The sequence below is a fragment of the Prionailurus viverrinus genome, chromosome A1 (assembly GCF_022837055.1).
Source record: "Prionailurus viverrinus isolate Anna chromosome A1, UM_Priviv_1.0, whole genome shotgun sequence".
In the NCBI taxonomy this organism is placed as follows: domain Eukaryota; kingdom Metazoa; phylum Chordata; class Mammalia; order Carnivora; family Felidae; genus Prionailurus; species Prionailurus viverrinus.
Window position 1 is genome coordinate 140,382,606 of NC_062561.1, and position 576,716 is coordinate 140,959,321.

The following is a 576,716-nucleotide window of genomic DNA, read 5'->3' on the forward strand; positions in this document are numbered from 1 at the left end:
GTAATCCTTAAGAACTATAATTAAATTTGTTGCTTGATTCCATTTAGATTGTAAGTCTTCAAAGAAAAAGTCATGGGGCATCTGGATGGCTCAGTACATTGAGCATCTGACTCTTGATTTCAGCTCAGGTTGTGATTCCAGGGTCGTAGGATTGAACCCTGCATCGGGCTCCATGCTGAGTGTGGAGCCGGCTTAGGATTCTCTCTCTCTCTCCTTTTGCCCTTTTCCCCTGCTCACACACTGTTTTTTTAGAAGAAAAAGGAGGAGGAGGAAGAAGAAAGGGAGGAAGAGGAGAAGGAAAGAAAAAGTCCTATTTGGGAATTCTTTACTTGTTTTAAAGATGAATTAAAAGGAGGAAGTCAGTTCTATCACTTCCTTCCTTTCATTAGGAAGGAAAATTCCAAAATCATACCCAATTGCATGTACGCTAACCCACAAATACTATGAGGCTCAGCGCCCTGAAGGAGGACTGAGAATAAGGGCCCTTCCCTTACTGGCCTTGCCTTCTTATGGATGAAGCAGACACTAAACAAGTACATGAATGACTAAGATAATCCAGAGAGTGATACATGCCTGAAAGAAATGAATAGGTTGCTGACACAGAGAATGTGATCAGAGATGGCCTCTCTGAGGAGGTGACCTTTGACCTAAGACCTAAAACATGAACATAATTGCAGAGGTTCTGAGGCAATCTAGAACAGAAGGGAGGCACGTGTGCCTGTAGCTCTTGAGTAAAGGAAGTGTGGGATGCAATGAGGCCCAAGCACTAAGCAAGTAGAGTATGTGTGAGGTTAAGGTAATAAGATTTTTTTGAAAGTGTGGATTTTGAATAAAAAGTCTCATTATTTTGTGCTTATACAATATATTTGCTTTTATAATTAAAATCATTTCTGCCTATAGCTGCGTATCATTTACATTCTATCCAGATTGCTTTATATCATAGAACTGTGAAAGCTGAGACTTTCATAGATGACTTGATTTATCATAACTACAACACACCAGGAATCTCTAAAAGAATAAACCCAGCAGCTATTTTTTCCTAAGTAATATTCTCCCCACCCCAAAATAAAGCTATATGAAGTGTTTCACCAAGTACTTTATAAGAATTTTAAAATACAGTTTCCATAAGGATCTTCATTTACTCAAAGATTTAAACATATTTTAGGTAAGTGTTGCTGTCCACTGACCCAAGCAATTCACATGGCATTCAGCACAAATTAAAACTGTTTTATGAATGAGATATATACACAACCAGAAAAATCAGGATACCTGAGACTGTTTCTCAAAAACTGCAAAACGTGGTGGGCGCCTGGATGGCTCAGTTGGTTAAGCATCAGACTTTGACTCATATCATGATCTCATGGTTCATGGGTTCAAGGCCTGAGTTGGGCTCCGTGCTGACAGCTCAGAGCCTGGAGCCTGCTTCAGATTGTGTGTGTGTGTGTGTGTGTGTGTGTGTGCGCGCGCGCGCGCGTGCGCATCTCTCTGTCCCTCCCTTGCTCACACTCTGTCTCTCTCTCTTTCTCAAAAATAAATAAACATTAAAAAAAAACTTTAAAAAACTGTAAAATGTGGGAGCACACCAAAGCAGGCTTACACAGGATTAGATGTTGGTTCAGTACCTACATGTGTTTTTTTAGTGGTCACTATAGTTGATTCACTCTTATAGGGGTTTACTAACCAAAAGTCCTGTAGGTATGTCCTTTCTTCATGCAGAATTTAAGATAGAAGCTCAAATTTAAATTAAAAAAATTTTTTTTCGTTTATTTATTTTTGAGAGAGAGACAGAGACAGAGAGCCCATGTGAGTGGGGGAGGAGTAGAGAGAGAGGGAGAGAGAGAATCCCAAGCAGGCTCTATACTGTCAGCACAGAGCCAGATGTGGGGCTCGAACTCATGAACTGAGAGTCATGATCTGAGCCAAAATCAAGGGTCAGATGCTTAACCGACTGAACCACCGAGGTGCCCCAGAAGCTCATCTTTAAAATAGCATAAAATAGATATGAAAATACTTCAAAAAGTTAAAAGTACCATGAAATTTAAGATAATAACCTAATAGATATTTTGTGATGAAAACTTTTGGAGAATAACTAATAGCTTCGATTATTCTGTTAAATGACAAAAAGGTGTATTATCTTATTGAAGTCCACTAAATGGGCAGAGGAACCTGAGAAACCTAATAGGTACGAAGCTGTGACTGGTTCTGAGTAGAACTTAGGGACTGATCAGTGTGCACCACCAATATGTGTTCGAGAAAACAGTGTCTCTTGCAAGCCCAATAGGGGGTATGCTCAAGAAAGAATCAGCCTATTTATGTCCCGTCAAAAGGGTAATCTGGAAAGCGAACAGTCCTCAGAGAAGTTGGAAGTGGACTTCTGCATTCTGAATTCTAAGGAGAGAAAAAGCGTCATCAAAATAGGATATAGACTCCCAGATCGAAGGAACTGCAAGAGAGGGATCACCAGTGGTGGGCAGGTCTCCAAAAACATTACAAAATCACTTATGATAGTGTCAGCTTTAGATAAATACTGGCGCCAGAAGAGTGAAAAGCTGCCTTAGAACAAGACCCACTCAATGCGATGCTGGTAAATGTTTAACAACCTGCCCTCTAGCGGTGAGTGGTAGAATTGGCAGGTTTCTGTGGTGTAAATACTCCAAAAGGTATTCCTCACATTATTTCTTCTTTCCTCGTTTTCCTCCTCCACTTAGTTAACCATAGACTCTGGCCCCGTGGTAAAATTTAACAGAATAATGAGGAAGTGATGAGTCTTTGGTGTTTATTGCCTTTATTTTTAAGCTGTTTTATTCAATTAGAAGTTTATATACTTTAATTTTTGATAGTGACTATATTTAATAACTTACAAATTCCTGAAAATTTAACAATTAGCTCTTGCAAACTAGTAGAAGCTGCCTCCAGTCCTTCTTTGACTCCACTATAGTGGAGTCATCCCTGTCTTGCCCACACTCCAGTGCTAGAGGGGCCAGATCTTACAGTTAGCTGAGGGGCGAGCTAGGAAAGAAAGAATCCTCCCTGGAATAGGTTTTGGAAGTCTCAGTTCTCGGAAAGTCCTGCTTGGGGGAAGTGAATTAGTCCTTCATTCAACAATGTAGATATTTTAGTAGGAAGACCATGTAAAAGCTGGAGGATGGAAGGGAGGCAGGCAAGAAAGAAAACAGAAAGTTAAATGATTGTTGAAGGAGAAAGGTGACAAAACAAAACGATGACCACTCTACTCGGGCTTATGTTAATTGTGGCTGCATCGCCTGGGCATAAGCTTCCTCAGTCAGTGCTTGCCAACACTGGTTGACTACTACTTTTTTAATGATGTAATTGGCTTGGAAAATGATGAACTAGATGTCAACATTCACTGCCACAGAGAAGTCATGGTACTTTTCTCTGTTAAGACACACTCCCAACTGAAAAGCCGATTCCAGCTTTATGGCATTCTGTGCCTGTGCATTCAGTCTTTCTACCTGGACTGTCCTTTCTCCCTTTGCTTTGTCTGGAAAGCTGCTTAATCTTCCTTCGTCTCATTTAATGCTTTCTTCTGCTGAGCCACCCCCCTTCTTTTGTAATTGTCTACAGTGTGTTATTTTAAACTAATGGACACACACTCACATTTTTTCATAATACAGATTATAGGAGAAGAAACCCACACTCTATAGTCTAATTATGCTTTATCTGTCTTTAACTCTCACATATCAGGGGACAAGCCATGACTGTTTTAATAAATGGAAGCACCAGGTCAATTAAACAAAGAAAGGGTAAACTTTTTAACACAAGGTGCTAGAACAACTGGATATTCATACGGGAGAAAATAATCAAACTTGTCCCCTACATCATTACATACACAAAAAAATAATTTGGGATAATCATAGAACAAGTGTCCTATAATCTGGTGATTCTACTTCTAGAGAAATTTCTGCACATCAGTATCAAGACAAATGTACATTACTCCTAATAACCCAAAATATAAGCAAACTCTAAGGGATAATTTAAAAAGAAAATTCAGGGGAATGCTTGGGTGGCTCAGTCAGTTAAACATCCAACTCTTGATTTCAGCTCGGGTCATGATCTCCCAGTCAAGGGATCAAGCCCCACGCTTAGCGTGGAGCCTGCTTGGGGTTTTCTCCCTCCCTCTCTCTCTCTGCTCCTCCCCCACTTGTATGCTCTCTCTCTTTCTCAAAAGAAATAAATAAACATTTTTAAAAAAGAGAAAATTCAGGGTAGTGATTACGTCTCTGAGGAGGCATATGAATGGTATGGGGAAGAGTTCACAGGAAACGCAAATGAATCGGTAATGCCCTATGTCTTGAGTTGTGTAGTTCATCACAGGTGTCTATTGTTTCTATGTTTCATAGCTTCCATGAGATAGATAGATAGATAGATACACACATATATAAAATAAAACAAAATTATATATATATGCATAAAATATAGGTATGCAATATTTTATAATAAAACATAAAAGTTATATGTATATTTTCATGTATAATTAAATAAGAATTATAGTGTATATATACTATATATACAATATTTTATAGTTAAACCAGAAAGTATAGGGAAAAACAGAAGGGAATGAAACATGCTAAAATGCTAACAGATAGTCACCCTGAGTGATAGAGTAATGTAATTATTCTATGTAATTATTTTCCCCATTATAATTTTCTACATTTTACTAATTGCTTAAATGGTAATATAATACGTTTATAATAAAAAAGTAATTTTTTTGATGTCACAATATTACAATGACACAATGCTAATGCACAAATTTCAACAATGCCATCTTTGCCTTTAAATATTCAGTCCTCCTTAGTCAGGCCTATCTTTTGAGGATATACTTCCCTTTTCTGTGTTTAGGCTTCTATCCTTACTATTTCTGACAGCTCTGTGGTTCCTTTGAGCTCTAATTCAGTAACTCTGAAGGCTTGGATGAAAATGAAGATTGCTTCTTCCACAGCTCTTTAGCAACATCTAGTGGGTATTTAAAGATAGGACAAGACATTTTCCTACATAAAGAGCAACAGTTTTGACGGCAAATCTGACTTAGCAAAATAAGTCTTAAGTCCTCAAGATGAAATAAGCTCTTCTGTGATTAAATAATAGATACATGGGTGTGCATGCAAGCACTTATGATAAAACAGCTGCCATCTCCTCGTCTAGCCTGCTGTGAACTTAACATTTGTTACTGCATTATATAATGAGCATTATCATCGATGCATCAATTACACCAGAGACGTGTCAAAAAAAAGGATGAACTTGTGGAGGATGGCATTTATAAGGAATGGAAGTTTCCAGAAATATAACCAAAGAGTAAGAAGAGTGAATAGGAGGGAAGCAATAGGGAGGAGCACAGGAAAAACAGAAAGAGTAAAGGAAGATCATGGAAGCTGAAAGGATTACAGAATCAAGATACTTGCAAGGTAGGCATTGTTCTCTTAATCAAAAGGTAGGTTTCTCTTAACCCCTTAAGCCTGTTTGAGGTGCTTGCTTCCTCCAAAGAAAGGGTAACCTTTGACTTGCTGCATTACCTCTCCCACCTCACTTTCATTAAAAGTTCTGGACCTAGATGTGTCATGGGTGACCTAGATAGCTGATGAATGAGGGAAAAGAAACTCCCAACTTCAGTCTTCAGATGTAGATAAAGAAAGCATGGTCGCAACCCCTCTGGTCCTTACCAAAACTTCAGTCCTATCAAAAACAGCTCTTGGAGCACCTGGGTGGCTCAGTTGGTTAAGTGTCCGACTTCAGCTCAGGTCATGATCTAATGATTCATGAGTTCAAGCCCCACGTCGGGCTCTGTGCTGACAGCTCAGAGCCTGGAGCCTGCTTCTGATTCTATGTCTCCCTCTCTGTCTGCCCCTCCCCCACTAGTTCTCTGTCTCTTTCTCTATCTCTTTCTCTCTCAAAAATAAATAAACATTAAAATTTTTTTAAAAACAAAACAAAACAAAACAAAACATCTCTCTCCCTAGAAAGCTGGCTGGTGACACGTTCCTAAAAATAATTTGCATTTTGATCTTTACAGTAGAAGAGGACAGGGAGGATCCTGTTTGGGATCTCTCTCTCCTCTCTCTCTGCCCCTCCCTCATCTTCAAAATAAATAAATGAACTTAAATAAAAAGGTACAGGACAAGGATGTTTCTGTGGTGCAGGTAGGAAGAAGTGAGGCGGTGTTATTTTCTGGTGTCCTAACCCTAGTTTGGGGGTACTATAGATTTAAAATAAATCTTGGGCAAGCTGAACACATTAGGAGCCTTTTGGTTTCAAGCAATAGATCCTGATAACAATGGAAGCTGAGTTTCTACTTGTTCTGGCTTAGATCTACTTGGAGACACAATAACATATGCCCCTCTATTTGGCCTTTTTACTGAAGGGTCCTGTGATCATCAAGTGCCCCAACTCTGGACTAAATAGAGGCTTACTGAACCAATGCAAAAATGCCAAGTAGCTTTTTCATACATCAATTAAGAAAAGATGCAGAGAACAATGAGCCATTCTATCCTGGGACAAAGAGTGGTAAGAGACATTTTCTCTCCCCCTGTTCCCATGTTAAGATGTCACATGACTGAATGTAATTTTGAATCTTTGAGCAGAGGATGAAGGTGGATGATGGTATTTTTCTGAAGTCCTTTAATTGCATTCCTGGTGCCTTGTATTAATGCAGCTTGTATGAACTCCCTCAGTTATGACATACATGTTAGTTTTTTAGTAAAGCACTGAAAATGTGTAATTTGTTTTCATATGTCAACTAATAAGGTCTAATCACCCAGGAGAAGGGCTCAATAATTTATATTTTTAGTAAGCATCCCATAAAATTTTATAGGAAACTCTAGACTAAATGGAAAATTGCTGAAGAGAATAAGCAATATATAGTTTTTAGATTTCAACAATCATTTAGGTCAAAGTGAAGTCAGGTGTTCAAGCTGCCACTGCACCCTTCACTTGTACAGGTTGTGACATTTGTAGGTCAAATTTATTGTATAATGGCTGTAATAAGGTTATTTGTATTTGTATATTTATCTAGTGCCAGCTGATGATGAAACCCACCTTATCCACGTCGCTCCAGCTAAGAACAGCACTAAAATAATTTCAAACAGGAGCCCTCTGCTAAGTAGTCCGGGATAAACTGGGTGAATGACACTCCTGCCTCAGTTCAAATCCCTTTTATAAATAAAACAGAGAGTCATCTGGGGTGCCTCACTACTCTATCTGCCTGTGCTGTTGCCTGAAGGATCCTAGGCCATTACTTGACATTGCCTGCCACTGTGTGGTTCCACTCCAGGTTTCTGAGGCCTTCTTGGCGTGCAGGTGTTGACCGCACAGATCCCCCAACTACAGAAGGCATGTCTTTGGCCTTCAACACTTCCCCTGCTTACATTTCAGATGTTCCAGAGTAACACTGAGGTTAAAGTGGTTGAGCTTTCTTGCCCTGTCCGGGCAGGCCACCCTTCCAGCACCTCCACGTATTTACCAACCTGGAAGTTCTCTGAATCTCATCAATGACGATTTTTATGGAGGCTTCATTACACTGGCATCACTGAGTAAATCATTGGTCATTTGTAGTTGATTCAACCACCAGCCCCTCTCTCCTCTCCTCCCTGCAGGTCAGGAGAGGGGGCTGAAAGTTCCAACCCTGTAGTCACAAGGTTGGTTCCCATGGTCAATCAGCCCTCATCCTGTTCTCATCTAGGGGATTTCCAAAAGTCACCTTATTGACATAAACTCAGGCATAGTTGAAGAGGCTTGCTATGAATTACAAAAGACATTTTTACCTTACTCTGGAACTTGTTGAGGACAAAAGGCCAAATACGACAAAAGATGTTCCCGTTGCTCTAATAATGTAGGAAATTATAAGGATATGGGAAGCTGTGAGATTGGTGGTTAAAGACCAAAGTATATATTTCTGATTATATCACATTATCATTTCTGTCTGCCAGGAATGATACAAGTTAATTATCAGAGACAACTCTAGACCTTTATAAGCCCTGAGTCTGCACAGGAATCTACATAACAAATTTTACTAGCTAGGTCTTATCTTCCATTGGCTCCCCCAATATCCAACTTCCCACAGAGTGCCATCCTAGAAACTCAAAAATTTTTTTCTTTTGTCTTATCATTTCTCTAAAACTTTATAGTTCTCTTGTTAAGATGCTATGTAAACTCAAGGTCTAACCACCCTCTGAACTTCCCATCACTGAGTTCTTCCACATTTATACACAATGTTAATAAACTTCTGTTTGTTTTTCTCTTGATCATCTGTCTTTTAACGGTCTAATTAAGGGCCTCATTAAGAGACTAGGAGGGTAGAGGGGGAAATTTTGTCTCCTCCCTTACAGTATATTGATGATGCAAAAATGAACAAACCTTTTGGAATCTCTAAATGAAAGAAAGACAGTTTTATTTGAGCCCAAGTTAGGACAACTTTCTAGGAAACACAATCTTCACAGGGAAGAAAGTGCTCTAGAGAATGAACAGTTTTTATAGGTTATATACTTTTTTACATATTGTAAAATCTCAAAAAATTATAGATTCACTTATAGGTAGGAATCATGAGTTTTAATGTCAAGGAACTCAGGAAGTAGCAGCCATATCTCAAGGACAAGATGGTTTTTCTTTAGGCCACTCGTTTACAAGCTTGGTGGGCCAAATATCAGGCTTTGGTTTAAACAAACTTTAGGTACATTCATGCTGACCTAGAAAAAATTCTAAGATGGCCACTCTTATAGTCAGGCCTTTAGAGAGTTTTTCTCTCATCAGAATGAATGTGTAGACTCCTTTAAATGTGAAAATGTAATTTTTACATTCTCCCCTTTCTGCATAAGAAAAATGGGATTCAAATGTGAATTCAAACATCCTGTGAAGATTTGAGAATTAGGCCACCAGCCATACTTACTTTCCCAGTTCTCAAGGAAAGACAGATTCATTTTTTAGTTGCTGATGATCAGGGTTCTGGGTTTCAGGGACTACCTAGAAAGAGGCAACAATTTGAAAGATAGAACCTGAGGGAAATGAAAAGAAAAGGGGGAGGATTTCCTTAAGTCTAACAAGGAAAAGTAGCAAAGTGGGGTAGGATGCTCCAATGGTATAGATATATGGTTTTGTTTACAAGGGCCACCTGTCATGCCCTTCTTAAGAACAATCTTCATTAAAATCTGTTAAGAGGGTAGATCTTATGTTAGCTGTTCTTGTCAAAAAAATAATTAATTAAAATAATAATAATAATAATAATAAAGAGAACAGAAGGAAACTTAGAGGTGATAGTTATGTTTAATGCATAAGTTGAATGGTTTCATGGGCATATACTTATCTTTAAACTCATCACATTGTATGCATTAAATATGTACAGCGTCATACATGTTGGTCATACCTCAAAAAAAAACAGAGAACAATAATCATCATATGTGAAGGCATAGGTCCCAAGTCCAATTTAAGGAATTGTTCCAATGGTCTCTGATAACACAGCAAGTGGGCAACCTCTCTGTTCCTGAACCCTCAACAATGCCCAGGGCATATGGAAGTCCAAGGAAATGTGGGGGGGGGAGGGGGTGTGGCTAGAAACATGGTTGAATGGAAATTTCTTGTATATACGTATACTTGTCAGAGAAGAATGAACTGAAAGATCCTGAAACCCACTAGGCTAAGGCAATATTAATAACAACATTTAACAGTAGGATTACTATGACCTTCTCAAAATTGATCAAAGACTACCACTGAGGTGGTAACTGAGGTATTCATTGATCAATTAAACTGATTAGATTTTCTTTCTTTTACTGCCTTTATATTATGGAGGGAAAAAATCTCATACACCATATATTTTGTCATTTTTATCATTAAGAAAATTTTATGACACATGATGTGTAGTTCACTGTTGAAATAATATGGTTGATGGAGATTAAATGACTAGGATGAAGGTTAATGGAGAGGAGGGATCTTCGTGCTTGGAGTTGACAATATGCTCAAAGAAAAGAGGCAAAATAGCTGGGCCATATTTTCCTCCAGGTTCAACATGAGACACCAGGGTTATCAAGGAGGTGGGAACCCAGAACAAAAGCCTCTTGGGAGGTCAGGGGGGTGCCTGGGTGGCTCAGTTGGTTAAGCATCCAACTTTGGCTCAGGTTATGATCTCACAGTTTGTGAATTCAAGACCCCCATCAGGCTCTCTGCTGTCAGCACAGAGCCTGCTTAGGATCCTCTGTCCCCCAATATCCCTGCCCCTCGCCTACTCACACACACATTCTCTCTCTCTCTCTCTGAAAAATAAATAAGCAGGGGGAAAAAAAAGCACTGTCTTGGGGGAAAAATATCATACATCAGGCTGAAATGTCTCAGGAAAGAGGAGAAAAGACTTCCTCTAATGAACGTGAAACAACAAAAAGTAAGAGAAAGAAAGTCATAACACAAATAAGCATGGAGTTGAAACTACTAAGGACCCAGTACTTGCTCCTTTGCTCCAAACTCAAACAAAAATGACCTAAGAAACAAAGAACTAACAGAGTTCCTGAGATAGATTATCTTTTACCTGAAATCCAAGAGTCAAAGAGAATACTGAGCAGGTCAAAGCTTCAGAGAGTAAAGGGCTGCTTTGGGAGCCCAAAGGCTCCATTGCTCCTGCTAGAAATGGGTGGCCTCAGGAAGTCACAGGGCAGTGGAAGAGACACAATCATTGTTTACTTCTCAGACCATTGTTTTGCAAACTCCAGTTTACAAAATTGTTTTAAACGTAAATGAAGCTCTGATATTACTTGTCCAAGTCTCCTGATGTGTTTTTAGACTTGATTTTAGACTTGAGAGATAGTTAGCAGTACAGCATAGCATCTCAAAGCCTGTAATACGAACTGTTTTAGGTAGGATCAAAAGTCACCTCGGGCATCTGTCCAATCCTAGTAGTTTTTTCTGTTGACTTCTTTAAAGTGTGTTATTTAGTAAAGTAATAGACAACAAAAGGAGAAAATTATAACACAAATAATCATGCTGTCAAACAGGGTACTTCCTGTCCTAGATCTCCAGAGTAAGGTTCTTTGGCATTTATTCAGGCCGATATTTGCCTCTATGGCTGCCTACTCCCACTCTGGTTCTAAGGGAAAAAGTGTGAAGTGTTGTATTAAACCATGGACTTTACTCCTTTGGGTCTCAGTTTCCTCATCTATAAATTAGGTGTGAAAATGCATCCCTGGCTACCTCACAAAATGGGTGTGAGAATTAAAAGGAGATAAATTTTACATTGTGACTTGAGGGAGCCCAATTAAAGGTATCCCTGTTTTCCTTAGTCATGTTATGAATAAAGAATAAGACGAAATAATCTGTCACATAGAGAACCACAATACCACATTTATTAGTGATAAAGCTAATATTGAAAGAATGGCTTATATTTGCAAGTAAATAGAATTCCAAATATAGAACCCAAGAATTAAAAGGACTTACCCACCCAGGACTGGAATACTACAGCACCCCTCCATGTTCCCCCTTCCCCCCTCCCAGTAAACGCATGGAGTGGAAGAAAAGGACAATTTATGGTTCTAGTGGGTGGCTTTCTCCGAAGAGGAAGAAGGTATAGTTTAGATGAACATGGCAAGTTTACACTTACCAATCCTACCAATCTATTTGCTCATCCCTTTTTTTCTCCTCAGGAAAATCAAAACAAGGGACAGAAAGGACCCGTAGTGTCATACAAATAAAGATATCTTTACATGGAAGGGCACATCAGGAACAGAAAAAAAGCATTTCCTTCACCATCTCAACCAATTGATCTTATCATTCCCCCCCCCCCCACACACACATATTAATTATAAAGGTGTTAGAATATGGAATAAAAACACGAAGGAGTATTAAAGAAAAGTGGAAGCCAAAACACAGTAATCTAAATTTCTAATTTTCCCTTATGAGGAAATAGTAATTAAGACAGGGTCAACTACCTGGGATTATTGTATTATTTTATTTATTTATTTGGATAGGTTATTATTGGGCATTGTGGAATGAAGGACTCTAAGAAAAGGGAACTATTTGAATGTTAAAGAGATGTGGCTTCATTTTACACACCAAATTAGTGAAACAGAGCCTCTGTTACAATTGCAAAGACAGCCTCATTATTTGCAACTATATTACATAAAGGATGTGTTTGAAATAAAATGACACAGTAAAGTATTTGTCACATCTTAATTATAACCATTATCATTATTGGGCTTGCTTTGTCATAATTAAGCATAAATGTGAGTAATTCACATAAGTTCTAGTGATCACTGTCCTAGACTCTAAGTCTAAAGTTCTCTCTTGGCCAGCAAGAGAGCAGATGCAGGATTAAAAGCGAGAGATGGCTAAGACAAGAGCCCCGAATAAGGGTCCTTGCCCCATTTTTATTAGGATCAGAAGGCTTACAAACATGGTGATGGACGTGCCCAAAGAGACGATGAAACTGTGAACATCAACTCATGGGCTTGAGAGAAATGGGGTCTTGAAGATATTCGGGGTTAGGAGTCTGGGTAAATACAAAACAAAATCCTGGCACCAGGTGAGTTGGAAGGTTGTTCACAGCAAACATGAGGCACCACCTCTGTTTGTCTTAGCTAGCCTAGGGGATGACACAGATAGGACATGTGACCTCAGGGTTAACAAGGCACTTTTTCTTTTGCTAATCAGCTCAGCTCTAGGCAACTTACCCCACAGCCCAGCGCTCTATAGCCTCATTTACCTGTTTACCTAATTTGGTCCTTTCTTCCTGTGAAACGAGCTTTCTGCTATAGTACTAAATTGGGGGGGAACTTTGGCCCTGAATACCTAATCTTGTTTACCTCATATACCTTTGTATTGGGGGCCTTGTCTCTCCCTCTCTATTCTGGGAGCCTTTGCCCCTCCCTACTTTATTTTGGGGCCTAATCTTGTTTACCCAAGCTTGGGTGTGAGCATCCTATGGCTTTGTAATTCTTTATGCCTTGTTAACCTAACCCATTGGTGCAAGCCCAGGGAATTTCTAAGCTTATTCCCCACAATCACTATATTTTTATGAGGCTAAATCTGATTTTTAGTTTTATCTCTTCTTACTCTGTCAGTTGTTATCATCTACTGTGGTAACAATGGTTCTTTATTATCATGGAGACAAAGCAAAGAGCATCAAAAACTACTAGAATTCCCTCAACTCAGGTTCTTTACTCCCACAACTGCCTCAACTTCTGTGCCCTTTCTCCTTTCTCTGCTGTGGGAGGTGAACTTTTAAGAGGCCCTCAAGGATCTCCAACTTCTGGCATTCACATCCTTCTGAATCCCCTCCCCGCGAGTGTGGGCTGGTAACTTGTTCCTAATGGATAAAATACCAAAAGGGAAGTCATGTCACTTTCACAATTAGACTTCAATCTTGCCAGCAGGTACCTCTCTTGCTGGCACTTTCCCTTGCCGTCTGTGTGCTTATTCTGATAACACCAGTGCCATACTCTGAAATGTTCTATGGAGAAACCCAAAGACAGTGAGCCAAGGGAAGCCTTCAGCCAGCAGCTAAGGAGGAATCAAGGCCTAAGTCCAACAGAGAGGAACGAAATCCTGCCAACAACCATGACAGTGAGCTTGAAAAGGATTCTTCCCAGCCAAGCCTTGAAATGCCTGCACTTTGATTGCAGCACTGTGAATCAATCTGAAGCACAGGTCACAATGTGGCACTGGCTTCCTCAGAGTAGCTAACATCTGCCCTGCCTACCTCACCTAAGACACTATTTGCAAAAGCACTTTTGTTAATTTCCAAAGAGGTGAATAAATTATATGAAACCAGGCAAAGATGCAATCATCTGTCCTGGAGAAATACAGACAAGGTGTAAACAGCCTAAACGAGAACTCAGCTTAGAGTTAATGAATCTGTGAACAAAGGAAAGCTGTGCAACTCTAACGAATCCAGTGGCATATACCATCTGTAAATACAGGGTCATATTTAAAGAAGCCCTCTGAAGTTGTAATGCCCCCAATTTCGAATCTGAGAGACCACCAAGGAGCCGATACCGATGCAAACGCACGAGGGTTTATTGACAAGCTCGAGCTTGGGCCCAAGTATACCCGACACAGCGGAGCAGGGACTTGGACCCCTAGGTTAAGAGGCGTAGCAGTTTTATAGGGGCCAGTGGCCAATGAGATTGTAACACACACAGAAAGTTGCATAGTCATGTCAGTCCACACGCAGGTGGCCAACTGAATTACAATTTACCCTATAGTAACTGTTTGAACTAGCCTATCGCTCTGGTCGGAATTGGCGCGCAAGTTTGGCGGGCAAAAGGCGGGGTTTACATTCTTTGGCTGTTAGAGGTTCTGCATTCCTATATGAGCCGGTTTCCAGTAAGGGTGTGCTCAGCAGCTTGACTAGGGTGGGGGAGTGTCTTAAGCAATAAGTAGGTCATGTGGGGGTTATACATGAGATGGTGGGTGTAACACAAAATGGAGTTAGTCTTGCTCTGCTTGTCCAGGGGTAGGGGATTTTTGTTAAATTCCTTGGGTCCCACAAAGTAGCCAAACATAATTGTTTCAGCCAAAAATAATTAATAAGAGATTGCATTCTTTACTCCAAATGCTGAGGAACATTAACAGGATGCAATGTATAACCCACATGGACTCTTAACTTCCTCCACTCTGCAACTGCTTGCATCCTGAGAAAGTTCCAGAACTTCTCACACACTTAATTTCCAAACAGTTTCTTCAGGTCTTGTTCTGAATAATTTTTATTTTCCCTCTCGCCAACGCCCCTGTTTTCTTTCCCAACAAATAAGAATTCTTCTTTTTCTTTTTTTTTTTTTTTGGTCTGTTTTATTTGTTTTGATGCGAAAGGAAGCAGAAAAGAGAAAGAAAACTGAACTAAAGAAAAGGAAGTTATCCTTAGCTACATGCTATCAATGAAATGTTAATAATTTTTATCATTGGAAACAAAACTGACACCTTTCCCTGCTTCCATTATGGGTAAGTGTGTACATCATTTCTTTCAGTCAGGGAGAAAGTTTGTGCCTGAGGATAAACTAAAACTAATAAAGAAAAAAATAGGGATACCGTGTCTAAGTCTTGAAGCCTGAGCTTTCCTATAAGTTACTAACTCACTTTTAAAATAACTTCATTTTTGTTGACTTTTGCAGATCTGATGTATGAAGCTATGTGACTGTGCTAGTTGTTAAGTTATTGTCTCTCAGCTCCAAAGCACCCTTCTTTAAAAAAAAAAAAATTTTTTTTTAATGTTTATTTATTTTTGAGAGAGAGAAATAAACAGAGTGTGAGCAGGGGAGAGGCAGAGAGAAAGGGAGACTCAGAATCCAAAGCTCAGAGCTGTCAACACAGAGTCCAATGCAGGGCTTGAACCCACGAACTGTGAGATCATGACCTGAACTGAAGTCGGACACTTAACTGACTGAGCCATCCAGGCGCCCCAAAGTACCATAACATTTTAGATTTTATCTTAGTATTTTTGAAGCAGAATATGAAACTGAAAAAACTTTGTTTTGGTTTAATAATGTGAGAATACACACATGTAAACACGTTTTGAAGCTAGAACTTCACAGACAGGTTATATGTACTGCTATCTGTAAGTGCCTTGAGGTTAGGGACCAGACCTTGTATTTAGTTCAAGTTTCTGGAATATTTCAGGATCTCAATATATATCTTTAAAAATACACACACACAAAAATAATGTGCTCTCTCTTAAATAGGTCCTCTGATATGCTGCCCAGCAACTGATACAATGGCAGAAGTCCTAGATTTTCCTTTTATTTTTATAACTCTATCTTCTGGCTTCCTGTTTTAGACTGTATTTTCTTCCTTCACAGTATGCTCATTTTTTTTGTAGTAAGTCTCTTTCTTTTAATCCCTTGAGGAAAGTTTTACTATGTCTTCATTTTCGTCACAAAGAATTCACTTTTACCAAAGAATTTGAAAGCAATGTACTTTTTAAAAACATTTTTGTGGGGTCCCTAGGTGGCTCAGTCGGTTAAGCATCTGACTTCAGCTCAGGTCATGATCTCACACTCCGTGAGTTTGAGCCCTGTGTCAGGCTCTGTGCTGACAGCTCAGAGCCTGGAGTCTGCTTCATATTCTGTGTCTCCCTCTCTCTCTGTCCCTCCCCTGCTCATGCTCTGTCTGTCTCTGTCTTAAAAAAAAATAAAAACATTAAATTTTTTTTTAACATTTTCGTTATTGAGGTAAAATTTAAATAGGGTGAAATGCAGGTATCTTAAATGTATAATTTGATGGATGTTCTTAAATGCATAAACCAGGCTGCATTATGACTTCCCTGGCCCCTAGGTACTTTTGCATTCGTGGGCTTCTTTCTTTATACAAAATGTTAAGAATTATATTTTACAATCGTGTTGGTAGAACAACCAATACAATCCAAGCTACACACATTATTGCTATATTCATTTTATGTTTCTAACTTTAAAAGAAATTAAAATGAAAATATTTTCACGGCCCATAAAAATCCTCTGAGTCCTAGGCACTGTACCTACTGTGCCTAATGTAGAAGTCAACACATCTGTGTAACCATCACCCTGATCAAGATATAGAATATTTCTGTTATCTCAGAAAGTTTTCTTGTGCTTCCTTCCATTTGGTCCCCACCCCCAAAGGCAACCATTCTTCTGATTTCTATCACCATATTCTTGAGCTTTATATAAATATAAATCACAGTTTGTACTCTTTTATATCTGGTTTCCTTCATCAAGAAATTTTTGTGATTCCCTTTTATTGCTGAGTAGTATTTCATTTCATAAGACACCATAATCTGTTTATCAATTCTCCTATAAGTGGACATTTGGGTTGTTTCTTGTTTGGGACTACCATGAATAAAATTGTTATGAACATTCTTGTATAAGTTTTTTTGTGGACATCAAGTTTTTGTTTTTCTTGAAAAATCACCTACGAATGGAAATACTGGGTCCTAGGAATGGAAAATACAGATGTATTATTTAATTTGTAAGAAACTGCCAAACTGATTTCCAAAGTAGTTTTACCTTTTTATGCTACCAGCAGCGATACGTGGGAGTCATGTTGCTCCATACCAACATTTGTTCATTTTAATTCTAGACATTTTTATGGGTGCAAAGTGGCACCATATTGTGCAATATTTTCCCTGAAAATTTTAAAGATAAGTAATAAAAAATGAAGTTTGCGTTGCCCTATCCAATGTTGAACTTGAAAAACACCCTTTAGCCACATTTTGTTCAAGATTCTTTTCACCAATACCTAATACCTAATGAGTCTCTATTTTTCTCCTTAATTGTTATCCGTCAGTTCCTCCTCTAGATTTTGGCTGTAGTAATCATCAGATCATTGGCTATTTTAATCAAAACAGTTTCAGAAAAGTGGGTAGGGGCAAAATCTAGAGTGTAATTGTTCAGATGCTACATATTAAGCTGTCTTCATGTTTTCATAAAGAAAACAATCTGCTCACCACAGCAATAGTTAGCAATGTAAATTTTACAGATTATTTCCTAGAGGAGATAGATGAAGGTATGTATATTGCATAGCTCACAGAATTTTCTAGAAAATTCCTTGTTAGACTCCTCCCTAATCTCTCCCCCCCCTCCCTCCCACTGTCAGTTATCAGCCCTCCCTCCCTCTTATTCAATTTCTCTCCCTCGTCTGCATATTCCACTTGGTCATGAATACTGGCACTGTCTTCAGTTTGAGAAGGGTTGCCATTCATTATTGAGGAGAAAAACAAGCCGTAGACCAACTGCCTTCCTTTAGAAGACAATGAGGGATTATATAGGTAAAAAAAAAAAAAAAGTTCTGTAACATTGGTTTTCTTTTTTTTTTTTTTTCTGAATTACCTTTGGTGCCTTGATTACTTAATATAAAAAACATTTTCTTCTATGTAATAATAGCAAAGTCATCAAGAAACAGTCCACCTGTCAGATTTCATAAAAAGATCTTGTCAAAACAAATATATATTTAAATTAAAAAAAAATAAAAACACTCTACCACCACTATTACCACAAATGCAAACCTCACTGTTGGTGCTGTAGTTTGGAAATCTGCTATAACGTCATGTGCCCTTACCTCTATCCTGCACAATTATGAATGGCTGCTCTGTTGTACCATGACTGGGATGCATGGTTCTTTGGAATACATTGTATCTGTGCCCTCCAACAAAGCAGGAAAAGTAATAACTTTTATGGATGCCAAGGAGTCTTACAGTTTCCTCTTAAAACCTGTAGATGAGAAAATACACCTGGGTAGAATTTAAAATGACATAAAAAGAGAAGGTATTATTCTATGCAGAACAAAGGAGAGGCAGATTGGATTTAGCTGAACGCTATCTATTGCCTTGAGGATTATTTTTTATATTCATTTTACTACTTTATTCTTTTTTTGATCTCAAAAAAGTATGTGTGTGTGTCACCTTAATATTTTGGTTTCGAAATTGCTATTGTTTAGACTTGTACAAGTAAAAGTAAATCTTGAGTAATATAACAATTAACTTTTAGTTGAGTAATAAAAGCTATTCAATGGGTCCTTGGCATCCTGGGCATTTACTGTTTCCTCTCCTCTGTTATTAACGCTACATTTATTGAGCATTGAATATGAACGTGACAGGGATGGTACAGATAATAGTTCTTTTGAGTTCCCAGTTCTTTGTCTCGGTCTGAGTTTGATGACAAACCAGTAAACCACTTATTGCAATACAGTGTGTTAAATGGGAGGCACTTCACTCAAACTGGGGTCTGGTGCCTGGGATGAGAAGTATTAAGGAATGCTTTCAGTTTTTATGGTCCAGGAAAGACGATTAGAGAGAGAGAGAGAGAGAGAGAGAGCATCAAAGTCTTAAATGGTGGATGGATTTTTTTCTAAATATCTGAGCTTTGCACCCTAATCATTGATTGACTGATCCATTTCTTCCTGATGGAATTATAAGGTACGTTAAATTACTGTTACATATTATAATGTTTGTTTACACAAATGGGAGTTTCCTGTTCAATTCCATTCATTTTTGCATTTTTATGCTGTGTCTAAACTTTTAATTAGCACAGTTTTATCATGTTTTGATATCTGGGAGGCCTAGTCCCCCTAAATGTTCTTCTTTATAACATTTTCCTTGCCATTCTTACCAGTTCTTTCACATGAATTGTAGGATGGTTTTGTCAAGGCACTCTCCTCCCCAAACAGTTTTGTGGGGAACTGAATAAGCGTTACATTAAATCTACATGTTAATGTGGGCTGAATTGACATGTTTCTACTCTTCAGTCTTTTCAGGATTGGATTTTTTTTTTAATAAGGAGCAAAGATTTATTCGCATTATCTTAGAAAATTAGGGGTTTATCATAAGAAGAAGTAATGGATACATTTGTTTATATTCTGTATATATTTCTGAGTTTGCTGTTTTCCTCCTCATGGCACATTCTTTTTTTTTTTTTTTAACTTATCTATGATATTTTAGATATTTTGGTTGCTATCATGAATAGGATTACTTTTCCTTTATATTTCCTTATAGAGGAAAGGTATTTTTTAAGCTTTTATTTTATTCAGCCACTTTACCAGTCCTCTTTTTTCTTTCTTTCTTTCTTTCATTTATTTATTTATTTTTGAGGGGGGTGGGCAGAGAGAGAGGGAGAGAGAATCCCAAGCAGGCTCCACACTGTCAGGTACAGCCCAAAGTGGGGCTGTATCTCAGGAACCTTGAGATCATGACCTGAGCTGAAATCAAGAGTTAGATGTTTAACCGACTGAGCCACCCAGGCACCCCAAGTCCTGTTATTTCTAGAAGGTTTCCCATGGATTCTTTTTGAGCTTCTATGTAAACAAAATCATTTTCAAATAATGACTATTTAGACTCTTTTCATTAAGTTGTTTTCAAACCAATCACTGTGGGAGGCAGCATGAAAGATGGGAAAGTAGAAGTGAAGGCATGGAAATCAGATAAGAAATTATGGTGATCAGGGGGCACCTGGGTGGCTCAGCCAATGAAGCCTCTGGTTCTTGATTTCAGCTCAGGTCATGATCTCATGGTTCATGAATTCCAGCTCTGCATTGGGCTCCGCACTGTCAGTGCAGAGCCTGTTTGGGATTCTCCCTATCTCTGCTCCTCCCCCACTTGCACGTGCTTGCTCTCCCTCTCTCTCCCTCCCTCTCAAAACAAATTTTTCAAAAATTTAACAAAAAGAATGAAATTATGGTGATCAGGAACTGATGCAGATTGATAAGGGTTGAATGGAGAGGATGGATTAAGAGAAAATCAGAAGGTAGAAAGTGCAGGACTCAGTGATCTGGGGTAAGGGAGTAGGAGGATGACTTCCAGACTTCAGCCTTGAGTCTGTAGAAATAGAATTACACAAGTTTTTTGTGGAAAAGAATAGAGTTACTCGGTTAGCAGTTTATTGTGTGTTCATGAGTAAAAATGAGGATACCAAAATTTCTGGGCTACATAGGCTGGGGCATAGTTTGGGAACAGTAAAGTAGGTAAGCCAGGTGTCCTTGTTCTTGCAGCAGCTTGATGGGCCCTTGCATTTACGGTAACAGCTTCTCTCTGTTTCTGTGTTATTACTACCAACTATCGCACCCTCTGCCTCAGGTCTACTACTGATTCATAGTTTCTGTTTACTCACGGCTTCCCTGTACTGTATTGTGAGTGTCTTTGAATTCTGTTCCTGCTACCATCTGCTTGGCTCTTTCCTCAGACGTACAGTTTAAATTTCCTAGGAAGAGAATTGCTCTAACCAAATATTGTCCCTATTATAATTGAGTTTTCCTATCAGGGCACTTAAGAGGCAGCTGATCAGTTTCTGGAATGGCTGCCTCCAGGCAGGTGTTCGCTCTTCGTCCAATCGGCTGAGGCAACCTTTGGATAAGGGAAACACCTAGGACTTCTACAGTCAGCAAGATCTTTGGGGGAAGGGGCTCACCATCACCAACATAGAAGAGGCCTGTGGACATAGTCACAGGCTGTGGCTTACTCTACCTGCTACTACACTACAGAAGGAAGAATGGGTTGGGGAAGGGAGAGGGAGGGGTAGTCACAAGTTAGGTTTTGGTCATGTTTCATTAGAGGGGCTTATAGTATATCTCCATAGATATGTCCTGTGGGCTGTGGATAACTCTGGCCTGAAGTTCTGGGACCTTCGGAAGCATTTTTCAGTATTTTTCGGCAGGTGCTACTACTCTCTTGTAGGACCTGCTCTATTATAATAAGTAATTAACTTGTTTCAAAATACCGGATTATTAGCTCCTTGAAGCCAAGGATTTGGTCTTTTTCATCTTTATATCCTCAGTGCCGGACACATAGTAAATGCTTAATAATTATATGTTGAACGAATGTGTAGTTGTGATTTAGAACCTGAACATTAGGGACGTTTCCAAGTAGACCGATAATACGATCATAACATCATGGTATTTTCCCCTATTTCGTACTTGAAAAATAAGAGAAGGGAAAAGAAACTTTTTAGCTTTTGATATCTTTCAGTACATATTAACAATTTATATAATCTTAGTTCAATGAATATCTTTTTTTTTTTAATTTTTTTTTCAACGTTTATTTATTTTTGGGACAGAGAGAGACAGAGCATGAACGGGGGAGGGGCAGAGAGAGAGGAAGACACAGAATCGGAAACAGGCTCCAGGCTCTGAGCTGTCAGCCCAGAGCCCGACGCGGGGCTCGAACTCCCGGACCGCGAGATCGTGACCTGGCTGAAGTCGGACGCTTAACCGACTGCACCACCCAGGCGCCCCGTGTTCAATGAATATCTTAACATATCATCTTCCATATTGTGTTTTTTTGTGTTTAGCATTCTTATGTACATGGATTTCCAGTGAGGTATCCATATAGTAGATATTTTTATGAACTTCCATTGTTTTGATATATCACTCTACTCAACCATGCCCCAGTTGTTGGATGTTGATAGTACAGTGTCAATCAACATAAGACTGGCGTAGGTGTATAAATTAACTTTAATCTCAATATAGAGGTTTTAATGTTTAAAGTCCCTCCACACTCCCTAGATAGCTACACAAGAATTCCAAATATCTTACTGAAATATACACAAGGGTTTATTAATTAGTTGAGGAATATGAGAAACGATACAATTTTTTATTGGTGAAGTAAGTGAGTGGTGTTCAAGATAGGCTGTGTATACATCATTGCCTTTCAACAAGGTGTAAGAATCCAGGAGGGCCACAGGTTTTTACCTTTGATTTAGTGCCTGAGGTCTAGGGCTTTGTTTTATCTGGCCACTATCTCCTCGTGAAAGATTTTGTTTCCTAATAACTAGAGGATTAACTGTGTAGCTCCTGAGCCCGCTCAGAGTGAACTTCTGTTGCATTCAGAGTGCCTGAAGCCAGAAATTGTGGTCTCACCTAAGTTTATAACAACCAGCTACATGACTGCTTTTGTGTTTGCTTGCTTACAAAAGTAGTTTGGCAGAACTTAAGGTTTGCTTTTATTTTAACGTATCACCTGGAAGCCTGGTTGTGTGAGAGAGGCCCATGGATGCTCCACCTTTAATCATTCGACATCTAATGACCTGATTTTAACCTGACAAGTGTTGAACAAATGGGCTTACATTGGTTCACGATAGACTACTTGCAAATGTTCCCTGTCATAAATAAGTGACAAGAATGAGATTTTTAAATAGGAAAGTACAATCCCCTGAGATTAAAGTATATAAATCCCCTGAGATAAAGCATGTAAGTAAACTGAGGGCCTCTAAAGGTGAAGTGATTTGTTTAAGACCCATACAATTGTTAGGGCAGGGCTGAGGCTAAACCCCAGTATCTTGTAGCCTGGAATGGTGAAAACACGTCTCTCCACTTTTCTAGGGACGTCCAAGTTTTCCCAGTAATGGGCTACACGGTGATGGTGAAGGCTCTATGAGGTTTTGTTGATTAAAATTTGTGTAAAAAAACGTCCAAAGTTGGTATATGAGGACCGGAGTTTTTTGGAAGCTTCATGTGCATTGTTTGGAGGTTTCATTTATGCTTGTATTTCTTTTCAAGTTTATTAACCTTCGCAACTCCAGTTTCATGATCTAATTTTTACAATGTTAAACTGGAACATATTAAACTTATATAATTATGTTCAGCTTCACTTATAGTTACGAATCAGTCCAGACTGCTACCATGACTCCTAGCTCCCATCAGTTATACAACGGTTAATATCCTCAGTGATGTATAGATTCATATAAGTTACTTCACTAGACAATTGTAGAGGCCTCAAGTATTTCAGAGAAGTCACAGATTATATACCATGCTCACTTTTATAATATATCCAATAGTTATATCCTAGCTGCATCCTAATGGGACATTTTTTCAAGCTGGCTTCCTTCATTAGTCTGGCTGATCTTGGGTAAATCATTTAACCTCTCCAGACCTTCTATTGTGAGAATCGAGGTATAAAATCTCTAAAAACAATTCTCATCTCAAGACTGCCCTTCATTTTTCACAACTTGGGTGCCTCTTAACATTCATATTTACTTCCAAAGTGTACCCCTGCCTTTTTTTTACAACTTAGATTGGGTATTTTAGAAGGAACCTTCCCGTCCCTTGAGACTAGAACCAACCTTCAGAAGCCTTAACCTCCCCGAAATCAAAGGTAAATCTTAAGAAAAAGGAAACTCTCCTTTCTTACCCAACCTCAAAATGCACTTTTTCTCTACTCATACCTGATGTCCCACACTCTTCAGTTTTCCTGAGATTATAATGTTTTTCTCTTCTGGACAAAACACCATTCCCTATAAATGTTTTATTTTCTGGGGCACCTGGGTGGCTTAGTCAGTTAAGTGTCTGATTCTTGATTTCAGCTCAGGCCATGATCTCACAGTTCTTGAGTTCAAGACCCATGTCAGGTTCTGCACTGACAGCGCAGAGCCTGCTTAGGATTTTCTCTCTCCCTCTCTCTTTGCCCCTACCCTGCTCATGCATGCACATGCTTGCTCTCTCTCTCAAAATAAATAAATAAAAATAAATAAATAAATAAATGTATTTTCTATTTCTAAGAAAGGAAGAAGATATCAGCCAGCTCCCATTCATGACCCAAAGGATAGGTTTTTTCCAAACTCCAACCAACTTTAATATTTTTTCTTACTAGTTTTTCCTCACTCCTGTTCTATTTAATTAAATTTCTCTTCTTTTTTTTCATTATAAAAATAATCAGCAATCACTGTAGAAAATTTGGAAATTACATAAAATTACCAAAAAGCAGGGTAAAACCAGTGTTAATCTACCTACCCACAGTCACTGACCACATTTTGACTGTTTCTTTTAGTCTTTTTTGCTTCTTTTTGTGACCTCTCATTCTATCCACCCAGTTGTCTTTCCCTATATGCCTTCACAGTCTGAGAATTCTCAACCTACCCAAACCACCAGACTAAAAGATCCAAGAACTTGAAAAGGAAATTGAGTTCTGGAATATGCACAACAGTCCCCTCTTTTTCAGACCATTTCCTCCCCAATTTTTGAAATTATAAACATTTTCAAACACACACAAGAAAGTTGAAATAAAATTAAATCCTGAATGCCTATCACCTAAGTTCAATAATTTTTAACATACTGCAATTTTATTTTATCTCTATGATCTACACATACCTTTTCTCTTCTGAATTATTTGAATGTAAGGAGGCAGACCTCATGGCACTTTATCTCTAAACACTTCAGCAAGCATCTTCTAAGAATAAGACATTTTTTAGATAATGACCATACCATTACTGCCCTAAAATTTTTATTTTTCAATGTTTATTTATGTATTTAGGAGGGGGAAGGGCAGAGCATGAGAATCCCCGTCCCCTGCGTCGTTAGCCCAGAGCCCAATGGTGGCTTCATCTCATGAACCGTGAGATAATGACCTACGTCTAAATCAAGACTTGGAAGCTTAACCAACTGAGCCACTCAGCCACCCCTGCCCTTAAATCATTAAGAATAGTTTCACAATATCATCTAGTATCCAGTCCCTATTCAAATTTGCCCCATTATCCCAAGAAGGCATTTGTTGCTTTCTTTCGAACTAAGATTCAGTCACATATTGGCATACAATAGTCTCCCCTTATCTTTAGGGAATATATTCCAAGACCCCCAGTGGATGCCTGACATTGCAGATAGTACTGAACTCTATATAGGCTGGGTTTTTTTCCTATACATACATACCTATGGTAAAGTTTAGTTTATTCACCAGGCACAGTCACAGATAAACAATAACTAATAATAAAATAGAGCAAGTATAACAATAGACTGTAATGAGAGTGTCGTTAAATGGTCTTTCTTTCTCTCAAAGTATCTTACTACACTGCACTCACCCTTCTTAGGATGTGAGACAATAAAATGCCTACGTGATGTGATGAGGTGGGGTGAATGACTAGGCACTGTGACAGAGCTTTAGGCTACTGTTGACCTTATGATCAGTCAGAAGGAGGCTCATCTGCTTCTGGAGTGCTGTGAACTGCGGGTAAATTAAACTGTGTAAAGCGAAGCCACAAATAAAGAGGGACTTTTGTACTGTATTTACTTATCTCTTCAGGATCTTTTAATATAGAATGATCTCTCCTCCTTTATTATTTGTTCAAATGAGCTTTACTTTTTGAAGTCAGACCATGTTTTACCACCACATTTTAAACTTATTCCCACTTCAGAATTAGCACAATGCACTGTCTTTCACTTGTACAATTGCAATTACCTCCCCACTCAAGTTTTGACTCCAGTCTATCCAATACGTGTTGTTGATGAGATTATTTTCTTACAGAGCATCCCATGTCACCTTCAGTTTCAAGCCCAGTCATTCAGAGTCCTGCATCCACCATAGAAGCATGACTTGAACTGGGCCAATTAGAGTGAATCTCATGATTTTTTTTTTTTTACTTTTTTTCAAGTATTTTTTTTTTCATTTATTTTTAGATAGCAATAGAGAGAATGAGCAAGAGAGGGGCAGACAGAGAGGGAGAGAGACTCTCAAGCAGACTCTGCACTGTCAGCTCAAAACCCGATGTGGGACTTGAACTCATGAACTGTGAGATCATGACCTGAGCCGAAACCAACACTCAGACACTTAACTGACTGAGCCACCCAGACGCTTATCAAGATTTTGATGGAAATGACCAGAAACTACTCTTACTGTTCTTGCTAGACTTTGAACTTGAGAGCTTTTGAGGCTAGAGGACCCACAACGAACTTGCCACCATTAGGGGAGAGACTCAAGTTGCTGTGGCTGCGCTTAGAGCCAGAAAAAGAAGGCAACATGACCAAAGGCAGAGCAGAGAAGTAGAGAGAAATAAAGCCTGGTCATAACTGGAGGCCTAAATCTAGCTATGTAGAAGTCAGAGCTACCTCCTGAACTTTTTAGTAACGTGAGCCAATAAATTCCCCTTTCTTGGCAAGCTAGTTCACGTTGGATTTCCTGTCACTTAACCACCCAAAGAGTCCCAGCAGATACATGCTTTACAAATGCACTTTCACAATAATCACTGATTCTTAGCAACTCTTTAAACTTGAGCCTCAGAAAAGTTTAAGAACTCTTGAAATGGAATACTGTTGTATGGTGGAACTGGGATGACACATAAATTTTGTGAATCCATAGTCATTCATTCTCTGCGTGCATTCTCTTCCTGTAAATTATTCAAAAAGGTCACGCAATCACATGGTTTGAAACTCGCAATACATAAAAAGGTTAACGATGTCTCTCATCTGCTCTGTTCCCAGCACCCTCCTCCCCATGGGGGGTTTCTTAGGTATATCTCCAGAATATGTAGTTTTCCATATTCCCTTTTTTACACAAAAGAATGGATATAACACACGGTGTTGCAAACTTTTCTTTAAATTAACATATATTGAAAATCTTGCTATATCAGTAACAATAACAAAAGAATACACTTACATAGTGCTTACTTTGTATCAGGCACTGTTTCCGAATGCTTTACATAAATTAACTATTTATTTAACCATCACAACAATTCTGCTGATAGGTAGTGTTTTAAAGATGTGGAAACACAGATACAGAAAAGTAAGTAGGGGGCACCTGGGTGGCTCAATCGGTTAAGTGATCGACTCCTGGTTTTGGCTCAAGTCATGATCTGGTTTTGTGAGTTCAAGCCCTGAGCAGGGCTCAGGGCTGACAGCATGAAGCCTGCTTGGGATTTTCCCTCTCCCTCTGTCTCTGCTCCTCCCCAACTCGTGTTGTCTCTGTCTCTCTCAAAATAAATAAACTAAAAAAAGAAGAAAAAGAGAAAAAAGAAAAGTAAGTAGTGGAGCCAGGATGTGAAACCAGGCAGTCTGACTCCAGAATTCAGGCGCTAAATCACTATTCCAAACTGACTGACAATATTGTTTAGTGAATAGAGAGCTCTTTGTTGTTTCTTTTTTCTTTTGCACTCATATAGTATTGTTTTGTGCGGATGTAACATATGGCCATATATATGGGTCATTGCCAACAAGTTTCTATTTCAAAAAATTATGCAATGCATAACCTTATACACACATCATTTCATACGCAGGTATAACCTTCAGTAGATAACCAGAGCTGTAACTTCTGGGTAAAAGGGTATACGCATTTGTAGTTTTGACAGATATTATCCAGCAGCTCTTCATATGAGTTATAACAATTACACCAATGTAAATTTATACTTCGCTACAGTGCCTGTGTCCCCACTGCTTTGGTATTACACGATTTTGTCTAACTTTTAGATTTTTACCAATCTAATAAACAATAAACGATAGTATCTCAGTGTCATTTTAAAAATTCTCTTTTCAGTAAAGAAAGTGAACAGATCACAGGTGTAGAGTTTCACAAAAGAACATCTGCAGAACCAATTTAAGAAACGGAACTCCTCCTCCCATCCATATATAATCACTGCATTGACTTCTAACAGCACAGATTTGTTTTGCCTTTTTCAAAACTTTATGTAAATTGAGTCACATAGTATTTACTATTTTGTGTTGGCTTTTTTTGCTTAAAATGATGTTTGTGAAATTTCTCCATATTGTTGCATGTAGTTTCAGCTCATTTGTCCTCATTGCTATATATGCAGTATTTCATTGTGGAGATATATCACAAATTGATTGTCTATCCTACTGTTTATGGAAATTAGGTGGTTTCCAATTTAGAGCTATTAAAAATAATCTCATACTTTTATTTGTTGAATGGAGATCCACACTGCGGCTGGATATATATCTAGGGTTGTGTTTGCTTGGTCATAGAATATATATACATTGAGCTTTGGTAGATACTGCCAAAGAGTTTTTCAAAATGGTTGGATCAATTCATGCTCCCACCAGCAGTATGTGAGAGTTCCAGTTGTTCTACTTCTTTACTAACACTTGTTAGTGTTAGTCTTTTTCTATTTTAACCATTTTTGTGGATATGTGGGTGTTTGCATTTCTCTGGTAACTAATGACACTGAGTACCTTTTCTTAATGTTTATTGGCCATCACAATGTTGCTTGTCGTGAAATATCTGTTCAGTAATTTTGCCTATTTTTTCATTGTATTTTCTGTCTTTTCCTATTGACTTGCACGAGTCCTTTATATACCTTTGATGAGAATCCTTTGCGAAATGTATTACAGTTATCTTCTACTCTGGATTGCCTTTTCATTCTCTCAGTGGTGTCTTTTAATGAACAGAAGTTCTTACTTTATATATATATATATATATATATATATATATATAATATATATATAAACATATATATATTATATATATCTCTATATATTTATATTCTATATGGATTGTGAAATGGCCTAGAATCATTTATTGAAAAGACCAGTCTTTCTGTAGTGCACCGAAGTATCAGCTCTGTCAAAAACCAGGTCACCATTTATATGTAAGTCTGTCTCTGAATTATATTTTATTACAGTTGTCTGTATGTCTTTCCTAGTGTGAGTATAATAATATTGTAATTACTGTAGCTTTGTAATAGATTTTATCTATTATAAATATGCCTAGGTATGTAACTACTACAAATTTGTTCTTCATGATTACCTCATATATTTTCATATAAATTAAAATTTTTTTTTAACTTTTATTCATTTTTAAGAGACAGAGAGAGACCAAGGGTGAGCAGGGGAGGGACAGAGAGAGAGGGAGACACAGAATCCAAAGCAGGCTCCAGGCTCTGAGCTGTCAGCACAGAGCCTGGCACCCGACATGGGTTTGAACTCACAGATGATGAGATCATGTCTTGAACCGAAGTTGGCCACTTAACTGACTGAGCCACCCAGGCACCCCATTTTCATATAAATTTTAGAGTGAGCTTGTCAATTTCCACAAAAAAATGTGACTTTTTAAAAAAAAAGATGAGAATTGTGCTGAACTCATGAGTACAAATAGAGTTGATATCTTTAAAATATTTATTTATAATCTGTGAACATGATGTAACCCTCCATTTATCTAGGTTTTCTTTAATTTAACTCAATAATGTTTTATAGTTTCATCTAGAGCTTTTGTATATCTTTTACTAGATTTATTGGTGGTTATTTTGTGGGTTTGATGCTATTATAAATAATACTGTTTTTTTTTTTAATTTTTTTTTTTAACATTTATTTATTTTTGAGACAGAGAGAGACAGAGCATGAACGGGGGAGGGGCAGAGAGAGAGGGAGACACAGAATCAGAAACAGGCTCCAGGCTCTGAGCCATCAGCCCAGAGCCCGACGCGGGGCTCGAACTCACGGACCGCGAGATCGTGACCTGGCTGAAGTCGGACGCTTAACCGACTGCGCCACCCAGGCGCCCCAATACTGTTTTTTTTTAATGTTCATTTATTTTTGAGACAGAAAAAGAACATGAGCAGTGGAGGGGCAGAGAGAGAGGGAGACACAAAGTCCAAAGCAGGCTCCAGGCTCTGAACTGTCAGCACAGAGACTGATGCAGGGGTCGAACCCACAAACCGTAAGTTCATGATCTGAGCCAAAGTCAGATACTTAAACCGACTGAGACACCCAGGCACTCCAACACTGTGTTTTTAAGTCCAATTTTTATTTATTTGAAGCTTGAACATAAAAATATAATTGATTTTTAGAGTATTATCCTTGTCAGTGATCTTGATTAATTTATATATTAATTCTAATAGTTTGTCCATTCATCAGTCAATGGACATTTGTGCTCTTTCCATAGTTTGGCTATTGTTGATAGTGCTGCTATAAACATCAGGGTGCTTGTGCCCCTTCGAATCAGCATTTTTGCATCCTTTGGGTAAATACCTAGTAGTGCAATTACTGGATCATAGGGTAGTTCTACTTTTAACTTTTTGAAGAACTTTTGTACTGTTTTCCAGAGTGGCTGCACCAGTTTGCATTCCCACCAATCATGTGAGATGGTTCCCCTTACACATCCTTGCCAACATCTGTTGTTTCTGAGCTGTTAATTTCAGCTATTTTGACAGATGTGAGGTGGTATCTCATTGTGGTTTTGATTTGTATTTCTCTAATGATGAGTGATGTTGAGCATCTTTTTATGTGTCTGTTGGTCGTCTGGATGTCCCTTGGAAAAAAATGTCTATTCGTTTCTTCTGCCCATTTCTTCACTGGATTATTTATTTATTTATTTTGGTGGGTGGTGTTGAGTCTGATAAGTTCCTTATAGATTTTGGATACTAACCCATTATCACATACGTTATTTGCAAATATCTTCTTACCTTCCGTAGCCTGTTTTTAGTTTTCTTGATTGTTTCCTTTGCTGTCCACAAGAGTTGTATCTTGATGAGGTCACAATAGTTCATTTTGCTTTTGTTTCCCTTGGCTCCAGAGATGTGTCTAGTTAAGAAGTTGCTATGGTTGAGGTCAAAGAGATTGCCGACTACGTTCTTCTTTAGGATTTTGATGGTTTCCTGTCTCACATTTAGGTTTTTCATCCATTTTGAATTTATATTTGTGTATAGTGTAAGAAAGTGGTCCAGTTTCATTCTTTTGCAGGTTGCTGTCTAGTTTTTGCAATAGCATTTATGTTGAAGAGACTGGGTTTTTTTTTTTTCCATTGGATATTCTTTCCTGCTTTATTGAAGATTATCGCCTATGGAACCATATAGTTGTAGGTCCATTTCTGGGTTTCTATTCTGTTCCATTGAACTATGTATCTATTTTTGTGCCAGTACCATACTGTCTTGATGATTACAGCTTTGTAATGGAACAAAGCTTGAAATCTGAAATCGTGATGCCTCCAGCTTTGTTTTTCTTTTTCAAAATTGCTTTGGCTATTCAGGGTCTTTTGTAGTTCCATACAAATTTTAGGATTGTTTGTTCTAGCTCTGTGAAAAATGTTTGTGGTATTTTGATAGGGATTGCATTAATGTGTAGATTGCTTTGGGTAGTATGGACATTTTAACAATGTTTGTTTTTCCAACCCATAAGCATGGAATATTTTTCCATTTCTTTCTATCCTCTTCAATTTCTTTCATAAGTGTTCTATAGTTTTCAGAGTATAGATCTTTTACCTCTTTGGTTAGATTTATTCCTAGGTATCTTATGTTTTTTGGTGCAATCGTAAATGGGATCGATTCTATGATTTCTCTTTCTGCTTCTTCATTATTGGTCTATAGAAATGCAACGCATTTCTGTACGTTGATTTTATGTCCTGCGACTTTGCTGAATTCGTGTATCAGTCCTAGCAATTATTTTGGTGGAGTCTTTGAGGTTTTGACTTCCTCCTTGCCGATTTGGATGCCTCTCATTTCTTATTGTGTCTGATTGTTGAAACTAGGACTTCCAATACTATGTTAAATAACAATGGTGTAGTGTATACATACAATGGAATATTACTCGGCCATCAGAAAGAATGAAATCTTGTCATTTGCAATGACGAGGATGAAACTAGAGTGTATTATGCTAAGTGAAATAATTCAGTCAGGGAAAGACAGATATATGTTTTCACTCATATGTTGAAATTGAGAAACTTAAGAGAAGACCTGGGGGAAGGGAAAGAAAAAAATAGTTACAGAGAGGGAGGGAAACCATAAGAGACTTTTAAATACAGAGAACAAACTGAAGGTGGAAGGGAGTGGGGGAGTGGGGGGTGGGGGCCAGGGAAATGGATGATGGGCCTTGACGGGGGCACTTGTCAGGATGCGCACTGTCTGTTGTATGTAAGTGATGAATCACAGGAATCTACTCCCGAAGCCAAGAGCATACTGTATGCACTGTATGTTAGCTAACTTGACAATAAATTATACATTAAAAACAAATTTTTTTAGGGTTTCTCAGCCAGTTTAGTGTCTGACTTCAGCTCACAGTTTGTGAGTTTGAGCCCTGCATTGGGCTCACTGCTGTCAGCCCAGAGTCCACTTAGACTCAGCCCAGAGTCCCCCTCTCTCTGCCCTCTCTGTTCAGAGTCTCTCTCTCTCTCTCTCTCAAAAATAAATAAATAAATAAAATTCAAAAACATTTAATGTTTTTGCCTTTTTTAATGCCTTTAATGCCTTTAATGTTTGTGCCATGACCTTTTTGCCATGCAAAGGCATGACACATGACCAACTGGAAGAAAATATCACCAATAATGGATAAATATTCATGACAACAAACACATCTCAAATCTAATAGCATATAGTGGGGTGACACCAATTAGGGAAACCCTGTGGGCAAACAGGAACATAGTAGCATTCACTACCTAGCTCCCATTCATTTTAGGATTTAATACTGCAGTCTTAAGGGCAGAAAGGTAGGAAATGATTAACTATCTTTAGATAGACTCTACCAATTGTCAGAGGTTTCAAACCTCATGTGCATAGGAATTTCTGTCAAATCTATAAAAACAAAACATGTACACTATATCCTATGAAATATAAAGAGATTTCAAGAATATTTTTAACTCTGAAATTTTCCCTCCCCATACTGTTTTAAAAAAAGAAGTCCCAACATCCTATTGGAATTCCATTTTTACACTGATTTTAGAACCTAACCCCCACAGATAATATGACTCCTCTGTCTGGCAAAGATGAGATTTTAGATACTGGAAACAGAGTAATTGCATCTGTGTGTAAAAGCTCCATGAACTTCTATTTAACTACCCATCGGCTCTCTTGTCCTTTCTTTGAAATATTTACTGCAAGAAATGTTTGTTGATTTCATATGACTGTACAAGTTCCTGCTTAACAGTGTTTATTAGAGTCAGAGCTTCACTGTTAGAATCATCAACAACTACACCAGACCTACTCAGAGTCCAAGGATAACCAGAATAAGAAAATAAGACACCTGTAGAATGTGATTGATGAATGGAATACTATTGCCTAACCGTGAGAAGGGAATTATAATAATTTCAGGCCATCTTCTAAAATAGCTTAGGGAAACAATCAAAAGAGGCCCAATGGGAAGGTAAAGGAATGAAAATACCAGAAAGACCGGCATGGTAACCCATAATGCAGTCCTTCTAGAGGACATGTTACTCCTTGCCGAATCTCCTTCCTGCCATGTACCACCTTCGACTGCAAGTGTGGGAGACAATTCCTGGCAGGCTAAAAGCTTCTCTCCTCAAGAGCTCACTGTCAAGTCTTTCAACTTTTCTGCCTCAAGGTTTTTCCAAAGCTTCAGTACATCACTCCTTGTACACATACAGCTGGAAGTATGCTCCAGAGGGCATTTCTAAACCAAAGAAGGACTGGAGTTGGTGAATGAATGGTCCCACTGCATCCCACTATCCTTCAGAAGTGCATTTTACAGGGCTCTTCAGAGGTTCCCCAGCAGGGTTGAGTCCTACTTGTCCACAACGGCAACTAGCTGGATATTGGCTTTTCCTTCTTTCCCACTGTACTGTGCATTTTTGTTCTGACTTTCTGGGATCATCCCCAAATAAGCTGTTTCACCTCAGTTTTTGACTCAGTCTTTGCCTTTAGGAACCCAAAGCAAGAAAGTCCTACTACTTTTCTCTGGTAAAAAAAAGGAACAGGATCAACGAAGAGGCAGGTTGAAGTTTCAGACTCCACTGGGCCTGCTTGAGAAAGCGGATCAGGAGGAAGTGGAAAATCGGGAAGGAGCACTTCACTTCACCTAAGGCCTGCTGGAATCAGGAGGCCTTCTTTCTCCGTACCACAACATTCTTCCCTCTTTTTCTTTTTGTTGGAGCGAGAAGATCGCCTAAAGACAGAGACCAGTTGAACAGCTTCATTATCACTTTATTCCCTATGAAACACAATGTCACGCAATGGCCAGGTATGGCCACCAGTTCTTTGAACTCTTTAATACAATTGGGATTATCTGGTGGCCCAACCAGTACTAGATTCCAAAAGAAAGATGTTTCCCTTGCAGAGGAATGAGATAGAGACATAGGGCTTTGTCCACCATTGGAAGCCAAGCACCGGTAGAGTTTCCAGAAAAACTCACTCCATAAAGGGCCAGGAAAGGAAAAAGATTGTCCTGACTGCCTTCATTACCATCCTGAGGGCAAAATTATTAACCCATAGTGACATCAATTATAATTTTCTTTCAATAACTTTTATTGGTGTTCATGGGTCAGATTTCTTCCTAGAGTTATTTATAGTGACACATATTTCAAAAGAACAAGAAAGTAGTAGTTCTAAAAGAGGCACTGAAGAGAATATTTGCAGGTGTATTACGTTTTCCCTTGGGGAAGATGAGTGGCCTATTTTTCTGAAAGAAGCACAGAGGCCTTGGCAGTGTCTGTCTTGAGAATGGTGGGCAGTAGTAATCCTATTCACTTTCCATGAGAAGGAAAAAATTAGCTTTCAACATGTCAGACCCAGCTAGAGAGATTTTACCAAGAATGTCTCATAACATGCTGTCACTGAAGTAGCACAAATTACCCAAAGCCTAGAAAGTGCAAAATGGGAAGAAAAAAGTAAGATTTTAGGTATGGAGCCAAGACTGCAAGATTTATCAGTGTTCACTGGACCTCGAAGTCATGAGTTTTGGAAGCGTTACTAACTGTAGCTTTAGTTCAGTCCAGGGGAGACATGCAGAAAGTGCTGGAAACCTTCTCAGGGAGGCAGGATTCACAGGCAGAAGAAATTTCCAAGGGGGAGACAGCTATTGTCGTACAGAGTTAAAACAGCATAGAGAACCTGCTAGGTATTTAAAAATGCACAGGAAAAAGCAGGGGGTCTGGATAATGAGAAAATCAAGACAACTAACTGTTTAGAAAAATGCTGTATCACATGCATTCATTTAGGTGTCACAGGTGCTGAAGAGAGAGCAATGAATAAGACCATTGAGACCCTTTATTCTTTTTTTTTCTTTTTGTTTAGTTATTTTGAGAGAGAGAGACAGAGGGAGCATGCGCGCAAGAGAGCATGAGAGCACGTGTACTCGAACAGGGGAGGGGCAGAGAGAGAGAATCCCAAGCAGGCGCCGCTGTTGAGCCTGAGGGAGCACCGGCCTCATCCCAGGAACTGTGAGATCATGGCCCCAGCAGAGATCACGAGTCCAAAGCTTAACTGACTGAGCCACCTAAGTGTCCAAGGCCCTTTACTTTAAAAAGAGAGCCCACTTGGCTAGTTTACCAGATTGCTTCTTTACACTGGACCATTTGTAGCAGTATTCCTTTCTGGTGGATTTAGCTAAAAGTCAACTCTATGTGTTAACGAGAGTTCCATCGACATTTTAAGCTCATGTTTATAAAACATCTTTGATTTTAGGTTTATGTCCTTTCCTTTGCCCCCATATTCTTGATAGTAAAAACTGTTTCCTGTTTTTGAGTTAAGCGGTCAGTAACTGTATCAGACCCTCATTGTGCGCTCACCCTGTATGGGGACAACAAGAAAGACAGAGAAGTGGGAGCCTTTCTTCAGGTTTGAGCTGGGCACGTTGCTGCTGAAAATGAGGATTCTATTCCCCAACTCCTTTGTTGCTAGATAAGGCATTCTGGTCATTGAGATAAAAACTGTGAAAAGAGAGCTCAGTTGGGAAGGGCCCCTTTTTGCCCTCTTGTTTTTTATTCTGCTCCTTCCAGAAGGATGAAAATGCAGATATGAAGGCTGGAGTTCTAGCTGCCTTCTTGGACTTCAAAGTGACTGTGAGGGTGGAAGACATGCTGAATTTGGTGGAGCAGACAGATAGAAGGGTCCTTGGAAGCATCCTGGGCTGCCATGCTAATCCTAGGCTACTTATCTTCAGTTTCCTTTACCCAAGAAAGAAAGGGATGCTTATTTTGTTTAAACCGATATTTTTTTTTTTCAACGTTTATTTATTTTTGGGACAGAGAGAGACAGAGCATGAACGGGGGAGGGGCAGAGAGAGAGGGAGACACAGAATCGGAAACAGGCTCCAGGCTCTGAGCCATCAGCCCAGAGCCTGACGCGGGGCTCGAAGTCACGGACCGTGAGATCGTGACCTGGCTGAAGTCGGACGCTTAACCGACTGCGCCATCCAGGCGCCCCTAAACCGATATTTTTAAATAGTTGTTAAATATTTTAGTTTAAGTTCTCTGTTACTCGTAACCAAATTTATTACAGGTGTGTAGCCCTGGGCAATTTGCTCTTTGGCAATTTATGGGGTTTCTCAGAAAAGCTAAGGTGGGCCTCTTTGGGCCATTATCCTTTGTTTTGTTTCACACTTGCCTCGTGTGATCTTATCTACATCCTTGCAAGGTCTTCCTCTTTCCCCCTCACTCTTACAATCTTCTGCTGTCTCAACTGGGAGCCATACAAAGCTGGAAGGAGAAGATGGCATTGGAAAGATGAAGGTAAACAGCAGAAAGTTGTTGGGACATGACAAGTGAATTGGATACAGCCTTTGTCATCAACAGCACACTCCACTCTTATCAACTGAGACCAGGACCAGGTTTGTTAATGAGGGAGAAAAAATAGTGCTCATATTTCAGTTAAAATTCGTTCTTCCTTCCCTCCTTCATTTCACCTCCTTTCTTGGTCTTTCATTGACTTGTGAACCAGCCACCTTAGCCAAGAATCCCTAAGAATCTCAGGGATACACGACACTCTGACTATAGATAGGCTGTTTCTACATTGTGTGAGGATTCTTTTTTCCTGAGGAGAGTAAATTCCTTTAAAAGAAAAAAAAAATTATTCCAATACAGTTCATACCTACTCCCAACAGATTCTGCAAAGCTGGCGGGGGGGGGGGGGGGGGAGCCTAAGAAGAGGAATGGGGGAAGTGTGAAGAAGAAAACAAACAAAAACACAGTTAAACAGTGAAAACAGGCTCGGTGGGCAGAAGACATGTCGAATTGTGTGCACCCTTTCTTGTGGAGATCTTTGTTCGGGACTGCAAGAGAGGCTCCTGCTGTGGGGTGCAGCTCTAGGAAGTTTTAGGCATGAATAAGAAGCAGAATTTTAAGTTTTGCTGCTGAACAAAAGTAGCAAAAGAAGAGAAGTAGCTGAGACTTTTAGCCCCTGTGAGATGTCACCTTGGGTGACAGAAACTTGGGATTTTCTGTCAACCTGCTCATGACTGCCCCACCTTTTAAATCTCTCATATTCCACAGTACTTTAATGTTTCTGCTTAAGTAGGGGCACCTGGGTGGGTCAGTCAGTTAAGCATCTGACTTCAGCTCAGGTCATGATTTTGTGGTTCAGGAGTTCGAGTCCTCCATGGGGCTCTGTGCTGACAACTTGAAGCCCGGAGCCTGCTTCGGATTCTGTGTCTCCCTCTCTCTCTGCCTCTCGCCTGCTCGTGCTCTGTCTCTCTCTCTCTCTCAAATATAAATAAACATTAAAAAAAAATCTCTGCTTAATTAAACTTTCTGCTCCTGATCCATGTCAACCTCCATTCTTATTCTCACTTAGCTGAAATAGCCTTTCTTCAAACCATTTCCTTCCCTTGTTCAGAATGTACTGCATCCAAACTCCATGCCCTACCTCTTTCTCACTGGACCCTCTGCATATTTCACTCAGAACACTGACTCTATTATCTGGAAAGGTTCTGTTTGTGTCTGTTTTCTTATTGAACTCTGTACCTTGGATGCCTACCCCTTTGCCTAGCATAGAGACCCTTGTGCTGAGTATTTCTTGATCTTGGACAGGAGAGATAATCAATCATATTATCTGTCAAAGTTAAGTGGCCAATTATCACTTGCAAGGTACTAGTTAAAACACTATCTCTAAAGTTAAAAAAAAAAAAAGAGTATGTAAGAGAGAGAAAACTGCCTGAGGTTTGAAGATATAACTTTGAAAGCAGCTGAGAACAGTGAATGGGAAATAAATAAGTAAATAAAGATGATTTTTTGTTGAGATTATGAAATATTTTTTGCAATGGAGTGTCAGAAGCTTTAGGCAATCACAACATGTGCTAATACAAAGCAGTACATATTATGTTGGTGCAAAAGCTAGCACCGTGGAGTTGTTTAGAGCATCCACTTGGGAGCCAAATTTCAAACTTCATATTCTAACTCCACCACTTCCAAGCTGCATGAACTTAGGCCAGGGGCTTAATCTTTCTGTTTCTGTAGCTTCATCCCTCATGAAACGCAGATTCTACACACCTTTCTCATAGGACTGTTATGAGAATTAAAGGAGTTAATATCAATAAAGCACTTAGAAAAGTGTCTGGTACATAGAGTTATTTAAGTACTTATTCTTCTTCTTATTTTTGTTGTTGTTATAATTCTCTGACTTAATGCATGACCCATGACAATAAAAAGAGGGAAAAGTGAAGCTTGGAGGTCTAACACAGTTACATAGATAAATGCTAAGGGTAATATGGATTGAGATGGCAATTTGTACCGGGCACCTGGGTGGCTCAGTCGGTTAAGTGTCTGACTCTCAATCTCAGTTTCAGGTCTTGATCTCAGGGTCTTGAGTTCAAGATCGCAATATGGGCCATCCATTACTTTAAAAGAGGCTCTTAAAATTATACTTTAGTTTTTAATTTTTTTTTTTTTTTAAGTAGGCTTCATGCCCAGCATGGAGCCCAACGCGGGGTTGAGCTCATGATCTTGAGATCAAGACCTGAGCAAAGATCAGGAGTTGGACACTTAACCGACTGAGCCACCCAGGTGCCCCAAAATTATACTTTAATAAAGTCCTCGCTCTGAGAGTATACCCACAAGAAAAGAAGGCACATAGATTCCCTTGACCCCATCTCCCACTTTCGCCTTCTCTCTTGTGTCCATGCCAAATTTTGTGATTTATCATTAAGTACAAATAACGAGTTAAGTGCAATAAAAGATTCTTTTGAAAGACATTTTGGAACCCATATAGAAGTTGTTTTAAGTACAGAAAACCAGACAATTAGCTTTTTGTTTGCTTTTGAACCCATATATTCATTGGAATTCTCAATTAAGCAGAATTTGGGAACAAAACTTTCCAAATCTTGATCTAAAGCCTTTTGTGAAAACAGCTTCATAATCTTCCCTTGATTTTATATTAGTAAGTATTTGTATTATCTGTAACTTTTAATTCTGAAATATCTGACCTTTTAGGCTTCTAGGGACATTGAAAGTGTGAGTTTCTCAGCTATCAGTACTTACAGATTTTCCTCCCTCCCTCCTTTCCTTCCTTCCTTTCATCCTTCTTTCCTTCCATCCTTCTTACCTTCCTTCCTTCACTCCTTCTCCTCCTGCTTTTTCTTCTTCCTCTTCCACTTCTTCCTCTTTTTCTTTTCTCCTTCTCCTTCTCCTTCCTTTTGGTAAGACTTAGAATATTTCAATCTTGTTTGCTTCACTACAGTCTTCTTCACTGTGAAAACGGTTTCCTTCCACTATAATTAATTCAATAAATATTTAATAACCATCTATTCTGTGAAGGGATATAAGGTTCATAAAGGCAATCTCCATGTCCGTCATGTTTGTCACTGTGATTCAGATGCCAACTATGGCATGTTGCATATAATGGGCCACCCAAAAATATTTGGTAAAGAGATGTGAATAAAGGTCATATACTGAAGCCGTGGAGTGTAGAAGAGCACGCATAAGCTTTAGATGTGGGCTCCAATCCCATTTTTCCTAATTATTATCTGTGGTCTACAGTTAAGTTGCTTAACTTTTTTTTTTTTTTTTGTAAATGGAGATAATACCTATTTTACAAGGATTATGGAAACTTAGCAAGATGATAGTTTATTAAAGCTCCTACGGAGTGTATAGTATGTTCCAGGGACTGTGTTTTAAATATAGGACTTTAAAAATTCAGTGGATTATAATTCCTGTTTCTAAGAAATTTCCACATAATAAGACAAGTCACAGAATATTATGGAAATATGAGTGTTCAAAGTAGGGAGGAATGACATGTGCTTGAAGGTATCAGGAAAGGAGGTGGCATATGAAATGGTCCTTAAACGATAGGATTTCAACAATTAAAATGGGTAGGTACATCCAGATTAAATAAAGAGAACATAAGCAGAGAGGTATAAAGCAACCGAGTGTGACCGAAAAAAGGCCAGTTACTCTTGACTGAAACGTAGGGTTGATACAGGTAAGTGGGGAGAGATACACAAGAAATGTTGGGTGGGACCATATTTGTGGTGTCAGGTTCTTTAATCCAGTAGACAATGAGCAACTCCAGGGGGGCAGTCCCTATGGAATAACAGGATCGAAAGGTGCCTAAGAGTGGAGTTACACTATTTCATCTAAGAGATAATAAAGGCCTGCAGCGAGAGGAGGGAGAGAGAATGCAGAAGGCACAGTTGAGGCATATTTCAGAACTGACAGTGGTGTGTGACCAGCGCTCCACACAGAAGCACTGTGCAGGGGCAGGGAGGGACCCCAGTGACTGGAGCTATTTACACAGATGGGTAAATCGCAGGAAGGTGCTGTTTTTAGATTCCCAATATGGGTCAGCTTGAGGTTTGGGCTGCATCTCGCTGCCACCTTCTCTTTTTTCAGCCTCATCTCCACTTCCTTCCATCTCTCTATCCACTAAGTAATTGGGCTTTCTATCCTCAACCTGACTCTGCGTTTATTGTCAACCTCCAATTCTGCTTCTCACTGGTGTTTCCTATAGTACTCTCACAGCCGGGATGGCAACAGGTCAGGTCCTGGCCCGTAGGACACTCCACCCGCCAGATCCCCTATCGCCTTGGCCTGAGCACCTACCATGCTTGCGCCCCCAGGGCTCTTGGGCCAATAGGCAGGCCCTAGTTCTGGGACTCGACTAGCTATTGGCTGGCCGAGCCATGGTGAGAGATGGTGCGGTGCCTGTTGTCCGCAGCAGTGAGAGCTGTGGGAGGTTGTTAAGGCGACCGTTCGTGACGTAGCGCCGTGAGGCCCAGCAGCCCCCAGATGATTGGCTAGACGATCGGACGATCCTCTCTCATTGGTCGCAGGCTCAGCCGGCTCCGAGTGTGCGTAAGCCGAAGGTTCCTTCCGCTTCGCGTCTCCTTTGACTGGAGACAGACGGAGCGCCGGCGCCCCGGTTCGGTGACCTCTAGGGAGATCGGGAGGTGAGGCGGTCTGTGGCCCCGAAGTGGGGCGGGGAAGCGGGATTAGGGCTGTGTTGATGGCGGTTCTCGGGCTCCGCCTGGCCCTGGAAAGGGGCAACCGGCAGCCCCTGCGGACCTGGCGGGAGCTGCAGTGGCGCCTTTGCGGGTGCGGGGGGCCTGGTCCCTGGGAGGTGTAAGGAGACGCCCTTGAGGCGCGGCTGAGCGGCGGCCGCACCGATGCCAGGGGGGGGTCTGGGGCCCGGCTGGGCCTGAGGGGCGGGCGGCGGGCTGGCTTCTTCGTGGCTGCCGTCACCATCGGTGGTCTGGCGGGGCGTAGCCGCGTTTGCCAGCCTAGTCCGAAGTAGTCGGTGTGGGCTACGCAGTCACTATCATCCGGGCGGAAAGGGTGCCAGGTCGGGTGACCCCGGAAGCCCCTCGATCCAAGAAATGCTGGGAGTGTGTGGCATGTGTCCCGCCGGCAGCTCGCGGAGAGGACTCGAGAAGTACTATCTGGTGCAGGCGTTCACGCCCAGGCGCTGCTGTTCGTCAGCACCTTTCTTTAAAGTGCTGGGAAAGGTTTCTGTAAATGCTGCTGACTAACACAGAGCCATGGAAGAACCGTGCATCTGTAGAGATGTGTCTGGTCATTTACAGGAGCCACGAGTTGAGAGAATACGGAGCCCAATGTAGGGATTTGCCCAAGGACCTAAAGGATTCCTCGTCCTTCTTTTTAAAGTTTATTTTGAAGGAGAGAGAGTGCGAGTGGGGTAGGGGCAGAGGGAGAGAGAGAGCGGGGAGAGAGAATCCCAGTCTCTGCCCTGTCAGCGCAGAGCCCGATGTGGGTCTGGAATTAACGAACCGTGAGATCATGACCTGAGTGGAAACCAAGGGTTGGAAGCTTAACCGACTCAGCCACCCAGGCGCCCCAAGGATTCTTCTTTTTCTATTCACCTTTCCCCCCTCTTCTCCCTCCTCATTTTTCTTTTTCGTAAGGGGCTTGAGTCTCCTTGGTGCTCATGTAATTGAGTCCAAACCTTGTAGATTTTCTGGAATTATTTGGTTTGGATTAGGAACATAGGTTTCAATATAGAATAGGCAATTTCTGCGGTGAGAGACGGCTGATGTACTCCATCTTAAATGGTCATTTGAAATATTTCATGGCTTGGTTGAGGACATGCCACCTTGGACTTCGTCGTGAAAAGTTATAGGAAACATTTTTTTCTGGGCCGTACTAAATAATCATGCATAATTTCAGCATCTCAATATGGAGGATGTATTTTTTTGCGTGTGAGTATATTTTACTTTTCATGCAATGAAAGTCGTTTTCTGATTTAGAGGTAATCTAGCAAAAGCCTGTAGTGTACTTTGGGATCGACTGTTTTTTGAGGTCCCGATTTGTTGTGTTTTTCTAGGATTTGTGATGAACTTGGCAGTAAGTACAAATGGAATTTAGTAACATGAAGGTTAAGAAACTGTGCAAAGATTAATCATTAATATATGAAAACTTGGGTGTGGCGTGAGCATTTCATGATGAAGTGTGTATGTGTGTGCACACCCTCTTTTTGTTCTTGTATGATCTCCTTTTTAAACCGTGGATGGATAACTACATGTGTATCAGTATCTATTTAGGTTTGACCCATATAAAATTGCAGATATTTGAAATTTGACTTTTTTTTAAACCTACACAAGTAGCAGTTTCAGATGGCTCCACATAATACTTGTGTTTGTTAAACAACTTTGGAGCTCTAGCTTAGTAACTGAATAGAGATGTGACTCATAAAAGCATGTAAGAGAGTTGAATGTAGAATCCTGGTTTCCTGATTTCCAGTACTATATATATATATAGTATATATATACTACATATATACATATACATATATATGTATGTATATGTATATATGTATATATATGTATATGTATATATGTGTATGTATGTATGTGTATGTATATATGTATATATTTATTTATTTATTTACTAGAATACTAGTTTGAGCCGCAGAATGCTAAATCCTTTTGGAACTAAAAATGACTCAGTATAAGACATGGTTCTTGCCTTCAAAGAGTCAGAATGTACACAGCAGTTACTTTGAGAGCCGTGTAAGATGGTGTATAATCAGATGCTGGAATGTGTGGCACAGGAGGAGTGTAGGGTGGGAGGAGAGAATTAGAGTCAGAGGCCAAAGCATCCTTTTCTGCAGTTGGCCGTGGTAGGTGGTTTCTTTGGTGCATTGGATTGGAGTTTGATGATTGCATTGAATTTAAATGATCTCTTCTTTTGAAGAATCTGTGAAATGTTTGGGGAATACTTCATTGTGCATAGGCAAGGTATACATTGCCTATTTAACTTTTTTTTTTTTTTAAGTAAAACTTATTTATGTTGCTGCATGGCCTATATAGTGTCCATTGAATTCTCATGGGCTGTCCTGTAGCCTGCTTATGACACTTGCAACTGCTGATGAAGGTGGCATTTAACTACTTTGCATAATCACCAGGAAATGGGGAGGATGCCCGTGAGAAATGAGATGGTGTATAATTATATGGTTACTTTTGACACACCTTGTACATTTGATTACTGAGTTTGTATTTCCAAATAGGTGAGATTCTCTGTTTGGGGCTGGTTCACAGGATCATGTGTAATTTTTTCCCTGAATGTTGCAAAGATGACTTTACCTAGGAAAGAAATGTCCCAGTATTGAAAATGCTACCATGAAATCTTTTTAAGGGACAACATGATGTACCTAATATATAATTGTGGGTTAATGATGCTAAACCAATTTGTGATCAAATTGGGGTGGTTTTCTGCTAGCAGCTCAGATTTTAATTCAACAGAATTAACTTTTTAATAGTGAAGGATACATTGACTTAATATGGAATAATCTAAGTTGAGAGTGTTTTGGTGGGGAGAGAGTGTTGGAAATTATTTTGACGTAGTGTTGAAATGTATTTTTAGTTGATTCATTTTCTGGAACATTGATGCTTGTTGATCCTTTAGACCAGCTTGCAGAGGTTTTGTTTTTTGCTAGAAGGATGTTATGTGATAGAAAACTGTCCTGAAAATCTAGGCTCTTAGAAGGCTTTTGGTGTAATGAAGTAGGATGCAAATCTATGATTATTACTCTCCAGTGCTTTAAGTCCAAGTCTCTGCTCATTTAATAGAAACTCTTTTTGTTATTGTTCATTTTCAAAAGCAGTGTATAGACTATAGCCTCTCTTCCCTACTCCATTCCGCTTTCATATGTTCCCAGAATTCTCTGCTTCAGCCCTTAACTGGGGTGGCGGGGTGGGAGGGGGAGGGCTAGCAGGTGGGCAGTTATATCTGTACCTTGTTGACTTATATTCATTTTTAGGTCTATTTCAAGATGTGTCAATAAAATGCATGCTACTCTAGTTTATGAGTTTATTTTCAATTAAGCAGGTATTTGTTGAGCAACCGCTGTATGTGGATGCAAGGTGCTGGAGGATAAAATGCGGAACAAGACTCAGGGAGGAAGTTTGAAAAAGCATGAATAAACGCAGGCAGATGCATGCCGCATTTGTAGATCTTAGTGACTGCCAACCTTTTAAAATTGAGACCCCCACGAAGACATGGGAAGCCACTACACACACTCCTATATGTATAGTTTCAGGAACCCTAAACTTTTAAGAGATAATACCTAACCCATGCTACATGTTTACCTACAGCTGTTTTTTCTATTTTATTAAAAAATGTTTGTTCTGATTCGCAAAACTGATTTCATGATTTAATTGATCCAATGAAAGGTGGTTGCCTGCAGTCAGAAAGCCAGCTGCCCAGCTGGTGGCTGGAGCAGCTGAAATGGAGAGAATATAGAGTGACACAGTGGGAGATGACATTCAGTAATTACTTTGGTTCCTGAAAACTACTCTTATTTTCTGTCCCTTAGTCCTTAAGGGAGCGTATTTAACTTTCTTCTTCTTCATTTGTTGCCATTTAATTTACTGTCTTCAATAAATGAGTCATTTTCTTAGCTGTTACTGTAAACATGAGATTCCTTTGAATTCTTGCTAGTGTGTCAACCAGTAGCCTTACTTTAAAAATCTTAATTTGAAATAGATTTTTATGGGTAATGAAATACGCTTTATTGTAAGCATTAATTTTAGTCTAAGACGTTTTACAAGTTCCTGTATTGGAGACCAGTGACTATCAGATTTTTTAAAAATCACAGTATCGGAATGAACAGAGTTGGCCACCAAGCATGGGGAAGTTTAGTCATGGTATTCGTTAGATCAGAATTACCTGTATGTTCTATTGGGAATTTTTGAATGTTACAGACATCTACTTTGGCCAGCCATCCTCTTCTTCTTTTACTGTTCTAGCATTTTATTAGCTGTAAAAATGGAAAAAGACTTTTTCTGGTGACAGCAACAGTAGGAAGTTTTATTAAACATCATTTTGCCACTAACAGTATGCCATGTTTTGAATGGAATGGAAGACTGTAATGGTTCTCTGCCTTCGAGGACAGGCAACAAGTAGATTGGTATTTGCCTTTTGTGTAATTGGAGTACGGAGAATGAAGAGGGTGCTAATGCGCATTTTATGTCAGGGAAATTAGAAAACAAATGTGAACAGTTGTTTTTTACTTTTTTTTTTCTGTCTCATTGCTCTCCTCCTTAGCTCAGATAATATTGTGGCCTGAGATATTTATTTGGTTTCCTCATAAAAGCTTGAATTCTACAAATTGTAAGAAATAGCTGTTTTTAAGTTGGTTGCTAATAGAAGAATATTTAAGTGTTATGAGTAAAAAAGTAATATCAAAGTCCTCATTTTAATTTTATAATTATTTTCCAGCATTAATAAGGAACACTATCAAATAGTATTATTCATATGTTTAAGACAGTGTGCCTACAAAAGCAGAGTTTACAATGCAGAATCTTCTTTTCCTAAAAATACAGTGAAATGTGTACTAAGTGTTCACACTTGATATTCCTTCCAGGATCCAAGGATTCTGTAGCTACAATGTTGTCAAGACTTTTCCGAATGCATGGCCTTTTTGTGGCCTCCCATCCCTGGGAAGTCATAGTGGGGACGGTGACACTGACCATCTGTATGATGTCCATGAACATGTTTACTGGTAACGATAAGATCTGTGGTTGGAATTATGAGTGTCCCAAGTTTGAAGAGGTTTGTGAAATTAATTTGATACTGACTAAATTACACTTTCAGTTTCTAAAGAGCATTTCCTCTTAAGAGATCATATAATCAAAAAAGTTCCAAGTAAAATTTTTATCTTAGTGTTCATGAACTTATCTCAAATTTCCATTTACTTACAGTGTTTGGAAACACACTGGAAATAACCTTTCTTCATGCCTTTTCTGCATAAGATGAGTGTAATTGACTTTACTTGAGAAAATAATAGCTTAAAGTGATTAACGGAGAAAAATGATGGGCTTTAAACAGTGGATTGTTGAAAACTGTATTTAATTTTTGATATACATATTTAATATTTTTTATTTGACTTGTATTGTGCCTGTATTTATATTATTGTGACAAATATATAAACTAATGATGCATACAAAATAAAAATTCTTACATATCGTTGCTTGTTTTAAAAAGTAAAACTGTTGGGATTTTTTTTTCTTGTGTCTTCCAACAGGATGTTTTAAGCAGTGACATCATAATTCTGACGATAACACGATGCATAGCGATCCTGTATATTTACTTCCAGTTCCAGAATTTACGTCAACTTGGATCAAAATATATTTTGGGTAATCATGTTATACATTCAACTTCTTTGTGCTATCAAATTTTTGTCTTGCTATAGAAATACATATTTTTGTTCAAATCCTGTATATGGAAACCTGTATATTGCTTAAAGTGCTGCCGCATAAATTCAGTGGTTTCCTTATTCGGAATAAATATTCTGATAGTTGAGATCTTAATAATCTGGAGAATATAATATTTCTTTCAGAATATTGTGTGGGATTATGTTATTTTTATAATAAAGGATGATTTTTTTCTCAGTTTGAGTTTTGTCATTTTAGGTATTGCTGGCCTCTTCACGATTTTCTCAAGTTTCGTATTCAGTACGGTTGTCATTCATTTCTTGGATAAAGAATTGACAGGCTTGAAGTAAGTATTTAAAGCATAAATATACTTTTTTTTCCAAGAAACAATGTTAACAATTTTTCTTCTCCAAGTTATAAAGTATTATATACATTTTCAAAAATTTATAGAAAATATGGGGAAAATTTTCATGTAGTCATTTAGCTAATGATAACACCTTTTGGTATTTATCCTTTCCTACCTGTTTTTACACTTAAACAAAAATTCTGAGATCACACTGTATATATTGCTTTGTAACTTCTTTATGCCTAATGATAGTTTATCAACATCTTTGCTTGCCCTTAGTGCTAAACTAAATTATTTCTGAGGAGTTTCTCGTATCCCCCTATGTGAATATATTGTAGGTCATTTACTAAACCCTCTAGGATTCGATTCTTAGTTTATTTAATTTCCTCTATTAATAACACTATGGTGAATGTCTTTGTGGATAAATTTGTGTTCATATTTATTTTCAGAATATATTCCTAGGTGTGAGACAGTGGCTGTGTAAATTTTTAGGGCTTTTGAGTGCTGTTATTGCCAACTTTCTCTCCAGAAAGCTTGTTAAGTTTATCCTCCCACAAGTAGTGACCAAGTAAAAGAAATTACATGCATTTCACTTCTTTTCCCCATGTGAATTCAAGGAAACATTTTTTACCTAGGATGTTATTTTGCTATAAAATTATCAAAAGGTGTTTCTATGAAAATATATTGACATTTTTAACTTTACAAATAGTTTTTAATTTTGTTTGTTTATTTATTTTGAGAGAGATGGGGGGCGGGGAGACAGAGAGGAGAGAGAATCCCAAGCAGGCTATGTGCTGTCAGCACAGAGCCTGATGTGAGGTTTGATCCCACAAACTGAGAGATCATGACCTGAGCAGAAAGCAAGACTTGGATGCTTAACCAAATGAGCCACCCAGGCACCTCAACGTTACAAATAGTTTTAACAAATATTTTTGAGCAGTGAGTATGTTTAGCTTTGAGGATGTCACAGGGGAGTGAGTATAAGGTATACCTTATGGACTACAAAAAGGTACCTATACTAAAGAATCATACAGTGTATGGGGCAGGGGTTTTGTCTTAGAAAGCATTTTTTTTTTGTCTTAGAAAGCATTTTTAAGCTACATTTTTTCATCTGATGAATGTTCTGATCATCTTGATTTTTTTGCAGTGAAGCTTTGCCCTTTTTCCTACTTTTGATTGACCTTTCCAGAGCAAGTGCACTAGCAAAGTTTGCCCTCAGTTCCAACTCACAGGTAAGTATTATTTTTAAGACACAGATGTCAATATTGTTCTTTTTTTCAGTTTGTTTACATTATTAGGGCAGATTAATAGCTTCTTCACAGTTGAAGATTCACGAATTGCCCACAGTTTTAATTGTCAGGTCTTAAGACTGGTCTTTTGGGTACCTAATAACTCAGTTATAATTGCATAGCTTCTGGAATTTGGGATCTCCATTTTCCTGTTTGAAGATTTCAGAAATTAAGGTAATTAGACTTTTGGATAAGTAAGAGTGTTCCCCAGTGAAACCTATCAGAGAATAGGACAGGATGTAATAGAAGAGAGTCTGAGGGTAGATTGAGTTCTAAAATTTTGGCATTACCACTTGTATTTTTTTCCATCTAAAGTTTTATCTTGGTGTTCATTAGTCACTGTAAAGAACCTAACATTTTCAGTAATCTTGCATCAGAGTATTTGAGTATAAAGTAGCTTGCCATTCTGCCTTGATTATGTATTTGATAACTGTCTCGAATACTTGAACATGTTGACAAGAGTATGATTTAGGTTTCATAGTATTAAGGTCTTAAAAAATTTGCAATTAAGAACTGTCAATTGTAGCCAATATAAAATGTTGTAGTGTTTCATTATGTGGTATTTAGATGGCAGGATTGACGCACCACCTCAAAGGAATCCTCCCAAGAAGTATCTCACTCGGTGGAAAGGGAAAGCAGGGCCCTGGATATGACTTTTTTTAATCCTTTGCACCTGCAATGCCTGTTAGTGGTATTATATTGTTTTACTCTTTGTATAGCACATTCGCTTTTAACAGAGGCCTTAGGATGCTCTCTGACTTTTTCCAAAGTTATTTTGAACCTTACCCTCATTGATATGTACGGTCTGTGTTTTAGGATGAAGTGCGGGAAAATATCGCTCGTGGAATGGCAATTTTAGGTCCCACGTTCACCCTTGATGCCCTTGTAGAATGTCTTGTGATTGGAGTTGGAACCATGTCAGGTTTGTAAGAGATTTTTAATGTTTTTTAAACTAAGTTTGTAGATGAAGGGAAAAAAGAACATCTGAGATTACATTGGTTATTCTTTTTTCTTAAAAAAATTTTTTTTGTTGTTTATTTTGAGAGAGAGAGAGAAAGTGTGTGCATGCAAGTGGCGGAGGGTTAGAGAGAGAAGGGAGAGAGAATCCCAAGCAGGCTCTGAGTTGTCAGTGCAGAGCTCGACTTGGTGCTTGATCCCATGAACCATGAGATCATGACCTGAGCTGAATCCAAGAGTCGGAACTTAACTGACTGAGCCAGCCAGGTATCCCTGCATTGGTTATTCTTAAGTTCTGACTTTTAAAAGTGTAACATTATTCTTAAGAGGTTTTAACTGAATGAATGTGTGGATTTATCTGACCTTAATGTCTGACTGCTTTTGTGAAAACTTAGTAGCAGGTTAGTGATACTTAGTTTTCACGACTGCTACCTTCTGTTTCTGTACTCCACCCTTTTGCTGATTTTGTGGTGTTTATTTTTTTGCTTAGTTTTTAACCAAGATTGTATTCTACGCTTCATCTTAGCCAAAAGGCCGAGAAGCAATAACCAGGATTGTATTCTAAGGCTCATCTGGGGCACCTTCCAGTGCACCTGCCCTGACTAAGTTAGTGATTTGGTTCCTTGTGGGTTTTGTTTTTGTTGGTTTTTTTGTTTTTTGTTTTTTTTGGTTCTTTGTGTTTTTATTGTCCTGTAGGAGACAGTGCAAGCGTCAGAAGTGGGCCAGATGTAAGTTAGGTCCACCTAATAGGCTGGTTGGCAAGATTTAATCAGATGGTATGCAGTACATCTTACCGAGTACCTAGCATTGATCTCAACACGTTTCTTAATCCTTAATTAGATAGTAGAGAATTAGATGTTAAATATCAAACACAGGACGGAAGTTGTGGCCTGGCCTGGCCTGGAAATTTGCCAGAGTGAATATATCATGCTGTTGTTGTGAAGATTTCCTAATCATTAAAACTAGACTTTATGGCTTCCTCAGGGAGCTACCCTTAGTAATGACAGTTGCAGCCTGTTTCCTGGTGCCTGAGTGCCCTGGATAAGGGGCTTCATTCTTCACAGGTAAATTATTTAGCTTTTATGAACGCAGTTGGTTGTCGTTACTTTTTTAGTCGAGGGCTCATCACTTGGTAGTATGTTAAATACATGTTTCTTCTTTCTGAGGGTAAATTTATTATTTATTGTTTTTTAATCTGTCATTCAACATTTAGCAAGGAAGGTATTTTTAAAAAATGTTTTTTATTTGTTTAAAAAAATGTTTTTAATGTTTATTTTTATTTTTGAGAGAGAGAGACAGAGTGCGAGTGGGGGAGAGGCAGAGAGAGAGAGGGAGACACAGAACACGAAGCAGGCTTCAGGTTCTGAGCTGTCAGCACAGAGCCCAATGCGGGGCCTGAACCCACAAGCCACGAGATCAACATCCGACTCTGGCTCAGGTCATGATCTCGCACCTTGTGGGTTTAGGCCCTGCGTTGGGCTCTGAGCTGACAGCTCAGAGCCGGGAGCCTTCTTTGGATTCTGTGTCTCCATCTCTCTGCTTCTCCTCTGCTCACACTCTGTCTCTCTCTAAAATAAATAAACAATAAAAACATTTTTTAAAAATAAAACAAAAAAGTACTTAAAAATACAGTATGTGTTTTTGTTCTATTATTTAGTCATATGATCTGTTTAGAATTCAAAAATAAAATAGACTGTTGAGTTTTTTGTTATTCTAGTTAGCAGTTTTATAGGAAGAGGGAATGATTTTTTATTTACATTTCAAAACATTTTTGTATTTAATATGAGTGACATCAGAAATATGTGTTATATTCAAGTTTATTTGTAAAGTTGAGGGAATAGGATTTGGTAATCAAAGGTATTTTTCAGCTCTCTAATTCTGCTAACCTTCTGTTTGGGACATATACCACGTGATACCTTAAACATTTTGTAATGGAACATTTGTTAATTTTGGATCTTGAGTTGCCTTTTTGCATTATTTAATTTTTCAAACAGATCCATGAAATTCATCAAAATTATAAGAACAGCAATAGCCACGATAGAGGTTGTACTGAAATTAGAGTTCATTTAGTGCACATAAAGTATTTATTATGATACTGAATCCGGAATGGCATAACTGGCAGTATGTTTTACTTTAATCAAAAGTAAATCAAAGGTAAATCCACAGGTGAATTGCTTTTCTGGTGAAGAGTGGAATTGGATCCAGACTGTGGGAGGTTGACTCATCAGAGTAGCCTGGCCTTGTTAATCCCTATTTCAAAACTGATTGCTACCATTTGATAAAAGGGGATTATCATATGTAAATTAAATACAATGACTGTGCCTGGCATTGTGGTGTTGGAGACCTGGGAGGAGACAAGTTCTTTTCCCCGAGAGGGAGTTATTCCTGTTCTAATGCTTGGTATCACCTTGGAGTTCCTCATTTCTTTTTCCAGTAGATAGGAAAGAGTTTAATATACTAATGTTTTCTTGTATTTGTCTACCTAGAGGAAAGGTCCCTGTGATGTATGTAGCATCAAAAATATAGGTACTTTACTAATTATACATTTAATTTTTCTCTAACCAGGGGTGCGTCAACTTGAGATTATGTGCTGCTTTGGCTGCATGTCAGTTCTTGCCAACTACTTTGTGTTCATGACTTTCTTCCCAGCTTGCGTTTCCTTGGTTTTAGAGGTAAGAGCTGTTCTTACGGCATTAGTAGAAGAGTAACGTTTCTCATCAAATCTGTTCACTTAAATAAAATCAGTACCTTCTAATGTAACACTGGTTTACTTTGTAGCTTTCTCGGGAAAGCCGTGAGGGTCGTCCGATTTGGCAGCTGAGCCATTTTGCTCGAGTTTTAGAAGAAGAAGAAAATAAGCCAAATCCTGTTACTCAGAGAGTTAAGATGATTATGGTAATTTCATAGTTTTCTTTTCCCTTCTGTATTTTCAGTTCCAGTGTTCCATATGTTCTGTTCATATGTTCTGCTTTTTGATTTTTTTCTCCTTCCTGTTATCTTTCTACATTTTTTGTCTCTTTCATTGATGTTCCTCTTTCTTTTTTTTCCTTGTCTCTCATTTCTTTGAGGCTCCTAGTGTCTCTCCCCTAAACAGATGTTTCAAATTCCTTTGCTTTATTTCTCTTTGCAAACCTGTTTTTTTGCAACGTTTTCAGTAGTTTAGTAGGCCACTACTTTAGTCCCAGAGCAAGTGCAGGGCTTTCTTTTCATGCTGAGGGGAGACCATGAAAGATGGTGCCTGGCTATCCAGTTGCTAAGGATGAGAAGTTTAGGTGGCATTGATATGCAGAGGATATATAATTTATAACATTTTATTTCAGTCTCTAGGCTTGGTTCTTGTTCATGCGCACAGTCGCTGGATAGCTGATCCTTCGCCTCAAAACAGTACGGCAGAAAATTCTAAGGTTTCTTTAGGATTGGATGAAAGTGTGTCCAAGAGAATTGAACCAAGTGTTTCCCTCTGGCAGTTTTATCTCTCTAAGTAAGTTACCTGAGACCTGCTTTGTTGTGTATTAATCATAGTAGTCTGGTTACTAAAAGTTTAGGTTGTACCATTTTAATTTCTGAGTAATAAGTTTTTAATTTCCTTTCTTTTATTTAGAATGATCAGCATGGATATTGAACAAGTTATTACCCTTAGTTTAGCTCTCCTTCTGGCTGTCAAGTACATCTTCTTTGAACAAGCTGAGACAGAATCTACACTCTCATTAAAAAACCCTATCACATCTCCTGTAGTGACCCCCAAAAAAGTCCCAGATGATTGTTGTAGACGTGAACCTATACTGGTCAGAAATAGCCAGAAATTCCATGCAGTGGAGGAAGAGACCAGGATAAACAGAGAAAGAAAAGGTGATTTCTTGTTCTCTTTATTTTCCATTTTTCCAATACTGATTTGTTCAGAAGCTGCGTTCGTTTTAAAATGTATGTTCACTGTTGTGAGATTTCGTTTGGTTTCTTGAACAGTTGAGGTCATAAAACCCTTAGTGGCAGAAACTGACACCTCCAGCAGAGCTACATTTGTGGTTGGTAACTCTTCCTTACTTGATACTTCACTGGAACTAGAGGCACAGGAACCTGACATTGAACTTCCCATCGAGCCTCGGCCTAATGAAGAATGTCTACAGATACTTGGGAATGCAGAGGTGAGGAAAATAAAGTTAATTCAAGCTTTGTATCTTTTTGCTTTTTTTAAGAAAGGAAGGAAGGAAGTTCTCGCTACTGAGTACTTAATAAGTTCTGGGCACCGTGTTATGTGGTTTGCAGGTAGTGGTCTTTTTTATTCCCCACAACTTTGTGAGATAGTTGGAATTACCTCCATTTTTCAGATGAGAAAGAGAAAGCTGAGGCTCCAGGAGGCGTATTTCCCAAAGTAATACATTATTTAGGAAATGGAAAAGCAGAGATCAAGAGTCCAAGATTTACTGACTCAAGAGACAGTGCTCTTTACCCTTTACTACCGTTTGCCAGAGAGATGAGCCACTACTCTATTCTCATGTGTGTTGGGGCCTAGAAAAGGTTTCATTCAAAAACGAGCTTCAAAGACAGAAGAAAAGTTTTTTGTTTTGTTTTCTTTTTGGTTTGCTTTTTAATAAGCTTCATGCTCACCAGACGCTTGTTTTCCTTTCTGACATCTGAGGGGGTATTCTGCCTACACGGCCGTAGGAGTTAATTCATGCTTTAGTGTGACTTTGTGTTCCATCCATATCTGCTTAATCATTCCTAATTTATGTGCACATGAGTGAGAGTAGCATCATGTTTGTTTTTCTTTCACTTTCCCTCATTGCTATTAACATGTGTGCCAATTTTTGAACTGTTTTGCTGTATACAGAGTTACCAAAACTTAGAGGGTGGCCATCAGAATCTGAATTGTGGTTTTGTTTTGTTTTGTTTTTCTATGAACTTCCCTTGCAAAATTTGGTGTTTTGGTTTTACATTTGTTTAGGGCCACATTTTTATAGAGAATTTGCTTTCATTTTGATATTCTTATTTCCATTCAAATCATCTTTAGAACTCCAAAGTTCTTTGGGTTCTCCTCTGCTGAGCATTGTTTGTATTAAATGGTGTATTTGTTATGAAGAATACAAAGTGCGCTTCAAATTTTTTGTCATCCCCCTCCCACAACTCCTTCCCATTTTTTTTTTCATTTCTTTAGAAAGGTGCAAAATTCCTTAGTGATGCTGAGATCATCCAATTAGTTAATGCTAAGCATATCCCAGCTTACAAGTTGGAAACTCTGATGGAAACCCATGAACGAGGTGTATCTATTCGCCGACAGTTACTGTCCAGAAAACTTCCAGAGCCTTCTTCTCTCCAGTATCTACCTTACAGGAACTATAATTACTCCTTGGTATGTTTTCTTGATTTGAGAAAGTTTGCTTTTGTAGCTTTTTAGTCTTGTAGCTTTAGTCTTCAGCTTTTTAGTCTTTTCTTTTTTTGTTTTTTAATTTTTTTTTAATGTTTATTTCTGAGAGAGGGAGAGAGAGCACAAGCAGGGGAGGGGCAGAGAGAGAGGGAGACAGAATTGGAAACGGGCTCCAGGCTCTGGGCTGTCAGCACAGAGCCCGACGCAGGGCTCGAACTCACAAACCGTGAGATCATGACCTGAGCCAAAGTCGGACACTTAACCAACTGAGCCACCCAGGCGCCCCTAGTCTTTTTCTTGACTAGTCTTTTGTATGTACATAATTTTATAAAACATTTGTTTAATCACTTCACTGTAATTTTGTATTCTGCTTATGATTATAGGTCCTAGAAATTCAAAATATTTTTCCTGTTGTTTATAGTCATTGTCAATGACTTTTGTACTTTTAAATACTTACAAGGAGTAGATAAAAATGTTGAAAAATAAAGGGTTATGTTTGAAAACAGTTTTGGATGAGAAGGGCTGTGTATTTGTGATAGCAATTTTCACTCAGTACCTGACTTCCCCTTTTAGGTGATGGGAACTTGTTGTGAGAATGTTATTGGATATATGCCCATCCCTGTTGGGGTGGCAGGACCTCTGTGCTTGGATGGAAAAGAATACCAGGTGCCGATGGCGACAACAGAAGGTTGTCTTGTGGCCAGCACTAACAGAGGCTGCAGAGCAATAGGTGTAAGTAGGCATTTCTGTATTTGCCTGTTTTAAGATATGCACTAGGCCAGGCAATGAGAAGAGATCTGGGGCCAAGCAGAAGTGTTTTCAGGATTAACGTGCTTCCGTAATGTCCTCTGCATAGCTTGGTGGAGGTGCCAGCAGCCGAATCCTTGCAGATGGGATGACCCGTGGCCCAGTGGTGCGTCTCCCCCGTGCTTGTGACTCCGCAGAGGTGAAGGCCTGGCTGGAGACACCTGAAGGGTTCACAGTGATAAAGGAGGCTTTTGACAGTACCAGCAGGTGTGTGTGGGGTTTGTATACGCATTTATGTTTATTTCTGAGCTGGTGTCGTCATCTGTGATCGCTAAACATAACTGTCGACATACTGCCTGCTTCGGGTGATGTACCAAAATCTGAACTTTAAGTCCATTTATTCAAAATGAGTAATATTTATCCTTGGGGCAGAATGTTGGTCCAAATGAATACCTCCAGAGGAGTAAATAGGGAAAAATAGTATGATCTAGTAAGTTTGTGTGTTGGTTTTATAAGACTCAGCTTTTGTTTTTTGGGTTTTTGGTTTATTTAGTTTTTTGTTTTTTATTTTGTTTTTTTGATGTGTATTCATTTTTGAGAGAGAGAGAGACAGAGGGTGAGTCATTTTTGACAGAGAGAGAGAGAGACAGACAGACAGACAGAGGGTGAGCAGGGGAGGGGCAGAAAGAGAGGGAGACACAGAGTCCAAAGCAGGCTTCAGACTCTGACCTGTCAGCACAGGGCCTGATGCGGGGCTCAAATTCACTAGCCATGAGATCATGACCTGAGCTGAAGTTGGACGCTTGCTTACCAGATTGAGCCACCCAGGTACCCCTATTTTGGTTTTTTTGTTTCAGTTTTTAAAAAATTTTTTTTTTTTTAACATTTATTTATTTTTGAGACAGAGAGAGACAGAGCATGAACGGGGGAGGGGCAGAGAGAGAGGGAGACATAGAATCGGAAGCAGGCTCCAGGCTCTGGGCCATCAGCCCAGAGCCTGACACGGGGCTCGAACTCACGGACCGCAAGATCGTGACCTGAGCTGAAGTCGGACGCTCAACCGACTGAGCCACCCAGGCACCCCTGTTTCAGTTTTTATTTAAATGTTAGTAAGTTAACATATAGTTGTATATTGGTTTCAGAAGTAGAATTCATTGATTCATCACTTATAATACCCAAGGCTCATCACAAGTGCCCTCCTTAATGCCCACCCCCACCCACTTCTCTCCATCAGCCCTCAGTTTGTTCTCTATCATGAAGAATCTCTAGGGATTCCTGGGTGGCTCAGTCAGTTAAGTGTCAACTCTGGATTTTGGCTCAGGTCATGATCTCATGGCTTGTGAGATTGAGCCCGAGTCAGGCTCTGTGCCAAATAGCTGGAGTCTGCTTGGGACTCTCTCTCCCTCTCTCTCTGCCTCTCCCTGACTCGTGTGCACATGCACTCTCTCTTTCTCAAAACAAATAATAAACATTAAAAAAGAAAAAGAATGAAACAGTTGAATTAGAAATCTCCATGAGTATTCTCTTATGTGTAAAATCAGCTAAAGTAGATTTCTAAGATAACTTGCATCTTCTTAACAAAATAAAAAACATTCACTTTTGTTTATAGATTTGCACGTTTACAGAAGCTTCATATGAGTATGGCTGGTCGCAACCTTTATATCCGTTTCCAGTCCAGGTCAGGTGATGCCATGGGGATGAACATGATTTCAAAGGTGAGCCTAATAGACTATAATAGAGTTTGTAAGACTGAATTCCCCAGGGGAGGGGAACTGGGTGTTAGGGAGGTAAGAGTGGGGAGTAGACTCACTGTATATGTTCTCCTGTATTTTTGAATTTGGTGCTGTGTGCATATACTAATTCAAAGGGTTCATTGATGGAAAGATTTTTATTGAAAGCTAAATCTTGATTCATGTAACTTATCAGGCATTTATTGGCTCTGATATATTTTTGTATTTGATATGTTTAATTTAGATGGAGTATTATGCATGTTCTAGGCCTACTCAGAAGGGGTGGGAGGATTCTTGGGGTTACTGCTCCTTGGCTTTGTCCTATAAACTTTGAAAGCTCACCTCTTTTAGAGACCTCAAGACTTGTATTTAAGAGGCCAAGTTCTTGTATGTAGTCCATTTATCTCCTTATAAGAATATTGTGTATGATTCTTAATCATTAGAATATTTTATTCTACTGATGTTTTCTTATTTACAGATACTATTTTTTATTTACAAATATTCACAAATGTAAAATGTTAAAGTCAATTAGGTTAGCAAGATTTATTTTGTAGTTTAACCAGAGAGAGAAGAGGGGGGAATAATGACTAAAAACTTAAGTTTTAAAAGTTGCCAATAAATAGTATAGTGGTTCCTCAAAAAATTAAAAATAGAATTATGATCCAGCAGTTCCACTTCTGGGTATTTACCCAAAAGAGTTGAAAACTAGGTTTCAGAGACTTATTTGTGCCCCTCTGTTCATAGCAGCAGCATTCACAGTAGCAGAGAGGTAGAAACAACCCAAGTGTTCATGGACAGATGAATGGATAAATAAAATGTTGTGTGTACATATAATGAGATATTATTAAACCCTAACAAAATAGGAAGTTTTGACATGCTAAATGAACCTTGAGGTTCACTTGCTAAGTTAAATAATCTGGCTAATAATAAAGACAAATACTATGCGAATTCACACTTGCGAAGTACCTAGATTAGTTAAATTCATAGAGACAGAAAGTGGAAGGGTAGTTGCCAGGGGCTGAGGAGGAAGGGAAATAGGGAGTTGTTTAATGGGTTTGGAGTTTCAATTTTGCAAGACAAAAGAGTTCTGGAGATTGGCTGTACCGACAGCGTGAATGGACTTAACCCTGATGAACTGTACACTTGAAAATAGTTAAGATGGTAACTTCTATGTTATATGTATTTTACCACAGTTGAAACAGTTTTTTTAATTGCCAGTTAGTATGTTGGGCTACTGAGATATGGGTTGTTAACTGAATTAATTTCACTTAATTGGAAGTCTCGTTTACAGTTTTGTAAGGTAAATCCCAATGACTTCCCATTAACGACAGGATTTACTTTTATGTCTGACTTCTCTTTGCAGACTTGCTAACTTGGGTTTTTAGGTAACAATTTAATAACTAGAAGAGAGAATTTATTACTTGTTGATCATGGGTTGAGTTACTTACTACCAGTGACATGATGATGAGTATTATATTCTCACTGAATGTTTTTTAATTCATTTTTTAATTTTACTATTCTCATTATTTCCCATCTACATCCTGTTCACCCGTGACTATGAAGAACTTTGTTTTCATTCTTAGAAGGAAACATAGGAGTCTTATTTCTTTTCTTTTAATGTTTATTTATTTTTGAGAGAGAGAGACACACACACATAGTGTAAGCAGGGGAAGAGCCGAGAGAGAGGGAGACACAGAATCTGAAGCAGGCCCCAGGCTCTGAGCTGTCAGTACAGAGCCTGACGCAGGGCTCAAACTTACAAGAGGTAGATCATGACCTGAGCCAAAGTCGGACACTTAATCCACTGAGCCACCCAGGCGCCCCCATAGGAGTCTATTTCTGACTGAGAAGTTAGTCACTGTGATGGTTAATGAAACTATTATTTTATGCTCACTTCCTTTGAAGTATATTATATTTAGAAATATTGTAGTTATTGTGTTTATAAGTATTAGTATTACTAGATACAAATAAAGCCTCTGATCTATCAATAGCTTTGTACATTTTAATTTTGTTGTGTTGTTGACAGGGCACAGAGAAGGCACTTTCGAAACTTCATGAGTATTTCCCTGAAATGCAGATTCTAGCAGTCAGCGGTAACTATTGTACTGACAAGAAACCTGCAGCTATAAATTGGATAGAGGGAAGAGGGAAGTCTGTGGTTTGTGAAGCTGTCATTCCAGCCAAGGTTGTCAGAGAAGTGAGTGATTGGATGATCATTTTATTTTGTAAATTGGTTTAAAAATTGGGAAAGGAATATTAACATTCTGAGTGAAGTTTAACATATGGATGGACGTGTTATGTTAAAGATGACTGTGGGATGATATCTTGCCCACCTGTGTATGGTATTCACAGGAACAAGCTTTACTGATACTCTTCACTGAGGACAAGGCCTCAGTGGGGCCATATCTAAACTCTCTTGGTTTCTGGAGGACAGAAAGATAGAGCTGGGTAACATGCCCTGAGTCTTCTGGGAGAACATGTAAAATGTGCACAACTCTGTTTGCTAGGTATTAAAGACGACTACGGAAGCTATGATTGAGGTCAACATTAATAAGAATCTGGTGGGCTCTGCCATGGCCGGGAGCATTGGAGGTTACAACGCCCATGCGGCGAACATCGTAACCGCCATCTATATTGCCTGTGGACAGGTGAGGGCTCCAGCCTCTCCTTCTCTTGTCTTGGGTTGTTCTAAGTTGAGAGAAGTTTTATACTTCTCCTTTTTATTTTTTCAGGATGCAGCACAGAATGTTGGTAGTTCAAACTGTATTACTTTGATGGAAGCAAGCGGCCCCACGAATGAAGATCTGTATATCAGCTGCACCATGCCGTCTATAGAAATAGGAACTGTGGGCGGTGGGACCAACCTGCTCCCTCAGCAAGCTTGTTTGCAGGTATGCCGCCTCAGCCCCAAAGCCTGGTGACCTCAGGCCAGTTCTGACTTGCTGGGATTCTCTGTTTCTGCCTGACATCCCATGTCACTCAGCTGTATTTCAGCTGGTCTTGTCATTCTTTTGCTTCTCACCAGCCTAACCCATTGTGTCGAAGCAAGCATGTTGAGACATGTGCTTAGTAAATGAGAAGGTAGATTAAGAGAGGAAATGAATGTTCATCTATTCTGATTAAGTGCCCTGCAGACCAGGCTGTGGATGTTATGTTAACTATGGTGCATGTTATTGTGAGTACTGGCTGTCAAATCTTGGAGATTGTATACTTCTGGAATCCGTTCTATTCTTATGCCATTGTAGTTGCCCTTATTTTAGCTGATAGAGAAGGAAGTTGTTGCCATGAGTTTAAGGGCGAGTCCCGCTGTGTCTCTCCCTGGCTGCAGATGCTAGGTGTTCAAGGAGCATGCAAAGACAACCCTGGGGAAAATGCCCGGCAGCTTGCCAGGATCGTGTGCGGTACAGTAATGGCCGGGGAATTATCACTGATGGCAGCGTTGGCAGCCGGACATCTTGTCAAAAGTCACATGATTCACAACAGGTAAGACTTACATATTTACTTAACATGTTTTCCTGTACTTAAAAATGCAGTACAAAAAACCTACTACTCACAGACAATAGTCCTAACTTAAAATTCTGCATTCGTGATATTTTATATATTCCTGCTTTGTCTTTTTCTGCTATAGGTCAAAGATAAATTTACAAGACCTCCAAGGAACTGGCACTAAGAACGCTGCTTGAATAGTCTGACAGATCTGAACTGAAACACGGGCATTGGGTTCTAAAGGACTAACATAAAATCTGTGAATTAAAAAGCTCAGTGCGGTGTTATGTTGACGATGAATAGACAATATCTGTGAGGTGACTGCTTGGTGTTTGGCTCTTTCAGGGATCCTTCTTTCCATGCAGATTTCTCGGATCTGAAAATAGTATAGTGCTTTATGTGCTGTGCTCTCTGGAAGGAAAGATCTCAACATGGATATCATGCTCTGAACATCACAGATTGTAACCTACAGCTCACTTCTGAAAGAGAATACGAGATGGAAACAAGTGTTTTCTTTTGATGAAATCCATGGAGTTCGTGGTGATCAGTGTGAGATTGACCCTTCTCTCCATCCTCCCCTCCCTCCTGGTTGAAAATGGAGTTTTAAATTATACTGTAGCTGACAAACTGATTTCATAATTAATTTATTGAGTCTGGGTTATAGAACTTAAATAAGAGCTAAGTTTATTTTTTGTAAACTAATAATTCATTTGGTGCTGGTCTCTTTTGATTTCTTTTTGGATAGCCATTGTGATTCTTCAGAAGGGGGCTTACTTTCTTCAAGGGAAGAATTACTCTTATTCCCAAACTACTGAATAATGTGCTAAGCAGTGCTAATAGTTCTCTGTCAAGAAAACAAATCACTGCATTCATCTCTGTAGGCTATTTGTTCAGAGAGCCCTCTTGTCTAAATATAAATGTCTGTCTAGATTGCTAGAAAATTTCTTGTAGTGTAAGACTTTAAGAAACAAGAGTTTTGCACTCTTTAAATATACGAGAGCTCTTAATATTGCTTAGACAAATGGGACTCTCTTTATCAAGAACGTACAAGTCTGACCTCTCAGAGCTCAGAGGTTGGAAAACACAGGCTTGAAAAAAATGCCGTTTCTCTAAGCCAACTTTAATTTCTTAAAAGACTTAAATTTATTTAGCTGAAAAATCTAGGTGGTTTTTTTGTAAAGAACTGTATCAAATCTGTATATGTTGTAATAAAACTTCTTATGCTACGAGTTTATTGAAAGTGTTCAAGAAATAAATAAAAATCAACTTGTGTACTGATAAGACACTAAGCTTGGGCCAGAAAACAGAGTTGTTTAATGTTGTCCAGGAAACCCTGGCTTGCCTTTCAAGCCCAGTGAAAGGGAAAGTCAGCTTTCAGAGCCAGTGAAGGTGCCACATGAATGGCCCTGGAGGAGCGTACTTTGTTCCTGTGGCCAGGAGGTTGGTGACCAAAACATTCACACAAGGCTCTTTGGATAGACCCATAAAGGCTCTTTGCTTCCTCAGGGGGTCAGCAGAGTTGTTGAATCTTAACGTTTTTTTAATGTACAAGTTTTGTATAAATAATAAAGAACTCCTTATTTTATATTACATCTAATGTTTCAAGTGTTGGTCTTGGAGAGAGAAGATGGACTCTGAAGAATATTCCAGTAATGCCGTGGCAGCATGGAGAGCCTCTGAGTGATTGTGTCTGCATTACTGTTGTGGAAGATTGACCTTTGCTGTTGTATGTAAAGTTTAAATTGCTTCCGTTGTGACTTGCAGCCAGTGACTTCTTATTTATCCGAACTTTTCATGGAAGTGGCAGTGAAAAGTGTGAGTCTTCATTCTGGTGACTGTAACCAATATTGTCTTGCTAAATGAATGTTTTGTACAATTACTAAATTGTATACATTTTGTTATACTTTTTTCCCAGTTCCAGTAAATTATGAAAAGGAGGTTAATATTGATTAGTGTAAGCAGTAACCTTTTTTTGTTTGGACTGACCGTTGGCCTGAGGCCTGAAAGCTTGAAAGTCAGGCCAGAGTGGTAACCTAAATACACCCACTGGGTGTCCCATGACCATTTATTATTCTTCGTCATATGCTCCAATTCCTACAGCATTAATGGCAGGCCAGTGTTGTATGTGCATTACATTACTTTCTTTATACTTAAGAGAGTTTGATTAGTTCAGATTGATCTCCCAGCTGGACCATTTTTGGATATTGGGAATGTGAGGGTTAGTTGAGAGGAATGGGGCATAAAGATTAGGCAGCCAAAACCAAATGGCCACTGTACATTTCAGCTGTATCAGCTGACTGGGGGAGTAGAGTTTAGCAAAGCTGAAGTTGGACTCTTTCAAGGCTGATTGCCATTTACTTGGAATTGTTGATTGCCCTTCTGCTATAGTTGGAGGTGAAAGGGGAGTATGAATCACTTAAGAACCAAGGCCCAGATGCTAGAAAATCAGTTTGAATTTTTTTCCTGAAAATGACATGTGATCACTTGTAGGGTCAACCCCCTCCAGAGTGAAGCAGGCTGGACAGGTGACCGTGGAGAGTTTTCAGTGCCCTTATCTACTGGATGATGGATGAGCAGTGAGCTGCATGTGGCAGGACAGGATTTTTTCCTCCTCTTAGGAGAGGATAGAGAATTAAATTCAAAGGAACATCATAAGAGGACACAGAACAGCAGAACACATCAAATATAAATCCACTGTGTGCAGAAGGTTGAAATAAGGGTGGCAAAGTCATTATAGAATTGTTTTGAAGACTAATATTTTTCAAAAACTATCTGTTACGGATAAGACTTGAATTTATTGATAATGAACTTTGCCCAGTCAGCAAAAATAATGAATGGATAACCTCTACACTGGAAGTCGAGAGAGCATGGCAAATGATTTAGTTTACAATTACATTTGAACAGATTACCTTTTCATTGTGATGTACATGGAACACACCACCCTCTTGTTTTCCTTTCCTTCCTGAGCAAGTTTGATGGGAGGCATGGGTACCAGATTGTCACAGAACACGTGAACGGTTCTCAAGCAGCTGCTCCCTAAGGCCAATAGAAGAGCCCTGGGCTAACGGCTGGATTTAGGAGGTAGAGCATGAGAGTGTTCTCATCCAGTGCTTCTCCAATTTGAGTGTGCAGCACACTCACCTGGAGGACTTGTCCGTACAGAGTGCCGGGCCCCACCCCTGGAGTTTCTGATCCCCTTGGTCTGGGGTGGGGCCAGAACATGACAGTTACCTTGCAGCTGCTGCTGCTCTACCAGTCTTGGATTTCAGTATGAGGTACCTGGTATTCCTGTGAACGTGAGAGTGTTAGAATATTGTTTATTCAGAAGCACACGGTTGGAAAACACCTATGGAGAGACCAAGTGCCAGTCAGTAAGACTTAATTAGAATTAATCCTAGAGATTAATTAGTTAACAGAACAACCAACCAACTAGAATGGGTTATTTGACTTTGGTGTCTCCCCTCCCACCTACCCTGTGACAACTCATCCCCCAACATTAAAGTCATCACATCTGTAGTTTTAGCAGCCTATTCCCCTCACTGTCCTCATTATTCCCCTTGGTCCCTACTCTCTCTCCCAAAGGTCCCACATAAGAGTAGGGGGGACAAAAAAAAGGCAAACCTACTTTTAAAGAGGTTTGTATCTACCACTATCCACTCACTGGCCTCACTCACCTACCTTGTAGCCCCAAAGTTTGAAGCCTCGCCTCACCCTCCTTGTAACCCCCCAAGTTTGACTCTTGTAGTTTAACTTCTGGGGATCTCAGGCCTGGAGCAGGATTACTCTTGACTGTTGAGTCAAGAAACTGACTCAACAGACCATTCCATTTGGTTAATTCTGAAGCCAGATGGCAGGGAGCATTTAAAGGAAGAAGGACCCTGTGCCAGCTGCTAACAGAGCAGCACCTCGTGTGTTTTGTTGAGGAAACTCTCAGCATAAGGAAGTAATCCAGAATAGAAGGGCTGTAGTCATCTAGCCGATGTTGATTATGGAACTCCTTTGCTTTCCTGTCACTTGAAATCTGAAATGGTCAACAGGGCTTAGTAGATGAGGTGGGGGTGGGGGCCAATGGAGCAATTCTGTCTGTCTCCATCCTAAAACCATCTGGGATTGCATGTTAGGAACGTTGGACACAATAAAGCAAATCCAGAGTATTGATTGCCCTAAATGATATGGGACAGAAGAACCTCACTTGCCAGCTCTCTCGTACCCCTTGAAGCTCACAAAAGAGATCAAACAGAGGAGTCTCTTCCTCCCTGCCCATTTCACTGTCTGGACTTGGGCTCTAGCCTCAAAGGGCTCTTAAAGTAAAACCATCCCGTTTTAATGCACTGCCTGCCTTAGTCTTTTGTGATCTAGGGTATATATAACCTGTGAGAGATCTACCTCATTCTTAAACTTTATTGCTCTTAAGAGCAAGATAGAGTCAGTGTGTATGGAGCAGCCCATTCACCTCTGGCCATCTGGATGCTCTCGCCCACATTGTACAACCCTTGGTAAGTAGCAAAAGCTTAAAGTTGGCTTGCTGGTATAGCCTGGATAATTGTAATTTTACATGGGAAGCTCTTGGGAAAATGCTCATCTTTTAACTTGTTTAGGACAGTGCCTACTTCAGCCAGTAGAAAACAAACCTTGAACACCACCAGAAAAAAAATGTTGGGCATACATCGCCAATAAATGTGTATTTCTTGATAAATTATATTGAATTATGTATATCGTCAAATAAAAGACTTGAATGATAAAAAATATATATATATATAGAAATAAAACTGAAGATCTTTTTTTTCTTGTATTTTAGTGGTAAATCTTGCCCACATTTTCCTCCAGACTGGACAGAAGTCTAATGAAGACAGTGAAGGGACCATGCCTTTTCTTGTCACCTTAGTACAGCATCTTAAAGGTCCTCAGTGTTGTTAAATGGCCGACAAAATGAGTATAATTAGGACTTCCTCCAAAGAGAAAATAATAGTCATTTACAACAGGAGGAGCACAGCAGTGTTGAGTTGGGAATCCAGAGACCTCCATTCCAGCCATGGCTTTGGCACTCATTGGCTGTGAGACCTTAGTCTCTTTTCCTTGGTTCCCTTGTCAAAGGAGATTGCTGGATTAGTGGCTTCTAAGGCCTTAAGTAGCTCTCTATGTTCTATGAAATGCTGTATTTATGCATATATATATATATATATATATATACACACACACACACAGACTCATTCTATTATCCAAAGATGGAAATATCTTTTTAGTGGCTGTGGTATGGATCTCACGTCTGTCCAGTTTAGGGAACAGCTTAGTTACCTAATGCACAGCACCACAGGGGCTCTGGGCAGAGGTCGCTTAGCCAATGGTCTTCCATTTTGTCATGTTTCATCAGCTGCTCAGCTAAGTCTACTTGTCTTTGCAGCCTAGACCCATGTGGGCTGTGACAGTGCTTTACAATTCCTTGCACAGCTGCTACTATCCTTGGCTGGGAGATTGGGATCTCTTTCTAAGGGCTTACATCCTAAGGGAAGAGAAGATAATTGTGTCCCTCTTGCTAGATCTTCTCCTTTTGTATGTAACATATCCTTCTTGGACAACCTCTCCTCCCTTTATCTCTTCGGTTTTCAAATCTGCACCTTTCATTGAAGTTAAAACCCTCTGCCCCTCTCTGCTCCATTTACTGTATTTCACAGCCTATCCATTTTTTCCCTCTTTACTGCCTTAAACATTCTATTGAAACTGCTGATTTTAGGTGGAGAGGGAGCTATGTTCTGAGGTTTATGTCAGTGGGGCTGAAAAGCTGGAGTCTAGCTTATTAGTTAATACAACAATGTCATACTGTTATATAATCCAACTCTGAAGGAGGAAAAGCACAATGGAACTGAAGAGGAAGAGTTGAAGGGCTGGTGTAATTAAGGTCAGAAATTGGGACCCTCAAGCAGGTTCTGAATGTTGACTGAAGGGAGGAGAGAGGAGTGCCTGAGAAGGTAACTTGCTTCTGATTGCTGAGTGACAGACATGGAGTAAATCCACCCGACAGGGATGATTCATTTGTAGAGGGACTAAGGTGAGTCGGGCTGGTAAGGCAGACAGACTAAGGCTAAACTCTTACAAGATAACTTTTGACATTAGACTGAAGTCAAGCAGTGTGGACTCCGTTCTAGAGAGCACTGGTAAAACATTTAAGCAAGAGGCATTATGTATTACGGTACAATTTCATAGTGGCAGGAGGGAGAACTGATGATAAATAGAAAGGCAAAGACATCACTTAGGAGACTCTCTACACGGATTCTCCAGCTCAGAACTCTTTCCCATTCAGCTGCTATTTTATAAACACGGGACAGACGGCCAGGCAGCTCTAGTTTGAGACACGATGCTATTGCTTCCATTTCTCAAGTTTTAAAAACTCATTATTTCCCCTCCCCATTTCTGACATTGTAATGAGAATTATGTACAAGTAAAAATGACATTAGCAAGACTTATTCCACATCCTAACAAAACCAGGCATCAAACCCCATTGAGTTTTTTCTCAGATGTGTTACACAATAATGCTCAAAACAGACCTTCAGTGCTGGTAGAATGAATCAAACTACTTCACAGAGCCTTCTGGGTTCCATGAAGTGGCTTTGTCTCTCTAGTTTTCTCCCTCACTAGACATACACCTGCAGGCAGAACCGCAGACAGACAAGGCAAGTAACTTACAGTTCAGCCCAAAGCCCAAAAATGTTTACATCCTTCTTGTCTTTAAACTCAAAAGACAATATGCAGCATGCATGTGGTTGACTAAATAATCCCTAACATTTGCAGAGTGCTTTAAAAGTTTTCAAGAAATTCTAAATATGTTGTCTCACTCTTCCCCAAACAACCCTGTAGATGTAGATGATTATTACTGTACAGAAAAGAAAAATAGATGCAGACATTGAAATGACTTGGCAAGATCAAAACTGCTCAAGTGAGAATCCAAAAATTTCGTCTGTCTTCTCGTCTTCTGTCTTCTAAGCCATTCGTTCCTTTCTGGTATGTTAAACACAGGATTCCCAGGAACATGGTGAAAAATTCACTTAGAAATAACAAACTCTACTGGATGTTAGTAATGAAAAGTGAAAATTCACAAACCACAAATTACACAGCAGTTTTAAAATAAAGTGAACAATTAGACAATTTACCAATTTGGTGCTATCAACATTGACAGAAGTTGGTAACTTGTTAAAACACAGCAACAACCCATTTCTTACTTTTTCAGAACACAACTGAGAACCAAGAATCAAAAAACAAAACACTTGCATATCTTGAAGGTAGCTAAGTATATCATTCAATGCACCTTATTCAAATGTTCCTGATTGCAAAGCCTATTTCCTCTTAGTTTATATACATTCCTAAAAAGCTTGGTTATGACAAAAACAACATAGGCCAGATGTTCTGTTCATTGTTGTATCCCTGATCCTGTAACACCGCATGGCATGGAGTAGGTGCTCAATAAATACTTGCTCTTGGAATTGTTTTGAGTGTGGAGAATTAATGCTATCTGTACACAAGGCTAAAATTGCATGGACGGGGGACTAACCTCATGTAGCTCTTGCACATGGATCCCCCTGCTGCTGGACCCAGTTCCCACTTTGGCTTCCCAATTCTAAGGAAGAGTAACATGAAAGAACCAGAGTGAAATGACTGGAAGGGCATCTACAGCTTGCTTTACTTGCTACCTCAGGGGTCGTTTTGCTATTTTATAAACACGGGTGCTCTGTCCCAAAAATAAATAAACGTTGAAAAAAAAAAAAATTTAAACACGGGTGGTTCACAAAACAGTGGTAGCTATGCTGGAGGTTGTCTGTGGATTAAAAAACCCAATAAATGAAATTTCTTGGGCTTGTGGCTTTTTTTTTTTTTTTTAAATGATAAGAGTTCCTTGTCTTACCCCTCTAAGCTGGAGGACAGGAAGGCAGTCAAGGCATCAAATGATGGTCAAATTTAATCTTAAGATAAAACTTGTACATTTGGTAGGATTTTATGACATACAGGTATTTGGAATTTTTGTAAAGCCAATAATGAAGTGTGTGGTGTTAATACCCATACCTCAAAAGTGCTAGTCTTCATGCATGTCAATTCTACTCCATCAAACACTAATAGGTATTAAATACCTAAAGCGTTAAAAATCATCAGAATCTAATGGAAAGAAAAGACTTTGGAATCATTCAAGTAGGCCCGGAACCCAGCCTGGCCTGATACCTTACTGTAAAATAGGGGCGATACCACCACCAACCAGCAGGGGCGGCAATGCTGGAAGAAGGTAGATAAAAGGCAGTTAGTTGCTCATATTCCAGACACTTAATGAGAGAGACATCATCACTCAGCACCTCAACAATCATAAAACCTGGGTAAAATCCTGGTTGGATCTCCTTTTGTAGCTTTAAGAACAGTTAACATTTGTTCTAGTACTAAACTCGAATTCTGTGGAAGAGAGTTTAAGAGGCCAAAAAGTTTACCTTTATGGTATTTGTTGAATGCTATCCAAAGTATACAGACCTGGAAGGCTCACAGAAAATGTGTTTCAATGGGTAAATAATGCAAATACTAACAATATGAGTCCTGTTGTAATCTAGTTTACACATGGCAAAATTTGGAACATGCCATAAAGTCAACCCAATTTGAAATAGAAGTACGCCTTATTTGCAGGTTACATTTCAGGTCAAGCCTAAGGCAAAAACTGCATATAGTTAAAGTCACTATTCAAAAACTTCTTACAAGTGTGCCACAGGGACCACAAACTATTTCTGTCAACAAATCCAACACATTAAAATAAAAAAATCCAATGCAACAGCCAGATTTTCTCGCCAGCACCCCACCAGTTTAAGTAGTTGGCCTGTTTTTAGAGGTCATGTTTTTTTAGATGGTATATATCTTTGAACATGAGGAGAGAAATATGCTCAGTGTCTTTCAATATAACCATGGAGGAACCCACTGACTGAACTGCAAATCCACACTTCCCTTCTCATGGTTGTCCTAGAGCATAGATTCCCTAAGTGTAACAAGTGGAGCTGTCCATGTAATTTAAATAAACGAGACAGGATTTATTTACCGCTACATGTAGTTGAATTTTAAGTGTGCATGACTGGCACTGTGCTTTCATTTTAGAAATACCCAACTATATATGGCCTTACTTTCTAGCAATCTGAAAAAACTTTGCATCAGCTTTCATAAGTAAGACATTCATTTCACACTATAATCCACTACACACACACACACATATGAAAAAAGATTCACAAAATATTTAAATATTCACGCGGCGCCTGGGTGCCTCAGTCATTTGAATGCCCGACTTCGGCTCAGGTCACGATCTCGCAGCTCATGAACTCCAGCCCACACTGGGCTCTGTGCTTACAGCTCAAGAGCCTGGAGCTTGCTTCAGATTCTGTGTCAGCACCTCTCTCTAACCCTCTCTGTTCATGCTACGTCTCACTCTTTCTGAAAAATATAAGCATTAAAAAAATACATATATTCACATGCTATGTACTTGATCTATTCCATTCTGTTCTATTTTGTTGAAAAATATTTACGTGGCTTTCTTGATCCCTAACTGGGTTACAACCCCTAGTTTAAAAAATATTAAACTGGAGTTATTTCAAGCTCTTAACTATTTAGAATTATGCAGGCAAGGGCGCCTAGGTGGCTCAGTCGGTTAAGTGTCCGACTTCAGCTCGGGTCATGATCTTGCAGTTCGTGGGTTCAAGCCCCTCATCAGGCTCTGTGCTGACAGCTCAGAGTCTGGAACCTGTGTCGGATTCTGTGTGTGTCTCTCTCTCTGCCCCTCCCCTGCTCATACTCTGTCTCAAAAATAAATAAAAACATTAAAAAAAATTTAGAATTATGCAGGCAGTATCTAGGGGTTAAGGAAAACAAGCAAGCAAGTACATTTGTCCATAATATTTTAATACTTTTCCACTTTTAAATACTGGTTTTAATTTTGTGATTGTAACATGGAAGATCCAACTTTATTATTTTTTAAAAACATCATCAGGATCATAAAGCTATTATAGAATAGTTACACTCTACACACTCCCAAGGTACTTTAAAATGATTATGTTTTGAGTTTGTAGGTGAACAATGACAGTAATCCAAATACATTGTCTGTACAACTCGGACTAAATACTGGTGAAAGTGTTTAATTGAACAAACAATTGATAAGCTTAATTAACCAGCACAATTTCACAAGAGAACCAGCTCAGCCCAACTAAAATGTTCTCAATAGCAGTTGACACTGATGTTGTATAGGTGCACAAGTTAGCCGATGAAACTCAACAAACGGGAAACCCATTCTTCCTTTTCCTTATTTTGTGTTCTTACACCTCCCTCCCAGCCATCCCCTCCTCGGTCTACCTCGATCGCCTTTGTGGTGTTCCCAAACCAAGAGCTGCTGTGATCACCCTCCACCTCAAAATCAGAAGTCCTGAGTTCCAAGTGAAACACTGTGCTCTCCTGTCCTGTACAGTGGGCAGTCAGGGACAAAACCCATCATTACCAGTATTTTCCAAATTTCTATCACAGTACAAAAGAGTGAACTAGTTGAAAAGAGAGTAGTAAAAGGATCATTTTTTTTTGTTTTTTGTTTTTGTTTGGGAGACAGAAGAAATTACTGTGTTTGGGAAAACATCATGTATATTCAGATACTGATTAAAGAATTAGCCACACAAATAATTCTAGAGGGTCTGAATATTGTTTAAAATGGCTAGTACCTCTCCAATTTTGAGCTCTTTAAAACTCTTTTCGCATTCCCCAACTCATTTCTAAATCTGACTGGATGGGATTAACTCTAGTGAAGTACCTGTACAGTTATCTAAAGGTAAAATGTATCTTCTTTTTTTTTATACAAATATTTTTAGTGTAATCATTTCATTTACAGAATTGCAAAAGTGTATCTAACAGTTAGTGCAAATGCAACTAATGATAATTAGATTTAGACATTGCTTTGTTAAGTTTTCCATACCTTTGTAAAATGAAGCTATTCAATTTAGTTATGAAAGAGTTACTTGTCCATGTTCATGATAGTTACCAAAAATGGCAAACAGAGGAACATTTATAGTGGGCATAGAGAATTTTTTAGAAGATTCCCATCAGCGGCTTAAGGTTAATAAACCTTCCCTCCCCAACCCTCCCATATTCCCATCCCAACCCCACAGCTGATTGTAAAATAAAATACACATTTGAGGTATAAACTTTTCTTTTTTAAACATCACAATATAAAATGTTAACTGGTGATGTAGTAAACTCATATGATAATTTGTCTTATTTGCCTTACTAGCATTACCACCATATAGGCACTTTTCCACATAGTCAAATTATGAACAGCATTTTTCTGTATAAGGCATATTCCATGCACATCATTAGAGAAAGGTAAATTAAAAAATAGAAAAGATTTATGGAACATGAAATCTGCGTGCATGTAATATAAGCATATGTTTTATATGTATTTTTCTCTCTGTACAGAATAATAAATACCACTATATCTGATGCAAGTAATTCACTTCCAGGATTGTGCATATTAAGTGATCAGACTAATCCCATCATTAAATTATCACCTTGCATTTATCATTAAGACTCCATTACCATGTATGAAATATATACAGGACATGTTCCAAGTGACATGACTTTCTGCTTTACAAAATGGGTCTGATTTCTGTGTTTCTACAGAGATGAACAAGTCAGCATAGCATCTACAAAATGCCTCTGACATATGTAAGCACATTTGTGTATAAACACAATGAAGATTTTGAAGTGGGCAGTCATTTCTACTTCAGTGAGTACCATTCCTTGCCTCAACTCCATGCTTCAAGGTTTTTCACAGAGGCCTAAAACTAAAGAAGGTATTTTACATTTAAGCTCTTACAGCAAGTAAGGAAAGAATTTCAGTTTGAATCACATGGAATCCTTTACTGCTCTGCTGCAAATTCTGATCAAGAGGCAAACCGGAGCACTGCTCACATTTTATATGCATATCCTGCAACATATCTTTTAAACTGAGCCAAATTAGAAGAACTGACAAACATGCCTGTTATGAACACCAGAAATACTGAATCAAATGTCAACCCCCAACAGCCTGATTTACCTTAACAAGAAATACCGTATATCCTCTTACAAATTTTGAGAAAATATGAGCTCATTTTATCCTTACCACTGTACCAAAAAGTAGTTTATACCCACAAGATTTCTGTTTCCGTTTGGAGGCAGACAGAACCAATTTAGGAATTACCAAATTGTGTTTGTAAACAAACTGAAAAAAATCTGTAGCACACATTACACAACTAAAAATACAATAGAAATATAAAGATACCTGGGGGAAAAAATAAAGCTTTTCACTCTTTCTCCATCAGAACCAAGGTTCTTCATAGGAGTAAGACTATAGAAAAGGTGAAATCACAGGTTATTTGACAGCCCTCAGTTATTAAGAGACACTTTACGTAACATGAATCATTATAGAAATCAGCAGCAATGAATTCTATGATTATACAAAGCAAAAAAGTCAAAAAATTCTGAACACAGATTTAACCATAGGCCTGAAAAAAGAACCCCATCCAGATATTTGGTGCACAGAAAGCACATGCCCCATGTGCATTCAACTTTTGTGCTTTTCTTTTGTGCACAAAACCTGATACAAATGAGGATCTTAGGCCGGACCATAGTAAATTAAAAATTCTGAAAAAGTTTCCAAAAATTAAAGCATCAATTCCTAGTTGTGATTCAAAGTTGATTTTTTTTTTCTCTTCTAGGAGCAAGCAAATAAAAATATAGCCATATACATGTAATTTTACATGTATTTATAGTTATATGCTGAGCGAGGAGATCTAGCAGGAGACAGCTAGTGTTAGATGTTCACCTTTGCTATTGCAATATTTCTTCATTTTTGTACACAAGGCCAGGGTGTTGGGCCACAGACAAGGCTATAGATCCTACGTTCCAGCTTAGAGCATTCAATTTTTTTATTTTTTTCCTCCAACATGGAATGTCACACAGCCTTGCTTCAGTCACTGCAGGAAAGAAAATAAGTAAACAATTAAGAAATACATTATTACTGAGAGTGGCAAGACTACCAGAACAGATTCCTCCTACCCTGTGAATTCATGGAATACACAGATCTCTATTAAATATTTATGCTTTATAGATTTTCACCGTTAAAAATGTTAAAATTGTAAACCTTACATATTTGAAACTGATCAGCAAGGAACAGAAGGAACGTTTTGAAAACTCAAAAAAGAAGGGAAACATACCATAGATAAGCAAAGAGGGAATCAACCAGAATTCTCTGGGTTTACACCCCCAAAACCAGCATTTCCTTCTTCTTAGTCTTCAATAAAAATTATGCTATAAAATACCAGTTATCAAGAATTGACTATGAGTTTTAACTATCTTTGGACCTCATTAATTCTTTATGAAATTTCACTAAAGATCATAAACACTATTGGAAGTTATAATTTCTTCATCACTAAAATTAGGATAGCTTTCCTAAAATTTCAATGCTAGAATCCACTTCATACATACATCTGTCCAAACTTATTATGAAACAAATATTACTTTAGGTAAACAAAGATTTTCACTATGGTGTTAAGGTTTGAATTTGGTGCTTTGTCAGAAAGAAGCTCAACCTGGACTCAAGGCCAGAGCTAAGTTGTGGCCACTGAATCTTCATAGTTCTGTCTTTGCATACATACACATACATCCACAAACAATGCTACCTCCTTCCTCTGAGATGGATTTCAACCCCCTCCCTGCTAGGTACTGTGTGCACACACAGACACAGACTCACACAGACACATGCACACAGTCAATAAACAATGCCCTAAATCCAACAGTTCTGAGGCAAAATGCTGTTAATAATGTTAGCATGTATTTTACAAATGCTTAAGAAAATTCTTCTTTTCAAACATAGGTGAGAGCAAGTTCTACACATAACTGCATTCTGATTTCTTTTGCTTAATAGATGGTTATATTTTCTGCCCTGCTCATTTTAGCAAGGCTGGGGGTAGAGATGAAGAGAGAAAGCAGATTATAGCTGCACACTTGGTCTTGATTAGAGCAAATAGCATTCTTTAGAAATCTTAAGGCTCTGGGGAGAGACAACCAGCTAAGTCAGGTGACATGGCCTGCTGCCATGACACAGCATCACGTTTCTGGTTAATTTGAGGTAACAGGGCAAAGATAAAATCAGCAAATTTGTGTCCAGATCTAGCCATAACAATCCTAAAGTACGAGATATTCCAAAAGCCAGTACACTTATGCAATGCACTTGCACTTGAAGACAGAATCTCTCAAAGGTCAAGCTATATCCCAAAACACTAACCCTTCAGGTAAGATTAGAATCTGTTTAACATTTTCAGGTAAGCTTTTTCTTAGGAAAGGCTAAATATCTGGGACATCAATGCAACAACTCTGGTTTTAGCATCTGACAATAAATTTAGCCTTTTTTTTTTTTTTAAGAGAGGCATACTATAAACATCAGAAACCAGAATTAGTTAAAAATATCAGTCATTATATAACACTATTGAACATACTAATTTAATCTAAAGACTCAAGAATAAAATAATCTAAGTTACTCAAGAATATAGACTTCTCGGGGCCCCTGGGTGGCGCAGTCGGTTAAGCGTCCGACTTCAGCCAGGTCACGATCTCGCGGTCCGGGAGTTCGAGCCCCGCGTCAGGCTCTGGGCTGATGGCTCGGGGCCTGGAGCCTGTTTCCGATTCTGTGTCTCCCTCTCTCTCTGCCCCTCCCCCGTTCATGCTCTGTCTCTCTCTGTCCGAAAAATAAATAAACGTTGAAAAAAAAAAAATTAAAAAAAAAAATTAAAAAAAAAATTAAAAAAAAAAAAAAAAAAAGAATATAAACTTCTCGGGGCGCCTGGGTGGCTCAGTCGGTTAAGCGTCCGACTTCGGCTCAGGTCATGATCTCGCAGTTTGTGAGTTCAAGCCCCGCGTCGGGCTCTGTGCTGATAGCTCAGAGCCTGGAGCCTGTTTCAGATTCTGTGTCTCCCTCTCTCTCTCTGACCCTCCCCTGTTCATGCTCTGTCTCTCTCTGTCTCAAAAATAAATAAACGTTAAAAAAAAAAAAAAGAATATAAACTTCTCAGCCAATGATTTAGTATCTAACATAGGTGAGAATAAGAGAACATTCATAAATACTGCAGTTTATGAATTATACTTTGGTAATATCTATTAAAAATTTAAATGTTAACACATACTGAGAGTTCACAGAAACAGAATTATACAAATTTCTCTCAAATGGACCAAGAAATGTTCAAACTATTCATAGTAAGAGAAAGACAATAAAAACTATAGAGAAAGTATTTCTTTCCTATCAAGGTGGGAATAATCCAAGTTTTATTTCATATACTGTGTGAGAGGGTAAAGAGAAATAGGCACTCCAATACATTATTGCTGGTGAGATGATAAATTAATACAACTTCTTTATGGGCAATATCTAAAATAAAAACACACAACCCCCCACCCCCGGAAGTGCTGGCAGTGTCATATCTAGCAATTTATCCCACATATAAACTTGTAAGTGGATATACTTGTAACACCGTTCCAGCAAAAATTGGAAACAACTTGAGTATCTAGCAAGGGAGGACTGGTTAGAAAATTATGTAAATCCATGCAATGGGATACTGTATAGCCACAAAAAAATAATGAGGAAGGTCCATACTGATATGCAAAGACCTTCAAAGTAAAGTAAGCGCAAAGACAAGATGCAGAACAATGTATTTTCTTCAACAACAACAAAAAGGTGTAAGTGTGGGAGACATACACTTGTATTTGCTTGCTCAGGCATAAAAAATTCTCTGGAGGGGTGCCTGGGTGGCTCAGTCGGTTAAGTGTCTGACTATGGCTCAGGTCATGATCTCGTGGCCCGTGAGTTTGAGCCCCGCGTCGGGCTCTGTGGTGACAGCTCAGAGCCTGGAGCCTGCTTCCGATTCTGTGTCTCCCTCTCTCTCTGCCCCTCCTCCCCTGTTCATGCTCTGTCTCTCTCTGTCTCAAAAATAAATAAACGTTAAAAAAAAAAAAAAGAATATAAACTTCTCAGCCAATGATTTAGTATCTAACATAGGTGAGAATAAGAGAACATTCATAAATACTGCAGTTTATGAATTATACTTTGGTAATATCTATTAAAAATTTAAATGTTAACACATACTGAGAGTTCACAGAAACAGAATTATACAAATTTCTCTCAAATGGACCAAGAAATGTTCAAACTATTCATAGTAAGAGAAAGACAATAAAAACTATAGAGAAAGTATTTCTTTCCTATCAAGGTGGGAATAATCCAAGTTTTATTTCATATACTGTGTGAGAGGGTAAAGAGAAATAGGCACTCCAATACATTATTGCTGGTGAGATGATAAATTAATACAACTTCTTTATGGGCAATATCTAAAATAAAAACACACAACCCCCCACCCCCGGAAGTGCTGGCAGTGTCATATCTAGCAATTTATCCCACATATAAACTTGTAAGTGGATATACTTGTAACACCGTTCCAGCAAAAATTGGAAACAACTTGAGTATCTAGCAAGGGAGGACTGGTTAGAAAATTATGTAAATCCATGCAATGGGATACTGTATAGCCACAAAAAAATAATGAGGAAGGTCCATACTGATATGCAAAGACCTTCAAAGTAAAGTAAGCGCAAAGACAAGATGCAGAACAATGTATTTTCTTCAACAACAACAAAAAGGTGTAAGTGTGGGAGACATACACTTGTATTTGCTTGCTCAGGCATAAAAAATTCTCTGGAGGGGTGCCTGGGTGGCTCAGTCGGTTAAGTGTCTGACTATGGCTCAGGTCATGATCTCGTGGCCCGTGAGTTTGAGCCCCGCGTCGGGCTCTGTGGTGACAGCTCAGAGCCTGGAGCCTGCTTCCGATTCTGTGTCTCCCTCTCTCTCTGCCCCTCCTCCCCTGTTCATGCTCTGTCTCTCTCTGTCTCAAAAATAAATAAATGTGAAAAAAAAAATTAAAAAAAAATTCTCTGGAAAAGATATACAAATAGCACTTATACTCCTTCAGTTTGGGGGTGGAGGAAAGGCAAAACTGGGTGAGCAGGGGCAAGGGATAAATTTCACTGTTCATCTTTTCACACCTGACTTTTGAACCACGTTAACATATCATTTCTTGAAAAAGAATTAAAGATTCCAGCACTTTATGGAAAGATGTTCAACACAGCATTATCTGACAGTCAAAATATGGAACCAACATTATGATGGGACTGGTTAATAAATTCTGCAACATTCATGTAACAGTTGTTAATGGAATGAGATAGTTTTATATATCTCATGTCTTTATATGCAGTACTAGTCAAGATATATTGTTAAATAGAAAAAGCAAGCTGCAAAACAAGAAGTATAAACAAGTATTATTAACAAATAATCAAGAATACACATCATTCACTACATACATACAAAAGTATGGAAGAATAAACAATGAACCTCAAGTACTTTCTGGGAAGGGAAGAATACAGGGAATTTGTACTTCTAGAATTTTATAGCTCCATAATGTTAAAATGTCTTTGCATAAGCAAACATTGCCTCATATAAGCAGAAGAAAACAAGTTTTAAAGGCTTTAAAAATTACAACTTTGGGAACATTGTAAAACACATTAAAATTACTTTCAACAATTAACTAAATTTTAATATCTGCAGAGTCATATTAATTAAAGTTTTAAAAAAAGGGTAACATATATCTTCCAGTACCTGTTAATACTAGAACAAAATAGGTTTTCCTGCAGTTTTTTCTTGGACATAAGAAGTAAAGCGTTTTAGAAACTTTGGATACTCTCGCTTTGCCACTGCCCTTAACACTGAGGCTGGTGCCCATCCTCCAGGGTTCACTGCAAGATAAAGGAAAATTAAAATAAAGCCCGTTAAGATACAATTCTCCAAATGTATGGGAAGCACTCATTTACTTCCTTTGCTTTCAAAATTTTCTCGCGTTGGAACAGTTAACATCTCAAAGTCCTGACTGCTAATTCCTTAATGCTAACCACCAGACAAGGACACATAGCAAACAAGAGAGCATTTATTACCTATTTAATAGGTTCTTGGCTCCCTAAATTAAATGCAAATATTAATATAGCAACATTTCAGGTTATGTAAGATAAATTTGTCAAACTCTACTATAATCAAACAATATCACTCGGACATAACTGTCTCTTCAAACACAGTAGCAGTTACAGCCCTGTACGAAGAAGATTTGAGGATTTGATGGGAGGGATTCCAGTGACTACTACAAGTAGGAAATGGGTGTAGTTAAGAATACAAAGCAGGCAATAATTCAGAAAACAAAAAAGCCTGACAATAAGAAAAAGAACTATTAATTTTCTTTACCATTATTGCTTTTATTTCTAATCATACATATATTCTATTAGGCAAATATATAATAGATGGATTTTTAAACCAAGCATATGTGATAGTGATCTAGAGATGAAGTTTAAATTCTGATACAGTAGTTCTGGGATGAAATTCAGATGTGGATATTTTCAAAGTTTCCTGATAATTTTGGTACACATCACTCCAAATTAAAAATCATTAATCTAAAAGAGAAAAACTAAAAAGGCATGGAGATCATAATAAGAAATCTAGGGGTGTTGGCTGGTGCAGTCAGAAGAACGTGCGACTTTTGATCTTGGGGTCGTGAGTTCAAGCCCCACACTGGGTGTAGAAATTACTAAAAATAATAAACTTAAAAAAAAAAAAAAGAAAATCTACATTACCAAAGTATCAAAAGAAACCTCAAAACACATACCATTAGCTACATACGTAATCTTGCATAGAATGTTGTCCCTGCTGATCTCCTGGTTTCCCTCTGGTGGGCTTACCAAGGTTTGACAAATCATAGCAATATTTATTTTGGCACGGACGCATCGATTGTTTAGCTGCCAAAACAAAAAATAAAAACAAAACACCAGTGTAATAGATGCCTTGTATTTTATAATCCCTACTGTTCTAATAGCACATTAGGTTATCCAAAACCATAGCTCATCAAAATGTCCAACAAAATCTTATTAGCACCACTAAATAACACATGCCAAGCTGCATGACATCAGGAATGATTTTCCCTCCTCTTCAGTAGTAGATGGAACTCAACTGAGAGAGAAACCACAGGGGTTTTGCCAGTAGCTGATCATGGCTTGAGAGGGAAGCTTGTAGAAAGTAGCTTCACTTATGTACCCATTCAGCTCTGTCTCCGCGTTTTAACATCAGGGGGAAAGGAAAACAGCCCCTGCTGCATGTTCACAGCCATGACTACTGCCCTCAAGTAACACAAGGGCTATAGTGTTCCAAGGAGCCAATCCAATATAAAACAAAATCTAAGAAACGTTATCAAATCAAGTACCAGTGTGTGTCATATGTGTTTGTCACTTTTGTCCCACACTGTATATTTAGCTTTATACTATACAACTATACACATTTATACAAGTGCACTTACTGGAGCACTGTCGTGATCCACAGAAAAATTACACACTATCCAAGTTTCGGGGTCATTTTCAGTCAAGGCTGGTATCTTTCTAATGGCAGAGAGATATAATACATCTCGCTGAGAAGCAGGCCACACCCTCTGTGGAAAAAGTAAATATCTTTTGAAAAGCCGAATTACTTTTAAATTCATATGTAATACGGAACTAACAGAGACACAAATGTTAAACAAAAATAAATAAAACAAAAATAAATATCTTAGGTGAAGGTACAATCTGTCAAATTTTAAATGGAAAGCATCTGAAAATACCCAGCAAAGGATTAATTATGAACAGTGAATTAACTGCTTTGCAGAATATCATCAAAGTAATATTTTTAAAATTGTGGATATATATAACAAAAATTTTTGCCATTTAAAGCATTTTTAAGTGTACAATTCAATGACATTACATTCACAATATTATGTAAACATCAGCACAATGTCCAAAATTTTTTATCACCCTGAACAGAAACTCTATACTCAGTAAGCAATTAATTCCTTCCCTAGTCCTTGGTAATGTTCTGCTTTTTAGTATTAAACCTCTGTTTAAAGTGTTCAGAGACTTAAAAGCTAAGATTTTAGTAAGAAGACTGCTTCTTTGATATAAGCACATTTGAAGAATACCAAATCAGACTGAATCTTTCAACTTTACAGTATGCCAGGAAACATAAAACACGTTGGAATGATATGGAAATGAGGTCTCTGGAAACTGAGACTATGTACTTTTAAATAAGAGAAAATCTGTGCACTGACTTTCTTAAGCATTGAGTTTCATTGGAAAGTAAAATGGTTATCTTTTAAACATGCTACATTTTATGAAATCAATGAAAGTAGTGTTGAGCAAAGCCAATAATAAAGGAAAATTGGGCCATGTTTGAATGAATGAATGCAAATCCACAAGGATGATGAGAAGATAAAAATTTACAGAGTGAGGATGACTTAAATATCAGGAGATAAGTAGCCCTCTTTAAGAAACCAGATTATAGGGGCGCCTGGGTGGCTCAGTCGGTTGAGCGCCCGACTTCAGCTCAGGTCACGATCTCACGGTTCGTGAGTTCGAGCCCCGCGTCAGGCTCTGGGCTGATGGCTCAGAGCCTGGAGCCTGCTTCTGATTCTGTGTCTCCCTCTCTCTCTGCCCCTCCCCCATTCATGCTCTGTCTCTCTCTGTCTCAAAAATAAACATTAAAAAATAAATAAATAAATAAAAATACTTTAAGAAACCAGATTATAAAAGAAGCCAAACGTAAAGGGCAAGATGTTGCATAGCATTATTGAATTTTTTTGAAAAAAATTATGCTAGAACAATCTGTTTATTCAATTATAACTGTAATTTAAATCGTGTTAAATTTAAGAGGTATTACTTTAATAGTTTTTAGTTTTATTTTTCAAGTGACCTTAATATAACCTATATAAATTCTTCGCTGCATCTATGATTTACCAAGTGAAATACTTTCAGCAGACTGTTTTCAAGGATCAATTACCTTCAGATTACAAGATTCTTCTGATTCTAAATTACTGGTCATTTCTCTTCATTCCACATTATTGACAATTAATTAATTTTTTTAACATCTGCTAAGTTTTAGGTGTCACTTAGACTCCCCAAATCTGTATATTAAAGAAGAATCTTCATTGTTACACTTCTTTTTTAATTGAAGCGAAGTTGACATATAATGTACTTATTATACATTTCTTGAGCAGGTGCCATGTAAAATCAAGCCTAGCTCACTCTCATTACATAGGAGATGCCTCATATGACAAAACTGAGTTTAAGAAATACATAACAAACCTAAAATATTTTCATATATTCAGCTCAAATTAAAAAGTCATTTAAAGTAAAGAAAAATAAAGTACCTGTTGAATTACTGTATTTCTTATATAACATACAATATCACATTTGATGGATCTTTCCAAAATTATAATTCCTTTATTTCCCTTTCTTTAAAATGAACATGAGTCTCAGGTGTAAAACACACTGATCTGACAATTTTATACGGTATCCAGTGCTCACCACAATACATGTAGTCACCATCTGTTACCATGACGCTATTACAATATTATTAGCTACACTCCCCATGCTGACTTACTTTTTTTATAACTGGAAGTTTGTTCCTCTTAATTGCCTTCATTTATTTTGCCCATCCTCCCAACCCCTTTTATTATCCTTTATACAATATATTATTTGGCAATTTTCAGGGAACAGAGTAGAATCAGGTAAGGGAAATAATCTTTAATTTTTTTTAAAGTTTGAGAAAGAAAGAGAGGGAAGGAGAATAAGCAGGGGAGGGGCAGAAACAGAGAGGGGAGCAAGAGAGAAACCCAAGCAGGCTCCATACTGTTAGCACAGAACCTGATGTGGGGCTACATCTCATGTACTGTGCGATCATGACCTGAGCTGAAACCAAAGTCGGATGCTTAACTGACATGACAGAGCCACCTAGGAGCTCCTAATTCTTAAAATTTAAATACCTAGGATAGCACAGGAAGAAATGAAATGAATGTGAAATGAAAGCAATATGAAAGTGAACCAATTTAGGACAATGTTTCTGTATGCTCTGGTATATGACCAACTTCTTAATAGTTATGCATGGCAATTTTCCCTTGCTTTTAGATGATCTACTTACATGACTTTCTTATCAATCTTAACATACATTAATAACATAATTTCCATTCCACTTAACATTGTTGCCAGAGGAAACTATGATTCACTGTTTTAAATGTTTACTTATTTATTTAGAGAGAAAGATTTATTTATTTAGAGAGAGTGTGTGTGTGCATCAGCAGGGGAGGGGCAGAGACAGAATCCCAAGCAGGTTCTGTGCTGCCAGTGTGAAGCCTGACATGGGGCTTGAACCCACAAACTGTGAGAACATGACCTGAGCCCAAATGAAGACTCAGAAGCTTATTAACCAACTGAGCCACCCAGGCACTCCTATGATTCTCTTTTGTAGGTGGTAACTATGACTTCTCTCCTATAAAGACTAGATGCTAGAAAAATATTTACTTGGGTTTCAGTATTTTCTTTTCTAAACTTTAAGTGCACATAACTAACTGGAGGTCTTTATCAAACACACTGTTCCTGGGTTATTTCTCAGGTTGTCTCAGGTTCTGCTTTAAAGGAGCTGATATCCTTTCAAATATGTGACATTCATGCATCATTAATAAAGTCTGTGGATCTTTTATGGCATTTAACTTCCTGCCAAATTTTACTCGAGAGAATTTCTATGTCTCAGTTTGAATTAGGGTGAAATCCTTTTGGGATGAAGAGATCTTTACCTTGTGCGTTTGATAAATGATGATTGCATTATCAGCTAATGTTTCCACCACATGAAAGTTTTCTATAGTTGCTGAAATGAAGAGAAAATATTAGTAGCCAAAAAGATACATTGCCTCTTTCTACAATGTGATTAACTCATTTATACTGATGGACATTGTAGTAACATGAGCAGAATTCTGCCCTATGTAGGCTGTCTAAATGGAAGGTGGTTAAGACTTAATAGTAGGGCTACAGGGGCCATGACACCTGATCATAAGGAAATCTCATTTTCTTTGGCTCAATCTCTAGCTTCCACATCAAGAAAGCAATTCTACTCACATGTATTAATTACTCAGATGCAAATTCCTTTCTAATACTATGACACTTTCCTATAATTCCTAATTTATTGATGCTGAAGAAACTGTCCTAAGCTTAGTTGGTTATATTTGTGAAAACAGAATGTCGAACTGTCATAGATAAACATCTTATGATGTTCAAAACTATCTCTATTTATGAAATTTGGTGACTAAGAGGCGCGCGTGCACACACGCATGCACACACACACACACACACACACACACACACACTCCAAGAATAACTCTCAACAGACCACAGCAGGATTTATCCAGGGTTTACAAGGGACACAAAACAATCTGGAAAAGCAGATGATAAAACAGAAACCTTTAATTTTAGTCCCAGTCTTTCCACTAACTAGGCTCTGTAGCTTCTGACAAGTCACTTAACCTATTTTTTTTTTTTTTTTACCTACCTATCATGCAGGATTATTGAAATACTGGATCAAATGCTATAATATAGCAAGAAGCATTCTGTACAGCAAAATGCTCCATTTAAATGCAACTTAAAAAAAAAAGTAAATGCAAGCTATTGTCAGATTCTCCAGGTATTTTCTACAATGACTTTGTAAACTGTAAATGAGATGCAAAAAACTAGGTTGGATTTGATATTAAATTTGAAATAATTATATTAAGATATATTAATAATGGCAGCTTACTTTCCCAATCATTGCGAACATCAACATTCCAGAAGTAATTGCAGACTTCGTGTCCTGTAACGCCTTTCACTGCATGGGTAGCTTTCAAAGGATCCAAAACAATCCCATTTTCTTCTACTTCCCTTCTATATACCTAAAGAGGATATATTTAAAAACCTGTTTAAAAAATAAGAATTAAACCCCTAAAGTACAAACCTGAAAGCAGGTTTTTAAATTTAGCTGCTTTTTAGAATTTTATTTATGAAAATCTATATATGGAATATAAATATTCTGCTAAAAGAAAATCTTAAATTTCAAATTATTAACACAGACAACACATAAAAAACAGTTAAAACTACAAATCTGAGGTAAACTTCAATTATGAAAAACATGCACACGCAATGAACACCTAATTACAGGAGTTGTTAAACTAAGCCTGGTTTAGAATATCACCTCCTTAAGGATACCAATGCACAGCAGTTTTGTTCAATGCCTCAGACCCAGCATCTAAAATAGTATCTGAAACACAGTAGGCTCTCAATTATTTGTTGAATCAATGACTGAAAGCTAAAATGACACGAAGATCTATGCTATCTTGCTTTAAATACTGAAGTTGTGTACCTAAACTGCTAAGTAAAATTAATTATTTCAAAGTTATAGGTTACTTCAGAAAGTTTTAGAAGAAGTTAATTTCATCAACATGAAATGAATAATGTTATTATAAGAACTAGCTCTCAATTTATGGAGTGCTTTATGGGTCCAGATACTGTTAGGCATTTCACATACAGTTTCTTTTTTAAAATGTCCTTCACCAAACTACTTTTTCCTATATGCTCATTTATTCATGTTATTGGGACTGCTATTTTCCAGTCACCTGAACTGGAAAGTTTAGACTTTTAACTCCTCCCCTCACATTTCACATAGCTATTAAGCTCATTACTCATCATGTAGGAGATTCTTGACTCTTCTACTATTCAACAGCTTGACTTTTCTACTATTGGTTACTTCTTTTAGCTGGCTTTCATCACTATGTACCTGACCCTCTCAAGTGGTATACTTGGTCTCTGGTTTCTTCCTTATGAGCTTAATCTTCCTAAAATGTTACTTTGTAGGGCCGCCTGGGTGGCTCAGTCGGTTGAGCGTCCGACTTCGGCTCAGGTCATGATCTCACGGTCTGTGAGTTCGAGCCCCGCATCGGGCTCTGTGCTGACGGCTCAGAGCCTGGAGCCTGTTTCCGATTCTGTGTCTCCCTCTCTCTCTGCCCTTCCCCTGTTCACGCTCTGTCTCTCTATGTCTCAAAAATAAATAAGTGTTAAAAAAAAAATAAAATGTTACTTTGTATACAGTGGCTAACCTACTGCTATAGACAATAGACTATTCTCTCGTCGGGCTATTTCACACTATCCACAATGCAGTCACTCTCTTTCCAATGTGGGCTGTAGGAACACTTATTCTCTATTCTTCATTCTGCATGGAGGGACTTCATCTAGACTATCAGGTTCTGGTTTCTCTGCACCCCTTCACTTTCTCCTCCCAAAGGGGGAAAGAATGTCCTAAGTGAATGTCGAGTACAGAATAAGGACGGGTAGGCTTGGCTCACCCCTTCCTCTACAGAGAATATGTATCCTGGTTTTCTTTTGGGGCTTACTCTTGGGGGAAGGCCTGTGATTATCTAGTTATGTCAGAAACATTATGCTTAAGTCTGGGGTAACAGATTATTTTTTTTAATGTTTATTTTTGAGAGAGACAGAGTGCAAATGCCAGGAGCAGAGAGAGACACACACAGAATCCAAAGCAGACTCCAGGCTCTGAGCTATCAGCATGGAGACCTACATGGGGTTCAAACCAACAAACCACGAGATCATGACCTGAGCCAAAGTCAGACACTCAACAGACTGAACCACCCAGGTATCCCTCAGCTTATTAGATTTATAGCTAACATTTTGTTATCTCAATTGCTTGTCTCTTCTTTTTTTCTTCTTAATTCGTCCTCTATTCAGGAGGAAAAGAAATTCCAATATATTTAATATTGTGTCTCTATTGCTAGAATAATTCTGGTCAATACAGTCTATTCAAAACTCCTGAATAAGAAGTTTGTCTTCAAGATTTTGCTTGTGTTGTATTTTTTGTCTAAAAGACCCTTGCCTCATCTTTGTCACAACTTTGCTTCCATTTCTAGACATAGTTCAAATGCTTCTCCTCAGTGTAAAACAATCTAGCTGCTTCAAATCAGAGAACTCTTTCTTTTCCAATTTTCTTCACTACTCATCTGTGCTCTTCTTCAATACATTATCAGAAAGAGACAAGTAACAGTATCTTTAAAAGTCAACATCCTCCTTCCCCAATGAAAGTTTCAGGTTGGAAAAGTCTTATTAAACATCTCTTTATCTTTAGCATGGCCTTGGGCACAAGGTAATCCAAAATTCCATGCAGCTGCTGTTTAGAATCCATCTCTAAATCTTGTTCTTGCTCTATTCTCTGTCTCTGGTGTTTAAGGATATGAACAAGATTAGCAGACCCATCTCCAAATACTGAAAGAAGATGTAGTGAGAGAAAGGACTAGAAGTATATACCAAAAAGGGGAACAAAGTGATCTGGGTACATCATTTAATATATTAAAAAATAAATTAAGAGAAATATCCAAATAGAGAGCCATCAGCTAGTTATGATTTGCTCATATCTAAAACCCCAAATTTATTTTCTCCATGGCCCAGGCAAAACAGAATGGGTTGCACATTTCTTTGATCATATGTAACAATCTGTTTAAAAGGAATTTTACAACGCTATCCTCTTTCACATCACTGGGCAGTAATGATACTATGACTGTAACACAGCTGTATTTAGCAATCTAACATTTTACTGGGAATTACCTTCATTTCTCCTTCTTCTACAACCAACTGCCAATTAGCATCTCCACCTACATCCTGTAATGAGTAAGTCATGTGGTTTTGCACCATCTCTTCAACCTTGGAAAGAAAAATAAAATCATAACAATCCCAATCCAATGAATAGCCAAGTCATCATCTCTAAAAGAGAACGGTATTCAGTTTATTTCAGTTTAGAAATGATGTTTTTAGAAAGCTGAGCAACCAAATGCACAAAGGTTAGTAGATTTTATACAGCGTTGAAGAGTTTAGTCCACATTCCAGATATCATATCCAGGTTAATGACAGGAGGGAGAAATGCAGAGAAGGAAGACGTTTCACTCATATAACATATATTGGCCTAATGTGCAGCAAGTCAGCAAAAATAAGCATTTTCTGGAAAAAAAAAAAGTTCCTTCCTTCACTAGAAAACGTTTTCTTACAGAAATAATTATTTAACACATAAAATCATGGGACACTAAGGGTAAAAGGGGCACAAAGAGACAATCTAGTCCAGTGCTTTTATGTTTAAGACTACACAGATAACAGTTTGTTATATGTATGGCAAGATTTCGCTACAAAATGATAAAAAAAAAAAACTTCTATTACTTCACTGATAAACTTCACTTCACTTTTACTATGAATGAAAAATAACCAATTCCCTACTTACTTGACTCCAATTTCATTGTTTTGCATTCTTTTAGGGAAAATGCTAATAATCACATATGCAGACATTTACAAATAATCAATTTTTAGTGTCTTCTTTTAAATTACTGTCTTTTTCCTGAAATTTAAATAAAACCTCTGCTTTTAACTATCACCAGTTACTCCTCCACATCTTACATAAACTTTAAATAAAACTGAGTATTTCACACTCCCAGAATCCACAATCATTTATTGGTAAGATTTCATGTGAGTGCTATTTGCAAACTCTCCTAGTTTGAAACATGTTTTGAAACAGAAGTGAAGTGATAAAAAGATGGTTTCTGAAGGAGCTGCTTTATCCATCTACAGAGACGGTTTCTCTAAGCTCCATTTTCTAACCTTTTACTCATAATTTTGTTTTATATAATAAGTACATTAGAGAAGGCATGAAAAGAGTTGGAAATATGTATATTATACTTCCACTTAATTTATTCCTAAGTTTAACTACTTATTTTGCATGAAGTCTACTGTGCTCATTAGGGATACAGACAAGAACCAGGTTTATTTTTTGAAATAAATATATTAATGATTTGGGGGCAAAAATTCCTAAAATTATTAACTCTGAAGGTATAATTTTTCTACACAGAAAGATGTTACCAATATGTTACAGAGACATATACTTTTACTACATAAAGTTTTCTCGATTTCAGAATGCATTTTTGCTACTAAAAGTAGGTATGACTTTTAAGTGTCATTGGTAATAATCATAAAAGTTTTTGATAAAGATTTTATACTCAGGTTCTACAATCTATTTTTGTACTAAATGAACACGAACATAACATTTATGTCTTAAAAAATTTTTTTTTAACATTCTATAGCTTTACATATTATCTTCCAAACAATGTGAATGGCACTGGGCTACAGACTTGAAAGAAATTGAAAAAACGTAACTAATAGTATATTCTATAGTTTTAAAAAGGTTCCATTAGAAAACATAACTCCAGGGGTTGCATGGAAAAATTTATGTGCCTCCAAAAATGTGAAATCTGCTCTGAGACAGTAACGAGGACTAATGCAGGGTTCCAAATTATGAGGACATACAAAATTTAACTGAATTCCCAAAGAGGAAGGAACAAAGAAAGTTCCAATTAGTAGGCATAAACAAACAACCACCATAGCACTGGCTCGATTCATTTGTCTGTATTACATCGTGATTGGGAAAAATTCTTACCCTTTTTAGATCCAAAGATATTAAAAATCTTTAGATATGAAATATGTACTTTGTAGATGGGACACTAAGAGTTGAGAACACCTATATTTATTATGAGATAAAAGGCAGAAAAAAATTTCTTCCCAGAAATAAGACCTACTTCAAATAGACTACTTAGGAAAGAAGAATGAAAGGATTTTACTCTGTTAAAAAAGAGTTCTACTTAAAAAAAAAAATTTAGTACCATGTAAGCTTTTGTTGGAAAGTACACAGGTAACTGTGTTTTTGTTTGGGCGATAATTCTGACAAATTACTTCAAATGTTGGAATAATGTTTTTGTGTTTTGATCCCCCCAAAACTAGATTCCACAAATATAAATTGACAGCTGGTAACATAAGTTAAGACAATGTACAGTAAGCACATTTAACACTGTCTTTCTAGATAGATGAAAAAATGGTATTCCTATCCTAGTTACCACTGCATCTATGGAAAAGTGTTCAGTCTTTTGTTCTTATACACTTACTAGACTTAAGAGGGCAAGAAATAAACAAGATGAATTTAGTGCTGTGCTTCTTTCTAGGAGATGAAAGAAATTGAAGTACCCAATTATTGTAGTAACCATCTCTGCAAAGCTTTTATCATGGAATCTTTATCCATATGGCATCTTCCTTGAGGTAACAACACTGAGATTAAGAAGAGAGGTGATACAGGTAAAATCTCACTATAAAGAATTTCATGTTCACTGTAATGAAATATGAAGTAGTAAATGTTACTACTGGGGCAATGACTCAGGCATTTGTGTCCACACTGACAGTTCCAATCTAACCTAATGATCTGTTTACTGTTTTCAGTTATGACTGCACATCCAAAGTGATTGGAAAACATTAAGTTGGGAGGACAAGGATAAATACAAGCAAAATTTACCATTTTATTAGGCTCAAAATTCGATATACTAGGAAATAATATTAAAAAATTTTTTTTTTAATGTTTATTTATTTTTGAGACAGAGAGAGACAGAGCATGAACGGGGGAGGGTCAGAGAGAAAGGGAGACACAGAATCTGAAACAGGCTCTGGGCTCTGAGCTGTCAGCACAGAGCCTGACGCAGGGCTCGAACTCACGGACCACGAGATCACGACCTGAGCCAAAGTCGGACGCTTAACCAACTGAGCCACCCAGGTGCCCCTACTATGAAATAATATTACTAGTAACATCTGCCATCACTTTAAAAGACTGGATCAAAATCATTGAAGCAGGTTTCATCTGCTCTAATAGCATTCACTAGTTTTAATTAGATAGTATAATTTCAGGAATCATGCCCTTGATTTTTTTTGGACCTAGAGTCGAAAATGATGAGATGACATACAAAATATCTTCATAGCAAATGAACTATGAAAAATGGAGATGAAACACATTTTAAATAAGAGATGATGGCACTCCAATTCTAGCCTTTTCTTTCACTTCCCATTTGAGACACTCTGTATGCTATTTGAGGAAACTAAATGGATTTTTCTAACATTATCAGTACAGAAATTTTAAAAGAAAACTGCCTTTTGATGACAAAACAAAAACTGCTCTTTGATGTAATGATCAAAACTCTAATGAACAAGACTCTAGAAGGGCTCAAAGACTGCTCCAATCTCTTTCTCTTACCCATGTGGAAGGAATACAACTATGCTTATTGTTACAATCATAGAGGGATTTGTTGGATAGAATGATTTATTAATAACAAATTAACAGTGTACTATTAACGCAAAGGAAAAATGGACAAGGACATAAATTGTCAGTTCAATGAAGAAATGCAAAAGGCCAAGAAACAAAACTTTTAGTCTATCAGACTGGCAAAAAGTAACTGAATTATAATATTCAGTGTCAACATAACAAAAGAAAATTGACCTGGGAGTGTCACTGGTTCCACTTGTTTTAATGAACAGTTTGGCAATAAAAATTAAAACAAAAACAACAACAAAAACTTAGACACGTGTATGGCTTTTGTCCTAACAATTCTACTTCTAGGAATGTATCCTAAGGAAATAATTGGATAAGTGTACAAAGATACACACACACACACACACACACACACACACACAAGGATGGTGTATTTAACAGGATGCTCCTGTAACACTATTTACAATACAGCCAAACTGAAAACAGGCTCAATGTTCAATATTAGATGAGTAGGTAAATCCAGTATGCACATCTGTACAACAGAAAAGGAGATAAAGATCCATATTTACCAGTGAGAAGATGGGCTTAATTATATGTTTTAAAAAAAAAAATACTGGTCACAAAATAGTATGTACTGAATTACTTACTTTGGTAGGAAGACAATTATTAAAGTCTGTGTACTTAATCAATATGTGACTGATTTTCTATATACATGGAAAAAGGATATGCATGAGAATATTAACAGTGATCTAATATTTTAATTTTATTTACTCTATTTTCTAGTTCTGCTAAAATTAACATGTATTATTATACAACAAACAGGGAGGGGGTTAAATAATTAATTACCACAATAATAAAGTGTTGCTGTGGACATAAAGGGGGGAAAGAGCTTTATACAGAACCGTGGTTGCAATAATGTCTACTAATGATTAACCTGATGTATTGCCCACCTTTTGATATATTTTTTTTCTGAATAAAGATTTTTTTAATTTTTGCTTTTTAATTTTTGAGGTGACATCAATAGTTGCTGTGATATACAAATAAATGTGATCCAAAAGATCGACTTATAAATTCAAGTTCTTTCTACTTTCTGTACAGTGTAAGAGCTACTTCTTTCTCCAAATCTGCCAATTAGATAGACTCGTGTGTTGCTACTAATTTCCTAGGAGATTCACATATTTTATTTGAAGTTATTTTCAGGACATCTCTCAGTTCTATGTTTAATTATTCTACTCAATCAGGAGCATGAATATAACTTCATCAAGAACAAAGTAGTCATAAGCCTAGATTTGTACACACAGGCAAAGCCAAATTAATAGTTAAGGGCCAGAGCCCAAATTTGCTAATGACAACAGATACTTTAGCAAGGACCATAAATACTTGAAGACCTCAAAGTCATTATTCTTCAATTTTGCCTCTTTTGGCATATAGAACGGTGGTGCGAAAAGGGGGACCTGGGTGTCTCAGTCAGTTAAGCGTCCAGCTCTCGATTTCTGCTCAGGTCCTGATCTCACTCACAGTCCTGAGATCAAGCCCCACATTGGGCTCTGTGTTGGGCATGGGGCCTGGTTAAGATTCTTTCTCTCCTTTTCTCTCTGCCCCTACCCTGTTTGTGCATGGGCGCATGTGCTTGCTTGCTTGCTTGCTTGCTTTCTAAATACATAAATAAGTAAAATGGTACAATAATCAAAAGCTAAAAAAAGATTATAAATAATCACAAGCATCACCTATTAAAAAAATTCCACCAGAAGATCTTTCTCAACTTATATACATGAGTTACACAAAATATAAAGAAGTATGCTACAATGTGGCAAAGTCTTGTAAAAACATGGGCACCTGCGTCTCAGTAATATATTCATCTGTACGTGAAGAATTTCAGCTGTTTTATAGCTCTACAGCTTGGGTCGGAGGTCTGCATTCTGAGGCCTTAATTCTTAGGCACCTATCAGTAGCTTAACACTCATTTATCGCTCTCATTATGTTTTCATTCATAGCTTGTGTATTCCTGTATTTTAAGGAAAAATGGTGACTGGTACTGATGAGCTTTAGTCTCTTACTCTATTACTTTAATGCAAGGTGGAGCTTAGCAGAATAAACCAAAGCCTCCCAGTATTATCTAGTTTTGTCACGGATTTATTGCAAATATGATATGCCTTTAAAAAGCTTGCACAAATGGATGAACATGATTAAGAAATATTAGAATAAGTTTGGTTCTAGGTGGTTTCTGAAGCAGAACTGATACATCTCTCTCTCAAACATGTTCAAGGAGAAAAAGGCTGCAAAAGTCAAAGAATACATTTTGAGTCTTAAACTTAATTTTCCTCTTTCCTGCAGAGTTAAAAACAAATGTCAATTTTATTCATATGTATAAACTAAGAAATCTGTTTTAAATTAGGACTTTTAAAAAACTTTTACTGGAAGGCAATTGACCCTGGAACATCCAGGTTTGAACTGCGCAGGCCCACTTGAATGCAAATTTGTTTCAGTAAATAAAGTGCAGGACTGCAAATGTATTTTCTCTTCCCTACAATTTTCTTAGTAACAAATACAGTATATATGTAACATAAAAGTATATTTTAATCAGCGATTTATGTTCTCCTTAAGGCTTCTGATTAACAGTAGGCTGTGAGTAGTTAAGTTTTTGGGGAGTCAAAAGTTATATGTGGATTTTTGACCGGGGGGAGGGGGGGGTCAGTGCCCCAATCTCAACGTTGTTCAAGGGTCAACTGTACTCTGATAGCAAAAAAAAATAATGTGGAAAATTTTGACTAGTTCAAAGAAATTGTTATTATTATAGTAACAATAGCTAACAAATAGCTATATAATAACTAATAAAAGCTCACACTTATTTAGCATTTACTACAGGCCAGGCTCTAGCCAGATCACAGTCCTAGCTAGATCACAGAAGTGAAGCACAGAAGAGTTAGAAAAATTGTCCAAGATCATGCAACTAACCAGTATTTACACTTGGTCATTCTGACTGGAAAGCACAGTTTCTTAACATAAGATAACATAATGCAATCCAATAAAACACAATCACCATAAAGATACATAGCTCAATGGCAAAGATACAAGGATTAAAAAAACTTTAAAAAACGAATGCTGATACTAAAAAATATTCCTCTGATAATACTTGGACATTATTATGAGGGTAGAGACAGCAAGCATGTAGTTTCCAGTCTTAAATTCCTAAATCCTTAATCATGTATATGAAAAAGAACATTAATTTATAATATCCAAGGGTAATTTGCATAACAAAATACAATCTGTTCAATGGAGCTTAGTATAATAATAGTAATGAGACAAATATTATTTAAAAAGACATTTCCCTGTTGAAATATGAGATACTCGAGATTAAAAGGGAGACTATTAAAACCTACTTTTATGCGATAACATACTCTGTAAACCATGTTCATCAAAGTTGTTGAATCCTATCTAAAGAAACTACATGGTATTTAAAAACCAGGTATCTCCTACTTGTTACAATTCAATTTGAAATCTTTCAGGAGTGCCTCCTCCATGGCAAAATTCCAAGCTATTCACAGTACAGGATACAAAGGGCACATGCAAGCCTGATAGAGGAACTATTTAGTAGATAAGGAAGGCCTTTTAAATGCTTATTACCATTTAAAATTCAAAACCAAACAAGTGGCCTAACAGAAAGATATCTAGGAACTGGGAAAGCAGGCTGAAATATAGCACGGAAAGACTCAAGTCCGCTCTATACATTCATACAGTACCTGGGAGCTGAATCTGTGAACATCGTCAGAGGCACTGACGAGATCAATGGAAGACATGGAGGAAGAGCGACTATAGGGCTACCAGAGACAGACAAAGAAAAAACCAAGTAATCAGAACAAAGGCACAACAGAGCATTCAGTACCAACTTCCAAACACAAGATAAAGAAAGAGAGAACAAAGCACCATATGAAACAGGCTCAGCAGCAAGTGCTGACTTCATGCACCTATTATGGTTTATGCTCCAAAATCTTTCTAAAAAGAATGCAGTGCTTCCAGTAATACAACATAATACCACTTAACCCCAAAGAAAAAAAGTGACTTAATATAACTAGTTATGCTTCTGGTTAACTATCAGATTAGCCACTCCTATCCACCCCCATCCCCCCCTTTCCCCTTAAAGAAAAAAGAAAGAACATTATATTCAGAAGATGATTTCTAACCATTTTGGAGGAAAAACATACAAAAATGTATGTTTGGAAGAAAACATAAAATACCCAAAAGTCTCATTACCTAAATTCAAGAAGAGAGAAACCTTATACAACAAGATAGTTCCATCCACACTGAAGAACAATACAATATATAATTTCAGTGAGCTGTGACATTAGCTTACCTTTTGGACAAACCTATGAGTCCCCACAGAAGAAAAGGCATCTCCAGATGGCATGGATGTAGGCCAATGTAATCTGACCTTTTCACTCTGTGACTAAGAAAACATGTAATGTTAGGTGGGAAGGTTTTAAAGTGTACTTTGTAGCTTGAGAATGGATAATATAACCTGGAACTATCAACATTTAATTACTGAACACTTTAGTACTTATAAATACTTGAATCACAAAAATACTCGAAAGATACAAGCCTTGCCAAATCCCGACACTTACTTCATGTATTCTAAATCAGTCTCTTCTTTCAGACGCCATAGGTACCACCTTTGACCAGGGATGGGTTCTTTGATTCTGCCCCTGGTCAGACTCTCCAATACCAGCATGGCATTATTTACCATGAATCTTAATTAACACTGCTGTTAAAGTAATTTTCTTATATTCAAACTCTGGCCAAATTATTCCAATCATTCTACTTCATCAGGGATGTGCAGAGCTATACCATCTGAACCAGTGTCATCGTTTGCTTCAGTTTTGTTCCAAAGACCAGGTCATGGATATCTTATCTCCTTTCCATTAAGGTATCACACCTGTTAAGCTGTCACTTAACCTGCTTCCTCCTCCTGAGCTTGCCTAGTTTCTTCTCACTTAGTCAATATTTACTAAATATAATGTACCAGAGCCTGTGCTGTGTTGTGTGTGTACTCATCTTCTAACTATGCAGAAGACAAGCAGTAATTTCTATTCAGCACTATCTGAACAGAACTAAGATCTCATTTCTTATTCACCACTTTATTAAAAATATCTTTCCTTATATTGGCAAATAACCTAGAACAATGTAAACTCAAAAATGTCACTGAAGAATACCTAAGTAGTGGCTGTGCTGTGGAGAGCCCCGTGCAATATCTAATGATCTGAATCTTTGGAACTTCACTTCATGAATTACTGAAGTTTACTACTCTAGAGCATTACCATACTATAATTATCTTCGCGATATCAACATGTCTATTAGGCAAGGAAAATCATGGTCTGTTTAATGACCTATTTTGTAGCGTATCTACCACAGGGTCAACAACAGACTGAAGTTAAATAGTCCCATGAATATTTTTCTTTTAAAATTTACAAAAGTGTTCATCGATCCTTTTAAACTCCAACTCAACCACTGCATTAGTATCCAGTAGAGTAGCATTTTGGAGCCAGAAGAGAGAATTTGAATCATCTTGTGTAACTCTTTGTTTTACATATTAGAAGACCAAGGCCCAGAGAATTTAAGTGATAAGTTTACAGCTACATAGTTAGTCATTTACAAAACTCAGACTGAAGTTGTCTCGACCTACTCTCCCAGAATAGCACACGACTCTCCCCCAAATAGCACAACTTAGTTTAAAACAAAATCAAAATAAAAAAAACACCACGGTGAAGTAAAGCCAAACACAATGATACTCCTTCAGGTTACACTTTAGGCGTACAAATATGGAGCTCATTTAGGACCTGAAAGTTTCCACTCTTATTGAATGCTGCATAATCTCTTTTGAATGAGTGATATACTTTATAAATTAATGTAACAACACCTTTTTATCACTGATTTAGAAGAAAAATAATGAAAAATAAACATGAAAAGAAAATGTCACTCTTGGAGGTGATTTACCCTCAGGGAGACAAACCAGTAAATGGGCATAACGGTCATGACTACCCTAGCAATGACAAAGAATGACAAGCCAACTTATCTACGCAAGTTAATTTGTAGTACAACTGATACATTTACGAATTTATTTGCAAGATGCTTAAAGCCCTGTGAAGAGTGACTAAAATTCACCCTTAAGTACCATCTAGTGGTAATATATGGTAACTTCACTACTGCATAACTAAAAGAAGGCAAAGGATCATCATACTATTCCTGAGACTAGAGTTAAAGGATTTAAGAAATGTTTTCCTTCACTTTCCAAAAAGAGCTGGGTATGTCTGTTGCGAATTTGATAACAATGAAATACTGAGCAAAGTCAAAAGTGAGGAAGCAACTGAAGGTGAAAGTTGTTAAAGCTTTAAAGGAGTTAATAATAAAAATGGAATGGTAGTAATTTAGAAGAAAAAAAATACATTCTTGGTCTTCTTCCTTGTGAATTCATATGGTCAGTACTTTGTGGTAAAGAGAAATTCACAGAGACTGTTTTATTCAGATTAAATATATACTTGTTCTAAATAGAAAGATAATAAAAGTTGGATACTTCAAGGGGAACAGGTGGAATATTTCCGTTTAATTTCATGTAAATTATTCATGCTTCCTGTAAACAATCAGTGGTCTCCTTTCCATTGCTTAGAAATGAATCAATGAAGGAAGTGACTTGTAAAGATTCTTCTACATCTGTGACTCAGTGAAGACAGTTCATTTTCTGGGCTATTAGGTTCACAATTTTCAAATTTTATTTATATAAAATAACACACATCAAGAATGCCTAGTGTTAGAATTTTTGTGTGTGTGTGTTAGAATTTTTAAAAACAGATATACCTGTTCTTCTATTTTATCTTGTCTGTCAAGAGCAGCTTCAACAGCATCAAAGAACTCTTCTTCATTAATCAGACTGTTTGGACCTTCCTATTCAAACACACGAGAGGAAAAAAAAAACAGTTGATTAAAGAAAATATAAAACCTTTATAATCCTAGCATTAACTCTACAGGAAAGTTGAAATGTGACTTGACAAATATTTATAAACCAGTTAATATATAAAGTAATATCAAAAGACAAGTAACATATGTTCTGTGCAAAATCATGAGTGTCACAATTAATTCATATACTCAATATTCATATACCCACTGTATACTGACCAACACTGTGTTAGGGTGATAGTTTAGAACAGGGCTGTTGCTGAACTATGCCCTGGAGTTAAATTTAGTTCACTGCCTACTTGTGCATGGCCTCTGAGCTGAGAATTTCATTTTTAAGTGGCTGGAGAAGAAAAAATAGCAACATTTCATGATGTGAGAATTATAATATGGAATTAAAATAATGTTTTGTTGGAATATAATCATGCTCATTCATTTAGGAATTGTCTATGCCTCCTTTCATGCTATAGTGGCAGAGGTGAGTACTTGTGAATGAGTACCTGATAAGAGAAAACATATAAAATCACAGAAAAGTAAGTACAAAGTTACATAAGATCTATTGATAGCCGATAACAAGCACAGACAGGAGTTTTCTGAGGGGCATCTTCCTAAACAAAGACTATTATCTCATGAAGAAAGAAAAACTGAACTGATGCTTGAAAGCCTGGTTAGATGGCAAAGCAGTGGTTCTCAATCAGCTAGGAAACTGCCTTGGGAACTTGTTAAATGGAAAATTCTTAGTCCCCGTACGCAGAAATTACTTTTCAGTGGATCTTGGGTGAAGCCAGGAATATGTATGTTTAATAAGTTCTCCAACCGATTCTCATGCAACTGGAACCTCAGCTGTATCAAATGTACAAAGAATAATAGAAAACAGAAATAAGCACAGTATGTTCCTGCTGACACGAAACAAGTGAGTGGACTGTAAGTGGAACAATAGCTTCATGTTAGGGGAAAAGCTGAGGCTGAAAAGGTAGGCTGGGTTTAAGGTTCCCTAAATTTTTAAATATCCAAAGTAAGACACATGAATAATTGCTGGTCTGTCTGGAGTTTTTCCAGTTAAATGATTACCCTAGGCCATCACTATCCCATTAGAAAGTACCTAACCTAGCAACGTGACATCACCTGGGGCCAACGCAAAAAGGGTGGGAGGAACTAAGGTGTAATGCTCTTGTCACTTGTCACAGGCATATGAGACATCTTGATTTAATGCACTAGTTTTTTGTTTTGTTTTTTCTAAATTTTTGTAACGTTTATCTATTATGGACAGACAGAGAGAGAGCATGAGCAGGGGAAAGGCAGAGAGAGGAGGAGATACAGAATCCAAAGCAGGCTCCAAGCTGTCAGCACAGAGCCTGACACGGGGCTCGAACTCACAAACTGCGAGATCATGACCTGAGCCAAAGTCGGACACTCAACCGACCAAGCCACCCAGGCGCCCCAATATAATGCACTAGTTCTTTTAGAGCTATGAGGCTCCCTCATAACCACGTTAAACGCACACACACACACACACACACCTTTTTATTCAGCTACAATATACAAAGAGTGCAAATTTCAATGAATTATCATTAAGTGAACACAGCCATCAAACGACCAGCTGGATCGCCAACAAGAATAGTAACAACACTCCAGAGGCCTCTCTCCTACAGGATTCCCTTTATAAGTCCAAACATTTCTGACATTCAAGTAACAGCAGTGTAACTTTGCTTAATGTAAGAAAAATACGAAATAGCCAAAATCTACTCTGAACTCAAACATATTTCCTAATGCTTTTAAAACCTCTATTGATCATAACCACATCTACACTTGAAAAATTTTAATGCTCATTCAATCTATGCAATCACTTCAGTCTCAGGAGTCTACTAATTGGGAACTATAGCATTAAAAAATTCTACTTTGGTAAGTGAAATGGGCAAATAAGACAGGTACATCTTTCCTTTGATGGCACATGTAAGGGAGAACTACAGTAACTGGAATAAAATTTACTTTATCAAAAAAACAACTTAAAAAAACCATTTTAACTCATCATGTTTACCAAGGAAAATAGCTATTTATTGCTAAATCTGTGGGAAACACCACTCTTTAGCTTACTTGCTCCATTAGCAGCATTTCTCATGTTAATGATGATCTTGGAAGAGATCTCTCTCCTTGGATTCCTAATTTCCCAATTCCTTTCTATCCAAGACTCCTCTTTGGACTCCCTTAAATGTGGGTGTTCCTCAGGGTTCTACCCTTGCTCTCCCCACAGCATTGGCTTCAGTCATGTGATGATTCCTGAAATCCACAGCCTATCTATCCATTTCTCACCTAAGCGTTAGATCTTTGTATCCAATAATACCTAAAACCTCCTCCGGTTAATGTCTCAAAATTCATATGCACCTCCAGTTCCCTTCATTCAATCACTACACTCTTTAATCCTAATTTTAAATATGTAAATTTATTTCTGGTGTCTGTTCCTATTACTGTATCTTAATCTAGGTTATCTTCAATTCTCACCTGCGAGCCTGAAGTCTTGGAAGCTGCCGGTCAATGGCTGTCAACTTCAATCCACTACCCTCACAGCAGGGAGCAAGAATGATTTTTCTAAATGGTATATCTGAAAACTTTCACTTGCTTAAAACCCATTGCCTGAGGATATATAAGGATTCCTGTAGACCTTGCAAGCCTGGCTTACTACTCCCTCCTCTCAATAGGCTCCACCCTCCGATAAGGTCTTTCAGTTTCCCTGTGGGCAAAATGCTTTTGTTTGTTTTTTTTTTTAAGTTTTCCTTTTCAGCCCCTACAAGCAAACATTCTTGCTATTCACCTGGTTACTTTCTACTCAGACTACTCATTCATTTTTTTTAAAAATATCATTTACTGTCAAATTGGTTAACATATAGGGTGTACAGTGTGCTCTTGGTTTTGGGGGTAGAGTCTCATGATTCATCGCTTACATACAACATCCAGTGCTCATCCCAACAAGTGCTCTCCTCAGTGCCCATCACCCATTTTCCCCTCTTCCCCACACCTCCATCAACCCTCAGTTTGTTCTCTGTATTTAAGAATCTCTTATGGTTTGCCTCCCTCCCTCTCTGTTTGTATCTATTTTTTCCCCTTCCCTTCCCCCATCGTCTTCTGTTAAGTTTCTCAAGTTCCACATAAGAGTGAAAACACATGAGATGTGTCTTTCTCTGAATGACTTATTTCACTTAGCATAATACCCTCCAGTTCCGTCTCATTCTTTTTTTTTCTTTTTTTTTAATGTTTATTTATTGTTGAAAGACAGAGAGACAGAACACGAGCAGTGGAGGGCCAGAGAGAGAGGGAGACACAGAATCTGAAGCAGGCTCCAGGCTCTGAGCTGTCACCACAGAGCCTGACGTGGGGCATGAACCCATGAGCTGTGAGATCATGACCTGAGTGGAATTTGGATGCTTAAGCGACTGAACCACCCAGGTGCCCCTAGCTCCGTCTCATTCTTAAGATTTCAGCTAAGATGCTGGGAAGCCACCCCTGACTCAAAAACCTCTTGGTGCTAACAGTGTTAAACTCACCTGTTAAATAGCCTGTTTTCCCATTAGGTACTTGGGCAGGATCCTGTATATCCATGCCTAGTACAGTGTCTTGCATACATAGCATATCTTAAGGAATGAATTTAAGATTATAATATAATTTCTGGGGATGCCTGGGTGGCTCAGTCGGTTAAGCACCCGACTGCAGCTCAGGCCATGATCTCGCAGTCTGTGAGTTCAAGCCCCGCCTTGGGCTCTGTGCTGAAGCCTGCTTCGGATTCTGTGTCTGTCTCTGTCTCTGCCCCTCCCTTACTCGCACTCTGTCTCAGTCTCTCAAAAATAAAAATTAAAAAAAAAAAATCACTTTTATTATGATAGAAGAAGATAAGATTCAGTAGGTTGAGAGGGAAAGATTAGGGTCTGAGGTCCCTGGGTGGAGAAAAACACATATTTTGGAACAATGCTGGGAGTGTCTGACCACAACAAACCCCCTCAGGAGTAAGGTTCCTCTTAAGAATGTAACAGACCCCACCTACTCCCTTTCAGGTTTTCCTCAGAAATTTGACAAAAGACCTAAGTATGGCCATAGACCACTCAATTCAGTGAAAAGGAGCCAACACCTACAGAATAACCCAGAACCTAGAGTGATCAAGCCCATAAGGGTAGAACCTGAGAAGGAACAAGGGGGAAGGGATGAGGGAAAGCTGACCAGAACTTTACAGAACAAGGACCCTTCTCTATGGTCCTTGCATTCACTTCCAAATGTCCCTTCTCTGTAAAGAGAACTTTCCTACTGTTCTTCTTTTCTAATCTTATACTCTAATAAAGTTTTGCCTACTGTTCATTTTGTGTCCAAGTCTTCATTCTTCAAAGCAGTGCGACAATGAATCCCGGGTATTGTGGTAAAAAAATCCTGCAACATTATGATAGATATGACCTATATTTTCCTCCTTCTAAAATCAAAATGTAACTTCATACCTCATAATCTGGTCCTCCAAAGTGGGATTTTTTCTTGAGTTCTGTCATGGCATTTTTGTATGCTTCTTCTATTCTTCTTCTCTTCTCAGTTTCCTTAAAAAAAAAAAAGGCAAGTGAAAAATTACATCTGAAGTGGAATTTTCTCTTCATTTCACTGAAATTTTATAATTTGGCTAAACAACAACAGTAATAAAAAGAAACATCCCACTCCTGTGAAAAATGAGCATTGTTCTGTCCAAGAAAACACTTTTCTCTGAGATATACTTTACACACAAACCACCATTTAAATCACCACTAAGAATTACCTTATAGGTGGGCTATATATTTAGGTGTATTAAGTAACTGTGAAAGTGCCTATGCTTAAAAAAAAAAGAAAAAAGATAAAATTAACACTAGAAATGCCTACAATGTATTTATGTGTTTGTTTCCCCCCAGTAAAGGTGTATTTATTTTGCTTTAAAGAAAGAAAGCAATGGATGTGAAGAAAATAACCAACAGGCGAAATCAATGAATGCTAAAATATATTCTAAGAAAGATGAATGTCTAGTACTTTTCTCACTGTTGGTTAAAACTATTTTAGAGCTGAAAAAGAGCTTAGATTTCTACTTTGACCCTCACCTTTAATCTATAGCCGTACGGGGTTAAAAGACCCAAAGTCAACACATTAAAAAAAAGGCTGGCCCTGGGGCGCCTGGGTGGCTCAGTCAAAAGAGTGAGAGTAATGATTTCAGCTCAGGTCACGATCTCAGCTTCCTAAGATCCAGATCTGAGATCTAGCCTCGCCATGGGCTCCCCCAGCTCAGAGCTGACAGTGCTGGGCCTGCTTGGGATTTTCTCTCCTCTCTCTGCCGCTCTCCTGTTAGCACTTTCTCTCTCTCTCTCTCTCTCTCTCAATAAATAAATAAATAAATAAATAAATAAATAAATAAATAAATAAATAAATAAATATTTTTTAAAAAGGGCTGGCCCTGGCACTACCAATCTCAAACTTCTTTCTACAACACGAAATGTACTGCCCTGGTCAAATCTGATAACTTAAGTCTAACAAGCTTATAAGGAACATGTATTTATTCTCTTTATTCCCTTCCCTTACCTCAAATCCTTAAGGGCTAAGTTAAAGTCCACAGGAACACACACAAAGCTAACTACTTCCAAATATCCTATCTGCATTAAAGCTTGTACAAATCAGTTAATTGTTCATTGGACTTAAAGACTAATTTTTGCACACTCAAGAGAAAGCAGGTATATAGACCCACCAGAATGGCTAAAATTTAAAAACAAAACAAATTCCCACAATAACTTGACAATAACAAGTGTTACTAAGAGTAAAGAGGCAAGTGAATTCTCATCTATTGCTGATAGAAGTATAAAGTGACATGACCACTTTGGAAAACTGTTTGCCAATATCCACCACAGCTAGCATATACCCCATGAACCAACGATTCTACTCATAGGTATATGCCCAAGAGAAATGAGTGAATATCCTCCAAAAGCTATGTACAAGAAAGCTCATAGCAGCTTTATTCACAATAGCTAAAATATAAAAACCAAAGGAAAAACTGATAAGCAAACTGAAGTCATACAATGAAATACAACAATAAAAAAGAATAAACTACCACTAAATGTAACAATACAAATAAATCTCATGGTCAATGTTGAGGGAAAAAACAGCCAGACACAAGAGTGTATACGTATACGGTCACCTCTTGAGATGGTGGTATGGTATGGACCAGGAAAAGGCATGCAGGAACCTTCTGGGGTACTATAAAAATTCTTTATCTTAATCTGAGTGGCAGTTATAGAGGTGTATACATATGCATAAAAATCGTCACACAGGACACTTAAGACTGGCACACCTTACCATACTTATGCTATACCTAAATTTTAAAAACTGAACACAACAAAAACATACAGCACAATAATAATATTCAAAGGACTTAAGGGAAAATGAAAAACCACATGAAATTACATATGAGAGCCTATTAATGTAAGCAAACATCTTCAGTGAATTGATTTTCTCTTACTAATACCATTAATAAGTAAAATTGTTTAATCTTAGAATTTCTGGTCTTCTTAGACATGACTAGCTAACAATTCAGTATATGTCTTCTGTAATACAAGGGATTATTATAGGTAACCAAGAAAAATAACCACTAAATATTAATTTTCTATTACTCAGCTGAAAAAATAATAGAACTGACATTAGAAACAGTATAAACAATACTGCTATCAAATACCTGTTATTATATCACCTATTACCTATTTAATTGCTCTCAATAGATTAAGCTCTTTGAGGGACAATTTCCTGCTCATTGCTGTTTTCCCATTTCTAGCTTAGAGCTAGCACATTGGAAGCATACAAATACTTTTTGAAGGAAACAGAAATTTCACTTAAATCATATTAAATTACCACTGTACTTTCCTTCCCAATTATACGAATTACTTAAAAGACCTATTTGTTGATAAACTAGTCTCTCCACTCAAGAACTTTCTATTTCTTATAGAATGTGTCTTATACATATATAAATATATACATATATACTTATATGCATATATACACACGTATGTACACTACACATATACACGTATCTATATACATATCTATATCTATCTATATACACGTAAGTATACACACACATACATACTGTGTATCACACCCACATTCTTACATTTCACATAAAATGTAACTGAGATCCAAAAAGAAAAAGGAAAGGACCCAAATAAATAAAATCAAGAATGAAAGAGGAGAGATCACAAACAACACAGCAGAAATAAAAACAATAAGAGAATATTATGAGCAATTATATGCTAATAAAATGGGAAATCTGGAAGAAATGCACAAATTCCTAGAAATATATAAATTATCAAAACTGAAACAGGAAGAAACAGAAAATTTGAACAGACACATAACCAGTAAAGAAATTGAATTAGTAATCAAAAATCTCCTAAGAAACAAGAGTCCAGGGCCAGATGGCTTTCCAGGGGAATCCTACCAAACATTTAAGGAAGAGTTAACACCTATTCTCTTGAAGTTGTTCCAAAAAATAGAAATGGAAGGAAAACTCCCAAGCTCTTTCTATGAAGCCAGCATTACCTTGATGCCAAAACCAGACAGAGACCCCACAAGAACTATAGACCAATTTTCCTGATGAACATGGATGCAAAAATCCTCAACAAGATATCAGCCAACCGGTTCCAACAATACATTAAAAAAATTATTCACCACAATCAAGTGGGATTTATACCTGGGATGCAGGCCTGGTTCAATATCTGCAAAATAATCAATGTGATTCATCACATCAATAAAAGAAAGGACAAGAACCATATGATCCTCTCAACAGATGCAGAGAAAGCATTGGACAAAATACAGCATCGTTTCTTGATAAAAACCCTCAAGAAAGTAGGGATAGAAGGAGCATATCTCAAGATCATTAAAACCATATGCAAAAGACCCAATGCTAATATCATCCTCAATGGAGAAAAACAGAGCTTTCCCCTTAAGGTAAGGAACGAGACAGGGATGTCCACTCTCGCCACTGTTATTCAACATAGTATTGGAAGTCTTAGCCTCTGCAATCAGACAACACAAAGAAATAAAAGGCATCCAAATCAGCCAGGAGGAGGTCAAACTTTCACTCCTCACAGATGACATGATACTCTATACAGAAAACCCAAAAGATTCCACCAAAAAACTGCTAGAACTGATCCATGAATTCAGCAAAGTTGCAGGATATAAAATCAATACACAGAAATCGGTTGCATTCCTATATACCAACAATGAAGCAAAATAAAGACAAATCAAGGCATCGATCCCATTTACAATTGCACAAAAAACCATAAAATACCTAGGAATAAATCTAACCAAAGAGGTGAAAAATCTATACACTGAAAACTATAGAAAGCTTATGAAAGAAATGGAAGAAGACACAAAAAAATGGAAAAAGATTCCATGCTCCTGGATAGGAAGAATACTGTTAAAATGTCAATACTACCCAAAGCAATCTACATATTCAATGCAATCCCTATCAAAATAACACCAGCATTCTTCACAGAGCTAGAACAAATAATCCTAAAATTTATCTGAAACCAGAAAAGACACTGAATAGCCAAAGCGATCTTGAAAAAGAAAACCAAAGCAGGAGGCATCACAATTCCGGCCTTCAAACTGTACTACAAAGCTGTAATGTTTATTTATTTTTGAGAGAGAGAGTGGGAGAGAACGGGGCGGGGGGTGGGGACAGAGATTTCTGCACAAAGTCAGATTTTGACTACTGTCTGGCCTAGTATTCAGAGCTGAAATATAACATAGAGTAAAATTCTTCCAACTGCTACTTAGCATTTCTGGACCAGTCTCTGTACCTCAGCTCCTTCTTTAAATGATGGCATTAGACTAGAACTAAATCTTCTAAGATATGTTACAGTTATAACATTTTATTGTTTTACTGATGTTGAATTCTAAATAGGAGTTTTCCTACTAAACAAATTCACTGAGCCAAAGGTGACATTAGGAACTAAAGACTCATATTGTAATGTTATTATGAATGCTAAAGTTTAAGCAAAGGTGTAAACAGGTGAATATGAGGCAAATGTTCAATGAACAACGTAATATATGTTAAATAATAGCACAATGACCCTGGAAGTATACACAGCTATGAACACAGTAAGCTAGTGTTTAACTTCATAAACTGGTGTTTAAGAACTTAAATACAGCTGCACGTATTTCACAATTAAGCTAGGTAATGTTAAATGGCTTATCACTTCTATTCCAAGGCATTTCTATGACTACAAAATTTTTTATATTAAAATCCTACCAAGAATTTATGTTGTATGTAACCAAATACATAACTGGTGAATCTCATTAGGAAAATGAGTTTAAGATGCCCACAAAATTTCAGAAGAGTAGTACCCCCTGCTACTTCTATCAATCCCAATAGATTTTTCCCTAAGAAATTACTATAAAGCTGAATCAAATTGGATCATTTTTTAAAAAGAAGAAAAACAACACTTACCTTATCCAGTCTTTTTTGCCAGCTGTCCTCACGTTTTACCATCAGTTCAATACAATGAGAAAGTGTAGCAAGGATTCCAGCAGTAGTTGCTTTAAAAGTTATCGCCTCCCCTTTAAAGTCTATACCATTAATTCCTCTTGGTGTTACATGTGGAAATACTGGGGAAAAAAAAGCTATTCACTGAACATCTTTGTAATGAAGAAATAAGTCTTCATCAAAATGTAAAACTAAAAAATGTTTAAAAACCCAGTAAGTCAGAGCAGGCTCTTGGATTCTAATTCTCCTCTTGATGGCCAACATTTAAAAATTTCCATCCATACTCTACAAGCAAAGAAGCTTGTGGCAGCGTATGTACTTTCATAGCTTTTTTTCTGGATGTTGTTTCATGAAATCTATTTGCTGTACTACACCCAGTGAACAAAGTGGTAGGAGGAATACTTTACCAATAATACTCTGACATCTTAAAGTGGGACGAAACTATGGCAAGAACTACCTTACATTTTGAGAGACCTAAAATTTAAAAAATACCTAAAGATAAACCATACAGAATTGAATAAGGTATGTAAAATTAAAATAAATGTCCAAAATTAAGTCTGAGACCAATGCACATGCTAAATGGCTCTTATGTTTATATTTTATAATTTTAACTCAGAGTTAGTCTTTGAATTAAATGAAAACTCTTACAACTCACAAGATGCAAGCAAGAGAGCATAATATCTTACACCATTAACTAATAAAAAACCACTCCAAGAGAACTCCTTAAGAGAAATAATGATACTTTCAACTTTAAAAACTCCTATATAGATATGACTTAGCAAAGGTATAATCCACAAAAGAAGTAATAAAATGAACTTCATCAAAATTTAAAATTTCTGCTCTTGAAAGTACTGTTAAAAGAATGAAAGTTGTAGTTATGCAGAATGAATAAGTGTGAAGGTCTAATGTATGGCAAGAGGACTATAGTTAATAACACTGTAAATTTGCTAAGACAGATTTATCAACTTTGATATCTTTTCAAAGAACCAATTTATAGTTGGATTGTATTGTATTTTGAGTCTCTTCTTTTATAATAAAGGTGTTTCAGCTATAAATTTCCCTCTAAGCACAGCTTTAGTTGCAGTCCATCAGTTTTGGTATATTGTATTTTTGCTTTCATTCATCTCACAGTATTTTCTAATTTCCTTTCTGATTTTGTCTTTAATCCACTGATTATAGGTGAGGGTGTTAATGTCTACGTATTTGTGAATACCCTAAATTTCTGTCACTGATTTTTAATTTTATTCCATTGTGGTTAGAGGACGTACTTTGTATGATTTCAATCCTTTTAAATTAATTGACGCTTATTTATGGTCTCTCCTGAAGAATGTTACATATACTATTCTCCTATTGTTAAGGATATTGTTAAGAATATATATTCTCCTATTGTTAAGTGGAGAGTTCCATAGATGTCTACCAGGTCTGTTTGTCTTTATAAGTATTTTATTTCCTTGGTGTTCTTCCTACTTGTTGTATCCATTATTGAAAGCTGGATAGTCAAGTCTCAAACTATTACAATTCAATTGTCTTTTTTTTCCTCTTCAATTTATTCAGTTTTTGCTCCATGCATTCTGTTATTATATACAACTACAAGTATAATTGTTATGCCTTTTTGATGAATTGACACTATTATCATAAAGTCTCCCCTTTTGACTCTAGAAATATAAATTAAGAAAAGGATGCACAGAACATAACAAGAAAACTTACATTAGAGGTAAATATTGTTCACAAAAGGTTGAGGAAACAGTCCTTACATCATGATTTAGAACCGTGAGATCATGACCTGAGTTGAAGTTGGATGCTTAACTGACTAAGCTACCCAAGCGCCCCAGGAAGGTGTTTTCATATCCAAAAATTCCTCCTCTAGTCTAATATTCAAATTACCTTTAAGTGTCTTTATTATCATCTTAGAACCTGTGGAAGTTTTATTCTAATCTTCACATCTCACCCTCAATCCTATTCTTGGAATACATAGAATTTATTATCAGGTCGGTATACTAGTTCTAAATTTTTAAACATCTTAACATATTCACTAATCACAATAGGTAATCTTGACCAAATCTTTTTTAAAGTTTATTTATGTTTTAAAAAGAGAGCGTGCATGTGCATGAGTGGGGAAGGGGCAGAGAGAGAGGGAGAGAGAATCCTAAGCAGGCTCCATACTGACAGCACAGAGCCAGACGTGGGGCTTGATCCCATGGCTGTGAGATCATGATCTGGGCCAAAATCAAGAGTTGGGACCCTTAATCGACTGAGCCACCCAGGTGCCCCTAGACCAAAGCTTTAATGATGGCTCTAATGGTAAAATTTGTTACAATGACCACTCCCAAGAATCAAGTATCATTTCTCCCTTTTCTGATGTTGGCTGCATCTAGCACTAAGAGCCTGTCTTTTTTGAGAGATGACTGACACCCTAATCCCATGCTATGATCAAGTAGTACCAGATTTAAAGACTACATGTTCTATCCACTTTACCAGATTATATAGAAAACTTCTAACTCATTTCTAACTCTAACAGAAAGTTACTTTCCATCTATGGTAATTAACAAGAGTTACTTTGCATCAACAGTAAGAAAGGAATTATTCTGTTTATTTTTAAAGTTTTTATTTATTTATTTTTTCGGGGGGTGGAGAGAGTGAAGAGAGCACGAACACAAGTGGGAGAAGGGCAGAGAGAGAGGGAGAGAGCAGGGTGGGGGCCAGAGAATCCCAAGCAACCTCCACCCTGTTAGCACGGAGCCCAATGTGGCAATGTGGGGCTTGAACCCATGAACCATGAGATCTGGACTGAGCTGAAATCAAGAGTCAGTTGCTTAACCGACTAAGCCACCCAGGTGCCCCAAGAAAGCAATTATCTTATTTTATTTTAATGTTCTTTTAATTTATTTTAAAATGAGAGAGAGAATGAATGAATTTTTATTTATTTTAAAATAAGAGAGAGAGAGAGAGAGAGAGAGAGAGAGAGAGAGAGAGAGAGAAAATGAATTAATAAATAAATGGGGGACCGGCAGAGAGGAAGACACAGAATCTGAAGCAGGCTCCAGGCTCAGAGCTGTCAGCACAGAGCCCGATGTGGGGCTCAAACTCATGAACCGCAACATCATGACCTGAGCCAAAGTTGGACACTTAATCAACTGAGCCACCCAGGCACCCTGAAAGGAATTATTTTAAACAGTGCATTCCACAAGTGTACTTCAAACATGACTCATGATTTAAAAAATTATGTAAACATCTTGTAGGGTATTTCTCTAAATGACTCTAATAACTTTGCCTTCTGTTGTTTGGTTTCAAGTCTCCAGAAAAAGAGATTGGAGGCTTTCCTCAAATGTCTGGAAATCTGGCTATCTGTTCACATTTAAGAGTAAGTTACTAAAAGCTCTGTAAGCATTAGCAGGGTTTTAAACCCAGTGGACTTCATTTAAGGGTGATCTGGTAGTGAGACAGCTTCTTCATGGTAGATGTAGAAAATCTCTATAGGTCCCTTCCTTGTGGTCATTCAGCATCTAGAGTTATGTTCTATTTTTGTATCAGAAAATATACATCTGGTTGATGGGTATTCTGGAAACAGGGTAAAAGAAGGGAGCTTCAGTACACAGACTTTCATTTCGTGCCTGATCACCAGAGTTCTTGGAGATAAAAAGAACAATGAGGTTGCTAAATTTCAATACTCAGTTTGTAAATTTCTGCATAATCACTTTGTTGATGATAGGCCAATACACCTATCTTTTGCTGTGCCAGGTATTCCAGAATCTAGAACCGTCCATTTCAATTTCTATAGAAAATAAATTTCTATTCTATTCTGGGGAGTGTAGGTCGGGGAACTGACTGGGCTGGAAGATTGGACTTGCGAGTTTTACAATTTAACAATTTTCCCAATGTCCAAACAAAATCTTTTTTCCATTAAAGCAGATTATTTATTGTGAAATTAAAATATAACTTGAAATAATCTTCCCCAAATAACCCTCTAATTTAATAAAGATAAGTCTAGATGGCTCAGTAAGGTGCAACATTTCAGTCCCAAGTCCCAAGTCCCAAGGATAGATAACCGTGTAGTAAGAAGATAGTATTTCACAAGACTGAGGGGAGGGCAGGTCATAAGCTGAAAGAAAGCTATGATGAAACTAAGAAACAGGAAGAACCAAAAAGGAAAAAGTAGGGGGAGAGAAGTATCAGATTTTAGTATCAATAATAGAATATTCCACTGTGATCTACGAAAAAGAAAATTAATTCCATGCATACGACAGTTTGAAAAATTATTTGAAAACAGGCCACAAATTATACCTCACATTCTTTTACAACATTAGCAAAAATAAGCTTAATTAGATTAACTTATTTTTTCACAATGTCTTAGTTTTGTAACTTAAAAATTTTTTTACAAATCTAATCCAGCTTTTTTGTAGGATATTTCAAAAGAAGAGTACTGACTATGGATCACAGGTTTCTGGATTTGTTTTTTTGTTTTTTCAGGCTTAAGATTCCTCATGTAAATGATACCATGCAGTATTTGTCTTTGGCTTATTTCTCTTACATTAGGCCCTCGAGCTTCATCCATGTTGGTGCAAATTGTAGGTTTCTAATGAACAATTCAGAATTCCATCTAATAAGTTAGCCATTATAAATACAGCAAAAATAAATGGGTATATGAAATAAACCACCTTGCTCCTGTGTCTATAAACAAATACGTGGTGAAATCAGAGCTATTTTTAATAACTTACATTTAATAACACTGATTATATACTTTTTAATACCAGTTTATTAAGTGGAGACAGAAAAGTACGTTCAACAGAGAGAATATACTTTAAATAAACATTCAAGTTATATTATAATGCTTCCCCTCCAAGAAATAAACTTTGAGTGCTAGAAACTGATTTTATAAAATACTGCTGAAATAAGCAGGTCAATGTCTGGAATTTAGAACGAGTCTTTGTTAGATAATGAGCTGCCATTATTATTTAATGTCACAATGTGTATTTTACTCATATGTCTTTTCCTGGAAGAAACTTTCACTTTCCAGTAATTACACTGCTTTTTAAAAACTACTCAATTAGATAATTATTCTTGTTATATACTTAGTTATTATATAACTTTAGAAAGTACACTTAATCCAGCCAACTGGAAAAAATATACTACTTACACTTTTCCTTATTGCCATTAGTATTATGCAAGAAGTCTCCATCGGAACGTGTTGTAGGAAAGTCATCTTCATCATCTTCTACCACTAAAGAAAATATATTTCAGGATATTAGGATTAAAGGAAATAGAAAACCAATTTATTCTTATGTTCAAATGAAGTCAATATATTCTAGATTCTGTGAGTACAAGACCTTATTTACCCTTGTATTTTCAAAGGTTGTCAAGGTATGCCCAATAAACATGCTGTGCAATGTCTTGAAATACATTAGAAAAATTGTACCCATTCTCATTTGTGTAAGGGATAACATTGAGATATGAATTGTTTTGCCCTTTAGTCATCCTATCCCTTCCTACCCAGCTTGGGGTTGGGGTGATTTCATAAGTCTACCAGAGGCCTGCAAGGGCTGAGCAGGACTGTAAGAGAGTAAGTTACATGCAAAAGATACCTTAACTTGCCTCTGGGAGTTCTTAAATTTACTATTTCTGCATGTGTAGGGAATGACTTACAGGTCATGACAACAAAATGACTTACAGGTGTGATATCAATTTGCATTCATCCTTATGTGTCTGTGCCTGGACATTCCTTTTAACTTACTAAGTTCCAGAAAAAACAGAATCCCCTATGTTCTCCTTCTGCATACCTTTTTGTTCTATGTCCTATCCCTTTTTCTACTAACATACTTTAATCCACTGTATTATGTATTCCACTCTTAATGCAAATTTATAAATCTTATTCTCTGCTATCACTTTTTTAATGGCTTCTTTCTTTTCTTTTTAGGTACTCCCTTTCTATGTAAGAAGTCTTCATTCTAAATTAATGTTTTACTTCTTGTCTGTATCTCTTTACATCAGGAGTAACTTGATCCTACAATAAACATTTCATCTACTTTAGCTCTCTCTCTCCAATGGATGTAGAGCCCACTCCTGTTTATTATTCCTCCCTTAAATGGTAATAATCACCATGAAAAATAAGTTTGTTCTGTACTGCCATTTTCTAGTTATTAGGCTATTTCATTTTTTCATCACTTAAAAATTTTGCTACGCATCTATAACAACTTTTTCAAATCATAAGCTATTATCTACTAATACCTACTATTCATTTCTACCTAGCAAAGTAATATCAATACCTGACTAACATTTTTCTTTTCTATGTCTATCAGTCCTATAGACGTCAATATTCATATTGAAGCCTCTGCAGGCATCTTAGTCCCAAGATTCATCAGATTCCCAGATTGTGTGGATCTTCATCTTCTTGTCAATCATTTGCAAATATGGTCAATTCTAAGAAGTTCATTAACACAGCATATTGCTCTGTTTTTAAATCAGTACTTACCATCAAACAAGATCCTGACCTTGACGCAATACTACTTTGATCAACTGTTCTTAAATACTACTGAAAGGTTTGTGCTTCACTTATCTCATTAGAATCTATTTTGGGTTTTGTATCTCTAACCATCTAATAGCCTAGTACCACCAAACAGGGATTTTCAACTTTATTTTTCTAGCGCAACACTCAATATAAAATTGATGAAAATAAGAGCTGTTCTGGCTAAAAGAGTGGCGTTCCTCTTTTCCTTCCCAACCAAGCACTCCTTGTCCATTGTTGAGCTACCTTTAAGGGATGTGTGACATGATTTAAAGCTACTGTCCTAATATAAATCCCCCATCCCAATCAGACTGGTTTTCCTTACTAACATTCAAATCTATTATGCTAAATTGTATCTTTGGATCTTGCACATTCCTGCTTTCCCTATCCCTGCAATAATCTAAACGAACCACATTAAAAACAGCAGCTATTATTTATTGAATTGTTGCTGTTATGCACAGTTCTAATGTATGTATATTCTCACTTAATTCTCACAATCATATGTGCTGGATATAATATTCACTTTATAGCTGAGACAACAGATGTGAAAAAATGTTAAGTAATCTACTTCAAGTCAACAAACTAACAATGAATAAAAGAGCAAGATTAATAGAAACTTTCCTTTAATGTGATACATCTATCTTCTTTTAAAATCAAACACTATGTTTAGGGTAGAGATAATGTTTTCTACTTCTGCAAACCATACACACACACACACACACACACACACACACACACACACACAACACACACGACTTTAAGGGTTAGTTAAATCCTACTGAAGTATGTGTGGGAATGTGGGTGGTCTGGCTAAGACTGCCTAACTAACCATTCTGATTAAATATTTTATATAAAAACACTGAACACCTAAAATAAATGAGAATTTGCTGTTATCGTTTCAATGACACACTTAAAAAGCACAGTGATTCTTAAAATTCTTTAAGCCATAAAAACACTTCAAACCAAGAATACTCTACCCAGCAACGTTATCATTCAGAATTCAAGGAGAGATAAAGAGTTTTCCACACAAGCAAAAGCGAAAGGAGTTTGTCACCACTAAACTGGCCTTACAGGAAATGTTAAGGAGACTTCTTTAGGCTGAAAAGTAAGTGTGTTAATTAGAAACAAGAAAATATATGAAAGAATAAATTCTCATTGGAAAGGTAAACAGAGTAAAGGTAGTAGATTAATAACATATAAAGCTAGCATGAAGGCTACATGACAAAGTATTAGAGCAATCCACTACCTACAATCCGCTGTTGTCATATTTTGATAATTTTTATCTATTTATTTAGAGAAAGATAAGAGAGAACGTGAACAGGGCAGAGAGAGGGACAGAGAGAGGGACAGAGAGAATCCCAAGCAGACTCCACACTGTCAGTGTGGAGCCTGATGTGGGGCTCAAACTCACAAACTGTGATCATGACCTGGGCTGAAATCAAGAGCTGGATGCTTAATCGACTGAGCCACCCAGGCACCCCCAAGGTATTGATAATTTAATGAAAGATCCTTAGATTCAGTTCAGCAACTCTGATCTACAAAGTAGGAAACTATGGTCCATGTCCTTATTTCACTTTTACCCAGCATGAGTTCTTAAAAATATCAGTATTTTTTATAATAGCATTTATAGGGAAATCAGTTGTTATGGTTTGAATTATGTCCCTGCAACATTCATATGTTAGAAGTCCTAACCTTCCATACCTCAGAATGTGACTGTATCTGGAAACGGGGTGTTCACAGAGGTAATCAAGTTAAAATGAAGTCACTAGGGTGGGCCCTAATCCAAGACGACCAGTGTCCTCATAAACGAAGGAAATTTAAACACAGGCACTTATAGAAGGAAGTGTCTTCACAAGACAAGGGAAGAGACAAAGGGAAGAGACAACCCATCTATAAGCTCAGGAGAGAGACCTAAAATAGATCCTTCCCTCATGGCCCTCAGAAGAAACCAATGTTGGTAACAACTCATCTCAGACTTCTAGCCTCCAGAACTGTGAGAAAATAAATTTCTCTTGTTTAAGCCACCTAGTCTATAGTACTTTGTGATAGTAGCCCTAACAAATTAATATATTAGTCTACCACTGTTGCTATTTATTCAAACATGAATAGCATTTAAAATTATTTTTCAAAGATTCTATACAACCTGGTTATCACTGTATCCCAACGTCTAAGCCTTCCATTATCACTTTTGTCCTCGAAATGTTCTTTACTACTGATAAGATCATTTAAAAATAAATAAATCAATTCTGTATGTATTCTCTTTTTGTTGAAAGGGCTATTTGCAAGCAAATGAAAGATGATGTGTAATGTTTAGTTTGATAAAAAAAGATACACACATTTTTCTTAAGGAGAAACACAAGTTGAAGGGCCTTTATTTTTATAGAAATAAATATCAAATGTTAACCTAAAACTTAAAGTCTATGAAATATAAAGAACATTAAGGCTACTTAATTTAGATAAAATTAAGTACCTAAATTAAGTACTTTATGAGGAATATGGGTTTCTGCTTCTGACCAACATAGAAGAAACAGGCTACCCTCTAGAATGAAACTAAAAAACTCGAAAAACTACATGAAACAATGGTTTTCAAGACATTGGATATTAGGCCACAAAGGACAGTGATGCCTGAGAGTCAGGGAACAAATAACATGAGACCTATGACTGCTCCAGGTTACTGTTTTGGGAGAGTTTCCAAGCTCTAGAGTAAGGAGGAAACCAGGAGTCTGGCAGACTCTCTAAGGTGAGAAGGAACTGACAGTACAGAGAATCAAAGGCAACTGGAATTCACAAGGCAGATGACTGGAGAGGAGAGGCCCGTACAGAGAAAGAATTCTGGAGATCAGCAGAAGGTCCCTTTGAACATTCAGTAGAGTACTGTTAGCACATACAAGTGAGGGAACTATAGAGGCCAGGGAAAGAACTGTATGAAAAAATTCCAGGGAAAAGTATCCAAAACCTACATGGTACAGGGAAAAGTATCTGTTTCCAAATCACGGACTGGAAAACCTCATAATTCACAGTGTACTGGTTAAAGAACACTGAAAACTCTTGCCTCAGTAGTGGGGAGAAATTAAAATACATAACTGTAAGGTTCTTATACTATGCTTGGAAGTGGCATGTTACTTGAAGGTAGTTAAATGTACATACTATGAACCATAAAGTAGCCACTAAAATAACGAAGAGTAATAGCTAAAAAGTCAAAGGAGGTAACAAAATTATTTACTAAATACTCAATCCAAAAGAAGGCAGAAGGGAGGGAAAAGAATAGAGAGGACAAAAAGTATCAACTCAGATCAAACACATTTAATAAGACCAAGAAATGAAACCTTGTCAAGCAACCTAGTTATACTGGGAATGAACATGGTGCTATTTAGGAATACTGAAGGCATTTTTGTCTTCACAGCAAAGTAAAGGAACAAATGAAGAGCAGATGTTAACAACATCAGTAATATCTTTAGCAGTAACAAAGAAAGAGTAACTTTAAAAACTTACACGAGTTAACTTAAGATCATGTCTCTTAAATTAAAAAATTCACTAAAGATTATTTTTAAACGTCTATGTAGCTCCATTATTGATTTCTTCTTCTATGAGAAAAAAGCCAGAGGAAGGGAGGGGGAGAGAGAGAAGTGAAGAGAAAAAGGAAGGGAGAAGAGGAGGAGGAAGACAGAGGAATACAGAGATCAAATGATTTCAAATTTAGAGGATTTAACATAAACATGCTTCTCTGTAAGACTCATCAGGGGGTAATTTTTTTTTTTTTTTTTTTTTAAAGTTAAGCTCTAGGCCTAACGTGGAGCTTGAACTCATGACCTGAGATCAAGAGTTGCATGCTCTACCAACTGAGCCAGCCAGGTGCCCCACAGGGTAAATTTATTAGACGTGATCATGTGAAATACCCCATACTACCGAGATGATAGATATATTTTTTAATGGAATAAAGAGTTTAAAAACCATGTAAAAGTCTTCAATGGCATCTGGTTTGGGTGATCAGATTAATTAGGATATGTTAATATAGTATACAAGTTATAATACTGAAATCTGTTACACTGGGGGTTTTCAGCAAGTGACTATAGTTACCTTTATCACTTAAAGACATTACCCTTTAAGATCAAGAAGCTTTAAATCCATTCATTCTCCAAGTAAAAATAGTGGTAATAGCCTAATTAACCTTTATCCCTTTGAAGTTCATCCTTGGAGACAGCATCAGCACAGGCATCAAAGTACTTCTGTAAAGTATCAACTTGTCTACACAGGATATCTCTAAAGGTTTCCATTTCAGCCAGTTTTTCACGTAAACTGTGACCTTTCTGCAAAACACACAAAGTGGCGAGGTAATCCAAGTTAACAAAACTGGAATTTATATACTCCTATGATGTTTCATCACCTTTTAAAGTCTACATCTTATTACTGAGGGGATGGGGTAGGGAGAGTTGTCAAGTTCAACGTAACACTCCCAGGAATAGACTTGAACATGACTAATTAGTGGCTTGACAGTGATAAGCCTGAAGGAAGTAGAGAACAGTTAAGTCTGACAATGTGCTAATATAACATTTAGTATTTTCAAATTAAACACTGTGAGGAAAAATTGTGAAAGACTTTGGGCAAACATATTACTCGGTGACCTTTCAAAGGAATAGTGAGTGTCATCTACAGAACTCTTAAGAGAGCGTGTTGTTTGATCATATAGAATTTAATTTCGCTGCACTGGAGTTATTTTACAACTCTTTAAGTAGTAGAAAACTGAGAGCAATGTAAAGTCCACAGAGGTGCAAATTAATTTTCTCCAGTGAACACACTTGGTTACTAATCTCTGAACAGAATATATTTGCATATATTAACAAAATCATTTCACTGTTCTTTACATTCTGCTTTGAGCCAATTTTTTTTACATCTTAACTCATTAATGAATGAAATAAAATCTGATATGTTCATTTTATATTTGTAAGAATCATGATTTTGCACCTTAAAAACCATAACAATATGAAATAAGTTACACTGTGGAATATTTCTTTCAAAAACCTATCAAGTTCTTTTCACAACACTCAGTACTCAATTTATGCTGCCCTATAGCATAACAACAAACCTTGAATGAAGAGGTGGATGTTGCAGAATAGCCACTTGCTCCAGACACCAGTGACACCATAGAGCCATGTCGACGCAAGCTGGATTCAGATCCATATCCAGATTCGGTCTAAAAAGGAAAGTAAACTAAGTGAAAAAAAAGTTAAATAAAAAATACTTCATTATCACAAGAAAAAAAAGTTGTAACTGTGAGGTAATGGGTGTTAACTAAACTTATCGCAATATTCACTTCACAATACATATATATCAAATCATTACTTTGTACACTTTAATACAATGTCACATGTCAATTATATATCAATAAAACTGGAAAAAACACTTAAGAGCAAACAAAAGTTTCCCATAAATAAATAAGGTGATTGTAACAATAATTAGCAATTTGAGTCCACTCAAGAAATACAGGTAACCCAATGGCATAAGTAATGCTTTTCAATTCCTAGTTGCCATTTAATTGGGAAATATACTGAACAACAACTTCATGTTGGGCTAGTGGGCTAGGAGGGTTAAATAACAGGAAAACTACCTTGAGTAGTCAAATTCAGAGACAAAGTAGAATAGTGGTTACCAGGGACTAGAGGAAGGGGGAAATGAGGAGTTGGAATTTTACAGGCAGAGTTTTTGTTGCAGAAAAGGAAAAAGTTCTGGAGATGGATGGTGATGTTCGAGATGGATGTACTTAATGTCACAAAACTGTACACTTAAACATGGCTAAAATGACCAATTGTTACATGCATTTTACCAATAAAAATTGGACAGAACAAGGATAAAAAGATGATGATAGGAAAACTTTCAGTACTATTTCTTTATAGGTGAATCACTTATCCTGACATAGCTCAAATACAACTGTCTCAGTGAAGCCTTTCTTATTACACCAGGCAGTGCGTCTCTGTATTCTCAACCATTCTAGAGCATGATTACGGCACTCAATTAAAATAGTTTTACACTTTGTAATTACGACTGGAGTTGGAACTTCTAGAAGAAGATTGTATCTTTAAAAAATTTTATAGTAACTTCAATAGTTCATAACAGAAAGGAAGTTTCCAATTTAGTCAGTCTGTTAAGTAATCATACCATGGAAGATAATTAATTGAACTCCTGGATATTTGGGTACAGTTAGATTCCGTACTGTAGTACTACTTGGGGTTGGCATTCCTCAGAGCACCAATTTTCACTCTTCTTATAACAAAAGCAGTAATAATAATATATACAAAGGAAATGAACATTTGAAAAAAATACTTCCAAGTACCTGAAACCTGCTCAACTATTTTGGATTTCTGATTACTTTCTATTGTTATTTATTTATTTAAAAAAAAAATTTTTTTTTTCAACGTTTATTTATTTTTGGGACAGAGAGAGACAGAGCATGAACGGGGGAGGGGCAGAGACAGAGGGAGACACAGAATCGGAAACAGGCTCCAGGCTCCGAGCCATCAGCCCAGAGCCTGACGCGGGGCTCGAACTCACGGAGCGCGAGATCGTGACCTGGCTGAAGTCGGATGCTTAACCGACTGCGCCACCCAGGCGCCCCTCTATTGTTATTTTTAAAAAGTACTATGGATAATTTTAGTCTTAGTCACAAAACTTAAGGTAAAAAAATATCTAATCATTTCTGGTATCATGCCTAGTAGCAACATTTAGAAGGTTTTAGAAGTCTCAAGATTAAGACTAGGAATCACTAAAATTAAGCACGATGTATTACAGAAACCATTTCTACTGGCATTTTTACATCCTCTGTGCTCTAGCTCCCGAAAATCCAGTACATTTCCTATATACCTATTGGTTTACCCAAGACATTATTCTAACTGAAAAACATTCTTTTAGGTATAAGAACATTAAGTTTTTATACTGATTTAATTACTAAATTAAATGTTGTGTTATTGTCTTTATGTAAATGATACTAATACTAGTTCAAAACATTTTCCAGTTCAGTATCACTTCATTTAACCGAAGTTCATTATTCTAGGAAGAAGATGGAAAAGGAGGAAGAATGAGAAAGGAGGAAGAGGAATCCAAAATCAAAAGAGTAAAACAGCTCATGGAAAAGAGAAAAGTACCTTAGGCAAAGAGACTAGAAACTTATCCATGTGAAAACCTCTTAAAATTCAAACTTCCAGTATATACTGGTTGCCACACAAAGTGAAATTATCATACTTCAATAATGGTCATTAATAAAACACTCTGTGAAATATACTGCAATATGTTCTTAACTATGAAGTTACTAAGAAATTACATATAAACTTAAGACTGCATGGAATCAAAGCTCTTCTCCAAGATTTACATACATCATCCTAACACAATTCCATACCTCAAAGCAAAACAGTGTTTTAGTGATGAAGCAAAATATGTATTTTTGTGCCAGGAAAACTATTCATGAAACTTTATGTAAAATTGTACCTCAAGAAAATTGGTATTTTTTTTAGAAGATAAAACTAATCTATGACAAAAGAAAATAGGCCAGGGAACGGGGGGAAATGGTTACAAAGAGGCACAAGAAAATTTGGGGGTACAGGTTATAATTGTCCAAACTCAACTGTCCATTTAAAATGGATACATTTTGAGGCACCTGGGTGGCTTAGTCAATTAAGCTTTCAACTCTTTTTTTTTTTTTTTAAATTTTTTTTTTTTCAACGTTTATTTATTTTTGGGACAGAGAGAGACAGAGAATGAACGGGGGAGGGGCAGAGAGAGAGGGAGACACAGAATCGGAAACAGGCTCCAGGCTCCGAGCCATCAGCCCGGAGCCTGACGCGGGGCTCGAACTCACGGACCGCGAGATCGACCGCGAGATCGTGACCTGGCTGAAGTCGGACGCTTAACCGACTGCGCCACCCAGGCGCCCCAAGCTTTCAACTCTTGATATCGGCTCAGGTCATGATCTACACAGTTGTGATACCACGAGCTAGCTCAGTGTGCTCTCTCAAAAGTAAAAAAAAAAAAAAAAAAAAAGGAGAGGTTTGAAGAATGTAATTTGTACCTTAATAAAATAAAAGAAGGTAAGCTTGTTTCAATATCACAGAATCCTACCAAAAGAGAATTCTAACAATCATATAGTTTACAAAAAATAAGACTTTTGAAATAATATCCTAAGCTAGGTTCTTTACCTAAAATGGCTCTAGCTTCTTCTCCTGTCTTTTGATAATAATGTTAACTTTCTAAGGGTGGTGTTTCTACACTTTAATTGTATTGGTTTGGTAAAGGTTTTCATTCAATTTCAATACAGAAGACTGGGGGCGCTTGGTGGCTCCGTCAGTTAAGCGTCTGACTTCGGCTCAGGTCACGATCTCACAATTTGTGGGACCTCACACTTTGGGCTCTGCACTGACAGCTCAGAGCCTGGAGCCTGCTTTGGATTCTGTGTAGTCTCCTCTCTCTGCCCCTCCCCTTGTGCTCTCTCTCAAAAATAAAATAAACATTTTATAAACAAATAAATAAATATAGAAGGTTAGAATTAAAAGTGAGAGGAACCTATAAGACTAAAAATATAAGGTACTCCATAAGTCACTTATCTCAGACAACTATGCGTTATTCATTAATAAATAGAAATTAACCTGAATTGCCTGTTTAAATACAAAACCCTCTTTTGACTTACAAAAAAATTTTATAATATTAAAATAGATTTTGGATGTTTATTTGTAAAATATTCAAAACCAAACAATTTGAAATTTAAATAAATCTACCCTCTCCATCCAGTTGCATTTTATCAATGGGTCTTAGAGGAAGTAAAAACTGCTTATTTTTTTTTTTTTTAATTTTTTTTTTCAGCCTTTATTTATTTTTGGGACAGAGAGTGACAGAGCATGAACAGGGGAGGGGCAGAGAGAGAGGGAGACACAGAATCGGAAACTGGCTCCAGGCTCTGAGCCATCAGCCCAGAGCCCGACGCGGGGCTCGAACTCACGGACTGCAAGATCGTGACCTGGCTGAAGTCGGACGCTCAACCGACTGCGCCACCCAGGCGCCCCAAAACTGCTTATTTTTAAAAGATCTTTTCTTTTAAGATCTTGAAACAAAATAGAAATACAACAAAGTTTTTCTAAAAGTACCTTCACCATAAAACATACCTTTTATCTTCTTGTCTATTTTTTCAGGTTCCACTATTTCAAAACAAGTAATATCTCCTCACAACTAAGACGTGATAGAACAGAGACTCCACTGTAGCAATATTGATAGTGTTGTACATTTTAAGTAATGGATAGTAAATGAATGTGGAGGCTGCGAGTTTAGTGTAACTGTATTTCTACCTCTAATAAAGTTTCACTTAAATAAATTCCATTATGAATTATATAAAATCATTCCAATGAAAAAGAAATATACTAAGCAATTGCATGGTTATTCATTTTAAACAATGGAGATTCATGTTACTCTATTTCAGTTAATAACTGCACTAAGATAAATTTAAATATAAATAAATGTTTAACAAATATACATACAAATACACACACACACTCACACACAAATGAATCCTCACTGTTTAAAATCTAGTCATTTTGGAAATGCTTGTGATTGTACAATGATACTGACATTGCATAAAACATTCTTAATGGTATACACCACAGCATTTAGAGTAATTTTATGACAGCCACAAAATGGACCAAATCATCTTTGGGAATCACAGAATAAAAATTGGAGAACACTCTCATTACTTTAAAAGAATAGATTCAAGGGATGCTTGGGTGGCTCAGTTGGTTGAGCATCCGCCTCTTCATTTTGACTCAGGTCAGGATTCCAGGGTCATGGGATCAAGCCTTATGTCGGGCTCTGAGCTGTCAGCTGGGAGCCTGCTTGGGATTCTGTCTCTCTCCCTCTGTCCCTCTTACCCCACTCGTGTTCTCTCTTTCTTAGATACATGAAAAGTGAAAAGCAAAAAAAAAAAAAGGGATATTTTCAAACTGTATAATTAAGCCTGACTGCCTTTCTTATTCATGTGATGTGGCTCTGATTTAGATTTCTCTAAAAGCATCTAATCTATCACCAAAGATATCAATATTTTAAAAACATTTGGTCATAAGTGCTAAAAATATTTCTAAAGGAAAAGTTATAGGGGCGCCTGGGTGGTTCAGTCAGTTAAGCGTCCAACTTCGGCTCAGGTCATGATCTTGCGTTACGTGAGTTGGAGTCCTGTATCGGGCTCTGTGCTGACAGCTCAGAGCCTGGAGCCTATTTCAGATTCTGTGTCCCCCTCTCTCTCCGCCCCACCCATGCTTGTGCTCTGACTCTTTCCGTCTTTCAAAAATGAATAAACATTAAAAAAAATTTTTAAAAAAGTTATAAAACTATTCTGAAAAGGGACAATGTTCCTGACATCTCCTTTGTCTTCCCAAGATATTCAGTTTAAAGGCAGCAATACTCATCCTGAATTTATAAGGTATGTTATTTGAAGGTGATGTGGGGTGAGGGAAGAAGGATGGAAATGGGGAAAAATTACTTTATTGTCACAACTGATATTCTGTTAAATGTTCTTAAAAACTGTAACATGCTTTTAAAATCTCATTGGTATGATTGGGAAACTTCAGAGGCATGCTAGCTTTTTCTTAATGTCACTTACTTTTCCACAAGAAATATAAAGTTGAGCTTAATTAAAACCTCTAATCACCAATATATATTTTGAAAACACAAAATTCTATCTAAAATTAATAATGCAGAATTCATATATAGTTACTATAGGAATATTTTCCTTTCAATATATCTGCTTAAATACTACAATGAGATCACACCTTTATTATAATATTCCTTTTTATTAACACCACACACACACACACAAAAGTCCCAAAACAAAAACAAAACGCACTCTTTTGGCCACTAGATGGGATCAGTAGCATTTTCCAAGTAGCAGTACACATGGAAAACTGAGGTTACTACTGGTCAAAGTACAATAGTAACGTTTAGACTAATTCCTTTATGTGACCTTTACCTTCTGTATTTTCACTTTTTGAAAAAACTTAAAAGCATAATAAATTAAATCATATAGTTCAAAGTTATGAATTTAATAAAACACCAGAAATGCCTAAAAACTGATTTGAAAAGAAAACTCCCTCAAAGACACAAATTTTATGGTTTGGCTTAATCATGTGGGAGATAAACTTACATATTCTCATTTTGTACAATCTGTTCATCATCCCATCTAGATTCCAAAGGCCGTGGTTAAAAATCATAGCAAAAAGGCTGACTTATTTTAATAGCACCTGCCTTTTGAAAAGCTCATTCTTTTTCCTAGTAACACTCTCCAACAAGAAACACAGCAAAGAAATTTAGACAAATTAAGTAACTTCCTCATGGTGTCAAAAACCATCTAGTTATTAGTGTCAAAGTTCCCCCTAACTCCAACAACACTGTCTCTTTCCATTTTAATTACGGAGAGAATATACAAGATTAATATAAAAACAATGGAGCATTTTCTAGAAATTAAAATTCTGAAACCCATAGTAAAACCAAGTAAGCTTGCTATGCTATAAACATCCACACATCTACCTTCAATACTATTTTAAAGCAAACCACGAGAAGCAAGACACTATTTAACCAAAAGGACTGTGATTTAAAATATCATTTAAGTTGCAGTGGAAACAGTTTTATTCTTGTCTAAGTCAACATAAACATATTATTTGAGATAAGAAAATTTGGCAGAACAATTTCATGTCCGTAAATATTAAAATCTCATCCATTTAGACTTTCAAACACTGATGGACCCCCCTGAAACAACAGCGGTCTCCAGAGTAACAAGAACACAGGATAAGAGAAGACAAGGCTCTAGCATCACTGTAACCACTAGACAACTACACAATCAGTTACTACCTTCTTGGGCTTAATTTTCTAATGTTTAAAATGATATGAGTAGTCTAGGATCATAATTCTCTGTGCCAAACCTAAATACCAAAACTTAGGCTAAAAATGTACATATGCAGTGGAGGCCAAATGTAAGGCCAACTGTAATTCCTTTTTGTTGAACCAGACGGAAAGATGTAACACAATTCATCAATTTAATGTACCAGATAAAGAGAGGTTCAACCCACCCTGATTTCCAGGAATTGTAGCACTTCATGAATCAAAGAAATTTTAAAATATATTAAGAAAATGATACCACAGAGGATTTTTAACATATTCTGGCTGCCTAAATCCTAGCAGCCCTCCACTAAATACTATTTGCTTACTCTCAAGATATTTTTCTCAAATAATACTGGAAAATAGAACATTTGCTCAGATTAGTCCTATAGACCTTTTTCTTTTCAGATCCTAGTCATTCTTGTATCATAATTTAAAAACCAATATCAAGGGCGCCTAGGTGGCTTAGTCAGTTAAGCGTCTGAATCTTGGTTTCAGCTCACGTCATGATTTCACGGGTAGTGAGTGGTTAGTGAGTTCAAGCCCTGCATCAGGCTCTGCACTGGCAGTGTGGAACCTGCTTGGGATTCTCTCTCTCTCTCTCTCTCTCTCTCTCTCTCTCTCTCTCTCTCTGTCCCTCCCCTGCTCATGCTCTCTCTCCCTCAAAAATAAATAAATGAACTCAAAAAAATAAAAATCAGTATCAAGTAAATGATTTGAAGGTCATTTATGGAACCTGGTTATTTATTTTGCATTTTCTTCTGCTGGAACATGAGATGAGCTTTCGTTTACAGAAATATCTAAACATGCAAAGGGTTGTACTGAAATCAGACTGGAGGAGTTAACCAGGGCCTTATCACATGCCCTAGTTAAGTGTTAAAAAGAATGTTAGAGGAACAGAAGAAAATAAGACACTGCCTATTACAATCCCCCAAAATGCCCAAATACAATATGGTACTATAGAAATAGAGGGTAACAACACTCTCTTCTTGACGTTAGAACTTCCTTTCTTGCACTTAGAATTTCAGGCTTTAGATTCCATAACACATCCTTATAGCTAAAGGGGAAATTAGTAAGGTACAAAGTACTTCCTCTGTAGCAAAAGCTGTTGACACAACCAGTGATGCAAAAGATGATTCTAAACAATTGTGACACTCTGAAATTCAGACTTATCTTAAAAATTTTTTTTTTTCCTTCCTTTAAGAGAATCTGGAGGTCCAACTGTCTTTTTTTTCTCAGTGACATTAAAATGGAGGTGAGAAATAACTAGATAGCTATCAAATGAAGCTGTATAAATGAAGTCTGTTAAATAATTTTTCCACTCTAGTTTTAGAAAACAAGTACCAAGTTTTAGAAAACAAGTAGAGAGATCTTTTTTGTTTTTCTTTCAGAGGAGGGCTGATGAGAGTTGAGTAACTTTCTAAAAAATGGATGTTTTAGATATTAATTCCAGAGAGCCACCTTGGATAAATTGTAACAACAACAGTAAAAGCCAATATTTAAGATACTTACTTTGTACCAGGCATGATGCTAACACTTTAAGTGCATTATCTCATTTAATTCTTTCCATAGCCTATGTGAAATAGGTATTATTAGTATACTCATTTTACAGGTGATTTTATTTATTGTCTTCAGAGTCACACAAATGGGAGCCAGGATTTAATTCCAGGTTCAAGAGCCCATGATGTTACTTATTATATGCTATATTGCCTCAATATCCAGAGACTTTGCTTCTACTTCTTTCAAATGTATCCCTTTTTCTATTTTCCTATTGCTATTCCCTAGTTCTGGCCAATGAGAGACTCATTTGGATAAATTCTCCAGCTTTCTAACTACTTTCAAGTCTTGTTCCTCTTAAAATCCTTTCTAGTATAACCAGAGTAGTCCTTTAAAAATAGATATCTGATTCTTTACTTCCTGTTTTAAATCCTATTTGGCTTCCTATTTCCATAAGATCAAGTCCATACATTGCCTATAAGGCAATGTTAGAGGGAGAAATAGAATTACTCTAAACGACTATCAGTATCCATAAGCATTTACTGGCCATTATTTAAAATGTGTTATGTCAGAATTGCTGTAATGGAGTCTTTTGTTCTAGCATATCTTTGTCGTAAGGAGATATCACCCGTTTTGAAATAGTGGAACCTGAATTAATAGACAAGGAAATAAGTGTGCTTCACAATGAAAAAATCTTTAATAATACTTTATAGTATTTATATTATATCATAAGTGCTTGATAAATGTTAACTAATATATTTCTTCTTCACCCCCCTCACACAGGAAGGATATTCCTTTATATCTCTACTCCAAAAACACTTAACAGGGGAGAATAAATATAATAAATAAAAAAAGAAGCTAGCAGCAAATGTAACAAACTTATCAATACTACTCTTTAACTTTCTTATTTTATAGTTTGCCCTAGAAAAAAGGGTCATTGCATATCTTCTTTCAGAAGGAAGTTCCACAGGCACAGGATATAGAAGTCATAATTCTATTTTTTTTTTCTCTAAGTGCAAAGAGATGACAGTGGCAAAATGACTTTTTGAAGCTCCCTTAAATGTCCCAGTAAGAGAAAAAAGCAGATTTTCAATGTTTAGTAAGTATTTGCAGGTTTACTGAAATGTTAAGAGTATAGTTAGCCAAGGAAACTGAACCATAAATTCTCTGCAAAGATCCTGAAAGAAATACATTCACATAAAACAATGGTAAGCAAATGAATGTTCTTTATTATTCTGAAACTTTGGCCTCAAACCTAAATTTTCTAAAGAAGGTATGCATTCCTTTATTAGGGGTTAAGGGAGAAATCTAGATCTATATCAAACACGAAAAAATACACATAACTTATTCCTGGATGGAGGAAAAGCAACAAAACAGTATATTATCATTTAAGTACAAATATAAGTCTGTACATGCAAAGGAAGTATCTGAAGAATGAATAGTGGTCATTTCTAAATGGCCTAAATATTCATTTTCTTTTTTGTAGTTTTCAGTATTGTCCATATTGTTTGAAGTATTTATAGTAATCAAGTATCACTTCTACAAAAATAAACACAAAAAAATAAAGTCACAGAACACATTTTTAATGTATCTCATTTAAAAAGGGTCAAAAAACTAATAATACTGGTAAAGTTGCAGTGAAATGAATACCCACAAATTCTACACATGGAATGTACATTAGTGCAATCCTTTCTGAAAGCACTTTTGACAACAGATATCAAAAGTGCTCATATCCTTAAACCTAGCAATTCTACCTCTCAGAAACTATTATAAAAACACAACTAACCTGCAGAAAAATGCTTTATGTAGGAAGGCAGTAAATACTAAATGCAAAAACCAAAAAAATCTAGAGGCCTAATAATATGAAATATATACTAAAATTACAGTACATTAAAACACTAACAAAGCTATATTGTAAGAAAAAAATTGTACTAGATGGAAAGGAAAACAGGATAGAAACTTTATCTCCATAAGGCTTTGGTGAGGGCATGGGATGTAAACACAGAAGGTAGTTTTGTATTTTTTTTCCTTATAATGATTAAGTATTACTTTAAAAATTTTTTTCAACGTTTAATTATTTTTTTGGGGACAGAGAGAGACAGAGCATGAACGGGTGAGGAGCAGAGAGAGAGGGAGACACAGAATCGGAAACAGGCTCCAGGCTCTGAGCCATCAGCCCAGAGCCCGACGCGGGGCTCGAACTCATGGACCGCGAGATCGTGACCTGGCTGAAGTCGGATGCTTAACCGACTGCGCCACCCAGGTGCCCCTAAGTATTACTTTTAAAAACCAGAGTGGGACAATAAAATCTAATCAACAGAACTATTCTCAGGAATGATTTTTAAAGACTTGAATTAAATGATGACAGTACATAATTACTCCTTTATCCCTCTACAGACCAAAGGGATGCGTCTGAAAAGAAAAAGGGACTAGAAAATGAACAGTGATAAAAGCATTCCTACCAATGATCATAGCTGGTCTGTCAAGGACATGGACGTTCTGTGACTAAACACTGACAAAAATGTTTTCAGCTAGGATATTCATTTACTTTGCTACCTATTCTTATTGTTTCTAACCCAAAGCTATACTTCATCCTTCAATTCCAAACCAACCCAGAATATTTACCAGACAATAAAGACGACAACATAAGCAAATCTTTTTTAGGCTATTAGCTAAAAGGATTTATTTAATGAAAAGAGCAGTTTTGTGTTCTTTGATTTTTTAAGAAATATTTTCTCCCAGATAATGTCCAATATATTCAGCAAGTAAAATCAGAGAAGTTTTCACTGATGTCAATATGCGTGAGCCATGCCACCCACTATTACTTTTCTACATCAAACACAGAAAGAACAGAATCCAATCTGTCTTGGTAACTGTCAGAAATCTTCCCTCCTGATTAAATAAAAATTCAAATATAATATTGAAACACTGTAAAAAATAACTTTTGTAGCATAAAGTCTCATTTTAATATTTTCTACAGTAATGATATAGAAGTTACTGAACTCTATATTAACTGACTCCTTTAGTCTTTCTTATCTAAAGAAACATTTTCAAAGCAAATTAGAGACTAATAAAGGATAGAAGAAAAAGCTGAAAAGTTAATAGTATTTATGTAAATTGTTAGTAGTAAGTATGCGGCAAGCATTATAAAAACTTGCAAATTTGGTAAATGCCATACAAAATTATAGATTACAGTTTCAGAATATTATGTGTGTATAACTGCCAATCAATCCCACCCTACCCAAAGCACATGTAAATATGCAATTAATTATAAATGGACCAAGAGTGGCCAGTTCCTAGAAACCTAGAGTGAAGAGGCAATCAGATTTATTTAAGATATTTACTTTGAGGAATGTCAAGAGATTCGGGCAGTTAGGAGTAGGAGCTGAAGCCAAACAGAAGCCAAACAGGAAAAGGTCATGACAAACCAACAAAAAGAAACTAAGAGTAGGATGGGAGAACAAAAGTTATGAATAAACAGGAACTATGAAAGAGGGAGAAGAACAGACTGAAACTAAGCTACATTAACTATAGGTGGGGAACAGGTGATGGGACAGTAACAGTTTTGTGAATAAGAGCACTCAGAGTTAAGTATACAGATCCAATTTTCTTTGTAGGCAGGGCATTCTAATTTTTCTTGGTTCATGGCAATATTCTCATTTCTCAAGGTTAACATGAGTTGACCTTATTTCCTGTAACTTAAAAAGCTTAATTAAAATGAATGGACCTATGGTCAATACCTATGGGATCTTTTCAAATTTTCAATATTTATCTGATCTGGACAACTATGTTCAGCTTTAGCAGATGCTACAAAAGTCTCCCAAAGTGTCTGCACCAATTTACACCTGTTACTCTACATCCTCACCAACACTTAGTATTAAGTCCTTTTTTCTTTTTATTTATTTATTTATTATTATTATTGTTGTTGTTTAAGGTCACCCTGCCTGGCGGATGTGCATTTCCCTGATAACTTAATGGCATAGAGGACCTTTTCACATGTTTATTATCCATTTGAATATCCTGTTTTATGAAATGCCAGTTCCAGTCTTTTGGATATTATTTTTTAAGTTTACTTATTTTGAGAGAGAAAGAGAGAGAGAGAGAGAGAGAGAGAGAGAGAGAGAACACAAGCAGGGAAGGGGCAGAGATAGAAAAGCTCAAGCAGGTTCTGCACAGAAACCAATGCAGGGTTGAATCTATGAATTGTTGAGATCAGGACCTGAGCTGAAATCAAGAGTCAGATGCTTCACTGACTGAGCCACCCAGGTGCCCCAACTATTTTTGTTAAATTGAACTGTAAACTCTTCTTACTGATTTGCAGGGCTCTCCCTGTCTTTTTGACATAAATGTTGTCAAGCTAGATCTCAACTAGCTACACAGTTAATGTGATTAGCTGCCTAAATATCTTCTTTTTTCCCTGATGTAAAATCCTCTGATTCCTCTTTTACCATCTAGGTAAAATATAAACACCTTCCACAATTAAAAGAGCATGGCTAAAAATTCTAAGCTAATGACATTCCCTCTTTTCTGTATGATATACTTTACTGAATATTTAGAAATCAATATTTAGAATTCCATCATATGGAAATGCAAACTGCAAATGGCAGCTCAGGTGAATTCAGCTTTCAAAAATTCTAGGTAACAAAACCTTACAAAGTTATTTTGAAAGCCCTTGGCAATTAAGTTATTTTTTATTCCAGAACACTAAGAATATTTAAGAGGGTTGGTAGTTTGTTTTCCTTGATTTCACCTCAAACCTCAAAAGTGCTGGCTGGTAGTATCTACATTTAGGTGTTAAAAAAATTATTAACCATGTATGGATTATCACTGCAAGCAATTTAGCGATTAACTCACTGGTAGGAACTGACCAAAGTCTTGACCTTAATCCAGAGACATAAGGAACTTTTTTAAAAAATTTTTTAAGTTTATTTATTCATTTTGACAGAGAACAGAGCTCATGAGTGGGGGAGGGGCAGAGAGAGGGAGAGAGAATCCCCAAGCAGCCTTTGTGTACAGCCAGCACAGAGACCGATGTGGGGCTTGAACTCACAAACTGTGAGATCATGACGTGAGCCAAAGTCAAGAGCCGATGCTTAACTGACTGAGCCATCCAGGCATCCCGACATAAGGAACTTCCTCTGCTAGTTCTTTGTAGTTCAGTTGTGATCCCAACCACTTGGGTTTTTCTACAGCTTATACGAGAAAATGACAGACCTTTGACTACTTCAGCAGCTGCTAAATTTGCACTTCTCTCAAAAATTAAAACTTTTGAATGTTAAGAGAAAAGTAAAATTTGATTCCATCTTATTCCCTCCATCACTATGGTATGATGCAAACAGGTAAATGGAGAACTAGTAATCCACCAATCTCATGAAATTACTTATATAAAGAATACACCACGGGTGCGTGACTGGCTCATTCAGACCTTGGGGTCATGAGTTCAAGCCCCATGTTGGGTGTAGAGATTACTTAAATAAAAACAAAACAAAACCAAAAATAGTCGTTAAAAAGTTACATTTGCATTCTTAAGCCTTTGCCAAGTAGATCAGATTCAAAATGCAAAGCTAGGTTTATATGATAATCATTTATAAAGCAGACAAGTATAGAATCTCCAGTATCTGTTAAGAACTTTTTCCACTATTATAGTTCATTAAATATGGCAGAGATAGTATGACTTTACATGACCTTGGTATTTAAGAAGTGCTAAGAACAGGTGTATTCTATCATCTAGCTATTTTTAAATAGTTTCCTAATAAGCGTATGTCAAATTTAAGACAAAAGAAAGTAAAATTTCAAATAAGCAGAAACTGCTCCTAAAGATAGAGAAAAAGCACCAAAATCAAGCTGACCATGAGACCGTACATAAAAAAATATTTAATTATGCCAAATAGCAACACAGTTTCTAAGAGATCTTCAAACGGAGTCTTGGGTATCATTTAGATGGCTCAACCATGAGCACATTTCGGTAAGAAACTTTTTTCATACTCCATCTCATTTCAAGTAAAATGTGTAAGTTCTTTTCAAAAATTGTCTTCCATCTAATTTCCTCGGAAATCCCTAAACTTCTCAGACTAAGAATAAGCCTTTCTTCTGAAAGTATTCAACAGAACTTCAGATATGAATTAGTGGGCCTTCACAAAAGCATAGGAATAAATCAGCAAACATTAAATTATGGAACTGCCTACATGCAGATTCCCACTACAGAAAATGAACATCTGTATAATCATTACCATTTGGATTCTTCCTGCTTAACTATGTTATCTTCCTATGACTCCTCATGTTTTGGATAATTTCCAAAATATGGGAAAGGTCTGTGTGGCCCCTGATCACCAACATTTCAGATCTACTAAGGTTTTTCCCTCATGGAAATAAAGGAATGTCATGACTACCACAAACAAATTATCTGAGCCAAAAAGCGTAACTTTTTCAATATGATTCTTAAATCTGCTAGTGCCAGGGGAGCCTTCCTGCTAGTTTTTTTTGAGGTGTGGGGTGGTACGGTGGGGCAGTATACTCATTTCACAGTAAGAAACTGTTTAGTTAAAATCATATTTATTGCAATTGTAGAAGATCCTAGGAATAATCCTATGACTCTTTTAGATAATACCATCAACAGACAGCTTATCACATTTCTTTGAGAAGCTAATTATGCAGAAAATGTTCACAGAGGCCCTTTGATAATAGACCATCCATATTAGAAAAATGTTTAATCCAAATAAAAATAACACCTTATCTTTACCTTCATACAGCTTTTAGTCTTCAAATAATTTTCATGAACACCATCTCACTTGACCTCAAGACAATATGAGAGATGGCCAAGAGATTAAAAAATTACAAAAAAACTTTGTCTTTAAAAATCATTTTACTTAGTAGTGTCTCAAATCTTACGAAGAAATGCAGAATATGAATGGACTCCACACAATATTGCACACTATTGCATAATACTCCACACTATTGCAAAATAAAATTACTGGTCTGGTATACGTATGCCCCTTGGTATACTTTAAACCGAAGTAGATTCTTCAAATATAAGAATGAACTCAGGAATATCTTTCTTCCACAGGGGCTACTGTCTAATGTCACACCGAATTATGCAACTAACTTCCAATATAATGAGAGCATTTAAATCACAGAATCATCTTTCTTAAACTTTTCTTCTAGTAAGCAAGTTATTCTGAAATGAATACCAAGGAGAACAAAACAATAGCAGAGAATATAGAATGTAATGGATTTCTATTCTAAGATCAATCATGAAGAATGAAAGAAAAACAACTTCAAAAATTCCAAATTTCCCCCACAAAATTTGTTTTACAATACTGTAAATTGTTTCAACTGGAAAATTTATGTGCTCAATGCTTTGCTGATTCCTACAAAGTTGTATATTTGAGTCTTTAGGGGAGCTTATGGTCTAAAATACACACAAGAGATATGAAGAACATATAAAAACTATGGGAATACTGTGATTCAAGAAGCCCAATGATTTAAGTCAACAAAATATATTCTACATAAATACATATTTATAAGGATGGCAGATGTGCTTGTTGGCTAAAAAACTGGTGCTCAGGTCAGATAGACCTGGACCTGAATGCTGTGGCTCCTTCACTGATTAGCAATTTGACCTTGGACAAGTTACTTAATTTGTTTCAATTTCTTAATCCATAAAAGTAGGATAAGAATCTTACAAGACTATGAGAGTAAAATGAGATAACGTGTATAATGTTTATCACCATATCTGACACACATTAATCCTCAAAACTGTTAGCTATCACCACCACATTGCTGAAGAAGTCCTGTAAGAATTTTTGGTGTATGTGAGCGTGTGTATGTGTGTGTGTGTGTGCACGTGTGTGAAATGGATTGATACACAGTTATTATAAAGAGTAAAAGGGCTACCTGGGAAGGAAGGAACAGAAACCTTTAATATCTTCCAGATAGTAAAAATTACTAAAGCCTGTCAGGAAAGCCCTAACAGAGGCCCAATAGCAAGAAAAGGCAATGAAGGACCATCTGATGACATCAGAAGAGAAAAAGGCCCACTCTTCCAAGTGTTCTGTGTCCTCACAAGGGCAGGTGGTGAAATGAGGAATTAACTGTAAATTGAACTGAATGAGCTGGAATGATGGGAATTTATCAATTCTGAAGTACTCTTGGTTTATCATGACTAGGCTACTTTGCTTGCTTGATCATTTTGTTTTGTTTTTGTGCGGGTGGGGAGGGTGATGTGAGGGGGAAGGGATATATACAGCATACTGTCATCTTTCCTCCACTAAGTAACTTGTCAAGGTCACACAGTTATTATATAGTATAAGCAGTAGTGCCAAGATTCAATCCCATATCTGTCAGACCCCAGAATCCACTGCTCAAACAGTAACCAAATAATACAATGCTCTTTTTGAGAGCCCATGGGCAGAAAGATGAATTCGTATTTGTCTTGCATATATATGGCAGTAGAACTCAAATGATAAACGGATCTAATCTGCAGGAGGTGAGCTTATGGGAATGATTTCCAAATACTCAGTCTACCAATGGAACTGAGTGAAAGCAGAATCAACATAAAATTGAATCCTAAGCATCCAAGAACTAAAAGGTAGTAGAGTCTCATGCAAGTTACTTAAATTTAATCTAAACCTCCATTTTCTCTACGTAACATAACACTTCCCTCACCTATCAGACGAGCAGGGAGAATATAAAGCACATGAGTACATAATGCAATCATTAATACTCGGGTGATCCTCAATAAGTAGTAGCTCCTATCATCATCAACATGCGTTAACAATTTGATATTAATTTTGAGTATCAATATAACAATGCATGCTAAAATAGTAAAATTACTAAATTTAGGTTCCGATATGTAATATTCTTTGGTAATAGTGAAGAATGAATTAGGAAATATATCCTCATTACCTCCCTGTTTCTGGTCTACAGAAAAAAACAACAAGAAACCAAAAAAAAATTTGCTGTTATGTTTGGAGATACCATTTGAATTTTTTCCCTCCTATTAGTTCACTAACTCAAACAATTTATTTTTGGAATTCATATTCAATTAAAATTTTCATTGATATGTTGCTTAGTTGGCATATATCACATATTTTATATTAAAAAATTATATATATATATATATATGCTTATTTATTTATTTATTTATTTATTTATTTATTTATTTATTTTTAGAGAAAGAGCACGAGCATGGGAGGGGCAAAGGGAGAGGGAGAGAAAGGATCTTAAGCAGGCACCACACCCAGTGTGGAGCCAGACAGGGTCTTGATCTCACGACCTTGACTGAGGTCAGGACCTGAGCTGAAATCAAGGGTAGGACAATGCTTAATCGACTGAGCCATCAGGCTCCCCTACACTTAAATAATTATTAATAAAAATCATAATTAACAATGATTTCTTCTTGTCTATGAATAAACTATTTTTAGAAATCAGGAAGAAAAAGTCTGCATAATGTATCTGAAATCTTGCTGCTGAATCTTTTTTCTAAAAACTTAAAGTTCACCAAAAATCTGTTATCTCAGCTTAAGTCACACTGCACTAATAAAACTCAGATTAAACCTATCCATTGTTCAATGATGCAAAGAAATCAATGATACGGAAGAAATATATGCTTTATGCATCCTTCTTCACTTGTGGAGAAAATACAAAATGGGAACCTGCAAAGAATTCAGGTTCAGCTTTACTAAGAAAAACAAGCAAAATAAGATATGCTTAAAACAGAAAAAAAAAATCCTTATAATCAACTAATCAGTTAATCAACTGATTAAGCTTTTAAAAGTCATCTCAGTTAAAAATATAGAAATTAGTTCTACTAAATGATATCTTTAATCATTAGTAAAAGGGTTGGCCCTGATTAAATACACAAACCACGCTACTCTCTTTATGTGCATACACATTTAGCAACTCTCACTGAATGTAGAATACTTCAGTCAAAAACAACAGGTATAATTTAGTAAATTTAGTTGTCACTCTATAAAGCCCTTTCTTTTTTACTGTCATAAATGAGAAAATATATCAGCCACTCTGGTAAGTAATCTTACATATTTTATCTCATGTATTACTTATACACACCAAGAAGAGGTAAATTATCATGCCAAAAGTCACGTATGTCATACACAGCACAGGATGTAGTGTTTGAATCGAGGTCAGCCTGGATTCAAAGCATTCAGATTCTGGGATTTTAGCTCACCTCTTTTTTTATATAATAGAAAACTATTAGCCATTTTTTCAATTTTTAGACTCTTTTCTGAATAATATAATAACCAACATTCACACGATTTTAAGATTTTATTTAATTTTTTTACATTTATTTATTTTTGAGAGACAGAGAGAGACAGAGAGAGACAGAGTAGGAGGCAGGGAGGGGCAGAGAGAGAGAAAGAGACATAGAATCCGAAGCAGGTTCCAGGCTCTGAGCTGTCAGCACAGAGCCTGACACAGAGCTCGAATTCACAAATGGTGAGATCATGACCTCCGCAGAAGTCGGATGCCCAACTGACTGAGCCACCCAGGTGCCCCTAAGATTTTATTTTGAAATGATCTCTACACGTAACTTGGGGCTTGCACTCACAACTTCGAGATCAAGAGTAGCAGATTCTTTGGACTGACCCAGCCAGGCACCCCAACACACAAAATTTTAAACCAGTTTTCAACTAAAGCTAAAACAGAGAGGAAAGAAATGGGCATTACAGCCAATTTTCTTTATGCCAGGAAAAATTTATAATCAATAATCAAGAAATAAAAGCTAATATATGATTCATACCAAAAAGAATGCCTGTCGTACCTCAAATCAGACAGGTTCTTCTTGTTTATGTGTGTGTGCATGTTGTATATGTGCATGTTTTGCATCTGTTAAGTGACCAAAACAGGTGTTTCAACTACAACTCTGTGAAACCCAAATAAACAAGTACAGACAAGTATGCAAAGCACAAAGTTCTCTTAAGTCACACTCAGGAATAGCATCGTGAATTTATACCTTTCCCTATTCCTTGTTTTATCATAATATACTGAATTCACTAATGCTGCAGATTTATTAATATCTACTTAGTCTACTTACCAATTATTATTCACAGCTTTAAATTACAATGTGGCTTATACATTTACCTAAGAAAGGCTTTCTAAAGGTTTATTATTAGATGGCTTCTTATTTACAAAAATTAAGTGATTTACAAATATTTACACTATGAATTTACCCAAACAGCTATAGAGGACTGCAAAAATTAACATGTAAGTTTCTAAATATTAGGGTATTATACCCAATATTATTTCAAAAGTCCTTTTATCCAGATCATAAAAGAGGCATTAACTATGAAGCAAATCCTAAGTATAAAAATCAAGAATATGTTTTATTTTTAAAAAGGCATATTTTTTTTAATTAACAATTAAACACATTTGTTGGGGTGCCTCTCAACTTGCTAGATGGGGTGCTACCCGACTCATGTATTGTTTAACGAAGTCAATTAAATCTTCAAAAAATAAATAAAAATATTTGTTGTAGCAAATTGCTTCAGAACAACTCAAGTGTTAGAAATAAAATTAGTTCAAAAATTTATAGGGACGCCTGTAAGCGTCTGACTTTGGCTCAGGTCATGATCTCATGGTTTGTGAATTCGAGTCCGGCATCGGGCTCTGTGCTGGCAGCTCGGAGCCTGGAGCCTGCTTCAGATTCTGTGTCTTCGTCTCTCTCTGACCCTCTCCTGCTCACACACTCTCTCTCTCTCTCTCAAAAGTAAAAATTAAAAAATTTAAAAAAATTTACACCTGTACTGCTTTAATCTTTACCACTCAAATATTGTTCAACTTTTCAATAACACGTTACATTTAAAAACTTTTTAAAAGAATTACTACCAGTCTCTTGCTTAATCCTTCATGGATGGATAAACATTGGAGACCCTACCTTGTGCTGTTCGATGGCATCTATCCATTGTTGTCTGTGATCTGGATCCTGAGCACGAAGATACCAAACGCTATCATTTACACTAATATCAAATCGACATTCATCAAAATCATGAGGCTGTGGAGAAAACAGTAGAAAATGAAAAGCTAGTTATATTCTTAGAAGTGTTACACCCTATAGCAAAAACGAACATATACATTCTGGCTGTTGCAAGACGCCTGTTATTCTTTCGTTTCTACTCAAATAACTTTTTTTGAAGATGTCTCACATAAAGAGCACAACAAGAGCATAGTTACCAAAAACTAAGTTTCATTCACTATTCTTATAAATGAGTTGATACGTAAATATATTTAAAAAAAGAACGGAGCTAATATTTTCATCAACTGCTTCCAATTAGCTTAACTAGTGGGAATGCCACCAAAAGCACACACACAAAATAGGCCAAGTTTTAGGGATGATATTTACTACTTTTTCCCCTGGCTCTATCATTCAAAAGTAAATGCTCATCATGAATAGTTGTATTTCATTCAATGTGATAAAATATTTTCACATTCTGTGACAAAATAATGTTAACATTTGCCCTCAAGTATTTCAAATTAACTTCTAGCTTTTTAAATATCTTTGATAGTAACAGCCAGGAGAGTTTTGAATGAAAAGAAAAATAAAATAAATATTACATCAGACCTCTATTAGATAGAGGAGATTGTCTCTATCAAAATGTAAACATCTCATAAAAATATCATTTGGTTCAGTCTTTCACATTCTTTAAAATGAATATTTTATATCCTTGACTTTTGTCCAGTAAATGAATTCAAATATGACAGGACCCCATCACATATACCACCTCTTCTTTTACCAGAGTATTGAGAGTCAACGAATTTCTTCTCCTGTGAACAATTTTATCTATAGAGGGGAAAAAGTTCTCCCTGCCCAATGTAACAATTAACTTATTTGATAAACAGAATCTACATATTGTATTTCTAAGGTTTGTTTATTCTTTCCTCCCTTTAACAGTATCAATCTTTTATCACCTTATGTGTTTGTTTAGGAAAAACATTTGAACTCTACAATGTCCTTTAGATTATGAAACAGTTTCTCTTTTAAGATTAATACAACAAATCATGGTTCTGACTAGCTAAAGGATATAAATTAAGTATTTTCTGAATCACTATATGCTAGACATCATAGTTCAGACTGTGGTGGGAGGTAGAATATACTAGAAAGAAGAAAAAGAAAAAAACAAGACAATGCATACCCTGCTTCAGTAATTAAGAATACAGAAACACATTAAAAAAAAAAAACCAATACTTAACAATCATAAATACAATGATTACTAGAAATTTAATGAAATGCCAAACATTCAAGTCTTAAGAATGGAATTCAGTTCCTAAAAAAAGTTTCTTGGAGGAAGGGAAGAATACACACTATCTGAAGAACCAAGTAAATAATTTAACTGATTAGGTCTACTGTTCTAAATAGGCCAGAAGTTTTTAAACTTTCACTTCACAATCATTCTATTTCCAGCTACCATTCCTCAAAATGTTTTACAGTTTGTATTGGGCTTAACATCCTTAAAGCTTTAGAAAATAAGATCCTATTAGTTCAAAATTCACTAGTTTCTCCATCAAATGGTTTTCCTCCCTCTTTGACATCTTCAAAACTTGCTTACAATCTTCCAATGAGTACAATGCCACAATTAAAATATTCCTGAAAAGAGAAACTCACTGCTAGCCTTCCTCTGGATATGAGCGACTTAATAAAATCTTAAGTCAGTGTTGAAGATTTGCCAAATTCCTAAATCTGCCAAAGTATACCAATTATGATCTCGTCTCCCTCTTTCAAAGTTTAGAAATGCAGAAAAATGTCAAGCTTTTAATAGAGTTACAGAGAAATGGAATAAAATGATAATCTAGAAGGTGGAATTAAAGAATTTGAAAACTTACTATGAGATGCAGTATCTTGATACCTATACACAGAGGTGGTAGTTGACAGAAAATGTACAGTTAGCCAGTTCTACCATCAGCAATCTGACAGGCAGGTGGTAGAAAAGAGGGATGCACCAATTGTCAGATAATATATAATCTGTGAACACGGAATTCCCAAAATGCGAAAAAGTGAGGGAAGCTAGATCTATAGGGTAAAGAAAATTACGAACTTCTTAAGAGAATGTGTTTAAGAGAATAAATTGAAGTCTAGAGGTGCCTGGGGGCTCCATCAACTAAGCGTCCATTTTCAGGTCAGGTCATGATCTCGTGGTTTGCAAGTTCGAGCCCTGTATCAGGCTCTGTACTGACAGCGCAGAGCCTGAAGCCTGTTTCAGATTCTGTGTCTCCTTCTCTGCTCTTCCCCCGCAGACAGACCCTCTCTCTCTCTCTCTCAAAAATAAATAAACATTAAAAAAAATTTTTTTTAAACGTGGCAGTACCCCCCCCAAAAGAGAATAAATTGAAGTTTAAGCAACCGAGCTTATATATTGTCTCAACACACATACAACACCTCCCAACATATAATCAATAATTGCTTCATTCAAACACAATTGCAATTAACACAAGTGAGTTTATCTCACTCTCCCCAAAACCAAGCTGTGCCCCCACTGAGAACGCACGCAATAGAAGAAAGCCAACATCAGAAAGGAAAACATCAAGGAAAATGTAGGTGGACCTCATACTTTACCATGTCAACATTCATTGTTAAGGACAGAAAATATACCAAAAAGTAAAATGGCACTTATACCTGTCTTGGTTTGTCTTAGTTCTTTGGGATTCTATAACACAAAAACCATAAAGTGGGTAGCTTAAACAGAAATTTCTCAAAGTTCTGGAGGCTACAAGTCCAGATCAGTGCCAGCATGGTGGGGTGTTTGTTCAGGGCCCTCTTTCTGGTTTGCAGATGGTTGCCTTCTAGCTGTGTCCTCATGTGGAGAAGAAGGAGAGCTCTCTGGTCTCTTCATCCCCTCATAAGGATGCCACTGTCATCATGTAGACTTCAGTGTCATGACCTCATCTAAACCCAATTATCTCCCAAAGGCCCTGCCCCACCTCTGATTACTATCACAATGAGAATTAAGGCTTCAACACATGAAGTTGGGGAGGACACAAACATTCAGCCCAAAGCATCCATTATCTGCCAAAATAACCGTATAGGAACAAGAGGCATAAATCCAGAAAGAAAAAAAAAAAAGAAAAGTTTTCAACAAAATTTAAAAGTAGAATGCAGTAACTGACTCAGCAGGCTTGAAAAAAAACTGAAAATTAAACATCTACAAGAAAAAAGAAGGCAAAAGAATCAAGCCCGTTTGTATGCAATTATGGAAAAGCAAGGGAACTGGAAGCATCAGGTAGCCATAAAGGTAAAGGCAAGGGTGGAGTTGAAAACAAAACTGACCAAGAGTCATTAAAAGGTAAACTAGATCCCTGGAATCCCAAGCATTGGTGACTACTCACCTACCACTGTACAGTGTTAGAAGCCCCACCCTTGGCCCTCAGAGAGATGGTATGAGACAGGTGTAAGAAGTAGGGACAGTCTTACACAGCAGTGGGTGTGGGGTGTAGGGAAAGGGAAAAAAAAAAGCAAATCAGAAAGTATTTATACTAAAGATCTTTCCCCTACTTGACTCCCAGAAACCTAGCACTCACACTCTCTCCTTCCATCCTCTTCTGTCTATAGGAAGATTCTTCCATGAGAAAATTTAGTCCAAGAAAAAAGACATATAGTAATGATATTTAAGGGTTTCACACCCAGGCACTTAATTGGTATGAAAGTTCTAAACCATGAAGATAAATAAAAATTTATCTTTCAAAACTGGGAGATATGCATCAGTAAAATGAGGGAGTAACAAAGAGAAGCAAGAAGTATTTGAGATCCATGAAAAGAAGAAGCAAAGGGACTTCCCAAGAAGACAATAAGGAAAATTCCAGAAGCAGCATTATAGAAAAGACCTAAAAGTCTAGAACAGTACCACAGGATACTTTAGAAGAGATTTCTCTGGTGCTGGCACAAGTAGAATGAAAGACTATCTGAAAGGTTAAAGTCAGTGGACAGAGTGTAAGAAGACATAGAAACTCAAAGTCAACTAAAATTTTAGTGAACTTCATATTGCTTATTTATTTACTTGTTGATGGACAATTGCTTTCACTTCTTGGTTATTTTGAATAAATTTGTTGTGAAAATTCATATCTTTGTAGGGACATACATTTTCACTTCTCTTGACCTAGAGTGGGATGCCTGGCTTATAAAGTAACTATATATTTAAGGAACTGCCAAAAATTAGTTGTATCATTTTACATTCTCACCAGCAGCCTATCAAAGTCCAGTTACTCCTCATCCTTGCTTGGGTTTACTTCTGGACTCTGTTCTGTTCCATTGACCTATATGTCTACTCTTGTGGCACCTGGCTGGCTCAGTCAGTAGAGCATGCAACTCTTGATCTGGGGGTTGTAAGTTTGAGCCCCGCGCTGGGTGTAGAGATTACTTAAAAATAAAATCCTTAAAAAAAAAAAAAAAAAGAAGTCTATTCTTACTCCCAACACCAAATTATTGCTGCCCAATAATCAGTCTTGAAATCATGTAGTGTACGTCTTCAAACTCTACTCCCCTTTTAAAACCTATTTGGGCTAATCTAGGTAGTTTGCATTTCACATTGTATTTCCAAGAACATTTAGTACCAGGTTGCAGGAATTCCATAGATTTTTCTATAGATTAATATGGAAAGGTGTGACCTCTTAACAATACTGAGCCTTCTAATCCATGGGCATTTCTCCAGTTATTCATGTCTTCTTTAATTTCTCTCAATAATCTCACGTAGCCTGTATTATACATGTCCAATCCATAATGCAGGACTGATTCCTAAGTCTTGTTATGTTACTGTACATGGGATTGTTTTTCAAATTTCACTGCTTATAGTATATAATAGATCTCATAATTGTATATTAACCGTATATTCTATGATTTTGCAAAATTCACTTAGTACTTCCAACACCTAAAACACCTATTTTACACCTAAAAATATCTACAAAACCTTGATGCTACTGCAAAGTTTTTCTTCTGGCTTTCTGATCTTTATTCCCTTTTAGATCTTTTTTCTTGCCATACTGAAATGACTAGGATGACCAATACAATGTTAAAACTGAAGTGATAAGGGCACATACATTCTTGCCCTGACCCTAATCTTAGGAGAAAAGCATAAAATATTTCACCATTGAGCATGATGTTAAACTATGTGTTTTTGTAGATGTGCTTCATTAGGCTGATGTTCCTTTCTACTTCTAGTTCCCTAAGAATTTTTTTTTTCAATTTAAATGAATATTAGGATTTTGTCAAAACCTTTTTGATCTATTGAAATTTGTTATGAATTTTTGTCTTTAGTTTGTTAAAATGGTGTATTACATCAGGGAAATACAAATCAGGAAACAATGAGATACCACCTCAAACCTGTCAGAATGACTAAAATTAACAACTCAAGAAACAATAGATGTTGGCGAGGATAGGGAGAAAGGAGAACACTTTTGCACTGCTGGTGGGAATGCAAACTGATGCAGCTACTCTGGAAAAAAGTATGGAGGTTCCTCAAATAATTAAAAATAGGAGCACCTGGGAGGCTCAGCTGGTTAAGCGTCCAACTGGATTTGGGCTCAGGACATGCTCTCATGGTTTGTGAGATCAAGCCCTGCACTGGGTTCCACAATGATGGCATAGAGCCTGCTTGGGATTCTCTCTCCCCTCTCTCTATCCCTTTCCTGCTCATGCTTTCTCTCTCTCTGAAAAAACAAAACAAAACAAATTTTTAAATAGAGCTACCCTATGAGCCAGCATTTGCACTATCAGGTATTATCTGAAGGGGCACATGCACCCCAATGTTTATAGCAGTGCTATCAACAAAAGCCAAATTATGGAAAGAGCCCAAATGTCCATTGACTGATGAATGGATAAAGATGTGGTATAAAACCTTAGTTTGTGAGCATAATTTGTTCAGGAAACATGCTTGTAATCCAAAGCACTTGCATATCAAAGTGAATTTCCCCACAAGAAATAATGGAAACTCAGATGATTCGTTCTACAACCCAAAAATACCCATAAAAAATGATGACAATATTGTAATATAATACAAAATAGAGAGAAAAATAGACAAATTAACCTGCACTTACCTTTGAAAACCTTCATGGCTGGTGTGAGGGAGACAAGAGAGAGGAGGACAACTTTCACTATCACTAACAGAATCACTGCTATTTGTTGGCTCAATGGAATCTTTTTCTTCCTGGGGGCCACTGTATATGCTTGCACAGATGTTGACTACACTACAGTATTAATATACTCTTGTCAAATACCGTATTTAATGTAATTGGCAATAAAGCAGCAAAGGAAAGGGTCTATATCTGCAGGCAGCCTGACTAAAATGAAGTAAAGCATTTCTTTTTTTTTTTTTTTTCTTTTTTTTTTCTTTTTTTTTTTTTTTTCAACGTTTATTTATTTTTGGGACAGAGAGAGACAGAGCATGAACGGGGGAGGGGCAGAGAGAGAGGGAGACACAGAATCGGAAACAGGCTCCAGGCTCTGAGCCATCAGCCCAGAGCCCGACGCGGGGCTCGAACTCCCGGACCGCGAGATCGTGACCTGGCTGAAGTCGGACGCTTAACCGACTGCGCCACCCAGGCGCCCCAAGTAAAGCATTTCTAAGCTTACTCTTGTATGGAAAAGCAAAGGACTGTCCACAGGTGCTTTGAAGTGACAAAAACTACACTCGTGCCATTTGTGGGCGTCTTCCAATGTACTGGAAAATCACTGATTTCTGTCAAACACCGTGGCCTGAGACGGAGTATCCAAGCATGGGAGACCATCACCCACAATTCAACAGCGAGAGAGAGAGAGAGAGAGAGAGAGAGAGAGAGAGAGAGAAAGAAGAACCACTGGTTCATTTGTGATCATGTGATGTCAGTCACGTACTACTTGTATTGCAAGACATTGTTCATTTATCAAGTTAAAATTTATTAAAAATGTTTGCCTGTCTTGTGGAACACTTGCAGAACAAGTTACTCACAATCCAAGGTTTTACTATACAATGGAATAAAAAAATGAAATCTTGCCATTTGCAACAACATGGGTGGAACTAGAATTTATTATGCTAAGCAAAATAAGACAGTCAGTGAAAGATAAATATTGTATGATTTCACTCATATGTAGAATTTAAGAAACAAAATAGATGAACACAGGGAAGGGAAGGAAAAGTAATATAAAAACAGGCAAGCAAACCACAAGAGACTCTTAAATACAGAGAACAAACAGGGTTGCTGGAGGGGTATTAGGTGAGGGTGGGCTAAATGGGTGATGGGCATTAGGGAGGGCACTTGTTGGGATGAGCAGTGGGTGTTATATGTAAGTGATGAATCACTAGATTCTACTGAAACCATTATTACAGTATATGTTAACCAACTTGGCTTTAAATAAAATTAAAAAACTGGTGAATTATAATGACTGATTTGCTACATTAAATTAACCTCTAATTCCTAAGATAAAGTACATTTGTTTGTTCATTATATATAATCCACTTTTTTGTTTTTGTCCTGAGGGTGCAGGCAGTGCAACATGCCTGGAGGAACTGCAATACAAGGTCGATGTGTGGAGTGGATGGAAGAACCTCCTATTCCATCTCCCTGCTCCAAAAATCCATTTACTATATTGTCCGTGGATAGAGGATGTATCAAATATTAAACTGATAAGAATAGATACTACACATAATCTTATCCAAAAGGCTGAGAAGTTATACATAATTCTTCTACTATTGATTTGCTAATATTTTATAAAAGAATATGGTATCTATGTCTACCATAGAGCTCTAATATTCTTGTGATGTCTTCATCAGGTTTAGGTTTCACAGCTACGCTGTGTAGGAAAGTGTAGGAAAGAGTTTGTACAAGATTGGAACTATTTCTTTGGATGTATTAAACAACATACCAGGGAAATCATGTGGACAGGTTTTCTTGGTAGGGAGATATTAAGTTCAGGTTTTTAGATCTGGCTTATTCAGATTTTCTGTATCTTAAAAGCATTAAAAGGGAAAAAATAATCCTATAATTACCAACACATATTCACTTTTTCTGATGTTCTTCATTAGTTCCTAAAGATCTGTTTACCTCTGGTGTATTTCTCTCCAGCTTGAAAAAGTTCCCTTAGCATCTCTTGTAGCACAGGTCGTCTGCCCACAAGTTCTCTTAGTTTTCCTTTATCTAAAAATATCTTTATTTCACTTCATTTTTGAAGAGTATCTTCACTGAATCCATTATAAGATGTCTTCTAGCCTCCATGATCTCTAAGGAGAAGTATACAGTAGTTTGAATGTCCCCATTTATGTGTCATTTTTCTATAGCTAAGTTCAGGATTTTTTATCTTTGGTTTTCAACAGTTTGACTATATGTATCCGGTTTCAATCTGTCCTATTGTCGGTTGAGCTTCTCAAATATATAAATTTATATTCTTCACCAAATTTGGAAAGTTGTACTATAATTTCTTCAAATATTTTTTCACTTTCTTTTCTCTCTGAAGACTCCTAAAACCCATTTAATTCTGCTCATTTAAAATAAAACAAAACAAAACAAAATAAAAATTGGGTTAAGAATGACTACTTGGGGGTGCCTAAGTGGCTCAGTGAATTAAGCATTTGACTTTGGCTCAGGTCATGATCTCATGGCTTGTGAATTTAAGCCCCACATCAGGCTCTGTACTGATAGCTCGGAGCCTGGAGCCTGCTTTGGACTCGGTGTCTTCCCCTCTCTTTGTCCTTCCCCTGCCTCTCGAAAATGAATAAACATTTAAAAAAAATGACTTCTTTTGATGTATATTCAAAATCCTAATTATTTTCTGTCATCTCTACTATAAATTCCAGACAGTGAATGGTTTTTATTTCAGATATCATTCTTCATGGTTCTAAAATTCCCATCGGTTCTATGTTTTCTTTTTCTCTGCTGAAATGGTCTACCTTTTCATTCATTACAAGCCTATTTTCTTTTACCTCCCACAAACATACAACCTGCTTTAAAATCCCTACCAGATAATTCATCTTGCTCATCTTGAATTTGGCCTTGGTTCATGTCTTTTCCCTTGAGAATGTGCTGTAATTTCCTGGCTTTTTGTATCTTGAGTAATTTTGAGTTGACCCTGAAAACTGTGAATGTTAGGTTGTGAACTCTGGATTCTGTTTTACTCTGAAAAATTCTGTTTTTGTTTCAGCAGGCAATTAACATGCTCAGACCCAAATTGCTAATTCTGTCATGTGTTCAATGGGCAGCAGCTAGGGTCTCAGTTTAGAGTACTTTCAGTCTGGCCTGTACACACACAAATGAAAGGTCAGGTACAAATTTGGACCGAGTTTTACATTTGGGGTTCCCTTTCTCTGGCTCTTTTTTTCTGGATTATCTCCTCACTAACTACATTCCTTCTCTTGGTACCTACAGTTAAAAAAATGGCAAATGTTCTTGAAAGCAGCTTTAGCTCCCCCACATCTCTCCCATGGTGGCAGTGACTCAGATCACATTTTAAGACTACTTTCTATCTGTCTCCCACATACATTGTTTAGGAGTCAACCAGAGACTTGGGTAGACTTTTTACACAACTTTGAGTTGCCCTTCTCTGGTTTCTCCTCTGTGGATTCCCTACTCATTTTCCATCAGCCCTGGTTGTACCACAACCTTTGTCAGGTTCTGTTGGTCAGGAAGATGCCTGGCTGGTTTTTCTGTTTAGTTTTAGCCACCTAGTACCACCACAATCGAGATTTCACCCTTATTCTACTCATTGCCAAATATCTTGTCCAATGCTCACTGAAGTTAAAGACAAAATTATCTAAGCTGAGCATCTAATTTTTTTTTTACCAAGAAATGCAAAATATTAAAATATCTTTGTTCAACCAGAAAATAAAGCCTACCAGATTCAAATAAAATACATCAAACATTGCTCTAAATTACAAGTAAGAGAAACTGATGCTTGCTCACTGAAGAAGTTTCTTTTGAAAGTATCAGGCAGCTCATATTGCTAAGAAATATAAATAAACGAGGTCAGAAAATGGAAAGGAGCCAGGGGAGACTAGGTAAGAGAGAGAACTCTGAGACTGCACCCCACGGTGTCAACTGTACAGACAGGCCGCTTCCTCTTCTGGACCCTGGAAGCCACTAGTGGCACTGCTGCTCCTAGAAACTGGATGCTGCAGTTGCCAATATTATCATAAGAAAAACTTTCTGTCATTGCTTCTCTTTAAGATCCTGCTTCACAATCAAGGTAGGGCTGGGGGAGACAAGGGGCAGTAGAGGTGGGGGAGGGTATGTATCAGCAGCCTGATTACCTAGGCCTAATTCACATGTAATAGGTATAAAATGTAATAACATAATATACATAAGATAACATATAAAACATATAATGTATATAATATATAATAATTCATTAATGTATAATGTATAATATACATAACAATCACATATTATATGTAATAATATATAACATAATATGTATAATCATGTAACAAGGGGAGTTGATGGGCTGGAGGGATGCTAGGGTGAGAGGGGAAAATGAGACTCTGGCTTTTGCAGATTCACTGAGAAGACCTATTCAGACTCATAGCAGGGAATTCTTTAAAAGCTCATTTGATAATGAGCTTGCCACTTCTTATTAACCATATCGGCTCTCTTAAATCCACCCTTCTATACTATTTTATGCTACTGGGACTGGGATACGGCAAAATACATTTCTCCTCTATTAGTCTTCTTTGTTGGTTCAGTAGGGCACCATTCTAGCCAGAGATTGGAAGCCAGGAGGAAGGCAGAAAAAGCCTGTGTTTTTTGTTACATACTGTTTTCATCAACATTTGTCTAGCAAAGGTCCTTAGTCCTGGAAATGGTAGTCAGTTCTGGGCTACAGCCTCTTTTAGAACCCCCTGAACTAGCTGGCCACCTCAGATGTACCAGCATCAACTGTGCAAGGGCCACTTACTAGATACGTGAAGTGGAGCTCTACAGCATTCCCCTTCAAACTACTAAGATATTAATACCAACTACACTGGGTATAATCCTTCTTCTAGATGTCACAGTGCATTTCCTCTAAGCTTCTGAGATAGCAGATGAACAGTGTTCCCATCTCCAGATGCCTGAATCTCAGCTTCTGAAAGTACTAACCAGGCAGTCCTTTCAACTCAGATGTTTAAGCTTCAGTCCCAAAAGGCTCCTGGGATACTGGTACCAGCGCCAGTGGGCAACCCTTTCTCTTCAGAAGTCCAACTCCCAACTCGGCGGGGCTCTCCCTCCAACTTCTAAGTTCAGATAACCGCAACCTCGTCCCTTCGTTCCTCTGACCCAAGGAATAAAAGCTGGTTCCTGCAGTTACTACCTATGCACTACCCACAAAGTGTTTCTTTTGTTTAGTTCTAAACACTTCCTGGCTGAAAAATCTACAGCGATTTCTGGTTCCATGAGTGGACATCTGAATGATACAATAAGCAGTCCAAAAATGGCAAATGTTCTTTTCCTAATGGAGTAGAAGATATCCATTCAAAAACAGTATTTCCAAAGTCTGGAAAGTGAACAACTTAATATGTGGGAAGATACAAAGAGGTTACAAAAGCACACATAAAATGTGAGCCCAAACATACTGTTCAGGCATGTGTGATTACATACATATGTGATTAAACATATGTGATTAGAGACTGTGTACAAGAGTCCCTGATAGGTACACCAGTATAATTCCGGCCCTAGGACAGTGAGTGACTTTGAACAAATATTTATTTACTGAATGCGGAGACCAAAATTCAGAAAACTAAGGTCCACACAAAATCATGCACATCATTGTTCATGAGACCTTTATTAGTAACAGCCCCTCAATTGCAAGCAAACCAAATGTCCTTTGATTAGTTCTTGTTACACAAACTATGGTACATATACTACTTAGCAATAAAAGGAACATATTATTGACATATTCAATAGCCTGGTGCATCTTACTCATACTGAGGAAAAAAGCCAATCTCACAAGGTAATATACTGTGTGATTCCATTTATATAAAATTTTCAAAAGGATAAAAGTACGGAACTGACGAAAAGATGAGTGGTTATAGGGGTTAGGAATGAGAGAGAAGGCTGGAAGGAGAGAAGAGAGAGATAGAAGAGCCTATAAAGGGGTAGAATGAGGGATCTTTGTGGTGATGAAACAGTTCTCTATTTTTACTGTAATGGTGGTTACAAGAATCTTTGCAAGCGATAAAACTGCATACAACTACATACACATGTGCATGCATGCACACAGACATACACACAAATGAGTATACGTAAACCTGGTAAAATGTGAATACGGTCTGTGGGTATCTACAGCTATGTAAGATCTTACGATGCAGGGAAACTGGATGAAGGATAAATAAAACCTCTGGTTCCATTTCTGCAAGTTTCTGTGTAAGTACAATTATTTCAAATGTAAAGTTTTTTTAAAGTGAAAAGAAAAAGATATTCAACAAAATGTTCAAAGTGGACCACATAAGATTATCATCACTTGTACAGGCCAATGACAGAGGCATTAAAGCAGGCCAGCTGGCTATATTCAGAATCTAACATAGATGGTATGATCTTGGGAAAGTCCCCAGTGTAAGGAATGAAAATAGTGCTATGTAAATGTAGAAACTATCAATGAACATAGGTATCAATGAATACATCATATGATTTACAGGGAGGAATAAATGCTATGGTAAGCAGACATTTCCATTTTCTGGTAAATGCATTCCCTGTAAGAATTCCACCCAGAAAAATCATGATAATCTGAAAGTTTTAGCAGAGAATCAAAATGAGGAGAATCAAGTTGGAAGATTTTTAGTGGCGAATAATGAACCAAGCTTAATTCAATGTTTTTTCCAACTTTCTTTTTAAGTCATAGAACCCTCGTCCACCTCCCCACCCTTCAAATCTTAACCATAACATTTACATATAAAAAAAAGCAGACAGGTATCTGTGCCTCTAGTGAGATATACCCTGAGAAGGACACCACATCATTTTAGTGTATTTTGCCAAGGATGCATAACCTGAATCAAATCACAAAGAAACATCAAGTCCTAAACGAAAAACATTCTAGAAAATAACTTGCCCAGAGTCTTCAAAAATATGTTACACTAGACAAAGAAAGGCTAAGGAGCTAATTGGTCTAGATTAAAAGAAACTAAAAGAAACATGACAACTAAATGCAATACACGCTGTAGACTGGATTTTGTACTGAAGGGAAAAAATATGCTACAAAGGATACTGCTGAACAATGGACAAAACTGGAATACAGATTTAAATTAGAAAAAAGATATTACTACATGAAATGTCCTGAATTTGCCAGCTATATTATGGTTATATCTGCAAAGAGAGTATCTTTGCTCTTGGAAATTATACACTGAAGTATTAAGAGGAAAAGAAGTATGATATACGAAACCTACTCTCAAATGACTCAGGGAAAGATATAAGGCATGTGTACATGTGTCTAGAGAACATGATAAAAGAAACATTAAAATATTGGTGAATCTAAGTGTCCACAAGAGTTATCACATTAGTCTTATAACTTTTTATATAAAATTATTTCAAAGTAAAAAGTTAAAAATAATACAAAAGTTTCTTTCCTTACAACCTTCCTCTTTCTATCCCACTGTTAACCAAGAGCCACACATTTGACAAATGTTTAGCAAATATCATCTAACATTTTACAAAACCACTAAAATTAAAATCAAAAATTAAACATACTGGGTTGGCGGGGGAGGGAATTCTGAAGAAACAGTCAACGATATGAGGATCAAAAGATAAATTTGCACACATACCACTTGACACATGTACATTCACGTGTACACAAACACACACAATTTATATTGTGTAATTTATATTACACAATTAAGAGCCAGGTCCTCTTTCCCTAACCTCCAAACTCTTACTTAATTGCCTCCTTTGTGTCTTTTCCTGACTATTTAAGAGGAATCTCAACACATCAAAACCTGGTCATGTGATTTGCTTCACCAAACTCTAGGCTTCTACGTTTCCATAAATGGTAACCAACAGTTGCTTAGACCTGCAATCATCCAACTCATTTCACTGAATCATATAAGGCATTCATCAGCAAATCTGCAAACCTTGTCAGCTGGACCTCCAAAATAAATCTGGAATCCATTCACTTCTAATAAGCAATACTAGCTGGATCCAAACCATTGCTATGTCTCACCTGGATTATGTGTATAATTTCTTAGGGCTGCCTAATTCTGGTTTCCTGCTTCCATCCTCCTACAAACTATTTTTAAAGCAGCCAAAAGTGATCTTGTTACAAGGATCAAATCACTCCACTGCTCAGACTTCCATAACTTCCCTTTTCATTTCGCATACAAAGTCAAAGTCCTCACAAGGACCCACAAGGCTCTATAGAATCAGGAGCATACCTCTGCCTTCTTTTCCTACTACTTTTCCCTTGTCTACAGACCATCCAGGCCTCCAGTCACACAGGCCTCCTTACAGTTCCTTCAACTAGCCATGGAGGAACTTGACAACTGCTGCTTCCTACCACGTTACCTCTTACCACATTCATTTTCCTCTTTGAGATTTCTACTCAAATACCTCATTTCACCCAGTATAAAATTCCCTGCCACACATACAAATTTTGTCTCTGAAATAAGGATGTCTTACAAATGGTATCAACTTGAAATGGCAATGTGACATATAAAATAACAGTGCATCTTAAATTTGGTGGCATCAGACTCATTAAAATACAGTAATATTTTGCCAGAAGAACCTTCCCAGACTCATCCTACAATAAAAAAAAGCTAAAATAATTAAAGCCACTTAATAAAAATGTTACTTTAAGAGAGCAGAACCTAAGAAAAGATTCTTAGACAAGGTCAGTTTGAATAATCTCACTGCCCTCAAATGCGTGATGTCTTTTCCAAGACTGTATTTTCCCTTCGTAACTTGCAAATCTTAAAGAAAATATATAGGTAAGCAAACTGTAAGTATTAAGTATTCATTTCAATTTTTTTCATTTAACACACTGATTTGATATATCTCAATTTTGGGAATTTGTGAATAAACAAAATCCTGCTTTCAAAATTTACCCTGAGATAAAGGCTGGACCATGATGCAGGCAGCCCCCAATTTCTTAATTTTTAATATGCTTTGACATTGAAACCTGTGCTGTCCAATATAGTAGTCATTAGTCATGTATGGCTAGTCTGAACTAAAATGAGCTGTAAGTGTATAATACACACTGGATTTTGAAGACTTGGTAAAAAACAAAATGTAAAATATCTTAGTAATAATTTCTTATGACTGTATATTAGGATGACAATATTTTGGATATATTAAGTTAAATGAAATATAATTAATCAATCTCACTTGTTTTTTCCTTTTTTGATGTGGCTACTAGAAAATTTTCAATTACTTATATGGCTTGTATATGTGACTAACATATTTTTATTGGAGAACCATGATTTAAACCTTTCATGTTTATTTATTTATCCACGTAACCCAACCAACCAACGAAATATTTATGAACATCTATGATTTACCAAGTACTATTCAAGGCACTGGGGATAAAATGCCGAGGATAAACAGGCATGGTTCTTAACTTTGCAGAACTCACGTTAACCAAATCAATCACACAAGAAATGTAAAACTTCAACTGTAAAAGCCATAAATAGAAAGGTACATTATGTTGAAAAGCCTATATTAAAAGTAATCTAATCAGGGGCACCTGGGTGGCTCAGTCAGTTGAGCATCCGACTTCAGCTCAGGTCATGATCTTGTGGTTTGTGGGTTCCAGCCCCGTGTCGGGCTCTGTGCTGACAGCTCAGAGCCTGAAGCCTGCTTCCGATTCTGTTTCTCCCCTCTCTCTGCCTCTCCCATGCTCATGCTCTGTCTCTCTCTGTCTCTCAATAATAAATAAATGTTAAAAAATTTTTTTTAAAAAGTAATCTAATCAGGTAGGCCAAGGTTTCCAAGAAAGTAATGGAATGGACAAAGGAAGAAAGAAAGAACATTCCAGACAGCAAGAAAAGCACATATAAATATTTATGGGCAGGAAAGAGTAGGCTTAGATAAGACACTAAAAGTGTAGCATGACTGGAGGGAGTCTGGTAAGAAACGAAGTTTAAGAAAAAGGTAGACCATGCAAAACCTCAAAACCCAAGATAGCCTGAAGCCCAGCAGAGAAAGGATAGTGTAATGCATTTTCTTTTCTTCCCTGGGCCTGAAATACTTCATTTCACTTTAGAAATTTAGATACTGGGGCGCCTGGGTGGCTCAGTCGGTTAAGCGTCCAACTTTGGCTCAGGTCATTATCTCGCAGTCAGGCTCTGTGCTGACAGCACAGAACCTGGAGCCTGCTTCAAGTTTTGTGTCTTCCTCTCTCTCTGCCCTTCCCCTGCTCACACACTGCCTCTCTCTCTCTCAAAAATAAACATTAAAAAAAATTAGAAATTTAGGTACTAATTCTTTCAGTGGGCTATGATCTCATGGTTCATGGGATCAAGCCCTGCATCAGGCTCTGTGCTGACAGTGCGAAGCCTGCTTGGAATTCTCTCTCTCTCTCTCTCTCTCTCTCTCTCTCTCTCTCTCTCTTTTTCTCTCTCTCTCAGAATAAATAAAAACTTAAAAAATATATATATATAAAGATTTGCTATAGGTCAACTGACAGGTTTTCACACAGGTACTGTGCTAGGTACTGGGAAAAACCACCCAGTAAGGAACTTTTATTCAAATAATTTGATAGTAGAACCATGAAGATGCATTTACATAATGATAACATTACTGGAATGTTACAAAACTTTGCCAGAAGTTATTTGATTGTAATAATTTTTTTGTTAAAAAAAATTTTTTTATCTTTATTTTTGAGAATGAGAGAGACAGACAGAGTGTGAGCTGGGGAGGGGTAGAGAGAGAGGGAGACACAGAATCTGAAGCAGTTCCCGGCTCCGAGCTGTCAGCACAGAGCCCAAGGTGGGGCTCAAACTCACAAACCATGAAATCACGACCTGAGCCGAAGTCACACACTTAACTGACTGAGACACCAAGGCGCCCCTGATTATAATTACTTTATAATCAAGGCATATCTTAATGACCTTAACTTGGCTTCTAAAACTAATTCTTTCCAAGCCTTCTAAGTATCAAAAACAATTCAGTAATTTGAAAATATTCATGTCTTTCAAAAAAATTTCACTTTTACATAAAACTTACAAATATAACTGGAATCTGTTTCAACAAGCCTTTTAGATGCACAATGACGTTTGGGAACCAATGAGCTAATGGAAATCCTTGTACTATGAAATAGAAGTGGTCAATTACCATTCTTCTTGAAATAAAAATCGAAGGCACAAACCAAGAAAAAAGCATGTATATGAAAAGGCTAAATATATGTTAATCTTTAGTTAGGTTATAAGGAGATTATTATGATGACTAAAGGAGGTAACATGTAAAACACCTAGCATAATGCTTAGCACATAACAGCTGCTTAGTCCATGTTTTATTTTGTTTTTAAGTCTATATATTTATTTTGAGACAGAGAGAGAGAATGGGGAAGGGGCAGAGAGAGGTGGGGAGAGAAATCCCAAGCAGGCTCTGGAGCTTCACTACTGGATAATCCAGTGCAGAACTTGACGCGGGGGCTTGATCTCATGAACTGCGAGATCACGACCTGAGCTGAAATCGAGTCAGACACTTAACTAACTGAACCACCCAGGCGCACCAGAGTCTATGTTTTTCTTTTTACAAAATCTTACAGTTAAGTAAAAAAGATGAGCAATGGTTTGTTGAAAAGTTGTGGCTTAGGTTGGGCCCAGAGAAAAAACAGGCTTTTGATAGTGGAGGAGGGAAAAAGACATTTTAGATCATGGAAAATTCAATGAACAATGCTAGCAGAAAATGTCAAGATGCCATTCGGACCAGCAGTCAGATTGACATATGGTAGATGTTCATCTGTTCAACTCATAACTAGTCCGTTTCTGAGACAATTACCTGACTTAACAATTTACCAAAGTCTGAACCTTTCACATCCATTGTCCATTCAGATTGCTAGCACCAATAGCACAACTAATAGGAATTCTTCTGCCTTTATGTATAATGACTCCATTCAATTAAATGTTAGATCAAGGGGCACCTGGGTTGCTCAGTGGGTTGGGCAGCAGACTTTGGCTCAGGTCATGATCTTGAGGTCCGTGAATTCGAGCCCTGCGTCAGGCTCTGGGCTGACAGCTCAGAGCCTGGAGCCTGTTTCGGATTCTGTGTCTCCCTCTCTCTGACCCTCCCCCATTCATTCTCTGTCTCTCTCTATCTCAAAAACAAATAAACGTTAAAAAAATTTTTTTTTAAATAAAAAAAAAATGTCAGATCAAATATCAAAGTCCAGAGAACAAGCTGTTAAGAGAAATGAGATATCCATTCTTTACTTGAGCACAGCTATTTTTTAAGTGTGGCTCTCAAACTTCCGTATATATCAGAATCATTGAGACAGAATACCAAACCTCATAGCCAGAGTTCCTGATTCATTAGATCGGAGGTTGGGCCTGGGAGTCTACACTTCTGTCAAGTTCACAGTTGGCTTTGATGCTACTGGCCTGGAGATCATACTTTGAGAACAATGTTCTGTGCCCTATCTTCCTTTTTATTTATTACTTCCTTGTTTTCATGGAGCACATTTTCCAAAAGAAAGCTTTGTAGTAGTATGTGCATTTGTAAGTTTACTTTTTATTATGGGAATTTCCAAACCTATGCAAAAATAAAGAATAGGATAATAAACCCCACACACCACTATTCAGCTTTAACAATTAACATTTCTGGCCCTTCTTATTTCATCTATACCCTCCACCAATTCAAGCCTTTCCAGATGAGTTATTTTGAAGTAAATTCTAAACTTATCATTTCATCTGTAGATATGTGAGCATGTATCTCTAAAATAAGACATTTTAAATGCTGCAACAAGTAAATGTTTTGAGACATTTCAAAATGTTTTTATCTGCCCTTTTGGCATTTGTTTAATTGTCTGGCTGGATAAAGTTCAGTGTTGAAAATAATTCTTCAGAAGAATGAAGGCATGGCACATTGCATTCTAGCTTTCAGTGTTGTTTTTGAGAAGTCCACAGTCATTTTGAATCCTTATCCTTTGTTGTGACCTGTTTTTCCCCTCTGGAAGCATCCAGGATCTTCGTTCTTCCCAGTGATCTGACTCACTACAATGACATGTCCTTAATAATGGGTCCTTTTTCATCTATTATGCTGGCCTTTCAATGTGTAAACTCACGTCCTTTGACCCGTTCAATGTGTAAACTCACGTCCTTTACTTCTATGGATTTTTCTTGTATTCTTTTATTTTATTTTTATTTTTTTTAATGTTTATTTATTTTTGAGAGAGAAAGAGAGACAGAAAGAGAGACAGAGCATGAGCGGGGGAGGGGCAGACAGAGTGGGAGACACAGAATCGGAAGCAGGCTCCAGGCTCCGAGCTGTCAGCACAGAGCCGGATGCGGGACTCGAACTCACGGAAGTGTGAGATCATGACCTGAGCCAAAGTCGGACACTCAAATGACTGAACCACCCAGGCGCCCCTCTTGTATTCTTTTATTGATGTTTCCTTTCTTCTCTGTTCTCTCTTCCTGAAGTTTCTACTCTTCAAATGTTAAAACTCTTGGATCATTCCTTCAATTTTATCTTTTCTCCTATTCACTATCTTTATCTTCTGGATTTTCTGGGAAATGTTTAAAATTCTATCTTCTAACCCTTCTGATTTTTTTAAATCATTGCTACCATATTTATAATTTACAATAGCTCCGTTTTATTCTTTTTCTTTTTTATAGTGTACATTTTTGTTTCATGATTCCAAATGCTCTCATCTCTGAGAATACAGAGAAAACAAACTTTCTTCTTTATTTTTGTGGAATATTAGAATAGTTTGTTACCTAGTCTTGTATTTACTCTCTTGATCTCTTTCATACTGGAAACTTCATATGCCTGGTGATCTTAACCGTTCATTTTTAAGAGTTGGGGATCTACAAAGCTGACTGGAATCTGTAAAGTTATGCATGGTTAGTTTATCAAAGATGAGCTTCACTGCTGGATAATCCAGTTAGGCTACTTTGTTGGGGAAGTTCTGATGTTATCTTTAGGTCTTTCCTCTTGGGCTGGTCAGATTCTCTAGGAGTCCCCAGCAATTTACTGCCCTCAATATCTGTCACCTAGTGTATGGGTAGCCAAGTGGGGAATGGGGTAAAGTTAAGGTCTCAGCACCCACTTTGCACATTTCCCTTAATCACCTCTATTTAGTATCATTCTTTGATTTCAATAGTTTCTATTGCCTATTTCCCCACTCTTCAGCCTAGAGAGCACTATTTTTTTCTCTCTATAGAATAAACCTCTCCTCTTTGTCAGGTTGGTACAGGGATAAGTCAATCACCCAAGTGCACAGTTGGGAGAGAAAAATCTGGGGATACGAGTGTTTCTTAAACTGATAATCAATGTATCCTCTGTATTTTTTTTTTTTTTAATCAAATTCCATCTCCGAATTCTTGTTTCAAGAGGTATCTGGTACAGCTAAAGTATTACATTATTGTGATGTAAATCTAGTTCCTAACTTTTTCAAATGATAACTTAGGATTTGGATTTCTAGGATCTACTAATTTACTGTGCAGTCCATCAGTTTTTCAGCTTCTAAAATGCTCTCTTCTATTGTCTCCTCTCCTGTTCTCCCTTTTCAGGTTAAAGATTTTTTAATTCATTTACTATGGGCAAGGAAATAAAGTGGAGGTGATGAATTTCCTAATTTTTAATTTTTTTTAATGTTTTATTTATTTTTGAGACAGAGAGACAGAGCATGAGCAGAGGAGGGGCAGAGAGAGAGGGAGACACAGAATCCGAAGCAGGCTCCAGGCTCTGAGCCATCAGCCCAGAGCCCAACGTGGGGCTCGAACTCACGAACCGTGAGATCATGACCTGAGCCGAAGTTGGACACCCAACCAACTGAGCCACCCAGGAAGCCCTGAATTTCCTAATTTTTAAAAAGCCAAATGCAACTCCTTGACATCTTTCATAACAGGAGAAAACTTCACTTCATGAAACTGGGTTTATGTGTAAGTTTCGGAAATCATTACCCAACCCTGTCCCTTGCTCTCAATACATTATCATTTCAGAGACCACCTTAATTTCTGGATGAGCTTCAACTCATCACAGCCTCTTGGGTCTCTTGGTTCCTTACGATCAATTTGTAAGTGACTTTTTCTTTTTTAAGTGATTAAGTATATTTTTAAAAGAAATAATTTTTGCAGAATATATATTCTGTAATGTGGTGACCAAGAGAACATCTCATTCTTTATCAGCCATGGTCTTCTTCCTTCAGTGAAGAAACAACAAAAGTCAAGCCTACACAGTACTCACTCCCAAGAAGCAGCTCAACGGCAGTACCAGTGAATTCACTACATGATGAGGTGTAAGCAGGTAATTTGAAAGCTAAAGCTTTCTCAATTTAAAAAAAAAAATTTTTTTTAAATGTTTATTTATTTTTGAGACAGAGAGAGACAGAGCATGAATGGGGGAGGGGCAGAGAGAGAGGGAGACACAGAATCAGAAGCAGGCTCCAGGCTCTGAGCCATCAGCCTAGAGCCCGACACGGGGCTCAAACTCACGAACCGTGAGATCGTGACCTGAGCTGAAGTCGGACGCTCAACCGACTGAGCCACCCAGGCACCCCTAAAGCTTTCTCAATTTAATTAAGCAACAGTGCACCCCTGTACACCCAAACTAAAAAATAAAAATTAAAAAAAAAAGAGAAATATCACCTCTGTACAAATAATGTATTTAATATCTAATAATAGGGCCAGCATCTTTGTAAATTATACTGGGAAATAGATAGCCTTCAAGGGCTCCTAAGAAATCAGAGCAAAAAGTCAGCAAAATAGGGGCGCCTGGGTGGCTCAGTTGGTTAAGTGTCCGACTTCGGCTCAGGTCATGATCTCATGGTTTGTGAGTTTGAGTCCCGTACCAGGCTCTGTGCTGACAGTGCAGAGCCTGGAACCCATTCGAATTCTGTGTCTCCCTCTTTCTCTGCCCCTCTCCTGTTCACTCTCAGTCTCTCTCTCTCTCAAATACAAATAAACATTAAAAAAAAAAGTCAGCAAAATATACATTCAAACATGATTATTTTAGAAATAGAGCAAGAGGGAGAGCAGGGGAGAAGGGCAGAGGGAGACAGAGACAATCTTGAGCAGGCTCTACACTCAGCACAGAGCTCAATGTGGGGATCAATCCCATGATCCTGGGATCGTGACCTGAGATGAAATCAAGAGCTGGACGCTTGGGGCACCTGGGTGGCTCACTCAGTTAAGCATCTGATTTTGGCTCAGGTCACAATCTCATGGTTTATGAGTTTGAGCCCCACATTGGGTTCTGTGCTGACAGCTCAGAGCCTGGAACCTATTTCAGATTCTGTGTCTCCCTCTCTCTCTGCCCATTTCCTGGTCGCATTCTGCCTCTCTCTCTAAAAAGTAAACAATAAACATCAAAAAAATATATAAGAATTGGATGCTGAAGTGACTGAGTCACCCAGGCGTCCTACATTTAGATATATTTTAAATGTGATTTATTTTCTGATGATAGTGACAAAAATCAGTCTGTTAGGCTAGGAGAAGATATTTGCCAAATAGATGTCTGAAAAAAAAAAACCTATGTCTGATAAAAATTATGGTATTTGGTAAACTTAAAGAACTTTCAAAACTTAATATTAAGAAGACAAACAGAGGGCACCTGGGTGGTTCAGTCAGTTAACTGTCTCACTCTTGATTTCAGCTCAGGTCATGATTTCATGGTGCATGAGTTTGAGTCCCACGTGGGGGTCTGCACTGATAGTGTGGAGCCTGCTTGGGATTCTCTCTCTCTCCCTTTCTTTCTGCCCCTCCCCCACTCATTCTCTCTCTCCCTCTCTAAATAAATAAATAAACAAGTAATTGAAAAGGAGACAAACAGAAACAAAAGACTGAATGTACATATCACCAAAGAGATACAAGTAACAAGCAGATGAAAAGATGTAAAACATCAGTTATTATGAAAATGCAAGTTGAAACCACAATGAGGTATCACTACATAGCTACTAGAATGGTTAAAATAAAAAAACAAAAAGTAAAAAATAAGTGCCAACAAAAATGTTCAGCAACTGGAATTCACATGCATTCTGGGTAGGAATATAAAATGGTACTGCCACTTTGAAAAACAGTTTGGCAGTTTCTTTTAGAGTTAAACATACACTTAACCATATGACCCAGCAATCCCATTCTCAGTTTTCTACCCAAGAGAAATAAAAGCAAATATTTACACAAACAGCTGCATAGTGAATAGTGAATATTTAGAGCAGCCTGCTTATAGCAGTCCAAATCTGGATACAAACACATATCCCTCAGTGGTGAATGGATAATTAACTGTGTGCATCTACATAGTGGAATAGTACTCAATAATACAAAGGAACAAGTTAGGGATACATGCAACAGCATGGATGACTCTCAATAGCATTATGGTAAAAAAAAAACAAACACCAAAAGCTTTATACTTACTGTATGATCCCATTTATATAATATTCCGGGAAAGGCCAAACTATAAGAGCAGTGATTTCCAGAGGGTGGGGATGGGGAGTCTATGGACTACAAAGGGGTAGGAGAGAACTTTCTGAGGTGATGGAAACTGTCTATATCCTGATTGTAATAGTGATTACATGACTGTATACATTGATGAAAGCTATAACTGTATATGTAAAAGGGGTGAATTTTACTGGATGCAAATTATACCTCAATAAATCTGAGTGGTTTTTTTTTGTTTGTTTGTTTTTTTTAATTTTTTTCAACATTTATTTATTTTTGGGACAGAGAGAGAGCATGAACGGGGGAGGGGCAGAGAGAGAGGGAGACACAGAATCAGAAACAGGCTCCAGGCTCCGAGCCATCAGCCCAGAGCCTGACGCGGGGCTCGAACTCACGGGCCGCGAGATCGTGACCTGGCTGAAGTCGGACGCTTAACCGACTGCGCCACCCAGGCGCCCCAATAAATCTGAGTTTTAAGAAGGCATGACAAGACTTAAAAAAAAAAATAATCAATAGAACAAGGGGAAAAAAGTCTGTCAGGAACATGCAGAAAGCATATAAAAACTTAACATGTTTATATATATGTATTATAGAAAGACAGAAATTAAGAGACAGAGAAAGAAAGAGCCAGTAGGTGGAAGAAAAGTGGTCATAGGAAATGCATGAGAATATGTTGAAATAGGAGGTGAAACATATCTTGACTCAAATAAGTCACCTGCATCTTTTTCTCCCTTAATAAAGGCTTTGCCAGATTCTCCTTTTCCTTTTTTTTTTTTTTTTAACTGCAGACTTTCTTTTAAATATAAGTATCTCACAAAGTAAACTTAAAGAAATCTGGGTGCCTTCTTTATGCCAAGACTGGACAATCACCTTTATGTTATTTTGTTTAATACACATAATCATCCCATAGTTAGATCTTATCCCCCTTCATCTTTAATCAGGTAAGGAAGGTCAAACTCAGAGCAATTCAGTAACCTACCCGAAGGTAACTTTGGTGGTAAGAAGAGCCAAATGTAAACCCTGGTGTGACTTCAGAGACCATGAATGGTATGTTAAGCATTTTGGAAATTAAGATATAATGCTAAATAGGCACCTGGGTGGCTCAGTTGGCTAAGCGTCTGACTTTGGCTCAGGTCATGATCTCGCAGTTTGTGAGTTCAAGCTCCATGTCAAGCTCTGTGCTGCCAGGTCGGAGCCTGGAGCCTGCTTTATCTGTCTCTCTCTCTCTCTCTGCCCCTCCCCAGCTTGCGCTCTGTCTCTCTCAAAAATAAAATAAACATTAAAAATAAAAAGATATAATGGTAAATAAAAATACTAAATAAAAACTGGTGCATGTGAAGCTTAAAAGACCTTCAGGAAAATTAGGAAAACAAGCCCCTTGTTGTCTTAAGCACGGAAATCTAGAAAATTTTGTATATTTCTTGCTTTATGGAAACTTCAAGGCTAAAATACAGACTATATTTATTATAGAGATTTAAGAGAAGGCATTAATACTAAGTCACAAATTTAAAGAGCTACTTTATAAATATTTAACAGGCATGTTCCTGCAAGTCTTATACAAAATAAAATGCATCACATATACATTTTTTCCTATGTCATGACATGTGATACAATAACACCAGATGGGAATCAGGAGACTTGTGTTACAGTCTTAATTCAGATTATTTTGTATTATGGGTTGAATTGTGTGCTTGCAATGTATGCTGAGGCCTGCATACCTTAGAAATTAACTTTACTCAGAAACAGGGTAGCAGAGATGTAATTAGTTAGGATGATGTCACACTGGAATAGACTAGGCCCCTAATTCATTATGACTGGTGTCCTTATAAAAAGGGGAAATTTGGACACGAATAAGCCCACAGAGAGAACACTATGTGAACATAAAAGCAAACATGGGAGAACTGCATCTACAAGAAACAGAATGCCAGATAGCCAACAAACAAGCAAAAGCAACAGAAGGAACCCACCCTGATAACACCTTGATCCAACTTCTAGTCTCCAGAACTGTCAAACAATAAATCTGTTGTTTAAGCCACACAGTTTGTGGTACTCTGTTATGGTAACCCTAGCAAACAAATTACATTCTGTAATTATATAATTCAGAGCAAATTATTTTGACATTTTGGGGCCTACATTTCAATAGATATACTTTTTTATATTTTTCTTACAAAAACCTTTTACCATTTTAAATATTTCCTATTACATTTGAATTATTTGAGTTACATTATACGAGTTACACTCGTTATCTAAAGATAGAAGATGGTATTTCCAAATGAACTGAATGGCTTATTATTATCTTATATTATCTTATATCTTATTATTATCTTAATAATCTAAGATTCTAATTTCTTTTAGAAATTCAGACGTGAGTGTTCTTAGAATAAGAATTATCAACTAATATCTTATCCCATGCTTATACTTGCGTACACCCTCCTCTTTCCACCAGTTCAATGTAGCAAAATTACACAGTTGATAAAAGGCCAACTTCTTAATTTCTCACTAATCTGGAGTTCCTTGTATAATGAATGATTGTTTATGGCACTACTCATCTTTGGTGATATCTAATTTGCTGAACATTATTCTGTATCATAATTTCTTATTTTATAATTTTTGGGGAGTCTGGGTGGCTCAGTCAGTTAAGCGTCCAACTCTTGATGCTGGCTCAGGTTGCAATCTTGCTGTCATGAGATCGAGGCGCGTACTGGGCTCTGCGTGGAGCATGGAGCCTGCTTGGGATTCTCTTTCTCCCTCTTTCTCTGCCCCTCCTCCATTGGTACATGCATATTCTCTTTCTCTCTCTCAAAATAAATAAATAAGTAAACACTAAAAAAAATATTTTAGATCTAATTACTCTTTAACACTTAAAAATTTTGTTTAGTTTTATAGTTTTCTTCAATTTTGAACACTTCCTTCCCTTGCTTTTACATCTCTATTGGCTTCTTTAATTCTGCCAGAATCTTTCAACTTCTCCTCCAACCGTATGTACCTAAGAACTATTTGGCTTTAATTTTTAAAAATCTAACCATACACATTTCACTATCTTTCAGTTTTCCTTCTGAAAATATTAAACCATAAAATTGGTGGATAAACTTACGTATAACCAACCTCTAAGAGTAATAGGAATTTCATTCATTTGGTAGTTAAAGAAGTTCTACAAAGTTTCAGGTACACAAAGGCAAATACCTAAGGCGAGACCTGGGACTACAGACCCTAGGCAAACCAATTCTAAAGACATTACTATTTCTGTTATACCAAATATCTCTACCTACCTACTTCCCAAAATATCTTATCTCAGTAAATACAAACAAACCACTTCTTTTATCTTCATGAAAGGATCATGAATTGTTGGTTGACAAACTATTAGTATTATAATTTTAAACATGGTACAAAGAGAAGGAATACACAAATCAAGTGAACAGAAGAGAGTGTAGAAACAAGTGCAAATACACATGGGAATTTATAGTGAAGGTGACATTTCAATCCAGTGGAGAAAAGGTGAATTATTCAATTAATGGCATTAGAATACATAGTCATTTGAAGAAAAATAAAAAAGCTAAATTCCCCTATCACTCTTTAGGCTTAAAATAACTCCCACAGGGGGCGCCTGGGTGGCGCAGTCGGTTAAGCATCCGACTTCAGCCAGGTCACGATCTCGCGGTCCGTGAGTTCGAGCCCCGTGTCAGGCTCTGGGCTGATGGCTCGGAGCCTGGAGCCTGTTTCCGATTCTGTGTCTCCCTCTCTCTCTGCCCCTCCCCCATTCATGCTCTGTCTCTCTCTGTCCCAAAAATAATAAATAAACGTTGAAGAAAAAAAAAAAACCTCCCACAGGAATAAAACTCAAATATAAATTTTACATGAAAATATAATTACATATTATATTGTATATAGTCTCTGAAGTAGGAAATACCTATCTAAACATAACTAAATGCAGAAGCCATAAAGGAAAGGTCAGTAAGAGTATGTAAAAAATTATAATTTCTGTAAGGCTATAGAAGACTATAAAACAAGGTAAGAATAAACAAATGACAAATTGGGGAAAATATTTGCAACAAATATGATAAATGGCCAATTATCATGTTATCAAGACCTTCTATAAATCAATAAGGAAAAAAAGAGAACAAGAGATGAATAAATGATTGGAAGAGGAAAAAGAAATATAAATGAGCTATAAACATACAAAGTACTCAATCTCATAAATAGAAAATGCAATTTAAAATATTAAGGTACTATTTTTATCTAGTAGATTGACAAATATTTTAACATTTGCCAAAACCTAACTTCCTCAATACTTCAGGGTATGGGGAAATAGAGACACTCATACATTATTGGTAAGAGTGAAAAGTGGTACTCTTTTTAAAGAGCCATTTGACAGTAACTATAAAGAAATTTTAAAATAAGTTTGTTCCTACAATAGTCATTCAGTAAAAAATCAGATATGTTCTACATGTCGAAAAAAAGGGAGGAGGCATATAAACAAGATATGGTACATCCATACAATTCAACAGAATGTAGTAAACACGTCCAAGTCATACTAAAAGAAAATAAGGTAAAGAACAAGAGATTTAGTATGATACTATTTGTGTAAATAAAAATGAAGGACATAAACATACAAACGCTTGTAATGGCATACAAATTATTGGAAGAAAACACCAGAAATTTAACTTTATTCCTTGAGTGCAGGACTAAGAGCAAAGAGAAACATTCACTTTTTCATGCCACAGATTACATCTTTTTATCAGGAGTGTTTTATTTAAAAACAGAACTTTAAAAATAAAGAACAGTTTAAATATTCCATAAACATTGTTTTTGATTGAAGAAATACAATTAACATATATTGAACACCTACCATGGCTAGTTTTGTAGCACAGACTGGATCTTAAGCAAATAAATTATAAATAAACTATTATAATTCTGAAATTCAACTTTATCTTTCTATAATCATTTACTCTACATACAGATAGTTCATTTTTCATAAAGTGAAAAAAGTATTGCTTTTCTTCTTACCCACTGCTTTCAATCCCTTCACATTAATTTTTTCCAAGTAACAAATTCTCCCAGGAAATATTTTGTTCCTTGAAAGTATTTCACTCAATTCATTATCACAAAGCTAAAAAACATGATTAAAATAATTAAGAATGACTTAATTGTTAAACTAAAATAAGAGTGAATTTAACAATAAATTAGGTTCTATTAGAAAAGATGGGCTCAGATAGTAGGTTCACCAGTAAGTAGTATGTTAAGGTTACAGCAAAGTCACGATTCAAGTCCAGATTTCTCCACATATGAATACTGTCTATTTTATAAGATGCCATGTGAGCAAATTCAACACTGCCATTTATTTTTTGTCTTCAGAGGTGAAGTGATATATATCATAACCCATATTTAAGAAAAGCAAAGGATACCTATTTAACAGAGATAATTAGTATTACATTTTTGTTATTTAACTCAAGTACATGTTCTATTTGTAAACTTCATTGTCAGAAACTCATAGAATTCAGTTGTATTTTATAACTTCCTTGATATATGGAACAGTGAACCTGTGAACCCACAGTCAAGGAAAAGACTGAAAGTTGAAGGAGTTCAGGAATATAAATGCTTGTGTTTCTCCTTACCACTTGTTTCACGGTCTCTAAGACTACCACTCAGAATTTGCTGCCTCGTTCATCTTTTTAACCTTCCCTACCACTATTTAGCTTAGTGAACACCACTAGATTCCTTCCTCATCTCTTTCAAATTGTTTCATTTTCCCACCCATTTCTTTGACCCTATACCACAACGAAAGATCTGTAGGCAAATATAGGTATAACAAAAACAACAACAAAACTACAAAGAACAGGTTTTTTTTTTTTTTCTGAGATGCAATGTAATTATTTACTAAAATTTTTTTTCCTTCAATAAGCCACACACTATTACCATAGTTCATAACTCAAAACTATATTTAACTCTACAGAAACAAGCATAGTACTCTAGGAATACTACTATTTAGTAAACAATAAAGATGAAGTTTCATTCCTCCCCATTTTCACATCAACCAACAGCTTATTTTCAAAGTGTAGTAGCTAATAAGCATCTGACAAGATACAAAAGAAAGAAGGATAGGAAGACTGGAGGAAGGACACTTCAAGATTGTAAAACACGTTTCTATCCACTGTTCTGTCCTCTAGCATATACAATAATCTATCTCAAGGGAAATAAAACCCCAAAATACAAAACTAGAAACAACTTCAAAATACACCATAATGTACAACATACAAGTCAAAATAAATACTGAGCTTTTATATGTTCAAAATATTTCTTTAAAATTGTCCCTAAAAATGGAGAGTAGTAGTTTCATTCTTAATTCTTACAAACAATTCCTCTATAGGTTTTTCCCACTCAACACTAAACTAAGTTTGTTTTCAAACTTTGAACATATATGAGGGGCAGAATGTACCAAAAAAAACCAGAAAAAAACTGTAGGATTTCCCTTAAATGTGTAACATATACATACCTGAGTCAGATTTAGAAATCGACACAGATTCAAAGTATACTTTTTATTTTTACAAGCAATATAAATTTTATCATAATGTGAATTCTCTTTGAAAGTATCAGTATAATCTATCATTAAGTTTTAACATACCCATTTCTGGATTTTAAGACAACAGTTCCCTTAACTGACCTCCATTTAACAGACCTGTTTTAGCCAACACTTTTTTTTTACTTTTATTAAATAATGGCATACTGACTACTCTCAACTTGTAGGCTATTTTTAATATATTTAGGCACTTCTGATCTCACAGGTTGAGTTATGTTTAACAAATCAGTTGGTTGTTCCCAAACCTGTTTATGCCAGTTTACTTGTGATCCTTGCATAACTTAATTAATATTTGGTAAGTCTATGGAATACAAGTGCAAAGAGGGTTGTTTCTATGTAAACTAAGTTGAATGCAAACTAAGTAGAATGACTCAATAAAGGTGAGTCATTCTTTAAAAAGGCATTGAATTAGACAAAGGTGAGACATCTGTAAAATATTAAGGAAAACATAAAGTCAGAAGATCCTATACTTAGGTCTTTCAAAACTATCTTTAAGCATTTATCTCACTTTAGAGAAATCAAAACTGGAAATTGCAAATCATGCATTATGGATATATTTATAAGCACTTCTCTCAATTTCACATTTGAAGAGATGGTGTTAGCATTACATCAAAAAGCTGGCAAATGAATATAAATTTGCATATTTTAAGTTAAAATTTTAAAATGTTAAGATACATTTTTTTTTAGTTTTCTGCTTTACCTTTTTCAATAACCTACCATGTAATTGTCATTATCTCATCAGATATGAAGTCTTCAAATGTTTTTTTTTCTGCATCCCTTGTTTAAGGGCTTGCTGTAACAACTAGATATATAGTACCCGTCTTTATAAAGTAATAGTATCTAGTAATAAACACTGTAAAATAACTTTATGGAAAGAAGTATTAGACTTTGTGCTCCACAGAGGCAAAGATCTTTACTTGTTTTGTTCACAGATATATCCCTAGGACCTAAACAAGTTCCTAGTGTATAGCTGATGCTCAATAAATACTTGTTTAATGAAGGATAGGAACTTACTGTGATGACAGCCTTGCTAAGACAGATGGATCCTCTGCAGCCGTACTCTGTCTCATCTTCAGATTTGTAGTAACTCAGAGTATTATTTTTCAAAACTACCCAACGATCCTGCCACCCATGAATGTAGTTTGTCCACTAGAGGTAAGGGGATGGGGTGCGAGGGAAAAGAAAAACAAAATATAAAAGTCAGTATTTTAGAAATCCAAACTTTCTGAAACAATCAATCTAATTTAAAACCAAAATGTGAAAAGCTCTAACTTACTTATAAACAAAATGATTATGGGGCACCTGGGTGGCTCAGTCAGTTAAGTGTCAGACCTCAGCTCAGGTCATGACCTCCGATCCATGAGTTCAAGCCCCGTGTTGGGTTCTCTGCAGAGCCTGCTTGGGATTCTCTCACTCTCTCTCTCTCTCTCTCTCTCTCTCTCCTCTTTCTGCCCCTTCCCCACTCACGTGCTCTCTTTCTCAACTAAACTTTAAAAAAAATTGCCAAAAGACGAACTGGCACTTCATAAAACAGGCTATTCTGTGCTGACAGCTCAGAGCCTAAAGCCTGTTTCAGATTCTGTGTGTGTGTGTGTGTGTGTGTGTGTGTGTGTGTGTGTGTCTCCCCCTCTTATGCTCTGTCTCTCAAAAATAATAAACATTTAGGGGCGCCTGGGTGGCGCAGTCGGTTAAGCGTCCGACTTCAGCCAGGTCACGATCTCGCGGTCCGTGAGTTCGAGCCCCGCGTCAGGCTCTGGGCGGATGGCTCGGAGCCTGGAGCCTGTTTCTGATTCTGTGTCTCCCTCTCTCTCTGCCCCTCCCCCATTCATGCTCTGTCTCCCTCTGTCCCAAAAATAAATAAACGTTGAAAAAAAAAAAATTAAAAAAAAAAAAATTTCTAAAAAAAAAAAAATAATAAAAATAAACATTTAAAAAAATGATTGTAGAAAGTGAAAAGTTGAGATTTTCTAGATATGATTTTCAGTAATTTTTACAAAATTACAAATAAATATTGTATTCTCTTCCATTTAATATTTGAGGAATAAAACTGTTTCAGTTAAAAATTCTGCTCTTCCTTTGTGTGCTTCATCCTCCCCTCCTCAGCAACTTCATGAGACTTGGATTGTTTTGTCCCTGCCATAATTAACATATTCAACATAAAAGTCTGGTTATGTAGCCTCTCATTCTCTTACACCAAGTACTGCATGAAGCTTTGTAAATCAACAGAAGTATGAAGCTAATCATGGCCAAATTCTACTTTGGTTGTAAGTTACTAATATATGAACATATATGATATTTATGACCACATCAAAGTAAAAATACAAGATCATTAATCTTTAAAAGTCTGTATCAACTCTACTGTTTCCCCCACAGAACTCAATGCTACATATTTAAAAGTTCATTCATTTTCCAAGTTTCTCTGAATATCTACTTTTTAAATTCAAGAGTAATAATATATTGTGTATTAAAAAAACTAGTTTTCAAAAACATACTTGGATTATCAGTTTCTGGTACCTACAAATGGTTTCTGTGTTGCTAAAGTCTTGATGCACAGTACAGATCACAATCAATAATCTTGCAAAGGCGGAAATGTAACCTCTATGGGAATTCTTGATTTTGCATATTTTAATGCTCTGGGGGTTTTATGTATGTAAAGACAATTCCAAAAACTATCTAATTCCAAAACTATCTGCCAAAAACTAATTCAAAATGGATTGTTAAAAATATATTGCATTGGCTCAGGCTCTTTACCCATTGAGAAATCTTTACTTTTCTATTTCCTACTCAGTATGTTTGAGACATTTCAGCTCTTAAATCTTCTAAGGTTCATCATTACAACCCCTCCCTAAGATTTTATCTATGTTGGCAATTTAATACATTCTCTCCTCTGAGCTCTCTAATCACCATTTCCTTATTTCTAATTCCCTGTGACTTACCATTAAATTACACAATGAGTTGAAATAATGATGGTTACATGTAAAATTGAATTCATCTCCTCTTATAAGGTGCATTTTCCTCCTTATGTTTCTATTTCCTTGGCTATACTGGTATTTGTGCAGCCTGATTCATATTCAAACCTGGCTCAGTGCTCCTGTACTATGTGGACAGAACAGAATATACAAAATCAGATAGATTCTATTAGTTGTGTGATGAGTTTTGACAAGTTATTTAACTTCTCTGTGCTTTAGTTCCTTTCCCTATTATTTGAATGGCTGAAAAAAATCATGAATGCCTCTACTACAGTTTTAACAGATACTGTTCCTTGTCAATGTCTATAGCCTGTCATCAACTCCTATTCATCTTTTCTTCATATAAAACCCTTACATTTGGCTCTTCTTCTCTATTTTCAATTAATACAATGATTATCAGGTTACTAGGCTCTTGGGAAGGCTTAAGAACCTTACCTCTAATATCTTCTGCATTTTATTTCATAACTTACATAATTTTACTTATTAAGCACATAGGCTTACTTATCTCACATATTAATCTCAATGAGCCTCTAGCTCCAAAACTTATGTGGACAACTCCCCATTGTCTGTAATACAAATTATTTAGACTGGCATACCTTAACGCTGCCTCATTCCACTTACTGCCCCTCAGAGGGCTGGTAACTGTGTGACTGTGGTCAAATTGCTTACTGTTTCTTTGTCAAACTTTACCTCTTAAAGTTGTCAACATAAACAAGAATAGAGTTAGAATACTGCCAGGCACAAAGTATTTTCTCAGTTGGAGACAGAGTTATGCAGAGCTAATGAAGCTTAAGCTTCAGTGCAGTTCACTAAAACAGACCTCTTCCAGAGTGACAGAATGGGCCCCAGCAATTGTGTACCATAATTTTATACTTTTTTATAGAGGACCCATTAAATTACATAAGCTTCAGGCCCCTTTACTCAGTAAATGTTAGCTCCTACTATCACAACTAGAAGGTAGAGTTTTGGTTTCTCATAACATCTCCTCACTCTTCCCCAACTAACAAAGACAAAGCAATATGCTAGACACAGTAGAAGAATCAAAGATTTCTGTTGCCAAGAGTTCAGCAAGCACAATTTCAAGAGGAAAAAAAATCATTTACAGTAAGAGTCAGAACAAGTTACAAATAAAATACCTATGGGAACCCAAGGTAAGGAGATCTGAAATGGTTGGCAAAATAAAGAAAGGCTTCATGGTAAAAATAGTTTTTGAGATAAACTCTAAAGGTGGATAGAATTTCAGCCAACAGTTTGGTATGTGGGGAAATAGAAGATAAGGTAAACCTTGAAGGATTGAGAGAATTCATAATAAGTTAGATGAGATTTATTTTATCCAGGCTTAGTTGCTCTCAATTCCCACTAAGGCATGAATCTTTTCTCATCAATGATCCACCCTGATATTGTTATAACCACCTAGAATTATTGTCTATCCAGTATTTTTGGAACCTATGTGCTTAAGAAGTGATTCTACAGAAAATATGCTTCATAGGTATTTCCATGTATTTTAAATTACCATATACAAAATAAAACTTTGGACTAGTATATGTCTTTTCTTAAAATTTTTTAAAATATTTATTTATTTTTGAGAGACACAAAGAGACAGAGCATGAGTGGGGGAAGAGCAGAGAGAGAGGGTGACACAGAATCTGAAGCAGGCTCCAGGCTCTGAGCTGTCAGCACAGAGCCTGACATGGGGCTTAAACCCACAGACTGTGAGATCATGACCTAAGCCCAAGTCAGACACTAAACTGACTGAGCCACTCAGGCACCCCAGGACGGGTATATTGCTTTAAAAAAATTTTTTTTTACATTTATTTATTTCTTTTTGAGAGACAGAGAGAGAGCACGAGTGGGGGAGGGGCAGAGAGAGAGAGAGAAAGACACAGAATTTGAAGAGGCTCCAGGATCTGAGCTGTCAGCACAGAGCCTGACGCGGGGCTCGAACTCACAAACCACGAGATCATGACCTGAGCAGATGTCGGACGCTCAAATGACGGAGCCACCCAGGTGCCCCAGGACTGGTATATTTCTAATATAAGTTTATCCCCTCTGTCCATTCGAAATCCACTCAATTTTGGAAGGGAAGAAACAATACAAATTAGAGACTTACCTACATTATTCAGTTGAAGGAAAAGAACAGTTGCTGAATTCTATCTAACGCTTGTGTAAATTACCAAGTGAATACAAACGGATCAAAATATAGAAGTACTTTACATTTTAAAACATGTATTCAATATAAAATACTCCTGATTAAAAAGCTTCCAGAAATCATTTTATACAACCATATACTAAATTTCAGGGAAATTTCCTTCATAGCTGTTAACAAAAATACCAAAAACTATATTCCTGCTAATTCTACATATACAGCAATACCAAAGTTATTTATGTACCAGAGAAGTGATAAAAAAATACATCTGTCCATATTTAAGTATCAGAGAGATACTCTTCCATTTTTTGTCATAAGGTATGTGTACTATACTGCTCTGTATATAGTGAATACTCAGAGTACTGGGGACCCTTTTCACCAGTCACTACTCCCGCCCCCCCAAAATAGTGGTATCAAATAGGTCAAAATTCAGCCTGTTTTATAAAATACCACTACTAGAGTACTAATTTGGAAGTCTGCTTCTCATTTAATGGGAAAAGTGATGAATCTACCAGAATTGAGAAGCAAATTCCTTCTGAAATTCCACCTGAAAATGTGTATCTACTACACAATGTGTTCGAGAGATTCCTAAATTACGAGATACATTTAATCTAAAGAAACCCTAGGGAGGTTCACTTTAATGAAAGCCTTTCACTGAAATTCCAATGATCACATACCAACACACATCATGATTTTTCTATGTAAATAAAAGTTAACACTTGGCAAGTCTTAGTTCTGACAGACTCCTGTCTTACCTAAGGCCTTTCTCATCAGCCTTCTAAAGACAACAGAAAAACCTAATATGAAACAAGTCCACAGAAATGTCCAAATGCTTAGCCAAAGTATGTATACTGGAAGCAGCATGGTTTCTTAATAGCCAGTAGGCTGCACATGATCTTGTATCTTATGACCAGCTTGCTGAGGGACTGGGCATTTCTAAAACTTTAACAGGAAGAGAGAAGGAAGTAATAAAGGCAATATGCATCTTATTAAGCAAAACTTTGAACGAATAAACAAGCAAACACCCATATATTACCAAAAGAAAAAAATCAAACATCTCAAAAAGGGCCTGATCGAATTTAATTAACTGGCCTTACAGTCCTACAACTATATGCTTTGCTAAAATTTTGAAAGACGGTATTTAAAATTTTCAGGAAAGATAAGATGTGTTTTCCTTACTCTGGCCCTTTGACTGCAATAATATTTTATTATTAACAGTGTTCTTCCTGGACTAAATAAAGGTTGGCCTCTATTCTGACTTGTTCCAAGTTACTTGGACTAGTTCTTGTACCTATCACGTGCCGAGTCGACAGCTCTTTTCTGAACTGGGGAATAGGATGAGGGGAAAAGTACAAAAGTCACCTTCCCTGAGATCTCTCACTGTATCTAACTTGGCATAGTTTACCGCCTCAGTTTTCCGCACCATATCCAGTTGCTCCGGCAACTGTCTACACAGCCGCGTTCAGCGAATCCTCCAACCCTGCTCTCCATCTCCGAACTAACCTCGTTTGCGAGGTCCGATCTGCACCGCTCCCAAACCCAGGCATTCGAACACTGCTGTTGCCCAACCCGGGCTCCTATGGCCAGGACAGATGCCGCTCTGAGTCCCAAGTCACGATACGCATGCCGCTCCCAAACTGAATTCGGGGCTGGGACGCGTTTTCTCCGGTCTTTGGCCACCGCCGCCGAGCCCCAGGGCAGGAGAGCAGGACAGTCCCCTTCTCCCTCCCACCCCCACCCTCACCCCGGCCCGGGCACTCCTGCAGCAGTACTCAGCCCCGCACCCAGGCACATTCCGCAGCCCCCGCCCCGGGACAGTCCACCACTCCCGCCCAACCCCACCCCATCCCCTCAGCGGCTTGCCTCACAGCAGGTGAAGTCTGAGCAGGAGGCCCTCGGACGCGCGGGCTGCTCACCTTGCTGAGGACTCCGCAGCGCTCCACAGGCGGCCCGGACTCCGTCTCTGGATCCTCCTCCGAGCCCGACGAGTTCCAGCTCTGGTTATCCGACATGGAGGCGCGACAGCCGAGCGGGAGACCGGCCCCCGCTCCCTGAGCTGCGCCGGAGGAGGCGCCCAGTAGCCGGGGTGAAGGGTCGGGAGATGGCGAAGGGAAGAGTGCCCGCTCCGGCGCCGGGGGGAGCTGGAGGAAGCACGAAGTCCGGCCGCTGCGCCGCCGCCGCCGCGCCTGACACCGAGCGGACCGGGGAAGGAGGACAAGCGGCGAAGGAAGCCTGCCCTTCCAGCCGTCAGCAGCCGCCGTCGCCGTGACCCCTGCGCTGCGCCCGGCGCCACCACCCGAACTCAGCCCCCTCAATGCCAATCTCGTAGAAGGAAAAGGAAAGAAGGGGAAAGAAAATCCAGTTGCAGAGACACGGGTCCACTCACACCTCCGCTACCGCCGCCATCTTCCTGCCTGGCCCACTATTTACCCTCCCCTCCCCTTTCCCCTCCCCTTCGTCCTCCCATTCTCCCCCTGCTCCCCGCCCCGTCCCCCTCCCAACGTCTGACGAATCACGCCGAGGGCTGGAGGTCCCCTCCCGCACCCTACCTCCGGTTCTCCCGGGTGACGCCGGGTAGAAAGGTGGGAGGAGCGGAGAAAGGAGAAGGGGTGGGGTCTCCGTTCTGTTGCATTCTGGGAAAGACGCTGCTCCTTGGGCCGTTCAGTCGCCTGGGAGTTGTAGTCACGATCCTGAGATAACGGGTGAGTGCTCCGCGCCAGCAAGGCTCGTATCCTTAGGGACCGGTGGAGTGGTGGGAGGGCTTCGTTTGACAGTTGTGTGACCCACCTCCTCGGCCAAGATTCTATCTCTGCCTAGAGTGTTTATGACGAGCCTACTGAGCTTGCGGGCCCGGACGTGAGATAACTCTCCGCTGAGGATGCCGGGCCTGCCTTCCATGGCGGTTTCCTGGAAGCCGGGGAGTATCGAGCCGCTTTCCTGGGTGGGGATGTACGGGGCTCTTCTGCTTCAACCACGGGCCAGGGGTTTGCGACCTTTCTAGTGAGAAGGAGGTTTCATTCTGCCAACCCCACCCCCCTGCAAATTTTGACGGTCTTTCATCTCGCTCTTGAGAAGTTAAACTTAGCGCTTGACGTTTCCCGCCTTTGAAGGAAGAATTTTCAGTCACTTCTAACGTGAGCAAGTACTTCGCATTATTAGATTTACAGAGTGTCCTTTTTGTGGAAAGTAAGTTGAGGGTATCAAAGAATAAATGACGTTTGTGGAATTTTAAAAGTAAAATGAGAATGTGAAATGATAGCCTGGAGTTCAAGTTTTAAGTATCTTCCTGAGAGCTAGGTTAACCATCTCTACGGACCTATCTCTGAGACGTAGGGAAGGTTGTAGAGTAGAAGCTTTACCAGAAAAACCAAAATGCAGTAGTCTTATTGAATAATAAGAGATTAGACAAAATAGGACTAGAATTGAAGGGGTGCCTGGGTGGCTCAGTCTGTTGAGTGTCCGCCTCCTGCTTTTGGCTCAGGTGCTGATTGATCCCAGGCTTATGGGATCCAGCCACCCACCCCTCCTCCCCGGTTGGGCTGGTACTGAGGGTGGAGCCTACTCAAGATTCATTCTCTCCCTCTCTCTCTCCCTCTCTCCCTCCCCCCCCCCGCCCCTTTCCTCTGTTCACACGTTCTCTCTCTAAAATTTAAAAAAAAAATTTTTTTTTTTTTCCTAAGGCTAGAATTAGGAAGACCAAAAGAAGATATAATAGATCTTGGTCTATTTTTACATAAATTATAAGGATAATTTTTATTGTGAGATCTTTAATTTTGTAGCTTCAGTTCTTTACGTCTTGTCAATTTCCTAATGATTGCCAACAACAAAATTCGTTACTAAACCTTAGAGTACCTGCGCACTGCAGGGACTGAGGATGGGAGTGAAATTTTGAGTCTAGGGGAGAAGGCACAGTGGTCAGAAATAACTCTGGTAAGATAGAGGCCAACTAACTGTGATCTTTGGGAAAAACCAGAATGATAGGAATTGTCTGAGAAGGACCTGTGGTAACTTTTCATTTGCCTGATGCTTATAGATGCCGAGTCTGTTGTAAATAAATAGGTTACAGATTGTTTTTCCATTGTAAAATCAAGTAATCATTATTAACAGCCATTCAGATGAATAAAACCTTGAGATAACGCTTTAGAAAATACTTTGACAACCTGTTAATTAACACAAAATCCCTAGGTTGTCATTCAAAAGAGAAAAAATCCATGTAGCATATTTTCCTCTATTGAATTACTAAATTATGTCTTTAGAATTTTGAATACTGTAGCAATTAAGTTTTTTTTTCTCTTTTGATTACCTAATACATATGGTTAGATGTAATATTTGATTCTTTAAAGCTCTAGGTTTTATTTTCATTTTGTTTATTTTTATTTTAGAGAGAGGGAGGGCGAGCTAGGGGGGAAGTGGGGAAGAGAGAGAGAGAGAAAGAGAGAGAGAGAGAGAGAGAGAGAGAGGGAGGGAATCCCAAGCAGGCTCCACACTCAGTGCTCAGCCGGACCCCACAGCCTTGGCATCATGACCTGAGCTGAAATTAAGAATCGGTTGCTCTACCAACTGAGCCACCCAGAGGCCCCTTAAGCTCTGAGTTTTAAAAGGACATTAGTCTTAAGGGAATGATTGTGAATTTGAGAAATCTACTTCATAATGCAACTTAGAATCATGAGAGCATAGAATATGTTTATATTGAAATTGAACTTTTTATCATATTTTAGCATTTCTAAGTTTTGTGTGGTTGCAACCATAATCACTTACATCTCTGAGGTTCCCACTTTATTCAGTAGGAAATTGTTTCACTGTAGTAGTCTGTTTGTAACTATAGGAGTGGGATAAGGGGCATTCTGAGAAATAAATCATTTAACATGTATGAAAGTCCCATTGTTGAACACCAAACATATTATTTCTATTAAAGGGCAAAGCACATGATAAGTGTTTAAATGGATGTATTAGACTGAATATATTATTTTGTTCCACTAGAAGGTGAGTTCTGTGGGGACAGGAATTAAAATTTTTTTTCATCCATTTTTTTTCATAACTATTTTCGATCCTTAGTCCCTAGAATAGTGCTCAGCATGTATAAGGCATTCATTCGATATAATTCAGGTATTATATCCCATCTTCCAGTTAATAATTTAATTTAACAAACATACAATGTGCAGGATACTATGACTGGGTGATTTTAAGATAGTAAAAAGTTAAAAAAGAGGGGCATGGGGGCTTTTCCTTTAAGGAGATTATAACAGAAAACAAGGTAAGAAAGGTACACATGTAACTTTAATAGCTGAATACTATTTAAGAGAAGGTAAATGACAGACTGGCAATGACAAACTCTCTTCTTTAATCCTGTTTTCTAATCCTGCATCTCTGTAGGCCACTTGCCCCAGGTCTTTTTAGTTAAAACAATAGCTATTTGGAATTTTAAAGAAAAAAGGATTGTCCTTATTTGCTGATCTCCTTATACGAAGTTATCATGTAAGCTATGTAATGAATCTTGTCACATTTAAAATAATATAGTGGCACCTGGGTGGCTCTGTGGGTTAAGCTGTTAAGCCTCTGGCCTCTTGGTTGCCGCTCAGGTCATGAACACACAGTTGGTGAGATCGAACCCCACTTTGGACTCTGTGCTGACAGCTCAGAGCCTGTGTGGGATTCTCTCTCTCTCTCTCTCTCTCTCTCTCTCTCTCCCCCCCTCCCCCGCCTCTGTCACGCTCGCACTATCTCAAAATAAACTTTTTAAAAATAAATAAATAGAATAATATGAATTGATAGATCTTTTATGACTTGTTACTGTGTTTGTGACATTCAGCATGTCCCCTAAATGCAAGTTTAGAAATAAAAGCTACTCTTCAAGTCTCTTTGCCTTTCCAATTTAACCAGAACTGGTTGTTCCTTTAAATGCATTTTTTTTTTCATGTTTTGAATACTAATTGATCATATTAGCTTCTCAATGTTCCTGTCAGGACTGTTCAAGAACCATGTAGTTTGTGCCACTATGGTGATTCATGCTAGTTCAGGGTGAGCAAGTTCCTGAGTGTGAATCCTAGCTGGCCATCCTTAATAATCATGATTTTGGATGCATATTTATACTAACTTAATAAATGACATTAGTTTAACTAGTTGCTGTTTATTACTATATATATTCCCAACTATTATGCTGTTAAATACATTTGTAAATGGATATTTGCATGTTTATCAAAATGGATATTCATTTTTATGGTAGTAAATGTGTCTATGTCCTTTTTTTTCATATAAAAAAAATTTTTTTTAATGTTTATTTATTTTTGAAACAGAGAGAGACAGAGCATGAACGGGGGAGGGTCAGAGAGAGAGAGGGAGACACAGTATCTGAAACAAGCTCCAGACTCTGAGCTGCCAGCACAGAGCCCAACGCGGGGCTCGAACTCACAGACCGCAAGATCATGACCTGAGTTAAAGTCGGACACTTAACCGACTGAGCCACCCAGGCACCCCCCCTTTTTTTTTTGAGAGAGCAAGTAGGGGAGAGGCCGGGGGTGGTGGGGGGGAAGAAAATCCCAAGCAGGCTCCATGCTGACAGCACAGAGACCAATGCAGGGCTCGAACCCATGAACATGAAATCGTGACCTGAGCCAAAATCAAGAGTCCGATACTTAACCCACTGAGCCACCCAGGCGCCTCTCTATGTCCATTTCTGAACAAGTAAACACTAGTTTCAAAAATGTAAAGGGCTACAAGAAATTTTCATGTTTTCATCTTTTGTGATATTGTACAGAATTATTGTAAAATATCCTTGCAGGTGTATTCACAAAAGTGGATATACTAAGTGTGTAAAGTGAATATAGGAATACTGAAGTGGTTGCTCCCCATTGTATCTTAATCTTTTCTGTTGGTGCAAAAAAAGATTGTATTTTACCTATCTATAATCAACATCTGGCGTGCATATCTTCCAAGTTAACAGTTTTCCAGTTAGACCCAGATCATAACAGGTACATTTGTATCTAGTGTAAGCAACCCAAGTATACTAGTCTATGAATGAACTTTAAAGGACTGTCAATTTTCTAAAAGAAAAAGGTAAGTAATTCAGCCAGCAAAATTGAGTTTATTCAAGAATAGCAGAGAAATTATAGTTTGTGACAAACCATGGGGAACCATAGGCAAGTCCAGAGAACAGAGAAGATCTTCCATTTATAAAGGAAAGGAGGAAGTTGGGAGGGGTTATTTTCTACAAAAGTTCATTGGGGGAAATGAGAGTTTGAAGTGGTGGTGGCTTCTCATTGGCTGCAGGGGAAGGCAGCTTACTGTTGACAGCAAAAGGCCATCTTCTGTCTTCCTGCTGGACTATGCAAGCTATGATGAGTGATGAGTTTGTGAGAGTCCTCTCTCCATGACTTCCCAACTCCAATTTTACTTTAGGTTTCCTTAATGTATTTTCACATTTCCCCCATTTGATAAAGAATTTTCTTTAAAAGCATTGCTGATCAAGAGTTGGGCCATTTCTTCCTTATTAGAGTCATTTTTGTCCATCACTGCCAGGAAGGACCTTTTCTGGGTGTCATGTCTGCAGATTGGAAAACTTTGAGGCCACTTTTGAGTGACTAGAGGTAAGAGGGAGAACTCTCAGGCATTTCCCATTTAAAGTCTGTATCTTATTAGGTTGTATCTGTTGGAGATCATCTTGAAATGCTGAACCAGCATCACTCTTTGGAGTATACCATTTCTACAAAGGTTTGGTAGGCTACAGTATATAATCTAAAAATGATTTTACAAAATAAATAAGAATAATGACCCTAGTTTGTATATTAGTTCTAAACCAGGAGCCCAGACCTGAAGATAGCCAGCTAAAGAGATCAAAGGGCCGTAGATGGTCAGGTGGAATTTGTGGTAGTCAGTATGCTTGTTCTATAATTTTATGAACTTGGGATTTTACTTCTCCAGAGGAATTTAGGTGCAACCTGTGGTGTTTGCTATTTCATAAACATCTTGTTTGGCAAGTAAGTAATCAAGGTCTATGCAATTATCCAAAACTATTTTAGCCAACAAGTAAAGTGATCGTTGTTGGACTGCTACTGCCTTACTGGTGGAATCAGCAAGTTTTCCCAGTTACAGAGAGAGATTCTTAATCATTTATTCACTGGCATGAACAGCCACCAATGGGATAAGTGCCCTGATGATGGAGGCAAATCCAGAATAATGTATACCTCCTGGGAGTTCCCATGTAAGGCAACAATGAAGGTTTGATGGGGAAGACCAGTAGGAGGACCAATGGAAGGCTTCATTTTTATAGTGGATGTCTGTGGGCTAGTTAGTAAGCCTCTAATCTGCCAACTATGTATTTTGGCCCGTTGAGTGGTCCACTTGCCACAGACAGATAAAACCAGGTGGTGCACATAAGACTTTTGCTAGGGTTTGATTATTAATTAATGCCATTAGTTGGGATTATTCAATTGGACCTTTGAACCAAGGGTCAGTGGTGGTTGGGGAACAATTAGGGAGAAACTGTCCTTTTCGGTGAACTTTATTCTTTTTTTTTTTAATGTTTATTTCAGAGAGAGAGAGAGAGAGAGAGAGAGCGCGAGCGAGAGAGAGAGCAGGGGAGGGGCAGAGAGAGAGGGAGACACAGAAGCCAAAGCAGGCTTCAGGCTCTGAGCTGTCAGCCCAGAGCCCAACATGAGGATCGAACTCACGAACTGTGAGATCATGACCTGAGCCGAAGTCAGGTGCTTAACTGACTGAACCACCCAGATGCCCCTATGGACTTTATTCTTGAAGGGTGTGCAGAGGGGGGTTGTTTTGTTATAGTGAGCCGACCTGTAGTAGTAGAAAGAACAGGGAACCATGTGATTAGTTGCATCGAGAGCTAGGATAGCAGACAGCTCAAAGCAAAGCACAGGAAAACCTGGTTGTAGAAGTTTGACCCTGTAATATCTAGAGGGGTGTGGGTGTAGTTAGTGGTCACACTGGAGATGAAGGAAAAGTTTGCTCTGAGGAAGACTAAAGGGTTGCAAGTCTCATGGACAGGTCCAACAGTCAGAAAGGTTTCCCCTTTTTTTGAGGGATTGGGAAATACGAATGAGGGCATCATCTCATCAGGATAGATAAAGGAGAAAATGAAATGAGAAAAAGCAGAAAGGAGAGAATATACAGGCCCGATCCTGTCATCTTGGGGAAGCTGTCTGCTTCAGTATCCTGTGTTTCATTTCCTAGAAATCTTTAAATTTTTTTTTAAGTTTATTTTGAGAAACAGAGTGAGCAGGGGAGAGGGGCAGAGGGACAGAGAGACAGAATCTCAAGCAGGCTCTGTGCTGTCAGCATGGAGCCCCACGTAGGGCTCCATCCCCAAATCCTAGGTATTTGACCTGAGGTGAAAGCCAGAGTTGGACGCTCAACCAACTGAACTGCCCAGCTGCCCCATATTTCCTGGAAATCTTTAATTTGAGGTCAGCAGGGGATGGCAATTCCGGTCAGCGTTCGGGCTATCTTTAGATGAGACTTATAAATTCAGGAGTCAGTTCCTTGTAGTTAAGTGGTACAAGGATTGGTTCATAACACTTGATAAGGACCTTTTCAGTGTGGTTGAAGAGAGTCTTTTTGGAGATGTCTATTCCAAGAAATGAAATCCTCAGGTTGCATTGTCTGGTGTTTGAAGTTTTCATCTCCCAAGAATGTGATGTCAAAAGACTGTTCAACTAGAGCATGATTATTTTTGAGGGATGTAATTAGGCTTTTGCAATGTTAAGTATAGCTCCTTTTATTAGGTGCAGGTCAAAAAAGATGGAAGCTAGGGGTATAGAGCATCCAGTAATTATCTCAAAGGGTGAGAGCTTATGAGTTCCAAAGGGAGTGGATCTGAGCGTTAGAAGGACCATCAGTGCTACTTTTGGCCACGGTAGTTAGTTGGAGGGTTTCCACAAATTTCGCCGGTTGAGTTTTGATGATGCAGTTGGTTGGTGTGACTGGTTCTGAACAATGAGGATGATAGCAGTGAAAATGCTGTAGAACTGGCCAAACAGCATAGACTTGCTGTAATATTTAACCAGCATAATGGGTTTCCCAGTCACTGTGGAGCTCAGGTAGGGTTCCCCAAATAGGGATGATTTTTTCCCAATAGGATATTAGCTACTGAAGAAGTAGTAGCTTGTCTACATGGAAAGGCTTCAAACCAGTGGGAAAACCTGCAAATCATTACCAAGATATATTTGTGTTCATGAGATGGGTGGGTAGCTGAGTACAGTCCGTTTAGAAGACCTCAGATAGTCCTTTAGATAATTTAAAGTGCCCAGGAGCAGTGTGGACAGAATGCTTGGGTGATTTTTTGAAGAGGGCATCTTGCTATTGCTGGACAAAGGGGAAATCTTCCTGGTGGACTATGCAAGCTTCCACAAGTGGTATGTGGGTGTTAGTCTTCCCTTCATGGCTTCATGAATCCCAAGTTTGAATTATGCTTCCTTAACACATTTTCACAAGATCTATCAGATTTTTTGAATAGTAGAACAAGCTTTTGCACTTGGTGAAAGAAAAAGACCAAAAATTGACCATAAAATCTAGTTGAATAAAAAACTTGTAATTAATCTGACCAGATTATGTGCACTCTTTCCATATGAAGGGTCTTCACAGCCAGCCAGCTGCAGAATTTCTCTCTTCTTGCTGCATATGCTGATACTATTTTCTTTCTCCTTATTTCTCCCCTTCCCTTGCATTACCATTGTTTATATGTGTTGTGTTTTACTACTGTCTGTTAATATTTTCCCTCTTGTATTACTTCTCTACCATAGCAGTCATTGGCAGCAGTGATGGGAAAAGCAGAGGAAGGAATAGGTGAGAAAGAGTGAGAAGCTAGGAGAAAAAAATCTGTAATGGAACCTTCCATCCTCTTTTAATTGATTCATAGGAAAAAGGAAAGGAAGCTTATGTTCTACCCACTCTTAATTTTTACTTCACTCTTGTTTCCTGCCCCAGTATCCCAAGAGCCCCTAATCCTCTCACATTTTTTCCGGCCTTGTGATTGCTCTTTGTATCCTGGTCTCAAATAAGAGGCTTGATGTTTTCTTCCTACATCTTAATCTCATATTTTTGTTTTCCTCCAAGGGGAATAATTATGATTCTAAATGATTAGTAGCAGTAAGTTAAGTTATCCCTGATAGAGAGCACAGGCACTGTCAATGCTTACTTTTCTTGCTTAACCCACACTCTGGGTCAAAAGACTTTTATTAACATCAATTATTATTATTATATTATAGGTATACAGCTAGGTCTTATTCTGTTACTCTGATCCCTAAGGTGACTTTGTAAATATGTCTTGGACTCCCTTGTATATTGATTTTCAACTCAAGGACAACTGTATAGGGTGGGGGTGTACTCAACTGATAACCTTAATGCATTGCATGCACTTACTTAGGAATATGTCATATCCCATAGAAAGTTCTAATACTTGGCAATAAGACAGGGATTTCAGAAACAGAATTTCAAAGGGCATGTAGGGCTACCCTTTTATCTCATTTCCTGTTGTACAGAGGAGAGCCAAGCCAGGCATGTTCCAAGCAGAAATATTCATTCTTACTGTTGAATAAAATTGAAATTGTATTCCTTTATCTTTTATTTTACATCTGTTTGGTTTTGTGGGATAAAAACTTGTCAGGGGTATTTGGTATTTCATGGGTTTCACTATAACAGTAAAAAATCCTTTAGTCTAAAAAGTACACAGTATGCATCTATTATGGATGAACAGTGCTATTAATATCCACTCTCTCCATGTACACATTTTGTTTTTTACCCTCAAGCTTTTGAGTCTCTAACTTTTAACCTCTTTTCCTGTTACATTGAGAAGTTCTTTTGTTAAAGTCAGACTATTTAAGCAGTATGGTATTTTTAAATATTTGTAGGATCCTCATGATAGTTATTTTGTAAATGTGTTTTGCTTCCTGTTTTTCTCCCCAGCCCTTTCATTGTTTCACTTTTACTGTAATTTCAGATCCTCTTCTCCTTAGTCAAGTAAGCTGAAAAATACTGTTATATAACTATACATGTTGTTATGGTGGTACAGTTTATGAACATACAGCTTATCTTCATCCTCATTTAAGGTATTAAGACCTGCTCTATGATGATCCTGATTGGGATGCTTTAAAAATAAGAGATATATACCACATATTCCATGGATTCATTGTTTTCTAGCATTTTACTGTCTAGGAATACAGGCAATACTTAAGTGTATAAAGATAATGATTTGGTTTTAATAGTGACCATATTATTAAAGAGCAAGTAAAGATTTAAATTGCTTATCACATAATGTTCACTAAATATTTAAAGATGAATGAAGTAAGTTTAGGTGGTTGATGATTAAAGGGAAGCTGTAGGAACCACAATTAACAAGGCTGAGAAGAAAAGTAACTAACAGGTTAAAATTAATGAGAGACTAAAGAACCAAATTCCATCCTAGCTTTTTGTAAGGAACAAGTGTCATTTGTTAAGAATCTACTCAATGTTAGACGTTGTTTTACATCTATTACATCTAGTATTCACAAAAATCTTGCAAAGTACACATTCTTATTTTACATATAAAGAAATTAATGTTCATAGAAGTTAAATAAGTTGACCAAAGTCAAGGTAATTAATAGTCTAGCTCAGACTTTGAAACTCAGAGACTTATAATATACTTTCAATATATATAAAATTGATTTTAGACTAAAAAAACCCCAAAAACAAAGACAACTATTATCCTGAAATGATTAAACATTTGAGTATCTATTAGAGCCCAATTACATCCTAGTTTGTTGCATAGTTTTCTTTAGTTTGAAATTTTTCTTTTGAAGAAAATTCATCCACACACATTTTTAAGCTGCAGTGGTGTATTATGTAGGCAGTTTTCAATTTTTTTTCTATCATGACTAAAGAGGTATGCTAGCAAGTCTGTTTTAAGTTTTTTTTTTTTTTTTTTTAATGTTTGTTTATTTTTGAGAGAGAGAGCCAGGGAGTGACAGAGGGAGGGAGGTGGACAGGCTCTATGTTGTCAGCGAAGAGCCGGATGCAGGGCTCGATCCTGTGAACCGTGAGATTGACCTGAGCCAAAGTCTGAATCTCAGCTGACTGAGCCACACAGGTGCCCCAGCAGGTCTGTGTCTTAATTATCCATAAATAATTTAAGTGATCTAATTTACAATCATTCTTTTGTCTAATGTTGATAAAGGAATTATATATTGCTTTAACTCTTAGTATATCAGGAAAAATAGTCATGGGTGTCATCATATTTTTTTATATTTTTGAGTAATTTTGAGAAGTAACAAGCAAGGGATAGTGGACAGTAACTTTATTAGGAATTGTAATAAATATTGAGACCTAGTAAACAAATTTTTATTCTATATTTTCCTGAAATGAGTAATGAATGTCCTTTGAAAGCAAGTAGCTGCTCATCAATGTCTATATACAATCCTGGGAACTATGCATCCTATAAATAAAGATTCCAGATATTATATGCATCTTTAAATTGATTCTAGCTTATCATTATGTTTGGTTCTTTATCGTGGGCTTATAATATCAAAATGTAATAACATTTGAAACTTTTTCAATAACTGTTGAAAACTTTGACATCTCATAATCTTTTTAGAGGGAAGTCATCCATATTCTTTCCTCCATAATTGTAAAATATTTTCATTTTTATATTTATAAACACTACTTAGAAGTACAAGTCAAATAAGATTTTCATTTCTATATTTATTTCCTTCATCTATTTCCTTCCTGACTTTGCATACACATCTATCTTAGTCATTTGTTGACTTACAAACTGTGTTAAATAACTTTTAGTGCACAAATACCATAAAGGATGAAAGAACACTGCCATAGTCCTATTAGCAAGTTGGGATATTCCAAATTCTTGTTGCATAATACTGTGTGATGAAGACCTTCCCGTTGGATGACTAACTGGATAGGAATGCCATATTTGCTTTTCTTAAAAATTCATTGCTGGGGCACCTGGGTGGCTCACTTGGTTAAGTGTCCAACTTCTGCTCAGGTCATGATCTCTCAGTTACATGGGTTTGAGCCCTGCATCAGGCTCTGTGCTGATAGCTCAGAGCCTGGAGCCTGCTTCAGATTCTGTGTCTCCCTCTCTCTCTGCCCCTCCCATGCTCACACTATGTGTCTGTCGCTCTCAAAAATAAACAATACTTTTTTTTTTTTTTCAAACTGGTGCAGCTGCTCTGGAAAACAGTGTGAAGATTCCTCAAAAAATTAAAAATAAAACTACCCTACGACCCAGCAATAGCACTATTAGGAATTTATCCAAGGGATACAGGAGTGCTGATTCATAGGGGCACATGTACCCCAATGTTTATGGCATCACTTTCAAAAATAGCCAAATTATGGAAAGAGCCTAAATGTCCATCAACTGATGAATGAATAAAGAAGATGTGGTTTATATGGAATACTATTTGGCAATGAGAAATAATGAAATCATGCCATTTATAGCAACATGGATGAAACTGGAAGGTATTATGCTGAGTGAAATAAGTCAGTCAGAGAAGGACAGATACCATGGTTTCACTCATATGTGGATCTTGAGAAACTTAACAGAAGACCATGGGAGAAGGGAGGGGGGAAAATAGTTACAAACAGAGAGAGAGGGAGGCAAACCATAAGAGACTCTTAAATACAGAGAACAAACTGAGGGTGGATCAGAGGGGGTGGAGGAGGGGGAAAATGGATGATGGGCATTGAGAAGGGCACTTGTTGGGATGAGCACTGGGTGTTGCATGTAAGCGATGAACCACGGGAATTACCCCAAAAAACGAGAGCACACTTTACATGCTGTATGTAGGCCAATTTGACAATAAATTATATTAAAAAAAAAAAGTTAAACCTACACAGAAGCAAGAAATGTATTATTAATTGTTGGATCAATTGTAGCAATAATTAATAATTAAACTCAAAGATTAAGAACTAAAAAATTTTAAATAAAATAAAAATTAAAAAAGTTTACTCATTGATTCTTAAGTTTGAGAAAATATCTATTTGAGTCATCTGAAAATTCATGATCTGAAATTTTGCTTGCATCAGTCAAGCAAAATAATGAGCAATTTCAGCATCATCATAGTGTAGGGTGCTGTAAGTTTCTTTGCATTCATCTTTTGATTTGTCTAATAATTGTGCTCAGTATGGGCAGAAAATGTAAAATTCAGAACTTTGAACTATGTTTAGCTTTTATTAAAAGCTTTCATCAGTGAAAGTTTCTACCTCCCTCTCCCTCTTGCAAAAATGGTGTCTCTGTACTTCTCTTACGCTTTCTTTCAAAGATATAATATAGTAGGCAACACAATTAGAAAACTGAAGTATGCTGTTATAGTGATGATTTATTTCACTACCAGGTCATCTCTAGGTGATTCCATTATTTCATTTTCTTATGATTTTACCTTTTAGCATAAGTTGTGAATAATGATTAAATAATTCCTAGGATAATGAAGTAGCAAAATACTCAAGATACAGGAAAATAAGATCCCTAAAATAACATAATACATTTTCCATTTCTAAAGGGATCACTATAATGTATCTTCAGTTTATAAAAGCATCAAGTGGGGCGCCTGGGTGGCGCAGTCGGTTAAGCGTCCGACTTCAGCCAGGTCACGATCTCACGGTCCGTGAGTTCGAGCCCCGCGTCGGGCTCTGGGCTGATGGCTCAGAGCCTGGAGCCTGTTTCCGATTCTGTGTCTCCCTCTCTCTCTGCCCCTCCCCCGTTCATGCTCTGTCTCTCTCTGTCCCAAAAATAAATAAACGTTGAAAAAAAAAATAAAAAAATAAAAGCATCAAGTGAACTTTATTGTGTTAAAAAATGAATATTTTGTTCTTCAGAAGGTTTCTAAGTTCTTTTTCTTTGGAAGATAGGAAATACCAGTGCTGATAATAAATTTCAAAGAAGAAATTCAAAAACTGAAGCTGGGTCTAATAGATCCTTGTATACTAGAGGTTAATATAACTTTGTTCCTTAATTTATATTATAACTGAACACAAACTAGTTTGTATTTCTTTCTCCTATCTCAAGTGAAAGTGTTAACCATTGTAATTCCAAAATAATAATAATTTGACCAAATGAGGCATTCATCTTAAAAATCAAAGTACATATTGTTAAATTAGTTCATTTATCTTTATCCAATCCAGTGAATTTTTGCATTAAAAAATAGATGTATAAAGTATAAAATTTGATATATAAAAAATCATTTATAAAGTTTATAATATTTTCCCATTGAGAATAGTTAATTTTTATACATAAGAAAAGCATAGCTATTATGGCATCACACCATAACAAGCATTTAATGATAGAACCACACTTTATAAATCATGATCTGAGAGAATTATCAAAAACCAAAGTGAAGTCAAGAGGATGAGTGCCCTCCATGTAGTAATATTTACTTTTTCCCTGAAGCAGACATGTGAAAAGATGTGTGAAGTGAAGAAATGCTAGTAAATTCCAGAGATGAAGGCCTTTTCCAAAAATACCCCTGTTTCTTTCTACTGATCATTGCTAGTTTTTTTTATGGAATAAGAACCCAAACTATTTTGTGATTAACATTAGTGTATGATACTGTAGACAGAAGTTAAATAGGTGTGTAATTTAAACATTTTGTTAGTGATATTCTTGAAAAAAGGGTTGGGAATTTTTTAAGCCATGGAAAGTATTTTTTTCCTTCCTCATTAATGGGGTATTTTAGGGAAAAAAATGTAAATATATGCATTATAGGGGTGGAAGAGGATGAGGAAGGCAGTGCTGCTGTATATCAAGGGACAGAGAAAATCTTTCAGATATTTAAAACGGCAGATGAAGGGGCACCTGGGTGGCTCAGTCGGTTAAGCGTCCGACTTCGGCTCAGGTCATGATCTTACGGCTCGTGAGTTCAAGCCCCGCGTCGGGTTCTGTGCTGATTGCTGGGAGCTTGGAGCCTGCTTTGGATTCTGTGTCTCCTTCTCTCTCCCTCAAGAATAAATAAATGTTTTTTAAAAATAAATAAAAAATAAAAGGGCACATGAAGAAGCAGGCGTAAGGGAAAGTGTTCACAGAAAATACAGGAACCTGGTCTAGCTCTGTCCTTTGAAGGAAGAGATGTGCCTGGACACATCATGGCCAAACTGATGAAAACCAAAAATTAGGAGAAAAATTTGAACGCAGTCAGAAAGGCACATTACATAGAAAGAACAACAATTTGAACTATCATGATCTTAACAAATAATGGAGGCTGGAAAACTGTGAAGCTATATCTTTAAAGTACTGAAAGAAAAAAAGCCTGTCAATTCTATACCTGATGGAAATACCTTTCAAGAATAAAGATAAAATAAATCTGCTGGCATACTGATTAGGAATGTAGGCTCTGGAGGAGCGCCTGAGGCTGAGTGTCCAACTCTTAATCTTGGCTCAGGTCATGATCTCACTGTACATGAGACCGAGCCCTGCATCAGGCTCTACACTGATGGTGAGGAGCCTTCTTGGGATTCTCTCCCCCCCCCCCCCCCTCTCTCTTTCTGCCCCTCTCCTGCTCACTTGCTCTCAAAATAAATAAAACATTTTTAAAATTGTAGGCTCTGGAGACAGAATCTTGGATTTGAATTTCAGCTTGGACGCCTCTGGTGATCATGGATGAATTACATAAATTCTCAGTCTCCTTATGTGTTTTACTAACATATATACTTTATTGGGATAACACCTAAATTAGTAAGTAATTGAGAAAAATAAATGAGAGAATGCTTTTTAAGCCCTTAGTACCTGCTTGACATATGTTAAGTTGTTAGAAAGTGTTAGTTACCATTTATTCATATGTATTTTTAGCTAGTGTAGCCAACCTTTATGGAATTTTATGCTTTCTATTTTTATCCCTCCCCCCACCCCAGCTTTAGAGAAGTTGGCTACACCTTGAAAAAGGAAGAAACCATTAACAATATTGAAAATGAGAAATCACTTTTGCTGCTACTTTGACTTGTACAAAGACAAGATTTAGGAAGCTCTCATTTTCAGAGAAAATTCTTATAAATAATGCTTTCCCTTTATTTTCTGCATAGCAATGCATAGGCAGAAATATAGGGTGTTTTTGATCATTGATTTTTACAGAAATTATTACATAAGGCAATCCCTGGTAGAAATGAACTCTTTGTTTTAGATGCCATGATTATTGAAGATATTACACTTTGGATCACTAAGAAGATCTGCAGTTGATCTCCAAATGTATTTTAGTAAAGTATGAATGGACATCATATTTTTATAGTTTCATTTTAGTTTCCTTGTTTCATATTCTTCATTTGAAGATTTGTTAGGCTTTTAGAGAGTATTCAAAATAATGATGTCATTTAAAAATAAGTTTAGACCATAAATTGTGTTTTCTATTACAGTAATAAATGATATTTTATCTATTATTTATGACACTTTCACATTACTTCCATGAAATCTATAAAAAACCTGTCCTTCCCCCCCCCACCTTTTTTTCAATTTTAGAGGGAAGGAAAGCGAGCAGGGGAGAGGAGCAGAGTCAGGGAGAATCTTAAGCAGGCTCCATGCTAAGCATGGACCCTGACCCAGGGCTTGATCCCGTGACTCTGGGGTCATGACCTGAGCCAAAATCAAGAGGTGGACGCTCAACCGACTGAGCCACGCAAGCACCCTTGTTCCTTTTTTTTTTTTTTTTTGAATGTTTATTTATTTTTGAGAGAGAGAGAGAGGAGCAGGGGAGGGTCAGAGGGAGAGGGAGACACAGAAGCCAAAGCAGGCTCCAGGCTCTGAGCTGTCAGCACAGAGCTCTACATGGGGACTGAACTCACGAACCGCGAGATCATGATCTGAGCCGAAGTTGGATGTATAACCAACTAAGCCACCCAGGCACCTCTGTGTTCCTTCTTTTTGATAAGATTTCAATAATTTTGTTTTACCTTCTTTGTATTTATAATGTAATGGCTAAGTGTGAATGTTTTGATACTAGACCTGAAATATAGTCTCAAATCTACCAATTATTAACTGTTTGACCTTATCTAAGGTATATGTAAGTCTACACCTCAGTTTCCTCATCTCTTAAATAGGATTATACATGTAAAACACTGTAAGATCCAAATATTACTTTTTATATTACTGCATTTAAAAAGACTTAACTGAGTGGTTAGCATATTCTGTTCTGTATATTAACCTGCCCATCATTCATTCATTCAGCATATAGTTATTAAGTAACAGGCTCAGTGGCCTACCACTATACCAGGTTTTGCCCTCTTGAAATTTATATTTTGGTTGTACTAAGTGCTGCAAAGAAACACTGTCTTATTTTTTCTTGCACAAATTCCAGGAGAAAAAGGTATTTGGCATAGAAGTTATTCAGTTGATCCATTTATTAGTATATTTAGATTATTCACTTTTATTCAAATGAAACATTACTAATCTTTAAGATACAACTTTTTCGTAGCAGTGTTACTTACACTTTGATCTATGTACCAGTGCTAATCCATAATGAGATAATTACAGAATTTGAGAGTCAACTATAAATTTATTATCTCACAGTTTTGGTGGATCAAGGATCCCAACATGGCTTTAACTGGATGTCTCTGGATCATGAGGTTGCAGTCAAGCTGTTGTCTAGGGCTGCAGTCTTATCTGAAGACAACTGGAAAAGGTTCCACTTCCAAGCTCACTTACATGACCTGTCAGAGCTGCCTCAGAAAGCAGCTGACTTCCCCAGAGTGGGTAATCCAGGTTGAGAATGAGAACATTCAAGATGGAAGTCACATTTTTTTTATAACCCATTTTTGTATATGATATCCCATCCCTTTTGCTGTGTTCTATTTGTTAAGAAGTGAGTCATTTAATTACATATTATAGTATTTATTTGTTGTACCTTTTTCTTTATTTTCCTAGCATCTATGAAGTATTTTTAAAGGTAAGTTAGTAGCATCAAGAAATGTATATTTCATTTGTAGATTAAATTTTGCTTCTTAGTATATTTGGCATTATAGAAATGAATAATTCATATGCTAGAAGCTACTGTCAACATATGACCAGTTTTCATAAGGCTGTCTACTATAGGCAGATTTAATAAGAGGATCAGAATTAACTATAATAACTTATTGGCATTGGGAATGTGGTTTTGGCAAAAATATTAACTGACAAAGTTTTACAAATATGCTAAAGCTATTATGGTTTAAAGTTTTGAAATCTCAGAAATTTAAGTTAACTTTAATAGTGATGAATACTTTATTTTAACATTTTAAAAATGGTAGTCACATAGTGAGAATCCAGATTTTAAGTCCCAAAACTAGGTTGCTATTATTCTTAGTTTCAAGCCTTTCAGTAAAGGCTATATGGTTCTAATCTCTTCTTAAATAAGTGAATTTCAGAGTCTACTTTGACTCCCACACGTTTGAGGCATGGTCAGGAAGAAAAAAGCATTTCCAATAAATACGAGATTAGAAATTAAAAAAAAAATATGTCCACGAGGAAACCAAAGCATGGAATTCATTTCCCTTTTCTAAGTAAAATTATGGTGTCCTCCAGAGGCCGATGTATCTTGCTTACCTGTGAAGGTTATATAATACAAGTGAATTTTTAGATTGAGGAATTAGATGAAGGGATTAAAATCTGATTATATAAACATTTAGCATATATTTATATTTTTTAAAATGTGCATGTTCTTTTTTTTTTAATTTTTAAATGTTTTTATTTATTTTTGACAGAGAGAGAGAGACAGAGCATGAGTGGGGGAGGGGCAGAGAGAGAGGGAGACACAGAATTGAAAGCAGGCTCCAGGCTCCGAGCTGTCAGCACAGAGCCCGACACGGGGCTCGAACTCATGGACTGCGCGATCATGACCTGAGCCGAAGTGAGACATTCAACCGACTGAGCCACCCAGGCGCCCCCAAAATGTGCATGTTCTAAAGTAGAGTTCTAAAGATTATTTTGGGAATATTCTGGGATTTAATTTATAATTTTACTCTGAAGGGGCACCTGGGTGACTTGGTTGAATGCCCAACTTCAGCTCAAGTCATGAACCAGCGGTTCATGAGTTCAAGCCCCACCTTGGACTCACTGGTGTCAGCCTGTCAGTGCAGACCTTACTTTGGAACTTCTTTACCCCTCTATCTCCCCCTCTATCTTTCTCCTCTGCTTGTGCTCTCCCCAAAATAAATAAATATAAAAAAATCTTTAGAGGTAAAAAAAAAGTAAAATTTTATTCTGAAACTTGATTTATTCTTAGAAGTTTATTAATGTAATTTTTTACATTAAAAATTATTTGTCAAGCTTCATTAATAGGAAGCATTTCTGTGCATATTGTAGATAGTCTATATGTGATTTTTATCAGTCATGCCAAACATATGATGAGAGTTTATTCATACAGTTAAGTATGATACTAAGTATTAGGCATTAATGTTGAAATTTCATATGTGTCTAGACTTGCTTATCTTAATATTGTCTTCATTGACTTGAAGTAAACTGAAATGTAACTCCTACTACCTTGATTTGAATATTAGGATCATGTCAGTGGTAAAGCCTTAAAAACCATGAAGAATATTCTCTTGTTGGTTCACTAAATATCACAAGATCCAAGCGGTGGGTGCCATTTGTTCTTTTGAGTTCCCTAAACTCGGGTGGCTGTGTGTGTGTGTGTGTGTGTGTGTGTGTGTGTGTGTGTGTGTGTGTGTGATTTTTTTCACTTGTCATTTATTTAGTCATGAACATTTTTTTTGTTTTTTTTCTATGATTTCTCAATCAATTACATGCCCGTATTTGCAGCCACATTGATCACCTTGTAGAGAAATAAATAAGAATGAAAGTGAGAGGAGAGAAACCACATTTACTGCATGCTTACTTAGTATGTGTTTACTTTGCTAGGGACCCTTACATATCACACACTTAATCATCAACAACCCCTGGAAGTAAGTTTCACAGAACAGGATACCAAGATTCATACACTTTGAAATCATATAAATTTCCCGGGAAGACACAACTAGTTAAGTTTTAGAGTTGACATTTCAGTCCAGGTCTATCTGTCTTCAAAGCATATACTTTTTGCACTATATCAAAATGTCTCTTAGCACTGAACTCTTTTAATTAAGTACTGTACATTAAAATAAGCAGTATAGGGGCGCCTGGGTGGCGCAGTCGGTTGGGCGTCCGACTTCAGCCAGGTCATGATCTCGCGGTCCGTGAGTTCGAGCCCCACGTCAGGCTCTGGGCTGATGGCTCAGAGCCTGGAGCCTGTTTCCAATTCTGTGTCTCCCTCTCTCTCTGCCCCTCCCCCGTTCATGCTCTGTCTCTCTCTGTCCCAAAAATAAAAAAAAATAAAAACGTTGAAAAAAAAAATTTATAAAATAAGCAGTATATTTAGATCTCATTAAGAAAAAAATAGGTAACAGTTAATCTGGACTGCTTTTTCCCTTTATTAACAAGAGTTAATAGCTCTCGTTAGCTAAAATAAATCACTCATTATGTAACAGATGATAGTGTAATAAATTATTCTATGTCAATGTTTTGCAACTTTTTCTAACCTATACTCCCTTTCATAGACCTTACTTTTTAATGTTATTTGAACCTTCAAAACAATTATCACTAAAATAAATCATTATTTCTCCTTCCCCTCCAGTTACAGCATATAACTCTGGGAAGGGATGAGAAGTCATCTCATCAATTAAGAATAATTATTTTTGCTGATTTGGATATAAATTCCAGATACTGTTGTTTGGTATCAGATATTCTTTATATATCCTATCTGTTTAAATGTATTTTTATAACATTTGTTATAACATTTGTTAATAGTCATTAACAAATGGATTGTTACTGTTTTAAAATGAAAGTTCTTTTAACAGTATGATCTAACAGAAGTCAGGTTATATGGAGTTTTTGATCTATTAGGTTTAGGGGAAAGTGTGTTTTAAATCATTTTGGGTTAATTACTCCAAAATCACAACTTCTTGCTGATATTATTTCCTCATGTTTGGCAAATCTTGGAATAGTATTTTCTGGATGTTTAGTTTTTTGTTTATGGTTTTCAGGAATATATAAGATCAGGCAGAAAACATAATAAGAATGATTTTCAGAGCCTGGCTTCATACGGAAACCACCTTTTAAAATTCATCAGTAGTAAACAACTATTTGATTGCACAACAGTGTGAATGTACTTAACACTACTGAGCTGTAAACTTACAAAATGCTTAAGATGGTAAATTTTATGTTATATGTTTATTTTTACAATTACAATAAAATAAAAAGAAACAGCAATTGTTATCTGAACACTGCTAGTGCAGTCTTGGAGTTGATAGCAATTTCAGTACATATCAGTGTTCGCTCCGATGCTTCTAGGTAGTTTGAATCAAAAAAGTGGAGATCACTATTAACTTTCCCTTTTCTGTAAGCTGCCTGTTTATTCTTTTACATTAGTGATAGAATATATATGATGAAATTCTAGGAGAGCTGCATAGCATCCATAGAACAAAGATTTAAGGAAAAATCTGAGGTTTTACTTAAGATATCATTTGAAGAATATTATGTTGCTACAATGTTTTCAATACCTGAGGTAGATTAGTTAGAGCTATAGGAAACTGAAACAATCAGCAGCAATGGATCAAGAAATAATATGGAGAATATATCAAGAAAACACTGGAACATGGGGCGCCTGGGTGGCTCAGTCGGTTGAGCGTCCGACTTCAGCTCGGGTCATGATCTCACAGTCTGTGAGTTCGAGCCCCGCGTCGGGCTCTGTGCTGACAGCTCAGAGCCTGGGGCCTGTTTCAGATTCTGTGTCTCCCTCTCTCTCTGACCCTCCCCCATTCATGCTCTGTCTCTCTCTGTCTCAAAAATAAATAAACGTTAAGAAAAAGAAATTAAAAAAAAAGAAAACACTGGAACAATGTGGCAGGGGGTAAGTGAAAGGATAATTTTTCCAGGATAGGAAAATAATACTTTGTACACCTTTTTCTGTTATTAAATATTTTCCTTCCTATAATGTAGGATGTAACATATTTCTTTTTTTTTTTTTTAATGTTTACTTATTTATTTTGAGAGAGAAAGATTGCAAGCTGGGGAGGGGCAGAGAGAGAGAGAGAGAGAGAGAGAGAGAGAGAGAGGAGGGAGAGAGAATCCCAAGCAGGCTCCACACTGTGAACACAGAGCCTGACCCAGGGCTCCATCCCACAAACTGCAAAATCATGACCTGAGCTGAAATCAAGAGTTGAACACATAAGCAACTGAGCCACCTACGTGTCCCAGAGAGCCATTTAAAGTAGTATTAAATTTCACTTCCACAAAAATATGGAAAATACTTTGTGATCATAATTTTTGTGCATCTCTTGTGAATATTATGTGATCATCTCTGCTGGGAGCTAGCTCTCTCTTTCAATTTATGGATTTCTAAAGTAAGAACTAATGGGGAGAATAGAGATAACCAGGACTAATGAGAGATTCTAGAAATTTGAGAATAACAAATACTAAGCAATAAAAACAAAAGTAGGCTCACCACAGAGACATAAATGATAGTACTAAAAGGAACTCATAGGAATTAAAATATACTGAAACTTAGTATGTTTTATTAACTCTCTCCAGTAATTTTTTGTACATTTAGATATAACTGGAAAGTAATCACAGAAATTAAATTTAACAAGGCAACTTAATTTCCCAAAGAATAAATATAAACTAGAATCTTTTGAATATTAATGGAACATAGCAAGTAAACTCAAACATGTAAATTCAAAATATTGTTTAAAAAATTTTTTTAATATTTATTTATTTCAGAAAGAGACAGAGAGTACAAGCAGGGGAGGGGCAGAGAGAGAAGGAGACACAGAATCCAAAGCAGGCTGCAGGCTCTGAACTGTCATCTCAGAGCCCGGCGCGGGGCTCAAACTCATGAACTGTGAGATCATGACCTTAGCTGAAATCAAACACTTAACCATCTGAGCTACCTAGGCACCCCTAAATTCAGAATATTCTTATATTGTAATACAAGTCCCCAAAGTTTTAATAAATTAATATAACTATCAAATACCTTAGGAAAATAAGGCTTATAAAATGGAAGGTTGTTTAACTCATATAGCTGTCCTTACATATTTAATATTGAAATAAGGGAAAATTACAAGAATTTTATGGGTGCCTTAAGAGTGACTGCATGGCTTAACTTGGTTAAGTGTATGACTCTTGGTTTTGGCTCAGGTTATGATCTTGCAGTAAGTGGGTTTGAATCCTGTGTCAGATTGTGCATCAGCCTGCTTGAGATTCTCTGTCTTCCTCTCTCTCTGCCCCTCCTCTCTCTGAAAAAGGGGAGCCTGGGTGGTTCAGTTGGCTGAGTGTCTGACTCTTGATTTCAGCTCAGGTCATGATCTCACAGTTTCATGAGTTTGAGCCCCACATCAGGGTCTGTACTGACAGTGTGGAGCTTGCTTGGGATTCTCCCTCCCTCTTTCTTTCTGCCTTTCCCCTGCTCACACGTTCTCTCTCTCTCTTTCTCAAAATAAATAAGCAAATAAATAAACATTAAATAAACATTAAAAAAGAAGTTATAAACTTATTAACTTCAGAAAAGTTTTTCTCACAGTCTTTTAATATAACTATGTAACCTTGCTATGTGAATAAAAGGATGAGAAAATGATATTAAAATGATATAAAATGATATAACATGAGAAAATGATATAAAAAAATGACTGAGTTCAGTCATTCCACAGATTATTTTTTTGAGCCCCTGCTCTGTGTCAAGCACTGTTTGAGGCATTTGGGATATATCAGGTAGAGCAAAAACAAAAATCAAAGTACCCTGTCCTGTTGGAGTGTCCATATTCACAGGAGAGATGGATAAAAAGCATAATAAGTCTGTAAATTTATGTTTATTATGTTAGGAAATGATAAGAGTTATGAAAAACATGGGGCACTGGGGAGAAGGGGTGGGAGGTACTAATCAGGTTGAAATTTAAATAAGGAGGTCAGGGTAGCCCCTCACTGAGAAGGTAACATTTAAGCAAGACTTGAAAGAGTTTAGTCAATAGGGTATCTAGCTGAAGAATCCTAAAGGGGAAGGGAATAGCCAGGGCGAAAAGTTTCAAGGTTAGAATATACTGACCAGATTTGAGGAATAGCAAAGAGATCAGTGTGGCTGGAGAGTAGTGAGCAACGGGGAGAGTATTAGGTATGAGGGTCGACAGGTAATTGGGATCCAGATTCTGTTGGGACTTTGCTTTTATTCTGGAGTAAGATGGGATGCCATTGTACAGTTTTCAGCAAAGGAGTGATTGTGACCTACCTTGTGATTTAGAAGAATCGTTTCAGCTACTGTGTTGATAATTGATTGCATGGAGGGCAGAAACAGACTATTTAAGAGGCTATTACATTAATCCAGGCAAGAGATAATGGTGGTTCAGACTAGAGTGACAGAAATGACAGCATTGAGAAGTGGTTAAATTCAGAGTATGTTTTGAAAGCAGAGTCCATAGTGTTTGCCAACAATTTGGATGTGTGGTGTATGAGAAAGAGTGAGGTTAAGTATGACTACAAGATTCTTTGCATGAGGAATTGGAAGCGATTGGAGAGTTGCCCTGAACTGAGATGAGGAAGGCTGCATGCAAGTGGAACTGGTTTGAGTGATGGAGGCAGATGAGAAGATCAGTTTTGGACATGTTAAATTTAGGATACCAGACGGGCATTTGGACTGCAGCTATAAACTTGGAACTTCTTAACATATAGAGGATAGTAAACTATCCTCATGAAACTAGGCTTGGTAATTGAGCATCAGCAAGACAGGAAGGTAGCTGAAAACTAATTTTACCTATCTCACAACTTTGCCTGGTGCCAGTGTTGCTAATAATAACCCAGTTCTTCTGACCCAATAAGGGACCAAAAGCAATTCTTCCTAGAGTTTTTGGGCTAAATAATATATTCTTTGTGAAATAGTAGGCATTCATAAATGTTTCTGTTCTTTTTATACATTTCAGTTTTTAAAGGAGAAGACAGCTTAAATGTAACATTTGTGCATTCAACATCTTCAAGCTTCAATGGTGGTGGTTTGGGAAAATATGAATGAGTTACATTCACCAGTTTTATTAGAAAATGAAAAGTAATTGGATTACTAAAGCATGAGACAAAATATAGGGTGATATTAAGTTGAATGTGATAGTTGAAGAGAAAAATCAAACGATAAAAACAGAAAACTAGCCTATATTCTCTTGGGTACTGGGAAACAATAGCACCAGTGGTTCCCATACTTGGGGCACATTGGAATAACTTGGGCATGCCTTAAAAATACTGCTATCTGGTTCCTACTCTCAGACCTTTGAATTTATTTATGTCACATGGGATCAAAACAAACAAAAAAACAAGCTGAACTCAGATGCACAGAACAGATTGGTGGCTGCTAGAGGTGGGGTAGGAGTAGGCGAAATGGGTAAAGGTGGTCAAAAGGTACAAATTTCCAGTTATAAAATGAGTAAGTCATGGGGGTATAATGTGCAGAATGGTGACTGTAGTTAATATCGTATTGTATATTTGGAAGTTGCTAAGAGATTAGATCTTAGAAGCTCTCATCACAAGAAAACAAATTGTGTAAGTATGTGTGGCGATGGATGTCAAGTTAAAAAAAAAAAAAAGGAAAAGGTCCTCAACAGCGTAGAATAAATGAACCCTCTCTAAATCATGCAAATAAAAAATCACTGGCCTAATTTGTTATAGGTTCATGACAGCTGTTTACCTGGTCATTTCTTTATAGCATACATGCACTCCAAATTGGAAGCAGCTGTGATGTTATGGCAGCTGTACTAGACTTGAAGAAGACTTGGATTCACATCCCAGTTCTTTTGCTTATTAGCAGACTTATGATGGCCAATTCACTTAACCTTCCTGAATTCCAATTTCTATCTTTCCTATGAGAATAAGCAAATCTCTGTTGCATGGTTATTATATTTTTAAAAACTAATAAATATGAAAGTAAATTATAAATTACTATTTAAAGATATTAAAGAATTATTTGGGGTGCCTGGCTGGCTCTAGCTGGTAAAGCATGTGATTCTTGGTCTCAGGGTCATGAGTTCAAGCCCATGTTGGGTGTAGAGCTTACTTAAAAATAAAAAAAGAGTTATTATTTGAGAGGATTTTTCTTAATCTTAGATGTGACATAACATTATAAAATGTATTAATCTCCCAGAAGTGACTAGATTATTATTTTGTCTGTATTTTTTTCACTGCCTTAAGAAATAGAGTTCTGGGGGTGCCTGGGTGGCTCAGTCAGTTGGGCGTCTGACTCTTGGTTTCAGCTTAGGTCATGATATCATGGTTTGTGAGTTGAGCCCCACGTTGGGCTCTGTGCTGATGGCACGAAGCCTGCTTAGGATTCTTTCTCTTCTTTCTCTCTTGCCCTCCACTGCTCCCTCTCTCTCTCTCAAACTCTCTCAAAATAAATAAATAAACATTAAAAAAAAAAGAAATTGAGCTCTGTATACAGAGTGTAATAAATGCCACTGAACTTAACATGTTAAGTAGATGAAGTGTTATTTCATATTTGTTTCCTATACAGTATGTTAATATCTGAAAAACATGAACTTTGGACTCAAGTCTGTGTTTCAATACAGATATTGTCACTTATTAGCATATTTATGTCAGTAGATATGTTCTAAGACTCAGATTTCTTCTCTCTTTATTTTGGGGGTAATAAAATTTACCTTTCAGGGTAGGGCTACTGTGTGAGATTCAAGCGTAAAGTGCCTAGCATAGTGAGTGGCTGGCTCAAAACTTGCAGGAAATGTTCATTTTCTTCCTTCTGAGAGTACAATAATCTTGGGATAGTAATTTTATACTCTGAATAATAATAATTTCTCAGGGCTCCTGGGTGGCTTAGTTGTTTGAGGTTTGATTAATTTGGCTGACGTCATGATATCATAGTTCATGAGTTTGAGCCCTGCGTCAGGCTCTGTGCTAATAGTGCAGAACCTGCTTGGGATTCTTTCTCTTCTCTCTCTGCCCTTCCTCCACTCACACTCAATCTCCAAATAAGTAAATAAATATTTAAAAATAACAATATCTCAATGGCTAACAATTCTTATATTCTTAAATGTTTTTCTTGTTTTGCTTATTATCATCTTAACTTTTAAGTGTCCACCTCCTCACCATGAATGCTTTGAAAAGCAGTGTTTATTTTGTATGTTTTTTTAGGTAATAAAAAAACCTTTAAGTTTATACCATGCATAGCACCAAGGAGAAGAATGACAACAACAAAGATGACCTTCTGCTTAGGATGGGACTTAATGATAATAAAGCTGGAATGGAAGGATTAGATAAAGAGAAGATTAATAAGATTATAATGGAAGCCACAAGGGTATGTTTCTTGTTTCTTTTGATATCATTAATTTAGTAGCTTTTTAACTTTCTGTTTAAAAGAAAATCAGTAAGTTGTAAATATTTTTTATTGTAATTTTTAATATTTTAATGTATCTTGTTACAACAAATGGGTATGGAATAATCTCCCTTCTGTTCTGTTGCTCTTCCTCTTGCCGTCCAGTTTTCCTGCTTCATGTACACATTATATGCATGTGTTTCAGTAATGTAACTTGGAGGTCTTTCCATAAAGATCTTTCCATAAATATCTTCAGTTTTCATGCCTGCATGTGTAGATATAATTTATTGAACCAGACGAAATGTTTATTTATGAACCCATACATCATTTCTAGTCTTTTGTTTTTACAAACAATATGACAGTGAATAACCTTTACAACTTTCACAACTTTACATATGTGCAGGTAAAATTATAAGAGATCGTAGAAGTAGAATTATTCCACCAAATACAGATAACAAAAAAGGATATATTCATGTGGAATTTTTTTAAGTGTTTGTTTATTTATTTGGAAAGAGAGCGCGAGGGAGGAGCAGAGCAAGGAGAAAGAATCTCAAGCTCTGCTGACAGTGCAGAGCCCAACCCGGGGCTTGAACTCCCTAACCACGAGGTCATGACCTGAGCCCAAATCAAGAGTCAGATGCTTAACTGACTGTGCCACCCAGGTGGCCCACATATGGAATTTTTATGAATTGCTCAAGTTGCCCTACATAGTTTATGTATCAATATAAATTTTCACTGCCAATATATGTGCAACCATGCCTGCCCAGTGTGTTACTAAGCTTTTGGATTTTCCTATCTATAGTAATGTAGTGTAGGCTTAATTTGCATTTCTCCTATGAAAAGTGAGATGGTGCATCTTTTCACATGTTTAACAAGCGACTTGGATTTTCCCTTTTTACAAACTGTCTCTTCTCGTCATTTGCACAATTTTCCATTAGATTATTGTATATCTTTTGATTTTGCTTATGATACTTAATCCTGTGCAGAAGTTTTCTGTTTGCCTTTTTTAAAAATTTATTTATTTTGAGAGAGAGAGAGAGAGAGATGTATGAGCAGAGGAGGGACACAAAGAGAGGGAGGGAGAAAATACCAAGGAGGTCTGTGCTGTTAGCATGGAGTGAACAGTGAGATCGTGACCTGAGCCAAGAGCAAAAGCTGGACACTTAACTGACAAAGCCACCTTGTTTGATTTTTCATATGTACTTGAATTAGTCAACTGCGTATGGCTTTCTCCAAGGTCATAAATATTTTCTTCTAATATTTTTTTGTTTATTTATATATTATGAAATAAGTACCCTTCAGAAAGGTCTAAAATTTGGGGCGCCTGGGTGGCTCAGTCGGTTAAGCGCTGACTTCGGCTCAGGTCATGATCTCGCGGTCCGTGGGTTCGAGCCCCGCGTCAGGCTCTGTGCTGACAGCTCAGAGCCTGGAGCCTATTTCGGATTCTGTGTCTCCCTCTCTCTGACCCTCCCCCGTTCATGCTCTGTCTCTCTCTGTCTCAAAAATAAATAAATGTTAAAAAAAAAAATTTTTAAAAAATAAAAAAGAAAGGTCTAAAATTTAAGAGAATATACTTATTTTAAAGAAATGCATGCTGGTATCTACAGCAACTTACTTTTAAACGGTTTAACCCAAAAGAGGGGGAGGAGTGTGTGTGTATGCATGCATGTTTGTGCAAGTGCATATGTTGGAGTGGGGGTGTGTGTATTGTGTATTCCTAGAAATTGTGGGAGAAACTAAATGTATCAGGATATTAATAGCTGATGAATCTAGGTGAGGACATAGGGGTGTTCTTTGTACTATTCCTTCAAATGTTGGAAGATTTAGAAATTCCAAAATAAAACCTTGGGGGAAAAATAATTTTTTAAGTGTATAAAATATAGATAAAATTTTAAAAGTAAAAAAATTGAGATGAAGTAAGCAAACATAGTACATGGACCCTGGTTGGATCTTGGTTTGAACAAATATATTTGGAACAGTTAAGGGAATTTGAATATGGACAGGATACTAGATTGTACTAAGGAACTACTGTTAATTTTATTAGCTTTGAAAATGCTATTATAATTACCTAGGAAAATGACCTCATTTTTAAAAATGCATACTAAAACACTGTATAGAATAGCTAAATATCATTATATCTGTAATTTACTTTAAAACAGTTTACTTAAAAAAATCAGTGAAGCAAATAAGACAAAATGTTAAATCTCAGTGATAGTTTTATATAGTGTTTATTGTACTAATCTGTATTCTCTGAGATTTTTTTGAAATTTTCATCTTAAAACTTAAAAAAAGAATTAAAACCTATGACCCTAGTTTTCAGGTTAAGAAATAGAATATTTAAGTCATCCCAGATTTTATCTTTCCTCTCTCTTCTCTGTGTCCCAGTAACACGTATTAAATAGTTCATCTAGATCATCATTTCTTACTGATCTGCAGTACTTTCTTCTGTTCCACTGGATTGTTTGTTATTATATCATTACAACATGACCTGCATTCCAGTATTGTCTAGTAAGTCTAGACAACTGCTAGAACAAGTTCTTTTTTTGCTCTTTATTCTTTTTCAAGAATATCTTAAAAAGAGCATTTGCTCTTCCATATAAGTTTTATGTGATATACAGTTGACCATTAAACAGTGCGAAGGTTAGGAGCACTGCCCCCCCCCCCCCCACACACACAATTGAAAATCCATGTACAACTTTTGACTCCTCGAAAATGAACTGCTAATAGCCTACAATTGACTGGAAGCCTTACCAGTAACATAAACAGTCAATTAACACAAATTTTGTATATTATGTGTATTACATACTGTATTCTTTAATAATAAAGTAAGATGGAGAAAAGAAAACGTTAAATTGTAAGCAAGAAAAAATATATTTACAGTACTGTACTATTTTTTTTAAGATTTTTTTTTTAATGTTTATTTATTTTGAGAGATAGAATGTGAGCGGGGGAGGAGCAGAAAGGGAGGGAGACACAGAATCCAAAGCAGCCTCCATCCAGGCCCTGAGCTGCCAGTGCAGAGCCCAATGAGGGGCTCGAACTCACGAACCATGAAACCATGACCTGAGCTGAAGTCGGATGCTTAACCAACTGAGCTACCCAGGCGCCCCTGTATTGTACTGTTTTTATTGAAACAAGTCCATGTATGAGTTGGCCTACTGCAGTTCAAATCCATGATGTTCAAAGGTCAGCTGTATATACATACATAGAACTATATATACATATCATCTGATTGATATGTATCTATCATATAAAATATATGCTTTATATATATTTTATATACCAATATATATTAAAATATTTATATATTTTATATAATATATATTCCTCTAGTGTGGGGGGTTGGGGAGTTCATCATAAATATCTTTTTTGAATTGAAATTTTCTAATTGTTACTGCTTCACAGAAATGCAACTTCTTTAAAATTTTTATCAGAAACATTTTTTGTTGTTATTTATTTATTTTTTTAGAGAGAGTGTAAATCAGGAAGACAGGCAGATGGAGAGAGGGAGAGAATTTTAAGCAGACTCCATGCTCAGTACGAAGCCTGATGGGGCTTGATCCCACGATCCTGGGATCATGACCTAAGCTGAAATCAAGAGTCAGACACTCAACCAACTAAGCCACCCAGATGCCCCTATCAGAAATTATAAACATACAGAAAATGAGATACTAAAGTGAATCCCTGGGTAATCATCACCCAGCATCATCAGACATCAACTTATTTGCAAATATTGTTTCATCTATCTCACCCCTCCCTACTGAATTTTGGAGGTAGAAGATGGAGTATTTTAAAACAAATCCCAATAAATTGGATAAATTTCTAGAAATTTAAAGTTTTCCAAAACTGACTCAAGAAAATAAGAAAATCTAAATAGACCTTTAATAAGGAAAGAAATTAAATCAATAATTAAAAATTTCCATTCCCCCCCCCCCCCCCCCCGAAAAAAAAAAAAGTCAAGATGGCTTCAGTGGTGAATTTTATCTGACACTTAAGAAGAAATAATACTGGGGTACCTGTGTGGCTCAGTTGGTTAACCATCTGACTTCAGCTCAGGTCATGATTTTGCAGTTCATGAGTTCGAGCTCAGCATTGGGCTCTGTGCCGACAGCTTAGAGCCTGGAGCCTGTTTCAGATTCTGTGTCTCCGTCTCTCAGCCCCTCCCCCGCTCATTCTCTCTCTCTCTCTCTCTCTCTCTCTCTCTCTTTCAAAAATAAATAAACATTAGAAAAAAATAATAAGTAAACATTTAAAAAAGAAGAAATAATACCAGTATTCCACAAGTTCTTCCAGAAAATGAAGAAATATGTAACATTTGCCAACTCATTCTATAAGACCAGTATCACCTTGATACAATAGCCAAACAAGCAGAATATTATAGATCATTGTAAATATAAAAGCCCTCAACAAAATGTTAGCAAACTGAATCCAGGAGTATAAAAAGAAGATTGTGTTCCATGACCAAGTGGGATTTATTCCAGGAATGCACTTTTCTCCTAAAATCAGGAACAAGACAAGGAAGTCCACTCTCATGACTTCTCTTCAACATAGTCCTGAAAGTTCTAGCCAGTGTAGTCAGGCAATAGAAAGAAATAAAAGGCATCTAGATTGGAAAGGAAGAAATAAAACTATCTCTTCACAAATAACATGATGTTTATGGATAGAAACTCTTACGGATTTCAAAAGGAGTGCAACAGTTGTACCCTGAAAATAACAAAAGTGTGTTGAGGGAAAGTAAGGATATAAAAATGAAAGCATCCTATGTTCAACAATGAGAAGACTCAACATTGTTAAGAGGGTAGTTCTCCCCAAACTGATCTATGGATTCAGTGTAATTCTTCATCCAAATTCAAGGGGCTTTTTTTCCTGCCGAAATTGATAAACAGACCCTAAAATTTATATGGAAATGTGAAACACCTAAAATGGTGAAAACAATTTTGAAAAGGAACAAACAATAAGGTCTTTGGCTTTCCTGTTTAAGAATGTGCTATAAAGCTACAGTTATCAAGATAGTGTGTTACTGTCATAAGGCTAGACATATTGAACACTGGGGTAGAATTAAGAGTCCAGAAGTAAATCTTTGCATTGATACTTTATTGGTTTTTGATGAAAGTACCAAGGCAGAAGGATCATCTGTGCAGCACATGATGCTGGGACAACTGGATATCCACATGCAAAAAAAAGATGAACCTAAACCCTCACTTCACACCATATACAAATTTAACTCAAAATCAAGTTAAATGTAAGAGCCAAAGCAGTAAAACTTAATGAAGGTATGAGAAAGTCTTTGAGACTTTTGGTTAGACAAGCATTTCTTAGATATAACAATAAAAGCACAGTCAGTAAAAGAAAAAGTTGACAAGTTAGACTCATCACATTTGAAAACATTTGCACTTCAAAAGACACAATTAAAAAATGAAATGATAAGCAACATAGTAATATAAAATATTTGCAAAATACTTATCTGATAAAGGACTTACATCCAGAATATAAAGAGAATTTTTATAAATTGTTAGTAAGACAACCTAGTTAAAAATGGACAAAAAATATAAATAGACTTTTCACTAAAGATATAAAAATAGAAAAATAGAACCTCATACTTTGCTGGTGGGATTATAAAATGGTTCAGCCACTTTGGAAAACAGTCTGGCAGTTTCTCAAAAGGTTTAGAATGGAGTTACCATATGACTCAGAGATTCCACTCCTGGGTACCTAAGGAAAGTGAAAACATATGTCCATGCAAAAATGTCTGTATGGATGTTCATTGCAGCATTTCTAATAAAAGCCAAAATAAAAATAATCTAAATGTCCATCAACCTAGGGCACCTGGGTGGCTCAGTTGGTTAAGTGTCCAACTCTTGGTTTTGGCTCAGGTCATGATCTCAGGGTTTCCTGGATTAAGCCCCTGGTCAGGCTCTTTGCTAACTGTGCAGAGCCTACTTAGGATTCTCTCTCTCTCTCTCTCTCTCTCTCTCTCTCTCTCTCTCTGCCCCTCCCCTACTGAGTTGCTCTTGTTCTCTCTCTCTCTCAAAATAAACACATTAACATTAAAAAAAATTCATCAACCTGATGAATGAATAGATGTTATGTTCAGTGACGGGATGATAGGTGATTTTCTAAAAGTGATTTTCTACATTTTCTTTAATGACTAACATCAAAATTTTGTAAAAGCTTTTTTAAAAAATTTTTGAGAGAGTGCAAGTGGGGATGGGGCAGAGAAAGAGGGAGACACAGAATCCAAAGCAGGCTTCAGGTTCTGAGCTGTTAGCACAGAGCCTGATGTCGGGCTTGAACTCATGAGCCATGAGATCATGACCTGAGCCGAAGTCGGACGCTTAACCGACTGAGCCACCCAGGTGCCCCAAAATTTTATAAATGCTTTTTACATAAAAGTGAAGGAGATAACTGATAACCCAAATGACTGAGGGCTTGGATATGCCCATGGATCCTGTCTAGGACACATTGTTATTTTCTGAGTGCCAATCTGTACTCATCTCAGAGTTTGCAGCGTATAATTACTGTCTCAACAAGCCTATGATGTAGGTAACTATAAATTCATTTTGCAGGTAAGGAAATTGAGACATAGAAAGGTTAGTAGTTTTAGGGTCACCCAGCTAGCAAGGAGTGAGCTAAGTTTTGAATTCAGTAATTGTGATTCTAGTCTATACACTTAGGTACCATGGGTATACATACTACAGTGATGCTTTCCTTCTGACACTTTCTTATGCTTTGTTTTGTTTTCTTACAAAGGGGTCCAAATTTTATGTAAATGAGCTCAAGAAAGAAAAGCAAGTCAACCAACGAATTGAAAATATGATGCAACAAAAAGCTCAAATTACCAGCCAACAGCTAAGGAAAGCCCAATTACAGGTATTAATTTAATTGCTAAAGAAAGTGAAAGCTGGTAGAATAGTAATTGATAGTTAAAATGCATCATGGTCAAGTCACAACTGAAAACAAGGTAAAATGTAAATGTTCATTATATTATAAAGCATAAAATTTAGCAAACATGCATACTTTGTTAAATATTGGTCTACTCTTTTACATAAAGACCCCATACCTAGGCATTGTCACCTCCATTATACAGAAGAGTTAATGGAACCTTAATTAGGGTAAATAACTTGCCTAGCTTCAGAGCTAGGATTTAATCCAAAGCTTATGTTCTTTTTGTTATATACATACTTTGCAGCTACAAAAGGCCACAAGATAAATGTGGCATGTTTTCTTCAATGCTGATTTTGTAAAACAGATTTAGGGGAACATGTTCACTAATTAAATTATAAAGCAATTTAAAACATAATTGTGTTGTACTAAAACTAAGGTAGAATGCCAAATGTGCATGAATTTTTAAGATAAAACACCAGACTTCTAAAAATTTGGAGGCTTTTGGCTTCTCCAGTATCTTCAGGGAATAAATACTCAAAAGAGTTTCCTCTGGTATTTAAAAGCTATTCCAGGAGAAGAGTTTGAGTAGAGCAACACTGCAGGGCATCATGTAGTAGATTGAAAACTCAAAATAGTCAAGGTTTTGCTGGTAAACCTAAGGTTTACTTTTATATATTTAAAAAAAAATTTTTAAATAAAGTTTACTTTTAAAGACAGTTTTTATCCTCTATCAAAATCTGATTCAATTTAACAAAGCAGTTTAGGCTGTAACATGATGATAAAATCATATTGATCTAGGCCACACATTTCTTCTCGTGATAGAGTTCAGAGATGCCAAACTTTATGTTTTTTTCTTTGCCAAATTGTAATGTGTCATTGTCTTCATATATGCTTTCCTAGAGCACAAGCTAGTTTTTTATTTTATGTGATAAGTGGTCTCTTCTCATAAAGAAAGATCACTTGCTTTTGCCTTCCCAAATTATCATTTAAAAAAATTTTTTTAACATTTATTCATTTTTTGAGGGACAGAGAAAAAGCACGAGCAGGGGAGGGGCAGAGAGAGAGGGAGACACAGATCCAAAGCAGGCTCCAGGCTCTGTGCTGAAGCACAGAGCTCTATGTGGGGCTCAAACTCACAAACTGCGATATCATGATCTGAGCCGAAGTCAGACGCCTAACTGACTGAGCCACCCAGACGACCCCCAAAATTAGCATTTTTAGTGCTTCATAGCATTCTACTGTATGGAGGTACCATAATTTATTTGCCTTATCCCACATGGGTTTCAGTTTTTTGTTTTTATATATAACCTTGTGATGATTGTTCTTATTTACATATCTTTGTACTCTTGTCCTGTTATTTTCACCAAAGATTGTACAGTTTCACATTTTCAACACAAGAGTGCTAGTTTCCTCACATACTTGTTTCAAATTAAATTTTATTAATTTTATCAATCCTTTAGTTTTTGCTGGTAGTGTCTAAATATTATTTCATGGTTATTTTAATTTGCACCTTCTTTGATTATGACAGAAAAAGAATGTCTTCCCTTGTATTAGCCATTAATATTTCATTCCTATGGGAATTCCTTTTTTATTGTTAGTATATAGGCTAAGTAGCTGGCACAAGATCCCAAAATACAGTGGTTCAGATCAGTTAAGAGTTTATTTCTTTCTCACATAATAGATAAGTATTCCTGGGGTACCTGGGTGGCTCAGTCGGTTAAACGTCCAACTTCGGCTCAGGTCATGACCTCGCAGTTCCATGGGTTCAAGCCCCATGTTGGGCTCTTGCTGACAACTTGGAGTCTGGACCCAGCTTTGGTTTCTGTGTCTCCCTCTCTCTCTGCTCCTGCCCCACTCATGCTCTGTCTCTCTCTCTCTCTCTCTCTCTCTCTCTCATAAATAAATAAACATTTAAAACAATAGATAAGTAGTCCCAACTGATTGGGTGGTTCTGCTCACTGTAGTAATTTAGGGACCCAGGTTCTACATCGTGTTGTTCTGTCATCCCCTAAGTGTTATCGTTACCTGGTTTACAAAATGGGATTACCTCCAGTCTATATTCTAGACCCCAGGAAGGAAGAAAGAATGAGGAAAAAAAATCAAAGGCAAGTAATTTGCTATTCAACAAGTGAAAGAGAAATTGCACACATTACGTCAGCTCACGTGCTTTCTCCTTTTAATTTTTTTTAATGTTTATTCATTTTTGAGAGACAGAGTGCGAGCAGGGGAGGGACAGAGGAGAGGGAGACACAGAATCCAAAGCCGGCTCCAGGCTCCAAGCTGTTAGCACAGAGCCCCACGCAGGGCTCGAAATCATGAACTGCAAGATCATGACGTGATCTGAAGTCGGTCACTTAACAGACTGAGCCACCCAGGCCCTTTCTTTCTTCTTATACTAAATTCTCATTGTACTTGAATTTGTTTCTGGATTCTCTCTTCTACTCAGTTGAATCTTTTCCTCTATCATACCATGCAATTTTAGTTATTCAATAATAATAATATGTTTAATATGTTCCTTCACTACGATTCTATAAATTTTTTTCTCATGCATTGTTTTTTTCGCATAAATTTAAGCATTGTTTCATCAAGTTAAAACAAATCCATTCTGTGTATAATAACATTATTTTTAATTGATATTAATCCTTAGGCAATTTATTTTCAGAACCTTTTTTTGGTAAGTTTTAATCATCTATACAAATATCTCTTATAAAGCTTTAAAGATATAATGCATATGAGTCATTCAATATAAGAACTTTTTGCTGTTCATGACTCTTTTTAAAGCTCATAATCCTTAAATATGCTAATAATCTGAAGTATTAGAAAATACTTTATATTGTGTAACAGAGCTTCAGATATTGTTACAGTTTTTGTGACTATTTCATGAGAGACTCTCTGACATCTTTTGAAAGGGGAGTGGCAGGAAATCTGTTTTATGTTGATTGTTAAATTGTTTCACTTGTTGAGCTTCCTTTAAAAGAAATTGTGTAAATGGGAGGGGATTGAGGAAATCCTAAGGAATCTAGAAGATCTGAGAGTAAGAGAGGTTTTCCATGGGAATGTGTTTCTATTCCAGTGTCATGAATTTTCCAAATAATAGATTTTTGTATGCATGCTATGATGGTAGGAACTATTATTGTTAGTCAAGCTGAGGTAACTAACCTCTATAGTCTCCCGGAGTATTTATTCAGAACCTAAGTGTTCCCCACTCCATCCTACCCTCTTTAGACTTCTTAAAGGCACAATCATTTTTGTAGCTGCCAAAACATCTTGTTATAACATGGATTCATAAATTAGATAGACAAATATCTGAGGTGCCTGGGTGGCACAGTTGGTTAAATGTCCAACTCTTGATTCTGGTTCAGGTCATGATCTCACAGTTTGTGAGATCGAGCCCCACATTGTGGAGCCTGCTTGGGATTCTCTCTCTCTCCTTGTCTTTCTGCCCCTGTCCTGTTCACGGTCTCACTCTCTCTTTCTCTCTCTCAAATAAATAAATAAACTTAAAAAAAACAAAAGAATAGACAAACATCCATGTTATATTAAATGGAAACTGCACAGCAAATCTGTGCATTTTGACCATTTTAACAACTGATTTTATGGACCTGGGTTTATTTACCAATTTAGGGTAGTAGTAAGTCAGGAAAATGAAAAACGATATTTCTGAAACAGTTTCCTGAGTGTAATCAAAAAAGGGGATTTTTAAAAAAAGTAAATAAAGCATAATGTTGATATAAAATACACTATTTGAGTTTGGTTTGAAGTTATTTCAATATTAAAGACTTTTTAAGATCCATTTTAGGGAAGCTTTATAAAATAATGGAAAGAGCACAGCCTTTAGAGTAACTTGGTTTATAGGTCTAGTGCTAACATTTACCAGCTGTATGACTTAGGGCAGATTATTTCCTCTTACTGAAGTTTAGTTTCCTCATCTACAAAATGGGAATAATAATTACCATCTCAGAATTGTTTTTATCACTAAATGAGTTAACATAGAAGTGTTGATTCTAATCTGTACACTTAGCCACCGTGGTTATAGGACACATTTGATATACTCAATAAATGTCACTTCTGTTTTTAAAATTATGGGTAATATCATGAAGCCCTTTCCATATCCCTGGATGAGTACATTACATGAGTAGCTCTTTTAATTCTTCCAATCGTTGGGGATTGGTTTAGTCCCACTTTTCAAAAAAAGTAAGAATGAGGGGAGTTAACTTGCCCCCTATCATGTAACTGAAGACCCAGAAGAAGCTCTTATTCTTAACCATGGTCACACACACTAGTTTTGAACTGTGGCAAAAGGGATAACATACACGTGAGAGGCTCAGATCAGAACATGGAAGTTATTTGTAAGGGAAAATAGAAGAATGGAAAACATGAATGAGGATTTCATTAGAAGAAATTTGAGAAAAGCAGGGTGGTGTGCATTTGGTAGTTGCAGGGAGAAAAGTGTTTAGACAAGGGTGAGTAATGAGAGTAGAGGAAAGCGGAATGTGTGAGTCACTCAGTGGGGAGGTTTCCTTTTGCCAACTGTACTTTTGCTTGAAGCACAGAAAAGATAATAGATTGCTGAAGGAACTGTCATAAAATTAACATATGAGGCTAAGGAAAGCTTTTTTCCACCTGGTTTGCTTTCCATTTATTATCTTTTTCCTTTCCAATATTTATGGGTTAAGATACTTCAAATGCTGCTCCTGTATTCTCAGTCGATTCCTATCATAGGTATATTTTCTGGATTAAAATAGAGTAGTTTTTAACCCACCCTTATTTTTATTAGCCTCCATGATTTGTCTACATCTTTTTTTTTTTTTTTTATGTTAGGATGCTATTCTCTAATTTAAAATCGAAGTACTGGAAAAAATAGTTGTTTTAAATCTGGATGATAGATTGGAGTCATGTGAAAGTTCCACTTATTAGGTATCTCACTGCATGAGATCAGCCTTCTGCAAAATTTTTCTGCACATTCTACTTCCTCTTTTTAAACCAGAAAAATATATATATATTTATCAGTGTAAACTTTATGTATTTTCTCCTATAAGTCTCACCTCTTTCTCTCTTATAAGAAAAGAATTTAAAGGCAAATCAAGTCTTTATCCTGATAGAACTCATGATTTAGTATCTAATATAGTAAGTGCACCATAAGGGCAGGAAAACAACTAAGGGAACATTAAATTCTGTGGCATGGAGGACAGAGAGCTAATTAAGCCACAGAGAGGTATCTGAGCTGACTCTTCAAGGCTTTATGACAGAATGAGGAGGATCATCCTAGACAGAGGAACAGCCTGAAAAAGGCACAGAGCATCTCAGTGAGTTGTAGCCTAAACAGAAGCAGACCCTCTAGAGGTTCACTGGAACCAACTGGAAACAAATATGGTTCAGGGGAGTATTTCTTTTACTATTTCTAATTTTGAGAGAGAGAGAGGGAGAGAGAGACAGAGTGCAAGCCAGGGAGGGGCAGAGGGAGAGGGAGACACAGAATCCGAAGCAGGCTCCAGGCTCCAAGCTGTCAGCACAGAGCCCGACGTGGGCCTCGAAATCATGAACTGTGAGATCATGACCTGAGCCCAAGTCGGACGCTTAACCATCTGAGCCACCAGGTGCTCCTCAGGGGATTATTTCTAAAAGAGAAGTTGCAGTCTTAGCCTGCAGCTAGTGGGGAAACTAGCGTCACTATAATGCTAAGAAGGAAGACCATGAAAAAAATTCTCCAGAATGGAAGCAGAATTGAAGTCTAACGAGGAGGAAATACTGAATTATACCCCTGCAACTTTTCACTTTTGAGAAAACCTGCTATAGAGATCTCCACATGATGGAAATTGCTTTCATTCCAGAGCTTACCCCTATTGCTTATATCTATTTTCCCCTCAGTTTTTTATTCCTTTGCTGTGCAGCTATCCTTTGATCCTTTAGTAAGAGATTACATTCATTAAACTTGTCCCATTTGCTAGCCACTATTCCATGCTCCTTATGTATTCCATCTTATTCAAAGTGATCATAGATCAAAATGGTCACACTACCACCCTCGGCTACGGGGAAAGCTGGGAAGCATATTTAGCTTCTTTTCTCTTCAGCCTCTATAGTAGAGGCCACAAAAAAGGAACACTTGGAAATGGGTCTGTCTGTTACATAAACCTTTTTCTTACTGCCTGCCATACTTTGGTTATTTTTACCTCCTTTCATTTCCCTTTCTTCTTATCAATCCAATTCTTTCTCTCTAGAGAAATAAAAATGCTTTAAAGATAAGTTTCTTGGCTATTATATTTGACGTATATATTGATTTCATGAAAGAATAAATTATAGCTTAAATTTTCAATTTTGATTTGTATTGACTAACGGTTACCAAATTTTAGCCTTATAAAAACAGTTCTACAGAGTGAATGTTTACATTATGATTTGTACATTCACTTGTACAGTACTCTTCAGCATAAAGGTAATATGCCAAAGAAGTATATAATCTTTCGTTGTAGATTTCCTTTGTTGCTACTTAAATGTTAATGTTATGAGTCAGTGAGAGTTGTTTATTTTACCGTAGCTTTTATTTACCATTAGTTGATGTCCAAATTTATAAAGCAGAAGAATCATTTGATACAAGCACTTACAATATTTCATTCATTCAAGAAATATTTATTAAGTACCTATTATGTGATTGTAGTGAGTGAGAGATGGAAGACTTGGTAGGGTAAGATATTTGAGAATCAACTCCCTATCTTCATGAAAATAGAAGCAATTATCAGCCTTAGTAAACAACAATAAAGTGTAAGTAGATAGGGGTACCTGGCTGGCTCAGTCGGTGGAACATATGACTTTGACTTTTGACTTTGGGGTTGTGAGTTTGAGCCTTATGTTGGGTGTAGAGATTAATTAAGTAAAAAAAAGTTAAATAAATAAAAAAGAAACTTCAACAAAAAAATGTATACATAGATAGGTGGGTCAATGGGTGGGTGGAAAGATGGATGGATAGATGGACAGAGATAGATACCTACTAAACGAGAGATTAATGTTATGATTATGGTGTTTTGATATCATGTTGACTAAAAATATGTTAACTTTTTAAAAAATTAAGGTTGACAGATTTGCAATGGAATTAGAACAGAGCCGGGATCTGAACAATACTATAGTGCACATTGACATGGATGCTTTCTATGCAGCTGTAGAAATGAGGGACAATCCAGAACTGAAGGATAAACCCATTGCTGTAGGATCAATGATGATGTTGGTAAGTAGGTAAAGATCAAAGACAAAAAAGGAAATTTCATAACATATTCAAGTAAAGCTTACTGGTTCATGAAGGGGGAAGGGGAAGCCTTTGGTAAGCTTTACCAGTTTGCTGGGCGTTTTTCTGTGTGCTTTATATGTGCTCAATTACGGAATCCTTTCAACATCACTTGAGGAAATTTTTATTTCCATTTGACAGACAAGGAAACTAACTCAGAGGGGTGTTTAAAAACTTCCCCAAAATTACAAACCTGGTGAATGGTAGAGTGACATTGTATCTTTCTGTTGCAAATTATATTTTTTAAAGTAACTGTTCTAGTTAAAGAGAACTGGAGAAGAAAGAAAAGGAAATGTTATTCTAAAGCAGGCTTGCACACAGTGGCTTGCAGGCCAAATCTAGTCCTTTTTTTTTGTAAATAAAATTTTATTTGAACTCTGTCACGTGCCTTCCATTTGTTGTTGCATTGAAAGAGCAGAGTTGAGGGGCTCCTGGGTGTCTCAGTCAGTTGAGTGGCCAACTCTTAATTTCGTCTCAGGTCATTATCTCACAGTTGTGAGATTGAATCCTATGTCAGGCTCCACGCTGAGCATGAAGCCTGCTTAAAATTCTCTCTTCCTCTGCCCCTCTTCCCTGTTTGTATGTGCATGCTTTCTCTATCTCTCTCTCTGATTAAAAAATAATAATACTAAAAGAGCAGAGTTGAGTAGCTGCAACAGAGACCCTATGATCTGCAAAGTTTAAAGTAATTACTATCCAGACTTTTACAGAAAAGGTTTCCCAACCTTAGTTCTAGAGTAACATACTTCATTAAAATAGGACTGTAATTAGTTTTTCCCATGGCTTAGAATCTTAACTTTTGTGATTGCCATGTTGCTCTCCCTCATTGCCACCCTAACCATAGAAGGTAAAGATGGCCAGGATTGCTATATGTGGCTAAAACTGTGTGGGGAATTAGAAATAACACCTGGAGTAGATGGATTTTGGTATAAAAAAACATATCTATAAGAGAAACAAAGAGAGTTCTACCCTGTTTCTAACTCTTTCAAATGCCTTAGCTATAAATCTGCTTCCTACTGAGTTACTGTTTTATTATAAAACTATAATCTGTTTGTTCATTATCTCTGCTCCCATAAGTATGCAGACAACTAACAATTGAAGTTTCAAAACAGTGTTTATTGCAAGACTACTCTCCTTTTCCTATAAATAATCAGCCTATATTTGAAAAAATGCGTTTATTTTTAAGAACATATATCATAATCTATGTGAAATTATCTATGTGTGTGTATATATACATACACGAATGCATACTGTAGCCATGTTAAAGCTAAATCCATTGCTAGATCTGCAAAATATTTTCTTTCCTATAAATTCTTTCCTCCTAAAAATGGGTTATTATTTCCAAATTCAAAATGATTATTTGCCATATTTAAACAAAGATTACTGCTTTTGTGTGCTCAGCTAATAGACTTCCCTTCTAATGAGATTTGAAGTATAATTGCTATTGTTCTATTAAACTCATAAAAGTATATTTAGAAATTAATGGTAGTGATAGCACATGTTTGATTATTCCAGTCTGTTACAGTTAGAATTCTTCTTTGGGGCACCTGGCTGGCTCAGTCGGTTAAGCGTCTGACTTCAGCTTGGGTCATGATCTCACAGTCTGTGAGTCCGAGCCCCGCATCAGGCTCTGTGCTGACAGCTCAGAGCCTGGAGCCTACTTCAGATTCTGTGTCTTCCTCTCTCTCTCCCTGCCCCTCCCCCACTAGCGCTCGCTTTCTCTCTCTCTCTCTCTCTCAAAAATAAACATTAAAAAAAAAATTAAAAAAAATTCTTTTTTGATGAATTGGGTAGATCCTTGAAATGTTCTAAGTTGGGATTTATAGTTAGACCTCATGGCAGTTATTTATTGCTGCATAACAAACCCCTCCAAGTACTTAGTGGACACCATTTATTTGTTCATGATTCTCTAATTTAAGCAGAGTACAATCGGGATAACTCCACTCTTCCTGAGGTTGTCTAGAGCTATTTAGCAGGGGCTGGAGGATCCAAAATGGCTTCACTAACATGCTTGGCCCTTCAGCCAAGGTGGCTGGAATGGTTTCCAGCCATTGAGCATTCCTCTGTCCATATGGTACATCATCATCATTTAGCAGTTTAACCCAAGATCTTTACGCAGTTGCTGGCTTCCCAAAAAAGCAAAGGCTAAAGTTGCAGACTTCATAATACCTAGGCTTCAAGACTCACATAATGTCACTCTTTCACATCTTTTTGATCAAAGCAAGTCTCAGTGCTGTTCACTTGGCATGAGACACTGGAGCCCACCCTTGGATAGGAGGAACTGTAAAATAGTGTGGCTGTGATTTACATGTAGTCTACCTAACACAAACCTGAAAGTTAAAGGAAGTTGTATTATAAATTTTATTTCAGCTCTACTACAGATCTAGTTTTTGTATCAATTCCATTAGGTTTATTTATATTTACCATATTGATTTGTTTTTCTAGTGCTATCTGCATTTGCTGTTCCAGAATACTGACCAAAGATTAGCATAGTTTGGAGTGCTATCAAGATTTTTATTAAATGCCATTTGAAAACCATTAATGGCAAATTGATGTTATTCTGAAGTAATCCCTTTCATATGGTAGATTCTGTTTTGCATTCCTTTGAATTTTCACTTGAGATTTCAAAGATGTCACTTGTGATAAAATTTTTTTGGAAATGGTACTGTGTGTGGTATCATCATCAACAAGACTTAAAAGTAATGTTCTCCTTCTGACTTTCATAATTTTTTCACCAAAAGTGTTTCACCAAAAAGGGTATTCAAGCCTGAAAAAATAAAACGTAATTTTCAAAGTTCTTTTAAGCTTTATTCACTTATATTTTTGACATATAATTTGGCTGACAATATATTAGAACCTTTGACTTTTGTTGTAAATGAAAAATTTCCCAAACCCCAAGTATAGCAAATTCCAAATCTATACTAGTATACTATACTATTATTTTCTATACTATTACTTTCATGTAACATCTATTTGTACTATAACATTACTTTATAACTATTAGTTCCATGTAGCATCACCCACCATCATCCAAACTTTGCTGTATACTATATTAGGTATGCCTTAGAACCAGTACAGTTTAGGGACCCCTGGTGGCTCAGTCGGTTAAGCGTCCAACTCCTGATTTTGGATCAGGTCATGATCTCTTGGTTTGTGAGATCGAGCCCTGCGTCGAGCCCCACTTCGAGCTCTGCATCAGGCTCTGTGCCGATAGTGTGGAGCCTGCTTGGAATTCTCTCTGTCTGTCTCTCTGTCTCTCCTTGCCCTTCCCCTGTTCATGCACTCGCTCGTGTGTGTTATTTCTCCAAAAAAATAAACTTAAAACCATCTAGCCTCATGGCACTTAAAAAAAAAAAAAAAAGAACAAGTGAAGATTAGTTATTGGAAATATAAGAGAACCTTTTTATTAGTCTTGTTTATTTCCTGGTATCATGTTATAAATATGGAGACAGCAGTGAGAGAGAGGGTCATGGTATAATACTATGATAGGATAAAGTCAAAGCTCAATTCGAGGCAGTGGCCTATAAAAGAAATGTCCTTGACTTGAAAATACACATCAGTAATGTGTTTCTTATGAACGTATTGATCAAGTGTCCATTTAGGTTTGTATATTTTTTCCTATGTGGTCTGTTTTCTTTCAGTCTACCTCGAATTACTACGCAAGGAGGTTTGGTGTTCGTGCAGCCATGCCAGGATTTATTGCTAAAAGACTCTGCCCACAACTCACTATAGTGCCCCCAAACTTTGACAAATACCAAGCTGTGAGTAGAGAGGTAAGTCTGATGAACTCCTATTACAGACTTTGACTGATTTCTTTTCACTTACAGAATCAAGTCCAGATGCCTTAGCACCTCATAATTTGGTCTTAGCTTATCCCTTTAAATCTTACCTCTCTATCACTTGTCCAGCTTATTTATTGAAAACCGAACTGAGGGGAGCCTGGGTGGCTCAGTTGGTTAAACATCTGACTTCAGCTCAGGTCATGATCTCGCAGTTGACGAGTTCAAGCCCCACATCGGGTTCTGTGCTGACAGCTCAGAGCCTGGAGCCTGCTTCACATTCTGTGTCTCCCTCTCTTTCTGCCCCTTCCCTGCTCATGCTCTGTCTCTCTCTGTCTCAAAAATAAAGAAACATTTAAAAAAATTAACAAAAAAAAAAAAAAAAGGAAAACTGAGCTGAGTATGCAGAGTACACCCTTCTATTTCCCAGATATTTGCTTTTCCATATATTTTTTTCTTCTGTTTAGAAGCTCTTATTTCCCCAGAAAACTTTGGATTGCCTTAATTTTAACCTACATTAACTTCAGCTGTTTTTTTCTTACTGTACAAAATATATCTTTCTAGAATCACCTTATATTTATAATTTATATAATCCACTCAAGTTATTAATTTCAAACTCTTTTGCGAATAAATTTTTTTATCAAATGTTTTTAAACAATAATAAAATTCCTGTATTTTGATTAACTGTTTTCCTTGCCTCATAGTCTAGTGAAGATGCTTATGAGCATTTAATGTCCAAGAGACTGATAATGGAAGAAAAAACGGAATAATCTTGATTTGAAAAGGGTCTTTGAAATATAAAGATTTAATTCAGTAAAATTGCCTAAACTGTCTTATAGGAAAAGCTGCTATTTTTCTCTATTTTTGATAACTGGACTATCATGCTAGTGCTAAAACTTAAGTCATAAATTAAAATTTTAGAATACTACGTGAAACACTTTTAGCCTACTGTAGTACAAGACAGTGTTAAAGACGACTGTCTGAATTGAAACCCTTAAGAAACTATGAGCTAGCACTTATTACCATTTAGTCATGTGAAGAATCTTTAGATTTGCTCCTCTTATTTGTTTTCCACCTCATGTACTCTAGAAATGACTCCCACCGAAATTAAAAAGGTGCTCTACCCCAAATAAAAAAGCAAATTCTTTTTTTCATTCTTTCAAAAACAGTCTGTGGCAGCAAGTGCTTTTTGTCTCTCTCTGAAAAGGTGGTGGTGAAGGGGGAAGCACGTTCACAGGTGGTTACTGCTTATGTCTTTTACTGTATTCCTAATGTAAAAGGGTAGAAATGCTACCCGTAAATATTGTAGGCTTTCAGTAAGTTTGAAAATCCTTCAAAAACCTTGTAAGAAAGGATTTTTTTGTGTCCTATTTTATTTAACTCATTAAAACTTCAGATGATACGATGAGACCTGAATTATTTTTAGTTTCTTGCAGTCTTACCTATATTGAAGAAATCTTTCAAATTTGAGCAGGATCTAGCTAGTTTTTTTGCAGATAACGAGTGAGTTCTTGTGTGTAAATGAACTACAGCACAAATTCCCTGACTATAAGGGTGTTAATATGTGTGGCTTGGTTTAAAAGTTTAAGGAAAAGCCATTTTTATTTTATCCAAAAGAATGGAACAGCTTTAACTGTTCTGGAAGGCAGAGTGCTTGAATTTTACTGGAACATGTCTATTTTTGTTCTTGAAGCAGTATCCTATGAAAAGGAAGTTAGTGAGTACTCCGTGTCTCTAGGGAGTACTTCTCATTCAGAATAATCGTAGTTGGCTGCCAACTACAGACTTTCCAGAGTTTCATTTTCACTAGAAAGATTCCATTTGAGTACATTATAAAACTGGTTTCTTCTACAAGAACAAAGCTAATTAAGGTACTCTCTGAGTAAAGCATGGCCAAGTTTTATATCACCATTTTCTAAAATTACCTTTGACACAGCTGTTCATAATTAAAATAAGCTAAAAAGCTTTCTTTTTATAAAACTTCAAAAAAGTTCTCATTATACAGCAGACAGATTTTAAATACTAGATGGAAGTATAACATAATTCAATAAATACTTTTTTCAAATATATATATTATTTTGGCAACTACTTCCTCTAATTTCAGGTAATACTTCAGTGGTTAAAAAAATTCATAGTTTCACATAATAAAACTGTCTTATATAAAAGTCATTTCTGGAATCATACAGAAATTCTGATTTCTTCATTTCTTTTATCTCAAGATGCAGCTCCAGACTTTTCCTCATAATTTAATATAGTCACAGACTTCCACTGTAGAGTTGTCCTCTTTCCCGTTCCAAATCACGATAATTGAACTTTATTTTCTGAATGGATACATGCATTAATGTATGTTTTGAGTGGAGTTTTATGTACATATTATAATTAATTAAAATAGAACTACTTTCTAAAGCATCATAGTACCTTTATGTAAGATTATTCCTTTTTATTTTTTTTAAATGTTTGATTGTTTTGAGAGAGCACACACACTCAAGAGGGCAAGTGGGGGAGGGGGAGAGTCAGGGAGAAAGAAAAAATCCCAAGCAGTCTCTGTATTGTCAGTGCAGAGCCCGACATGGGACTTCATCTCATGAATCCTGAGGTCATGACCTGCGCCAAGGTCAAGAGTCAGATGCTTAACCTACTGAGCCACTCAGGTGCCCCAAGATTATTGCTTCCTAAAAGGAACAGAAACCATTGGGGCACCTGGGTGGATCAGTGTCTGACTCTAGATCTTCCCTCAAGTCATGATCTCATGGTTCATGAGTTTGAGCCCTACATCGGGCTCTGTACTAACAGTATGGAGCCTGCTTAGGATTCTCTCTCTCTCCCTCTCTCTCTCTGCCCCTCTCACTCTCTCTTGTCTCTTTCAAAATAAATAAACTTAAAAAACATTATAAAGAAATAAATAAAATGAACAAAAACCATCATAAAAGGTGAGAGGGAGCAGGGTCCTATTGTTACCACTTCTACTCTTGACCAGTTATTTAAAATTATGTTACTTAACTGTTCTTTCTGTGCCAGCAGAAGGATGTCTGAGATTTATTTGAGTCACTTATTATATCTAGATAAAGATGGCTGAATAGAGATTGTATCAAATGAAGCTGTTTCATGGTCTTCTGCCTTCATGATCTATTTTAATGCAAAAGAGAATTTGAACAAACTTGCCCTAGCAATAAATTATTTATTCCCTAAATCTATGAGCTATTGATTGTAGGATTTTTTCTATATTTCAAAGTAAGAATATTAATGTTTCTTATCAGCTGTTATATGACAGGTTTTGCTGTGGCAGCAGAATTTAAACCATTTTGTTCCTTTTGAAGGTTAAGGAAATACTTGCTGATTATGATCCCAATTTTATGGCCATGAGTCTTGATGAAGCCTACTTGAATATAACAAAGCACTTACAGGAAAGACAAAATTGGCCTGAGGACAAAAGGAAGTATTTCATCAAAACAGGGAACTCTCTAGAAAATGGTAAGCAATTAATTAGAATGATCAAACTAAAAAACAAACAAAAAGCCCTTTGAATTAACCCAGTTAATGCATTAGCATCCATAGATGGTAGAACTAGTTAAACCTTTATTATGAAAAAATATTAAAAATGAAAAATCAGAAACTTAAAATGTACTAGTGGAATTTCTAAGTTAAATTTGTAGAATGTCACTTTTAAACCAAATGAGATTGTTAAATTTCTTGAGTTTAAGAGTGTGCACTAGTTTGCATTCCCACCAACAGTACAAGAGGGTTCCTGTTTCTCCACATCCTTGCCACCATCTGTTGTTTCCTGAGTTGTTTATTTTATCCACTCTGACCTGTGTGAGGTGGTATCTCAGTGTGGTTTTGATTTGTATTTCCCCTATGATGAGTGATGTTGAGCATCTTTTCATGTGTCTCTTGGCCATCTGGATGTCTTCTTTGGAAAGTGTCTATTTATGTCTTCTGCTCATTTCTTCACTGGATTATTTGTTTTTTGGGTATTGCGTTTGGTAAGTTCTTTATAGATTTTGGATACTAACCCTTTATTCGATATGTCATTTGCAAATATCTTTTCCCATTCTGTTGGTTGCCTTTTAGTTTTGTTGATTGTTTCCTAGGGTATTATGCTAAGTGAAATAAGTCAGAGAAAGACAGATATCATATGTTTTCACTCATATGTGGAACTTGAGAAATTTAATAGAAGACCATGGGGGAAGGGAAGGGAAAAAAAGTAGTTACAAACAGAGAGGAAGGGAGGCAAACCATAAGAGAGTCTTAAATACGGAGAACAAACTGAGGGTTGATGGGGGTTTGGGGGAAAGGGAAAAATGGGTGAGGGACATTGAGGAGGGCACTTGTTGGGATGATCACTCTGTGTTGTATGTAAGCAATGAATCATGGGAATCTACCCCAAAACCAAGAGCACATTGTATACACTGTATGTTAGCCAATTTGACAATAAATTATATATATATAAACAAAAAAAAGACTGTGCAGAATCCCTAAACAAAGTAATTTCATAGCAGTTCTTTTCTCAAGATCTAATTAAGAAAATGTTGGGTTGTATTGAATCTGAGGAGGTTGTCTTTTGTTGTAGTTGTTAACAGATAATAGAGTTTTTAAAAATTGACCTGAAACATATGAAAACATTGGGTGAGTTTTTTCCCTCTTGTTTTCCAAATTATCTATAATCTGGTTATACAGTGATTATGACTGTTTTCAGCCTTGCCAAAAGTCATGACTCCCAACTCTCTTCTTTGGTTTAGACCTTATTTTGATTCCTTTGTATACAATGAAATAGAAGTTTCATGACCCTAAGGGTTTTTTCAAGGTCTCTTTGTTGCCTATCCAGAACCCTGTCAAGGAACATGTAGATATTATGCATACTACTTTCAGCCCTCTGTCAGAGGTATGATTACTTCAGATATCTTAGCTGTCCTAGACCCCTGAGCAAAATTCACCTGGATGAAAAGGTAGAAACAGAGAGTTTGTTCACAACCCACAACTGTATTTCCTGTGCACAACTCATTGACTTCTTCGGGGGTGGGGGGACAGACAGTGGTAGCAAAACCCGTTTGTAACTTTCCCTGAGTCAACAATGGTGGATCTTTGATGGCATAAAAATGGTGGGTTTTCTTCAGTGACGTAAAATTCTCTCATATTGTTTAGAGGTCACATCTTTAGAGCAAGTTTAATGGGGACATCAGATCACAACTTCACCATCTTATTTAGAACTCTAAGGAATAGGTCTCTCTCTTTAATACAAACATTAAACGATAAACAAGCATGATTCCTGGACACAGAGGCTTAGAGCAAAAGATTTTCTGTAGTATAACTTTATTGTGTGGGGGAAGCAGCACAAACCTGGTGTCATGTTTGCTTTATATCTTAATTTATTTCCTTACTTTTCACAAGAGAAGGTGGGGGAACCATTCAAAGGTTGTATCAGAGCATCTCCATGAGGGTCTCCTATAACAATTATTTTCACAATATATTTTAAAAAATTACATTGAGACTAAGGTAAATGTTTTCATTCTCTACTACCGTTCTTTTCATTTATTATACTACATTCAAACTCACTTTGAGCATGTGAATTTTTAATATAGTTATTTATGTACTTTTTTGTATTTCACATTTTTAAGCCATTTAAATAGTTGTAGCTTTTTTCCCTCATATATAAATCCCTGTGGGCTGGACTTTTCAGCATACCTGATTTCACATTATGCCATGGGAAGCGGTCAGTAGTAAGTTGGAGCCATGGCAGGTGACTGATACATCTTCCTCTGAAGTCTAAGACATTTTTCTGCTGTTTGCCTCTTTTCTGAAAGGTGCAGTCTTTGGAAAAGTATTGCTAACTACTTTGTCTATGTGCAAATAAAATAATAAATATTTTAAAAAAATATTTATTTATTTTGAGAGAGAGACCGCATGCATGGATGTGTGCACAAGTGCAGGGTGGCGGGACAGACAGAGAGGGGGAAACAGAGAATCCCAAGTAGGCTCCATGCTGTCAGTGCAGAGCTCAACACGGAGCTTGATCTCAAGAACCTAACATCATGACCTGAGCCGAAATCAAGAGTGGGATGCTTAACCGACTGAGCCACCTAGGTGTCTCAATAATTATTATTTTATGTTTATTCTGCCATATAAATCTGGATGGTGAGTGTGAGGCAATACAAGAAACTGAAATACCATATACTTTTAGCACTTGCCATCCAGATGGGATGCTTTCATCCTAGTGTTTCAGATTATAAGAAATCTTAGTTTTGTATTCAGATCACTTCAGTTATGGGATTATAAAGATTTTTTTTCAAAAAGCTAATAAGAAACTATTGTAGCAGTAGTTGTAGAGGCAGGCCTAACAGAGAACTAGACAGATGGAATAATAGGAGACTGCAACATTCAGCAGCTGTTCTAACAATGAACCTAAAGGCAGTATGCTTTGCTTCCTATTATGGTGTTCTATCAGTGACCCACTTAAGAGTACTGTGATGGACTCATGAGGTACAAAACATGGCATAAGGAACTCTGTATAAGGGGCTTATGAACTGGTTTGCAGTTTTTCTGCAGCTCTCTTTACCTTGACTTTTACGCATACAGATAGGGAAAAGGGGACCTTTCAACTTTGCCACAGTCATAATGCCTTATGAAATGTTTAACATTTTATTTATTTATTTACTTATTTATTTTAAAGATTTTATTTTTTTAACTTAATTTACCCACTTGGAGAGAGAGAGAGAGGAACAGGGAAAGAGAGAGAGAGAGCCCCAAGCAGGGTCTGCGCTGTTAGTTTAGAGCCCAATGTGGGGCTTGAACTCATGAACTGTGAAATCATGACCTGAGCCAAAGTCAGATGCTTAACTTACTGACCCATCCAGGTGTGCCTGAAATGTTCATCATTTTAAAAATAGAATATGGAAAATGAAAGCAGCTGAGGCACATAAATAACTGCTAATGTTAAGTTTATAAATAAGACTTATTTTGTATATGGCCTAGGAATTCAGATTTCCTAGGAATTCAGATTTAGAAAACATCTTTCTGTAACTTAATTCAAATTAGATGCTTTAAAATTTGAAACTAATCTGGTGGTTTGTCATACTATTTGTATTATCTTTAAAAAACCTTCCTTGGGGCGCCTGGGTGGCGCAGTCGGTTAAGCATCCGACTTCAGCCAGGTCACGATCTCACGGTCCGTGAGTTCGAGCCCCGCGTCAGGCTCTGGGATGATGGCTCAGAGCCTGGAGCCTGTTTCCGATTCTGTGTCCCCCTCTCTCTCTGCCCCTCCCCTGTTCATGCTCTGTCTCTCTCTGTCCCAAAAATAAATAAAAACGTTGAAAAAAAAATTAAAAAAAAAAAAACACCTTCCTTAAAAGTCCTAGTTGTTCGTTTTTTAAGTAATATGCATTTATATGTGTCTTGAAACCAGAAATTTAATTTTTGCTTCTGCATTTATCTTAATATAGAAAACATTTATATGTAATAAAATTATGAAGAGATCAGAAATTTCTGTTGTTAATCTTAATTTTTATAAATACATTTAAACTGCATTTCTTTTCCATTAAGCCCTGAAAGTAGTCTTTAATGGATTTAATGGATTTAATGAGGACATTTTTGATGTTGGCATAAATTTGAGTATATTTTACAGTCCAGTTGTGAAAAATGCAACTAAAATGAGGCAATAACTAGACTACTATTTTTATTTTACTTTCAAGGTTATAGCCTACTGGTAATAATAAAGGCTTCTTTCCCTTAAACTTGGACCAGAGTTAATCTGATCAGACCTTAAGAATTTGTGTATTTAAAGAAGCGTAACTTCCAACAGTAATTACTATTTATTTCAAGTGTGCCCTAGTAAAAGTGGTACTTTATAAGTAAGCAAGTCAAAATTAAAATCAGCATTTGAAAGAGGGAAATTGAGAGTATTTTAATGTCTGAAAAGTTTCTTCCGTGAAGAAAATGGAAGGTTTTTTTCTCTCTAAAAAAACTTTATTTCTCAGCATAATTATTCTTGATTGCTAATGCATTTTTCCTCAATCCTAAATTCTAATTTAATGAGTAAGGGAAAAAAGGTTTTTTTTAAAAAAAAAAAAAAAAGAAGTAATGTGACTAGGCCCATTTCTAGATTTTAGTTAATTTAGGTATGGTACACAAATTGGTGAGTTTTACATAGGATGTTTCTTCTTAAAGTGTATACCATGGAAATAGATAATATTCCTTTTAAGAAAAACTTAGAATCAGTATTTTCTTTGTTAAACAGTTACAATATATAAATAACATTTGTCATCTTGGTTCTTAGAAACAAAACTAAAAAAAAAAAAGAGAAACAAAACTAAACTAGATTTGCTTTGTCTTTAAAAAGAATGTAGGGAAACCTAATTTATGAAGTATGTACTTTTGTATTTATGAAGATTTATGAAGATAATTACTGTTACTGCTTATAATTTAGGTAAACCTGGAGAAGAAGTGAATAAAGTGAGTGAGCAGGAGCGATACATCCCTCCACTACTCTTTAATGACATTCCTCCTGATTTGCACCCCCAAGGAAATCCTTTCCAAGCAAACTCTGAAGAGCAAAATAATCCTCAAATACTCCAAAATGCGATTGTTTTTGGAACATCAGCCGAGGAAGCCGTAAAGGAAATTCGTTTCAGAATTGAGCAAAAAACAACATTGACAGCCAGTGCAGGTACTTAAAAGGGATTTGATGGCTACCCCATAGTTAATTTTTAAGTGTAATATTAGTAGTTTCTGGTTATGAAGTATATAGTGACATTTTACTTACCCTTTATAATTTCAATTTCAAATCTAATGTAGCTATCCTTTTTTTAAGCATTCAGTATTTTAATTGGTTTAGCTTTATTGGTTTTCCCTTTGAAGACTTCAGCCCTGTCCAGGATTACAGTTCAGGAAAGACCCCAGCTGACCACAAAGTAGAAGATAGAAAAAACCCCAACTAGCTACATAGCAATCTAGGGCCAGCTAGTGAAGGGAAAAAGAGCTTCACAAATGTCAGTAACCCATGAGGGTATCACTGTGTCTTAACACTATCTTATAAAAGCCATATTATGATTACATTAATCTTTCCTTTCTATGCCAAAGTGTGAGAATAAGTAACAAATTTTAGTAGGATGTGTACAAAAATAGAAATGAATCACTTAATGACTCTATTTGAGTATTTTAAGTTATCTTACTCATTGAGACTCCTAGAGATTTTAAAATATCTTCCTGAAAAGTATTAATTTGCTTTGTGTATAACATGAAAAGAATGCATGTATTTTATTATCATTGTTTTAAGTATAATGCAACCTAGAATATTTGATTTTTTAAATTTTATTTTATTTTTTATTTTATTTCTTATAGCATTTACTTATTTTTAAGAGACAGAGAGAAACAGAGCATAAGCAGGGGAGGGGCAGAGAGAGAGAGAGAGACACACAGAATCCGAAGCTTGTTCCAGGCTCTGAATTGTCAACATAAAGCCTAACGTGAGGCTCAAACCCACAAATTGCAAGATCATGACCTGAGCCAAAGTTGTATGCTTGACTGACTGAGCCACCCAGGCGCCCTGATTTTTTTTATGTGGATAATCTATACAGAAGACCTTTTCAAAGAGTGAACATCCATCCTAAGTTATATTCTGGATCTTTTCTATAAGTCAGCCCTGTATTGCTGCTAAAAATGGTACATAAACTAATGATATTACTTAAACTCATAAATTACTCGTAGACTTTAAAATACCATGGAGAGAGGGGTACCTGGGTGGTTCAGTCAGTTAAGCATCTGACCCCGGCTCAGGTCATGATCTCACAGTTAGTGAGTTTGAACTGTGCTGACAGCTCAGAGTATGGAGCCTGATTTAGATTCTGTGTGTCCCTCGCTCTCTGCCCCTCCCCTGCTCATGCTGTGTCACTCTGTCTCTCCCAAAAGTATAAATAAACATTAAAAATTTTTAAAAATAAAATAAGATACCATGGAGAGATTAAATGTTCCTTATTTTTGCTGTCACAGTAACTACTACATTTCCTTTTCCTAAAATCATATCGAGCCCTGAGGAGATAGGAAGTTATCAAATGTTATTTTTAAAGTACCATTCCACATCATTTCAGATGCTTTGCACTCACCATTTTTTTTCAGTATTGTCATCATATATTTTAAAATCATATATGTCAACTTCTTTGAGTCATCAGGGTGTTCTTCTTTTAAGGCATTGCCCCAAATACAATGTTAGCAAAAGTATGCAGTGATAAGAATAAACCAAATGGACAATACCAAATTCTCCCCAATAGAGAAGCTGTGATGGATTTCATCAAGGACTTACCCATTAGAAAGGTGAGATTTTATATAGAATTTATATAAATTTTATTTATATAAATAAACATATATGTATTCATATAAATACACTCGGAAGAGACACTATTTAGGATGGTAATAATCATTCTTTGCTGAAAAGTTCTAGAGGTATAGGTAACAAGCAAGAAGTAAAATGGATGATTGAGTTTGGGCTTGAAGAAATCTTTGTATGAAACCCTAAACTGAGGTTTAAGAAGCTTGTTTGCTGAAAAATTTTAAGAAAGTAATAGATGAAAGATTTTTAAGTGTACTGCTACTAAGAAGAACAGAAATAAAAAGAATACTTGGAAGAGTCCTTTCAGCTATCACTTAATATACTATTTGAGTTCTAAAGTCTAGGTGCCACCAGATCAATAGGTATGAGACTTCAGAGATTTAGAAATTTGTTTTGACCAAAAAAAATATTATCTTTAAAATGGTAAAATGATCCCTCAGGGTAAGAGAAAGGGTGTGTTTTACTATTTTTTACAGCTTGTAGATTTTTCTGCATATATATGCTTTTTTAAAAAACAATAATTACACTAGACACTATTTGGTGTTCTGGGGGCTTAATTTTCTTGCTCAACATAATGTATAGGAGTAGATTTAAATAAAAATCTCTCAATGCTCAGAACAAAGGCTGTAATCAAAGAATATAATGTACTACACTTGATCTTAGCCAAAAGGCTAAGAAGCAGTTCAAAGAATATAATGTGTGATCACTGAATAGTTTAGAATATATAACATGTAACTATAAAGCAGCATTTTCCAGTGTGGTTTTCAAGGTATGAGTAGATGTTCCATTAAAAAAAAAAGTTCTGGGGTCAGAGAACTTTGGAACATAACAGCTTTAGTGGGTCACAACAGATAATAGTATACTAAAGATTCATAAGTTTTGCTGTTTATTTTTAATTTGTTTATTCCATTTTCTAAGTTTCTGTAATAGAATTCTTTTTTTAATACTTTTTCAAATTACCTGAAATTTAAAAATTTTAATTCCTTATAGCACTTGTTTAGATGTGCCCAAAAATAATTAAAGCAGTTTTCTTGCATGACTTGTGAAGATAGTCACATTATTCGTACCTTTTATTGGTTATGAAAGGTATAATGAGGTTAAATATCTGTTCTTGCCTTAATGTAAAACTTTCTTAATGATAAATATTGACTCTTTTCTAGGTGTCTGGCATAGGAAAAGTTACAGAGAAAATGTTAAAGGCCCTTGGAATTATTACGTGTACAGAACTCTACCAACAGAGGGCATTACTTTCTCTTCTTTTCTCTGAAACATCTTGGCATCATTTCCTTCATATTTCCCTGGGTCTAGGTTCAACACTCCTGGCAAGGTATCTATGTGTATAGTCATTTTGTTTTTTCTTTATCATTTGCTGAAATAGCAATATTAACCATTGACATGGAGGCTCTAAGGATAATATGTTTAAAAATTTTTTTAGGCTAGTTCATTCCAGAATATAATTTTTGAATTAAAGTCAAAAGATTGGAGGTGGGAGGAAAGGAAAAGAGGAACAAAGAATCACTTTTTGGCTGTTGGCCACAGCAATTGGGTAGATAGACAAGAGGCATGATGAGTTCTTTCTTTTCTGTACCTGTCTTATTTTTCATTTAGAACATAACGACAATGGTGTTCTGATTGCTGAGGAAGGAAAGTGGCTCATATTCCAGAATTTACCCCTTAAGCAAAGAGATTTAATCTCTTTGATTTAATCTCTTTAATTCTTTGAAAGGCTTTCTGAACTAACAACTATATTTCTTTTCTTTTCCAGATTTGTAAATAATTGACAGATTCATTCAATACTGACTAATTACGTTGTTAGGTACTGTTCTAGGCACTGGGAAGAATACTAGGAAACAAGACAAACTCCTGCCTTCATGGAGTTTACATAATAGTGTGGGAAACAGGAAGTAACCAAATAAACAAATGAAGAAAGTAAGGCAGAGTAAGGGACTGGAAAATGACTTGGGCCTTAAGAGTAGGGGGTTGCAGCCATGATCCAGAGGCATGATCCATAATCTAATTGAAGTTCTATTGAGTAGTAAAAATGAGTAGTAAGTATAGGAGAGCGAAGTTAATATACATGACCAAAAACTAGGTAATTGATATTTAATTACATGTATAACTGCAAACGATTATGTCCCCCCCAGAGGCAGGGACCTGAAGTGGCCAGCCATACAAAGATGTAGGAGAAGAGGAAACAGCTAGAGGAGAGGCCCTAGGATTTTTCCCTGCCACTCTTTGATCTCAGTCTTAAAAAGAAGTATCTTAGAGCTAAAGCGTACACGGTTGGGAGTGGGTGAAAAGAAGGAATTTTAAAAAAGAATGGGAATTAACAATGGGCACTATTTTTATAATTTTGTTATCATCCTGTCAGCCTGCCCTCAAAATAACTCCTTGGTATTCTGATTCTTAAACTAAAGGAAAGCAGGAAGATTACTGAGGAGACATATGAAAGAAGTTTGATAAAATAATTAAACCTGCTAAATCTTGTAGACATTGCAGGCTGTGCAGTATCTCCATGTTCCTCATTCTTTTTTTTTTTTTTTTATAAATTTTTTTTTTCAACATTTATTTATTTTTGGGACAGAGAGAGACAGAGCATGAACGGGGGAGGGGCAGAGAGAGAGGGAGACACAGAATCGGAAACAGGCTCCAGGCTCTGAGCCATCAGCCCAGAGCCTGACGCGGGGCTCGAACTCACGGACCGCGAGATCGTGACCTGGCTGAAGTCGGACGCTTAACCGACTGCGCCACCCAGGCGCCCCTCCATGTTTCTCATTCTTAAGCTCATAGTGAGCTGACTTTGATCTTAAGTGGATATAATGAAAGATCAGAGAAGGAAATCACATTACTATGCGTAGTCTAATATTTGAAGGTAATGGGAAATAAGACTTTCTTCTTTAATCTAAGAATTATCCTCTTTTTATTTCCATAGTGCTTGAAAATAATATAGTTCTTGATATAACATAGCATATATTAAACTGTGGTATTTAAAGATGTAGGTAATGCTCTGAAGTGAAACGCATAGGTAATTTATAATATATCGAACCTCCCTTCTCTTCTATGTACATTCTCTATTCCCCTATCCTGCTTTATTTTTTAATCTATAGTTATTCTCAACTGCTAACATATTCCATATTTACTTCTGTATTTGTTTACTTGTCTCCCTCCACTAAGATAGTTTCTTAAGGATAGGAACTTGCTCTGTTTTGGTCATAACTATATGCCCAATGCCTAGAACAGTGCCTTATTCCTAATAGGTTCATTCAGTATGTGAAAAACGAATAATCTACATATCATTTCAGCTTTTTGGTTTCAATTACTCCTATCAGGACAGCTAGAATCCAACCAAACTAGATGGATTAGATTCCCAATCATCCTACTACTGTGTCCAAATTCTAACTGAAGTTTATATAGAGTAGTAAAAATGAGTAATAAGTAACTATAAGAGAGTGAAGTTAATATACATGGCCAAAAACTACGTAATTGATCTTTAATTACATATATTGTATAACTGCAAATGATTATGCTTCTTACTCCTATTGGTTTCTGTAAGTCATGGTTTTGATATTCAGGCTTTTAACAGAAGCAATTTATAATATCAACCTATTTTCATATTTATTCTCTTTGATAGAGATAGACTGGATCCTTTACACACATAATCATATTAGCATATTATCTGTATTCTTTGTTGATAGTTTTATTTTGAGATTTAAAAAACTCAGTTTCTCACGGTGTATAAATTTTAACAAAAAACATTACTGAGATTTTTAAATGGTAATTGATATATTAAATCCTCTTAGTTGACTAAATGGAACTGAGGCTTCTTTGAGAATGCAAAGAAAACTTTTTTCTTTTTTTTCATTTCAAGGGATGGAGATAGGAAAAGCATGAGCGTTGAGAGGTAATGTTTTGTTATTATTAATTGTTCATAATTCATGTTCTTTTTAACTGATTTTTAATTTTTAGTAAAATATCACTGAAACAGAAAAATCTGTTTGCAAACCAAATGACATTTTTCAGTAATTGACACTACTAAAGTAAATATCCCAGTACAGTGCTTTATTACCTTTGCTTGCCATTCTCTCAGTGGGAAAAAATTTAACTGCAGTTAATTTTTTTAGTGTTAGTTTTGCTTCTCTTCAGTGAAAACCAAGCATTTTAGGATTCTAAATCTTAATTTTTAGCCTTGTTGATAAGAAAAATTATACTGGGTAGTTATTTGGGAGATTTAAGAAGGCACCATGGAAATTACTCCTGAAACTTTCCAAATATTGGTGAATGTACATAAGCATCAAATAGTAAGCTTGATGAAAGAGAGCTTAGAGGGGACCTAGTTCAAGTGGTTTGTAATCTTGTCTGGCAGTCAAATGAAATCCCGAGGGGAGTTTATTGTTTTGGGAAATATGTCATTGAAAAGTCCCTCAATTATCTCTCCTCCAAACACCAGAGTTCCACTGAAATGTTTAAGAACCACTGGTCTAGTACAAGGTTGTGTTCATTTTTCACATATATTATATTTAAGTTTACTTATTTATTTTTAGTAATCTCTGTACCCAATGTGGAGCTCAAATTCATGATCCCAACATCAAGAGTCCCACACTCTTCCAACTGAGCCAGCTGGGCACCCCTCACATATACTGTTTTTTTTTTTTTTTTAATTTTTTTTTTCAACGTTTATTTATTTTTGGGACAGAGAGAGACAGAGCATGAATGGGGGAGGGGCAGAGAGAGAGGGAGACACAGAATCGGAAACAGGCTCCAGGCTCTGAGCCATCAGCCCAGAGCCCGACGCGGGGCTCGAACTCACGGACCGCGAGATCGTGACCTGGCTGAAGTCGGACGCTTAACCGACTGCGCCACCCAGGCGCCCCTCACATATACTATTTTTGATCAGAAAAGCTGAATGACTTTTACAAGACAATATATTCAATAAATGAGTTTGATAAAAATTTCTGTTTTAGGCTGTGATTTACATAAAAGCAATCAAAGGAAAAGAAGTGGTGGGGGGGGCGCATCCAAAATTGAGATAGTACTGTCCTATTTAATGAATTTTTTTCTTCCATTTTCTCTTTTGTTATTGAGAATATTACTTACTACCCAAGAATATTAATATTAGCTATTATTAACATTTGTTAGGAAAGGGCCAGCAGAATGGGAAAGAATATTTGCAAATGACATATCCAATAAAGGGTTAGTATACAAAATATATAAAGAACTTACAAAATTCAACACCCAAAAAATTAATAATCCTGTTAAAAATGGAAAGAACACATGGACATTTTTCCAAAGAGGAAATCCAGATGGCCAACAGACACATGAAAAGATGCTCAACATCACTCATCATCAGGGAAATACAAATCAAAATTACAATGAGATATTACCTCACACTACCTCTGTCAGAATGGCTAAAATCAGCAACACAAGAAACAACACATGTTGGCAAGGATTTGGAGAAAGGGGAACTTTCTTATACTGTTGGTAGGAGTGCAAACTGATGCAGTTTGGAAGTGGAAACAGTATGGAAGTTCCTCATACTGTTGGAAGCAATCCAGCAATTGCACTACTGGGTATTTAACCAAAGAATACAAAAATACTAATTCAGAGGGATACATGCACCCTGATGTTCATAGTAGTATTATCTGTAGTAGACAATTTATGGAAAGATCCATCAACAGATGAATGGATAAAGAAGATGTGGTATACATACACAATGGAATATTATTCAGCCACAAAAAAGAATGAAATCTTGCTATTTGCAACAACATGGATGGAGCTAGAGAGTATAATCCTAAGCAAAATTAAGCCAGTCAGAGAAAGAAAGACAAATACCATATGATTTCACTCATATGTGGAATTTAAGAAACAAAAGCATAGGGGGAAAAGGGGCAACCAAGAAACACTTTAAATTTTTTTTTTTTAATTTTTATTCAGTTTTGAGACACAGAGCATGAGCGGTGGAGGGGTGGAGAGAGAGGGAGACACAGAATCAGAAGCAGGCTCTAGGCTGTCAGCACAGAGCCTGATGCGGGGCTCAAACACACAAACGATGAGATCATGACCTGAACCCAAGTAGATCGCTTAACTGACTGAGCCACCCAGGTGCCCCTGAATACTCTTAACTATAGAGAACAAACTGAAGTTACCAGAAGGGAGGTGGGTGTGCATATGGGTGAAATAGGTGATGGGAATTAAGGAGTTCACATGTTGTGATGAACATCAGATGTATGGAAGTGTTGAATCACTGTATTTTACACTTGAAACTAATATTAAACTGTTTCCTAACTGGAATTTAAATAAAAACTTAAAAAAAAAAAAAAGAAAGAAAGAAACTACACAGTGGGGGAGGTGAGGTGGGAGAAAGGGCCAGCAAGCCAATAGGAAAAAATTAAGAAAGAGCTAGTTACTCAACAGAGAAGCAAGTACAGATGCCTCTTAAAACATTGGAAATATTCCCAATCTTTATAGTTTAAGAAATACAGATTGAAGGTTCTCTGAGAAAGCCTTTTCACCAATGGGTTGGCAAAGATACCCTATTGATAAGACTGTGGGAGTAAAATAGCTTATAAACTCTGGAGGGAGTGTACTGGTTTCTTACTGGTCCTATAACAAATGACCACAGATCTAGTGGCTTAAAAGAACACAAATTTATTCTCTTACAGTTCTGAAGGTCAGGAGTCCTAAAATTAAGGTATTAGCAGGGTTGCTAAAATTAAGGTATTAGCAGGGTTGCATGCTTTCTAAAGATCCAGGGGAGGATCCATTTCCTTGCCAAAAGCTTCTAAAGGCAGCTTGTATTCTTTGACTCATCATCTTCAGACCTAACATCTCATCTTTATCCGACTCACCCTCCTGCTTTCTTCTTAAGGGAATCCTTGGGATTACATTGGACCCACCTGGACCATTTAGGATACTCTCCCTATATTAACTTAATCATATCTGCAACGTACCCTTTATCATGTAATGTACTGGGTTCCAAGAGATTAGGATTTGGACATCTTTGGGGACTATTATTTTGCCTACCCCAGGGGTGAAGCATTTTGGCAATGGCTGTTAAAATCACAGATACACTTGTACTTTGATCCCATAGTTCTTTTTCTAGGAATTCATTTTGCATATGTAATCACATGTCATTTTACATGTATACAAGATTATTCATTATGTTTTTTTGTGATAGTAAAAGAAAGTAACTTAAATATCTAGAGAATTGGTTCAATGATCTTACATCTTTAAATTAAAATATTAGGCTGCCATGTAAAAATGAGGGAATTATTTATTCATAAGGAAATCTCACCAGGATCAATTGAAAAGATGCTAAACAGTGTGTCTAATATTCTACTGTTTATATAAAAAATTAAGAGAAAATGTTTACTTGTTTGCTTATACATAAAATATTCTGGAGAAATTTAAATGATTGGGAAGCTGGAAACATTGGTTGGAGGAGAACTGGGTATTCTTCACTGAATAGTCCTCTGCTCAGGATTTTTAACTCATTACCCTGGTCTCTTTTTAGCATCTTCCTCTTTTATGTTAATATGATCCCTTGCCTACTTTCAATACTCGGGTGCAGATGAATTCAAATTTCTACATTTAATATCACCAGCCCTCCATTTCCAGTTGTCTGTTAGACTAACTCTACCTAGGTGCCAGGAACAACCCCCTTAAGTCTACTTGAAAATACTTCTATTCCAAAAAGTAGATGAACAGTAATTGGAATAATGTTCTCATATATACTTTGTTAAGATAACCCTCTGTAGCAGTCTACGTACACGTATATAATAATGTGTTATAAGTTCTGAGGGCATTATCATAATCTGTTAGTGACTGTAATCAACTTTTTAAAAATCCCAGTATATGTAGTTAATATGTTATATTAGCTTCAGGTGTACAATGTAGTAATTCAACAGTTCCATATATTGTTCAGTGCTCATCAAGATAAGTATTCTTAATCCCATTCACCTATTTCATCCATCCCCCTAACCACCTCCCCTCTGGTAACCATCTGTTTGTTCTCTAGAGTTACAAGTCTGGTTTTTTGTTTGTTTGTTTGTCTCTTTTTTTCTCCTTTGTTTGTTTTGCTTCTTAAGTTCCATATGAGTGAAATCATATGGTATTTGTCTTTCTCTGCCTGGCTTATTTGCTTAGCATTATATGCTCTAGATCCATTTGCATCATTGCAAATGGCAAGATTTCATTCTTTTTTAAGGCTCAGTAATGTTCCATTGGTGTGTGTGTGTGTGTGTGTGTGTGTGTGTGTGTGGTATACATATATACCACATCTTCTTTATCCATTTATCTATCAATGGACAGTTGGGTTGCTCCCATAATTTGGCTATTATAAATAATGCTGCAGTAAACATAAGGGTGCATATGTCCCTTCAAATTAGCGTTTTCAAATTCTTTGGGTAAATACCCAGTAGTGTGATTACTAGATTATAGGTAGTTCTATTTTAAAAATTTTTGAGGAACCTCCATACTGTTTCCACAGTGGCTGTACCAGTTTACATTCCCACCAACAGTGCAAGAGGGTTCCCCTTTTTCCACACCCTTGCCAACATTTGTTGTTTCTTGAGTTTTTTATTTTAGCCATTCTGACAGGTATGAGGTTATATCTCATTTATTTATTTATTTATTTTTAATGTTTTATTTATTTTTGAGACAGAGAGACAGAGCGTTAACAGGGAAGGGGCAGAGAGAGAGGGAGACACAGAATCCGAAGCAGGCTCCAGGGCTCTGAGTTGTCAGCACAGAGCCCGATGCGGGGCTCAAACTCATGGACTGTGAGATCATGACCTGAGTCGAATTGGATGCCCAACCGAATGAGCCACCCAGGTGCCCCTAGGTTATATCTCATTTAGTTTTGATTTGTATTTCCCTGATGATGAATGATGTTGAGCATCTTTTCATGTGTCTCTGTTGGCCATCTGGATGCCTTCTTTGGAGAAATGTGGCTTCTGCCCATTTTTTAATTGTATTATTGGGGGGTGGTGGTATTTAGTTGTATCAGTTCTTGATATGTTTTGGGTACTAACCCTTTATCAGATATGTCATTTTGCAAATATCTTCTCCTATTCAGTAGGTTGTCTTTTGTTTTTGTTGGTTGTTTCCTTTGCTGTGCATAGGCTTTTTATTTTGATGTTGTCCCAATAGTTTATTTTTGCTTTTGTTTCCCTTGTCTCAGGAGATGTATCTAGAAAGATATTGTTATGGCCAATGTCAGAGAAATTACTGCTTGTTCTCTATTCTAGGATTTTTATGGTTTCAGGTCTCACATTTAGGTCCTTAATCTATTTTGAGTTTATTTTTGTGTTTGCTGTAACAAAGTGGTCCAGTTTCATTCTTTTGCATGTAGCTGTCCAGTTTTCTCAACATAATTTCTTTAAATTTTTTTTTTTTTTTTTCAACATTTATTTATTTTTGGGACAGAGAGAGACAGAGCATGAACGGGGGAGGGTCAGAGAGAGAGGGAGACACAGAATCGGAAACAGGCTCCAGGCTCCGAGCCATCAGCCCAGAGCCTGACGCGGGGCTCGAACTCACGGGCCGCGAGATCGTGACCTGGCTGAAGTCGGACGCTTAACCGACTGCGCCACCCAGGCGCCCCTCAACATAATTTCTTAAAAAGACTGTCTTTTTCCCATTGCATAGTCTTGCCTCCTTTGTCGAGTTTATTTCTGGGATTTCTATTTTGTTCCATTGATCTATGTGTCTGTTTTTGTCCCGGTACCATACTGTTTTGATTACTATAGCTTTGTAGTATAACTTGAAATCTGGAATTGTGTTATCTCCAGCTTTGCTTTGCTCTTTGAAGACTGCTGTGGCTGTTCAGGGTCTTTTGGGGCTCCATACAAATTTTAGGATTGTTAGTTCTAGTTCTGTGAAAAATGCTGTTGGTATTTTGACAGAGATCACATTTAATCTATGATTGCTTTGGGTAGTATAGACATTTTAACAATATTTGTTCTTCCCATCCATGCACATGGAATGTCTTTCCATTTCTTTGTGTTGTCTTCAATTTCTTTTACCAGTGTTTTATAGTTTTCAGAGTACAGGTCTTTCACCTCTTTGATTTAGTTTATTCTTAGGTATTTATTATTTTCAGTACATTGTAAATGGGATTGTTTTCTTAATTCCTTTTTCCATGGCTTCATAATTAGTGTATAGAAATGCAGTGGATTTATGTACATTGATTTTGTATCCTGCAACCTTACTGAATTATTAGTTCTAGTAGCTCTTTAGTGGAATCTTTCAAGGTTTTTATATATAGTATCATGTCTTCTGCAAATAGTGAAAAGATTTACTTCTTACCAATTTGGATGCCTTTTATTTCTTTTTGTTGTCTGATAGCTGTGGCTAGGACTTCTAGTATTTTGTTGAATAAAAGTGGTAAAAGTGGACATCCTTGTATTGTACCTGACCTCAGAGGAAAGGCTCTCAGTTCTTCCCCTTTGAGTATGATGTTAGCTATGGGTTTTTCATATAAGGCATTTTTATGTTGAGATATGTTTCCTCTAAACCTACTTAACGTTTTTTTAATGTTTTATTTATTTTTGAGAGGGAAAGAGACAGAGAGCAAATGGGGGAGGGGCAGGCAGACACACACACACACACACACACACACACACACACACACACACACACAGAATCCGAAGCAGGCTCCAGGCTCTGAGCTGTCAGCACAGAGCCCAACGCAGGGCTTGATCCCACGAACTGTGAGATCATGACCTGAGCCAAAGTTGGTCACTAAACTGACTGAGACACCCAGGCACCCCTCTAAAACCTACTTTGTTGAGTTTTTTTTTTAATCATGAGTAGATGTCATACTTTGTCAAATGCTTTTTCTGCAGATACTGAAATGATCATATAGTTTTTATCCCTCTCTTATTGTTGCAATATATCAGACTTTAACCTCCTTTTAAAAAAACTACTGTAGGTGAAATCAGTTTAACTATAAATGATCTCCCATTATTCATGTAGATCTTAGATGTTTCTTCTTAATTATATCTTAGTTCATCTGAAAATTTTTTTTTGTACTGCAGAAAAATATAACTTAATGCCAGGCCATTAAAACGTACTATCTCATTCCTAAATTATCCTGAATTATAGTTTACTCTGTGCACCAAAATCATTCTTGTCTTTTTAGGACATTCAGTGAGATGAGTAAAGCAGACGAACAATATAGCTTGTGCCAGGAACTTTGCAGTGAACTTGCTCAAGATCTGCAGAAAGAAGGATTAAAGGTACTTTATTTAGATGTAGTGTTCTTAGATTTAACATTTTTTAATAATAAAATACTACCTTAAAGGAAGAGTTAGATTTTGCATCTGAGTACAAATTGAGAAATATTGAGTATCCCCAATAAATAAAGAGTAATCCCCAATAGAGATAAATTCAGTTTCTCAATAAATTGAGAAATATAGAGTATCCCCAATAGAGACAGATTCAATTCTGACCCATAATTGAGGCCTATACTGAGATCAGTCGATGAAGAAACAACTTAGGAGGGTAGGCTGGCTCCAGTATAATTCCAGAGTTTATACTACTTGAGGAGTACATTTGAATACGTTCAGAATCAGACTTATAATGGCATTAGAGAATAAAGCAAAGGTAATGATTTCCCTAGAACTGTATTTACTTACTACAAATGTCTTTCCAACCATCTTTTAATGTTTTCCTCAGGTAGACAACGATTTTCTAAAATAGGCATTTTGTTTCAATTCTCGAATTCCAGATTGTTTAACATACTGAAAACAAAACCTTGAAGACCCTGAATTTCTATTTTATAACCTTCACTCACAACAATCTATATGTAGTATTTTTCCAAACTCTCAAACCAGAGGTGGCGTTTTTACAAAGCGTAGCACAAAGGTATTCAAAAGTTATTACCAAAAAACCCCCCAAAACAACAAAGGTTATTACAAAGAATGGGATATCTATATAAGTACATTATATATCTTATAATCCTTTTCTATCATACCTGAGTGTGAAGATTTTTAAAAAAAAATTGTTTTAATAAACCTGTAATTTGGGAATCATCTCAGATTTGTAAGAAAAGTAGCAAAGATAATATAGAGAGTTCTGATATACCCTGTATTATCATAGCTATATTATTATAGTACATTTGTTGAAGCTAAGAAACTGACATTAGCACATTTCTATTGGCTAACCTCCAGACATTATTTGGATTTTACTGTTTTTCCATTAAAGTCCTCTTTCTGTTCCAGGATTCAGTCCAGGGAACCACACTGTGTTTAGTTGTCGCGTCTCCCAATCTCCTCTAATCTGTGAAAGTTTATCAGTATTTCCTTGTTTTTCATGACCTTAACAGTCTTAAGGAGTATTGGCCGGGTATCCTGCAAGATGTCTTTCCATCCAGGTTTGGGTGATGTTTTTCTAATGATTAGACCAGGTTATGAATTTTTAGAAAGAATACCAGAAGTGAACTGTCCTCATTACATCCTATCAAGGTATATGATAACTATAAGGTATCATAAATGATACTAACCGTTGTCACCTGGTTAAGTTAGTGTTTGCTAGGCTTCTCCACTGTGAAGTTACTATTTTTCCCTTTCATACTCTATTCTTTGGAAGTGAGTTAATAAGTCAACCCACACTCAGAACCTCCAGGGGGTAATAAAATACACATAACATAGAATTTATCATTTTAACCATTTTTAAGTTACATTTCTGTCATATTAAGTTCATTCATATTGTGCAACCATCACCACTATTAATCTCCAGAGTTTTTTCATTATCCCACACTGAAACCCTGTACCCATTAAACAGTAACTGTAAAGGGAGTTCTTATGTGCAAATGGTTTAGCATAATATCTAGCATACAGTAGACACACAGTAAGTGTGAGGGGAGTAATAATTATTGGCTAAAATGGGATTTTTAGATATTTCAGTTATTCTTTTTAGCAGATTCCATTACCATGTTTTATAAATAATTGATTATACTTCTATATTATGTGTATTTAAGAGATCTTTCTAAATTTTTGTAACCTACAAATTAACTTTTTTATAGAAGTTAGAAAGCCATATGTAACAATGTTCTGTTTGTTGCAGGGTAGAACTGTTACCATTAAACTGAAGAATGTAAATTTTGAAGTAAAAACTCGTGCATCTACAGTTTCATCTGTTGTTTCTACTGCAGAAGAAATATTTGCTATTGCTAAAGACTTGCTAAGAACAGAAATTGATGCTGATTTTCCACATCCCTTGAGATTAAGACTTATGGGTATGACTTGTTTTTCCTTAAATCTGCTAGACCTTCCCAAATAAATTAACTTGGGAAATAGTCTCTCCTTCGTTTTATCTCTTAAACCTGTTGAGGAGTTTGTACCTATGCTGCCATTTTTCTTAATTCTTAGAACCTGATGTAGGTGGAACAATGCTCATTAATTTAATCCCCATAAGAACCAGATAAAGTTGTTCTTTTCCTTACTACTTAGTGAAATCCTTCGGGCTAGGTATGTTTCAGAATTTTAAACTTTTCAGATTTTATGAAAGTGAATTTAGTGCATATACTCCATATGTTTTGTAATACTGATTTGGTATCTGAGGCACCACCTTATGATAAACACATTAATATTTTTGTAGCAAACAAGAAAATATCACACTAGGTTAAAGAGAATTGGGTGAGAGGATGTATATGGACAAGCACTCCAAATGCCAACTTTACTGCTAAGAGTGGATCATTAGCCATGCTTTCATGTATGAAAGACAGCACACACTTGAAATTGATTGAATAAAGTTCGTTAAATAAAAGAGCTAAAGAGCCGGGGCACCTGGGTGGCTCAGTCAGTTAAGCTTCCAACTTTGGCTCAGGTCACGATCTCATGGTTCGGAAATTCGAGCCCCTGCCTGGGCTTCCACGCTGACAGTGCAGAACCGGCTTGGGATTCTGTCTTTCCCTCCCTCTGCCCCTTCTGTGCTGTCTCTCTCTCTTGCTCTCTCTCTCAAAATAAATAAACTAAAAACAAAACCCCAAATCTAAAGAGCAGATGTTAATGACAGCATCATTCATAATTGCCAAAATTGGAAACAAAAATGCACATAAAAAGACATGGAGGCACCTTAAATGTAAATTATATTATTATGTTACATTTATTATTAGTAAATGAAAGAAGCCAGTTTGAAAGGTTAAATACTGTCTGATTCAAACTTATGAAATCTGGAAGAGACAAAACTGTGGAGACAGTGAAAAGATCAGTGTATGTCAAGGGTTAGGGGTGAGGAAGGGATGAATAGACTTAGCACAGAGGACTTTCAGGGCAGTGAAACTATTGTGTATGATTATATAATGGTGGATACAAATCATTAAACACTTGTCAAAATCCATAGGATGTACAACACCAGGAGTGAACCTAATGTAAACTATGAGCTTTGAGTGTTAATGTTGTGTCACTATACATTCATCATTTGTAACAAATGTACCACTCTCGTGCAATATGTCAGTTGGAGGAGGCTGTGCATGGTGTGGGCAGAGGATATGTAGGATATGTAGGATATGTAGGATATGCAGTAGGAACTGCACTTTCTGCTCACTATTGCTGTGAACCTAAAAAAGAGCTAAAGAGTTTTTGAAATTGACTCCAATAGTTGGGTTTTTTTTTTTAATTTTTTAATGTTTATTCATTTTTTGAGAGACAGAGTGTAAGTGGGGGAGCGGCAGAGAGAGGAAGACACAGAATCTGAAGCAGGCTCCAGGCTCTAAGCTGTCAGCACAGAGCCTGATGCAGGGCTTGAACCCACACTGTGAGATCATGACCTGAGCAGAAGTCAGATGTTTAACCAACTAGCCACCCAGGTACCTCAGTTAGTTGATCTTTAATGGTAACTTATGTCAGATGTTAATTGGAAGACTTATATAATCATGCGAACTCCCAACAGATACTATTTAGTGACACCCAGTTTTATAAAGGAACGTAAATTTCATGCTAAGTACCTGTTTTGAAAACTCATCCTTTAATTCAGAAAATATGCAGTATTGCTTATTATTTTTCTCTAAACAGCCTTTTGTATATATGTCACAACAATATTATGCAAAATATTTTTATGCATTATGAGTGAATTGGCTTTGTTAAGCAATTAATTGTCGTTGGTTTAATTTAGGTGTACGGTTATCTAGTTTTCCCAATGAAGAAGACAAGAAACAGCAACAAAGGAGCATTATTGGCTTTTTACAGGCTGGAAACCAAGCTCTGTCAGCTACTGGGCATATGCTAGAGAAAACTGACAAAGATCAGTTTCTAAAACCTCTAGAAATGTCTCAAAAGAAGAGCTTCTTTGATAAAAAGCGATCAGAAAGGAAATGGAGCCAACAAGACACATTTAAGTGTGAAGCTGTGGATACACAAAGTTTACAGACATCAGATTCATTCCAAGTTTTAAAGAAGATGAACGAGAATTTAGAAACATCAGAGAATTCAAATAAGTCTCAGATATTTACCTGTCCCATTAGCTTTAGGGAGCAAGGAAGCATCAGTCTGGAAGGCTTTAATAAACAAGTAGATGCCTGTCTTGATGGACCTTCAATTAATGAAGACCATAAAATGTTCTCATGCTCACATGCTTCCTCTACAGAAGTTAACAGGAAAGAAAATGTACATCATTCTTTTTCACTCCATGAGAAGCAGGATTATGAAACCCATCAGAAGCATTCAGGAATCAATTCAGTAGATTGTGCAGAGCTAGTAGAGACTAAAGGTAACCCACCTAAAGCAGAAAGTGTGGGTGCTTTAAGTGATAAGCACAGCAAAGAGGAATGTGCTGTTTTTCCAAGAGAATCGTTTAATAGTGAGCAACATTATCAGAATTCTTTCTCTACTGTTTTACTGGAAGATATGGGGTCAAGTCAGCAAGAATCCCCCCAGCCTTATTTACCTGAAGTGATAATAACCCAAGCTCTAGTTTGTCCTATTTGTAACCTGGAACAAAAGACTTCAGATCTTACCTTGTTCAATATGCATGTGGATATATGCTTAAATAAAGGTATTATCCAGGAACTGAGAAAGGATAGTCTAGCTAATCAACCCACAAAAAGCACCAAAAGTACTGGTGAGTTTGTAGTCATTTTTATTTTATTTTATTTTTTATTTTTATTTTTTAACATTTATTTATTTTTGAGACAGAGAGAGACAGAGCATGAACGGGGGAGGGGCAGAGAGAGAGGGAGACACAGAATCGGAAGCAGGCTCCAGGCTCTGAGCCATCAGCCCAGAGCCCCATGCGGGGCTCGAACTCACGGACCGTGAGATCATGACCTGAGCTGAAGTCAGACGCTCAACCGACTGAGCCACCCAGGCGCCCCCTGTAGTCATTTTAAAGAACTTGATTATATAGGAATGTTTTATTAAAATTGAGATTGTTGTTAAATATGAAGCATATACAATTAAAGGGATAGTTTGTGTATGCTGCCATTTAGGAAAATGTTATTTACCTTATTAGCATAGGTTAGAATTAACTGAAGCCATTAGATTTTACATTTTGGGAAAACTCCATTTGGGGCTTGATTTAGCACAGAACGAACTCATAAATTCAGGGAGCTAAGTGATCTCATAAAAAATGAGATTCCTGTGGAAGGAATAAGTCACAAGGATAAAAGGTACAGCATAGAGAATATAGTCAATGGGACTATAATAGTACTGTATGGTGACAGATGATAGCTCCATTTGTGGTGAGCACAGCATATCATTTGTTGAATCACTATGTTGTATACCTGAAACTAATAGAACACTGTGTGTCAGTTATTCTTCAATTTAAAAAAAGAAGAAAGAAAAATTGGTTAAGAAAACTTTTGCCAAGGCACAGTGGTAAATTAACTATAATCACACAACCAGAAAGCCTCTTTAAGTTGTTTTTTGGTAGTCTGAGTCTAACTCAACTTCAAAAATAAAATTAAGTGTATACTAATAAAATAAGTAAATTACAAAGAAATAATGCTATAAAGTTAGTTTCTGGTATGTCTACATATAAATTATGTAGTACTAAGGAAGTTTTTATTATCTTTAATCAGTCAGCTTTACCTCTTTAGATTTTTATACAGCTTTATAATTATTTCATGTTGTTCATTATGGAATTTCTTGACTTTTCTTTCCTCTAAAGATACCTCAGGCCAAGTACAAAAGACTGCAAGAAAAACAAAAAGGTATGGCTAATTTGAGTTTTAACAAAGCTGGCTATAAAATTGTTATATTTTGAGGTCTAATTTTTAGGGAATGTTAAAATCTGCTCTTATAAATCAACTACAATTTTAAAAATCAGTGATTTGCAAAACAGTTAAAAAATATCTTCTTGCATTTTAATTGCATGTTCTTTTTCATTCCAGGCCAGGAATGTACTCATCGTCAAAGAAAGTAAAACCAAACAGACCCAGACACACTCTTGATATATTTTTTAAATGAATATTGAACATTTTACCATGGAACATTTTATTCTTACTTGAAACTTGTTACTTTATAGTCAACAAATCTCTAGTTCTTCATTAAGTTTACAAATTCATTTAGTGAAAGACAAGTGCAATAATTCCTTCCCAAATGACATTTCCTTCATATGAATTTGGAATATAGACTAGTTTACTTCTTTACACATTTTGGATAACCAAGAGAATTTCACTTCTATTATACATCAATCAGAAATCAGTCCTGTTACAGATCATTTTAAAATGAGAAATTAGGAATGAAATCAGAAAGTGATTTTTTTCATAATTACATTTTATAATAAATATAAAAACATATTTATAAGGGCTCTCAGAGGTTCTCACAAACCTATGTTAGCATAATAATATTTCAGCACTTAACCACTTTGTTGGCATTGGACTGCTATATTTGATTTTGGTAACTTCTACAACTTCATATATTCGTAGTTTACCTCCTGGGATATTCAAATACCTTGTGAGCCTTCGTAATTAAAATTTATTCTAAGTTCTATGAAGAATATTAGCTGGGCAGAACAAGCCTGAAGGTTTCATTATCTTCAGGAAAATGATATCACAGTATTATCTTCTGTGTTAAAAGAGTTCTTTAAAATTTGATTATCCCTTTTATTTTTTTATTTAGAATTCCTTTATGAATAAGCATGTGGCTCACTTTAACAATATTTAGTGTAAGATTCAAGGTGTTAGTTTGTGTATAGGACTTTTAAGTGGTGGTATTTCATTTCTTGACAGTTATGTTTATACTTTACACAGATCTATACAAAAGGATAAATTGTATGCTCACTTTATTTTTATTGTAACCCTTTAGAAAGAAGTAATTCAAAAGATTAATGTGTATTAAAGCATCTCATTCATCTTAGTTATATTTCTATCACATTTTTGTTAATATTAATGAAAGAAGATAGCTTAATAGAGATCATTGTAGTTACTGCAAATACTTTTGTGCTATTAATAGAATTTTTTTCAAAAAACAATTAATTTAAACATGAAATGGAAGCCATTTTCTGTTACTCCTTTAAAGAACTGAATCTTTTGCCTCATATTTTTGTTGTCTCTTTTCCTACTTTTCATATGTTATAGCTCATTATCTGAATTTATAAAGAAATAATATTTTAGGAATAGGTTAAATTAGAATCTCATACAGCTTTTGGCCAAAGTGGTAACTGACTTTAAATTATTGTATTATTATATTTATTATGCCAGTCTCAGGCCTAATTATTATCATATGCTATGGCAAGTTCAGAGTTCTTATGTGATTTATATATCTCAGTTCTGTACAAAATTAAGTTTAGTAAAGCACTGATTTAATGTCTTGAAAAGTTAATAGTATCATATTTTGTTTTTTCCATCTTGCCTCAGATTTATTTTTACTGTATTTTCAACTTTAAATATGAAATTATTTTCAGCTACGTGATTCATGTAATTGAATGTTATCGTTTAGTAATATTTAATAATAATTTAAAATAAAATTGGAAGTGTTTCATTGATCTTTTAGCCAATAAAAATGGTTTTCTTACTTTTCTACTCTTTTCCCACCTCTGATTCTTTGTCTTTGATTCTCTTTGCCCCGAATTCTCTCCACATTTTCTTCTATTTAATGTATCCAACTTATTTACTTTTCATTATGATTTTGCTTTGGGGTATTTTTAGGAAATACAGCAAAACTACAAAGAATAACCACCTATGATCTTATCTACTTAGAGGGTCAGAACATAGGGAACCACCTGAGAGAACATATTTGCAACACATTTAACTGGCCCAAACTAGTATCCAGAATATATAATCCAGAAGGTAAAAATGACTCCTCTGTATTAGTAAGAAAGAGACAGATAGCCAATAGAAATTTGGACAAAAGACTTTAAATGCCACTTTACATAAAAAGAAGTCCAAATGGCCACGAAATATGAAAAATTCTCAGCCATTTTAGAAATAGGGAAATAAAAAATAAAACCACAAAGAAGTATCACTACATCCCTACCAGATTCACAAAAATGAAAAGATCCAATGATATTAAATTTTGGTGATGTTGTGGAGCAATGTAAACTCTACTTTTGAAAACAATCACTTTGGAAAACAGTTTGCCCTTCTTCAATAAATTTGAAGATATGTACACTTAACCTAGCAACTGCACTCCTAAATAAACACCTTTGTTGGTTTTCTTCCATTTGCTCTCCAAATTACTGGCCAAATTATTGGCCCTTGGCCATGCTTTTGTCTAGTAAGGGGCCATGGCAATGGGGAAACCACTACAGGAGATTACAGGGAGGAAAGCAGATGAAGTTGGGTATTTATTCCCACATGTAAGTTTGGTATGATCATCTTGAGCAGGTTAGGTCCCTTGACCGAAGGTCACAACTGTTTTTTTTTGTGTTTTTTGTTTTAATGTTTATTTTTGAGAGAGAGCATAAGTGAGGGAGGGGCAGAGAGAGAGAGACAGAGACAGAGAGACAGATGTTCCAAAGCAGGTTCTGCACTGAGACTGAGTGTGCAGAGCCCAACAAACTCACGAACCTTGAGATCATGACCTGAGCTGAAGTCAGATGCTTAACTGACTGAGCCACCCAGGTGCCCCTAGTCACAACTTCTTTATACTGTGTTCTCTGCTCTCTTCAGTTTCTGATAATCCTTTCCTTCCCTCACCCCATCAGCCTGGGAGTGGCAACAGAGCCTTGCTCTTATTAGTTTTGGGGTGCTGCGGTATCTTTTGTGGTTCCCCCACACCTTTGTAAATGGTCCTTAAATTCATCTCACAATACAAACGTTTTTCCTGCCCAGAGCCCTAACTGATACAATGTCTTGGGGAAAATATTGAACATGTTCCTTAGGAAGTATGTACAAGAATGCTCCTAGGGTCCCCTCCCTACGGAAAATAAAAAAACAACCTCAATGCAACCTGGCTATAAGCATACATGACAACATCCCTCACAACCTTGTGACATGAGACCACTTAATCAAAGAAGTAAAAAATATGTAAAGAACTATGCCACGTGACGTTCAGGGCTCAGTTCTTCAGGTACAAACCCAACTGAGCAATGCCAGCATGAAGAAAGTTGCCTCCTGGAAAGAAAAGCCTCGGTATCACGACTCTGTGTAAGAATCCTGCTAAACTAGCAGCACTGTAATAGCCAAAAATGGAAAATAAACCAGATATTAATTTAATTCTACCATTGTATATTCATGTCTATTCAAACAATTCAATTCTATACAGTGGCAAAAATGAAGGCAGTAAGCCAACAGTAGATGAATATCACAAACAATCTAGAGTAAAAGAAGTAAGTCATAGATGGCAAGTCATGGCATGCCATCAGCATGAATACATTTGTAAGCAGTGCAAAATAGTTAAAACTGTTGTGTTGAGGATTTATCCATATGAGATCAGATTACTAAGAAAAGCAAGTATGTTACTGTCCTGAAAGTTAGAATAAAGGTTTCTTCTCTAGGGAGATAGTGAAATGTGACTGGGGAGTGGTACATAGAGCTGCTGGGATACTATCAGTGTTCCATTTCTTGGGTGGTTGATTCCATGGAGGTTGCGTTTAAAAATATTCTTTAGGGGCACCTGGGTGGCTCAGTAGGTTGAGCGTCCCACTCTTGATTTTGACTCAGATCATGATTTCATAGTTTGTGGGGTCGAGCCCCACATCAGGCTCTGTGCTGACAGCATACAGCCTGCTTGGGATTCTCTCTCCTCTCTGCCCCTTCCCCTGCTCACTTGCACACACACTCTCTCTCTCTCAAAATAAATAAGTAAACATTAAAAAAATTCCTTAAGCTGTGCATACATATTTTATACACACTTGTTCATATGTGACCCAAAATCATAATAAAAAACCAATTCACAAAGTTCCTGAAAATTTAACAATCTGATCCTGCAAGCCAGTACAAGCTAGCTGCTACATATCATTCTCCATGATACACTCCAAACATAGGCTTGGCATTCAAAGCCATTCAAGTCCGACTGCACAGCTTATAGTTTCCTGAATAGACCAAGCTATTTCTCCCCTCTGGTATGAAGCTTGCTCCCTCTGTCCTGAATGTGCTTCCTGAATGTGTTTTTGCTGTCTCCCACCATTCACAACTACTCATCTTTCAACTCAGTCCAGGGGCTGCTTTCAGGAGAGGGCCCTGCCCTCTGGAAAAGCTGATCAGTCATCCCTTTGTGCTTCCATTTCTCTATGAGGACACTGAAACATTCTTCACTATGGCTTTGCTGTGGTCTTGTCCCACTAGACTGCAGATTGCTAGAGATCCTAGGCTGTCTTCACTGATCTCCAAATTCTAGGTGTGAAGTATATGGCGTGGCGCTTAGTGCTACTATCATTTGATGACCTATAAATGAATAAATAATATGTAACCAAAGAGTGGTGTCTATTACTATCTTACTGTTTTTCTCTGGGAAGACAGGTGGTGGCTGATGTAAGTGGCTGCACTCAAGCTGGGCTCTAAGGGATGGGCCTTCCAGAAAGAAGGAATTGTGTTTCTTTTCCTTTATTGGACATTGGCTTGCGTTATAAATGTTTTATCACTGTGTGTGGCCTTTTGGGTGGCTTGGAAGTATTTGGAAGAAGGCTCCAAATGTTACTATTAACCTAAGGCTTAAAAAAATGCTTTTTGAGGAAATATTCCATTTTGAAAACCATACTTGGTGCCTAGTGCTGATTTTTTTTTTTTTAAGTAATATTCCATTTTGAAAAGTGGTAATAGATTTGAACATACCTGGTGCTGGTAGGATTTTAGTGAACTTCACAGAGCAATGGAGTTTATTTCCCTGGAGCAAAAACTGTTCTTTTGTTGTATAATTCAGGGATAATCACTTTTGCTTTGTAATGCAGAGCAAAACAGTTGGATTAACAGTTGTTCAAGAAAAACTCAAATGCTATTATGGTGAGTAATGGAAACATTCCATTTGTTAAGCAAACCATAATATTGAACTGTTCTTACAAATGTGATGTAATTTCTAATTGTTGCTCAGCGAGACTGAAGATAATTCAGAGGCAAATAGTGTTAACGCTTTACTTCTAACCCGTCTCTTTTTATTATGATTTCAAACTCCTAAAACATTCATATACATAGATATACATACCATGTGTGCACACACACACACAACCTCTACCAAACCCTTGTCTATTGCAATCTGTCTACCCTTGTAAGACCTCTTGAAAATGTCCACTTCTTTACATTTTTTTCATTAGCTTATTTCTCTTTAAATCATCTTGTGCATTTTTATAGACAATGCTCTCTTATGCGTGTGTGCGTGTGCGCGAGCTTGCGCACGCGCATGCGTGTAAAAAGGTGGGTCAGTTCTGGGGTCAAATCTAGTTCTGTTTTATGAGGACTTAGGTTTTTGGGTTTTTTTTTCACTCCTAGAATGTGCTAATGTGAGATGTGCCATTGTTTTGTTTGGTTTTATTTTGTAACCCGTTGAACCCACTGTGCTCAGGTGCTGTGGATTCAGGGCAGAAGTTCCGGTTGTCCTCCAATACTCTGTTTTTCTTCACTATTACTAGAATTTCAGCTAGGCACACGGTTGTCCTGAATAGATTACTCTATTGGATCAATTTTATAAACCGCTAAGAAATAATACCCAAGACGGGGAGTCCAACAGCTCACGACTGCATTAAAATGGGATACCAAGGTTTGGGAGAAGAAACTGAGAGACTTACTTTATTCCAAGGAAAATTCTGGAAGCCCGTTTAGGAGTGATTTAATACTGAAGTTCTAAGTGTTGGTTACAAATCCAGCCTCGACGTTTCTCAAAGTTGTACGAAGCACCCAAGTGTGAGTTGGGCGTCGTCGCAGAGCGCTTCACCTCAGGTGAAACAAATCCTGAGACGGCGCAAGCCGCACCCACAGGCAGACCCGCCCAGGCGGCCGCTCTGGGCTGCGCAGGAAAACGCGGGGCAAGCGGCCCCGAGACCGCCCGGAACAGAGAGCCACAGAGCGGCCCGACCGAGCCTTCCCGCTCGCGCGCTGCGCCCCCCACACCCCGCGGGGGCGCACATGGACCCCGCCCGAAGCAGCCCGGGTCGCCGGGCGGCGGCGCGAGAGCTACTGCGAGGGGCGGCCGCGGCCGCGAAGGGCCTTCGGGAAGATCTGAGGGGCGCGGTGGTCCGACCCTGGATCCCGAAGCATGAGGGGCCCCGAGAGGAGGCGGCGGCGGGACACGAGATCCGTGAGTTCAGGACTCGGGGCTGGGCGCCCACCCTCCGCCCCCGCAGCCCCTGTGGGCTAGTTTGCCCACCCAAGTTTTGGCTCAGACTGTTTTATTTCAGGTGAAGCCTCTACTGTGGATGGAAGGAAAGAGTTGCTCTTTCAATTTAAGGAAGAGTGTTTGGTTTTTGGGTTTTTTGGTGTGTTTTGTTTTTTAAATAATTACGCCCTAATGCAAATACGGAAAGAGTTTTATATGCTGTTATCTCCTATATCCTGACTCATGCAATGATTTATTGTGTGACTTTAAATCACTTAATCTTTCTGTGCTGAGGTGTTTGAAAGCATGGGATGGGTCTTTTGTGCCTTGAGATTAAATTTATAGCATAAACTGAGATTGTTCAAGAATCTTTAAAAGTTGAGAATGATTTCCAGACTGTTAACAGAGCACCAGTTCCTTAATAATGTTTATTTAGTTCGTCCATCTGTCCATTCATTCATTCTAGAAATATTTTCAAGAGCTTACTACTTACTGGACATATTTTAGATGAGTATGAAGTCGGAGCATGACAGCCCTTCTGGTTTTGGTGGAGGGTTGATAGACGAAAAAATTAGTAACAGAATAAGAAGTTATTTTAAAGCAGTGATCATTACTGCGGAGGCCACATAGCCTAACCCCATTTTAGGAAGTTTTTCTCCTGTGTCTTCTTCTAAAAGTTTTATAGTTTTATGTTTTACATTTTCCTCTATGATCTATTTCGAGTTAATTTTTGTGTAAAGAATGAAGTTTAACATCAAGGCTCATTTGTTTTGTTTTGTTTTGTTTTGTTTCATTTTGGACGTCCAGTTGTTCAAATACCATTTGTTGCAATGATTATCCTTTCGCTGCTGTCACAGACTTTACACCTTCGTCAAAAATCAACAGGCTATATTTGTGAGAGTTTATTTCTCGACTCTGTATTTTGTTCAATCCATCTGTATGTTTCTCTGCCAATACCATGCTGTATTGATTATTGTAGATTTATAATAAGTATTGTGACTCTTCCAATTTTATTCTTCTTTTTCAAAATTGTTTTGGTTATTCTAGTTCTTTACCTGTCCATATAGGTTTTAGAATCATCTTGTCTGTAGCTACAAAATATCCTTTTGGCATTTGATTGAATTGTATTAAATCTATGGGTCAATTTCATATAATTGACATCTTTATTACATCTTGCAATTCATGACATCATTTATTCAGGTATTCTTTAATTTTTCTCATCAGTATTTTGTGTTTTTTTGGTATTAGAGAAACTGGAACTTTTGTTGGATTTATATACTTTTAAGTATTTTGATTTTTGATCATTTTAATTATAATTTTTTAAATGGTATTGTTTTTAAATTTTGGTTTCCATTTGTTTATGCCAGTATATAGAAAGATGGTTGATATTTATGTGTTGACCTTGTATCCTACAACTTTGCTAAACCCACTTATTAGTTCTAGAGCTGCTTTATACATTCTTTTGGATTTTATATGCAGATAATAAAATTGTTTGCAACTAGACTAGAGACGTTTCGATTTCTTGCCAATCAGTATGCATTTTAATATACTTTTACTGCTCTGTTGTCCTGGCTAACACTTCCAGCACTGTGTTTAAGAGTTAGACTGGACATTTCTGTTTGTTCCTGGGTAAAGAAAGCATTGACATTTTTATGAGTAAGTAGAATGTTAGCTGTCAGTTTTTTGTAAATGCTCTTTATCAGGTTGAAGAAGTTCCCTTCTATTCCCAGTTTGCTGAGAGTGTTTTTTGGTTTTTGTTTTTAATCATAAATGGATGATGATTTTTTTAAAATGCTTTTTCTGCATCAATTAACCATATAATTTTTCTTCTTTAGACTACCTGTATATACATTGCTTGATTTCCAAATAAGGAACGAATTTTACATTCTCAGGATAAACCTTACTTGGTGTGTTAAACTTTCTGTGTATCACGGGATGTGTTTTGATAATGCTTGTTCAGAGAGTTTTGCATCGATGTTTATGAGGGATATTGGCTTGTAGTTTTTTATTCTCATAATGTCTTTGGTTATAGAATCAAGGAAATGCTGATCTCATAAGATGAGTTGGGAAGTTTTTCCTCTTCTTGTGTCAGGTTATCTATATAATCTTGAATGAATTTGGGTAGTTTGTGATTTTTGAGAAATTATTTCATTTCATCTAAGTTGTTGAATTTATGTGAATGGAATTGTTCATAATATTCCCTTATTCCTTTCATGTGTGTGGGAACGGTAGTGCTGTGCTCTCTTTCATTCCTTACATTGGTAATGTGGGTTCTCTCTCTTTCTCTCTTTTTGGTCAGTGTTGCTAGAGGTGTATCGATTTTATTGATGTATTCAGAGAAGCAGCTTTTGTTTTCATTGATTTTCTCTATTGTTTATCTTTTTTCAATTTTATTGATTATTGCTCTTACCTTTGCAATTTTTCTTCTGTCTGCTTGACTTAGGTGTTTTTTGCTTCTAGATTTTTACTTTCTTAAGGTAGGAATTTACATTACTGATTTGCAAGCTTCTTTTCTAATAACTTAATGCTATGAAGTTCCCTCTTATAATGCTATGAATTTCCCTCTTAGCACTGCTTTAGCTGCATCCCACACATTTTGATATATTTTATTTTTATTTTTATTCAGTTCAAAATATTTTCTAATTTCTCTTGGGTTTTCCTCTTTCATATGTGGTTTATATGTATGTATGAGAAATTGGAAGTTTTGTTAATACTGAGCATACTACCCTTGGTAATATTGTTCTGAAGGTAGATGGTGGCTTCCCAATCCTCCCATCCACCCATCTAGCAAATATTTATTGATACCTATTAGCACTAGGTACTGGAGTTATTTCAGCTTCCTCGTGGATATTGTATTCTGGTGAAGGAAACAGATACTGAGAAAGTAAACAAATATAATATTAATGTCGAGTAGTATCAAGTGATATGAAGAAAAAGTGAAGTAGGGCACAGGGGCAGAGAATGACGGGAGACAGGGGTTTGGATGGTCAGACATGATTTTTCAGAAGTGGTACCATTTGAGCAGAGACCTGAATGAAATGCAGGAGGCTTGTTTTTCTATCTCAGCATTATCTCCTCCTGTTTTGGCCCTCTTGCTTCATACTTAACCCAACTTTTGAAGGCATTAGAGTTTTTGACCCCTCAAAGTCTAAGTGAATGATACAGCTCTGTGTAATGCGTTGCTTGGTGCTGAACATTTAACATTTCCTTGATCTTATCCATTTCCAAAAAAATAAAAAAAGACATATATAGCACAGTACTCTAAATATTACTTAGCCAAGCTGAAAATTGGTATGTTTATGATTTGTATCGATTATTTTTTCAACTCTGTCACTTACTAGCTGGAAGGTAGACAATGGTGTGTTGGTAAATGTTTAATTACCAGCTCTCTGGGGGACTAGTTCTGATTTGAAGTATTTTCCACTTTTCTTTGTGTAATACTTTCACCATAACTGATTTAAAGCTACAGTTTTTTCATTGGGAAGGGATAAAGCCAGTTTATTAGTCTGTACAAACTGGCGTCTTCATACTGCTAACGGTAGGTTTTATAATATCCATTTTACATTTGAATGTAAAAATTCAGAATTGTTACAAGGTTACTTAATTAGTAAATTGTGGGCAAGTCAGCAAAAATTTTGAGCCCTAGAAATTCCCATGTAGTTGGCTTGGGTTTAAGAATCTGGCATGGGGTTTTTTTTTTTTTAAAGGGATCCTGTTTAGGGGCGCCTGGGTGGCACAGTTGGTTAAGCATCCAACTTCAGTTCAGGTCATGATCTCATGGTTTGTGGTTCAAGCCCTGCATCGGGCTCTGTGCTGACAGCTCAGAGCCTGGAGCCTGCTTTGGATTCTGTGTCTCCCTCTCTCTCTCCGCCTCTGCCCCACTCATGCTCTGTGTCTCTCTCTCTCAAAAATAAATGAAACATTAAAAAAAAAAAAGGTTTAAAGGGATCCTGTTTATTTTATTGTGAAGCCTGAGTTAAGAACCATTGATTTAATGGATTAAGAATCTTGTATGGTGCTTCCAATTGGTCTTAGAAGTTGCCTCAAAATTAATTTTTCTTATACATGTAGGAGAAAAGGGACAAGGTATTTGACTTCATGGACAGAATAGAATGTGTGTGCCATATTTCAGGACATCACAAGGTCTTTATTTGCCCTGGGACATACCCAAGAGGGAAAAGACCCAGAACTAGAACTGCACTCCCATTGGATTAATACATAGGGGCAAGGAGCTAGTGTCAGGGCCATGTGGGATCAAGGACAGAGTTGAGAAAAGTCTGGTTTAACTGACAGAATACATTAGCTAAAACATCTGATAGAGTAAGCAGTTTGAATCTCCACTTCAGTAATACAGTTTCATATGGACACCCTGGACCTCTGCAGTGACTGAAAGCTTGGTGTTTCGATTCAGACTACCTGGAATAGTTCTATCATTTATTGTCTTTAAGACATGAGCAAGTGTTTTAACTTTTCTAAGGCTCATTTTCCTCATCTGGAAGATGGCAGTGATAATGTCTACTCCACCATGTTCTTAATTTCGTAAAACCTCCAGAGTACTCCAACATTTAGAGATCAAGCAAAGGAGGAAGAGCCAGTAAAAGAGACTGGAAAACAGGAGGTAGTCTATCAGAGGCATGGAGAAGAATGTTAAAAGGATGGTATGGCCCTTGGTGAAATCTGTCAAGAGTTTAATGCACACAAAGAAAGTGATGACTGGCTTTGGGCAAGATAGAGTGACCCTAATAAGCACAGATTCAGTGAAGTGATAGGAATGAGATCTGATTAGCATGGAGGTGAGATGAAACAGGTGAGGAGGAGGAGAGTGGTTATAGAACACATAAGAATTTGGGGAGCAATGGGAGATTAAGAAATGGAGTGGCAGTTGGAAAGGATGTGAAGTTAAGAGAATGTTTTTTTCACTGAAGGTTTTATAGCAGCTCTGTATATGTTGAGGGGAATGGTCCACTGGAGAATGCAGAGGAGAATGGGGTAATTTGCGTGAGATTGATACATGAAATAATTGAAAAGACGAGAAGGGTGGGATCCAGAGCCCAAGGGAGCGGTTGGCCTTGGGTCACCATAGGGCTGCTTCATTGAGTGTAAGAGTAGTAAAAGCAGAAAGTGTGGGTGTAAAAGTAGGTAGGTAGGTTGGTAGACTCAGGGGTGAGAAAATATGGAAATTACTATCTAATTGCTTATGTTTTCTCTATGCAGTATTATTAACTGAGAGTTACATATTGGTGATCATGGATACTAAAGTAGGCAAATTAGTAGATTAAAATATTTGAAAAGAAAGAAAAAGTCATGGAATTGAAAAATGGAAGCCTAGGGAAATGAAGTAGGATTGCTGTGATAAGATACTACATGAGATTAATGGGTAAGAATTTAGGAGTATGTTATTTATGGGTAGTATGTTAGCATGTGTAGTCAGGATAAACCAGATTTTCCTGCAGCTACAAATCACCCCTAAGTCTTGAGTGACTGAATATAATAAAGATCTACTCTTGCTCAGATAACATGTCCAACAGAAGGGTTTATGCTCTACCTAGTTTCTCAGAAACCTATGTGTCAAGAACTGTAAAGAGGCCATGATTTTACTCTACTTGCAAGCTAACAAGTTAGCCTACCATGGCATCATGGATGCTAGCAGAAGACACTTCCGATCAGACACAGAGGATTGTAGTGCTCACAGTAGGAGCAGTAGCCAGCGTGTCAGCGTTTGTGTCATTTCTGGAAGCCCCATCTCCAAGGAGATGCAAAGCCCCTTGGGTTGTGTTACAGAAGAATCCTGCACTTAGGGAATCCAAATATTTTCTAATGGGCAGGAAGCATGCCTTACTCTCTCTCTCTCTGTCTTTTAAGGCAAGCCATAAGCAATCCAGCCCCATGCTCCAGAGATGCATTTTTATCTATCTTTTCTGATGTAGTTCACTGTGCACACATTCTGGGAAAGATGGTCTAGAGCAAAATCAGTCAGTGTTTCTGCTTATCAGATATAGAGAAACATAAGAGACCTGTGGAGAATTGTCTCCCAGTGCCAAACTAATTGAGGCACTGCCATCTTATGACCCCTTGTATTAGTTTGCTAGGGATACTGTAACAAAGTACCACAGGTAGGGTGGCTTAAACAACAACAATTTGTCTCAGAGTTTTTGAGTCTAAAAATCCTAGATCAAGGTGTCAGCAGACTTAATTTTCCCTGATGCCTCTCTCCTCAGCTTGTAGATAGCCATCTCCTCCCACTGTCTCCATCTCCACATGGTCTTTCCTGTGTCATGTCTGTTCCAAATTTCCTCTGTTAGAAGGACACCAGTCATATTGGATTGGGGCCCACCCGAGTGACCTCATTTTAATTACCTCTTTAATGATTCTATCACCAGGGGTGCCTGGGTGGCTCAGTTGGGTAAACGTCCAACTCTTGGTTTCAGCTCAGGTCATGATCTCACAGTTCATGGGATCAAGCCCCACATCTGGCTCTGTGCTGACAGTGGGGGACCTGCTTGGGGTTCTGTCTCTCTCCCTCTCTCTCTGCCACTCCCTTGCTCATCCTCTCTCTCTCTCTCTCAAAATAAATAAACAAATGTTTGAAAAAAAAAGGACCCTACATAGTCACATTTTGAGGTACTGGGTGTTAGAACTTCAGTAGATAAATTTTGAGGGAATACAGTTCAGCTACAACACTGCAGCGTTTAAACACATGGCTTTGAGGGTTGATAAAATGGGAAGAGAGCACCTGGAGGGTGTCACAGAAGCTTTTCACAGTAGGTTCACTTTCAAGTAACCTACTATCCCCTCTTCTTCCAGTCCAGGGGACAGACCTCACCTTAACTGCACCCAGGCCAGGATGTGTACTTACCCATGTGTTCAGAAAGGAGAGGAGAACTAGATAGTGATGAGCACTAGTCACGTCTCCCGCACCATGGTGGTGTGTTTCTCTCCAGTACTATTCAGCTGCTCAGGTGCAGAGGTGGAACAGGTAGCAGTTGAGTTTAATGTCAGAATTAGGATTCTGTCAGCTGGTCTGATGAGAAAAGAGAGTGGCAAGGGAAGTAAAGGTGTTTGTATAGAAGTGATGTCAGCGATGGACTAGAAGATCTAAACTGAGTAAAGAGCAGAGTAAGGGCCTAAGGGATGAATAATATGAAAAGCTGGTGAGAACAGTGGATGGGAGGACTTGATGAGGTTGCAGAATTTGGGGACTGGAAGAAGTAGAGCAGGTGAGGTGGATGGATGAGGTGGTGGTCAGATAATGAGTTTCTTGAAGATGTCAGAGGTAATGTGGTTTCTGATGATGATGTCAAGAGTATGACCCTGAAAAATGGGTGACTGAGATCAGGTGGATGGAAAGATTATTGTAAGTGAAAGAGTCAGGGTCAGATTTGTCATCTGTGTGGATGTTGAAGTTACTTAGAGTGGGGACAACAGGCAGAGTAGAAAGGAAGAGGGGGATCCAGGTGATAAAATGAATGTGTGTTTCTCCCGTGAAGATACTCCTAGTCTTTGATTAGATTTGGTAGTACTCTAAAGAGTCTTTGACAGGGGTGCCTGGGTAACTCAGTTGGTTGAGCATCCAACTTCGGCTCAGATCATGAGCTTGTGGTTCATGGGTTTGAGTCCTGCATTGGGCTCTGTGTTGACAGCTCGGAGCCTGGAGCCTGCTTCAGATTCTTTGTCTCCCTCTCTCTCTGCCCCTCTCCCACTTGCTCTCTGTCTCTGTCTCTCAAAAATAAATAATACTTAAAAAAAAATTTTTTTAAGTCTTTGTCGAATTGTGTTGTTGTTGTTGTTGTTGTTGTTATTATGAAACTACTTGGCAGCACATCCACAAAACCTCCTCCAGAGTTCTCTTTTTTTAGAGATGGTCTATTGCTGATTTCATATCACTCATTCTTGATATCATTTTTCATATTATTAATTGTGACTTTATCCCCCAGTATTGGGGTTGTCCCCTGAGAGCCCTCCAGTTCCCCTACATTAAAAAAACTGGGGTGCCTGGGTGGCTCAGTCGATTGAGCCTCTGACTTCCTCTCAGGTCATGATCTTGCGGTTTGTAAGTTTGAGCCCTGCATAGGGCTCACTTCCATCAGCGCAGAGCCTGCTTTGGATCCTGTGTCCCCATCATTCTGCCCCTCTCCCCCTTATTCTCTCTCTCTCCCTCTCCCTCTCCCTCTCCCTCTCCCTCTCTCTCTCTTTCAAAAATAAACATAAAAAAAAAAACAATGAGACAGCATAAAAAAAAAAACTTAATACATTCTGAAATCTTCCCTAGGCTAGTTAATAAAACCTGCCACCTGAGTGTATTATGTGTGTGATATGTAGTGTTTATAGTAGGTGTGAATCTCTTTTTATATAAATGAAACATGTTCATCCCTTTTAGACTTTGTGTATATTTATGTGATGTGCTACATTTTAAGGATTTTTTTCTGCCGGCCTGGCATCTGCACAGGCTTCTGCAGACAATTTTATCTCTGTAAGCTTGTATGGAGCATTTGGGCTCCTGCCTGTCTCATCTTTTACAAACATTTTATTAAAACAAAACAAAACAAAGTCTGTGGCCACACTCCGATCTCCTAGAGGCAGAGACCACATTGCTGACTTCAGGGTGGTCCTTGGGAATGATGTTTTGTTTGGGACCAGGAAATATTTTTAAGGGCGTGAAAATACTTGCATTGTGAGCACAAAGTGGAGTCTTGATAATACAGCTTTGCAAAATGTTGATACAAAGTTCTCATGTCCAGAATAGTAGAATGTGAAAGGGTGAAGTCTGTTTTTATTTAAAGTTACCAGGTTTGCGTGAGGTTTGCTTTTTTCCTTCGTCCCCCTTAAATTCTTCAGTCATGCTTTGCTTGCTTGCTTTCAGTACTGCCAAATGAGAGAAGCTTTCAGAATGCTGCAAAAAGCAATAATTTGGATCTTATGGAGAAGCTGTTTGAAAAGAAGGTTAACATTAATGCTGTGAACAATGTGAGTACAAGTCACAGATGTGACAAGTGACTACTCTAAGGGTGGCTTGGATTTATACAGTGCAATTTAAATAATAATAACAATTGAAATGATTGTGGCGGATGAGGTGTGGGCTAGCTCCTTCGGTGGTAATTCCAGAATGTTTAAGCTAAAGGTGGAATCAAGCCGTGGGATAGGTTCTGAGTCTTTTAATATATCTTATCAGAGGGGAAATACACAGAGTCTTTGTGTGCATCTGTGCAAAATCTGTGGGTGGGCAGTAAAGCCAGTTGTCAGGGTTATGGGCCTGGACTTGGTCCTGGATTGTAGCCTCTGTATCACTGGCCTCATACATTCTGGAAAGGCAGAACATCTTTTGCTACACAGTTCATCATTGGTTTTTCTCCAGAGATTCCCTTTGTTGTTCAGTCCTGCAAATTTAAAATCTAAGGGAGAGCATGGCTTTGTATTTTATTGCTTTAGAAGTACAGTGCATTTGCATGTTGGGCACTGGAGCCTTTTCTAAAACCTGGCTCTTAATTGTTCTTCAAGTACTTGGGTTTAGGAGAGAAGTCCACTGCCAGAAATACTGGATTTCCTACTGCTTGGTTTTGTAGAGATTTCCTGACAGCTTTTCAAGGCAAGGTTTATCAAAGTGGGGGCTGTGTTAATTACTTAGGACAATTAGTGCAAGTGGTTCAAGGGGATAGCAGAGGTGGATTTAATGCTAAATGAAGCATAAGCTTTAGGGTCCCTTCTTGTACAGACCCCTTCCAAGGTACTGGGGAGGGCTCTGGCAATGTGTTCTCATGGTTATATGTTTTTTTTTTTTTTAATCTGAAAAAGTAAGAAACTTTAACTGCCATCAATTCAGCTCTCTGACTGGCTTTAAAGAGGGCTCCCTGAAGAGTGTAGAGTTTAGATTCCCCAAAACCTGGATCTGTCCCAGGCAGTGAGATCATAAGAATTGAAGTCATGTATCATACGCAGTGGAAGGATGTTTACCAGTTGTGCATGTGTGTCTGTGAGAGGTATATGTTTGCTTGTATATGGAAATTCATATGTCTGTGTATATACTGTGTGCATGTGTGTGTCTGATGTGTTATGGTTGTATTTCGTATTTATTGTCCATAGACATCCTAGAAAGAGTAGAAAAATAGAGTTTTGCAGCGTAACAATTTTAGGAACCAAACAAAAACAAGAACCAAACAAAAACAAAAACCAAAAAAAAAAAAAAAAAAAAAAAAAAAAGAAAGGAATCAGGAAAGAAGGAAGGGAAGGGAGTGAAAAGAAAAGCAAGGGCCTTTGAAAGTAATATCTACATAAATTGTTGAGTAAGTAAAGCAATAATCATTTTTCCAAGTAGCAGGGAATAGATTCTTTAATGTACTTTCATAATAATTAAAATTTTTTTCACCTAAGACTTTATGATATTTTAAACCATATTTTTATATTAAAGTATTTAGAGAGATTTAATGCTAAATGAAGCATCATTTAGGGCACAACCTAGAGCACCTTAACTTACAGTCAGCATAGCAAATTATCATGACCTCTTGATGAATTGTATTACTTTTTTTTAAGTTTATTTATTTATTTTGAGAGTGAGAGAGTATATACCTGCGCATGTGCACAAGCAGGGGAGACGCAGGGAGAGAATGAGTGAGAGAATCCCAAGCAGACTCCGCACTATCAGCACAGAGTCTGACGCGGGGCTCAGTCTCACCAACTGTGAGATCATGACTTTAGCCAAAACCAAGAGTCGGGGGCGCCTGGGTGGCGCAGTTGGTTAAGCGTCCGACTTCAGCCAGGTCACGATCTCGCGGTCCGTGAGTTCGAGCCCCGTGTCAGGCTCTGGGCTGATGGCTCAGAGCCTGGAGCCTGTTTCCAATTCTCTGTCTCCCTCTCTCTCTGCCCCTCCCTCGTTCATGCTCTGTCTCTCTCTGTCCCAAAAATAAAATAAACGTTGAAAAAAACCAAGAGTCGGACACTTAACCAACTGAGCCACCCAGGTGCCCTGTATTATACTTTCTAATGACATCTCTTTTAGTCCCATTTACAGCAAATTGTTGATATGGTTGTTTGTAGAGTTGCTTAAAATCTGTGACGATAGAGATGAAGAAATACATGTAAGTGGTTTTATTGAATTATCTTGGATGCTGTTTTGGCTTGACATACTAGAACACAGCTCTAGATTGCAGACAATGTCACGATAACTCCTGTTTTGTCAAACTTAATTTATCATCAGCTTAGCTACCAAGGATATCAGATACTTAATTTTTACAATAAATTATTTATTTGAAACAAAGGAGTAAATCCATGCGCAGGCACCTTCTTTGGATGCAAAAACAGTGCCTAGAGTATAGGAAATAAGATCTGTGTTTTACATGCATGCTAAACATCCATTGTCTGAAACACAATCAACTATGAAAATCCCAGGATTGCCTTCTTGGCTTTTCTTTGAAACAAAAGATAGTTATAGCTTTCTTTTTCTGTGTCTGCATCTTTCATTGATTCATTCATTCATTCTCTTCTTTCTTTTATTCTGAAGCAGTTTGTTTCAGTAAAATTTATAGATCAAAAAATTTCAGAAGAAAGAGCATATACGATTGAACACCTAGGAAAATTTTTGTTTTGCATTATCAATATATTCTAACCAGAAAAAAATTACTGTTGTTAATAATTGCATATAGGGAGGGGCGCCTGGGTGGCACAGTCGGTTGAGCATCCGACTTCGGCTCAGGTCATGATCTCATGAATGTGAGTTCAAGCCCTGCATCAGGCTCTGTGCTGGCAGCTCAGAGACTGGAGCCTGCTTCGGATTCTGTGTCTCCCTCTCTCTCTACCCCTCCCCTGCTCATGTTCTGTCTCTCTGTCAAAAATAAATAAACATTAAAAACATTTTTTTAATAATCGAATACAGGGAAAAATACTTTTGCTTTTTAAAAAAAATGTTTATTATTTTTGAGAGTAGGGGAGGGACAGAGAGAGAGGGGGACAGAGGATCTGAGGCAGGCCCTGTGCTGACAGCAGAGAGCCCAATGTGGGTCTCGAACTCACAGACTGTGAGATCATGACCTTAACCAGTGCTCAACCAACTGAGCCACTCAGGCCCCCCACAAGTTTTACTTTTTTATTGAAATCCATTATACTGTTAAAATCAATGATGAGTTATGCAATGCAAATATAAACATAAGATACAAAATTATGGCTGTTTGAAAAACAGGAATCATAAAGAGGACAAATAACAATCAGATGACTGAAAACACAAATTACGTTTCCTCAGATGAACCGCACAGCCCTGCATTTTGCGGTGGGGGCGAATCATTTATCCTCGGTGGATTTCTTGCTTAATCGCAAGGCCAGGGTGGATGTTGCTGATAAGGTAAGTTCATCTTCCTTTGGTAGAATGGATTGGAGCATGACCAGTGTATGGGGAAAATCTGGTCACTTCAGTTATCTTTTCTTCACATACGTCCAGAATATTTCCAAATGCAGTTTTCACTTTGGAAAGATCTCTGTAGAGAATATACACATTGTGTACTCTTTGTATTTGGTAACTAAATTGCTTACCCATTACCTGTAGGACTTAGGTTTTACTTATTTTCCCATATTGACCTTATGGCCAATAATATGCATTTTTAAGAATAAGATAAGTTGACCAGAGTATAATTTGGGATGTAGAAGACAGAAGCTAACTAGCCTCAGAGACTTCAAATCTTGACTGTGCTCTGTGAACTCTGATAAGCAAAGCTTATTAAATAGGTACTATATGCTAGGCATCCGTCTTAGGACTTTGATATTTAGTGCCTCCAACCTTGTGAAAAAGTGTTACTATAATACACAGTTTTCATATGAAGAGCGTAAGACACAGAGAGGTTAAATATCTTGCCCAAAGAATTAACGTCTAAGAAGGTGTAGAGGCAGGATTTGAACTTGGTTTACTTGGTTCCAGAGACCATGATGTTAGCCACAAATCAGCTTAACTATTTGTCTGCCTAGATATCAAAATCCACCCTGAGGATTTCCACCTACTTTTCCCAACTTCACTTAATACTTTACCATGGCACGAGGAAAACCACCTGGGCTGGATATACCCAACATCATGTTTATCATCTCCAGTTGCAGAGAAAGATGATAGCCTTGGTTATTAGAATCCAATGGATCATAATTCTTGGTTCTTAGTTAATCAAATGCTCTGTGGTTCTTCAACTGTTGAGAAGGTTTTCATAGAGCCGTTCTATTTTCTGTGTTGATTGACTCCTTGGAGGGTAGACTCAGCACTTACTTTTATTCTCACAGGGCCTGGGTTTATTATGAGCTTGGTAAATCTTTGGAAGATGAATGAATGAAGTCACATTGTCTTGTTGGTCTTGTTGGCATAGACATGGCCTAGACTTGATAATGATAAAAGTTTCTGTTTGTTTTACCAGTGAGGCACATCCTTCTGTATTTTATTAGTCTGATATTGGTGGGCAAGTTGATTGATATGTAACAGAATCACAGTGAAGAAGTACCTCTTACTAAAAATTGGCGCTGAAAGCACTCCAATTATGTGAGGGTAGTAAGTTAGATTATGGTTATGATACTTGAGGAACGTGTTGTTAGGATCTGGAAATTGTTGATTATTTTATAGTGTTAGTTAGTCTGCAAAAGATGATTTGGTAATAGACCTAATTGCCAAGCGTCTATTCTTATTTTGACATTGAAACCTTGATACAATAAATTTTTATTTTAATTTTTAAATTGACTATGCAATTACTTTCTTTTTTGTGTAAAGTTCTATGAATTTTAACGCATGTATAGATTCATGTAATCACTACCATAATCAAAATACAGAACAGTTGCCTCACCCAGAAAATTTCTCATGCTGCCTTTTTGTAGTCAAACCCTCCCTTACCCTGGCAACCACTGATAATCTTCTCCATCTCTATAATTTTGCCTTTTTGAGAACGTCATATAAATTATATCATGTAGTATATAACATTCTGACACTGGCTTCTTTCACTCAGCAAAATCTTCGATTCATTCATGTTGTATATATCAATAGTTCCTCCTTTTTTATTCTGACTAGTATTCCAGTGTATGGACGTACCACAGTTTATTCATGCATTCATCCATTGAAGGAGTTGTTACCAGTTTTTGACTATTACAAATAAAGCTGCTATTGTTTTCATGAAGATGGCACCAAAGGCAAAGAAGGAAGCTCTTGCCCTTCCCAAAGCTGCAGCCGAAGCAAAGGCTTTGAAAACCAAAAAAAATGTGATGCGGAAAGGCATCCACAGTCACACACAAAAAAGAATTTCCACACATCACCTACCTTCTGACGGCCCAAGACACTGCGTCTCTGAAGGCCCCACAAATATCCTTGAAACACTGCCCCCAGGAGAAACAAGCTTGACCGTTGTGCCATCATCAAGTTCCCCCTGACTGAGTCAGCCATGAAGAAAACAGAAGACAACAACACACTTGTGTTCATTGTGGATTCAAGGCCAACAAGCACCAGATCAAACAGGACGTGAAGAAAGTACGACATTGTCATGGCCGAGATCAACACGCTGATCAGGCCTGTTGGAGAGAAGAGGGCATATGTTCGACTGGCTTCTAACTGATGCTTTGGATGTTGCCAACAAAATTGGAATCATCTAAATTGAGTCCAGCTGGCTGAATCTAAATATAAATGTTTTCACAAACAACAACAACAACAAAATGAATAAAACTGCTATCAACATTCGTGTGCAGGTTTTATGTAGGCAAAAGTATTCATTTATCCATTATAAATCTCTGGGAGTGAGGTTACTGGGTCATATAGTAAGCTGTATACAAGAAGCTGCCAGACTGTTTTATAGTGTCTGTACCTTTCATTCCCACCAGCAGTGTAGCAGAATTCCGTTTGTTCCACAACCTCATCAGCACTTGGCATTTTCTTTTTTTTCCCCTTAATGTTAGAATTCCTTTTTTTATGTTTATTTATTTATATTTGAGAGAGAGAGAGACAGAGCATGCAGGGAAGGGGAAGAGAGAGAGGGAGAGAGAGAATCTCAAGCAGGCTCTGCACTGTCAGCACAGAGCTCACTGCAGGCCTCCAACTAAAGAACCGTGAGATCAAGACCTGAGCCAAAATAGAGTCAGACGCTTAACCGACTGAGCACCCAAGCACCCCTTCTTAATTAGCCTTTCTAATAAATATGTATTGGCATCACATTGTGGTTTTAATGACTAATGATAGTGAGCATCTTTCTTGTGTTATTTACTATTTGTATATTTTCTTTGATTATGTGTCTATTCAAATATTTTGAATATATTTTTTAAATTGGGTTTTTTGCTTTCTTATTGTTCAGTTTTGAGAGTTATTTATATATTCTGGATACAAGTCCTTTGTTTGATATGTGATCTACAAATATTTTCCCACATTTTTTACAGAGCGAAAGTTTTTAATTTTGATGAACTACAGTTTACCTATAATTAAAAAACCACCAAGAATGACTTGCCTAACTTAAGGTCATGAAGATTTTCTCATATTTTTTCTTCTAAAATTTTTATAGCTGTGTGTTTTACATTTAGATCTGTTGTCCATTTTTGGGCACCTAGCTGGTTCAGTTGGTGGAGCATTGGACTCTTGATCTTGGGTTTGTGAGTTCGAGCTCCACACTGGGTGAAGAGATGACTTAGGAATAAAATCTTTAAAAAAATAAAAATTAAAAAACTAAAAACAAAATTGATCTATTGTCCATTTTGAGTTAATTATAAGGTATGAGGAATAGGTCAAGATTCTTGTTTTTTTCTTGCATATGGAGGACCCATTTCCTCATCATTTGACACCAGTGTCACTTCACTTTTCAGTACTTTGGACCTTTCCTGCATATGTACCATCCAGGGCCCATTCTGAGACCTGTGCAGTGGTCTGCCCCATAGTTCACCATTCCAGGCCTTTGGCATGCTGCTTAGGGTCAGGTCCATGTAAGGGTCAGGGTGCGGCCACACACACATCTTTATGGGCTCACTTCCTTGAGCTTCCCCCTCTCTGGAATCATCACCCCCACTTTTCCCAGCTCCAGGGCCCCTCTCCCCCTTTTCTTGGTGTGCTGACTAGAAAGTTGAGGGTGTATGTAGTCTCTCAGCTCTGCTATGTGCTTCCCACAATTAGGTCTACCTCTGCAACTAAGGGAGGAAAACAAGCAACATGAGTCACCACCCTACCTGCTCTTCTGACCACAGTTTCTCGGTCAGTTTTAGGTGCTTTCCCAGTCCCTGCTACTGCTACCTCTTCTACCACAGGGTTCCAGCTTTGGGAAGGAGGCTTGTGTACAGCAGAGCCAGAACAGAAAAAAGAGACAGTATTTCCCCTACTTTCTCTTTCTTGCAGGATCCCCCTTGTGCTCCGTAGACCAGAAAGAGGGTTTTTTTGTTTTTGTTTTTTTTTTGTTTTTTTGTGTTTTTTGGTTTTTTTTTTTTTGAGCTCTTTGTGTCTGTGCCCAGGACACATTTCTGTGACTTGCCCTGCCTTGAGTTCAACCTGGAAGGTATGGAAGGAAAACAAAAACAAAACAAATCAGAAAACCCTCATTGTTTATATTTTGAGTTTTGGTTTACTTCCCCAATCCACTTGCTATTATTTGCTTCCCAGAGTCCTCAAATAGCTGTGCCATGCACTCTTTCTGGAGATTTTGGTCACATTTGGTGAGAGAGACCAGGAGCAGTATACTTACTCCATTCTACCCAGGACCATAACCCCAAATCTTTAATGTACTATAAAAGGGGAAAGAATTGTACAATAAACATTTATGCATCCATTGCCCAGGTTGACAGCATCTTTTCCTTTAAAAAGCATGTCTGAGGATTGCCGTGTTTCCAATATATTAAATACACTGCTGGTTTCTGTCAGAGTATAAGTCACTTGTTCCTGAAATGTTGAAGAGGTATTTTACCAAGTTATTCTCTTTGAGGCTTTTCCAAATGTACATTTGGAAGCTAACATCAGCTTTTTGTAACTTGGCCTTGTGCGAGTGTGTGTGTATGTATTTCTGATGTATCTCTGTAGTCCACCTTGAAAGTTTCACTAAGTTTAATATTTCTGTAACTAAATTATTCACAGTGGCATTAGTACATAACCAATAAAATTCTTTTATAATTCAAGCAGTGCTGTGTTTGGTCAAACCTGGCCGTCTGTTTATTTGAGTGATGACCCCTGAGTTTGGTTTGGCAGCTGTGTCTTCTAAGCTCTAACACCTGTTTGCAAAGAGCCAAAAATCAAACCCCTTCCCCATCAGTATTTATTCATTGCCTGCTGTGGGTAACTCTCAATGCCAACTGCTGGGAATTCAACACCATTTAAGTTCTTATTACTCCTAAGTGTAGTCCTGGGACGGAAACACTTGTATTTCCTGGGAGCTTGAAATGCAGAATCAGACCCACCCCCGACCTCCTGAATCAGAATCTGTGATTTAACAAGATTCCCAGGTAATTGTTTCAGGAAGCATTGGCAAGACATACAGTCCCTGCTTTGAGGGGTGTACAGTCTTTTGACTGTTAACTAACTTGGATTTAAATAAAGTTTAAAAAATTAAAAATTAAAAATAAATAAATACAGGAGGAAAAATAAAAATAAAAGTTTCATTTAAAACCAAAAAAATAGGGGCATCCCAGTGGCTCAGTTGGTTAAGCATCCAACTTCGGCTCAGGTCATGATCTCATGGTTTGTGGGTTTGAGCCCTGCATCCAGCTCTGTGCTGACAGTTCAGAGCCTGCAGCCTGCTTTGGATTCTGTGTCTCCCTCTCTCTGCCCCTCCCCCACTCATGCTCTGTCTCTCTCTCTCTCAAAAATAAATAGATATTAACAATTTTTTTAAAAAAACTAAAAAAATTAAAAATTGGCTGTCTCAGGAAGGTGGAATGGAGGGTGCTGAACTAGGAAAACTGAGATCTGCATTCTAGGCCCCAAGTTAGACAAGTAATATAGAGCAAACGTTATGAGTATGATATGTAAAATCAGAACAAACTGACCTCCAATTCTGGTTCTGGTACTTTCAAGTGCTGTGATCTAGTTAATGCTCACTTTCAGGTTCGTTATCTATAAGTTAATGTGTCTGCTTTTCTGTTTCCTTTTATCCCTGGCAAAAAATCATCTATTACTCTGTTAAAGTGCCTTCTAAAACTAAGTTTCTCATGGAGTGCCTGGGTGGCTCAGTCGGTTGAGCGTCCGACTTCGGCTCAGGTCATGATCTCACAGTTTGTGAGTTCGAGCCCCACATCAGGCTCTGTGCTAACCGCTTGCTCAGAGCCTGGAGCCTGCTTCGGATTCTGTGTCTCCTTCTCTCTCTGCCCCTTCCCCGCTCACGCTTTGTCTCACTCTGTTTCTCAAAAATAAATCAATGTAAAAAAAAAAATTTAAAAAAAATAAAAGTAAGTCTTCTCACACATCTTACTTGGATCTTGTAATCAACTGTGTTTGTAACCTAGGAAACCAGGTTGCTAGATGTGTACAATATGAGTAAATAAACAAGGAATGAGGGTCTGCGGGGGCACCTCCATTTGTAAAGAGTGTAAGCCTTTTGGCGTTTATTTTGGCTGCCCCAGAAATTACGTTAATGTCTTCTCTTCTTCTCAGGAAAGTACAGGTGTGGAGAAATGAAAAAGGAAGTCCCATATTATTGAAGTGTAACTCTAAATTAGTGGTTCTCAACTTGGAGGGGGGGCGTTGTCCTGTTCCCAGGAAATACTTGGAGATGTTTGGAGATACTTTTAATTGCCGTGGCTGAGGGGAGATATTGGCATTTAATGGGTAGAAGCCAGAGATAACTGCAAAACATCCTATAATCTCAGACGGCCCTCCACAACAAAAAATCACCTGGCCAAAATGTCATAGTGCCACTGTTGATAAGCCTTGTTTTAAATGTACGTACTTTATAAAATTTACATTTCAGCTGTCACACTACGCGGTGAGTTAGTCTATTTAAATATTTGTAATTCCAGTATGAAAAAAATGCTTACCAATTTCTGCACTCTTTTTCCCAAGGAACAGTGATGTACAATAACTAGTTGAGGTTCTTCAAAAAATGTGCCCTGAATACAATTCCACTCCTCAGTTACCTTTCTCTACACATGAATGGTCTATATTCATTAATACTAAATCCATTTTCTACATGACCAAAAAAGAGGTCAGAAATATTTTTTATAGAAGATGAATCACATTTTGATAGGAGCTCTTTTTTTCCTAAGAGGTCATGCTTAATTTCAAAGCAGGCAACACTCAGAGATTTCAAGCACTAATCATAAAATCCAAGAGTCAGGAATTCAAACTGCCAACAACAGGAACTTCTGAAGCCATAAATTCCAAGTGGAGTCATCATTCCTCACAGGCAAAGAATCACTACTCACAGATGTAAATTTCCCCATAGAAAAGTTCATAATACTATGTCTTATGACACGAAACTGACATGCCTAGGGCAGTTTGTGAGCATGTGTCACGGATTACACTCACAGTTGCACAGAATGCTCTGTAAAGTGTAAAAGGCCCAGAGTCAGTGACAATCTGGCCTTAGCACCAGTCTGGTCGTAAGCAAGAAGGTCAATAACTTCCCCTGGGGAATATTTGCACAGGAAGAGCTTCCCAATGATAAGCTCGGAGAGCTGATGCCTATCATTATCCCCAAAGTACCACCTCCACCTGGGATTCTTTGTTTACATCTAGATCCTCCATTCATCGAGTGTGCCTGTTCCCAAGATTCGGGGATGCCACCCACTTCGAACCTGGAGCTCTTAGCATCGGGGCCATGCATCTTATCCTTAGGTTACAATTGTGTTTTTTAAATTCCACATGTGAGTGAAACCATAGGCTATTTCTCTTTTTCTTACTTATTTTGCTTAGCATAATAGATTCTAGTTCCATCCACTTTGTTGCACATGGCAAGATTTCATTCTTTTTGCTTGCTGTGTAATATTCCGTGTGTGTGTGTGTGTGTGTGTGTGTGTGTGTGTGCGTGTGCGTGTGTGCGCGCGCGCATGTGTCTATAGATATACATGCGTGGTGTGTATTTATATACACATTCACACACACAGACACGCACAGAGACCACATCTTCCTCATACATTCATCAGTTGATGGACATTTGGGCTCTTTCCATAATTTGGATATTGTTGATAGTGCTGTTATAAACATTGGGATGTGTGTGCCCTTTGAATCAGCATTTTTGTATCCTTTGGATAAATACCTAGTAGTACAATTGTTGGGTCATAGGGTAGCTCTATTTTTAATTTTTTGAGGAAACTTCATACTGTTTTCCAGAGCGGCTGTACCAGTTTAATTTGCACCAGCAGTGAAAAGTGTTCCTCTTTTTTCCACATCCTCGCCAACATCTGTTGTTTCTGAGTTAATTTTAGCATTCTGAGAGGTATGAGGTGGTATCTCACTGTGGTTTGATTTATATTTCCCTGATGATGAGGGATGTTGAGCATCTTTTCATGTGTCTCTTAGCCATCTGGATGTCTTCTTTGGAAAAATGTCTGTTCATGCCTTTTGCCGATTTCTTACTGGATTATTTGGTTTTCGGGTGTTGAGTTTGATAAGTTCTTTATAGATTTTGGATACTAACCCTTTATCCGACTGAAATAGCCAATGTTAACTGTCAGCTATTTCCTTTCACACTTTTCTCCTACGCATTGAGTATATGAGTCTAACTGCCTATAGCATCCCTAAAGGTTCCTGATAAAGTCTCTGATAGTCTGTTTAATGCACATATGCACCTATATTATTTTATATGGAGAAAATATTTCAAATAAGGTATATATATTGGGATTCTTTTTATAACTTCAGTCTTCTCTGTTTTTTTCTTTTTTGTGTACATACTCCTTCTCCAGTGACTACATTTAACAATGCAGAGTATGTGTGTTTATATCTGTACTTTTCCTCATACTCATAACCATATCCATCTAGGTATTGAGCATCTATCTACCTATGTACCCACCTTTTAAAAATGTTTATTTATTTATTTTTGAGAGAAAGAGGAGGGAGGGAAGGAGAGAGAGAGAGAGAGAGAGAGAGAGAGAGAGAGAGAGAGAATACCAAGCAGGCTCCACACTGTCAACACAGAGCCCAATGTGGGGCTCACTCTCATGAACCTGAGATCATGACCTGAGCTAAAATTGAGAGTCAAATGCTTAACCCACTCAGCCACCCCGGTGCCCCTCCAACTCATTATTTTTTATGGCTGCCTGATGTGGTGTCACGGTTCCCTAATGTGTTCAGCATTCCTATTATTAATGGACATTTACCTTTGCTCTCATTTTTAAGGGTTACAGTTAATATCCTTGTTTATATAACATTAGGTCCTAAAACTCATTTTCAAGGGATAGATTCCCAGTAGTAGAATTGCTTGTTGAATTTAAAATTTCGGTAGATGTTGCCGAATTGCTGAAACCAAAGTGGTTCATTTCCACTAATACCTTAAGAGAACACCTTTTTGGGGGTACACTTTTTCAATTGGTTTAATTGCCTTCTTCTTGTTGATTTGTAAGAGGCTTCATGTATTAGAGAAAGTAACCACTTATGTTTATTACAATACATTTTGAAAAATCTATTTATTGACTTCGTCAGTCTTTCCTTTTGTAACTTGTAGATCAAGACACTGTGTCTTACAGTCTAGATTTTCTTCTAATATATGTACTTTTTGTGTGCTTTTTTACATGTATGATACAGGATTTGATTTTATTTTCTTCCCTATGGAGAACCACTTGTCCTTGCACCATTTAAAATGTATTCCTCTCCCCCATAGAATTGAAATACTACATTTACTGAATATTAAATTTCCTCCCTATTTCTTCATTTTCAACATTTCAGTATTAACTTGGTCTTTGTTGACTGAAATAATGTGTTGTGGCTCATCCAAGTGATACTTCTCTTTTCTCTTCTTGGGGAAGCACGGCTTGACAGTAATTCACCTTGCAGCCTGGTCTGGAAGTCTTGAGATCATGCTCATGCTGGTTAGAGCTGGAGCAGACCAGAGAGCCAAGAATCAGGTGGGATGTGGGTCACTCCTGAAAATAGTCCTCACTGTACCAATGTGTGTTGGGGAAGTCTTAAGATTGTTGTGTAATTATGTCCCTTACCTTGGCTCTCTTCAGGATGGAATGAATGCCCTCCACTTTGCAGCTCAGAACAATAACGTACGCATTGTGGAGTACCTCATTCAAGATCTGCACTTGAAGGACCTGAACCAGCCCGATGAGGTATGTTTGCTCTGGTAGGATAGGTCCCGTGTACACGTCCACCTACCTTCCTCTTTCTTCCTACTCCTCCTAGAGCTGCCAAAGCAGCCAGCACAGACAGACCTGGCCCTGTACCCAGCTCCTCTATCACTCTGGCAGACGGCAGAACAGATGAGAAGTGTTGGTGTTGGTGGTGACCCTGGCATCTGCACGTGGGGAGGATGAGGAGTATTGAGGAAGCCGCTAAGTTCTTTTTTCCCCCTTTACTCTCTAATCCTGGTTGGGTAGACAGTATTCACCCTATTTTGTATTTAGAATGTATGCTTTCATTTTACTACATTATGCTTGGCCTTTTTGGAGTGTATTTGGCCCAAGTGTATGTAGTAATGAGCCATGGAATATAATGCAATTTTACTGTACTTGTCTACATTCCTTTTCTTTTCATGTGTAGATATATAATAATAACAGCTACCACCTGTTGAGTATTTATTGGTGTGCTAGGTACAAAGGAAAGCTATTTACTTACATTATTTCATTGAGAAGTTGAGGGCCTGGTGTATATGGTTTAACAAATCTTTGCTAAATGAATGGATTCTCCTGTTAATTCCCATAATAATCCTATACAGCAGGATTTTGCTTATTTTTAATTTTTTTAATGTTTATTTATTTTTGAGAGAGAATGCAAATGGGGGAGGGGCAGAGAGAGAGGGAGACACAGAATCTGAAGCAGGCTCCAGCCTCCGTGCTGTCAGCACAGAACTTGACATGGGGCTCAAACTCACAAACTGTGAGATGATGACCTGAGCTGAAGTCGGACACTTAACTGGCTGAGCTGCCCAGGTGCCCTGGATTTTGCTTGTTTTTTTTTTTAATGTTTGTTTATTTTTGCAGGAGACAGAGACAGAGCTGGGGGGCGGGGGGTGGGACAGAGAGAGGGAGACACAGAATCTGAAACTGGCTCAAGACTCTGAGCTGTCAGCACAAAGCTGTATGTGGGGCTTGAACTCACAAACTCTGAGATCATGACCTGAGCCAAAGTCAGATGCTTAACCAACTGAGCGAGCCAGGTGCCGCGAATTTTGCTTATTTTTAAAGGTGATGAATTTGAGGCTCAGAAAGGCTGAGTACCTCATCCAAATCCCAGAGTTGGACAGTGAGAGCCAGAATTTTAATTCAGGTCTTGCTGACCTCAGTCACCATGCTGTCCTGTCTCTCTTCTCAGATGACTGTGGACATTCCTCCTGTGTCATGAACTGTCTTTTCCCTGGAATATCTTCTTCTAGGCCTTTTTCATACAGGAGTATACCCTGTGAGATTGAAGTTTTGATTTCAAATGGGACCTCTTTTTCACTGTGCCTACAATAGTCTCCATAAAAGTCTCTCCATAAATTAATCAGTAATACCTCATTTCACCTCTTGTAAAAAAACGTTCACATTCTTGTCTGACTCCAGTCTTAAAAACAACAACAACAACGGTAATTTGTTCAAATGAAGTCTATAAGTTCCTTTTACTTCCTCTGAGTATGACTGAGCATCTGTGCATTTACAGCTTGGAGGCAGACAGACATGGGCTGTGGTCTGAGCATGTATTAGTTATACGTTTTTTGTTTTTTTTTTTAACGTTTATTTATTTTTGAGACAGAGACAGAGCATGAACGGGGGAGGGGCAGAGAGAGAGGGAGACACAGAATCGGAAACAGGCTCCAGGCTCTGAGCCATCAGCCCAGAGCCCGACGCGGGGCTCGAACTCACGGACCGCGAGATCGTGACCTGGCTGAAGTCGGACGCTCAACCGACTGCGCCACCCAGGCGCCCCAGTTATACGGTTTTAAGCAAGTTCTCTGACTGCTGAAAGCCTCGGTATCTACAAGGGATAATTGGGGAGGCAATACCTCTATGGTTTGATATAGAGTATTGACATTTCCTCAATTTTATGTAAAAAATGCCTATGCCATTGAACTTCACTGTAAGCCATTCTACCACCCTTTTCTAATCAGATACCACCCCTAAGCCATTCTTATGTAGCAGTATTGGAACAGCCACTGTTGAGATGTTTAAATGAGTTAATGACTATAAAACACTTAACAAAGAGTCTGGTACCTGGTAAGTGCTCACTAAATGTAGTTGTTATAACAGTAATCATAGGGCAAAATGCATTGTCTGATTTCCTCAAAATCAGATAGATAGATAGCATCTAGTGTCACAGTGCGGACATTAGATCATTCTGGTTTGATTGATGCTAGGTAGGGATGTGACCTGTGAATGAATTCCACTCAATTCCATTCAGCAGATATTTGGTATCTATGAGACACATGACGGTCTTCCTTTTCAGTGGGCTCCAGCTGCTTTGACAGGAGACAGCTGTGTATGGGAGGATCAATAGGCTGAAGGGACTCAAAGACCAAAGCAGGTTTGTGGGGAGCCTTCACATCTGGAACTTCTGCTGGCCAGCAGCCCTCTTGCCCACCGTCTCTGTAGCTGGCTCTGGGGTTGTCCTGTCCCACCCCTCTTCCTCCTCCTCTGTCTGGTGGGAAAAAGACTGGGGAGCCCTGGCAGTAGACTGTGCAGAACCACATGTCCAACTGAGAGATCTTTTTAAAAAATTTTTTAAATGTTTATTTATTTTTGAGAGAGAGAAAGAGCGTGAGTGGGGATGGGGTAGAGAGAGAGGGAGAGAGGGAGACAGAATCCATATCAGGCTCCAGGCTCTAAGCTGTCAGCACAGAACCCACGAGCTGCAAGATCATGACCTGAGCTGAAGTCTGACACTCAATTGACTGAGCCATCTAGGTGCCCCCCCCCCCCCACTGAGAGATCTTAAAATTAAGATGGATTCAGAGACATATGAGGAATGAACAAATAAATACTCCACTGGCTCATTTGGGAGAAAGGAATCTCTGAATCCAATTTTAGTTTTAAAGAAACCTAAGTGGATCAATGCAAAAGACAAAGTCTACTCTTTTTCTGAGATCTGTGAGTGGGGTTCAAGGATGTTGGCAAAATCCAGTATGAACTGGGATCAGGAGCTCAGGATCTATTAATTCATGTTTGGATTTTCCATCTGTGTTTACTTAAAAGTATTGTGGAACTCATTGAATGCATTTGATAGAAAAAACTGCTTCACCCTCATAGCTGGCCCTCTTGCTTACTTTCTTATCGGCAGAATGTGATTGAGAGCCTATTTACCTGACCAGTATTAGTAAGATTGTTTTCTCTAGCCCAGAGGGAACTCCAAAAGCTAACAAGGAAAGCCTTATAGGGAGGCGGTCTTTATTAATAAAAGGGATGTCGCTAGGCCCAGGAAAGTGTGGGTGGGGATGGGAGAGATGGAAGACATGGAAAATACTTTAAGGTTTCTTTCAGGTCCATAGCTTGGGAAATCATGTGTCCTCTCCAGGGGAGAGAGAGTAGAGCAGCCGGGAGAAGTTTTGGGTGAAGTAGTGTAGATGTTCTGAATCTACGTGTAAACTTCCATCTAGTGGTCACAAATAAGCACTCAAAATGTTTGGAGTGGAGCAGGGACACAGAAAGGAATGGCTTTAGAGTATATGCATAGTTGTTGAATCTAAGAGTTTGGTGGTACAATGTAAGGTTGGTTTCAGCTGCATACTTAATGGGAACTTCCATTGGTTCAAATGAATATAGGAAGTCTTCAGAGGTCAAAATGCAAAGAAGCGTCCCATTTTGGAGTGTTGGGAATAATGAGCATGAGAGGATTTGAAAGGATAGATTTTCTTGTATGGACCTGAGGCCAATATCTAAGGGTTCCAGTGTGCAAGGGGAGAGCTCACCCTACCCACCCTAGGTCCATGACTGCATATTTAACACACTGCTCCTTCAGTAGTTTTTACTTCATGGCAACTTATTTTTCCCTCTCCAATCTCTAGTTATTAAGGAATCTCCTGGTGTTTTCCTTATGTTGGGGTTCTGTTGTGAGGGTCCCAGGATAAGGAGAGTTGCCATGGGGTGTAGACTTACATGCAAGGCACTGGAGGACTTTGTGCTGGGTCCTCCCTGGCCTCCTCTCAGAGGCTCTCCAGGGCACCACCTCCGGGATCTCTATGGGCAAGAAGAGTCAGTTTGGACTTCAGGTGCCTATTGAATGGCTGTTTATGAAATCTTTGTTTAATTTGGTAACTTGTCAAATTTGATAATCCTGGTAGTAAACTTCAAAATGAAAAATAATTTCAAAAACATTTTTAATGTTTATTTATTTGTTGAGAAAGAGAGAGACAGAGCATGAGAAGGTGGGGATGGGGGTTGGAGAGAGAGAGGGAGCCATGAAATCCAAAGCAGGCTCCAGGCTCTGAGCTGTTAGTGCAGAGCCTGACGCGGGGCTTGAACTCATGGACCATGAGATCATGACCTGAGCCCAAGTCGGAAGCTTAACTGACAGCCACCCAGGTGCCCCCAAAATAATCTCAAATTAACAATTTTAACCCCTTAGATTTGTTCACATGCAAACAATTTAAATGCATTGAATTAAAACATGTTAGGTTAAATATACATTGTGTTAATAAAGGAAAAAGGAATTCTAGCCCCTTCTTATGCTCATTAATTAAGGAAGGCAATCAGCATCCTGAGCTGGGAGGCATTGTGATTTGTCTTCAGCTTGGGGCTCTGACACCACTATTCCATTGCCCTGACTGAAAAATCTCCCTGCCTTGCAAGTGGGCAGGAGTCCTGTGAGGCTGCACTGCATAGAGGTCGACTTGAACATCATTTTAAAAGGATTGGATGGGTAAAAAATGAAATGAGACATGGTAAGAAACAGTATTTAAACAGGAAAAAGACAAGTATTTTTAAAGTTCTTATTTTTCCTAATAACATGTACTAAGATGAGAGAAAAGATTTATATCTCATTTTACTGTCACTTCGTCCTTATTTATGCTGCCTTTTGATACATTTCTAAAATATAGATTACTTTAAATGCCCTTATTTTGTGTAATTTCACGTTCACATTTTTTCCCCCTTGATAATCACATTTTTAAAGGGCATCCAAAGTTGAAAGTAATAGCTGTTTTCTTGGTGAGGAAAAATGTTTCAACTCTGATAACCTCCCATTTCTTCCCAGACTAGGCTTTCTTTGTGGGTGGGTCCTCTGTCACTTTGTTTGGCCATGCAGAAATGCAAGCCTTTGTATTAGCCAAGGGTAAGAGTAAGGCCTTTTTAAAGTTCAACTGACCCCTGGTACTTCTAGTAGTATTCGTTCCCATACTACTAAATATGTATCTGTGAGACTTCTTTCTGCGATGAGTGATAAAAATCCAGTTTAATCTAGATTAAGCAATTTATTTATTTATTCCTAACTAAAAAGTTGGAGGGTGTATCTGAATGGCTTCAGACACGGCTGGATCCAGGTCCCCCCCCCCCTTTTTTTTTCTCCCTCTCCAACTCTCGATTGTCTCTGTTGGCATTATTGGTACTCTCCACAAGGTGGGAAAGATGGCTGCTAGCAGTTTCAAGATATTCTTGGGGATATTCTTATGGATTTTTATTCATAAGAAAGAAAATTTCTCTCATTAAATGATCATATATAGGGTGCCTGGACGGCTCAGTCATTTAAGCATCCTACTCTTGATTTCAGCTCAAGTTATGATCTCACAGTTCGTGAGTTCAAGGCCCATGTCAAGCTCAGTGCTGACAGCACAAAGCCTGCTTGGAATTCTCTCATTCCCTCTCTCTCTTTGCCCCTCTCCTGCTTGTGCATGCATGTGTACATACTCTCTCAAAATAAATAAACTTTAGGAAAAAAATAAATGTGCATATATAAATCTGAGAAACAACTCTCTTCAGCCCTGCTTGAACCATCTGCCTAATCCTGGACCAACCACTGTGACCAGCGTGGGTTAAAGTGATCACTTCATGTGGCGGGTGAAACCTGGCAGTTGACAGCACTAAATGGATAAATGGTGTCTGTATAAGTGGGGAAGTTCTCAAAAGGAAAATGAGAAGAAATTGAATCGGTTATCAAAAATCTCCCAACAAATAAGAGTCCAGGACCAGATGGCTTCCCAGGGGAGTTCTACCAGACGTTTAAAGCAGAGATAACACCTATCCTTCTCAAGCTATTCCAAGAAATAGAAAGGGAAGGAAAACTTCCAGACTCATTCTATGAAGCCAGTATTACTTTGATTCCTAAACCAGACAGAGACCCAGTAAAAAAAGAGAACTACAGGCCAATATCCCTGATGAATATGGATGCAAAAATTCTCAATAAGATACTAGCAAATCGAATTCAACGGCATATAAAAAGAATTATTCACCATGATCAAGTGGGATTCATTCCTGGGATGCAGGGCTGGTTCAACATTCGCAAATCAATCAACGTGATACATCACATTAACAAAAAAAGAGAGAAGAACCATATGATCCTGTCAATCGATGCAGAAAAGGCCTTCGACAAAATCCAGCACCCTTTCTTAATAAAAACCCTTGAGAAAGTCGGGATAGAAGGAACATACTTAAAGATCATAAAAGCCATTTATGAAAAGCCCACAGCTAACATCATCCTCAACGGGGAAAAACTGAAAGCTTTTTCCCTGAGATCAGGAACACGACAAGGATGCCCACTCTCACCGCTGCTGTTTAACATAGTGCTGGAAGTTGTAGCATCAGCAATCAGACAACAAAAGGAAATCAAAGGCATCAAAATTGGCAAAGATGAAGTCAAGCTTTCGCTTTTTGCAGATGACATGATATTATACATGGAAAATCCGATAGACTCCACCAAAAGTCTGCTAGAACTGATACAGGAATTCAGCAAAGTTGCAGGATACAAAATCAATGTACAGAAATCAGTTGCATTCTTATACACTAACAATGAAGCAACAGAAAGACAAATAAAGAAACTGATCCCATTCACAATTGCACCAAGAAGCATAAAATACCTAGGAATAAATCTAACCAAAGATGTAAAGGATCTGTATGCTGAAAACTATAGAAAGCTTCTGAAGGAAATTGAAGAAGATTTAAAGAAATGGAAAGACATTCCCTGCTCATGGATTGGAAAAATAAATATTGTCAAAATGTCAATACTACCCAAAGCTATCTACACATTCAATGCAATCCCAATCAAAATTGCACCAGCATTCTTCTCGAAACTAGAACAAGCCATCCTAAAATTCATATGGAACCACAAAAGGCCCCGAATAGCCAAAGGAATTTTGAAGAAGAAGACCAAAGCAGGAGGCATCACAATCCCAGACTTTAGCCTCTACTACAAAGCTGTCATCATCAAGACAGCATGGTATTGGCACCAAAACAGACACATAGACCAATGGAATAGAATAGAAACCCCAGAACTAGACCCACAAACGTATGGCCAACTCATCTTTGACAAAGCAGGAAAGAACATCCAATGGAAAAAAGACAGCCTCTTTAACAAATGGTGCTGGGAGAACTGGACAGCAACATGCAGAAGGTTGAAACTAGACCACTTTCTCACACCATTCACAAAAATAAACTCAAAATGGATAAAGGACCTAAATGTGAGACAGGAAACCATCAAAACCTTAGAGGAGAAAGCAGGAAAAGACCTCTCTGACCTCAGCCGTAGCAATCTCTTACTCGACACATCCCCAAAGGCAAGGGAATTAAAAGCAAAAGTGAATCACTGGGACCTTATGAAGATAAAAAGCTTCTGCACAGCAAAGGAAACAACCAACAAAACTAAAAGGCAACCAACGGAATGGGAAAAGATATTTGCAAATGACATATCGGACAAAGGGCTAGTATCCAAAATCTATAAAGAGCTCACCAAACTCCACACCCGAAAAACAAATAACCCAGTGAAGAAATGGGCAGAAAACATGAATAGACACTTCTCTAAAGAAGACATCCGGATGGCCAACAGACACATGAAAAGATGTTCAGCGTCGCTCCTTATCAGGGAAATACAAATCAAAACCACACTCAGGTATCACCTCACGCCAGTCAGAGTGGCCAAAATGAACAAATCAGGAGACTATAGATGCTGGAGAGAATGTGGAGAAACGGGAACCCTCTTGCACTGTTGGTGGGAATGCAAATTGGTGCAGCCGCTCTGGAAAGCAGTGTGGAGGTTCCTCAGAAAATTAAAAATAGACCTACCCTATGACCCAGCAATAGCACTGCTAGGAATTTATCCAAGGGATACAGGAGCACTGATGCATAGGGCCACTTGTACCCCAATGTTCATAGCAGCACTCTCAACAATAGCCAAATTATGGAAAGAGCCTAAATGTCCATCAACTGATGAATGGATAAAGAAATTGTGGTTTATATACACAATGGAATATTACATGGCAATGAGAAAAAATGAAATATGGCCTTTTGTAGCAACGTGGATGGAACTGGAGAGTGTGATGCTAAGTGAAATAAGCCATACAGAGAAAGACAGATACCATATGGTCTCACTCTTATGTGGATCCTGAGAAACTTAACAGGAACCCATGGGGGAGGGGAAGGAAAAAAAAAAAAAAAAGAGGTTAGAAAGGGAGAGAGCCAAAGCATAAGAGACTGTTAAAAACTGAGAACAAACTGAGGGTTGATGGGGGGTGGGAGGGAGGAGAGGGTGGGTGATGGGTACTGAGGAGGGCACCTTTTGGGATGAGCACTGGGTGTTGTATGGAAACCAATTTGTCAATAAATTTCAGAAAAAATAAATAAATAAATAAATAAATAAAATTCCCTTTTTACAAAGAAACAAAAAAAAAAAAAAAAAAAAAAAAAAAAAAAAAAAGGAAAATGAACCTGCTGTTACTAGAAGAAACATAGACATAAAAGCAGTAAATGTCTACTCTGGGACACAACACCCTCAGGTATCATTTATGGTTTCTGTGGGTAAAGGGCTAATAAGACCCCTTTTGCTTCTGCCTGAGAATTTAAATTTTTTTTAACGTTTATTTATTTTTGAGACAGAGAGAGACAGAGCATGAATGGGGGAGGGTCAGAGAGAGGGAGACACAGAATCTGAAACAGGCTCCAGGCTCTGAGCGGTCAGCACAGAGCCCGAAGCGGGGCTCGAACTCACAGAGTGCGAGATCATGACCTGAGCCGAAGTCAGCCACTTAACCGACTGAGCCACCCAGGCGCCCCTTCTGCCTTAGAATTTAAACGTTAGTTAACTTTCCAGCTCTGTGTTACTGCAAACAAGATTAGCGTTGTTTATGATAAAAATGACCCCTAATTGGCAAATTGCATCTGGACTTGGAGGAACTACAGATGCACTATCATCACCGGGGGGAAGCCATATTTTGGGTTTGGGCTTCCCTGACTGTAATGACTTATAACTAATGGAGCACATCCCTTGTGGGGATCTGGAAGCTATGCTTGGGGTATTTATTCCTGTGGGGCACCATCCTTCTAGACAGGGTGGCTCCATTGCCTGTCCACTATAGATTTGTCACCTTGCAACTGAGCTATCACCTGGGGGGCCAAAGGCAGCAGCTCCTGGACAACTCTGTAGGGACATGGTATGAAGAGGAACTGCTGACCTTGGCCAGCTGTGGTTTGTGTCCTATATCTTCAGAGTAAAGTGGTGTCAGACGTGGCCGGTGATAATTCCGTTATTCTGAAATCTTTAATTGAAGCCAAAAAGACCCTCTGGTGGGCATTGAAGTCATTCTCATAAATATTTGAGATAGGGCAGTTGCTTTAAGGAAGCCCTGCTAGTGAGGGGTGACAGCAGCTCAACTCCAACTACTTAAAGGGGGGGAAAAAAAAGGAATTTATTGACTCATTCAGTTAGACACTTTAGGCACAGGCAATTTTAGTTATGTCTGAATCCAGCAGCGCAAATGATGTCAACAGGGCTCTTGTCTCTTTTTCCATTTCCAGCTCTGCTCTCCACTGTGCTGGCTTTATTCTTAGGCAAATTGTCCTCATCAGGTAACAGGGAGGACTGCTGATGGCTTAGCTGCTGCTGATTCTAGACTACAAATAGAATGCGCAGAAAAATAATCCCACGGTTGACCCTGATTGGCCTGGCGTGGCATGTGACCATACCTGAACCAAACAGTGTGACCAAGGGATATATTGTGGAAGAGGCAGGAGCCTGTAATTAACAGCTCCACAAAAAAAACAGGCCCTCTAGAGGAAAAGATGATGGGCAGGAAACATCACCAGTGCTCTTTTCTCCCATCCCAGTGCATTCATGAACTTAAAAGGCTGCCTTCTTCATTTCTTGTCACCTGTCTCCCCACCCACAAGCACACATTCATGCTGAGTTAAGTACTCCCGCGTGTCACCAGGGTTCAATTCCTATATTTCATTATCATTGCTTGTTCGTGTGTCCATTTTCCCTGTTGCACTCTGAGCTTCTTGAGGATGGGGCAGTGTATCTTTCATCCCAGCCACTCTATGGCTGAGCACAATATCCGGCATATTCATAGATGCTCAGTAATTGTGGAATAAATTAATGAATAATTTATAAAGGTATGTGACTAAATGTTTTAATGTAGTGTATAATCATGTCTCTCACATCTCTTTTTGTCATTTTTTTATATGAACCTTTCTCTTTTGTCTCCATTTGCATATATTTGAATAACCTAGATTCAATAATTTTTGGTCTATCATTTCCAAAATGTTGTTCATGGCTCAAGACTAAATTCTCTTCAATTAGGGGTCTAACTTCCTAACAGAAGACTGGGGGTCGTAGCAGTCTCTGTTCCTTCTCTTTGCCCTTCCTTAGTGACTTTATGAGAATGACAATGAGAGTCAGGCCTTCCAGCATAGAAGCTTGGGGATGTAGGCCTCACTGGCAAACAGGTCTGGCTCAAGAATAATGAATTAGGTGAACTTTTTGGCACCATTTTCTTTCTCCAACTTCCATATATGTGTGAATGGAGAGCTCCATAGGGCTGATCCTCGTGGACATTTTGTTTTGCCATTTATTATTTCAACATTTTTCCTTTTTTTCCTAGTTATGGGGGGGTCATGTGCTGTTATCTCAAGTTAACAGTCTCCATGATCTTTTGATTACCCTGCATTAGCAGATCAGATAACAAATCTCAGATTCAGATTCAGGAACCTTCTTATAAAGAGGCTTGTATCTTGTTTTCACATTTCAGACATTTTTCTAAGCCTTAGGTTAATAACACAGCAAGCCAATTTGTGTTTTCTTTATTTTTTTAAAGTTTATTTATTTATTTTGAGAGAGAGGGAACACGTGTGACCAGGGGAGGGGCAGAGAGAGAGGGAAAGAGAGAGAATCCCAAACAGGCTTTGTGCTGTCAGCACAGAGCCTGAAAGGGGACTTGATCCCATGAACCATGAGATCATGATCCGAGTGGAAATCAAGAGTAGGTTATTTAACCGACTGAACTACCCAGGCACCCTCATGAGTGTTTTCTTTAAATGAAGAAAATACTTCTGTCTCCATTCCCCTCCCCCCCCCAACTATCTTTTCTTCCTCCTTTAAAATATCTGGAGTTAGATAGGGCACCATCTGATGGGTGGCTCAGTTGGTTAAGTGTCCAACTTCAGCTCAGGTCATGGTCTCATGATTCATGGGTTCAAGCCTTATGTTGAGCTCTGTGCTGACGGCTCAGAGTCTGGAGCCTGCTTCGGATTCTGTGTCTCCCTCTCTCCCTCTTCCCTGCTTGTGCTCTGCCTCTCTCTGTTGTCTTGCTTATTCAATAAATGTATAATAAACACTGGAGGTTTGTGATTTATTTTCAGAAAGGAAGAAAACCATTTCTTTGGGCAGCTGAGAGGGGCCACATTGAAATGATAGAAAAACTTATCTTCCTTAATCTACATACTTCAGAAAAAGACAAGGTGAGTTGGACTTTTATTTCTTTGCTGAGAATGAGAGAAAGGGGGTGGTGACAGCTGGTATATAGATTTGGTGATGGCATTTTGGTCAGGAATAGACTTGTTCACTTGTTACTACAGTCAGAATAATGGAATATCCAGATGAAATGAACCCACTTTGGCAGTGGATCATCCAGATTGCCAGTTTTCACCCAATAAATGTTTGTGAACTCAATAGATTACAGGGATTTTTTCCACTGTCAATTCCAGTGCTCTTTGTCCCTTGAGGTCTGCCGAAGAGTCAGTCTTACCTGACTGGGGAGGGAAACCCTGATAGACACCCATATCTATATTCACATCTTTGATTATTTTCTTAGGAGAAATGCATATGTATACATAGAATTGTGGGCTCAAAAGTTCTACACATTAAATTGTTTGGTATACATTGCTAAAACTATCTCCCAGAAATTTTTCACCAGTTTATCTTCACATAGGTTATGTGAATTGCTTTTATTGTTTCACCTTTTGCTAGCAATTTAGCAGCAAAGGTAGGATGAGGGGCATGGATGGTGTTTTCCCACTTGTTGGATCAACTATGTCTTTTCATTTGAAACTGTAAAAAATTATAAATTTCACTTGAAACTGTGGATAATGTGGCCCACACTCTGGACCACAGCTTTAACCTAAATGAAACCCCTCAGAAACCTCATTACAGTCCTGACCATTGGAGGGTCATGTTGCTCAGTGCAGCGGACTCTATGGTGAGTTTGTCTCTGTTGCAGGAGGGAAATACTGCCCTGCACCTTGCAGCAAAGCATGGTCACAGTCCTGCGGTCCATGTGCTGCTAACCCAGCAGCAAGAAATAAATGAGATCAATGAGGTATGTGAAGGTGCTCGTTAGGGGTGGGCACAAGACTCAAAAGTGGAAGGGTGGGAGGAATGGCTTTCATGGGAGGAAAACAAAGATGTTAGTGCCACAGAGTGTAAAATGTGATGTTACAAGATTCCTTCTTTTTTCTCTAAAGTATCCCAGCAAGTCATTTGTTAGTCCATTCATTTATTTACCCATTGACTCAAAAAATATTTGTTGAATATGTACTCTCTTCTGGAGAGAGTATGTATTCTTATTCTAGAAGTCTAAGGGCAAGAAGGGCATTCAAAAAGGTGGGAGCTGAGAGGGCCAAGGCATAGAGATACAGAAAGGCTGTGCTCACCAGGAGACCTTGGCTTTGACTTGAAGATAGTGGAGACCTTGAAGGGTGTTAAGCAGCAGAGAGGAATGAGCTCTGTGTTGGTTACAGGCCTGTGACTGTCCCAGTGGTTTGAAGTGGGGGCTTGGTGCCTGCAGAGGCTGGAGGTGGGGACCCCAGTCAGGTGACAGTGGAAATTGCTGAAGCAAGAACTATGGAAAACCTGTCACCAGGGCACTTACAAGGAGCAAATAGGATGAAGCAATAGGAGGAGGCAGAGGCCACAGGATTTGTGACCAGAATTAGGGAGAGAGAAGACTTTCTGATACCTGACTCACTGGTTTGGACTACTGGGAGGGTGGGGTGCCCCCCCCAAGCTGTGAGCACAGGGCAGAGTATGTGGGTGAGATCAGTAACAAGGGTTTTGAATGGGTTTGTGATGAGGCACCTGGGAGGGGGGCAGACATTCAGGTGGGGAGCAGTGGGGAGATAGAAACTATCTGGGGTTCAGTGGAGGGTAGGGAGGTAGAAACTGGGCACAAGGCTTACGTGGAGAAGTTGTGCCAGGGAGGCAGATCTGCTCTAGGTGGTCACTTTAAACCTTTGAGTCAATGATTTTTGGACTGGCTCTTTGGAAACTCAGGTGAATGGAGTCCTCTTGGACTTCATAGTTTAACGTTCTGATAAATTCTAAACTTAATACCTCTCTGAGCAATACTCTAAGAGGTAATATAATCATTGAAGACATCGATGACTGTGAGGTATATCATTATTTTATGTAACACTAAGAAAAAAATAATGCTGCCAATTAAACAGTGACACAGACAAGCAGATTTTTTGTCCTTTAGAATAGTTTATACTTATGGAAAGAGTTTCTTAGATGTTTACCTTAGATTTTTTATTATGTACATATAAAGGAACAAATAAATAAGTTGGTTCGTAAACTTCACACTGAGCTTGATTCTTACTCAGTCTTGATGTCCTTGCTTTTTGAAACAAAATACAGTCCTCTGTGCCTTCAAAGGTGCTTGCAATGCAACATTTCTTTAAGGTTACCCTATATGGTTTCTGAGATTTAAGCCAACACCCATTCTGATTTCATACACATGACAAGCAGTGACAGCATCACATATACTACCTGGTTGACTAAGATTGTGAGATGCATCCTGATCTCAGATAAAACAAGATGGGACTTAGTATTGGTGGCTTTTGACCATAAAACTAGCAACCTAATGGAAAGGGAAGGCTATGAAAGGGAGTATATGTGATGCCTGGGCCAAGTCTGTATTCCCTTTGGACCAGAGAAGCCCACCAGGCTAGTCCCATGAATCCCCGGATCTGGGCACCCAGAGATTGAAAGCAGGGCTCTGACTGTGTGGGTCAGGTCCTGGCTCCGTCGCTCTTCTAGGTAAGTGATCTTGGGCTCAGCACATAGCCCCTCTTAGCCTCAGTTTACTCATCTGTCAAATAACCTCATAAGGCCATAGTGAAGTTTAAATGTGAAGGCTGTGGCACACACTTAGCACCTGGAATAGTGCCTGGCACACGGTAGGCATGTAATAAGTGGCATCTGTTATTATTGGTGTTATCTTGGTGCAATAAATGGGATCATAGTTATCATTTGTTGTTGTTGTTTTTTAAGTTTGTTTATTTTGAGAGAGAGAGAGAGAGAGAGAGAGAGAGAGCAAGCACAGTCAGGGGAGGGGCAGAGAGAGAGAGAGAAAGAGAGAGAGAGAGAGAGAGAGAGAGAGAGAGAGAGAGAGAGAGAATCCCAAGCAGGCTGTATGCTGCCAGCACAGAACACAATGTGGGGCTCGAACTCACGAACCGTGAGATCATGACCTGAGCTGAAGTCGGACACTTAACTGATGAACCATACAGGCGGCCTCATGGTTATCATTTGTATCAGTGGTATATTATTATCCTCATTTTTTCTTTTCAAGTTCTTGGGAGAATTTAAGCCAAGCTTTCTTTTTTTGTATTTTCGTAAGTTGATTTATTTATTGAGAGAGAGAGAGAGAAAGAGAGAGAGCACGAGTGCACACAGGGGAGGGGTGAGAGAAGAGGGAGAGAGAGAATCCCAAGCAAGCTCTGCACTGAAAGCTCCATCCCATGAACCATGACATCATGACCTGAGCCAAAATTGAGAGTCAGACACTTAACTGACTGAGCCACCCAGGCGCCCAAGCCAAGCTTTCACTTGAGGATCATGGACAAAAATAGAGCCTTCATTTGTTTACTTTAGTGTGCATTCAGTCTTTTCTGACCGTCTGGCATAATAATGATCCGGTTTAATTGGTTTAACTTATTTAAAGATCTCAGGAATTTGGTCTTCTTAAATACAAGTTACGAATGATGTGTGAGAAACGTGAGGAAAAAAAAAATGTGAATCACCTAGAATAAATCCTAGGTGTGATTAGCCTTCACAAATCAATATAGAGATCAAGTCCTATAGTCACAGGATTTAATTTAAAGTCTTGGTCATGCTTGCCCAGCTGTGTTTTAATACTTTACCACTGGAATGTGTGCACTTGGATTTTATCCACCATTTAGCTATTTTTGAGTTAGGGCACATTAGAGAGAGCTCATACAGTCCAACACACTGTAATTGCAGATTATGATAGGTTTCATCTGCAGAGAATGAAGTGTCTAGTGATAATATCAGCCCTTTGAATAAGGCCCATAATCTTTATACAGTCATGGGCTGCCTACGTTTCCTAATGTAAGCTGTTGCCAGACCAGTTGGAGTGATCCATGTGAATATACTCTAGCGGGGCTGTCTCTAAATAGTCTTGGAAGCAAACTCTCCTATCAGTAAGGAAATACGGGCATGCATCTGTCATATGCATATTTATAATTAAACTAATACATTACAAAATATATGCCAGAAATATACATTTTAAAAATTTAAGATAAAAATAAATAGTAGTTTTGTATTTTCTCCACATTGAAATGATTATTTTAGAGATACCAGATATATTTTCCTTCCATTTTTTTTGTGTTCCTGTGCATATATATTCTTATTGGTTGTCCAGAGTTCATATGACTATTCTTTAGCTCTTGGATATTTTATTTTATTTTATTTTATTTTATTTTATTTTATTTTATTTTATTTTATTTATTTTATTTTTTTAAATATATGAAATTTATTGTCAAATTGGTTTCCATACAACACCCAGTGCTCATCACAGCAGGTGCCTTCCTCAATACCCATCACCCACCCTCCCCTCCCTCCCGCCCCGCATCAGCCCTAAGTTTGTTCTCAGTTTTTAAGAGTCTTGGACATTTTATTTATATCCTTTTTCCTTTTCTTAGAAATTAGGCTGTCATGAGCCTCTTTGTATAAAAACCATAGTCTGAATTCCTCACTATTTCCTTTAGGTATATTCTTAAAGGGAGGATTGTTGGGTCACAGATACAAATGTTTATTAGGCTCCTGATATGTTAAAGATGTGAATTCTTGGGGCGCCTAGGTAGCTCATTCGGTTGAGCATTGGATTCTTGATTTCAGCTCAGGTCATGATCCCAGGTTCATGGGATAGAGTCCTGCATCTGGCTCAGTGCTGGCAGCACAGAGCCTGCTTGGGGTTCTCTTTCTCTGTCTATCTGTTTCTGTCTGTCTCTCTCTCTTCCCCTCTTCCCCTCTTGGAGTGTGTGCACACATGATCTCTCTCTCAAATAAAAATTAAAAAAAAATTTTTAAATGATGTGTGAATTCTTTCCTTCACATTTTTCACTAATGCTTTTCCCACTGTGGTTTGCCATTTGGCATCTCTTTTCCAGGAAAATGAGAAGGCATATTATGAGGAGAAATTCCTCTGTAACAGATGGCTGTCCCAGACACTCATGTAAAGCAAGCTGGATATAGTTTTTCCATCTCATTGGGATGGGAACATTGGTTCCATGCCCCTGCATCCCTCTTGACATGATTGTTCAAATCTAATTAGCTATAAGTAAAACCATTTGAACTTATCCTAATGCATTTTTAAGCAGAATAATGCCCATGGGGGGGAAATGTTTAGGGAATGAGAAGGGATTCTGCATTTTTTCCCAAAATTTTCAGGAAAGAATCTGCATGAGAAAGGGATAATATCCAAGTGGCTTTTGTGTGATACCAGTTCTTTCCTTTTTTTCTGTGTTTTGGCCTAAACTAAGCTCTCACTTTACCCTACTAGCATTTATCATGAGTTTCAGGAAACTTAATTACTGAGAAAGAGTATTACTGTGTTGTTGTTGTTTTTTAATGACACACAATCGTTTAAATCAGTTTTAAACATTAAAGCTATACTTGGTACAAATGTGCTTCTGTTTGTGTATGTTTCACACTGAATTATAATTCACATTTCCATGATTATCTTGCTTAATAGGCTGTTACCTTCTTGTGGGCAGGATTTGTGTGTGTTTGTCATTTCAATCCCAAAGCCTTTGCCCAACAGGCAGTAAGTGTCCAATAAGTGTTTTGGAGATAAAATAGTAAAGATTAAGAGTATAATGGTGGATGAAAACCCTGTAAGGAGGCAGAATAACAGGATCCGTATGGGTGCAGGCTTTGGAGCCAAACATCCGGATTTGCAGCCTAGCTTTGTCACTTTTCAGCTAAGGCTTAATTTCTTTATCTGTAAAATGGGGATATTAATCCTGACCTCACAGCGTTGTGCATTTAACTCTGCCAAGGCATATAGTCTTGGCAATATAAGTTGTCATATAGATGCTCAGTAAATGCTATCCATTAAGAGTAATGCACAAAAGGTATAGAGAAAGCATGCTGTTCCTCAAGTAATTTTATTTCATGTCAAGGGGCAATTAATTTTAACTTTTTTCCTTTTATTTATTTATTTTTTTTTAAGAATGGAGAAACACCATTCTTTCTGGCTGTTAAAGGAGGTCATGAAGAATGCAGCAAAGTACTCCTGACAGCAGGAAGTGATATCAACATTCCAAATAAGGTATGTGTTCCATGCCATGTTCGCTCACACAGTGGAGGGGAACTCAAAATGTTTTTTGAGTAATCTGGTCCTGCATTGATCCACTCACTAGGCCTTTGTAGAATTAATATTTATAATTTTGGAAAACAGGGGCAAGTGGAACAGATAGTTGTTGTTCTCAAGTACAGAGACATTCTCACTGTACCTTGATTTCTCCCTAACAACTATACATGCCTGGCTTATACACAGTAAGTACAAAAAAAAACTATTGTGTGGAAGCCCACGTGGTCCGTCTGGAACCTGAAGAGGATAGGATGGAGCCTTCTTGTAAATACAGAATGCTTTTGTATTCATGGTGTTAAGATCCTTTGTCACCTATCTTCTTTTTTTGGTGAGGAAATTAGAATTTAGAAAAGTTAAGGAACTCATTCAGGATTATCTGACCAGTTGGTGGCATGGGGAGGATTCTGACCACGGTGATGGCCTTGCTTTCCAGATGGTTTTACTTTCTTATTCTATTTTTCTAAATAATTTTAAATTGCAATGAAAATAACAAAAAATCAGAATAGTAACAAAGGGTATATGATGAAAAGTGTCATATTACAACTATACATCTCAATTTCTCCTCCCTAGAATTAATGTAATTAATAGCTTATCTTGCAGGAATTTTCCGTGCATTTACATGGAAAATGTACACGTGTGTAAGTACTGGCACCACATAGATGATAGCACACTGCATGTATCTGCTGCTCTGCACCTTGTTTATTTTTTAAGTGCCAAAAATGTTGGAGCTCTCTCCATAGCAGAGCAGTGTATAGGCACACCTTAAAGATATTGCAGGTTTGGTTCCAGGCCACTGTGTATCATAATAGAGTGAGTGAAATGAATTTATTGGTTTCCCAGTTCATGTAAGAGTTAGGTTCACATTACACTATAGTCTGTTAAGTGTGCAATAGCATTATGACCCCCCAAAACAGTGTACACACCTTTATTACAAACTGCTTTATTGCTGGGGTGCTTGGGTGGCTCAGTCGGTTAGGCATCTGACTCTTGATTTTGATTCAGGTCATGATCTCATGGTTCATGAAATGGAGCCCCACATCGGGCTCTGCCCTGACTGCATGGAGCCTGGTTGGGATTCTCTCTCTCTCTCCCTGTCTCTCTACCCTTCCCCTGCCCTCTGTCTCTCAAAAAAAAAAATAATAAAAATAAAAAAATATTTTATTGCTAAAGAATGCTAATAACTATCCTCTACATTTTCAGTGAGTCATAATCTTTTTGCTGATGGAAGTTACCTCCCCACTGAAGGTATGCCTATAGAGACAATTCCTTTTCAAATGGTACAAAGTTAAACACTAGAATCAAGAATAGAGTCCCAAACCAGTAATGTTTTATATTCTTGTATTCTGCGGGTGGAAGTGTACTTTTGTACAATGCTTTTGGAAAAAAGCATTCTGTCACTTTCCCTTCACCCAGGCTTGAGAAATTCTGTTAAGGGAATAACCTTGGAAAAAGCTACATGCATTAAGATAGATAATAAAGTTACTTCCAGTGGCTGAGAATTAGATACAATCTATATATGCAATGAAGTCTATGGGAAAGCCACATAAAAGTTTGCTGCACCTTTTTCTTGGAATATCATGTTGCTATTAAAAAATATTAGGGGCGCCTGGGTGGCTCAGTCAGTTAAGCGGCCGACTTCGGCTCAGGTCATGATCTCACGGTCCGTGAGTTCCAGCCCCGCGTCGGGCTCTGTGCTGACGGCTCAGAGCCTGGAGCCTGTTTCAGATTCTGTGTCTTCCTCTCTCTGCCCCTCCCCCATTCATGCTCTGTCTCTCTCTGTCTCAAAAATAAACGTTAAAAAAAAAATATTAATGATTGGGGTACCTGGGTGGCTCAGTAAGTTAAGCATCCGACTTCAGCTCCAACAGTGATCGGGTTTGAGGCCCACGTCTGGCTCTGTGCTGACAGCTCGGAGCCTGGGGCCTGCTTTGGATTCTGTGTCTTATTCTCTATCTCTCCCCCACTAAATATATTGCAATACTGAAAAATGTTTATGATAGAACCCTAAGAGAAAAACAATATGTGTTTATACATACATTTTCACTGTCTAAAATTTACATTTCCATGGACAAGATCGCGGGAGAGAATGGAAAATGAAGATACTATGAGTTGATTCCCACTGATGTTGCAGGCTTATCTATGCAGTAAATGAACCTCACATTAATAATTCATGGGGCCCACGAAATCCTCAGAATGTAGAGAGCTGTGCTGTTGTTCAGGCATTCCTAAGTACTTCCCTGCCTACCCCCCCTACTATCTACAGCCACCCTGGAGTCCCTGGGAAGGCCTCCCTCATTATCAGGGTCCTTTGAGCTCATTCGTTTTGGCTGACTCCATCATTCTATACCCTCCCTCCCTTCTGTACTTAATTTTGTTTGGCCCCCAGAGAGGTTTTGCTTTGTAATGGTTTTCACATGCTCACATTCCCACTCCCACCCACCCCGACCTCGCCTAGGAGTACAGGCCCCACATTGTCCATATCCTTATAGTCTTGGCCTCATCAAGGCAGCCCAGAAATTGTTCTGAGTCCATTTTTGAGCTTTTACATTTTCTTGAGTTTTCCCCTGAGTTCATTAGCACACTTCCTAGATGAACAGCCTAACCCAGCAAAGACCCTGGGGGAATAAACTGTGTGCACCAGGAAGCATGCAGCACGGACACATTACTACGGGGACAAGTTAGACTATTTTGCTCTTCCATCTGTAGGTGATTACTGTGTTTGATCTTGGAAATGCTTCACCTGTTAACATTGATTAGTCTTGCCCTCCAGGAGCAAGGTCTATCCATCCATCCATCTGTTCCTTCCTTCCTTCCTTCCTTCCTTCCTTCCTTCCTTCCTTCTTCTTTATTTATTTTTGAGGGGGGAGGGGGGAGAGAGAGAGAGAGAGAGAGAGAGAGAGAGAGAGAGAGAGAGAGAGAAAGAGAGAATGCACAAATGGGGGAGGGGCAGAGAGAGGATCTGAAGCAGGCTCCACACGGATAGCAGACAGCCTGATGTGGGGTTCAAACTCATGAACCGTGAGATCATGACCTGAATCGAAGTTGAATGCTTAACCAACTAAGCCACCCAGGTGCCCCTGGGTCATTTCTGAGAAGGTGATTGGAGAGAATTGATTTAGCTATGAGCAGAGACTTCCTCCATTTGTGCTGGATGTAATACTGCCCAGAGTTTGGTCAATAGATGCTCTTCAGGGTCATACTAAATGCCTCTGGTCCAGTGAAGACTTTTGTAGACCTTAACAACTCATTTCTGGAGACCCCACCCTCATATCCTATCAAACATATTTAAATGCCCCAACATTCCACATTAATTTTTTTTTGCTGTAAATTATTTTCAAAGACTTTTTTATTGACTGTGATAAACTCCCCTAATTTATGACTGACGCTGGTTTCTTAGAACTCTCTACATACTTGGGAATTAGAGGAGGTGAAAAAAATTAACCTACAAATTGTTAACAAATGTAATGAATATTTTATGACTGTTACATTTAACAGTCAATGAGGTATGACTATGTCAATTAAATATTTATTCACTTCAAGTTCCTGGTTTTCTTTCGGTATCTTGGAATCAATAATTTTTTTGCTAAAGATTTTAAACATTTCTTTGGCTCCTAAAAAGTCTGTAAGCCCTGTACACAGTGCCTATAGTGCCTCTGGGGTAAAGTGCTGGAGTGCCACAGCTCTTCCTACTACGTTCTGGCTTCAGGTTCTTCACAAACTTGTTTCTGATTTAGATCTTTTCATTCGGGCGCTTCTTACCATTCTGATCTCGGTCCAAATTTCACCCCACCTGGGAGGATTTTCTTGATCACTCACCAGAAAGTAGCCATCCAGCCCTGCTGTTTTACTTCGTTTTCTTGCACTTATTATTAGCTGATATTATTCTAATAACATCTAGATTTAGTAAATGGATTTATTCTCCTATCTACGGATTCACTGATCTACCAGTCTGCCAATCTATAGATCAGTTGATTGTCCACCTCTACTGGAATGTGATAATGGACATCTTGTGTACTGTCATATCTCCCCACTATCCAACATGGTGCTGGCAGATAATAAACGCTCAATTATTTTTTTGTGGAATGAATATGATGACGGTTATGATTACTGTACATATTTACTAGCTCATTTATCCTCTCAATATTACTATGGTTTGAGACAAAGAGGTAGGATGGTGTGATAGGTACACAAAATAATGCTCCCCCGCCCCCCGCCCAACATTATCCATATCCTAATCCTTGGAACCTGTGAATATGTTATATTACAAGGCAAAGTGGGATTCAGGTTGCACATGGAATTAAGGTTGCTAATCAGCTGACCTTAAAATGAGATTATCCTCATTTATCCAGGTTGGGCCCAATGTAATCACACAGGTCTTTTAAAGTAGAAGAGGAAGGCAAGTGAGGAGGCCAAAATGATACAGGGTGAAGACTTGGTGGACCATTGCTGGTGCGCCTGAAGATGAAGAGAGAGGCCATGAGCCACAGGATGTGGGCGGCAATGTCCACAAACTGGCAAAGTCAAAGATGTGGATCTTCCCAAGGGCCTCCAGAAAGGCCTGTAATTTAGCCCAGTGAGACCAATTTCAGACTTCAGACCTCCAGAATTGTAACATAGTACATTTGTATTTTTTAAGCCACTGAGTTTGTGGCAATTGGTTATTAGCAGTGATAAAAACTAATAGTTATGTTCTTTTTTACAGATGAAGACAAATAGGCCCGTACTTGAGAGGCCAATTATTCAAGGTCATATAGTAGGAGCTCAAGCTAGAGTCCAGTTGGTCAGCATGTGTACTGTTCTTTTTAGTATCATCTTATCTATTGGCTTCATAACAAACCAACCCAGAATGCAATGGCTTAAACCAACAACACCTTATTATCTTTCATGGCTCTTGGACTGAGAAATTCTTACTTTGGGTCTGTTATGTGGTTGTAGTCAGATGTCAGCCAGGACTTAGGTTATTTGAAAGCTTAAGTGAACTGGCCGTTCATGTGACTCACTCACATGACTGGCAGTTGGTGCCATCTGTCAGCTGGGAGCTCAGCTGGGGCTCTTGAATGGCATGGATGTGTGGTCTCTCTTCTTCACAGCATGGCAGCTGGTTTTACTAGGCAGGGTGGTGAAGCTGCCAAGCTGGGTAGCGGCTGCACCTGGGTCTGGCACACTGTCATTTCTGCCATACTCTGCTGATTGGTCCAAGCAGTTATAGGGTCCACTCAGATTCAAGGGGAGACCTCTTGATGGGGCAGTGGGCAGTCTCAGGCCAGCATGTGAGATGGTGCTTACTTATGCAGCCACTTTTTGGAAAACATAACATCCTGTAGAACCTTATTTGGTTGGTGGGCCTAGAAATACTTTGTAACAATCTTAAAATTAATCCATCAACAACTATCCATTGTCCTTATACTATTGCAAAGCACCATGCTAAGACTTTTTGGAGGATAGCAGGATAAATCAAGAACAGTTTTCTCATCCAGTGTTCACAGTAAGTGAAGTCACTTGAGCACAGGGAAGGTAGGAGGCAGCTGGTACCAGGGAAGGAGAGGCATTGGTGAAGGAGTTGAGTAAGGGGCCACGAGGGAACACTGCACATGGGTAGCAATCATGCTGAGCTTTGAAGCCAGACCTGGCAGAAAGGAGAGCTGCAGGTAAGCAGTCAGGGAGGCAGCAGGTGTTGAGACATTTCCTGGGACCAACACCAAGTCAGCCTTTTTAGCTCAAGGAGGGTGTTTGCAGAGTGCATGGAGAGAAGACTCAGCCCTAGTCCACTTTGTACTTAGAGAGGGGAAACAGGGATTTAACTCATATTTGCTTGAGGCATGTGTCACCTCAGACTCTCTTTTTATAGGAAACACTTAGAAATAACAAAGAGGCCCTCAAAATAATCAAAAACACATTGGATTTTCTTTTTTAAATAGTTGTATATTTCTTTGTATTAATTAATTACCATGTGATGAATATCAGAAAGCAGGCTGGATTCTAATGGGGATCTTCCTTGCCTTTTCCACCTGTGTTTTGCAGCTCAACATCAGTGCTTTGCAGATAGCAACCCAGAACGGCCACACATCCCTTGTGAGCTGTCTTCTCAGTAAGCATGTTGACCTGTACCAGAAAGTGGAAGTGAGTCTATTTCAATAACATGGGCTTTGATCCTGGTGCTGTGAGGCTGGCTGTGTGCAGAGATGCTCCTTGCAGATACTTGGGGGGTGGGGAGGAGGGGAACGAGATGTTCACAAAGGAGGAATTCTTTCTGGGGAAGCAGACTGACTCCTTTTGGAGGCTGAGTCTTAATCTTGAGAAATAAAATGCAAGGGATGAATTTTATAAAGTCTTTGAAGTTCCTGAACAAAATTTTTTTTTGTTTGTGCTTTAAATATTGATACTTGCTGATACTTGCTGCAATAAAACTTTCTCAGGTGTCCAGAGATGCCATTATTCTTGTATTAAATTTATCAGTCTGTGGGAAAAAAGGACACTGCTATAAATGGGAAGGAGGATGATCTTTCTTCCCCCCTTCACTGAGTGATCTTGTTTTTCTTTTGAAAGTCCATCCTTTATACTGATTGAGGTTTTCTGAAGTTTGAGTTGGCTTTGGTAGGATTGAGGAAGGCCCTCTGTGCCAGCAGTAGATGGGAAGCATTCCTCTGTTTTTCACTTCTCCTGTGAGAATATTATTTCCTCTGATCTTGGTTAGCCATTACTATTTATTATATTAACTAGAGAGAAGGGATGTGATTTGACCATGTCTGGTAGTTTTTGGAGAATGGCGTTAGAGGAATTGGCTCTGAACGCCCCGGGTCTGTCCAGGGATGCTTCCCATTTCTCAGGAAAGGCTGGGTCCCAGCAAGGCCGGTAGCCCTGGCTGGAAGAACACTGCCTACTTCCCTGGCCTGAGAGATGCTTCCTCTTTTTTCATGCTTGGTGCCTCAAGAAAGAACATCCTTCCAGAGAAGAAGAGGCCTGCATGGAAAGCCTCCCTCCCACACTGCCCTGACCTGCCCGATCATCTCCATGTCCTTGCTCACCCCCATGGCACTCTGACTTCTGCAGCCATGGTGTCCTACCTGCCCCCCCCCCCTTCTCTCCTCTTCCTCTGTGGGCTAGTGATGCTCTTGTCAACTCTGTACATCTCTTTTTCATAGGTTTCTTTCATAGTAGGTTTCCTGGGAAGGAGCCTGGTGCCAGTATTGAAGTCAGGCAGATCAGGGATTCAAATCCTGTCAAATCCATTTCTTGCCTCCAAGGCCTAGGGGAAATTATTTAACTGCTCTGTTCCTTATATATAAAGTGGGGAATAGGAGCGCCTGGGTGGCTCAATTAGTTTGACTTCGGCTCAGATCATGATCTCATGGTTTGTGGGTTCAAGCCCTGATTGGGCTGTGTGCTGACAGCGTGGAACCTGGAGCCTGCTTCAGATTCTGAGTCTCCCTCTCTCTGCCCATTCCTCGCTCATGCTCTCTCTCTCTCTCTCTCTCTCTCTCTCTCTCTCTCTCTCTCTTTCTCTCTCTCAAAATAAATAAATAAATAAATAAACAAACAAACAAACAAACATTAAAAATTTTAAAAAATAAATACAGTGGGGAATAGATGTAACTGCTAGGATTATTGTAAATGAAAACTATTAGCCCAGAGTTTAGAATATAAACTATGGGGGAAGTGAGTGTACAGTAAGTAGCATTATAAGATGTTAAATGTACCTTACTGATGCTTATTATTAATATCTCTTTTTCTTGAGTAACACTGTGCTCTATCCTCATCATGCACCCTCGCACACACCTGTGTTCCCTGTCGGCTGCCTTGGCTCTCAGCTCTACTATTGTTCACAGCCTTGCCGGATCTTCTGCCTGCACCTGCTTTTTATACCTGTACCCATCCCCCTCCTCCCTGCCTCTAACCTCCTAGGACCTTCCCTCCACCCTGACTGCCCCTGAGCTGTCTCTCACGCCTTCCCTCTTTTTCCCCACCTTTTTTTCTTTGCGGCTACCTTCTCTACTCCTGGAGACATTTCTCTCTTGTCATCATGGGCCAGTGGCACCTGTGTGTCAGTGAGGCAACAGGAGCTAAGTGTGTGATTCTAGAGCTGATCGTGACATGACAGCCTGGCAGGGCTGGCAAAGAAGCCCACCCGTGGAGATGGCTGAGAGGGGCTGGGACACTTCAGGTGAAGGTGTGGCTGCAGGATGGCTGCACCTTCATTTAACTGCAAATGAGGACAGAGGGGCATGCTGGAGAGGTTTGGTAAACATACTGGGGCTGTATATATACAGGAGAAGGCTAAACATGAGCATGGTGCCCCTGGGTGAATGGGTCATTAGTCCCATGGAATGATCTAGGGAGAAAGAACTCTAGATCAGATCATTTCAGGAAATGCTGAATGTGCATGCTTTTTCCTCCTTGTAGTTATTCCCCCCATACTTTAGCTTTTTGAAGGCTCTGAGAAGTCCTGCATTAAGCCTGTTTCATATTTCTTATCCTTCTTTTCAAAGCACAAATGTCAGTTCTTCAGGAAAGCTTTTTCTCATCTCCAGAAAGGTCAGCCCTCTGGCCATCCCATATATGCTCTTATACCACTCTCTACTTTTCGTCCAAAGCATTTATCACAATTTGTGCTTTTATTTTGTGATTAAAACAATAACAACAACAACAACAATATATTCTTGCCCCACTGGATTGGAAGAATCCTGAGAATGCCAGGTTCGCCACTGAATCCCTAGCCTCCCATAGTAGGTGCTCAGTGTCTAGTCCTGGAATGAATGAGGGGGCAGAGCTGATTGCTGGTAAGCTGGTTTGCTGCACAGCCATGGGGTGGAAATGATGCTGAACACTCGCTATTGGCCCGTTGCTGTGCAAGGCAATTCCAGTACTCAGAGATTATTAGGAAACGTCTGTCGAAATGAATTGCTTTTTGGTGTGAATGATGAAGCCAAAACCTCTTGGATTTGAAAATTTCTTTCTTTCTGCAGCCGAAGGAGTCCCCTCTTCATTTAGCTGTTATCCACAACCATATCACAGTTGTAAAGAGCTTATTAAGTGCACAGCATGACCTTAACATCTTAAATCAGGTAAGCCAGGCAATCCGAACCCAGAGAGTCTGTTTTCTTATGATTCAATGTAGTGTGTGATTACGGGTAATTTTGAGCAAGTTCAAGTTGCCCTAAAAATTTTCCAGGAGGAATATACATATTCTTTTTATCCATTTTCTGCTGTAACCCCCACTCCTACTTGAACACACATACTTTTTTCAAACACACAACTGGGGTTCAGTTAGTGCTCACATTTAACAGGCCCAGCACTTCTGGTAGATAAACAGTAGCTCAGAATTAAATTGCCAGATGCTCTTTAAATCAAAGCCCACTCCTTCAGTATGAAATATAATTGGCCAGTAGCCCTTTGCCACAAGGAAGAAGCTTTGTTTCTATATTAGAGACTGTAAATGTGTCTTTTACCCAAAGGCAAAAGAGACCTCTTGGAATAAAAAAGATCACCATAAATTAAATCTACTGGAGCAGAGTCAAATGCTCCATAAAAGGAATCCATTACTAGCTGGTTGTGGAAATACTGAGTTGGAAGGTTAATGGGGGTGGGTACTGTCTGAATCAGGGCCTCCTCCGGGGCTGAGCTGCCTCTCCCAAGAGCTGTGGGAAGTAGGAAGAGAAACTCCTGGGAGAGGAGCTCTTTAGGAGCCCTGGAGACAGGTAAGAACTCTGGACTCCTCTTGGCTTTCTGACTGCCTCTACCTAGAGAAGCCTCAGCTGGACCCTGAGGGGAGGGAGCAGCCAGATATGGTGGACATACCTGTCCTAACCACCCCCCACCCCCCACACTGGGAGCCCCTGTTTCCATGTCTTTGGAACCAGAGCAGTGCCACAGATCTCTCCAGTCTCCTCCATCTCCAACCTAGGAGTTCCTTTGTGCCAGATGGGAATAGAGACTTACCTACCCTTCCATCCCTTCCTTCCTCCAGCGACCTTGCTCCTCCCTGTGTTTTACCATCCCAAATGTCTGTAGGGAGGGAAGGAATGTTATTATACATACTTAGGTGTCCAAGTATGTTAATGCCCCAAATATTTGCTTACGTGCAGAATATTTGCTCTATACACAGAACTTGTGTGTGATTTTGGTTTCACCAGAATTGGCCAGATTCACTCTAGAAAGGAGGGTTTGTTAGTCTGCCCGCCAGGTATAGAACTAGACTTGACCATTTCAATTCTCTGTTAGATTGGGAATATACTCAATGTATAACAATAAGAAAATATAAATAAGGTAAAAATTTATAATTATCATCCCCCCCCAATAAAGAGAACTCTTGTTAATGTATTGGTTCATTTCCTGTCCTCTAGACTTACAGCAGTATCGTCAAATTGAGATGATATTGGTGTTTGAGGTATGACCCTGTGTCTCTGTTCCATGTTGATAGAGACCTTTGATAGTTTGTTAGTGTAAGTGTGATGTTTTGGATGAGCCCCCAGAGGGGCTGATTGCCACCCAAAAGTGAGTCTTTAATAAATGCTTTCTAATATTAATTATGTTAACGCTCCAAGCAGGTTGATCCTGTGCTCGGGTTGGCAGAGTACTGAGCTAGATGCTATTGTCCAGCTCTGTGACCCTGGGGAAGTTGCTTCCTGTCTCTGGTTTAAGGGTTGGGCTAGACCATAAACAACGTTCCTTTCAGTCCTAATATTTTAGAAATGTCTGTCTGCACATCAGCATTCCTTTCAGTGAGAGGTTAAAGTGTGTTATTTTCTTGTGATTTCGTATTTCTTGGAAACACTGTTACCCTCTTGGTAAGAAAACGATTACCCCAGAGAGAAATTAGAAGTTTTGTACTCTCTTATACATTATAACTAAGAAATTTACAAGATAGAGAAAAGCATCAATAAGGCAATAAAAATAACTCCCTAATCCTGCCATCTAGACATTATCGTTAATATTGTTGATGTGTTTCCTTCTCTAGATACAGTGTTGTGTCCAAAGTCTGTCAGTGTTAAATGAGTACTTTTTCCATTTTAAAAATTACTCTTGGAAACCACTGTTTAATTTTTAGTTAAGTACACATAACGTAACATTTACGATTTTAACCGTTGTTGAAGGTACACTTCAGTGACCTGAAGCACAGTCACGTTGCTCTGCCTCCACCCCCACCACCCAGTTCCACAACTCCTTCCATGTTCCCAAACTGAAACTCTGCTCATGACTCTAACTCCCCATTCTTCCTTCCCCGAAGTTCCTGGCAACCACCACTCTGCTTTCTGTCTCTATGAACTTGACTATTCTAGTCTGTCATAATGAAGTAATGTTTCAGAAATCATTTTTAATGGTTGCCTGCTAATCCGACATGTGGATATACCTCACTTTGTCCAGCGAGTCTCTTTGTCAAACATGTAACTTTCTTTCAGTTTTTCACTGTTACCAACAATCCTACAGTGAATGTCCCCTGTACCTATTTAAAAATGTGATCTTAATCTATTTTCCCATATGCCTATATAGGGCACCTCTACTTTCCCTTTGTCTTTTCATTATGTAAGTTTTTTCCCCCTCCTTAATGTGTTTAGATTACATTTTTGAAATTTCTCATGGCAGAGGCAGCAGACTCCTTTGCACCTAGCTGCTGATCTTGGCCATGTGGAACTGGTGGACACTTTGCTGAAGGCAGGCTGTGACCTGAAGGTCGTTGATAAGGTAAGCTCATGGACTTCACCCTGTTCAGCCAAGGTGGTTGTGAAGAGCTGTCTGCAGGCTGTAAGCCTTGACAGCAACCGTAGCATACCCTTTTGAAAAGACTGGATAAAGCTTACACAAACATTGTAACGTGGTCGTCAGCAAAACATCCTGATTGTGATTGAGATATGTAGGTAAGAAATTTTACTCTGAATAATAAAATCTGTATTTTTTTAAGTTTTTTTTTTTTTTTTTATAAATAATCTCTACACCCAATGTGGGTCTTGAATTTACAACCCCAAGATTGAGAGCCGCCTGCTCTACCAACTCAGCCAGCCAGGCGTCCCTAAAGCGTTTATTTTTTAAATTAAAACTATGTATTAGGGGCGCCTGGGTGGCTCAGTCGGTTAAGCATCTGACTTTGGCTCAGGTCATGATCTCATGGTTCGTGGGTTTGAGCCCCGTGTCACGCTCTGTGCTGACAGCTTGGAGCCTGGAGCCTGCTTTGGATTCTGTGTCTCCCTCTGTCTCTGCCCCTCCCGTGCTCATGATCTGTCTCTGAAAAATAAACAAACATTAAAAAAATTTTTTTAATAAAAACATAAAATTGTGTATTAATCTTTGGAAAAGATTAAAGATTCAGGTGGTCCAAAAATTTAAAAATATAATCAGTAAGGGTTTTACAATAAAAGTGTCCCACCCGCCCTTGACCCCGTTTGTCTGGTTCCCATACTACCCTTGCTAGTGGATCTAGTATCATAAATTTCTGTTTTTTCCAGTTTCTTTTTATGCATAAACAAGCAAACATAAATATATAATACTCTTACTACATTCCTCTGTCCTTTTTACACAGTGGTGATATACTTGTACATATTGGCCTGCATTTAGCTTTTTTCCTTTAAAAATATAGAGTGGAAACTGTTCCATATTAGTACAAGGAGAGTTTCTCCATTCTTTTTTAGGTAGCTGTGGTATGGACATATCATAATTTGTTTAGTTATCAGTTGATGGGCATTTAAATTGTTCCTAAGCTTTAGCTTTTATAAACAGAGATGCAGTGAATAAACATACATGTCTAAAATTTTTTTACTTAAAAAAAATTTTTAATTGTAAAATAAATACAACAAAATTTATCATCTTAACCATTAAAAAAATTGTTTTTAATGTTTATTTTTGAGACAGAGAGAGACAGAGTATGAGTAGGGGAGAGGCAGAGAGAGGGAGACACAGAATCTGAAGCAGGCTCCAGGCTCTGAGCTGTCAGCACAGAGCCCGACACGGGGCTCAAACCCACAAACTATGAGATCATGACCTGGGTTAAAGTCGGATGCTCAACCGACCAAGCCACCCAGGTGCCCCATCATCTTACCTATTTTTAAGTGGACAGTTCAGTAGTGTTAAGTCGATTCACACTATTATGTAACCAATCTCCAGAACTTTTTCATCTTGCAAAACTGAAACTCTATGAACAACAACTACGCATTTCCTCGTCCTTCCCCAGCCCCTGGCGACCGCCACTCTTATTTTCTGTTTCTGTGAATTTGACTATTCTGGGTACCTCATATAAATAGAATCATACAGCGTTGGTCAGTTTGTCACTGGCTTATTTCATTTAGCATAATGTCCTGAAGGTTTATCCATGTTGTAGCACGTGTCAGAATTTCCTTCCTTTTTAAGGCTGAATGATACTCCGTTGTATGTCCATACCACATTTTGTTTATCCTTTCATCTGTGGATGGAGATTTGGGTTGCTTCTACCTTTTGGTCATTGTGTAGACGTGTTTGTAAAGAAAGACAACTTTGTATATTGATGCAGTAAAGCAGACTCAGTCACAGGAGGGTTGTGGGGCAGCCGTGCATTAGGTTCTAGCTTACTGAAAAGTGTAAACGCAGGAAGACCGAGGTGTGGCAGCCCTGTTAGGTGCTCACACACATGTACCTTATGTCAATCCTCACACCTCCTCTGTGAGGTGGACAAAATTACCCGTTCTCAAGAGATTTCAGCAATGTCAACGTCACACACACAGTAAGACACAGAGCCAGGCTTCAAAGCCAAAGCTGCTTGATTGTATAGTGCTTTTCCACAGCTGTGAGCAGAGGTGACTGCTTCTGCAGCTTGCTGTCTTTTCCTTCCTTGTCTTTACCCACACTGTTCATCAGCTCAGCACATCCCTAATTCCCAGCATGAGCTGAGTTCACCCCAGTTACTATTGCAGAATCACACATTTTACATCTGTGGGACTTGAAGTAGCGATGTCTTATTTTACTTTTCTGTATATGTCAGTTTTTAAAATTATCATAAAAAGTCATATAAGCCTTGGGGCACCGGGGTGGCTCAGTCAGTTAAAAGCCTGACTCTTGATCTCAGCTCAGGTCTTGATCTCATCAGGGTCATTAGTTTTACCCTGCTTGGGCTCCACACTGGGTGTGAGCCTACTTAACAAAAAGGCAACACAAACCCACTCTGGACAATCTGGACAACACAGAAAAGCATAAGGAAGAAACAAGCATCCACCCATAACTCCATCACTTGGGTGGAAGTGCCCCACTTGCACTCCTGTGCTCATTACCTTCCCTTAACATTTAGCATTAGTATTCACACGTCGCATCGTATTTTCCATGCTTTCCTTTCATACTGTATTCCACTTTTTCATTAACACTTAACACCTCTGGGACAGTCTTGTGGGTGGAGATTCCATAGCACTGGGAAGGGAATTCATGCTTGGCCCCCAGTGCCTGTGGACTGGATGTCCTGGGAAATAGTAGCCTCAGTGCTACAATTTGACTCACAATTTGATTTTCCCATATTCCCTTCTCCTCTTCCTCTTTTTTCTCTGGGCACATAGTTGGCACCCAACACCCATTTCATTAATAAAAAGCACCTTTTCCACTAACTCCCACAGTATTTACCAAGGATAAGTGACTCTAAGAGTAAATGAAAGTGTGGATGGAAAAAAGGAGCCAGGGTTTTGTGTAAATAGGACTTTCCCAGAAACCTGCTCCCTCGGTCAGAGGTGTCACAAAGCTCCTGGAGGGCTTCCCACGTCAGTGACAGGAGTGCTGTATTTCCACTCCAGGGCGCACTCCCTGGGAAGGTTTTCCTGCGAACTTGAGAACGCTGGCTCTCAGAATGCTGCCTTCCCACAGCAGGCTGATCATCTGGATTCAAATGGCCTCACGAGCCAGAATCTAGGCAGCATGCAATGGAAGACTTGCTAACTGCCTGCAAAGTGCTATTCTTCCTAATTTCATTACTGTCCTCTCTTGATGAGAAACTGATTACTGTCAGTCCTAATCTTCCAGCCCACCTGGGTCTTAGCACCTCCACTCACAGCCAGATCATGTGGCTTGGTGGGAGTTGCACTTGTTGCAAATGCTCAGCCATGTGAGAGAATTATTGGGATAAATTGCTGGATCCCTAAGCATGGAAACATGGGTTCCTAAAATTGGAACTTCTTCTTCTGGCATTATTTCTGACCATTCGTTTTGATTATCTTCAGGATTCCTGAGCAGATTTTTCCTGTGCCATTTTAAAAATAAATAAAAACCACCATCTTTTTCTCAGGAAAATGTATAGATGTGTGTGGATTGTGCATGGCCTAAAATCTAGGGGACACCTTTTGTTATTTGGACAAGGTACCATATGGGTTCCCAGGCCACTCATGCCCCAAATTATGTCCAGAATATCACTTATTGCATATTCCATTTGGTTAAGTTTCCAATCCGTAGCCCCTTGGTTGGAAGCGTAGAACAGAAAAAAATTCTAGATAGAAGTCCTGCGGGCTGAATTCTATACTATGAATTAGTAGTTTTGTCATGGATGCTACTCTTCTTCTTCTTTTTTTTTTTTTTAAGTTTTATTTATTTACTTTCTACACCCAACGTGGGGTTCAAACTCACGACCCTGAGATCAAGAGGTCCATACTCTTGGCGCCCCAAGGATACTATTATTCTTAATAAGATCCAGCACTTTTCGCCCTCATTAACACATGGCTTCAACTTCTTGGTCTAAGAGGGCTGTTCAGGCTCTTGCCATCATGCAAGCATTCTAGTCAGCAGGAAGGAGAAAGAGAATGGCGTCCTTCCTGTCTTTAAAAATACTTTCTAGAAGTTGCATGTGCCACTTCCATTTATATAACAGAACTTAGGTCACATATCTAAGTGCAAGGGAGGCTGGGAAATGTTTGGGGTGGTCAGTTGCCCCGCTAAAATCAGGAGGTCTCTTTTTATAGCAGAAGGAAAAGGCTATTGGGAGAAGGAGGTGTGGCACACTGACTAAAGTCTCAACCACAGATGGAGTCAGTCCTCATATTACTTGTTTGCTGAGGACTTCCCAGTACAGTGAGCCAGGGAGACCTCTGGAGGTCTCGGAGAGATGTTTGGGTTCTCATCGATAGAGGATGTGTAAAACATCATCTGTTGATGGTCAGTCCCTAAGTCTAAATCTTTCCCCCTGCCCTGTGGACACAGCACCTGACACCATCAATATCTAGCATCTCTTGAATAATTACCATGTGTCATGCACAGTCCTAAGGGCTTGATATGTACTACCGCATTTACCCCTCACCACTATACCATGGGGTAGCCTTTGAGCCCTAGAGAAGCTAAGGACTGACCCAAGTTCACCCTGGAGGGAGGCAGCAAGATCAGGATTTGAACTCAGGCCCCTCCCTCCCTGTTCCAAAGCTGGAGCTCTTAAATACTAGGCCATCCTGCCTGACACTTTCATTTTTAATTTTAGCAAGGGAAGACTGCCCTGGCCATGGCCTCCAGAAGCAACCACAGCCTTGTAGTGGACATGATCATTAAAGCAGAGAGATACTACGCCTGGAGAGAGGTAAGGAACAGGATTCCAGCTTCACAACCAGCTCTTCTGCAACCCCGTCTTCTGATGGGGCAGTGTGGGGTCGGTGTCATTCTTTCTTCTGCTCTCATGGTCAGGGTCCTGGTCAGTGCAGTTATAATGGTCCCTTTGGCCTGTGCTGCCCCATTCAGGAAATGAACAGCTGCCTCTCCCTCTCTTTACTTTGCCAGCATCAGTAGTCAGAGCTCATAGGGCTAAGTGGCCCCATCCATGTCGGCTCGAACAGACTTAGCATGCTTGCCCCACATGGTTGGCCCTCTGCCACAGAGTCTTGGGCTGTGGTACCTTCTGGAAGTTCTCAAACCTACATTTTTTTTTTTTTAACGTTTATTTATTTTTGAGACAGAGAGAGACAGAGCATGAATGGGGGAGGGGCAGAGAGAGAGGGAGACACAGAATTGGAAGCAGGCTCCAGGCTCTGAGCCATCATCCCAGAGCCTGACGCGGGGCTCGAACTCACGGACCGTGGGATCGTGACCTGAGCCAAAGTCGGACGCTTAACCGTCTGAGCCACCCAGGCACCCCTCAAACCTACATTCTAATGAGTGATAAAGAAGTTGACATTCACCGCTCTGCAGCTTTTAACACAAGCTGGTGCTGGCTCTCTAGCACTCAAGTATCCTGTGATAGTCACAAAAACCTTATTCATCTTGAGAACACAAAACACTTGTCTCCAAGACATTCTCTCTGCCTTCTTTCATTATTACATCCTCTGCTAGCTGCCACTCCCACAGCTTCTCAACAGAATGCCTTTCTCTCCAAGATTGGAGTCTATACCTTCAGGCAGGAATTAGTTACCAGGCACCACCCTCAATTTGTACTTTGTGTTGTTACCATGCTAGGCTGAATGCCCCACCCTGGTCCAGTAGGTTGGTACCACAATTCAGCTCCTACCCTTCAGGTGTTTACCCCTGAGGAGCATCAGGCCTGATTTGCTGTCTAGTTGCTAATCCTGAGAAATTTTCCTTAAATCCTTAAGGCAAAATGCATTGATTTGCCTCTTCTTCTCACAATCCTGTTTAATGGGCTCAGTGGTCCTGATATATTATCTGGATGGTATGACATATGTATCATTTAAAGGCCACATCATTCTACTCAAACCTTTCTCACTTGCCCGTAAAGCAAAATGACTTTTTCGTAACCATTAGAATTGTTTTATCTCTCTCCCCCTCCTAGTCATTTTCTTTTTTTTTCCCCAAATGTTTATTTATTTTGAGAGGGGGAGAGCATGACCAGGGAAGGGGCAGAGAGATAGAAAGAAATCTCAAGCAGGCTCTGCACTCTCAGCACAGTGCCCAACGTGGGGCTCGAACTCACGAATTGTGAGATCATGAGCTGAAATCAAGAGTCAGAGGCTTAACCAACTGAGCCACCCAGGTACCCTTGATTTCTATTCCTCCTGCTCTTTTGTTCTCTTCCTCTTTGCCTTAGCTTCATTCTTTCTTAGATCATCACTGTATTTGAGTGACAGTAACTTCCTCAACTTTTGCCTTTTCTCTTGCTTTTAAATGATTGTTTTCACATTTTCTTTAAAATTAGACATATTCATTAGTTCTATTTTTAATGCCTGCTAGCATTTTTAGATTCTTCTTCCTAGATGAGAATTAATTACTCTTCTACCAACTGAATAAGCCCTTCTTCCTAACAAATCTTTAAGATGTGAGAATCAGATGAACTTTGAGAGTCATATACAATGCACAAATGTATGAAGGAGACCCTCTGAAATGTAAGAGTTGTTCACCTTGGTGACAACTGGGGACAAAGATCTAGAGTAGGAGGAAGGCTTGTTTTTTAATATGTATCCTTAAAATCTTTTTTAACCAAATGTATTTATTATTTATTTTAAATTCACTTTGTTCATTAAACAAATATATGCTTATTATTTTGTTTTTTTACCAAATCCATTTATTATTATTTTAAATTCTCTTTATTAAACAGATTTATATACTGGCCTAATATAGATCCTGGCCTAATATAAATCATTAAATCCAGTGGTTCAGAGGCAGATGGGAGCTTCCTAAAATCTGGCTCATGCTATTTTAATTTCCACCAGTTTAAGCATGTGATACTCTGCAAATAGTTCAATGCTTTGGCAGACAAACTATTATTGCTTCCAAGGACTGTTTAAAGAGACCTGTGGCGGAGCACCTGGGTGGCTCAGTTGGTTGAGTGTCTGACTCTTGGTTTCATCTCACTTCTGGATCTCACAGTTTGTGGGATCAAGCCCGGCGTCGGGCTCTATACTGACAGCACGGAACCTGCTTGGGATTCTCTCTCTTCCTCTCTCTGTGTCTCTGCTCCTCCCTCGTTGTGCTCTCTCTCTCTCAAAGAAATAAACTTAAAAGAAAAAGAAAAAGAGCTAGGCTTTCCAAATCCCTGACCCTTTCCTACAGAAACTTGAAGGACTACCCAGCCCAATTCCAGAATGCACAGAGCATGTGTACTTCTCAAAGAAATAAAAATGCTGTGATACAAAGGTTAATGCATTTTGCAAGTTCTTCCCTCTACCTTGTGATGTTTTGGGTTTTGATCTTGTTGGATTCTTCATTGTTTCAGGAGAGGGAATGAAGAGTAAAGGAAAAAGTGAAGTGCCCTCGGCTCCCAAGTTTGTTGGATGCCCCACCCTCAACCTTTCCTTTTTCAGGATTTCCCGGGAGTTAGGCAGTGTAAGAGTAAAGCTAGAGTTGGGGTAGAGAGGACCCTGCATTTTACAATCTCTGAGGCAATTATGGGTAATTCATACTTGACATTCCTATTCCACCTTCTGTTCACAAGGTCCAGTTACTAGAGAAAAGACCAGCTCATCTCCTTGGGCATGCTTCCCAGGGCTTTGTAGACCTCCCAGAGGAGACTGCAGATGCTGTGAAAGGCACAGGCTGATCTGTGATGGGGGCTGAGGCACAAGCCCCACCACTTTCTTCTCAGAAGTTTTGAGAACCAGGTGCCCCTATCCTTTTAGTCGATATCCTGCCCCAGCCTTGACTCCTGTCTTGCTGTTCAGATTATCTTTCATTTAGATTCACTTTTATTTAAGTGAAAGACAAAAATAGGAGCTGCCATATGTACACAAGGAGAATAGGAAGTCCCAAACCTCTAGGGCTCTGTGTTCTGCATGTCCTTAACTGTTCTGCAGGCTCCGGAAGGAGGATTATCTGGAGCTCTGATGGCATATGCATGACAGGTGCAGCTCTATGAAACCATGACACCTGCTTTCACTTGGAGATTTTTTCTCCAGTTTCTTTTGTTGGGTTCTGTAGAAGGGACAAAAGGAACCTTTGAAAACCCAGAAAACCAGACAGAGAACAGAACGGAGAACAGAAATGCAGGCAGAGAACCATGTGGATTAAGCCTGGCTGCGGTGGCTTAACACAAAATGATATCGACCCCTGTACTCTCCACTCCTTTGGCCCCCCAAGTTAGGCTTCTACTTTACTCTCCTCGCACCAGAGTAGGATGAATGGAGGGACCAGCTCTGGGGCCCTGTTAAGAGAGTATATCCAATCCAGGCCTCATTGAAACTTTGATATGAGACAATCAAACATGCAAAAGAAGAAAGAGAGATATTCGTTGAAAGTAAGGCCTTCAAAGATGCCTTTGTTGTGACATTTCCTAAGCCAAGACATCCCCTCTGTTTTCTTTTGGGGTGAATAAATATCAGTCAGCAAATTGGGATAGAAGCATGGGATACAACACAGCAAACCCCCTCACATTTCCTGTGTTAGACAGTACTCAAGCTTTTTACTTCAGACATTTGTCTCCATATTGGATGACAAAAAGTTATCCAGTTACAGGTAATATTGAAAACATAAGTCTCAGTTACCACCTTACCAGTTCTATCTGAAAAACTGTCTACATCCCATGAAATAAGGCAATAAGCACAAAATGTCTGAAATCATCTGATGCAGTTACCTTTAATTTAGGAGCATGGTGAGAGCATCAAGGACTCATCAACCAGCTTTTCTTTGACATTCAAGCAAGATCACAGTCTGGAGACCAGGCATATTCGCAGTCTCCTCTGGAACCTGGCTTACCATCAGCTAAAGGCCAATGAGTGGCAGAAGCTTGCCCGTTCCTGGAACTTTACAGATGACCAGATCAGAGCCATCGAGGAGCAGTGGTCAGGTGAGCATGACCCAGATGTTGCGAGGGGAGATAGGAACAGCAGTCCTTCCTGGTGGGAGATCTTCCAAGTAAGTAGTTGGTGCTCACAACAAGCAACAGACTACAAGGGCTCAGGAATGGTGACATTCACCGTAGGACCACAAAGCGGCAACTTTGCAAACCATGAACAGTCTGCAGTAAACTGAAGTTTGCAAAGGATAATTACTTTTACTGAGCCATATTGAAAAGGTGTTATTTAGCCTTTAAGGAAATTAAGGTTCCCAACTGAATATGCACTAAGGAAGCAAGGATTTAATGGTGGGCTTATCCCTGGGAAACCAACCTGTTTCTAGTATTCCTTGGGATTGTCTTGGGGTAAAAGGTTCATTCCCTAACAAAAGGCTCACTGTTTAGGGCTTCCACTCCAGGAGGAATCCCTTAAGCCAAGTCTGGGGTACAGAGTTCTTTTCTTTTTTTTTTTTTTTTTAATTTTTTTTAATGTTTATTTATTTTTGAGAGAGAGAGTGTAGGGGAGAGCAGAGAGAGAGAGAGACAGAATCCAAAGCAGGCTCCAGGCTCTGAGCTGTCAGCACAGGGGCTGACACGGGGCTCAAACTCATGAGCCACAAGATCATGACCTGAGCCAAAGTTGGACGCTTAACTGACTGAGCCACCCAGGCGCCCCTGGGGTACAGAGTTCTTATAGGATGAGGCCTTGGATGAGACGAGCTGTCCTATAGAAACTTGGGATACAGACTCAGGCCTCTCCTTGAGTAGAAAATTCCAAGCCATGGAATCAATTCAGCCAGATTCCAGCTGTCAGAATTAGTGAGGTCAGGTCAGTTGGAGTCATTAGCTTTGCTTTTTTTATGATTTGACCAAAACCTAGGAAACAGAAAGTTTGTTTGGCATTAATCAGCTAAGTAGCTTTAAAAACAGGAAAGCAGATACTTTTCTTGACAAAACATTCTATTCAGAGCACTTTCTGTACATGGATATTATGAGATGTGAACAAGTCCCATGCTCAGGAGTCGATCTGCATTACTGATTGCTGGGATCGTAGATGGCAAAACCACAGCCCCTGAATACATGCTTCTTACACCACCTATAAGTAAATTATGGTACTTTATATTACTAATTCTAAAGCTACATTGTCATGTGAAAATTGGAAGATAATGCATTGAAAATGTTGAATATTGACTATGGTTTCTGAAAAGGTTCCTTTTTTACTATTAAGATTTTTCCTTTGTCACTAATTAGGCATATAGCATTCTGTGAAGTTTTTAGGAAAATTTAGTTGCCTTCTTGAAATCTCTTTTTGACCTAAGAAATGATTTGAAAATACAGTGTATCTTCAGAGTACCTGCCAGCAGGATAAAGGGGAGGGGACTTAACGTGTTTTAGTGGAACAGTTAAGGAGTGCCTAGAATGTGTTCAGTTCGACCTGGCGAGGGCTGCATCAGCTTTTAACGTAAGCCAGGGTGCATGTTTGGTGGGATTTATAATCTAGTTGGCGTGACAACAGCAACATACACAATCCAAATACAATCCAGGGTAATGCTACTGCCACTAAGGAGTTTGTGGGCTTTTAGGCAAAGGAGCAACATGTTGACAGTGGTATTTAAGAATTAGTTTGGCAAATGCAAGATGAAGAAACGAACAGGATTCGCCCAGGAGTACATTGTTCATGCGTACAGTTGGCCCTCCCTGCTTCTCTGACATTTTTCTGGCATGCTTCCTCCCCAGAGCTCGGGCCCTCCTCTTGTGGCATCTGCTTGCTCCCACACACACTCTGCTAGAACCAGGAGCCTGCCTGTCCTGTGTTTGTAACCGCAACCTCCTTGGAGACATGGGTCTCATCTCTTTCCCTAACATCTCTCGGGGGTTAGGTATCCAGTGCGTATTTGCCCAGTGAGTAATCCCGGCCCAGGGCACGCACACTTCCATCAGACACTGGAGTAGCATGATGGCGCATGCCTGCTGCTTCGAGTATGGTTAATGGACAGCAACGGCAGCAGCTGGGAGCTTATTAGAAGTGCAGATTCTAACCCCAGACCGACTGAATGAGACTCTCCGTTGTAACAGGATCCCCAGGTGAAATATGCACTTTGAGTCGGAGAAATGGGGGTGCATAACAGCTCTCTGAATGTGGGAGAGCTCCACATCTCAGGAAGGTTGTCCCTTACCGTTGGGCAGGGACTCAGCTGTTGAATCTCGTATCTGCTCCTTTGGTCTGTGTCAAGCACATTTTAGGTGCACGACAAGTGCTAGAATGAATCCACACTCTGGTCACCCTACAGGAATTCCAGCGAGGGGAACTGGAAGGGCTTTCATCCACTGGGCTGCTTCTCTAGCAGCCATCAGAAGAATGAGTTGCAACCACAGAAAATTCAGTTAGAATGGAGATCACAACAAAAAGAGACCTCGGCACGTGGTGTTTCGCCTCTGACTCTATGTGCTTGGCACAGGAAAGGGAAGTTTCCGTGAACACGGCCACCGGGCTTTGCTCATCTGGCTGCACGGGACCCTGATGACACAGGCCACTCCAGTCAAGCATCTGTATGAAGAGCTGGTACGCACAGGTTTCCCAGAACTAGCTGGTGAGTTTTCGAGATAGAAGCTCCTTCTCCCTTAAAATGGTGGGGGACAGTCCCCCAAAACAATACTGTCCATAAACAGCAGCAGTCTTAGTTTGGGGAGAGCTGTGGCTCATAAATATGCAGCTCCTCTGGTGATTGACTCAGTCAGCACTGACTGATACTGGTTTAGCCTGGCGGTTCTCAGTGTACCCCCTACTGGGCATTTGAAGAAGTGGAGGAGTATTTCTGTTGATGTACAGCAGGGTATGGAGGTGTGTGGGGTGCGGGGAGCTGGGAGAAGGCAGGAATGCTAAACCATCTTAGGAGATTCTAGTATCATTTCCATAACTAAGCACTGTCTTGCTCAAAATGCCATCTTGCCCCTGTTGGGGAAATTTACAAGTTGGTGTATTCAAAAGTGTTATTTCTAGGTTAAAAGAAAAGAGCAGACAACCTTTTACCTTGGCAACGGAGGTTATTGCTAAAAATCACTTGCCCAAAGACTATATTGTCAGGGAAGATGGTTTCAAAACTTACCAATAATGAGGCGGTGTTAAACTCTCATGTAATAACCATTCAAGCAAAAGGTAGGCACATCTGCCATTACTTTCACCGATGCAGTATTACCTGAAGCTGAGAGCATGAGTGCGTGAATCACACCACTCAGCTAATGTTAAGTTTCAAGCAGTGGTAGGTAAAGGAATCATGCGTGGATGATGTCTCCTCCCGTGACATTATCCTCACAGCACTGGGATTGTTCACTCAACTTTAAATTTATTTGTTTCTAGAAAAGAGTAGCCATAAGAATTCTCGGGGGAGACTAAGAGGCAGTCCACTGAAGCAGTGCAGGGCATGTGCTCAGGAGCAAGACCTTGTGGACCTGTATCTGAACTCCAGTGCGAACAGGTTGTGTGATCTTGAACATGTTCTATAGCCTCACTGTGCCGGTGTTCTCCTTTACTAACTAGAAAAGTTCTAATGTCAAAGGGTTGTTGTGGGATTGAGTCATAGTGCCTGGCACATAGCAAGTGCTTAATAAATGTTAGCTATTAATAATGAATGTTATCCTTTTTTTACAGAAAAGATTCGTCAATTCAAAAATGAAACTGATGTGAGGTCCAAGAAATGTGCAGTTTCGTAAATGCCTAAAGAAATTGTATTTAATTGGTTTTCCACTCAGCATTGCCTTTACATTCAGTTCTTTAATGCCATAAAATTCTAGCAGTATTGACTGTCCTTTCAACTATGAAGATGGTGGTGACAGATGAAAAAATGGTATTAGTACTTTCCACCTACTGAAATGAAAGGTCAAAATTTTTTTTGGTTTTTGCTTAAAGAAAATTGTATATGATTTTTGCATTTCTGACATATGATGCAACATATGTGATAGCATAATCTAGGTTTTTGTTCATCATGTTTTTAAAAAAAATGATGGGAGGAACAGCATCCTGGTATAGGGATTTAGAATAGACAGACATGGTTTTAATCCTGGTTTTACTACTTATTAACTGTGAACCTTTGGGCATACTAAATATCCAAGATCTCAGATCTTCAGTTTCCTTCTCCATAAAATGGGGGAATGTCTCTCTCTGCCACAGTATTGAAGATGAAGGTTGAATGCCTGTGAAATCCCTAGTCTCATGCCCACAGTATTGAAATCATCCCCTGTGAGTTATTTCTCTTCAGTGAGAGAAACTAGCTTTGAAAATTTATAGTTACTTTTGGCTTTAAATAACACATATGTGTAATAATAGTGCTTAGAAAAGACCGGATGTATACCAATGTATTTTTTTAAATCTCTTGGTGGTGTAATTACAGGTGGTTTTTATTTTCTTTGTACTTTTTGGTACTTTCCAATTTTTTTTTTGACAATAAGCATGCATTATTTTTATAATCTGAGAGAAATAAATATAAAATCAAGTATTAACTCATATCAGTTTACATGCACCTATTCATCATAATTTAAGGCTCTCCATTCTCAAACTCTGACTCTAATTCCATAAGGCACCAGAGATAAAATCATGAGTAATGTCAGTCCAATTATCCTGAATTGATAGTTTTACATTTTGGTCTCATCCTGATTGTAAATGGCCCACTTACTTCCATAAATGTTTAAAATAGGGAACATGTTCACAGGAGTCCAAAAAGTTTTTTAAAAAGGGATTCAGTGGAAAGTCTTGTCCCCATCTGTTCTTCAACATGGCTGGTTTCCAGTGACCATGCTACTTACTCCCCCTTCCAAAATCTGGGTAACCTCTTTATGCAGAAATAAACAAAGAGAATACATACTCTTATTCTATAAGTGTCTTAACTGTTAAATTTAAGTTAATTAGAGTAACACTATTTGGTTCTGCTTTGGACAATATATACTTTCTAGAGCTTAAACACTTTTTAAAAAGATGCTTATGATATTCTCAGTTACAATATTCATAACATTCACTTTAGTTAGTCCACATGGTTATGGCTTGGATACTGAAAACCATTCCTAGTTGTCATCTAGGTTCCTCAGAAAGCAGACCATGAAACCAAAGTTTATGAGTCGCTGCTTTTTTTAGGAGTGGAAATCCAAGGAAGCAACAATGAGGGAAAAGAGGAGTGAGATGGGGAAGGAAGGAGAGCCCAGACCAGGGTGAAATACAAAACTGGCCACCACCTGGTGTCAAGCATAACTGCTTATCTGACTTTGAGGGCACTCTCTTCTGAGAGATGGGCTGGACTAGTACCCCCTCACGACAGTTTGTACGGGGGAGAAAGAAAGAACTGATCTGTTAACACAATGGGGTGTTAATTCTGGGCCACATAGGAGTAGCCTTCAAGTGGAGCCTGTGGTCACTTGTGATCCTCTCAGAGTGCCTGGGGAAGCCCAGAGAAAAGCATGGCCATGGTACAGGTAACAAAAGATGAGGTGCTACTGGTTTGTGTTTGTTGAAACCCACGAGGAGCTATTTGCCATAGCGCTAGCCGGGCCAGAACTCAGGACACTGTTACATAAGAACAATCTAACACTCTAAGACACAACACTCAAATTCTTTAATTCTGTAGTTCAGAAAAGCCTGGGTGTGCCCTTTAGAAAATGGGATATTGCCCTATCTCACATTTGTTCTCATGTCCTATTACAATGTGAAGCAATAAGAAAAACTATTTCCTGTAATAACATTAGAGCATAGAGCTAGATCATGTTCAGAGTGAAAGAGGCTTCTAATTAAGTCCATCCACTTCTGTTAAAGATACGAAAATTGAGGCTCTGGACCAATTCTTTAGAATTTATACTTGTTTTTGTGTAACCCAAAGTACTTTGTGAAAGAGGTGGGATAGGTAGATCTCACTGTTTCACAGATGGGATCCTAAGATTCATGAAATTAAATATCCAGCCCAAGATCACCCAGTCAGCCAGCAATAACACCAATGGAACCTGGTCTTGTTTTGCTTGATCATTTTCACCCAGATTCTTCGCACTGGCAGCTAGTGAAAAGTCTTTCCCCTGGCCTAGAAGGTTTGCTGAGTTGCCCAGTGCTATTACCGTCACAGGGTGATGTTTGGATGTTCAGAGAGAAAAAAGGTTCAACACTGCAGAGTTTCAAAAAACAAGAAAGACCATCAGAAATAGGACCATTCTAATAGGAAATTTCTTTTTGATGACTCTATTTCTGTACTAGTAAAAAAAATCTTTCCTTTTATCATTAAGAATTATTGATAGGTTTCATTATTTCCCATTTTTAATTGTCAGAGTCTTAAGAAAATGAAGACTAATACATTAAAATCACACAAAAAACTTTGTGATAAAGTATCATTATTAATCTTGGTCTTTAGCTCTTTAATTTTAAAATAAAAATACCTTAGTTTCTATTACTTTTAAAAATAATTTTTATGTTTACTTTTGAGAGAGAGACAGAATGTGAGTGGGGGAGGGCAGAGAGAGAGAGAGGGAGACACAGAATCCGAAGCAGGCTCCAGGCTCCGAGCTGTCAGCACAGGCCCATGAACATGGAGCTTGAACTCACAAACTGCAAGATCACAACCTAACCCAAGTCAGACACTTAACCGACTGAGCCACCCATATGCTCCTTAACAATTTTTTAGTAAAGTTCTCAAAGTTTTCTTGGTAACACTAGAAATGATTTAGTCTTTGGTAAATAACATTAATAAAACAAGACTTATATACTTTTATGATGTAATCAGTGACAGGCTGAACCTATTAAAAAATCAAGTCATTTTTAAGTTAAAAAATTTTTACTTAATTGTTTAAATTAAAAAAATAACATTAAAATAATCCTACATATAGTTACAAAGGATGGTGTGGCTTTGGAAAAGCCTCTTGGAATTCTGAAAAGATGAACAGGATGTATCCATGATGTTCTAAGATGAAATTTTAAACACTAGAGACTTCTAATCCTTGGTATAACCAGATGAATTAAAAGGTCTCAATATGTGCATATTCATTTTAGTCAACCACTTTTATGGAATGAATGCTTGTGAGAGACTGGGTGTGAGTTGACCTGGTTCCGAGGGATCTAGAAGCTGAGGTACTACTTTCAGGATGAATCGTCCGGGGATATTTTGCAGCAGCAGCTTGAGGAATGGTTTGCTGAAAAGGTAAAAACCTGCTTTAACAATCCCACAAAATGACACACATTAAATACCATTTCATTACATACAATTTAACCAAACAAACATTTGTTAAGCACCCGGTAGATACATGCAATAAGCTGGTGAAGCAGCCATTAAAACAAACAATTAAGGACCAAACACTGGTCCTTAATCCATAAGTTACACTGATGTGCTCAATACCCTCTGATCAGCTGGTATTCCATAGGATCACAAAGGAGCCATGGGAGTCATTCCTCAAAGAGGACTCAAGTGGAATCTTACAATGTGTACACAGGCCAACTGTAGAAAGGGACTTTATGGTGTTTGGAAGAAGAGGCAGCCCCAAGCCCTCCTTTTATTCCAAGCAGTGTTCTCCTTCCTGTACCTGTTAACATGTGGAGTTTAATAAGGGAACATGGGGAAAGCTCTGAGGAATCCTGTCTGGTCCTTGTTTCAAATCACAGTAAAGCAGATCTCTCCTATTTCAACCCGGTTCACCTGGGAGCTGACTAAACCTTTATGATCATACAAGAGGAGCTCTTTCCAGAGGCTGGTGCTCCTTAATGTGGATTACAACTTTCTATACAAAGAAATAACTAGATGCTGAGGACACACATTGAGAGGATACCCACACTATCTCAGAACTCAAGGAAACATCTTGGACCTAAGCACTGACGTAACAGAGTCAGTGCACAACTGACTTCATCTAGGCATAGAATACGTACTGGTACATAATACGTATGTAAGTACACATTATGTGTATACACATGTATAAAATGTACAAGGATTTTCTATATTATACTGGATACAGCTTCTCAGTAGACTTGTTATCCAGTTCTTGGTCCACATCACTGAACAGTACATGGAGATTCCTAGTAGGGTCTTCTACTTAGAAAAGTCATCTTAAAATCCTTAAAGTAAAATTATATATATTTGATCAAAACATTCATTATGTATTTTAAAAACCCTATGATGCAGCTTTTACCTAAAAAGAAAATGAGTGAAAACTCTTAAAGGTCTTCATGACAGATTCTAAGAGCTCCTCTAGAGAAATTTCCCATCTTAAAGGTATTTTATATAAATGTTTCTTTGTACTTAAGTGGATAGTCATTACAGATGGGGGAGATTCTTCCAACTAGTATGAAAATTTAGTTGCTAACCACCTAATCTGACCCTGTTAAAAGAACGATTTTTCCTTGGGGAGGATGGGAAAAAGGGAATGTAGAAACAGATTCACCTTACCACTGGTTTCATGATCTATAAAAATGGCAGAGAATGAAGTAGCACTAGGAACAAGCAATTATCCAGCAGGTGGGGCTAAAGTGTCAGAAATCTGACTAGTTTTTTATTAGTAATAACTGTTTCTAGTAGTTACAGGTCTTGATTGGGGGATAAAAGGAAAAACAGTACAGAGGACTGCCACAGGTCTATTACATAATCCTACTTAGGTAATAATGGAAGCAGTTTATGGCTGTTTCCTTCATGAGCAATTACTGGAGAAGTACTATACATAGTGAATCAGCAAAGGGCAGCTGGGGAGGTAAATCTCAGAAACGGGTTTTAAGCCTATTTCCTTGTTTTGGTTTTTTTTTTTTTTTTTTCTGTAGAATATGAATTCCTGTCAGTACAAAGACAAAAGGCTGCCTAAATTAAAAGTAAGCATATATGTGATTTCTTTACACCTTCTTTACCATACAAATGGACAGTCCCTCTCCCTCTCTATGCACATATGTGCTGATAAAAACAGAAATGAGTTTTCTCTTTTCGTTTCTGGTAACTGATCCTCATATATTCAAAACTATATTGGGAGGTCGCCTAAGGAGTTTCAGAGTCTTTGCAGCCTGTGAAGGCTAACACCCCTATCCACCCTCCATATCCTTATTTGGACTTAATGCCTCCGCCTCAGTCTTCCACTTCATTACCATCATTCTCTACCCGAGGCTAAATTTAATGAATCAAGCTTCCCTTGATTTAATCATATGGCAGCCATCTACTGCCCAGAAAATAAAGGATGTAACATCATTCCGTATATATTTTTGCTAAAACTTTGATACATTAAGTAGACAGTGTTGTCTAACACTGAAAATTTATGTTAGGTGACTTTCTCTTTTAAAATCAATTGTTCCTATTTAAGGATGTGAACTTTTAACTTTCAAAATTTAAATTTTTTGAGACAATTGTCGATTTATATGTATCCCACGTACCTTTCTCTAGTAATTTTTATTATGTTAAATTCGCTTTTGGTTTTACAGTTTATAAAGTGCCTTTATATATCTCATTCAATTTTCACATTGTCTCAGTTAATCCTGAAACCAGAAAATAACTTTAGGAGCTAAGTACCCTTAACACTCCTATTTTACACAAGAGGAAGTAGAGGCTCAAATATTTTACTTGATTTGTGTATGATCACAAAGGCAGTAGGTAGCAAAAGTGAGGCACTAATTCAGGCTTTTTGTTTATTTTTGTTTAAATTCTAGGCATTTTCCTTTATATTACATGAATCTAGTGCAATCTGAATTTCTTTCCACACTACAAATATGCTGACAGTTGTACTGAAAAAGGGAAGAAGACTTAAAAAAAAAAAAAAAAAAAGGAACAAAAATTAAAGGCTATAAAAATGGAAGTGTTTCTTATAATTAAATACCTGCTACATGAACAGGAGGTAATGAGTAAGTAAATAGTTTTTGTCTCTTGTTTTAAATTAATGAGAAATCATTTATATATTTCTTTTGGCCACCAACACAGTGGATTATTTTTTGTATTGATAATTTTTACACTGTTGAGAAGAAACAATGTTTCTGAAATTAATTTCCTAAAAGAGGAAAGGCAGATTTAGACCAGGTTTGATGATTCTAAGTACATAAAGACTGTAATAATAAAAGGTAGAACAAGTAACAGTCATCATGAATTCTGATCTTCTCAACACATAATTTAAGTGTTTATTAGTCTATAAACTCTCAGGAAAAAAGATTTTTTGATTAAGATCATCAAATATGTGTACTCACCACTGTGACTGGATGATGCTTTTCCACAACAACTGAGCTCATGGGAGGAGAAACTCCCATTATAGCTAAGCTGCTACTAATTCGGTTTTTTGAGGCAAAATCACATCTCCCTGTGATCCGGGCTGTAATTGTTTTTCCAGCTTTCTGTTGTGCAGATGTCACAATTCTGGGCACATACTAAAAAAACAAAGAAACATCCAGGTGGTACAAAATCATGGCAAAATATATAGTACTTTTTGCTTGTATAACTGATGAAGAAAATACAAAGGCACTTAAAAAATAACTGTATATTTAACCAACTTTAACATGGAAAAAATAAAACAATGAGACAAAAGGCAAGATACAGAACCACGCACCCCAAAACATCTCTTTATGACTCTGGTATGCCAACCATTTTATAAACTTTTGTAAACTTTAAAAAAACTCTTTATTCTGAAACAATTATAGACTCATAGGAAGTTGCAGAGATAGTAATAGAGAGGTCCTGTGTATTCCTCACCATTTCCTGCAGTGATTACATCTTACATAAATATAGTATAATTATGATGTCAAAGCCAGGAAGGTAACATGGGTATAATGCCTTGGTAGAGATCCGTGTCATTTTATTACATGTCTCCATTTCTGTAACTATCACTGCAGTCAAGACACAAAACCATTCTAGCACCACAGCAGTCTCCCTCCTGTGACACTTTTAGAGTCCTATCCATTTCCCTTCCTCAACTGCCCTAACCCTTGTCAACCATTATTCTGTTTTATGAATGCTTTTGATCCTTACGCATAATTAACATTACACATACGCTTTTCATTACACATATGCTTTTGTGTTCTTCCTTTTTTCTGCAGAAAATGGGATGATCATATCAAAAGGTAATGTCAGCTTTTACAGCTTTTGTTACTTACTGCTGACGATACTCCAGAAAGATTATATTTGTAACACGAATAACATATACATGTACTCACTGTTTTTCATTATCAATTAATTATATTAGCTGCTCCTCTAAGTCTGAGGTGAAACCTAGTATTTGATTCAATTTGTGGTTCCTTATTAATGTTTCATATTTGCGATTCATTTTGTCAACTACCCAAATTCTTTAATTACTTGCCAGGAATGGGTATTTCTCTCAATTAATGTTTAATTAATCCTGATGAATATTAAGCTCATCTAATAATTACAGATACTTATCTAATAGTGTAAATATTTTATCCACTTAATGTTATCTCACTTAGCTTTTTCTTTAAAAAAAATTTTTTTTAATGTTTATTTTTGAGACACACACACACACACACACACACACACACACACACACACACACAGTGTGAGCAGGGAGGGGCAGAGATAGACAGGGAGACACAGAATCCCAAGCAGGCTCCAGGCTCTGAACTGTCAGCACAGAGCCCGATGCAGGGCTCATACCCACAAACCGTGAGATCATGACCTGAACCAAAGTCGGATGCTTAACCGACTGAGCCACCCAGGCATCCCTCAGTTTTATTTTTCAGTGCACATAAATTTAAAAAATTATTGCTAATTTTGTTGTTAATTTCTTCCATAAGGTAATCAACAAACCTTCTTTAGGCAGCTGAGGTCATTATACTCTTCTAACATTTACTTATTTTGGTTTAACTTATTAAAACATTTGAAATTTCAGTGTGAATTATTAATCTAATTTTCCCTCTAACCATTTTTCCCCAAACCATATTATTAAATAGTGATCTTTCCTCACTGTTATAGTCCATCTGAGGTATCGTTCATTGAGTTCTTCATATTATCTGCATCTAGCCGCAGATGGTCACGGCTGTATATTGAAACAGATGATAGTGGGTTCCATGAGAAATGTCTCTGGGAAAATTAAAATGGTAGAATATTGATGTGTCTGGAGAACTCTAGGAAAATAGCATTCAGTGAGGTTTGGAGAGTCTTTGGAGAGTTTGGAAAGACTTAATTACAGTTGCACAGAAAACCAAGCAAAGGCAAAAACAAAGGAATCCATTCCAGGAACAAAAAATTGTACCAGAAAGGAAATGTAGGCATAGTATACATTCGTAGCTTAGCTATATTTAAATAGTCATCATAAATATTAACTTAATGCAAAGTTTGGAATATCTACATTTAAATACAGAAAAAGGACAGGGTTAGGATGGTATTTAAAAAGGCCAATTCTTTCATCCATAATAATCAGTCAACAGATAAATACTGGATAATTGATGCATGTGGAAATAAAGATATGAGCATACTACTTAAAAAATTAAAAGGTAAGTAGGAGAAAGAGCTAATAGAATTTAGGGAGAGGTATTTAGAGGACTGTTTCTCACTATAATACTTGTAGAAACTATTTGGCTAGTTAATCTAAACTTTTACGGGTCTTATGAATTTAAGAAACTAAAACTCAGATACTAAAATATTTATAGGCATGTTTTTGTGGACTAAATTCATGCTTCTGACCTTAAGGAAACCTCATCCTATTTCTTATTAAAATAAGGTATAAAATATATTCTATAAAGTGCTGTATCTTAATATTAAAAACTATTTTAAAATGTAAAATATAAATTTAATTGCTGGTAAGAACATACTTTATGAAAAATTGCAACCTGAAGTACAATTGAGCTGGTAACCTTATTTGTGCCTAGTCACATTTGAAGGGTGTAAGCACTCCCATCCATAACACCTGTTCCCACTCGGAGGGGGAAGGAATGTAAAAGAAACTGGACACGTTTTGACTGGGAGACGTTTGGAATGAGAAAACTACGGTAGTTGGAAGAATGCCCACAGCTGATAACCTTCACCCAACCAGTTGAGAACTGCTTTAAAATATCTTCAGTAAGATGAAAACATATACTCCAGTAAGCAAATAAAGACTTTAAAAAGAAACCTCTATGCATTTACTTAAATTAATAATTGTCTTAACTGACTTGCATGTTTACCAAATCAGCTTTTGGTTTTATTTTTTAGCTCTTTGTTTTCAAATGGTTTGTTCTGTAATCAGATTGCCTTACAAGTTTTGATAGATTCTTGCTTTACTTTACAAAAACTGAAATTGGAAATTACATAAAAAATAATCCACTGAATGTAGCTTATATAAAAGAGATGGCTTAATTACAATCTAGGAACCCATAGTCAGTTTGGTCCCGTGTTAAAAATTAGCAAATTAGGGGCGCCTGGGTGGCGCAGTCGGTTAAGCGTCCGACTTCAGCCAGGTCACGATCTCGCGGTCCGTGAGTTCGAGCCCCGCGTCAGGCTCTGGGCTGATGGCTTAGAGCCTGGAGCCTGTTTCAGATTCTGTGTCTCCCTCTCTCTCTGCCCCTCCCCCGTTCAGGCTCTGTCTCTCTCTGTCCTAAAAATAAATAAACGTTGAAAAAAAAAAAATTTAAAAAAAATTTAGCAAATTAATACACACGTTTTAGCATAAAATAACACCTAAGATATGTATATATAACTTCTCAAAATTTCCTGCTTTAAATGACTTTTCTTTTTAATTAAAATAATTTTTTTAATGTTTATTTATTTTGAGAGCCAGAGTGTGTGCATGAGTAGGGGAGGGGCAAAGAGAGAGGGAGAGAAAGAATCTCAGGAAGGCCCCACACACTGTCAGCAGAGCCCAACATGGGGCTTGAACCCACAAACCGTGAGATCATGATCTGAGCTAAAACCAAGAGTCATATGCTTATCCGACTGAGCCACCCAGGCGCCCCAACTGACTTTAAAATATATATATATATTTATTTATTTGGGGGACAGCGCAAGCTGGGGAGGGGCACAGAGGATCCAAAGCGGGCTCTGCACTGACAGTCTGACAGCAGTGAGCACAATGTGGGGCCTGAATTCACAAACCACTAAATCATGATGACCTGAGGCCAAAGTCGGACTCTCAACTGACTGAGCCACCCAGGTGTCTCCCCCCCACCCACCACACACACCTTTTTTTAACTGACTTTTTGACTCCATGACCAAACTTACTGGTCCCAGTCAGGATGGATCTCATTAAATCTATCTAAGAGCTTAGCTGACTTAAAAAATGCTATAAAAATGGAAATGCTAGCATTTTGTGCCCTATCAATAAAAGCAACAAAATCAAAAGGATTAAGAAAGAAAAGAGAAATGACCTATTTTTAAAACTTAATATTTGTATCTTAATATTTGACATGGAGACAATGGTTGGTTAAGAAACAAGGCTCTGTGGCCAAAGTCTGAATTCTGTCACTGATTGTGTCCACAGGCAACTCACTCACCCTCCAAACCTCAGTTTCCTCATTTATAGAATGACGAGGGCAGTGCCAAGTGTCTAATGATATCCTTTCACTTTCCATTCAGATGAAGAGGAAAGTTAAAAGAGAACATTTACTAAAGAGTTTAAAAATCCAACTAAAACCCCTCAACTATTCCAATGGTGAGTCAGAAAAAGAAAAAAGGGTCACCTATTGTTCAAACTCGTGAACTGCAATATACGTGCTCATATAACTGCCTAATTGTTATTTCTTGAAAAGTGCTTACCACCAGGAAATTCTGGTATTTTATTTAACATACTGAGGATGTCTGCAGAAAGGAAAGAATTTTACAGATGAAGGTGTTATTTTAGTAGGATGATAATCTTTCTTTTTCCAGTTGTCTGTTTCCCAGTTCTCTGCAGTTTGTTCTCTGTTACACACCTCCTTTTAGCTACTGGAAATACCAAGAAGATTGGGAAAAAGTTTTGAATGTTCATAGGAAGCCTCTGTGATTAAAATGAAAAGAAAGATAACCAGGCCTGGATCATAGGTCTCTCCTTTCCCAGTCCCAACAATGATGGGTTCGCATTAGATAAGTTACCCAACTAATATACTTGTTCCTAGTTTTGTTTATTATGGTTCTTTTCAAAAACAAGAGGACACATTTGAGGGGAATCTGAATCTGAGTATTATAATTACATAAGCAAGGAAGAAAACTAGCAGTATACTTACAGACTGATTTGCTTCTGATTTTCCTCTCCTCCAACCCTAAAGGCTATATTTATGTGAACAAAATTGAATGTGTATCTGTTTATCAAGGAGGATGTAGTTGCAAGGGCTGTCTACACTATATTGTGTTTTCAGGTTGCAAAGACTTCAAAATTATCTCAGGTGACCACACTGTTTCACAAAGTAACAAAAAAGGTGGTAAGCATACTCATTCATTCAGTTCTTCCCATATATATCCAGGTTTATATATAAATGCAAATATACAAATGGTGTAGTCATATTTGAAGGGAATTTTGAAAAATCTAGCTCTGTGGGTTATCTGAATATGCAACATGAATGACAAACCAGAAATTTAAATAGACACTCACTGTGTTTACTTAAATGAGATCATCTGTATAGGATCACACTTCAAAATGTGTAATCATGAAAAATAAACACAGCTGAACATAAGTCAGAGTTGAATTTTAGTGTCTTATTTCTAAGTCAAAACTCCCTCACACATTCAAAATTTTCTTAACAACTATATTTTTTTCACCTCTTTGAATCAAGAGCAGACATAATAGCAGATCTCAACATATTTTTCCCCACAGTCAGTAGCTTCCACAAGGCAGAAATTCAAGTCAGCTGGAATATTCAAGATGACCAATTGTCTGGCTGACTGAATGCCTCCCTTAGCTACAGAGCGCTGTCCAGGGTAATGGCACCTTCGGATGGGGAACTATACAACATAAAACCTATTCTGCAATCTTCTGTCCTCTCAGGAAAACAGTAAGGGCCAGGGAGGAGGAGGACACAAGCAAATCAGAATCCTCTCAGGAACTTTATCATACTAGACATGCCTTTGTGCCTAAGCCAAGCCAGAGTAGGGAAGAAGGACATAGTGTTTTTAAAAAGCCCTATAGAAGTAAGTCCAGTTGTATCCCTACTCCCCTCACTATGGAGAATCACTCTTTGAATAACACAGGTTTAATAAGAAGAAGGTGAGGAGTCAGAACCCTGATGTACTTTGTGTTAACTCTTCTATATTAATTAGCTTGATCAATTCCCCTTCAGGCAAGTTCTCACACAAATATCCCATCCCCATTCAGTAGTTCCACACTGTATGTACTTCTCTTAAAAGTAGCTAAGTGACTCTAGGAGAAATTATTCAAGGAGACTTGAATTAAAAATGAGAACCTAATCCAATCAAGATGGAGTAACTACAGAGTAGTGTTAATGATATATGTACATCGAGGAAAAGGGAAAGGTATAGCTGAATACAAAATATACAAAAGAGCCAGTAATCTCTAAGCCCTTGAAAAATACCCAGGAGAGTTCCCTTCAAAATAGATGAAAAAGCCTGTCATCTTCTCTTTTTCAAATCTATTTTTCCTGAACAGTTCTTGAAAAAACGTGAAATGACAAAGTTATTTTTAATTATCACTACTATAATAGAAGTTTCAGCTATTATTTTCATTATAAATTGTTTAAAAAAACTTTTTTAATGTTTATTTTGAGAGAAAGAGAGAGACAGAATGCAAGTGGAGGAGGGACAGAGAGAGAAGGAGACACAGAATAGGAGGCAGCCTCCAGGCTCTGGGCTGTCAGCACAGAGACCAACGTGGGGTTCAAACTCATGAACTGTGAGATCATGACCTGAGCCGAAGCTGGATGCTCAACTAACTGAGCCACCCAGGGGCCCCTTCATTATAAATTGTTTTAGCCACTTTGTATATTAAATATTTTCTGTGGCTTGGCCTAAATACCATACAGACTCTTCCTCCATGGGAAAACATGTTCTAAGTTAAAAATATCCAATATACAGTCAGGTTTTCAGCTCTTTTCTCACTCGGGCACCTGCATTAACTGTACTAACCATTTCTTCTGGTCCAGCAGTGGCTGCAGATCCAGTACCCAGAGTTGAGGTAACAGGAAGGTGAGCAGAAGAAGCAGAAGCAGCCCCGACAGAAGTGATGGAAGCAGCAGAGGGAAATGTGGCAGCACAGGCTGCTCCCACGGCGGCTGCTGGTGGGGATGGTGGCGGCACAATCAGTGAGGGCATCGGAGGGGCCAAAGGATCCAAATGAGCAGAATGTTCTTTTCCTTGAACGCCAGGACCATACTCTTCTTTTTTATTTGTGAAGTCTGTCCCTATCAATCACAAATTAATTCCATTAAACTTCTTACAAGTTAAGATGACCTTTATGCCCCCAACAATGAAAATACATAGTAGCTAAAACTTAGTTCTAGAGAAGATGTAGAAATTTGTCATGTATTGCATACAATGTTTAACACAGTTTATCATTATTAACTGGTTCGTGTCAGCATTAACCACTAAAGACTTCAGACCATTTCCTTCAATATGTGAAAGCTAAAGATTTGCTCTTATGTCAAAGATAAAAATATGTACTCTGCTATGATGTCAGCTGAGTAAAGTATATTGCCAAAACAGCCATCATAATAGTATGTGACCATATTATTTATGTCCTTCTGCATTATTTCATACAACTGTCCTGATAAATGGCCTCCTATTTAGATCTTCAGAATTGTTTTCTGATAACACTATACCCTTTTATTTCCATTTATTGCTACTATCCAAGCAAAATCAATGTTTTTTTTTTTTTTTTTTAAGTTTATTTATTTATTTGGAGAGAGAGAATCCCAAGCAGGCTCTGCACGGTCAGTGTGGAGCCCCATGTGGGGCTCAAACTCACAGACTGTGAGATCATGACCTGAGCCGAAATCAAGAGTCAGTCGCTCAACCAGAGCTACCCAAGTACCCTAAAATTCAATGCTTTAAATTTGATTTTTCAGCAAAAAATAATCAATAAGTAACACTAAAATTTTTACTTTTAACATTGTAAACAAAATTGATTCTTCCAAAGAGATTTATATAAATCATGAGTTAAAAATATATTTGTACACTTAACTAATTTTACTGATATTCTACATAATGATTTCTCAAAAATGAACCTTACCCTTAAATCAAAGGAGTGAGTAACATCAGCTTCCAGAAGCTAGGGCAAAGGGTTTCTTCATATTTTATATTTTTCTCCCCAGTATTAGAATTTAGTTAACATTTCCAGTAAAGACTGTATGTATGTGGCATCTAACACCAGGGTTGAGGGTTTGGAAATTCATTCACTGAGACAATTGAGAATGTGTGAACACAGGGCATTATAGACGCCCATGTGTTTTTTGTTTGTTTGTTTGTTTGTTTTTTAATGTTTTAGAGAGAGAGAGACAGAGCTTGAGCCGGGGAGGGCAGAGAGAGAAGGAGACAGAATCAGAAGCAGGCTCCAGGCTCTGAGCTGTCACCACAGAGTCAGACGTGGGGCTTGAACCCAGGAACCATGAGATCATGACCTGAACCAAATCTGTACACTCAACTGACTGAGCCATCAAGGTGCCCGCTTTTTTTTTTTTTTTTTTTTTGAAAGAGAGAGAGAGGGAGGGACAGAGAGAGGGAGAGAGAATCCCAAGGAGGCTCTGCACTGTCAGCACAGAGCCCTACACAGGGCTTGAACCCACGAACCATGAAATCATGACATGAGCCAAATAACTGACTGAGCCACCCAAGCGCCCGATGTGGGGTTCCAACTCACAAAGTGTGAGACCATGACCCGAGCTGAAGTCGGACGCCTAGCCACTCAGGCGTCCGAGCCACTCAGAATGAGCCACTCAGACTCTAAACCTCTAGACCCCTATGTTTAAACGGTTTTCGATGTCCACTTTCCATCCAGAGACTTCTCTGTGTAAGTCCTTCTCTTAGGCTATCTTTATATAAAACAGAGTAATAGCACCTCATTAACAAAGTTTAATTAGGATTCTAAGGGACATGTCCTTTGAAATCCTCTGATGAGAGAGACTAACTCAGTGTAAAAGCACCATTTTGTTTTAAAAACAAAACATAGGGGCGCCTGGGTGGCGTAGTCGGTTAAGTGTCCGACTTCAGCCAGGTCACGATCTCGCGGTCCGTGAGTTCGAGCCCCGCGTCAGGCTCTGGGCTGATGGCTTGGAGCCTGGAGCCTGTTTCCGATTCTGTGTCTCCCTCTCTCTCTGCCCCTCCCCCGTTCATGCTCTGTCTCTCTCTGTCCCAAAAATTAAAAAAAACAAACAAACAAACAAAAAAAAAACATAGTTTTAACATGTTTTTGACAGTAATTCACACTGTGTCTTTTTAGGTGGGTGGAAGACTTCTCATCTGTGGAACCAGTACAAAGGTCAGGTCTCACAATGAGATTCCCTGGAATAGAGGTAGCTGACTAACTTGTTAATGTGGGCTGATTTATGCAGTTCCATTTTGGTCAATCGCTGTAAGTTTAATAATTATTGTCGCTTTAACTGGGGTAAGTTTTTTCATCTGTAAAGGATTTTTTTCCTGTTCCCAAAATTGCTTTAATATTTGGCCGGTATCATTTTAAAGGTCATTTTTGCTGTCATATTTTGCCTTCTTCATAAAACTTCTAATTTCCAACCTTTAAGATATAGGATACTGCACAGCATGAGATGCACTTAGATCATGGACAGCAGAGTCAGGAAACATAAAAAAAAAAAAACAGTATTTTGCTATGACAAGATAGGTACGTCAGGAATATTGCATTATTTTCTTTAATGTTTACTTATTTTGAGAGACAGAGGGTGCACACGGGCGGGGTAGGGGCAGAGAGAGTGGGGAAGAGAGAGGATCCCAAGCAGGCTCCATGCTCAGCGTGGAGCTGATGCGGCAATCGATCCCAGGCCCGTGGGATCATGACCTGAGCTGAAATCAAGAGTTGTATACTCAACTGACTGAGCGACCCAGATGCCTCAGGAACAATGCATTATAAACAACAGTTGTTTTAGGGGAAGAAATGGGGCCAAAAGTATTTTTTTCCCTAGTGAGAATTAAAAATTTTTTAAACCTGTTAATAAAATGCCAGAAAATTACACATCACAGAGCAAATCCAGCATGAGGTTACTTCTGCCTTTGGGAGCTCCACCAACACTATTGCTAGTGGATATCTCACTATTCCTGTCAATTTTATCCCCCATTGTGATGATCAACAAAGCACCAGGCCACTCAAAACAGTTGAGATCCCAGAACTTGGCATTAGTTGTGGATAAAAGGAGATTTAAAAGCAACAGGGGCAAAACAAATCATGTTGTGTAATTATCAGAATACATTTTCTCCAAATCCTGTTGTGGATATTTGCCTGTAGGAGACATAGCTATATTTGAATTTAAAATTTAAGATGGTAAATTTATTAAAGGTGGTAAAACACTGTCCTAGTCAATTCATAACCTGCTTACATAGGTTATGAGAAAGAGGTCTCTTATAATTGAATGTAGGAAGTTCTTATTTTTTTTTCATTTTTTAAAAATGTTTATTATTTTCAGAGACAAAGAGAGACAGAGCATGAGTGGGGGAGGGGCAGAGAGAGGAGACACAGAATCCGAAGTGGGCTCCAGGCTCTGAGCTGTCAGCACAGAGCCTGATGTGGGGCTTGAACTCATAAACCGTGAGATCATGACATGCATTGAAGTTGGACGCTTCACCGACTGAGCCACCCAGGTGCCCCTGAATGTAGGAAGTTCTAATGATAAAATCTGTCACTTGTGAAACCTAGGATCTATACCTAATACCTATAAGTAGGTAATTAAGTTCTTCAATTTAATACATACAACTTACTAATAATGACAACTGGTGGTGGTGGTGAGTTTGTTTTTAGTGTTGACACTGAATTGAAAGACCATACTGGAAAAATCAAGAATTCCTTTGGATATTAGCAAGATAAACTAGTCAGCCTTGAGATTCTAGAATTCTAAGTTTTGAACCTGCATGTGGGCCACACACACCAGGACTGCTTCAGAAAAAAGTTATCTGCCTTAACTTCCTAGCATCCACAACATGAACAAGTTGAATAATAAATGTTTGATGATGCCTTAAAAGGTTATGGTTATGACAGCCATAGAAAAGTTATTCAATGGACTGGAATATTAATGGTGTTACAAAATGAAACTGTCTCATAAAGTGTGAGTCTCAAATAGGATTTAATGTGAAGAAATACTGCAAAAAATGTTCATGTACTTACATAAAACAGGCTGACTTCAGACTGCAATAATTATGCCATTACTTATCATCTTACATGTCAAAGTATTTTTTGTCTTTTAAAGAGCTTTCAATTATATTTCACTGCATTTCCTCAAGAATCCTTTGTGAACAGGTAGGGAAGATTTATATTATCTTCTTTGTTCAGAGAAGAAAACTAAAACCCAATAAGGAAAATAGGCCTCAGTGCAAATTGGTGACAAAGGATTCGTGTGATTTGCTTTTCTAAGCCATGCTGAAAAACAATGACACGATCCACACAGATTCCAGCCAACACATGGACTTTTCTTAAAATAAAATTATTTTACTTGACTTCTGTAGATAGGCCTATATTTATATTTCAGTTTCAGTTGAGGCATCTCTTAAATTGAAGACAAGCATTTAAAAAAAAAATTTTTTTAATGTTTATTTTTGAGAGACAGAGAGAGACAGACAGACAGAGACAGAGACAGAGCATGAGCATGAGCAGGGAAGGGGCAGACACAGAGACACAGAATCCAAAGCAGGCTCCAGGCTCTGAGCAGTCAGCACAAAGTCCGATGGGGGCTCGAACTCACAAGCCATGAGATCGTGACCTGAGCTGAAGTCAGACACTCAACCTCCTAAGCCACTCAGGCACCCCAAAGACAAGCAATATTTAAAATGGGACACCATGACTAGATAAATATTTCATCAACAAAATAGTCCAAAGAATTTGGCTATTTGATCAACAAATACAAATTTTGTACTTAAAGGTACTGCAATTATTAGTTAAAAGAGCCTTAAAATAATGTTACATTCATTACATTTGAATGTTATACATTCAAAACATCATTTTAACATTGACCCTAAACACTTAAGAGTTGACTGTTTACTTGATCATATCTAAGATACCATAAGTAGCCAAGACTAAGTGATTTTTTATGGCAGATTATGATACCATGAAGTTAAAACTACCCATACCTGGGGGCACCTGGGTGGCTCAGTCGGTTAAGTGTCCAACTCTTGATTTCGGCTCAGGTCATAATGTCAAAGTTCATGAGTTCGAGCCCCATATGGGGCTCCACGCTGACCGTGCAGAGCCTGCTTGGGATTCTCTCTCTCTCTGCCCCTACCCCACTCATGCTCACTCTCTCTCTCAAAATAAATAAACTTTAAAAAATTTATTTAAAAAATCTAAAAAATAAAAACAATTAAAAAAAATACCAGTACCTGGTCAAGGCCTATTCTTGGCAGAAAATTAGTATTACAGACCACACCAATCACTGAAATATCCTCAAATCCTTTTCAAAGTAGACAGAGAACCTTAAATACTAACCTGTATCGCCTTTGTTTTGAAATATAGTCATAGCTTCGAGATTTAATGCACACACCCCCCTCATGAAAGCTTTCTTCATGGAATCTTCAAAATGCTCTTTTTCATGCTGCATTCTTTGGATCTCAACTTTTGCATTTTCCAAAGCTCCAGATAACTAATTAAGGGGAATTTTTAAAAAGAAGAAAAAGATTTGAGATACAAGGAAGGATATTATTTACTGTTCAAAAAACAGCCTTATACTGTGAAGTGTTTTTTTGTTTGTTTGTTTTTTTTTTTTTACAAAAGAGTAAGCTATGTTTATTTAAAGTCACAAGCAGTTGACGGACTCCGTATGACTCAGACTACAAGGAAACCATTCTACTTCATTCCATTCTGAGTCCTAGGGAGGCCCAGACTGGCAGGAGTGCTGCTTGGGGCCCGCTGACAGGTTTAAAGGTTTCTCACTGACGGCAATCTGTGACTGTGTGAGATTGGCCAGGCAGGTCACCATTAGCAGGTCACTGATGTTGCTGTTGAGCATGGTCTCAAAGTTATCAGGAACTATCTTGGGTACTTGGTTAACCAAATTCATTAAGAAGCGGCCCACAGTATCGTCAGCTGACGGCTTTCCACACAGCACGTCCTCTGCATGCCACAACACTGTGCTCAGGGCATCCTAGACGCCAGCCGATGCCCCTCCTACTTGCTGCAAGTTGCTTGACAGTCTGATCACTGGGTTGGGGCTAAAACAGGTCTTCGTGATCTGGTCAACTGCGATGTGTTCGGTGTCAGAATATGCATAGTGCACTGTCAGAGGTGTGGACATCCCCCCAGGGACGCCCATTAAAGTGCCGACATAGGTAGCCGTTCCTGAGGTGAATGGGGTTGGGGGCTTCAGGGCTGTAGTATTCCTGAATCGGCACAGAATTCTCTATGAAGTCACGGCCTGTGGCGTACCAGCCCAGGATGAGCTCATCTGGAGTGACTTTCTTGGTAATTCACACATGTGCTTAGTGAATGCCATGTCAACAGCCACCTCATCTTGACTCACTGTGCAGCACTAAAAGGCAGTTTGTGACTTCCACTGAATGCTAGTCAACAGGTCCCAGCAGGGTCCCAATAACTTGGGCAGCACCTTCACTGAGTGTCTTGTGGCTGTCTGCAACAGAGGCCAAATGACCAGGTGGAGCCCAACCGCACGGCTGCTGGGGCGGGGGCCTGAGAGGGCAGGACCAGGCAGTGACAACACTGGGTCTGTGCTGTGGTGTGGCCGAGAGCCTGTGGTCCTAGCCAATGCAGCTGCCAGGTATGAGGAGGAGGCTAGAGCTGGTGTTGGAGCCAGAAGTGGCGCTGAGGCTGTGGGGCTGGGGTGGGGGTGGGGGCGGGGGCTGGGGCTGGCGCTGCCAGTGTGGCCATCTTGTTGAGCTGTGAAGTCACTTTTGTGTCAAACACTAAACACTTTACCGCACACCTCTTCCGCTATGCATCTCAATTTATTTTAAAAGGTGCATCTTACCTCATTCCTAACTGTAAGATGGAGGTTCAAACAAGGAAAATTTCATACCAGTCCCACCAAAGGGTGCTGACGTGTTTTACTTATAAAGATATGTCATTTCTTACCATAAAACATTCATGCAGAATAATACCCAAAATACATGAAGAGCCACAAGCTCTCACCTCTTCAGAAAAAAATACCTAAATGCAATATTAACAGAATTTCCACCCTTCCTTCCTTCCTTTCTCTAAATGTCACTTAGAGAACTTAAAGTGCAAAGTGACATTAGGTAAAACACTCTTTCCCATCGACCAAATCTGAAGGGACTGCATTTTTTTTTTTGTATGTCATTTTGAATTGCAGAAAATTATTGGTACAATGACACTTATTTTTAACGTTAAGAACTTAGTACTATGATGACGAAAAAAGGTTTTTCTGTGACTATGTGATTTCAAGAGGTCTACTGCATTCTTCACTATGGATTAACTTCATTTTGGGTCTCAAATATTTTCCCTTGGAAATGATGTTTATTTTATAAATAAAAGTCAATGGGAAAATAACTTTAGTTTATATACAACGGCTTTATATCAACCTTATAGGAACACAATTTGCTTAAATTAGTACAAGGATAAACATTTTTGTTTTGAGTCTTTATTTTCAGCTCAAAAAGGCCAAATGAAGAAGCCTAAGAAAGTATGCGTTCTTAGAAATGTAAGGGTCTATGGGTGATTTACGTTTCCAAGGGAAATGTACATACATGAGATCAAACACGAGTTCCTAGATCAGAGTAAATAAATCTGTAGGTCTGACTTAATAGTGTTGTTCTTTCCCAGGAGTGTCATTTGAGCCCATTTGAGTCCATTTGAGTGACACTAAATGGAACTGGAGAAACGGGTCACTCTGCCTAACTATAAACTAACAGTGAGTGATGCTATCCATCTTTTTTATTTTTACTGAAAGAAAGTGAAGGTATACACAAAAAAGTTTACCGCAGCAACTCTGGTTTCATAATCGTTGGAAATCTGGACGCAAACTTCTTCTGCTCTTGCTTGACAAGCTCGTTCCACCACATCTTTCCATTGCTTCTGTACTATGGATCGCCAGCCTTTCCAGACTTTCTTCAGTAAAGTTCTCTGGAAGTACTGGTCAGCTAGTTTGCCTTCATAGACCTAAATGAAAGTAATATACAACCTCAAAAACACGGTAGGCTGGTAAATATATAGGTGATGATATTAAAAAACATAATGTAACACAGTGGTAAGCAGTGTACATGTTATCATTTAATCCTGTGTAATCATATTTTTCTCATCTGCAGGCAGGAGAACAGGCTGAGAGAGGTTAAGGAACCAGCCCATGTCACACAGCTTTCATAGAAAGGGAAAAACCAGCCTCGCCTCATTTGAGAACCTAACCTCCAACCCTTGTATCAATGCTTTATGCAACTAATCAAGTTAGGAGGAAAAAAATAAATAAATAAAGCGCAAATGAAAGAAAAGGAATAATCTGCCATTATCAGAGTTATGAATCTGCAGGACCATTTAGCGGAAAGTAGGCCTAAGAGAAGAACAGAGAGTGGCTGCAAGACAGAAAGGGTGATGGCTGTGATTTCAGGTGCCACTGCTCTCTCTTCAGCCTGGTGGCCACTACCAGAAGCAAGACTAATTTAATTTACACCCTTTGCCATCATACACAGGGCCAAGCAGATCTAAACAGAAACATATACCATTCTTCCTGCATCAACTAATTTAAATTCTTTTGAAGAAATAGTACCAATTTTCAATTTTCTTAAATTGAAAAAGCTACTCAAAAACTGACGGCAGAAAATAAATGGAAACAAACGAAAATGAAAATACAACAATCCAAACGCTTTGGGATGCAGTGAAGGCAGTCCTGAGAGGAAAATACATGACAATCCAGGCCTATCTCAAGAAACAAGAAAAATATGAAATACAAAATCTAACAGCACACCTAAAGGAAACAGAAGCAAAGCAGCAAAGACACCCCAAACCCAGCAGAAGAAGAGAAATAATAAAGATCAGAGCAGAAATAAACAATATAGGATCTAAAAAAACCGTAGAGCAGATCAATGGAACCAAGAGTTGGTTTTTTGAAAACATAAACAAAATTGATAAACCTCTAACCAGGCTTCTCAAAAGAAAAGGGAGAGACCCAAATAGATAAAATCATGAACGAAAATGGAATTATTACAACCAATCCCTCAGAAATACAAGCAATTATCAGGGAATACTATGAAAAATTATATGCCAACAAACTGGACAACCTGGAAGAAATGGACAAATTCCTAAACACCCACACACTTCCAAAACTCAATCAGGAGGAAACAGAAAGCTTGAACAGACCCATAACCAGCGAAGAAATTGAATCAGTCATCAAAAATCTCCCAACAAATAAGAGTCCAGGACCAGATGGCTTCCCTGGGGAATTCTACCAGACATTTAAAGCAGAGATGATACCTATCCTTCTCAAGCTATCCCAAAAAATAGAAAAGGAAGGAAAACTTCCAGGCTCATTCCATGAAGCCAGTATTACTTTGATTCCCAAACCAGACAGAGACCCAGTAAAAAAAGAGAGCTACAGGCCAATATCCCTGATGAATATGGATGCAAAAATTCTCAATAAGATACTAGCAAATCGAATTCAACAGCTTATAAAAAGAATTATTCACCATGATCAAGTGGGATTCATTCCTGGGATGCAGGGCTGGTTCAACATTCGCAAATCAATCAACGTGATACATCACATTAATAAAAGAAAAGATAAGAACCATATGATCCTGTCAATCGATGCAGAAAAAGCATTTGACAAAATTCAGCATCCTTTCTTAATAAAAACCCTCGAGAAAGTTGGGATAGAAGGAACATACTTAAACATCATAAAAGCCATTTATGAAAAGCCCACAGCTAATATCATCCTCAATGGGAAAAAACTGAGAGCTTTCCCCCTGAGATCAGGAACATGACAAGGATGTCCACTCTCACTGCTGTTGTTTAACATAGTGTTGGAAGTGCTAGCATCAGCAATCAGACAAAAAACGGAAATCAAAGGCATCAAAATTGGCAAAGATGAAGTCAAGCTTTCACTTTTTGCAGATGACATGATCTTATACATGGAAAATCCGATAGACTCCACCAAAAGTCTGCTAGAACTGATACAGGAATTCAGCAAAGTTGTAGGATACAAAATCAATGTACAGAAATCAGTTGCATTCTTATACACTAATAATGAAGTAACACAAAGACAAATAAAGAAACTGATCCCATTCACAATTGCACCAAGAAGCATAAAATACCTAGGAATAAATCTAACCAACTATGTAAAAGATCTGTATGCTGAAAACTATAGAAAGCTTATGAAGGAAATTGAAGAAGATATAAAGAAATGGAAAAACATTCCATGCTCATGGGTTGGAAAAATAAATATTGTTAAAATGTCAATACTACCCAAAGCTATCTACACATTCAATGCAATCCTAATCAAAATTGCACCAGCATTCTTCTCGAAGCTACAACAAGCAATCCTAAAATTCATATGGAACCACAAAAGACCCCGAATAGCCAAAGTAATTTTGAAGAAGACGACCAAAGCAGGAGGCATCACAATCCCAGACTTTAGCCTCTACTACAAAGCTGTCATCATCAAGACAGCATGGTATTGGCACAGAAACAGACACATAGACCAATGGAATAGAATAGAAACCCCAGAACTAGACCCACAAACGTATGGCCAGCTCATCTTTGACAAAGCAGGAAAGAACATCCAATGGAAAAAAGACAGTCTCTTTAACAAATGGTGCTGGGAGAACTGGACAGCAACATGCAGAAGTTGAAACTAGACCACTTTCTCACACCATTCACAAAAATAAACTCAAAATGGATAAAGGACCTGAATGTGAGACAGGAAACCATCAAAACCCTAGAGGAGAAAGCAGGAAAAGACCTCTCTGACCTCAGCCATAGCAATTTCTTACTTGACACATCCCCAAAGGCAAGGGAATTAAAAGCAAAAATGAACTATTGGGGCCTCATGAAGATAAAAAGCTTCTGCACAGCAAAGGAAACAACCAACGAAACTAAAAGGCAACCAACGGAATGGGAAAAGATATTTGCAAATGACATATCGGACAAAGGGCTAGTATCCAAAATCTATAAAGAGCTCACCAAACTCCACACCCGAAAAACAAATAACCCAGTGAAGAAATGGGCAGAAAACATGAATAGACACTTCTCTAAAGAAGACATCCGGATGGCCAACAGGCACATGAAAAGACGCTCAACCTCGCTCCTCATCAGGGAAATACAAATCAAAACCACACTCAGATATCACCTCACGCCAGTCAGAGTGGCCAAAATGAACAAATCAGGAAACGATAGATGCTGGAGAGAATGTGGAGAAATGGGAACCCTCTTGCACTGTTGGTGGGAATGCAAACTGGTGCAGCTGCTCTGGAAAACAGTGTGGAGGTTCTTCAAAAAATTAAAAATAGATCTACCCTATGACCCAGCAGAGTAGCACTGCTAGGAATTTACCCAAGGGATACAGGAGTACTGATGCATAGGGGCACTTGTACCCCAATGTTTACAGCAGCACTCTCAACAATAGCCAAATTATGGAAAGAGCCTAAATGTCCATCAACTGATGAATGGATAAAGAAATTGTGGTTTATATACACAATGGAGTACTACGTGGCCATGAGAAAGAATGAAATATGGCCCTTTGTAGCAACGTGGATGGAACTGGAGAGTGTGATGCTAAGTGAAATAAGCCATACAGAGAAAGACAGATACCACATGTTTTCACTCTTATGTGGATCCTGAGAAACTTAACAGAAACCCATGGAGGAGGGGAAGGAAAAAAAAAAAAAAAGAGGTTAGAGTGGGAGAGAGCCAAAGCATAGGAGACTCTTAAAAACTGAGAACAAACTGAGGGTTGATGGGGGATGGGAGGGAGGGGAGGGTAGCTGATGGGTATTGAAGAGGGCATCTTTTGGGATGAGCACTGGGTGTTGTATGGAAACCAATTTGACAATAAATTTCATATATTAAAAAAAAAAAAAACTGACGGCAGCCTCCACTATGTCCACTAACATTTAAACATAATATATTCTGATTATGTCAGTTGGTAAATAACTTTCAAAATACGGCATACTCATTAAATAGCTCTTTTCTCTATGATTAATGTAGATTCAATCTATTGGGATTCATAAAAAAATGAAAGCACTAGGAATTATTCTTCAAGGAGAAATCCTGTTCCACCATTGTAATAGCCTTTTCTTAAAGTATTCAGAACTAAATGCAGAGAGATCATTTCATGGCTCACATAAACATCAAATACACACACACACACACACACACACACACACACACACACACACACACACAACACATCTATCCCCTATACTCTTGAGTCTCTATACTGTCTTCTTGTGGGATATACATATCCTCTCATCTTTTCCACTTCTGATACAATAATTTATTACTCTCTCTCAGTTTATATTTACTCTGCTATACTGATTCAACTCTTACTTAATTAAAATAAAGACAATCACAGTTAAATTGTAAACAAACTAAAGATAATTTTTAAAAAGCTACACAGACATGGCTTTCTTTGATTCTCACTCTAAGTCAAGTCTACAAAACAAATGATCACACAATTTTATAATGTATCAATACAGTACTCCCTCTTTATGAAGAGACTATATGGATACATTCAGGCATGTGTGAAGCAGAAACAATATAAGAAGCATATGATATGTTAGACATTATCAATTCCTTCTCCACACAATCACATCTGAGTTTAAATTTGTTAAAAGGGTTCTGTGACAAGGGCATTTGTAAGTCTGTTATGATCCTTACTTACTATGAAGTAGGAGATGATAGATCAATAGGTCTATAAAATATGAGGTATTTTTTTCCAATACACCAAAATCAAATTCCTTTAAAATCTAGGCAACATTAAATTGTAAATTCATTTTGATTTATTAGAAAACAAATCTTTCTTTGACTTTAACAGGAGCTCCAAAATGTGATCCTAAACCCTTTTGAGTTCAGAAGTCTAGTATCTGTCAGTTATTGTTTTGTTTTTATACTTACATCCTGTCTGGATTTAACATGGCCAATTCGCCAGTGGAAGAATGTTCTCATCAGCTCTATCCTTTCCTTTTGCTTGCCTATGGCATGAGACAAGCTAGAAATCACCTGTAAATAGCAATTAACACAATTATTGTAATGTTACAATAACAATAATTGGTAAAGTGACTTTCACATATATCAAAAAGTGCTCAAAAGAATACCTGTGGAGCACTACTACATTCATCTAATTAACCTCATTATTATCTTTAAAAACACCAAAAAGCTTGTCTACCTGAATGCACTACATATCAATGAACGAAGGAGAGCAAAAGAGGAAAGAAAGAAAAGTCTTTATTATTTGTATCTGGATAATCACAAAAAAAGTTTATGTATATAAAATTAATAGTCATTGACATTTAATTCAAGAAAGATGACTACACATTTGAAAATATTGCCACATACACAGAAAGGCTTTGTGCACTACACTTGAGGGTAGGGACCAGGTTTTAAACATCTTTCTGGTCCCTTAAGTACCTTTAATACCTTGGGTTAGAAGTTGCTCACTAACTGTTTAAGGATTTTCTGGATTCAACAAACTCATAAAAGCAAACAAGAGTTATACCATAATGTACTTCTTCAGTGATGCTATTCTCGTTCTTTTTTAAATAAATCTACGAACACTTTTAAAACCTAAGACGTTACTCTTTCTTATAAAGAAATGAGTGATTGAAATATATATTTTAAATTGGCCACATTAAAGTGAGATTTAGTAAATTAGGCATATTTATTGAGAGACATTTATTCTGGTCCTTCTTTAAATAATTTTCAAAAGTGGAAAAGGGCACACATTTCTGTTAAAAGGCACAGACCGTTCATCTTATTCATTTTCAAAAACTAGACACATATGTATACTCTTTTATGTGTGATACTTTGAAATTAAAAAAAAATAAGTTTCAAATATTTTAAAACCTCAGGATAGAGTTTTGAGGGCAAGAGAGAAAATGAGTGACATTAGTATCTAGGGTTTCAAAAAAGTAAACTATATAAAATGTTTGATTTTATATCATACCCCAAACATCAAAAGAAATGTATATTTAAAAAAATATATAGTCTTTATCTAGTTCATTAAAACAGTGCTGCATCTGCAGACCAGGAGCTGAGCTGTCGCCTCTGAAAACTAACATCCTCCTGGGGGGAGCCATGGATTTACTGCACAGTCTGCTGTGTGGAATTAGCACAGACGTGAACCTTACTCTCTCGTTCTTAAGAGGCTAATGTAAAGTGAAATAAAAAGTATTCTCAGGGCACTTGGGTGGCTCAGTCAGTTAAGTGTCTGACTCTTAAGTTTCTGCTCAGGTCATGATCTCACAGTTCATGAGTTCAAGCCCAGAGCAGGGCTCCGCACTGACAGCAAGGAGACTGCTTGGGATTCTCTCTCTGCCTGCCCCGCCCCTCTCAAAATAAATAAATAAGCTTTAGAGAGGGTTGGACATCCGGCTTGTGAGTGGGTACCTTCATTTCACGTGCGACCTAAGAGCGATTTAAAAATGGGTGATATTGAGAAGAGCAAGAAGATTTTGTTCAGAAGTGCACCCAGTGCCATACCATGGAAAAGGGAGGCAAGCACAAGACTGGGCCAAATCGCCATGGTTTATCTGGGGGAAAGGTCAAGCCCCTGGATTTTCTTATAGGGATGCCAACAAGAACAAAGACATCACCTGGGGAGAGGAGACACTGATGGACTATTTGGAGAATCCCAGGAAGTACATCCCTGGAACAAAAATGACCTTCGCTGGCATTAAGAAGGCAGGGGAAAGAGCAGACTTGATAGCTTATCTCTAAAAAGCTACTAAGGAACAATAGTTGGCCGTTGCCTTATTTATTACAAAACAAAAATGTCTCATGACTTTTTTTATGTGTCCCGTATTTAAATAAATCTTATACACCAGAATTCAGATCATGAGTGGCTGATAGAATATTTCTTTTGGACAGTCCTGATTTAAATAAGATTAGCTTGTGGGGCGCCTGGGTGGCTCAGTCAGCTGAGCGGCCGACTTCAGCTCAGGTCATGATCTCACAGCTTGTGAGTTCGAGCCCCGCGTCAGGCTCTGCGCTGACAACTCGGAGCCTGGAGCCCGCTTTGGATTCTGTGTCTCCCTCTCCCTCTGCCCCTAACCACTTGCATTATGTCTCTGTCTCTCTCAAAAATAAACAGTAAAAAAAAAAAAAATTAAATAAGATTAGCTTGTGGTTAAATGAGTACGATTTGCTTTTTGAACTTTGATAGTAATTCTGGTTCAGCAAGTGCTGTCATTGTTTTCCCCTTTCAAAAATATGATTGGAATTGATTACATGTTCAGCTTTTCACAGAGATGGTAAATGCCATCTTTAAACTTAAACTTATTTAGATTTATATGGCTGATTATATCAATATATTTAAATACTGAGGAAATCCCTTCACTGTATCAGAACAGCAAGACTCAGCTGTGATTCAAGTTGTGTTTATTAGCCTGTTAAAGGCAAGGGCTGAAGATAAGCTGGCAATGTCCACTTTATCTTTTTAGTCTTAACTATGCCGATTTAATTAAAATTCCCTCCATTTAAAATGTTGCCTTTTGCTTAATGAAAGGCATTTTAGTGTGGTTTATGTATAGTATTAAAAATTATTAACAGTTCTCACATTTTATAGATGAGCTGTAAGGTCAGATGCTTTTAAAATTGAGTGTGATAAGGTATAGTAGCAGATTTGGCTTGTGAATTCTTTACTAAGTTATAATTCAGGAATGTCTTCTAAACAGCTGTTCAAAAATACAACTGTGGAATTACCATATATGTATGATTGGTGCTTTTGCCAACTTGTTAGAAGGGTTAAAGTAGAGGAGAAATATCATCAGCACCAATTTGTAAATTATGTGATAAGGCTTAAGATAATTAAAAACAAAATCACAGATCAAAAAAAAAAGCTTTAGGGGCGCCTGGGTGGCGCAGTCAGTTAAGCGTCCGACTTCAGCCAGGTCACGATCTTGCGGTCCGTGAGTTCGAGCCCCGCGTCAGGCTCTGGGCTGATGGCTCAGAGCCTGGAGCCTACCTCCAATTCTGTGTCTCCCTCTCTCTCTGCCCCTCCCCCGTTCATGCTCTGTCTCTCTCTGTCCCAAAAATAAATAAACATTGAAAAAAAAATTTAAAAAAAAAAAAAAAGCTTTAAAAAAAGTGTTCTCTATGTCTATCAATAAAACGAAAAAGACATCATCAATGAAGAAAGATATAGCATCGATAAAATGTGAGATACTTAAAATGACCCCTAAAAAGATGGTCTAAAATGTGGGTAATGCTGGTTCCCCAATGTTCTCTTAAGAGCAGTTAGGAAAAAAAGACCGGGGAAAAGAAATTAGTGTTCCCACATTCAGCACACACTTCTAAAACTTCGAGCACACTGAAGCTGATGACAAAGATTAAATGACAAGACGCTGGCATGTTTAAGAGAAAGAATATATCTTATTCCTATGTATCTATTTTTTCAGTTTCTGAAGCAATCTTCCCTTTGTATCTTGTATGACCTAAATAATCAGTTCCTGGCATTTATTGCCTAGCAAGATTTTTACCGCATCTCACTTAAAAAGAAATACAAAAGTGAAGACCTCATCTTTTCTCCCAATAGAGATTTCATAGGCTTTTTGCAGCTCCTTCAAACTGTTGATCTGGTTGCACAGTTGTTTTAAATGTGCTTCGTGTTTTTCTTTCTCTTTTTTCATTTCCATTCGGTGCCAGTCAATAAAATTAAGTCTCCATTTACTTAGTTCAGATATGATGTTTGTCTGAAAAATAAATATGCCAGCAATTACGCAGTGTGTTTAGTACTGCTTCTTAAAATTACACTGAAATTAAGAAACATTAAAACTAATCGGTACAAGCAATCAACATAAGAGCTATTTATAAAAACCACTAATGAAAACGTTTGCAAGTTCAACAGTTGTGGCTCTTCTCAGGTCTCATTCACCATACTAAGGAAATGGATTTTTTTTTCCTACTTTAAGTCACTTTGTATGAAACCTTGTTGTCCTTTGAAAAAATTTCTGGTCCTTCCGTGATTTATTCAAGGACTTTAATGTCCATATTAAGATAGATCAAGGAGGGCAAAAGTCAGAGTATGGCCTTGGCTCAGCCACGGGACTAGGAAGTTATTTAGATAGAGGTGGATAACGGAAACCATGGGGGGTTGATGCTTTCTTTCCCCAAATCGTTTATCACAGAGGCCATCTTACCACAAATTGCTAAGTCTGATCCCTTTTCCCCCTACTGAATGGCATAAGTAAAAATACCAAATAATCATGTTATCAAAACAACTGCCTAGCAATATGCTTAACTGAACAGAGAACAAATTACAGGATTAGCGGTAGCACTTACATCAGATATGTAGCATTACATACAGATATGAAACCTGTTCCAAGGGGGAAAATGGTAAAAACTATACTAAAAGATTATTTCTAGAATTTATGGTTCCCAATAATAGAGATAAAAATGCCATAAAACCCTCAGGACTGTAATTTCACCACATATGTGAATATTCAGTTTTCTCAAACCATGTTTCAGAAAACCTGTCATTTTCTCCATTATATATATGTATATATATTTTTTAAAGTTTATTTCTTTTGAGAGAGAGAGAGAGCATGAGCAGGGGAGGGGCAGAGAGAGAGGGGGAGGGAGGGAGGGGGAGAGAGAGAAAGAGAGAACCAAGGCAGGCTCCACACTACCAGCGCAGAGCCCAATGCGGGGCTTGAACTCACAAAACACAAGATCATGACCTGAGCCAAAACCGAGAGTCAGAGGCTTAACACTGAGCCACCCTGGCACCCTTCCAGTATATTTTAAATAGAAAAAAATTTGCCATTTCTGTAATACCTTATTTTATTTAGAAGCCAATACTACCACTAAAATAGTCAGCTTTTATAGACTTACAGTTACACAAGGTGGTTGCTGTAAGCAGCTACAAAATGAATATACGTTGCTAAAACTGGATGCTGTGTTACATATAAAAGGAGACATCTTGGGGCGCCTGGGTGGCGCAGTCAGTTAAGCGTCCGACTTCAGCCAGGTCACGATCTCGCGGTCCGTGAGTTCGAGCCCCGCGTCGGGCTCTGGGCTGATGGCTCGGAGCCTGGAGCCTGTTTCCGATTCTGTGTCTCCCTCTCTCTCTGCCCCTCCCCCGTTCATGCTCTGTCTCTCTCTGTCCCAAAAATAAATAAACGTTAGAAAAAAAAAAGAAAAAAAGGAGACATCTTCATTCGTCGCAGCTATGAGATGGTAAGGATTCAATAGGTATCTTTGTCACACGTAGACTGAGTCTTTAAAAACACCCGAGAAGTTCAGTGGAACCTACAGAGCTGTTCAGCAACTACTGAAAACATTGCTAATTCAAAACATGGTTTCTGATCTAGTAGCATCACCTGGGAGCTTGTTAGAAGTGCGTAATCTTGGGCCCTGGTCAAGACCAACTGACAAGCTGGTTTAACAGGATTCCCAGATGATGCGTACAGATATTAAAGACTGAGAAGTACAGACTTAAAACACTGGACTAATCTTCTAAGGAAACTAAAGATTTTTTTCACAAAATCTTTTGATTCAAAGAAAAGAACAGGAAATAGTGGAATCAAGAGCAAAACTGTTATACTACATATGAAACAACTGTAACTGAACAACTGTAATACCTTAAGTCCTGAACTCCAAAGATCAAGTACATTTTCCATCTTCTGAAGGTTTTCATCAGAAATAAGAAAATCGCTCACAACGATTTCATGGGCATCTGCATGACTAGAAACAGATGCTGGTGAGGAAGAGTCACCTAAGAGGTTGGAACTGAAAAAGTCCATGACTGGGTGAGAAGGCTTCCTCGGCGACAACACTGGTGATGACCCTGGAATAGAGGAAAGTTGTTGTGGTCAGGCCAGATTGAGAATAACCCAAATGGTAAGAAATTCCAGTGGAAGGGGAGACGTCAGTGACCTTCAAAAGTAGAGGAAAATGCAGAGAAATAACCTTTCAATTTACTTACTTTTTTTTTTTTAGTGTTTATTTATTTATTTTGAGAGAAAGAGAGCACATGACTCTTGTCAACTTTACAAGTTGAACACCTGACTTTTGATTTTGGCTCAGGTCATGATCCTGAGGTGTGGGATCAAGTCCCATGTTAGGCTCTGCACTGAGCATGGAGCCTTTTGGGATTCTCTCTGTCTCTCCCTTTGCCCCTCTCCAACCCATCCCCTTCTCTTTCTCTCTCAGAAAAAGAGAGAGAGAGAGAGAGAGAGAGAGAGAGAGAGAGAGAGAGAGAGAGAGAGAGAGAGAAAGGGTTAAGTAATGGACCAAGGTCCCAGTGGTTGTCTATAGGTCATTATTACTTTATGTAACACACTGGTGAGGGTTTTAACACCAGTAAAATTCAACACTGTAAGTACAAAGAGTAGTTTAGTTTTAACAAATACTCAGTTGTAAGGCACACTGTTAGCCTTCAACATACAGGTGAAAACATACACGTCTATATATGTATACACATATATGTATATAATTTCCATCCTCTGCCCATATACATGGTAGAGGGTAGTGGGCTGGGGTGGAGGATAGATGTAGGGGTGAAAGCCAGTGCCAGAACAGGCATCTACCTTTCAAAAGCACAAAACAGAAAAGATTACTATTTTATCACACATGTATGCTGGAATTAGAGACGGTTTATCATTTCTCACATATCTCACTTTTGTTACAAGGGTCCTAATAACCAAGACTGAAAGGCCTTCTTCTTTTCCTTGGTCAATGAGATGAGTCAAACAGATAAATCTACTGTAGAACTTGTTACTTGAAAGTTAAGTCAAGAACTCTTTGCAAAAGGGAAAATCACGCTCTAATATATATGTTTTACATAAAAAATGTATTCAGTAAATGGTTCAGGCTAGTCACCTATGAAACACTGCCTCTATACTCTGAAGAATAAACCCAGAGAATAAAGCAGAGGGACAAAAAGTACATGAATGTTCTCTTTCACTAGATTTCACCAACAATATCTGTACCCACGGGAAAAGCAATAGGCTCTGATTTTTTATTTTTACTTATTAAAAAAAAATTGTTTTAATATTTATTTATTTTTGAGACAGACAGAATGTGAGCAGGGGAGGGGCAGAGAGAGAGAGAGGGAGACGCAGAATCCAAAGCAGGCTCAAGGCTCTGAGCTGTCAGCACAGAGCGTGACATGGGGCTCGAACTCATGAACCGTGAGATCATGACCTGAGCCAAAGTTGGACACTTAACCGACTAAGCCACCCAGGCACTCCTCTGACTTTTAATTTTTAAACATATATCCACCTTTTGAAAAAGAGAATCACATAACTGAAGAACTTGAAAGGTCCCCAAGTATTATACCGCCCAAGCCTTTTATGTACAAGTGAGCAAACCAAAGGTTAGAGGCATTTCTTGTAGGGTGGCTTACATGGCCCATACATTAAATAACATTATATCACAGAGCAAGAAGACTGTTCTATTTTAATTATTTAATCACTTCAATCTGGTGCTAGTGTGCTTTTATAACCTCTGTAACACTTGCTCATCTCTCCTTTCAACCAAGGAAAAGCAGATTTCAGGCTGAACACATCACCAGCAGTATTCAATCAAAACTTACTAATTGTTAGTTGCATTTATTTTTACCATTGCTTTCTATTTATAAAGGGTATATGAGTTTTATTCTATAATCAGTAATGACACAAATTTTTCTTCTAATGAATTTAAGCTAAAAATGAATATATCTAAAGAAAAAAATGACAGAACAAGGGGTATAAAGATAGGACAAAAATCACTAAGTTGGTACACAAAGGCCTGAATGTTGGGAAAGAATGCACTGGTTCATGAAAACATTGAAATTGGCCAAATTAGCGGACTCCCATGAAATCTTTTAAAGTACTGCCCTCTAATCTAGCAGTTTTAAGAAAGGATGCCACACACTGTAATACATTAACCTGTCTTAATTGTACTATTTTAGAATTTTGGGAAATTATTTTAAATAGTATTAGTTAATAAATCAGCAACAGCAGCATTTTAAAATCATGCCAAGGAGTAATATGCTGAAATAATTCCTCTTACTACACAAATAAAATTCATCAAACCACAAAATGTTGTATGTTAATAAAAACAAACTGAGGAAAAGTCATACCATCTGTCTTTGAATGACTTGAAATATTCAAATCACATCCTTTTCCAACTTCCATCCTTGTTTCTTTTACTACAGGGCTATTTCCTGCTGAAAATAAAATAAAATAATTTTTTTATTAAACCAAACCACTCATATCAAATGCCTAATCACACATACTTAATTTAAGAGGGTAGCAGTACATAGGATTTTAGAACAGCAAAATACAACATGCCGGGGATAGAGGAACACTAAGCCAAAGAACAAAGAGAAGGACAAAACTGAGAGAACAAAGTCTTAACTATATCATTAATAAGCTCAATTTTACCCACCAAATATAGATGGAAGAGAATTCAGCCTACTGTAGCATTCAGTTCACACTAAGAGATTGAGTGGATGAATGACATTAGAACTTAGAAGCTATGCAATCTTACATTGGGTATTTCCAGGGGCCTGCTGCCATCAAGCTAAAGTGACACTGGTTCCCTCACTTGCAGCTCAGGAACCACTGGTCAACACATGGTGGAAATAAAATGGGGGAAAACCTCACAAGAATGGCTGTGTGGAAGGCTTATATATACTTTGGCAACTTCAACATACCTCACTTACATCAAGCAACAGCAATACCAAGAGGAAAGAATGGGATGATGAACTTACATATTCTTATCAATCTTCATGTGAATCAAGATATCTAAATTCACTGCATGTTGTATACTTAGATCTCAAATCCTTTTTCGAAAAGGCAGAGTATAAACAAATAAATACTATCTTCCATGCTAGAGAAGAACAGGGGTCTTAAATCCCAAGTGATGACCTTAAAAGGTTGGAGAGCCACGGCAAGGAGAGGACTCCAATGTTGTGTCACTGGGAACAACAGTACAGCAAGGAAGCAAGTGTCTGGTGACCCCCTTAAGGGAGGGACATACAGGGTGAACACATGGATTGACTAGTTACATATTTTCTAAGAGAGTATGCAGCCCTTTGGGTGTGTTCAACAGGAACTACAGGCTCAGGTACCCAGGGTAATAAAGACATGGTCAAGATCACTGATGTACAATGAATGAACCCTGGGGCCCTGCCTCTTGAATATCAATTAAAATTTGGGCAGAAAATGTTTCGGGGTAAAATATTGTGGTGGTAAAGTAAATATATGCATTTTATGGTTCTGGCTCTATTTGATGATCGAGTGCAGTATGCTGAAGTCTAGCAATGGACAGTCCATGTCTACCAAGAGACAGGAACAAAATACTAGGGCTGTAACTTATTGGAACCCCAGGAGCCTGTTGATTCTGAGTAGGCTGTTTCATGTGCCTTCAAAGAGACATCCCTGGAGTTACGCCTACTGTTGATAACTACCCATCACCAGGCCTATCTTTGGAGGGTTTTCTGTGCCCTTTGAAGGAATACTTTTTTACAGCGAGTTGTTTGGGATCCTGTACTTTACCGAATAAAGAATGGATAGGTGAAAGGAGCTTTATCTTCCTTTCTCCACCTTTCATTCACCTATCAACATACATCCTGTCTTGTATTAACTCTCAATTCTGTCAATGACGTAGTCCAAAATGGGTTCACCCTTGTGGTGATAATTTAAACAGTCTTCCACGTTAACAGAAATGCTGCCGACAAAGTCCTAGGACATGGTTCACAAACTTAAGTGGTTCTGAGGGCTACCTATGGAGCATCTTTAATTTGGGGCCTTGGGCATTTAGTTTCCAAGATAATCCTGGTATATAATTACTAGAACAATTAGATGCAATTTACTCCACTGACAGGCATGCTATGGCTATAGTGTTGCTTTCATTTTATTTTATTTTTTTTGGTTTTATTTTATTTTTCATGTAATAGTTTAAACAAAGTTCATATAAATATCCAGCTGTCGCACAAGAGCCAAGAGTAACATATTAAAATGGAAACACTTCCCAGATGATAGTGATACACATGAGTGATTGAGAAGAATCACTGGAGAAGCATTTCTGGAACTCTAAGTCAACGGCATTAATAAGCTCAATAACAAATTAAGAAATATCTTTCAAAATATACATAACCTTGATTATGAAGAATATCATCTACTACAGTAGGAATCCTAACATCTGGCACCACTTCTCCTTTAGAATGACACGGCTGTGAAGCTCTTGACTCAACGTTTGGAGTCACAATAGCATAACGAAGCAGTTCTTCATACTCTTCCTATGAGAAGCCAAAAACAAATAATGTATCATAAACGGTCACAATGGACATTCAGGCAAAGAACGATAAAGGCATAGTCGAAGCTACTCTTTACTTCAGTTCTCAAAACAGTACTTCGATGTAGTAAGGAAGGTGTACTTTCTTAAAAACAGAAACCCAACAAATAGACCTACCCAAATTTCTTCTAGCCAGATAGATTCCTTCAGATGCCAATTTAGCAATCGTGACACAAAGATTACCTAGTGTAGTTGCCTGAGACCAGTTAACATCTACAAAGCAGAAACGCCCACCCTGCAGGTGGGCATAGACATAGACATTTCTCTGCTTTTCTGAAATTTAGTTTGAAGGTATTGCTTCCAAAGACTCCACAATAGGGTGGTCTAGCGATGAAAAGTGGTTTTGGCTCTTTTTACTGACAGCTACCATCCAACGCAGCAACAACCTGGAGGGTCTTTTCATAGCATGGAAAGAGCGTAAGGGAAATACTGGAAGAGAAAAAGAAATACTGACGATAAAAAGAGAACACAAATGCAGCCTGTTTGTTCTATTCTACCTAGTGGCAACTGCAAGGCACCTGAGAAGCGATAAAAAATACAGGTCACAAAGTGTAGACCTTACAGTAATATTCCTCAAGTTTAAAACAAAATTGGAATTCCCTCACATAGACAGTTATTTCTTTAGCCATATCAAAAAATGGTATCTGCGAAGTAAAAAAATATACTGGAATTTAGTTGACATTCACAAGCGATTGGTCATGATGTACCAAATAGTCCTACAAGAAGTCATTTCATGGGACACCTGATGCCTCAGTTAACCATCTGACTTCAGCTCAGTCTATGATCTCATGGTTTGTGAGTTTGTGTCCCACCTTGGGCTCTCTGCTGTCAGCACAGAGCCTGCTGTGGATCTACTGTTTCCCTCTCTCTTTGCCCCTCCCCTGCTGTCTCTCAAAAATAAATTAAAACATTAAAAAAAAAAAAAAGAGTAATTTCTAAGAGTCGTATTCACGGACTGAGAGAATGTCTTTGCATTAAAAAAAACTGGGGGGAAGGTTTTCAAGAACATTAAATGTTATTATTCTAAAGGATTCTTTTGTGTTAATTTTTCCCCATAAGTAGTTTAGTTCCAATGTAGAACTGTCATCATTTCATTAGTCATAACTGTCTTGTTATTTGGATTCATCTTCAGTATGAAGATAACTGATGCTTGAAACTGCCTCTGTGAAGTGGCACAGTATGTGCTCAAGTGAATTCAGAAAAATTCTGTCTAAATCAAAGAAAGAACGATTTTCAGTAGGTATGTGAAAATCAGCAATCCTTACTCTTTCCCTATGGTTTTCTTTGAGTAAGAATATTTAACTGCCCACCACACCCAAGTTTCCAGCCATCGTTACATCACAGATGACCAAAGTAAGTATCTTGGTGCTTTCCAAGGGAACAGACATAATTGCCTTCAGACTTTTGTAGTCAGAACTACCTTGTATCCTCAGTCGGTAGTCAATATCACTGCATTTCTAGCTAGTTTCCAAGAAGGTGTTTCAGGGGATCCACGCTGTCTTATTCAAATTTCATTTTTTAAGCTATTTAACTCTTTTACAAACAGTAGTAAAAGGAACAAGCACTATCAAATACACCACATGTGCTAAATTTTAACTGGCCCCAAACTATAAATTCTCAATTTTTTTTTTTTTTGTTGGTTGGAATAAAGCTGTTCGTGCCATCGATGTACATGTCAAGCTGCTGTAAACATGTCAGGTTGTGGCTCTGCACAGGTTTGATTTTTGTTTTAGGAATCACACCTGTGCAGGTGAACACACAACTCTAACACATGGGGGCCCATCAATTACAAACTCAAGCTCAAGCACATCTGCTGGTGCCAGTCCCTCCTCAGGAGAGTGATGAGCTGTGCAGGGTAGCAAATGACTTCATACCTTTGTTACATGCTTATCATAATAAAAAGGGTTTTAGCACGTATTCCAAATTTGAGTCTCCTGGGTGCTTCTTGGGTGATTTGTAGATTATAAAAAGTTTGAAGAAGTGACAGACTTTGTTGGTGATTCAACAATGAATCAAAACTTTTCTATCAATCCTTTTTTTATGTTTTGGGTCAGTTTACTTGCAGATGAGATAGGTTTTTAAACAGCTACCATTTTTTCATAATGCATAGAGAAGTCGAATTGCTATGCTGTACATGTGAAACTAATCTAACAGTGTTTGTCAACTACATTAAAACAAACAAGCCATCATTCTCAACTACTTATGTTAAGAATCAGAATTTTCTTGATATTTTATAGCCCAAATAAAATATAGAAGCAAAATGGTCACTTAGGCTTATCAAACTACACTAGGTCTTCTATTATCCACCAATGTCAAATGTACATTTAAGGCAGCTTCATTGTTTTTGCTGACTTTGTGAGATGGAAATGTCACAGATTTGAATTCATAATATAAATCTATGCAATTATACTTCTACTTTAACATTTTTATATTGGAATTTGAAGTAAAATTGTTTGAAAAAAGGGTTTATGCTGGTAGATGTTTAAAAATTACAAGTCTTTAGGGTAATTAAATGTAAAGAAGTGAGGTGGTGTCAGTTTCAGCCTTGTTTTGCATAGTTAACATGGATTACCCATATGCAGTAAAAGTTATAGCAAATACAGATTTTTACATGTTAAGGCTAATGGCAAAAGAGAAACAGAGACACTCCAAAGAGAGAATCATGAAAAGAAATCTCAATCATCAGAATGATCTTCATGTTGCTATAGTCAACTCCTTTGTTGGAGATGTCCCCTTCATGACAATAAACACGTCTAGTTTTGGGGGTGCCTGGGTGGCTCAGTCAGTTCAGCATCCGACTTCAGCTCAAGTCATGATCCTGTAGTTCGTGAAATTTGAGAACTGAATCAGGCTCTGTGCTGACAGCTCAGAGGCTGGAGCCTGCTTTGGATTCTGTGTCTCCCTCTCTCCCTGCCCCTCCCTCACTTATGCTCTGTCTCTCTCTCTCTCTCAAAAAGTAAATAATAAACATTAAAAACAAAAACAAAACAAAACAACAACACATGTCTGAGATTTAAACTTACATTTCCTGAACTCAGAGAAACATTTTACTCATTAGATTATCAGTTTATTATAGATGGACAGAACTCAGAAACAGCCAGATGGAAGAGACAAAGCACAAGGTATGGGGAAGGGGGGCAAAGCTTCCGCACCTTCCTAGAATGGCAGTCATCCAGAGCCTCCAGACATTCACCGAGCTGAAAGCTCTCTGAACCCTCTCCCATTGGGATTTTATGGAGGATTCATCACACAGGTATGATTGATGAAATCATTGGCCACTGGTGACCGAACTCAACCTGCAGCCTCTCCCCGCTTCCTGGAGTTCACGGTGGGTGGCACTACTAAAAGTTCCAAATCTGTAAGCATGTGGTCCGCTCCCTGCAACCAGCCCCAATCCTTAAGCGGGGTCCAAAAGTCACCTCATTAGCATAACAAACACATTTATCACTATCATTTAGGAAATTTCAAAGTTTTCTGAAAATGTGCAAAACACGGGATAAAGACCAAAATATATTTCTTATTATAAATCACAATATCACAAGTATAAATGAGTTAATCAGTACTCTCCTGAAGGAAGTCTGAAAAAGGCAGGGATAAAGAGTGCAGGAAAGCACTGTCATCTTAAAAGACAGCACTAGGTAAAAGTACATCCAAAGGGAAGACAAGGATGAAATATCAATGTCACAACTCCAGACTACTTTTATCCTAGTAAATATTCACAGATATTTTTCCAATAGCTTTCCAACTTCTAAATCAGTAATTTCAATTAAAGAATCATATATGTTTCATAAAATATCTTCCTAAAACTTTTCTCCTATTACACAGTGTCAGTAACAACTTTATTTAGGCATAAACATAATGTCCAGCTTTTCCCCCTCTTAAGTGATACTTAAGAGGACTATAAGACTCAAGATGTACCGTATCAGTGATCTCTCATTTAAAATCTACTCTTGGGGTGCCTGGGTGGCTTAGTCGGTTGAGCGACCAACTTTCACTCAGGTCATGATCTCACAGTTTGTGAGTTCGAGCCCCGGGTCGGGCTCTGTGCTGACAGCTCAGAGCCTGGAGCCTGCTTTGGATTCTGTCTCCCTCTCTCTCTGCCCCTCCCCTGCTCATGCTCTGTCTCAGAAATAAACATTAAAAAAAATAAAAAAATAAAAAATAAAATCTACTCTAGAAGTCAGAGTCCATATTTCTGATAATAAAACATTTAGAAATAAAACAGGGGTGCCTGGGTGGCTCAGTTGGTTAAGTGTCCAACTTCAGCTCAGGTCATGATCTCACAGTCTGTGAGTTTGAGCCCCACGTCGGGCTCTGTGCAGACGGCTCAGAGCCAGGAGCCTGGTTCGGATTCTGTGTTTCCTTCTCTCTCTGCCCTTCCCCTGCTCGTGCTCTGTCTGTGTGTCACTCAAAAATAAATAAACATGAAAAAAATTTTTTTATAAATAAAAGAAATTTAAAACAGTTCACGTAAAAACCACACCTTCTGTAGTTAATTTATCTGTCACTGTCCAGGTCCTGGGCAGCAGAATGTGTTGAACGTTGTAGCAACAGGGACTAGAACCTGGAGTAGAACACCAGGGCATCTAAGGTCCCAGAACTGTGGGTGGTTTGATAGTGTATTAATTTGCATTAAAGTGAAAGCAGCATTCAGAAGAGATAGTTGAGAAAATCTCAAGAAAAAAATGTTTCTTGATATTTCCAGCTTCTCTCATTGTGCTGTTTGAAGCCTTTGCACAGAGGGTTTGAAGAGTTCATGATTATTTTCTGAAAGGTTCAAACAATGTAAGGTATGTCCCAAAGTCTGTGAAATAATTCTCAATGCTCAATCATATTATTATGATTTGATATACATTATACACCATATACATATACACATATATATACAATATACATATATATACAGTATGTATATACATCATACACCATATACATAATTATAAATGTAAATGGCATGAATACATGAAAAATGTATTCCTAGTTTTCCTTCATATTGTCACTTGTTTAAAATAAAAGTCACAATAAATTTAGGCACGTCTTCCTACCTGAAGATCTGAAGAGACAGAACTGCCTCGGTCAGAGTCATTCTTCATAACTGGCAGTGAGCATTTCTCCTCATCTGATGACATTCTGTACAAATACTACAAGCAATGGAAACTAGTTTTTTTCCGGTGATATTTAAACTAACATAACATGTTTTCTATGTACATACATCCTAACCTGTAAACAATAATCATGTGGTATGTTTAAATATTCAACACAATGAGCACCCACAGATAAAATAACTAGGCAAGAAAAGAATAGCAGGAGGCTCGTTCCCAACATTAGTGAGTTTTTCATGCAGTCAAGGAGATGACACAAATGTATGAAAGGTTAAAGAGAAATGGAAACTCCTTGGACAAATCCACAATGGACCTGTTGAGATTAATAGAGTGTGATCACTGTTCTTCCACAATGGGTGGCAACCTGCGTGCTGTGCATTTTACTGAGCCAAGAGAGAATAAACAATTTGTGCACATTCTTTGCCCAAGAAACATATGTTTTGGGAATATTATTTTAAGAAAAGCAAGCCTATACAGAACAAGAGATTCTTATATACCATAGAAAACCTGTCAAAAGTCTTGTCCCAAAAAATAAAAGTATTTTTAGTAACAAGTAAATAAGTTATTTAAAGGACAAGTAGGGACTATTCAAAGTATCTGAACACCAGCTGCATGGAAAACAGTGGCGAGGAACGTAAGATGACGAAGTCCTGGTCCTTATGGACTTTACAATCTGTAGAGACAGCCAGATGTATATATGCTAGTAGGCCCTAAAACAAAAGAGGTACAAAGCAGGGAGGCCAGGAGTAGCTATTTTTCATGGGGTGGGATCATGAGAGTGACAAAGCGGGAACGGAGCCAGAGTACGTGTTAATTGAGAAGATAAAATGGTATTGAGACCTGAAAGACAAAGGCAGATAAAAGATGTAAGGCTATGCTAGGCATTAGAGCAGAAGCAAAGACACAGAGGCATGGGCATGTATGCCAGGAATGTAAGTAGTTCGTAACACTGAAGCAAAGGGTGCAAAGCAAGGCTTGGCTAAGGATGGAACAGGCAAGGTAGGAAGCAGCCAGAACATGGAAGATCGTGATTACGTTATGTCAAAAAAAATGTAGTCTTTATTCTAGATATATTATTATAGTATTTAAACAAGTGATAACACGATCAGGCTGGTCTTGGAATGTTGATGGCTTTCCAATTTCTGACTTGGGTAATTAGATGGATAATACAGTGCCACTAACCAAGACAAGAAATGTAGTAAGGTAAGCAGGTCGGGAAGAAGGAGAGTGGGTTCAATATCAGATGAGTTGGGTGTGAGGTACCTATGAGGCACTGCAGTGAAGCTGCATGTATGCAGGATATGGCCACATCCATTATACTGCACACCAAGGATTGCCGTTCACAATGGCTACAATGAAAATGGTGCTTCCTGAAGTTAAGCAATGAGCACTGGAGGTACAGGCTAGAGACAGTTTGAGGAATCATCAGCATAATGGGAAATGCTGAAAAAGGGAGAGGGTCAGATGACCTATGAAAACGAGTGTTAGAGTTCTTATTCTGAGGTCCATACACCCAAATTATATGCAACATTTTTAGTGTAAATACATGTGTATTTTTCTAGTAAGAGGATCCCTAGCTTCTAATATGTGTTCAGAGGGGACTATACCTCTAACAAAGTTAAAGGCCTGCTACTGTAGTGAGAAGAGGGTTAAAAGTAGAAACACTAACGTTTAAAGGGGAAGAGAAGAGCGAGCAAAAACAGGAAAGTCAGAATGGGAGAACTATCAGGGAAAAAAGCATCATAAAAACTTGAGGAACAGAGTGTAGAGTCAGATGCCAAAGAAAGATGAAAGTTGGGGTCGCTTGAACATGGCAGTAAGGAAGTTGCTGACATTTACCTAAACAATTTCAGTGGAAGGTGCAACAGGTCTCAGTCACACTGGCCTGAAAAATAAATGAGAAATAAGGAAACTGAAGTATACAGGGCCAACACAGAGAAAAGTACAATATTAGAATGGAAACATAGGTTGGGACTTGTTGATGGAAACTTAGCTTTATTCGATGAGTATTACTGGCTATACACATAAGTAAACTAAATCTCAGCATGACTGTCTTTAGTTAAGCCAATTAGGGAGGATAAAATAAGCACACACATCCCCAGCAAGGAAGGACTGCTTCATGGACTTCAAATCCACCACTGTGGTAACCTGGTTCATTTCTGTTTTCATTTACTTCTTTTAGGCTGTATTTGCATACTGCGTAGATAATAGAGGAGTGGAAGTGGGCTGGTGCTGACTATTCAAAAAACAAGTAAGCTGAAAAGTAAGGTGAGACTTCAAAAAGAGTTTCTGAATAGAGATACTGCAGTCATAAAGCAACTACTCTATTTTTGGAAAATACGCTATAAATCTGCCATCAGCGCTGCTATGAGGCCAGCAAGGTAGGACAATTTCTTTGAAACCCTACCACACTAGCATTTTCTTACTGTTTCTAGGTTCAGAAACAAAGAAGAAAAATGAAGCTTGCTTTAATGGGTGACGGATGTGAATCAGTTCACTAAATTACCAGTACTCTCTAACCCAAGATACCAGAAACCAAGAGAAAAGTTCTGGGTGCTTTTTGATAGCCAAAGAAATCAAATTACCTCTTGGTAAATACCTGGCTGATAAGGAAAAAGGGGTCTGGGAATTCAAATGCAACCCCAAGAGACAGAGGAAGAGGGAATTAATGTGCGAGCTGGCAGCTGGGTGACGTCCCTGTGCTCTTCACACAACTTAGCTGCAGGAAAGGAGAAGGGGCGCGCCAGCTCCTCCCCTCATAAGGGACTAGCAGCCTAAGGGGACAGCAGTTGTGAGTAAGCAAAGGGTAGAGGTTCTCTTCATTCACCTTCTTACCCACCCTTGTTTGAATCGAACTCTTAAAAACAAACAACAAAAGAAAAACACGTTAGACATGGTTACTTTCTAGTTTTAAATGATCAGAACCCACGGCGACAGTAATCGTTATACTTCAAGTACCCCCCACTCCTGCCCTCTCTTCCCGGACGCCTTGGAAGGAAAACTTCAGTACCTCGTTGCCCCGCAGAACAGCACACAGCCCACGCCTCGGGGCGTGGTATAGGAGCCCCCGGGGCGGAAACTCGAGCTAAGACACTTTAAACCCTACTCCACTGCCTCCGACCGGGGCGCGGAACTCGCCGGAGCGCCGCTACTCACCGTTGCGACTCTTCACAAACCCGGACGCCTCCCTCCGCGTCTCCTCGCCGCGTCGCCGCTAAAATAACAGTGGTACCGCCGCTACCTTGGCAGCAGCCTGACAGTTTCAAACTGCACAGAAGAATAAAGGACGGCCCTGTGCATTGGCCCGGAGCTTCAGCAACCTGCCATATGATTGGTCGAAGAGCCAGGGGCGGAGCTCTGGGACGCTGCGGGGAGAAGCCGGAATTAGGTTACTTAGGAAGAGTCCGGCCCCTGATTCCGGCCGGTACCGAGGGGGCGGGGTCTTAGCGAGCCCCGCCCAGCTTGGGAAGTAAGTACCGCGCGTGCTTAGTTTCGTTGTGCGGCTGCATCCTGAGGCGGTTCAGGGACCGGATTTGGTTAGAGGATGCTGAGCCGGGCTGAAGTCACCCAGGGCGGTATGTTGCCATCTTTCGATAATGCCCGAAGTCTGTGCGTGTGGTCCTAATGCATAAGAATCATCTGCGTCCATAGTGCCCTCCAGCAGAGCCACTTGGAGGTGCTTTTTAAAAGTTCAGTTTCTGGACAACCCTCTACTTGATTCCTTCAGTGTTGGGCAGAGCCAGGGAATCTGAATTTTCAACAAAGACCACCAATGATTCTGACGGAGGGGCCAGCGGACTTCGCTTTAAGAAACTGCTGGACTAGGTTTTACTAATGACTTCAAAGGTGTCAGACTGCAAGTCATGCCCTTCTGGTGAAATGACTATGAACCTTAGAATAATTATACCCTGGTTCTTTCACCTATTTCCTGTCCGCTTGGATAATGCTACCCACATAATAGGGTTGTAGGGAGATTAAATGAGTTAATATATCTAAAATACCTATCACATAACATCAAAAATGCTAGTCTTTTGATTTGTATTGGCAACACGTATGTTTAAAGGTGCATTAGGATCCAGGTTGCAAAGGGAGCACCCCAATTTGGAGACCGAGTAATGAGGTCTGGGTGAGTTTTCAGATTCCTTTTGTTACTGGGAGGATGAGGTAGGAAGGTTGTTTTTGTTCTTCTGTAGATAGAAATGGCATAAGCTGGGTTTCATCTACCTACCTGTTGGCAGAGCCAGACTTCTACTTATACAATGAAGTAAGAAGAGCCAGCAGCTTCTTTGGCACAAGCTATGCTTGTGTCCCTCCCCCCAAACTCCCCTTTCCCATGGCTGTTACAAACAACAAGTTCCTACTAATGCGTATGAATTCATACGTGGTTCAGGTATCTGTTTTTGAATTGAATTGCCACCTAGTGACCCCATACACTGTAATTGTAACTGCTGCGCTGTCCCTTTGCCCTCCTGCCACCTGGGTCCATGTTGCTCTTCTTGGTTTTCTCTCTTTTGAGGCGTAGATTTTCATAGAAAACAATTGGGTAAGACATCTCCATTCTTCTGTGAAGCTGCAGAAAGAAAGAGGCCAAACATAATCTGGATGTTATGAATTTAAAACTTATTCTTACAAGATTCCTAGAGAAGGGGAGAGGGGAAGAGATAGAGAATAAAGCACCTGCAAACTCATGATAATGAAATTGCTATCTCTAACCCTTCATAATTACTCATTCGTAAATATTTATCTAATATTCATCATATGCAAAACATTCTGTTCATGCTAGGAATAGAGTGGTGAACAAAATAGACACAACCTGCTCTCATGGAACTTAGAGTTCAATTGGAAAAAGCAGACATCAAACAGCAACAAAAATCCCACACCTGCGAATAAAAAAGTGTGGCTTATGTTTGAAGTGAGGGGAAATTAGGAAATGCCTGTCTGAGAAAGTACATCTCAGCTAAGATCTGAGTATGCACAGTAAAGAATTTACTTTATCTAATAAACACACATGTAGTGCTTACTATATTCTGGGCACTGTACTCATTAACTTATTAAATTCTCAGATTATCTCAGTGATGTAGATGTTATACAACCATTCTCACTTTACAGGTATGAAAACTGAAGCTCAGAGGGTTTATGTAGCTTGCCTAGGATCACACAGCTAATAAGAACAGAATTGGTGTTCAAATTGAAGCAGTCCTTGAGACACCTGGGTGGCTTGATCGGTTAAGTGTCTGACTCTTGACTTAGGCTCAGGTCATGATCTCACAGTGTGTGGGTTTGAGCCCCGCATCGGGTTCTGCACTGAGAGTGTGGAGCCTGCTTGGGATTATCTCTCTTTCGCTCTCTCTCTCTGCCCCTCTGCTACTCACATGCATGTGTGAACACACACACTCTCAGCCTCTCTCCAAATAAATAAATAAACTTAAAAAAAACTTTACAAATTGAAGCAGTCCATAGTCCAAAGTCCATGTTCTCATCACTCAGTATTTCTGTTGGGAACAGCATGGCAGTTATGAATTGGATGGTGTCCTCCAAGAAAAATAGTCAAGTCCTAACCCCTAGTACTTGTGAATATGATCTTACTTGGAAATAGGGTCTTTGCAAATGTAATCAAGTTTAAAAGAGGTCATTCTGGATGGGGGTAGGCCCTATCCTATAACTAGTGATACAGGAGAGAAGTGATACTAGTGATACAGAAGAGAAGATGGAAGGGTTACTGAGAGTTAAATGGAAAAAGAAAGAAGCCTCAGTTCTTTTTGGTGTCACAGTAAAGAATTACATCCAGGACAGCAAAACTAAAGTAAAGCAGAGAAAAGTTTTATTAAAGTACATTCCAAGGGAGGAGCTGGCTGGCCAGTCAAGGGAAAATGGCCTGGGAAACCCAGAGGGAAACCAGGACGTGTGGTCTCATATCCATTTTTTTATTTTCGGTGGGTCCTAGGGTCACAACATTTGAGTGAGAGGCCTGGATTATATAATAATTAGCCAACTACACAAGTCCTTTCCCATGATGCCTTGGAAATGCCTGCCTGGGTGGTAGGAAACTGCAACATTATTTCCATTCTAGAGGCATAGGGAAGGTGAGGAAAACTAACTGCTTTCTGCACAACGGTAACAAGCACAACAGACTTAAGTCTTCTTCTGCTGGGATGCTGTAATCACAAACTAGCTGCTGGATGGGTGGAAAGGGGTGGTTCCTGGGCGGTCCTTGGTTGGGATCTCCATCAGGACGAGTAAGGTCCATCCTCTTGTCACTCATGCCTACCTTCCTGCCTAACAGTGGCACAGATTAAACTATGCATTTATAAGCTAAGAAACACTGAGGATTCCTGGCACTGCCACAAGCTAGAAGAGGAGAGGAAGGAGCTTTCTCTAAAGCTTCCGGAGAGAGCATGTCTGTGTCATTCCTTTGATTTTGGACCTCTGCCTCGAGAACTGTGAATGAGTAAATTTCAGTTGTTTCAAGCCACACAGTTTGTGGTGTTTTGTTATGGCAGTCCTGGAAAAATGATAAAATGGCTAAGGCCTTGAGATTAAAAAGTGCTTACTGTGTCTGGATAATGAATAAAAGCCAGTGATCTTAGTGAGGACAGAGTGGCTACAGCATGGGGCTGCAGATGGAGTTTTGAGATTTTAAAGTTCATTGGGATCTTTTTACATGTTCAGGAAAGAGGTGGAAACAACATGCACTAAAGGGATGACAAGGGAGGAGAGAAGACGACAGATACTAGATGTATTTTAGAAGTAGAAATGATAGGATTTCATGGATTGTATTTGAGATGAAGGAGAAAAGGTGTGTGGACTGAGCACTGGGTAGATGGCAACCTCATATACTAAGAAGCAGAATGAATGGTGGAAAGAGGAGCAGGTTTTGACAGAGGATCAAAAGTTCAATTTTAAATATGCCGTTTGAAATGCCTGGAGATACCCAAGTGCGTGTCCATTAGGCCATTTGACATACATGTCTAGAGCTCAGAAAAGAGGTCAGGACCCAGATAAATAAGTTGAGGAGGCTTTGTGTATAGATATGTGGAGGACTCCAGAAATGGCTGCAATTCTTCATCTCTCCCTGTATCAGTGTCCTTTGTCACACTCTCTCATTAATGGCCAATGGGATGTTAACAAACATGATGGAAGCAGAGGCTTTAAAGGCACTTGTGTGATTGGCCTGGCTTGCTCTAACCCTCTTTTATGATCATGGGAACATGCCGGGAGTAGCCAGCTGAAAGATAAAAAACATGTCTATTAGACAAGGTGCCTGGGTCATCCCAGCAGAGGCCATCCTAGGTCAGTCTGTAGCCGGCTAACACCCAGATTGGTGTGTAAGTCCAATCAAAGATGGCAAGACCACCAGGCCAACCTGCAGAGTCATGAGCTCAGTGAATGTCGATTGCTTAAAGCCACTGCGTAGGGGAGCCCTCTTATACTGTTGGTAGGAATGCAGACTGGTGTAGCCACTGTGGAAGACAGTATGGAGCTTCCTCAAAAAGTTAAAAATAGAACTACCCTACGATCCAGCAATTGCACTACTAGGTATTTACCCTAAAGATACAAAAATACTGATTCAAGGGGACACTTTCACTCTAATGTCTGTAGAGCATTATCAACAATAGCCAAATTATGGAAAGAGCCCAAATGTCCATCAACTGATGAATGGGTAAAGACTTCATATGCTTTCACTCATATGAGGAATTTAAGAAACAAAACAGATGAACATGGGGAAAAAAAGAGAGAAGGAAAACCATAAAACAGAGTCTTAACTGTAGAGAGCAAACAGGGTTGCTGAAGGGGAGATGGAGGGAGGACGGGGATGTGTTAAATGGGTGATGGATATTAAGGAAGGCACTTGTGATGAGCACTGGGTGCTGTATGTAATTGATGAATCACTAAGTTCCCCTGAAACTGATATGACAGTATATACTAACCAACTTAATTTAAATAAATAAAAACTTAAAAAAAATTTTTTTAAATAAATTAAACAATAAAGCCACTATGTTTTGGGTGGTTTGTTATGTAGATTTACTATGTAAGAGATAACTAATTAGATGCAATTTAAAGCTGAGGAACTAGGTGAAACTGCCTGGGGGGGGTGGGGCGCGGTTGGGAGAAGGGGGAAGGGAGTGAGCTGAGTTGAGAATGTTTAGGGATTGGGCGTTGGTGGAGGAGCAGCCAAGACTGAGAAGGATGGGCCTGAGAAGTAGGAGGAGAACTGGAGAGGCCTCAGTGAAATGCCAGGGAAGTAGAGTCTGACAATATGGAGGCCTTTCCACAGGCTCTAAATTCGGAACCTCTGCTCTAATAATCTTTCGTCTTCTTTTAATCACCGCTGTTTTAGATTAGGCAGTTGTTGAAATTGGCTTGTATTGTTTTCGTAGTCCTGTGTCTTCATTTCTTCTTGCTGAAGTCCCACCCTTCGCATTGCTGATAAATTATTCTTAAAATAACATTGCATTGCCTAACTTCTTCCTCAAACACCTTCCTTGGTGGTACATGGCATTCAAAGCCCTCCTAAACCCAGAAGATCTAGGCTGGATTCATTATATTTTCCTTGTACTAGGTGTACCACTTTTAGGGAAGCTGTGTTCTCTTTTCTGAGCCTAAGCCTCATCTTTTAAAAAAAATTTAATATTTATTTATTGTTTTTTAATTTTTTTTTACTGTTTATTTAATTTTGAGAGAGAGAGACACAGAGTGCTAGTTAGGGAGGGACAGAGAGAGAGGGAGACACAGAATCCAAAGCAGGCTCCAGATACTGAGCTGTCCTCACAGAGCCTGATGTGGGGCTTGAACCCACAAACTGTGAATCATGACCTGAGCTGAAGCAGGACATTTAACCGACTGAGCCACCCAAGAGCCCCTAAGCCTCATCTTTTTAAAGTTGAGAAAATAATAGAACCTACCAAATTTAAATTTAAATCTGAACCTGAACCTGAACCTAAATCAACCTATCTACATATGAAAATCTATTCCCTCTTAAAACTGGGGAGATGCCTGCCTAGTTAGATTACACGTCCTAGTCTACTTTGCAGTTAAATGAGGCAAGAGAGTACATGTGGAAGTGAAATGTACCACTCCCTGAACTGGGATTTAAGACTGTAGGTGTGTTTTTTTCCAAGCCTTCTTCTTCCCCACTGTGTTGAATGATGAAGTGGAATAGAACTCCTTTGCCAGTTCTGTAACATATAAAGCAAAAAACAAAAAAACAAAACCAAAACCCACAAATTGTTCCTTCCCTTTAAGTCATGGTATATTTGGGGTCAATCTGTTGCAGCCATCACTCTAATATCACTTCAGGGTGTATATAGATGTATCTATGATGTTTTTGGAAGGCAATGCCTGTGGAAGTATTTTGAAATTTTTTAAAAGCAAAGAAAATGAACATAGGGTTTGGATTCATAAGATCTGGTGCTTAAGCTTTTCCAAGAAGTAGGCATGAAGCTAACAAGGCTCTCGGTACCTGTTGGGAACAATTACCATTATTGGTGGCAAGAGTTGACAACCATGTTATTTTTGCTAGTCCTGGGTTAGGGGACTGATCTGAAACCTGTTTCTTTTTCAGGTCATCCCTGACTCATCTGAAGAGCCTTCTGTCTCCTCACCCTATTACTTGTTTAGCTGGGACTTTCAGGGAAGATTCCTCAACCTGGGAATCTTTAACAGTGATGACTTTGCCATAGAAGAGAAACCAGAAGTTAGTCCATCACTTTGATATTATGGAGGAATAAATTACATCTAGAGAGAAATAGATTTACTTTTCTTGAGTTGCAAATCTGGAGAGAGCAAGAGTGAGCGAGCGAACGAGAGAAAGAAAGGCAAGTCCAGAGGAAAGGAAAGGAATAGGGGTGCAGATGGGGAGATTTCAGAGTCAGAGCGCTTGCCAGGGCCTCTATCCGTGAAGAGGCTGCCATGATCTCCCCAAAGGACTTGCTTCATTATGGCTCATCCCATGGCTGTTTTTCCACCAGACTGCCAGGCTCACAGATTGTCTTCCCTCCCTTTTCATCCCATCTCCTTCTCATTTCAAGTGTACCTGCCTTTGCCACAGCCCCTAAGGCTGGACTTTGTTTCTCCTGGTCACAAGGGGCTGACATAATAATTGAATCTCCGCAGTGAGAGAGGCACGAGCCTCCAGAGTGCTCCTCTCCCTGTGAGGTATGAACACCAGCCTTCCAGAAACAATGTTCTGGTTTTTCTAAATCAGAAAAATGACTTGATGGTGGAATATGAATTTCTGCAGGAAGGTGTGCACAGAACATGGCAGATTTTGGGCAAGTGGCTCAGCGTGCATGTCCTCAAATAGAACTTCTGTAGCTGGACCACACAGTCTATGTAGAATTTCTCCACACACTGAGAGCCAAAAACATGGACTCTTAGAACATATTTAACTGAGGCATAACAGAGGGAGAAAGACTGTCACTAAGCGAGGACACACAGTGGTGAGGAGCATCCTGGGCACTGTAGTCTACAGATATGGCACCATGCCAGTGCTGTGCAGAGACAAGTATTTGCTGCCGAGTAAGAGCTTGTTCAGGATATTTTGATTCCCCAGATTCCACAGTTAGATTTGTCCTTTTATTGGCAGAAGGAGTTCATTTCCTCGCTTCATCAGCCTTCTGTTCTTCCTAATTATAAAGACTCATCATGGACCCTCTCCATTAGCATCCTCTAGCCATGTAAAAATTTCCTTACCCTTAGCATTTCTTTCTCTGGATAAAACTATCTAGGTCTAGCTGCGAGAGGCAAGATTAATTAGTTTTTCAGAGAACAACGTTACTGAGTCCCACTGATGTTTTGAGTACTATACAGATGCTGTATTTTTGGGTCTTCAGAGCACCTGATATGGGTTTGCACATTAGGATAATTCCGCCCAGGGATAAAACCTATGCAATTCAAGTTTAAAAAAGCACATGCAAAACCTACCAGAAGCCACCGCATTTATCAGCAGGTTTCGTATGATTGTTCAGTAAAAGCTCTGTGGGTCTGTACAGGTCACCCCCCCTCTCCAAACTCCATCAGAGCCAGCACCCCCCCAGCCCCCACCTACAGTCAGGAGGATACAACTGCAGACGCCCAGGAGATGGGGATGGCAGCCCAGGAAGGAGCAGCAGAGAGCGGGCTCTTGATCTTGCAAAACTCATGAAATCTCTCATAAAGAAGTTAGTAGTCAGAACTTCATGCTGCATTTTTATTCAGGAAAGAAGCAGGAAGAGAAGAGTGTCATTTCCTAGGAATCTGGAGAAATGAGGAAAATTCTTCCAAGGAGGGTCTCCCATTCAGAGTTGAGGAAGCTTTTCTGTTCAGCTGATGCAGTATGCTTTGATGTTGATGCCACAGTCATCAGAGAAGAAGGAATTGATGAGCTAGCCAGATTCTGTGGAGGTGAGGATGCTGTGTCAGAAATGATCTGGGGAGCCGTGGGTGGGGCAGTGCCTTTTAAGGCTGACCTCACAGAGCGCTTAGCTCTGATCCAGCCCTCCAGGGAACAGGTGCAAAGGCTCATGGTAGAGCACCCCCCACACCTGACCCCTGGCATAAAGGAGCTAGTAAGTCACCCGCAAGAGTGAAATGTTCAGCTTTTCTTAATATATGGTAGCTTTAGGAGCATTGTAGACCATGTTGCTTCAAGGCTCAATATCCCGTTAACCATTGTATTTGCTAATAGGCTGAAATTCTAGTTTAATGGTGAATGTGCAGGTTTTGATGAGATGCAACCAACAGCCCAATCTGGGGGGGGGGGGGAGGAAAAGTTACTAAACTTTTAAAGGAAAAATTTCGTTTTAAGAAAATAGTCATGATTAGAGATGGAGCCACAGACATGGAAGCCTATTGTCCTGCTGATGTTTTTCATTGGATTTAGAGGAAATGTGATCAGACAACAAGTAAAAGACAACACGGAATAGTACATCACTGATTTTGTAGAGCTTTTGGGAGAACTGGGAAAATAATATCAATTTTTATACAGTTTGTAACAACTTCTGGTTAATTTACAGTTATTTTAATTAGTTAACAGTTACTTTACAGTTAGCTATACAGTTTAGGGGCCCCTGGGTGGCTCAGTTGGTTAAGCATCCAACTTTGGCTCGGGTCATGATCTCGCATTTCCTGAGTTTGAGCCCTGCATCCGGCTCTGTGCTGACAGCTCAGAGCCTGGAGCCTGCTTCGGATTCTGTGTCTCCCTTTCTCTCTGCTCTTCCCCCACTCACACACTCACACACACACTCTCTCTCTCTCTCAAAAATGAATAAACATTAAAAAAATATTTTTTAAAAGTTATACAGTTTAGGGGCACCTGGGTGCTTAGTTGGTTAGGTGTCTGACCCGATTTCAGCTGAGGTCATGATCTCACGGTCTGTGAGATTGAGCCCCACGTTGGGCTCTGCACTGTCAGCACAGAGCCTGCTTTGGATTCTCTCTCTCCCTCTCGTTCTACCCTGCCCCTGCTCATGCTCGCTCTCAAAATAAGTAAACTTAAAAAAAAAAAGTTATACAGTTTGATACTGTTTGCTTACAATTGCCTATTACAACCTAATGTGTACATTTGGTGCTGATTATCTGTACTTCCGACTAAACTACGGAAAATTACTTTTTTTAGCTATAGTCCTAACATTATCATGAACATTAATTACGTGGAGAATTTTATAATGTGAATTCTTTATGTACTTTCCTAGCTATATTTTATTTGAAGCCTTTTAAAGATAGATAGTAAATTAAACACCTTCACTATTGGAAATATTCTTTTTGCTTGCCGAGTAATACTCCATCGATATACCACATCTTGTTTATCCATTCATCCACTGATGGACATTTGGGATCCTTCCATACTTTGGCTGTTGTTGATAGTGCTTCTATAAACATGGCGGTGCATGTGCCCCTTCGAAACAGCATACCTGTATCCCTTGGATAAATACCTAATAGTGCAATTGCTGGGTCATAGGGTAGTTCTATTTTTAATTTTTTCAGGAACCTCTGTACTGTTTTCTAGAGTGACTGCACCAGCTTGCATTCCCACAAACAATGCAAAAGGGATCCTCTTTCTCTGCATCCTTGCCAACATCTGTTGTTGCCTGAGTTGTTAATGTTAGCCATTGTGACAGGTGTGAGGTGATACCTCATTGTGGTTTTGGTTTGTATTCCCCTAATGATGAGTGATATTGAGCATTTTTTCATGTGTCGGTTGGCCATCTGGATGTCTTCTTTGGAGAAGTGTCTATTCATGTCTTTTGCCCATTTCTTCACTGGATTATTTGTTTTTCGGTTGTTGAGTTTGAGAAATTCTTTATAGATTTTGGATACTAACCCTTCATCTGATATGTCGTTTGCAAATATCTTCTCCCATTCTATCGGTTGCCTTTTAGTTTTGCTGATTGCTTCCTTTGCTGTGTAGAAGCTTTTTACTTTGATGAGGTCCCAATAGTTCATTTTTGCTTTTGTTTCCCTTGCCTCTGGAGACGTATTGAGTAAGAAGTTGCTAGGGCCAAGGTCAAAGAGGTTTTTGCCTGCTTTCTGCTCAAGGATTTTGATGGCTTCCTGTCTTACATTTAGGTCTTTCATCTATTTTGAGTTTATTTTTGTGTATGGTGTAACAAAGTAGTCAAGGTTCATTCTTCTGCATGTCGCTGTCCAGTTTTCCCAGCACCACTTGCTGAAGAGTGTCTTTATTCCACTGGATATTCTTTCCTGCTTTGTCAAAGATTAGTTGGCCATATGTTTGTAGATCCATTTCTGGGTTCTCTATTCTGTTCCATTGAGCTGAGTGTCTGTTTTTGTGCCACCCTTAATACTCCTTTAAAGACCTTTCTAGTGGGGCACCTGGATGGCTCATCCAACTCTTGGTTTCAGCTTAGGTCATGATGTCATGGCTCATGAATTCAAGCCCCATGTCAGGCTCTGTGCTGACAGCATGCTTGGGATTCTCTCCCTTTCTGTCTAACCCCTGCATCCGCCCCCTTTCCCCCACTTGTACACACTCTCTCTTTCTCTCAATAAATAAATAAATAAATAAATAAATAAATAAATAAATAAACTTAAAAAAAAAAAAAAAGACCTTTTTAGAAACAGAGTCTCATTATTATAGAGTAGTGGTTAAGTTCACAGACCCCCAAAGACAGGTTTCCTGAGTTTTAACCTCACCTCTGCCCTTCATGAGCTATGGAAGGTTGGGCAAGTTACTTAGCCTCTGTGTGTATCAATTGTCTTAACTGCAAAATGGGACAATAATATTACTTCCCTCCAGAAGTTCCTGTGAGGATTCAATGAGTCATAAGATGTAGAGTACACATCTACACTGCCTAAAGTACACATCACTGTTACACTGTTGATAGTGTACCTCACAGCCCCTCTAGTCACAGATGGGTGAATCTTGGGTAAACAATTTAAATTTGAGCTGAGCTTCTTCCTACAAAATAGTAAAATGCCATATTAATAACGGAAGTGATTTGCAGTCTGGGAGAAAAGGCATATCCGTACATTTTGAGCAGCTCAACTCCAAAAGTACTTGAGTACTTGAGTACAAAAGTACTTGATGATCAAGCAACATCCTAGGCCATTTCACATATATTTTGCGCTTAGTTATTATGGAAATCTACATAATTAAATCAGGAGACCAGAAATACATTCACAATAAATTCTACCTGGGTAATATATGGGAAATTTTGATATAATATTAACCATTATTATAAATACAATACTGTATTATATATTTACCTCCATAGCGTTAGAGTTATCTTTTAGAATTTTAGAGTTTTTATTAATAAGAAAAAGGCAAATATATAAAACTGGGTCAACTAAAAGTTATTTATATTCTAGAAACACCAGAAGGGAATGACTTTACAAAGGGAGATTTTGAGTGTCATCTTTACCCACTAAGATATAGAAGATACATAATCCTGATACTATGTGAAGCAAGCTCTATCGTATACCTTGTAAAATATATATCGATTCTGTTAATATGAAAAAATGAAAGGTCCTTTTTAAAGTTATGTGTTGATACAATTTTATATTTAAAAAGAATGTTGTGTTGGTTATCATTCAACTTACATGGATCATTATATTCCCAAGATGAGTGGGCATATATTTGAAACCATTTTAATAAAAATTTAAAAGGCATTGGTTTATTTTCTATTACATTGTACACTCAGCAAATGTATGTAAAGACCCAGAATTCTAAGAAAAACATATGCCAAAACATGCTCTTTTGTAAAATCTAAATTTAAAATAAGCTCACGAAATACCATGATAACCCTCAATTGCCTACAATTCAAATAATTGAAATTACAATTGAAGATGTTGACAGTCACATGCATAGCATAAGAGCACTAAGTTTACCATGAGAATCAATGAGAGGATGTAGTTGATTTGCTGAATTCTAAGAATCAAGTCACATAGATTACTCACATTTTTTTTTTTCAACGTTTATTTATTTTTGGGACAGAGAGAGACAGAGCATGAACAGGGGAGGGGCAGAGAGAGAGGGAGACACAGAATCGGAAACAGGCTCCAGGCTCTGAGCCATCAGCCCAGAGCCCGACGCGGGGCTCGAACTCCCGGACCGCGAGATCGTGACCTGGCTGAAGTCGGACGCTTAACTGACTGTGCCACCCAGGCGCCCCTCACATTTCTTTAAAAAGAGCTTTAAAAGTGAACAGATGTTAATTCACTTATGGCCAGTGAATATATAATATATATTAATATGATATGAACATGATAATATAAATATGTAGTCTAAATTATTTTAAATTATAAATAATCCTACCTTAATAAAATTATGGAAAATCTATATGGGAGTGTTTTGTTGTTGTTGTTGTTGTTGTTGTTTTTGAGACAAAAGGGATTTGAAGAAACTTAATGGAACCATTGCTCTCTGACACTATCATTTAGAAATTATTTTTCAAGGAAAATAAATTTAATTGTATTGCTAATTAAGTATCTTTTACCCTTCTAATAATAAAATTCTACTGATAGGTGACTGTGGAAACTGTAAACTTTCTCTTGTAAATTTGCTGATGAAAAATAATAAGATAAAAATAAAGTAAGACTCTTTTTGAAATTAGAGTCTTTAATTTATTATTTTATTCTTTTTGGCATTTATTTTTTCCCCTTCCTCCTCAGTTCCCCACTGCTGCCCATAAAATCCCAAATCTTATTCAAGGCCTATCTCAAATAGTCTTCCTCCTAAGAAGCCTGGTTTTGTTTTTTGTTTTAATATTATTTCTTGTGATCTCTTCTCACCTCATACACTGTATATGTTTAACTCACATTGTATTGTGCTATGTGTATGCTGCATATGGCTAGGTCCTCTGGGACAGGGACTGTGCCTTTTTCCTTTCAGTGTCACCTGTGGGACCAAGCACAGACCTATATGCAGTGGGCCCTAAATAAACATTTGCTGAATTAAAAATGTTAAGTATTTCTGGTTTTCCCAGTCCTTTATACAATAATTTGTGTCTGCTGTTGATCCAAACCTCTTTGCTCACTTTCGAAGGCCTGCAAAATCCCTCCAGAACAAAGCTCAGCCTGCGGCATGACTCAGCAATACAGGGTCTGCGTGCATTCCTGGCTCTGGTAGCTTCTACAGGATGGAAGGAAGTTTGTTTCAGCCACACCAGGGGGCAGTGTGACACACGTCTGCATGGCCATCAAGGCAGGTAAGCGAGGAAAAACAACGCAGTGATTCTGCAAAGAAAACATTTGGAAAATAGTTTAGCACAAAAAGGATAAATGAACTTAATTTTCTGTAGCTTAATCAGACATCCCAAGACTGGAATGATTTATATTACTGCTGCTAACAGGGAAAAGTAAAAAATAGTTTTATTATTTCTGCTGTCAACACGAACACAGAAAGAGATACGTATTTGGGCAGACAAGAGTTGATCTTTGCATTTATATAAAGGACTAGAAGTGATCATATTAAAAAATTTTTTTAAGTTTTTTAATTTATTTTGAGAGAGAGAGAGAGGGGGGGGGGGGGAGGGACAGAGAGAAAGAGAGAGAGAGAATCCCCCGAGCAGGCTCCCCAGTGTCAGTGAAGAGCATGACTCGGGGCTCAAACTCACAAACTGTGAGATCATGACCTGATCTGAGACCAAGAGTCAGACACTTAACAGACTGAGCCAGCCAGGCACCCCTAGTAGTGATCATGTTAAAGTTCATGTTGTTATACTCTTTTGTAAAGATGAGACTAGCTACAAAAGTCACAATTATTATTTGGAATTCAAATGGTCAGAACATCTTACCTATCAATTAAGAGGTTAATCTGATTCTCAATGTACAGTATTTTGGGAGTTACAAAATGGTTGAATTTGGGAGCAAGTGAATGATTTGTGCAATTTCATTTCCATGCATATAAATATCATTATTGCCTCAAAGTTGGGATTTCAGTGCAGTCCCACTGAATTTGAAATATGGTGCAACAAGGGACAATTGCATTATTCTGGTATCAGTACCATACTCCTCTACGAAGTAGCACACTGTGTGGTACTTGTATCATCACGTCCACATTTCAGTTGCTGAGTACTTATTGGAACTGTAAGATAGGGAAAGCACTTACTAATAGAGAGAAATCTATCCTTTAGGGCTTTTCGTGGACATTTGTCATTGTGGGCACTTCTGATTGCCCAGCACCCTTTGAACACTCTCCCAGTGTTTGCAAAACATCCTGTCTTATGAGTCCCCCCCTTCTCCAGGTTGAAGCTGAAAACTGGCTTTCCCAGATTCCCTTGCAGCAAGGGTACAGGTGTGAGGCCTGGATTCCATCAATCAGATGCACTTGCATATGACTTTGATTGGGAAGTGAGCAAGGGGAGAAAGGAGGTGTGCAGATTTTGTTATTTGGCAAGCACAGCAACAAACGTGTTGGGCTCTTTAGGGGCGTTGCCGCCAGAGTTTCTGGCGTCCACTCCTGAGCATCACGCAGCATGAGCTGGGCAGCGTCCATGCAAGCGATGGTGGAGGGGCCAACCAGTGACAGCAGGGGTGTTTGAGCTATAGTGGCTCCTGCAGAGCATTGGACGTTGTCCCTGCTGCTCAACATCCAAGCCTGGTCTCAAGCCCTCTCAGCTTCTGTGAACTACTTATTAGCCTTTAATTAATTCTTTTTCCACTTAGGCCAGCCAAGGTAGATTTTGTTGTTTGCCACTTAAACTCTGATAGAAACAAGGAATGGGAGGACATACTCCTTGTTTTTTAGACATACATTTTGGGATAACTTGTACAGATTATATCGTGTTATGAATCTAGGGATTTTTTTTTTAATGAAAACAAGAAAAGAAGAAAGAAAGAATACAATATAATACTTGTAATCTGGACCTGATTAAAGAGCCAATAAATGAGTTAAAGCAACCACAAATGAATAAAAATAAAGTCATTTTAATATTTATAAGTGGCATGCTTTCTATAAATAAGGGAGAGTAATTTTAATGTTCAGAACTAGGAATTTGAATTTCATACCAGAAAACAAATTTGATATCAAAGAGTCATTTAGCAAAGTACAATCTTTAGAAAAGCTGAATAGAAAACTGTTGTTTTTGTCTGGTTAGAACCCTGTTTCCCTTCTAGTTACAGAATCTCTCTTTATTCTTGGGAACCCTTGAGAGGATAAGAAATAATTATTGACAAGAGTGGAGCAGCAGGTTATAACATGATAAAATTTTTACAACTTATCCCCAAATTTATGAACCAGGAACCAGGCTCTTACCAGATACTGAATCTGCCAGCACCTTGATCTTGGGCTTCCCGCCTCCAGACGTGTGAAAAATAAATGTTTACTGTTGAAGTCACCAGTCTATTGTGTTTTTGTTATAGTAGCCCTAATGGACTAAACATTCCCCCAGCCCTCACCTCACCTCAATGAAACACAGGTCTGATTTTTTAAAAATCATTGGAGATGAATTTTGACTTATTCTTGAAGGTCAAGTAAGTGGAATCATAGAGTATGCACCTTCCCCCTGGCCACTCTTACCCAGTGTAATGTTTGTGAAATTCATCCATGTTATTGTGATTATCAGTATAACTTGTTCCTTTTTATTGCTAAGTGCTGTTCCATCATATAAGTGTCCAATGATGTGTTTATGCAACCGTGGGTAGACATTTGGGCTGTTTCCAGTTTGGGCTGTTATTGACATTCCTATATGCATTTTTATGGGCATATATTTTCATTCTCTTCGGTAAATACCTAAGACTGTATTTGCTGCTGTGCATTAACTGTTTTTACATATTGTTGGATTTAATTTGCTGACTTTTTTTAGGGCTTTTGTCTCTGTATTCATAAGGCCAAGGGAAGTTACAGTAACTACCTTTCAAAGAGGTAAACATTTGGTCCTTTTCTGGATGGTTGAGGCAAAACTAACCCTTTGGCTCTTTACCTGTGTTGAAGCCATCATAGCAACAGTCCCTTAATCCTAAGCAATGGTCATTGGAACCAGAATACATACAAACCAGATGGAATCATCCACCACCATGGAAAGAAAGGCTTAAAAAATGCATAATAGGGCCATAGCAATGAAAGCAATGTGGAAATTCAGAGGCCACAAGTCTCCAACTTCATAACTAAGTAAACTTGCTCTATATTCTTCCCAATCTCTGTTTTTGAGGGACATATATGTACCCTATGTGCCTCTATATTCTTAGGCAACTAATCCATAAACTGATGATCTTCTGATGGAAAGACCATCAGAGATTCCCTAGAGAGAAACTGCACATTTTTGGGAGGCCATTGGTATAATTTGAACTGTCATCATGAGGCAGATCGTTTTCAGCTGTGGCAGTCTAGCCAGTGTACCCCTGCATCCGAAGGTGGGCTCAGAGAAGGTACAGTCACTCTGAATCCATGGACTTACAGATATTGACTCTGGATCAAATGTCCTCTTTCTTTCTTGTTTTTTAAAAAAGTTTTAAATGTTTATTTTTGAGAGAGAGATAGAGTACAAGCAGGGGAGAGGCAGAAAGAGACAGGGGGACACAGAAGCAGGCCCCAGGCTCTGAGATGTCAGCACAGAGTCTGATGTGGGGCTCGAACCCACAAACTGCAATATCATGACCTGAGCTGAAGTCGGTCACTTAACCAACTGAGCCACCCAGGCGCCCCATTCAATGTCCTCTTTCATAAGTGTGAAGTAGCCTGTGAGTGTTACTGCTTTGATATCTGTCAGATTCCCCAAAAGTAAAGGTTACTCATTCCAGAGTAAATAATTTTATTTGCAAGTTAAGATTTATAGTGAATTCACTGCAACTTCTCTTTCCTGCAGACTTCTTAAACACCTGACTGAATCTTTGGCATGTACTGAAGGCAATCAGTAGATTTTTAAGAAAGCAATCAATATTCCAGAATGTCTCGTCACAAAATTAGAAATTATGTAAAGATGATTGAGGTAAAACACAAAGAACACATTGTTCTCTTGACTCATATTGGTTCCTCCCTGACAATGAATTTTTATGAGCTGCTTGGACTATTAAAGAAAATTGATATTTTAAAGTCTATGATTATTTGTGACAGGAGTACAATACTTGTAGGCTTTTGTTTGTATATTTGTATTTATACTGAATATCTATGAACAACTGTGAGTAAAATACCTTCTGTTTTTAAATTGCTCATTTGTATAGTGCTTGCCACACATCACTTGAATGAATACTTATTAGATGTGAAACTCAAGTGCTTTATGACTTAGCTTTAAAATATTTAATTAAGAAATGAAGGGGAAAGCATCTAGGAGCACAATATAAATAGCTTATATGACTTTGTGGGGAATTATCTTTTAGAGTAATTTTTCTGAACACCTAAAACTTATACCTTCAAGAGCTGTCTTTTTTTCTTTTAACCAGTTAAATAATATTCTTTCAAAATGCATGGCTTGATTTCCTCCCATCTTAAGCAGAACAAATATAATGTAGTCTACCCCTTCTACAGATGATAATTATGCATGTTAGTTCACTATGGGGTGTTGCCCTTGAGGTTTATTTAAGTGCTTAGACCAAAGGAGGGGGTCAGAAACTAAAGCAGCACAGCAGTCTAGGGCCATAGAGTAAATGATGGGGCCATCTGTTAAATGTGCCTCCTCTCTCTTCCTGTTCCCCTCCCCCATATCCATTGGCTTCCAATCTATTCATTGAAACTCAGGAAGATTGAGGGAACCAGATCACCTTGGTTATTCTTGCACGAACTTTATTTTATATTCTTTTACACTGTTGTTTTAGAGGGGACCCAAGGGTGACTCTCAACGCTTTCATGCAGGTGTCAAGTGCATATGTTCATAGGCCTTTTCCTCTCATTTTCATGCCGCAGGCCTTCCTGTTTAGTGAAGTTAGCCAAAGAGTGCTGGAGACGTGACACATGACTGGACTAAGGTTTGTGTACTTTACAAGCGTTCAGTTACAAGCTTCTGGGGATCTAATGTGTTCTGGGGATCTAATGCACAGCATGGTGACTATAGTTAATACTACTGTTTTATATATTTGAAATTTGCTACAAGAGTAGATCGCCCCCCCACACACACACATGGTAACTATGTGAGGTGATGGATGTATAACCATTTTGATTGTGGTAATCATTTCACAATGTACACATATATTAAATCATCACGTTGTACACATCAAATATATACAATTCTTCTTTGTCAATTATATCTCAGTAGAGCTGCTGGGAGTGCGGAAAGTCCTGTGTACTTTATTTATTTAAAAAAAAACTTTTTTAAATGTTTCAGAGACAGAGAGATAGAGAACAAGTGGGGGAGGGACAGAGAGAGGGAGACGCAGAATCTGAAGCAGGCTCCAGGCTCTGAGCTGTCAGCACAGAGCCTGATTAGGGGCTCCAACTCACGAACGGTGAGATATGCCCTGAGCCCAAGTTGGACGCTTAACCCAAGTGCCATCCAAGTCCTGTGTACTTTTAAAGTATAAGAAAAGCAGGGATGGCCCACCCAGACATAGCTTTTTAAATTTTTTTCTGTTTGTGTCTTTCCTTAGAAGCAGGTCTTGGGACACAGATTCAAGTAAGAGTAGTTCATTTGACGGGTGAAGGAAACACGGGTGGTAGGGGTTTGAGAGAAGGCAGTGAAGGCAGCACAAAGAGTGTATGATGCACCCAGGTACCCCTGTGGGCAAGTGGAGTTTCATGGACTGTGCACTGGGCAGACAGCAGAGGGCGCGCTGCGCAGTCACTGAGCCCACCCTCCGCATCCAGCCAGTCCACATAGGGTGTTCACGTGTCGTTGTCCTGCATGTGTCCATGCCCAGCGCAGCAGGCATGGGCAGGGGTGTGTCTGACACCAAAGAGGGCCCTCAGGTGAAGAGATACAGGTTCGGTTGAGATGGAAGTGAGGCATAGTAAAAGATAAATGGACACACACTGGACAGTTTAAGAGTTCATTTGAGCATAAATCAATAGGAATTGGGCAGCACCAACCCACAAGTAGTCAGGAGCTGGGGAGAGACTTTTATAGAGAAAAGGCGGGAGCAAGGTAAGGAAACTGTTAATGGGCTATAGCTTCAAGCCCAGTTGGCTGTTTGTGATTGGTTGTCCTTAGGTTTCCATTTTGTCACCTTCGGGCATTTACAAACTTAGATTTTGGTTTGCTTAGGAAGGCCACCACAGCATTGAAGCCACCTCAATCTCATGGCCCCCTTGTTTAATTAATTTAACAGGCTGCTTGCCCTAAAGTGACCATGGAGGGGGCTGGGGGGCTACAGGTGTGGCATCAGTACTGTCCACTGTAGCTGGAGACGTTGACATGAGAATGACCCCCATGATTTGTAGACTTGCATTTTGAGAACAAATTAGCAACCTAAATAAAGAGGTAAATTGAGGGAATCTCAAATGACCAGAAACTGAGCAATTTGAGAAGCACACACTTGTAGCAAGCTACAGATGAGTCCCTTGAGGATTTGCAGGGGCAAGGTGTGCACGGAAGGAGGAGTCTGGCCAGTAAGCTCACTAGCCTGAAGACAGGGAGGTTCTTTTTTTTTAAATTTTTTTTCAACATTTTTATTTATTTTTGGGACAGAGAGAGACAGAGCATGAACGGGGGAGGGGCAGAGAGAGAGGGAGACACAGAATCGGAAACAGGCTCCAGGCTCCCAGCCATCAGCCCAGAGCCTGACGCGGGGCTCGAACTCATGGACCGCGAGATCGTGACCTGGCTGAAGTCGGACGCTTAACCGACTGTGCCACCCAGGCGCCCCGACAGGGAGGTTCTTGATGGATATTCATTGCTTATGAGATACATTTCAGTCTTGTATAAATTAGGCATTTATGGGAAATCAGTCTCTCAGTTCTTCAAGTTTCATTTTTCCAAAGACACATACATGAGAGTCTCTGTTTCACTTCCTGTGGTTCCATCTTAGATTGAAGTCCTTTCACAAAACTAAAAGATAGTTGTGAGTTTCCTTTAACCATACTAGCATCTGGAGACATTGATCTATAATGTTTCTGGAAGAAAAACTCAATTCCTATTAAGTAGGTCCACACTGCCTGTCTTTTCTGCTTGATTTCCTGAATAAGTTACCCAGCAAATTGTCTAACTCAGCCCCCTGCTTTTATAATTATCTAACTACTGCCAATTTGAATTTCTTCTGTCTTGAACAGTCAGCTGTAGTGAGATGACTGAGAGGTGATTGATTTTCTAGTGTCAGTTTACTCCACTTCCTCAAATCAGACAGCTTTTAAAATTACAGAGTAATGATTCTGGAAAATATTATGTCAAGCACTGCTTATTTATGAAAACTTTATACTCTCTTTGTAAGATGCTCAGCTGTGGGAGCAGTGAGTACAAATAAATAGGGATTCTGTATGTTGTAGCAGAGAGCTCCTTTTATTGGCCAGTATCATTTTTGTGTGTGGATCCATTTCTCTCCGCCTCCGTTTGGCCCTGGGGGTGTGTCTGTAATGGGGTCTCACACATCCACATACTCTTACAGGGTTGGCATATGTGTCGATGTTATGTGTCTACTTGACTGAGACAAGAGGTGCGCAGATTAAACACTACTTCTAGGTATGTCTCTGAGGGTATTTCTGGATGAGAAATCAACTCCCATGGTTCTTAGGTCTGTGAGCTGAGGCTGGAACAACACCATCAGCTTTCTTGGGTGTCCATCTTGTAGATAGTAGGTCATGGGACTTCTCAGCCTCTGTAGACATGTGAAGTAATTCCTCAAAGTGAATCTCCACATATATATTCCATAATATATATCATATTCTAGTGGTTCTCTTTCTCTGGAGAACCCTGATTAAGGCACCATGTGGCTAGGGCTGGGCCAATCTTAGTACAGTATTTGATTGAGCACACAGAGTGGAAACATGATCCAATCATGGCCAACCTATGTATGTGTTGTGTGGGGACATAGATATTATGGATGCTGGGAGAATGAAATTCTCTTTCTGCCTCATTTGCTAATCTGATAGCATAAGACTATGCATGGTTGTAAGTCACTATCTTGGCTCCCTTAGGTAGAGAGAGATTCCATGCAGAATGCAGCCAAGTAGAGGCAAGTAGTGGGGACAAAAAGTTCTGGAGACTTTAGTCCCTACATCTGGCTGTTCTTGAGCTCAGCATCAGGGCCTTCTGGGTTTGTTTGTTTGTTTGTTTGTTTTTTAATTCACATTAGTTAACATACAGTGTAGTCTTGGCTTCAGGAGTAGAACCCAGTTATTCATCACTTAACATATAACACCCAGTGCTCAATCCAACAAGTGCCGTCCTTAATGCCCATTGCCCATTTAGCCCATCCTTCCATCCACTTTCCCTCCAGCCACGCTCAGTTTGTTCTGTATATTTAAGAGTCTCTTAGGGTTTGCCTCCCTGTCTGTTTTTCTCTTATTTTTCCTTCCCTTCCCCTATGTTCATCTGTTGTGTTTCTTAAATTCCACATATGGGTGAAATCATATGATATTTGTCTTTTTCTGACAAATTGTTTTATTATCTCTGACAAATTATTTATCTGGCAAATTATTTCACTTATCATCATACACTCTAGCTCCATCCATGTTATTGTAAATGGCAAAATTTCATGATTTTTTTTTATCACTAAGTAGTATTCCTATATATATATATATATATATGTATATATATGTGTATATATACATATATATATATATATACATATATATATACACCACATCTTATTTATTTATTCATCAGCCAATGGACATTTGGGCTCTTTCCATACTTTGGCTATTGTCAATAGGGCTGCTGTAAACATTGGAGTGCATGTGCCCCTTCAAATTAGCGCTTTTGTATCCTTGGAGTAAATACCTAGTAGTACAATTGCTGGGTTATAGGGTAGTTCTGTTTTTAACTTTTTGAGGAGTGGCTGCACCAGTTTACATTCCCATCAACAGTGCAGTAGGGTTCCCCTTTCTCTACATCTTCCTCAACATCTGTAGTTTCTTGTGTTGTTAATCTTAGCCATTCTTACAGGTGTGAAGTAATATCTCATTGTGGTTTTGATTTGTATTTCCCTGATGATGAGTGATGCTAAGCATCTTTTCATGTGTCTGTTAACCATCTGGATGTCTTCTTTGGAAAAGCGTAGTCATGTCTTTTGCCCATTTCTTCACTGGATTATTTGTTTTTTCGGTGTTGAGTTTGAGAAGTTCTTTATAGATTTTCAGTACTAAACCTTTATCCGATATGTCATTTGCAAATATCTTTTCCCATTCTGATAGTTGACTTTTAGTTTTGTTGATTGTTTCCTTTGCCGTGCAAAAGCTTTTTATTTTGATGATGCCCCAATTGTTCATTTTTGCTTTTGTTTCCCTTTCCTTCTGAGACATGTTTAATAAGAAACTGCTGCAGCCAAGGTTAAGGAGGTTGTTGCCTGTGTTCTCCTCTAGGATTTTGATGGTTTCCTGTCCCACATTTAGGTCTTTTATCCATTTTGAATTTATTTTTGTGTATGGTGTGAGAAAGTGATCCAGGTTCATTTTTCTGCATGTTGCTGTTCAGATTCCCCAGCACCATTTGCTGAAAAGACTGTCTTTTTTCCATTGGATACTCTTTCCTGCTTTGTTGAAGATCAGTTGGCCATACGTTTGTGGGTCCATTTCTGGGTTTGCTATTCTATTTCATGGATCTATGTGTCTATTTTTGTGTTAGTACCAGATTGTCTCAATGATTATGCTTTGTAATGCAGCTTGAAGTCTGGAATTGTGATGCCTTCAGCTTTGATTTTCTTTTTTCAAAATTACTTTGGTTATTCAAGGTCTTTTCTGGTTCCATACAAATTTTAGGATTGTTTGTTCTAGCTCTGTGAGGAATGCTGGTGTTGTTTTCTTAGGAATTGCATGGAATACGTAAATTGCTTTGGGTTGTATCAACATTTTAATAATATTTGTTCTTCCAATCAATGAGCATGGAATGTTTTTCCATCTCTTTGTGTCTTCTTCAATTTCTTTCATAAGCTTTCCATAGTTTTCAGCATAGAGATCTTTTACCTTTTTGGTTAGGTTTATTCCTAGATATTTTATGGGTTTTGGTGCAATTATAAATGGGATCGATTCCTTGATTTCTCTTTCTGTTGCTTCATTATTGGTGTATAGAAATGCAACCTATTTCTGTATAGTGATTTTATATCCCATGACTTTGCTGAATTCATGTATCAGTTCTAGCAGTTTTTTGGTGGAGTCTTTCAGGTTTTCCATGTTGAGTATCATGTCATCTGCAAAGAGTGAAAGTTTGACTTCTTCTTTGCCAATTTGGATGGGTTTTATTTCGTTTTGTTGTTTGATTTCTGAGCTAGGACTTCCAACACTATGTTGAACAACAGTGGTGAGAATGCACATCTCTGTTGTGTTACTGACCTTAAAGGGGATAGCTCTCAGTTTTTCCCCATTGAGGATGTTATTAGCTGTGGGCCTTTCATATATGACTTTTATCATGTTGAGATATGTTCTTTCTCATCCCTACTTTCTTGAGGGTTTTTATCAAGAAAGGATGCTGTATTTTGTCAAATGCTTTTCTGTGTATATTGAAAGGATCATATGGTTCTTATCCTTTATTTTATTAATGTGGTGTATCATATTGACTGATTTGTGAATATTGAACCAACTCTGCAGCCCAGGAGTAAATCTCACTTGATCATGGTGAATAATTCTTTCAATGTCCTGTTGAATTCGATTTGCTAGTGTTTTGTTGAGAATTTTTGCATCCAGTTGCATCAAGGATATTGGCCTTTAATTCTCTTTTCTGGTGGGATATTTGTCTGATTTTGGAATCAAGGTAATGCTGGCTTCATAGAATGAGTTTGGAAGCTTTCCTTCCGCTTCTGTTTTTTGGAACCATTTGAGAAGAATAGGTATTAACTGTTCTTTAAGTGTCTGGTATAATTCCCCTGGGAAGCCAATTGGCTCAGGACTCTTGTTCGTTGGGAGATTTTTGATAACTGATTCAATTTCTTTGCTGGTTATGGGCCTGTTCAAATTTTCTATTTCTTTCTGTTTGAGTTTTGATAGTGTGTATCTAGGAATTTGTCCATTTCTTCTAGATTGTCCAGTTTGTTGGCATATAATTTTTCATAGTATTCTCTAGTAATTGTTTGTATTTCTGTGGTGTTGATTGTGATCTCTCCTCTTTCATTCCTGATTTTATCTATTCGGGTCCTCTCTCTTGTCTTTTTGAGAAGTCTGGTTAGGTATTTGTCAATTTTTTTTATTCTCTCAAAAAGTAGCTTTTAGTTTCATTGATCTTTTCCACTGTTTTTTTCTATATTGTGTATTTCTGCTCTAATCTTTATTATTTCTCTTCTTTTGCTTGGTTTTAGGCTTTATTTGCTTCTCCTTTTTTCACTCTCTTAGGAGTAAGTTTAGGTTGTGTATTGGGACCTTTCTTGCTTCTTGAGATAGGCCTGAATTGCAATGTACTTTCCTCTTGGGATTTTCTGCTGCATCCCAAAGGGTTTGGACTGTCGTGTTTTCTATTCATTTACTTTCATGTATTTTTTAATTTCTTCTTTAATTTTCTGGCTAACCCATTCATTCTTTAGTAGGATGTTATTTAACTTACATGTATTTGAAGGCTTTCCAAATTTTTTCTGGTGGTTGATTTCAAGTTTTATAGTATTGTGATCTGAATATATGCATGGTATGATCTTGACCTGTTGAAGGCTGATTTGTGACCCAGTATGTGATCTATTCTGGAGAATGTTTCATGTGCACTTGAGGAGAATGTGTATTCTGCTGTTTTAAGATGAAGTGTTCTAAATATAGCTGTTAAGTCTATATGGTCCAATGTGTCACTCAAAGCCATTGTTTCCTTGTTGATTTTATGTTTAGATGATGTGTCCATTGTTGTAAGTGGAGTACTAAAGTCTCCTACTATTATGGTATTATTATCAATGAGTTTCTTTATGTTTGTGATCAATTGCTTTGTATATTTGAGTTCTTTCAAGTTGGGTGCATAAATATTTACAATTGTTAGATCTTCTTAGTGGATAGGATATAATGCCCTTCTTTATCTCTTATTACGCTCTTATTTTAAAATCTAGTTTGTTTAATGTAAGTATGGTACTCTCTCTTTCTTTTGACCTTCGTTAGCATGATAGATGGTTCTCCATCCCCTCACTTTCAATCTGCAGGTGTCCTGAGGCCTAAAATGAGTCTCTTGTAGGCAGCCTATAGATGAATCTTGTTGTTTTTTTTTTTAATCCATTCTGATATCCTATGTCCTTTGCTTGGGGCATTTAGTCTATTTACATTCAGAGCAATTATCAAAAGATATGACTTTACTGCCATTGTGTTAGTTGTAGATTTGGTGTTTATGGTGATGTTTTCTGGTCCTTTGTAGTCTTTGAAGTCTTTGGTCTTTTTTTTTTCCCCTCCACTCAGAGAGTCCCCCTTAAAATTGTTTGCAGGGCTGGTTTAGTGGTCACAAACTCCTTTAGTTTTTGTTTGTCTGGGAAAGTCCTTAGCTCTCCTTCTATTCTGAATGGCAGCCTTGCTGGATAAAGGATTCTTGACTGCATATTTTTCCTCTTCAACACATTGAATATTTCCTGCCACTCCCTTCTGGCCTGCCAAGTTTCAGTGGACAGGTCTGCTACTACCCATATGTGTCTACCGTTGTAGGTTAAAGACCTCTGGTCTAGTTGCTTTCAGAATTCTCTCTTTATCTTTGTATTTCACAAGTTTCACTGTGATATGTCATGGTGTTGACCTGTTTTTGTTGATTTTGAAGAGAGTTCCCTGTGCCTCTTGGACTTGGATGTCTGTTTCCTCCCTCCGATTAGGGAAGTTCTTAGCTATAATTGGTTCAAATAAACCTTCCACCCATTTTTCTTGCTCTTCTTCTGGGACTTCTATCATATGTTTAGTTTCATGGAATCGCTTAGTTCTCTAAGTCTCCCTTCATGATCTAGTAACTTCCTTTCCCTCTCTTTTTCAGCTTCATTATTCTCCATGATTTTGTCTTCTATTTCACCTATTCTCTGCTCTGCTTCTTCAGTCCTCATTGTCACTGTATTTAGTTTATTTTGCATCTCAATGGTAGCATTTTTAAATTCATTCTGACTGGTTCTTAGGTCTTTAATCCCTGCAACAAGGGTTTCTCTGGTGTCTTCTATGCTTTCTTCAATTCCAGCTAGTAATCTTATGACTGTTGTTCTAAATTCTTTTTCAGATATATTGCTTATATCTGTTTTGAGCAGGTATAATCCCTGGATGTAATTTCTTCTTGACCTTTCCTTTGGAGAGAATTCCTCCATCATGTCTTTTTTGGCTAAGTTTCTGTCTTTTGTGTGTTTTAAAAGCTTGTTATGTGTCCTGCGCCTGAGAGTACTACTATATTAAAAAGGGGTCATACACTGTCCAGGGCCTGGGACTCCAGGAATTGTTTCTGGGGTATGCTGTGTGCACTCTGCTGTTGCGTTTTGGTTGCTCTTTCCCATTTGTCAGTCCTCTGCAGAGCTTCCCCTTGCTTACAGTGGTGGAATGTTTGGACCTTTAACTAGGTATGCTTTGATTTGTTTGTTGAAGTAACTCTCAGAAAAAAAAAGTGGGGGTGGAGGAAGCCTGATCCTGTAAAAACAGAAAAGGAAAGGGAACAAAAAGCAAACACACAGAGAATCAAAAAAACTATAAGGCTGATTCCAAAGAAAAAGAAAAGAAAAAGGATACAAAAAGCAGAAGAAAAAAGAAGGAAAAAGAAAAGAATAAAATGCATATGTATGTATATATATAGGTGTATATATGCATATATATATATGTTTATATGGAAATGACAAAAAACAAATCAGAAACTATGAGCCTCATTTCAAAATTAAAAAAGAAGAAGCAGGAAAAAAAAAGTTGTCTGTTGGTTGCTTGGCGGGTAGTGGCTGTGCTAGTCTGGAGAAAGGCCAGCTGCATTGGCACTGACTCATTCTTGCCTCAGTAAATAAGCAGTTGCTGGGCACAGAGTGGTGGGATTTGGTCTAAGTGGGTCCCACCTCCACTGGGGGCTTCTGTGTTGCTCTATGAAGTCCTGTGTTGCTCTCTGAACACCTTGTTGGTGTTGGGGGGAAAATGGCGCCACTCCAATCTCTTGTCCTGGCTGGGGATCCCAATCCCCGTTATTCACAAGCAGCCCTCACGGTATAGTGAGGGCAGTCAGCTTATCCTGCACCACAACCATCTTGCGCACACAGCTGGGATTCAAAACGCAAAGTATTAAAGGACGCTGCATGGCACAGACCTGCTCCCCTCCTCTGGAGTAGAGCCTCTCTACCCTGGTGATGAAAGGCCTTTGACTGGTACCTGCAGCGTCTTTTGTCCCTGGGGAGGCAATAAGCACTCTCCCAAAAGTATTCCAGGAAGGGGACCAGTGCACCCTGGAGATCTCTACATCATGCTCTGCACTCTGGGCCAGCTCTCTCCTCCCCAGGAGCATAGGCAACAACTCCACTCCAGAGAAAGTCACACACTTCCAAAACCTCAGAGTTTGAGCTCCAGAAGCTGTTTGCAAAAAATAACTGGGACATTCAGTACTTCTCACGCCCCAATCTGTGGTCCAGAGAGGTTTTCCTCTTGTGCTAACTTGATGCTGCACCTTCTCAGCTCTTCTCTTTCTCTCCCTGTTGTCTCTCCACAGAAAGGATTCCCTTCCCCTCTGTGGCTTGGCCATTTTTCTCTCCCCCAATTCACATCCATGCACTTCCCACCTGCCAACCTATCTCCCTCCATCTGTGGAGATCCTTCTGTCTCTCCACAGATCTATTTCCTGGGGGTTCCAAGTAATCTGAACTCAGTACAGCTGTGTTTGAGAGATGAGGAAAGCCCAGGATCCCCCTTCTTCTCAGCTATCTTAACTCTGGGCCTTCTGTTTTTCTGTGAGCTAATTCCTTTTCCTCTTCTCTCTCTTCCTCTTCAGTTTAGTTTGACATAGGTTTCTAGCACGTGCTGTAGAAGGAGTTCTGACTAAAACACTGACTCAGAACTGGCAAGAAAATGAAAATGAGAAAATGCATCAGGAAAAATTTTTGAGAAATTAGCTTGATGATGAAAAATCTCCTAAAATACAATACAAACTGATATAATATCAATTAGCAAAATGTTTTTTGAAACCAGAATTTGTGTGAAATTATGACAGAAGTTTTCAATGGCTCTTGGATTACAACACCCCTCAGGAAAAAAAAAAATAGCTAATATTTATGTTTACTTGCAGAAGAGAAAATTTCTCCTGAATATTTTGTTCTCCTAGCACCCAGTTCCAATAAGTTTGTGAAAGCTGGTGAGTAAATGTATCTATTCTTTTATAATTCAGTTCCTATGTCCAACTTTATTTCCAGGGTTAGGTGATTATATTGTGAAGTGAATCCCAAACACAAAAAGCATTTCTTCGTGTGCAATATTTACACTATCCAGTAAATCAAATAGTACTTGTAATTCCTTTGAGAATTTGTAGGAAAACCATGAGATTTCAGTTGATGTCTGGCCTTGGAAACCTCAAAGGTTCATTATGGGATGGGGAGTCTTGTGGCAAATCCTTGTTCTCTCCTAGTCACCAAGATTTCTCATTGCCACCAAGCAATGATCTTAGCTATAGGTGGCTTGCCAAAAAAGCGACCCATAGCTGTACAGCAAAAATGAATAATTTATAATTCTTATGAGGCTTCTTCATTCAGAAGTTCAGAGCTGTGTGAGTTCTGCCATGTAACATATTCATGGAAGCAGCTAGGGTTGTGAAAAGCAAGGAGGGTCACGCAGTGATTGAGACAAATCATCTCTTCTCAAAATTTGTTTTCAGGACCACTCAAACTCTTAAAAATTATTGAAAAATTAAAAAAGCTTTTGTTTATTTGGGTTATATCTCTTTACATTCACCATATTAGAAGTTAGATCAGGAAAATCTAAGTATTGGGAAGCTTACATTCACATGGTGCAGGTTATGAGTTTCCAGTATTCTAATTTATATTGAAAGGTTAGAGTTTGTAATTGGCAACAATTACTGTGTTCTTTTCCTAAAGTAACTAGAATGTGAAGTGACGATGTCCATTAATACCCAAATATGAATAACCATATTTTGCCAGTGTTTTTTTTAAGACCGCATGGTGTTCTCTCAGAAAAGTGTCTAGTCCAGGGGCGCCTGGGTTCCTCAGTCAGCTGAGCGTCCGACTTCGGCTCAGGTCGTGATCTCACAGTCCGTGAGTTCGAGTCCCATGTCAATCTCTCTGCTGACAGCTCAGAGCCTGGAGTCTGCTTCAGATTGTGTGTTTCCCTTTCTCTGCCCCTCCCCCACTCACTCACACGCTCTCCCTCTCTCTCTCTCTCTCAAAAATGAATAAATGTTAAAAACGTTAAAAAGTACACTAAGGGCGCCTGGGTGGCGCAGTCGGTTAAGCGTCCGACTTCAGCCAGGTCACGATCTCGCGGTCCGTGAGTTTGAGCCCCGCGTCAGGCTCTGGGCTGATGGCTCAGAGCCTGGAGCCTGTTTCAGATTCTGTGTCTCCCTCTCTCTCTGCCCCTCCCCCGTTCATGCTCTGTCTCTCTCTGTCCCAAAAATAAATAAACGTTGAAAAAAAAAATTTTTAAAAAAAGTACACTAAAAAGGAGTGTACTCAGGAGTTGAGAACTAACAATTTTTAGTGCTTTATCAGGGCGTTCTTTATGTGACACTGGCTTATTTTTTAACTGCAAGCACATGGCAGTGAAGAATTCAATGACTAAAAGAATAGTTTGGTGCCACTGCTTTGATTGGTGCTAAGGTGCCAGCAGTTTGACCCACATTGCTTTTGTGCCACCAACACAAAGGTCAATCCAGTGGAAAATGCACTTATCATCTTAATATTATTATGAAAATAATTTGACCTTGTGGATTCCTTGAAAGGAATTGGGAACTGCCAAGGGATAGCAGACCATACTTTGAGAATCACTGATTTAAGAAATGCTATTATTCTATCACTTAAAAACAGAAAGCCTTCTTGAGTGCATATTATTGCTAGGCAGTTCTAAGTGTATGGGGTGTGTCTGAACAAAACAAGGAGCTCTGTCTGCACAGAGGCTGTTTTCTAGCAGGGTAGTGATAGACAATCAGACAATAGATATTATAAATAGGTAAGTTAGGAGATACATTAGGAGATGATAAGTGCTGTGGAAATGTACAGAAGTACAGCAAGGTAAGGGCGATTGGGAGTGCTCGAGGTGTCCAGTAGCAGGTGGAAATTTTAGACTGGTCAGGATAGACCTCATTGCAAAGGTGATATTGATAAAGTTTTTTTTTTTTAAATTTGAATCCCAATATAGTTAACATACAGTGATATATTGGTTTCAGGTGTACAATATAGTGATTCACCAATCCTGTATCACTCAGTGTACATTACGAGTACACTCCTTAATTCCCTTCACCTATTTCACCCATTCCTCACCCATCTCCCCTCTGGTAACCATCAGTTTGTTCTTTTTGTTAAGAGTCTTTTTCTTGGTTGGTGTCTTTTTCTCTCCCTTCCCCCCTGCCCCTCCCTTTGCTCATTTGTTTCTTAAATTCCACAAAGAGTGAAATAATATGGTATTTGTCTTTCTCTGACTGACTTGCTTCACTTAGCTTAATATTCTTTAGCTCCATCCATGTCATTGCAAATGGCAAGATTTCATTCTTTTTTATGGCTGAATATTATTCCATTGTATGTATATACCACATCTTCTTTTTTTAATGTTTATTTATTTATTTTGAGAGAGAAAGAGCACAGAGGAGGGGCAGAGAGAGAGGGGAGCGAGAATCCCAAGCAAGCTTGTGGCTAACTAATAATGGAGCATTTCAAACAAGGGAACGGCTGTATAAATACGGGAGTATGCGTGACACGGTCAAAATAGCATAAGGAAGCCAATGAGAAAGGAGTGGAGGTATCGAATGGTGAAGTTTTGGGATATGTGGTCAGTGAAGGAAGGGAGGGAACAGATCATGTAGAGAAATAGTAACTGCTGGAGGAGTTTTAGCAGAAGAGGGACTTGACTTCTCTTAATGCTTTAAAAAGGTCATTTTTGTTGCTGTATTGAGGATAGACTAAACAGGACAAGGAAAGAAAATGGAAATTAATTAAGAGACTTGTGCAGTAATATGATGAAAGATAACAGACGGTTGGGCCAGATGTGGAACTGGCGAGAAGAGGGAATCCACGGAACTTGGTTCTGATATGGAGTGTCAGAGAGAGAAGTCAAAGGGAACTTCAAAATGTTTGGTCTGAGTAACTGTAAAGATAATGTATCTCATATATGGAAATTAACTCAAAATTTACCATAGATCTAAGTATAAAATGATAAACTTTTAGAAGAAAACATAGGAGAAAATCTTCATGACCTATGGGTAGGCAGAGAGTTCATGACACCAAAGGCATGATTCGTAATATAAATTTAAATATATTGGACTTCATCAAAATTAAAAATTTTGCTCTGTGAAAGACACCATCTAGAGAATAAAAATAAAGTGACAGTATGGGAAAATTATTTGTAAATTACATATCCCATGGGATATATATTTATGTGTATACACACACACACGCACACAATTTAAAGTTAACAATAGGAAAACAAGTTTGAAAATGAGAAAAAGATGTGAACAGATACTCCCATAAAAATGGCAAATAAGCACATGGTAAGATGCTTAACATCATTAACCACTAGGGAAATGTACCTTAAAGCCACCAATGCATCTCTTAGAATGCCTAAAATAAAAAATACAGACAATGGCACATGCTGGTGAGGATGTGAAGCAGCTGGGTCTCACAAGTCATTCGCAGGAGTACAAGATGGCATGGCCCTGTGGAGAACAGTTTAGTTTCTTCTGAAGTATCCACTTATCATGTAACCTAGTAATCCCACATCTAGATGTTTGTCCTAGAGAAATGAAAACTTAACCTTGATTGAAACCTGTACATGGATATCCACAGCAATTTATTTGTAATGAGAAAAAATTGCAAATAATCCAAATGTCTTGTCCTTCAATAAGTGAATGAGTAAACAAGCTGTAGCATTTCTATATAAGTGAGTGTTGCTCTGCAGAAAAAAGGAAAAGAGGAAGATGCATGTGACAACTTGGAGGGATGATGTCAAGGGTGTTCTATTATGCTAAGTGAGACAGCCAATCTCAAAAGGTTACACAAGATAGGATTCCATTTATATAATATTCTTGATGTGATAAAATTATAGCAAGGGGAAGGTATCCATGGTTGCCAGGGGTTAGGGATGGAATGAGGAGGGCATAGTTATAAATGGGTAGCATGAGGGAATTTCTTTGGGGTAATGGAACAGCTGTAAATACTGATTGTATCTACTGCTGATTACAAAAATCTAAACATGTGATAACATCTCACAGAACAATGTACCAAAGAGGAAGAAGCATGCATGTTAAAACTGGTGAAATACAACTAAGTCTGTACTTACTTGTATTTAATAGTATCACACTGATCGTAATTCCCTGGTTGTTGTAATTATACTATGGTTATGTAAGATGTTATTTTGGGGGCAAGCTGGGAAAGGGTTCTCAGGAACTCTATACTATTTTTGCAAATTCTCTTCGAGCCTAAAATTACTTTAAATGAAAAGAAAAACGATAGCATTTCCATTAGCTGGGATGAAAAAGGCTGCATATAGAGCAGATTTTAGAGGAGATGAATTCAGTTGTGGATATCCTAAATTGGAGATATCTATTTTATACACTTATGTATACAAGTGTGGAGTTTGGGAGAGAATTCTGAATGAGATATACATTCAGGAAATGAATTTAAAGCCAGGAGACTGGATAAGCTCATCTAGGGCAGGAATATAAATCAAGAAGAGAAGCAGAGGCAGGAAGGAGCCTTGGGGTACTCTATTATCAGACAGCTTGAGAAAGTAGAGAGAACTCTGACATTATAGTTTCAAGTTTAGTGTTTCCCTTTTATTGAAAACTTTGTGGTGTGCATGCTTGTGTGCATGTGTGTATGTGTGTGTGCATGTGGTGTGTGTGTGTGTGTGTGTGTGTGTGGCTTGATAGAGTTCTGTTCCAACCAATAGATAGTTTTACTGGTAGATTTGAACCTCTTTCAGTTATTATGGTCTTTCTCTATTCCTCTGTACTTTATTAATTACAGTAAAAATTTTCAGTGTATCAGTAGGAATGCTCCTCTCTTTTCCTCAATTATTGAACTCTGGTCAATGATTTTACAACCTGTTCTTCTTCTTTTTTTTTTTTTTTTTTTAAATTTTTTTTTCAACGTTTATTTATTTTTGGGACAGAGAGAGACAGAGCATGAATGGGGGAGGGGCAGAGAGAGAGGGAGACACAGAATCAGAAACAGGCTCCAGGCTCTGAGCCATCAGCCCAGAGCCTGACGCGGGGCTCAAACTCACGGACCGCGAGATCGTGACCTGGCTGAAGTCGGATGCTTAACCGACTGCGCCACCCAGGCGCTCCTACAACCTGTTCTTCTAATGCCTGCTACCTCAAGGATCGTGTATGGTAACCTCACTGCTTTGGGAGAAATGAACATGTGTTCAGGTAAAAGAGGATAGAGCATCTGCTGTGAGACCACTTTCCTTAATGGAGAAATAAAGACACATTTAGGAGAAATTTTCTCATTATCTTCTTATTTTGTTTTCCTGAAATCATGGCTCTTTTATGGCCAGTCTGTACTCTTGCCATTTTTGTCTTCAACCAAATGTTTTATCTCCTTTGCCACCATCTTCCCATTATCATTGCTTTAAAAAAAATAATTCACTTAGTTAACTGAGTTTACCTTCATATTTAGGCAAATCACTATAATTACTTTATATCTTTAGGAATGCAGCCTTGGTTAGAAGGAAATTATAATCCGTAATGCATATGTTAGAAGACAAGAAAAGGTGAAAATCAATGATCTAAACAACCACCTCAGGAAGTTGGAAGAAGGACAGCAAAGTAAACCCAAACAAAGGAAAAAGAAAGATATCATAAAGTTAAAGGCAGAAATTAATGGAATAGAACAAACATACAGTAGAAAAGATCAACGTAAATGAAAGTTGGTCTGTGCCAGAAAGATTGATCAAGAAAAAGAGAGAAGCTACAAATTACCAATATCAGGAATTAAAAATGGGACGTCACTTTGGATCCTATAGACATAAAAAGAATATAAGAGAATATTGTGAAAATTCATTCCCATGAATTAAAAAATAAATGAAATAATATAATTCATAGTAAACACAATGTACCAAACTGACATCTGTTTCTAACATAAGTAGAAATAGAAAATCTGAATAATTCTTTTGCAAATTGCCTATTTATACTCTTTGCTCATATTTCTATTGAGATTTTTGTCTTAAAAAAAAATCAACCAATAGAATTTCTTTAAATGCTAATACATTAACCCTTTGTCATATTCATTGCAAATATTTCCCCCAGTGTTTTTACTTTCATGTTTTATTCATAAAGTATAGAAATTTATATTATACAGTTAAATTTGTTGAACTTTTTCATTATAATTTCTTTTGCTTTTATGCTCAGTCTATCCCTGTATAGTTTCTTCTAGTTTATGATGTTGATGTGTGTGTATTTTTAAATTAATTCTTTAAAACTTGTGAAACTTAGTGTGATGTGTGACACGAAGCAAGGGATCTTTTTCTTCCCCCTGGACTAGTCAGTATTCTTAGTGTCATTTAAAACATAACCATTTATTTTTCCACTGGTTTGTGATGCTTCCTTGACCAAATATTAAAAACTTGTAGGGTCTGTTTCTTTGAAAATTTCTCTCTTCACTCTTCTTTGGCTTTACTCTTTGAAATTTTTGGCTTTTCCTTCACACCTTTTTTCAAAAAAATTCAGAGTAATTTATCATGTTAAAAAAATTCCAGGGAATTTATGTAGGCATTTCATTAAAGCTAAATTGTAATAGCTATAATATATCAAATGGTTAGGGGCACCTGGGTTAAGCGTCCAACTTTGGCTCAGGTCATGATCTCACGGTTTGTGAGTTCAACCCCTGCATCAGGCTCTGTACTGACAGCTCAGAACCTGGATCCTGCTTCAGATTCTGTGTCTCCCTCTTTCTCTGCCCCTCCCCTGCTTATGCTCTCTCTCTCTCTCTCTCTCTCTCTCAAAAATAAAGAAACATTAACATTTTTTTAAAGTGGTTAAAGTACATATTTTTGAAAAAAATTTTTTAATGTTTATTTTTTGAGAGAGAGAGAGAGAGAGGGACATAGCATGAGAGGGGGAGGGGTAGAGAAAGAGGGGGAGACACAGAATCCGAAGCAGGCTCCAGGCTCTGAGCTGTCAGCACAGAGCCCAACTTGGGGCTCGAACCCACAAGCTGTGAGATCATGACCTGCGTCGAAGTCAGATGCCCAACTGACTGAGCCACCCCGGCGCCCCTAAAGTACATATTTTGTAATATGACATACATTATCTGTAACATGGGAAGAGTGATACTTGACACATTGTTTGGAAAGATGAAATGAAGTGAAAACAGGATGTAAAACACCTTGAATGGTCCTTGACATGTTAGTAGGTGCTCGTTAATTAAAATAACTAAGAATTACTAACTCCCATTATTCTATGCCTCTTAATAAATGATGCCATTTATTACCATTAGTAGTATTTGATGTTTCCATTCTTACATGTAAAATGTCTCTCCTTTTATGTAAATCTTTTATATCTTTCAACAAAATTCTAATTTTTTTTCATATCAATCACACTCTTTTTGGTTAGTTTTATTCTTAGGTATTTTATAGTTTATACTGTTGTTTTGCATAGACTTGGTTTTTTTCCCATTATATCTTTTTGGTATTGATGCTGTGTAGGCAAGACTTTGAGAGTGTTTATTTATCTTATTTAAATTTATCTGATTATTTGCCAAAAAAAAAAAATGTAAGAGCTTTTCAGTTGATTCTCATATGGGCTACAAGTAATGATGGTCTTGTGTCCTTATTTCCAGTAGTTAAATTGCTATTTTTGCTCTCAATTTCTTTCCTTAAAAAAATTTTTTTTAATGTTTATTTATTCTTGAGAGAGACAGAGAGAGCATGAGGGGGAAGGGGCAGAGAGAGAGGGAGACACAGTATCCGACACAGGCTCCAGGCTCTGAGCTGTCAGCATAGAGCCCAATGCAGGGTCGAACTCACAGACCACCAGATCATGACCTGAGCGAAGTTGGACGCTTAAACCGACTGAACCACCCAGGCGCCCCAATTTCTTTCCTTTTCAAATTGAGTTCAACAGAAGAATGATAGTAGTATATTTTCTTGTTTTGATCTTTATTTTGAATGAGAATGCCTCTATTTTCTTGCTGTAAGTTATTTTGTTGGCTATTAGAGTAATTCCTCTTATGTTAAGAAAGCATTCTTGGGGCACCTGGGTGGCTCAGTCGGTTGAGCATCCGACTTCAGCTCAGGTCACGATCTCGCAGTTCGTGAGTTGGAGCCCCGCCGTCGGGCTCTGTGCTGACAGCTTAGGGCCTGGAGCCTGCTTCAGATTCTGTGTCTCCTTCTCTCTCTGCCCCTCTCCTGATCATGCTCTGTTTCTCTCTGTCTCAAAAATAAATAAAACATTAAAACAATTTTTTTTTAAATTTAGCATTCTTCTCTTTCTACTGCACCAGGTATGATTCTCAGGCCATAAACTCAGGTGTGTGAGAAAACTAATTGGAGTAAATTTGTATTTTCAGGCTTCATTCTGCCAGATGGCAAGACCTTAATCTCAATTTAACTGGTGTTACTCCTGTCCTTTTCCAAGGGGTTTACATTGTGCCAGGGTGCACAGGGTGGGGCCTCTGGGGGTGGGAAGCCATCTTATTCCAGCCAGCTTTGAGGCAAGGGTCCAATGGGCTAGGCGAGGAGGAGCTGCAAAGGTTGGGGTTTTCTCTTTTCTCTCTGAGATTGCACTGGGATGTGGTAAAATCAAGGAGTGTTCAGAGAAGTTTTGCTTGCCCTGAGCTCCCTGGTCTTGCCCTGACAGATTGTCCTCCTGTTATAACATTCATAACTCTGTAGGTGTGGAGTAAGGTCAAAAGTGAGGCATGAAATGAGGCATGGTGGGAATGAGAAGGTGGGTGAGGGTCCAGGCAGCAGTGGGAACAACGTGAGGAAGGAAGAGGGGAGGATGGAACAAAGGAAAGTTCCAGTAGCAAGTAGAAAGAATAGGTCTAGGTCAGCATAAATTGGCTGCTGCTACATCTAAGCAAATTTGCCAGCTAGTTCTACTGAGGGGCTTCCTGTATTTCAGTTAGAAATAATGAAAAAGAAAGCAGGCACAACCCCAAACCCAATATTTTGAAATACAAACACTTATCTTATATTCTGTATTTAAGCATATATAAAGTTTTCATACAAAGGGCAGAAAATTGAGGCAGTTAAAAAATGAGCATGCAAAGAAGATTTTGACCTGTAGCTCTGATTTTGATACAACATGGCTTGGGAGATCAGAGAGAAATGTTGTATTCCGCCTCAGTGTGTTTAAACAAGAGAATGTTTTGATTTCCTTGGGAAGACAAGTCTGCACCATATTCTTCCTGTTCTTTGAAGAATGCAGCAGGCGGGACAGCTGGTTCTGGGGTAACTGTGATCAGCAGTGCAGCCTTCCTTCTCCAGATCACAGGCCGCCATGTAGTTCTGAAGCTGCCTTTTGGGGCTGTTGTTTTTTCACTCTCTGTCTGATTCATTCTGAGTCATGGGGAGCGCACTCCCAATGCAATGAGGTGCACTGCAGAGAGGGCTGGCCTGCTCGTTCTGCACCAGTAAATGTCTGCTTGAGTCTTTCTATCAGAAATGGTTGGGAGAGTCACAACACAGGGCAAAGAAAATGGGAGTGTGAGGGTTCTGCCCGGGAGGATTTGAATGAAGAGAAATGGGAGTAACAAAGAGAGTTTTCTGGGGTTTTCCTAGGGACCACATAATGGACTCATGTGCTTGATGGGTAGTTATATTTCTCTGTGTCATGATTCTCAAGCAACCAAGGTGCCATGTCAATAATAGCATTCTCTCCTAATGAAAGGTTCCACTGAAGCATGTCTGGTTCCAGTCGGAGGTTTGGGATGGGGAGATCACCTCAGTGGCAGAACATTACAAAATGGCAAGTCTCCTTGGTCATCAGTCTTCCCCAAATACATTTACTTGTAGTCTCTCAGTAGGGAATGGAAGGATATCATCCCAGCCCCGCTGGAGGGACATGATTTTCCAGGCTGTGAGAGGCTTCTGTTCACTAAGAATCTGCTGAAGCTGAGCACGGCTTGAAAAATTTAATCTCCGCAAAAGTGGCCCTGTACTCGATGAGAGTTTCTTCCAAGTAGATAGGACAGAGGCATTACTCCTTGAGGATATTAAAAGCTAGAATATAATGGAAGTGTGGTACATTTCTCTCCTTCCTTATTTCTGTTCTTGTTACAATTACTTCAAACAGAAGTATGTTAAATTGAGAAGATGGAGACAATTAGTTAAAAACTCTCTCACTGACCTCTCTTTTGCCTCAAAACGTGAAAATCCAGCGGGTTTGCTGTGGTAGTGCTGCTTCCATTCACCAGAGACAAGAACCATAACACATTAAAATGAGAGAAGGAGGCAATTGGTTGCATTAGTGGCAAAAGCAATTGGAACAAAATGTATTGGTAGTCTGGAAATCATTCCGTGTGTGATTATCTGTGTGCTTTGTATTAAGAAGAAATACTCATAATGGAAGGACATGGGGGATAGCCTTCTTTTCATTGGCACAAGAACTTTTACTTGAGAGTCCTATGGTTCTAAGGCATAAAAAAGCAAATTTGCCCCTGAAACAGTGTAGTGTGCAATAAAAGTCATTTTCAGCACTTCTGAATTCAGCTCACGTACCTTCTTGTAGGCTATAAGGAGGTTCAAGCTGTTCTAAAACAGTCATCACGATCCATTACACTCTGTTCCCTGTAGCTTTTGTTCCCAGTTGCATGTGATACTGTAATTGTGAGAGAAAATTTAAAGTACATGCTGACTTTACATATGGAAGGATTATAGTTTCACTCGTTCAAAGCTTTCTCAAATATACCATCAAGAATCTCGTATGGACAACCCAGGGCGAAGATACCATTTTGAAAGATGATATATCAAATTAATATTCCTTTTATGTTAAGAGAAATACCTTAGGAGAAAAATACCTCTTGAGTTTGTGGCTTGGTATACATATGGGAAACAGAAAATTCAAGCCAATAATTTAAGCCCTAAAGGTTTGCTGCAAATGCCTATATCACTGAACAAAAACATTTTGCCTTTTGAAAAATTAACAAAAAAAATTTTTTTAAGTTATCTTTAATTGGAGATTTTATGGATATGATTTCTAATTAATGATAAAGGTATCATATATCATATGTTAAATTATGTTTGAGTGCAATTATTCTCTTTTGGGATGTTGCAGACCTATTTTTGAAAGGCTCAGAAAACAATGAAGAGAAAACACAAACTTTCATACTAGTTTATTCCTTCAAACTCTAGGGAAAACTCAACATTTTCTCCTAAGAACCAATTCCTGCTCCTATGCTCATTATTGTTTCATGTTTTCTAGCCATTCTGTCTTCTTTGAAATTCCTCACTCTTTACTTCTCTGTGCTGTTAGCAAGTCCCACTCACTCTTCTCTCATAAAGCTGCTCTCCTCCATAGCATCTCAGAATTTTATGAATTTGAAGGAGGCTCCTGTAATTCAGTTTTTTGAAAACTTCCAAAGTAGCATAAACTTCTCTGCAAATGATACCTAGAAGCCCTCATATTACTCCTGCTGCTACGACTACTACAATGGCAACAACAACGACTACTACTGCTATTATATCTGATTTGATTGAAGCCAGAATGGAAGGGAGGGTCATAGTTCTCTGTCTATTTGGTCCGTACTTACTGGAGTGCTGTTGCCTTCAGAGATGCTTTATTTAATCCCAAGGGATCCTTAGAGTGGAAGAAACAAAGCTTCAAAGGCAAGTGTCTCATCCAAGACCATTAAGCCAGTTAGTGCAGAGCTGGGACTAGAAGTCAAGTTAGAGTTTAGTGCCCTTTAGTACCATTATCCCTACCATCACTGTTACCACCTGATACCTGCCTTATTGCAGTACGTTCTTAGTAGTCTTTGCTCTCTCCTCTTTTACTCCCCCATTTCCATAAGCTATTTTGTGTTCTTTCCTTTGTGCAACAGCCTCTCCATTACCTATAAAATCCAGCCTCAGTCTTTATGGGTTCCTTTCAGGCTCTTTACAGTCCGAGTTTTTTCTTACATCGTTCCCCAGTTCAAAGCCACCATGCTACTCTGGTTGGCTTCTTTTCTGATCCTTGAATCACCTCTGAGTCTTTCCTTATACTCTTCCCTCTATCTGGAATGTTGGCTTTCCATCTGTGCTATCCTTCCATGCAAGATCCTTGAAACATGTTCTGACTACACCAGTTCACAGTTTCCCCTTTTGTGTTTTGAAGGAATGTATTCTGTACCTTTTTTTTTTTAGCTTTTATGTGTCATATGGGTAAGAATATGCATTGTTTCATCAGTAAAAATATAAGTGTTCCTAGGACATAGACCATGGCTTATTTTGTACATGATACTGACACCATACTGTGAAAACCAGCTGTATTTTGTGAGTGAATTAAATTGGATTGAGGTAACGAAAAGTTATCCTGCTCTTGATCCACAAGGATCCACTGCAGCATTTTGCATGTAGCTGATAATGGTTGCTCCAGCTGACTCTCATCCATTTTCCTTTCCCACCACAAAAAAACTGGATCTAAGATTTTCTATTTGATCATATTCTGTAGCTATGCCACCAGCTGAATCATTAAATAATTCTAATTGAATATAAACAGATGTCAATAACAATTATGTAAATGTTTTATTGCAAATGACTATTTCTACAAGTTTTCAATAAATGTCATACACTTGCATAGTACAATGAATATAATTCATTTTCAGATTAATAAGAATCACACCAAAAGCCATATTGGCTCCTGGAGTAGATGCTGTCTATGTGTCTCTCATATCCAGATAACAGACTCAGGCAGGACTCTATGCCTTATCTGTCTAAATATTTACAATGGGAATTCACATGGCAGGGTTATTTGAAATGAAAAATGGAGTCAGAATTCTGTCTGGTTATTGATTTGACAATGAGGGATAATGTTGCTAATTAGGTTATTGATGTGTTTTTTCAATATACTTTTGTTAATACCTTTTTATTATTATTTTTTAATGTTTATTTTGAAAGAGAAAGAGAGTGGGGGAGGGACAGAAAGAGAGGGAGAGAGAGAGAATCACAAGCAGGCTCTGTGTTGTCAGTGCAGAGCCCTATGCGGGGCTTGATTCCACAGAACCATGAGTTTATGATCTGATGCTTAACTGACTGATACAACCCAGGTGTCTCTATTAATACCTTTTTAAAAAAACCTACAAGCTATAGATTTAACTCAATTTATTGAAAGTATGTTAACATTATTGAATATAATTAACAATATCTTAGTTTTCCCAACATGGTAAGAGTGTATTATGCTAAAGAAGATGCCTCTTAATGCAAGAGTAAGAGGTATAACTCATAGGTATTTGATCAGTTTGGGCAAAGCCTTTTTTTTTTTTTTTTTTTTTGAGAGAGAGAGAGAGCAAGCAGTGTGAGTGGGGGGAGAGGGACAGAGGGAGAGAGAGAGAATCTCAAGCAGTCTCCATGCTCAGCATGGAACCCCATGTGGGGCTCAATACCAGGACCCTGGGATCATGACCTGAGCTGAAATCAGTTGTTTAACTGACTGAGCCACCAAGGCACCCCATTGGCAGAGCCTTTTTGATATATTCCCAGAAATTGAGAAATTGGTATTTCTAATGATGGGTAGCAAATCTCTTCACAATTCAGGATGATTTCCATTTCTTTGCTTTCAACAGAATTGGAGAAGATCTAATTGAGTTGTCAGCTGATGGATCACAGAAATAGTACTTGGAGATATGCTACTGTGTGGTTTTGGCATGTAAAGTGGAAGAAGTTCAAAGAGTTGAGTGACATTTTATAGCAAATTATGCTCCAATACTGTCTATTTATATATATGAATAAAGATTCCCAGAGTTCCCAAAAAACATATTAGAATTGGTACCAAACCCAATATCATTATAGCAATAAATAATTACCCACCAAAACATGAAATGAAATGAAAAATCCTCATCCATTCAATTAACAAAATAATTTCTAATTTTAAAAATATATTTAAAATTTACAATACATTTATGTTGCTTTTGGTAAAGTATATACTAATAATACTTGTAGTAACAAGTTAATCCAGAAGGAAAAATTTTACCATGAAGGATGAAATGACATCAGTAAAAAATTTCAAGTATGAAGGTATTTTATGTGAAGATATTTTGTGGGGAAGGTGGAATGGAAATACAATTTCAGAGAGAAAAAAGAATGGTATAAAGTTTCTAAGTGTTGAAGATCAACTTGTTTATCTATCTATCTATCTATCTATCTATCTATCTATCTATCTATCTATCTATTTTTTCCAATGGATAGTATTGGGTATCAATAGCTTTGGTATTTTCTTTGAATTACATTATTCCTTTATTTTAAGATGTCAATATTTACAATATGCCAGAAATCAAATCCTTTGAAACTGTTTAAATTTAAAATGATTTAGACGTGAATTAGCGTGTTGTGTGTGACTGGGTACATAGTTTCCCAAATTATTTTACAGGAATGCATAAGTGGGAGCTTGGGAACCGATTCTGTCTGCCTCTCTAGCCTTATCTGATGCTTCTCACTCATTTTTCTCTCTACTTCTGACATATTCTGGTCCTTATTCAGTTCTCTAAATGCTCCCACTTGCTTCTTGCTTGGGAACTTTTCCCTCTTCCCTATGTACTCAGTGGCACCAATCTGCCCCCAGTACTAGCTCAACCACCCTTAACCAAATGATGTCCACTTCCTCCTTCTGAACCAAGCTTCAGTGACAGGTCTTAGGGAAACTTACCAAAGATGACCAAAGTTAGGTTCCCTAGAATGTCCCCTATCCCCATAACACCTTGATCTTTTCCTGTGTATCTCTTATCACAATTATGATTTTAAAATTGATTTAAATCCCATAAGGGAAGGGACCAACTGACTTAATCACTGCTATATCCTCAAGAGAGTCTAGCACGGAAGTGGTGTTAAAGAAAAAATATTCATAACCCTTGTTAAAGATGGTAAGGTAGGCTTTATTCAGTACCAATGCAGTAGGGACCACTTGGGTAGAATTTTGCAGTGGGGAAGAGAGATTGGATTCAACTTCAAATACCCCACAAGCAAGTGGAAATTTATATCCAAGGAATAGTGTGGGAGTCAGTGGATGGAAAATTACTTAGAGGAGACATCAGGGATCAGGGACATTTCGGCTAACCAAAGCTAACAGCATTCATACTGAAGATGGGCCAGGGTGATGGGACACTGCCTGGGAGATGGTGGAGGTTGATCAGATATCAAGAGTGGGAGGTTCTAGTTAAATTGACTCAGCAGAATTCTTGCTAAGACTGGATTTTACAAGGAAGTACACAGATGGGGTATAGGAGAAGGTTCAGGAACCTGACTCATGTTTGGTCAAGCAAAGAATCTTTGTCATTGGGTGCATAGAAGTGACTCAATATTTGTTGGATAGATGAATAAACAATGCTGCTTATCCTTCATAGCTGTGTGTGGCCACAGATACTTGCAGAGTATTGTTATTAATTTAAAAAGGAATGATTTCTTTGAGGATGAAAGATCTCAAGGAAACCTTACTAATAGTTCTGGGAACCAAATAAGATTTTATACAGGAAAAGACTTTGGAAGAGTTAAAGTTGGTATTCACATGTTGGCTATTTCACACACACTCCCTGCCTCAGGTGGATTCTCTGGGAAACAGTCAACCAAGATAGGCTTAAGCATGCAGGAAATTTGTTGAGGAAAATGCCTCTGAAGGATAAAGGAGGGAGAACAGAAGGAGGTAGGAGAGCTGCAGCCTGTGAAGCAAATTTGATACCTGTGAAGGAGAGGGGGAAGGAAGGAGGATTTGTCAGGGAATCTCAAACTGCAATGCACTTCTAAGAATGTATCAGCCTTATCAGTGGAGAGTTCTCTAGCCCAAGTCAACTGTTACAGGAGTCTCACATCCACAAGATGGATGGCACCAGTACCCCTGCCATGCACAGTCAAGTCTTGGAACAGTCCAGAGGAAGCATGGCCTTGGTGCAGACATGATGATGGATCCAGAGCGATGCAGCCGGGGCTTTTGGTCCACTCTATTCCTGCCAGCAGGAGATCTGAGTCGTCCATTCTCATGGCCACCACACACAGAAATCTGGAGGAGCATAATCTGTGGTATCCTTTTCTAATTTGTCTAGCAGGTCATTCTACATAGCACTGGGGGCATGGCTTACATTCTCTGATTTCCAGTTTATAATTCATGGGTGTATTTTCTTTGACAAAGGCTCAACTTATTCTATTAATGCCACTAAGTTTTCTGGCCTAACAGCTAGTTACCATCACTTCCTTGCCTAGTGCAGACAACATGGATCTCCCTTCTTTGTGACCACCAGTCCGTTTACTACCTGCAACTGACAGATTAGTTCTTGGTTATTCCAGTGTTGGGTTAGGAAACAGTAAAAAGCTAATGAGGAATAAAGGCAGGCCTTTAACAAACATAATTTTTTTTTAACATTATTTATTTTGTGAGAGAGAGAGAGGAGGGGAGGGGCAGAGAGAGACAGAGACAGAGAGAGACAGAGAGTCCCAAGCAGGCTATGGCACTGTCAGCACAGAGCCCGAGTTGGGGCTTGAACTCACAAACTGTGATCATGACATGAGCCGAAATCAAGAGTTGGTTGCTTAACTGACTTAGCCACCCAGGTGCCCCATAGCTAACAGACTTTCACTGTTGTAAAAGCTCTCTGTGTTAAACGCTTTTAATTTTATAACAAACAATGGGAATTCAAAGGGACAGAATATAGAAACATTTATCTATGAAAGCTTTTCCAGTAGCTGATAACTGTTATCTGGCAGAGTTCCTCTTTGGAGAAGTATGGAGACACAGGAAATAATATCTTAGCCCTCAGAAAGGCCAGAGAAGACCAGTTCCTGTCTTCTCCTTAGGGATTCATTTGTCCCCAGTAGTTCTAACTGAACCATCAGTTCTATTTGTCTCGAGAAGAATTTTGTTAATGGTTCTGCTACTCTCCACTGTGAAGTTACCCTTGGAATAATAGTTTTGAGTATGATCACCATGGTGATGCCATATGGGTCAGTTTGCACTCTTGCATGACCCAGACTTCACAGAACTTGATATTAGGCCTAGCTCTGTAGTCTCTTTTGGAGATACGTAATTATAAGTCAGTCATGTAGAGCACTAATACCAATCATATGAAGGCTTAATATTAAAATACCACTGAGAGGGGCGCCTGGGTGGCGCCGTCGGTTAAGCGTCCGACTTCAGCCAGGTCACGATCTCGCGGTCCGTGAGTTCGAGCCCCGCGTCAGGCTCTGGGCTGATGGCTCAGAGCCTGGAGCCTGTTTCCGATTCTGTGTCTCCCTCTCTCTCTGCCCCTCCCCCGTTCATGCTCTGTCTCTCTCTGACCCAAAAATAAATAAATGTTGAAAAAAAAATTAAAAAAAAAATACCACTGAGAGATAAAAAAAACTTTCAAATTTGTGCTCTTCCCTCCTTAGGGAAGTCTGGTTTTGAGTGGCTATATAATTGCATAGTAGTTTTGCTGGGTGTTTTCTTTTTTTTTTTTTTTTCTACTCTCCTGATTTTTTACATTTAACTATGAAAGCCTTTCTGAAGTAGTATTATGAGGAAATACAAAAAAATATACATTTTCCATATGTGGTAACTACCTATTTTCATTATCAAAGGAATAAAGGGGGCAGGATTAGAGAAATGAGTGAAGGGGTTCACAAGGAAACAAAAACTAAAAATACATGCATACATATATAAATGCCTACATTACCTTGCACACACTATGTGTTTTTAAAAAACCTCTCTTGATTTCTCTCTTGTTTTATGGATTGCCATGGTGACAGGAAGGGGAGAGAATTAGGAAAGAACTAGAATTATGATATTTGAAGCTTATAAAATCCATGTGAACATTTATTTGACCTGGTCATTGACTAATCCCTATTATGTGAAAGATACCATCTATTGAAAAAGGTCTCCTCGGGGCACCTGGGTGGCTCAGTTGGTTAAGCATCTGACTTCGGCTCAGGTCACGATCTTGTGGTTCTTGGGTTCAAGCCCCACAATGGGCTCTGTGCTGACAGCTCAGAGCCTGGAGCCCATTTCAGATTCTGTGTCTCCCTCTCTCTCTGCCCCTCCCCCATTCACAGTCTGTCTCTCTCAAAAATGAAACATTAAAAAAATGAAAAAAATAAATAGAAGACAAAGGTCTCCTCCTAGCACCCACCCAGTCTTCCCAGGACTTCAGAGATTGTTGCTGATGGAGAATAGGTTCTTGCATCTGTAACACTTTTTGGTTTTAGCCATACAATATTTGGCAAGAAGAACAAAAGCTATAATATCCTGGGTTTATCTGAGGGTGTTTAATGGTGATAGGCAGGCATTGGAGAAGCTCAAATGGAGAAAACCTTTTGGCTGCCCTTTCAGCATGCAGAAAGAACCTGTGCTATGGACACAGAGGGGGGAAGGAGAGGGAGAGAGAGAGAGAGAGAGAGAGAGAGAGGAAGCTCTAACCATCATAGCCACATTAATACTGCAGAGCTGACCAGAGAGAGGCAAAACCTTTCATGCTAATCGCTGTTGATGATTTAATCCTCAGTGACTATGCATGAACAAGTGCATGGACCAAGAGTGATGGCTGTCTGTGACCAGACATGAGGGACTTTGAGGAAAGAAGACATGGCACCATGGAAAAAGAAGGAAGAGGGACAAGGACAATGGGATTCAGTATCCTAGATACTGCTTCCTAGTCACTCTGGTTAAGATAGCTTCCTGAACTGTGCTCTACAGAACACCAGTTCTATGAAACATTGAGATAGGACACACCAAGAGGAGGATTCCATGGCAGATAAATTAGGGAAATGCTACCTACCGTATCCTCCCAGTTGACAATATGTAATATGTGTTAGTTGTATGAAGTAAAGAAAATATTCTAACTTTATTTAAACCCAGTGTTTCTTAAACCTTTTTGAATATAGAACCTTATTTTTGTTTGCTGATTTGGATATTTATTATTGCATCTAAAGGGAAGTATGTCCTGTTGAACAGTATGGAAATGATGTATTATTAGTTAATGTGTGGAGCCATGAGAACTGGCTTTCAGAACCCAATAAATGGTCTTTTTAGTTCTTGACTATGTACCCAACCCTACATACATATCAAGGTCATCTGGTGGAATTTGAAAAAAAAAATGCCCATTCCTGATCTCACCCCAGATCTAAGTAATCTGAATCCAGGTGATAAGACCTTAGAGTCTGTATTTTTAAAATGTTTCCCAGATAATTCTTTTTTTTAAATTTTTTTTAGTGTTTATTTCTGAGACATAGACAGAGCATGAGTTGGGGGGGGGGGCGGGACAGAGAGAGAGGGAGACACAGAATCTGAAGCAGGCTCCAGGCTCTGAGCTGTCAGCACAGAGCCTGATGCGGGGCTTGAACTCACAGACTGTGAGATCATGATCTGAGCTGAAGTCGGACGCTCAACCAACTGAGCCACCCAGGCACCCCTCCCAGATAATTCTTATGAGCCAGCCCAGTACTGTTCTGTGGATCAGCATTTAGAAACCATTAAATTATAGAGTTTGGGCTCAGTTGTTCCAATAAAGTTTTTGTTGCCTCTGTGAAGTCCGGGCTACATAATCCGTGTAGGTGTAGTGTCATATATACCTAAACTGAATATAGCCTACCTATGTATTCATGTCAAAATTCTGGGGCTCAAAGTAGGCAAAATGTGATTTTTCTCCTTCTAGCATTCTTCTTTAACAAAGCTAATTTTTGTCTAAATGTGTTGTCTTTTATTTTTAACTTGAAGAAAAAATGTTATTGAAGGAATTGAATGAAGGGTTGATAAAGACAGGATAGTATACAAAATAATCTTTTAAGTCTTCAAGATGGAAGGATTTCATCTAGGGAAGTATAGCTCAAACTACCCTTTTAGTATGTTAGTAGGAACGACTCATCAATGAACATGGAGTGGCATTTAAGTGCGGAGAAACGTGGCATTCTTTATAGGGGAATCTACTCATGCGGTCTGCACCTGAGCATCTTCCATAGATGTCTGCATCATTCTTATGGTTCAGCTTGACCATTTACTTGAAGGTAGTGAAGCATGACAGCTGATGGTTCTGATAGATTCCTTAAACTTATCTAATATTCTGTTCCATGGTCAGAAGCAACTGTGTCCAATAACTGTGATGTTGTGAGTAATGGTTCAGAGTGGCGATAGTTATACTAGAGTAGGTGGGATTGGTACTTTAAGAAAAATTCTACTAACATAAAAAATCTAGAATGTTTCTGCAATATGAAGTCATTTTATCATCAAAATAAAATATGAGAAAGGTAAAATTTTGGTCCAATACATTGGAGAATAATTCACATTTGGTAGGCTATTCAGAGTAACTTCACATATGATGGTTTTTTTTTACGGTCTTTTATATATGAGAATTAATTCCAAGATAACAAACTTAGATCAGAAGATCCTGAACACTGTTAGATAAGAATTTTGCTTCTGGGGCACCGGGGCAGCTCAGTTGGTTGAGTGTCCAACTTTGGCTCAGATCATGATCTCACATTTCGTGAGTTTGGCCCCACTTTGGGCTCACTGCTGTCAGCGCAGAGCCTACTTCGGATCCCCTGTCCTACTCTCTCACTGCCCCTCCCCTGATCTCTCTCTCTCTCTCAAAAAAATAAATGAACATTTAAGAAAAAGAATTTTGCTTCTGAAACAGAAATTGTCAGATGATACTTTAAGCAGGGCTTCTGAAGCTTTAAGGTACATACTAATCAGCTGGGATTTTGTTAAAATTCAGATTCTGACTGAGGAGAGCAGAGGCGGGGCCTCATATTCTGCATTTCTAGCAAGCTCCCAGGTGATCTGATGCTTTATGGACCATAATGAGGTTCTAAGGTTTTTGGAAAGCTTTTCTCTTTGGGGGCATATTTTATGATTTGGCTATCAGATTGGTAATACGTGGTATGAATTGGTGACAATACATTGTTAATCAGTTTATCATGTGTACAGACAGGATGGACACAGGAATTATTAAATTTATATTGAGTTGTTATTACATTGAGTTAATTTTGTTGTTATCGATGATATGAAAGAGATTAGTGCTATATCATAAATATTCCAGATTTTTTTTCACAGTTTGCCTTTTTAAAAAATTTTATTTACTATGGTTATCCAGATGCACATTTTAAGTTTGGATTGCTTCTGGGTTCTGAGTCATGTTTGGAAGGACTTTCAATCCAAAATTCTAAAAATATTCACCCATAATTCATACACGAATTATGAGCTGAAGCTTAGGATCCTCCCAACAAGAATGAAAGTAGCTATTGTCTTTTTGTGAGAATAGTCACTGGGGAATACTTGGGCTTTTTTTATTTTTTGCATTTTACCTGGTGACATTCTTGGCATATGTTTGTTGTTCTATTTAATGTGCATGAGTTGGAGATTGTAAATCTGATAGAAATGAGAAAGGGGCAAAGGAAATTGGAATAATAAAAGTTTATCAAGGATATATACCAGCACTTAATTGTTAAATAGCACTGGTCTGCACAGTGCTTTGACCATAAGATATGGTTGAAGAATAAAATAAATTTATACATGATGTTAAAACAGACATATTAATAGTTGTATTGCCAGTACTGACTGCAGTAGCATGGACTAATATTTGAGAAAATGTTGTGTTATTTTCCTGCATAGCCATGCCCTGGGGACACAGGATTTTTCTCACTGCAAGGATTTCTGTCTTGAAAGGCACTCTATGGGGCTCCTGGGTGGCTCAGTTGGTTAAGTGTCCGACTTAGGCTCAGGTCATGATCTCGCAGTCTGTGAGTTTGAACTCCCATCAGACTCTGTGCTGACAGCTCCGAGCCTGGAGCCTGCTTCGGATTCTGTGTCTCCTCTCTCTGCCTCTCTCTGGCTCACATTTTCTCTGTCAAAAATAAATAAGCATTAGGAATTTTTTTTTAAAGAAAGAATTTAAAAGAATTAAAAGAATGCTCTCTACCAGAGAGCCATTATAGACTTTTAATGTAGTAATAATACTATTTTACATATTTTAAAAAGATATTTTCAAAGGGTGGCTCTCATGGGTTGGTTTAGGTTTTGTAGGGCCTGAAGATTAATCAAATTTTTAGACCTTCATTAAGAAAATAATGCAAAATAGGTACAGATGTGAAAATTCATTTAGAATTAGAGAAGGTAATCAAAATAAGTTATAAATTCAAAAAGCTGACAAATATACAAGTATCATAAAAATCGAGAAAAGTAACAAAATATTAATTAAAACACAAATTGCTTGACATATCTCTCTAGTACTTAATTCCTACTGTTTTGTTTTATTTTGTTTTGATGGGATATGCTGTATAATCTTTGATCATGGACTTTACATGATAATGGTTTTGTACTATTTTCTATAGAGGGAGTAGAAAGAGAAGTTCATCTTTCCTTTATCATAATTGATCAAAAATGAAAAGTTTTAGTTTCACTACTCATTGGTAATGTCATGTAATAATTAGGGTTCTTCTTGAATTTTGGAAAATTTCTCTTAAGTTTCTTTTACATATGAGCAGTAAGATTTCAGGATATATAATAATATATATCTTCTAAATTGCTTTTTAGAAATTGCTCCAATTTCTACTTATTGCTTCCTCATAAGGAAGCAATTAAATTTGGGGAGCATTGTTTTCAGTCTTCCTAAAGTCTACACTTTTCTTTTGAATTGATTGAAAATGTATTTTGATCCCCTTTTTATTTTCTTCTATTGCTGGCTTATTTAAAAATAAATCTCATTTTAGTGAGCAGGCATTTTATTGCCATACAATTATTTATTATCTTACAGTTTTCTCACTCAGTATCCCATGATCTCTGTTCTGAAAGGCAATATGTTATTTTTTGCCCAAACCACAAATGATTCTGCTAAAGGTTTTTTTAATGCCTCAAATTGAGCTGTCATCTAGTTCACTGATCCAACAAAAGAGTGATAATACATTTTATATAAATAATTTAGGAAGATTCCTCTTGCCAAAACAAAAAGTGCCTTTAAAAATAAGCCAATATTAAGAGCAAAAATTCAGAAAAGAGTATTACAGCAAATCCAGGAATGGTATTTCACATTTATCTTAGGCTTTATGCATGAAAGCAATACCATGTATTGCAAGCAGTAAACTTTATTTTAATATCAGGTTCTTAATTCACAATATTATGTAGCAATTGAGCAGACTGAGTAAGAGAACAAATGTTCTTTTACAGAAAATATGGCAAAAAGCAATCACCAAACATGTAGATTAAGTTTTCCTCAAGTGGCTAGTATATGAACAATACAGTTTGTTGTTGGAATATGCTGGTATTTTATATTAACTCAGAATACATGGTAGCTTATGTCAGGGGTTGACAGACTTTTTCTGTACAAGGCCAATAGAAAATATTTTAGGCTTTGTGGGGCCACTGGGCTTCTGTTGGAACTATTCAACTCTGCCATTATAGTACAAAAGCAACCATAGGCAACGAGTAAACAGTGGTGTGGCAGTGTACCAATAAAACTGTTTATCACAACAGGAGGGCAGGAGGGGTAGAGTTTGCCGATCCCTGGCCTATATGCTAGATGTGACAGGCATAGGAAGCATTGCTCCAGGATGTCATTGAGAGTTCAAGCATGATTGCTAGGAAATATAGGAACATTTATAAGAGAATGTTACAGGGGCGCCTGGATGGCTCAGTTGGTGAAGTGTCTGACTCTTGATTTTGGCTCAGATCATGGTCTCATGAGATCGAACCCCACATTGGACTCTGTGCTTGGGATTCTTTCCCCCTCTCTGTCCCTTCCCCACTCTCTCTCTCTCTCTCAAAATAAATAAATAAACATTTAAAAACTCTATATTACAAAAAACATGAAGAAATCACATATTAAACATGGCAAATAAATAAAACCCATACTTAGATAAAATCTGAAATAATGTCATAAAAAATTTCAAAGCTGGTAGAGACTAGAAAAGACTAAGATCTAATAGAGCAGCCTCTCTCCTGCAAGAGGGAGAATAATTCAGAGGATACGGATGGTAAGTAGGGACTAAAGAGCATTTACTGCAGCTCAGACTCAGACTGGTCTTAATGTCACACCCCCAGGAGAAAGTACCTTGTTCCCTTAGTTACCTAGATTGGAATGAACCACTGAGCTGAACTTAGCTTGGTGTGAAGTGAGTAGTCTCTACTTGGTCTCACCTGCCCTTTCCACCAGTGATGATCCTGAGATTACCCAAACATAACCCAAATTATGATGACCCAAGACCCACTGACTTTATTTATCCACCCCCCCCAGGTATACTCAGATATATCAGAGAGGTCCTGAGGTGCTTCCTTCTATGTGGTGAGCCCTACTTCCTCACCCTCCTGCCCTCCGTTTTCCCTGGCACACCTTCACAGTGGTGCCTCTCTGGCTGATGGCCCTCGTGCTTTGCAGAGCACAGCTGACCCCCACTGCTTCAGGAGAAAAGATCCATTTTTTCTCCTTGTAGAGATGACATTCAGTTTTAACCAAGCTGTAGTGGCTTTAATGGATACAGATCTATTTTGTCACAAGACAACTTGTAGGTATATAGCCTTGACTCCTTTTGTGCCACCATTCTTAGCCTGTGATTTTTATCCTCATGGTTGAAAATGGCTGCTTTCACCCTCAGATCATGTCCACAGTTCAGGCAGGAACAAGGTAGATGAGGAAGAGTTGGCACTAGCAGACGATTACTTATGTAATTTTGGCCAGGCTTTGTCAAATGGTCATATTTGTTTGCCATTGAGTCTGAGGAATGTATATACATAGATAGATAGGTAGATAGATAGATAGATAGATAGATAGATAGATAGATAGATATAGATGGATATAGATATAGATATAGATATAGATACACACACACACACACACACGTACACAGTGGTTGGGTTAGCCAAACTGTACTGAATTCACAACCTCTTATCTATTTGATTCCATGAGCAGGACAGACCTTTCCCCTAAGTTACCCAAAGTATAGTAGAGATTAGGCTATAGCTTTGGAAAAATAGCTCTTTATTTCAACTAGTTTATGACTCCAAAGAAGCTACAGAAATAGTAACATAGATCCTGTATTCCCTTTAAATAGTTTCCCCAAATGATAATATCTTACATGAATATAGTATATCATAATCAGGAGATTGATGCTGGTACAATACCATTAACTCAGATATAGACCATATTTGAATTTCACCAGTTTTTTTTGCACTTTCTTTTCTTTTTGGTGTATAGTTCTGTGATATTTTATTGCATGTCTAGATTTGAGTAACCATTATCACAACAGAGATACAGGACCGTCCTGTCACCACAAAGAAACTCCTTTGTGTTACCCCTGAAGATTCACACACCTTCAGCCCCTTAACAACTACTCCCCTGTTCTCCATAACTATAAGTTTTCCAATTTGAGAATGTTATGTAAATGGAATAATAGAATATGTTGCCCTTTGCGATTGCCTTTTTTTCATATAACATAATGTCCTTGAGATCCATCCAAATTTTGATTGTAACAAAAGTTCATTTCTTCTCTGAGTAATATTCCATTAGAAGGATATACCACAGTTTGTTCATCCATCCACTCCATGTTGGACATTTGGCTTGTCTCCAGGTTTTGTCTATTACAAATAACACTACTATAAACATTCACATACAGATTATTTGTGAATATAAATTTTCATTTTTTTAGGATAAATGCCAGGAATGCTTTTGCTGGGTTATATGTTAAGTGTATGTTCAACATTATAAGAAACTGTCAAACTGTTTTCCAAAGGGTGTTTACCATTTTACATTCTCATTATTCAGAATGGCCAAAAAGGTGAAACAATTCAACCCACATATTCACCAATTGATGGATAGCCAAAAGATGGTACATCTGTATAATGGACTGCTATTTGGCAATTAAAAGAAATGCAATGCTGATACAAGATAATCATAGAATAAATAAAAAATATTATGCTAAATTAAATAATTCAGACACAAAAGACTACATTTTATGTGATTTTGTTTATATGAAATGTCTAGAATAGGAGAATCTATAGAGAAGGCAAATTGACTGGTGGTTTGTGCAAGGGGATGGGGAGTGACTGCTAATGAGTATGAGGTTTAAATTTCAGGTGAGAAAAATCTACAATTAGATTCTAATTGTGACAGCTGCACAAATCTGTAAATATGTTAAAACCCTTAGAATTATACACTTAGAATGAATAGATTTTATGGTATTTAAGTTGTGAGTTTAATAATGCCATTAAACTTTACATGAAAATGTGAAAAGAAAACACCCTAGAATAGCCCAAAGATCTTTGAGAAACAAGAATAAATTTGGAGAGCTAATACTATATTCAAGGCATTATGAATCTATAGTAATCAAGACAGTGTGATATTGACATACAGATAATATATCAATGGAACCAAATCGTAAGTTCAGTAATAGATGCACATTTGTGTTGACACCTGATTTTTGTGACAATGGCACAAAGGCTATTCAGTGAAGAAATTATAAGCTTTTGAAAAATAGATGCTGAAATAATTAGATATTCATATATAAAAAAGTGAACTTCAATCCATACCTATACCACATAAAAAGTTAACTCAAAATAGATCATAGACCTATATGTAAAGCTTTTGTAAAACTTTTTAAAGAAAGCATGTGTTACTGAGTTGAGCAAAGATTTATTAGATATGACACCAAAACATGATTCATAAATTAAAATATTGGTAAGTTGGAATTCATCCTTAAAACCTTCTGCTTCTGAAGGACACTGTTAAGAAAATGAAAAAGTGAATCACATATAGCAAGAAACATTTTACAAATCATATAACTGATAAATAAACTGTATCTAGAACATATAAAGAACACTAGGTCTTAGAGAACTAACTTTAAAATTTTTTAAATGAGCAAAAACTTTGAACAGACATTTCACCAAAGACCAACAGATGGCAAGTAAGTACATGAAACTATGCTCAACCTCACTAGGGAAAGAGAACTTAAATCCTCAAGGAGATACAACATGTATTATACCTTGTAGAATGGCTAAAATGAAAAAGACTGACCATACCAAGTATTGATGGGGATATGAAGGAACTAGAAGTCTCATACACTACTGGTGGGATTGCATCATGGAACAACCACTTTGAAAAATGGTTTGGCAGTTTCTGAAAAAATTAAACATATTCCCACCATGTGATCTAATCGTTCCATTCCTAGATATTTACCCAAATGTAGTAAAAACATTTTTGCATACAAGGACTTGAAAACAAACGTTCATAGAAGTTTTATTTATAATAGATGAGAGCTAGAAGCATCCTAAATGGTTATCAGCAGGTGAATGAATAAACAAATTATCCATGCAATGAAACAGTACTCAGCAATTAAAAAGAAATGAACTAGTGAATTGTGGGGCAACATGGATTAATCTCCAATTAGTAATGCTTGGTGAAATAAACCAGACAGAAAAGAGTATATACAATTGCATTTATATAGATTTTAGAAAAATGTAAATTAATCTATTGTGACAGAAAGCAAAATAGAGGTTCCCTGATGGTGTGGAGGGTGTAGCATAGGCAGTTTGGTTGTGGGAGAGAGATTAAAAAGGGACACGTGGAAACTTTTTGAGGTGATGAATATGTTCACTGTCTTAAAGCTGGTTTTATTTATTTGTGGGTGAGATTCAAGCTGACCAACAGTGAAGAATAACACCTGATGTTTTCTCCCCATCAAAAGTGTGCTGAGGGGCGCCTGGGTGACTCAGTCGGTTGAGTGTCAGACTTCAGCTCAGGTCCTGATCTCATGGTCTGTGAGTTCGAGTCCTGCTCTTCTGACAGCTCAGAGCCTGGAACCTGCTTCAGATTCTATGTCTCCCTCTCTCTCTACCCCTCCCAACTTGTGCTCTATCTGTGTCTCTCAAAAATAAATAAACATTAAAAATTTTTTTAAAAAGTGTGCTCAACAACAGCAACAACAGAACAGTTGCATTGGGCTTATCCTTGCTCCTCTTTTCTCCAGGGATTTGACAGTCTAAATAATTGATCAATTTGTATTCCAGTTTATGATTTATAATGGCAATGTAGCTTCTGACTAAGGAAAGGAAGATATTGCTTTATGGCTTACAAAAAAAAGGTCAAAAGATTGATGTGCCATCAACACATACAACAAATGAATTATTGAGCTTCTGGCTAGGAATTCAGATGTGTTTACTTGGATGTGGAATGCCAAGAAGTCATTAATGATGACTAGAAGACAATGATGAAAAGGAAGAGGCCAAAGTTTCACTATTTACTGTTGATTCTGGATGAAGCATTTCACCTTTTTGATATTGTGGTCTTTTCATCAATAAAACGCAAATTTAAAGGCTGTCTCTAACTTTCTGAGTAAGAATTTCTTGACGGGGCTGAACTTGAAATATTCAAAGGGCTTAATTCAGGAAAGATGGACTCATATGGCTTGGGAATATACCAAACTATTTATATAGTGGAGGTATCATAGATGATCTTAATTTTCTGTAGTTCTCAAAATTCTGCTATGAATAGGTATTAATATTATAATTAGGAAAAACTAATACCTATAAGATTATAGATATAATATAAATATATGTATATTATTATATTTATAATTTATACATATATATAAATTTAATATATATAAGTCTAATAAAAATGGGCTCAAACCTCCTTGGTGAACATTGTTATGTATAGAGGGCCTACATTATAGAAAGGACAATCTGACTACCTGTCTGTCCTGATGCCCTTCCCTCTTTCCTATGCTCTCCCTTTCACCACATGCCCAGCTTTATTTTGCTAGGGTGGTTAAGGCTGGGGTTGTCATATTCTTAGCTATTGTAGCTGAATAATGGCTTGAGAATAAATCCAGCTCCTAATCTCTGGAACTCATGAATGTTGCCTTATATGACAAAAGGTACTTTGCAGATTAAGTTAAGGATTTTGAGAAGGGGAGATTTTCTCAGATTATCCAGTGGGCTCCAAATGTAATCACAAGTGTCATAAAAGGGACACAGAGAGAGATTTGACTACAGAAGAAGGCACCGTGAAGACTAAAGCAAGATGCTACTCTGCTGTGTTTGAAGATGGAGGAAGGACCCATGAGTCAAGAAATGCAAAGCATAAGCTCTAGAAACTGGAGAAGGCAAGGAAGAGCTTCTGCCCTAGACCCTCTGGAGGGAGAGTGCCCTCTGACATGATGATGTCAGCCCAGTGAAATTGATTTCAGATTTATGACCTCCAAAACTATAAGCTATATGAGAATAAATGTATGTTGCTTTGAACCACCAATTTGTGGTGATTTGTTATAGGGTTAAAGGGAGTGAATCCATTGGTCTTATCCTGAACAGGCCATAGTGGACTCTTGGAGTCAGCAGCCCCCTCAGGTCCTCTGTTTCAACAGAAGCACCTAAAATACCAACAAATCTTTCTCTTGTCAATAAAGATTAAACTTCATGGCTTAACAATGACTTAAAGACTTGCAACTACTTGGGAAGGAATGATACAGAAGAAGGGGACTGAAAACTCCATCCTGCTATGATATGAGCTGGACACCTGTCATCCCATGCCTCTCTGCTATATATTTAAAAAATTTTTTTAATGTTTTTATTTTTATTTTGAGAGAGAGAGAGAGAGACAGAACGTGAGTGGGGGAGGGGCAAAGAGAGAGGGATACAGAGAATCTGAAGTAGGCCCAGACTCTGAGCTGTCAGCACAGAGCCTGACGAGAGTCTCAAACTCGTGAACCGCTAGATCATGACTTGAGCCCAAGTCTGGCGCTCAGCTGAGCCACCCAGGCGCCCCCCCTGCTATATGTTAACAGTTCTGGCCCAATCTCTATTAGGCAGATAAATGTGCCATTACAGACTCATCTGCTCTAGTTGGCAGGTTGTCAATATGGAGAGGTAATCACTTTGGGGATAGTCTTCTCTAGCAGAACATCTTAGGGTAAGCTTGCTGTCAAATATTTGTTATGCTTCTCTCTCCATGTAAGACAGAAGTCCATCGTGTTCTTTTTTTTTTTAATTTTTTTTTTATTTTTGGGATAGAGACAGAACATGAACGGGGGAGGGGCAGAGAGAGAGGGAGACACAGAATCGGAAACAGGCTCCAGGCTCCGAGCCATCAGCCCAGAGCCTGACACGGGGCTCGAACTCATGGATCGCGAGATCGTGACCTGGCTGAAGTTGGACGCTTAACCGACTGCGCCACCCAGGCGCCCCCATCGTGTTCTTATTTACTAAGCTGGTATTGGGTCTCTGAACGCCTCTCAATACACAGCTTCCAATGACTACTGCCAAATGAGAGACATGGTTCAGGAAGTTTTCCATCCTAGTCCTAAGGGTGTGCCAGGCCTGAGAACACTCGTGACAACTCTAAGCAGACTATATTTCTCCCACCAGGCTGTGGACCAAAATGACCTGATTCAATTTATAAATGTTTCTTTCCTTTTAAAAAATATTCCTTAAGAGTCTCTTCTATGAATCATGAATAACATCCCTTTAAAATCATCTCAATTATGAGAAATCTCCAACTGTGAAGACTCATTAATTGTTCAGAACTCATCAGAGAAAGAGGTGTTATAGAAATAAAAAAAGATTGTTAGGTGTTTTTCTTTTAAAGTTATAAACAAATTCTTTAATATTTATTCTCTCTGTTGGGTAGTTTTTGCATGTTGGATATCAAATATTCTTTGTGTGCTGCTCTGTCTTTAGCACTTCCCTCTCAACTTCAGGTCACATCAGATTACAGTTTGGTTTTCACCTAAGGTGCCCACTGTCTTGCTTGTGCCTCTGGATGATCTTGAACTCAACTTTGCATCTTTATGTCACTATCATCATTGACATTTGAGGTAATGGGACATTCATTACCTCTCCTAGGTCCCCAGGAGCACAGTGAACAAACTCTTTGGATCTTTGATTGCCCTAAGCCATGCTCTCTTCTTGGGACTTGAGCTTGGCAAAAGTAGATTTTGTTCATTAGTAGGAATGACAATTTATGAGGCAGGCCTTCAGCATAAGGTCTGGCTGAGAGGGAGCAGTTTTCATGCCTTGGTAAATGCAAGGGTAGCAGAGCTAGCTTAACTAAATGTCTCATCTGTCTGTATATTTCATGCAATTGTTTTGTTTATAAGTAGTTTAAACATGAGTTTCTTTTGTAATGAGCTATGAGATGGAAATCTGAAATGCGAGCATGCTTTATAAATTTGGGATTGATTTACTGCAAGTGGTATACCCCTAGAGGTCATCAAAAGTACTCATTGTGTTGGACAGTTTTTCCCCATGCATACTATCTGTACCCTCTTAACTATTCCAAAAAGCTGTTTAGAGTAATCCTGAGAACTGTAGTGCTCAGGTAACAAAAGCTGTCTATGGAAAGGAGAAGCTGAAATCCCAGTTTTAAAAGGAAAAATTTCTTGACAGGTCAACTGATAGGTGTTGAGGCCCCCTTTATTACTGTTCTTAAAGACCCACATTTGAGGTTGGCAGGAAGAGTGAACACACAAAATTCTGGGGGAAATGCACAAATCAAAATGGCCATGAGGAAGTATATTACAAATATCTCTGAAGGTTTTTAAAGAAATTATCACCTGTTCCACATGTTCATATATACAAACTATTTGTATATTCAGTAAATTGCTAAATGGAAGCAGCTTATTTTTTTCACCAAGAGAAGCACTTAACTCTGATATTTAATAACATACAGAAATAATGCATTTCTATAGGGGCTGGTTGGACCCCAATACCATTAAGTATCATTTTATTTCCTGCTCCAGGTTGCTGCCATTCCAAGGCATGGATCCTATCCTCTGGGATCGTTCTGTGGGATTTTGGCTGTGTGAAAATTAACGCAGCTCTGAAAATCCCACCCTTCTGGAATTCATTATTAAACCCCTATTTGTATAACTAACTTTCTGTCATCTCTGCTTTGCTGGTAAAGGGACTGTTTCTGATAAGTTGCCATTTGCCACTAAACTTCCTTCAAAACTCACTTTTTCTTCTATTTTGTTGATTTGGTCTAGGCTACACTGGGGAACTTTCATTGGGTGAACGTTTCCTCCCCTTTGCTCATCCTTGTCCACCCTCCTCCACCATTACTAGCTACGCTAAGGAGATGACCAATAGTGAAGAGTAGCTTGAACAATTCAGGTGGGTCAACACATTGGGGAGTGTGAGGACCCCACTCTGTCCACAGAGAAGTGATCCGTCAAATGAAGGACTGAAGGATGTTTTGCTGCATCACATGTACAGCCATTGACTGGGGGCCTTGGAATAAACAACAATAATAATAGTGGTGATGATGGTAATGGTAGCTGTCTTAGGTCATATATCTCCAGATGGAGGTTTATGTATAAGAAGTTTCTTCGGAAGAGCTGTTGAGAATAATACTTGTAAGGGAGTAAGGGAACCAGGATTGGGCAGAGGAAAAAGTTACCATAAGATGCATTGCAGCAGTCAATTCTTCTGATTCTTTCTGGAGCTCAGAAGCTAGGATGACCCTTGAGAGATGTTCTGAATTCAGGCAAGGGAGCCAGGCATTGACAGTCATTGTATGCTGGTTGATTCCAGTGACACCCTATGAGAAGAGTGTTATTGTTCCTACCACTTAACATCTGGAAATCAGGGCCTAGTGAAGTTAGGTGGTACATGGCTAGTATGTACCAAAGGCAGGTTTTGAACCCAGCAGGGCTCAGGTAAAGGACCCATAATTATAACACTCCTCTGCTTGTCTTGCATTTATCTCTCAGAGATAATTACCTAGTCATTTTAGTTCCTGAAATTCCTTATATTTAAAAAGGTGATGTAAATGTTATACCTGCTCCCTCACTGATAAAATGTCAGTTATATGGGATTAAGTCTGGGTTTCTTTGCTTAGTTTCCCCAGTAGCCTTTTACAGTTAGAAGTTGGTATGCTGCTATGACCAGATTTTTTTTCTATGCAGAGAAGGAAAAGAATTATACTTTTCTCTTCCCCCAAGCATAAGTACTGTCTCTCCACAATTATTAAATTTCATGGTTCACCTCTAATAAGGCATGAACCATGGAAACTGAACATCTACCTAATCCCCATGACAGAGCTGTTCTATAGCAATGGAATTCTGTATAGCTGAAGGCTTGCTTGTTCTTGCCATGAAATAAAGTTGTTATTGGAACTCTCATTTTTTGCTGGTAGGAGTGCAAAATAGTACAGCCACTTTGGAAGACAGTTTGGCAGTTTCTTACAAAGCTAAACATAGTTTTACCCATATGACACAGAAATATCACTATTAGGTATTTATACAAATGAGTTGAAAACTTATGTCTACACAGAATCCTGCACATAAATGTTTATAACAGCTTTATTCATGATTTACAAAAGCTGTGTGCAACTAAGATATCCTTTGATAGGTGAATGGATAAACTGCGGTATATTCATACAATGCAATATAATTCAGTGATGAAAAGAAATGAGCTATTAAACCATAAAAAGACATGAAGGAAACTTAAATGTATATTACTGTAGCAAGATCAGTGGTTGCCAGGGATTCAAGGGGAGAGTGAGGGATGAATAGGAGAAGTTTAGGAGATTTTAAGGTGCTGAAACTAGTTTGTATGATACTGGAATAGTGGATGCATGACGTTATGCATTTGTCTAAACCGATAGAGCTTTACAGAACAAAGAGTGAACCTTAATGTATGAGAATTACAAAAAATTATCTAGGAGGTCAGGGGATTCATGCATGGAATGCAGACTGTGATGAGAGAATCCAAATGTATTACAGTTGTTTTAAACAATCTTACTCGATTGAGTAGGGTTAAGTAATTTGGAGAGAAGGACTCTGTAAAACTAAAGGCAAAAGAAACTGTACCCTACTTGATAAAGGTATGTCCATGGGGGTGCAGTTCTGATACTACTGTACATATACACTAGAATAATTAAGTATCTCCCATGCAGAAGAATTTCAAATGATTTGTGTAGGTACTTTGTGCTAAATGAGGGGGGAACATAAAAACAAAATGTTTATGTATTTATTTTTGAGAGAGAACAAACATGAGTTGGGGGAGGGGCAGAGAGAGGGAGAGAGAAAATCCTGAGCAGGCTCCAGGCTGTCTGCACAGAGCCCAAGGTGGGGCTCAATGTCAAAGAAAAGGGAGATCGTGACTTGAGCCCAGATCAAGAATCTGACACTTAAACGACTGAGCTACCCAGGCGCCCCACTCCTTACTCCTTCTTTGGTGTTCGTTCACTCTGCATAGTGACTTCCTTCCAAAGAGCACAGTAGGGAAAGGGGAGGGGGAGAATAGCAGAGAAGAGTAACTTTACAGTGGAGAAACCTGAAAAACACTACTTCAGCTAGATGATCAGGGTCAACATCAGTGGTCTGAAATCATATTGATAGAATGTGCCTGCTTCTTTTAGGACTAAGACTTAACTTCCCTTCATCAGATTTACATTTCACAGAATCAAAGGTGATATACTATTTCAAAACTCTCATTATAGAGTCCTTTTCTAATTTAATATAACAGACACCATTACACTGGTATTTTTTATGTGTAAAAATCATACACTCATAAGGTAGTTGGGTTATAGGGGAACTTTTTGAACAGTGTGATAAACCCTTACAGTAACAGCTGTCACCAAAATGATGCGCTGAATGCACTCTAAAAATCTCAGCTTGCCTATTCTTTCCTATATCTTGACCACAGCATCTCTTGACCAAGACAACGCTGTTGTTCAAAAAATGTGATGACGGTGTAGTCGGCAGCTATGTGCCAAAGTTCCCTGATCTGGAAGTCAGGGCAAACAATCATGCAATGAGCAGGAAGATTATAATTGTGGAATCATTGAATTGAAGGTATAGAGATCTACTTGGTGACAGGGAAATAGGACACTTAGGATGTCATATAAAATGGCAGAGAACACCAGCTCTTCACTGGCAAATTAAAAAATACTGGAGGTGAGATGTCAGCCTATTCAAATGATTTCTTAAATGATAACTCATGATAAAAATGTGAACTTCCCATTTACATGGGAGCTTTCCAGCAGTGTCTTTATTGTTTTACCAAATTTGACATTTATAATGGCCCAACAAAAAGTCATGGCCAGTCAGATTGCCATTAACATGTGCAGTGGGGCAAATTAAACAAATCTACTTCCCAGTTCAGAGGGAAATCATGTAATTAGAGGCAATTTGGGCATGGCAAAATTTATCATCAGTTAATGTAGGATGCCTTCTCTTGTAATAAGAAGGATCAAGTATTCTCATCATAATAAGGCTATGATATTTTTTGGTGTAAAATAACATCAGAGTTATGCTATGGATTTAGCATGTGGGTTTGAGGGTGAAAATTAATCCTTATGGTGACAAAATGTGTTTAATGTTTTAGATGCTTTGAGAAAGAATGTGCTAGGTCGAGCCCAGAGCAGAAGATTCTTTCCATACCCCTGTGTCCCCTCTCTCAGGCCAGAGCCAACAGAGCCCAGTATTTCCCTCAGAGGAGCTGTGGAAATGGATTAATGTATTCAGATTTTTAAAAACCTCATATAGATATAAGAAAATCTGTCTTATATACAACCAAGAACACATTAATTATTGTATCCAGCTTCAAGTTCAGGCTTTCTGGGTGAAATCCATTACTCTTCTAGTTCCGTTATGATTCTGCCTCAACATTCTGAAGTCTGAAATGATTCTTTTTTCTTACTCTATGTATAGAAGAGTCATCTATATTGACACATATGACTCTAAATCATTCCTTTCACTACTATACGAATATGCTATGATTTATGAATTTTTTTCATTTTTATGTTGAAGGACATTTGAATTTTTCCATTCAATTACAAATAATACAGTGGTAAACATTCTTGTGTGTGTCTCTTTGGTCACAAGTACAAGAGTTTTTCTAGGGGACATACCTAGGAGAGGAATAGCTGAGTTGATGTATATGTATTCCTAACTTTCAATTGTTAAGTTGCTTTTCACTTTATATTCCCATCAACTGTGCATGAGAATTTTATTTCCTGACCTCCTCAACACTTGTTATTGGAGATGAATATTTTTTGCTTATCTGATGGGTGTGATATGGTATCACATTACAGTTCTTATTTTCCTTTCTCTGATGTCAACTTTTTGTGGCAGATACTGTTATTAACTCCCTTTTATTGATGGGAAATCAAAGACTTAGAAAATAATTTGTCCACAGCTTCAGTTAGTAGGGGATAGGAACTTAGAAATGATTGCGGAGCAATAATTTTAGCTTATGCTTCACTATTAGGTCAATATGTGTTATTCTAATCCAGAGACCACGCAGGGAGTCATATTTTTCTCTTCATTCTGTCCTCTTCCAGAAGCAGCCTGCCCTCTCTCTGAACTTTTTCCCATTCATCTTTTTAATCCTTTTCCTGTTTCCTTTCTCCCATCTTTTCCTTTCCTTCTCTCCTTCCCTCAAATCCCTCCCTCCCTCCTTCTTTCCATCCCTATTTTTTAAAAAGCGATTTTAGCTGGGTTATCCTGCACAGTGCTCATAGAATTGAGAAAATGGAGTGAATGTGCATGATAAAATCTTGAGAGATTAACTGATTTTTTTCTTTATGTTGTATGTGAAGAAATTACAAACCCACACATCACGGTTGAAAGGCAAAGAAACAAAGCTGAGTGCATTTGTGGGTATGTAATTTGGAAATGACTGTTAGCAAAATTCTCTCTGGAGCAGCTGCTTCTGATACACACCACTTGTCTCTTATAATTAGAACAAAATTTAAGTTTCCTTAGGAACTGAAATGATGCAGCAAATTTATAATTAACAATAAAAAATGTTGAATGGAGAATTGCCCCACCTTTCGTTCCTGTGTTAATCTCTCTGTTAAATTTCTTCGGCAAGTTCTATTTTTATCTAAAAAACAATTACCACCTAAGCAGGTAATGTGAAGAATATGATTTGTGAAATAAAATACAAGCTCAGGATGTTCTAAACCTTGCAGTTGGAAGAGCAATGAAGCAAATTGGACTCAGTCACCCAAGCATCAAGTTCAGCAAGTTTCCAGGCCTCAGGGTTTTTTAGAAAGATTATACAAAAAGTTCAATCACTGTTTTTATAGAGAATGTTAAAGTTTTGAACTTTATTGTGATACCTTTTTCCTTACCTAAATAGGAAGTTTCTCCCCTGTGCCTACCCAGCCCCTCTGCATCTTTAGGACATTTTGCCTTCCATGAAGCTGTTTGTGGTTGCCACCATCATAGAGAGAAAGATCTTAGACAGTAGGGCCCATGACTTGTTGATCTTTGACTCCTCACAGAAATTAGTACGTTGTCTAACATATAGCAGGTGCACAATATATGATTACTGAATTAAGTTAAGCTGAATTAAATTAAGGTAATAGACATCCTGCTTTCTAATTCTGACCATGTCTGTGAAGAACTGGCACTGAATACTCGATGATCTGTGATGATTGCAGCAAATCCCTTAATCTCCACAGCTACAAATTCTGGAATACAAGTCTGTTAGGAGAAAAGTGAAAGGGTCCCAGGTGAGATATTGGGAGTGAGGTTTTGGTTTAGGTTAGCCGGTCACCAGTAGGAATGATTCCATTTCCTGAGGTGCACCTGAATATATGAAGATGGTACCTTATTCTGGGCTAGGTAGATTCAATCTTGGACAAAATTTATTTTACTTAAATTAAGACTTACAGGAGTTTAAGGGGTGGGGAGTTGAAAAGAATATTCTATAGTTAATTTGGAAGAAAAACGTGAGAATTCACCAAAAAAATTCTGGAAAGGTAGTAAGGAGTGAAGATTTGCTGGGCAAAGTATTAGAATATATAGTTTTACAACACAGTGTCTCTGGGGCAGGAGTAGATTGACTTGTTTATGCATTTACCTATTGACATTTAGATTGTTTCCAGTTTTCAGCTAGTATGAATGGAGCTTCTGTGTACATTCATGTACAATGATTTGTGTGGACGAAGTATTGAGTAAATACCTAGGAGTGGAATTTCTGGGTCTTACAGGAAGGGTAGGTTTAACCTCATAAGAAATTGTCATATTGTTTTCTGAAGTGTATGATTTTGCATTCCTACCAGCAATGAATGAAATTTTAGTGCTCTACATTCTCTCCAATATTTGGTATTGTCATTATTTTTAATTTTAACTATTCTAGTGGGAGTATAGTCAATCTCAATGTAGTTTTAGTTTACATTTCCTTTATGATTAATGATGTTGAGACATATGTTTTCCATGTGCTTATCTGCCAATTTCTACTTGTGTTGTTTGTCTTCTTGTAATTGAGTTTAAGAGTTCTTTATGTATCCTGGATACAAATGCTTTGTCAGCTGTGCATTGTATTAGGGTTGTCCAGAAAAACAGAACCAATAGAACATACATAACAGGAGATTTATTACAGGATTAGTTTGGAAGTCAAGAAGTCCCTGGATCTCCAGTATGCAAGTCTGAGAACCAGGAAAGCTGGTAGTATAAATCCACATCTGAAAGAGGTGAGGATTGGGACTGCTGGTTTAAGTCACTATCTGAGTCCAAAGTCCTGAAAACCAGGAGCACTGTTTCCAAGAGAAGATGGAGGTCTCAACTCAAACAGAGAGAAAGCAGATTAATTCTTCCTTTGTCTTTTGTTTTATTTGGGATCTAAAAGGATTGAAAAAATAAAAAATAAAAGTATTGAATGGTGCCCACCCACTTTGGGGATGGGTCATCTACTTTATAGAGTTCACTAATTCATATGCTAATATTTTCTGGAAACAGCCTCACAGACATATCTAGAAAGAATGTTTTATTAGGTATCCCAGCATCCCTTAGCCCTATTGATTTGACACGTAAAATTAATGATCATATATGTATTGCAAATATTTTCTCCCAGTCCTGGTTTGTCATTTCGTTTTCTTAATGGTGTCTTTAGAAAAACAGAAATTTTTATTTTGATAAAAGTCAATTTTTTTGTGTGGTTCATGCTTTTTATGTCCTACTTAAAGATTTCTGCTTGTATCAAGAGTGTAAAGATTTTCTTCTATGTTTTTCTTCTAGAAGTTTTATAATTTTTTCTTTTACATTTAGGTCTTCTCTAATATAAGCACTTTAAGCTATAAATTTCCCTCTAAGCTCTGCTTTAGCCTTATCCCACAAGTTTTGATATATTATATTACCATTTGGTTTGAAATATTATCTAATTTTCTTTGTGACTGCTCCTTTGACCTATGTGTTATTAAGAAGTATGTTGTTTTATTTCCAAATATTTAGGAATCTTCCCTATATTTGTCTGTTATTGCTTTAATATTAATTATTAAATATCAATTTAATGTAATTACCTGTGCCAGAGAAATTGTAATGCCCGAAGTTCCGAAACCTCCCACAAAAGTCCACCAGAGTCGTAAGTCAAAGCCAAGCGGCAAGGGTCGTTTATTGTAGGTTCGAACCTGGTCCCCCGCGCACTGGTCGCCGGTGACGCAAGAGGCCACGATCAGGGTTGGTACAGCGCTTTTATAGACAGAGACAAGTAGCACAGGGGAGGTTTTAAATTATGAGGTGCCTGATTGGTTGATTTTAAAGTAAGGACATTTGTTGTTCTCTGATTGGGCGTCCTTTGTCTGTCCTTTGGCGGGAAGGTTTTGTCCGTTACTTGTGGTGGGAGGAGAAAGGGGGAAGGGGAAAGGGGGTAGGGTAGGTGAGGAATGTGCTAAGCAAGCAGGTTTACAGAAGCGAGAAATGCCGGTTAGTTTATGTACAATCACTCATTCCATCACATATGGGACTACATTTAGGAAGGTTTACAACCCATTCTACCACACAGCGGGTTACATTCAATGCTCGTAGCAAACAGCAAACAAAACAGACTTCTCAGCAATTGTATTTCTTATCAAAGATCCATAATAAGCAGAAAAGAGAACTTTAGCTTTAAACTAAGGCAGGGCTGTCATTTGGATTTAAAGCTGTTCTTTTCAAAATACTCTATATGATTTCAATCTTTTTAAATTAGGGCCCAGAGAATGGTCTGTTTTGGTGGACTGAATGTGTTTGAAAAGAATGTTTATTCGTTTTCTGGGTAGTGTATTCTATATTTACAAGTTAGGTCAAGTTAGTTGGTTGTGTTTTTCAGGTCTTCATCTATACTGATTATTTTGTATACTGATATGCCCCGATTCGAGAGACCCCCCGAAAACAAACCACCAGAGTCCAGAGCCAAAGCCAAGCGGCAAGGGTCGTTTATTGCAGGTTCGAACCCGGTCCTCCGCGCACTCGTTGCTGGTGACACAAGAGGCCCCGAACAAGAATCTTACAGCTTCTTTTATAGACAGGCACAAACAAGTTAGGGATTTTTTTGAGGTTACAGAGTTGTTATAGGCTGACATTTAAATTTGAACGCTCAGCAGAACTTGATTGGTTCCCGCCTTTATTTCAAATCATTCAGCAGAACTTGATTGGTTCCCGCCTTTATGTCAGACTACCACCGGGCATGCCCTGGCTGGTTTCGGGAACAGCGGGGGAAGGGAAAGATTTTTCTTTGTAGTTGTGAGTACACCTGGTAACTTTTCTCTTAGTTTCTCAATACTTGCTTTATCAATTACTGAAAGAAAACCATTGAATTCTCCACTTTTTGTATTTGTGTATTTGTCTCTTTTTCCTTTCTGTTTTTTCAGCCTTTTCTTCAGGCATTTTGAATCTCTGTTACAGGGTACAAACACTAAATAAGTTTTCTGGGACCCAATTTCCAATGTGTGTAGTGGTTGATTCCCCCCACCCTCACCCCCACCCCCCCACCCCACCCCCCCCACCCCTGCCCACATCCAAGAATTCTTTAGACTACAATAGCAGGGTGTACTATAATTCAACTCAATTCTCATACTGTCTACCTGGAAATAGCATCAGATTACAGATTAAAGATTCAGTTTCACAAAATTGACACCCCCCCCCCCCCCACTCGCCACAAATCCCAATTTCAGATCCCAATTACAAGTCCAGGCTGTTACCTGTGCCTCTGACTAATCAGCTACAGATTGGAGGTTACAATGACTGCCTTCAATTCAGGATGCCAATTGCAGGTCTGAGTTGTTAACTGTACTTCTGACCAACTGGCTATTGAAGGGAAACAGAATTTACCACCCTGAAATATGTTTCTTTGGCACAAGGATTATTTTGGACTGGTTCTTTTTAAGAAACAGACACAGGAGCTCTGAAAACTGAGTAAAGTTACCCTTTTGTAAGAGAAATTTACGTTTATAAGGACATCACCATATGTAAGGATGTTTCCTTCTTTGTACAAGGAAGAGGATGACTGAATTTCTAAAACTTTTATCAATGGAGAAGGCCATGACTTAAGTTGGCTAACAACTATACCCGTGTTTACTGTGCTTTTCCTGGTAGCCTCCCATTACTGGCCTTGTCCCCCACCCCCTAACCTCCAACAACTTTCTTTTGTTTTTAGCTTAAGATGGTATTTAAGGTGATGGTTTGAGCCATTTCTGAAGTTACTTGGTTTTCTGGTATCTCCTATGTATATATAGGAAGCATATATGTTGTTAAACTTCTGTTTGCTTTTTTCTTGTAAATCTATCTTTTATTATTGGGGGGAGGTCTCAGTCAAGATTCAAGAAGGGTAGGGGGAAAATTGTATTACTTCCTTACATTATAAATCAGAGGTTCTTTTAACTCCCTCCTTGGGCTTGATTAACTTGCGAGTGTGGCTCACAGAACTCAGGAAACCTGTTTGCTTACTAGATTACCAGTTTATTACAAAGGATATTAAAGGATACAAATCAACAACCAGTAAAGATGTACATAGAGTGAGGTCCCAAACAAAGAAGCTTCTGTTCCCATGGAGTTTGGGGCCTGGTACTATTGAAGGAGCATAAGGCAAGCTAATACCCCGCAAACCCCTTTCCCCCCTTGGGTGGGATAGGTGTGACATTCCCCAGGCATTCCTGACTGCCCTAAAGCTAAGAGAAGGAAGAAACAAATAGTTAACTAATAAAGACCACAGTTATGCAGGACAGGAGTGTGAGTCAGTTTACAAATGTCTTAGTGATTTACAAGACAAAGCCAATCTTATCAATAGCCTAACAATAGCAAAGCCTCCAGTATCTTGTCAGTCTTCTTCAAAATATGCAAGTGCTTTTGGGAGCTTCCCCTTTGCCTTTACCACCCACCTCCCCCGCACCCTACCCCCCACCCACAGCTCCCAGGTGTACAGTCACTCCTCACAACCCCAGTGCAGCTCTTTCTGCTCACATGTCCTGTCCCCATACTTTAATAAAACCACTTTTTTGCACTGAAGATATCTCAAGACATCTTTTAATGGAGGTTTCATTACATAGTCATGACTGATTAAGTCATTGGTCATTGGTGACTGATTGAACCAGCAACCTTCTCCCATATCTGGAAATCAGGGATTGAAATTTCCAACCTTCTATTCATGATTGGTTCCCTGGCAACTGGCTTTCCAAACATCACCTCATTAACATAAACCCAGTTGTGGTGGAAAAGGGCTTGTTATGAATAATAAGACACCCATTTCACCTTTATGGCTCTGAAGTGATTTCAGGAATTGAGGGCAAGAGACCAAATATAACAAAAGATCCATCCATTGCTCTTAATACTCAGGAAATTCCAAGGTTTTGGGAGTTGTGAGCCAGGAACCATAGACTAAGACCGAAAATGTATGAAAAATATATTTTGGTCATCTGAATGTCCAAATAATTATTTCTTATAAATGGTAATATTTAATACAAATCTAGGATTATTATGTCATCTTGATGAATTGATCCCTTTATCTTTATGAAATTTGCTTCCTTATCTCTAGTAATATTTCTTGTTCTGAATTCTATTTTGTTTCATATTAGTATAGTTACTCCAGGTTCCTAACGGTTATTGTTTGTGTGGTATATCTTATTCTATACCTTGCTTTTGACTTATTTGTGGATTTCTTTTAATCCACTCTGATAATCTTTGTTTTTTAATTAGAATGTTCAGATTATTTACGTTTAGTGTGATTATTGGTATGGTTGAATTAAAAACTACTATTTTGTCACCTGTTTTTTATATTTCTCTTCTTTGTTTCTTTTTTCCTCTTTTTCGGGGTCAATTGAGTATTTTTTAATATTTCATTTATTTTTACTATTGACTTATTAGCTTTATTTAGTTTATTTATTTTTAGAGGTTGTTTTCAAGTTTACAGTGTCCATCCTTTGCTTATCACTTTCTACTGTGGATGACAGGGTTTACAGCTTTTCCCCCAGTAACTTAAGGTTTTTGTTCCACAGCAGAGAAGGGTCTAGGTAGGCTTTATGCCTTTCCCAGTCTACCCAGATCTTTCTCATGAGCACCTTTGGAAGTCTATGGAGAAGAACTGCAAGTGGGCATGAGCTCCCCTTGTGTCTGAAGCTCCCAGGGGGTTCTATGATAGCTACACTAGTCCACATAGGGCATTTAACAACTTGTTAAGAATTATAGTTGAATTCTTCTTGCCCATATGTATGGTCCTCAGTGCCTTTTTCTCCTATATTTTGTCACAGGCAAGCTAGTGCTTCCAGCTTCTTGGAGACTCCTGTCTTTCCTTGGCTTTCTGTTTACTTGATTGCCCTCTGATCTCAGTCCTCTGATGGGTTAAAGAAAAATTATGAATTTGTACTTCATTCATTTTTCTCTTGTACATGGGGTGGGAATAATACCTTTCCAGCTGCATGATAGGTAGAAACAAAACTCTCTTTAAACAGGAACTAGTAATAGAAAAGCTGAGAAGCCAAATAGGGAATGGTGAGCAACTAAAAGATTTGCAACATGAAGAAGGCTTGGCTGGGAGAGGAAGGGAGGAAGTTCTCCTTGTCTCAGTAGTTACATTACCTAAGCAGCACCTAGAACCTCGAAGGGTTTATCTGGTAGGAGCTGGAACCACTGAAGAAACCCAGACATCGTTTGAGGTGGCGCCTGTGGTGCAGAAGGAGGGAAAAAACAATTTTGCTTCCCCTTGCCATTCGGTTTCTTGACAGTGCCACCCATTGGACAAATCAGCTGTCTCCAACAGACATAGCAGCTTCAAGAATGCAGACTGCAGCGATCAGATACCTCCCTTATTAGATAGAACAGAGCAGGTGAAGGATTAAATGTAAAGCTGAGAGCAAACACCCTAAGACCAGCGTGGGGTTAGTCTTTTATTTCTGAATAATATGTTTATGCTACCCTACTGATTTTTCTTTATTTTTTATTTAAAAAAATTTTTTAATGTTTATTTATTTTTGAGAGAGACAGAGACAGAATGCAAGTGGGTTAGGGGAAGAGAGAGAGGGAGACACAGGATGTGAAGCAGGCTCCAGGCTCTGAGCTGTCAGCACAGAACCCTACGAGGGGCTCGAACATACGAGCTGTGAGATTGTGACCTGAGCCGAAGTTGGATGCTCAACTGAGTGAGCTACCCGGGTGCCCTTACTCTACTGATTGTTCAATTTTAAACATTATCTATTGATAATCTTTGAAATTTTGTTTTCTTGAACTACTTCCATCCTCCCTTACTCTAAACTTCTATCTTGAAAATATATCACAATTTTTGTCTAAATAAATAGTGGATGCTACATTATTGTGAATATGTATGTACACATTGTCCATAGCTGAGCCACATAATGCATTATGATTACATTTCCATTAATTTTTTAAATTTGCAATTAAATACACATAACATAAAATTTATCATCATACTGTTAAGTATAAAGTTCAGTGGTATTAAGTGTGTTTACATTGTTGTACAACCATTTCCAGACCTTTTTCAAACCTGAAAACTTCCCAATTTCCTCTCTCTCCAGCCACTGTCAACCATCATTCTACTTTCTGTTTCTGTGGGTTTGACTATTGTAGATAGCTCGTGTAAGTGAAATTGTGTATTTGTCTCAGCATAATGTCCTCAGGGTTCATCCATGTTGTAGTATGTATCAGTAGTATGTAGTATGTTCCTTCCTTTTTAAGGTTAAATAATATTCCATTGTATGCATGTATCATATTTTGGATATTCACCTGTCAATAGTCATTTGGTTGCTTTCACTTTTTGGCTATTGTAAATAATGCCACTATGAACAAGGGTACACAGATAGCTCCTTGAGACCCTGCTTTCAATTCTTTTGAATATATATCTAGAAGTGGAATTGCTGGCTTATATGGTATTTCTTTTTTTAGTTTTTTGAGGAAACACCATACTGTTTTTCATAGTGGCTATATCATTTTATATTCATACCAACTGTGTACCCAGAGCTTAATTTCTCCACATCCTTACCAACACTTGTTCCTTTCTGTTGTTGTTATTATTGTTTTTTATAGAAGCCATCATAATGGATGTGAGGTGATATCTCCTTATGATGTTGATTCACATTTCCCTAATGATTAGTGATATTGAGCATCTTTTTGTGTATCTTCTTTGGATAAAGAAGACCTTTTCCTATTTTTATATCAAGTTATTTGTTTTCTGTTGTTGAATTAAAAAAATTTTTTTTAATGTTTATTTTTGAGAGAGAGACAGAGACAGAGACAGAACATGAGCAGTGGAGGGGCAGAGAGAGGGAGAGACACAGAATCTGAAGCAGGCTCTGGGCTCTGAGCTGTCATCACAGAGCAGGATGCAGAGCTTGAACCCATGAACCGGGAGATCATGACCTGAGCCCAAGTCAGATGCTTAACCGACTGAGCCACCCAGGCGCCCCTCTGTTGAATTTTAAGGAATTCTTTATATATTCTGGATATTAATCCTTTACCAGATACATGATTTGCAATGATTTTCTCCCACTTCTTTTCACTTTGTTAATTGTGTACTTTGATATGAAGTTTTTAATTTTTTTAATTAAACAAGTTTTTGCTTTGATTTTTTTCCTTTTTTCTTTTATAGACTTCTCATTTTATGGATGTAGTGTTTTCAGTTATCTGACTGATATTTTATTTACAAGATATGTCTTTATTTTATTTGTTTTTTCTCTCTGCTTTTTCTCTTTTTCACCAGAGTTCCTTTTGTTTGTGACCCTTTTTATTGGTCTCTGTGTTTCATGTTTGGGTTTTCCTCAGATATCTGGTAATTAATGATGGCCCATTCATATTTAAGAATGAGGTCTTAAAGTACTTAATAGAAATTCTATGTTGTTAAATGGAAATTCTAGGTGCTTATTGAATTGAATACTCTTAAGTTGTATGATTTGGTTCAGAATCTAGGCCATCTTCTAAGAGGAGCCTTAAATATCAATATTTATAGGTTTTTCTTCTTAGGCCAGTTTCTTCAGAGAGGAATCTCCCCCTTCCTGTCTTGGGTGATATAGGACTGGCAACTGTGTGGATTAGGGTTTAGTTTGTATTGTTATCTTTTCCAATAAATCACCCCATCTCTACACTCAGTTATGACTGGTGTTGCTCAGGCCAGAGTCTCTTGATCAATTTTCTGATCTGATTTCTGGTCTTCTAGTCATCTTCCTGCCTTGTCTGAAGGGACTGGTGGAGTGCTTTGGGCAAAGGTGTCCTATCGACTCCTTATAGAGATTTTCAAAAAATTATCTTGCTTTTGGCTGAACCTGAACTGTGGACTCAATGATACCTGGTTTATCTAATTCTTGCGGATTCCCACAGTTCTGTAACTTATCAAGTTTTTGACACATAATTAGCTTACTTCTTATTGGATTTCCAATTACAGATTCAGGTTTCATCATTCTCTGGTCAATTAGGCTACTTCTCATTTATTGTTTTCACTTTCCAAAAGTTGTTGACATCTCTCATATGCTATAATTAGCTCCTGGTTTGTGTGAGTGTATCTAGTTTTTAACTCCTTTTCCTCTCATTTTAGTTGGGATTCAGGGGGTAACAGTGAAAAAAAAAACCCAATTATATTCAATCCACCAAGTTTACCCATGAATTTATGTGTATTGTGTTTAAATTAAGGGGAAAAAACCCTTGATATAAAAAGAAATGGTTAACAGTTATAATTATGCAAATTAGTTTATTAGCTAATTCAACTTAAAAGTTAAATGTTTGTTATTAATAGTAAGGTAATGAGGAAAAATAGAAATAGTGAATTCCTTATGTTATTGCTTTAGTTTTTTTCTTCATGTGACTAATTTTTTGTCATAGAATATAAGAAGGGAACGCATGACTTATGAGGTTATGGTAATAACAAAAAGTTTACAATACTAAAAGGAAAATGCAGAATATAAAAATTTATAAATATTACTTGATCATGAATATATAAATCTAGAATTTCAGGATTAACAAATGGTTCTTTATTTTGCTTCTATTCATAAATATAAATTGTTATCATAAATATTACTTACTTTTCCTTCATTGTAGTTAGAATGCTTTAATGGTTACCATTGGTCAGTTTGTCAATGAAAGGGTAAGAAATAACATCTGAGGGTGTCTGGGTGGCTCAGTCGGTTAAGTATCAACTTCCGCTCAGGTCATGATCTCATGGCTCATGGGTTTGAGCCCCACAAAGGGCTCTGTGCTGACAGTTCAAAGCCTGGAGGCTGCTTCAGATTCTGTGTCTTCCTCTCTCTCTGCCCCTACCCCACTTGTGCTCCATCTTTCCTTGTCTGTCAAAAATAAATAAAAAATGTTAAAAAAGTTAAAAAAAGAAAAGAAATAACATCTGGATGGGAGCAGGACAAAAGGAGAACAGACTAGAAAAAGGCTATATATCATTGACAACTCTGGACTTTGAGACCAGCAAGTAGCTTTTTTTTGTTTGTTTTTTTGTTTTTTTGTTTTGAGAGAGAGAGAGGGTGCAAGTGAGTGAGAGGGAAAGAGGGAAAGAGAGAAGTGGGACTCGTCTGAAATGGGTCAGGTGGCTTGTGCTCACCTGATATGGGGCTCTGAGTCACATACTGTACGATCATGACCTGAGCCGAAATCAGATGCTTAATGACTGAGCCACCAGGCACCCAGGCAAGCAAGTAGCTTTTAAAGCAATTCTTTGGCAGTTTTTCTGGATGTTATAAGTGGTCGTGACTTTGGATTGCTGTCCTATTATCAGAAGATTAGCATATTTGCACTTGTAAACATGTCAGACCGTGTTGGAAATGGCATCTCTAGAACTGAATATGTGGGAAGAAGGATATTTTCTCTTCCTTGTAAATTTGGTATAAAGAGTATTAAATGCCAGTGAAGGGAACTTCAAGAAATGTCCAAAAGATGGGATCAACAGAATGAAAAGCATAGGGCATAAAGAAGAAGAAGGATCCTGGGTCCAGGGAGGAAAGGGTATAGTAGTCTCAGTCAGCCAGTGTAGGGGTGTAGGGAGACACCCCTGACTGTAGCCCCTAACAAAAGAGTGGCTGTGGATGCACCTATGATCCCACCAACTTTGGGCATAGCTCCTTAAAATATAAATAAGTTTTGATCCAGAACTAAACTATGGTGGTTTAAGAGGCAAATTATTTTACACTCTTTTTGAAAGACAAAGCCCAAATCACCCCCCTGCCCCAACACACACACTACTCTTTGCATCTAAGCTGAACTTAGTGGCCAGTTAATGAGAGTATGGTGGAAATGATGCTGTGTGACTTAGAAAGTTAGGTCAGAAAGGCAATATATTTTTTTTTTTTTTTTTTAACTTTTTTTTTTTTTTTTCAACGTTTATTTATTTTTGGGACAGAGAGAGACAGAGCATGAATGGGGGAGGGTCAGAGAGAGAGGGAGACACAGAATCGGAAACAGGCTCCAGGCTCCGAGCCATCAGCCCAGAGTCTGACGCGGGGCTCGAACTCACAGACCGCGAGATCGTGACCTGGCTGAAGTCGGACGCTTAACCGACTGCGCCACCCAGGCGCCCCAAGTTAGGTCAGAAAGGCAATATATTTTTTACCTGGTTCACTGGAATAGTCACACTGGAGCCTTGAACTAACATGAAAGAATTTTATCACGGCAAGGCTACCATGCTGAGATGAAGCCCAAACTAGCCCCCCTGGAGAGACCACACAGGGAGCCTTGAAAGTTCAGAACTAGCAGAGAAGCCTGGCCAATTCCCAGTAGGTTTAGCCCTGCTGGTCTACTAGCTCCAGCCTTCCTCTGATTGCAACTGCGCAGAAGTGCCTGAGCTATAACCCTCCAGCTGAAGGGTCTCAAATTCTTGACCCCTAGAAACAGGAGATAAATGAAGATGATTGTTGTTACTTTAGGCCACTAACATGTATTGTTAACTGACACCGCCATAGATAATTGATTTACAGTATCAAATCTTTCCCAATTATCTATTGCTACATAACAAACTATCCCCAAACTCATTGGTACAAAGGAAGCATTTTATTGTGCTCATAGGTGCTGTGGATCAAGAATTCAGACTGGGCACAGTAAAAATGGCTTGTCGCTGTTCCATGGTATCTGATGCATCAACCAGAATGACTTCAAAAGCTGGGATTGTTTCAATGGCTGGGGACTGGTATCATCTGGTGGCAGCTTTACTCACATATGCCTGGTGGTTGATACTGGCTGTTGACTAGGACCTCAGCTGGAATTGTCAGCCACAATACCTACCTGGCCTCCTATGTGGCCTGGAACTTCTTCACAGCGTCATGGCTGGATTCCAAGAGCAAGCTGCTTCTTTCTTTCTTTCTTTCTTTCTTTCTTTCTTTCTTTCTTTCTTTCTTTCTTTCCTTTAATTTTATTTAAATCCAAGTTAGTTAACATATAGTGTAATAATGGTTTCAAGGGTAGAATTTAGTGATTTATCACTTACATGTAACAACCATTGCTCATCCAACAAGTGCCCTCCTAATGCCCATCCTCTATTTAGCTCATCCCCCCACCCAACACCCCTCTAGCAACCCTTAGTTTGTTCTCTGTATTTAAGAGTCTCTCATGAGGCACCTGGGTGGCTCATTTGGTTAAGTGTCTGACTTCAACTCAGGTCATGATCTTGCGGTTCTTGAGTTCAAGCCCCCAGTCAATCTCTGTGCTGACAGTTCAGAGCCTGGAGCCTGCTTTGGATTCTGTGTCTCACTCTCTCTCTGCCTCTCCCCCACTCTCTTTCTCTCAAAAATAAATAAACATTAAAACATTAAAAAAAAAGAGTCTTTTATGGTTTACCTCCCTCTCTGTTTTTATCTTATTTTTCCTTCCCTTCAAATAAAATAAGAAAAATAAGCTGCTAGTTTCTTAAGGCCAGGTCCTGGACCTGGGATACTGTATTCACATAACTCACATTGAATGGGAGAAGGCCTAGACCTCCATCTCTGGGTAGGCAGAATGTCCAAGAATTTTGGATACTTCATTTCATAGGCTAGGTAGTGGTCTGTAACATGATCTGGCTCAAAATGATAAACTGAGTTAATTATTTTCCCTTTATCCAAAATGTAACTAAGTGATGCAAAGGAATTACCTAGTTAGAAGTGAGAAATAGAGATGAAAAAATACCATGCTGTATGGACAAGGCCATGGGTAAACCAAGGTTATGAAGAAGCAGAAACTAGGAGAAAAGAGAACATCTATCTATTAAGTAGAGACAATGAAGAGAGAAGGAAAAAAGGAATAAAAAGAAGATTCCTATAGTCCTGGAGAGGGACCATGACAAGGCAGGGAGGGGCTCTGGAATGGCTTCCTGCCCAGCAGTTTCTGTTCATTCTTTAGTTTTGACATTGGTCTTCTCTTTCTCATTCGATTTTCTAGGTAACAGTCAATAACAGTGTCCTCCATGGCAATAAGATGTGGTGAAATGAATGAGGCTGGGAAGCAAGTTTCTTCCTTCCTCATAATGTTTACTGATGTGATAGTGAGAGGTACCATTAGAGAGAAATAACTGTTTAAAATGGTTGTTGCTGAGTGGTAAGAAACAGCCACTCTGTGTTCGTTATTGCTCTCTGAACTTGATCATTATCTGCTAAGAAGATATATGGGAAATGGTCCAAAGGAAAGACGTTATTATTTCTAAAGATGTGTTGTTTTATAATGCATTTTGAAATGGAAATGGGAAACTTAGAGATCTGGTTTTATCCAACCATAGGAATTATTTTTGTAACTAGAGAATGAACAAAACTTCCAAATACATTCATTCAACAGTTTTCCCTGAAATTCTAGAACACTTAACCTTATGTGGTATATTGGTCATATGTTTACTAAATTCAGTGACATACTCTTTTAAAAGAAATATTTTGTTACCCACGAAATGGCGGGTTTTCCTGGTACTCTTAAATAGGGTCATTTGGATTTCATCTGCTACATCCATCTTCTCATCTAAAGGAATAGTTAGGTAGTCACTAAGGTACCACTATCAAAATAGCACTAACTCCAAGCATATCATTAATTTATTAGAAAGAATAAAGAATTCTAAGTTGTGAATAATACTAATATATGTCTCTTTCTTATAGAGCTGTTCTACCAAATATTCACTTAAAATTCTGCCAATAAAGTAGAGTGTTTTGAGCTCTTCTTGCTGGGACAGAAAAGATACTATGTGAAGTCAGGTCAAAGTAGGGTTGCACCTGCTGACAGGGGTCATTCTTTGAAAAATCCCTGGGCTTTTTACACATTTTCACCATGACACACTAACATTTAATCCTTATTGTAATTGTTTGACCTAATCATCTTGCCAAAGATATAACTGATCTTTCTCCTGTAGGAGGAACGTAGAATAACAATGCCCTAATTTTGTACGTCTCTGTTCCATAATGACAGGCTGTCATTTTCTATAATTTACCAGAGATGATGAACAATGCATGTAGGCTGAATATAGTTGCTTAGTAACCACCTTTAAAAATTTTCTTAAATGTAATTGCTTCTCTGCTAGGGAAACACTGATCCAGCTAATCTGCATTTAAACCACTTTCTAAGCAGCTCCACATATTAAACACCCCTGTGTTTTTTATTTCAAATTATTTTGCCTTTTAAACTCTGTTAAAGTCACCACCTTTGTTAAGATCATTATTTGTTTTTGAACAAAGCGAGGCATTCAAATAATTATCTGACAATTACATTGTCATTCCCTCCACTTTTTTTTTGTATCTCTTTTCTTATTGCTTTTTTAGAGGTGAGGATAGATATTTAAAAAGAATCATGAAAATCCCCAGTTCAACTCTGAAAGATTCTAAATGCTTTCAAACACCACCAATCTGGTTTTCTTTAACTGTGTATCAAAATCACTATATGAGTGTTCTCTTGGCTTCTGTTACTGGTCTACCTCTTGCTGTTAATCCAACATCTATGTTGCTATTTAAGAAAATGTGGAGTCTATGCAGATACCTAGCATATAACTTCGCTTTTTATAGTTTTTTTTTTTTTTTTTTTTTTTTAAATTTTTTTTTTTTTTTTCAACGTTTATTTATTTTTGGGACAGAGAGAGACAGAGCATGAACGGGGGAGGGGCAGAGACAGAAGGAGACACAGAATCGGAAACAGGCTCCAGGCTCTGAGCCATCAGCCCAGAGCCCGACGCGGGGCTCGAACTCACGGACCGCGAGATCGTGACCTGGCTGAAGTCGGACGCTTAACCGACTGCGCCACCCAGGCGCCCCTGCTTTTTATAGTTTTGTCTACCTATGTACACTGACTACAATGATGAAATAGTTAAAAGTTATAATTCTGTTAAATAGCTGTTGTTAGTAGTATGGGATAGTATTTCAAATCCTTAATTACTGCACTATGTCCAGTCCACCTCTGTAGCTGCCCATCTTTCCAGTGGGCAGAAAGCTCCTGTTGATGTAGGAATAATTCACAGCAAGAACAAATTTGACTTAGTCTTTGATTCTAAGTTTGAATTGGATATGGGATAGAAGAGACTAGAAATTGATTTGAGGAACTGAAAGAACATGTTTATATTTCTACCCCCAATCTTTAAACTTAGTAAATGACATCCAAGCTAGAGGAAAGGAAAGAGTTTGGAGAGAAGACAAAGGAAGTTAGAAGCAAGTGTAGTGACTTTACTCTTTTTTTTTTTTTTTAATTTATTTTTTTTTTATTTTTTATGAAATTTATTGACAAATTGGTTTCCATACAACACCCAGTGCTCATCCCAAAAGGTGCCCTCCTCAATACCCATCACCCACCCTCCCCTCCCTCCCACCCTCCATCAACCCTCAGTTCTCGGTTTTTAACAGTCTCTTATGCTTTGGCTGTCTCCCACTCTAACCTCTTTTTTTTTTTTTCCTTCCCCTCCCCCATGGGTTCCTGGTAAGTTTCTCAGGATCCACATAAGAGTGAAACCATATGGTATCTGTCTTTCTCTGTATGGCTTATTTCACTTAGCATCACACTCTCCAGTTCCATCCACGTTGCTACAAAAGGCCATATTTCATTTTTTCTCATTGCCATGTAATATTCCATTGTGTATATAAACCACAATTTCTTTATCCATTCATCAGTTGATGGACATTTAGGCTCTTTCCATAATTTGGCTATTGTTGAGAGTGCTGCTATGAACATTGGGGTACAAGTGGCCCTATGCATCAGTACTCCTGTATCCCTTGGATAAATTCCTAGCAGTGCTATTGCTGGGTCATAGGGTAGGTCTATTTTTAATTTTCTGAGGAACCTCCACACTGCTTTCCAGAGTGGCTGCACCAATTTGCATTCCCACCAACAGTGCAAGAGGGTTCCCGTTTCTCCACATCCTCTCCAGCATCTATAGTCTCCTGGTTTGTTCATTTTGGCCACTCTGACTGGCGTGAGGTGATACCTGAGTGTGGTTTTGATTTGTATTTCCCTGATGAGGAGCGACGCTGAACATCTTTTCATGTGCCTGTTGGCCATCTGGATGTCTTCTTTAGAGAAGTGTCTATTTATGTTTTCTGCCCATTTCTTCACTGGGTTATTTGTTTTTCGGGTGTGGAGTTTGGTGAGCTCTTTATAGATTTTGGATACTAGCCCTTTGTCCGATATGTCATTTGCGAATATCTTTTCCCATTCCGTTGGTTGCCTTTTAGTTTTGTTGGTTGTTTCCTTTGCTGTGCAGAAGCTTTTTATCTTCATAAGGTCCCAGTAATTCACTTTTGCTTTTAATTCCCTTGCCTTTGGGGATGTGTCGAGTAAGAGATTGCTACGGCTGAGGTCAGAGAGGTCTTTTCCTGCTTTCTCCTCTAAGGTTTTGATGGTTTCTTGTCTCACATTTAGGTCCTTTATCCATTTTGAGTTTATTTTTGTGAATGGTGTGAGAAAGTGGTCTAGTTTCAACCTTCTGCATGTTGCTGTCCAATTCTCCCAGCACCATTTGTTAAAGAGACTGTCTTTTTTCCATTGGATATTCTTTCCTGCTTTGTCAAAGATGAGTTGGCCATACGTTTGTGGGTCTAGTTCTGGGGTTTCTATTCTATTCCATTGGTCTATGTGTCTGTTTTGGTGCCAATACCATGCTGTCTTGATGATGACAGCTTTGTAGTAGAGGCTAAAGTCTGGGATTGTGATGCCTCCTGCTTTGGTCTTCTTCTTCAAAATTCCTTTGGCTATTCGGGGCCTTTTGTGGTTCCATATGAATTTTAGGATGGCTTGTTCTAGTTTCGAGAAGAATGCTGGTGCAATTTTGATTGGGATTGCATTGAATGTGTAGATAGCTTTGGGTAGTATTGACATTTTGACAATATTTATTTTTCCAATCCATGAGCAGGGAATGTCTTTCCATTTCTTTAAATCTTCTTCAATTTCCTTCATAAGCTTTCTATAATTTTCAGCATACAGATCCTTTACATCTTTGGTTAGATTTACTCCTAGGTATTTTATGCTTCTTGGTGCAATTGTGAATGGGATCAGTTTCTTTATTTGTCTTTCTGTTGCTTCATTGTTAGTGTATAAGAATGCAATTGATTTCTGTACATTGATTTTGTATCCTGCAACTTTGCTGAATTCCTGTATCAGTTCTAGCAGACTTTTGGTGGAGTCTATCGGATTTTCCATGTATAATATCATGTCATCTGCAAAAAGCGAAAGCTTGACTTCATCTTTGCCAATTTTGATGCCTTTGATTTCCTTTTGTTGTCTGATTGCTGATGCTAGAACTTCCAGCACTATGTTAAACAGCAGCGGTGAGAGTGGGCATCCTTGTCGTGTTCCTGATCTCAGGGAAAAAGCTCTCAGTTTTTCCCCGTTGAGGATGATGTTAGCTGTGGGCTTTTCATAAATGGCTTTTATGATCTTTAAGTATGTTCCTTCTATCCCGACTTTCTCAAGGGTTTTTATTAAGAAAGGGTGCTGGATTTTGTCGAAGGCCTTTTCTGCATCGATTGACAGGATCATATGGTTCTTCTCTTTTTTTTTGTTAATGTGATGTATCACGTTGATTGATTTGCGAATGTTGAACCAGCCCTGCATCCCAGGAATGAATCCCACTTGATCATGGTGAATAATTCTTTTTATATGCCGTTGAATTCGATTTGCTAGTATCTTATTGAGAATTTTTGCATCCATATTCATCAGGGATATTGGCCTGTAGTTCTCTTTTTTTACTGGGTCTCTGTCTGGTTTAGGAATCAAAGTAATACTGGCTTCATAGAATGAGTCTGGAAGTTTTCCTTCCCTTTCTATTTCTTGGAATAGCTTGAGAAGGATAGGTATTATCTCTGCTTTAAACGTCTGGTAGAACTCCCCTGGGAAGCCATCTGGTCCTGGACTCTTATTTGTTGGGAGATTTTTGATAACCGATTCAATTTCTTCGCTGGTTATGGGTCTGTTCAAGCTTTCTATTTCCTCCTGATTGAGTTTTGGAAGCGTGTGGGTGTTCAGGAATTTGTCCATTTCTTCCAGGTTGTCCAGTTTGTTGGCATATAATTTTTCATAGTATTCCCTGATAATTGTTTGTATCTCTGAGGGATTGGTTGTAATAATTCCATTTTCATTCATGATTTTATCTATTTGGGTCATCTCCCTTTTCTTTTTGAGAAGCCTGGCTAGAGGTTTGTCAATTTTGTTTATTTTTTCAAAAAACCAACTCTTGGTTTCGTTGATCTGCTCTACAGTTTTTTTAGATTCTATATTGTTTATTTCTGCTCTGATCTTTATTATTTCTCTTCTTCTGCTGGGCTTAGGCTGCCTTTGCTGCTCTGCTTCTAGTTCCTTTAGGTGTGCTGTTAGATTTTGTATTTGGGATTTTTCTTGTTTCTTGAGATAGGACTGGATGGCAATGTATTTTCCTCTCAGGACTGCCTTCGCTGCGTCCCAAAGTGTTTGGATTGTTGTATTTTCATTTTCGTTTGTTTCCATATATTTTTTAATTTCTTCTCTAATTGCCTGGTTGACCCACTCATTCGTTAGTAGGGTGTTCTTTAACCTCCATGCTTTTGGAGGCTTTCCAGACTTTTTTCTGTGGTTGATTTCAAGCTTCATAGCATTGTGGTCTGAAAGTAAGCATGGTATAATTTCAATTCTTGTAAACTTATGAAGGGCTGTTTTGTGACCCAGTATATGATCTATCTTGGAGAATGTTCCATGTGCACTCGAGAAGAAAGTATATTCTGTTGCTTTGGGATGCAGAGTTCTAAATATATCTGTCAAGTCCATCTGATCCAATGTGTCATTCAGGGCCCTTGTTTCTTTATTGACCGTGTGTCTAGATGATCTATCCATTGCTGTAAGTGGGGTGTTAAAGTCCCCTGCAATTACCACATTCTTATCAATAAGGTTGCTTATGTTTATGAGTAATTGTTTTATATATTTGGGGGCTTCGGTGTTTGGTGCATAAACATTTATAATTGTTACCTCTTCCTGATGGATAGACCCTGTAACTATTATATAATGTCCTTCTTCATCTCTTGTTACAGCCTTTAATTTAAAGTCTAGTTTGTCTGATATAAGTATGGCTACTCCAGCTTTTTTTTGGCTTCCAGTAGCATGATAAATAGTTCTCCATCCCCTCACTCTCAATCTAAAGGTGTCCTCAGGTCTAAAATGAGTCTCTTGTAGACAGCAAATAGATGGGTCTTGTTTTTTTATCCATTCTGATACCCTATGTCTTTTGGTTGGCGCATTTAATCCATTTACATTCAGTGTTATTATAGAAAGATACGGGTTTAGAGTCATTGTGATGTCTGTATGTTTTATGCTTGTAGTGATGTCTCTGGGACTTTGTCTCACAGGGTCCCCCTTAGGATCTCTTGTAGGGCTGGTTTAGTGGTGACAAATTCCTTCAGTTTTTGTTTGTTTGGGAAGACCTTTATCTCTCCTTCTATTCTAAAGACAGACTTGCTGGATAAAGGATTCTTGGCTGCATATTTTTTCTGTCTAGCACCCTGAAAATCTCGTGCCAATTCTTTCTGGCCTGCCAAGTTTCAAAAGAGAGATCAGTCACGAGTCTTATAGGTCTCCCTTTATATGTGAGGGCACGTTTACCCCTCGCTGCTTTCAGAATTTTCTCTTTATCCTTGTATTTTGCCAGTTTCACTATGATATGTCGTGTAGAAGATCGATTCAAGTTACGTCTGAAGGGAGTTCTCTGTGCCTCTTGGATTTCAATGCCTTTTTCCTTCCCCAGTTCAGGGAAGTTCTCAGCTATTATTTCTTCAAGTACACCTTCAGCCCCTTTCCCTCTCTCTTCCTCCTCTGGGATACCAATTATGCGTAGATTATTTCTCTTTAGTGCATCACTTAGTTCTCTAATTTTCCCCTCATACTCCTGGATTTTTTTATCTCTCTTTTTCTCAGCTTCCTCTTTTTCCATAACTTTATCTTCTAGTTCACCTATTCTCTCCTCTGCCTCTTCAAGCCGAGCTGTGGTGGTTTCCATTTTGTTATGCATTTCGTTTAAAGCGTTTTTCAGCTCCTCGTGACTGTTCCTTAGTCCCTTGATCTCTGTAGCAAGAGATTCTCTGCTGTCCTGTATACTGTTTTCAAGCCCAGCGATTAATTTTATGACTATTATTCTAAATTCACTTTCTGTTATATTATCTAAATCCTTTTTGATCAGCTCATTAGCTGTTGTTATTTCCTGGAGATTCTTCTGAGGGGAATTCTTCCGCTTCGTCATTTTGGATAGTCCCTGGTGTGGTGAGGACCTGCAGGGCACTTCCCCTGTGCTGTGGTGTATAACTGGAGTTGGTGGGCGGGGCCGCAGTCAGACCTGATGTCTGCCCCCAGCCCACCGCTGGGGCCACAGTCAGACTGGTGTGTGCCTTCTCTTCCCCTCTCCTAGGGGCGGGATTCACTGTGGGCTGGTGTGGCTCGTCTGGGCTACTTGCACCCTGCCAGGCTTGTGATGCTGGGGATCTGGCGTATTAGCTGGGGTGGGTAGGCAAGGTGCACGGGGGCAGGAGGGGCAGGCTTAGATCGCTTCTCCTTAGGTGATCCACTTCAGGAGGGGCCCTGTGGCAGCGGGAGGGAGTCAGATCCGCTGCCGGAGGTTTGGCTCCGCAGAAGCGCAGAGTTGGGTGTTTGCGCGGAGCGAGCAAGTTCCCTGGCAGGAACCGGTTCCCTTTGGGATTTCGGCTGGGGGATGGGCGGGGGAGATGGCGCTGGCGAGCGCCTTTGTTCCCCACCAAACTGAGCTCTGTTGTCAGGGGGCTCAGCAGCTCTCCCTCCCCTTGTCCTCCAGCCTTCCCGCTTTCCGAGCAGAGCTGTTAACTTATGACCTCCCAGACGCTAAGTCGCGCTTGCTGTCGGAACACAGTCCCACAGTCCGTCAGGCCCCTCCGCTTTTGCAAGCCAGACTCGGGGGCTCTGCTTGGCCTGCGAGCCGCCCCTCCGCCCCGGCTCCCTCCCGCCAGTCCGTGGAGCGCGCACCGCCTCACCGCCCTTCCTACCCTCTTCCGCGGGCCTCTCGTCTGCGTTTGGCTCCGGCGACTCCGTTCTGCTAATCCTCTGTTGTTTTCTGGGTTATTTAGGCAGGTGTAGATGGAATCTAAGTGATCAGCAGGACGTGCGGTGAGCCCAGCGTCCTCCTAAACGTGACTTTACTCTTTGTACCCCATCCATGTATGTGTCTCCACCATCTCAGATCTACCTTTCATCTCAGGATCCAAGAGAGGAAAGTCTCAGGCAAAATCTGGAACAACTGTGAGCCCCCAAGAGAAACTCCCTGCTGCATGCTAGCTTAGCAAAATGGCAGAATGGTATAGATGGAAAAGATTGGGCCAGAGACACCTCCCATCAATCAATCAATCAGTCAATCAATCAGTCAATCAATTTCAAAAACATTTTGCCCATGGATTCTGAGATCCAGTTATTGCTGGGGTCCTAGCATGGGGACACATAGGTTAGCTAAGAGAGAGAGCTGATAAGTTACTTGCGAGGAGGTCACCTAGCATTGTTGAAAGGACCTTCACCAAAAGAATGCTGCTTGTACTTCCTGCCAGGGATGAAAAGGGGTGCAGCTGAACACAGACAACTGTCAGCGTCAGAGAACAGAGGAGGAGCTGGTGGTCAAGAGCTCTACTTGAGGAAGCATTGAATACCTTGAACCAAGAGGAAAGACAAGTTACATTCCCAGTAGACACCAGCAGAGACATGACCTCAGAGAAGTGACATACAGCTTACCAACGAGGAAATGCTCCCATATACTTTCCTAACACTCAGATACTACCCTAGAGACAGTCATGGAAGCTAGAATATTCAGTTCACTAAGATTTAAGCTCATAGTGATTTGACTACAAGCTGGAATTGGTGGAAAGAATAATCTCTGCTGGACTTAGAAAATTCGGGCACTACTTGTTTTAAGTTGCCTCCCATTAGGCAGACTTGAGAAACAAATTTTCTACACTCCATTTAATTCGTACCTGTGTGGCTCAGCCTGGTTCATGTTAAGACAGCAGGGTTTGAGGGGATGAGGGTGGAGAAAGCTGAGGAATGTTTGAAGTTTCTATCTCATATGGGACAGTCTGGATGATGTAGTCAAGAGTAGATCATCTGTAACAAGCAACCCTGGTTTGAATCCTGGCTTCATCAAATACCAGTTTTGTATTTTGGGGCAAAGTACTTTATTCTACTGAATCTGATTTTCCTCATTGGAAGACATATGATAATACTCAACTTCAGAGGGTTGTTGTGAGGTTTTAATACTTTTGGCACATAATGTCTGGAATATGATCACACGGTATCATATTCTTGACCTCCAGTGCTCTCCTTCATTCTTATCCCCCATGACATCTCCCCTCCACAGCTCCCCACCCCCAGCATGAAAGAATGTTCCATATGGGCAGAACTTCTTCTGTATCACTTATGGATTCACTTATGTATCCATAGTGTCTGGCACACAATAAATGCCAAATGAATAGTTTTTGAATGAATAAATTGGGGTGGAGCTCTAGGGAGGTAGCTGGGAGTATTAAAGCAGGTTCTACCCATAGGGTAGTGGGGTGAGTGGAAGAGCAGGTGGTTATAAATGGTAAGTTTCAGGAGTGCAGTTTTTCATTAGAGTGAGGGAAACAGAACACACTTATACTCACATGCACACTTACATTTATAATAGAAAGGGAACCGAAATTCATGGTCTGCAAAGACAAACAAATCCTGAGCTATAAAAGTATACTTTTATAGACTACTGGTGGTGTTTTTCAACAGTGTGTACATTTGTGTGAAACTCTGTGTGTGTCTTTTTCTAGTGTGTGTTTCTGAATGTTTGCAAAATACTTCAACTAGAGTTTTCAGTCTTATCTGATTGTTTTGAATCTATCTATCTATCTATCTATCTATCTATCTATCTATCATATGCAAGCTAAGTATTTCTTTGTGAAAAATGTAAATAGAATTTAACTACATTGAAAAGCCAAAACTAATGCTTTAAGGATCTTTAAGAGCTTGTAAAGATGAAGAAATTTTAGAAAGATTTTCATTTGACAGTTTAAGACTACTGTAGGTTTTTAGAATACAATTAACCTTTAAACCTGGCTCATCTTTAAAATGGGTAATAGACCTGACCTTGGGATAAGAGCAAAATCTCTATGGATACTTGGATTAGGACATAATATACTTTCATTCTTTTCATTTTTTTTTTCTTTTTAAACAAAAAAACCTTTAAAATCTCACATTTGGGGGCACCTGGATGGCACAGTCGATTGAGTGTCTGACTCTTGATTTTGGCTTGGGTCATGATTCCAGCATCATAGGATCGAGCCCGTGTTGGGCTCTGTGCAGGGTGTAGAACCTGCTTAAGATTCTCTCTCTTTATCTTTCTCCCTCTGCCCCTCTCCCCTACTCATGCTCTCTCTCTTTTTTAAAAAATAAATAAATAAAAAGTAAAACCTCACATTTGTAGTTTTTACTATTTTTATTATTACTGCCGGGAATGATAGGTAATGGTTTTCTAAAAGCAGAAAATTTTATGTTTCTAATGTTCAAAAATTTAATGTCCTTGACATAGTAAATGATGAAGTTTAATTCTGTTTTTCTTAGTAGTTCTCATCATTTGATTTCCATATACTTTGGTACATAAAGATTGCCCTATGTACAAAATGGTCTGCCTTAATATATGACATTGTCATCAAGCCATAACAAAATGTTCTTTTATTTATGAGAAAATGAAAAGGTTAATTCTTTGGTTCTTTCAAAAGTAACTATTTAAATATGTCATCATTTAATAATGTAGAATGAACATTTCACAGTTTCTGTAAAGATATTTTTTTGAGACCAGCAGTAACAAAGAGTTGACTAGGAGAAGCTAATAAATAGACTCCAGCTGAGCAGGGAAGGAGTTGGTCCAGTGATTCTCAAACTTTCTCATTGTTCATTCTCTCTGGTTTCATGAGAAATGAGATTCTCATTTTTCATTCTCTCAAGAATCACCTGAAAAATTTGTTCAATCACAGATCTCCGGTTTAACAAAATCTCCATACCCAGGGATTTTGGTTTAATGGGTGGTATAGTTGATTGAATGGTGGCCTCCATTCACATAGATATAGATATGGTCACATTCTATCTCCTGGAAACTGTGAATGAGACCTTATTTGGAAAAAGGGTCTTTTCAGGTATAATTAAGGATCTCCGGATAAGATTACCCTTGATTATTGGGTTAGGTCCTAAATCCAATAACAAGTATCCTTATAAGATATACTGAAGAAGAAAAGACACACAGGGGAGATAGCCATGTGAAGGCAGAAATTGGAGTTTTGTAGCCATAAGCTAAGGAACACCTGGGTCTGTTAGAAGCTGGAAGAGGCAAAGAATGATTCTTCCTTCCCTAGAGACTTCCAAGGAACCACAGTCCTACTGACACCTTGATTTCTAGCTTCTGGCTCCCAGAACTGTGAGAGAATAGATTTTTGTTGATTTAAGTTGTTTAGTTTATGGTAAATTGTTATAGTAACCCTAGGAAACCAGTACAGGGGTGGACCAAGAACGTGCATTTCCTATAAGCTGTTGCTGCTAGGAAGTGGACCATGATTTGACTAGTATTGATTTAGTAGATGCTGTGAGTTTAGATGGAAATCAAGTCCAGGATGTTCCATAAATCAGTTGAAATACAGTACGTTTAGATCAAACTGCCCAGGAAATCTGAAAATGAGCAAAGCGGAAACTTAGCTTGCACTGCTTTCTCCCTCTTTGATATTTCCTTCTGCATGGGTGTTCTATGCTCACAGAGCCTGTTCACTCCTGGTTATCCTCAAGACTCAATTTAAACTTCCTTTCTTGGATTGGAGCCTCTGGAATAGGTTATCCTTTATTGTAACACTCCAGTAGAACTCTGTACTTCTGTGTAGCCCTCATCACCATTATAATGATTGTTTCAAGGTCTGTTTTTCTGGAACATTGTAAATTTTTAAGGAGAGAGGCCATAAAAGTCTTCCAGCTCTATACCCAGTTCCTAACACAGAGTTTAACACACAGTAGGTATTCAATAAACATATCAGTGAACAGAAAGCAAGCCCTGCCCTAAAATACTCTGAGGAAAATGTTTGCTGCTTCTCTATTGGTTGCGGATTTTTTATTCAGGGGGTTTAGTAGGTAAAGCAAGATGTTAGAAGTGGACCAACAGATGATTATTAAGTATTTCTTTCTGTGCAGAATGATTTACCGAGTTAGATGCTCTGAGTGAAAATATATATTCAAGTCCTGTCAGCTCCATGTGGTGTCATCATCCTCTTTATCTCTGAGGCAAGTTTTCTTTCAACACGTGTTATACACGTGCAAAAATAGAATAAAAAAGAGGATACTTTCTGCAAAGTACTCATTTTAACAACCACAAAATATGTATGTTTTTATTAGGCTTTTAAAGACAAGCTTTGAAACTGTAGCCTCTTCTTTTCTAACCAATGACATGAAACCAGCTTTTTGAGCGGACCATCCCTTTTCATCTCCAAGAATAAAGTGACCAATTTGTAACTATGACTACCTAACATGGGTCAGAATTTAATTATTAAGTCCCATGCTAGCATACAGATTGGTATTCAGTTTTGATGGGGTCACTAGCTAGAGTTCTAGCTATGCAAGGTGACCCAGGAAATTTCAACAGAAATTATTATTTAACAGTAGCTGATTCTTCTCCTGGGATATAGATATAGATATAGATATAGATATAGATATAGATATAGATGTATAGATATACATCTATCTATCTCTCTCTATATATATATTTTAACTTTTCAAAGTTTACTTTTTATTCAGCTGTACTGAGGTATAACTGACAAATAAAATTGGAATATATTTAAAGTGTACACTGTGAGTTCATGGGTTCGAGCCCCGCTTCGGGTTCTGTGCTGACAGCTCAGAGCCTGGAACCTGCTTCAGTTTCTGTGTCTCCCTCTCTCTCTGCCCTTCCCCCACTCATGCTCGCTCTCTCTCTCTCTCTCTCTCTCTCTCTGTTTCTCTCAATAAATAAACACTAAAAAAATTTTTTTAAAGCATACAATGTGATAATTTGATATGTATACACATTGTGAAAGAATTCTTGAGTGAGATATCTTGAAAGGTTTTTATCAGCTAGATGATGTTTTATACATTAGCTATTAGCGGAACTGTATTTTGCTACTAAGTGTAGTTTTGAATTAAAAAATTTGAATCCAAGTTTTCAATTCAGATCTATCTAAATCCAAAAGACCATACCCTTCTCATAAGGCCACATTAAAAAATAAAATAACTTGTGTAAGTAGCTTGGCCCTTCAGTGACCAAATATGTATTTCTCATAGTATTTGATCTTAGCCCCCTGGTTCCTGGCTCACAGCTTCCCAAAACCCTTGAAATTTCCTCAGTGATAAGAGCAATGGGAACAACTTTTTTCATAATATTTGGTCTCTTGTCTTCGGTTTCTGAAATCACTTCCGAGCCTTGAAGGGCAAATGGGTGTCTTGATATTCATAAGAAGCCCCCTTCCACCACACCTGGGTTTATGTTAATGTGGTGACTTTTAGAAAGCAGCTAAGGATGGGGGCTGGTTGCCAGAGGAACCAACTGTGTGATTAGAGGTTAAAAGGGTCTGTTGCAGGGATACCTGGGTGGCTCAGTCGGTTGAGCTTCTGACTTCAGCTCAGGTCATGATCTCAAGGTCTGTGGATTCAAGCTCAGCGTTGGGCTCTGTGCTGACAGCCTGGAGCCTGCTTTGGATTCTGTATCTCCCTCTCTCTCTGCCCCTAACCAACTCATGTTTTTTCTCTCTCTCTCAAAAATAAATAAACATTAAAAAAAAATTTTTTTTTAAGTTTCAATTGTCCCCCTGCCCTATCTTCTGGGAGAAGAGAGGGCCTGGAATTTGAGTTCAATCACCAATGACCAAAGATTTAATCAAGCACCTATGTAATGAGGCATCTGTAAAAACCCACAAGGATGGGGTTTGGAGAGCTTCCAGAGAAGCTCTGGGCCATTCTCTGGGCAAAGAAACTCTGGGCCATTTCTCTCTACTTTGCTCTGTGAAACTCTTCCATCTGTTGCTGAGTTGTCTCCTTTTATAATAAATGGTAATCAACTGAGTAAAATATTTCTCTGAGGTCTGTGAGCCAACTATTTGAACCCAAGGAGGGAATCATTTGAATATCCTACTATAGCCAGTTTGTCCAGACAACAGCCTGGACTTGCCATTGGCATATCAAGTGAGGGCAGTCTTGTGGGCTTGAGTCTGGGTGCTGTCTCTGGGAACCTAGTATCAAAATTGGGTTTGAGTTTAGGATCCACTGGCTTCTCTTCCTTCCAATTTTAAGAGGAAGGTCTTTAATCTTTTGCCATTGCATATGATACTAGTGTTAATGTGAAAATAGACAATCTATTTTAGTAATGTAATCATCTTGTTGTTCAATAATGATAAAGCAGAAAATTGTATAAGCTCTGAAGGTCCATTTAGTCTAGTGTACAGTTCTATAGTCAATTATGTTTCTGCAAATATCAAATGTGCTGATTCCTTTTTTTTTTTTTTAAGAAAAAGTTTACTTTTGGATGAATTCTCATCAATCTAAAATTGTTTAACCAGAAATAACAATTTCTTGACTGAGTATGTATAACTAAGGAATGTGATTCACTTTTGTTGTGTCTCTGGGGTTCTTATTTATCACTTGAGTGATATCAAGTGATAAATGCTTAGATAATTAGAATGCCAATATCTGTCAGTCTGTGTCTTTTGTCTCTTCATACATGAGGGCACTTATGTTCCAAAAGTTTCTCTGATGTCTTCAGAAGAAAAACCAACAACTCTCTTTGGAATACATCTGGGCCATTCATAACTTCTTTTAAGAGCAGAGTCTGCATTATCTGTAATTACTTGCATCTCATGTGGAACTTGTGTATACTTTGGTCCTCCTACATCACAAATCAGTTCTCAATATTTGAGTCAACATAATCATTTCCCTCCTCATGCTACCTGAAAGAACCTAATTAACATATCCAAAATTACAATTAGAGGGGCTCCTGGGCGGCTCAGTCACTTAAGTGTCTGACTTCAGCTCAGGTCATGATCTCAGAGTCATGGGTTTGAGCCCCACGTTGGGCTCTGTGCTGACAGCTCAGAGCTTGGAGCCTGCTTTGGATTCCGTGTCTCCTTCTCTCTTTCTGCCCTTCCCCAGCTTGTACACAGTCTCTGTCTTTCTCTCTTTCTCAAAAATAAATAAACATTGTAAAATAAAATAAAATAAAATTCGAGTTAGAATAAATTATTAATTTTGGACTCTTTTGTCTGCTTGACAAGGAATTTAGTGCAATTTATGTTCCTCTGACCGCCCTCCTCAGCCTGAACCATCCCTCCAAAACTCTTAACCAATGTTAATTTAACATTAGGCTGAGGATTTATCTTGCTGGTGGGAAGAACTGAAATATATTAATAAAATACCAGTTTTATTTTGGAAGTAGCTTGTGTTTAGAGAGAAACTCTGTGAGCATCATGTTATCTATCTAGGACCTAGATGGATGGCAAGGCAGCTTTCAAACAAACATTGTTATTTAGTGTGGGGAATTTCATTATGACAAAACAAATACATAAAGCACAGATCGGGAAAGAGCTGCGCATTCTTTAGCCTGATAAGGCCATGGTTCTTGTTTGGCAGGTTGTAAAATAAACAGACAAAATAAGCAATCTTAAATAAAGACATCAGGGTGTTTTTCATGTAGGCTAAATTGAACTTCACAAGGAAAAAGTTCTCGCTGTGGTGTTACCTTTGGGTGTTTTCAGGTAAAACTCGGCCCCAGCAATTACTGCTGAAGAGGATGTAACAGTGGTTGAAGCATCCTGTTCTCATCCTTTCTCTGCCCTTTCATAGACGACTAACCATCCCGAGATGAAAGACATCTTTTTCCATCCTTCTGCCTCTTGTCGTGCACCACGATGATATTGTAGTCTCTGAGTAGACACAAAAAGAGAAGACTTAATGATAACAGGTATGGGATGGGGAGCCAAGTTGGTTCTTATGATCAGAACAAAATTACCACTCTTTTTTTTTTAACTGAGATATAATTGACATATAACATTGTTTTAGTTTCTGGTATACAACATAATGATTTGATATATGTATATATTACAAAATTATCACCACAATACGTGTAGTTAACAACCATCAGCACATACAGTTGCCTTTTTTTTTCTTGTGATAAGAACTTTTAAGATCTTATCTCTTGGCAACTTTCAAATGTACAATACAGTATTATTAACGACAGTCTCCACGCTGTACATTACATTCCCAGAACTTATTTATTTTATAACTGATGGTTTGTACGTTTTGACCACCTTCACTCATTTTGTCTACCCCCAACTCCACTCCCATCTCTGGCAATGACCAATCTGTCTCTATATCTGTGAGTTCAGCTTTTTTTTTTTTTTAAGTTTATTTATTTTGAGAGAGAGAGAGCGTGTGCATGCACAAGTAGGGGAGGGGCAAAAAGAGAAGGAGAGAGAGAATCCCAAGCACAGGGCTCCCTCAGTCTCATGAACCATGAAATCATGACCTGGGCCGAAATCAAGAGTTGGTCGTTTAACTGACTGAGTCGCCCAGGTGTCCTCAGCTTTTTTTTTTTTTTTTTAATTAAGATTCTACATATAAGTGATATCATACAGTATTTGTATTTCTCTGTCTGATTTATTTCATTTAGCATAATGCCCTCAGGGTCTATCTATGTTGTTGCAAATTACAGGAGTTCTTCTTTTTTTAAAAAATATTTTTAAATGTTTATTTATTTTTGAGTGCGAGAGTTGGTGAGGGGCAGAAAGAGAAGGAGACACTGAATCCAAAGCAGGCTCCAGGCTCTGAGCTGTTACCACAGAGCCCAATGCAGGGCTTGAACCCGTGAATCATGAGATCATGACCTGAGTTGAAGTTGGACGCTTAACCGACTGAGCCACCCAGGTGCCCCAAGTTCCTTTTTTATGGTTAAATGATATTCCATTGCATTCCGAGTGTGATATCACATTTTCTTTATCCATTCGTCTGTTGATGGAATGTAGGTTGTTTCTGTGTCTTGACCATTGTAAACAATTCTGCAGTGAACATGTGGGTGCAGATGCCTTCTCAAGATAGTAATTTTCATTTCCTTCAGATAAATACCCAGAAGTAGAATTGCTGGATCACAATTTTTACTCTTACAGTAATGGCACCGGGCAGTGCTTGGCTCTAGGAATCATGGAAGAGGGCACATCAAACTCTGCTAGTAGGAACTCAGACCACCTGTCAGCTGGTGTGGATTCTAAAATATTTAGTATTTCAGTCCCTCGTCAGGGAGGACTCAGACCTTTCTCAAATTTTTAGGGCCAGGAAGGGTGTTGCCAGGGTGTTCTGGTAAATGTTTAACAACCAGATCTCTGAACAAAGAAAAAGCCTGATTTATAGTGTTTGCCAATTTCTGTAGTGCAGATTCTCCCACTGTGGCCGATTTCTGAGTTACTAAACTCAGAGCTGGGTAGAGATGTGCACTACCACAACATTATGTAGCATTTCCACCATAGAGGCACAGCAGATGTCATCTCAAGGGCATAGATAATAGGAAATTGTAGCAAAATTAGAAAGGTATGGAGGTATATTTATTACCTTTGCTTTTAGAATCAGAAATGAAGAGGTAAAGATCTTATTATTTGCAAATAATCTGATTAGGTAGAACATTTAAGAGGTTTTTCAGGGTCATTTTTCTTCACTTGAGGTGTTTTTCACTTGTCCCTTTTACTTTTAGCTGTTCCGGTTCAGAAGGGTTTTATGCAATGTCTTAGTTTCAGATTTTGAGATTTGTTCAAGTGTTTGGTTCTGATTTACTTTGTGACAGTGATGCCTGACACATTTCTAAAGGCTAACACTCTGAGGGTGAAATGGTAGCTCATTTACCAAACAAGATGTTGTACTCAAATATCATTATAAGCATATTAAATGTCATTCCTTCCTATTGTTTTCCATAACCCCAAACAATGTTTCCCTGTTGATTTATTCTGCTATTCCAATTTTCTTAGTAAAGTATCTTTAAAATCTATCAAGGTTTCGATTTCTTTTTTTTTTTTTCAACGTTTTTTTATTTTTTATTTTTGGGACAGAGAGAGACAGAGCATGAACGGGGGAGGGGCAGAGAGAGAGGGAGACACAGAATCGGAAACAGGCTCCAGGCTCTGAGCCATCAGCCCAGAGCCTGACGCGGGGCTCAAACTCACGGACCGCGAGATCGTGACCTGGCTGAGGTCGGACGCTTAACCGACTGCGCCACCCAGGCGCCCCGGTTTCGATTTCTAATAAATGACAAATTTAACTTTGGGCATATTCAACTTTCTGCTCATTATATAAAGACAGCAATTTATAATTAGTCCCAACCAATGTAACCTTGAATTTCCCCATTATTTTATGTAAAATAATTTTAACATAATAATCTATACATTCTATTCACAGTTTCTTATTTAGTAAAAGATAAAAGAAACAATATAAGAAATATATTCTGTTTAATAACCTATGGTTATGATTTATCAGATAACAAGAGAAAATAAAAGGCAAAAGAGTCTTTTCTGGAAACATTGATCCTGATTTTCTCATCTACATTCTCTGCCTTATTTAGAAATGCTACAAAAATAAGTTGTTTTTTTATTTAATTGAAGTACAGTTGACACAATGTTTCAGTTTTAGGTGCACAACATAGTGTTTTGACAACTCTATACATTATGCTGTGCTCACCACAGATGTAGCTACCATCTGTCACCATACAACTTTATTACAATACCATTGACTATATTCTCTATGCTGTACATTTTATCTCCATACAGTACTCATTCTATAACTGCAAGCTTGTATCTCCCACTCTCCTTTACCCATTTTGCTCAGTCCCTCACCCCCCTCCCCTTTGGCAACCATATTTGTTCTCTGTATTTATGGGTCTGTTTCTGTTTTGTTTTTAGTTAGTTAGTTAGTTAGTTAGTTTGTTTATTTATTTATTTATTTATTTATTTATTTATTTATTTATAGTAATCCCTACACCCAACATGTGGCTCGAACTCATAACCTCAAGATCTACAGTTGCATGCTCCTCCAACTGAGCCAGTCAGGCACCCCTGTTTCTGCTTTCAGTGTGTTTATTCATTTGTTTTGTTTCTTAGATTCTACATGTAAGTGCAATCACATAGTGTTTGTGCTTCTCTGTCTGATTTATTTCACTTAGTGTGTAATACCCTCTAGATCCAAAAACTAAGTGTTTTAATGACCTCCATCATTTTCCAAATCACTGCTTGTTCCGTGCCATTCACTTATGCATTTATTTATAATTGGTACCTCCTATGTAGCAGGCTCTAAGCTCTTTCAGTGAAAGCAGCTCAGCTGAAGGGCAGATAGTTGGAAGGCTTGATGATTATAATCCAGATCCTTAAAAACATGGAGATCACCAGCCACAGCAGATCTGTTAAATCAACTTCCCCTGTCTAGGAAAACCTGGGGCTCTGAAAAAAGGATCAGGACTAAGGACATCTGGGTGGATATTCCTGAGTTATTTGGCACTCTGATCTCCCCTGAAATCTCAGAGCTGCAGGGCAGCACATCTCCCTATTGGGAGTTGGTGCTTTCTCATGCAGGGGGACACTGTTGGAGTCCCCTCCAGTATGGCTGCAAGTGCTTCCCTCAAGATACCCACTTCCTCTGCTGGCTACCAGGCTGATAACTGGGTTAAATCCCAGCATGACCCAGCTGGGGACATGCTGGGTCTGTGACAGAGGAAAGAAGTAACACTGTGAAGGAGCAGAGTAGTTAGCATGTATCAGTAGGGCTCACGAAAGTCCCCCTAGGAGTGATGAGGTTGGAGCCATTTCATAAGACACTTGAATATGAGACATTTTAGAGTCTGGGTTTCCCACTTCTCCGTTTATGAGAGTAGTAAAACAAAAAACAAAAACAAAACGGGAGAGTAATATGAATAGATTTGTTCTCTGAAAGGAGTACTTTGGCTACTGGCTGTGTGGTGGGTTGGAGGGGGGCAGGACTGAAGGAAAGGAATCCCTGTGTTAAACAATACTGGGACCAGCCCTAAAAAACTTAGCTGCTTGCTTCAAGAAATACTTATTCCCAGAAGAGTAGATAGTGAACTAACTAAAACAGTTTGCTTATCAAGACTCATTTGAAAACCTTCTCTTCACTGTCCCTACCAATCCAGAGCTATTATGTCATGAGCTGAGAGTTGATAAGGGAGTTGGAGGGGAGGATGCAGAATCCCCTGACTGGGTGATAGCAAAGTCAAAGGGAAGTCTGAGTGAGAGCCATGACACCATCCTTCTGTTCCAGAGGACCCACCCACCATGCCTCCTTCCCACTATGATTCTATGGCCACATCTACTGCTGGCACTCTACTGAGAATTTCCTCTGGTTCCCTGGTATGAATTCCAAAGTACAGGCTTTGCTTGAGAGATTCAGAACACAATCGTGAGTTTTTCTTTTTTATTTACCCCACACAATTTTTTATTAAAACAATTAAACCTGAAAAGGCGCAACCAAGAAAGCAATTGTTTTCTTACAAGTTTTAATTTAAAAAAATGCCAAATACATTTGCGTATGTGGCTCCTTAATCCTTCTCATTTCTTTGATAATTTTATACTTGGACCACTTTCATAATTTGTAAAAAAATTCAGCCTGAATTCTATCATTGGGTCAAAAATCAGAGGATTTGTGTATTTTCAGTACCTGGTGGTAACCTTTTCTCTCTGCCAGACGAAATATGTTCTACTTGCTGAGGCTGAAAGAATGGACTACTTTTCAGTCTCTGGCAAGTAAATTAGAAATGTCCATGAAATTCCCACTACACCCTTAATCTGATTTTCTCTGCATTATTTCTCTCAATTAAGAAAAGAGAAAGAAAGAAAAAACAGCTTGTGAAGATCTCCATACTAAGAGTAGAAAAATTCTGTGATTAGTTTCCGTAAGTAAAGAAGGTACTTTCCCCTATGTTCTTAGAGAAAATTGATGTGGCTTTCTCCCCATTCCATTAACACTTCCCTAAGCGCAGGCTGGAATGGAATCAAGGGATTCCTGGATAAGAAGCTAATGGAGCCCAAACAAGAAGTTTGCCACTTCCCTAGGTTTCCACTTAACTGAGTAAAAAATATTCAAAAAGAAATATTAGAAACTCATAGTGGAAAGTATGAAAGGGTGGCTGCAATTTACCAGACAGTTTGTCAGTGACTCTCAAGTGAAGGATAGACTAATTTGAATCAGGGCTCTCCACTTGCAGACTGGGAAGTCAAGGGGGGAGGGTTCTTGGTAGCTCTTCCTCCCAATCCCTCATTTAGGAGGGTTTGTGGTGTGATGGGCTGGCACAGGGCAGTGAGATAAGGGCATGTCCCGGAGTGTGGCATGTCACACTCAGTGGGGCCACGTCTGGTTTTGTTCCTGGCCTGTACTAAACACAGACATCTGTCCCAGACACAGAGCCTCATCCGGCTCCTCAAGAAGATGACCATGCCAAAGAAAGAAATCGAGGCATCGTTGCAGCTAATTTCTGGCTGCCCAACAAACACAGTCTTCCTGCCGTGACCACCTCTGGCCTTAGTGACCCAGGCTGTTCAGTGTTTATGCTCTGAATGGAAAATTACATTAAATCCAAAACTCTCACTTCACTTTTTATCTGGATCTGAAAGATTTGGATAGACAGCCAAATAATCTTTGACAAAATCCATCTCAATTCCCAGAGTTGAACAAGAACAGATGCCACATTAAGGATAAGCAAACAGGCAAAATCCATTAGTTGTTTGAAAAGATATTGCTGTTTAAAAAGAGGGGGCTGTGCTAAAGAACCAGAGCTGATGTCTTCTTATGAACTGTAGCTACTGTTCAAAATAGAGGGGATGTTTTCAAGTTTTTAATCTGTGATTTTAACATGGTAGAGTGGAACTTGTCAAGTCTATAGAAATAAGCAAGATTGGGGTGGGGGATGCCTGGCTGTCTCACTAGGTGGAGCATGTGATTCTTGATCTCTGGATGCTAAGTTTGAGCCTCACATTGGGTGTAGAGATTACTGAAAATAAATAAATACACAAATAAGCTGTAAAAAAAAAGAAATAAGCAAGGAGGTCATGAAGAACAATGGGAGTTCAGAAAAGAGAGTATAGAAGAAAAACCTAAATGAAGATCAGATTTGCTGTTGCAGAACATTCAGTCAATGAAGTAAGTGATAACTCCTGGAATTCATCCAAGTTTCAGAGGCAAGGAATAAGGAAACTTAAAAAAATGTGAAAAAAATTTAAAAGATAAGTAATGAAGGACTGAGTTAAGGAGATCTAATATACCTATGATAGAAATTCTAGAAAAAGAGAACAGAGTGGATGTAGAAAAAGAAGTAATCAGGAAATAAAGAGGTTAGGAAATTTTCTGGAGTTGAACAAATCAAATACTAAGTGTCTTCAGATTAAAAGGGGTCAATAAATTCCGGTAAAATTAAACAAGATAAACACCTAGACATATGCTGGCAAGTATTTTGACTTTCAAGGATATTTAAAAAATCTATACATATTCAGGCATTAAAAAAAGCTTATAGAGAAAATGTACTAAATTACTGGCTATTTAGAAAGAAAAATGATTGCATTAGGTTCCTACTTCATAACTTACCGTAAAAGATTATAAAGATATAAATGAGTATATAATACAGCCCTAAGTAAAGCCTTTTAAAGCCAAAGTCAGAAACCAGAGGAGAGCATTGATAGATTTAGTTACCTAAGAATTAAAAATATCTGTATATCATAATTATTACATACAAAATATGAAAAGCAAATTAAAACAAAATATTCATAGGCTGTGTAACAAAAGTTTTAAAACTGGGCTAGAGAAGGTGCCAATAATAAATATTTGTTGAACACATGATCAGTAAGTGAAAACTGAAAGCATCCTTCTGAAACATTAAGACACCAAAGCCCTGGAGATGCAGACAAAGGACATGAATGGGGGAATTCACAAAAGGAATACAAATGGGCAACATACATATAAAGAATCCAGTCTCATTAGAATAAAATCAGTCTAATCAAGATGTCACCATTTTTAACTAATTAAGATGGCAAATATTAGAAATAATCCTAATACTTTAATCCTGCAGATCCACATATTCTCATATCCCAGATGACAGCGTAAATGGCATGCTCTTTCAGGATATCAGTTTGCAAATATGGATAGATGTAGAAAAATTTGCAGGATTTCCATAATCTTTCCTACTTTCCGTAATCTGGAAGTAGTCAATAAAAGTCTCAAAGTACTCCTGTTTCTATCCTTGGAAACAGCCATTTCACTTGTGGAATTTTATCCTAAAGAAAACAATTAGAAGACTGCAAAATGAAACAAAGTTAGTCTCAAATGCACCATTACAAACTGTTTTTGAAGAATAGTTAAGAAAAGTGGGGAAACAGTCTAGACTTGAGTAGGAAGGCAAATAAAAATGCTATTATAGCTGATAATATAGCAATATCTAAGTTTTGTGGAGATGATCATACTTAGCATTATACATCAAAGATGTCCTTGTGCTTTAGTGGGTGTAAGTTCTAATCTTGTGCCCATTTTGCAGATGAGGAAGCTGCAGCCTGGAGATATGAGGTTTAGAGGTCTGTCTTTCTTTGAAAAACCACGTAACAACTCTGTTATAAACTGCCTTTAATTTTTTAAATACACCTGTAAGATACAGAAAAAGATTGGTAAAACATTCTTTAAAATGTTACTAATGGAATAACTGATATTTTTTGTTTCCTTTGTATACTTTTCTATTTCTCTCAATATGTATTGATATTATTATCAGAGGGAAAATTGCAGCAGTTTTAAAGCCCCCATATGAACTGAGCTCAGGTTCTTAACCACTTTCTCTCCTTCCCCAGCACCCACTCTTTACCCGATTTCTCACATTTACTTTATTTACATGTTCCTCATTGAGAATTCATGTTCATCATGGTACTCTCGACCTGATATAAGATATCAGATCATGAAGGAGCTATTGCACATAAATATAAACTCTACCCTGGCCATACACATACCACAGGGGCTAAATGAGTGGGGCCAGAGTCCTGGGTTCTCCTCTTGAACTCGGCATTTATTCCCCTTGGTAAATCAATTATTCAAGTATTATTCAACAATCAATTATAAATTAATCATTTTCTCAGTAAAGTGAGGAGGAAAATACTAGCTTTTTCCTGGTTTGCAATGAAGATTAAATGAGTTAATATATATAAAGCATGGTGACTGGCCCATTGTAAGTACTATATTAGTATACTTACTAAATCTAAGTAAGTAATATATTTTAGAAAGACTTTCAAGAGACTGAATTCTTTTAGGTATATTGCTGGTTTACTCTGTTAACTGGGAAATAGAATTTACTGGGACAGACCATTGTCTGAACATTTTACTCAATGGCATTTCCACAATGGTATCATTTCCCAGTCAGCCTGATAAGTGAAGAATATGCAAGAAATTGAAAATTTGGATTAGTAAAGAAGTTAATAAAGACTGGGGGTCAACAAAAGTGAATTTGGGTCCTATTAAACTCTAGAAAGATAAACCCAGTCCTGAGGGGGCAGTTCTTGGGGGAGGGCAAACTGAAAAATAGCACCGTGAATTAATCATGCTCCCCAGGTGTGAGAAACACCTTTGAGAAACACCAAAGGGGACCGTGTGAATAGACTATTTGATTGGCTTGGCGGCAGCACTAATAAATGCTTGACTTTTGCCGGTATGGTAATTTAGGAATGATAAGTGGAACCTGCCAACAATGCCATTTTACTTGATTGCACCCTAATTGCGTTTATGTCATTGATATCAAACTGTGCATAATTAGAGACTATTTTAACTCTAATAAGAAAGAATACACTTTGTTTTTACATATCCAGATCATATCCTATGGAAGCAACATCCTTATGTCATAGAATAATGGCTTCTTCTGCCTATTACAAGGAGACCTGCTTTTTCTGACTATTGAGGTATTGTTCATAGACAAGGTTGATGACTTGGTTATTTTTATTTCACAATGTAAACCTGGGTTGATATGTGCCTGTTGACTATGTTACACACTTACTTAAATGATGAACTTAGAACATATTGTATAGAACTCAGCAACATATTTCATTCTAGTGTGCAGACAGCATTGGATCTTCACAGCACAATGGGTATTAGTAATAAGGAAAACCTTTGTGACACCTAAGATGTTAAATAATACTTGAAATTGAAGGCAACAAAAGCAAGTTAACAGTAACGAAAGGCCCCCTTGAGTATCTATCATGCATTTGTGGCTCAACATGGGATAATTTCGCATAACTGGCTTCCCTGAGAGCTGTGACACATACAAAAAATTTAGTGCTTATTGATCCGAAGTGTAGCTTTGTGTGGCAAAACAAATTCTAGATATTATCAAGTAAATCCTACCTTCCCCTCCTGTCTCAGCCTCAGCACCCTTTACATTTTAAGTCAGATAATTCTTTGTTCTGCATGGGGGCTGTCTTGTGCCTTGCACTTTGTGTAGCAGCATCCTGGCCCCTACCCACTAGATGCCAGGAGCCCCTGCCACCCCAAGTTATAACCACCAAAAATATCTTCAGACATTGCTGAAACTCCTGAGGGGCAAAATTGCCCCCACTTGGAAGCAACTGTTCTAAGATGATAATAGCCAATCACACATGCAGTGCTTGAATGCCCACCACAGCATCCCCACCGATGTTTGTCTAGACCATGCTTGAAATCATCCAGGGAACTCAATAGGTCCTGGCAGAGCCCCTTGTTCTTTCTTCCTGTGAGCTGAAATCTCTCTCATTACATCCTCACCTGCCATGCCAGATCCTCTGGTCATTCCATACAAAAGCCATTTACGTGTTTAAAGACAACTTTGGTTGTCTTAAAGATTCTGTTCTGCTCTAAGACACTGTAATGATTCTTCGGAATCCTCCAAACTCTTTTTCACATAGGTGATGGCTACATGGTATAATTTCCAGTGTCCTGAGCACTATACTGTCCTCAAAATGCTTCCAACACCTGCTTCTCAGATGCTTGGGTTCTACAACTAGATGTAGAATTCATTGATGAAAGTCGAACAGGAAATAAAGTTGCAACCTTCCCGGGAAAGTTAACCTACTCAGCCTTATTGGTCATTTATACCTGTTTGTTTAGAAGACAGGAAAATCAGCTACAACAATCACATGACATGCATACACACAGCATAAGATGAAATTATTGTTGATATTGGAATTTATTGGATTTTTTATGCTGCTTTATTTGCCTGGCCTCTTAGCCTGGAAGACTCTTACATCGTTTAGATGATGGATGCCCTCAGCCCCTATACGCACCACCACGATCACAACCATCTTCATGACTTTGTAGACTGCCTTCTCAGGACTCTTTGGGATTAGTTTTGAGCCATCCTAACTCCAAATCCTGCCCCTGCAAATCCTGGTTTATTTTATCGTTTGTATAAATTTAATTAAACTTTATTGTGAGATATAACAAAGTTAAGGAAAAGTATATAGGCCATACATGTACTTACTGATGATTTTTACAAAGTGAAAAACATCTATTAAGAACAGAACATTATAGGAGCGCCTGGGTGGCTCAGTCGGTTGAGCGTCCGACTTTGGCTCAGGTCATGATCTCATGGTCCGTGAGTTCGAGCCCCGCGTCGGGCTCTGTGCTGACAGCTCAGAGCCTGGAGCCTGCTTCAGATTCTGTGTCTCCCTCTCTCTCTCTGACCCTCCCCCGTTCACGCTCTGTCTCTCTCTGTCTCAAAAATAAATAAACATAAAAAAAAAAAAGAACAGAATATTATAGTGCCCGGAAATCTCCCTCATGCCTTCTTTTGCTCTCTGAGGGTAACCACTATTGTAACTTCTAACCGTATAGATTAATTGTGTCTGTTTTTGACCTTTATATGAATGGAGTCATACAGTATGTGCTTTGTTCTGGCTGACTTCTTTCACACAACAATTTGCTTATGAGATTCTTCTGTGTGTGTGTTAAATGTGTTCATTCTTGTTACTGTGTGATATTCTCTTGCATAAGTAGACCACAGTGTATTCTTTATTCATTCTGCTGTTGATGGACATCTGAGTTGTTTTCAGCTTGTGTCTACTTTAAACATCCTTGTGCACGTCTTCTAATGAACACATGCGTGCGGTTGTGTTGAGTATATACCTAGGAAATGAACTGCTGCGTCATAGAGTATGCCGATGTTCAGCTCCAGGAGATGCTGCCATATGGTTTTCCTAGATGTTGATCCCAATTTATTCTCCCACCAGCAGTACGTGTCAGTTTTTATAAATGTAGCCATACTCGTGGATATGTGGTATAGTATCTCACTGTGGTGTTAAGCTGCATTTCCTTTATGACTGATGATGGTGCATAATTTACCGTTTGTTTGTTGTTTACTTGGAAATCCTCTTGTAATGTGGCTGTTCACTTTTTGTGTCCATTTTTAATTGGATTATCTGTCTCCTAATTGATATGTAGGATTTTTTAAAATATATTTTATTTTATTTTAATTTTTTAATATGAAATTTATTATCAAATTGGTTTCCATACAACATTCAATGCTCAACCCAACAGGTGCCCTCCTCAATGCCCATCACTCACCCTCCCCTCCCTCCCATCCCCCATCAACCCTCAGTTTATTCTCAGTGTTTAAGACTCTCTTATGGTTTGGCTCTCTCCCTCTCTTTTTTTTTTTTTTCCTTCCCCTCCCCCATGGTCTTCTGTTAAGTTTCTCAGGATCCACATATGAGTGAAAACATATGGTGTCTGGTTTCTCTGTGTGACTTATTTCACTGACCATAACACTCTCCAGTTCCATCCACGTTGCTATGAAAGGCCATATTTCATTCTTTCTCATTGCCACGTAGTATTCCATCATGTGTATAAACCACAATTTCTTTATACATTCATCAGTTGATGGACATTTAGGCTCTTTCCATAATTTGGCTATTGTTGAGAGTGCTGCTATAAACATTGGGGTACAAGTGCCCCTATGCATCAGTACTCCTGTATCCCTTGGGTAAATTCCTAGCAGTGCTACTCTGCTGGGTCATAGGGTAGGTCTATTTTTAATTTTTGAGGAACCTCCACACTGTTTTCCAGAGCAGCTGCACCAGTTTGCATTCCCACCAACAGTGCAAGAGGGTTCCCATTTCTCCACATCCTCTCCAGCATCTATCGTCTCCTGATTTGTTCATTTTGGCCACTCTGACTGGCGTGAGGTGATATCTGAGTGTGGTTTTGATTTGTATTTCCCTGATGAGGAGCGAGGTTGAGCGTCTTTTCATGTGCCTGTTGGCCATCCGGATGTCTTCTTTAGAGAAGTGTCTATTCATGTTTTCTGCCCATTTCTTCACTGGGTTATTTGTTTTTCGGGTGTGGAGTTTGGTGAGCTCTTTATAGATTTTGGATACTAGCCCTTTGTCCGATATGTCATTTGCAAATATCTTTTACCATTCCTTTGGTTGCCTTTTAGTTTCGTTGGTTGTTTCCTTTGCTGTGCAGAAGCTTTTTATCTTCATAAGGTCCCAGTAATTCACTTTTGCTTTTAATTCCCTTGCCTTTGGGGATGTGTCGAGTAAGAGATTGCTACGGCTGAGGTCAGAGAGGTCTTTTCCTGCTTTCCCCTCTAGGGTTTTGATGGTTTCCTGTCTCACATTCAGGTCCTTTATCCATTTTGAGTTTATTTTTGTGAATGGTGTATGAAAGTGGTCTAGTTTCAATCTTCTGCATGGTGCTGTCCAGTTCTCCCAGCACCATTTGTTAAAGAGACTGTCTTTTTTCTATTGGATGTTCTTTCCTGCTTTGTCAAAGATGAGTTGGCCATACATTTGTGGGCCTAGTTCTGGGGTTTCTATTCTATTCCATTGGTCTATGTGTCTGTTTTTGTGCCAATACCATGCTGTCTTGATGATGACAGCTTTGTAGTAGAGGCTAAAGTCTGGGATTGTGATGCCTCCTGCTTTGGTCTTCTTCAAAATTACTTTGGCTATTTGGGGCCTTTTGTGGTTCCATATGAATTTTAGGATTGCTTGTTTTAGCTTCGAGAAGAATGCTGGTGAAATTTTGATTGGCATTGCATTGAATGTGTAGATAGCTTTGGGTAGTATTGACATTTTGACAATATTTATTCTTCTAATTCATGAGCATGGAATGTTTTTTCCATTTCTTTATATCTTCTTCAATTTCATTCATAAGCTTTCTATAGTTTTCAGCATACAGATCTTGTACATCTTTGGTTAGATTTACCCCTAGGTATTTTATGCTTCTTGGTGCAATTGTGAATGGGATCAGTTTCTTTATTTGTCTTTCTGTTGCCTCATTATTAGTGTATAAGAATGCAACTGATTTCTGTACATTGATTTTGTATCCTGCAACTTTGCTGAATTCATGTGTCAGTTCTAGCAGACTTTTGGTGGAGTCTGTCAGATTTTCCATGTATCATATCATGTCATCTGCAAAAAGTGAAAGCTTAACTTCATCTTTGCCAATTTTGATGCCTTTGATTTCCTTTTTTTGTCTGATTGCTGATGCTAGCACTTCCAACACTATGTTAAACAACAGCGATGAGAGTGTACATCCCTGTCGTGTTCCTGATCTCAGGGGGAAAGCTCTCAGTTTTTCCCCATTGAGGATGATATTAGCTGTGGTCTTTTAATAAATGGCTTTTATGATGTTTAAGTATGTTCCTTCTATCCCAACTTTCTCGAGGGTTTTTACTAAGAAAGGATGCTGAATTTTGTCAAATGCTTTTTCTGCATCGATTGACAGGATCATATGGTTCTTATCTTTTCTTTTATTAATGTGATGTATCACAGTGATTGATTTGTGAATATTGAACCAGCCTTGCATCCCAGGAATGAATCCCACTTGATCATGGTGAATAATTCTTTTTATAAGCTGTTGAATTCAATTTGCTAGTATCTTATTGAGAATTTTTGCATCCATATTCATCAGGGATATTGGCCTGTAGTTCTCTTTTTTTACTGGGTCTCTGTCTGGTTTAGGAATCAAAGCAATGCTGGCTTCATGGAATGAGTCTGGAAGTTTTCCTTCCCTTTCTATTTTTTGGAATAGCTTGAGAAGGATAGGTATCATCTCTGCTTTAAATGTCTGGTAGAATTCCCCAGGGAAGCCATCTGGTCCTGGACTGTTATTTGTTGGGAGATTTTTGATGACTGATTCAATTTCTTTGCTGGTTATGGGTCTGTTCAAACTTTCTATTTCCTCCTGATTGAGTTTTGGAAGCGTGTGGGTGTTTAGGAATTTGTCCATTTCTTCCAGGTTGTCCAGTTTGTTGGCATATAATTTTTCATAGTATTCCCTGATAATTGCTTGTATTTCTGAAGGATTGGTTGTAATAATTCCATTTTCATTCATGATTTTATCTATTTGGGTCATCTCCCTTTTCTTTTTGAGAAGCCTGGCTAGAGGTTTATCAATTTTGTTTATTTTTTCAAAAAACCAACTCTTGGTTTCGTTGATCTGCTCTACAGTTTTTTTAGATTCTATATTGTTTATTTCTGCTCTGATCTTTATTATTTCTCTTCTTCTGCTGGGTTTAGGCTGTCTTTGCTCCTCTGCTTCTATTTCCTTTAGGTGTGCTGTTAGATTTTGTATTTGGGCTTTTTCTTGTTTCTTGAGATAGGCCTGGATTGCCATGTATTTTCCTCTCAGGACTGCCTTTGCTGCATCCCAAAGCGTTTGGATTATTGTATTTTCATCTTCATTTTTTTCCATATATTTGTTAATTTCTTCTCTAATTGCCTGATTGACCCACTCATTCTTTAGGAGGGTGTTCTTTAACCTCCATGCTTTTGGAGGTTTTCCAGACTTTTTCCTGTGGTTGATTTCAAGCTTCATAGCATTGTGGTCTGAAAGTATGCATGGTATGATCTCAATTCTTTATACTTATTAAGGGCTCTTTTGTGACCCAGTATGTGATCTGTCTTGGAGAATGTTCCGTGTGCACTCGAGAAGAAAGTATATTCTGTTGCTTTGGGATGCAGAGTTCCAAATATATCTGTCATGCCCTTCTGATCCAATGTATCATTCAGGACCCTTGTTTCTTTATTAATCCTGTGTCTAGATGATCTGTCAATTGTTGTAAGTGGGGTATTAAAGTACCCTGCAATTACCACATTATTATCAATAAGGTTGCTTATGTTTGTGAGTAATTGTTTTATGTATTTGGGGGCGCCCGTATTCGGCGCATACACATTTATAACTGTTAGCTCTTCCTGATGGATAGACCGTCTCATTATTATATAATGCCCTTCTTCATCTCCTGTTACAGCCTTTAATTTAAAGTCTAGTTTGTCTGATATAAGTATCACTACTCCAGCTTTCTTTTGACTTCCAGGAGCATGATAGATATTTCTTCATCCCCTTACTTTCAATCTGAAAGTGTCCTCAGGTCTAAAATGAGTCTCTTATAGACAGCAAATAGATGGGTCTTGTGTTTTTATCCATTCTAATACCCTATGTCTTTTGGTTGGAGCATTTAGTCCATTTACATTCAGTGTTATTATTAAAAGATATGGGTTTAGAGTAATTGTGATGTCTGTAGGTTTCATGTGTGTAGTGATGTCTCTGGTACTTTGTGGTCCTTGCAACATTTCACCCACAGAATCCTCCTTAGGATCTCTTGTAGGGCTGGTTTAATGGTGATGAATTCCTTCAGTTTTTGTTTGTTTGGGAAAACCTTTATCTCTCCTTCTATTCTGAATGACAGACTTGCTGGATAAAGGATTCTTGGCTGCATATTTTTTCTGTCCATCATATTGAAGATTTCCTGCCATTCCTTTCTGGCCTGCCAAGTTTCAGTAGATAGGTCCACCACTACTCTTATGGATCTACCTTTGTAAGTTAGAGCCTATTTATCCCTAGCTGCTTTCAGAGTTTTCTCTTTATCTTTGTATTTTGCCAGTTTCACTATGGTATGTCATGCAGAAGATCCATTCAAGTTACATCTGAAGGGAGTTCTCTGTGCCTATGGATTTCAATGCCTGTTTCCTTCTCCAGATCAGGGACATTCTCTGCTATGATTTGTTCAAGTACACCTTCAGCCCCTTTCTCTCTCTCTTCTTCTCCTGGAATTCCTATGATACGGATATTATTCTGTTTGATTGCATCACTTAGTTCTCTAATTCTCTCCTCCTACTCCTGGATTTTTTTCTCTCTCTTTTTCTCAGCTTCCTCTTTTTCCATAATTTTATCTTCTAATTCGCCTATTCTCTCCTCTGCCTGTTCAATCCGTGCTTTGGCCACCCCCATTTTATTTTGCACCTCATTTATAGCATTTTTTAGCTCCTCATGACTCTTCCTTAGTCCCTTGATCTCTGTAGCAATAGATTCTCTGCTGTCCTCTATACTTTTTTCAAGCCCAGCAATTAATTTTATGGCTGTTATTCTAAATTGTTATTTTGTTATATTGCTTAAGTCGGTTTTGATCAATTTATTATCTGTCACTACTTCCTGGAAATTCTTTTGAGAAGAATTCTTCCGTTTTTTCATTGGATAGTCCCTGGAGTGGTGAGGAACTTTGGGGCATATCCCCTGTCCTGTCTGGAGTAACTTGCGTTGGTGGGCGGGGCAGCAGTCAGACCTGATATCTGCCCCCAGCCCACCACTGGGGCCACAGTCAGACTGGTGTGTACCTTATCTTCCCCTCTCCCAGGGGCAGGACTCACTATTAGCTGGGGTGGATCTGCAAGGTGCACACGGGTGGGAGGGGCAGGCTTAGCTCGCTTTGCCATAGGTGGTCCCCTGCGGGAGGGGCCCTGCAGCACCAGGAGGGAGGCAGTCCTGTTGGAGGGATGGATCCACAGAAGCACAGAGTTGGGCATTTGCCCGGTGCAAGCAGGTTAGGTGACAGGAACTGGTTCCCTTTGGGATTTCGGCTGGGGGATGGGAGGGGGAGATGGCTTTGCCAGTGCCTTTGTTCCCCGCCGATCTGAGCTCTGTCTTCTGGGGCTCAACACCTCTCCCTCCTGGTGTCCTCTTGCCCTCCTGCTCTCCGAGCAGAGCTGTTGAGTTTTAACATTCCAGATGTTAAGTCTCACTGGCTGTCAGAACTCACGCAGTCTGGCCCCTCTGCTTTTGCAAGTCAGACTCGGGGATTCTGCCTTGCTGGGTGGGCTGCCCCTCCACCGCCCTGGCTCCCTCCCGCCAGTCCGTATAGCGTGCACCACCTCTCCACCCTTCCTACCCTCTTCTGTGGGCCTCTTGTCTACGTTTGGCTCCGGAGAGTCCATTCTGCTAGTCTTCTGGCGGTTTTCTGGGTTATTTAGGCAGGTGTGGGTAGAATCTAAGTGATCAGCAGGACAAGGTGAGCCCAGCATCCTCCTATGCTGCCATCTTCTCCTATTCTTTTCACTTTTAAGTAGACATTCCACCTGGAACTGATTTTTGCCTATGGTGTGAGGTTATTATTATTATTATTATTATTATGTGAGAATATCCAAATGATCAAGAACCATTGCTGAAACAGGTTTTCCTCTCCCAGGTGCTCTACAATAGAATTTTTGTCATAATCAAGCAATTGTGAACATGTGAATGTGAATCCTGAATACTTAATTCTGCCCCCCAGATTTCAGCCTGTTTATGCCTTTCTGGATTTAGTTTCTGTAGTGCCTCCACAGTACTCGATTACTTAACTCTTAGCTTTCTCTAACAGAATCTGACCTATCTAGCTTTTTCACTGCCCAATATCCTTGCTTCAGAGTAGGTTTTTCACGCTGAATGCTATCCACACAGTAAGCAGGTCCTCAGTACGTTTGTTCCACAAATTGATGTTTTCCCCTCATTCTTACCCTCTTCTCCTTCCTCTCTTTTTTCCTGTTTTATCTTGATTATAGATTTGGAGAGACCAACTGAGGGAAGCACAGAAGCTAAACATTCTGGGTAGCGAATGAGTGCTTTCCTTACATAAGCAAGGAGGAAAAAGTTGGCTGCTTTTGTGCCCGTTGCTTTCTTTGAAGCTCTAGGTTTAAGGAAGTGGGTAGAGGAGGTGGGTTAATTTCAGACTGTTGCCAGCAGACTGTCACTCCCCCAACATGCCAGCTGCTCCCCAGAGTGAGCATGTGTTATTTCTGAACATCAGAGGGACTTAGTCACCAATTCTAAAGTCTAAATTCATCTAATATTTGAATGAATGCTAATACCTGTTAGCCATTTTAGCAACATAAACATGTGTACACACAGTCACATGCCCGCATGTGCGCACACAAAGCTGAATGTACCTTAAATGCTAGCGGCTATGACTTACGATACTCTATCACCTCACAAGTAGTCACCATAGTAATTACAGGGACAAAGCAACATAACAATGGTAAGTGGTGTTGTCAAGAGAATCTTGCCTTTCTGCTAAACCATTTTATTTATTTTTTTTTATTAAATTTTTTTGTTTAACGTTTATTTATTTTTGGGACAGAGAGAGACAGAGCATGAACGGGGGAGGGGCAGAGAGAGAGGGAGACACAGAATCGGAAGCAGGCTCCAGGCTCTGAGCCATCAGCCCAGAGCCTGACGCGGGGCTCGAACCCACGGACCGTGAGATCGTGACCTGAGCCGAAGTCGGACGCTCAACCGACGAGCCACCCAGGCGCCCCTCTGCTAAACCATTTTAAATAAGCACATGCTATATGTCTCCTCACTACACAAATAAAACTTAATACTGTCCCTCCACCATTCCTTCCTCTCGAATTCAACTGTACCCTCTAAACCTTCTAATAATATAGAAATTCTAATATCTGATATAGATACTAGTGACATTGCTGCTGCTAATGGAATTTGATGTATTTTGGAGAAATTTCCAGGTATTCTAAGTTGTGTGTTTGTTTGTTTGTTTGTTTGTTTTTATATATACCAGGTCATTTTACCTTTATAATAGTCCAGGAGGCAGTTACTATCCTCTTTTCCTTCTTCCCACTTCTTCTGGAGTCACAAGGCTAGGAAGTCACGGCTAAAGCTAGGGCCTGTCACACTGCAGGAGGACTCACAGCCACAGTTTACCCTAGGGCCATAAGTCATGTCCGTGGCATAGTGTCCTTTGGGCATCTGCACATAGTGAATGTCCTCTTCTCAGTGACCAAAGCATGGGTAAATGTGGCTGCGGGAGAGTTTGGTGGACAAACAGTGCTGTAACTCCCAATCTTGCTTCTGGTTGTAACTAGATAGCATGGCATCGGAATTCTGACTCCCTGACTTAGGCTGCAGAATTTCTCTTTTTTATTGCCAGGCATTCTCAACAGAGGCTTTTAGACAAGCTGCACTGACAATAATCTTTGCTCAGTGGTAAGGAAAGCTGAATTTCCCATTTGGAGAGAACGGACAATCTGTGACAGTTAAGTTTTTCACTGTTGGACCAAGAAAAGTTAAAACTTACATGTGACTTTCTTCATTTCTTCCTTTCATCCTCCCTCTCCCTTTCCCTTCCGCTCTCTCTCTCTTTCTCTCTGAAGGTTTGGCTGCCATATTATCTGGAGCAAAGCATCAGGTTAAATGACCTTGTAGAGTCCTTTCTGGCCTATGATTTTAGGAATTAGTGGCAACTTTCTGGAGAATTTGCCAACTCAGCAAAGAAAGCAATACTCCTTTCTTGCTTTGTTTGCTACCATTCCCTGCCATGGCCTCTGTCACCACCTTTCCTGCTCTCCTTCTCTTTTTAAAGCAACAAGTCATGCTTTATCACAGCAGCGATCTATTTTCATTTCAACGTCAGCATGTGCTGTGCCCTCCACCCACAAGATCTCAGCCTCCCTTAGGCTACGCTTCTGTGGACCCTCTCCCTGGCCCTCTGAAATGTGTCTCAAACTGGATATTGGGTCCTTGAGTTCTGTAAGATTCTTTAAACTTAGTATTTTTATTTCTTATGAAAATCTGAAACTTTTTTTAGCCAGATAAAAGCCCCAAACTCTTTTTCACAAAGATAATTCATTATTAAGAGACATTTTCATCAGGTTTATAAATCAGTGTTCCTCAAATCTGAATCCTGGAATCCTTACAGTCCACAGACACAGATGACCCCTCCTGAGGTCTTCCTTTGTCCCCTGTTGCACCAGCTCCTTGCCCTGTTGTGTGGTCTCTCTGATAATACTGTCCCTTTCCTTGTACCCTCTTTTTTCCTGCAGCCCCAAACTTCTCCCCCTACATTAATCACTTTCTGAGTCCTTCTCTATTTCACGTATCCTTGTCATTTTCTGAGCCTCCCCTTCCTTCACCTTTCTCTATCACCTGATCTTTTCCCTCTACTCCTGGCAATTCCATTTCTGTGTATGGCTTTAAGGTTATTATTTGGCAAGGAATGGAAGAGCAGAGAAAGTCAGCCTGAGCTAACAAGCAGTCTGAGTAATGCAATAGTTAAAGAAATGTGATTTTCTTTTGGTGACACTGCACTGGAATTACATTGTAGGGAATTTAGTGAATCTTAAAGAAAAAGGAAATACGTAAAATGAGTAGTTCATTGTTTGAAGATGAAAATTGTTGCTTAAGACCTTCTTTAGAAGGGGGTCAGCATTTCTACAATTGTACTATTTATTTGTGTAGTGAATCCTTCAAAAAAAAGTTTAATCGATGTGTCGATTATCTTATCATAAGCTTCATAGAGTCCATTCGTGTTGTTGTAAATGGCAAAATTTCATCCCTGTCTATGGCTGAGTAATATTACATATATCCATTATATATGTGATATATATATCACATTATATATGTGTTATCACATCTTCTTTATTCGCTCATCTATGGATGAACACTTAGGTTGCTTCCATGTTTTGGCTATTGTAAATAATGCTACAATAAACATAAGGGTGCAAATATCTTTTTGAATTGGTGCTTTTGTTTTCTTTCGGTAAATATCCAGTGGTGAAATTGCTGGATCATATGGTATTTATATTTTTAATTTTTTGAGGAACCTCTATACCGTTTTTCAGAATGACTATACCAATTTACATTCCCATCAACAGTGCAGGAGGGTTCCCTTTCTCCACATCTTTGCCAATCCTGTTGTTTCTTGTGTTGTTGATTTTAGCCATTCTGACAGTTGTGAGGTGATACCTCACTGTGGTTTTGATGTGTATTACCCTGATGATCATTGATATTGAGCATCTTTTCATATGTCTGTTGGGCATCTGGATGTCTGGAAAAATGTCTATTCATGTCCTCTTCCCATTTTTTAATGGGATTATTTGTTTTGGGGGGAGTTGAGTTGTAGGAGTTCTTTATATATTTTGGATATTAACCTCTTATCAGGTATGTCATTTGCAAATATCTTCTTCCATTCAGTACGTTGCCTTTTTGTTTAATTGATGATTTCTTTTGCTGTACAAAAGGTTTATATTTTAGTAGAGTCCCAATAGATTACTTTTGCTTTTGTTTTTCTTGCCTGAGGAGGTATATCTAGAAAAATGTTGCTAAGGCCAATGTCAAAGAAATTACTGCCCGTATTCTCTTCTATGAACTTTATGGTTTCAGGTCTCACATTTAGGTCCTTTAATCCATTTGAGCCTATTTTTATGTATGGTAAAAGAAAGCGGTATAGTTTCATTATTTTGCAAGTATCTGTCCAATTTTCCTGGCACCATTTGTTTTTTTTTTATTTTTTTTTTATTAAAAAAATTTTTTTTTTCAACATTTATTTATTTTTTGGACAGAGAGAGACAGAGCATGAACGGGGGAGGGGCAGAGAGAGAGGGAGACACAGAATCGGAAACAGGCTCCAGGCTCTGAGCCATCAGCCCAGAGCCCGACACGGGGCTCGAACTCACGGACCGCGAGATCGTGACCTAGCTGAAGTCGGACGCTTAACCGACTGAGCCACCCAGGCGCCCCTGGAACCATTTGTTGAAGAGACTGACTTTTCCCTATTGTATATTCTTGCCTCCTTTGTCGTAGATTAATTGACCGTAGATTAATTTCTTCACATCTTCTATCAGTTTTTGCTCTGAGCTATCTATTCAAGGATGTGTATGTGGCAAACAAGCTTACAAATATAGTATCTGCTTGTAGGACATAAGGTAGATTTGTTTCCTGATCAGTTTCATAAATATAGTATCTCCCTCTGAGGTAAAGGATAGGCAGGTTTGGTAGTTGTCCCATTTAAAAGATTGAGGTTTTGTGGGGCATCTGGGTGGCTCAGTCAGTTGAGCGTCTGATTCTTGATTTCAGCTTGGCTCATGATCCCAGGGTCATGGGATTGAGCCTTGCGTTGGGCTCTGTGCTGACTGTGGAGCCTGCTTAGGATTCTCTCTTTCCCTTTCTTTCTGCCCCACTCCCCTATTTGTATGAGCGTGCTCTCTCTCTCTAAAATAAAAATAAAAAAATAAGACAAAAAGTTAGGGTTTCCTGTGGGAGGTGATATAAGTGAAATAGGTGATGGGGATTGAGGAGCACACTTATCGTGATGAATACTGTGTATGTATAGAATTGTTGAATCACTATATTGTACACTTGAAACTAAGTGTATGTTAACAATACTGGAATTAAAATAAAAAACTTAATAATAAAAAAAGAGAGATTTCCTGAGTTTAGAGTTCCTAATCTGTGGCATAAACCCACTGTGTTTTCTGCATCACCTGGTGGGATTTGTGGAGCAAGGAAAATCAATTTGAACACGAAGCTCATGCTAGCTACTGTACCATGAGTAATAACATTCCAGTCCTTGACCCAGGGGTCTTGTGTCTTCTGCCAGAATCTTTGAACCTGTGGCAAGTTAACTTGTTATCTTGCAAGTAGGATGAAAATCTCAGACCCTTCACACTGAGAAACAGACTCTGAGAAGGAGATTTGCATGCACAAAGCCGATGGGGAATGCCCTTGAGATCAGCACCACTGTGAGAAGGAGGGAAGGTGGGCTGGGCTGAGGGAGAAGTTAAGCTTTTGAACTGTAGTACAGTTAGAGCAGAAGCCCCAGTCAATTCTACAGGCAGTTCTAAAGCCAGGATGGACTTTCAGAGTTGTTCCCAATTGCAGTGAAGGGCTTTGAACTTTATCCTGTTTGCACAGACAAGTCTTTGGATTTGGGCTGCTCCCAGGAAGGAGGCTTGACCTGGGGTGAATCAGCCCACTTAGCTGGGGGCAAGTGCAGGAGATGGACTCTGCTGAGAGCTCTCAGCTGCCATGAGTCCTAGGAGCTAATGGAATGGGTATAGGCAGGACAGCTTGGAGTTTCCTTTAATTCATCTCTTTCCTTTTTTTTTTTTTTAAGTTTATTTATTTATTTTTGAGAGAGGGAGAGACAGCAAGCACTCAAGCAGGGGAGGGGCAGAGAGGGAGGGAGGGAGGGAGGGAGAGAGAGAGAGAGAGAGAGAGAGAGAGAGAGAGAGAGATGCAGAGCTTGGTCCCACGAACCCCAAGATCATGACCTGAGCCAAAATCAAGAGCTGGACACTTAACCGTCTGAGCCACCCAGGTGCTCCCTTCTCTCTCCTTATAAAGAAAGTTTCCAGACATCAGATTCTACCTCTGTCTCCTCAGCAGTGTCCTTTATGGGTATTCTTTCCACTCCTCTTCCCTGTCTTTCCCTTGGCACAGACTCCTGAGTGAGTGACAGGTTGCCATTCAGTCTGAGCCACCAGAGGAGGCTAGAGACCTCTTCAGTTTTTTTTTTTCCCCTGACCCGCCTGATACAGCTTCTTCCTTGTCCATTTGAACATAAAGATTCTTCCAGAACTTGAGTTTTACTGGGCTATTTTTTCTCATTTTCAGCCTTCCATCCAAGAACCCTGAAGTTTCTCTTTTGCTTGCTAAGATCATGTAGCTACTCTGGCTTTAAACAGGTATTTGCAAACACCATCTATGGCCTAGGGATTGTGCTAGACACTTTGGATATAACAGATGGAAATACCTTCTGGTTTGCTCAGGAACAGTTCATTGAACTCAGAGCTCAATTCAATCAGCAGACACTGGTAGAGTTCCTACTTTGTGCAGGGTCTCCCTGAGACTTTGGGATAGTGTAGTTAGAATGCTTATTTAGCTGCAAGAAACAGAGACCTGACTCAAAGTGACTTTAAAAGTAAGACACCTATGAGGCCGACTGGGACTGCTGAGGTATAGCACTGGTTTCCTGAACTTAGAAAATCCCTCAGTCCTGGCCTGAGGTGGGGCCTACCAGGCATGGTGCTTTTTTTCTCAGTGGTGGGAGGTATAAGGTATTATGATTTGACCTTAATTTTAGGTGGGATGTCTTGGCATGTCCCAGAGCATGGGACCCCTAAAATGTTCACAGCTGGAGCATCACCCTGTATCTTAGAGTTTTTCCTCCCATCCTCTGGAATTCAGTACTTTAAGAATGTCTCCAATATACTTGCTGCTTCTTGCCCATCCAGTCAAATTGATATGATATCATTAATATAGTAGACCAGCATGATATTCTGAACATTGTATGGTAGAACTCAGGACACTCTTAGAGCTCTCTTCAAAAATCCTTAAAAAAAAAAAACCTCTTCTTTAATTTCCAGATTCTGATCCTTTTATACACAAAACTTGAGTGAAGAGCTTATGTGTCATCAAAGTGGTTTTTAGACACCTACTTTGAAATATCAGTGTGGGCCTAACTTCAGAATATGGTGTCTACTGTCTTCATGCTGCAGCTAAAACTAGGCTAGCAAGAGCCTTATTTTCAATACATATAAATGCCAGTTCCCTCCTTAAAAGAGCTCAGTTTTTAAAAAAATATTTATTTATTTATTTTGAAGGGGGCACAAGTAGGGGAAGGGCAGAGAGAGAGAGAATCCCAAGCAGGCTCCTCACTGTCAGCACAGAGCCCAGTGTGGGGCTCGATTCCACAAACCGTGGGATCGTGACCTGAGCTGAAATCAAGAGTCAGACAGAGCAACCCAGGTGCTCCTCAATTTTTTTTTTAAATAAGAATAAACTTTTATTCTATTACCATTGAAAATAGGTTCTCGTAAGTTGTGTTTTAACCAGATTTAAAAAGTAACATTTCTGTTTATCTCAGTCCTTTGTATAAATTTTAAACCTGGCACAGGAGGCTTATTTACCACTCAGAGAAACTGAAGGGACACTTTAGTACATTGCAACCAGGGGATGGCAATGTTTTGGTCACAACCATGGGATTCCAATAAAAAGATATGCTCTAGGAATGATTTACTTGAGGCTGAGCTCAAAAACCTCTCTGTTCTTTTTTTTTTGAAATAAAATTTAATTCAATTGCTTTTTTTTTGATATTTGAAATAAAGTTCAAGCTCCCTCCCATGGCTTTCAATGCACTGCCTTTCAATGCACTGCCTTTCAAACCCCTGCTCACTTATGCAACCTCAGTTCATGTCACTGCCCTCGTTGTGAATTGCATTTAGCCACAAGGCATTTCATTTCCCCAAATGAAGCACATTTCCTTCTCACCTATGGGTCTTTGCCTCTGCTGCTTCCTCAGAGTGGAAGGCTCTTCCATCCGCTATCACATAGCTGCCTCAGTCTCATCCTTCAGGTCTCAGCTTGACAGTTTAAATATCACTTCTTCAGGGAATTCTTCTCTGTTGACTTCCTTGAAAGTGAGTCAACTCCCACCTGTCTTGTCCTTCTCTATTACAGCAACCAGTATGTGAGCTTCATAGGACCTACCATAGCTTGTAATTGTTTCTCATCTGACCCTCCACTCTACTGTCTGCTCCATGGGAGTGGAGACCATTTCTGTGTCTTGCCCTGTGCTACACCCAGAATCTTGTCTATTACCCTATGCGTTCATTTTCCAGGGCTTCCATAACAAAGTACCACAAAGTACTTTTGTAACAAAATCTGGGGGGCTTAAAGACCAAAAATTGACTCCCTCACAATTCTGGAGGCTAGAAGTCCAAGACCAAAGTGTTGGTGGGATAGGTTTCTTCTGAGGCTTTCTCTTTGACTTGTGGATGGCCGTCTTCTCCCTGTGTCTTCCCATGGTCTTCCCTCTATGCATATCAGTCCTATTCTCCTCCTCTTATAAAGACACCAGTCATATTGGATTAGGGCCTACCCTAATGGCCTCATTTTAATTTAATTAACTGTTTAAATACCTTATCTCTAAATACAGTCACATCCTGAGGTACTAGAAGTTAGGACTTCAACATATGACTTTTAGGGGACACAATTCAGGCTATAAAACCCTGGCACACAGTGGACATTGCATAAGTGTCACTGAATGAATAAATGACTTCATAATCACCATAGTTCAAATACTGTAAAACAGAAAGGAAGCTTGATACTTATCTGAGTGTCCTGCTATTAGAGATGCTGGAGTGAGTGAGTGTTTAGATTGGCCAGTGGCATCTGTTTTTCTATAATCTCCAGAGGTGCTTCTTGTGCATAATCTTGAGTATCACTCTTGAGTATCACAGATCCATTCCAATCCCTCTGACTTTGACAAACAAACAAACAAAACTACAAAGCTTAGGGACTTGTCCAAGATCATACAACTAAGGAGTTGCAGATTTAGTATGTAAAACGAAATGCCTGGCCTACTATGCTGTTTCCAATGCCTTACATTTATAAAGAGCCACATTTTCCTGGCTAATGCTAAAATTATCCACAATTTAGACTTTAAGTTATGTGGGAAATTGAAGTCAGCACTCAAGGAGTACATCACTGTTCCTTCACTGGCCTAGGTCAATGGTTTGCAAAATAGGTATACTTGTTCAGTGGAGAAGCAAGTGTTAGCAAACCTCCTCCCTTTGTAACAAATTTGTGTTATATGTAGAATACAGTGATGGTCTATAGAATAGTGTGGCAATCACCTTTCTTCTCCTCCTGGGTTGGGCAGAGTAGAGAAGAGGGCTAGCCTTTGCTTTTGAGAGTATGTGGCAACATCTGAGAAGCCTTGAAAGCTGATGGTCACCTGCATACGATCCCAAATGACCACACTCCTTATTTCTATAAACCTCCATCATTCCACCACTGGTAGAAGAAAGGAAAAGGGGGAAGACATGATGACAATGCCCAGATAAATATTACCAGGGAGGCTATGTGTGCTGTCCTCTAAATTGGGAGTCTGCAGAGTTTATACCCCCTTGTTCAGTCTCCCATTGTGAGCCCCTGTGATATCTAATGTGGGGAGCACAGGAATCGCCTTAAGTTAGGATGCCACTGGTACTCATTTTATAGACTTTGAGGCCTCCTCAATCTGTGAGCCTGTCATTGAAGAGGGTGAGAGCTTCTGTAGCAGTGTCAGTAGAGGTGAATGAGGACAAACCGCTCAATGACCGCCTTCTATCATGCTAAGAAAGCTTTCGCCTACCGTTTTGTTTCTGGCTGGCCATGGGTAAATTATTAGAGTCAAGACATTACTGAAATAGCCTCTCCCCCTCTGAGCAAGGCTGTGTTGATGAGTGGGGAGGTGGGTGGGAGATATCTCACCCTATTTGTTTTGTGTTTTTTCTTGTTCTAAACTATATTATATGGTGGACTGAATGTTTTGATTACTGCTGATTCTGAGGTACTTGTGCCAGCCCTAAATTAGAGAGTCCTAATTGTTTTCTGATACAAACCGGCAGTTGGTATTGATTGTGATTACAGCTAGGGAGTTTGGGACTTTGGTTATTGATCAGCTCTGAACTCAGAGAACCTGTCTGCAGTGGAGAAACACAGGGATGGTCAGATCTCCTAATCCTTGCCTGCCTTTACCTCCCATCTCAGATTTCAAAGGGAATCTGTGGAGTAGAACATCCTCCAGGCAAACACCCATACTTTAGTGCTAGTGCTAGGAGATTTGCAAAATAGATAAAATGTTCACTTGTGTTTCTAGGATTATTTTGGGAAAAGGTTTAATTTATCATCATTTTGGTCCATCCAAGAATACTGGTGCATATTCACTAATCTACAACTTTTAAGTTAAAAAAAAATAGATTGAATCAGTACTTTTAAAATTATCTATGTATCATCATTTAAAAATATCTTTGTTTTCAATAACATTATTTTGATCTCAGTTTTTTGTTTTTTGCATCATTTCTGGTGAATAATCCATTTGCTGGAAACTTGAGTTATAACAGATGGCGTGAAATAGAAATGTTACCTCTGTAATTTAAAATCCATTTTCTTTCATTCCAGTTTATTTTTGAGGTATCTGCCTTGCAATCTCAGACTATGTAAATGTGTTTGTGACTTGGGTAAGAAATGTGCCACTGACTGGCATAACTGAATTGTAGAATACATTTCCTTCTCCTTTTTCATCTTTATTAGGGCTGTGTCTAGACTGTGAACTGGCACCACCCATTTTGTGTTGCAGAGATCTATCTGATACCAGGAGGGACCATTAATAAGTCACAGACCAGACTGGCTTGAGTACTCTGGTCCATTAAAAACATCTTAGGGCCAGATAAACCCTGACCTCCCTAACAAAATGTGATTACCTGTTTCTTACTGCTTTACTTGCTCTTCAGATTCCTAAACTTAGGGCTGCGTTCCCAAGTGAGAACTCTTACTTGCGTTTTGTGACATTTGGCTTCTTTGATTCCTTAAACTTGATTTTGGCCTTGCACTAGAACTCCACCCCTTACCTCAGGGGCTAAAGAGATCCTTTTCTTCTCTGGCATTATGTATCTTCATGTACCCCTGGTTTAGGCCTTGCTATGTTTTTTGTTTTTTAATGTTTATTTGTTTTTGAGAGAAGGAGAAAGAGCATGAGCAGGAGAGGGGCAGAGAGAGAGACACACACACAGTATCTGAAGCATACTCCAGGCTCTGAGAGGTCAGCACAGAGCCTGATGTAGGGCTTGAACCCACAAACCGTGAGATCATTACCTTAGCTAAAGTCAGACGCTTAACAGACTGAGCCACCCAGGTCCCCCTAGGCCTTGCTATGTTTTAGGTCATATCAGTCACTACCCTATCAATTGACCCATTTGATGGGAAAATTTATAAAAGAGGCTACTCAGGTGGAATTGTAGTGAGTTGTCTTGGGTAGCTGACATCTTTCAGGGAGAGTTCCATAGAGAGTGATTATTTTAAATCTGTCCTGTAACTAGTCCATCTTCTTTTTATTCCATTCAAATAATGTTTGTATTATTCTTCAATGTGCTGATTTCTAGTTAGCAGATCACATCTACTTTTATCCTCGGGTGTATTATGGACTCCTTATGTGACCTAGGTAGAGTTAGACATATGTATAATTATTCTCTTCTCTTCTGAAACAAACTGGGGGAAAAACCTATACTTTTTTTGATGTATCTAGCAAGATACTTTCTCTTAGGGGGAGAATTATGTTTGGAGAAATACCTAGATAAGCACTTGGGGTAGAAGGTGAGGCACCAAAGGCATGTGTCAGCTGGTGACAGAACTTGAGGAAAGATGGCAGACCAACATGAATGAGGAGAGGACTGTATTTGTCATTTTCATGAGAAAAGAGGTGATAAAGAAGAGAAGGATAGAAGGATAGGTACATGGACTCTGAGAGGGTTAAGGAACAAAAGGTGAACCCTTTCAGGTAAGATGACCACAAAAATTTGGGGGAGTAGGAGTGATTAATAGAGGTTTTTAGGTGACTTTCTTGTCCCATCTTCAATCTGAACCCTTCCTAGGAATCCCAGATACAAAAAAAAAAATAAGAATGTTTTGGGTAAGGGGTGCCTGGGTGGCTCAGTTACTTGAGCATCTGACTCTTGATTTAGGCTCAAATCATGATCCCAGGGTCATCGAACTGAGACCTGGTCTGGGCTCCATGCTGAGCGTGGAGCCTGCTTGGGATTCTCTCTTTGCTTTCTCTCTATCTGCCCCTTCCCCATTCACACTCCCTCTTTCTCTCAGAAGAAATAAATAAACTTTAAACAAAAAGGATGTTTGGGGTAAGAATACATGGGTTTTTAAGCAGGTGAGTTGATTTCATGATTAAGTTGATTATGTTGAGGTGTCAGGTGAAGGAAATTCTCCTGAGATGGAAGAAAACACACCAGGGATTCTCAGACCCAGTTGTCTTGCAGAAGTATTGGAGTTCTGAAGGCCAGAGAACTGTATGAGATGAGTCAGTTTTACTCAGATCTCAAGAGGCTAAAGATTCCATATAATATTTAGATTATACTCATATGTGGCCTGGATATTGGGTAAGAGGCTCAAGCTTCTGAGTAATAATAGCCTTTGGGCCAAAAAAATCAGGAAGATGTTGATCTCTGGAAACTTTCAATTGCCAATTGATTAGTGTTAATCAAGGAACAGAAGAGTACTAGGAAAGGCTCCTGGGGAGTCATCTCTGCCTACAAGGGAGAAAATTTGGCTCATTGCATTTATTCCACCTGATACTGTATTCTTTATGATCATGGGTTGGAGAGAGGGGATGGTGAGGATGGGTCTTGAAATGCACTGGAAAAGAATGCAGAGGTTTAGCTGAATAAAGCTGCTCTTTAACTCTAGATTTGGGATAGACATGTTGAATTATCTGTTTTCATGAGACAAATGTGCCATCATGAGGTCTGTAAAATTTTCAAGATTCTGTGGGTATGACTAACTTTTAACAGTGAGATTTATTTTTACTTATTTATTGTTTTTAAGCTTATTTATTTATTTTGAGAGAGAGAGAGAGCACACTCATGAGCAGGACAGGGGCAGAGAGAGAGAGGTGGAGGGAGAGAATCACAAGCAGGCTCCATGCTGTCAGTGCAGAGTTGGACATAGGTCTCAATCGCATGAACCCTGAGATCATGACTTGAGCCAAAATCAAGAGTCAGACGCTTGACTGAGCCACTCAGGTACCCCCGAACAGTGAGATTTAATTCAGGAAATTTACTTCACACCTGCCATGCAAAAAGCACAGTGAAAAAACTCTGAAAGTACATAAGATAGAGTAAAAGAGACATTCTTGCTGGGGAGACCAGACATATCACCAAGGAGAACAAGGATTTTGGGTCTATGAATGGCAACTAGTCTAGTTGAGTGTGTGTTAAGGGAAATTGTGGAAGATAAGCCATAAGGGAGGCAGAATTATTAACTTTATCTTTAGAATTCTGTTTTGAGATGTCAATTTTTATTTACAGCTCAGTTGTCTACTTGCATTCCTCTTTTATTCAAAGAAAAAGAAAAACTGAATCAACACAGTGTTATGGAGTAAAATCTTATGGGGAGAATTGTTGAAGAGGTTTACATAAACACACATATATTTTTTAATCTTTAAATCGTTTTTATTTTTACTTTTTTGTTTTTTTAAATTTTTTTTTCAACGTTTATTTATTTTTGGGACAGAGAGAGACAGAGCATGAATGGGGGAGGGGCAGAGAGAGAGGGAGACACAGAATCGGAAGCAGGCTCCAGGCTCTGAGCCATCAGCCCAGAGCCTGACGCGGGGCTCGAACTCACGGACCGCGAGATTGTGACCTGGCTGAAGTCGGACGCTTAACCGACTGCGCCACCCAGGCGCCCCTACTTTTTTGTTTTTATTTTTTATTATTTTTATTTTTTATTTTAGAGAGAGAACGTGAGGTGGGGGGGAGAGGGGCAGAGGGAGAAAGAAAGAGAATCCCAAGCAGGCCCCACACCCAGCACAGAGCTGGACACAGGGCTTGATCCCACAATCCTGGGATCATGACCTGAGCCAAAATAAGAATCAGTTGTTCAACCAACTGAGCCACCCAGGCACCCCATAAATTTTAAAACATTTTTTTAAATGGAATATAGTTGACATATAGTATTAGTTTCAGGTCTACAATTATGTATGCTACAAAATGCTCTCCATAATAAATGTAATTACTGTACAAAATTATTACAATAATATTGATTATATTACTTATGCTGTACCTTTCATCCCCGTGACTTATTTATTTTATAGTGGGAGGTGTGTACCTCCTAATCCCCTTCACCTATTTCATCCATACTCCCACCTCCTGTCTGCTGTAAGCACCAATTTGTTCTGTACATTTATGAGTCTGTTTCTATTTTCATTATTGTTGCTTGTATGTTAGTTCATTTGCTTTGTTTTTTAGATTCCACATGTAAGTTTTCATTTCTCTCTCTCTGTTTGACTTCTTTCATTTAGCATAATAATACCCTCTAGGTCCATCCATATTGTTGCAAGTGGCAAGATCTCACTCTTTTTTTATGGCTGAATAATGATCCATTGTATATATATCCCATATTTTTATCCATTCATCTATGGATGGACACTGAAGTTGAAGTAGTGTTTTTGTTTTCCTCAGTTAGATGCCAGTGTAGCACTACTGGCTCATGTGGTATTTCTATTTTTCATTTTTTTGTGGCATCTTCATACTATTTTCCATGGCGTCTGTACCAATTTATACTCCCACCAATAGTGCAAGAGGGTTCTCTTTCCTACACTTCCCACCAACCCTTGATATATCTTGTCTTTTTGATTATAGCCATTCTAACAAGTGTGAGGCGATATCTCATTGTGGTTTTGTTTTGCATTTCCCTGATGATAAGTGATGTTGAGCATCCTTTCATGTATCTGTTGACCCTCTGTATGTCTTCTTTGGAAAATGTCTCTTCAGGTCTTCTGCCCATTTTTTAATGGGATTATTTGTATTTTTTTGAGTATTGAGTTGTATGAGTTCTTTACATATTTTGGACATTAATCCCATATTGGATATATCATTTGCAAATATCTTCTCCCATTCAGTAGGTTGCCTTTTTGTTTTGTTGATGGTTTCCTTTGCTGTGCAAGTTAGGAATTTTATGGTGTCAGGTTTACATTTAGGTCTTTAATCCATTTGGAGTTTATTTTTGTGTATGATATAAGAAAATGGTCCAGTTTCATTCTTTTGTGTGTAACTGCTCAGTTATCCCAATATCATTTACTGAAGAGACTACCTTTTCCTCACTGTATATTCTTGTCTCCTTTGCTATAGATTAATTGACCATGTAAACATGGGTTTATTTCTGGGCTCTCTATTATCTTCCATCAATCTATGTACTTATTTTTGTGTCAGTATCATACTGTTTTCATCACCCACATATATGTTTAAAGCACAAATTACACATGATAGCACAAGACCAAATTTGTGTCTTTCACACTTACAGGATGGATATTTGATAGTTTTGATATACTTTGGTACGTTTTCAGAAGGTTAGGCAGAGATGGGCTCCCTCCCTACCCCAATTCAGATGATTAAATTTATGCCTATAAAATAATATTTTTTTAGCTAGAGTATTTTGTTTGCTTGAAACAGGTCTTTGGAAGGCAAGGAGAATACTAGTTCACCTTTGGGAGCCTTGAGATACTTCTTATCTGGATTACCTGGAATCAGGGATCTCAGAGGCCACAGTCCTGAAAAAGAGAGACCGTGGGTAGGCTTAAGTCAATGAAATATCCCAGCAACTCTGGGTGTTTTATGACTTCTCACTGTCTTTGTGCAAATTGATCAGAACTGCCCTCTGTCCATAATGTCAAGAATGAAGTTGTCCTCTGTTCATGTGAGCAGTAAGATGGAACTTAAAACCCCCAAAAGTGATCCATCTGTCTGTGCAATTTAATGACTTGACTTTTTGTGTCCCTTCCAAGGTTGAGCCATCGCTTCTGGGACTTAGATTCTAGGAGAACATGGTTCCCATCTATCATCTTACCTGTAGGCAGACATAGTTATAGACAGAGCTAATGTCTATGATGTAAGAACCAATTTTGACAAATCTACCTCTTAAATTACTCTTTGTGGTCTGGCTATGATGAATAACTTTTTGTTACCTAAAGACAGTAGATCTTAGTCAGAATTATTATTCTCATAAATTCCTGAGTTGGCTAGATCCTGATAATAAATACAGCATGGAGTTCACTTTTGCAAATGAAATTTTAGTCCTGGGGCACCTGGGTGGCTCAGCGGGTTGAGCATTGACTCTTGATTTCAGCTCAGGTCATGATCTCACCGTTATGAGATTAAGCCCTGTGTTGGGCTCTGCACTGACAGCATGGAGCCTGCTTGGGGTCCCCTCTCTCTCTCACTCTCTTTCTCTCTCTCTCCCTCCCCAGCTCACACGTACTCTGTGTCTCACAAAATAAATAAATGAATTTTTAAAAAAAGAAATTTTAGTCCTATTTCTTACTGATGAGCAAAAATGATTGCAGATAATCCCAATACTTCAAATGATTATCAATAACTTGAACTAAGCATGACCCTGCTTCAAAATGTGTCCTTGGAATTCTGCTTTCAGCCTCACTTTAGGCTTTTGTCCTTCCATATGATATTACAATCATGAAAGAACACGAATTCTTTTATATTAAAGGACTCTTGAATGTTTCTGGATTCTCTAATGATGTTGAATGTTTTTACCCCAAAATTTGACCATAAAACAAGGCAAAGTTTTCCTCTATTTTTTTTCTTTGCTTCCACCCAGGAGCTACTGGTAGTGATCATATGAGAACAAAGGCTCTTGGTGTATAAAAACCCTCAAATGCCAAGCTTCTGGCTGCTTGTCCTCTGCTGGAGTCCTTGTCCTTATTCTCTGGGGCAAATCATGTAGTAATTAATAAGTTTGATTAATACATGCATTAAGAAATGAGTACCCATGTTGCCAAATAAACTGGAAAAAGAAATAGCAGCTCCTTTGCTGGCTGTAGTGTTATATTGCTTGGGATAGAATTTTAAGAGCAAATGCAGATGGCTCTTAAAACAATATAAAGAGCATTTAGATCCTTGAGCTGAGGCTGCAGATAAATTTTGAGGCAGAGGGGGAGTCTGGGTGGCTCAGTCCGTTAAGCATCCGACTCTTGATTTCGGCTCAGGTCACGATCTCACAGTTCGTGAATTCTAGCCCTCCATTGGGCTCTTCACTGATATTGCAGAACCTGCTTGGGATTCTCTCTCTCATCTCTCTTTCTGCCCCTCCTCACTCTCTCTCTCTCTCAAAAATAAATGAATTAAAAAAATTTTTGAGGCAGAGTACGGAAGAGTGGTGTCTAGACAGCCAATCCGATTTGTCTCCAGTCTCCCAGCTGACATTCTAAGGTGGCTCTCTACCTCATTCAGTGAAGCTCAGAGTTCTTCACAGCATCCTGGAAAAAGGTGACTGCATGCCTTTCTGTGTTATTTCATTTCTTAAAAATGTTTTGAAAGCTATAAAGCTCTCTAATATATTATTATGTCATATGTAGTAGGTTGAATAGTGTCCCACAAATTCACATCCATCTGGGACCTCACCTTGTGATCTTACTTGGAATTAGAATTTTCACAGATGTAATTAGTTAAAATGAGGTCATAGTGGATTAGGGTGTGTCCTAAATCCAGTGACTGATGTTCTTATAAGAGGACACTCATATACAGGGGCAAACAAGAAAGAAGGCTACATAAGGCCTTGGAGTGATACAGCCTTAACCCAAGGAATGCCAAGGATTGCTGACCACCACCAGATGCTAGAAAAGAGGAGGGAACAAATTCTCCCTTGGAGCATCCAGAAGAAACCAATCCTGCTGACACATTGATTTCAGACTTCCAGCCTCTAGAACTGGGCGAGAATAAATTTCCATTGTTTTAAGCCACCCAGTTTCTGATAACTTGTTAAGGCAGTCCTAGGAAACTAATATACTATCCTTCAACCACTTTAAGGATGATACCACCTTGTGTACTAGAAAATATATGAAGAAAAACAAAAGTTGTACATGATACCCCATGAGTGCTCAAAGGGTTTTTGTGTCTGTCTGATTTGGCTGATCATGTGTCTATTTGACCAGCTCACTTTCTTTGGTTAGGATAGGCACATGTGGCTCTGGAAGAGATACTGGGGTCATACTTGGCTTCAGAGGAAATAGTCACGTATGGACATATATGGTAAGAATCTGCTTTAGTTGCAGGTAACCTAAAAATCAAATCCAAATGAGATTTAAAAGATTTCATAATGTCTACATCTCTCAGATTTCTTTCCCTTTTTCTGTTGGCTTCATTCTCTCCTCCTACAGATGGCTTCTCCATGGAAGCTTCTTTCTAGGGAGCGACAGGGAACACGGATGCAAGCAAATTCAGTTTGTTTTGTCCTCACAGACACATTTTGCCGTGATGGTGATTCTTAACTGGGGTTCATTTTCCACTGCCAAGGGTTTTTTGGCAATGTCTGGAAATATTTTTGCTTGTCACAATTGGGACTCGTTACTGGAAATGCTAATATACATCCTAAAATGCATAGGATGGACCCCCCCAACAACAAATAATTACCTATACTAAAAAGTTAACAGGGATGATATTGAAAAACCTTGTCTTAGAGTATCTTTCCTGAAAGTGCTGGTGGAGATGTCTGTAGGTGATTCTGATTGGCCCAGTTTTGGCCATGTGTCCACCTTGAGCTAATCAGAGTTGCCACAGTAACAACCCTTGGCTATACCACTGATAAGGTGCAGGGTCATATGTCCAACCCCATTTACACTACATAGAAGAGGGTGATCCCCAAGGGGAGAATAGATGCACCTGACAAATTTGGTTTAAGGAGACAGGAGGAGAAGCACTGACTCTTGACTGTTCAATAGTACTTAAAAGAAGGCGGATGATCTTGATCAGGACACATCTCCAAAGCAGCACATCAGGGCTTTATTATTCCTTCAACAAATGCTTACAGAAGGTCCAGTCTGTGTGGCCTCTGTGCCACATGTGGGGCCCACAGTGGTGAGCTTCAATGTCAATAGTACTCCACTATGGTGACCCTTGCAGATAATGGAGGAGGTAGGTATAAATAAACACCCACATAAAAGTGAAGTAAGTGGCAAGAAGGAAAAGTGCCCTGATAGAGAGCAATGGGAATGACTTATCTTGGGTAGATGGGATGCTTGCTGTCTGGCGTTTGTGAGAGCAAAGATGATAACTTTGTGTTTGTGCAGAAATGTCAGCTGGTTGCTGGTATGGACCAGGGTTAGCTCTAAGCTAGACAGATCCTCTTCACACCATCATATGTTTTGAAAGGCAGGTGGTGGTTCATTTTTTGTTTCTTTAAACTGATTCTGAGTGAGCCAGGAAAGAAAAGAGATGAAGCAAACTATCTCAATTGTTTCAATTTAGGAGAAGCTTGAAGGAAGACAGAACATTAAAAGTACATTGAGGAGGCCTAACCTAAGAACTACTAGCATGGGCCTATAACAAGGTCTCTGAGCCTTGTCCCTGCATGGACAGCCTTGTCCCTGTTCCTTCTCATCCCTTAGGAGGACCATTGCTGGAAAAGGCTGGATTTAAGTGTGTGATCCTCTTTGCTTCAGCCAGAGAATGCCAATGTTAGTTGGGGATGAGTCAGAAAGGGAATGTGACTTTTTTTTAATTTATTTTTCTAAATATTTATTCTTGAAAGAGAGAGAGAGAGAGAGAGAGAGCACGCTAGTGGGGGAGGGTCAGAGAGAGGGAGATACAGAATCCAAAGCAGGCTTCAGTCTCTGAGCTGTCAGCACCAGAGCCTAAGTTCGTGGGCTTGGACCCACGAACCATGAGATCATCACCTGAGCTGAAGTTGGACACTTAACCTACTGAGCCACCCAGGTACCCCAGAACATGACTTTTTAAAAAATAATTTATAAAGGTTTTGGCAGATACCACGGTATTCACCCATTTAAATTTTATAACTCAATGGTTTTTAGTATATTCATAGGTGTATGTAAGTTGACTGTAAGTTCATTTTAGAGAATTTTCATCACCTCCAAAAGATTGCCCATCACGACACGTTCCCTTTTCTAGCACTAGGCAACCTCCAATCTACTTTCTGTTCCTATAGATTTGCCTGTTCCGGACATTCCATGTAGATGGAATTATACAATATGTGTGGCCCTTTGCGTCTGGCTTCTTTTACTTAGCATGTTTTTAAGGTTCATCCACCTGGTAGCATGTGTCAGTACCTCATTCATTTTTATGGCTGAAATATATTTCATTGTATGAACGTTCCACATTTTATCCATTCATCTTTTGATGGACATTTGGGTTGTTTCCAGCAGTGATTTTTATTAATTAGTTGTATGTGTCAGATGAGCAAAGGAAGTGGTAAGTCCAGATCTGTCCCTTAGTTTTGTTACCTATGAGCCACACTGGCTGCAGGGTTGGAGAGAGAAATCTCCCCTGACTGCTGACTCAGGGCTTATTAGTACATTTCGGTCATTAGTGATTTTCCTTCCTCTCCTATCATGGACATCTGGATTTAGTTATGCCAGCCACTAAGCCCTTTCCACAATTCTCTCGGTTTCTGTTTTGTCCTCACCTCTGACACTGTGGATTTATCATTGCTGGTGGTTTTGGCTTTATGAGCCGCTGACATACTTCTTTAAATGCTAGATAACCACTCCAGCAGTGCAGAGATTTTCATTACATTCTTGTATGATAAACTCCTACAAAGATGCCTCATTTTGTACTTAAAAGCTCTTTGACATTCAACAATGTCATTTAGTGTTAAGGATTCCTATAGGCATAATGTTTTTATAATTTGCAAAAACACACTGACATATCCCAGCTGATTTTAATTCCTGTACTGAGAGGTAAGATGGTGGCCGTTACTGTTCTCATTTGGCATGGAAATGGAGGCTTGGAAGCCTGAGGCAGCCACAGCTTTGGCTCCAGAATCAAGTTTCCTGACCAACCCTCTCTTCCTCTTTTCTGAGGTCCCACAAGGGTTTCCACAGTGCAGTGCTAACCACAACAAAATGTAACAGAATTGGTCTGTGAATGACAAGCTGTCTGGTCCTGACCACTCTCCCTGCTACCTCAGCAGGAACCTTAAGAATTATCCTTCTTATTTGGAGGTAGCAGTGACATCTGTGTTCCCGCTTGCCTTTGCTGTGGTACCACAGATGTAGTTACGTCACTTAGTTTAAACAGGGGAGGTGAGGGGCGCCTGGGTGGCGCAGTCGGTTAAAGCGTCCGACTTCAGCCAGGTCACGATCTCGCGGTCCGGGAGTTCGAGCCCCGCATCAGGCTCTGGGCTGATGGCTCGGAGCCTGGAGCCTGTTTCTGATTCTGTGTCTCCCTCTCTCTCTGCCCCTCCCCCGTTCATGCTCTGTCTCTCTCTGTCCCAAAAATAAATTTAAAAAGTTGAAAAAAAAAATAAACAGGGGAGGTGAGGGGATCGGCATGGTCTTGTTGACTAGCTAATTACAGTGGTTGAGCACATGCTCTTATTTCTGTCGATGCACTGTGGGAGTGTGAGGACTGGAAAATGGTATGTCTGCAGGAGAGACAACAAGTGGGCTACAGGCAGAGGAGGGAGAGTTGCTCTTGGTGGTGTTTTGTTTGTTTAACATTATTGTGAGGGGTAAATGGTTTCTGATTTCAGTATTTCCCATTAAATTGCTGCTGGAACACTAGGAGAGCATGCATAGCATGAATACATGTTTTGACCTTAAGTTTTAGTTTCGTTTTCCCCTCTAAGCCCAAGCTACTGTTAAATAATATTCTAGGAATTTCTCAGTGCTGTCTTGTCCATGAATCGTTGTTAATTGTTTTTCTTGTGAAGGGAGGCAAAGTTGGGAATAACCAATGTTGCCTTCTTGGTGATATCACTCTCCCAAATATGTAAATTAATATGTCTCTTATCTCTTTCATTTATCCTTCTCAACATCCCACAAAGCAAGTGGTAAAATTGTACCTATTCCCCCATCAGCCTCACAAAAGACATAAAATCACAGAGAATAATATCACCACCACCACTACCAAGCAACCAGAATACCAAGGAGTCTGGATGAGCATCCAGAAAAACAAGAATTACCTCTGTTTGATCTAAGTGTATTCTGCCTGGGAAATTCCACAGCAGTAGGATTATGCCCTGTTGTTTGTTGCTACATCCTAAGACAGGGCCTGCCTAGCATGATGACTGTCACAGACCAGGCACTCTGTAAATGTTTATGGAATGAATGAATCAATGACATAGTAAGCTCAACAAATGTTTGATTGATTCCATCTTCTTTTCTCATGTTTTAAAGTAGTTTCATCTCCTGGTGCACCTGGGTTGCTCAGTTGGTTAAGGGTCCTACTCTTAGTTTTGGCTTAGGTCATGATCTCAGGGTCATGATATCAAGTCCCACATCAGGTTCTGCATTGAGAGTGAAGCCTGCTTAAGATTCTGTCTCTCTGCCCCTCCCCTGATCATGCTCTCTCTCTCTCTCTCTCTCTCTCTCTCTCTCTCTCTCTCAAAATAAATAAATAATTTTTTTTAAAGTAGTTTCATCTCCTTATGGAAATAGAAAAAGAACATATCCCTTGACTGTGAGAAATATCAAAAAATACGAAACTACTAGAGCAAGTATAATCGTAATGTGGGATATGAGCAGCTGTGACCTCATTTTTGTTTTTCCCTCATATCATTTCTTTAGAATTTATTCAGTAGGGTGGTCTCTAGATGAAAACTCTGGAAGACCCCAATTTTTTTTCTTCTCACCTCTAAGTAATAGTGAAGTAGAAGAAAGCAAACAAGCAGAAATAGGAATTTGTCTTAAAGTTTTCCATAGAAAACTTCTGCATAATTATTTCAGAATAAAGCCAATGTAATGTACTTCATCTAAATAGGTTTTGAGCTATATTCTGAGATTGTATTGTCCAAGCCAGGTGGGTTGGAGTAATTCTGAAGTTTCCATATTCTTTCCCTTGCAAGAGGAGAGTACATTTGATTTAGGATATCGTGGAAACTATTGAGGGCAAGAATCAAAGAATGGCTTTGATCCATGGTGTAGTCATTCCAGACTAGGTTTTCTATGAGGCATGCTGGACCAGGAATGGATCAGTCAGGGACAAAGAAGTCAGGGGCTTGGGCCCAGGTTAGTTATCTCTCCCAGTAGGGCTTCCCAAACGATAGTGTCCTAAGGAGCAGAGTAAAAGTGGGTTTGGTCAGTGTTTAAGCCCCTAGGATGTGATCCAGTGAGTAATATGTAAATCAGAAGTCTCCAGAAATTGGCTATACGTGAAATTAGGTAAGTAACAGAATCATGCTTCTGGATAATCTGTTGAATTTGGCGGAAAATATCTAACCCACACTGATAAATTGGAGCAAGTTAAGGCTGTGGTTCCCAGGCAGGTTGAGCTCATTAAGGGCTTTAAGTCCAGCTGCTGGAAAGTGGGAGATAACTAGAAAGCCTTAGAAGGATTAAGGATTAGGAAGACATGGGCGCAGTTTGGGGGTAAATGGGGGCCGTAATTCTAAAGGCCTGTGGAAGCCCTAAGTTCACTACATGTCCACTGTATGTAGAATGGCAAGATTGATTCCAGACCCCATCTTCAGATGGGAATGATACCCCTGAACTTTCTGGGACTTCCAAGGCTTCAGAATTGCAGGTAGGATGTGTTGAAACCATCCCTTGGCCCTGTATTTTAGAAGCAGACCTCTTAGAAATGCCAACTCTGAGCTGAACATGTGCAAAAGACTTCTCAAAAATCTAGGGTATTTGAATGGATCTTGTAGCCTACATACCACTGAAATACAAAACACAGAAGAAATCTTACTGTTGCAATAAAGACCTATAGCATCTTTTGTTTTGATGAGATGACCTTTGGTGGGCTCCTAGGTAGCATCGGGATGGGTGCTGGTGACCAGAAAGACCAAGCCATGCCTGGAACTTTCAGCCTGATCCCCGGGGAAGGGAGAGGGACAAAATATTGAGTTAATCGTTATGTGATGAAGCCTCTAGAAAACCTCCTAAAGTACAGGGTTCAGAGAGCTTCCAGGATGGTGAACACTAGGAGGTACTGGGAGGAAATGCCCAGAGACGGTATGGAACCTCCACACTGCTTCCCCACACCTTTCCCTATACATCTTTTGTACCTGGACTTTCCTGAGTTACGACCCTTGTATGAAATCATTAATGGTAAGTAATGGTGTTTTCCGGAGTTCTGTGAGCTGTTCAAATTATTGAACCCTTGGATGGGGTTATGGGATTTATAGTCAATTGGTCAGAAGTGTAGGAGGCCCAGTTTTCCAATTGTCATCTGAAATGGGAGGGCAGTTTTGCGTGGGACTGAGTCTTTGACTTGTGGAGTCCATACTAATTCCAAGTAGTTAGTATGAGAATAAATTAAATTATAGGACGCTTAATTGGTATTTGCAGAAAATTAGAGAATTTCTTGGTGTAGAAAAGCTACACATTTGGTGTCAGAAGTGTTGTGAGTAGAGAAACAAACAGGTTTTTCTTAACCTTCCAGTGAAATTATTTGCTGTTTAATCCTTGTCTCAGCATCTATTTAAAAGAAATTAAGGTTGCGATAGATTTTAAAAAAAGAAAACAGCAGACTCTTTTTTAAAGATATTCCCTACCCTCAACACACACAAAATAGAAAATTAAAACAAAAATAGAGAATTTAGCTACTGAAATGTAGCATGAGTATCTGATAGGCATACAAGACATTTTTATCTGTTCTGTCTGTATATAGCCTCTGAAATGTGAAGGAGCATAGCCAGAGTGAAATATACTTGGAATGCTATCAAAAGAGGAAAGAGAAGAGAAATACATTAAAGGTAGTTGCTACAGAGCTGGCACTGAATCAGGTACTCTTCACATAAACTAATCTCATTGAAACCTCATATCCTTGGGAAGTAGATACTACTGCCTTTTCAACTGAAGACACTACTGTACCATAAGGCCAAGGAAGGTAGTGATTGTATCTTCCTTGCCATTACATAGTTCTTATTACAGAGCCTGGGACATAATTAAAACCTAAAGAATATTTATTTAATGAATGAACAAGTGATTTTGAAGTAGCTTGTGCAGGATCACAGAGCAAGCAAGTTCCCAAATTTCCATTCTCGCAGTTTCATTCAACAAAACTTTAGAAGTGGTGAGATCCCATCTAGATATGAGAGTTATTTGTAGAGAGAGTGACTTTAATAGTTATTTATAGAGCTGGGATTGTATCATGTCATGCTACTCAAGGAACAGTAACCTTCTATGGATTGCCTCAAACAACACTATAAAACTTTAACAAATACAGTAAGCCTGAACGAATTTCTTCTTGAGGTCTCAAGAAATAAAAGCTAGGACTCTATACTCTTTTCCGTAGGTTTTTTTTTTTTTTATGAAATTTATTGACAAATTGGTTTCCATACAACACCCAGTGCTCATCCCAAAAGGTGCCCTCCTCAATACCCATCACCCACCCTCTCCTCCCTCCCACCCCCCATCAACCCTCAGTTTGTTCTCAGTTTTTAACAGTCTCTTATGCTTTGGCTCTCTCCCATTCTAACCTCTTTTTTTTTTTTTTTCCCTTCCCCTCCCCCATGGGTTCCTGTTCAGCTTCTCAGGATCCACATAAGAGTGAAACCATATGGTATCTGTCTTTCTCTGTATGGCTTATTTCACTTAGTATCACACTCTCCAGTTCCATCCACGTTGCTACAAAAGGCCATATTTCATTTTTTCTCATTGCCACGTAATATTCCATTGTGTATATAAACCACAATTTCTTTATCCATTCATCAGTTGATGGACATCTTTTCCGTAGGTTTAATGTAATTTATAGGCAATTGAACAGAATGTTAGTAGCATATTTATTGCCATTTCAGTGACAAACAATTTGCTGTGACTTTTTAATTAAGCAAATGTTACATCTTGATGAAAGATGTAGGCTCTAGGGAGAAAAAAAGGCCGAGTTGGAGAAATAAGAGGAGCAACTTGCTCATCACAAAGAATTTCTGGCATATGACATCCCTCATGCCATTTGGTATATGAGGAAGTGTAGGCTGCTCATTCTGAGTGGCTTTTCTCTATTCATCACATAACACTCATTCTTTTGCAATTAACCCAAATTAAAAGAACTGGCTCTTGAATGATAGAATTTGGGGTGCTCATGCTGGGTGGGAGGAATGACAGATGATACAAGAGGAGGCAGAGATCAGAAAACAGAGGGAAAAATGGGTTACTCGAGAGAGTGGACACTGCAGGGAAAGGACAGGCACAGTTCCCAAATCCATTGTAACTGACACATTTGTAACTGGAAACCAAACTCACTTCTACTATGAATGTGTACAGTTCACAAGGCAGTGGGTGTTAGAAGCAAACTTTGAGATCTGATAGTCATTTCATAATGGGCTTACTTTGCCTGCTTGATACTAGGGAAGTATAAAATATGCCAGCAGAATCCATAATTTCTTGATTTGGTAATTTGTTTCTCTCCTATCCAGCTGGGATCTCATCAACTCCAAAGCTTTGTTGAATGGTACCGTAAGGGAGAATGTAAACTTGTGAGCCTAAGGCTTATCATGGAATACTCTGTTTTGGGTTGGTTCATTCATTTTGCTCAACATAAAGAAAACAGTAACAGTTAGGGGATGGGCTGCATGATGGCCCACATTGTCTGAGGGCAAAGCGGGCTCAACTGGGGAGAAAAAAATATGCACTTTGGTTGCTCTTCTGGCCCCTCCACCATCAGTGTGATTCAGATTTTCTGTTTCTGCTCTGTATAATGTTCCTCCACCTTATGCTTTTGCTTACTGGTTTGCTTCTTCTGCTTTGTGATGAGAACCAAAACCATTCACAGAGCTGACTGTCTCCATAAGCATAACTTTACTATTTCAGGAGACTCTCCCCAGGAAGATAAAAGTTGTAAATAACTTTATTGTTCATTCCAGTAACTTCCTGAAAGGCCCATCAACTCTTCAATAGAATGTATCAAAAACTAGTTTGTGTGCATTTCTTAACTGGATTTTTTGTTTTTTGGGTGTTGAGTTTGATATGTTCTTTATAGACTTTGGATACTAACACTTTATCCGATATGTCATTTGCAAATAATTCTCCCATTCCAAAGGTTGCCTTTTAGTTTTGTTGACTGTTTCCTTCACTGTGTAGAAGATTTTTATCTTGATGAAATCCCAAGAGGTCATTTTTGCTTTTGTTTACATTGCTTCCAGAGACGTGTCTGGTAAGAAGTTGCTATGGCCAGTGTCAAAGAGGTTGCTGCCTGTTTACTCCTCTAGGATTTTGATAGTTTCCTGTCTCACATTTAGGTCTTTCATCCATTTTGAATTTATTTTTGTGTGTGGTATAAGAAAGTGGTCCAGTTTCATTCGTCTGCATTTTGCTGTCCAATTTTTCCCACACCATTTGTTGAAGAGACTGTCTTTTTTTCCACTGGGTATTCTTTCGTGCTTTGTCGAAGATTAGTTGACAATATAGTTGTGGGTCCATTTTTGGGTTTTCTATTTTGTTCCATTGATCTATGTGTTTTTGTGCCAGTACCTTACTAGCTTGATGAATACAGCTTTGAAATATAGCTTGAAGTGTGAAATTGTGATGCTTCCACTTTTGCTTTTCTTTTTTTAAGATTGCTTTGGCTATTTGGGGTCCTTTTGTGATTCCATATAAATTTTGGGATTGTTTGTTCTAGCTCTGTGAAAAATGCTGGTGGTATTTTGATAAGGATTGCATTAAGTCTGTAGATTGCTTTGGGTAGTATAGACATTTTCAACAGGATTTGTTTGTCCAATCCATGAGCATGGGATGTTTTTACAAAGAAGACATACAGATGGCTAACAGACATGTGAAAAGATGTTCAGCATCACTTACCACCAGGAAAATACAAATCAAAAACTACAATGAGATACCATCTTAAACTTGTCAGAACGGCTAAAACTAATAACACAGAAAACAACAGATGTTGGTGAGGATGTGGAGAAAGGGGAGCCCTCTTGCACTGTTGGTGAGAATGCAAACTGGTACAGACCATCTAGAAAACAATCTGGAGTTTCCTCAAAAACCTAAAAATAGAACTACCCTATGACCCAGGAATTGCACTATTAGGTATTTACCTAACGGATACAAAAATACAGATTCGAAGGGATACAGGCACCTGATGTTTATAGCAGCATTATCAACAATGACCAAAGTAAGGAAAGAGCCCAAATGCCCATCAACTGATAAATGGATAAAGATAAAAGGATAAATATTACTCAGCCACAACAAAGAATAAAATCTTTCCATTGCAGTGACATGTACGGAGCTAGAATATATTGAGCTAAGCAAAATAAGTCAGTCAGAAAAAGACAAATACCATATGGAATTTAATAAATGAAGCAGATGAACATGGTGGAAAAAAGAGCAGGCAAACCATAAAACAGACTTTTAACTATAGAGAACAAACTGAGCATTGCTAGAGGGGAGGTAGGCAGGAGAGGGATTAAATGGGTTATAGATATTCAGGAGCACACTTGTTGTGATGAGCACTGGTGTTATATGTAAGTGATGAATCATTAAATTCTACTCCTGAAACTAATATTACACTTTATGTTAACTAACTGGAATTTAAATAAAAACTTGAAACAGGAAAAAAAAAAACCAGAGGGACCCAAGACTCTTAGAACCCTTCCCCTCAAAATTCTCACCTAGTCATGTACACCACTCCTAAATTATTATATCGTAGTCCTGACTGACCCCTGAATTACGCCTCTCCCACTGATTAAAAGGACCCATCTTTTTTTTTTTTTCAACGTTTTTTATTTATTTTTGGGACAGAGAGAGACAGAGCATGAACGGGGGAGGGGCAGAGAGAGAGGGAGACACAGAATCGGAAACAGGCTCCAGGCTCTGAGCCATTAGCCCAGAGCCCGACGCGGGGCTCCAACCCACGGACCGCGAGATCGTGACCTGGCTGAAGTCGGACGCTTAACCGACTGCGCCACCCAGGCGCCCCTAAAAGGACCCATCTTAAACTTAAAAATTTCAATTAACATCTTGACTTTGCTGTTCCCTTTTTATGACGCTACTAAAACTGCTGAGGTGATGTTCTCTCTCACTCAGTAGATAAGCCAAGTAGGTAAACAATAAACTCATATTTCTCTTATTAGCAGGTTGTTTTGGTGATGTTTTGGGGAGCCCAATATTAACTGTCATCCATGTTGGACAAAGCTGACATACAAGGCCTCTTTATGGACTGATGGTCAGTTCAGGGATTTATTGCCTTTTGGTCAGGTCCCTCCCCCGGTCCAAAACACAAAGTCAGATAGTAAAATATGTGGTATAGCACATGGCCACACAAGTTTAAGGAATCAACTACAGCGACTTAAGCAAAAATCTCTGGGCAGGAACTCTTTAGAAGAGGGTTGCGGACATAGCAAGCATTCTCAGAGTGGACTCTGGTAGAGCTATAGAAGAAGAGAGTGGAGAACAAGGATGTGGTACTAACATCAGAGTTTAAAGATTGGGCCCACTTTTATCTGTTAGAAGCAATGGATACAACCAGCAAAGACCAGAAGGTGTCAGATGTTTGAGCTTCCTCCAGCATTTTATTTCAGCGACTCATGGTATCTACCAAGCTTGTCCCAAGGATTGTTGTGAGGATTCAGTAAGATAGTATACAGGAGGTTATTTTTTTAAATGTGTAAATAAAATAATATCAGGTACCATTCATTTATTTATCCACTCACTTGTGAAATAATCATCTAGTATTTACTGTATGTCAGAAATTGTGGTAGGCTTCGGGCACACAAACACAAATGAGTCTTCTATCCCTTCAGAAAGCTCATGGTCTAGAGGAAGAAATGGATGTAAAGACAAATCATTGAAAAATAGCATGTATGTCATGATAAAGGAATCTATAAAGTTTTACAAAAACATAGATAGATAATAGAAGTTTAAGATATCTGTACTTTCCATATATTTTACTAAGCCTATTTTGTCCCATGACATATGTAGTATTTCCTTCCTCTTCTAGATTAAGTAACCGAAGGGCTCGATAATGCAGGCAAATGATAGATCTGGCACTCGAAACTAAATATTCGAACTCAAAGTCTAGTTGCCCTCCCACCCAATATGTCAAGCTGCTTCACTTAGGATTAGGGGAAATTTGATCCAAGACTAGAAATCTAGGCGCTAATTTAAAAAAAAAAAAAAAGCATGTTTTGAAGAGAAATAACAAACTGTTCATGATGCAATTTAAATCAGAAATATCAGGAAGAACAGGATACAAAACACCTCAGAAAATGAAACCCCAGTATCATGAAAAATTATGACCATTTAATATTATTTCATAGCCCTCACCTGCCTGTAGACACTAATGAATTTACACTAACAGTAAAAACCCTTATTTCCCGCCCCCCCCGGCCATGCTTATTTTCCATTTTATATAGAACTTAGGCTTTTTATAAAACGTGTTCCAAATATATTTTGGAGTTCTGGAGGTGCAAGGTTCTTATATATGTTCACCAGCTAGGATGATCCCACTAGGCACTGAGGCTAGACCCCTGTGCCAGGCTCATCACAGATGTGCTCAAGCCATTTCTGGGCCCCAGGAAGGCTCTCTGTCATAATCTGCAAAGGAGTCTTAAGGAAGTGGTGTCTGGGCCCCAGTGTGTCAGAGTATAGTGAAGTTGCTTTTACAGTCTTTATTCACAGCATCCACCCCATACATACCCTCATAGGGCTCAGATAGTGATCGAATAGGCAAGTCCACTGCACAGTGTGTGATGCACCATCCCTTCCTCCACCCCTAAGAGCTTTCTCACCAGATCAGGCTTATCATGGGCACTCCTTCAGGAGAGTTCTCTCCTGAAGGCTTCCCAATATTCCTCCAAATAAGGTTCTGGAGGACAGGTCTCTGAAGTTGCAGAAATAAACCCCAGCTACATCTGAATCACCCATGGATTCAAGTGTTCAGACTCTGCTTGTATTTCATTATGATTAGCATGGGGTGCCAGTATCATGAAGGCAGAGAGGGAGAGGTCCTCTTTATTATTTTCTATATTATGTACATTTAAAATATTAATTTTATAAACAGGAAAGATTTAAAGAAAAAACACAAAGAACATAGACTATTAGAACCAGCAATTTGAGAAGGTTATAGATTTTTGAAATAGGATGATTTGTCATCCCCTGGGGAGACTGAAATATGATCCTTCTAATGAACTGAATGACCTCTTTGTCTTAGGCTTCTATGAATCACCTGACTCTTTTCTTTCTTTGACTTGTATCTAACCCAGAGACAATAGGAGTCTACGAATTATTGAACATTGAAATTGCTGAAACACTGACATTAGGGCTTCTGTGAGTTTCAGATTGTAATGGCTTCTGTATAGATCTCATTTAACTGTGGTTGATAAAAAAAAAAGCAGTATTCACTTTAATCAAAGTTGTTTGTAATTTAGGAAAAGAATTATAAGCCAGGGTAGCTTGACACAGATGTAAATTCTCCTCACTGAGCTTAGCCAAACTCACATTTGCTTCAAGGCCTGCAGCTATACAATAGAGGATTCTTTCAGAGTTATTTTAGTAAATTTCAATGAAAAATTGTCAAGTATAACAAAACATTCTTGGAAAGACAGGAGGAATCTGTGGCATTTCACTTGACACATTAAAAGAACTAATGAGCTTTGCTACTGATAGAGAATTTTTACATTCTTATTTGTTTCAAAGAATGATACTCAGTTAATAATTCTTAAACACTTAAATCTTTTCCATTTTTGTTTTTCCTGCTTGGTGCCAATGTTTTCTTGGCTAGTACTGGAATCTACTGAATAGGCTGGCTCTACATTTTATCCACATATTCTATGGATCTGGTGGTTCTGAATCCAAGTCACTTGAATAGTGATGGGGACCAAATGTTCCTGAAAATATAAATATTTTATATAACCAGATATTGCCAACAAATAGAAAAAAGAAAGGCTGATGTGGGCCAGAGCAGTACTCATAGGCTGTATTCCTGCCAAGTTGAATGTATGCATAGCCAGAAAGGACCAAAATCCTTTGGTAAGCAATACTCATAGATGAGGCATAATATTTTAGTATCAACCAATTTTAACCATCCTGTTAGTAGTTTCTTTTAATTCTGGTAGCTCTTCTCCCATTTATATCAAATCAGAGACATCAATTTCCTCTGGTAAGGAGTATTACCCAGAGAAAAAAGTGAGGAAGCAATTCTCAGGTTTGAGTTTCAAAATGGGCCTTTTTTCCAGTTTGAAAGAAAAAATTTTGATTTCAAAACGCTGAATTTTGAACATCAAAAGCTAAGATCCTGAAAGACTCAGTGCTTGAAACTTTTGCCATTAACACATTAGATTGGAAGGAATGCATGTGGATGTCAGAGTTGCTTTCCTTGTTGGAGAGGAACTAAGGATCCTACAGACAGGGGAGAGAAGAGAATCAGAAGGCAAGACAGTTCAGTACCACCGAGTTTCTCTGAGAAAGGGTCCTGTGCTCTGACTCCCAGGTGGAGCTGAGGCCAGGGGTGAAGATCAGAGGCATATGTGTGTTCCAAACCATATATAGATTTGGGTTTCTGACAACAGGCAGGATGTGTGCTTTGCTTTCTAATTGAAGGCAGGCCAGGTGTCAAGCATCTAAAAATGGTGCAGCATCCACAATGGCATGGCAGCAGTAGAGTAGGGATGGATAGATGAAGCATCTAGGCAGATGGTCTGAGGGAGCCAACAGAGCCCCTTTGGGCTATTGTGAATAATGCAGCAATGAACATGGGAGTGTAGGTATCTCTTCCAGATAGTGATATCATTTCATTAAGATATTTACCCAGAAGTAAAATTGCCAGATCATATGGTAGTTCCATTTTTAAGTTTTTGAGGAATCTCCATACTGTTTCCCATATGGCTTATACCAGTTTACATTTCCATCAGCAGTGTTCAAGAGTTCCTTTTTTCCCACATTCTCACCAATACTTGCTCTTGTCTTTTGGATGAAAGCCATCCTAACAGGTGTGAGGTAGTATCTCACTGTGGTCTTGATTTGCATTTCTTTGATGATTAGTGATGTTGAGCACCTTTTCATGTACCTGTTGGTAATTTGTATGTCTTCTCTGAAAAATGTTTATTTATTCAGGTCCTTTGCCCATTTTCAATTGGGTTATTTGTTCTTTTGCTATTAAGTTATGTAAATATTTATATATTTTGGACATTAACCCCTTGTTGGACATACGGTTTAAAAATGTTTTCTCCCATTCTGTATGTTGCCTTTTAATTTTATTTATTTAGTTAGTTACTTATTTTATCTGTAAAAATTTTTTAGTTAAATGTATACTAACTTGTTTGTTTTGCTTTTTATTGCCTATGTTTTTGGTGTTATATCCAAAACATTGTTCCTGAGACCATTGTCAGAACATTTTTCCCTGTGTTTTCTTCTAGGAATTTCATGGTTTCAGGTCTTATAGTTAAGTCTTTAATCAAGTTTGAGTTAATTGTTGTGTATGATGTTAAGATAGAGGCCCAGTTTCATTCTTTGGTATGTGAATGTCCAGTTTTCCCAACACCACTTATTGAAGAGATTATCCTTTCTTCATTGTGTGTTTTTAATGACCTAATCAAAGATCAGTTGACGGGTGGGTTTATTTCTGGGCTCTTGATTCTGTTCTATTGGTCTGTATCTGTTTATATGCTAGTACAATACTGTCTTGATTACTATAGCTCTGTAATACAGTTTGAAATCAGGAGGTGTGATGCCTCCAGCTTTGCTCTTCTTTCTCAGGATTGCTTTGGCTATTCAGGGTCTTTTGTGGTTCCATACGAATTTTAGAATTGTTTTTTCTATTTCTGTAGAAAATTGCCAAATCGGAATTTTGGTAGGGATTGCACTGAATCTATAGGTCACCTTAGGTCATTTTAACAATAGAATTTTAACAATATTAACAATATCAACAATTCTGTTATTAACAACTTTAACAATATTGTTTTTTTACTTTATTTATTTTTAAAGAGAGAGAGCATACAAGCAGGGGAGAGGCAGAGAGGGGGGCGGGGAGAGGGAGGGAGAGAGAGAATCCCAAGCAGACTCCATGCTTTTAGCATGGAGCTCAATGTGGGGCTCGATCCCACATACTGTGAGATCATGACCTGAGCTGAAATCAAGAGTGGGACGCTTAACTGACTGAGCTACCCAGATGTCCCAATTTTAACCATATTATTAATCTAGCCCATGAACACAAGATATCTTGCCATTTGTTTTCATCTTCCTCAATTTCTTGCAATTTCTTGTTTTGTAGTTTTCAGTATACCGATCTTTCACTTCCTTGGTTAAATTTATTTCTAAATATTTTATTCTTTTAATGTAATTGTGAATGGGATTCCTTTCTTAATTTCTCTTTCTAATAGTTCATTGTTACTGTATAGAAACATAACTGATTTTTGTATATTAATTTTGAATCCTTTAACTTTGCTGAGTTCATTTGTTCTAAAATTTTTTGGTGATCTTTAGGGTTTTCTATATAAAAGATAAAATCATCTGCGAAGAGAGACAGTTTTGCTTCTTCCTTTCTGATTTGAATGCTTTTTATTTCTTCTCTCTCTCTCTTTTTTTTCTCCCTAAGTGCTCTGGCTAGGACAGTATTATGTTAAATAATGGGAATCCACCACCAGAGATGCCTGCTCTAGTGACTCTCATTGCTTTTTCATTTTGTTGATAGTTTCCTTTGCTGTTGAAGTGCATCCCATCTATACCTAATTTGTTGAGAGTTTTTAATCATAAAATGACATTGAATTTTGTCAAATGCTTTTACTGCACCTATTGAGATGTTCATTTAATTTTTATCCTTTGTTCTGTCGATGTGGTATATCACATTGATAGATTTATGTATATTGAACCATCCATGGATCCCAGGAATAAGTCGCATTTGATCATGATGTATGATCCTTATTTAATTCTGGTACAGTTAACATACAGTATTATATTAGTTTCAGGTGTACAATGTAGTGATTCAATAATTCTATGTATTACTTATTGTTCATCAATATAAGTGTCCTCTTAATCCTTGTCACTGACTTCACCCATTCCCCTCCTTGCCTTCCCTCTGACTACTATCATTTTGTTTTCTATAATTAAGAGTCTTTTTGCGGGGGGATGAGGTGCTTGGATGCCTCAGTCAGATATGCATCTGATTATTGACTTTGGCTTAGGTCATGATCTCACTGTTCATGGGTTTGAGCTCCATGTGGGGCTCTTCGCTGAGAGTATGGAGCCTGCTTGGGCTCTCTCTCTGCCATTCCCTTCTCTCTCTCTCTCTCTCTCTCTCTCTCTCTCTCTCTGTCAAAAAAGAAGCTTTCAAAAAAAAGCGTCTATTTTTTGGTTTGTCTCTCTCTTTCTTTGTTTGTTTTGTTTGTTAAATTCCACATATGAGTGAAATCACATGGTATTTGTCTTTCTCTGATGGACTCATTTAACTTAGTATTATACTTTCCAGATCCATCCATGTTGTTGCAAATGGTGAGATTTCATTCTTTTTTATGCCTGAATAATATTCCTTTATATCTGTCTATCTATCTATCTATCTATCTATCTATCTATCCATTTATCTATCTATATATCTCACATCTTCTTTGTCCATTCATTAATGAACATTTGAGCTAGTTCCATAATTTGGCTATTGTAAATAATGCTACAGTAAACATAAGGATGCATATATCCTTTTGAATTAGTGTTTTCATATTCTTTGGATAAACACCGATTAGTGTGATAACTAGATCATATGGTAGTTCTATTTTTAATTTTTTTTGAAGAATTCCATGTTGTTTTCCACATGATGTATGAGCCTTTTAATGTGCTATTGAGTTTGGTTTGCTAATACTTTGTTGAGGATTTTTGCATCTATGCTTATCAAGGATATTGGCCTGTAATTTTCTTTTCCTCTATTGTCCTTGTCTGACTTTGGTATCAGAGTAATGCGTGTCTCATAAAATGAGTTTGGAAGTATTCTTTCCTCTTTAATTTTTCAGAATTGTTCCAGAAATATTGGTATTAATTCTTTAAATGGTAGAATTCACCATGAAGCCATTGGGTCCTTGGCTTTTTGTTGTAGTTGGGAAGTTTTTGATTGATTCAATGTATTTATTCATTATTGCTATGCTCATAGTTTTTCTTCATGATTCAGTCTTTGTAGGTTTTATGTTTCTAGGAATTTATCCATTTCTTCTAGGTTATCTAATTTGTTGGTGTATATTTGTCATAGTAGTCTTATATGATCATTTGTACTTCTGTAGTATCAGTTAAAATGTCTCTTTTTATTTCTAATTTTATGTATTTGAGTCTTCTCTATTTTTTAATTAGTGTAGCTAAAGATTTGTCAGTTTTGTTTACCTGTTTTCAAAAAAAATAGCTCTTAGTTTGACTGATCTCTTTTATTGCCTTTCCTTGAGAACTTTCTTTTTACTTAATGTAGGTTTTTATTGCTATAAACATCCCTTTTAGAACTGGTTTTGTTGCATCACGTAAGTGTTGTGATGCAGGAGTATATTGTTTAATCTCTAAATTTTCCACCTACTGATTTATGTTTTTATACCATTGTGGTTGGAAATGGTGCTTGATATGATTTCAATATTCTTACATTTGTTAAGATTTGTTTTGTGACCTAACGTGATTTATCCTGGAATGTTCTATAAGTGCTTGAGAAGAATGCATATTCTCCTGCTTTTCGATAGAATGTTGTGCGTGTGTGTGTGTGTGCGTGTGTGTATAGTCTAATTGTTTTAATGTGTATTTCAAGTCCAATACTTTGTTATTGATTTTTTGTCTGATTTATTCATTGTAGAAAGTGGGGTATTCAAGTCCCCAAATATTATTCTATTGCTGTTTTTCCTTTCTTTAGATCTAATATGTTTAGGTGCCCTGATGTTGGGTGCATAAATATTTAAAATTATTATATCCTCTTAATGAATTGATCCCTTTATCATTATATAATGGCCTTCTTTGTCTCTTGTTGCTATTTTTGACTTAAAGTCTATTGTGTCTGATATAAATATAGCTACCCCTGTTCTTATTTGGTTTCTATTTGCATGGAATATCTTTGTCCATCCCTTCTCTTTCAGCCTGCTTGTTTCCTTAAAGCTGAAGTGAGTCACTTACAGTCGGGTCTTGTTTTTTTAATCTATTCTGCATCTCTTTATCTTTTGATTGAATAATCTGTCTACATTTAAAGTAAATATCGATAGGAAAGGAAATATTGATAGGAAAAATGACATCTTATTAATTGTTTCCTGGCTATTTAATAGCTCCTCTGTTCCTTTCTTGTGTTCTTCCTTTGTGACTTGATGATTTTCTAGAGTGGCGTGCCTTGGCTCCCTTCTCTGTCTCTTTTGTGGACCCACTGTAGGTTTTGCTGCATGGTTACCATAAGGCTTACATGATACATCTCATAGTTATAACAGTCTCTTTTAATCTGTTAATAGCTTAACACTTATCTCATACAAAACCTCCACCCTTTTACTCCCCTCTGTTTTGTCTTTGATGCCATAATTTTTATCTTTTTATATTGTGTATCTGTTAACCAATTCTTATAGCTATAGTTATTTTTTAATATTTTTGTCCTTTCACTTTTATACTAAAGTTCAGTGGTTAACACATCAGCATACTACAATATTAGAGTATTCTGAATTTAAGTATGTAATTGCCTTACCAACATGCTTTATATTTACTTGTTTTTATGTTACTAATTAGCATCTTCTCATTTCGGCTTGAAGAACTCCTTTTGGCATTTTTTTTGTAATGCAGGTCTAGTGGTGGTAAACTCTGTCAGGTTTTGTTTGTCTGGAAAAGTCTTTATCTCTACTTCATTTCTGAAGGACAGCTCTGCTAGTGGAAGTATTATGGGTTGGATTTTTTTTTTCTTTCAGCAATTTGAATATATCATCTCACTCTCTCCTGGCCTGCACAATTTCTGTTGAGAAATTAAAGGGTTCACTGGCATCTCTGGCCCAGTCCTGACCCAGCTGGATCCCATCTACCCACCTTTCCAGCTGATTCTGTGCAGAATCCATCAGAGCCAGAGTTGAATGTCACCCTGGTCTTTTCCAAGAGCACTTCAACTCCTTGGCTCTGAATCTCCCTGCCCCCAACCTGCACCTGCTCTTTCTATGAGGGGATGCTGCTAGCTTGCTTTGTACTACCCACACTCCAGAATCAGCAGTCTTGAGACCTCTTTCTTCTGGTACTCAAGCCAGGCCTCCTCCAGAGGAGACCCAGGATGATCACCTAAGGCCAGGTGGGGAAGCAGGGGCACCTACTTGGGGGAATCCTATGTGGACTTTATGGCTTTCAGGAATAAGATTATCATGAATGTGGAAAGAGGATTACAGCGCACCTAAGGAAGACGTAAACAATGATACATTATGAAGATGCAGAGCTCTAAAACAGAAAAGAGAAGAACTGGGTCTGGTTCTGTAAAGGTAATATTAATCACACAAATTTATGAGAATTTATTATTTATGGCTGATTACCACATGTACTAACATTTATGTATATAGGTAACTTGTGACCAGTTAATTTTATTGTTCTATTGGGTGGCACCATTACACAAATAATAATGGTAATAATAAGTTTTTATTTGCTGAGCTCCTTCTAAATGCCAAGCACCATGATAATCACTTTATATAAATTATTTTCTTTAGTTTCATACTCTGTGTTTCTAGTCTTCAGTTGCTCATTGAATATGGTCACTATTTTTTTTTTTTAATTTTAAGAGACGTGAACTACATTTTGTAAAATATTGGCTGGTTCCTAAAGCCCTGGAGGTCCTGAGGACAGACTAATTTTATTCATGGTTGGCATTTATCAGAAATTTGCTGTTCAATTTATATTGGTCATACCAACAAAAAAAATAGTTCTGTTTGTGTGGGAGTTCCTCCAAATTCTTCTTAGCTTCTAGGAGAAAACAGTGAGAGGACAAGTTTAATGAGAGCTGGTTCATAAGCATTTCCTCTTCTCTCCTCCCCCATGCCTATTCCTTCCCCTCCCCTCTTCTCCCCTTCTCTCTGTCTCCTCTCTCTCTACTAAGTCTGGCAATGCCCATTAAAATAGTTGTAGGTGTAGTGTGGGGACATTTGGGAAGGGGGGCATCTATAAACTCAAGCAGAAAGGTATCGTGCTTCCTCACATTATTCTGAGAAAGGACAGAAATTACCAATTTTAAGTTTTACTATATTCTAGGAGGGCACATGTTCCTCTGTGGGCATCCAGCCATGGTGCACTGGAAATCTAAGATTGAATTTAGTTGAGCCTCACTGGTTCTGTTAACGAAAAGAATCATACAAAAGGTCTCTGGGACATGCTGTTTTCTTCATGGGTCAGGAATTGGTTCTACTGTGTATGTGATGGGTTGAACATTGGACATAATCCCGTGGAAGGTTTGTGATCCAGAGGATTGTGTTTCAGAATGCAATTTCTGTTCACTGAACTTTATGAAAAAGAAAGACACTGCAAAACGATGGTATGAAAGCTAGAAATTCATGGGCATGAGCACTGCTCTAATGGCACATTAAAGCTTGATGGAGCTTTCAAGAAAATGTAAAGATGTGAACAGAGTTTACATTCAAGAGAAAAAGACATTTGGGGCACCTGGGTGCCTCAGTCAATTGAGCATCTGACTTCAGCTCAGGTCATGACCTCACAGTTTGTGAGTTCGAGCCCCACATTGGGCTCTCTGCTGTCAACACAGAGCCCACTTAAGATCCTCTGTCTACCTCTGTCTTTGCCTCTCCCCTCCTCTCTCTCTCTCTCTCTCAAAAATAAATAAATATTAAAAAAAGAAAAAAAAACACTTGAGAATAAAATGTACAATATTTTATAGACCATTTATAGTGATTTGATGTCAATTCATTTTGGTGAAGACTTACAATAAGCAAATCCTCTTTATCATGTTCTAAGAGGTAGAATCCTAGTTTTAGGAATAACTGGTTAACAGCTCCACTCTTCAGCTTTCCTTCTATCTCTCGTCATTCGAAGGACAGTGGGCATAGTAGAAATATTCAGGGTAAGAGAGTTGGATTGTAGTTTATACTCTGTCACACATAGGAGATGTGCCATGAGTCTTAGTCTTCCTATTTATAAAATTGAATAGTTGGGAGGAGTTGCGGCAAGATGGCGGCTTAGGAGGACGCTGGGCTCACCGCACGTCCTGCTGATCACTTAGATTCCATCTACATCTGCCTAAATAACCCAGAAAACCGCCAGAGAATTAGCAGAACGGAGTCGCCGGAGCCAAACGCAGACGAGAGGCCCGCGGAAGAGGGTAGGAAGGGCGGCGAGGCGGTGCGCGCTCCACGGACTGGCGGGAGGGAGCCGGGGTGGAGGGGCGGCTCGCCGGCCAAGCAGAGCCCCCGAGTCTGGCTGGCAAAAGCGGAGGGGCCTGACGGACTGTGTTTCCACAACAAGCGCGACTTAGTGTCTGGGAGGTCATAAGTTAACAGCTCTGCTCGGAAAGCGGGAAGGCTGGAGGACAAAGGGAGGGAGAGCTGCTGAGCCCCCTGACGACAGAGCTCAGTTTGGTGGGGAACAAAGGCGCTCGCCAGTGCCATCTCCCCCGCCCATCCCCCAGCCGAAATCCCAAAGGGAACCGGTTCCTGCCAGGGAACTTGCTCGCTCCGCGCAAACACCCAACTCTGCGCTTCTGCGGAGCCAAACCTCCGGCAGCGGATCTGACTCCCTCCCGCTGCCACAGGGCCCCTCCTGAAGTGGATCACCTAAGGAGAAGCGATCTAAGCCTGCCCCTCCTGCCCCCGAGCACCTTGCCTACCCACCCCAGCTAATACGCCAGATCCCCAGCATCACAAGCCCGGCAGAGTGCAAGTAGCCCAGACGAGCCACACCACCCCACAGTGAATCCCACCCCTAGGAGAGGGGAAGAGAAGGCACACACCAGTCTGACTGTGGCCCCAGCGGTGGGCTGGGGGCAGACATCAGGTCTGACTGCGGCCCCGCCCACCAACTCCAGTTATACACCACAGCACAGGGGAAGTGCCCTGCAGGTCCTCACCACGCCAGGGACTATCCAAAATGACCAAGCGGAAGAATTCCCCTCAGAAGAATCTCCAGGAAATAACAACAGCTAATGAGCTGATCAAAAAGGACTTAAATAACATAACAGAAAGTGAATTTAGAATAATAGTCATAAAATTAATCGCTGGGCTTGAAAACAGTATACAGGACAGCAGAGAATCTCTTGCTACAGAGATCAAGGGACTAAGGAACAGTCACGAGGAGCTGAAAAACGCTTTAAACGAAATGCATAACAAAATGGAAACCACCACAGCTCGGCTTGAAGAGGCAGAGGAGAGAATAGGTGAACTAGAAGATAAAGTTATGGAAAAAGAGGAAGCTGAGAAAAAGAGAGATAAAAAAATCCAGGAGTATGAGGGGAAAATTAGAGAACTAAGTGATACACTAAAAAGAAATAATCTACGCATAATTGGTATCCCAGAGGAGGAAGAGAGAGGGAAAGGTGCTGAAGGGGTACTTGAAGAAATAATAGCTGAGAACTTCCCTGAACTGGGGAAGGAAAAAGGCATTGAAATCCAAGAGGCACAGAGAACTCCCTTCAGACGTAACTTGAATCGATCTTCTGCACGACATATCATAGTGAAACTGGCAAAATACAAGGATAAAGAGAAAATTCTGAAAGCAGCAAGGGGTAAACGTGCCCTCACATATAAAGGGAGACCTATAAGACTCGTGACTGATCTCTCTTTTGAAACTTGGCAGGCCAGAAAGAATTGGCACGAGATTTTCAGGGTGCTAGACAGGAAAAATATGCAGCCGAGAATCCTTTATCCAGCAAGTCTGTCATTTAGAATAGAAGGAGAGATAAAGGTCTTCCCAAACAAACAAAAACTGAAGGAATTTGTCACCACTAAACCAGCCCTACAAGAGATCCTAAGGGGGACCCTGTGAGACAAAGTCCCAGAGACATCACTATAAGCATAAAACATACAGACATCACAATGACTCTAAACCCGTATCTTTCTATAATAACACTGAATGTAAATGGATTAAATGCGCCAACCAAAAGACATAGGGTATCAGAATGGATAAAAAAACAAGACCCATCTATTTGCTGTCTACAAGAGACTCATTTTAGACCTGAGGACACCTTTAGATTGAGAGTGAGGGGATGGAGAACTATTTATCATGCGACTGGAAGCCAAAAGAAAGCTGGAGTAGCCATACTTATATCAGACAAACTAGGCTTTAAATTAAAGGCTGTAACAAGAGATGAAGAAGGACATTATATAATAGTTACAGGGTCTATCCATCAGGAAGAGCTAACAATTATAAATGTCTATGCACCGAATACCGGAGCCCCCAAATATATAAAACAATTACTCATAAACATAAGCAACCTTATTGATAAGAATGTGGTAATTGCAGGGGACTTTAATACACCACTTACAGAAATGGATAGATCATCTAGACACACGGTCAATAAAGAAACAAGGGCCCTGAATGAGACATTGGATCAGATGGACTTGACAGATATATTTAGAACTCTGCATCCCAAAGCAACAGAATATACTTTCTTCTCGAGTGCACATGGAACATTCTCCAAGATAGATCATATACTGGGTCACAAAACAGCCCTTCATAAGTTTACAAGAATTGAAATTATACCATGCTTACTTTCAGACCACAATGCTATGAAGCTTGAAATCAACCACAGAAAAAAGTCTGGAAAACCTCCAAAAGCATGGAGGTTAAAGAACACCCTACTAACGAATGAGTGGGTCAACCAGGCAATTAGAGAAGAAATTAAAAAATATATGGAAACAAATGAAAATGAAAATACAACAATCCAAACGCTTTGGGACGCAGCAAAGGCAGTCCTGAGAGGAAAATACATTGCAATCCAGGCCTATCTCAAGAAACAAGAAAAATCCCAAATACAAAATCTAACAGCACACCTAAAGGAACTAGAAGCAGAACAGCAAAGGCAGCCTAAGCCCAGCAGAAGAAGAGAAATAATAAAGATCAGGGCAGAAATAAACAATATAGAAACTAAAAAAACTGTAGAGCAGATTAACGAAACCAAGAGTTGGTTTTTTGAAAAAATAAACAAAATTGACAAACCTCTAGCCAGGCTTCTCAAAAAGAAAAGGGAGATGACCCAAATAGATAAAATCATGAATGAAAATGGAATTATTACAACCAATCCCTCAGAGATACAAACAATTATCAGGGAATACTATGAAAAATTATATGCCAACAAACTGGACAACCTGGAAGAAATGGACAAATTCCTGAACAACCACACTCTTCCAAAACTCAATCAGGAGGAAATAGAAAGCTTGAACAGACCCATAACCAGCGAAGAAATTGAATCGGTTATCAAAAATCTCCCAACAAATAAGAGTCCAGGACCAGATGGCTTCCCAGGGGAGTTCTACCAGACGTTTAAAGCAGAGATAATACCTATCCTTCTCAAGCTATTCCAAGAAATAGAAAGGGAAGGAAAACTTCCAGACTCATTCTATGAAGCCAGTATTACTTTGATTCCTAAACCAGACAGAGACCCAGTAAAAAAAGAGAACTACAGGCCAATATCCCTGATGAATATGGATGCAAAAATTCTCAATAAGATACTAGCAAATCGAATTCAACGGCATATAAAAAGAATTATTCACCATGATCAAGTGGGATTCATTCCTGGGATGCAGGGCTGGTTCAACATTCGCAAATCAATCAACGTGATACATCACATTAACAAAAAAAAAGAGAAGAACCATATGATCCTGTCAATCGATGCAGAAAAGGCCTTCGACAAAATCCAGCACCCTTTCTTAATAAAAACCCTTGAGAAAGTCGGGATAGAAGGAACATACTTAAAGATCATAAAAGCCATTTATGAAAAGCCCACAGCTAACATCATCCTCAACGGGGAAAAACTGAGAGCTTTTTCCCTGAGATCAGGAACACGACAAGGATGCCCACTCTCACCGCTGCTGTTTAACATAGTGCTGGAAGTTCTAGCGTCAGCAATCAGACAACAAAAGGAAATCAAAGGCATCCAAATTGGCAAAGATGAAGTCAAGCTTTCGCTTTTTGCAGATGACATGATATTATACATGGAAAATCCGATAGACTCCACCAAAAGTCTGCTAGAACTGATACAGGAATTCAGCAAAGTTGCAGGATACAAAATCAATGTACAGAAATCAATTGCATTCTTATACACTAACAATGAAGCAACAGAAAGACAAATAAAGAAACTGATCCCATTCACAATTGCACCAAGAAGCATAAAATACCTAGGAATAAATCTAACCAAAGATGTAAAGGATCTGTATGCTGAAAATTATAGAAAGCTTATGAAGGAAATTGAAGAAGATTTAAAGAAATGGAAAGACATTCCCTGCTCATGGATTGGAAAAATAAATATTGTCAAAATGTCAATACTACCCAAAGCTATCTACACATTCAATGCAATCCCAATCAAAATTGCACCAGCATTCTTCTCGAAACTAGAACAAGCCATCCTAAAATTCATATGGAACCACAAAAGGCCCCGAATAGCCAAAGGAATTTTGAAGAAGAAGACCAAAGCAGGAGGCATCACAATCCCAGACTTTAGCCTCTACTACAAAGCTGTCATCATCAAGACAGCATGGTATTGGCACCAAAACAGACACATAGACCAATGGAATAGAATAGAAACCCCAGAACTAGACCCACAAATGTATGGCCAACTCATCTTTGACAAAGCAGGAAAGAACATCCAATGGAAAAAAGACAGCCTCTTTAACAAATGGTGCTGGGAGAACTGGACAGCAACATGCAGAAGGTTGAAACTAGACCACTTTCTCACACCATTCACAAAAATAAACTCAAAATGGATAAAGGACCTAAATGTGAGACAGGAAACCATCAAAACCTTAGAGGAGAAAGCAGGAAAAGACCTCTCTGACCTCAGCCGTAGCAATCTCTTACACGACACATCCCCAAAGGCAAGGGAATTAAAAGCAAAAGTGAATTACTGGGACCTTATGAAGATAAAAAGCTTCTGCACAGCCAAGGAAACAACCAACAAAACTAAAAGGCAACCAACGGAATGGGAAAAGATATTCGCAAATGACATATCGGACAAAGGGCTAGTATCCAAAATCTATAAAGAGCTCACCAAACTCCACACCCAAAAAACAAATAACCCAGTGAAGAAATGGGCAGAAAACATGAATAGACACTTCTCTAAAGAAGACATCCGGATGGCCAACAGGCACATGAAAAGATGTTCAGCGTCGCTCCTTATCAGGGAAATACAAATCAAAACCACACTCAGGTATCACCTCACACCAGTTAGAGTGGCCAAAATGAACAAATCAGGAGACTATAGATGCTGGAGAGGATGTGGAGAAATGGGAACCCTCTTGCACTGTTGGTGGGAATGCAAATTGGTGCAGCCGCTCTGGAAAGCAGTGTGGAGGTTCCTCAGAAAATTAAAAATAGACCTACCCTATGACCCAGCAATAGCACTGCTAGGAATTTATCCAAGGGATACAGGAGCACTGATGCATAGGGCCACTTGTACCCCAATGTTCATAGCAGCACTCTCAACAATAGCCAAATTATGGAAAGAGCCTAAATGTCCATCAACTGATGAATGGATAAAGAAATTGTGGTTTATATACACAATGGAATATTACGTGGCAATGAGAAAAAATGAAATATGGCCTTTTGTAGCAACGTGGATGGAACTGGAGAGTGTGATGCTAAGTGAAATAAGCCATACAGAGAAAGACAGATACCATATGGTTTCACTCTTATGTGGATCCTGAGAAACTTCACAGGAACCCATGGGGGAGGGGAAGGAAAAAAAAAAAAGAGGTTAGAATGGGAGAGAGCCAAAGCATAAGAGACTTAAAAACTGAGAACAAACTGAGGGTTGATGGGGGGTGGGAGGGAGGAGAGGGTGGGTGATGGGTATTGAGGAGGGCACCTTTTGGGATGAGCACTGGGTGTTGTATGGAAACCAATTTGTCAATAAATTTCATAAAAACAAAAAAATAAAATAAAAAAAATAAAACATTTTTCAGAAAAAAAAAAAAAATTGAATAGTTGGATTATATATTCTCAAAGGTTTCTTTTACCTCCAAAATGTGGTTCAAAGTGCCCTTATAATGACATGCAGCTTTGTTCTCACTTTTTAAAGCTATAATGAGTGAACTATTCTGGCAGAATTTTGTCGAAAGGAGATGTTGCCTTTTTCAAAGATGTGGTTTTGATCACTTGTTTGAGGACCAGCCCATTGCTTGCCCATTATGTTGATGTCAAATGGAAGACTGAGGCCACATTAAGTCTAATTTGTTGTTGAAAGAAAGCAAGTTCAAAGCTATGTCCCCAAATAGTCAAATTCTGTTTGTAATATCTTGCAAAAGCCACTCAGATAAATGAAATTTATATTTTGAAGAATACTGGGTTATTTTGCATAACCTTTGATTTCACACATTTCTCTTCCATAATGTGTCAGTAGATTTTGTATTGATATAAAAATTTAGTTCTATCATTTTTTTTTCTAAGTTTGAAGTGAATGTAGCTTTCCAGGTTTCTTTATTTTGTCAAGATAAAGTGAAATAAATCTTTGAGTACTAACTTTCCTTTTTCAGTTAACACATCATTCCTACTTAACACTTCCTTTTCCCAGGGCCGTGCTTGTACCAATCCCTCACCAGATGATTTCTTGAAAGGATTCCTGGCTCCAGGGCTATAGTGATACCTCCCAGGCCTCTAGGGGAGCAGGATGCATCTGGGCATTCTTGGTTTGCCCTCTTTTCACTCACCTAAGCTCTTATCAATTCCTTTCTTTCCTTCTCTCATACATCTCAAGTGGACCATACACTTCTCTTCATCTATACTCCTTCCACCCTCATCCCAGCCTTCATCATCTCTCACCTGGACAATAGCCTCCAGATTTGTCTCTCTGCTTCCAAGCTTTTTTTTTTTTTTTTTTTAATAGTAGGCTTCATGCCTTGAACTCAGGACCCTGAGATTAAGAGTCACATGCTCTACTGACTGAGCCAGGCTGGTGCCCTCTGTTTCCAAGCTTATGCCCCCCTGGTCCAGTCTCCACATAGCAGCTCTATTGGTCATGCAGGTTGAGTCATGCCACTAACCTTTCTCCCATCCTTTGGAGTCTTTCTTTTGCATACAAATAAAATTTCAACTCCCAAGACTATGACTGTGGTAAACACTGTGATGTCCTGCCCAGATTCCTCTTCAAAGAAAGATTTGTTGCCCTCGTTACTAGAAATGCTGTTGTTAGATGCCTTCAACTGTCAGACCTTCAGGAATGGCTTTAGCTTCCTGAAGGTGCATTGCCCAAGGTCCTGTCCTTCCTCGAGGGGTCCATAGCTGATGACAGGTCCATGCAGGGGTAAAAAGGCTTGGCTGTCTTGGCCCAGCTCTGGATTACCCTGTGGGACTATTCTGACTCCACATGGAGTTAGCTGCAACTGTCCTTTGGCCTTACTCTTAGCCCCCTTCTTGCTCTGCTCCATCTTGCTTACTTTCTTCCCCTCTTCTGCAGGTGTTGATCTAAAGGAAACTCTTTAATAAATACCTGGAAGCTAAATTCCACCTCAGAACCCAAATTGCAACAAAGGCCTATAATGCCCTGTATTATCTGGTCCTTGCCTACTTGTCCAACTTTATCTTGTGCCACTGGTACCCTGGCACATGGCTCGCCAGTCTACTTTCAATTCTTGGATTGTTCATTCCTACTCAGGATCTTTGTACCTGATGTTTTCTCTTTAGGGAAGCTCTTCTTCCAACGATGTCTAATTCTTGCTTATCTGTTCTCACCTTAAATGTCACCCCCTCTGAGAAGCCTTCCCTAGCCCTGCCCCCCACTATCGTCACTAAACTAATAATATAAATTAGATTGTTTCTCCTGGTTTTTTTTGTCCATAGAATTATTTACAATTTGTCTTTATATATTCACTTGTTTCTACCACTGTATATACCCACTGTTTATACCCACTGTATCCCCAGCATTTAACTTAATTCTTGGCCCCTAATAGATTTTTCATAAATAATGACTGAATGAATGAATGGACTAGAAGATGCTTAAGGGAAAGCCTCAATATCTCTAGCCCTTTGGTCACTTGTCAAGATCACTATTCAGGGAGCTAGACTCTCCTAAAGACTGGGTAGGGAGGGCTACCCCAGGGCAGGACCAACACCATCATAGCCAGTTGCCTGGCTGAATGTTTTGATACAGGTAAGTAGTTTCTGCATCTAGTGGGGATCCATCCAGGTTCCTGGCCAACTGCTCCCACACTTGGCTCCTCTTATAGCCCTGTGTCTCTAACTTCCTTTCTTCTAAAGAAGTTTGCTCCACTTTTCTATGATCCCTTTATGATTTATATTCTCACCTTGCCTTCCCTACCTTTGTTCATACCACTGTATCCAGCCCTAGTAAAGGCACCTCATTCCTCTATACTCCATAGCCCTTTGGGGAAATCCTCTCATCTTAGCACACATACAGCCTGCCTGTAAAACACAGACTCACTATTCAACTCCATTGCAATTTAGATACTATTACTTAACATTTAGGCAGTACTAGATAGAGGCTGAGAACTTTACAAGGATGACTGAATTCAATACCCATTCAATCCCAACTTGTCTATGGAGTAACTACTATTATATCTATTTTGTGATGGACAAGATTGGTGAAGTGGATCCGCCCAAGGTAAGAGGTGACTTTGGCATTAAAACCCAAATGGTCTGATTGTAAGGTCAACGCATACTCTTAATTCTCCACTGCATTACAGTATAATTGTACAACTTGCTCCATTGAGACCACAGGACATTGCTTTATTTTCTGGTAAACAGAGTTTGTTTTAAATTATGCTTTGGTTTCTTTCTTTCTTTGCTTTAAAACATAGAAAAATTTGGAAAAGGAATTATAATAGCCTAGGCCTTAGAGAAATCAGTCTCATTGTGTTATTGTCTTACTAATTTTGCTTTTGAGTCCTATTCTATTACGGAGAGGGGAGAAGGGTCCATGGTCATTGTGGGGCCATTTGCACTTATATATTATCCTCTACAAGGGTGGAGAGTGTCTGGGAAGAGGCAATGAGCATACATTGGTGCCAATATAATGAACAGGAGTACAGTGAGCAAAACAGTTTTTCTTTTTTTAAAATTTTAAATTAGCTTGCATTCTTTCTCTTGTAAAGTAACTTTTGTTACATTATGAAAAAACAGCAGATGCTTATAAAATATTGATATATAAAAGTGTTACCAATATATTTAAGTACATGGTGAGTTTGCTTATAAGAAATGTCCATGGGTTTGTTATTTTTTGAGTATATTGCCTGTGATATAATAGTTTATATAATCATTTTTTCAAACATGGTTGAAATTTTTATTTGATTTCCCCATATGAAACCATGTATTCTAAGTTAGATACGCAAAAGTAAATTAAATAAAAATTTAAAAAATTATTATGTGTTTGCTCTTTGAATTATAAGAATTAAAATGAGAGAAAATGAACTTTTTCACCCACCAGGTTGGTAAAAATTGTACCAATTTTTAATTTTTTTTTTCAACGTTTATTTATTTTTGGGACAGAGAGAGACAGAGCATGAACGGGGGAGGGGCAGAGAGAGAGGGAGACACAGAATCGGAAACAGGCTCCAGGCTCCGAGCCATCAGCCCAGAGCCTGACTCGGGGCTTGAACTCACGGACCTCGAGATCGTGACCTGGCTGAAGTCGGACGCTCAACCGACTGTGCCACCCAGGCGCCCCCCAATTTTTAAATGAAAAGATAATGTTTAATGTCTGGCATTGGTGAATATAAGGGAAATATGTTTTTTTCTCTTACTTACAAGTTTTCTTACCCCTTAGGGGTAGGACAGAAATATCTTTTTTTTTTTTAGTATAAAATTTATTGTCAAATTGTTTTCTATACAACACCCAGTGCTCCTCCCAACAGGTGTCCTCCTCACCCACCCTCCCTTCCCTCCCACTCCCCATCAACTCTCAGTTCATTCTCAGTTTTTAAGAGTTTCTTATGGTTTGGCTCTCTCCCTCTCAAACTTTTTTAACCTCCCCCATGGTCTTCTGTTAAGTTTCTCAGGATCCACATAAGAGTGAAGACATATGGTATCTGTCTTTCTCTGTATGACTTATTTCACTTAGCATAACACTCTCCAGTTCCATCCACATTGCTACAAAAGGCCATATTTCATTCTTTCTCATTGCCAAGTAGTATACCATTGTGTATATAAACCACAATTTCTTTATCCATTCATCAGTTGATGGACATTTAGGCTCTATCGGGGGCTCATGAAGATAAAAAGCTTCTGCACTGCAAAGGAAACAATCAACAAAACTAAAAGGCAACCGATGGAATGGGAAAAGACATTTGCAACTGACATATCAGACAAAGGGCTAGTATCCAAAATCTATAAAGAACTCAGAAAACTCCACACCCAAAAAACAAATAATCCAGTGAAGAAATGGGCAGAAAACATGAATAGACACTTCTCTAAAGAAGACATCCAGATGGCCAACAGGCACATGAAAAGATGCTCAATGTCATTCCTCATCAGGGAAATACAAATCAAAACTACACTGAGATATCACCTCATGCCAGTCAGAGTGGCTAAAATGACCAAATCAGGAGACTATAGATGCTGGAGAGGATGTGGAGAAACGGGAACCCTCTTGCACTGTTGGTGGGAATGCAAACTGGGGCAGCCACGCTGGAAAACAGTGTGGAGGTTCCTCAAAAAATTAAAAGTAGATCTACCCTATGACCCAGCAATAGCACTTCTAGGAATTTACCCAAGGGATACAGGAGTGCTGATGCATAGGGGCACTTGTACCCCAATGTTTATAGCAGCACTTTCAACAATAGCCAAATTAGGGAAATGTATTTGAAAGCTGTCTCAGCAATTCCATTTCTTGGAATATACTCCACAGAAGTTCTCAACCATGTGCATAGGAATTGATGTATAAATCATTATATAAATAGTAAGGAAAGAGTAAGAAAAGGGTAATAATTATGGGTATAATTAAGGGTATTATATTATAATCATCAGTACTACAAATACCATAGAGCTGTTGAAGATCTAAGTGGACTGATACAGCTAAGACTTATTAATGATAGTGAAAGCAAGTTACAAAAGAATAAATATGTATTATCTTGCTTAGTTTAAGAAATATATGAATCGCTTCTCAGCCTTTTGGCTAAGATCAAGTGTAGTATCTGTTCTTATCAGAAATATATGACATTTATGTGTAGAGGCATATGAAAGATCAGAAACATTATTAATGTTTACCTCTGGGGAGAGGATGAGATTGGCCAGTCTGGTGAGGAAATAGAGGAATGGTCACATTCTCGGTGTTTCTATACAATTCTCTACCAGTTAGGTTTTTGTACACTGACTATCCATACCTGAATTACCTTTTTAACTTTATAGCAGAAATGAAAAAAAATTACTGTGAGTCTATAAATTTTTGTTTAGATTAAAATTATGGGCTCTATGTGTAGTGCATTTGGCATCTGAATTATGCTACATTTGGGGGATATTATTGCAATGTGACCTTAGTGTATATTTTGTTACGAGGAACAGAAACCCATTCACAAAGTATAAGTAGAATTAAGGGGAGTTTATTGAAAAAAATGTAAGAGAATCATAGGATCCTCATGTATAATCCAGCCTCAAGGAAACGGAGTTCAGAAGCTTCTCTCTCCATTTCTTTTTCTATAGCCCCAAGGTCTTACATTTGTTCCTCTTCACACATCTGCACAATTCTCCTCTGCAGACTGCCTACCTCTTTTTTTGTGTGTCTGTTTGTTTTTAATCATCCTTGGATTTATGATTTTATAGGCTTACCACCATTTTGAGCTGAGGAAATTCTAGGAGATACGTACTTTGGATAATGACTTTGATTCTATCAGTTAACTCAATCTGATATTTTATTTTTGAAGTTTGAAATTAATTTCCAACTATTAATAGTATTTAAAATTTCAACCATGTGTAGTTACTGTTTTTTACTCAGGTCCTGCTACTAAAGTGCAGCCAAGTTTTATGTAAAAAGCCCTACTTAGTCAGAAGTTTGTGGGCAGTGACATATGGGGTGGGGCCAAGCAAAGCTAAACAATGTGCTATTTTGGCAAAGCTTGACTTCATATGGCTAAAGGCAAACATGTGTTATGAGCAAAGAGGAGGACTTACAGCTAGTGTTCAGTGATTATTTACTTTTCATTTACAAGAAGGAAAGTTGACTTACATTCTTACTGATCCTCATTGGAACATACTCTTTAAGACTAGCCCACTACGACAGAGGTTTATGATTGGAATTAATTGCCAGTTGAGTAGTTTGTCAAATGTTTCTTACCTGAACCTAGTAATTACCCTTCTCAACACAGGCAGTCCTTACTTTGCACATTAGTAGGGGATCTAAAAATGACCACACAGAATGATTTTAATAATCAATGCAAAAATTACCATTGTTCTGTGATCTTATAATAATTTTGTCAAAACATTAAAAACTCTCTTCCTGTCATGTTTGTATGGGGAAATGAAAAAAGATAGTAAAACCAATATGTAATTAGTGCACTATAATTTATAACATTAGAAACATTGAGAATTAAAGTGCTTTCTTGGTAAAACAGTTATTAAATGCAGTTTGAAGAATAATTGCCTCCTTGTCATAATACATTTGTATGGAGTGAGCATCTTTTCTTTTTTTATGTTTTTATTTATTTTTGAGAGAGAGAGCAGGAGTGGGCACGAGCGGGGGTGGGGGTGGGGAGCAGAGAGAGGAGACAGAGGATCTGAAGCAGGCTCTGAGCTGACAGCACAGAACCCAACATGGGGCTCCAACTCTCGAGCCATGAGATCACGACCTGAGCCAAAGTCAGACACAACCGACTGAACCACCCAGGCCCCCCAAGTGAGCATCTTTTCTACCTATGCCTTGGTGATTGCCATACTCTTTTCTTGGTTTGGATTGGCTCCCAACATTGTATCCTATGTGCTTTCAAGGTTGCAAAATATTTGAGAGTTCATTTAATGTAGTGTTTTGCCAGTGTCACTTCCTCTGGGAGATCTTCATCCTTCTTGTCATAATCACCTTCATCATTTATATCAATAAGTTCACCCTCACTAAGTTCCTGGGCTTGCATATCTGGTGTCTTAGATGGTAGCAATGTTTCTTCCATAACTCCATGTACATTCCATGTGAATTTCACCTATCACATTATCACTTTTTTTTTTTTTTTGCTCTTTCACCTTTCTTGGCTAATTCCCATTTTCAGTTATGCATTTTTATAAAATGTCATGTGGATTTATCACTGGGAGACAAAGAGGCAACATATAGGCTTTACTGTGTGTGAACTGAGTAGCTGATGGAGGAGTGGTTGTTGGAGGACTGGTGCTTTTTGAACTGTGGCAACTGCAATTTATGCATAATGGTACTGTGTAAGGAGAGAACTGCCTGTGTATCTCACAGAAGTGCATATATGTATTCACCCAAGCACAGGCACAAAAATGTGAATAGTGGTACCATTCATAATATTGCTAAATTGGAAACTATCCAAATGCCCTCCAGAAGTAGAATAGAGAAATAAATTGTGGCTTAGTCATAATATGGACTACTTCATAGCAATGGGGTTGAACAAATACAACTACATGAAATAACAGGGATGAATCTCACAAAATGTTGGACAAAAGAATCCAAACATCAAAGAATATGAGTTCTTTGATTCCATTTATGTAAAGTTCAAAAACAGGCAAAACTAATCTATGGGATCAGATGTGAGTCCTTGGCAGAGGTAATGCCTAGAAAGGAGCATATGTGGGCTTTGGGGTGGTGGTAATGTTTGCTTCTTAACCCAGGGCACTGATTACACAGGTATTTTTACTTTGTGATAATTCAACAACCTGTACACTTTTGATTGGTGCCTCCTTCTATAGGTGTGTTACAGTTCAATAAGACTTTTACTAAAAATGTAACACATCTCTCACAATAACTCACAGATAAAAATTTGTAATAAATTTACTCTTCTAATGTAAATTACAGTGGATTCTGTGAGCTCCCTAGAGCAACCTCAATAGCACTCCCTACTTGCTGGAAGTAAGTGCTTACTTTCTTGATTTTGAAGAAAAAATGATGCCTCCTGTTCCCCAATGCCTCCTGTTCCCAGCTAATGACTACCTCTCATACAAGTAAGTATAAAGACCATCGGTAGAAAAAGGAGCATGCCTCCTCAGGCCTGGAAGACACATTAGAGCTTCAGCTTAGGGAAGAGGGAGGTGCCTGGTTCCCAGCCTCCTAGGCTAGGAAGCCAAAGGTACGGGTGCAGGAGGAGGGGGGTGGTGGGGCATCACCCACACTCGAGAAGAAAAAAAATGATGAAATGGGGATGAGCAGGAGAGTATGTCACACCAGTTCATCTCATTTGTCACTAAGCTATCATTAAAAAGAAAAGCTGGGAAGGGCTCCACAGCATGAAGTGCAGAAAGACTGCTACTCTCAGGGCCAGCAGCCTCTGTACGATGTTCCCCAGCCTGAGCCCACCTCACATCTTGAAGTTACCAACGGGGCCTTTGACACCACAGGCCTGTGTATCCAGAAGACTTGAGTTAACTCCTTCAAACAGCATGATCAAGTTCTTAAGGCAACTGCTTAGAAAATGGGCTTCCAGAGAAGTGGGTGGGTTTATCACATTTCAAAAAAAAATTAAGGCAACATTCGGTTCTTGATTAATTAATTAATTCAACCATTAGTTATTGTCCATTTACCAATAATTATTGGGAGGGCCTTAGGCTAGACTTTCCCATTCTTTATTTTCTTTCTTTTTTCCTTAGGTTAAAAAAAAAAACGATCCAACATAATTTATGTGGTAATTCAAATTGTTCTGTAAGGTCTTTTTCAAAAATCAGTAGTCCTTTAACCACAATTTTTATTTCCTATTTCCCAGTGACAGTTAAGTTCAACTTTTTAATGGATTCCTTTGATATTTTCTGCTTTATCTCTAAACCACATGCTTATATTGCTACCTCCTGTTTTTATAGCATTTGACATTGTATTAGCTGCCATAGCATTCCATTGTATTGGGTTACTATATCAAAATACCATAAACTGAGTGTCTTAAAACAATAGACATTTATTTCTCACAGTTCTGGAAATTGTGAAATCCAAGATCAAGGTGCCTTCCCATTCAGTTCTTGGTGAGAGCCCTCTTCCTGGCTTTCAGATAGCCACCTCCTTACTCTGTCTTCAGTAATCTCACCATGAGGGCCCTACCTTCATGACTGAATCCAACCTCAGTTACTTCTCAAATTCCCATCTCTAAATATTAGGAGTAAAGCTTCAGTATATGAGTTTTGGAGGAGATTCCAGACATTATCTCTTGCCTTCCAAGTGGGAAAAAATGAAGATGTCTTCTTGTTTCCTTAACCTCACAATATAGTCACACTTCCCATCCCGCATCTCCCCATGTAATTGTATGATGATTTTAGTAAGTCAGTTAAGCAAGAACCCAGAAGCATGCTGCTTTAAATACAGTTGAATCCCAAACCTATGCCTTCCAACCTTGACCTCTTTCCTGCCCTGGCAATCTCATATAGCCTGTACCATGACTATTCAGGTCTGTGTGCCTTTACTTATCTGATCCTTCTACCTAGAATGTCTTTCCTCCTCTTCTTCACCTGGATTCTTCCATCTTTGTTATTGTTGTTGTTTTTTATTCTTCCCTCTTTTAATTCAAATCTGAATTCAGACCTATTTCTTCCAGCAAACCTTCCCTTGCCCCTGCCTATTTCTACCCAAGGTCTCTGACTTGGGAATAAAACTTTAGTCCTACAATTATCATCCCACGTTGAATTTCTGTGTGTAAGAGTATCCCCACCTCAAGACTATAAGCTCTCTGAAGAGAGAGACCTTGCTTTTTCATCAATGTATCCCTAGTACTAGCACTATGCTTAGCACATAAGATGCATTCCATACATGTTTATTTAACAAATACAAATCAACTGATATTTGGTGCTTTCATTCACCTGTGCCTTCAGGTTTTGCTTTTCTTAATATCAGTCAGATACCTTTGCTTTAATGGGACTAAAATTGTTTCTTACCAGTTAATGATCTTCTTGGTTCCCAACAAGATTTACAGGCCAACCACAATTTGCAAAAACTATCTCAGAGACAAGAGTCGTGGTTACACTTGACTGACTTCTTAATGGGCATGTTTCTTACTTAAGAGTATAACTGCCCTTCGCTTATTAGAGTTGCTTTGTACTAAATCAATACAAAAGGGTTAGAGGAAAGGGCAAATAATCCTTATAGTAGTTACAGCACTATCTCATGATAAGAAAACAAGATTGGAAGGTTTACTAACTGAATGGATTTACATTGCAGGAGAGTCTTAATCTTTTGTTACTTCATAAATGAGTGGATAACCCTTAGGTCACAAGAATATTTTTTAAATGTAATTTTATGCTTGCTTTATTACTTCCCTAAGACCCTCTAGCTTGTTTACTTAAAGTACCTTATTATAATCTCTCCTTCTTCCTTCCTTCTTTCCTTCCTTTCTCCTATCATTTTTATAGAATTTATCTTTTAGAGCAGTTTTAGGTTCATACAAGAATTGAGGTGGGAGATACAGGGATTTCCTATATATTGCCTATCCTATGCATGTATAGCCTCCTCATTATTAACATTCCCCACCAAAGTGGTTCATTTGTTACAGTTGATGAAACTCTATGCATCTTTGGTTATTCTTTTAAAAAGAAAGGTGTGTGATCTCCGTGTCTTTTCTCCACTGCCTACAAGGTAGAATTTAGATGTGATGGTCAGAATTGCAGCAGCCACATTAGGTCATGAGATTGAAGCTGTTTGCTCAAAGTATTGGGCCATGAGTGGGGTCTCCAGCATCATGGAGCAGTTTCATGAGCCTAGGTTACCTGTCAGTTATGTGACAGAGAAACAAACTGCTATCTTGTTTAAACTATTGTTTCTTTGGCCTTTCCTACAGCTGTACCTAAACCTGTGTCAGGATATGTAAATTTCCATCATCCACAATTTATTCCTAAGGACTAAAGCATAGTATCATCTAGATTTTCTTCTTAAAACTTGAATACTCTGGGAGAGGAGACATATTAAAGTGTTTAGGTCAGGAACTTCTTGACATGATTAAACTTATCAAATTATTTTTATTCATTCTCTATTTTCAGGGTTCTGGATTAAAGGAAGATTCTGTTGTTAATATTGGCATTGTATTATTCAAGTTAAGAAGCCTGACTGGGGATAGAAAATTTGGCTATCTCTGCACAAGGCTGAGTCTAGAGGTGCTTGTTAGCACAGCTCCAGAATTCTCTACATGAGCAAGACCATATTTTAATGTGAAAGCTAACAAAGAATATGGTCCTTCAGGAGCAGGGTCTAGCTAACAATTCATGAGGCTGTGAATGAAGTAGTCTAGAGTACTGCTTGAGAAATAAAATAATTTAAATACTTTTAAATTGGCAACTGGCTTTTAAGTGGGTACAACTGTTGATGTACATTGTTTTTAAGGGGTTTTACTCCCAAATGGCAAAAATATTTTGCTCCCAATAGAGTTGGCTGTGGACCTTAAAACAATCATGTCATAAGAGCAGAGTTTTTTTCTGCTTTCCTGTACCTCCTCTTCTTTCTCCTTTTTTCAGGATGCAATATTCTCCCCTCTTTTGCCTCATGATTTCTCTTATTCCTCTACCCCTATTTTGTATCTTTGATTTTCCCACCCTGTCTGCTCAACATTGTAAAAGATTCACAGTCTAGAAACTTCCAAATCACAAAGCAGTATTTCTCAAAATGAACCACTCCATCTGTAACTGATATGCTAAATTTGGAGATGTGAGAAACAAGCAGGTGGATGGTTGACCTTGAACAAAACACTTCACCTCTCTTGACTTCAGTTTTATTGTCTTAAAATATGGGACCGTGATTTTGAAATAGTTTTTTTCCTAACACCGCACTCCGGGCTTCCTCTTTTTGTTATAGACTCATTTGGAGGTGCCAGTACTCATTCTGATATGTAATAAATACCTCCTCCACCCTCCTCTTTATGGGCACCATCACCCTTCTTTGCTTTAACAAGAGAACTTTGTATTGCTGCCAAAAGGTATGTGGATATGGGAGAATTAACTTACTTGAACAGAAGTATATCAGTGTTTTTATACATGAAAAAAATGGTGGAGGACATGAATTGTTGCAAAACAAAAGAAAACAAGAAAATTTGAATGTTGACTAAGAACTTGGAAAAACTGCTTCCCTGCTTACTCTAATTATTTGTCCACATTCACCTTTGTGTTTTTACGAGTATAGTATAGTTTAATTTAGTTGCCTTTTTGGCTTACAGGAAAATATTTTGGGAAATTAGTATTCATGTATCTAGTCCTTAGCAATTTCTTCACTGATATCTATCTATCTATCTATCTACCGAACAACTAAATTCCTCCTTGTTGATTGGGCAAAGTAGTGTTTATTACTGAAATTCCTGGCCAAGGTGGAATCTGTAGACTACAGTCTACCTCTTTACTGATCCCAGCTAAAACTCTAGACAGCAGACAAAAGGACTTTGAAAAGTAAGGATTAATATGGAAAATGGACAATGAAGTCAAAACTTGATTAACAACCTGTAGCAAAAAGGAGTTTCTTTTTTGTTGTTTTTGTTTTTTCTCCTTCGACTACTGGATTTGAATTGGGTTCAGGCTGGCATGTACAACTGGCAGCAAGTGCTGACAGAGAAATACTGGGAGAAATCATTTATCTAGGAGACCAGGAAAAGTGATCTGTGATTTCCTGAGTGTCGAAATAACTTTTTTTTTCTTCTGATTTTTCTGCCCTTCTAGTTCTGAGTCAGGGCCAGCCTCAGACATGGCACTGTACTGCCATCACTGTGATGAAGGCACTTTTAACCCCAAGAGAAGACTGAGTTTGAAGCTAAAGGAACTGATGAAAGGGGCCTCTTTTGTCCAAAGAGTATGGGGGAATCTCTTTATTTTTCTATTTTATTATTCTTCTTTCTTTATTCTGAAAGCAGTGCCAGTTATGTGGAACTGTACAAAGCACAGGTGGCCCCATCTTTCTAGCCAAGGGAACTGGAAAAAATGTGTCACTGTGAACCAGAGTGCAGGAGAAATGCCAGAAAGAGAAGACTAGAGATGAGGATCCCTTAATTCTAGCACAAACCAACATTAGGTCTTGGCTCACCTCCAAGTTGGGCACATGTAGGCCAGATACAAGGAAACAGTAAAGATTTCAAAAAATAAATTGCTACATAAAAAACCTGACCAGGTCCCATGCTTTCAGGCCTTCACCAGGTAGACCCAACAGCATAGTGAAACCTTTAAAAATAAGCTAATATTGGGACTAATATGCTCAGAAGGCAAAATAGACTTTGTGGTTCAAAACAGACCTGGTTGGTGGTTTGCTTTAAAAAACCCACATTCACACACATTCTTCAGATGATTTTAATAGGGTCCAGTGCCTACAACATAATATTCAGATGCTCATTATAGAATCCACAATTACTCAATATACAAGAATCAAAACAAATGACCAACATGCAAACAAAAACAAAACAACCCACAAAAATTCAGGAAACAATCATCAACAGAATTGACAGAAGGCAACATTAAGATGACCCACGTGTTGGAATTACCAGAAAAATACCTAAAGAAGTTATAATAACCATTTCCATGAAGTGATGGTGAACATTCTTGAAAGGAATAGGAAGATAGAAATTTTCAGTAGAGTAAAAGTTATAAAAAAGAAACAAACAGAAATGTTAGAACTAAAAAATATAGAATCTGAAGACCTGAACAAAACTATCAATCCACTTGACATAATTGATATTTATAGAAATTTTCAGGCAACAACTACTAAAACACATTATTGTTAAGTGCACATGGAACATTCACCAAGATGGATCATATCTTCAACTCTAGAGCAAACATTAAAAAATTAAAGAATTGAAGTCATACAAAGTATGTTCTCTGGCCATAAAGAAATTATATAAGAGGGTACCTGGGTGGCTCAGTTGGTTAAACGTCCAGCCTCAGCTCAGGTCATGATTTCACGTTTTGTGAGTTTGAGCCCTGCATTGGGCTCTGTGCTGGCAGCTCAGAGCCTGGAACCTGCTTTGGATTCTGCATCTCCCTCTCTCTCTGACCCTTTCCTACACGTGCTCTGTCTCTCTGTCTCTCTCTCTCTCTCTCTCTCTCTCTCTCTCTCAAAAATAAATAAACATTAAAAAATTTTAAAAAAAAGAAATTATGTAAGAAATAAATAACTGAAAGATGTCTGGAAAATCATCAGATGTTTGAAAATTAAATAACAGATTTTTAAATAATTAATGGATCAAAGAAGATGTCACAGGGGAAGTTAGAGTGTATTTTGAATAAAGTTAAGAGGAAAGCAATACATGCCAAAATTTATGGGAGGTGAGTAAGGCACTGCTTAGAGTGAAAATAAGAGCATTAAATGCTTATGTTAGAAAAGAGAGACTAAGGAAAGGCTTTAGTAATATTCTAAGCTTTCATGTCAAAAAGCTAGAACAAAAATCCAAACCACCCAGAAAAATGGAAATGAAAAAGATAAATAAAAACTGCAGACAATAACATCAATGAAACTAAAATCTGCTTCTTTGTGAAGATTAAAAAAATTAGTAAACCTCCCCCTAAATTGGCGAAGAAAAAAAGGGAGAAGATACGTATTGCCAAAATCAGGAATGAAAAGAGGAGATATCACTACAGACTTTACAGATATTAAAAGAATAAATTGTGAGGTCAAAGTAAAGGTTTCATATTTTTGCATATGGACAGGCACTTGTTGCAGCACTTTTTCTTAAAAAGATCATCATTCTTCCATTGGATTGCCTGTATATCTATGTCAAAAATCAATTATATTTATGTGGGTTAATTTCTTAACTCTCTAGTCAATTCCATGGATTTATATGGCTATCCTTTCACCAGTTCCATAGTATCTTAATTACTGTAGATTTATAGTCAGTCTTGAAATAAGGTTTTATGAATCTCCCAACTTTGTTCTCCTTTTTTGAAAAATTTTTAACTATTCCAGGGCCTTTGCATTACCATATGAATTACAATGAAATATTACACAGTAATAAAAATGAATGAACTACTGATACACCTAAAGAAATAAATGAATTCAAGTGTATTATTTTAAGTGAAACAGGACAGTCAAAAGGTTAAATATTTTATGATTCCATATATATGACATTATGGAAAATCAAAACTGTAGAAAAAGAGACCAGCTTAGTGGTTGCCGGGGTGAGGGTTTGACTACAAAGGGACAACATGAAGGAGTTTGGGGCGGGGTGCATTCATTGATAGAACGGTTATCTTAATTGTGGTCATAGGTACATGATTCTACCCATTTGTGAGAACTGAAGGAGCTATATAATGAAATGAGAGAAATTTCCTGTATTTTAATTAATAATAAAAAGTAAAAAATAGTGTTTATTACTAATATTTTATCTTTGCATATATTGCTCCCAAACTGAAAGATCCAAGTATGAAAATCTGTTTGGCTGGGTCTGGCTGTGACCATGTCTTAATTTTCAGGGATGAGGAGAGGTAGTCTTGCGTAGCTCTTGACTTCTTTAATTGGACTCCTACAAAGTTTTGTACAATTAGGAATTTCCAAAAGTAGGGAGAATTTGGAGGGGCCAGTGAGAATAAAGATAGATGTCCATTAGAACATCTTCATCAGTGCAGAGCATGAGGATTAGGAGTTGTGTCTTCATCCAACTAACTTAATCCCTTTGGGAATGGTGCTGAGGAAGAGCAAAGGCCCCAAATTTTGCCTTTGGAGTGAATACTCGTTTCATATTCTTTTTTATCTCACTTTTGTTTTGTTTTTTGAGTCCCAATTTAGAACCCACTCTCTACTACCTATTTTCCCCACCTTCTGTCTTGGAAAACTCTACCCCTTTCTACATTAGGGAGGCTTCATAGTCCTAAAACTCCTTGTGTTGTAAAATGTCTGGTGCTGAAGACTCTAAATACTGAAAGATTTCTTCTACTCATGCTTTGCTGGGTATGAATGCAGACAAAGACATGTACTTTGGTCTGTAGAGTGTCCTAATTCCTAGTTCCACCAGTAGCAGCCATAGCTCATTTCCTTCTGAGTTACCCAGGGGCAAAGTGTATCTGACTACAGCAAATACATTTTTTTTCGAGTGACTGAAACATCCTTTCTCACATGAGAAAGGTATAACCCCTTATTAACATTTTTTTTTTAAACTTCTCCTTACAAAATAATCACCTTGGGCATTACTGAGCTAAGTAACACTTGTCTCCTCCTTTATCTTGCTTTTATTAAAAAGGCCCCCAAATTATGTTTTTTGTGTTTTCCAAGCTTTTAGCAAGGGTAGTGGTCTTATTCCACCCCATAACATGTCAGTGAAAACTATTAATTAACAATAACTTGCACATTTATATAATGGTCAGTTACAGAAGCATATTTTTATAGGAGCATCATCAGGAATTCCCTCTTCAAAACAGCCCTCCCAGAGACCTCTTCAATCAAATGGCTTTATCCTGTACCTTCACAGCAGCCTTTATATACATCTATTTCATCACTAACTATGTTATATCAGATTCTCTCTTTATGTTTTATCTCCCTCACCAGATTGGCAGCATATGTAGGGCAGAGTGTATCATATTCATGAGTTTCTAAAGTGTGCTCAATAAGCTGTTACTAGGTATTATGCTTTAAAATACGGTTTTGTAGATACATATGATTCGGAATGATGATTAAACAGGTTTATCTGTTTAAGATAAGATTTTAAACATTCAAGATCTCTCAGAAACATTCATATATTTATTTATTCAACAAGTGTTTATTGAGAACCCACTGTGCCAACTACCATCCTGGACCCTAGGAGAATTCCACTGGAAGGCCTAAAAATAGGCTGTAATACATCCTAAGAATAGGATGTAGGACAGCTTACATCCTTGTAGGGAAACACATAATAAATACATACATGGAGATATGATATGCTGAGTGGTGATAAGTGCCATAAGGATAAACAAAGTGAGGTAAGAAAATACAGAGTGACAGTCTGTGGTGAGGACGTCAGGGGGAAGATTATATAGGATGGTGGTCATGGAAACCATGGTGGTCTTATTAAGCCTTCTTTAATAAGGTGACATTTTTGTAGAAACCTGAAAGAAGTGAGAAGGTGAGCAATGCAGATATCTGGAGAAGGAATATTTAAGGGAAGAGTAAATATGAAAGCTGATTTGAGTATGCCTGGTGTATTCCAGAAATGGTAAAGAAGCCGGTATTACAGGGGTGGATTAATCTAAGAGGAGAGTGATAGGAAAGGAGATAAAAGAGATGGGGTAGAGATAGGAAGAAGGCTGGGGAAGCAGAAAAACAGACCATCTGTGGTAGATCATGTGAAGGTCATCATTGGAACTTTGGCTTTTATGTTGAGTTAGATAGCAACACATTGATGGTGCATGGACAGAGGAGTGACATAACTTGGGTGGCTATGTTGACAGCAGACTGAAGGGGAGAAGGGCAAAAGTAGGGGAACAAGTTAGGAGGCTGGTTTAACAGTTTAGAAGAGAGTTGGTGGTGACTTGAACCAAAGTGATGGTGGTGGTGATGGCAAGAGAGTGACAAATTTATTTTTAATTAGACCCAGCAAGATTTCTGGATGGATTGGAGATGGTTGTAAGAGAAAGGGGAAGTCAAGGATGAGTCTAAGGATTTTATTTAGCTTAAGCAACTGGGAGAATAATGGTTCCATCTACCACTGAATTGGGGGAAAGAAGGGGAGATAAGAATTGTGGGAGAAAGACCTGTATCTTTTTTTAAAAAATAATAATTTTTTAAATGTTTATTTAGTTTTGAGAGAGAGTGCAGTGGAGGGGCAGAGAGAGAGGGGGACAGAGGATCTGAAGCGTGTTCCCACAGCAAAGAGCCTGATGCAGGGGCTCGAACTCACAAACTGTGAGATCATGACCTGAGCCAAAGTCAGATGCTTAACCAGCTGAGCCACCCAGTTGCCCTGAAAAGCCTGTCTTGATGAAACCACCTAGGCTCTGGGGCACCACTAACGTGTTTATATGCATGGTGGATATCTAAGAGGGAATATAGTAGGCTGCACTTCTTAAATTTATTCCATTATAGAACCTGTGTTTTATCTTATGGATCTAGTGTTTCATGGCACATACCCTGGAAGTAAACATAATTGAACTTAGTTAAACAGCTGATGGTAGGGGTGCCTGGGTGGCTCAGTCGGTTGAGCGTCCAACTTCGGCTCAGGTCATGGTCTTGCGTTCTGTGAGTTCGAGCCCCCCGTCAGGCTCTGTGCTGACAGCTCGGAGCCTGGAGCCTGCTTTGGATTCTGTGTCTCCCTCTCTCTCTGCCCCTCCCTTGCTTATGCTCTGTCTCTCTCTCTCTCTCTGTCAAAAAGAAATAAACATTAAAAAATTAAAAAAAAAAAAACAGAAGATGGTATAAAGAGAACACTTCTAAGGAATATGCCATCACCAGTGAGTTTAATAATTACCAATATTCAAATATGCTATGGTTTCCAGAAAGACTCTGTGAGGAGGAGAAGAAAGTTGCTTCCCACTTTGATAAATTATAAAATGATAAATATTACAAAGTAATATGACTAACTTTTAGCAAAGATACGAGAACTTCTACATTCAAAAGAATACTACCTCTTTTGAAGTAGTCCCTTCAAGATAGTTACTTTTCTAACAATATTATAATTGTTCAAAAATATATTTGGAAATCACACTTGGAGTATCCCTCATAGACATAGTATTTTGAGAATCCTTAGAGATGGCAAAATGTCTTTTGAGGCTGAATTTTAATTTCTAAAGCTGCCAAAAGTCATTCAGAGTCAAGCCAGATATAAATGGATGAATAAATTGAGAAATATTTTACTGTTAAATGTGAGTTGGGTCTGTAAGATTGAATTTCCCAATGGCCTTGAGAGAGATTCTGAAGAAGGAATTCAAAAATATTTTTGAACAATGGTAATATCCCTGGAATAATTATATCTCTTCCATGGCATCTGCCTTCATTTAGGTATACAAGTTTTACTGTTGAGATCTCTACATTATAGTCACATGCTCAAAGTCAAATGAATGATTCTAATTAACTTAAAAATGAGGGGAATTGGTAAAGAGGTGAAATTAGATTCCCACCTGCTTATTCTCATCACCCATACCCTCTCTTTCCCTTTCTATTCTTGGTCTGTAGTTTTGTACACAGAAATGCCATAGGGCATTAAAACTATCTTGATTGTTGTAAACTGGGTTTGAGATCATTCCGTCCTGAGAGTCTAAATGATAGAAAGAAAAGTATAAGGATTTTTGTGGATGAGGGTAGGAAAAAAATAAGTTTGTCCCCAAGATCTATTTTAGACAAAGAAATTAATACACCAAATGGACCTGGCCTGGTGCCTGATGTTTGCTGTTTTCCAATTGGGTGCAAACATGTCTGTGAATTTTTGGTGGTGAGCCAGCTGCTCTGTACTCATTCTGGTTGATTAAAATGCTCTCTCAGTAGAGATTCTATTCAGAATTGATCACTCTGTTTTTGCTTGCTGGGAAATGGAAATTGCCATGGCTTCTTAGGTTGAATGAAAAAAATTTTCTATTACAGCAAAGATCTCTCAAATCCAAGATTTCCCAATTTTTCAAGGCTGAAAAGCCTTTATGAATTGTATCCCATATCAAAGAACCCCAACCTGTGCTTCATGAGGTATGTTTCAGCCTAACCAGGAAGTAACAAAGTAGATTCCAATTAAATAAAACTGTCTCAATCTATGGATCTACCTCACCATCTTGAGATGCTTCACACACACAAGACAAAAAAATATATATATATATTTTTTATTTTATATCTATATTTTTATTTTATATATATATTATATATTTTTATATTATATATTATATATACATATATACATATATATACATATATACATATATACATATATACATATATATATATGAGTGTATATATATCCCCATCAAGGAGACGGCAATGATTTGTTATCATTGAAATTGACACTCATTCTGGATATGGATATGAATTTGCCTTCCCTGATGACTATGCTTCTGCTAACAGCAATATTCATGGACTTATAAAAAATCTTTATTCACCGTTATGGTGTCCCACATAACATTTGTTTTCACCAAGGAACTCATTTTACAGCAAAGGAAGTAAAGGCATATAAAAGGCTAATTGTTTCCCTCAGTCAAGGAAATCTTTTCAGGTGATTGGTGAGCAGTAGTAAAATTAATAAGGAATCGTACTCCTGTAGCCCAAAGAACTCACAAGTCTTTATTATAACCTAAGGGATTCTGTAAGTATAGCAGTGAAAATGGAATAAAGATTGATATCCCTACTTGCTTTTAGTGAGACTCAAGTACAGAAAAATGAAATAACCCTGACCAAGATAATCCATCTGACATTGTTGAACTTGAATTGCTCTACTTCCTCTGACTTCTAATACACTCCTCTTCCACATTTGTCTTTTCCTTTCCTTCCCTGTCTCCCTCCCCCATTCCATCCCTCCCTCCCCCTATTTCTCCTTCATCTACCCTTAAATAGAGAGATTCTTCAGTGTTCCATCTCCAGTTTTCCCCAAACTGATTGATTGCTTTCACAGTCATGGTTTCAAACACCTCTTATTATAAAGCCTCCTAAATTTCCAGACCTCTTTTCAAAGTTCACTTCTCCCTCCTAAGGTCAAATACTTTTCAGACGTATCTCCTTGTGTATCACTGAGGCACCTCAAACTCAATATATCAAAAATATTTATATTATGTCCCCTAAAACCTATTTCTTTTCTTTTTTTTAAATTTAATTTTATTTATTTTTATTTATTTTATTTTTAAAAAAAATTTTTTTTTCAACTTTTATTTATTTTTGGGACAGAGAGAGACAGAGCATGAATGGGGGAGGGGCAGAGAGAGAGGGAGACACAGAATCGGAAACAGGCTCCAGGCTCTGAGCCATCAGCCCAGAGCCTGACACGGGGCTCGAACTCACGGACCGCGAGATCGTGACCTGGCTGAAGTCGGACGCTTAACCGACTGCGCCACCCAGGCGCCCCTTTAATTTTATTTTTTATTTTTTAAAATTTACATCCAAATTAGTTAGCATATAGTGCAACAATGATTTTAGGAGTAGATTCCTTAGTACCCTTTACCCATTTAGCCCATCCCCCTTCCCACAACCCCTCCAGTAACCCTCAGTTTGTTCTCCATATTTATGAGTCTCTTCTGTTTTGTCACCCTCCCTGTTTTTATATTATTTTTGTAAAACCTGTTTCTTTTCATGGTTCACTCTCTCAGCCTCCTCATATGTAGTGGGGCTTCAGTGCCCCATCCATGTCCCTCAACCTTACTTAATCTCATGTGCTTAAACCAACATCAGACTTCCAGTGTCCGCATCCCTGTGCTTGGGTACTTTATCCAGAAACCCAGTAAGTATTTCCCTCTTGTGCTACCAGGCTAGAAATGACAGAGAATGAACAGCTTGATCCAAGGACTGATGGCAGTTGGTGTCCACATGGCTCAGCTCTCTTGTTCCTCAAATGGGACAAATCTGAGTTGTGTGTTTCATTCCATTTCCAAGATTTCTTGCTCCCCTCCCTGCCATGGGCTTATGCTCCAGTCTTCTATGATAGAAGTTGTTTTCACAATGCATTCTTTCTTGGCTGCCTTTTCTTCTTTGTCATCACCCCACCAATCCCTTAGCAGTACCATACCCTGCACCTCCAAATAAACGATTTGCTTTTTAAAACTGAGAGAAAATTGACATATATCTTTATTAGTTATATATGGCATTTTTCTAGAACCCTGAACATGTAATAGTTTCAGGTGTGCAACATAATGATTCAATATATGTATATATTATGAAGTGATCACCACAGTAAGTCTCGCTAACATCCATCACCACACATAGTTACACATTTTTTTTCTTGTGATGAGTACTTTTAAGATCTCTCTTAGCAACTTTCAAATATACAATACAGTATTATTAACTATAGTCACCATGCAGTATAACTGTTTGCTTTTGAATCTGTATCTCTGTGCTTCAAAACAAGACTTTGATGCCACGATCCTAAGGAGCAGATTCTCAGGATGGGCCTTATTAGTGGGTCACTCACTGGATGATAAGGAACTAACTACTGGATATAAGTGTGAGCTGGTAACCAGCCTTGGCACACTAAAACATAAAAATTATTAGTATGCTCACGAGTGGTGAGTTGGGAGAAGATACAGTCAGAGGGGATGCACTGCCTTATGCATTCTCTCTAGCATTTGAAAGATACTTAATGATTTTATCTACCTGTGGAGTTGCATTGATTGTTGTTAAGTGCTATTGATGTGCTAAAAGAAAAAAAAAAAACAATAGGCTAAGTTGTTCAAACACCAATTCAGGGCAAGGTATGAAACCACCAATTCAGGGCAAGGTATGAAAGCCAGAAAAGCAGGGTTTAAATAATCTCTTGATATGTAGCTATTAACCTGTTGATGATCTTTTCCTTAATCTGTATTGGGAGGAAGGAAGGGAGAGCATTAAGCATTCAGATGATTCCCTCAGGGCCATATTCACTCTTCTGCTCTGTGTCTTAATATAGGCTCAAATTGCATCTGGACATTCCAATGTGGTCTATCATATTGTTGATATATTAATTAAACCTGAGAGCAGAGTATGTCAAGTGTTCTGGTTACCTTGATAAGACATATGTCTTTGTAGGAGATAAATCCTATAAGGATTTAGGGGTCTGTCATTGATGAAGTTTCTAAGGGTCCAACAAAATGCAGCATACCCAGGCATCCCTTCCAAAGTAAAGGGCAAGTCATTATACCTTGAACTTCCTACACAAACAAATCACTGTATCTCACAGAGCTCTTGGTAAGCTTCTTTGGATTTGGGATTTAGGATATACCTCTCCTTGGAATTGTGCTCCAACTCATTTGTCTGATTTGGAAGCCTACCAGTTTTGAGTAGGTTCCAAAGAAAGAGAAGACTCTACAATAGGTTGAAATGACTTCTTTAGTATATCCCCTGGTGCTCCAAATGTCCTTGGTACATTGGGTTACAGTGTGGAGTCTCTGGGAAGCCCCAGTAGGATATTTACAGCACAGACTCTTAAGGTTCTGGAAACAGTGTCATGCCATTTGCGTCAGATAATTGTCCATCATTCCAAAATAAGTTCCTGGAATGCTACTGGGCCCTTGTAGAAACTAAGTAAATACATGATCATGATCATGATCAAGTAGCTATGTGATCAGAGATGTGTAGTATGAGCTGGGCACTTTCAGGCCCACTGAGGCATAAGGTCAAATGGACACAATAGAAATATGTCATATATTGAAGTGAAACATTCAAGATTGTTCCAAGTAATTGTCAGACCCCCCAAAGCTACCTACTTTTGTTACACCAATGACTTTTCCTTACTTACTTCCCTACAAACTAAGGTGCCCTCTATTCAATCACTTATGGTAAAACAAGTGATTGGTGGCCTAGCTAGTGGGAAGCATTATTTCACACCCTGGACTCTGAGTCCAGAATCAGCATTCTCAAACATGGCATTGCGTTCCTTGTTCACTCTCCATCATTAATTGAAAAGTACCAATGTACAATCTGCATAATCTGTAAATGACTCGTGGATATCCTACGCAATGGTTTGAGAAACACTGAGAATATCTAGATAATAAACTTTTTAAATTCGGAAAATCTGTTTTTTAAAAACCAACAGTAATTTTCTGAATTCAAACCTTAACCAGTGTACCCATTGCACTGAACAAGAGTCAATATACTGAATACAGTATAGTCATAAAGCAATTTTATTCCTTTGGTCAAACCCAGGTGGTGGTAGGTTGCTTCTTTCTCTCCCGTGGACACAATTTCTGGTAGACACAGAACCTTTTCCACTTGCATGTAGATGATCAGTCTTCTGGTTATTCTTGGTCACACACACATACATACATGCATGCAAAGCAGTTAAATTTCAGGAATTTGAAAACCTACTCTTGTGTAATGATTAAAACTCTAAACTGAACTTGAAGTTAAAGCTTCTTTTCTCCGATAGTTTGGGCTTGCAATTGGAAAGGTGGCTGAGATGGCTTTTCTTTATCATGATTTGAAACTATCCTTCCCCAGGTCCTGTGTGAGAGTTGTTCAGGGAGGGTGAGGGTAGGGAAAGACTTCTGTCCTGGTACTGTTGTGGTCTGAAGTGGCACTCTGGGTTTGGTGAGTGTCAAAGCTGACTCTCACTGGCCTTGGTAGATCTTCAAAACTGACTCTCTTGTAATGCATTTGTGGGTTCTCTGGAGACACATCATAGTTGGCATTTTTCATCTAGAACTTCTATAAATGTGAGGCAACTGATCTCTCCCCAAACTGCCCAGCCCCACCCTTTCACCCTCAGACTTCTGTGTCTGCTAGTTTCTTCCTGTTTCCTTCCATTGAGACAAACTTGCCTCCATCGGGGAGCTTTCTTGGGCACAGCTCTCTTAAGGCAGCCTCTAGGTGGACCACAATCTGGTTCCCAGAAGACATCTTTGCATCCTTTTCTCTGACAGACTCTAGGAGTTCAGATCCTTTCCATTTGGCCACTTCGTCTTACCCTTCAGGTGAGCAGTTTCCAGTAACTGCCTCTTGCCTCTGGCCTTAGAGGTTTCTCAGGTGTAGATTTCCACTGGCCTCCTAGGCTCATGTTCTTTTCTTTTTCTTTTTTTTTTCATCTTTTAAAGTTTATTTATTTATTTTGTGAGAGAGACAGAGTGAGCGAGCAGGGGAGGGACAGAAAGAGGAGAGAGGGAAGCCTAAGCAGGCTTCATGCTGTCAGCTCAGAGCCTCATGTGGGGCTCAAACTCGCAAACCATGAGATCATGAGCTGAGCTGAAAACAAGAGTCAGACGCTTAACCAACTGAGCCACCCAGGCACCCTCCCCCCTGCCCCACAGTTTTTTTGAAGCTCCTGTCATCCTCTCCTATAGAGGTGGAGTGTTCACAACATACTAGCACTTGTCCCCAAGGAAAACCTTTTCCTGACCTCTTCACCCTTAACCTTTTGATACTCTTAAAGTACACGTTGGAATATGAGTTTCAAAACACTTCCTTTGCACAGGTGAGCTGGCAGTTCCCTTTGGCAAATGTGGGCCAGTCTCCTCCTACTGTACCTTTTGAGCACCAAAATTATAACAGAAAGAGTCCCTTGTTTGTATCAGTTTTTTATTCATTCACACTTATATTCTTTTTCCAGGTGTTCTTAAACTCCTGCTCTGTGTACCATGGTAGCCACTCGTGATACAAGGATAAAGAAGACAGGGTTTCTGATCCAAAGAAGTCCAGAATTAAACAAATTATGCTTTGAAGACAGACATTGAAGGACCTCTTTCCTAAGTTTCTACTGTTTGGCTTGGCAGAGGCTGTTCTCAGAGGAGACCTGCTTTCTCTGCGTGCCACCTGCCCAGAATAGCCCCTTCTTTGGAGCTTCAGTCCTTTGTTCTGTGCTCTTCCTAAGGACACCCAAATACATTCTGGAGACCATCAATTACCTCAGCACTTACCCTGTTTAACATCTCGTTGCTATTAAGTAATTAGAACTGATCATTCCTGTCTACCTAATGCAGCAGTTTTCACCTCTCTTCATCCTTAGGGATGGGGAGCATGACAACAGTACTTTTAGAATGCTCCCCAAGTGATTCTACAACAGAGCTAGGGTCAGGGCTTATCAGTGAAACACACATCCTTCTAATCAAACTGCTGCTCAAGGAATTTAATCTATCTTCTATGATCATTGGGAGAAATATCAATTATGTAAATCCATAGAGATGATATAATATAATATACATTTCAGACATTACTTCATTGTTACTTGTGGGGTCCACTGCTCATGTCCTCACTCTTAATGTATCTTCTGTCAGTCTAAAGATAGAAATACCTGATTCTGCAAATGTCCTTCTTCCCTATAGAGGGAAGAAGAAATATAAGACCAGTCCTATTCACAAAGAAATGAGAAATTGCACTAAAAATCAATACCACCCTTTTAAAGACCTGGAGCATCATTATTGCTTTCTCAGACAAAATTAGCAGTAATGCTTCTTCATTACATTTTTATTGCCAAGTGAATTTGCTGAAAGAACTTTGTGGTGAAAAATTATATTCAAGTTTAGAATATGAAACTTGCTTAAGAGTAGCATCATAGGATTATAGAATCTTTTTGCTAGCATGCTTGCTCATAATTCTAAATTCTCCTGATGCTATTTTCATATGATCTTGAAGGTCAATCAAGTATCAACAAACTCAGAACTCATGAATGTTTTCTACAATCATGTTAAGTCAAATGCCTGATGCTGCCCATTGCTCTACTCTTTTATGGCTTTTTTAAAAAGTTTATTTCATTATTTTTGAGAGAGAGGGAACCAGGGGGGAGATGCAGAGAGAGAAGAGGACAAAGGATGTGAAGTGGGCTCTGCGCTGACATCAGTGAGACCGATGCAGGGCTCGAACTCATAAACCATGAAATCATGACCTGAGCCAAAGTCAGATGCTCAACCAACTGAGCCACCCAGGCTCCCCTTATGGCTTCTTACAATGTTTCTAATATTTGTTGTTCTGTTATTTATTGTATTTATGTGTATAAGTACCTCATGCATACTTGTATACATTCATTTATTTATTCCCCAAACATTTATGGAATGTTTGTATTAGAGATACAGGAATGAAAGGCACTGTCTGCGCCCTCCCTCGTGTTCTAACACCACTTTGTACTCACCCCCATCATAGCTGCATCCACTGGGCTGTCCAGGTGGATTAATTTGACTCCTAGGGACTCTGTCTTGAGCCTCTTTGAAGGTCTGCTTCTGATATTTGTAGCCCAGGACAAGAATACAAATGGAAGCCTACACACTATGTATCTAAATATTTAAAGGGTATATATTGAGCTATCATACCTTTAAATAAAACATGCTCTCTCCTCTTGCCTTGCAAATATACCTCCATAATAGTTAAATTGAAAAATACATCTAAAGCCATGGATTCCATATGACTGAAAGACAGCAGATATCACAGATAACTTGGTTTAATTATTTTTTGCATATCCCTGCAGAAAATTACATATATATACATATACATATATATATGTTAAGTTGCTTTTTCTTTCCTTCATTTTAGCATACTTGCTGATTATATTGTAGTCAGAATTTATAGATAATTTGTGTTCTATTGAAAGTAATGATCTAAAGGAATAAAAATTGAAGGTAAATGTATATAACTGTAAAGTATAATTAGAATGTTTTCTAAAATGTAAATTAAAGTAAATATGAAATAGAAACAAATTATGGTTTTCAAGTGCTGTCATTCAAAATTACAAACTATACTGGGGCGCCTGGGTGGCGCAGTCGGTTAAGCGTCCGACTTCAGCCAGGTCACGATCTCGCGGTCCGTGAGTTCGAGCCCCGCGTCGGGCTCTGGGCTGATGGCTCAGAGCCTGGAGCCTGTTTCCGATTCTGTGTCTCCCTCTCTCTCTGCCCCTCCCCTGTTCATGCTCTGTCTCTCTCTGTCCCAAAAATAAATAAACGTTGAAAAAAAAAAAACAAAATTACAAACTATAATAAATATCAAAATTTTAAATAATTTTGAAATCTGAAGTTTAATTTGTTTTGAAATTTTAGTTATAAAACATTAAGTATTTTTTTTAATGTTTATTTATTTTTGACAGAGAGAGGGGCAGAGAATGAGCAGGGGAGGGGCAGAGAGAGAGGGAGACACAGAATCTGAAGCAGGCTCCAGGCTCTGAGCTGTCAGCACAGAGCCTGATGTGGGGCTCAAACTCACAAACCGTGAGACCATGACCTGAGCCAAAGTCGGACGCTCAACTGACTGAGCCACCCAGGTGCCCCAAATATTAAGTATTTTAAATAAACCATTTGCTACTTTAGGTTTTAAGATTTATCTACTAGCCCATATCCAATATAAAGAATTAATATACATTTCCATATATATTAAATTTAGTTCTACATAAATGCTAATTTGAAATCAATATAAATTGTTTGATATTATAAGATGCTTCTTGGGGTGCCTGGTTGGCTCAATTGGTTGAGCATCCAACTTCGGCTCAGGTCATGATCTCCTGGTTCATGAGTTCATGCCCTGCTTTGGGCTCTGTGATGACAGCTCAGAGCCTGGAGCCTGCTTCAGATTCTGTTTCTCCCTCTCTCTTTGCCCCTCCCCTGCTCACAATCTGTCTCTGTCTCTCAAATAATCAAATAAAATGTTTAAAAAAATTTTTTTTAATTCTTCTTGACTCCCATATTCAATTGTTGTAAATATGCTAATTACTAAGACAGGGGAGTGCAGCCATTGGCAGTTCTTTTGCTGTCAGGCTCTCCGTAAATCCCCTTCTTCGCTCCTGTTTTGAGCCCCTTTTTTATTCTTAATCTTCCCATCTGCTTAATCCAAGGCTAAAGCCTCCCTGGTCATCCTCCACCATTAAAACCCCCACCATCAAAATATTCTTTACCAGAATATTCATGGATAAGGCTTTCTCTGCCATGTTCTACCAATTTTTCTGCTTTCTTTCAGAAATTTGTTGGAGTCTCTAATCCTTTAATGGATCCCCTCTTAGTCTTTTTATTGCTATGAATTTATTCCTTTTTTATTCTTTCGTTATCATCTTAATAGGATTTGGGGGTGAGGAAAGAGGTTAACAAAAAATGTATTTAGTTGCATAAAAGGAATTTTTATAAATAGTTTTAAAAAAGATAACAGGAAGAGGATTTAAAAATCTTTATCATCTCAATAAAACCCACAATCACAATAATATATTTACTAGTGGAGCCCAATGTGATATACTAACAAAGATTTTCCCTTCTTATATTTAAGGTGAGAGTATTAGAGGGATATGTGCAGGGGTCTGTCTTAATGTACAGATCATGAATATGAAGACACATTCTCTTGCTCCTGGTTATGATCAGGAGTAAACTCATGGTGAGAACAGCAGTTAAGGGGAAGGACACCACTGGTGGCTATAAGAGACTGGGGCTCGCTGTCCACCCGAAGATCACACTAATCACTTTGGCCTGAGAGACACTAGTCTCACAGACTGAACTCATTTATTATAGTCCTTGGCCAGAACATTATGGAGGAAGAAAGTGGAGCAGATTGATTCTTCTCCTCTTGAAATAAATTTAAAAAAAAAATTTTTTTTTTTTTACTGTGGTAAAATACACATAACATAAAATTTCTCTTTTAACCATTTTTAAGTTCAGTGGTATCATTATTGGGCAACCATCACTACCATCCATCTCTAGAGCTCTTTTCATGTTGCAAAAATTTAAATTTTATACCCATTAAGCAATGACTCCTCATTCCCCCTGCTGCCCAGTCTTATACAACCCTTATCCTACTTTCTGTCTCAATGATTTTGGCTACACTAAGTACCTCATATAAATAGAATCATACCATATTTGTCTTTCTATGACTGGCTTATTTCACTTAGCATAATGTTCTCAAGAGTCAGCCATGTTGTGGCCTAAGTCAGAATTTCCTTCCTTCCTTCCCCCCTCCCTCCTTTCTTTCCTCCTTCTCTCCTTTCCTCCCTTCCTTCCTTCCTTCCTTCCTTCAGAGAGAGAGAGCACGAACAGTGGAGAGGCAGAGAGAGAGGGAGAGAGAGAAAATCCCAGGCAGGCTCTGCACTGCCAGTCCAGAGCCCCATGTGAGGCTTGATCCCATGAACTGTGAGATCGTGACCTGAGCCAAAATCAAGAGTTGGATGCTCAACCACCTGAGCCATCCAGGTGCCCCAGAATTTCCTTCATTTTTAAGACTGATAATATTCTATCATATGTATATACCTCATTTTGCTAATCCATACATTCACTTATAGGCTTTTGGGTTGCTTCCATGTTTTCATTATTGTGAATAATGCTGATATGAACCTGATGTACGAGCATCTTATTGAGAAGCTGCTTTCAATTTTTTTGATTATATATCCAGAAGTGGAATTGCTGGATCACATGGTAATTCTGCTTTTAATTTTTTTAGAAACTGCTCTATGGCTTTCCACAGTGGCTGTACCATTTTACATTCCCAACAAGAGTGCACAAGTGTTCTAATTTCTCCACATCCTCACTAACACTTGTAATTTTCTTCTCTTTTTCTTTTTTTTTTTTTTGTTTAATTGAACCACCATTGCATTCCCAGAATAAATCCAACTTGATCATGGTGAATGATTTTTTAAATGTATTTTTGGATTCACTTTGCTAATATTTTGTTGAGAATTTTTGCATCTAGGTTCATCAGAGATATTGATCTACAGTTTTCTTTTTATTGTTGTTGTGCTTTCTTTGGTTTTGGTATCTGGGTAATGCTGACCTTGCAGAATGAATGTGGAAGCTTTCTTTCCCCTTCTATTTTTTGGAATCATTTGAGAAGGATTAGGTACTAACTCTTCTTTAAATGTTTGGTAGAATTCACCTGTGAAGCCATCTGGTCTTGGACTTCTGTTTGTTGGAAGTTTTTTTGTTTGTTTTTTGTTTTTTTCAGGTTTTTTTGAGAGAGAGAGAGAGTTGGGGGGGCAGAGAGAGAGAGAATCCCAAGCAGGCTCCATGTTCTCAGTGTGGAGATGTGGGGCTCAATCCCATGAACCATGAGCTTGTGACCTGAGCCAAAGTCAAGAATTGGATGCTTAACTGGCTGAGCCACCCAGGTGCCCCAGGTTGGGAGTTTTTTGATTACTGATTTAATTTCACTGCTTATTCTTGTTCTGTTCAAGTTTTCTATTTTTTCCTAATTAACTTTTTGTTTTTGTTTTGATAGTAGTCATCCTAATGGGTATGAGGTGGTCCTCCTGATATAATTTCATACATTTATTCCAGACTGAGTTTTTGGATTCTATCTACTATTGTATGGTTGCTAAGGATACAAGAGCAAATACTTGAGCTTCTCAAGTGCTGGGAGATCATTTCCAATTTTCCAGAGAAACAAGAAAAATCAATTACCTAGCATAGCTTTCTGTACTTGACTGTCAAAAATGCTCCCATATAAAGGCAAAAGATTAGCATTCCCATATTAAATCTTTTCCAGATTGTCAGCTTCATGGAGTTTTTTTTTTAAAGGGTAACATGGTCACTGTATTGAGATTCTGAACACAACGTGCAGCTATGGAAGCAAAGACCCTGTTACAGTTGCATTCAATCTGATTTCCTAAAGCCAAGTATTTTCACATTATTGATTACCTGCCTTCCATACAAATGGTGGAAGAGAATATAGGAAAGAAAGAAGCTTTTTGAGTCTATAACTAACTAACTAACTGAACTGCATCAATTTTATATGATCCAATTCTTTTTTTTTTTTTTTAACGTTTATTCATTTTTGAGACAGAGAGAGACAAGGGTGCGATCGGGAGAGGGGCAGAGAGAGAGAGAGGGAAACACAGAATCTGAAGCAGGCTCCAGGCTCTGAGCTGCCAGCACAGAGTCCGACATGGGGCCCAAACCCACAAACTGTGAGATCATGACCTGAGCCAGTCAGACGCTTAACCGATTGAGCCATCCAGGCGCCCCTATATGATCCAATCTTAGTGGCCTTCAGGTTAGTAATGATTTAGAGTTATGCTTTGACTTTCTTTTAAGTATCTCATGAAATCTAATATATTCATCTAAAGTGAGAGAAAAACAAGTACTCTAAGATTTTGTGTGGGGAATTATACTTTCACCAGTCAAAAAATGAAGATGGCCACCCTGAAAAGATATGTTTTTGCTATTTTACTACATTATATGGTGGGTGGGAAAAAGCAGACAGTCCCAAGACTCAGGTTTAGGCCCTGGGCTTTAGTGTTTACTAGTACCTCACTTTCTGCAAATTTCTGAAACTCTTTAGATGTTTTACTTAGATGTATATATTTCACAGTTAACATGACTATTAAGGAACAAATGAATAAGGTATATATATATTATGATTAGTTTAATTTAAAAAAATTATCCTTTTTGGGGAACATCTGATTACTCATGTGACAAAAAGGTCATTTTCCTCAAATAAACCAATTCTTTAATGCTCCTTTTCTCACATGGTAGAACATTATTTCATTAAAGAATTACTAATGGCACCCCAGGTATGTTCTAGGGACTGTTCTAGATGCTTGAGATACATAGTAAACAAAACTCTCTACCCTGCAGGATCTTTCTAGCAGGAGGAAAATGACAACAAGCAATAGGTATAATAAGTAAAGTACTTAGCATGTTAGAATGTCCCACGTGCTAGGGAGAATATTGAAAAGGCAGAGTAAGCAGCATTGGAATGATGGGGGTGGACACAGGGGTGGTTGGAAGTTTAAGTCAGTTGGCAGAGTAGGCACCAATGAAATGAGAATTGATCAAGGTCTTGAAGGTGGTGACAAAGTTAGCCATGGGATTCTTTGGAGGGGGATATTCCAGGAAGAGAGAACTGTTGGTACAAAGACAGAAACTGTTAGATTTTAGAGATGAGGAAACTGAGATCCAGAGATGTTAGGGTACTTGCCCAGGATCACATAGTTAAAAAGTGTCAGAACTGGGTACAAAGACAATTTGTCTGGCTTCAAAATTAGTGTTCTAACCTCCTCACCATGCTACCCTGTGGGCTCTGATAAGTATTTGTTGAATAAATGAATGAGTGAGTGAGTGAATGAATGAATTAATGAATTGCACTAACTGCAAATGACCTGAACTGGTGGTTTAGAAAATGGTGTGTAGGAAGACAGGGGGTGGAGTGGATTAATCATGAGGCCAGATAATCTCTATGTATACATACATATGTGTATATGTATGTGTATGTATATATATCTGTGTATACACACACACACACACACACACACACACACACACAGACCACATCTTTTTTCTCCTTTCATCTAGTGGTAGACATTTGGGTTGCTTCCATATCTTGCTATTGAAAATACTGCTGTAATAAGCATAGGGGTGCATATATCTATTTGAATTAGTGTTTGTGTCTTTGGGGAGTAAATACCCAGTAGTGGAATTACTGGATTATATGGTACTTCTATTTTTACTTTTTTGAGGAACCTCCATATTGATTTCCAGAGTGGCTGCACCAATTCACACTCCTACCAGCAGTGCCCGAGTGTTCCCTTTTTTCCACATCCTTGTCAGTACTCGTTATTTCTTGTCTTTTTTATTCCAGCCTTTCTGTCAGGTATAAGGTGGTATCTCATTATGGTTTTGATTTGCATTTCTCTGGTGATTAACGATGTTGAGCATCTTTTCATGTGTCTCTTGGCCATCTGTATGTCTTCTTTGGAGAAATGTCTATTCAGGTCCTCTGCCCATTTTTAATCAGATTGGTTTTTGTTGTTGTTTTTTGTTAGTACTTTGATAGTGATTACATGGAAACTATAGATTGCTTTAGTTGGTATGGACATTTTAACATTATTAATTCTTCTAATCCATGAGCATAGACTATCTTTTTATTTGTTTGTGTCATCTTTAATTTCTTTCATCAGTGTTTTCTAGTTTTCAGAGTGTAAGTCTTTTACCTCCTTGGTTAAGTTTATTCCTAGGTATTTTACTCTTTTTGATGCAATTGTAAATGGAATCAGTTTTTAATTTCTCCTTCTCCTACTTCATTATTAGTGTATAGAAATGCAACTGATTTCAGTGTATTAATTTTGCATTCCACAAATTTATTAAATTCATTTATTGCTTCTAATAATTTTCTCATGGAGTCTTTAGGATTTTCTTTTTTAAAAAAAAATTTTTTTTAACGTTTATTTATTTTTGAGACAGAGAGAGACAGAGCATGAACAGGGGAGGGGCAGAGGGAGGGAGACACAGAATCCGAAACAGGCTCCAAGCTGTCAGCACAGAGCCCGACGCGGGGCTCGAACCCACGAACTGTGAGATCATGACCTGAGCTGAAGTCGGACGCTTAACCGACTGAGCCACCCAGGCGCCCCTTTAGGATTTTCTATGTATTATTTCATGTAATCTACAAATAATGACAGTTTTACTTCTTTGCTACCAATTTGGATGTCAGTCTATCTATCTATCTATCTATCTATCTATCTATTTTATTTCAAGATTTTATTTAAATTCAAGTTAATTAACATATAGTGTAGTATTAGTTTCAGGGGTAGAATTTAGTAATTCATCACTTTCATACAACACCCAGCACTCATTACAAGTGCCCTCCTTAATGCCCATTGCCTATTTAGCTCATCCCCACACCCACCTCCCCTCCAGCAACCCTCAGTTTATTCCCTGCAGTTATTAGTCTCTTATGGTTTGCCTCCCTCTTTGTTTTTACCTTATTTTATTTTTCCTTCCCATCCCTATGTTCATCTGTCTTGTTCCTTAAATTACACATATGAGTGAAATCATATGGTATTTGTCTTTTTCTGACTAACTTATTTCGCTTAGCATAATACACTCTAGTTCCATCTGTGTCATTGCAAATGACAAGATTTCATTCTTTTTTATGGTGAACTAATATTCCATTGTATATATATACCACATCTTCTTTGTCCATCCATCAGTCAGTGGACATTTGGGATGCTTCCATATCTTGGCTATTATAAATAATGCTGCTACAAACATAGGGGTGCATGTGCCCCTTTGAATCACTATTTTTGTATCCTTTGGATAAACACCTAGTAGTACAATTGCTGAGTCATAGGGTAGTTCTATTTTTATCTTTTTGAGGAAACTCCATACTGTTTTCCAGAGTAGCTGCACCAGTTTTCATTCCCATGAACAGTGCAGAGGGTTCCCCTTTCTCTGCATCCTTGCTGATGCCTATTGTTTCCTAAGTTTTAATTTTAGCCATTCTGACCAGTGTGAGGTGGTATCTCATTGTGATTCTGATTTGTATTTCCCAGATGATGAATGATGTTGAGTATTTTTTCATGTGTCTGTTAGCCAATAGTATGTCTTCTTTGGAGAAATGTCTGTTCATGTCTTCTGCCCATTTCTTAACTGGATTTTTTATTTTTGGGGTGTTGTGTTTGATAAGTTCTTTATAGATTTTTGATACTAGCCCTTTATCTGCTATGTCATTTGCAGATATCTTCTCCTATTCCATTAGTTGCCTTTTAGTTTTGTTGATTATTTCCTTTCCTGTGCAGAAGCCTTTTATCTCGACGATGTCCCAAGAGGTCATTTTTGCTTTTGTTTCCCTTGCCTCTAGAGATGTATCTAGTAAAAACTTACTATGGCTGGGGTCAAAGAGGTTGCTGACTGTGTTCTCCTGTAGGATTTTGATGGTTTCCTATCTCACACTTAGGTCTCTCATCAATTATATATATAATATATGTAATTTTATCTTGAGAGAGAGAGAATGGTTGGCGGAGAGGCAGAGTGAGAGAGGAACAGAGATTCCAAAGCAGGCTCTGTGCTGACAGCAGAGAGGCTGATGTGGGGTTTGAACTTACGGACTGTGAGATCATGACCTGAGCTGAAGTCAGATGCTTAACTGAGCCACCCAGGCAACCCTCATCCATTTCCAGTTTATTTTTGTGTATGGTGTAAGAAAGTGGTCCACTTTCATTCTTCTGCATGTTGCTGTCCAGTTTTCTCAACACTATTTGTTGAAAAGACTGTCCTTTTTTTTTTCCAGTTGCTATTCTTTCCTGCTTTGTTGAAGATTAGTTGATCATAGAGTCGTGGGTCAATTTCTGGGTTCTCTATTCTGTTCCATTGATCAATGTGTCTTTTTTTGTGCCAGTACCTCCTTTTATTTATTTTTATTATTTGCTGTGGCTAAAACTTCCAGTACTGTGTTGAATAAGAATGTGACAGTGGACACCCTTGTCTTGTTCCTGATCTTAGAGGAAAATTTCTCAATTTTTACCACTGAATATGATGTTATCTGTAGGTTTTTCATGTATAACCTTTATTATGTTGAGGTATGTTCCCTCCACACTCACTTTGTTGAGAGTTTGTACCATGAACAGATGTTGAATTTTTTTCAGATGCTTTTTCTGCACCAATTGAAATGATCATATGATTTTTATCCTTCATTTTGTTAAATTGATGTATCATGTTGATTGATTTGTAGATATTGAAACATCCTTGCTTCCCTGGAATAAATCCCATTTGATTGTGATGAATGATCCTTTTAGTGTATTGTTGAATTCAGTTTGAGATACCACTCTCACCATCCCAACATGCTATCATTGTTCTAGCAAATCAGGTAAAAGGATCCCTAAAAGGTAAAAGGATCTCAGACAAAGTAGAGAGCTAGACCTCTGAGCATGGATGGGGAGTCATTGTCATTTACGGTTAAGTGAGAAGAGTGGTTGTTCCATTTGATGACAACCTTAGGTAATGGCTTTAGCCAAGGATACATCTTTAAAGAGAAAATGAAAGTAGCTTTAAAGACTCTAACTTGCTTTACTAACATTTACCCTAATAGGCCACACTTCAGGACTATATCAGTCCAATCATCATAATCATTGTCATCATCATCATCATGGCTGTCCCTGAGTGCTTACTTTTTGCCACACAATGGAGGATAATCCTCATAACTGTTTATCTGTTTATCTATTTATGTATCTATGTAATTGTCAATAATCCATATTATAACTCTATATATAAACACTCCCCATAAAACTATGAAGAGAGTACTAATATTATTGCCATTTTGTAGATGAAAAAACAGAGGCTTCTAAGAAACTTGTTAAAGTCACACAGCAGGAAAGCAACAGAGGCAGGAATCCAAGCTATATAGCGTATCCCTAGACCTCCTGCTCTTGACCACAATAGCATCCTGATTACTCCTGTAAACTGATTATGATGTCCATTGGCACTCCATCACTTTCAACAGCTTTTCTCAGGATCATTCTACTACAAAGCATGCAGCACCTGACCCTGAGGTGGTGCCACTAAAGAGAAAACCACAGCACTTCCATAGTATTGCAAGGTTGGTGATTTTCAAATACAGATATATGGGGCTTGCTAGAACATAAATTCAGGTAAGATCACAGAAGTGTGCCTGGTGAAGCACTATTTATATGCATTTTGGTGGCTTAGAATATTCATTAAATAATGTAATCAGCAACTGCTACTCTTCAACCCAATTTTCTGTTTGCCTAAAATTAAAGGAAAGAGTGGACTTGTGAATTTCCAATTCATGTAGGAATTTATTTAAAATGTAGAGGGTGCTTAAGACCTATTCCTGACTTTTTCCTGTGTCTCATGTTAAATGTAATAATGTTGTGCACTGGGTGTGAATCTCTTAAGTATTCTAAGATTCCATATAGCTGGATAGACAGTTTGTAGAGGGATTAGCATCCTGAAACCTCTCTCTGTGCTTCTAAGAACTGGTAATAGAAAGGACATTCTGGTTTCTAGGAGGAAATCCTGTTTTAATTATGCTTTATATGCAGAGCCTTGGGACACACACATCACAGACACTATAAAATAGAGAAGTGGATTGGTGAGGCTCTGGGGAAAGCCTCAGGGCACAGCTGTCTTTACACAGTGACACAACAAACTCAGAAGAGCAGAGAGGCTCAGGCACCATCAGTCTCTCTATCCCTTACAGCCCTGCATTAAACTGTCCTGCATGATAGTCAAAGAGGGGAGAAGCTTAAATTGTGCTTTCCTGTTCCAGAAGAGAAGGGCTTTATGTCAGTAGCTGTAATCTCAAGTCATTAACTTTAAATCAACACTGCAAGAGAGCTCAGATGAAAATGTACTTACTAAAACAGTGCAGAAATAATAGTGCAATGGCTCATTGACAGAGTACATTTGAATGGCAGGTGTAATTTAATTGAGAAATGTATGCAAAGAGGAAAATAGAATTGATGTTTGTTTAATATTGACTTGTTTAAAAGCAATGGATCAATGCCAAGTTGCTCTTAATTTCCTCTCTCTGATATAATTTTTTCTTTAAAGAGTTGTTTTCAAATTTTTTTTCCTCTTTCTTGAAGGGAGGATGGCTAATCACAAAATAAGAAACGTGAAGACCATCTACTAAATACAGAGAAAGACCTATAGTTGTTTCATGCCTTAGAGAAAACAAGAGAAAAAAATGGAATTTAATCTCTTCATCAACTGCTGCTAATTCATAATTCTCTATGTAATGAGATTGGAATGAGCTGTGCAGGGAAGATGCAGCCTGCATAACAATAACAGGCTTTCAGATAGATTCCAATCTTAGCCGCTATATTTCTTCTTCCTAGGGTCTTCCCAGAGAGATCACACAACAAAACATCTTGATCAATTGGACAATACCCTGCTTTTTTTTTTTAACTTAAAATCCACTCCCAGATCCCATTCAATGGGAATTTCTTAATATTTGAGATAGTCCAGTAATTTTTTTTAGGGAATAAAATTATCTGTTTATCGGGAAGTTGAAGAAGAAAAATAATACAATCTCAAATATATTTCCAATTTAAAACTTTAGAAATAGAATACTTTTTTTAATTTGAAAAAGCATCTCTTTGCTAAAACAGCAGCTATATTACACTCCATGGGGAAACACTGGAAGCATTTCCATTAATTTCAGAAATAAGTCTAGGATGCTGGCTGGAAGTCATTATCGTTTAACCCGATCACAGCAATTCTGGACAATGCAATAACAATGACACAGCAGTGACAGGAATGGGCATTGGAATGGAGAAGGAAATTATTTATAGTCTAAACATATTTTACATAAATAACAAATATAGATTATCAAACCTGAGAAAATGTAGTGAAGTTATTCGAGGCTCTAGTCAATGTCTTCTGTTCCTGTCAAAGAGCAGCTCCACATCACCCTCAGCAGCCTGAAGGGGAGCCTCACTCAGAAAACAGAGCCAACGAAAATGAACGTTCCCACTAGCACATCTTTCAACACATGCATAACCTTCATGACCATTATAATTGGTGTACTGCCCTTGCTCTTACCCATGACCTTCCCTTCAATTGTGCACTGGCTTGGCTTGGCTTGGCTCTTATCCTTCTCATGTAGTTATGAACATCACTCTTGTACTTATGTCTTCTCTCTAACATCCAATTTGTCCTCTGCTGCATCATTACCATTAGCATCCAAACATTCTTCAGTATCTTCCACCTTAAAAAGCTATCTCTTGGCCTGACATCACCCTCTAGCTATTGTCCTGTTGCTTGGCTCCCTTTTCCAGCAAAACTCCTTTTAAGAATTCTTACCTTTCACACTTCTTGGCCTCCCATTAGTTCTTGAACCCATGCCTCTCAAGCTTTTGCCCCTAACTCTTCATTGAAATAGCTCTTGCTGAGATCACCCATGACCCCCATGTTGATTTGACACAGGGGTCAGGACTAGTCCTACTCTTACTTGGTCTAGTAACAGCATCAGACTCAGCTGCCACTCTCCTTTTGAAATGATTTCTTCACCTAGGCTATGTGACTCCATTTCTCTTGGCTCTCCTCCTGCCTCGTTAGCTATATATTTTGCTCTTTTTTTTTTTTTTTTTTTTGCTGGATATTCCTCACTTCCTTTTCTCTAAATATTGGCATGTCTCAGGGTCAGTTCTGTGAAAGAGAACTGAGGTGAGGTGAGGAGGTAAATCTAGCAAATTATTGGTTTATGTGATTATGAGGGCTGGCTAGGCAAATCTGAAATCCGTAGGGCAGGCTATTTGAAAGGCAGTCTGGAACTCTTGGGCTTGAACTGAGGTTGGATCCACAGGTGGGATTCCTTCAGAGAAGCCTTAGTTCTACTCTTCAGGCTTTTCAAATGATTGAATTAGGCCTACTGAAATTATCCCAGATAGTCTTCCTTTCTTAGATTATCTATAAGATACTTTCCCAGCAACACCTAGATTAGTGTTTGGTAGACTAACAGGGGACTATAGTTTAGCCAGGCTGACACAGAAAAGTGACCATCACACTCACAGTCATATCATTTTTAAGTGGCAGAATTGACTTTTGAACCTAACACAACCTAACCTCAAAGTCAGTGCCCACTTCAGGATATCATCTCGTCCAACACTCTGATAAGGGCCTGCTTCTTAAAACTGGGTCCTCACTATTACCAGCAATATGCAAACTTAATTTGCTTAACTGTTTTTCAGAGATGGGGAAAGGTATTCTTGCTCTGGGTGGAGGTTAGACAGGAGTGCATTTCAGCACTAACATTCAATAATCCTTTGGTTCAGTGATACTCAGATTTGCTCAGTAGAGATCCTCTGGGGATCCACAAAGAGGACAGAGAATGATTTATAAAGGGCAATAGTGAAATAGGTTCATTTCTAGTAGAAGGCTGCTTAAAAACAGTTTATGGTTGGGTTTAGAAACATTTTTTTTTACAATATTATTTAAAATATACTCTGAAGATCTCAGAATAAAGGGCTAATTAAGTAAATGAAAACTTGAGGCTGTCCTGTTTGTAGTTGTCACTCTTATTGAATTGATTCCAAATTAATGAAGTTTTATAACATATGACATTTAAAGAAGTTAACTCTAATGTTTTATTTACTGAAGTCAGTTGTGGTGTGTTGAGTAATGGCATCCCAAAGATGTTCAGGCACTAAATTCTTGGAACCTGTGAATGTTTTCTGGCAAACAAATTTTGCATGTGATAAATCTGAGGCTTTTGGGATGGCGAGTCTCCTGGGTCACCCAGGTGGGCCCAGTGAAATCACAGCAGCCCTTCTAAAGGACTAAGGAGGAGACAGTGTGATGATGTCAGCAGAAGCTGGAGTGGAGGTGTTTGGAGATAGAGGGAGAGGTCACAAGCCACGGAATGCAGGTGGTGATTAGAAGGTGAAGAAGGCAAGGGACCAGGTTGTCCCTTTAGTACCTTCAGGAATCAGCCCTGCCGACACCTTGCTGTTAGCCCTGTGAATCTGAGCTTGGACTTCTGACCTCCAGAACTGTAAGAAAGTACATTTATGTTGTTTTAAGCCACTGAATTTATGATAATTTGTTAGGGCATTAATGGGAAACTAATGTGTCAGTAGAGAAAGTGTTTTCTGGTTAATTGTTTTTGGCTTAATGACAGTTATAGAACAATCCATGAATGGCAGGTGACAAATGCTTTTGGTTGGCTAACACAGCTTCCATCCATAACCTCTTTCTCCCTAGTTGGAGATGGACTTTGTTGGGAGACCGTTTCCTGGGGGCCAGCGAAAAGTTAGAGTCTAGACGTCTGATGAAATCTTTGAACAGGAAGACCAACCATGGACCACCTATCTCCAGATTTTTATGTGAGAAAAAGAGTAAAAAAGTAAGCACACACAAAATTTAGTATAGCCATCCTTCCAGACTTTAATTTGTGAACTCACATGCATGTATATGTGCACTTACACACATAGGCACACATATATTTAAATACTATTGATGAAGGAAATTTTCAACTTTGAATGTTTGTGGGCCCTAATCCTGGGCTCCCAGGGAAGCTATACTTGAACATTTAGCATGGTCAGAATGGCTCAGAAAAACCTCAAAGCATGGGCTCTATTTCTACCCCAAGCACACATTGTCTATCTGCTTCATTTAAAAATAATAATCATAAGGAGCATTCCAAACATAAAGGTAAGAAAAAGAAAAAACCTCCCCCTGGTTTCTCTAAGATGGAAGTCATAGAGCCTTGCACATAAAAACTAAGATCATGTCTATAACTTTCCAGAGCGTCCTTCATAATGATTTGTAACTCTATGTAAAAAAACAAAAAACAAAAAACAAAAAAAACCCCTATGTAACACTGCACCGAATGTTTCTTTCCTGGAGCACTCTTATTTGTGAAGATCATCTATCCAGGCAGCTGTCCTAACTTGGGCTCAAATGAACCTTTTCCTTGCTCTTTATAATTTTTAAAAAGGTTTGTTCGTTTTCCAACACTATGCATGGGAAATTGTCACTTTTTTCCATTTAACATTATTTCGGAGCCAATTTCCATGCCGATAAATACAAATCAATGTAAAGCAACCATTTAGAGTGGCTATCTGCTATTTCAATGTATAAATGCATTTCAGTTTATTTTAGCAGCCTTCCATTGATGAGCGATTGTGGTCGTCATCGTTTTTAAAGCTTCCTCCTATTCTAAACAATCCTGTGCTGAACATCTTTATATGTCACTGGGCACATTTGCCTTACTACTTCCTTGGAATTATTTCTCAGAAAAAGAAGTTCTCAGGCCCTCACCTGACTGGAAGACAACTGATCTGTCAAGGGTTGAAGTCAATTAAAGCAACAAGGAGCCAAAATTAAGGTCACGAAGTTACCCTTCCTTTCTGGAATAGATTAAATAAAAGACTGGAGCTGGAGGAGGCACTGACTCCCCCCTCTTCCCTTTTCCCCATAGAACCTGCACTGGTTGAGGGTCTGGTGGAGCAGTGTAGACAGGGGGATTGCCTGACTGTTAGGGGACCCTGAACAAAAATCTCCAGCAGTGTTGTAGACTCTGGGATTCTAGGGAATGGGAGAGGGAAGGGCTAAGAGTGGAAAAGAAGGGTAAGAGTGAAAAAGTAAGCCTGAGTGGGGAAAGAGTCTTCCAGGTTACCCACACCCCCCCCCCCCCCGACTCCCATGAGGCGCTCCTGCGGAGACACCTGAAGACCTCTGCTGAAGGCCTCAGGTTGAGAGTCGTAGGGATGCAGGTGCAGAGCTCAGGATGTATATATGCAGTGGTTGACCCAAGGAGGCACCTGTGACCTGGACTGCTCCTCCCCTCAGCCCATGATGCACGTCTGTGCACCAAGTCTCGTGTGGGGAGGCCAGCCCCCCCAGGGAGGCTTGTCAGGCAAAGCCTCTGTAGTTGCCTGTAGTTGGGCCTGAAAAATCATAGGTTTTTAACCAGGAGCCCGACTTCTCATAAATGCTGGGTCAAATGATAGGCATGTTTTGAAGGCTTTTACACATAATAACATTCAGAAATGTGACCCTTGGCACTATTACCACAACATCACAACACTGAGAGTTGATGTATTCTTAAATATTTGACAATCTTGTAGTTAAACATGGGTTCTCATTGTTTCAGTTTCTGCTTACTGGTTATCAGGGAATTGGAACTCCTTTCATATTCTGGTGCTAGTTCCTTATTTTAATTGTTAGAGCTTTGGATGATCTGGTAGAGTAGGACCTATCCCACTAGTCTTGTTTGGCTTTTTTTTCTTGCCTCTTCTCATGCATTTATTTTTCTAGATGCATTTTACAGCCATTTAATACAGCTTCTCTTCCCCTTAAACTCCTATTGGGAGTTTCCCTATTGGGGAACCCTGTTGGGAAACCCCTATTGGGATTTCACTTGGGCTTTTTATATTACTAGATGAATTTGTGAAGAGGGGACTGACATCTTTATAATAGTGAGCTTTTCTGTCCAGATCGTGATCTATATGTCCTATTAGTTTGGGCTAGTTTTTAATGAGATAGGGTGTAAATAATTTCCTTGGTTAAGGAAGAACAATAAGATAGTTGACATAGTTTTTACATTTTGCCTAAGTGGAATCAGGACAAGCTTTTATATCAGGACCATAAAAAACATATAAAATGACACAGAGGGGGGCTCTGGGGGGGTTCAGTTGATGAAATATCTGACTCTTGATTTTGGCTCAGGTCATGATCTCACAGCTCTTGAGTTTGAGCCTCATGTCAGGCTGTGTTGGCAGCGTGGAGCCTGCTTGGGATTCTCTCTTCCCTCTCTCTGCCCCTTCCCTATTTGTGTGTGCACTCTTGCTCTTTCTCTTAAAATAAACTGTATAAAAATGACATATAGGGGCGCCTGGGTGGCGCAGTCAGTTAAGCGTCCGACTTCAGCCAGGTCACGATCTCGCGGTCCGTGAGTTCGAGCCCCGCGTCGGGCTCTGGGCTGATGGCTCAGAGCCTGGAGCCTGTTTCCGATTCTGTGACTCCCTCTCTCTCTGCCCCTCCCCCGTTCATGCTCTGTCTCTCTCTGTCCCAAAAATAAATAAAACGTTGAAAAAAAAAATTAAAAAAAAAAATGACATATATATGCAGTCCTCTTTCTGCATGATTTTGGCATACATAAATTTCAGTTATCATGGCTCAGTTAATAACAGGAGTCCCCCACCACACAGTTCAAACTTTAGTTACCATAGTGTATAAACTAAGTAATATTATCATCAAGGGCAAATTTGACTGCTAGCTCTTCAGTCTGCAGATCACTATGTGAATAACATAAATTGATCAGTGATCAGTGATGTCTTTTCCTTCAGTGTCTGTCAGTGCTTGGCCCCTGCATATCTGTTACTCAGGTCAACCCCACACAGCACAGTAGGTGGCTGTGTTCCCTCCTGATCTCCCAGTAATAAATCCATGTAAGGCTTTGCAAAAGGGATAATCAAAAGAGGGCATTAGCCAATAAATTGGAGGGGCCACAAGAAGACAAGATATAGTAATGCTGGAAGTGCAGCCCGAATTGGATGTAAATGGAACACTAGAAGAACTCATCACTGAGGGAACACAGACACAGCTGCTGTTCAGAGGATGTCAGATCTGCAGCCAGGGGGAAAAAATCAGACTTGCGTGAACTTCAAGTGGTAGTGACAAAAAGGATGAACGGGTCTCAGAGGAAGTGACCCTTGCAAAAAAAACTTCACATTAAAGGAACTCTTGGAGACATTTCACGACATTGATAAAGGCAAAGGATAAATGGGGACAGCTGGTTCAAAATTAAAGAAGATTAAGTTGATTTGCCACAGCGTTGGAAAGATGCTTGCTCTGAGTCATAAATTATAGGACAAGAACAAAGTGGTCACTGTTCAAGTTACTCTTGAGAAATAAGGTGAAATAAATTTAATCTTCATTGTTTCTAATGTTTAAAATAAGGTGTATTAAATGTTGCTGTTTTTATATTTCTCTGTGCATTTATAGTGAACAGCAAGGGCTTTTAATGCTTGGATAATATACATGGAAAAACTCCATTTTTTCCTTCTGTGTAGGGAAAAACTCAGTTCTTCCCTTCTATGAATTTCTTCCCTATGTGTTTCCTTTACTATTTACACAAAACACTTCACTTCTGACACTTCTGGTCACCGAATGGGTGGGGTTTTTTCCCATGCCAAGCAATTTGCGGTGCCCCCAGCTAGGTGTCCTATCATTCAACTCAACTCTAATACCATCTACCTAGAAATGGTATCAGATCTCACAGGCTAAGGGACAAGACCCCCACCCCCCCACACACACCACACTTCTGATGTCAGTCACAAACCCAGGGTGTCACCTGTGCATCACAGATTCCAATGACCTCTTCTTTGGGTTCAATTAATTTGCTAGAGCGACTAACAGAAATCAGGGAAACATTTATGTTTACCAGTTTATTAAAGGATATGATAAAGGACACAGATGAACAGCCAGATGGAGAGAAACAAGGGTGAGGTCTGGGAAAGTCCTAAGTACTGGAGCTTCTGTCCCCATAGAGTTGAGGTGTATCACCCCCCGCCCCTACTGTGGATGTGTTCACCAACCTGGAAGCTCTCAGAACCTCACACTCTTCTTCAACTTCATGGAGGCTTCCTCACATAGGCGTAATGAATTATTAAGTTAGCTTCTAGTCCTTCTAGCTCTGAAGGGTCGGGGGTGGGGCTGAAAATCCCAAACTTCTCATCATAGTTTGGTCTTTCTGGTGGCCAGTGTCCATCCAGAAGCCCACCCAGAGCTGACACAGTGGCACAAAAGGTGCTCCTGGTGCTCTTATCACCTAGGGATTTACAAGGTTGTAGGAGCTCCGTGTCGGGGATGGGGTTAAATACCAGATATTAGAACAAGAGATGCTCTTAGTGTTTTGATCACTCAGGAAATTATAAGGGCTTCAGGAGCTCTGTGGCAGGAATGGGGAGGCAGAGACCAATATATATTTCCTGTTGTGTCGCTGAGAACACAGTAAAGATGACTGAGCAACTGTAATTTTTTTCCATTAAGATCATTTTGTGTAGTTTCATCCTATGCACTCATTCTGTGTGATCATGCACTGCCGTGCAAAGTGAGCACAATCTGTGCTAAGGAAAACAGGAGGCAGAGTGAGCAAGAATAGTAAGTTGAGTGAAAATCCCCCCAACTCAGAGCAGATGGCAGGGAAAGGAAAGGCTGTTCATCTTGGTAAGAAAATAATGCCCATGAGACTGTCACTGGCCTAGAGGATGAATGTGCTATTGTGGAGTCATGTGGGGATGCTGCCACTCACAAAGGTCCTTCCAGAAATGAAGTCACTGTGTGGAAGAGCTGTCTGCACCACCATGTTCACTGCAGCCTTATTTACCATAGCCGGGCCCTGGACACAACCTAAGTGTCCATCAACAGATGAGTGTGTAAAGAAAATTAATATGTATACAATGGAATAGTAAAATGGTAAGAGTAAAGAGGTAAAAAGCCATAAAAAATAAGAAATCCTGCCATTTGTGACAACACGCATGGACCTTGAGGGCATGAGGCTTAGTGAAGTAAGTTAGTCACAGAAAGACAAATACCATATGGTCTCACTTATATGTGGAAGCTAAAAACAAAAAAATAAAAAGCAAAACTGAATTCACACTCCTAGATACAGAAAACAGATTGAGGTAGGGGGTAGGGGAGATGGAGCGAAGGGGTCAAAAGTTACCTTATAACTTCCTAGTTATAAGGTAAAATAAATACTGAGGATGTACTGTCCAACATGGCGACTGTAGTTAACACTGCGGCATATTTGAAAGTTGCCAAAAGTTCTCGTTGCAAGGTGAAAAAGCTTTTTCCTTTTGTCTCTATGTGAGATGATGAATGTTAACTTGCTGTGGTAATCATTTCACAATATATGCAAGTCAGGTCAGTATGTTGTACACCTTGAACTTACACAGCATTGTCCATCAATTGTATCTCAATAAACCTGGAAGAAAAAAAGAAACCTCTTCCCAATCATCAGTTTATTTAAATAGAATCTTTCTTTAAAGCTTTTGCTTATGAGAGTAGAAGGGATTTCTGGCCCTGGTTGCCTGAGTGTGCATCCTTGCTCCCTTTCTTTCAGGAGTCAAGATTGTCTAGGTCAAAAATGCCCCCTGTCTTTGTTGCTGTGTCAGGGAGGATGACTGCTCTCATTCCAGTTCTTTCATATGAAGTCATCTTGGCCACTTAATCTTCCAGTGCACTGACACAATGAAACCCTCTCAGCCTAATGGGTTCAGGCACATCTTTCCTGGGCCGATAGCCAGGAATGGATTGATGTGCTAGTTTGAAAGGAGAAAGAAAGCACAAAGGATTTTTCAAGCCAAGGAAGAAACCAGAGAAAGAAATACAGTTTCTGTCAATGGCTTTAAGTGAGGATTTTTCCTTAAAATCCCAATGATGCTCTACAGCGCTGTGAGTGATTTATAACGCCAGCAAGGACTGGCTGTGCTTAATGGGGTCATTTGATTTTAATGCCTCAGATGGGACTGCTGCTATTTTTGGCCCAATAAACGAGTCTGCGGTGGTACACATGAGCAAATTTAAAAAGGTAAATCATGTCTGTACTGTGATCAATTTAGAGGGAGGGAATCTTAAGAAGAAAGCCAGACAGACAGTGAGATGGGAGATGTAATCTTCGACAAAATGCGTAACATTCCCTCATCTCTGGAGTAGAGGTACACAAAAGGCAGAGGCATCTGTATTTATAGATGTTCTGACGCTGGCTCTGAGATGTAATTTAAGGAACTCAAAGACCTGTCTCATTGGATATACGTCCTTGCTAAGTTGCTGGACTTCCTGCCTTTAGCTTGAGTTCTTCAGAGTCTTTCTGCATCTACCTTTGATTAGCAGTATGACCTTGAGCAAGTTATCTTTTCCAGCCTCAGCTTCTTCTCCTGTAAATGAGAGAATTGAAGGAGAAATCTAAAAGGTCTTTCAGTTCAATGGCTTTGTGACTCTCTCAAGTTCTTCAGGAGAAATACTTTTAATTGGGGGGACAGTTTCTGCCAGTAAAATTTTAAAAAACCACCCTTGATGTAGAAAGGATTTAAGGTGACTTGCTATCATTTTATTTCTCTGGCTTTTGCATATGTGAGGAAGTTTCTTTTCTTCCCCACTCTGCACATGGCTGCCTTCAACTAAACTAAGGCGTGGTCTGGGATCTCAGAGGTTGTCAAGAGTATTTTATATTGCTTCTTAGATTGGTTGGCAGCACAGATCACATTACTGCAGGCAATTAAGATTTGGCTATAGAAATGAACTATTTTAAAAGTAAAACATCATTCATATAATAGCTAGTTAGAAATGCTATCACATAATTTAGAATAAAATATGAAGAAATAGAAACATCTAAGTAACTACCATTGTGTTCATTTTAAGAACTATCAAGCCTTGCCTATCTACTCTTTATTTTAATCTCTAATATAGGTAAAAAGCAAGCTTTGATTCACCATAAATATTTCCTTAGAATGAAAGTCAATTGTTCCATTCATAGCTCACATCTGGCTCAGACTCTTAGAGGTGCTAAGACAACTTGACATTAAAAGCTCATTCAGGATTTCCAAGCTCTTGTAAAATAACGACAGGACTTCTAAGTCCTAATTTTCCATACATCTTCCAAAAAGATGTATCACAAGGAGAATAAATGCAAAAACCTGTAGTTCAAGTCTACAACAATACTAGGAGACAGAAAATAATACAGTTCTCTTCAATTTATACATAGTGGAGAAATGGAAACACAGAAGAGCCAACTGGTGAGCTCTGCTAGAATGGTGAGTCAGGAAGATACTAGCAGTAGAGGAATGAAGGTAAATCTCCCTCAAAAAGAAGGTCCCCCTACAGTGAGTGAAGAAACACTGAGCACACTGTACCTGTGCCAGCATCACATGAAAGGAAGGTACTCAGCATCAGCTATGAAGCCTCCTTGCTATAAATGTTTGACCTCAGTTGAATTCCAGGAAAGAGGAGAATCCCAAACATGGGATATTCTGTAGACAACTGACCTCTACTCTAAAAAGGATTCAATGTCATAAAGAACCAAGGGAAATGGAAAGATGGTTTCAGGTTGGGGGGAATAATGAGACATAACAACGAAACACAATATGGAAATCTTGACTGCATCTTGGATGGGTGTGCAGCTACAAAGGTCACTTGGCGAATGGGAAGGAAATTGCAGTACAACTGTGTCTTGTGTGATGTTACTTGAATGAATGCTTGTTTTCAGCTGTCGTAATGGTGATGTGGTTGTGCAGGAGAAAGCCCTTGCTCATGAGAGGTGCAAATCGGAGGACTTAGGGGTGAATGGCAATGAAGTCTGGAGCATACATTCAGATGGTTTGCAGAAGGGAAGTGCGTCTGTACGCAGTGGACAATGCAGTGGATATGATGAGATACCTACAGTTAGTAAACCTAGTATGGGATGTACTGTTGAGCAACGTTTCTGGAGGCTTAAAATTTTCTGAAAGAAAAAGAAAGAAAATTTCAGGCATCTTATTTTGAGCCCTTGAGACATTTAGCTGTCTCCTGCAAACTTCCTGGTGATATTTCCCAGAGACCTATCCCTACGTATGTCTTTGTGTTCCCCATGGCACAGCAAGAGGAGAAAGACGGGGAAGCTCTTGCAGCCTGCAAGTTCCCAGTTTGCATGATACAACTGTTGTGCCTGTCTGGAGTTTCTCTGGCATGGTGTTTCTCAGAGTGGAGTCTGTGAGCCACTGGTGAGCCTGCATTATATTGGACCTGCCCTAGACTTGCTGGAACTCTGGAAGGTGGGACCCAAGCACTAGAATTTTAGCAAGTTCCTTTGATTTCTTTTGCACACTCAAGTTCGAGAAACCTTGACCTAGCACTCGACTCTACCCTTAATAGCACCAAACCCACCCCAACAGGCATTTAGTATGAACACTAATTAGCATGGAAAATTATTTTTAGCAGGCTATGTTAGAATTTGAAAAATAAGGCATTCAGAGAGCGATATGATGGCATATCGAGAGAGGTGACACTCCTTGATAAGGAAGCTGTTTCACGCACTACTATTCCACCAGATGTGTCGTGTGGCCTCTGACACAGACCTCTGACACAAATGCATTTAATTCCTGAAAGAATCATAGCTTCCTTCTCTCCCTTTCCTCTACCTGCTCTCATTCTGCCAATATGATTATTCAGAACACTGATTGTCATGTTTAAATAGAACAACACTTTTCTTAAAACTGGGTTAAGATTTTACATTAACTAGGAAGAGGACATATTAACCTTATACCATCCACTTCAATCAACAAAACCAGTGACTGGAGGAGATAAGATATGGGACAGTTAAGCTTTAATGGGGGTTGAGGAATGGACAGGCAGAAAGAACATACTGCAAGTGTGGAATTATGTCTGAGCCTGATGGCATCCCAAAGTTGGGGGCCTTCGTCAGCTGGGGCCATGAGAGGTCCCAGCGTTTTGAGAGAGCTAAGAGAGAGGAAGGGGTGCGGGGCCGGGAGGGACTAAAGAGGGTCATGGGAACATTCACATACAGAATTTTGACAGGGAATTAAAAAAAAAAACACCTTTTTCCAGTTCAGGAATGGTTCTTGTAGAAAATAATAGTTTTTAATACTCTATTTAAAATTCATTGGGTCCATGTAGACAAGTTCTTGGTTGTGGATTGTGGTTGTGACTACTGAAATATCACCCTTACACATTTGCTCTGGAGATCCCCCTAATGCAATGCCTCTTGAGCCTCGTGGAAGAGAACACCACTCCCCCAGCTCAATCAGGAACATTTGGGATTGAAGTCTGAATGACAAGCTAGTCAAAGGTACAATACCATTTCCATAATTTCTGCTGTTCAGTTGTGACAGGTGAATTCCACTGGGAGAAAGAACAGGTGGGAGTGAGAGTAGACATGGGGTGTCTTTGGAGGTTGACCAGAGTTCTACAATTGATCATGGGAGTGGCCACACAACCCTGTGAATATACTAAAAACCGTTCATTTGTACCCTTTAAATGGGCAAATCGTATGTGAACTATATCTCAATAAAGCTGTAATATGTATCTTTAAAAATCACTGGAAACATATCTAGGGGTACAATGAAGAGAAAATTCTTTGTCAATTATAATGTGACTCTCTGGCCAACCATGGATAGCTATGCATCTGAAAAGCTAAGGGCAAATTGCAGGAAGCTTGTCATCCAAGACAGGAGAAGATTAATTGTGAAACTTTTCAAGAAGCATAGGTAAAAATGATAAAAAAAAAAATAAGACCTTTTTCTGTTGCATCACCTACCCATTCCTTCTGTAATTTTTTAAGGAGGTAAAGTAACCAGAGGGACTGCAAAGAGGAGGGAAGAATGTGGGCTATTTCAGTAAACATTTCATTTATTTATTTTTAAGTATACAATGTCTCTCAAGAGCTGAGATGATGTGGTTGGATTGAGAAGAGTGGGATTGTTCATGTACTGTTACTATAACAATTGAAGTTTCAGAAACAGGAGTTCATAGATAGACAACCATGACTGCTAGTCTATAGCCCTCACTGCCAGTTCATGTTTTTAGGGTCCTGAAAACCCTCTGTATTGGTTTGTTTGTGCTTATAGGGCTCAGAGATAATAATGCCTTTCCTTTAAGCATATCATCCAAAACACTTGAGGGCTTGGGGGTGCGGGGAAAAGGGGGAAAGAAGAACAGCAAAACATCACTATCAAGTAATGAGCCTAGTGGCTTTGCAAGCCTCAGAAAGTGGAAAAAGTAGTGAGCAAACCTAGCTTCATCTCACTCCCCTGAGTGAGAAGAGGGGACCACTTGGGGTATGAGGTCTGGACATCTGGGTCGAGGCATCCCATTTCTCAGGGCTGTGGGTGTGAAGCTGAGAAACTGTGAGGTGCCTTGGGAGAAACCAAAGCAAAAGTCAGGCAGACTGTTGAAGCGAGTTGCCCAACAGAGAAGGCCAGGCCGAGAGGGAGATTTAAATACACATGGCTCTAGAGAGAAACCACTTGAGGTAAAGGGGTTGAATCAGAGGTTGAAGGTGGGGCTAAGACACCATTTAAGTGGACCTTATGGAGTGTTGCAGGGTCCTACAGGTTGGATGAAGAGGGACAAGGAAGAGGAAGGAACCGTTAACGGCACTGCCTATTTCTTGTTCTATCTCAACTTTTCCGAGGGCCAAGTCAAAGAATTATGGAATCTAGTAGTTTGACCTACCAGCCAGGCAGTCCACAAAACCTCCAAGCATATGAGTGTTTACATTTAAGGACCTCCAGAGTGGTTGCCAGATCCATTCCCAAACCACCCTTAATACCAGAAAGTCCTTCCTTACATCAAAATGCACAGTTCCTGCTAGTAAGACCCATTTCTTATCTTGGCCCCTTGCTGGCTGGACATCAACACACAGCTGGTGAATGTTTGGGAAGCCATAAGCTCTCTAAGGGTTAGTCTCCTCATTTGTAAAATTGGCATAATGCTAGGGCCTGTCTTGCAGGGTTATTGTAGAGATTGACCGAGACGAGATTTATAAAGCATACAGATCACTTCTTGGCACAGGGATGCATTGTTTTCGGCATCAGAATCAGTCCTAGTATTAGTTTTTGTGTTTCTTTTAGTAACACTGAGGCACATAGCCTGTGCTAATCAAAAAAGGTTCCTATCTGACAAATAACGGAAACTCTAGATTTCTTGAAAATTCTAGTGACCAAAAAAATGTAGATATTGGTAAACTGAGTGTTCACTGTGTGATAGACCCTCTGGTGTGTTCTATTTAGATTATATCTTTTTATCTGCAGGATGACCCTGTGAATAAAAAGAATTCCATTTTACACATTTGAGAACAAGCTCAGAAAATTGACTTGACCAGGTACCCCAACTAGTAGGTTTAGGAATGGAACTTGAATCTAGTACTATATGACTCCAATACCTTAGTGTGAGAGCAACCACAGGAGCATGAGGTTGGGTTTTGCTGTCACAGTGACACTGAGGACACCCTGTTGGGGCCTGAAGAGCACAACCTAAATCTCTAGGTTAAGGCTGTACCAGCAATTCCTTCATTTTCCTTCGAATCTGTCATTGGTCTATAGCTTTGCCCATAAAGATTTCTAAAATCTTCTGGTAGCCATTTATGTTTTCAGTGTGTACTGGCCTTTATATTAACAAATTCAAGTTTTTCCATAAGCCAGTAGGTTTTTAAGTAGTGCAGGGTTTTTCTGAAATGGCTTGTGGCTGACACAGCCTCAGAGGAGAAGACC

At 38.4% G+C, this 576,716-nt stretch overlaps 5 protein-coding genes, 1 long non-coding RNA gene, 1 other non-coding gene and 4 pseudogenes across 21 annotated transcripts; 7 read left to right on the forward strand and 4 right to left on the reverse strand.

The window, feature by feature from the left end:
- Positions 1–41,087: 41,087 nt before the first annotated feature.
- Positions 41,088–62,423, forward strand: HMGCR (3-hydroxy-3-methylglutaryl-CoA reductase). 2 transcript variants are annotated; one of them, XM_047868555.1, is made up of 20 exons: positions 41,088–41,193; positions 46,125–46,312; positions 46,785–46,896; positions 47,173–47,260; positions 48,408–48,492; positions 49,366–49,471; positions 52,072–52,178; positions 52,285–52,401; positions 52,827–52,987; positions 53,108–53,355; positions 53,470–53,648; positions 54,659–54,853; positions 55,442–55,600; positions 55,725–55,882; positions 57,225–57,330; positions 59,372–59,542; positions 59,853–59,993; positions 60,078–60,236; positions 60,674–60,828; positions 60,974–62,423. In XM_047868555.1, exons 2-20 carry the CDS (start codon positions 46,148–46,150, stop codon positions 61,026–61,028), a joined length of 2,667 nt encoding a protein of 888 aa, XP_047724511.1. In that variant the 5' UTR covers positions 41,088–41,193; positions 46,125–46,147; the 3' UTR covers positions 61,029–62,423. The 2 variants fall into 2 exon arrangements, with proteins under 2 accessions (XP_047724511.1, XP_047724519.1); XM_047868563.1 differs by lacking the exon at positions 41,088–41,193 and adding an exon at positions 41,261–41,338.
- An 8,297-nt stretch (positions 62,424–70,720) lies between these two features.
- Positions 70,721–177,080, reverse strand: CERT1 (ceramide transporter 1). Of its 2 annotated transcripts, XM_047844209.1 has the most exons (19): positions 176,997–177,080; positions 176,364–176,769; positions 170,347–170,481; positions 139,187–139,303; positions 118,982–119,089; positions 118,067–118,205; positions 112,534–112,617; positions 107,364–107,521; positions 102,355–102,447; positions 97,784–97,870; positions 95,289–95,381; positions 94,678–94,755; positions 87,421–87,516; positions 84,572–84,704; positions 83,580–83,650; positions 80,280–80,408; positions 79,596–79,725; positions 78,545–78,681; positions 70,721–73,829 (listed from the first exon to the last, which is right to left on the reverse strand). In XM_047844209.1, exons 1-18 carry the CDS (start codon positions 177,077–177,079, stop codon positions 78,554–78,556), a joined length of 2,268 nt encoding a protein of 755 aa, XP_047700165.1. In that variant the 5' UTR covers position 177,080; the 3' UTR covers positions 70,721–73,829; positions 78,545–78,553. The 2 variants fall into 2 exon arrangements, with proteins under 2 accessions (XP_047700165.1, XP_047700245.1); XM_047844289.1 differs by lacking the exon at positions 94,678–94,755.
- On the reverse strand, positions 146,753–146,943 carry LOC125147614 (U2 spliceosomal RNA). The gene has a single exon (XR_007145246.1). It is a non-coding gene; the product is annotated as a U2 spliceosomal RNA (small nuclear RNA).
- POLK (DNA polymerase kappa) lies at positions 177,049–252,327 on the forward strand. 5 transcript variants are annotated; one of them, XM_047843772.1, is made up of 15 exons: positions 177,049–177,149; positions 203,552–203,714; positions 210,483–210,602; positions 217,681–217,833; positions 221,532–221,663; positions 224,987–225,140; positions 230,089–230,328; positions 231,847–231,971; positions 233,148–233,314; positions 235,856–235,888; positions 243,128–243,224; positions 245,053–245,224; positions 247,102–248,046; positions 249,094–249,136; positions 249,317–252,327. In XM_047843772.1, exons 2-15 carry the CDS (start codon positions 203,580–203,582, stop codon positions 249,390–249,392), a joined length of 2,592 nt encoding a protein of 863 aa, XP_047699728.1. In that variant the 5' UTR covers positions 177,049–177,149; positions 203,552–203,579; the 3' UTR covers positions 249,393–252,327. The 5 variants fall into 5 exon arrangements, with proteins under 5 accessions (XP_047699728.1, XP_047699795.1, XP_047699959.1 ...); XM_047843839.1 differs by lacking the exon at positions 177,049–177,149 and adding an exon at positions 177,265–177,581; XM_047844003.1 differs by lacking the exon at positions 177,049–177,149 and adding an exon at positions 181,930–182,030.
- Positions 252,328–253,184: 857 nt separating this feature from the next.
- Positions 253,185–321,168, forward strand: ANKDD1B (ankyrin repeat and death domain containing 1B). 4 transcript variants are annotated; one of them, XM_047872223.1, is made up of 15 exons: positions 253,185–254,308; positions 264,475–264,578; positions 267,841–267,939; positions 277,470–277,568; positions 277,674–277,778; positions 289,419–289,517; positions 290,276–290,374; positions 295,532–295,630; positions 301,694–301,792; positions 304,636–304,734; positions 307,253–307,351; positions 312,072–312,167; positions 316,115–316,316; positions 318,764–318,895; positions 319,954–321,168. In XM_047872223.1, the coding sequence occupies exons 1-15, from the start codon at positions 254,251–254,253 to the stop codon at positions 320,013–320,015; spliced, it is 1,551 nt and encodes a 516-aa protein (XP_047728179.1). In that variant the 5' UTR covers positions 253,185–254,250; the 3' UTR covers positions 320,016–321,168. The 4 variants fall into 4 exon arrangements, with proteins under 4 accessions (XP_047728179.1, XP_047728163.1, XP_047728170.1 ...); XM_047872207.1 differs by lacking the exon at positions 253,185–254,308 and adding an exon at positions 254,818–255,596; XM_047872233.1 differs by lacking the exon at positions 253,185–254,308 and adding an exon at positions 257,259–257,270.
- Positions 321,169–323,309: 2,141 nt separating this feature from the next.
- POC5 (POC5 centriolar protein) lies at positions 323,310–365,262 on the reverse strand. Of its 6 annotated transcripts, none has more exons than XM_047860410.1 (13): positions 364,994–365,257; positions 363,677–363,722; positions 361,781–361,876; positions 356,538–356,679; positions 354,517–354,600; positions 352,034–352,239; positions 349,967–350,143; positions 346,350–346,454; positions 341,229–341,408; positions 338,766–338,919; positions 333,254–333,528; positions 326,467–326,643; positions 323,310–323,459 (listed from the first exon to the last, which is right to left on the reverse strand). In XM_047860410.1, the coding sequence occupies exons 3-13, from the start codon at positions 361,862–361,864 to the stop codon at positions 323,316–323,318; spliced, it is 1,728 nt and encodes a 575-aa protein (XP_047716366.1). In that variant the 5' UTR covers positions 361,865–361,876; positions 363,677–363,722; positions 364,994–365,257; the 3' UTR covers positions 323,310–323,315. The 6 variants fall into 6 exon arrangements, with proteins under 6 accessions (XP_047716366.1, XP_047716353.1, XP_047716360.1 ...); XM_047860397.1 differs by having other exon boundaries at positions 354,517–354,603; XM_047860420.1 differs by lacking the exon at positions 323,310–323,459 and adding an exon at positions 328,191–328,306 and having other exon boundaries at positions 326,604–326,643; positions 354,517–354,603; positions 364,994–365,262.
- LOC125166571 (uncharacterized) lies at positions 328,303–331,981 on the forward strand. The gene is made up of 2 exons (XR_007152467.1): positions 328,303–329,307; positions 330,776–331,981. It is a non-coding gene; the product is annotated as an uncharacterized LOC125166571 (long non-coding RNA).
- LOC125166553 (eukaryotic translation initiation factor 3 subunit F-like) lies at positions 338,978–340,331 on the reverse strand (annotated as a pseudogene).
- LOC125172302 (cytochrome c-like) lies at positions 347,876–348,191 on the forward strand (annotated as a pseudogene).
- Positions 365,263–365,312: 50 nt separating the features above from the next.
- Positions 365,313–373,785, forward strand: LOC125166563 (phosphoserine phosphatase-like; annotated as a pseudogene).
- A 155,030-nt stretch (positions 373,786–528,815) lies between these two features.
- LOC125147636 (uncharacterized) lies at positions 528,816–528,932 on the forward strand (annotated as a pseudogene).
- The last annotated feature ends 47,784 nt before the right edge of the window (positions 528,933–576,716 follow it).

What these genes read in the sequence shown, in the direction of transcription:
- HMGCR (XM_047868555.1), top strand. Translation starts at nt 46,148, where the DNA reads ATGTTGTCAAGACTTTTCCGAATGCATGGCCTTTTTGTGGCCTCCCAT. An exon ending in TGGAGTTGGAACCATGTCAG is followed by an intron (nt 49,472 to 52,071) that starts GTTTGTAAGAGA and finishes TTCTCTAACCAG; the next exon opens with GGGTGCGTCAACTTGAGATT. An exon ending in GCGTTTCCTTGGTTTTAGAG is followed by an intron (nt 52,179 to 52,284) that starts GTAAGAGCTGTT and finishes TTTACTTTGTAG; the next exon opens with CTTTCTCGGGAAAGCCGTGA.
- CERT1 (XM_047844209.1), bottom strand. Translation starts at nt 177,079, where the DNA reads ATGCAACAGAACGGAGACCCCACCCCTTCTCCTTTCTCCGCTCCTCCC. An exon ending in GCTGCGGAGTCCTCAGCAAG is followed by an intron (nt 170,482 to 176,363) that starts GTGAGCAGCCCG and finishes CCTTACCTCTAG; the next exon opens with TGGACAAACTACATTCATGG. An exon ending in TTCACAGATTCAGCTCCCAG is followed by an intron (nt 87,517 to 94,677) that starts GTACTGTATGAA and finishes TTTCTTTCCAAG; the next exon opens with GTTGAAGAGATGGTGCAAAA.
- POLK (XM_047843772.1), top strand. Translation starts at nt 203,580, where the DNA reads ATGCATAGCACCAAGGAGAAGAATGACAACAACAAAGATGACCTTCTG. An exon ending in AAAAGCATGAGCGTTGAGAG is followed by an intron (nt 235,889 to 243,127) that starts GTAATGTTTTGT and finishes TTGTCTTTTTAG; the next exon opens with GACATTCAGTGAGATGAGTA. An exon ending in ACTGCAAGAAAAACAAAAAG is followed by an intron (nt 249,137 to 249,316) that starts GTATGGCTAATT and finishes TTTTCATTCCAG; the next exon opens with GCCAGGAATGTACTCATCGT.
- ANKDD1B (XM_047872207.1), top strand. Translation starts at nt 255,425, where the DNA reads ATGGACCCCGCCCGAAGCAGCCCGGGTCGCCGGGCGGCGGCGCGAGAG. An exon ending in ATATCAACATTCCAAATAAG is followed by an intron (nt 295,631 to 301,693) that starts GTATGTGTTCCA and finishes TGTGTTTTGCAG; the next exon opens with CTCAACATCAGTGCTTTGCA. An exon ending in AGGTTTCCCAGAACTAGCTG is followed by an intron (nt 318,896 to 319,953) that starts GTGAGTTTTCGA and finishes CTTTTTTTACAG; the next exon opens with AAAAGATTCGTCAATTCAAA.
- POC5 (XM_047860404.1), bottom strand. Translation starts at nt 361,864, where the DNA reads ATGTCATCAGATGAGGAGAAATGCTCACTGCCAGTTATGAAGAATGAC. An exon ending in CTGTCTCTTCAGATCTTCAG is followed by an intron (nt 356,680 to 361,780) that starts GTAGGAAGACGT and finishes GGCTTCTCATAG; the next exon opens with GAAGAGTATGAAGAACTGCT. An exon ending in ATGAAACCAGAGTTGCTGCG is followed by an intron (nt 338,920 to 341,228) that starts GTAAACTTTTTT and finishes CCCCTTAATTAG; the next exon opens with TTATCTGGAGCTTTGGAAAA.